Below are 576,716 nucleotides of genomic sequence, written 5' to 3' on the forward strand. Positions count from 1 at the left end.
GCATGGTGATGGCTTCATTATTCAAACATATATCATTTTTATTATATTTAAAATTAAGGATATTTGTTTTGGAAAAATTAAATGTCAAAAAATTTGCATCACACCAGTCTTTTATTTTTAAAAAATCTGCATTGGCCTCCATTTGAGAAACATCAGAGTCGTGCCAGAGGATGGTGGTATCATCGGCAAACAATGTAAATTTGCCAGTTACCTGCAGTTGTGGCAGATCGTTCACATAAATGAGAAAAATTAAAGGACCAAGTACTGATCCTTGCGGAACTCCCACATTTATATTAAGTTCCTTAGAGATACCACCATTAAATTTGACAGCCTGGACACGATTTGATAAGTAGGAACGAAACCACTCAAGGGCAGTTCCTCTGAAACCATAGAGCTCCAGTTTCATCAGCAGCACTCTGTGACTCACGCAGTCAAATGCCTTGGACAAGTCACAGGATACCGCTGCTGCAACTTCACCAACATTCAGTCGGTTGTACAGGTGCTCTAGAAAGCTAAAGATAGCATCATTTGTGCTCACAGACTCACGAAAGCCAAACTGCTGAAGACTCAATAGGCCAAACCTATTTAAAAATGAAACCATCCTCACCTTAACGAGCCGTTCCACTATCTTGGCTAAAGTAGGCAATAACGCTATAGGTCTAAAGTTAGAAGGACAGTCGCGATCGCCACCCTTGTAAAGAGGAACAATTATTGCTATTTTTAAGCACTCTGGGAAAACTCCAGACATAAATGAAAAGTTAATTGACTCGGCCAAGACTTGCAACGCAACAAGAGGTAAAGCAGAAAATATTTTAAGAGAAAGCCCATCCCAACCTGATGAACTCTTATTCTTAATATTAATCATTAACTGTTTAAGCTCTTCTACACTTGTGGGGGCAAAAAACAAAGATTCGGCTACTATCACATTGCTGAGATAGCTCCTGGGATCTATTTTTTGTGAGAGATTGGCTGCAAGGTTACTAGCAATATCACAGTAGAAGGAATTGAGGACATTGGAATCTAAGGTACTTGGAATAACCAAGACATTTTTGCCCCTTAGCTCATTTAAAATCTTTCAAGGCTCTTTTGCTCTGTTGGAGGAATTATTTATCTTCCTTTGAAAATAGGTCCACTTAGCCATTTTGATTGAGTTTCTGTAAATCTTGCGGTATCTGTTATAATAATCTAAAAATATTGCATTGTTCATAGCGTATTTCCGAATGTAAAAAAGAGAGCGCATATTTTTCCCAGATACTCGTAAACGCTTAGTATACCAAGGTTTTCTATTTCGTTTCTTAATATTGATAACAGGAAAAGCAGTGTTAAAATTGTTTAATACTATTTGATGAAAGCTATGCAGTGGGTTAACAGTAGTCAATACATTATTCCAACTTGACATATTGCAAAGCAAGGAGAATTTGCGGAAATTAGCTCTAGTATAAAGTCTATCGCGTGCAAACTTATTCCATTAGCTGCACTATTAAGCTTTACTAATCCCACTATTGCCTCATGGTCAGACAAACCGGCATTGATTGTTGTACACTGATTTTCGTGTTGGTTAAAATTCGTGCAGAAGTAATCTATCAGTGAGGAAGAAAATGCTGAAATCCGGGTTGGCTGATCCACGTGCATCTTAAAATTAAATGAGTTTAACAGATTAAAAAGCATTCGATTTGATCCATTAGATTTCTCTAAAAAATTTATATTAAGATCGCCAGTCAGAATCAACATCGCATTAACCGAAATTTCACTTAAGAGGATCTCAAACTTTTCTAAAAACAAATCTAAATTACCAGATGGAGATCGATACAATCCTAAAATATACAAATTTAACTTATTGCTAAATACAATAGAAAACTCGCACACCTTTTTAATCAATAGATGATCAAATCTGTCAATAGTAATAAACACAAATTTAGTTAAAAAAGCTTTCTCTAACATAATAAGAGTACCACCATGTGTATATTGCTTGCGGGAAAATTTGGAAATTAGTACATAACCAGGGATATCAATAGGCTCGTCAGACCTCAACTAGTGTTCAACAAGAATTAACACACTAGGAAAGTTAACCGATTCTAAAAATAGTTCCAATTCGCTAACTTTTGAACGCACAGATTGAACATTAAGAAATGCTAGGGAAACTTGATTATGGTGGGAGTTTCTATTAAAAAAGAAGATCCAATAGCAAGGGTGTCTATAGATTGGTCTAGTTGAGGCGTAACCGAAGACCTACCTTCGAGTATCGCTGATTATCCCACTATTGCTAATACCTAAAGATGCTAATACTAATTTGGATGACAGAAAAGTATTTTTAGCATATAAAGATAAAAGTTTGCACATAGATTTGGCAGAGTGACGGTACCTAAAATTTTGTCTGATATCAGTAATTATTCTCACAGATTCTCCTATCACCTGGGGCAGGCATAGGAGATATCTCTGCTCCCTCCAGTCTCCTTGATAGCAAACTTGGCAGCGAACTTGCCATACAGGATTTGGATCACTCAGCACAGGCAAGATATCTGTCCTGCCTTCAGCCTTCTTGGCTTCCGCATAAATTCATTACAACATTGCCGTCAGGCGTCACCTGCCATATGTCATCAATGGTTTGGCCGATAATTAGGTGTTTTATTTTACCGACATTCAATTTCAAGTTTGTTGTTCTTTGAGGGATGCGTGATGCCTTATTGCAAATACATATGTTATTTTTTTAATAAAATGTAATCCAAGCAGAGTTTAAAAATGGGACGAAGCAAGTTTCCAGGAAAACCATCCAAACATTGTCACAGAAAAAGAATAAATGTGCTTCCCCCAACAGGAGAATTGGAACATGAAAAGAAAGGCTCATCAGGGGCAAATACAGGAGCGTCTAAAGAAAATAAACAAGTAAACATAAAAGATTTTTTCAAAATTTACTTATTTCTTAGGTTATTCACTCTTAGAGATATTAATAATCTACTTGTTTATTTTTTGTAGGAAGAAGAAGTTGGTGAAAATGAATGTAAAAGACATCAAACAAATAAGTCAAGACCTTTAAACAGAAGGCTGTCCAGAAAACTGAGCACTACAATTCGAATTAATAGCCGACAAAGAAATTTTATATCAAAAATTCGGAATAAGGCTGCCTTAAAAAATAACAGGTCTAGGCACATTTCAAAAGGTCATGTGCACAAAGGTTCTTCAAATTTTGCAGGAAAATTTATATTACCCTCAAGAAGTGTGCATTCTTCAAGAGTTATTAAGCCTAATAAGAGATTTATAGATCTAAATGAGTCTGTTACAATTAGGAAAAGGAGTTTAGTTAGGTTACCTTTAAAATCAACTGAAGTAAAAAATAATAATTTTGATTCAGATCCCAAGGACAAGTTAGCATATTCAAATGGCCATAGAGTAATTTTACGGCAGGCTCGACTTAAACTACCCACTCATTCTGGGACCAATGGACCTTTTTCATCCAACATCCATAATGGAGCTGGAACAATAATTTGTAGTGTGTGTGGGGCTATCCGCTATTACCATTTTATCAAGCAAGCTCGTAAGTTTAATATCTACAGCTGTGAATCCTGTAGGAAGTTCATATCCAAACAGATAAAAAGGCAAAATGTTGGTTCTGGTATTGCCAACCCTCTCAGTTGTTTATTGGGACAAGGAAACTGCCATGTACCACCAGTAGAGAAAAGTCAACACCTGAAGATCACAAAGTGTTCTAACAGATCTCGCTGTTCAGCTTGCTGGCTTAAGATGTGCCTAAAAACTTACCACTTGCCAATTACTTTGAAGCAAAACCTTACTCAACTTCTTCCTACCAATATGAGGAGTATTGATTTCTCATTTAGTAACTCAGTACCACCAATTCTTTGGCAAAGAAATTTAGAAAATCAGAGCAGCAGTAAGTTTAATTTGAAACAAAGACCAGTAAGGTTGAGGCCTACACAACAATCCCAATCTACATTAACTGTTGCAACACCTGAAGTTAAAAGGCAAAAAATTGACCTAAAGGGTCCAAGAGTAAAACATGTCTGTAGAAGTGCCTCCATAGTATTAGGACAGCCCCAAGCAACTTTTGGTGGTGACATTAGTGATAAGAAGGCTGTTAGTGACATCTCAGAAACAGGAAGTGAAAAGATATTTAGTAGTGAGTTATCAAAAGTTGGTGAATCTTTTAAAAGTGACTTGTCTTATTTAACTGATGAAGATATTGTTTCGAGTAGTGGGAGCTGTAAAAGTTTTAGGAGTTCTTCAGAAAAAAATATTCTTTCAAAAAGGGAATGTTCCAGGAGCCTTGTATCATTTATTAATAAAGAGGTAAGGTTTTTAATTACTAAAATGGAGCTATCAATAGACCTGAAAAATCATTTTATAAAAATATACATATTATTACAATAATCATAGTTCTAATTTTTTTTAGAGTCTCTCGTTTCATAATTCTTTCATGTAGATCTATAGTATATACAGTTATTTAAAATATCCTCAATTAGGCGTAAGGTTGCATTCAAAATTTTTACTATTAATATAAATAGAGTTAAAACTCATGCCATTTATTTTACATCTTGAATTATCCTGGGTAAACCAAAAAGTAACAATAGTCGCTTAACAATGTGTCACTTTTACATACTGACAAACCAACTTGTAATTTATAATAAATGTTGTATAAATCTAAGATACACTTTTTTACACTTCACACATGCTCTTTTACTTTCATTGTAATAATATTATAGAATAAACCTTAAAAATTCTTAAAGATTTACTAGATCTCTTCTCAATTTCAACCACAGAATAAACGATCTCACAGAAGCGAAGGCTAGCCCTTTTTACCGAACTGGTTTTTCACACCGGTCATAATTAGTGTACTAGTACGAGCGTTAGTGTGTATATTTGCGATATTTTGTAATTTGCCGTTTTTTATTTTATTTTTGTTAAGTAGGTATTACACATTATCTTGTTTTGGAGTTTAACTCTGTGCTCTGTGACTTTGCTTTTTCTTTCATTTGTGTTGTGCTAAAAACTTATAGCACAACACAAATATAGGGGTTGTTTTGCCAAAAGCGTCGCTGGAAAAAGTTTATTTTTGTTTCCTAGGGATATTAGAAGGTGAGCAATAACAATAATAAAAGAAAGTAGGTATAGAAAAGTTACATTATTATGTATTATTCATTATTATTATGGTTGTTTGAAAAGTTCAGAATATTCCCTAATTAATTTGTCGTGCCATGCAAATAAATACAGAATAAACATTATTTAATTTAATAAACATATATGCATATACCTAAACCATATGTATCTATGTATGTGTACATACGTGCAGGTACATAACATTGTACATAGATAAAAAATATTAAGGTTGATTTAGGTATACAGTATTTTTATGTGATAAAGAATAATGACTTTAATTTTCAATTATCTGTCTTTTTATGGACTGGTTTACCCATGCAAGTGCATAATATAGTAGTAGTAAAACCCTTAAAAATTTTATATTTTGTTCCAGACTATCATAATGGACGGCGACTATACAATGTATAATACCTTTATAAAATATGGACGTATGTGTGGTACCTACGTAATATGTATATAATAATACATACATATATATCTTTTTATATATAAATATATAAAAGCCTATAAAACAACTAACACAAAAATTCCATTCCAAAACAAATTAAAAGTATACTAACCTACACCTCTATCGTGTATCAAAACTGTCAAATAACAATTTTTATAAAAATAATAATTATTATAATTATTCTAAAAAGCAAGGACCAATATAAGCCTTAACAAAAAAAAATCCTATTTGAAATGTAAGTAAATTTTGTAGTTTGCTCCCGTATTATATGAATATACCATTTTGATTTTAAAAATAATAGCACTTCATTCGGTGTATGTGTTTACTACAACTTTACGAAATATCTCAGTGTATTTGCGCCGGGTGCATCTGTCAGTTGGGCTTATAAAAAACTGGTTCACAGATATCAAAGGAGCCGACGCAAGCCTTCGCTTCTATGAGATCGTTTATTTTGTGATTTCAACTGCAAATATTACTTCAGTATAGTAGGGAAAGAAAAGAAAGTAAAGTAGAGAGTAAAAAAAATAAAGTAAAAAACAGTAAAGTAGGGAAAGTACCATAACTTTTGAAAGAATATTTTATGAATAATAAAATTCTTTGTTTATAGAATTGTTTTCACAAAACTGGTTTTATACAATCTTAATAGATGTTTCGATATTTTTATACCTAAGGCAATTGCAAAGAAAGAAAAGTTCCTTATTGGTTTAGTTGCAAATTAAAAGCACTGATTTTTGAAAAAAAGAGCACACAGAATTTTAAAAGTAAATAACTCTAAAGACTATACAGTATTCTCTAAATTGAGAAAATAATTTATTTACTATTACAGCATCAATAGCCAAATAGCCAATTACAGAAATTAGCTATAACTTATAAATTCAAAATAATCAGAAGCACTAAGTAAACAATACAAAATCCTACATAGCTGTTAGAAAATTATCTAAATACCTACTAACACAGAATCTTTTTTTTTTAATTAAATCAAATTTATTCAAATTTAAATATTCATACAATACATTTGAGTTCTATTTATAGACATTGTTTTTTTTTATCAAAAATGTTGTTTAATTGGCACCTAGAGGTTGATACCCCTGTATGTGCACAGAAATATTACTTGTATACTATTTCCTAAAAATGTAAATGTATCATATATTCATTCATTTTCCTATTTATTTTACAAGTGTGGAATTAAGCCCTATTTTTCTACCCTATGATATAAGTTTAGAAAAAGTTTCATAATTATTTACAATAAAGTCCTTACACTTCATTAAAAATCTTAATCCTATTTATAGTTTTAATTTTATTTGGTATTAAGTTGTAAAATTTTGGTGCTAAATAATTTGCAAATTTTAAATTTATAGTTTTTTTTATTTGGTAATATAATTAAGTGTCTATTAACATTTGCTCTTGTTTGATGATGATGGTTTACGAATTTTTTTAGTATTTCTTTTTTATGTATATAGATACAAATATAATTCAGATTCAGTATATATTACGGTAATTAACCAATTTACAAAATAAATATAGTATATAAAATATTCAACAAAATAAGATTTTATATTGCAATAAAGCACTTGAAGTATTAGTACTATCATTAAATATCTAGCATAAATAACAGATAACAGGTAACATCAATAAAATCAAATAAAATATAGGGACAACAATGGTTTAAAACAGTAACTGCAATAGAAAAGAAGAAACACTTTAAGCAGTCAAGATATAAAATTATATTGCACTTAAGCAGATTTTAAAACTCGTTGAAGTGAACTCAGAGAACAATGAAACAAATCTATACTGACACTATTTGAGTTAATCATCATTCTACCTATTGCACAGTTTTCACAATACAGTGTAGTCTGTCTGAGCACTGTAGTAGGAGGAACATTTAAATTAAGCTGACACAACAACTCAGGAGACTGTATTACATTGTTAAGAATTTTGTATGTTGTGACAATATCGCAGTTTTTACATTGAGTCTCCAACTTTTCAATGTTGAGCAATCTATACATTTCACTCTAATTAATATCAATACAAGGAATATTAAGCTTGTAAGCAATGTATCTTATGAATTTATGTTGAACTTTTTCTAGACACATTATATATTTAGCATAATAAGGTGACCATATACATGAATTTGACTCAAGTTGACTGTGAACTGTTGAAAAATACAGAAGTTTGATAGAATCAATACTGCTGAAATCATAAGTGTGCCTCTTAATAAAACTCAACATTTTGTAAGCCCTATTACACAGGTTTTCAATATTTTTTGAAAAAGTTAGTCTGCAATCAAAAAGCACCCCAAGATCATGTATCTGATACCTCAATAAGTGAACTCTTTAGATGGTACTGATGAAATAGTGGACTAAAACTCCTGGTAAATTGAATATATTTCCTTTTTTTAGCATTTAGGACCATTCTATTGTTCTTGCACCATAATTCAAATTTGTGAAGATCAGAACAAAGTTCATGATGTGCCAAGTTACTGTCTATCATTCTAAAAATCTTAACATCATCAGCAAAAAGCAACACATTACAATAATCAAAACAATGAACAACATCATTATTAAAAATATTAAATAAAAAAGGGGCAAGATGGGCACCCTGAGGAACCCCAGAAGTCACTGGAAAAGGACTAGAATAAAAGTTATTTATCTTTACAATCTGTGTTCTTCCAGACAGATATGACTTTAACCAAAAGACAACCACCAATGCCATGGAGTGACAACTTTGCAACCAGGAGAGAATGATCAACCCTGTCAAAGGCCTTGGAAAAGTCAGTATATATGGAATCAACCGACATACCGCTTTCCAATGCCCCCAACAAAGCTGTTTGGTAAAGCAACAAATTAGTGGTAATGGACCTACCCCTGACAAACCCATGCTGCTTAGTTGAGATTATGTTTTTAAATTTCTCTGATAAAAAATCTGTGACAAAACTTTCAAGAACCATTGCAAAGTGACAAGCCAGAGAAACAGGACGATAGTTTTTCACATCATCCCTCTGACCTGTATTCTTAAATATAGAAGTCAAATAATTTAATGTCCATGAGGTTGGAAATCTACCTGTCTTGAAAGACAAATTATAAATCAGCCATAGTGGACGTCCCAAAGCAAAAGCACAGTGTTTTATGAAGACAGCTGGAATACAGTCAGGCCCAGGGCCCTTATTAACATTGACACTGGTTAACTTTTCAAAGACTTCAGATATTTGTACATGCATTTCATTAATATCAAAAGAATATGCAATATCAGGCTGCGTAAATTCCTGAACATCAAATTCATCAGGAGAGTAGACTGAAGAAAAATATTGTGCAAATAAAGATGCTATTTCATGGCCATTTTCACCCACTGCATCTAAATATTTTCACATAATGTATGTATGTATAAACAGTCTAAGTTGCTGTTATACAATGATTTAGTTGGATATTGCCTATCTTTCCTAAAAATTATCTTTAATATGGAGTTTTGTATTACCTGTAATAGTTGTAAATTACTTTTGTATGTACCCCCCAAACTACAAGGCCGTACCGCAGCAATGATTCCACCAGAGATTTGTATACTAATTTGACCAGTTTAATGCAGAGAAATTCTCTAAGAAGATAAAATTTATGAATTAGGCTGCAAACTTTTTTGGTGAGATATGATATATATTCCTAAATATTTAGTTTTCTTTACCTCTGGTATAAAACAGTGGTTTTCTTCACTTGTCTGAATTTCAGTAAAATTTGGTCTACTTGTGCTTGTTAGCGAAAATGCAATATATAATTAAATTTGTATATATATACAGGGTGTTTCCTAACTACGGTACGAAAGTAAACAGGGTGAATCGTTAGGTCGTTTTATGAAGAAAAGTTCCTATGAACGTATGTCGGGAGTTGCTTTGTTTCTGAGATACAGGGAGATGAAGGTTCAAAATTATAATGGTATTTTAAAAATACTATAACTATCCTTAAACCGATTTGGTTGAAATTTGGTGCAGTTATTTGAAGTTATAAGACGCTTATTCAGCTGTAACTAGATTGAAATTATTAGGTCCAGTGGCGTGTTAGTGGGCACCACATGCTTATTGTTGAGAAAAAAACAAGGCCAATAATTAATTGTTTTGCAGCTTTTTATTTATTTTTGTATTTAAGCAACAACTTTTTCGTATCTTATCTTATTATATATCTGGCTTTGTTTTCGAGAAAAAAAATTAAGGTATCTTTAACTCATTCTATAAGTTATCCATGGACGACAACATGAAATAAAAACCAATTAATTCGATAAACATTTTCGACCTTAAAGTACATGAGCAAAATGTTCACCCTCCAATGCACGACTTTTTGGTCTCTTGTGTCTTGTTTACTATGATAAGAAACATTCAACTTCTACGATTTTTATTATCAGATTTTTGAAATACAACAAAATAACAAATACATTGCTTCTTATGACAAATAATTGGCAAGTCCATTCAAGTACCTCCTTTGTACGTACCTGCTTTGGAGACCAGCTGACAGTGATAGAATTGCTATAAGTAAAATTCAGGTGTCAATTAGCAGTGATTCATTACTCCATCATGAATAATTTTACTAACCATGAAGTGACCGACATGCACTTTATTTATGGATTAGCAAATGGAAATGCGGAAGAAGCACGAAGAATTTACCAGGACAGATATCCTAACAGAGTAATTCCATGTGCAAAAACATTTAGAAAACTACATGCAAGATTATGTGAACCTGGGAGTTTTAATAAAAATATGGGTGGTGGAAGCCCAGAAACTATAACAACGCCTGAACTCTAGATGTGAATGACTTGAGGAATCAGATAATTGTCAATTGCAATATCATAAGGGATACTCCAGGTATTTTTGAGCGTGTCAGACACTCAACGACAAATCGTTTGCAGTCGTGTATTTTATCAGAAGGTGGGCATTTTGCTCATTTACTTTAAGGTCGAAATTGTTTATTGAATTAATTGGTTTTTATTTCATGTTGTCGTCCATGGATAATTTTTAGAATGAGTTAAAGATACTTTAATTTTTTTTTTCGAAAACAAAGCCAGATATGAAGATAATATAAGATACGAAAAAGTTGTATTTTTAATTGCTTAAATACAAAAATAAATAAAAAGCTGCAAAACAATTATTGGCCTTGTTTTTTTCTCAACAATAAGCATGTGGTGCCCACTGACACGCCACTAGACCTAATAATTTCAATCTAGTTACAGCTAAATAAGTGTCTTATACCTTCAAATAACTGCACCAAATCGGTTTAAGGATAGTTATAGTATTTTTAAAATACCGTTATTTTTTTGAACCTTCATCGCCCTGTATCTCAGAAACAAAGCAACTCCCGACATACGTTCATAGGAACTTATTTTCATAAAATGACCTAACGATTCGCCCTGTATAGTTTTGTACCGTAGTTAGGAAACACCCTGTATATATAATTATATTTGTATATATACATTTTTATACATAATATAATTTGTTTTGGATAAATTTAGGGACAATTTAAAGGAGTCTAACCATTGTTTGACAAAACCAAAACTGCACAACACTCTTTGTTTTGCCTCTTCCCATCTCTTACCAGTAAAAACAAGTACTGTATTGTCAGCATAGGATATAATTTTACCATTTATGTTTAGATTTAGTAAGCCATTAATATATATAATGAAGAGAATAGGACCCAATATGATGCCTTGTGGGATTCCAATTTTTATTTTCAGAGGGTGACTAAGCACTTGATTCAGTTTCAGAAATTGATCTCTATCGGAAAGATAGCTTTTAAAAAGGTCGAATACCATGACTCAAACACAATAATGTGATAACACATCAAGGAGTTTTTGATGAGGCACAGTATTGAAAGATTTCGCATGCAAGATCTATAAACACCTCTATGACTTTATTACTGATATTAAGATTATTTGCTATTTCTGAAACTAGTAAATACATAGAATACATCTGTCATACTTAAACCTTCAGAAAATCCAAACTGATTTTGTCAGAGTATGCTATTTTCATCAAGAAATGTTACCAGTCTGTCCTTCAGGCACTTTTCAAAAATTTTTGAAAAATTATTCATCAAACTAATAGGATGATAATTCTTAATTTTATTTTTTTCTCCGCTTTTATAAATTGGGGTAATTATGGATTCTTTAAAATGACTAAGTATAATAGGTGTTTTAAAAATTAAATTAATAATATACATTAGGGGTTTAATTATTTCTATATGTACATGTTTAATAATTTGTGCAGAAATTCCATCTTTTCCTGGCGCACTCATCATTTTTTAATGTAAATATTTGTTTGATAAGTTCGTTTTTCGTTACTGGCTTTAAATATAAAAATTTTTGAGGCGTTTCTTGTACAGTTTGAGGGTAATTTGTGTTTTTTATTTTTTTCTCACATTTATTTATTTATTCAGAAAACTTTACAAACACTATATATCGGGTAATAGTAATTACATGTAAAGCCTATAACAGGAGAACAGACAAAAAACCAACAAAAAACATATCAAAATAATTTCACAACAATAACACTAAACCTAAGAGAAAAAAAAAAAGATAAGAAGAAAAAAGTAAAACATAAGTCCTAAACTATGTCCCGATGCTCAAGCAACCTCCTAATTTCCTTAACCCTGATATTAAATATATCTACATCTTCAAAGCCATTTAAGACATTTTTACAAATCCTTAACATATTATTGCTTGGAGATGTATTAAAATTATTTATATAAAAAAGCTCTTTATTAGTTATTCTTAATCTAGTCTTTGGTCTCTTAAAAGAAATGTATTCAATTAGATCACAGCTCAAGTATTTAACATTATTTACAATGAAATATATAAAAATGACTGCCTGATTCTGCCTTCTGGTACAGAGCATCTGGAAAGAAAGAAAGAAAACATAACATCTAAAACATTTTACCATAAAATTTACACACATTACCAAAATTATAACAAAACAGATTGAAAAAATTTAAAAAAAAAGCATCTTTTTAATAAATTTGATTAAAAAATAAGTAAAGCTGTCAATAAAACAGAATTTAGAGGAAGTAGATTAAAATATTTAATAGGAAACAAAACTAAAACACTAAAATGATGTCAGAGCACAGGTCAAAAGGTATCATTAAAAAAATCGTCAAGGCTGCAATATGCCCTGGATAATAATAAGTGATTTTAATTTCTTTTTGAATTTCTTCACTTCTAAAATTTGTCTGATACATAGAGGAACATGGTTGTAAATTTTTTTGCTAAGGTATATAAGTGAGTTCTTGGTGAGGGAGGATGTAGGGATTGGTAAGGGAAAATCGTTAACCTGGCGAGTCATATGACCAGTGTTAGAGGGAGGTTTAGGACATTTATGAATAAGAGTAGCTGTTTCTAAGATAAAAAGAGAAAAAAGAGATTTTACACATTATACACACTTCCACAGTGTAAATTGAAGATGCTATAAAAATCTTATTATCTTTTAAATCAGACCAGCAACATTTAGTTCTTTTCAATTCAAAAATGATCCTTAATGGATATTTTCGTAATAAATAAATTTTCCTTCTCAGGCGACTCCACCTATTGCAACTTCATAATATGGGGTATAAAGTTTCCTCCCCTGTTCCGCAAACGCAATTACAGGAAAGAATTTGATTCGAAAAAAGAAAAGAGAAACAATAAAAATATGTTGAAGTCAGTACTTCAGCACATGCAAAGCAGGAAAGAAAATAACAAAATATGTGTGTATAAAAATGCATAACATTCTATGTACTTAAAACAACTATATATTTAGTAGAAAGGCCCTGCAGCAACTATCTACTTTATGTAACGGACCTAATGTCAAGAAAAATATCGCACTGTTCATGTAAATTATTATTATTATAATTCTGACTCATTATATTAATAGAGGATTTAAACAAAATATTAGTCCTAGTGGGATTTATATAAAATAACCTAAAATGCCTAGAGTTTATTCTCAGTACCTGAAAATTTAATCCCACTAAAAGGGTGGGTCAATCTCGTTATGAATAAGGTTATATAAGAATTTTATGGAAAGAAATTCTCTTCTTTTTGCTAAGGGTATAATATTACATTTATTTAAATATAATTGACTTTCTAAACCTCTTGCCAGAAAGACACCTTCCTTTCTAAATCAGAGATTCTTCATAACCTTGTGCTGAATGTGCTCAATATCATCGATCATGTAGTTATAAATTGGGTACCAATTGGGATCCATATTCTAATTTTGAGTGTATGTAAGAGAAGAAAACTAGTTTTATAGTATTAATATTTTCAAAGTGCTGGCAGTTCCCTGATCAATTGCCTCATCCACTTTGGTTAACACAACATTATTTGCTCTATAGTTAAAATTAATTGGCAACAAGTTTCTAGAAAATGAGAGAATAGAGCATTTATTAACATTTAAATATAGTCTATTGACACTGCACCAATTCTCAACTTTATTAAGATTTACCTGAACGAATTCATAATCATCTTCAGTATCTATTTTTGTGAACAATTTTATCTCATCCGCAAACAGTATAGTCTTTGTCTTCAAGACAGTAATTTGGAAATATTGTTTATAAATCACTTCATATACAAAAGACTTAAAGCCTTCATATTCCACAAATTGTTTACGGCCTCATAAATAAAATTTTATTAAACCAACTAAATCAAAAAATGTTAGCGTATGAAGAAGTACAAAGTGGTCAGTTTGGTCAAAAGCTTTGCAGAAATCAAGGTAAATTACATCAACCTGACCTCTATTATCCAAATGTTGACATAAATAATCATTTAGGTAAGCCAGGTTTACTGCACAAGAGCGATTTTTAATGAAACCAATTTGATTAGGTGCTATGTACAATTTGACATGACTATTTCAAAAAGCCATAGCTTTATATGACACCCTAATATCCATATTTGCAAACAATTCTAATGTTAAAGTTACTGAACAATACATTGAAGATAAAGATTATATTACACATAGGGTATTATATCTGATTAAAAAGATGTAATCTATCTTTTATAAAAAAAAAAATCCAAATAAATTTTTTTATCACAGTAAATATAAGAAATATAGCATGTGGTCAAACAAATGCGATGGGAGAAGACGAAATTATACAGGGTCCTGCAATTATGCGTCGATCCTCCATAAAGCCTAAAAAAAAAGATCTAACATTTTCTAACCCCTTTTTTGGGACGTTATCAGGCATGCCTGGAAAATATTTGAAAATACACACGGTGCTTCGAAAAAGTCTGGCGATATAAGCGGCATTTTTTTATAAATGGAGTGCCTTTCTTTTTATTTCATTTTTGGGACCATCCTCGGGGCCATTTAGTATATGCACTAAATATGCCTACTTTGTCATGTGCAGTTTGACTGCAATAATTTTTTTTACAAAAACTTTTAAAAAATCACTACATTATTTAATTTTATCTTGACATCAGAAATGTTAATTTAATGTCAATATTAGGTTAAACTCGGATTCTAGAAGAATGGAGGTTGACTTTGACTTGAAATGGTTTCTTTCTGTGAACTAATATTCACAATAATAATTAAACAAGCCTATTAAAAATATGAATCATTTTATTATTATTACATCAAGTGTTCAATATGTACTCCGTTTTGTTCAAAACATAATACGTTCCTAAAAATTCTTTCTACTTCATGTAACATTTGTGGAGTTACTTGTAGTATTGGTATATTACGTATTCTCTATGTAGCACATACAGGCAACCTGTAGCACATACTATTCAAATTGAAAAGATCATACATAAACTCGCTAAAAGAACAAAAACGGCTAGTAGGAATGGCAAAATTGGTATTGAAAAATGTTTTATAATTTTGTCTAGAATTGTAGACTTTTTCTTTGTATTCTATTTCAAACAGGACTGGTAGCAGATAAACTTAAGGTTGCCAAAGTTCAACCACTGTTTAAGGGTGGAGATAGCAAATGTGATTTGAAATATAGACCAATATCAGTGTTACAAGTATTTATAAAAATCTGTGAAATATATGTTTAAATTAAATATTTGTTTCAAAAATATTTAAATAAATAAAAAGTCTTTTATAAAATTCAATATGGTTCTGTACGAATATTGACACTGAGGTGGCTGTCATTGATTTGGTTTCAGAAAATAGCTCTCCACAAACTGTAAAATGTGGTGTTACCCATGGATTAATTTTCAGACTATAATTGTTCTTTATTTACATAGCCTCCATAAGCCAACCTCCATTTTAGGGGAGTGTGGTGAAGCTTTATGCTCATGACACATTAGTTTATTTCAACACAAACAATAACTTAAAGAACCTCACAGTTCATACATATTCATAGGTCTTAGAAATTTTAATACCAATTATGTGCCAATTATATTCCAGAATAAACAGTTTATTTATTCATTTATTTTACAAAAGGAAAAACCCCATTAAACATCTGTACAAAATAGTTCTGTAATTAAATACTTTATAATGACAATCAACTATTGTAGGCTCAGCATATAGACCATATTTGAAAAAAAATAATGTCTTCTATAGGAATAATAATAATAATCCACAAAAAGATGTCAATCAGAATATGATCCTGGACCAGAGCACATGTAAATAACAAATAATTCTTAATTTATGCAGCAATGGACAGGGTCAAATGTGAATGGCAATATACTTCTCAATACTGTAATAAGCTTTAGGCAGTAATATTTTTTTAGTTTTATTTTAAATGATTTCAGGTCAAGAATATTTCTTATGGAGAGAGGAACATGGTTTTAGATGTTTCGGCTCATATAGATCAATGAATGCCTGGTAAGAGAAATAGTGGGTGGAGGGAAAAGTCATTCATGTGGGATTATTTCAAGCAGAGCTAATAAATGTAATAAAAATATTATTATTCAGTAGACCCTTGCCAGCCAAACCCCTGAATGGCAAACCATATCTGATATGTGATTCTATCAAGACAAAGATTCCTCATGTCACACTTAAAACCCAAAAAGAAAGATTTTTTGCATTTAACAGTCAAGTCTATTTGACGCACATCATTCTCTAATCATTGCAAGATCCTTAACAGATTTCAGATTTCATCATCAGATTTCTAATGTGTGCAGGATCCCTATGATGACAAGAAATTGTGGTATCATTTGCAAATAAAACCAACTGGTCGCAAAGTTGCAGAAAGTTGTCATTGCTGTAAAGCAGGAACGAAAGAGCCCCCAAACTGATCCCTGTGGGACAACAGATTTATTTGTTCTCCATCGATGCATAGATCCACCAACTGAAACGATTTGACAAGGATTTTGACAGATCACAGAACGCTGCAACCGTCGACATCCCAGCATTCAGAGATGTATAAACACTGTCAAAGAACCTAAATATAGCACCGTGGGTACCTTTGGTTTTTTGGAATACAAACTTCTGAGGGTGGATCAAATATTAACTGACCTTTAGTCACAGTAATTAATGTATGTAACTTTTCTGCAATACTGACTGTTGTTACTTCTCAGTAATTTAGTCTCATTTGCGATGAGTGAACAGAAAGTCCATCCGCGTGTTGCGCAACGCATTATTATCAAGTTTCTTGCGAAAGAAAATGTTGAGCCCATCAAAATTTGGAATAGATTGAACTCTCAGTTTGGAGAATCGACTCTCTCAATAACTCAAGTGAAAGTGTGGCTTATAAAATTTCAGGAAGGGCTTGTCAACGTTGAAAACAGCTGCCACCCACGACGCCCACGGACAAGCATCACAAATTTGAACGTAACCGCTGTCAAGAAGTTTATTTAAAAAAAACGCCGTACTACAGTGCAGGAAACCTGTCCATCTGGAAATTTTGAAAAAGTGCGACAGTCTTTCCGATCAAAGAGACGTGGTTGCAGTGTAAAAAACGTGCTCCTACTCCAAGATAACGCCAGACCGCATACTGCCAAAATAACACAACAAAAAATACTCAAATTGGGGTGGACTACTTTGGAACACCCTCCCTACAGTGATTTCTCCTTATTCGTGCCTCTGAAAGAAGAGCTTGGAGGGCAGCGATTCAGGAGCAGGTTGAAAGCTTCGTGTGTAAATGGCTAGAGAGCCGCCCTCGTTCATTCTACGAAACGTGCATGAAAAAATTTCCAATTCTATGGGAAAAATGTATTCAAAAGGGAGGGGACTATGTAGAAAAATAATGTAATTTCTTTTTTGTTGACAACTGATTCGACATCGCGGCTTACAAGTATAGCACGTATATTTTGCTCTTACTAAAAGCAAAAGTTTTCATTATCTGCTCAGTTTTCAAGTTAAACGTTGGAAAAATATAATTTTTTTTGCACCATTCAATAGTGTGAAATTTGTAGAGTTTAAATGTGCAAAGAAATGTTGGTGTTTCTATAACATATTACTATAAAAAGAAAGACAACATCTGTAAGTAATTATTGTTTTCATTATCACCGTAAACAAGCAGCCATAGTTTTTCGATGGCGGGGATATGTGCAAACTGCAAACTATCTACAGCCGGCGCTCGATCCACGGCACCCATTCAGTGGGATAGCTGCAAAGCGGACCTGCATGTCGTGACCGCTATGAGGGAGTCTATTGTGGCATTAAAAGTGGAACTTTTAGACAAAATCGATATACTGAACATTAAAATCAGCCATTTTGAGACTCCAAGTGCTGTATTGGAACCAAAAACGATGGATGAAGTTACCGCCGAAGGAGTTGAAAGAATAAATAGGTCTAAAAACGTCTTGATTAAAGGGATTCCAGAATCTCTTGGTGACGTCACAACTCGTAAACCAAAGGATACTACTGAGGTCATGAAAACATTAACTGTCATAGATGAGCACGTACCAGCTCCAATTTCCGTTTTGAGATTGGGCCAAGTACCAAAACCCGGAGGACGCCCTCGCTACATTAAAGTTACCTTTACTGATGCTAGCACAGTAAAGAAACTGTTACGTCACAAAAATGAACTCCTGGATAATGACCTTACCCGCTCTATGAAAATATCAGATGACAAAACCAAAAATCAACTTAACTATTTAACCCATATAACCTTACCATACCTTACCATCAAGTACATAAAAGGGGTACCAGAAATTGTGTCTGTTGACACAAGAAAAGATTAGATACATCTTTTCTCCAATGGAAAATCTTATATACAAACCTAGGCAGTTTATTGGCTAAATACAACGAGTTTGTCTACAAAATTCAACTAACAAACCCAAATCTTATTTTTATAACCGAAACATGCCTTTCAAATAAAATAACTCCTTGGTTGACTTACCCGTATACTTTATTCAGAACAGATAGAACAAAAGAAACCTGGGGGCCGAGTTTGCGCCTATGTAAGCAATCAAATTTTAGTTGATTTTTCTTCACAAAAGTTACCATTTTCTTCTGAGAACATAGACACCCTAATATTAAAAATAGCAAGCAAAGATATTTCTTTTACTTTTATGTGTATCTATCGGTCCCCCGCAAATGATACCAGTTTGGAAAACAACAAAAAGCTTTTTGAAAAGATGTAAGACTTGTCAAGGACATGTGAAAATTTAGTAATAGCCGGTGACTTTAATTTTCCTAGTTTCAAATGGCCGCTTGCGTTATTTCCTGAACCATACAATTCTGAAACCTATTTTAGTGACTTAATATTAAATATTAATCTGTCCCAACTTATCACTGAACCAACCAGATACAGACAAAACCAGGAACCATCGACCCTCGACTTATTACTAACAAACGAAGAATCTCTGGTTTGCAATATTAAAATGGAGAACCCTATTGGAAAATCAGATCATAATATAATCAATGCAGAACTTCAATTTTCTACAAAATCCCATAATGGAAAACAGAGCACTAGTCAAAATAAATACTTGGTGACAAATTTCGAACATGTCTGTAATGATCTAGGAAAGTTGGACGGGGACCAAATGTTTATATCCTGTGAATCCTCATCTGAAATGTGGTCAGTTTTTTATAATATTCTTTGCGACTCTATTACTTTGAATTCTCAAGAAAAACCAATGTGACAGAAAGCAAAGAAACCTTAAATAAATAAAATTTTAACATGGTTAAACGGAAGAAACATCTCTGGACAAAATATAAGCGTTCAAGAAATTACATTGACTTGACGAGTCATCGTAGTTTTTCGAAAATGCTTACAAACTTAATCAAAAATTCCCGCCAAAATTTTGAAATTAATTTAGCAAACGACAAAAACCCCAAAAAACTATTTAAATACATTCGCTCCTCAATTAAATCAAGGGTTTCAATACCGTTACTAAAAAAGGGCAACAACAACATGTGTGAAAATGAAATGCAAGTCGCGGAAGAGTTGGCGAGAACTTTCGAACAGGCATTCACTAAAGAGCCTGAACAAGATGTATTACCACACTGTCCTCGTATCTTAAACTCATTAACAACATTTAAATAAACATAAATGAGGAAAAAATTAAACAAAAGGTTCAAAAATTCGAAAACGATTCGTCTGCAGGTTTGGACAAATTAACGGCAACTATTCTAAAAAAATGCAGTGAAGTGATAGCTGCGCCTCTTGCAAAAGTTATGAAATACTCAATGATTAAAAACTCTGTACCCGAACAGTGGAAAGTCGCATCGGTCACGCCAATAATTTTTAAAAAAGGCTATAAGTTATCAGCAGGCAAGTATAGGCCAATAAGCCTAGTATCGATTGTTTGCAAAATTATGGAGTCCATTGTTCGAGATGAAGTGCAAACATTCTTTACTGAAAATTATGTAATACCCAATATCCAACACGGATTTGTAAGGGGTCGCTCTACAATTACTAACCTACTTCAATGCCTTAACCAGTGGATAACAGCCTTAGACAAAAACCAATCAATAGATGTCATCTACCTCGCCTTTGCTAAGGCATTTGATAGAGTTCCCACGAAGCGATTGTTACATAAGCTAGAACATCTTGGCATTAGACGAGAATTGTTAAATTGGATTGAAGACTTTTTAAAAAACAGAAAGTCAGTGTGAGGGTGGTCCAGTATCCAGCGGAGTCCCTCAGGGCTCCGTCCTCGGCCCTCTCCTGTTCCTGGCTTACACGTGTGATTTACCTTCAGAACTAAAATGTTGCGTATCAATGTTTGCTGACGAAACAAAAATATATTCAGTTTCCCTAACTTCTCATCAACAATTGCAAACCGATCTGGACACTATTTGGAAGTGGTGCAGTGAATGGTTACTTCCTCTTAACGCGGACAAGTGTGTGGTGTTACATTTAGGAAAAAATAATCCCCTGCTACCCTACCAAATAAATAACATTGAACTTAAAAAAGTCGAATCTTATTGTGATCTCGGAATAATAGTAACTAAGGATCTCTCTTGGTCCCAGCATATTGCCTCAATTGTGAAACGTGCAAATTCTATGTTGTATATGCTACAAAAGGCTTTTGTTAAAATTTCATTTTACAATTTTATGAAATTGTATACCGCGTTTGTCCGGCCTATTATTGAATATGCAGGTCCCGTCTGGTGCACGACAAAAATTTACTTGAATTGTTGCAGCGATGCGCTACACGATCTACGTATGGTTTGCGTATGCCGAGACCTACCTACAGCGAGAGACTTTCAAATGCAAACTTGCTAACTTTTGATAAACGAAAGCTTCGTGGTGATTTAATTTTTACATTCAGAATCCTGTATAATTATTTGGGCCGTGATCTAAGCGAACTATTTGAAAGAAATCGGAATATTAGACTTGTATAAAATGTATAAAATATGTGATATGAAATGTATAAAACAAAAACACGTTAAATGTTTTTGCCTAAAAGAGTGTTTGATGTTTGGAATTCGTTACCCGTAGATGTCATTACTGCTCCTTCTGTAAACTGTTTCAAGAATCGTCTGAATAGATTGGACATGTTTAGTGTTTAAATTTGGAAGCTGACATTTGAAGATTTATTCAAATATATTGTAATGCCTACTTATTTCATAGAGCTATACAGAATGTAAATTCTTGGCTTTTATCTAATAAAATAATAATAATAATAATAACTTTTTGCAATAAATTAAAAAAGAGGTCGGTTAATGTTTGATCCACTCCCGTAATTGTGGATAAAATCTTATTTTGAGACAAAAAAGGCAAAATTCTGGTCTTCGTTAGTGTCTCCAATACCTTAGAGAGTGTGGAGAACCGAAATTTGACGATAGTTGCAAACCTGATTCAAATCACCGCCCTCATGCAGAAGAATAACCAATGCCCTCTTCAGACACACAGGAAATCTGCCAGGCATTCTATGATAAAGATAAAAGCAATTGCACAGAAACAACATCAGATCTCGAAGATTTGTGGTTTTTAATGCTCATGACCACCTCCAGAGCTTCAGTGTTATCTGTAAGAAGTAAAAAGAATGAATATTATATAAAGTAGGTTATTTGCTAAATTAAAGAATACAAAAACAGTTATACTATGCCCACATTTCTAGTCATTTTCATTCTTTATTTTGTTTCTTTAAAATAAAGCTTTAAAAAATGTGTTTACATTACCATTAAGATACCCAACCAAATCATCCACTTACTACCTAAGTTAATTCTTAAATTTACCCAGTGTTTATAAATATAAAATCGTTTTATAAACTTATTACATAAACAAACAAAAAAAATTATTTAAATTTGGTTCATGTAGAGATTATCAAACTCATCAAAACTGTTTTTATCTTCCCCAAATAAAAAGAAAAGTTGGATAGGTGATTTTATAATGCTGCAATGAAACTCGTGGAAAGCTTTATCACACATCGAAAGCAAAGAGTTTGTTTAAATGACAATTTTTCGGAAGATATGGCTGTAGTTATGGGAGTTCCTCAGGGCAGTGTTCTTGGTCCTCTTCTTTTTTTGATTTATACGTGCGTTTTGTTTAAATGTTTAAAGTATACTAAACATCATAGTTATGCTGATGACACTCAGTTGATCTTATCTTTTGATTCGTCAAATCCGGGCAATGCTGGTTCTCATATCATGTGACATCAAAATTGCAGAAAGCCTATTCAATGTTGAACACTTTATATCCGCAGCGCCATGACTTAAAAGTGAGTACTAACCGAATGCTGTGCGACTCTCTCATTTTAACATTTGTGATACTGTGTATGGCCCTTGTTTAGACAACAGAGATAAAAAGCGAATACAAAAGTTGCAAAATCCATGTATAAGGTTTATTTTTGGTATTCGCAGGCCATATGGAGTGTCGCACAAGTTGAAAGATCTTGAGTGGCTTAATATGTCATTGAGGAGAGAGTTACATTATGTGGTATTTTGCTACAATATTCTTAAGATGAGGTGCCCACAATATCTTTTGGATAGGGTGGTATTTAGAGCTGATATTCATCATCAGGCTAATGTTAGAAATAGACGGCGTTTAGATATTCCACGAAATCGAAAAGAAATTTTTAAACGATCATTTTCTTATAATATTGCATCTGTAGTAAATAAATATATTACTGATCTGTCTATTCTCTTTTTCATTTTATTTACGTAAAAATGTTTTAAATGTGTTTCCTCTAATTTGTGCACTATTTATTTATTTTTCTTTAGGTACTTACTATTAGATACTTTTTTTGGATAAATTATTCTACTTTATAGGCTACAACAGCCCTCAACTGCGTTGAGAATCTGAAATTATGCCTTTTAATCTGCATTTTGTCTGTTGTTTTTTGTTACAATGATATTTTTTTTACAGCTTTGTAAACATATGTATATGTGGATTAATAAACGTTATTATTATCTATTTTCGCACCAGGGTATTAAACATTATGATGAGTGACCTGAAGCCTTAAAAAATTTTTTAAGAAATATTTAAATATAAAATAAACCTTTTTTTAAGCAGAGTTGAGAAAGTTAACATCTAAAATAACAATAAAATTGCAATAAAAAAGCTCTGTGATACCTCATTAAAATTTTTTTTTCTTTAATTTTTTTTTTGTGATGAGAAAAAAATTAAATAAGATATTTCTATCTAATATTGCGCTAACTTCTGAACTTGATATTTATTGGTAATAAAAAGGGAATGTAAAATTATGATCTATTACATATTACGTATTTCAATAGTGTATTAGCTTCTGTATTTTCTTGAACTATTTAATAAAGGGTTTTTTTAAACAGTTTAAATTTTTTCATTTCAGACTTCTTTACCTACCACACCTACAGCATCACCTCCTAAGGGAATTGCTTTAGATTATCCTGCGGAGATTAACATAGAAAATACATTCAAGGCAGGGTTTCCAGTCATCACTACAAAAAAAAATGATTTAACAACTGCCCTCTGCTTTATTTGTGGAAGTGCAGGACTGGAAAGCATGTTAATCTGTTCTATCTGTTGTGAACCATATCACAATTTTTGTGCAGAGAGTCTTGGAATGAAAGTAGATTCTAATCCGGAATGGATCTGTCTCAGATGCACCTCTTGTCACAGCTGCCAAGGCATTGATAAGAGCAAGATTACCTGTTCTAAGTGTGAGAATATATATCATGTAGAGTGTTTTAGTAGCAGTGATGATAGTGGACCTAAATTGGTAAGTAAATATAATAATGAGGTATTGCGAAAATATTTAGATTGGCTTTTTGGCAAGTTTTATTTATTACAATATTATGCAACATGATATTTAACTGGTCGGTTAATGATATTATCTACAAAATCATCAAATGGATTATTGCTAAAAACTACATGTAAAGAATTTTAATTAAAAAAAGTTTGGACAGTTTGGTTATAAAATTGCTTGATTTTCAAAGTATTTCTTAGTATTAAATATAAGTTTAGAAATCAAGAGGTTGATTAACAATGAAAAAATGTTGCAATTTGCATTATTTAGATCTCATTTTATGGAGTCTTCTATGCATGTTAAATTTCAACTATGCGCTGATAAAATTTCTTCCTTTCTTGATAAATTACTTGTTATCAAAAACTGTTATCAAAACTGCTTCCAGATGTTTTGCTGGCATACTGTTATATGACGGCCCTTAAGCCTTTTATAATAAAATTCCTTAGAAGTTTAATTAACGGCCTAACAACTTGTATAATTTATGTTTTTTAGCTTTGTAAACAGTGTACAAGATGTCATGATTGCGGAAAATCAACAACTTTTCATCTTACAAGTGTTCCTGGAAATGTGCCTTTATGTTTAAATTGTTTGGATAAAAATAAAACAGGGTTAAACTGTGGGATTTGTCAACGTTCTGTTCAGGAGTACAGTGAAACCTGCAAGGTAAAGTTCCTTAATTAAATAACTATTAAAACATTGCTTGATATTTGTATTCTGTTCTATGTTCACTGTATAAGGCCAGATACAATTGGCAAAAAAAAAAATTAAAAAAAGTATCATGTGAACCATGTTTTAAAACTATTTTAAATATAGGTTCTTAAAATTTCCCGTAAATTGTATATTTCTCTCAAATGATTTGTCAACAGGTAAAAATAACTACACCAAATTAGTATTTCAGTTTGAATATTACCTTTTTGGTCTGAGGAATAAGACTGATCTAATTTTTTGAAAGGTATATGTTTTTGGCTTTTGATAGGAACATTTTTCGATAGGATCTTCTGAAAAATTCTATTTTTTTAGTCAGTCAACAATGCATTTTTTACACGATAACCAAGAGATTAGTTAAATTATCTATAAAATAATTTTGCTTGAGCTATGTATTTTGTTCTAGAAAACATTTAAAAATTATGAGATAAAACACAAGTTATGTTAAACTTGAAGTCTTAGTACAAATTAATCATAATTTTTGTAATATAGTTATCTGTTGTTAAGAATCTATTTTGGTAAATTAGAATAGTAGTAGGATAGAAAATTAAAAAAACTTTTATCAGATTAAAAGGTAATTTATTGCTAATTGGAGACTTTCTTTTCAGGTGTTGGAGTGTTCAAAATGTAGGACGTGGGTACATTCAGACTGTGAGAAATTAACCAGTGAACAATACGATATTTTGAAACTTTTACCAGTGTCTTCTAATTTTTGTTGTAGTAAATGTTTACAGGATTCTTCTCATCTGTCGTGGAGACGATCTGTGCAGAATTTTTTGTACAAGAATTTTACTCAAGTTTTTCGGCTTTTGCTTAAAAATAAAACCGCTAAAATGATTCTCAAGAAAACAAATTTTAAAGAAAATGTTTTCCGGAGTCACGTGTTAACAAATAATATTGATGTTGACAATAATAATTACAAGGATCCTGATAGAACTAATTCTCTGGGGAGAGCTAAGGAACTTATTAGTGACTGTTATGTAAATTCTCTAATAGGCATCAAGCAAAGGCTGTGTGAATATACTTCTGTAAAAAAATTTAACAACGATATGAAGCAAGCTTTACAACTTTATGAGTCAGAACAATTAGGTTTAATATATATAAATATATTTCAAAATGTTTTCCCCTGGTTTGGCCGATCACACGAAGAAGCTGGGAACGTTCCTTTAGGTGCATACAATCATATTCGTCTAGGACATATCCAGAATATTAATGAATTTCCGCTATTACCTCGTAACAAAACTGACAGCAGATGCTGTGCACTTTGTCAAGTTACCGGTGATGGTTTGGGAAACCAGGAAGCCAGGTTGTTATATTGTGGTCGTAATATTTGGGTTCATGCCAACTGTGCGTATTGGTCTACAAATATTTATGAAAGTATAGATAATCATCTTCAAAATGTTACAAATACTATAGAATGTAGTAAAACCTTATGCTGTGCAGCTTGTGGTAGTATAGGGGCTAGTGTCCAATGTCAAATATGTAAATCATTAGCGTATCACTATATGTGCGCAAGAAAGGCGGAATTCAAATTTAAGATGATTGATAAGGCTTGCTTCTGTCCCAATCATCTGCCAAGTGAATCTATGTATGTTATTAAAACAGATGATGAGTTCGAGCTTAACAGAACAATTTTCGTGGAGCAGTCCTCAAAAGAATCAAGATCGGAAGCTGAAAAAATTATTTGCCAAATAGGATCATTATGCATAATTAGTTTGGGAAAAATTGAACCTGTACTATCTGACATGACAGAGTACCTAATCCCATCGGGTTTTATTTGTACCAAATTATTTTGGTCAATTAAAGAACCTTGGAGGCTTGTTAGCTACGTTATCAGTACCTCTATCCAAAATCCTAATTGCACTACCTTGACGGTAGATAAGAATTTTACAATTAATCATTCTCAGGATAAAGAATGTATAGAGCGGATGACTAAAGAACTAAACGATTGGCGGCGTGTATATGAGAAGAAAGGACAAGAAGTAGACTCCGAGGATGAAGAAGAAAAGAATGGCCCCGAGTTACTATCACCGGAATTAACTGATACCATTCTGGAGGATTTACCGCATGATATTCTAGATGGAATTTCTGTTCAAGACATTTTTCAGAACTTTAGCTATGAAGATATGCTGAGTTTAGATAATAGCAATTCCGAGAGCATCACGGACTCTTTAAAGAAAGTTGAAGAAGAGGAGGTCTTGTTGGACAGTAAATCTGAATTTTTGATAAGGACTCGACTTCCCCCTTTAAGTCTTACTGTGAGTTGTAAAGTTAATAGTACTCATCCTCCAGTTACTAAAAAGAGAAAACTGTCAAAAGAAATATCAAATAATGTATTACTTCTGCAGGTTGATGGAACATTTGATGATGATACTTCTAGTGAATGTACTTCGCCTACTGAAGTTAATTCTTTAAATACATGGGGTACATCCGATGAACCAGTTACATGTGAAAAATGCCAATGCACGTATAGGACACGAATAAGCTACAAACGTCATCTAGATTCGTGTGAAATTTTCTGTACCAGTGAAAGTGAATCCGAAAACCCGTCAGAATTTGATCAGAGCAACCAAATAGAGGAAGAAACCTTAAACCCGGCTCCAGAATTACAGTTTACTGTTCAAGTTAATGAACAAACTCAGCCAGTTTTAGTACAAGCATTTGAATCATATCAGAGTCAAGTGCATACATCTGTTGTAAATATGGTGCCAGAACGAATTACACTGCCACCTCCTACACTAGTACCACAACCGACGCAGCAACTTGTGCAACCAACTGTATCAATTCCAGAACAAACCCAGTCTATTCCTATTTCTGTTCCTCTCTGTATGGGCCAGTCTGTTACATCTCAGATAGTTCAACCACCTATGGAATTTCAACAGCCACAAGCTCAACAAATATCTCTTCAGCCAATGCAGTCAGTGATGATTCAGCGTCCTCCTATTTCTAGAGAACCTGTAGTTCTTCAACAAATCCAGCCAGCATCAACACCTAGTTTTATGCCGATGGTAGATTCATTTGGACAAAATCAAACAAGTCAAGGTGTTCAATTGCTTCAGATATCTCAACAAATGCAGCCACAGACCCAACTGTTACAGATAAGCTCTGATGGTAATGTAATAGGAATTGTACCTAGCATTCAACCTACAACTGTTCTTATGCAACAACCTCAGCAGCTTGTCTTGGACACTAGCGGTACTTTTGGATGGACTCAACAGCCGCAACCACAAATCTACTATGGTTTTGAAACGATTGTACAAAATACTGTTATGCAAAGCCAACAGTTTATTCCCACCCCCGTACCTGGGGTATTAGCAGCTAATAGCAGCTACAGTACCACGACGCAAGTCTTTCAAACCAGCAAGCTAGAACCAGTACTTGATGTTGCTTCAAATAGTTTTGTCTTAGTAAACTCTTCCTTAGAGATGCCTCAGCAATTTCCTCAAAATCAAAGCACTACTGGTGGAGCCTCTCAAAATCACGCATTCATTTTCACCTCTCAACCATCGACTACTCAAAAACCCATTCCCGTAAGTTCACAAAATTGTATTACTTTGCCTACAGCGCCTTTTGTCTCCGATCAAAATATACCAATAAGTATTGTGCCGCCTATTCCTAAACCACCTACGTCTTATAATAGACCTATGAACAGGGTTTTGCCAATGCCTGCCCCTGTTCAAGCTACCAAAGCATCAAAAAAAGCAGCAGAATCTGCGAAGTTTCAGGATATCGAAAAACCTCAAATTAAGGCAATTGATGAAAAATGTAATTTTTCAAAAGAATCCTTAAAAGTTTTAGAGTTGCCCAAGACAAGAAATAAAGTTGAAGTTTTAGATTATAAAGTTTTCAATAAATCACAATCAAAGATCGAGCATAATTCTAAAATCGAAGAGAAATCGCTCAAAAAAATAGAACCAGTGCAAAAGCTACCTAAGTTATTTACTTACAAACCACTAAAAGAACTTGAAAAAGTTAAAATAGATATGTTTGCGAAATCAAAGAAGACTTTTAATATGTTTGAGGAGGAAAAGTCTTTAAAACTTGACAGTATTAAAAATTTAACTGCTGTCGAAAACCGATTAAAAAATTTCGACAACCACTTGCAGCAAAAAGTTAAAATTGCGGCTATACAGAAAAAACCTCAAAACGATAATAAACCTAAAACTAATATTACGACCACTAAATCCCTAATTGAGAAAATTGAGAAGATCGAAGAAGATTGCAGTTTTAAGTCGGAGATGACACCTTTAAAAAATAATTTAGATAACGTACAAGACGGGATTCAGAAACAGAAGTTGGAAATAGATTCGTCGTTAACAACACAAGTTAAAGATAACATTATGAATATTCAATTTGACCAAAGCAAGTCCTTTATTAATGTTGCACAAGTACCGATTAAGCAGAACATCCCTCTCCAAATTTTTCCTGTTACTGAACCCTTTCAAGAAGTTCCTCACGCACCTCCAATGCTTAAAAATACTCACTCAGAAAAGCCTTTAGATATGCCACAGCTGGATGAAATGATGAAGTTAGAAGAGCACAAAGATACAAAAATCTCGGAGCAACAAATTAGTTGCAAACCAGTTCAGGAATTGTCCTGTGTTTCTATTTTAGAGGAAGTTGCCAAACCTGAGACTAGTAGCAAAAGTATGCTAAGTGACCAGGTAGGAAAAGCTACCAAATCGATAGATACAATTAATATTGCAAGTTCCAAATCAGAATTGAAAAAAGAACCGGAATCCAGCAAAACGCCTTCCATCATTTATACGTTAGAAAATGAAGATGAAGGTTTTAAATGCTCATCGACCTCCATCAGTGAATGTTGGGCAAAAGTTCTTAAAGCTGTTCAAAATGCCAGAGTTGCACATAACATGCCACCTTTACCAACTGATGGCAAGCATATAAAGTCCGTCCAAGTGACTGGGTTGCAATCAAGCCATATAAAGTATTTAGTTGAACAACTACCTGGAGCTTCAAAATGTGTGCGGTATAAACCTTTATTTAAGTTTATGCCACATGCACAAAACTCCTCTGACATATGCGCTCATGGGTATGGAGCTATAAGATGTAAACCTCACAAAACTAGAAATACCGAACCTAATGACGTATTTTGTTGGCTGTCATCAAAACATAGGGATCCCTTTACGGCGTTAGATTCAGGAGTAGGACAATCCAGGTATGACAATATCATTTATGATTTTGTTAGCTTTATAGGTTAAATATCAAACGCAAATTCGTTTTTATAATAATCGCATATCTCCGCGATAGTACAACATTTGAAATAATATAATAAACACATCATTTAGAGAATATTAGTTTGAAGTTACTATCTGTATAAAGTGGTAGATAGGTGTACAACTTTTATAGATATACTAACAGTAATAATGTTTGAATCTTATCGGAGTTTGACGAAACGAAATTTCTAATTCAGTTTATGAAAATTAGTGTATCTTTTCTACATAATTTATACTGTTTGAACCACAAGTTTATGTATCATGGGGTTTAATAATAATATTACTTACTAGTAATAACAATAACTGCTAAAATAGACATATACATATAACCGGTTAAACTGATACGCCTTAAAGGACCACTTTTGTTTAATAATATTGGTAAATGATTCTTCTATTACGTGCTCTCATTTTGTATCAATTCCTACTACGAACTTAGCCAAAAAAAAAAGTTAGGCAAGCCAAAGTCTTACTAGTAATTTTATTGTGACTGTTTATGTAAATGTAAAACTACAATAATTGCTTTATAAAAATTTTATATTGACGTAGTAGTGTATTTGGCTTTGTACTTTTCAAGTAAAACTTCTTTACGCACGCTTGAGTTGGGAGTAAGTTGGCGAATGCATTAGGAAAGCGTAACGAAAAGTGTGATCGGGCGAGACGAGTGGTAGTTGAGAAGGAGATGTCACTTAATAGAGATAGAAAGAGAGAGAGTTACGGTTTGTATATTACTGTAGGAGCAAGAGAGAGTATATACATACATATACAGTGGTCGCCTAAAGTTCCGCATAAATTCGATAAAAATTAGAGACAAGATTTTTTGAGAAAACGCTCGGACTCGTCGATTTTTATTTTAAGTTGCGCATTATTGCACATAAATTTTTGTATACAGGGTGGAACAAAAAAAAAGATATGACGCCATCGGTAATTTTTTTTTAAATGGAAAGTATCAAGTGTTCAAACTGATCCACACTTCTTGGCAGAAAGCAAGACAGTTTACAAACTCATGTAAAACTCTATCAATTATTTCGGGTGATGTACGTCTTATTTCATATCTAATTCTATTTTTCAAATCTTCTACGTTGTTTGGCTTCTCAATATAAACTTTAGGCGGTCACTGTATTATCTATACATATGATTGGAGCTAAAGAAGTTTTACTTCAGTCGTGTCGTCTCAAGCGCACTAATTTTTTTTTTTTAAAGCTGTAAAGAAATAGTCTTCCGTAACAGTTATATTTCCTAACAAAATTTATGGTTTTAGGAGGGTAAACAACTTCCCAATGGCAATGAAATTCAAGAATTTAAAGTTAACTTCTAAATATTCTGTGGGAGTTTACAGATCTCGGATTCACGGTAAAGGTTTGTTTTGCCTTAGGGATATAGAACCTGGAGAGATGGTTATAGAATACGCCGGAGAGGTTAGTGGTATAAAATAATTGTAGGTTTTAACATAATACATGGAAAACATATTTTAGGTTATACGGTCTATACTGACAGATAAACGAGAAAAATTTTACAATTCGAAAGGTATTGGTTGCTATATGTTCCGAGTAGATGACAATTTTGTGGTGGACGCGACTATGAAGGGAAATGCTGCTAGGTTTATCAACCATTCATGTGATGTAAGTATTAAAACATAAATATTTATTATCTTAAATCGTTCAGGATTGCAGATCAGCATTGAAGATAGGTGGCAAGTCAGACGTTGATGACAAATTTTGCTATTTTTTAAAATTTAGTTGGTGTGTTGCTGTTACCAAATTTTTTTTACCTATCTTAAATAACTGGTTCCCCAATGTAGATGGTATACTTTCGATATATCATAGTGCCATTTTCGAAGTTATCGGAACTGTAACAAAATAATCTGCTAATTTATCATGAATATCAGGACAAAAGTTCTTTTATACAAACCCATCACTCGTTATGCGTTAATTTTTCGTGTGCATAATCATGCTTGTCTGCTTGCAATTTATAAAATTATGTATGAGTGTGATTTATTCTACGCAACTAAAAACCATTACGGTGATGAAAGATGAACAAATCCAGAAAATAAATCCAGGCAATATTGCTGCTTTAAGAACCACTATGGCAGAGATCGCAAATGTGTCGCTAAATCGCCCTTTTCGATGATAACTTGGCAAGGATTTTCATTTACACTATTATAAGACTTGCGGTGCTGGCTTGAATCAAAAGCTATGCCTGACCATCATAATCATCTAAAGTTTGATGAAATGTGGATGTCTCTTGATGCGAGGGATTCAGGCGGAATTAAGCAATTGAATGCTTTGGACTTTAATAAATTTTGATCTTATAGCATTAAATTTTGATTTAACACCCTAAGATAATGAAAAAGTTCAAAATCAAAAATCCAAATAACAATAACAAATTAGAAATCATAAAGAATCATGAGATGGCCCTTAAGACTTAATACTTTGCTTAAGACTCGGCTTAAGATCTGGCGTAAGACATTACCTAAGATCTCACTTAAAATCCTACCTAAAGCCCTAAAATTAACACGTGAAACTGCAAAAATGGCGGTCTTAAAAACCATGACAAAACGTTTCACAAAGAATAGGAATCAAGTTTACCTCAAGATGTTAAAGGGACTTTTATAAAGTGTATTAAATTAATCTTTCAGACTATATGGCTAGTGTCGCCATGAGGTCGAATCCAAACGTCGAGCAATTGAACTTGTTAACCTGAAGACCACCATTTGGAAAGAAGGCCAAAAGACAATTTTTGGGTACCTCTTTGATGGATAATCAGTTTTACAAGAATTAATAAGATAACGTTGTCTTGCTTAGCTTAAAGTTGCAGTGAGTACGGAAAACAATCTAATCCCAAAAGAACAAAGTATTCAAATTACAGGAAAAACAGTGGCAATAACAGCACGGTATTGAAAATGCCAATACGTAAAAAGTGTATCCTTGAGCATGGCGTACGTGACCAATGACAAAGACATACAGATAGAAAAATCACGTTAGTCAGAGAGAGAGCAAAACAACCCGATTCCAGTAAATTGCTTAAAATTCAAAGCGAAGAACAGCTAACGCCATCTAGGAGTTCCTATTTTTACAATACCATTAACTAGACACTAGATGTCGGGATCAGTACTATTAATAGCATATTAAATTATTACATTATAAAAGCATCCAAAATAATAAAACGCTACAATGTGTCGAATTAAGATAAAGGTAATTCATTGCTTTATTCACATTAAAGGAATAATAATAAAAAACATTTTTGAGTGGGAAACTATTTATTTTCAAAGCTGTAATATTGACTTATTAAGTGAGACACGTTGTATATTATACTTATTTCTTGATCAAATATAGTTTAGAATAAATGTTCGAGACTAAAAGCTGTCATTTTTGAAAGTTTTAATTATTTAGGCCTAAACAGCAATTGAATAAATGACATTTTTTAAATATGCACAACTGAAGCTTTATAACTTCTCGATATATTGAAAAAAAAACTAAAATTAAACAATAAATATCTGAGGTGAGCCCTAGGCTAGTCCTCTGACTCTGCGATCTGAAAGCAAACGATCAATCGCAGGATATCTTTAATAGAGAATGCATGTCGGAAAGATGAAAGACAAATGTTATATTTAGAGAAAAATACATTTACAAGTTTTTTATCGCAATTTTTTATTATATTTTGCTATTCCAAATTTCTGTTATTTGACTGTCCTTCTCTTTTTTCTACCATAGAATTGGAATGCTTTAAGACCATAAGATACTTGTTCTAATAGGCTTAACAGAAAGTGCATTCATTTTTTTTCCGCATTTTGTAAATTGTCGTAAGGTGCCGTGCTGTAAATTGTAATGTTAATTGGAATATTTAGAGAGACCTCCTAATTTAAAACTTGCTAAACTAACGCAATTCCGCAAATTTCTGTTTTATTTAACTATTAACTGTCAGGTCCCTGTACCAATATCATTAAAAATATACATTTTAGTTTTGTGCTTGAAATTTTGTAATTCTTAAAATATTAGTTTTAAGGAAAATTTATTGTGAAAAAATAAACAATGCTAATATCTCTGTTCCAGCCAAACTGTTATTCGAAAGTTGTAGAAATAATGGGCTCCAAGCACATCATAATTTTTGCACTAAGAAGAATTCTCAGCGGGGAAGAGTTAACGTACGACTACAAATTTCCGTTTGAAGAGGACAAAATTCCGTGTACTTGCGGGGCAAGGCGATGTCGAAAATTTCTTAACTAGTAATTAATGCTTTCTTACTGCGATTTAACATTCGAAAATTATAAGGAAGGCTCTTTATCATAAGAAGAAAAGGGCTATTTTAAGTAGAAATAATTGTCGAGTTGTACAAAACATGTTATTAGACGTTTGATTAAGTGGCTGTCTTATATACACGACTCTTGAAAATATCGATTCTATAAAATAGAAAAATGTTGTAAAGCAGTATTTAAAATTTAAAAATTTTGGCTGTGAGTTCTAATGTATTTTTTAATAGCCGTTTAGGTCTGATATTGTGGTAGCCATTAAAAAAACACCGATGATATTTTATTTTAAATATTTGCCAATACAAGTTAAGCCCGAATATTGATGAATACTTTAAATAACATCAGTATATCAAACGGCATGATTCATTTATCGAATTTAGATATACAAGTGTAGCCAACTATAACAAAATAATATATAACTAAAGCACAAGTTAAAAAGGGAACAGTAGCGTTTCTCCTACCTCACCATTAAAAGCATTGATATGAATTAGTCTTTTCACTGCTTTCTTAAACCAAAGCTCCTAAATCTAAATCTCAGTTTCAGGTCTAATTTCGTTGGGATTCTAACAATTATGCAGGAGGTGTACAGAAATATCTTGTCTGAAAGAGTTACTCGTAGATATTTTTTGTCAAAATCATTTGTTTTAATTGAAATATTTGTCAAAATACCCATTCAAATATTGTCCTGTGTTTTAAATCTTATTATCAGCAAAAACTATATTTGTTTATATATCTTTTAAATGTTCAACACAATTAATTACCTATTTTGTTGGATACTACGTTACTACTAAAAAAATATAATATAGGTGAAACCTGTGGATCATTACTAAAATGAATTACAAAACATAAAACACAATGATTTTCAAAAATCGAAAATTAGACAACATGCATATGACCACATAATCATAGATTAAACTGGGCTTCCTCAATTTTAGCAAAGACTGACAAAAAAGCCAAACTCTTTAAGACGCAAAGCAACATTGGAAGTAGGACATAATATATTACTGTGTTTTTCTTTAGTTTAATTGCTACATGTGGCACAGCCTTTTATTATACCCATTTTATCTGGCATACGATTACCGTTATTAGAAAGACGAATGGTATTCAACATTTATGATTCCTACACCAGTTTGTTTCTTTTTTGCAAAATCTTTCATTGGCTCGTAACCTCTTTTACGCCTGGAGCAATATTAACAAGGAACAATATAGCAGACAAATGAAATGTCACCGGAAGGCAAAATCTGATTCATGTTGTTTGTCCCAAACCACTATCGTTAAAGGTATCTTTTCCCCGTAATAGCTTGTAAAATCACAACCCAGACTTTAAATCCTCGTTTTATTGGCTTCATGGGCATGTATTACTTTAATGAAGAACGTCCCTTAAAACCAAGAATACTTTCATCTGCTGAAATAAAACAACTTGAAGAAAAGTTTCACTGAAATCTGTCTTTAAAATAATCACAGAAAGGTCGAATTTTGTCAAATTCTGGAGTACCTCTTGCCAGCAGCATTCACTATTGTCAAAATGCAGAAAAACTTAAAATCTTCGAAAAAGTTTCGTCCACTGACCACTATAGTTTATAAAAAAGAACATAATGAAATCCCATATAGATTATTATCCCTAAAAATGCTCTAAATTCATCCAAGCCTAAAGACACTTACCACCAAGTTCAGTTGTATAAATATTGGACAGTTGATCTATGTCACATAAGAAAGTCCGTAAAAATTATGAAAAATGTTGTATAGGATTACAAAAATTTTAGTTAGTAAGTTATTCATCTTTCATATAAGGCCAAACAATTTTCACATAAAGAAGGAAAATATTCGGCGTCGCTTTCGTTTTCACTTTCACTGCTGCAAGATGTAACTCCCGCCAAAGGTTGTTTTTTGAAGCTGACGATCGATTATGCGCCGGTATAAATCATCTTCTTCATCGCAATCTCCACCAATGTCTGAAAATTGAGCCTGTTATTTCAGTTAGTGCACTGATTATAACTCTAATGTTTTCTCGAGAAGGTACTGGAATACTGGCCGATCTAAAAATTACAAAAAAACTATAAACTCAAACACCTCATTATTATTGCTTATTTTTATTTTTCAAATTAGGTTATTATTTGGACAGAATGTTAAATAACATCTTTGCCCCATGAAATATACCTCTCGAAATTATGTTCCCAGTTAGAAAAAAACTATGCTTAATCATAATTATTTTATAAATCAACATAAATTTACTTTGTTTTTAAATTTTTTTTTTAAATTTATGTTTTTGATAGTTTCAATGTCCATGTATTCTTTTTTTTTCAAATATTTTCTAAAAATAAAACAATTGCATTAAAATTAACAGTTCAACCTGAAAATGTGTTACTTACCTCTTAATATTATTCTTTAAACCATTTAAAAGAAAACACACATTTTATGACAAAACTTACCAATTTATACATTTTTATTTCACCTTAAGTTGCTTTGGGATAGTAATTTCTCACCTTCAGTTTTCTTGTGACCTCTTCGACGACTTAAGAAAAACTAAACAGTTTCGATGATATTTCGATGAATATGCAGGGCGTTGTAAGGCTCTGCATATTTGTAAGAATTTATTAACCGATAAAAACTATAGTATTTTGTAGGTGGGAAATTATTGCCCCATAAACACCTAAAGGGTTATGTAAATTAAAAGTTTTGAAAATTAAAAATTTGTAAAACATTTCATATATAATTCTAAGTTAAGATAAATGCATAGCTAGTTGTCCAGTTGATTTTAATACATGGATTCGTTTGCTAAAAAGAAAGATAGAACATACCATTCTAAAAATTAATTGAAGAATAGAAATATGTTTTATGCATGTATTTTGTAATATTTAAATATATTGGGAAGACACCCTTTACCATATTTAAAAAAGTATCCTTCGTGTTTTGTTTGTTACTTTTTGAAACAGTTTTATCAAAGTCCAACAAATGTCAATTTGAAAAAGTATTTGCCTGTTTTTGGAAGAATAAAACAAAGATAAGTAAAGTTATATTTTTAATATAATTTTATTTACTTTAATAAAGGTATTAAATTTAACTATCGGAAACGTTGATTTAAGTATTTTTTTTTTATAAACGTAGGAGATAGTATTTTCTAAATTTATATTTGTGTAAATAGTAACGTAATACCCAATAGAATAGGAAACCAATTTTAAATTTGTCAATATATGTTTTACGTAATTTAATGCCATCGTACGAATTATATTAATGTAGGTTATGTTTATTCAATTTATATATATCAAAACTTAAAATCCATGCGGTTTATCTTGACTACTTGAGGACACAGAAATCTATTCGCCTGTGGTAGCATCTCGCTAAGTACCGTCAAATGGGGTAAAGTGGATAAAAAATTGAGGTTTTTTAAAAATTCGGTAAAGACGTACACAAATCTTTGGAGCACTAATATTTAGAATTTTTAGTACCTGCCCTTTAATATTGCCAAATTTTAGCTTTTTTTTGTCTATAATTTTTAAAGTGGACAACATGTAAATTTTCACGTAAAATTCGTTTTAAAAATGTGTGAGGTAAAGTGAATAACTAAATATCGTTTTAAAAATTAGTTTTCCAAAAAAAATTTGGTAAAAAAGAAATAAAACAAACTTTTTATTCTTAATAGAAATGTTAATGGCTAATAAACTTTAAAACATAAAAAACGAAAGATTTAAATAAAATAAATTGAATTAAAAAAATTAACTCAAAATAAACAAAAATAAATAATCAAAATTATTTTACTGAAGAGAAATCCGCATTCAAAAATAAATGTTTTCCACGTTTGACACTGCTTAAAGTTAACTTTTGTACACTTTGTTCCCTATTGACAGTAAGTTATGTCAGCAACAACAGGGTAAACAAAAAATATGTTTTTTTTGTCGTTTTGTTTTTTTAATGCATTTATGACAAACTCATTTTTTCCAACCAAATTTTCTATTTTGCCAACAAATTTTCTGTCACGTTTATTTGTAAAAAAATTCACTATTACGTAATCACCTATTTCTAATTTTTTTTCAAGATTAAAGCACGGTAGGTCAATTTCACTTACATCACCATTATTTTCTTCTCCGTCAGAGTCTGAGTTTGCTTTCAATGGGCTTTCAGGATTTTCCAGGATGTTGTCTTCGTCTTCCAAGGATCTGATAATATCTCTGGCTAAGATTTTTTCCCGCCATTTTTTCCCGCGTTTTTGGATACCAGTCTTCGGTCCTGTTCTGTAAGACTCTAAGTGACTTACAGGGGCATCGAACCAGGCTTTTTCCATGGCATCTTCCATAGGGACATTTCCGCCTACATTTCTAGGAATTTTGCAAAGGACAGCGTTGGGGTCAAACGGAATGATTCCACACGCCTTAAATCCTGAAATCGAATTTTTTTCAGAATTCACACCAACTTTCTCGATTGCCTCTTTTAAAAGCCTTGGAAACACGGTTTTGGAATAACCCCCCGGTTTTTCTGCTTCCATGCCTCCAATACATTTCGCCATGCATCTTTCAGGGGCCGAAAATAGGCCACATCAAGTCGCTGTAATAAGTGGGTGGAATTTAGCGGCAATAATACAAAACGAATGTCATTGGATTCGCATGCTTGAATAACGCTAAGAGTTAGATGGCTACTCAAATTATCGCCTATTAACACCTTAGGCCTGACCAAATTTTTTGTGTGTGGGATAAGAATATTCAGGAACCAATCTTCAAATATTGCAGAATCGAACCATCCACTGGTGGTTCTGCTGTATCTGCTTCCTGGATAGCCGCCTTCTGACCATTCAGGGTAAAGATGCTTGGCTTTATAAACTATGTATGGGGGCAATAATGCTCCACTTCCCGATATCGCAAACATTACGCTGGTGCTTGTTTTAGACGTATCTATTATCCTATGTGCATGTTTTACCCCGCGTTTTACGACAACCCTTACTGAGCCAGGGTAATTGACAAAATTGCTTTCATCATAATTTATGACGTTACATGGTGGTACATTTTCCAAAGTTTTTTGAACCTCAGAAAAATAATTATTAAGCATCTCATAGTCGACGGATGCCTTACCTCTTTTAATGTTTTTAGCCAATTTTATTGTTAGATTAGGGTTTCTTGCCATTAATGCCCTGAACCAATCCAAACCCGGTAAATTATCTGTAAATCTTTTCTCTCGGCACCCCAGATTATTTAGATATTGCTGAACAATTAATCTTATGTCGGTTGATTTTAATGGAAACCCCCAGCCATCAACTAGTAATTTTTCCTCAGCCTCCGGCAAAACTGGCTGTCTGCCATATTTTAAAGGACGCTTACCATGAACCCGGTTGTACAAGGTTGTGTGTGGTACGCCATATTGTTCTGCAGCTTCCCGGACATTTCATGTTCTTTTGTTGACCGCCGTCACTGCCCTTATTAGAAATATTTCTTTGTAATTTTTTTGCCGGCTGGCCTAATTTTCTTCTTATATACTCTTGGCATATTTCTCAAAAAAAAAATAAGAAAACATATTCCAATCTAATGTCTAATTTCTTTCAAAATTCTGTGATCCACTTTACCCCACAAAGTTGATATTTTTTATAATTCCGCGAAAAAATAATAGTGTAATTTTTTGTTTGTAAACTCGCACTGAATATTGTGATCTACATACAGTATATAATTACCACAAACAGCCAAAAAACCCGTGTGGTGTATACTTTTCAACCAACAACAATTTTACGGCAAACACGAACTGAAACAAAACTGCAATAGTGAACGCTACCAGCCTCAAACATGCCATCCACTAGACCAGATATTCGCCTCGTGCACTTGTGTAAACTTGTATAAAGTGCGGGGCGGCAGCACTGTCGTACCGTGACGTTGAAGGTCGATCAACGAGTTCGGACTGTTCGAGTTAACTTTACCCCATAGTTTCACTTTACCCCATTTGACGGTACTTTGTGTGTTTGGCATATCTACATATGTACATACATTTATATCTTATTGAAGAAGACGATCTTTTCGCATAAGAATTCCAAATTAAAAACATTCCTGTCAACTAAACTAGATGTCTAAACAAACGTTTTAGAAAATTCCTGTTTTCTTGTGCTAATGACAAAACTAGATTTCGATTTTATATTAGATTCGAAAGTTTTATTATGAGCGGATAATGATGAGATATAAAAATAAGCATTTTTACTGCTTTTGACGTAATAATCTTCTCTGGGATAGTTGCCAATTATTATATTCTCGCTTTTGAGCATGCGATTGCTTTTAGAATAAATTACTTTGAACTAATTCCAAGAGCAATAGCCCTGCAGATTCTTTAATTTCTTGCCTAGTGCTAGTTTAGGTTTATGTATACAATCCCAATTTAACTTTCAGGCAACGAGTAGATCATTTTCTTGTTTCTGCTTCTCGAATATAAAATGCTCTAAAGTTGATTTTGGATTTCTGATATTTCGTTTTAACTCTAACGTTGTAATTCTGTTTTCCTAGGGGTGAGTTAGGAAGGAATGCATACTGTCAGGCATTTTTAGATAGAAAAATGCCATGTTTCTAAATTTGTATTTAAATGAACGTCACTAGTCAGCATTTTTTGGTGTATTTGACTTTCAGTACCACATCATTTTGCTATTGCAATTAGAGAGGACATAGTAATGTTATTTAACGAATTCATAAAAAAAAACTACTTATTGAAAAAATAGTGGAAAAGATATTACATGTTTTTTATATGTAACATATGTATGTTATTACATATCTGGCAAATAAAAGCCAGCTTCTAAACTTTACGTTTTTCCTTGAAACATTCAGATTCACTTGAGTAACACTTCTGAGCTGCTGTCTAAAAACCTCCTTTGTGATATAAATATATTAATTTGTTTTTCTTATTTGAAAAACTAGCTTTATGATGCTCTTATTTAAATAATAAAAATTGTATTTTGCTAGTCATACCCTTTTGTTTTATTTGTAACTAATTTTAGAATTTGTAATGGTTAATTTTTAAATAATTTAAAAATTAAAAAGATGACTAGAGAATTTGTATGGTCTTACATGTTGCTTTTCATTGTGTAACTATTTTTTGTGTACTGTTAAAAAAATTAAAAAATTTGGAAACATATAAACCTTTATATTTAATATTTATTTTTGTAAAAAAGATAAAAGCATTTTATACATTTTAAAATCTTATTTTTGTATAGTAGATAACTAAGTTGTTCGTTTACCGTCTAAATGTAGATTGTACAGTTTATATAATAATTATTATACATATTCTTTAAATTGTTATTAAGAGAATGTAATAACAATTTTTTCAAATAGATAAGAACTTATTAATATTAGTGGTAAACAATCATTTAATCCTTTTGTTTAAAAAAATGCACACAATAATTGTGCTTTTTCCATATGTTGGGAATTCTTTCTATATGTGAACAAGCATTGAATGAAGCTGAATTCCGCCTATTCCACGGAGATCATTTACAACCTTATGAAAAGAAGTACTTTCACCAATTAAGGTCTCTTTCCATTACACCGTACCCTGTTAGGGCCGTAATAGGAACGTGTTAGGCGCCCCGATTACCATCTATGTGTTAGCTAATGGTAATGTGAGGTGACGAGGGACGGTCTAAGGGGTATTGTCTGATAACTATCGGTTCAAAGAATATTAGTTTGCATATGTCGATAAGGTTACTGTCCTAGTATGGTAGGGTGTAACGGACAAAGACCTTTATTTATAGACGAACGTGCTGATACCATAAAAGCTAGCTAATGTATGAAAATTTGTTTAAAAAATATAATTAAAGCAATATGAAGAAGTTATATTAGCTCATTACGTAAAATAATACTAAACTCAGATAAAGTCTAAGTTTTTTTCTGAAATCATTACGTTATTAAAAAAATGGATGCGTTATTTGCCAATATATAAGAAATTCAAAAATATGAAAAGAAACCTTTAGTGGCAAAAAGATTTTGGTGTATCCAGACTCGATATTAAATACTTATAACTTAGGAACATAAATAAATTAGGAACTTCAAATCACACAACCATGATATCTTTCTTTACGCGTGTTTCGCTAACATTATTAGCACCTTCGAGAGAAAATTAAAACTAAGTTTTCATTTCAAAAGATTATAATTCTTAAAATTTATTTATATATTACATAATCCTAAAAGATTAACACTGAGTTTTAGTCTTCTCCCGAACATCGTTACCGAAACTCATGTCAAGAGGAAAATAAAGAGCTTTGGTTAGTGGTAAAACTGTTGTGATTCGAGTGTCACACCAAAGGTTCCAACCATAGGGCAAATTAAGAATTCCTCAAGTAAAACTACTATATTAATTATATTATCTGATAAATATGGTTCTGAAACTGCATATGGTATATTTTTGAATTTCTATGTACAATTGCGTTTAATGATGTAGTGATTTTTGATTAACACAGTCTATTTAAATATTGGTGTTTTTATTTATTTATTTAAAAGTTTATGATAAAATATATATAAATTAAGGTCTTGGTAATTAAAACTAAAAGTAAAGTTTCAAGACTAAAAAATAGATTCTGAATGATCAAAGATGTCTGCTAAAAATTTCATTTATTTTTGACTAAAAAAATAGGTTTAATTTGGTAATACCTTTTTTATGTTTGCAAACATCTGACTTCGATGTTGCTTAAGAAATGTTTTGTTGAAACTTTTTTTTTAATATTGATGAGGATGTATTTGAATTTTATTACATCACCGGCATACTGTACAGATTTTTTAGCTTTAACAATATAAATGACAATATAAACATATCAATATGAATCCCATGGGTAGATATATACTACCATGTGATATAAGGCCTTCTTAGGTAGTCTAATAGTTAGGTGTTAATGGGATGATTTAGTGTCTTATAAATAACTGTAAATTATATTTTAATATGGCTAATCATACCCATTTTGGTGCTTAATATATTACATTGTTTTGTTTTCTCCTAAGCAGCTGTCCGATGAAAATTGTAATGAATAAATGATATTAATTTGATTTATAAATGCATTTTTTTAACCCGATGTTTAAGTTTATCTTTTGCTAAGCATAATTTTTTTGGAGACAAATTGGTTGTAAGTGAAGTAAATGTGTAAAAAAACGTATATCAACTTTTTCAACACGGGTAACTAACCGTCGACCCCTAAGAGAGAATAGTTGATAACAAAAATTTACGTTTATGTTGATTTAACTGTTTGTTACGTTATATGTAAGACACTAAAAGTCTATTCAATTTGTTTTTAGTAAAATTGCAAAAACCTACACCGGCTGCAAGTAGCCCCACAGAAAAAAATCGTAATGCCTTAAATCCGTGGAGCGTGCAGGCCAAGAAATTGGTCCATCGTCTCTATCGGTTTATTTTCACGACATGCGGATTCTTTGCTGCCAATCCATGATTGTTGTGGAATTTCTGTGCTCTCTTTTGTGTAAATATGGCCTCGTTCGGACACGAAATTAATGTAAAATCTTCTTCATTTCTGTTAAACTTTTCTAGGATGATCTTCGGTGATTGATCTTTATATCGTACCGCTTTTGTGTGAGAATAATGTTGAGGATAACACTATTGTTGTTTTATTTGTATGTAGCAAGTTTAAGCTGGCTCTAATACAAACTTATTATTGAGTCGGTACCCATAGTATCGTAGATCTCACAAATCACAAAATGTCTATTTAGAAATGGTCTAAAATAAGATTTAAAAAAAAAATCTTATTGTTTCTTCTTATTATGAAACTTATACAGGGTGTTTCAGAACTATGGGATCAAACTTCTAGGGGTTGTTCAGTGCAACAGTAGAATCCATTTGAGTATAGGAACCCATGTCCGGAAATGTGTCCGCCACTACGGCCCTAAGACGCGTTTAAATTTAGAAAAAATATTAATTACCTAAATAGGATCTGATGCATTTATTTTTACCTTTTGTATATGATACCATCACAACAATTGTTCAAAATGTCTTCCTCCAACCTCAATACACCGATTTAAACGCCGCACATGATTTCGGCGGACTACACTAAAAATTTGATCCTCGTTTTGAATGATTTCAAATGCTGCTGTTATTCGTCCAATTAAGTCTAGCTCTGATTCTACTGGAGTTTCGTAGACTAAAGACTTTACATGTCCCCACAAGAAAAAAATCGAGCGACGTTAAATCGGGTGACCTAGGAGGCCAAGAAACTGCTCCACCCAACCTTTGGGCCATACCCACCAAGGTATGGCCCAATTAAATAATCATCAACAATGCCTGCCCATACGTTGACAGACCAACGATTCTGATGTTTTCTTGGAAAAATTGCATAAGGATTTTCTTCGTCCCAAACATGGTTATTCCTACTATTAAAAACACCGTCTCTTGTGAAAAAGGCTTCATCGGTCCACAAAACATATCGTAAAATATTTGGTTCTGCAATGATGTGATCCAGAAGCCATCGACAAAATTGAACTCTAGGATGATAATCGGCTGCAGTCATACCTTGAACTTTCTGGAAGTGGTAAGGATGGAGTTGTTGCTCGTGTAGTACCCGCCAGACAGAAGCGTTCCTTGTATTCATATTCTTAGCGACGTCACATGTGCTATTTGATGGTTCATCGGCAACTCGCTGAAGCGCCTCTTCTTCAAATTCGACCGTTCTTACGGTTCGAGCAACACCAGTATCATGCATGCATCTTGGTCTTAAACATGCCTGTCTCAGCGAGCCGCCAATGAAACGCAATAAACTTTTTGTATCCAGGATGCTGTCGTTCGGGATAACGTTCATGATACAACCGCGTTGCTGCTCGTGCATTGCAGTTTGTTGCTCCGTATGCCAAATGCATATCCGCCAATTCTTGATTGGTAAAGTTTTCCATCAGCAATAATTGTTTAAAAATTGTAAGGTATAAAATTTTTAAACATGACATTGATAAGCGTTGATTTTAAACAATTGTTGTTATGGTATCATGTACAAAAGGTAAAAATAAATGCAGCAGATCCTATTTAGGTAATTAATGTTTTTTATAAATTTTAACGCGTCTTAGGGCCGTAGTGGCGTAGTGACGCATTTCCGGACATGGGTTCCTATACTCAAATGGATTGTTCTGTTGCACTGAACAACCCCCAGAAGTTTGATCCCATAGTTCTATAGATGATTTTTTGTATATCATGCAACTTCTTGTTATTTTTTTTTCAATTGTTATTATAAACTTTACTAACTAAAGAAATTTGTACGACACTTTTGCTAAAAATGCGTTGAATATACCGACCTGGAAAATTTCAAGAAAAAAGATACATACATTTTTATACATATTTGTGAAGACATATTTCCTTGTATGTAGTATAAGGGTAAGTACTATTTTATTTTAACCGAATACTTAAGTAATACTTTTAACCAATCTCTTAAATACAGTTAATTGTCTAAGTTAATAACATTTTAAAAAATAACTATGCAACACAGATTTACAGTTACTGCGCCGAAATATTAAAATATTAGTCACCTACATCTATAATATTTACATGATTATACGATTTCGATTACTAGACTTCGCCTTCGTAAAAAAAGTCCTTTGATTAATATTATCTCCATTTGCCCTTCACTTTTACTAAAAATAACCTCAAAGTAAACTCACTCGTAAACCCTTAGAAATTCCTGTATTTTAGCCTAAAAATACAGGGTAGTGGAAACATTTTAGGTGAAATTGTTTATGTCGCAACGAAAAGTACTAAAAGGGACGAAAAACTGAATAAAATAACACTGCAAACAGTTTTTATAAAACGAAGAGGGACCAAAAACAAGCATATTATCTCACCCTTATGTGCAATCCCTTGGACAAAATGAGATAAATCCACAAAATCTTAAACTGAAAGGTGAGGGGGGTCGAGTGATGCTTATGGACATTTAAGGTGTTGAAAAATGCTTTCCAATGATATCATAGAAAGCCACATTTAAGAAAATTCTTTTCAAGAAAATTTTTTTATCAATTGTTTATCAAGGAAAACATTAAACAAAAACACATTTTTGAAATTTTTTATTATTACTTACTTGGTATTATTATTTTAAGAACAGTTGACTTTCGGTTCAGTTTAACCAAAAAGCAGCACTTTTTATTTTTAGTGATGGCGTACAGCATAGCTGAACGTGTAGACATTATTTTCATTTATGATTCCCAGGGCGAAGGGCATCTAGGTCAAAATTTAAGGCCGGAGTATGTTCCCCAACCAGTAGCCAAATTTGAAGAAACTTGTTCTGTCACGAAGCCATAATTCAGCACCCACCATGAAAGCCGTCTTTTCCCGATCTCCAGAGCAAACCCACTTGTCAGTATTCACTTTTAAGAGTTAGCGTGAAAAAGATCATCAACCAGAGTGTCATCAATACGAGTAAGAAGATAGTTATCGTAGACGCCATTTTTTTGTCGAACGTAAGCTGCAGATTTTAGTACGCCGGGTCTTATGATTATCTTTGTAGCACCTGTTCCCAGCAGCATAGTTGGAGGATTCCATCCACAAACGCGACGAAAAAACTCTTGGTGTGGTGCTGCAACGAGGAGAATTCGGGGACTTGCTGAATACAAGTAGACGATCGCCCCTTCGCATCGACTTTCTTTGGTTTTCCGGACTAGCGCCATCTGGAGAGTGTCCTCTTATTTGATCTTTTTTACCATATTTCCAACATATATCGGGTGGTGCGTCGCCGAGTGGAACATAGGAAAACCCATGTAAATTTTAAGGGGGTCAATTATTGGCTTCCCTGTACATTTTATAGAAAAAATGTAAGACAAATTTTTGAAGAGACCAATCTGGCAAACCCTCGTGCAAAGTTTCAAAAAATTTTAATAAACGAATCTTGAATAATTGAACAATTAAATGTAATTACAAAATTGCCAAATTTTCGGTTCAGGTAAAACCAGACACCAGCCACCAGCAAACAATTTGTTATAAGGTTTTGTCAAATCTGACGTAGAGCCGAGTACAAGAAATGTTTTTTTTTTCGTTTTATCAATCTCACAACCATACATTCAAAGTAAGACACGTTAACATTACTTTTTTATCTAAACTTTTATTTAATATAACGATGAAGTTAAACCAATAACAATTATTATTATCGATGATTAAAAAAATAATTTTATCATACTTAGAATTTAATTAAACCAGTAGCAGTATCTGAAATATTTTCAATTTATTTTCCCATCAAGCCTATCTGGTCCATTTCAACCATTAAACCTATTGTTAGTAAATTCGAGTCCAAAGACATTGCAATAAATAATTGTAAATGTTTAACTCAGAAGATCGAAAATAGATCCGAAAAAAGAGAGAATAGAACTTTTAATATTTTACTAAGTGTGGAAAAATAAAATAAAATACAATAACTTTTTTAAAAATAATGGAGAATTACATAAAAACATCAATTTATCAAATAAATTAAAAAAGTCATCCATTTTCTCTCTAAGGTGCTGGTATAATATCAAAAGCAGGAACGAAAAACTCTCAAAATGTACAGCATCTATATAAGATTAAAAAATACTACAGTATCTATATGTAGATTTTGAGAGTTTTTCGTTCCTGCTTTTGATATTATACCAGCACCTTAGAGAGAAAATGGATGACTTTTTTAATTTATATGATGCTAATCAGGCTACTCTCATCCATATGTACCGAAAAAACCTTATTTCAAGGAAGAATTACCTATTTCAAATATGGTTTTTACAACAGTGCTTGCTGTTCAACCTTACCCCTACGTTTGCGAAAATAAAATGCAAAAACAACTCTAGTTCAGCGCAAGTTGCAGTCAAAGAAACAACGAAGATTTGGCTTAAGGAGGGAGTCAAGGATCACTACAAGAAGCTAAGTAGAATTAATATTAAACTTAAATATCTCTTTTTTACTTTAAATAGTTTTCTTCATATTAATGAGTTCTCATCTTTAGATAGGAATTTTCGCGATGGTGTGGAGAGTTTCGGTAGACTTTTAGTAGACTTTGTAATAAATTACGTAACCTAAAATTTAAACAAAGAGAACAGGAAGTTGGAGTTAGTTTAACGAATTATAACCTGCCTAGCTACACCAATCACGAATTTCATAATAGATTTCTTAACCTTACTAATGTACTATTTTCCCCTTTAGAATTGAATTTACTAAACAGAAATTTGAAATTTAATTTCCATAAACAGATAAGCACAGAGGATAAAGAAACCCTTGCAATAGAAGCTGAAAACATCTTACAATCAACAGACATATCAGATAAAAATGTTCTAAGAGCAAAGATTATAACACTATTGCACACTAATTTTTCCAATAATCCCAATAACTCTTCGTGGAAAACTTTAAGTTCTACTAAAAGAAAAATTAAGACTAACGATTTAATTTTTACAAAGGCAGACAAGGGTTCGTGTTTGGTTGCTATGAACAGCACACATTATGTTGATAAAGTCAATGATTTTTTGAATTCGGGTGACTTCGAACCTTTAAACAGGAATCCAACATCCCTATTTTTTGGAAAAATGAAAAAAACCTTAGACCATTATCTCACTACAATAGAATTCTTGAAATGTTCAAAATCAAGGTTATATCCAATGAACCCAAGGACTCCTTTGCTTTATGGACTTCCAAAGGTCCATAAACCTAACATACCAATAAGGCCGGTCGTGTCGTTTGTAGGATCACCATGCTACAAGTTATCAGCATGGCTAAATAATATTTTGAGGGAGGTTACTCAGTTCAGGGCTCCTTGTTCGGTGTTAAACTCAGTGGAATTTTGTAAATCAATTAAAAATATACAAGTTCCCTCTTCGGCGCAATTAATTTCACTAGATGTCAAAAACTTATTCCCGAGTATACCACCGAATGATTGTCTGTTGCTGGTGGTTAAACTATTAAGGGGTAAAATTCCAACACTGGTCATCGAACACTTACTATTACTCCTTTCAATCGTCTTACAACAGGACTTTTTTCAATTTAATTACGTTTTTTTCAGACAGAAAGAGGGACTGGCCATGGGTTCTTGTCTCTCGCCGTTTCTGAGTGAGGTATTTATGTGCAACTTGGAGAGCACAATAACATCTAGCGAATTTTCCAATTATCTGGTATTTTATAAGAGATACGTAGATGATATTTGTATACTTTGAAACGGGGGGGACGAGAAGCTCAGAGAATTTTTAATCTTTGTGAATGGCCTCCACCCTAAAATAGAATTCACAGTTGAACATGAAAACAATCAGTGCTTGCCTTGGATCTCCTCTTAAAAAGGAACAACAATTCTATTGAGTTTGAAATTTTTAGAAAAACCAGTACGACAGACAACATCATACAATTCCATTCAAATTCACCTACAACCCACAAATTCGCTAGCTTTAATTCTCTGTTTTATAGATTATTCAACATCCCACGTTCCAGGGACGCCTTTAATAAAGAACTTAATATTATCAAACAAATTGCCTTAAACAATTCTTTTCCGTTAAAATCTATTCATAAATTATACAATAAATTTGTTAATAAATATAAGCTTTCATTTAATTTTATTCAAACAAATATTAAAGCTAATGTTACCTACAGATCTTTGACATATTTTGGTACAATCTCTGATATCTTGGGCCGTTTTTTCCATAAATATAATGTAATTACCTCATTTAAAACTAGTAACACACTTATTATACAAAGTCATATTGTTAAGGTTAAGGATAAGGTGGACCCGCTCACTTCATCGGGGATATATGAAATTAAATGCGTTGAATGCCCCGCAGTGTACATTGGACAATCTGGCAGGAAAGTAGCAACGCGTATTAAAGAACATAAATCCCAGTTTGATAAACATATTAACACCGATATTGTAGTGAGCAAGTCAGCTTTTGCTAACCACTTATTAGAAAATAGACACACTTTCCCGCCCGAAGAAAATATCAGAATTCTACATAAATGTGATAAAGGTAGAAAGCTTCATCTCTTAGAGACGATGGAGATTAATAAAGCCATAAAAAGTCCCGATTTTGTATATGTGAACGACAAAATTACGGGACAGAATCATTTTATTTTTAACAATATTAACTGTACATCTCCATCGCCTACAACGAGTACCATTGCTACAGACGCAGCGCCATCCAATAACCAACTATAGAACTCCGCACCATCAGAATATAAAAATTTACTTACTAACTTAACTTCACTCTAGTAAATTAATGTGTTTTATTGTAGATGTCACAATGTGTATTAATTATAAAATTTTTAATCTTTGTACCTATTTGGAATGTTTTGTTTGTATGCAATTAGAGTTCGTTTACATATATGTATGCGTATCGTCCTATTTTTGGTAAGGGAAAACCTTATTTTTTATTGTAATTTTATTTTAAATTAATAATTTTTTAAGGTCTGATGATGCCCTAACCGGGTGAAACATATGTAACCGTTATTTAAATTATATAGATGCTGTAGATTTTGAGTTTTTCGTTCCTCCTTTTAAAATTAATCAAATGTTCAAACAACCCCCCGTTAACAGCTAAACAATATCCTAACCGATTATAAAATTCATTTCTAACGTTACTAAGTTGATATTGGGAAATTTTATTACATTCTAACGAAATAGCGTTTTGTAACTGGTTTAGATTCTCAAATTTTACACTTTTATAAATGACACTTTTTAAATGACCCCACAAAAAGAAGTCATTCGGTGAAAGATCAGGTGACCTGGCTGGCCAAAGTATCCGGTACCGTGGACCAATAATATTGCCGTTAAAAGCATTTTTCAAGCACCCTCTAACCATACGGGCATTATGGGCCGCGCAACCATCCATTTGGTACCAGATCATTTGATCTTCCTGAACAACTTCTTCCAAGGCGGGCCAGGATTTTGAAATAAGTCCAAATAGGTTTCAGCTGTTGGGTTATAGTCCATAAAAAGGGTCCAATGATATGGTGTCCGATAATTTCCACGAATACATTTGTTTTTTGGGGATATTGTGTCCGAGTATGAAGAAAGCGATGTTCATTTTCTTGGCTCCAATACCGGCAATTCTGAACATTTGGTTCATTGTTGAGGGTAAATGTACATTCATCGGTAAAACAAATATTTCTTAAAATTTTCCTATCATTATTTGCTCTTTCCATCATTTCAAAACAAAATGCCATTCTTCGCTCTTCATCTCCTTCCTGCAGCTCTTGATGTTTTTCGAATTTATACGAATTATGTTTGTGTTTTTTTAAAGTGCGCAATACCATTGTATAATGTTTATTTACCTTTTGCCCAAGAACCCTCGTACTAACCATCTTGTTTTCCTCCACACTCAGTAGAATATTAAAATCTCTGTTCTCTCTTTCTTCGGCACTATTATCGATATCCTGAGTTGAACATTTACAATTATTTTTTACGGTACCTTTGGACTCTAACTTATTGACAATACGTTTAATAGTTGAAATGAACGGAATGGGCTTGGTGGGGAAATAAAGTGAAAACATTTCAGATACTGCTCTAAAATTGTGTCCCGCATAATGCCACTTAGTTATGGCTATTTTTTCGTCGATTGAATAATTCATACTTGTTTTCAAATATCGACTGTCACTGATTTATTGACACTTTTCCTCACGTCAGTGACAATTCATTTTACTGGTGCCCGTTTGGTTTTACCTGAATCGAAAATTTGCTAATTTTGCAATTAAATTCAATTGAATAATTCAAGATTCGCTTATTAAATTTTTTTGAAACTTTGCCAGATTGGTCTCTTTAAAAAGTTATCTTACATTTTTTCTATAAAATGTACAGGGAAGCCAATAATTGACCTCATTAAAATTTACATGGGTTTTCCTGTATTCCGCTCGGCGACGAACCACCCGGTATGCAAGTTTTGAGAGTATTTTTTGTGGTTTGTTAACGAAAATATTTTTTAAAGGAAATTACAAATCTTGAAAATAATAAACCCATTTCGAAAGACAGTAAGATTTTAAACCTAAATCCTTTTTTAGACACTTCTGGAGTCTTGCTTATAGGCGGTCGAATTCGTTAATCAAATTTTAAATTTCACAAAAAGCATCCTGCTATTTTACCGGAAAAATATAATCTTACAATACTAATTCTTCAGAGTGAGCATATTAGATATACTTCATTGTGGTTTTTAGCAATTGCTGGCAAACATTCGTAATGGTTTTTGGCCCATAAAGGGTAGATCACAATGTAAATAAATAACGCATAAATACCTAAAATGTTGTAGATTTAATGCTAGTATCTCTAAACCAATGATGGGCGGCTTGCCCAGTGAAAGGTTAAATCCTAGACAGCCATTTGATGTGGTAGGCTTGGATTATGTAGGTCCTATACTGACTAGAGAAGAGATTGGTCATATATAGAGAAGTCGTACATATGTTTTGTGACTAAGTCCATTCATTAGAGTTGATATCTGACTTATCAAAAAATGCATTTATCATGGCTTTGCACAGATTCTCGAGTCGTCGTGGTTGCCATTCCATGATATTCTCGGATAATGGTAAAAACTTTGTGGCAGCTAATTCTGAGCTAAAAGAATTAGGAAAGTTTCTCAGCGAACATAAGAATGACATTGAAGAGTATGCTACTAATGCCAATATTATTGGAAGTTTATTTCACCCTACTCTCCTATCTTCGGAGGTTTGCGGAAAGCAGGGGTTCGCATCCTAAACACCATCTTAAAAGAGATATAGGAGATACCTTACTCACCTTCAAGGGTTTGTATACACTATTGGTCCAGTTGAATCCGTACTCAACTCACGATCTCTCTCGCCCTTATCATCTGATCCTGAGGATTTTGCTCCCTTAACTCTTATCGGTAAATCTTTCATCTCAGTGCCAGAGTATGATGTCAGTACTATCGCAGAAAACAGATTGTCCCTTTATCAGCAAATCCAGTATAAGCGGCTGCATTTTTGGAAAAGGTGGAGTAAGGAATTTGTGTCGGAGCTTGAAATTTGGACAAAAGGGAAAACCAACCAAAGCAGCCTGAAGGAGAACACCTTAGTGGTTATAAAAGAAGATAACCTCTCACCAACATTGGAAGTTTGGCCGAATCATCCAGATTCACCCGGGAAGATACCGTATCCCAAGAGTAGCTACAATAAAGACTGCCAGTGGTGAAATTAAACGTATTTTTCAAAAAATACGTCCATTACCGGAAGCATAGACTTTACATTTTATCTTTGAAGCCTAGTGTCTTCAAGTTGGGAGGCATGTTTAATAACACCTATATATATTTTTGACATTTATTTCTTGTGTGAGACCACTGTAGTCCGGCCGAACATTTCGTGTATACCGCCAGGCAGCCGCAAGAAAGAAAATGACTAGTAGATTGTGTAGCAAGAGCAGTGTTCTTAATTTCTTTGTATTTTTCTCTTGTCTACAAGTTACAATAAATTCAGTTTATTATAAAAAAGCCGAAATTACTTTTGCTATTAATCCTAACATAAGTTAATATGCACCAGAATATCACTTTTTTTATAAGTTATTTTTAAATCATGGCCTTGTATCTGTAGCCGTTTTCAAGAAAAAATAATTTGTGACTTTTTTTTAATGAAAACTTAAGTAAAATAAATGCTCACGTATCATCGATCATTAAACTCTATATACAGGGTGGCCATTTGAAAACGAAACAGAGCCTATTTTGGGTCCCTCAGAACATTTGCGAAAAAAATCCTCGGACCCGTCAATTTTTGATTCAATGGGGAACCATTTTTTTGCTAGTTTCGCCCCCCTGAGGGCAAAGCCCTAGCGGGGGTGACAAGGGCTCCCAAAATTTTAAATGGAACGGAGGATCGAGTGATACCTTATTTTGAAGGTATTTTTATGTGGATTATAACCCTACAGTTTTAAATCGTTACTATTTGCCTAGTCGATACAGGGGCTAATAAAAGTTACAAAAACATGTCAAAATTTTTTATGAAAAGAAATGCTTGTAAATTTAGCAGTTAAATAAATACAAAAAATTTTGTTCTCCTACATTGTGAACCGTACTTTCTGTTTTTTTTTTTAATACTCGTAGGTATCTATTCCAATTCTGCAAGGGAACTCTTGGGTATTGTTGAGACTGTTATTATAGCAACATTTTGAAGTTTAATAGTGGTTGTCAATTACTGCTGTCAGATCATAGTGTGTCAAACAAATAGCTCTTTAAAGTTAGTTAGTTACAACATTGAGTGTGATAATGGTTTATTCACTTGCTGAAAGAGTTGAAATAATTTCTCTTTTCTTTGCGAACAATGAAAATGCTAATAGAACTGCCCAGCTCTTTAACACACTACAACACCCCAATCTAGAGGTCCATCACAAGTACATTTTGGAATTGGTTCAAAAATTTAGGGAAACTGGGTCTGTGGCTAATAAAAAGCGCGAAATGGATAATCCAGTGGTGAATGAAGCTTCAGAAGTAGCTATTTTAGGCCATATTGTGCAAGATCCTACACTGAGCACAAGGAAGTTATCAACCGTGTCTGGTATTAAGAGAAGCAGCATTCAGAAGATATTAAAAAAAAACAAGTTTCATCCGTACAAAATGCATCTCATACAAGAACTAAATGAAGACGATTTTGATAGGCGAGTACAATTTTGTGAAACTATATCTGAACAAGCCGCCAATGATCCACACTTTCTATTTAATGTATGTTTTTCTGACGAATGCTCCTTTTTCCTAAACGGTACTGTGAATCGTCACAACTGTCGCTATTGGGCTGATTCAAATCCCAGAATATTTCGTGAGGTGCATACACAACATCCTGAAAAATTAAATGTTTGGGCTGGCATTTTTGGTAAACATACCTGGAGTTATTAGAAAATACAATTCATCCAGCATTAGTGGAGATACTAGAAAATAACAACGAGCACTTGGAAAATCGTCTAGTATTTCAGCAAGATGGGGCGCCACCCCCATGCCCCATATGCTGCAAGGGTTCGTCAATATTTGGACCAAACGTTTCTAGGACAATGGATTGGAAGAAGAGGAGCTATTGAATGGCCTCCTCGTTCCCCGGACTTAAGCCCGTTATATTTTTTTTATTGGGCTATTTAAAAACTAAAATTTATGCTAGTCAGCCAACATCGCTAGACCATTTGCGACAAAGAATAATTGATGAATGTCGTCAAATCACCCCAGAAATGTTGCAAAATATACGGGAAAGGTTTGAACAAAACCTGTATTATTGTATGGAAGTCGAAGGCCAACATTTTGAACATTTACTTGATTGATTTTATCTTTAAGCCCTTTATTTAAAATTATACTTTTTAAATTTTTTTTGTAACTTTTATTAGCCCCTGTATCGACTAGGCAAATAGTAACGACTTAAAACTTTAGGGTTATTTTCCACATAAAAATACCTTCAAAATAAAGTATCACTTGACCCCCGTTCCATTTAAAATTTTGGGGGCCCTTGTCACCCCCGCTAAGGCTTTGCCCTCAGGGGGGCGAAACTAGCAAAAAAATGTTTTCCCCTTGAATCAAAAATTGACGGGTCCGCGGATTTTTTCGCAAATGTTCTGAGGAGCCCAAAATAGGCTCTGTTTCGTTTTCAAATGGCCACCGTGTATAGTGCAAAATACTTAAAACTTTATAGCACAAAAGAAAATATAGCACTTGACTCAAGCTGTGGCGATCAGTGTGAAAACTTGGATTTATCACCAGGTGAGCTTAGAAGAGAAAGTGAAAAATTTTTAAAGTAATTTAAAAAAACACAGAAAAATAACAATAATAAAAAAATCTACCAAGAAATAATATAACTCAGATTTGTGGTTCCTAAAACGCCGGAAGCGTCTTGTTGCATCTAATTGTAAAGCAATTTACACACAATTTAGCCTAGGAGTAATGTAGATAGAAAAAGCTTTCAAAGTTTTTTCTACCAAAAAGCTTGTCAAGCAAGTTCTCTATCCGAAAATATAGGGTTCAGATAGCGTTTATTAGAGTAAGCAGAATGAGACATCATTATCGATAAAAATATATCGCCTTGTAGTCTGTATATTAATTAAAGCTTTCTATATTTTGCAGCAGATGCATTATTGGAGAAAAAGGCACAGTGGATGTAAAATGTCCATCTAGTGCCAGAAATCTCATTCCTAAGGAAGGAAAGAAAACAAAGAAATTAATAAAAACCACGAATGGTTTTACCAAGTACAAGTCAGTTATTAATTGATAAAACATATTGCTTTTTTTTGGGGTTTGGACGCCGTTCGGTGTAAAAAAGAAATAATGTTAAAAAATGAAAAATTTGCGACAAGATAAAAGACGAATGGAATGATTTTTTATGAAGTGCTATTTACTCGATTTTATGGATTCTGGAAAATCTAGAAATAGGGATATATTAAAAATATTGATAGTGAAGAATTTTTATTGACATAAACTCAAGAGTCTTGACTCTTTTTTAATCATCTATACCTATCCTTAGCAGTTTAAAGTAATTTTGCGTGATCCTAAGAAGTTCTTAGAAGCTCAACTATCTTTCATTTACTAAAATGGCGAAAAGTTAATTTTTTTTTTAATGTTACTGCCTATATTTGATTTTATATTCTGATGGACAGTTAAAATATCTTTAATTTAATATAACATATTCCTATACTTATAAGTAGCCGCGTTCTAAAAAAAAGTACTTATTTTCATGAAATTTGATAATTTTAAACATTTTTATTTTGTAAATTAGTTAGTTAGCCATGAAACTCTCACAATGGTTGAAAAAATGACAGTGATAACTATGGATCTAAATTAAAACCTAAATTAAATAAAACAAAGCCTAATAAATCATATCAAACTAATAAAGAAGATATTATTATGACTCTATTGGCATATTTTATATATCTGTTTATATCCACAACCTTCAATTAGATGTACTAAGAATGGTTTAGGTTTGTTTTATTAATCAATTAAAAAAATATATATTTTTTTAAATTCTTTATTTGTATAACTTTAAATTTACATCACTATTTTATTTAATTCTCTAAACAGTGCTTTAAGCTCTGGCCTCGAGAATATTAACTTAAGAAATATACAGTATTGGATTGTTATATATTTTCTACTATACACCTAAATACATTTTAATTTTTTTTAAAAACAACGTATAAACTTGGATTTCCTTAATGTTTTCAGGAACTTTATTATATGTGTCACTAGCTTGTGCGATTGGATTGCGTAAACCTATGTTTGTCCTTACGGTAAAATTATGGATATTACCTTGGATATTAGCCCTAGTATTATGACTATGAATATGAATTGAGTGTACAATATTTACATTAGATTTTTGTCGTTTAGTAAGAATTTTTTTAATAGTTTAATTTGTTCTAGTTCTAATATTGTATTGAGTTTTGGGATCCCCAATTCTTCATATAAAGCTTCGGTATTAGTAAACCTATCATAGTTATATAATACTTTTAGAATTTTATTTTGTGTTATTTGGATAGTATTAAAATTTGTTTTTGCACATGTCCCCCATATCGGCAGTAAATATCTGAGGTGAGATAAAAGAAGGCATTGTAGATATTATTTTTGGTTTTTGCACTTAGGTAATTTCTACACCTGTAGAGTACAGGAATCATTGCTGTGAGCTTGTTGGAAATATGCGTAATAAGTTCAGACCAATTTAATTGACTATCAATAATTAAACCTAAATATTTTATACTTTTTACTTCATCAATTTCTAATTGATTAATTTGTATATTCAGGTCTGAAATGTGTTTATTTTTTTGTTTAAATGTCATAAATTTCGTCTTCTCTATATTTATTTTTAATTTATTATAAAGCAGCCAGTCAAAATAAGTTATTAAATTTCTATTGATTTCTCTAACCAACGATTCCTCGTCCTCCCCAGTGTACACTAAAACCGTGTCGTCAGCAAAAGTACAATAACGGGCTCTGAGGTTTGCACGTCTTACGCTTAGCACATAAATTGAGTATAGCAGTGGCCCAAGCACAGAATCCTGGGGCACTCCATACTCAGTGCAAGGAACTGAACTCTGGATACCATTAACTTCCACATATTGCCTTCTTCCCGTTAAGTACGACGTAATTAAATTTTGTTCTTAAAGCCCAAGTTGTCTAATTTACGTAAAAGTATATCGATGCTGACCACGTCAAATGCCTTTTGCAGGTCCACAAATACTGCAACCACAATAAGTTTTTTATCCAGAGCTGCCGATATGTGGTCCATAAAATCCGTGATTGCGCTGAGTGTGCTACTATTTTTAACAAAACCATACTGAAACCGATCAAATTCGACATGTTTTTCAATAAAACCTATCATTCTTTTCTTTATTACAGTTTCTACAATTTTTGGGAATACACCTATGACAGTTATTGGTCTGTAGTTGTTCATTAAGTCTTTTTTGCCAGCTTTGAAGATTGGGGTAACCCTACTTAATTTAAGTTTTTCAGGAAAAATGCCCTTTGTTAAAATATTATTTATTAAAACTGTTAAGCAGTGTAAAATATGGTCCTTTAAATTTTGTACATCTCGAACTGTCACACCATCTTGCCCTGGGGCAGAATTTATTTTTAGCTCAGTTATGATTTTGCTAACTTCTTGCTCGCTTGCTAACTCTAATTCTCGAGCTTTTTTACAATATTTTTCCCTACGTCTACAAAATGGCTGTTTAAGTTATTTACAATATCTGTTAAGTTTTTTATTTCATTAGCGCCTATTTTTAATTTTTCTATAATTACCCTAGACTCTTCTCCCTTTATTAAACTATTTACAAATTGCCACTGTTTTTTTGAATTATTTCCTGTTTTTTCCCACTTTCCTTTAAAATACCTGTTTTTTAAATTTTTTATTTTATTATTTACCCTATTTTTTAACAACCTTAAATTATTTTCTATATTTTCGTCATGTGTTTTTTTATTTTATTTTTGTATAAAGTATCCCTTTGTTTGATCATTTCCAATATTTCCCCGTTTATCCACTCATTATTACCCCTTATTTTAATTATTTTGGAAAATTTACATTTATTTTTACAAGATTTTATTATAGCAGTTAAATCTTAAAACGATGTAATATTTTGATTAGCTGTTCTTAGATGTTTACCAAAGACCTGATTAAATTTTTTTTGCTCCAGTACTTTAACTTCTTGATAATTTAGGTTTGTATTTTTTTACGTTTTCTTTAATATAAAATGACAGAAGCCGATGATCTGATCTAACATTAATGGGCCCACATTCGCCAACGCTATGACTGGATATAACATGATCTATAATGGTTTTTGAGTGGGGCGTTACTCGCGTAGCCATGACTTCACTAACCTGATTAACTATTTTAAAGTTGTTAAATATAACCAAATTCTTATAATTAGTAGTAAGATTAGAGCCATTATCTAATAAATTTATATTAATGTCTCCTATAACTATATGTTTCTTAGGGCATTTTTTAAGATAGTCATCAAAAAACTCCAGAAAATCGTTACCTGGATATGATGGTGGTTTGTATATTGCACTTAACTTTATTTTATTTTCTCCCATCGTCACACCCAACCAATTCACTGTCTCACTTTTGTCTGACTTTTCTATGTTTATAATTTTAATATAATTTTTCACGTACACTGAGACACCGCCTCCCCTGCCCTCTCTCACTACATGCACAGCTTGATAGTCTTTAATATTGTAAAAAGCAGTTTCTGTTTCCTCCAACCACGTTTCCACTAGCACTAAAACATCACAGTCCTGATTAATAACAAAACATTTTATCTCATCCAGTTTGTTTCTAAAACTTTGTATATTCATGTATGCAATTTTAATAACATCATGAGGCCTTTCTAGTTTTTTAGTTGTTCCATATTTTGCACCAAAATTACCTTACTGTTATCATCCTTTCGAAGTAAGACATTACCGTTTTAAATCTAACAGTACTTAAATCCTTTCTCCTTTTGGTAATTTCTAGCCGCCTTTCTTAATTCAAGATTAGTTTTGGTAAGGTCATGGGATATAAATATTTTTTGATTTTCACAAAAGTTTAGTTCTTTCGTAGTAAGTGTAATTTTTTTTTTTTTGATTTAAGCATCTGTTGTTTCATTTTTTCCTGTTCAAATTGCACTTTTATAGGTCTATTTTTGTTTGACTCTTCCCCTATGCTAAAAGCACAAAATTTCGCTTCCCCTTGTACATCCAATTTTTTTGCTATTATGTTTATAACTTCAGTTAAGTTTTCATTAGGTTTGTACGGTACACCCTGGATTATTAAGTTATTCTTCAGGTTAAGCTGTTCTTGTTTATTTAACTGAGCTTTTATTTGTAAAATTTCCTCCTGTAGATGTCCATTAATTTCGATCTGCTCGTTTTATTTTTGAATTAGGAAATCGTGTTTTTTGTCCATAATGTTTAGTTTTTCCATCAGGTCCGTAAGGGTAATATCAGTTCTCTCATCATCTTCTACGCATGAATCACAAATCCAGGTTGTGTGGATTTACTTACTTGTTGATATGCCCTTACCGACAATTCAATACACACCCTATGCTTCAAAAAAAAAATCCGTTTCAATGTGTTTTCCCTTTACAAGATTTTCGTATTTTCGTTGGTTTCAACTTGACGGAGCCTGGCCTCAGTCAACAACAGAACTGTACGACATGTTTGATGATAGATGGTTTAAGCGTATGGGATCATGAGATTGGCCGGCTAGATCGCCAGAACTGATATCCCTTGATTTTTTTGTAGGATATTATAAAGCAAATGTTGTACGCAACCCCAGTAAACAGAAAAGAAGAGCTACGTCAGTAAATTATTACCTGTTTTGAAGAGCTAGATGAAAGCGAAATCAGGAGAGCGACGAATATATTCACTAAAAAACAATTTCATAAATGTTACAGAATAATGGTAGTCATTTCAAAAATATCCTATAATAATACTATTATGAAAATGTAAATACGTTAATTATTCTGCTAGTTTTTGTACAATTTTATTAGTATTCTGTAGTTAAAGTTGATTCGTAGGGTTTCTTTAGGGTTCTACTTACGTTTGGTTTATTATTTTCATCTAGTGTTTAGTTTTTAGGTAGTTCATCTTCATCTTGTTTGAGAGCCCCATTTTGGCCCCAATTTAGGTTATTTAGGTTATATTAATGTAAATCCCTGTAGTTCTAATTTTCTAGAATTTGTATACTTGCTTGCTTTGACTGTCAGTATTCTCGTAAAATTATTGGTCTCTTTGGGCAAAAACAATGAAGATAATTCTAAATATTTCGAAACTGTTCCATCGGGTTTTAAAAAGGACGCGCTTCGTGACAAATCATTCAGTTTTAATTGTTTAGTCAGTTTTTAGCTTGGAAACAATTAAACGACAGTCAAAGCGAGTTAGGTTAGTGTTTTTGACGTTGACAATAAAAGTGTGTTCCCGAATTTCGTTACAATTGGTGTCAGAAGTAAAGGATATTTGGAGGCTCATTTTAGTGGATGCCTTTAACAAGAAGTCAGGCCAAGATGGAGACCGAGAAATTGATGGAGCTGCTACTAAGAAAGTTTGACGAGCAAAAAGTAGAACAAGAAGAACGAGACCGCAAACAAGAAGAGCGAGACAAGAAACAGGAAAATTTACTAAAGACAATTAAATCTGACCTGAAGAAGGAAAATGAAGACCTGATAAGGACCATGAAAGATGACCTAAAGAAAGAAAATGAAGACCTGATTCGAACCATGAAAGATGACTTACTTAATTTAAAAAATAATCTTAAAAAGAAGCAGGAGGAACGAGACAGAAAACAAGAGGAACGAGTTTTACAACTTAAAGAAGATCTGGAGAAGAATCAGAAACAATTAATGACTAACTTTGAAGCAACAGTAGAAGAAGAATTGGGGCAATTACAAAAAAAGATCCAAGAATTAGAGATGAAAGTAAAACGGACTCCTCTTCATCCCGATCCTGGAATGCAAACAATGATGAAAGTAAAGCCACCAAAATTCGACGGCAAAGAAGCTTGGAGTACCTATTTGAATCAATTTGAGGCCGCTGCTAGGGGAAATCGCTGGGATAACGAAGAAAAGGCAATCAATCTTAAGCTAAGCCTTAGAGGAGAAGCTACAGAAATATTAAGAATGGTGCCATCTGAGGATCAGCTCAATTTCGACGTACTGGTGCGTACCTTACAGATGAGATACGGTGAAGCCCATCTACAACAAGTGTACCAGGCTCAATTGAAGTCTAGAAGACAACAACCCGAGGAAGGACTCCAACAGTTTGAGGCCGATGTTGCTCGATTAGTAAATCTGGCTTACCCTTCAGCCCCAACAGAGTTCCGAGAACAAATTTCTATAAATTGTTTTATTGACGGAGTTCGAGATCCAGATACTAACCACGCTCTAAGGATGGCTCATCATAAAAGTATATCAGAAGCTTTGGCTTATGGACTAGAGTATGAGGCAGCTTTTCAAGCAACTAGAAGGCAGACACGAATAAGACAAATCAGAACTTTGGAAAGTGATCTCGAAGACCGCCTAAAGAAGATTGAATCATTATTAGCGAGGAAACCTAAAAGACCATTGCAATGCTGGAATTGCAATGAGGAGGGGCACCTTAAACGTCAATGCCCCAAGCCTTTAAGAGATCCAAGGAACCAGGAAAACTTCAACTAGTCAGCTTTATGGGGCGCAAGCTGGCTGGGTGCTACCAAGCCCCACGTATAAGACTAAACCGGCTGCCACATCCTGGAGAGAGCTTGGTAGTACCGGGAAAAATATGCGGCCGTGAATGTGAGATGGTAGTGGATACAGGATCAAGTCATACTATCGTGAAGCCGAACATCGTAGCACACTGTAAGCTCTCAGCACCACCCAATTTAATTCTGGAGTCTGCAAATGGAAAAAGGATCCCGATTCTTGGATTGCATGAAGCTACAGTTACAATTGGCTTAACAACATTCCAACAGCCAGTACTAGTGGCAGAAATCATGGATGATGTCATATTAGGATTAGATGTTATGAATGCTCAGCAGTTTAAAATGGATGTATATAACCGGATATTGACGACGAGAAATGAAGAGATTTTTATGCACCACCTATATGAAGATAAAGTAAATACCAGAGTCGTTAAGTTATTCAAGGATGTTACTATACCAGGAAATTCAGAGGTGGTGGTTTATGCTACAACTGGAGGAAAAGAGGGAGAAACTGTTTTGATTGAGCCCATGGAAAACTGCAAACTATATGGTCAAGGAATTTTTCCAGCCAAGACATTAACTACGCAGAAGAAATCTACTATTTTGGTTCGAATGGTAAATTTGAAAGGATATGATCAACACCTGAAACAAGGAGAGAACATTGGCGTATACTCTGAAGTAGTGGCAGTCATGAAAAATGCTGATAGAAGTCGTTATTCAAACAGACCTTTTCCTGTATGTTTACAAAACCTATTTGAAGAATCTTCTGCCAATTTAACCATGGACCAGTGTAGTAAATTGCGACGTCTTCTTGAAGAAAATCAAGATGTGTTTTCCTTGCACGATAAAGACCTGGGAAGAACTGATTTGGTGCAGCATCGAATTAACACTGGAGACAATGCTCCGATTAAACAAGCACCTCGAAGAATTCCGATAGCTAAACAAGGAGAAGTTTCCTCAATGCTTCAAGAAATGAGGACACAAGAAGTGATAGAGCCTTCTCAGAGTCCTTGGACATCTCCAGTTGTGCTAGTGAAGAAAAAGGATGGATCCACTAGATTTTGTGTAGACTATCGGCGACTGAATGATATTACCAAGAAAGACAGTTATCCCCTACCAAGAATTGACGACACCCTGGACACGCTATCAGGTTCACAATGGTTCTCAACACTCGATCTAAAGAGTGGATACTGGCAGGTAAAGATGCACCCAGAAGATAAGGAAAAGACCGCATTCTCGACTGGAACAGGACTTTGGCAGTTTACAGTAATGCCCTTTGGACTCTGCAATGCTCCAGCTACCTTTGAGAGACTTATGGACACAGTTTTACGTGGAATGACTTGGGAATCATGTTTAGTTTATCTGGATGACGTTATCATACTGGGGAAAACATTTGAAGATCATTTGAAGAATATTCAAAAGGTATTTGTTAAACTGCGAGAGGCCAACCTGAAGCTAAGTCCTAAAAAATGTTGCTTATTTCAAAAAGAAGTTCGATACCTTGGCCATGTAATATCAGAAAAAGGTGTCAAGACTGATCCAGATAAAGTAGAGGCGATCGAAAAATGGCCACGACCCACTGACAAACACCAGTTAAGAAGCTTTCTGGGCCTTTGTACCTATTACAGAAGATTTGTAAGAAATTTCGCTAATCTTGCAAAGCCTCTACATAAGCTCACGGAGGACAAAGTGGTATTTAGTTGGTCAACAGACTGTGAAGAAGCATTTCAACAGTTAAAGAGAGCACTATGCACATCTCCAATTTTAACATATCCGATTCCTGGACAAACTTTTATTTTGGATACCGATGCGAGTAATGTTGGAATTGGGGCCGTTCTATCACAAAAATATGAAGATGGCGAGCAAGTGATAGCTTATTTCAGTAAAACGTTACCAAAACCAGAAAGAAACTATTGTGTCACTAGACGAGAGCTATTGTCAGCAGTAAAAGCTATTGAACATTTCCATAAATATTTGTATGGTCAACGATTTATCCTTAGAACCGACCATGCTTCGTTGAAATGGCTGTTTCAGTTTAAAAACCCCGAAGGACAAATAGCAAGGTGGCTTCAACGATTACAAGAGTATGACTTTACAATAGAACATAGGAAAGGCGCATATCACCAAAATGCCGATGCTTTATCGAGAAGACCCTGTATTGAAACATGTCAACATTGTTTTAAAAAGGAATCAAAACAGCATCCAGAGATATTTACTTGTAATCGTATTGGCCTTCACAGTTCTAAAGAGTGGGATGTAGCTAGTTTAATCCAAGATCAATGTGATGACCCAGTATTTGGTCTTATTTACGAACTGAAATCTCGAGAAATTTCAAAACCAGAATGGAAAGACATTTCTGACAAATCTCCAGAACTTAAATCTTATTGGTCTCAATGGAATTCATTGGTTATAAAAGATGGATTATTAAAAAGAGTCTGGGAGAGCGTAGATGGAAAAGAAAAGACATATCTGACAGTCCTTCCTCGAAAACGTAATCCGGAAGTCCTTGAAGCTGTTCATGGCGGTGTCGGCGGAGGACATTTTGGAGTTAGTAAGAACTTGGCAAAAGTGAGAGAACGGTTTTACTGGCTGAACAGTCATCAAGATGTTGAACGCTGGTGCCGACAGTGTGAGCAGTGTTCGTCAAGCAAGGGCCCAAAAACCCGGACAAGAGGAAAGATGATGCAGTATCTTGTTGGTGCACCTTTTGAACGAATTGCCATAGACGTAGCAGGACCCTTTCCTACTAGTAGCTCCGGAAACCGATATGCTCTTGTTGCTATGGATTACTTTAGTAAGTGGCCCGAGGTTTATCCGATTCCAAACCAAGAAGCAACGACAGTAGCTGAAGTGCTGTTCCAGAACTGGATTTGTCGATTTGGTGTACCCAGAGAGATACATTTAGACCAAGGAAGGAACTTTGAGTCACAAATATTCCAACAAGTATGCCAGTTGCTGGGAATCAATAAGACCCGTACAACCCCACTACACCCTCAGTCTGATGGAATGGTTGAAAGATTTAACCGCACATTTGAAACCTATTTAAGGATGGTAGTAAACTCTAAGCAAACCAACTGGGATACCTGTATACAACCATTCCTATTGGCATATCGTTCTTCTATCCACAAGTCAACTGGAAAAAGCCCGGCAAAAGTTGTCTACGGTGATGAACTTCGTTTACCTTTGGACATTATTACTGGAAGACCCCATAAGTCTGAAACCCTGGAGGAGTACGTCGACCATTTACAAGAGCGTTTACAAATTGTTCACGAACAAGCACGGGATAAACTTCATCTAGAAAGTAACAGAATGAAATCACGTTATGACATAAAGGCAAATTCTACCGGTTTTAATCCTGGGGATAAAGTCTGGTTATGCAATCCACGGAGGACGAAGGGCAAGTCACCAAAGCTCCAGAAGGATTGGGAAGGTCCATTCAATGTGGTCACCAGAATCAACGACGTGGTGTACCGTATCCAGCGACATCCGACAGCGAAGATGAAAATTGTAAACATCGTCCGGCTAGCGCCCTATCATGACTCAGGTGGTCCCATGTTTAATCGGGACGATCAAACTTAAGAGGGGAGCAGTATTATGAAAATGTAAATACGTTAATTATTCTGCTAGTTTTTGTACAATTTTATTAGTATTCTGTAGTTAAAGTTGATTCGTAGGGTTTCTTTAGGGTTCTACTTACGTTTGGTTTATTATTTTCATCTAGTGTTTAGTTTTTAGGTAGTTCATCTTGTTTGAGAGCCCCATTTTGGCCCCAATTTAGGTTATTTAGGTTATATTATTGTAAATCCCTGTAGTTCTAATTTTCTAGAATTTGTATACTTGCTTGCTTTGACTGTCAGTATTCTCGTAAAATTATTGGTCTCTTTGGGCAAAAACAATGAAGATAATTCTAAATATTTCGAAACTGTTCCATCGGGTTTTAAAAAGGACGCGCTTCGTGACAAATCATTCAGTTTTAATTGTTTAGTCAGTTTTTACCTTGGAAACAATTAAACGACAGTCAAAGCGAGTTAGGTTAGTGTTTTTGACGTTGACAATAAAAGTGTGTTCCCGAATTTCGTTACAATACTATTTCTATTGTTACTTTTAAGTATAACTAACGAAGTATTTTGCAGTATAAATAAGCTTTTTTTTATCCATTGGTTGTAAATCTAGACGCAACGTGTTAAATTTCTTACTTACTCAAATGCTAACAAGACCATGTTATTATTTCAGTAAATTTTCCATGGAAAATAATCAAATCATTATTTCAGTAATAAACAATAATAATGCTCCTTTTTTTTGAAATGTAGCTTATTATAAAACAAAATGATAATACTATAACTAAAACTGCCACTGTCATTTATTAAACCATTGTGACATTTTTATAGCTAATTTAGTAATTTATAAAATAAAAATGTATAATCTATAATGTTAAAATTATCAGATTTCACGAAAATAAATATTTACTTCTAAAACGGTATAAAGAAATGCTTTATATTAAATTGAAGGCAATCTATCTATTAAAACAAAATATAATATAGAGGAAAAGCCCATTGGGACCAAAATTGACTTTTCGACATTTTATTAAATAAAGAATTCTAATTAATTTTCGATGATGATTAGGCTAGAGAGGAAGTTAATCAAGAGGGTCTCTTAAAGTGATGTTTATAATTTGAGCTTTTTAGGAAGTTAAATGACTTGACTGAACAACATTATATTAATACATATTATATCAAATTGGGAATTGAAGGCTTAAATAGACAACATCAAAATATAAATGCTGTCCCATTGAAAGACAAAAGAGAATTAAGGTCAAAAAAAATTAGAATTTATTTTTATTTATTTATTTTATTATAAATTATATATTTATTTTCATCAATTAAAACATTACTCCCAATATTGAAAGAGAACTTTTTTGAAAAAAAGTCATGAATTTAAAATAACATCCTTAAAACAAATAGCAAACTCAACTCACGCTTGCATTCATTGAAATGAAAAACAAACTCACATGGTATCACAATGACAAATGATGTTCTATCAGTAAATGTCAACAACTGTCTTTCAGCTCCCTGTCAATTTTGACAAGCAAGATGGCCGACATACGATTCCGATTTTCACCATACAAGCTTCATACATGTGCCTAAAAGCCACACAACACAAATATAGCTAAAAGCCCTAATGGGAATGTATATCGGCCACTACAGACTGCGTCAGGACATGAATCGGATTGGTTTGGTGGAAATCGCCGAATGTAGATTATGCATGGAGCAGGATGGGCCTACAGAGCACATCCGGCACTAAAGAGAACCAGGGCCATCTTCGACAATGCCTTACCTAAAGGCGCCTACAGACGGACGAACATACCTTGAGATATGTACGCGCGTACTTGTACTTGTACATATCCGCCGGTGTGTAGACAAAATCTCTCTAAAAAATCCGTCGAAGATGTATTCAGTTCCTATTTGAATTTTTGCACGCGCGTACGAGTTGCGCGTACATATCTCTTTGTGTGTAGACTAAACGGCCTTACGCATCAGGAATAAAATCAGTGCAGTTCGTGAGTTCGTGTTAACCATCGTCTGGTGTAACTGTGTGTCTAATCATGGCCGATAGCAGAAGTTATTCAAAAGAATTTTTAATTGAGTTTATTGAGCTTTATAAATCCTACCCGTTTATGAAAAACTAAATCCAAGAACTACATGAATAGGAATAGAAAAAACGATGCCTATAACTATGACTGGTAGATAAGTGGAAAGAAATAGAAAAAACAGCGACAAAGGAAACGGTAAAACGGTAAAAACTAAAATAAGTAGTCTACGTGCTGGATTCCGCAGAGAAGCAAAAAAGATTGCAGAGGCCAAAAGGTCAGGAGCCGGGCAGGATGACATATATACGCCCCATTTATAGTATTATGATTTGTTGCTTTTTTAAAAGATCAAGAGGAGCCCAGATCATCTGTATCACACGTATAACAAATGAAATTGGAATCGTATCAAAACCAGGAAGTGAAGGATTTAGTAGTTCGGGAATCCATTGGATTCCCGACCAGGTACTAGTTATGGAACTCACGGACCGGATCGTGATACTGAAGAATTTAGTAGTTCGGTACAGAGCCCAGCAGAAATAAGTCGTTAATTCCATCTACACCTTCTTCTATGAAGAAACGTAAAGCTAAAACAGATGCTCAGACAGACGAAGTTCTTGCTGTTGTTACTGAAAGGCTAAGTCGCAATAATGAGGATGAATGCACGATTTTCGGAAATAATATTGCAGTGAAATTGAGAACTCTTCCAAGTGAGACTAAGTTATACGCAGAAAAGTTGATTAATGACCTATTGTTGGAAGCAGAAATGGGTCATGTTACCAAAGCAACAAAAATTGTTTCGCTTCTTGATTCAGCAGAAAATAATTCCAATGTTAACTTAAACACAAGTACCTCCACTAGTACTTGTTATTATCCTCAGAGTTATATACTTATTACTTTATATATACTTATCCATCGCACATTGCTCCACCCCAGCAAAATGTGTCACAAAATTTATTTAATACCTATTAATTTCAAACACCACAACCTCGAAGATATTCAACCAATAAAACAGATACCTACTGTTCAGTCACTTCAGACACGTTCTTCTAAGAATAACGATCTACAACAGTTTGACAACGAAGTGTGCGAAACGGATAGCCTTGTCAGCTTTGTAACTAACTTTAAACCATGATACTTGAACCTATCTAAGTAATTATTAAGACAGTTTTGGCTTGGAATATATTCTATTGGTACGGGAGCCAGTAACAGGTTTGGGTGTTCAATTTCCTGCCGGCTGATGACTTGGAGAACGCTTTATGGGGGTCTTAAGTGAAGTGAAGCCTTGTGTGTGTCAGCTGGCGCACTAGTGATGGGATCAACAGGGAAAGCCACCCAAACATGTCATGTCATCACATGAGGTTTCACGATGCACCCCCATAAAGTGTTTTGCAAATTATCAGGAGGAAATAACTAACCTCAATGGGTAGCTGGCTCCCCTACCATATTGACATTTCTCTGAAATTAATATGTTAACTGTAGATACTTATGTTTATGAGTTTAATAATAAAGATTAACGTATTATTTTCTTCAATAGTTAGTAAATACCTTTATATACTTATCCTTTAATACTTGATAAATAGCACTGCAGGTCTCCGGAATTATTTTACTTAGCGATTGAGGTGAAATAATACTGGAAAATTTTAAATCTTCATAATTTCTGCCAGTGGCTAGGTATCGAAGTGTAACTGATAGTCTTTCATGTGGTGATATGGCAGACCTCATGCACGTGTCTTGTTTATTAAATTTATATCATGATTACTGACGGTCCCCATGATTAAAAACAAACTGAATAGTAAATTATCTTTACGTGTGTAGGGAACTTCGACAAAACGGATATGTACGCGCATACTTCTACGCGCGTACATATCTCAAGGTATGTTCGTCCGTCTGTAGGCGCCTTAAGAGAAATCATCAGCACGTGACTTTGCCCGAAATGGATTTAACGCGCTTTATTGGGAAGGTGAGCATTTGGCAACACCGCATCACTAAAGCAAAGCAGAACGCTGTTCGTCTTACAGCAGACGGGTCAATGTCACCCGAGATTCGTCGGGAGGAACCGATTCGTGAATTTTTTAGTTTGCAAGGGGTTGGACTTTTTTGCGTTTCCTTACATACAAGCCGCACGCGTATTTTGATATTTCACGACGTTTGATTCAGTAAAGAAAATAACATTTTTGTATTAGTTCCATCAAAATATCCTTATCTTCTTCTGGTAATACAGTTTATTCACTATTCAAATTGACGGATTTAATTTATTCATAAAAAATGCTTTTACGTAGGCGGGTATTAGTATCACAAATTTAGGGAGAGAAGGAATGAAATATAAAAATGTTTATAATTTTGTCTCACTACTTTTAAATATATGTACCTAAAACAGTTTTTAGTAATCCAGATATAAATGATAAATTAGAGACATGTGAGTGACTCCCTGAAAAAAAGGGTAGAAGCAACCCTATAGATCTAAAAAAAATTGTCTCACTTGCAAATATGCCAGTAAAACACAGTTAGTTAGCAATCAAAATCTAATAAATTAATTATGATAGTAATGTACTTTAATTACCGACAACACTAAATTAATATTACAAATTAAATTATAATGTACAGCCTAAGAATAAAAATTACAAAATAATGATAATAAAACACATAATAAATTAATCATAACAAAAATCAAATATATGAGAAAAAAATACACACAACACAACATTTATCTAAAATTAGAATTATTACAGATTTATCAAACAGTGTGTGTGCCAATCGTAGTAACGCAATATTAAAAATCTAATATCTCTTTATTTATCTTAATTTGTTCAGATAGAAAAGAAAAACAAGAAAATATCAGTTTTTATTTCAATAAGTGTTCAAAATGTTGCCCGTTTTTGGCCAAACAATGGATATAGGCGATGTTCAAATTCCTGACGGACATTTTCAAAAACATGTTGTGGGATATCATGGCAGCTGTCGATGATGCCTTGACGTTCATCCAAACTTTCAGGTTGGAATTTTATCTGGAAACTCGTCGTCTAGCCATTGCCGAACGGGAAGAACGTAGTGAGGAGGAGCGCCGTCTTGCTGGAAATATATTTCAGCCTCATCATGTATAGGGTTTCCATCATCATCGATTTGGTTTTTAATGGATTCAGTGATAAGCGGATTGATGGTATTTTCCAACATATCCAAATAAATGTCTCCATTTAAATTTTCGTTAATAAATAATGGCCCAATCACTTTATTTCCTAAAATGCCTGCCCATACATTAATTTTTTGAGGGTACTGGGTAAGCCCTTCTACAAATGCATGAGGATTTTCATTGTCCAATATCTACAGTTATGCTTATTAACAAATCCATTTAGATAAAAAGTGCATTCATCGCTGAAGCAGATATTCTTTACATGAATAGTATTATGTATATCATAGTAAGAATCATATAATAGTATATCATTAATCGCTTCAGTCATTTTTTCACAAAACTCAACTCGCCTATCGAAATCGTCTTCGGTTAACTCTTGCAATATTTTCATTTTAAATGGATGAAATTTATGAAGTTTGGTAACTGTGTGAACGGAGCCTAATGAAATACCAGTGGCAGCAACAATTTTGCGTAATGAAGTATTAGGATTTATTCTAAAATGACCCAAAACTTCAACTTGAGCGGCTTCATCCAAAATTCGCCGATGATCACGTTTTTTATTTGCAACAGATCCAGTTTCAGTAAACTTAGTAACAAGGTCCAAAACATACCTATGCGAAGTTATCTTCTCCGGATGTCTGGCGTTAAACGTGACGGCAGTTTGCCGAGCACATTGATTTTGGGTACCATAAATTAGAATAATTTCCACTCTTTCGGCTAGTGTGTAAACCATTTTGGAAGTAAAATCTTCAATTCAACAAATAAATTTTCACTATTTCAAGACTGTCACAAATGTCACTGACGGCAAAATAAATTCTTTATCTTCCTTAGCAACTATAAATAAGCAGGTATGACAATAAATACAGTTCGCCCAGGATATCTGTTTTGATGAAAAGAATGCGGAAGAAAATTCAGGTTGTTATTTAGTTTTTTCCACGTCTAATCTTCGGAATTGTTGTTTATGTTGGTAGTTTCCGTTTTAAATTATAAACGAATTGTAGATTTAGCAAACCCCAACGGGCAACATTTTGAACACCTATTGAAATAAAAACTTATATTTTCATGTTTTTGTTTTCTATCTGAACAAATTAAGATAAACAAAGATTTTTAAAATTTTCTCGAAAACGAATAGACCGATTTAAAAAAATCAAACGTCAAAATAAAAGACTTCGAAAGGCCTTTTAAACAAGCTATTACTCGATACCCCTTGCCATTTAAAATTTTTAAGGGGATGACCCTGGGGGGCAGAGGGTGTAAGTAATTTTAGTTAAATAATTATATATATATATATATATATATATATATATATATATATACATGTATATACACAGAGGGACGAAACGGCGGACATGTCCGGCTCATAGAGATTTTAAAAACCAAAACTCGGGCATGTCAATTTAGATTACCCGGGGGAAACATTTATTAATTAATTAATATAATTAATTTTTTTAAAATGTTAATCACGTTTAAATATGCTTTAAACAGTTCTTAGAAATCAGAATACAAAAAATAAATTATAGACACACGCCTGAGCTTCATCAAAGGGGCATAAAATAAACTTCAAAGTTCAATTAATTTTTAAAAAATGTGTGTCTTACTTTCAGATACAACATGCTATAACTTGAAAATTGATGTATAGAGAGAAAATCATAAACAAAATAACATGTCTCAGAGACACATGTTTTTTTTAGAATGAGAAGATGCAAAATCACTCATATTCTCCATCACACCGCGTAGATAATAATAATTTTGAATTCGTTACATTAAATCACGCTTATTTTTCTTTGTGTTTATGGACTTACCTACTTATAATGATGTAGGTATAGGGTTACCAGATCAAAACTTGCCTATCCAGGACAAGCCCTAACGAAAATCCGGAGAAAATCCGGAAAAAAATTTTTTTTTACTAAAAATTTTTTTGGCGTTTTCTCGACGAAAAACATTTTAGAGAAAAAATGAAAACTCTAAGTCTCAGTCTCAAAATGTCTTTTTAATTAATCAGGTGATATGTTTCGCTAATAAAGCATGAACTTTTGTGCCGTGTTATTGTTTTTTATTACAAAATATGTGGGTATTCTCATATTTAAATTATATTTGTCAGTACTTAGCAGGTCATCTAGCTATAAGGTAATTTTATCTAATTTTTAATATTTGATTTTGTTTTAGTGTAAGGTTTATTGTAGTTACGTGTGTTTTTTGTGTTTTTCTGTTTATTGTAGGTCTGATGATGCTTTATTAGCGAAACATGTCACCTGATTAATTAAAAAGACATTTTGAGACTGAGACTTAGAGTTTTCATTTTTTCTCTAGTTACGTAGGTCTCTTTGAGATAATGGACGAGTTCTTCATATTTTTTAAAAGTTTTATTTATTTAAACTTAATAAACTTGATAAGAAACTGAGTTACAAAGTACACATATAACCGTAAACCGCCAGCAGTGCTCGTGCGGTTTTCAAGCGATGTTCGATCGGCGGTACTTAAAAATAGAAAAATGCTTAAAAACACTGGTGTTTTCATTAAAGAAGATCTGACTAAGACACGGCTGACTTTATTAAATCAAGCAACGGATCTTTTTTCTAACAAATGTGCGTGGGTGTCAAATGGCAACATTTATGTCAAAGCAAGTTGGATGGTTCCGTTCATCGTGTGAGTTCTGAACGTGATTTAGTGGGGCTAAAAAATAGGCGTGAAAAGGACTAATACATGTGAATAAAATGACAGGTACTTTCGTAATTATTTGGTTGCCCAAAACTCTTGTTCTTGGATAACTTTGCGACAAACTAACTTCCTAAACTTCTTAGTTACCTTTTTTTTTCTTTTAACTCTTTTTTTTATAATCTTTGTTACATATAGTTTTTTTTCCATAACATCTCTTCAAACGCACTATTTAGGTTTTTTTTTCTTTTATTTTTGTTTTTACTTATTTACTCGGGTTCTAATATATACATTAATTTATGTCCTCGGTAAAAGTTTCACATATAAACTGTAGGTCGCTGTTGGCTCGTTTTGATGATTTTTCTGCGGAATACTGTTCACGGGATTTTAACCTTATTGCAATTACAGAGTCATGGCTGACTCGCGATATTGATGGTGATGCTGTACGCATCCCTAATTACCAACTAATAAGAAATGATCGACAAAATTATAGAGGTGGCAGTATTGTTGCCTTTGTTCAGAGCAGATTAACTTATGAAATTCTTTTGTCTGAAATGTATGAATTTTTAAAAAGCCTTTGGTTAAAAATTAATATTGATTGTGAACCGCACATTTTTGGAATAATTTATAGACCTCCAAATTCTAATATTCAAAGTTTTTTCTTAACATTAGAGGAAACACTAATTGATATGTTTTCTAGTTTTAACCATATAACCTGCCTCGGGGACTTTAATATTGATGTTTCAAAAGCTTATGACAACCATGCACGCCAATTAATATCTTTGTGTGAGACTTTTAATCTAAAGCAGGTTATAGCTGAGCCGACTCGTATTTTTAATGGCACCAGCTCTATTATCGACCTTATTTTACTAATCAGCTAAATATTTTAAGAACTGGCATTATTAACTCTACGTTTTCCGATCACTTTGGCATTTTCTTTGAATTTAGTGGTATGGTGCCGGAAGTGCTTCCTAAAGTCGTGACCTATAGACCCCTAAAAAATATAAACTTAGATAACTTCCAGGCCGATCTAGAGGCCATTTCATTTCATCTTATATATGATTATCAATCTATTGACGATAAAGTAAAATTTTTAAATACCAACCGAATCAAATTGTTTGATACCCATGCTCCTGTTAAAACATTTACAGTCGAAAAAAGAAAAACTCTCCTTGGTTGACAGACAATATAAAACTTCTTCAAAAACTAAGAGATAAAGCGCTAAAAGATTTCAAAACAAGTAAATTGCCTGCAAAGTGGGAGTATTACAAATAACTTAGGAACTAGAACTATCTATCTATTCTATACCACCACAGCCGTTAGAGCAGAAAAAAAAGCTTTTTATAGAAATATATTTAGGAACTGTACATATGGGGAAAAATGGAGTGAATTAAGAAAAATATTACCTTGTAAACAAAAACAGATTCCTAGAGCTTTTAAAAATCCCGAGAATTTCAACAATTATTTTGTTGACAGCAGTAAGGTACCTAGCAGCGATAATAGTCAGGAAATAATTAATTTTTATAAAAATAATTCCTTGCCCGTTTCAAATTTATTTTTATTTCGCACAGTGAGTTATAATGATACATATATGTTCTATTTTATTTAGCATTAAATCCAAAGCATTTGGTATCGACAATCTTAATATAACATTAATTCATATGTGCTGCCCTTTTATAATACCTTTTATATTGCATATAATTAATAAATGCATTGAAAGCAGCTATTTTCCCAAATGTTGGAATGAGGCTTTGTGATGCCATTGCCAAAGGTAAATAATCCAACAGATTTTAATCAGTTTAGATCCATTAGTAGTCTGCCTACATTTTCAAAAATTCTTGAAAGAATCTTAGACACTTAAATTCGACATTTTTTAAATGCTAATGATATTTTGCCCCCTAAACAGTCTGGGTTTAGAAAGAACTTCAGTTGTGCTTCAGCAATGGCATCAATGGATGTTATTGATGACATCATAAGATCTAGGGATGATGGTATGATTTCTGCCCTTGTTCTATTGGACTATACGAAAGCCTTTGATTTTGTTAATCACGAAATTTTAAAGTCTATATTTCACTATATAGGTTTTTCTGAAAAAGCTATTCATTTCATTAATTCTTATTTAAGCGGTAGGGTGCAGCGAGTCAAGATAAAGGAAAATGTATCTGAACTCTTGGAAGTTGATAATGGCGTGCCTCAGGGTGGTATTTTAGGACCCTTATTTTTTATTATTTATACTTTTAGATTTTATTTTTATTTAAAAAACTGCCTTTACCATTTTTATGCCGACGATGCTCAGTTGTATTACTCTTTTCTGCCAGAAGATGCTAAAAATGCGGAAGCAAAAATTAATCAAGACTTACAAGCCATATGTGATATTTCTTCAGAGCATTTTCTAAAATTAAATCCTTCTAAGTCGTCTGTAATGTTTATTGGTAATAGGCAAAAAATTAACCATATTTTAAACAGCAACACTATTAATATTAAGATGGGTGATGCTAATATTCCTGTTGTAGATAATTGCAAAAGTTTGGGCTTAATAGTGGATAGTGATTTGCGATTTCATCAACACGTTTCTAATGTTCTAAAAAAAGGGTATTTTGCTTTAAAATTAATTTACTTGCATAGGCATTATCTAAGTAAAGATATTAAAAAAATGTTGTGTGACTCTTTAGTGCTGTCACAATGCAATTATTGCGATGTTGTTTACGGTTGGTGCCTAGACTATAATGACAGGTGCCGATTGCAAAAGCTTCAGAACTCATGTATTCGCCTAATTTTTGGCATACGCAGACATAATCGCGTTTCCCATAGACTTTCCGACCTGGGGTGGTTAAATATGCAAACCGTATGCAACATTTTTTTTAATAAAATTCTTAAATACCGTAGTCTACCTTACCTATACCTTAAGATTACTTTTAGAAATGATGTTCACCATTTGGGCTTAAGAAGAAACACAATTCATATTCCAAGACATAAGACTCAATTATTTAAAAGGTCCTTTTTCTATAATTTTGCATATCAGATGAACTCTTTGAGCATAAATTTTGAGTTGGGTTTGGTGTCTGTTCAGACTTTTCGCAGGGGAATGATGGTGCGTCTGATGAGTCAGCAGCTGTCTGCGTAAAATATTGAAGGGTCAATATTGTTAGTTTGCGTATGGGTGGAGACTGAAAATTTGTGTTTAGTGTGGGTAACTAATCTAACTAGTCTGTTACAAGCGTTTCTACATTTTTTTTTCTAGTTAGTTTTTTTAAGTTTTGGCCACAATGTTGACCAGAATCTGCCTTGGCAGAATTCTGAATTTGTCGGTCTTTTATTTGCATAAAATAATAAATGTTTATTTCTTTCTCTTTTTTCATGAGTTTGCAAATACAAAATATTTATTATTATTATTATTATTATTATTATTATTATTATTATTATTATTATTATTATTATTATTATTATTATTATTATAATTCACTAACAAAACCAAAATAATTCAATCACTTTAAAGATACTTTTCACTGCTTTGTATTTTGTTTAAAAGAGTTACATTTTCTGGCAAAAGCATAAAATCATAAAACTAAACAACTCATATGTTTGAAATTATAGGTAGTCATAACTATTCCTTTCACAGAAGATAAAAGCAGTCTATTTCTTTTTGGTCCACTCCACTGAGGGGTTATAAGTGAAAATATTCTTTCCACATTGGTATTGAGATGGGATTGCAAAATGAAATTCGGCTGCTTTTAGTAATTGTGAAAATATTTTTTCAGAAATACTCTCATTAAAGTATTTTGCTCATTTTTCGTTAGTAGGCAAATTGTGGTCAATTGGTCATTAGAGTCAAACTTTTCCATTATACAGGGTTACTGGTAATTCGATACATTCCTTTGGAGATGTGATACGGGAGGGGGTAAGAAGTAAATTGAACCCTAATATGTATTATGCAAAAGTTGATAGTTTTCGACATATTTAATTTTTTCTGTTTTTCTTCAAAATGTAGACCTTAGTGGTTTAAAAGGCAGTTTCCAGAAAATCCGCTGTATATTTTTTTAACTTTTTAGGCAAAATACATGCTCAACACAATAGTGTTACGTTTGTAATGGCAAAAGTCCCGCAAATAGTTGTAACCATAGGTAAATTCTCGATGCAAAGTTTAATTTTTTTTTCTTAAAAAAAATACTACACTTTCTAGTGGATATTTTTTGAAAAAAAATTATGCTACATTCTTCAAAATTTACGTAAAACTTTCTTATTATCTAAGCTAACTCATAGGCTATAAATGCTACCAAAAATTTTAACAGAATTTTGTATTTTTATTATTAATAGTAAGAACGCACTTGAAAAATGCCAAGTGGTATTTACTTCTATGGTATTTAAGTACTATAGCAACAATTTGTTTTTTTAATTTTATTGTTAAAAATTTGATGTGTAGATAGTCTGACAGAGTTTCGAGTCTATTTTTCTCGTGTTTTCAAAGAAGGTATTCTATTGGTTTCTGCGCTATGGCCACGTTTACTAACGCTGAATATGTAGATATTATGTTTGTTTATGGGTTTTGCAATGGTAATGCCGCGGAGTCTCGCCGAGAATACCAACGTCGTTTTCCGAACCGCCGCATTCCAAATGTCCGTGTTTTCGCTTCGACCTACCGAGCTATCGCTGAAACTGGATCCGTAAAACCAAGAAGAGGTGACGCTGGCGCTCCTCGCGTATATCGAGCAGAAGATGAGGAGGAAATATTAAGACATTTTAAAGACGATCCAACCACATCCACTAATGCCGTAGCGCAGCAAACAGGATCATCGCAATGGAAAGTTTGGTCCACGATTCGGCAAATGGGAAGCCATCCTTACCATTATACGCCTGTCCAAGGATTGGAAGAAGGGGACCCGATAAAAAGGGTAGAATTCTGCAGATTTATTATAAATTCTGATGCAGACAATAAAACTTTTTTAACCGACATTTTGTGGACGGACGAGTCAAAGTTTAGTCATGAGGGCATTACAAATTTTCATAACCTTCATTTTTGGGCCGAAGAAAATCCCCGTTTAACAAGAGAAACCAGTTATCAAAGAAAGTTTTCTGTAAATGTGTGGATGGGACTTATTGGCCGGGATGTAATAGGACCACACTTTTTCCCAGACCATTTAAACGGGGATATTTATGAAAATTTTTTACGACATGACCTACAAGATCCAAAATGAATCATTTATTTTCATTTATATATAAATATTAAAAGCAATGTAGCAACACCTTCGCAATAAAATACTTCTAAGTGAACTCTCGATCTATTACTCTCAATATAAAAATTCAAAATTTAACATTTCAATTTTACATTGAATTGCTGTTGACCAGTACGACTGTCCCAAGCAAAAACAAAGTAACTGACATTTTTAATAAATAGTATTATATATATTATTATATATTTTAATAAATAATATTATATATATACATTTTTAATAAATATTCAGTTACTTTGTTTCTGCATGGGAAATTTGTGCCTATGCATAAGAACAGGGTCTCCCCACCAGTGCTATTTAACAAGTAAGTCAAGTGGAACGAGTTAAGCAGTGTAGTGTAAGCGAGAGTTCAAGGAAGAAGGACGTCCGCCTCTTCGTCGAAAATGTCTTTTCGCACCAAAATAATAATGGATTGTGCTTTACGGCCAGAAACTACTGGCATTTTGTCACAAATAGTAAGTATTTTTTATAATGTGAAATTTTTGTAATATACATTTCGCACAATATTGAATGTAATGTCCTATGATTTAATATAAATTAATATTTATATAAATTAAATAAATGGTTTGTTTATTATATTATGGTTTCTTTTTCCATAGCCAATTGCGTTATTCTTATTTAAATACAGATTACTTTTTTAGAGGTTTAAAAGTCATCTTAATTTGTTTATACTTGTATACTAGAAATTAAGTTTATATACTTAGAGGTTTTTTGTTTTATTTAGTTCCTTCAGTTATTTCCGGTAGTCAAATATGAGCATTCAGGGTGTGAAAGTGACAGCGAGATTATTTACCAAAAATGCAGCTCAAGTACAGAAAAAAAAGGCGCCGCCTAATTAGAAAAATTAAAAAGGTGATGTTATCTTGTTTGTTTTCTTTGTCTGTTTTTAGTTGGTTTAATATTTTAATTTTCCATTTAGATGCCTTTAGCCAATCTAGAGAGTTCATTTAATATTGAAGAACATAGAAAGGAAAAACCGACCTGTTCAAAGCTAAAGCAAAAGATGAGTTTTAAAAGGAAGTTTTCAATCAGCGATGAACAGGTATTTTCAATTTTCCAGGCTATTGTTTTTATTTGCCTTTTATTAAACAGGTCTATTTATTTTAGCCTGGCTGTAGTAAAATTGCCGTTGTACCCAAAATCTCCAATAATGTTGAAAAATTATTAGATTCTGAGAAAGCTGTGGTAATATTTTGTAAACTTACGTTTATTGTTGTAGAAAAAAAAATTTTAGACCTCTGGTGGTGAAAACCTCGAGATCATTGAAGAGTCCAGAATGCAATTGAAAAATAATGGCAAAAAGCTTACTCTTGAACAAAAAGTGAGAAGAAATAAAAAGAATCATACCTTAAGACCAATATGTAAAAACGTATGCAGAAGGAAATGTGTAGAATTAGATGAAGAAACCCGAGAAGTTATTTGGAATCACTATTGGTCGATGGATTATACAAGTCGCCGAAAGTGGCTTAGTAAGCATGTCACTTTAGTTCCTGTTAAGCGCAAGTATTCACAAGCACTACACAATCGAGCAGAGTCTAGACTTTTTTCTTTACCAAAGTTACCTGATACCACAGAAATTTCAGTATGTAAATTAATATTTTTAAATACTCTCAGATATAAAGCAGACGCTGTCATTACTCATTTGGTGTTAGCAATGAAAGCCGAACCTTGTGGAAGTGCTGTAAAAGAACGCAGATGTTTAAATCCTAAACGAAAGGTCGATCGGAATATTATAAAAGAACATATTAAATCCTTTAACCCTTGCATAAGCCACTATAGAAGAAAAAATGCTCCCAACACCTGATATCTACCTAGATAATTAACTATAGAGTTTTTATTTAACGATTTTATTTCACAACATCCCGGATTTTGCAAAATAGAAATTTACCGAAAAATGTTACATTTCACTTTGTCAACTCAAATCTGACGTCTGCGAAGATTGTACTTCTTTAAACAATAATATTTTAAATAATAACAATAATTTAGAGGCCAAGGAAAAAATAACTATTCATGAGTTAAAAGCTTCTCATTTTTCCAAAAATTGTTCTAAACGCATTTTTTCTATGGATCTTCAAAAAGTGTTATTAATTCCGATTATGCCCCAAAGTAAAACTTGTTTTTTTACAAGCAGACTGGTTGTTTTTAACCAGACATTTGCTAGAATGAATAAAAATGACAAGAACGATAGTTGTTGTCAGTGGCGAAGCGTACGAGTAGACAAGGTAGACACTGTCTACCCAAAATTATCCAGTTATTTCTTATTAATTTATTACCTAATTATTTCATGTAATTGTTGAATTCAAATTAAAAAAAATAATACAGAATGTAGTCGCTCTCCTTACTATTATTATATAGTATCTAAACGGCTATAATATCTATCTATCTATAATATTTAAGGCGCGCCCCGCCTGACGCACCAATTAAAATAAAAATGCAGGGCTGATACCCAATTAATGTATACGATCCCCAAGAAGACATATTGATATTTCTCTTCCGAAATTTGGAGCATCTAATCGAACCATATACGCATCAAACAGGTGACAGAGGTCCAGCCGCGTCAGTATTCAGCCTATTACGTATACAAAATGTACTCGCGGAAAAGACATTTGAGCTTTTGTCTATCGAAGTCGACCAGCTATTTTATTATGCTCTTGGTCGGCCGCAATACATCTTCAGTTTTGTTTTTTGATGAATCTGCATTTGGCTTTTGGTGCGGGCGCGTGCTATTGTAATTTAATAATTAGTATTTTTATTTTTGGGTGTATAGAAAAGATTTTTTTAGTGGATATTTTAGGGGTTATTTATGAACAACTGTTTGATCTTGGCAATTGTATTTTAGTTGTGTTTTTATTTGTCTTTAATTAATTTTAAAATAATGGATATTATGGATTTATAAGTTATGGTTATACCATGTTGTGTTTTTTTTGTAAGTAGTATTTATTTTTATCTATCTATCTTTTTATGCTAGTAGTAATAATTTTTTTCTTTTTTTATATCACTACATATTTTTCTCTTTGAGTTAATATTCCATGCGCTTTCAATCTCTATTTCATTAAAGTGCATAATATTGAATACACATTTTTTTCTAATTAACGATTTTTATTGTTTGTCTGCCCGAAAGAAAAGTTCACGCTTCGCCACTGTTTGTTGTGAAGTCTGGCATGAAGCTTTATCCGGTAGGAAAGCAGAGTCATTGGTTGATGCAATGTTTGAGGTTATTAAAATGGAGCGCGATGTAAGCGGGTTTATATTTTGGTGCGACAACTGTGCGGCACAAAATAAAAATGGGGTGTTATTCATCGCCCTGGTGAGCAAAGTAAATGAATCGTTTGGTCCACAAAAAGTAACGATTCGTTACTTAACAAAAGGTCATACACATATGAGTGCTGATGGGATACACGGCAATATTGAACAAAAAATTAAAAGAAAACAAACTGCTTATGATTTTCAAGAGCTTCTTGATTTAATTGCCAGTTCCAGAAACCATAAAACTCACTGAGTTTCACGGTTGGAAAAATAAAAAACGAACTGCAAGAAAAACAGAAGATTCCTTGAGAGGTTTTTTATTAGCCGATTTGGTAGAAGTTTGCTTTTTAAAAGGTAAAACATGCCTCTATTATAAAACAAATTTTAGCGAAGAATATCAAGAACTTAATTTCTTGCAAAAGAAATACAATTTATCTACCGTGCCTGAGATGTTACCAAAACGTGGAATTAATGCGGATAAAAAGGAAAAAATTATAAGTGATTTACTTCCTCTAATGCCAGAAAACCGAAGACTTTTTTGGCATACGATTCCTGCATCAAATTCCGAAGATTTGGTTTTGACAAGAGATGCAAATGAAACCATAAATGAAGATTATTAGTTCGTTTTCCCTTATTTAATTTTCTTTCAAATTTGTTCTTTTACTCGTATACTTAATAAATTAGTTTATAAGAAACAATAATAATTATAACAATGTTATATGGATAATATTATTTACGTTTATGTTTATCTTTATAAAGGGCAAGATTAAAGTTTGTAATTTTTATGATTTTTAGTGCCAAAATAAATCTTTTGCATTGACATTGTTGTATTATTTGTTTTACAACATTTTGCTTTAAAAGTAAAACATCACAAAAATGCAGACCAAAAATAGTTTATTTTAATTTTTTGACTGATGTGATAAAATAGTGTAGAATGTTAGTTATTAAATACCTAATATTAGGTATTTACTTCGTTTATTCCTATTAGCATTTGTTACTTTTTAATTTTCAAAAACAAAGCAAGTGCACTTACTAGGTTTTTTCCAACTTATTTAATTTTATACAATTTTATACTCATGTGAAGAAACAGTTTTTTTTATTGCCGAACTAATTTAATATGCTTTAAACTGATTGAAATACTCATTGAACAAACGGCAGGGTATACTATTTGCATCTCAGTAAATATGGTCATATAATTACTGAGATGCAAATAGTATACCCTTCATAAGCAACATAAGGGTAAAGCAGATTTATAAAAAGTCGTTTTTCTTAAAATCGTATTTTTAGCAGTTACTTGGTTTTTACTTGGGACAGCCGAGTAGTCGATACCGCCGTTTACGCAGATCGGACCGAACAAGCGTCGTGCGTTTCTTGATTTGATTCACGGTAGCCCGGCCGTGCGTCGCGAGCATACGTTAAAAGACAAATATGCCCAGCCAATGAGAATTGAAGATGGGACCAAATACCGATTGATCCCTTCGTTTACGTCCGTAAAATTTCGCGTGCCTATTGGCATTGGCATATTAATTTTGTTTTGTTTTCCCTAACCTAGATTGCCAATTTTATTTTATTTGCTTTGCTTCCTGAATTATTTAATTATCGCCGATAATTATTATTTATATCGATTTTGCCACTATTTCAGTACTCACAGCAGTCATAGTGCTTAGTGTTGACTCCGTTGTCTATAATATTCGGTACTACGCTAATTTTGAGTTCAAAAACAAACATTTTAGTGTTTGATTTTCAATTTCTAGTAAACTGTTCAGTGATTTCTTTCCTCTATAATTTCTATTTTAGCTGCTGCAGTGTCTGTTTACGATAATTATGGCAACACTAAGGCAAGATATAATTTTTTTAGGTTTAATCTGAATTATTATGTATTTTTTAGCCAACAAAATGCAATCTGCGAAATCTGCGAGAAGGAAGTTTCACCCAGAATTTTTTGGCCAGGCATACAAGGAACACATTATATGTCCAATGTGTACCAACGATACCTAGACATTTTCTTATTTTAATAGTTTAAACAAAAATTTTTGTTTAATATCGACAAAATAAAGATAAAACAATCATTTTTAAATTTTAGAAATTTTGAAGAATATACCTGAGTTATGTGATGCAACCAGGCCAAGAACCTCAGTTGACCCCATACATAATTATTATTATTACAAATATTCCTGAATCAACAAAATAAGCATTTTAATATTATTAGGCTCCATAAAAATTGAATTATATAAAATCACTTATCTATTAATTTTCGACGAATAAAGTTGTAGTTAATCGATGGTCAAATTTGTGTAGAATTTATTTTGAATTAAATTTATTCCTTTTTAAAAAGTAGATGTTCAATAATAATTCCATCACTCCTGTTATAGAGAACAAAGTAATAGGGAAGTCGATTATGCTTGTCAGATGCAAAATAAATTTGAGAATGGAGGATAACATATATTTTACAATTGTAACAGGAGAAACATCAGAGGTTATATAAACTCTTAGTTATCAGACATAATTCTATATTTTGTTGTTTACTTTTAGGATTAAATAGCTTATGTAAAATGAGTAATATTAAGTCTGGGGAAAGCATATGCATCAAGGGACATGCCTCTCAAGAATTTTAGTTAAGGTTTTAAAGAATGGTAATATTGCATTAATTTTTATATTCCTAGACTAATTCATAATTTCAATCCTTTGTAGGATCAGTTGTGATCAGAAGTGCTAGTTTATAATATTATATAGCCATATTTATAATATGATTATAACCAAGCTGGATGGATTTAGTTTCTTCTCTACCATTTTAGTTTTGAGTTGTTGATATAATATAATACATTTTAATATAGTATAGAGTCCATAGTATAGTTTATTTTAAAAATTATTATTATAAAATATGTTATTATAAAATTTAAAGTATATTTGCTAAAGGTTAAAACATTTCAGTAAGCTAGTCAACATTAGTATATTTGATAAATATGATGGGAATTTTTTTTAATTTCAAAGTAATTTTAAAACTTTCATCACAATGATTTATATAATTTTCAAATTGTCTTTGAAAACTACTCAGCAAGTAAGCTGCCTCAAAATATTTATGAAATATTTACTTCTTATGGCCACTATGATGATGGGATTTTATCAAAACAATGCCTAAACAGTTATTTAAAAATTAAAATAAATACACATATTTTTTAGGATTATATGTTTTATATATTTTGATTTTAATTGTCGTCAAACAAAAGTTTAAATGTTATTTATATGGTGATTTTTTCTTGAAATACTTTTAGTTGTTTATTGCCTGGCAATCTTTATCATCTACCTACTCGATATTCTCTGATCCACATATTTAAATCTCCTAAGTAATGTATAATTTGCTATTTAAATGCTTTTCAAACGTTCATTGACAATTATTATGTTATGAAAATTTTAAATTATCGATACCTATAGGAATATGGCATGTAAGAAGTAATTTTACACTAAATTTTAATATAATACCATAAAAAACATCTATAAAACAACCTAAGTAAAAATACCAAAAAAACTTTAAGTGTTATCATTAATAATAATGCCATAATTATTATTAATTACCGGTGATGGTTTAATGTTACCGTTACACGGTATATATACTGTTCTCACTCATGCACTTGTACTTATTTATTAAAGAAACCTAGACTTAGTGTCCTGAGGATACCTGGTTTCTTTTTTTTTTTAATTTCTGACCCCATGCAACAACTGTCTATTTTTATTTTCTTAAAAATCTTGATCACGCTGTAAATATAAAAAAAAATCAATAATTTTCTAATCTATAACAGCTACAAATATTTCATTATTGAGCGTCTTTTATATGCACATCGCATTTCTTTTCCGATCTAAAATGTAAATGCCTAACAAAACAAAGTCCTATAGTAGCAAATATATAGGTCAGAGATGCCAAATCTAGCTGTTTAACTACAGGCATCGAAAAATTCGTATTTTGAATTTTGGCGGCACGCAAGCTACGCCTCTGTAGTGCCGGAATGCTCTTATTGGCTGGGCATATTTGTATTTTAACGTATGCTTGCGTCGCGTCGTTTCCACATGATACCTAAACTGATCGACGGTTCAAGAAATTGTAAGAAAAATGCCTCAATTTTGTATTTCCGTTCTCAAAGGTTTATTATTAATTTTTTTGAAATAGTTTTTCAATATAATGTTTCTAAAATCGATGTATATCGAGACGCATGGAAGGTTTTTTTTATTTATCTTTTTTGTTTTGAAATAAAAAATCAAGATTTTAGAAATTCAAAAAACTAGCACCTATCAACTCTTAAACAAAATATATAAATTTCATTAGTGAAAACTGCTTTAAAAAATATTGTAAAATAAAAAAGTAATCCAGGAAAGAGGAATTTATGGGTGAATAATACCCCTAATACGAAGACATTAAGAATGCTTCTCCCAATCAACTTATGACTTGATTGGGGAAGTATAAACACCTAGGAGTGAACCACAATAGACCTACTATTAGGGTTGCAGTGGAGGAACACAAGCTGCTCTACTCACAACAAACCTAACCTATGTACTTGTGTAAAAATAAATATATTGTAATTGTTAATTCGAGTTTGCCTTTGACTTGAGGTCGAATTCGAATTTGTCTACACATAAATGAAATAATATTATGAATTATCTAATATGTATTGAAATATGTATTGCAGGCCTGTACCTTACATTAATAGGAAGATTTAAGATCACTCGATTCGTCTCACTGGTTTGTGAAAAGAATATAATAATAAGAAAGAGAGACCACATGTAACGCCCCATAAAGAATTACCACGTAGGATGTAAAAGAGATGTGATGCAGTTGCAGTATGCAACATCACGGTTATCGAGATGTAGGGGCTCCCCTCCAACTGACCAGGCCAAGAATCAAGTTTAGATCGGCGCGGCGGACACGAGCACCAGAGAATTAAATAAGGCAAAAGGTGACTATCTCTGGCGCGGCGTCGCGCTTTACAGTCAACTTGCTCTATTTGCACTCGGCATCATTTTCGTAGGTGTTTCTTTCGGTGTTTGCTTTAACTTGGTGCTTCTCAAACTACTACAGGTGGTTCTTCAGTACGATGACCGTTGACCCTCCAGTGGGTCATTTTGACACATGTCACTTCCATGGCAGGAGGGCTGTCTAGCCCGTTGCCAGGACTGTGTCAACTCTTGCCCTACACACTTACCCGGCTTTCTGCAAGAAGAACCATATAAAAGGTAATAATTCAACAAAGAGTATTTTACTTAAAAAGGCTAAAGTAGCTTCGTTAAATTTAGTTCATGTACTTTCATTTGATTTTTATCATGTTCAAAATCAACTTTCGGTCTAAAGTTAATTAAAATAGTTTTTTCTGCCAAATTAAATTAGTATCAATACTATCAAAGGCAAAGAAAGTTAAAATTAAAACTAAAAGAATATGACAAAAAGAATTTTGAACAGTTGAAAGGTAAAATTTCTAACCATAAGGAAACTTCTGTATTATGAGGTATTAAAGGTACAAGAAGCTGATTGGTAATAAAAAAAACAGAGTATATTAGTTGTCAAAATATATTATAAAAAGTTGCTTAGCTTAAAATGTATATAGTTTTATACAAAATTTAGTTAGGTATAGTTGTGTAAGGCACTAGAGAGGATGTTGACTATAATCTAATGTAAATATAAAATAAATTAGTTTCATTTAAGAAGGACGAACTTTTATATTTTAAAAAATATACCATATAAAGCATATTTTTTATATATATAGAACATATCCTATAGTTTTAGATACCTAATAATACTGAAAAATTTTTTTTCCGCTTTTATTTATTTTTTATATAGCCATTAAAAATAAGTAACAGACCATAGCGCATATCTGATTTCCGCGATGTATATTAATAATTAATCAATAGACGGCTATGATAATAACATTTGGCTACCGAGTAAAAGCAAATATGCAAGCATTTGACGATAATGACAGTTATTTTTAATAATATTTTTGGCAGTCTCATTGGTAATCTGATCTTATTTGACTTTTAAATGCTTTTATGTAAAATCACCTTTGCATTTATAATATTATCGGAGTTTAGTTTAGAAGCAGACTAGCCAAAAATATTTACGGAGCGGTTCCTATAATATTCTCAGCCGAGCGAGCAGTAAGAACCCCAAAACAATTTTATTTTGGATGATTCAACCGAAATAAATAAATTGGCTCGCGTAGCAGTAGACATAGTTTTATTATAAAAACTTGAAAAAACTACTTTACGTTATTCCTTCAGTTTCTAAGGAGATACGAGCGCCCTGTCGTTTGATTTTCACTTTGCTTATATTTCATATCCTAGGCTTTTTAATATATAGTTCAAAGGAAAAGTAAAATATCTTAGAGCTTGACTTCGCCTACATGAATAAAGTATTTTTATTATTATTCTCGTAATATTATGAATAAAATATTTATACACCTAACTATAGCATTTGAAAACTTGAACCTTTGGGTTATTGCGATAAAAAAAGAAACAACAGTCATTTTTACGACCAGTGTTCGCGCGGCCTTCCGCAAAAACCTCCTGTGTTATCCTGATCCTGACTGACCCCTAGGTAAGTCTTCTCACTTTTCATTTTCACGATCACATTTCATGATCACTTTTATATTTTTCGTGCTAAGTCAGCAGGCTGTGGTGTGAAACCGTCCAAAGGTACATGAACCATCACAACCTATAAATTTTACAGTCTATAGGGCCTCAATTGATTAGAACCCTTTTCTAATCAATGGCACCCTATTAACCATGTTTAAAAGACTTACCTAGGGGTCAGTCAGGATCAGGATAACACACGAGGTTTTTGCGGAAGGCCGCGCGAACACTGGTCGTAAAAATGGTTATTAACAGTAAGACGATCTAGTACCGAGTAAAATAATATACCTATAAAAAATAAGTGAGAGCTTAAAATAAAACCAAAGATATTAATATACAATGAGGCTCTTATTTCCCCCCCCCTTCTCTTATCTTTTGAATGCGTTCATGTAAAAGTTTGAAATTACACATTATACAGAACACGACACATTATAAGCAATCTAAATACTACTTTTTGGTCCCTAGCTCATTTTGCAAGAATTTAAAATGGCGTGTTGACTTCAAAATGGCGGCGAGACGCTATTTATATTTACTATTACCCATAGCAAAAAGGCAGCTTTTCAAAATCTTATTTTTCCCATTTTTAGGTATTTTTATTTTCTTCACCACTGTTCTTGTATCACCTGTTCATGTGTAATTTGTTTGTAGATGTGTTGTTGTTTGTAGAGTTTGTATTTTTGTCACTGTCAATGTCACATTATTATCATAAAAACTACCAATTCCACACAAAAACTTGGTGTACCAATACCTTTAAAAGCGAATAAAATCGAAAGGAGAGAATATTTTTGCTATTTCGCTCAATCCAATTTTATTTGTACCTTGATTTAATCGAGAATGCCTGATCCACGTCCCTTTGCTGAAAAAATTGAAATTTATTTTCATTTAAGGTGGAAATCGTATGTACGATGTACATGAGATGGAAATAATTTTTAATGTTCGCTTTCCTGACCGTCCAGTATGTCGAAAGTATATTCGGGAGCTAATTAAGAAATTTACCGAGACAGGCTACCAGTAGACAGTGTTACCAGTAGGAAGAATCCAGGGCGTCCCAGCTATCCAGAGGAAAAACAGGTCTATATTATAGTAGCCATGGTAAGAATTATCCGTATAAAATTCAAATGGTTCATCAAAAAGATGATCCTGATCGACGTATGGAATTCTGCGACCGAAAGAATAGGACGCCAGCCTGCTTATGTCAAGAACATTTATTTCAGTGAATAATGTACTTTTTTTTGAATGGTAATGTCCGTTATTGGAGCGAAATAAATCCCCACATATTTCGTAGAACACACAATCAATACCTAGAAAATGTAAATGTGTGGGCTGGCTTATTAGGGAATCACATTGTTGGGCCTTTCTTTTTAGACCAAAATTTGAGAGAAGAATTTTACTTAAACGTGTTGGAAAATGCAGAAGAAACCACTGATCCTTGAGATTATTGAAGACAATGCTCATGAAATTGAATTGTAAACAGTTTTTCAACAAGATGGGGCACCGCCTCAATATTGTGAATATTTGACCACCGAAATATTGTGAATATTTGACTAATACTTATCCTAATCGCTGGATTGGTCTTCTAGGGCTGACCGAGTGGTCAGCCAGGTCGCCCGATCTTACAACTCTTGATTTTTTTTATGGGGCTACTTGAAACAAAAAGTCTACGTCACCCAGCCAGAATCTATCTTCGATCTACGTCCAAGAATAATTGATGCATGTCGCAATATTCATGTTGCCACTTTCCACAACGTTCGTGAAGAGTTCTTCAATAGATTATTTTACTTTCTTGAAGTTAATGGTGCACAATTTCAACATCTTTTATAATAGTTATATTTGTGTGTTACCTAAAGTTTAATTTTTTTAAATGGAAATAAAAATGCAAAAAATTAGATTTTCAAAAGCTGCCATTTGCTATGGGTAGAAGTACTGACTTAATATTTTTGGACCATAAAGCATTCAGTGGGAGCTTTCAAACGATGACCTCGCCTGACCCTCCTTTTTTATTTAATTTTATGTTTCATAGACTCATGAACAATTAATATTTACTTAAAACATATAATTTAAATTAAAAATCGAATGTCAATAAATAGGTTAAATCATAAAACTTATTATAATTCGAATAGAGACAGTTAGATACTTAACTCAGTGCCTATCGAAGCCATACTAATTTTATGATTTCAATATTGACAACTTTTCCATTATGCCTACTGCTCAAGAATCTCTTCAGTTCATCTTCAATTCTTTTGGTATTGGTCTCCGTATTAACTGACCAACCAGAATAACTAAAGCTAGTACTATGTCATGTTTTCATTTGATTCAAATTCCGTTGATTTATTTGTTTTTAATTCAGTTTTCTTAGATCATGAGGCAGTATTTTCTATAAAATCCAAAAGCCAAAAAGTTCCCTGGAAACGGAAACTTAAGTTAAACTAACTTAATGATAAACTTACGTACAGTATATCTTTAGGTATATCTTTGAAGAACATGCGCTTTTTATTGTATCTAAAAATTCTCCGACAACGTCTTTTTTCAGCATTACTTGAAACTTTACATGATTGGCTAAATCCAGCAATGCTGCTAAAGCGACATGATCTGCTGTATATGATTTATTATCATTCTATATATGTTTTTTAAAGCTCGGCTTTACTCGAGTAATTTTTGTTTAACACTTTGTGACGTATCTATTAAAATAAAGTGGTGGGGGGGTAATTCAATGTTTTTTTAAATAAACAGATGTAACTCCTAAACGACTGAACGGATTTTAACAAACTTGGTCTCGTTGGAAAAAACATTTATTGCTCCATCAAATCCGTCTTATCTGTGATAGGTCTAGAGCGCGCTTTTTTATCTAATAACAAAAAATTGCAAAATTCTCTAAAAAATTAAATGCAATAATATGACTTTTTCTTCAAAAAAATGTAGTGAAACGATAGCTGAATAGGCCAGTGAAAACCATATCTTGATATCTTATTCGTAGCCTGAAATATCGAAGAAGGAATATTTAGTTATATAATTTTAATAAGACGCTATTACACCGATATTTATTGTTATTTATTTGTCTTTTTTTAAGTTTCAATAATATTTTATTATTAATTAGTCATAATTTAATAATTTTAAAATATTCTTTGTTCAAAAAGTTGAAAAAAAAACGCGTATAGGCATAATAAAATAAATTACCGATTTTGAAATAAAACTAATGCCTCCTTAAATGCTCGAACTGTCATCCATCAAAATTAATGCATTGTTGAATCCGCTTATGCGTGGACATTACAGCAGCTTCAATTTCTGCTCTTGACTGTAAATCTGTAAATGGCTGTAAATGGCTTCTTGTATTCGTATTTTCATGTCATCTCTAGTTGTTGGTTGAATTTGGTAAACAATATCTTTCAACCGACCCCATAGGTAGAAGTCCAAACAGGTGAGGTCTGGGGATCGGGGTGGCCAAGGAAATAGACTTCCTCGCCCAATCCACCTCTGTTGAAATCTTAAATCTAGATGTTCTCGCAATCGTGCTGGGCAACCGTCTAGTTGCAAAAACATATTTTGTCGTAATTACTGGGGTATATCTTCTAATAAAAAAAACAATAAGTTCACCAGAAAATCAAGAAATACGGCACCATTTAGTGGTTAATCAAAGAAATAGGGACCTATAATAGTCTCTGATACATTAAGACTCACCTTGATGTTTGTGAAGTGTCCTCATCTGTGCAAAGAATTTCGGATAAAAAATCTCTATTTTCCCTAATGCTGCACAACATCCAATGACAATAATCTAAGCGTCGGTCAAAGTCTCCGTGATTTAAGGCTTGATGTAAAACCATATGATGTGGGCGCAGCAAAATTTGAAAAAAACACATTGCGAAATATGTAAAGTAGTATTTTTTGTGACATACAAATTTTCCTGTGATCCTTTAAAATGTTTAGAATAGTAGTGATATACCCAACGCGCGAGACATTGCTCTCGTACTAACGTGGGGATTGAATTCCACGTGTGCTAAGACATTAATATTATTGTCTTCCCTTGATCTAGCCGAGTGTCTTCGCAACTGAGGTCGAAAGCTGCCAGTATTACGCAAATCTCTACTAAACGCGAAAAAATTTTCGCATCGCATTTGGATATCGAGCTCTGTATACCCTTTGAGCCAATGCCGCATCTTGAAGACATTCAAAATATACCGCAATCATATCGACAGCTTCATCATTTGTAAAAGACATTTTAATAGTTTTAATGCTTTACTTATGTGTGCAACAAACACAAATTGGACTGGCTAATGTTAATATTTCTTAACAAGTTGATTTTAGGCATTGATTGGTAGCATTTAGGTTGAGACATTTCTCTGTTTTTGAATGAATAACAAAAATATTTATTTTCGTTATTTGTGAATTTTGCCAAAAAAGCAATGAAAATGCTGAAGAAGCTTCTAAACTATATTTTCATAGGCAAGTTAGAAGCCGTTATATGACTACCTACCAATTTCTAATGTTGTAGTTTTATGCTTGTTAGATATCCAGAGAGAAGTCAACCGTTTTTTAGTATATTTGCTCGTTTAAAGGACAAATTACTTGAACACGGTTTATTAAATTTATATATTTGTTTTTTATGTTCCTTTATTACAAAAAAAAAAAGAATGATGCAGTTCGCCATTCGTCGTAATTCAAATTCAAACTCAAACTCAAAAATGCTTTATTGTCAATATAAACATAGAAGTTGTAGACAAAGCCAATAGACTGTATAATAAAGGAATAAAAACGAGAAACTAATTTAAAATAAAATAAAGTTATGCTAAAATTATAACTTAACTTAAAAATGTTAATCATTACAAAATTCACCTAAACTATAGTATGCTTTACTAGCAAGAAATATTTTCGTCCTTGTACGTACCTCCTCGTACTTTTTTTCAGTCTTAAGTTGTCTTATTTCTAGTGGAAGTTTATTAAACAGCTTTCTACCTCCATATATGATAGAGCTACGGACAAGTTCAAAATGAGGAATGGGTATTCTCAACAAATAATTTTGTCGCGTATTATAGTGGCTTCCTAAGTGGAGTTCCTGTTTATATTTTCTAAAAACTAAGCAAACTGTTTCCAAAATAAAAATACAACACAGGGTTAAAATATTATGACTTGCAAAAAGCGGGCGACATGAGTCACGAGGCTTGGCCCCACATAGTTATCTAATGGCCCTTTTCTGAAGTACAAACACTGAACTAAAAAGTGAATTTGAACATGAACCCCAAAAGCAAATTCCATATCGAAGGTGCGACTCGATAATCGCGAAGTATGCAGATCTGGCGATGGAGAAATTAAGACTGGTGGCAACAACCCTTACGGCGTAGCAGCCCGATGAGACTTTTCTAGATACATTCACAATATGGTCTTCAAATTGAAGGAACTTGTCTATGGAAAGACCCAAAAACTTACTGAATGGTGGCATGGTGATGGCTTCATTATTTAAACATATATCATTTGTATTACATTTAAAATTAAGGATATTTGTTTTGGAAACATTAAATGTCAAAAAATTTGCATCACACCAGTCTTTTATTTTTAACAAATCTGCATGTATATTGGCCTCCATTTGAGAAACATCAGAGTCGTGCCAGAGGATGGTGGTATCATCGGCAAACAATGTAAATTTGCCAGTTACCTGCAGTTGTGGCAGATCGTTCACATAAATGAGAAAAAGTAAAGAACCAAGTACTGATCCTTGCGGAACACCCACATTTATATTAAGTTCCTTAGAGATACCACCATTAAATTTGACAGCCTGGACACGATTTAATAAGTAGGAACGAAACCACTCGAGGGCCGTTCCTCTGAAACCATAGAGCTCCAGTTTCATCAGCAGCACTCTGTGACTCACACAGTCAAATGCCTTGGACAAGTCACAGAATACCGCTGCTGCAACTTCACCAACATTCAGTCGGTTGTACAGGTGCTCTGGAAAGCTAAAGATAGCATCATTTGTGCTCACAGACTCACGAAAGCTAAACTGCTGAAGACTCAATAGGCCAAACCTATTTAAAAATGAAACCATCCTCACCTTAACGAGCCGTTCCACTATCTTGGCTAAAGTAGGCAATAACGCTATATGTCTAAAGTTAGAAGGACAGTCGCGATCGCCACCCTTGTAAAGAGGAACAATCATTGCTCTTTTTAAGCACTCTGGGAAAACTCCAGACATAAATGAAAAGTTAATTGACTCGGCCAAGACTTGCAAAGCAACAAGAGGTAAAGCAGAAATAATTTTAAGAGAAAGCCCATCCCAACCTGATGAACTCTTATTCTTAATATTAACCATTAACTGTTTAAGCTCTTCTACACTTGTGGGGGCAAAAAAAAAAGATTCGGCTACTACCACATTGCTGAGATAGCTCATGCGATCTATTTTTTGTGAGAGATTGGCTGCAAGGTTACCAGCAATATCACAGTAGAAGGAATTGAGGACATTGGAATCTAAGGTACTTGGAATAACCAAGACATTATTTTTGCCCCTTAGCTCATTTAAAATCTTCCAAGACTCTTTTGCTCTGTTGGAGGCATTATTTATCCTCCTTTGAAAGTAGGTTCACTTAGCCATTTTGATTGAGTTTCTGTAAATCTTGCGGTATCTGTTATAATAATTTAAAAATGTTGCATTGTTCATAGCGTATTTCCTAATGTAAAAAAGGGAGCGCATATTTTTCCCAGATACTCGTAAACCCTTAGTATACCAAGGTTTTCTATTTCGTTTCTTAATATTGACAACAGGAAAAGCAGTGTTAAAATTGTTTAATACTATTTGATGAAAGCTATGCAGTGGGTTAACAGTAGTCAATACATTATTCCAACTTGACATATTGCAAAGCAAAGAGAATTTGCAGAAATTAGCTCTAGTATAAAGTCTATTGCGTCCAAACTTATTCTCATTAGCTGCACTATTAAGCTTTACTAATCCCACTATTGCCACATGGCCAGATAAACCGGCATTGATTGTTGTACACTGATTTTCGTCAGTCAGAATCAACATCGCATTAACCGAAATTTCACTTAAGAGGATCTCCAACTTTTCTAAAAACAAATCTAAATTACCAGATGGAGATCGATACAATCCTAAAATATACAAATTTAACTTACTGCTAAATACAATAGAAAACTCGCACACCTTTTCAATCAATAGATGATCAAATCTGTCAATAGTAATAAACACAAATTTAGTTAAAAAAGCTTTCTCTAACATAATAAGAGTACTACCATGTGTATATTGCTTGCGTGAAAATTTGGAAATTAGTACATAACCAGGGATATCAATAGGCTCGTCAGACCTCAACCAGTGTTCAACAAGAATTAACACACTAGGAAAGCTAACCGATTCTAAAAATAGTTCCAATTCGCTAACTTTTGAACGCACAGATTGAACATTAAGAAATGCTAGGGCAACTTGATTATGGTGGGAGTTTCTATTAAAAAGAATTAATTTGTAACTCTTTATTTGTCTATTATTGTTATTCATGGTCTACTATTAAATTATGCATTTAATTTAGAAAATTGTTAGTTATTTGCGTATTTTTGAAAATAATCCATACTGTTATATATTTTTGAAAAGGAAAAAAAAGGCCAATTTTATAAATTATAAATATATAGGGTGTTCCATTTATAAAAAACATAAGTTTGGGCTATAATTCAAAAACTATTAATCAAAAAAATATATATCTATACCGCTAGATTCTACGGAAAAAAACCTATAAGAATTTTACTTTTACAAAAACTTAAAAATAATGAAGTTACGACGGGAGTCCCAAAATGCAAAAATTTCAAAAATGCCCTGTATCTTAAAAAATAAAAGAGCTATGAAAATTTTGTTAACAGCCTTTTTAGTTTTACGAAAAAGTAGCATAGTGTCGCGAAAACCGCAACTCTCTATCTCTAAAAATAACGGAGATATCCCGCAAAAGTACCTAAAATGGGACACCCTGTACATTAGCGGTAAAACTTACCTCTTCGTGTGAGACACGAGTTTTACATGGAGCAACCCGGATATGAGTACGCTTCAAGACTTAAATGACTTAATAAACATCAAATTATGCTTTAACGTTTGAAAAACTAAAGTTTTGCCATATTAAGATGCATTACAACCTTTGTACTAAATAACTCAACTCTTCATCATTGACTTGCCGTCGAAAGTTTTGGTTCTTATTCTACATAAAGATCTAAAATTGGAATTCACCATTGAGCCTTTATCAATATATATTTTTCACAAACATCATTTTCCAAGAAGCTCAACTGAGGTTAACTTGACAACTTTCCAAACTATGTATGTACAACCAGAATATGTATTGTACAACTTAATTTGAGCGTATTTTAAAACTACAAAGCAGAGCTGTTATCTCCTTAATGTTAACTGATTAAACAGTAGAACTCATGGTCAAGATTTTTTTTAAAGAATTTAAAATATTAATTCTTTCATTCTTGTTTATTTAAAGCCATTTCTTTAATCTGAAAATACCTACCAGCTATCTCTGAAAGGTCAATTCACAACTTTCCTCTTAGGAATGCGCAGTATGATCTTTATCTGCCAAAGTGACGCTCAGAAATAAACGCTCCATTCTTTACAACGTTATAAAAATGCACAATCACCTGCCATTTGCGATCAAGCCCTTTTTAACGAATTTTTTATTTGCTCGTAATTATAAATATCTTATACCTTATTATAATTATTATTTTTTTATTATGTGTACATAAGAAGATAATTATTTTCTTTTAACTTTTTGTCATTTGTTAAATTGGAACATATTTTGTTTATTTTTTGTCGAAATTTTCTTAATAATAGAGCGATACTATTATTATAGAAAATTGAATAAAATGATTATTTAGTATTATATATATTATATATATATATTATTATATATATATTTAGTCATGACTATTTAGATTATTTAGTTCATCTGCATCACTTAACTGTATATGTCAAGGTTAATGGTAATGGGTTATTGGGAGTTATATATTTAGGGAATTTGGAGATTTAAGGATTTAAGGAATTTGAGAGTCAGTTAGTATGTTAGATCCCAAGTTCCGAAAGACATTTTTGATATCTGTAAAGAATACCTGCAATTTCTACAAGTCGGACAGTATATCTTTGGATATCTTTAAAATAAAAACGCCGAAATACGTCAAAAGGTTTGTCAAGGGGGACAACTTTCTAACCTAAAATTACTTCACCCCTTTTCACCCTCTGCCCCCCGGGGTCATCCCGTTAAAAATTTTAAATGGCAAGAGGTATCGAGTAATAGCTTGTTTAAAAGGTCTTTCGAAGTCTTTTATTTTGACGTTTGATTTTTTAAATCGGTCGAGTCGTTTTCGAGAAAATTAGAAAAATCTTTGTTTATCTTAATTTGTTCAGATAGAAAACAAAAACATGAAAATATCAGTTTTTATTTCAATAAGTGTTCCAAATGTTGCCCGTTAGGGTTTGCCAAATCTACAATTCGTTTATAATTTAAAATGAAAGCTACCAACATAAACAGGAATTCCGAAGATTAGACGTGGAAAAAACTAAATAACAACCTGAATTTTTTTTCGCATTCTTTTCATCAACACAGCTATCCTGGGCGAACTGTATTTATTGTTATACCTGCTTAGTTATTTATTGTTGCTAAGGAAAATAAAGAATTTATTTTACCGTCAGTTACATTTGTGACAGTCTTGGAATAGTGAAAATTTATTTGTTGAATTGAAGATTTTACTTCCAAAATGGTTTACACACTAGCCGAAAGAGTGGAAATTAGTCTAATTTATGGTGCCCAAAATCAATGTGCTCGGCAAACTGCCGTCACGTTTAACGCCAGACATCCGAAGAAGATAACTTTGCATAGGTATGTTTTGGACCTTATTACTAAGTTTACTGAAACTGGATCTGTTGCAAATAAAAAACGTGATCATCGGCGAATTTTGGATGAAGCCGCTCAATTTTTGGGTCATTTTGGAATAAATCCTAATACTTCATTACACAAAATTGTTGCTGCCACTGGTATTTCATTAGGCTCTGTTCACACAGTTACCAAACTTCATAAATTTCATCCATTCAAAATGAAAATATTGCAAGAGTTAACCGAAGACGATTTCGATAGGCGAGTTGAGTTTTATGAAAAAATGACTGAAGCGATTAATGATAATACTATTCATGTAAAGAATATCTGCTTCAGCAATGAATGCACATTTTATCTAAATGGATTTGTTACTAAGCATAACTGTAGATATTGGAGCAATGAAAATCCTCATGCATTTGTAGAAGGGCATACCCAGTACCCTCAAAAAATTAATGTATGGGCAGGCATTTTAGGAAATAAAGTGATTGGGCCATTATTTATTGACGGAAATTTAAATGGAGACATTTATTTGGATATGTTGGAAAATACCATCTATCCGCTTATCACTGAATATATTGAAAACCAAATCGATGATGATGGAAACCCCTTTACTTGATGAGGCTAAAATATATTTCCAGCAAGATGGCGCTCCTCCTCACTATGTTTTTCCCGTTCGGCAATGGCTAGACGACGAGTTTCCAGATAAATGGATAGGGCGAAGGGGGCCTATAGAATGGCTTGCTAGATATCCTGATATAACGCCGTTAGACTTTTTTCTATGGGGTCATTTGAAATTTATTGTGTTTACTTCCCAACCTGAAAGTTTGGATGAACTTCGTCAACGCATCATCGACAGCTGCCATGATATCCCACAACATGTTTTTGAAAATATCCGTCAGGAATTTGAACTCGCCTATATCATTGTTTGGCCAAAAACGGGCAACATTTTGAACACTTATTGAAATAAAAACTGATATTTTTATGTTTTTGTTTTCTATCTGAACAAATTAAGATAAACAAAGATTTTTCTAATTTTCTCGAAAAAGAATCGACCGATTTAAGAAAATCAAACGTCAAAATAAAATACTCGGAAAGACCTTTTAAACAAGCTATTACTCGATACCCCTTGCCATTTAAAATTTTTAAGGGGATAACCCTGGGGGGCAGAGGGTGAAGTAATTTTAGGTTAGGAAGTTGTCCCCCTTGACAAACCTTTTGACGTATTTCGGCGTTTTTTTTTTTAAACAGTGGTTTTCGATAAATCCGTGGTGCGAAGTTTTCAAATGAACACCCTGTATATCATTTCAAACATACACCTACATGCGATTTTTCATAACATGCGCTTAAAAATTTCGATTCCTTATAAATTTATTGCTTATGTTAATTATTTTGATAGTAATTGTGTACGCCTGTCTAATAACATTAACAGATTTTACATTTTGATTGGCCCATCGAGTTTTTATTCGACTAGGTACGAATCTATCATTTGCATAACCTTCAAAAGTTTATCAAGATAAAATTGTGAATGCAGAAGAGGCAACAGGAATTGCCAATAGAATAGGACATGAGGCGTTCAGAGCTAAAGTGAATCCTCAAGTCCATAATTCATAGTTTTGAGATAAATTGAGTTAAAGTTATATTACACAAGTGACTCCTCAGAGAGAATTAAATGAGATTTTTCTTTTTAGAATTGTGTTATGAAGACTAACTTAAATATTCATCATGGTTTGAAAATTCAAAATTAGGAATGAAAGGTGATAATACATTTTTTAATGAGAAATTATTGGACTTGATCCACTTTGGCTTTGAAATGTTTCTGACAAAAGATAAATGAAATAAATACACAATGAAAAATCAAATGTTTTATTACTTTTTAGCCAGCATATAAAAATATCACTGAAAGGTTAATCAGACTTCATTAAATATAATATATAGGTTCATCATCATCTGATTCTGCAATATTTTCCTCATTCAAACCACTTTGTGATCTAGTTTGTTTCTCTGTTCGTAGGTTTTTAAAATGTGCATGGGTATTGGGTGGAAGAAATGGTAAAAGGGACAACATATCTTTTTTTCTTTGCCTTGGTGACCACTCGGGCAGTTTTGTATAACGGATCTTGGGTCTCACTAAATTTAGAATTTTTCGTCGACATGGTTATTTTTGAGAAAGCAACATCTGGATTTAAAGTATTTTTGAACTGCAGTGTCCAAGGTTTCTCCCGCTCATACATCATCCACCTCATTTCTAGCCATTTTACGGGACCACCTGCGTCAGTTTTCTTCTTATTAACTAACATTTGTTCAAGGTTTTTAGTTGTTAAAATATTGGATGTATTTACTTTGATAACCACAAAAGGCTTCTTTGACTTTGCTTTCTTGACAACTTGTAGCCAGTCCTCAGGTGTAAAAATTTGGATACACTTTTGTGACGCTGATTCAATTACTCCAATCTTGATCATTAGGAAGAAATGAGTGACCAGAAACCAAAAATTTATGATCAATTGTTTTAATGCTTAACTGGGGATCTAGGACCAAGTTCAACGATGTAGAGGCCACTTTAATATTTCGATTTTGGCCAGTACACGAATCCGAGTAAAGAATTACATGGGAATGATGTTTGGCCTCCCTAATATGTTTTGCAAGCATAGACGCTACCTCTTGTGATCCTCTCCCTACTTCTGTCTCGTCCCATAAGTGCATGTAGCCATTATTTTTGTTGAAAGAATGGATTCCAAAATTGTATACATACATATTTCGCTTATAGTATGCTATTGATGTAGTTAATTTTGGATATGGGAGAGCCTTTTGAAGATCGAATGTTGCAACATAACAGGTATTTGATGCAGAGGCTTTATCAGCTTAAGAGACTCTCTGGCTTGTAGGGCTTTAGCCAAGTGCAATTTTTTTTCAAGTTCAAATTTACTACGCCATTCCGGATCATCAGTAGAAGCTTCTATCTTCAATTGAAATTCATCACATCTACTGTAGGTAGCTTTTGCAGAAACTTTGAAATGTAAGTTGAATTTAGTAGAAAAAACGTGATAGTAAAACTTTTGTTTCAAAGCTTGCTTCTCTTCGCTATTGCATTTCTCAACATACAAGTCATATAATTTTCTTATATTTGAATCAGGATGAAGATATTTCCTTTCCGGATTTTTTTCCGGACGATTCTAATGAGTTTGGACTTGGTCCACTTTGGCTCTGAAATTTTAATAATTTTTTTTCAGAACCAAAGAAAACTACTGGCTTCTGTTGGCAAACTATGGCAGTAGGGAGTTGATTCACTGTGGCACTGAAAAGATACACTTTTATTGGGTATTATTGTATACTAAACCCATTTTTTGAAATTTTGGACTTGATCCACTTTAGCTCTAAACGCCTCATATATTAAAAAAATACCAGAGAAATTAATGTAGTACGAAAATAGTATGTAACTGCCACGACTTTAATATTAAAGGTCTTAAAATTAATGAAAGCTTTCCAATTAATGAAGAATGACAATAGAATAAATACTAAAAATTACTAATTTCACTTCAATACTCATAGAATAAAATTATTGTTACGCGTCAGCAATTTCTTAGCTAATGATCTTCCTTCGTCCCAAATCATAAAATTATAATGATTTAAAAATGATAGATGATCCTTTATACAATAATTTAGACAAAGAAACTTTATCTGGGCGGGTACCTGCTAATGGAAAAGAGACTCGAAAAATATGACGGCATAAGAATACACAAGATATTATTAATTTTTAGCTGTATAATATTTTAGCCCCCTGATGTTTGCGGATTACACCTGACTTACATCATTAGACTTTTTTTACTAGGGCTCTTAAATTTAAAGAAAAACGTCATAAAATACCACCCAAATTGGAAGCTTCTTTTATAAATAAAATTAATGAGGCCTAAGGAAGATATCAATAGGAAGGGCAAATGCTGTGAATGAATTCAAAGAATAACTTAAATATATTGTCAATAGTTTGGAGCAATTACTGCGTTATTTATTTCATATTATTTTGTTTTTTTTAAATGTATTATCCGTTTTAACCATTTCATTAAATATAAGTTTTAATAACAATTGTGTTATATTATAGTTTTTTAGCAAACTTAAATATTCTAGGAGATATGATAAAATAGTTTTATAATAAAAGTTATTACTGTAGACTTAGCCTGATGGGCTTAAAATTTCCATATAGCAAAAAATTTATAATAGTACAGTATAGTCCGAATAACAATATGGCTCAACTAATCTGAAGCAGAAAAACCCAATTTTAATATTGTACAGAGAAATGCAGTTTATAATATAGCGATAAATCTGACAGAAAAATAACATAACAAAGCATTTTTGAAACGTAGAGCATACAATAATCTGAATGAATTTATCTGTAAACATGGAATATTACGCAAAACATGTATCTATTTCCGTTGCAATGATATATGTTATTAAGTGAAATATATTCTATATTATTATATATGCTTTTAGGTTTTTATAGCATTACTTTATAAACCTTTATTGATATTTTTATGAGAAAGCTCATATTTCTATTGGGTTCTTTACTAGTAATGTTATTTTTAGATCACATAAAAATTTATTTATATACTGAACCCTTCTAGTAAAAAAATCAATGAAGAGATCATTAAGAAAAACAAGTTTCTAGTGTTTACCTACCATCAGCTCGCATTAATCCCATAAAGCTTTCTCCTCTTTATGTTTTATTCTACAGGGTGTTTCTTAACCTATAAGCATAAACTTGGGAAATTATTGCTGACGGCAAATAATGACTAATAGTGAAAAAAAATTTTGTAAAATAGTTTTAGTTACGGAGATAAACGACTTATTAATTAAAATTTAAAAAAAAACGCAAATTCTCCAAAATAAATGTTTATTTAACTATTATAGTAACTGTTCGAAGTTATTTTCATGACTTTCAGTACATAATTGGGCACGCCTAATCCAAGAGTTGCAGACAGCAGTTAATCCAGGTTGTAGTCGAATTTCTTCGGCGGCAGCAAATATCCGATTTCTTAATTCTTGTTCATTGTCAACTTCGGTTACATACACCAGAGATTTTAGGTGGCCCCAAAAATAAGTCAAGCGGATTAAGGTCGGGTGATCGAGGAGGCCATCCAATTGGACCACCTCGGCCTATCCATCGTTCGGATAGGCCGAGGAAGTTTGGATCCAAATGCCGTCGCACTGGTCGCGCAAAATGTGGTGGAGCACCATCGTGAAGAAACCACAAATTCTGCCTAATGTGAAGAGGGACTTCTTCAAGGAGTACCGGCAAATTTTGTCGCAAAAATTGTAAATAAAGAGCACCAGTTAGACGATTATCCAAAATGAAAGGGCCAATAAGTATTCCGTTTACAATTCCAGCCCACACATTTACTGAAAACCGTAGTTGAAAGTTTGTTCGCCGAATGGCATGCGGATTTTCAACTGCCCAAAAATGCTTCAATCAAAATGTGAAAATTGCTTCATCCGTAGCTAAAATGTTCCTGGTAAAGTTTGGGTTTAACTGCTGCTGATGTAACAACCACTCGCAGAAGTTTACTCGAGGCGCTCTTATAATTCGCCAAACTGTGACTGGTGATAATCCAAATTGCGTTGCAATTGTTCTAGTGCCTACGTCAGGATGCTCTTCGATGATATCTAAAATCAAATTCTCTTTTTTAAAATGCGCCTATAATAATAATAATAATAATAATAATAATAATAATAATAATAATAATAATAATAATAATAATAATAAATATAATATAATAATAAATAGGTTATATAAAGAATTTAGTTAACACAAGTAAGACAACTAAAAAGCCATGCATTCAGACTTCCAGAAAAGAAGGAAACAATTTCCTGGATTCTGTTAAGGCTTATAACAGAAGAAGTGAGAGAAAAAAAAAACAATTCTTATAGACAAACTAAAAAAAAACAAATAGGTAGGCATATACTTATGAGGGGAAAAGCAGTAGGGGGAAAAATGGATGAAACGGAATGAAAAAATTCTTCTTTTTTCTTCTTTTTTTTTAAACAGTTTATTTTTGAATAATAAATGTTAATAGAATATTTTATGTTGCATTCAGTTAGTTAGCATGTGCGTAGTATTTTAATAAAGAAAGGCATTCAAGAAAAATTAAGTTTGATTTAAAAGAAGAAGCTTGGTTTTTAATTTTAAAGTTTTTTCAGTGACAGCAAAATTAATTACTTTGAACTTATTAATCAAATTTGGTACGACATAAGAAAAGGATCGCTTAAAGAGTTCTTTGCTATGGCAAGGAATTGTTAAAAGATTTTTACGTCTTATATTAAGATTATGCACATCAGTACGATAGGTAAGCTTTTCAAGTAAGTAAGGCGGAGTTTTTGATTTAAGAATTTTGTAAGAAAAACATAAAATATGTAATATTCGTCTATTGTGCATATTTAGCCAACCTGCTTCTTTTAATTTATAAGAAATATGTTGCCGTCTTCTTATACCAAATATAAGTCTTAAGCAAGAGTTTTGAAGTTTTTGAATTCTACCTGAGTCGGAGTTATCGAGACATGGTCCATAAATTGTGTCGCAAAAATTTAACGGTGATAGTACTAAAGCATCACAGAGCAGTTTTTTGATACTTGAGCTTAAAAAATGTTTTTGACGATATATTGTTTTTAAGGCAGAATATCCATTTTTTAGTTTAAGGGTAACATGTTCTTTGAATCTAAGTTTAAAGTCCATTACTAGTCCAAGATTTTTTGCAGAGTTTTTAAAACTTGTTATATTATTATAAAGGTGTACATTTAAATTATTTAAAATATTAGTTCAATGATTGTCACTACAAAAAAGAATAGCTTCTGATTTAGTGGGGTTAATCTTTAGAAGTAATTTTTGAGTTTCTAAGGTATTTAAATCCTCATTTATATATTGATTAGCTTGGACAACATTAGTGTGATGAAATGAATAAAATAGCTGGGTGTCATCTGCATAGCAATGGTGCTTACAGTGTAAATTTTTTTAGTAATTTGTGAAGTATAAAGAGTATAAAACAAAGGACCAAGAATGCTACCTTGGGGTACCCCAGAGGTAATATCCAGTGCATTTGATTTATTGTTATTAAGCACTACTATTTGTTTTCGATTAAACAAGAAAGAAGACACCAATGCCAACGCAGGCTTAGCAAAACCCATATATTCTAATATAGCCAGTAATATTCTGTGATTTACCATGTCAAAGGCTTTAGAAAAATCTAAGAGAACTAACACCGTAGCTTTATTTTTATCAAGTTCCTTAAAAATATCATCAGTCACTTTAGATAAAGCGGTTGCACAACTATACCCCTTACGAAACCCAGACTGGTATTTAGGAATTAAATTATTTACATTTAAATATTGAACTATTTGATACTCCATAACTTTTTCTAATATTTTTGATAGTATAGGAAGTACAGATATTGAGCGAACATCATTAAATTCAACAGGATTTTTTATTTTGGGCAAAGGAATAACATTGGCTTCTTGATTGATCGGGAAAGCAGTTTTGTTCTAAACATACGTTTATAATATGAGTGAGTGGTTTAATTATGGCAGGACAACAAAGCAAAATCAGGGTAATGTTTAATTGAACAACGCCAAATGCTTTAGATTTAATAGATTTAAAGTAATTTATTATTATATCTTGTGTCACCAAATTAAATTTAAATTCAGCCAAATAATTCAACCTATGTTTTTTAAAATACCCAACAAATCCTTCGTCAGGGTTATTATTGTTTTTGTTAATATTAGAAAAAAAAATATTAAGTTTATCTACATCTTGCATAAGAGGAGGAAGTTGTATATTTGATTTATTAGAAATATTTAGTTTATTAAGTTCTTGCCATGTTTCTTTGTTATTACATACTCTAAATCTGTGAGCCAGGTATGCCTTTTTTTCCGCCCTAATTGAACTAGTTGCAAGATTTCTGTACTGCTTATAATTTTCCCAATCCTCGCGACTTTTGGTGTTTCTATATTTACGTAAAGCCGAGTTGCGAAGTATTTGTATAAATCTAATATTAGGAGTAATCCAGGGGCAATATGGTCTAGTTTTACCCTTTACGTTTTTTATAGGAGCATGTAAGTTAATTAATTCTAATAAAGATTAAGTAAAAAAAAAACTTTATTATTTAAATCAGCCATATTGTACATATTATGCCAGGGAATCGATTCAATATCAGACTGAAATAAACAAGTGTTGATATTTTGTAAATTTCTATAAGTGAAATTATAAATTTGAGGCTTAGGTATATCAAAGTTTATATTGCAGGAAATTAGCATATGATCCGATATTTCAATATCCCTTATTCCACAATTCTCCACCGACTCTAAATTTGAGAAAAGTAAATTAATTAAAGACATAGTGGTGTTGGATATTCTGGTAGGGTCAGTTATAAGCTGTTGCAAACCATATAATTCAGTAATTTCGCTTAATGATACCTTAAAATTCAAATCTAAAAAATTTATATTAAAGTCACCCAAAAGTAAAATAGACTCATAGTTAACATAAAAGTCGGTCATAATATTTTCAAGACGGGAATAGAATAGATGTATGTCGCTCTTGGGAGGACGATATATATTACCAATTAAAACTTTTTGATTATTTACTTTTAATTCGATCCAGACATGCTCAAGATAATCGCATGTTTCCTTAAGAACTTCACGATAGTCGATACATGATTTTACATAAACAGCTATACCACCTCCCCTGCTTAATCGATCTTGCCGTATGAGACTATAATTTTGCAATTCTATGACTTCGTTGGTAACCCCTGTATGTAACCATGTCTCTTAAACCCCAATCAAATCATATTGATAACTATCTACATGTACTTGAAAAATATTAAAATTATTTAAGATGGACCTTGCGTTAATGTGTGCATATGAAAACATTATTTTAAAGCAAAATAGAAAATTTTTTGTTAAACAATTAAGGTAAGTAAGTACAGAAAAGGGAGAAAAAAAAGGAAAAAAGGGTTAGAATAGGGAGTATATGCTTACAAAAAAAAAGAAACAAAAAAACAAAATTAAACCTAACAACTATCTATAATTATATACACATACATACATATACATATATTTTTCCCTTTTAATGAACACCGAGTAAAGTAAATTAAACACTTATTTACTTTATTTCTGTCGTGTTTGTACTATCCTACTCAATACAAAGAAACTTTAAGCAAAACAGAAAATTATAGTACCTATAAATACGTTAAAAAATAAATCATTTGCATTTCATTATTTAACATTTTAAATTTTTTGGCTTTATTGTTATTATATGCATATATATTTAGTAATCATTAGCGTGGAAATATCATTAAACAATATTAGTACCTAGCTTTCAATCATGAATATTATCTACAACTTATTGTTTACAAAATAATGGCTCCACCATGTTGCCCTGGCCTCGGCCGCAAATTTCCAGTTTCTCTACCCCGCTGAACCACACGCAAAAAAGCTTCACGCGACGGATGATACCTATGAGGAAACCTTTGTGCATAAAGATTATCTGCAGCCACACTGTTTTGTCTTGATTCCCCGTATGCCAGTAACATGTCCATTAAATCCTCATTTGAAAAATTATGCGGAATAATTTTGATAAAAAACGAAATACGACCACAATTGTATCAACTGATAGCAAAGTAGGTACTACTAAACATAATAAACATCATCCAGACTTGTTTACTTCTTAATTTGAAAACAAAATTGCACCTGATAAAGTTCTTACATTTTTGTGAAAAAAAAAAGGTTTATTCGTCGTTCTATTAGTCATTATTTATAATTAGCAATAATTTCCCAAGTTTATGCGTATAGGTTAATAAACACCCTGTATAATAATCATCGTTTAAACAATATATGTAAATACTGTTATGAAAATGTAGAAACGTTACTTAAACGTTATTTCATAGTTATTGTCCTGTAGTTAAGTTTAGTTTTACTTACATTTAGTTTTTCACCTATAGGGTCTAGTTTCTAGTCGTTCATTTTAAACATGTTATTGTACATTTTGTAGTTTGCATTTTCTAGATTTTATGTACTTACTTCCTTTGACCGTCCGTATTCTTTTAAAAGATATTGGCTTACATAATAATAATAATAATAATAATAATAATAATAATAATAATAATAATAATAATAATAATAATAATAATAATAATAATAATAATAATAATAATAATAATAATAATAATAATAATAATAATAATAATAATAATAATAATAATAATAATAATAATAATAATAATAATAATAATAATAATAATAAAGGACTTTTTATTAAACTCGGCGAAGGGCAGCCAAAGCTGTTTGCTTAACCGAGCATACAGAAATCAGCAATACATAATATTATAAATTACATGGTATAAACAGTCCTAATTAGTTACAATAATTATGATAATGAGAAATTTACAAAATTCAATCCAAATATATTTAAAAGTTCACAACCCTGGTATAGAACTATATTTACTCAGCATAAACCCTTTTCCGTTTTTCTTAAAACTTGACAAACTACAATTTTGAAGTTTATTATGCAACAAATTGTCATATAATTTTGAAGCAAGAAACGAAAAGCTACGTCGAAACATAGCCGTGGGATGCTTTGGTATATTTAAAAGGGTATTTTGACGTGTGATACGATCATGAGTGGAGAATCTAAAAGTTAAACGATCTCTAAGATACTCAGGCGCTCCACTAGAAATGATTCTATAAAGAAAGCATGCGAAGTGTACCGTCTCTCGATCCTGCATATTTAACCACTTCAGTGCAGGTAACTTGTATCTGACGTGATCACGGGCCCTTAAATTGTAAATAAAACGTATACATGAATTCTGCAAGCGTTGTAATCTTTTTTTTGATGTTACATCCAGGGCTGGGCCATACACAAAATCACAATAAGCAGTATGAGAGAGAACCAATGTTTCGCATAAAACCTTTCTTAATGGCAGTTCGAGTATATCTTTACTTTTGTACAGATTCCGCAATGACATATACGACCTTTGAAGGACCCTTGCCAATTGACTGCGAAATCGAAACTTAGAATCAATTATGATGCCGAGATTCTTACATTCTCTCACGATCGGGATTGGAGTTTGGGATACATGAATAGCCAAATTATTCGTTGCCCACTCATGATCAGGACCAATGTATATTACGACTGACTTCGACGGATTTAGTCGCAACCCAATATTTTTAGAATATTCAGCTACTGACTCTAAACACTCATTCAATCGAAGAACAGCTTAGTCCGCATTTGCCTTAGAAAAACTGGTATATATTTGGTTGTCATCCGCGTATCGTTGAATTATACAATTATTGACAATAGAATCCACGTCACACGTATAAATAACAAACAGCAGAGGTCCCAAAATCGATCCCTGTGGCACGCCTTTAGTCAAAGGCCTCAAAGATGATTTCCCATCCTCAAAACGCACTGACTGAGTTCTACCTAATAGGTAGCTCTCAAAAAAACGAATGGACGAAAGAGAAAATCCCAAAAAACTCAACTTAGCGCACAGGAGCTTGTGATCTATCGTGCCAAAGCCTTGCTGTAATCAAGCAGAACCAGTGCTGTAGTATTACCCTTATCAGCTGCTTCATATATGTCGTCTAGGACGCGCAATAAAATACATGTTGTACTATAGCCTTTACGAAAGCCTGATTGATTAGGGCTAAGGAGGGAGTAGTGCTTTAGATAAGTAGTCACAGTTTTTCCAGGATCTTAGAGCACACACATAACAAACTTATAGGTCGTAAGTCAGAAAACGTAACTAGTTTATTATTTTTGGGCAAAGGAAGAACCACAGATGATTTCCACAGATCAGGGAATTGGCCACACAGAAGGAATTCATTAAAAAGATGTGTAAGAAAAGGGACTATAACCGGGCAGCAAAGTTTAATCATTTGGATCGTTATACTATCCGACCCACAGGCATTTGATTTAATAGTAAAAATTGCATTTAATACATCAATTTCTAAACACGGTGTAAACTGAAAACTGCTTGTTGGATGTATCTCTTTATATTTATTTATACAAACGTCAGTGATATCTATCACTAAAGCATCAACTGATTCTATCAAAAATTGTTTATATCTTCGGGATTCCTTAAATGATTTGGTATTGTTATATTGTGTTTTTGTTTCCCATAAATATTAAGATCATCTAGAGCTTTCCATGTATCTTTACTACTATTATTTCGCGCTACAAATTGTAAATAGGCCTTTTTCTCTTTTCGAACGTTTAACGGCGTTATATCAGGAGATCTAGCAGGCCATTCTATAGGCCCTCTTAGCCCTATCCATTTATCTGGAAACTCGTCGTCTGAAATATAATTCCACCAAGACGGCGCTCCTCCTCACTATGTTCTTCCCGTTCGGCAATGGCTAGACGACGAGTTTCCAGATAAATGGATAGGGCGAAGGGGGGCTCTAGAATCGCCTGCTAGATCTCCTGATCTAACGCCGTTAGATTTTTTTCTATGGGGTCATTTGAAATCTATTGTGTTTACTCCCTAACCTGAAAGTTTGGATGAACTTCCTCAACGCATCATCGACAGTGAACTCAAACACCTCGCCTACGTTTTGCAGCTAGGCTTGTTCTAGCGCAGTTTACAAGGAAAGCATTCGACTTAACGGCAATTTCCTTGTTATATTGGTTCTATACAATCAGAGTAGAAACAAATAAGAATTTCGAAAATTTCGCTGAGGTATATGAAAAGTTAGTTGGAATATTAGATAACTCGAGTCAATATATGATATATATATATATGAGAGTTAATTACTTTATAGATATAGAACATGTCTGTGTGAGAGCGCCGTGTTTCATGAGAATATAACTGATATTTAACTCAGTTGTATTAAATTAGCATGTAAGTTAAATGTACCAGTATTTTTGTAGTCTAAAAATCCTATAAATGAATTTTGTATTGTTTCCAATCTGTTAGCCTGCACTGCATATTGCGAAGCCCAGATGACGGAGGCAAACTTCAAACGACTGTAAATATAGGCAAAATATATTGCTTTTAGAGCGCTTGTAGAGGGTAATAGCATTTACTTTATCAGTCTTCTTAAGTAGAATTATTTCTCTGACAATACTCAAAAAATCTGTCCAAATCATTTTGTCACTTTCCAAGACAAATCATTTTTGTCTTGGAAAGCAATCACCAAGAATATTAATGGAAGCAAAAATCTTAATATCGTCTGCATAAAGTACTATTTTGGAGAAAGTAAAACATTTTATACACATATTATAAAAATTAAGATTCTTAAGAGGGAAACTTGAGGTACGGCTAAGGTAACTGGATACTTGAAGGACTGGTGGCCATGTACAGTGTACCTATCCTAATGTATATCTTAATGTACAACAACCACCGAAGAAGATCTCCATAAACTCCCCCTTCGGCAAGTTTCTGTAATAATGTATTATGATCTATTTTGTCATATGCTTTGCTATAGTCGGTGTACACAATATATTGGAACAAACACAGTTGAAGAACATTTAAAGAACGTGAAAGAGGTATTTGTTATACACCGAGAGGCTAACCTAAAATGGGTTCTAAAAAAATTTTATTTCTTTAAATAATAAATTCGATGCCATGGCCATGTAATATCAGAAAATGTGTGGTGTCACGACTGATCTAGGTAAAATGGAGGTAATCGAAAATTGGCCATAGCCTACTGCTGAGAGCTATTGGCAGAAGTAAAAGCTATTAAACACTTTTTTAATGAACACATTTGCATGACGAACGAGTCATTTCTTAAAATCATGTTTCTCTGAAATGGTTGTTTTAGCTTACAAATCCAGAAGAGCAACTAGCACGGTGGATACAAAAGTATAAATTTAAAATGTAGAAAATGTAAACATTATCGAAATGCCGATGATCAGAAGATCTTGAATGTCACGTAAAAACATCTCAACATTGTCTTCAAAAATAATTGAAATAACAGCCTTTTGCTTGTCACGGTTTAACATAATAGTTGTTTCAGGCCTGTTAATAATATATGTTTAATTACTTATATCAAGGTTATTTCAATTTTAATTATTTATCAAGTTATCAAGGCCATACTGTAAAAAAATAGGGACGCTGCTCCAGTCACACTAAAATAAGGTGATCCCTCTGTTTTCGACGCACACCCTTAGTGACTATGTAAGGAGCGAAATAAAATAGAAATAAAATAAGAAGAGACACATTTTAACGTGAAAGGAAAAAAATGACTCGACTTACCCTAGTAATAAATGAAGTAAAGGATGTTGATATAAGGTACACCTCAATCAGCTTTCATTAAATCGACAAAGACGTGATGCACTTTGGTATTATCTCGCATGAGATTTAGGTACCGATCCAATAGTTGCCGTAGTACTACTACTTTCCAGTATCGCACACATGTTCCGTATTTTAAGTTTTTGGCGGATGACGTCGGTCAAATAGCTAACTCCTCTCGCCCCGAGGGATCCATAAGGTAAAGTAGGATAAAAGAGCAAGGCTTTATGGAAGGAACATTGGAGTAAGAGACTAAGGAAATGTAAGATAGGTCGAGTTTAAATATTAACAATTTACCAAGAAACGCGTGTTATTCCGGATGAACTTTTATATGCAAAATCAATGTAAATAAACCAAAATAAACAAAGTATTACCGAACTAATTATTAAATATCTTAAACTTTAAAGAAAACTTATGTTAACTAAACATAAATAAAAGTAACAAAAGGAGAGAGAACGAAACAATAGTCATAAACAGTACTGTCAATCCTATCCATAGCAGTGTAGGTGAAGGATACTTTGATGTGCAAGACTTTGTGCGGACTGCGTCCTTAATGCTGATTAGCCAAGGCACAGATGTAAATAGCTCCGCACGTGCGGAGCTATTTACATCTGTGGCCAAGGTTTCAAGAGTATGGATCAGAAGGAAGATGATATCAAGAAAGACAGTATCTCGTTGGTGCACGTTTTGAACGATTTGCTGTCGACTTATAAGTAGTTTTAGCTTAATTTTAATTTTCTCCCCAAGATGCTAAAATCGGTAGCGAAATACGTGTCGAAAAGAAAGTAAAGAGTTTTGGCTAGTGTTAAAACTGTTTTGAAATTTGAGTGTCACACTAAAGGTTCCAACCATAGGATCACGGCGGGGAAGATTCGTTTCATGTCATAATCAGAATCAACGACGTGGTGTACCGGCTCCAGTGCCGTCTGAAAATAAAAATAAAATATAATGACTCAGATGGCCCCGACTTGTACCCCTAGAGATGAAAGGAAAGTTTAGAGGGGAAATAGTGGAAAAAATGTATATACGTTAATTCATCTTATTTTTGTATTGTTTGGTTTTCTTAAGTATATATTCTATTAGGTTTATTTGGATTTACTTCACTTTTACTTAAAATTATTTCGTTTAATAAATTTATCTATAGCGTCCAGTTTATAGTAATTCATCTTTTCTGAAGGTTCCATTTCTAATTTAAATAATATTATTGTAAATAATGGCAGTTTCAATTTTATAGATTTTATTTGTTTGCTTGCTTTGACTGTCAGAGTTAAAATTATTAAAATTATTGGTGTCCATAGGAAGAAGGAATGTAGAAATTTAAGCATTTCTCAATTATTCGATGGGTTTTTAAAAGCAAGTATGTTTTTTGATATTTTAATTAGTTTTGTTATTTACCTATGAAATAATTGAACCACCGGTTAGAAGAAGGAAATAAACGCCAAAACATGGCGAAACTACTTTTTATCAGAAGTTAAACTCTTAAAGCATGGCGCATCCATCATCGCTAAGTAGGGAATAAACACCATATAAATAACAGAGATATTGAAGCGTGAAATATGCGAGAAGGAAATAAATCCCGGAATTATTTCTTTCTTCAAACTTATAGTTGAATTGTTTTTGTCACGAGGATTTTTGTCGTTTTTCACGTTGATTGTAATAATGAACAATTCAGTTATTCTTGATATTCACATCGGTCTAGTTCTTGTTTTGTTTATGAGTAAATATTTATATAAAAAAATGTCTAGTAGTGATAGTAGCAGTAGTGAGGACAGCAACACATCTATTTTAATTAGTGATGTTGCAACATCACGGAAGAGAAAATGGGGTGTAAGAAATAAACATTTATATAAACACGAGGTACAAAAATGACATCGGTTGCACGGTGAAACCTATATTAGTTCAACTACGGGGCGTATCGTTCCGGCAAAATCAAATACTGATAGTAAATGTACGTGTAAAAAACGGTGCACACAAATCTTTAGTCCAGAAGAAAAGCAGAGGATTATATAAAGCTTATACAGTGGACATCCAAAAAATGAACAAGATACATTTCTTATGGGCCTCATAAACCGGTCGGAAGTAGTTCGAAGACGATCCAAAAAAGAAAATCCCAAAAGTCGTGAGAACACTTTTAGTTATTTTGTCCAAATAAACTCTATGAGAGTTGAGGTTTGCAGGCAAGCTTTTTCGATCTTGTATGCTATAAAAAGCAAAGCAATTTTTCGACTGACATCTCTCATTGCCGAAGGAAAGTTACCGGGAGATCACCGTGGTATTCATCTAAATCGTGGCAACATTTTACCTAACGATGTAGTTCTTGCGATCGATCAACACATTCGATTATTTCCCTTAAAAGAATCACACTACAGCACCAGAATCATTCAATAATTGGATGCCAGCCTTAATGTGAAAATCATGGATGAACTCTTTTGTAAAAAGTATCCGGAACATGCGAATACAGTTAAGTACGATTTTTTTAGAAAATACTACAATGATAACCATGGCTACAGATTTGGAAGACCACAGACTGATGTTTGTTCAACTTGTGAAGAAGTTGAAGCTAAAATAAAAGGTCCAAAGTTGAATGAAAACGCCAAACGTGTAGCAGTTGCAGAAAAAATTATGCATCTAAGACGAGCTAAAAAGTTTTACATGAAACAGCAAGAAGTGTTGACATTATGTCAAGAAAAAGAAAATGTCAGAGCTATTGTTTTTGACTACATGCAAAACCTTTTGCTTCCAAAAATACCAGTGCAGGAAATGTTCTATCTCTGGAAACTATGGCTTTACGTGTTTTGTGTCCACGATTTAAAAACAAATGGTGCAGACTTTTAGTCATGAAGTTTGCAGCCCACTTTGGAAAACAATCCAGCATATGGATCCCGTTATCAAAGAACTTCACGTGTTCAGTGATGCTTGCGGCGGTCAGAACAGGAATAATAGCCTGATACGCTTCATACTCATGTTGGTTTCAACTAGACGATTCGATAAAATATACTAGTACTTTCCTGTGCGTGGACATTCCTTTTTACAGTGCGATCGAAATTTCGGAACAGCAAAAAGACTTATTAGAAGGAAAGATAGAATTTACGTACCAGAGGAGTATAATATTAGTAACAGAAATTACCTCAGAAGATATATTCGACTTTAAAAATATCTGGCGAAATTATTACAAAAAAAACTAGTAAGTCGGTGGAAAAAAGTTTTACATTTATGATTTCTAAATATAAATATTTAGAGTATTGTTCCTCCCATAAAGGCTACGTAACAGCTTCAGAACAAATAGCTGGCATGCTGAAACATACTACCAGAGCATACACCGCAAAAATACCAATTAACCAGAAAAAGATGGAAGACGTTCAGAAAATCATTCAGTATATTCCTAGTCCTAGCCTTAGAGTCTAGAAAGAAAAGTATCCTTACATGGCCAACTACTACTGCCTCAGATGACACCATTGCGGAAGAAGGATAGTTTAACAGATTTTTGACTCAAGACTCAAGAATTTAATTTGATTATTTTTTATAAGTTATCTTGAATAAAAACAAGTTTTTTCATACATTTTTGTGTCTTTTTTTGTATACATTCCTTAAAAAAATATATAAGTTGTACGAAAGAAATACATCCAGGACTTTCTTATCATTATTTCTAGATAACTAGAATCAATGAATGGTTTCTTTCAATCTTAATTAACCCAAATAAACTATACTTTATAGTAGATCTCATTATTACATAAGTAAAAAATTAAATAGAAGGAATAAATAGTTTTTAGCGATTTCTCAAAAATCTATTTTATGGATTCATTTCCTTCTTCTCACTGGTGGTTCAATTAAAAACTAAACAATCAACGCGAGCTAGTGAAAGTTTCGTAATATGATGTTCACAATAAAGAGTGTGTTGATATAAATGTTTTCTAGAAAGGAGTTATTTGGTTGTCCTAAAAAGCAACGAAGTAATAGTGTTTCCATTATCCTGGGCCATTGGGCATATAGAACTTATTAAAATAGTGACGTACTACTTAATAAATTATAAAATTATATGGGTATAGAAGAAATACATATGAAATCAAAGGGAAATATTGATAAAGGTTATCACCCTGTATATTGTTATGGAAACACTACAATTTAGTTAATTCTATAATTTCTCTACTGCCGTGTTGGCTAACAGTAACACTGTTGTTAACACAGTTGGTTTTAAGTAACATTTTGGGTTCACTATTTAAGTGAGTGCTTTACCTAAAATTAATTTAGTAGTATTAACCGTAGATAGTTTTTAGTAATTTATCTAGTATACGCGTGCTTCCTACATTATTACCTTCCAATCTTTGACTGGAGATGGGCTGTAGTTCATAATAAATTACTTTTAAACGTTAAAGATTAGAGGCTTTTTTAATAGGTATCATTATATTTAATCTATAGCAGTGAAAACAGCTTTCGTTCTTACTACTAACTTTCAGTCAATACCCGAGGAAAATCTGCTGTAATTATAAATTAGTATTTAACTATAGCGGTTTTATATTTAGTATATGAACTATAGCGGATCGGTAAAAAGGTAAGAGATACAAAAACATTAAAGGACTAGGCGGAAAACTGATAAGCACTATTAAAATATTTCGAAAATAACTGTCCAGAAATCAAAAACAATTTATTTTATAGAATCTATTTTATATCTAGAAAGCAGTTTAATGAAGCAAAAAGTTTCAAGAAGCGAGAATGTTATAAAATACGGAATAAAATGAACAAAGAAAATCAACAAGGATTTTATGGAAAAACTACTGTGAAGAAATATAAATTGCTCCTAATATACTTGATTCCAGTCGGACAAATACAGTAAATAAGCTCAGTAGAGGGCACGTTGGATAGACTGCTAAAAATGATTGACTATTTAAAGATATGATACAATGCAATAAGACGCAAGATGGGGATTAATGTGGATGGACAATAATAGTCACTCGAGTTTAATAGTACATCAAAGAGGATTTAAAAATAACGTCATTAATGAAAACGTTACCAGTAGGCCTCACGGACATTTGTATGGAAATCTAGTACATAGATTAAGACCAATAAAGGCACAGAAGCTAGAATATTTATGGAAAGAAATGAGATTTAACACTCGTTAAAATATAAAAATCCTTTTTGCAATATTCTTTTATTTATTTATTTATTTATTTATACACGGGATCAACCCCATTACAAAAAATATATATATTTCTGAAAAAGAAATAAAAGCTATACTACCTAACCACTAATTACTAATTAACAATAATTATCAGACTTAATCTTAATACCAAGGATAATTAAACCGTTTTACAAGTAGTAACAATATTCTCTCAAAATCAGAACAATTAACAATGCAAAATTAGCTAAGAAAAAACAAAATATATTATTATCAATGACAATGATCAAATGTATTTCAAATCATTAATCATGGAGCAAAATTAATTCAAAAAACAAAATCCTACAAACTCCTAATAAGACTCCTAAAATGCAATAAGGAAATTCCTAAAACTTCAATTCCAGTAGAATTTACCAGCCTCAAGGTCCTTTCGACAGGCGAGTGCATAGCATAGTTGGTACGATGATAAGGCAAAGAAAACAATCGATTTGCCCTCAGATTACGGTATGGAATATTAAATGAAATCCTATTAAGCAGTTCGGGACAAATCACAAGGCCATTCAAAAGGTTATAAATAAACACCAAATCATTCTCAGTGCGTCTCTTAAGTAAACTCCGCATATTCAGCAAGTTCATTGCTTCATCATAACAATGGTCATTAGGAACTGGAATGCGAAGTTTATAAAGGCAGAATCGTAGAAATTTATTTTGAACCCTCTCCAGTGCCATACAATTATTCATGTACAGAGGAGACCAAATTATTGATCCATATTCCAACAAAGAGACAACAAGTGATATGTACAACCTTTTGCAAGTTTCAACCGACAGATCCTTACAATTGCGCAGGACAAAACCAAGGACCTTAGATGCTTTAGTTATAATAGTATTTACATGGGTATTAAAATTCAATTGTTCATCAAAAAAGATACCAAGGTCCTTTACTACTTGAGTGTACCTAAGATTAATATTATCAATAGTATAGGAGGAAGTTACCCGTTTGTTTCTTTTGTAGAAACTAATGTAACTGCATTTACCCACATTCAGAGCCAAACTGTTACCAACACACCATTCACACAATCTATTCAGATCATCTTGCAAGAGAACCATGTCTTGTTCTGAACTGATCACCTTATAAAACTTTAAATCATCGGCAAATAACAAAAAATTACTATTTTTAAAGCAAACCAAAATATCATTAATGAAAATATTGAACAACAGGGGAGAACAATGACCACCCTGTGGAACCCCAGAGGTCACACTGATAAGATGCGACCTAGCATCCCCAATTTGTACCTGCTGAAATCTGTCAGAAAGAAAACTCGCAAACCAGGCCACCAAACAATCTAAAAAACCAAAAAGTCTCAATTTTTCTAATAATAAGCTATGGTTGACACTGTCAAATGCCTTGGAAAAGTCTGTATATATTACATCCACCTGTTCACCCCTCTCCAAAGCACTTAACAGAGCACCCTGATACAGCAACAAGTTTGTAATAGCAGACTTGCCACGACTGAAGCCATGCTGTTCATTTAACAGAAGTTCTTTGCAATAAAAATTAATTTGGTCATAAATAAGACTGTCTAGAAGTTTTGGGATGGCAGACTGTACACACACACTCCTGTTGATTGATAATTTCATTAGCAGCACCATATTTAAATATAGGCGTAATAAAACTGAGTTTCCACTCGGATGGAAAAACTGTCAAGTCTAAAGATCTACTGAATAAAATAAAGAGGGGATAAGAGAGGGCACATACACATTTTCTCAAAAAATAATTGGGTATACCATCAGGGCCAGCACTAAGTTTAAGGGGTAATCGAAAGTTCTTATTAAAAATTAATCCAACAGATAATTTAGGATTTGGAATAGTCATGATTACACCAGCCTGCCGAGAAGGTAAGACATTATTATCTCCATTATAGACAGTAGAAAAAAACCTGGCAAACCCCTCTGCAATTTGTTCACAACCTGCAAACTCCCTATCATTATAGGTCATCAAATCAGGAAGCCTATTCGTTGCTCTCCTGTTATTAAACTTATACCAAAAACTTTTGGGGTTTGTATAAAGTAACTGGTCCAAATTTGAAATAAAGTTCTGGTAACAAGTCTCCGTTAGAGTTTTGCACCTAGCTCTAAGATCTGAAAAGACTTCGTAGTCTGCAACAGTATGACTAGACTGATATTTTTTATGTGAAATTTTCTTTTGCTGGATCAAGTACTTTAACTCCCCTGAAAACCAACTGGGAAAAGACGAGGCTTTAAATCTCTTAAGAGGCACAAACAAAGCTATAGCCATATTCAATATATGATAGAACTCTGAAACCGCATCATCAATATTAATTACATTCAAAACATGGTCCCAATCAACTCCACACAAATAACTATTAACACCCAAATAATTTGCATTTCTAAAGTCATAGAAAAACTGTACAAAATTTAAAGTTTTTTCTTTACCATTGTTAAAAGTTAATTCAAAATGATAAGGCTTATGATAGACAGATTTATCAAAAACACAGTCAACAGCTTCACTCACCACTAGATTTCTATTTCTTCTTTCTATTTGTAAAAGTGAGATCAAGAAAGGCATTTCTATCATTTGGCACAAAATTCCTTTGAAAAAAGTTAAGGTAAGAATAAAACTCCCCAAGTATTAATCCACATGAGTTAGGTGGGCATCTAACAACAGTTCCAAACTCATCCTTTTCCCAAAGAGCATCCGGAACATTAAAATCACCAAAAATAATAAAGTCAGAGTTTGAAAATTGTTGCCTGAGAATATCAACTGACTGACAATGTCCTTCATAAGAATCCGTATTGGACCCAGGTGGGATATACACCCCTCCAATTACAAAACTACTCCCGCCCATATTACAAGCTAAAAACAACTGCTCAACTGAATTGTACTGTAATCTAAGTTTTTTGGCATTTATAAAGTCTCTAATGTAAATTAATACACCTCCACCTCTGCGTTTATTGCTTGTAAGAGACGATCTATCACAGCGAAACAGATTGAAAGATTGCACAGCCAATTCAGCATCCGAAAAATCATCAGAGAGCCAACTCTCAACAAATATTAAGATATCATAGTTAGAACATATAATATTATTATGTAATTCCTGAAGTTTAGTACGTAAGCCACCTACATTAAAACAAAAAACTTGTAATGGAGCTACTTTAAGTTTTTTCGATGATTCTGAGCATGTCTGTTAGTTGTGATATAAGGCATATTGTTTCTGTATCTGATTGTTAAGTTTTCTTCGCCATCGCTTTTGCGCTTGTTAAGCTCATCAAAAATCTTACCCGAGCACTTTCGTTGTAGGGGGGTAAGGTCACTTTTAACTTTGAATGCATGCCCAGAAGATATGTTCGCAGCCTTCAAGACATCCTTAGCGATCTTGTTATTGGAGAATATTACCTTTAGTGGACGGGTCCTGTTATCCACTTGTTTCCCCAGTCGAACAACTTTAACAATGTCCCCAGCTGCTCCCTCTTCTTTGATCGATACCAACATCTCCGCCACTTTCCTTTTGTCTTCCTCAATCCTGTCACGAATCATGTTTGAATTTGATTCACACACATTATGAACAATAATATTGCTGGCCCTCTCAGCCCGGTCATTTATCTCAGTAAGTAAGGTATCCATATCTGATGATTCAGAAGATGGTGGTTTGTGCTGTTCAAGTGATATTTTAACAGAAGTCATTTCTGTTTTAAGCTCTGCAAATGAAGTATGGAAGCAATGTTTGATGGATTTAATATCATCTCCAAGACATTTTAATGAGGCCATGAGATCAGGAACAACCCTGGTCACTGCTTGAATCTCCTGAATTTGTTCCTCCAGTAGAGTCACTCTGGTACCGATCTCAAATAAGTTTTTGATTTTGGGGGCACACTCCTTGCAAATGTATGGAATGTACTCTGAGCTGATATAGCACGAACTTCACTGGATCCTATGTACACTTCTTGCACCGAATAATTTTGCACCAATCACAAGGGTATCCGAAGATATCACCTGGATTTTTTGGTGGATCCTTAAAAGTGCAAGAGATATCGCAATCAGCACATTTACCTGACATGACTACAAAGCATGCACCACAAGAGGTTAGGATTGTTTACAAAGAGATTGAAAACTTTTGGAAGCTCACTCAAAAAAACTAACTATATATCCACATTTAACAACACTACGGCCACTGAAAGTGCCATAAATTACATCAATTGAAATAATATCCACTGAGAAAAATTTAAATTTTCATCGGACGAAAAACCAAAACAAACACTCAAATGTGAGGTTAGGCTAAAAAAAAAATTCTAATAATTATTCTAATAATAATTTAAAAACAATAAAAATATACGCAAATAAATCGATCCTGATGAAACGGATGTTAGTCTATAGTTATTAAGATTCATACGATAATTGTTTTTTTTTTAATATTCATAGAATGAAAGGTTATTCTGCCTTATAACAACATTTTGGGCTCATCCCTTTTTTACTAACAAGATATTACATTTGTCTAAAATTATAGTTAAAGCTCTAAACATAAATATTGAAAATCATTAATTTATATAATACACATTCTCTCGATTTCTTGATTAATTTATGAAATTAGCCACAAATGATTATTTCGTTTCAACATAAATTTAACCAGATGATTGTGCCTATTAATCATTAAATTTTTATTTCAAGCATACGAGTTGTGGTTAAACATAAGAAAGTCTAATGAAATTAGGTCAATTGTGTAGAATGTCAATATGCATTTCATATTATTTTTGCATGAACAAGTTTTTAGAGAAATGTAAAATAACAAGGCAAAAATATAAAAGGTTAATATTTGGTAAAATATGAACTAAAAGACTTTCAATGTTTATATTGAGTCTTTTATTAAAATCTGGCGTTTTACTTTTAACAGCGTGAGTTCATATTTGAAACAAAAATATCACCATCCCCAGTAAATATTTTTATCTGTAATTTTAAAAGTATAAATAATTTTCGCCGGAGCTGAGAATTTTATCACAAATTTGACCATACTTTTTAATACTAATTTTAATTATAAGCACGATCATTTTTATTACTAATAGGGTAAACTGCCCAATCGTTGGCACTAAAAGATATTTTTATAATTTATAAGGTTCTTAAAAGATATTTGAGCCTACGAAGTAATATTTCATAATGCGGCAACCTTACTTTATTTCCTAGACACTAATAATATAGTTCTTCCAGGCCGACCCCGGTAGCACCGTGGGCAAAGCGTTCACGATGCGATCGTGTGGTCTCAGGTTCGAGTCCTGGCTAGGGCTCGGAATTTCTGAAATTTTTGTATTCAATTAGTCGCTTTTCGATTTGTTCGAATAGTCGAATAATTCAAATATTCGAATTATTTGAATTATTCATAATTCGATTATTCGAATATTTAAATAATTCAAATTAATTATTTGAATAATTCGATTATTTGAATATTCCAATAAAATTAATCAATTAGGTTGGTAGTCAAATATTTGAACAACGGTTTATTTAAAATTTAAACACCGAAAAAGTCGTTTTGAATATTATATTATCGAAACATAATAGGAACATTAAAACAATACGAATAAATCTATAAAATAAACATTTAAAAATAGATGAGCACAAATAAAAACTCTTAAACAAAAGAACACAAACAAATAAACTCAAAAAAAAACATTTTATAGAAACGTACAATAAGGTTTCAAAATAACAAACAAATAGTTCAAAATGGATAAAGTAGAAAATAATGAAGAACTAAGTTACAGGATAAACAATGTAAACTTAAATATTACAAATTTACATTAAGAAAACAAAGCTCTTTAACATTGTCAGATTTTAGGCAGCTTCGTTTTGCATTAACAATATTACCAGCATTAGAAAAAGCTCTCTCTGATGGAACAGATGTTGCAGGCACGCAAAGATAACGTTTTACATATTTTATAAGATTTGGATTCTTGGTTTCATTATTTTTCCACCACTGCAAAGGACACATATTTTTGGAAATTATACCTTAATCAAACAACCAATAAACCGTTCTTTATTTTTGAACCGCGGGTCCAAAAATGTGCTCATGTCAAAAATATTGATATCGATGGCACCAGTAACTGAGATACAAAAAAATCTTTAAATCTAGATTTAAACTCTTTTTGTAATGAAAGTTTAATATCTTTTAAGAAAATAGGTTCTTCAGGAATAGTTTTCAAAATAAAATTTCCCATTAAAGACTTTATTATAGGCATTATCATTGAAATAGTTGGTTGCGAATCCGATGAAAACAAATTGGTAACAATTTCAAAAGGTGCTAATATTATTATAATCCTTTCTATTACTGTCCATTTTTCTTCTTTAAGCATTAATTGTCCAGCATGTGTTTTTGAAGTTACTGTTCTGTCAGATAAAACACCTATTACAGCTTTACGTTGCTCTATTAACCGTTTTAACATCTAGATCCAATATTTTATTTAAGACTAACTGCAATGAATGGGCATAGCAACAAACTAAATCAAACGGTAAATCCCTAGTTGCCAAAACAATATTATCGTGCACTATAGCGACACATTTGTCCACGATTTCCCATTCATTTATTATATCTAGTACAGTGTGGCAGACGGATCTGAAACACTTCGGCCTGAGGTAAGGGGAATGCAGTAGTGGAGACAACATAGCCGACTTCATTCATAAAATGGACAGTGGCGTGTGGTATTATGTGAAACTATTTAAATTCGATTTAAGGAAAATAATTTTAAAATTTATCAAAATAAAATTTCCTAACTGATTATTCATTTGTATGTTTTATGGTTTTAGAAATAAGTTCTTTTTTTTTGGTATACAGGGTGTCCCACAAGCAATGTCACAGGCTATAACTTTTTTATTTTTAACTATAAAAATTAAAAAAAAAATGTAATAGCTATAGGACCACTACCCAAAATTACTTAAAAAAACTACCCCCAACAAATACATCCCCCAAAAATGAATTTGTCGGGGGTAGTTTTTTTAAATAATTTTGGGTAGTGATCCTATAGCTATTAAAAATATATTTGAGAAAAAATATACTTAAAAATAAAAAAGTTATAGCCTGTGACGTTGATTGTGGAACACCCTGTATACAGGGTCGAAAATATCTCTGTTGCTAAGCCGAATTTAAAAACAAAGTTTAAACAAAAGTTGCTAAGGTCACAGGGGGCCACGTCACTGCAATAGTACGTGTATTTTGAAGGTCATTAAAAAAAAACAAAACAAAAGTCAAACGTCAACTAAAATGAGCCACCTGGTATAGATTATAAAAAACGAACAGCATAAACGTTTTGGCAATGATAAAAGTTCGGTTAAACTAGGAACGGAAATTTTTATGTTTTTTTTGTATTTCCGAAAAAGTAAGGTAATTTGAGAAAAATATAAGGTAAATAACTTACCTAATTTTTCGTTTACTGTTATTTATGTTAATGTTTTTTTTAAGTCTCACACACTTCACTTAAACATGTTTTTATTTTCACTGGTGAAATAAGCGAGCTCGTTTTCTTTACCTTCAGCCTCGTATTTACTATCGTCTTCACTACTACTGCCATTAGTGTCACTGTCCTCATTTCCTATTGTAATGACAAGGGGCTCGATTTCTTCCATGATTTGGTGAGTTTCCCAGAATTTATCCTCCACAGTTCTGACGTGCTGGCAAAATTTCTGCCAATCATTTTCGGAAATCGAGGATTAAGCATCCTCAGTAACCTCCTTTAAGGTTATAATGTTAAAATTGCCAGTAGTATTCCGACTTCTTATTAAAAATTTGAGTCTTGCTCAAGCTAATTCAATTAGGTTTAACTCGCGTAAATAAGGCAGTGTTCTTAATGGAGTATGCCCATGGGACCTTATAATCCGATCTACTATATAATTTTTTTGGTCATCAGGTGGTTTGTGTCGTAAAACCAAATCGAAAAGATCAAATTTTCTGGCACTTGCATCGTGACTTATACCTATAACATATAGTATATGTAATACATAATAATATACAGGATAAACCTTAATTCCACCCCATTTTTTTCAGCCATTTTCTTAAAAAAAAAATTTTTTGCAAGGGACAAATTTATTTTGGTAATTTTAACCCCTTAACTTTAACCCAACATGGGGGTTAGAGTTAAGGGATTGAAAATACCAAATAAATTTGTTCGCCTGAAGTCAAAAAACGATCATCAAAAATTTTTTTTTAAAGAAAATATCTGAAGAAACTGGGGTGGAAAGTTTTTATTAGCTCACCGTGTATGTACATATTATGTAGGTACATTTATATATTTAAAATTTAAAATTTATCAGCTCAAAAGGCTTAATTAAGTTGTTATAGCTACCTTTTTTAGTTAACCAGGTGATTATATCTCTTTTTAAACATGATTTTGTTGGGGTTTTATCCTCCTGCACCGAATGATAAGGAGCATTGTCTAATAATATTACCGAATTGGCAGGTATATTTGGGAGAAGTTTTTCCGTAAGCCATCTAGTAAAATTTTTCCCTATTCATTTGGCCATGGTAATCACCTGTGGCCAATCCGGCTTTAAATATTAAACAGGCATTGTCCACAAAACCCTTATCGGAACCTGCATGAACAATTATTAGCTGACCTAAAATATATATATTTCTCAAATTTAACAGGTCCTTGCCCGTGAAAAAATATATGAATGTAACTTATACACACTGTTTTGTATTGTATGCTTACCTGTTGAACTAATATTTTTTAAAACACCAGTAACCGTATCGCTCTGCCAACATTTCTTGAACGTCAAATCGTTATCCACCCAAGTTTCGTCCAAGTAAATAATGTTTCGGCCTTGTTCACGATATTTTCGTATTTCGCGAAGATATTTGTATCTCCAGGAAAGAATATTGGGCCTCTCCATTAAGATTTTTCTCTTATTTTGACACTTACGCCAAAAAAAGCCATTTGACTTTAATAAAAGCCGAAGCATTTCCCTGGAATAAGAAAAATTTGCCTCTTCTTTTAATTTTCTTAACAACTTTCTAGTTGTCGGAACCACTTTATATTCCAGGTAAAATCTGGTGATACAATGCCTAACTATTTGAAAATGAAAACTGTCATCTTTTTCGACGACAGTTTTCCGTGGCCGTTTTTTCCCTGGACTGGCTAACATTTCATCAGGGTTATTTTGTCGCCTTTCTTCATCTTCCTTGTGAATTTTTCTCACAGACGATACGGAGACTCCGGTATAAAGGGAAACGAGATCAAGCTTACGCTTAAGAGGCAATTTCATTGAATTATTTGCAGCTTCTTCATCGCAAATCCTAATAACAACATTTTGAATGCATAGTTGGTATACAAAAAGCAATAAAATATAATATAAACTACTGTTTTTTTAAGAGGCACAATGTATTTCACTTTTTTTTAAATAAATTATTATAACTTACCTGTAAACGTTTGCTATCACTTCCCTCGTTTGACTATGAAGGACCTTACCCTCAGTGAATTTATTCATTATAATAAATGTTATTATTCGTATATATGTAGACAATAATAAAACAAACTAAAAAATTAAATATTAGGTATTTTATGTAAGTAATAAAACAGTGAAACTCCAAATCTACGAAAATTATACTACCTACTTATAGGTATACACAACACTAATATCAGTTTTTTTAATTAATAGCCACAAATAAAACAAAATAATAAATAACATATAAAATAAACGGAATCCAAAAATCAACGATAAACCTACGCCACTGTCCACCCTCCAATAGTAATCAATGGTTTGAAACGGCAGCAAGCATTGTAAACAGGTGACAAAGATGCTGTCCAATGAACTGTCGAAATAATTCATAACAAAAACACGTGCGGCGAGGGAAACCAATCACAAGCGTTCAGGTTCATACTGGCTGACCCCTATTATACAAGAAGTAGAGGAGTAGAAGTAGGAATGTAGAGGTGGAACGTAATGTTGCCAGATTTACTAAACATGATCCATTTTTTGGACAAACATTTAATTGTACCATATTTAATGGTGAAATAATTGCGTATTAAAGCCAAAATGGAATAACTATTTAGATTATAATTCTTAACATTTTACCCTCTATATCTTGTGATTGTAAAAAAATCTTATATTGCATATTATTAGAAAGTAAGTCCCGCACAATTACGTTTTGAGGTTAAACGTGGCAACGTCAAATATTTTGGCCCACATTCCTGCCGCTGTTTCAGATCCACCTGCCAGACTATAACTTGTTTTTTAAATTTATTGCTGTATTTTTTTCTTCCATATTTTTTGTTGTCAAGTTTCGCGTAACATGTTGCCAAGTATTGTTGATAAAATGGCAAGTCACAGTGATATAAGATTCATTTGCTCTTGAACTCCAGCAGTCTGTTGTTATAGGCCTATGCATTTTACATCTCTTAATTTTTCTGAATTTTTTTGTTTTTCAAGCTCATATAAAGCATCAATTCTTAGCATTATTGACTTTGCTACTGGAATTTTACACGAGGGAGCAATATATGATAATAATTTCTTAAAACCTTTATTTTCCACAAACGAAACGGGTAGGGTGTCAATGCAAATCATTTTTGTAATTATCTCTTGTTTTTGCTTGGTTACTTGTATGGTAGAAAAAACGCTATCAATTTTGGGTTGTATTTTCTGTAGTTTATTCTGTACCTGATTAGTGGCAGTAGCAACTGTGGAAGTACTGGTGTGGCTTACGCTGGAGATTTCTGATTCGTTTTCGGATCCACCTTCATCCCTTGTCGAAATGTTCCTCGAATTTGTTGAAACTTCCAAATATTCAGATTCTGTATCTTGAGAAGTACTGAAAATAATGAGTTTAACATTAGAAATATGTATGATCTGTAAATCTGTACGGCTGAATAACGTTATCTTCAAAAGAAAGCATTGGGAAAGTAATAAAAGTTAATAAATTATTAACAGACTGTCCTAACTGAAGACCTTTAGGACTCTAGGCAGGCAGAAGGATGAAAGAAATAAAAATAACAATCATTTATTGGTTTTTGTATCGGAAAAGCTGATAATTTAATTAGTCGTAAAATGTCACAAATTGAAAATTTTATGTAATAAATAGCTAATGTAAACTCTTTTCTACTGGATTGTAAAAAGTAAAAACCTCGTAGCTCTTATAGTTTCCGAGATACCAATAGTCACATTCGAATTTATAAGAGCCTGTATATGATCGTTGAGACTAAGACCCTTAAAGATATCGAGTTTTCTAATTTTGTGGGGAGGAAAAAGTGGCTGTGTCAATGTCAAAGTGTCATTTATTTCAATACATCTTTTCAAATAACATCAGAAAAAATTAAAAACGAATTTGAACCGGTTAACTTCGAATGTATTCATAATTTTCTAACTTTCAAAATGGCATTTTATTTTTTATTAAGCATCAAAATACGCAACTTTGCCCCAATTTAACCTCCCTCGTAGCTCTTATAGTTTCCGAGATCCCAATAGTCACACTCGAACTTGTAGCAGCATGTGTGTTTGAAATTTGAATGTTTGAAACATTAATTTATTTGGAACCAACTCGAACTTCAATAAAGATATCTATGGTCTACGATTTGCACAATTTGTATTTTTTACACTCTTTTTTTAGCTGTACAGCCCGTATGTTCCCTTACGCAATAATTCATTTTGCTACTTGCTAGTTGCTATTTGCTAATACTATTATTAAGTAAAAGTTTATGAAATAACTTACCTGCTTATCAGCGAATTATGTTTGCTTCTTAAATGGGTCCACAAGTTACTCGTTGTGCTCTTACTGGCTACATTGTAATTACAAAATTTACACTGCACGCGATTTTCGTTTTTAGAAAAATATAGCCAAATTTTGCTGCGAGAACTTATTTTAATTTTAAACTAAACTGCTTGTTACGGAAAGGCGTATAATACTGTTCTAATCCAAACAAAATTTATTTCGTGACAATAGGTATGATGGCCATTGAAAAACTAGGAATAAATTATGTACCCTGTTTATAGTAGGTATTACTATCTATTATGATATATAAGAGCCTTTCCCTTAACTCGAACAAACTAAAGCAAACAACACGTTGCTTTTATTGCTTTTATGCATTTTATAGCCTATAGTTCTCTAAGTGGGAAGTGGGAAGTTACGCGTAAAAGAAATGCGAGCAAAAAAATTAAATGGCTTTGAGATATTACCAGATTGTCACTCTCCGAATTTTTTTATATATTCTAATATTTCTTTGCGCTAACCTTAAGTGTTAAATATCCTGTTTAGTTGAATGATTCGAATAGTCGAATATTTCAAATAGTCGAATTAATCGAATAATTCAAATAGTTGAATTATTTGAATAGTTGAATATTCGAATAGTGGAATTTTTTGACTAACAAAAAACTCGAATTTAGAATAGTCGAATATTCGAATATTTGAATTATTCGAATAAAACTCCAAGCACTAATCCTGGCATGGGCATGGCTGTTTGTGTTTGTCATACAAAAAACTCTCGTGGTTCGGAACCCACGTTAAACTGTAGGTCCATAATAAGCAACAAGATTGGGCGGCCGTCGAAATGACGCGAGTCCATTGTATTTGAGGAAGAAGAAAAAGAATAGTTCTTGCTGGATTCAGCCATGGCCGGGGCTAGCAAATCATGCGTGTGTGTTGCAGTATACTGAAAAAAAACTAAGAAATTACGATTTTTCATAAGGAACCATTTGAAATCAATTGTCTTTTTCTTTAATATTATCTGGCTAAATATGAAGATGTATGTGCCATATGGTTTAAGTAAATGGTTTTAAAATATATTTTATTCCCTTTAATTAAGTTTTAACCATATAGTTGTGTAAAAAGACAGTCTTAAAGTAGTTAAAATACGTGTTTTGCATTTACTGGCACACTTTAAAAGTTTTGAGTTTTCTTAAATAGTTGTCACTTAACATATTGTAAATAAAAAATAATCACAACTATAAAAATGTATTATACAAAGTTAGTTCAGTTAGTACTGACTGTTTTTTTATTATATTGTGGTCTAAATTATTAATCTAGATAATAATAATAATATAATAATAATAATAATAACGTTTATTATTTACCATGGAAATTACATAGAATATAAACTTACAGGTGTATTCAATAATTGAGGTAAATAAAAGCTAATGTATCAGACTCCTGCATTGAAAATGCAGGTTCTGTTCTACCTACATAGCTACAACATAAAAAACTTTTTAAACTAAACTACTTTTTAAATAAAACTAACGAATTAAACTAACAACTAATAAATTAAACTAACTACTAGATATAATGTACATACATTACATCTAGGTAGTTGATGATTTGGTACAGATTACAACAATACAACAATTAAATACGGAAGAATATATCTAATACTAGCCATTCAATTACAATTTATAAACAAGAAAAATGAAAAATAAATCTTCTAGTTCTAATATGCATGTCACTGATTATCCAATAAGATTTGCCTTACTTTTGTTTTGAATCTATAAATGGAATTCGAAATATCAGTTATATCGGGTGGTAGCGCATTAATGATATGAGAAATATTATAAGAGAATGATTTTTTGAAAAATTGATTTTTGTGTTTAGGAATAGTTAAAGATTTACTTCTTAAATTTAAGTTATGAATGTCTGTCCGAAATGTAATTTTGTTGTATAGGTAGGGAGGACTGCGGTATTTAATAATTTTGTAAAATAGCACACTGGAATGTAGCTTACGTCTATTAAACATATTAAGCCACTTAAGATCATTAAGCTTATGTGATACATGACCTCGCCTATTAATGCCATAAATAAAACGAATACAAGAGTTTTGCATTTTTTGAACTCTATAGGAGTCTTGACCATCTAGGCAAGGTCCATAAACCACATCACAATGATTAAAATTTGACAACACAAGAGAGTCGCATAGCTCACGTTTAATATTCAGATCTAAGTAATGTCGATGAGGGTACATGGTTTTTAGAGCACAATACGACTTTTTAAGATTATTTGATATGTGTCCACTAAACTTTAGCTGTAAATCGAGTGTTAAACCCAAGCTCTTGGTGCTCTCAACTACTTGAAGTTTTTGATGTCCAACAAACAAAGAAAATTCTTCATAAATAGTCCTTATTTGAACGTTACTTCCAAAGAGAATAACTACACATTTTTTAGGGTTTAATTTTAACATATGCTTACTAGAGACTTTAACAAGTGCGTCAAGATCAGCATTTATATGGTTCAAAGAAGTTAAATAATCAGAAGGTGCAAAGGAGTGATACAACTGCGTATCATCTGCATGATACTTACAGTATTCAAGATATTGAGGAAAGCATGTTGTATAAATACTAAATAGTAGTGGCCCCAATATAGTACCTTGAGGCACCCCATTAAGAACTGAAAGACGACTTGAAAAGGTTGCATCAATTTTTACCATTTGAGACCTATTACTTAGAAATGACTTTATTAAAGCTATAGCATGATTTGAGAATCCTATGTAGTGCAGTAAGGCTACCAATATTTGATGATTTAAAAAATCGAAGGCTTTAGTAAAATCAAGCAATACCAGAGCGCTGACTTTGTTATTATCTCGGGCACGAAAAATGTCATCGGTAATATCTGCCATTGCTGTTGCGCAACTATATCCAGAAATGCGAAATCCAGATTGCTTAATGGGTAATATTGAAAATCTATTAATATGGTTCCTTTTTTGTACATCCAATACGCGTTCTAATATTTTAGACATAGTTGGTAGCACACTAATGGATCGAAAATGTGTATAGTCAGTAGGGTTACTTATTTTTGAAAGGGGTAAGACAATGGCTTCCTTCCAACAATTGGGAAAATAGTTAGTTTCTAAGCATTTATTTATTCTGTGTGTAATATATTCGCAAATATGAGGATAGCAACGCTCAAGAAGAGTTATGTTAAGACCGTCTGATCCAAAGGCTTTACTTTTTATTTTTTTAATTATGTTAAATACCTCATAATTTTCCACTGCTCTGAACTGCAAAGAGAAATCTATGTCACTTTTTTTATTGGTTGAATAAAAATTTAAAAGTTCCTGATCTAAAGGCTGGTTTGAGATAGTAGAGTTTATAAAAAAATTGTTAAATTAATCAACATCATTAAACTGCACCGGAATATCTTTTTTCTTAGACGGAGTTAGTTTATTAAGTTCCTCCCATTTTTCTCGAGTACTGCAATTTTTAAATTTATGCTTATAATAGGCTTTGCGTTCCATTCTTATTGAAGCTGTTGTTAAGTTTCTTAATGATTTATAATATTCCCATTTTTCTGGACGTTTAGTGCGTTTAAACTGCTGAAGAGCTGCATCTCTTAATTTCTGCATTTTCTTAATATTCTCTGTAACCCAGGGTAGGAAGGGTTTTTTAGGCAATATAATTGTTTTAAGAGGAGCGTGAATATCAAATAGGCTAGTTATAGCATTGTTAATAAATACGACTTTTTGATTAACATCAACGATATTGTAAACATTATTAAATGGTATCGATTGAAGGTCATTTTTAAATAGGTTATAGTTTATATTTTTTAGATTTCTAGAAATGATAGTTCTTGGTTTATAATTTAATTTGGCCATTTGTATCTCACAATAGACCACGAAGTGGTCGGAAAAATCAGAACAGATAACACCAGTGCTTTTAATTTGGTCATAATTAGTGACTATTAAATCAATTAGGGAACTAGAAGACTTCGTGACTCTGGTTGGCTCCATTATAACTTGTTTCAAATTAAAGGGCGCAAACATCGATACTAACTTTTTTGTGAAAAGATTATCGCATTGTAACATATCAATATTAAAGTCTCCTATACAAAATATGTTGTTATACAAAGAAAACAAGTTAGAAACAAGGTCCTCCATTCTGTTTAAAAACTGCTGAATATTCGATTTAGGTGGTCTATAAATTATTCCAATAACAAAATGTTCTTTCTTTATTGTAATTTTTGCCCAAATACATTCTAAAAACTCATGACTCTCAGAAAAGAGAATTTCAGTTTTAAATTGATTTCTAATATAAAGAGCCACGCCGCCCCCGCGGCCATACGCCCTATCGCATCTTTTTAAGGTATAATTATTTAGTTTTATATTATTGTTTGGTATATCTGGACCTAGCCAAGTTTCAGTCACACCAACAATGTCGAAATTATTGTTGAAAATGGTAGTCTTAAACTCGTCCAAATGCGGAACTAGTGATCTAACATTAATTTGAGAAATACGTAAAGACATATTGTACCTACCCTAAACAATTATTTGAAGTGAGACAAAAGAAAACCAGAAAAAAAAACTAAAAACTACTCTTAAAACTAAGGTTTACTTAACTAAGGCTTATTCTGTTCACATGCAACAGGTCCAAGTTATACTTTTTCATTAAAATTTAGGTATGTTTTTTTGTGATTTTTATTACTTTCTTAGTTTATTTATAATCAATATTTTAAAATATTACATTAAAACCCTTTCAATAATATTTGTTCAGAAAAAAAAAATAAAAAAAATCAATAAATCTTTAAAATATTGAGATGCCAACTATAGGAACCACGAAATTACAAACTTTCGTATTATTGGCACTCTCCTTTTATTACCATTTTTTGCAGAAAATTAAATTAAATTTAAGTTTCTAACAAATATGCTAAATTATGATTTTTATTGACAAATGCAATCATACAGTATCACTATGGAGAATACATTTAAGAAAGTGGTTTATTGATATTTATGTCTACTTTGAGGAAAAAGGATTCGAGAAAATTTTACAGGCCCAAAGATTTTCAATGGGGATAAGAATTTTTTTTATTGTCACACTAACATGGGAAAAGTTCCTGCTCTCCGAGAAACTAAAAACGTGTATGAGGTCGACCAAGAGGATGTCAAACAGTATTTAAGTTGGCAACGTTGCATGCTCCTGTGTGGTTTGTTTACAATTTTGGCTCCTCAAAATAAGCTGAAAAGTGCTGTGAATAGTGGCAATAAATATAATATTTTTATCTGTAAACAGTTTCTAAGTGAAGTGCTACCTATTTCATTAATAGTTTAGTGGTTAACCTGTATTTTTCTGTTAAAATCAAGGGAATCAAGACCTCGCGAGTTTTCCCGCCAAAATAATTAATTGTCAAACTCTGAATGTGAGGTTAACATACACAAAGGAAACTAAACGATACACCTGCCCTGTTGCAAGATTGTGAATTAAATAAGATGTCTGGAAAATGTTACCAGTGCAAATCAACCTGTGCTTTTAAGAAGGATAAAACAGGTTTGACCCAGTTTGGTTATCGTTGTAATATATGCCCAAGAGTGATTTGTCAGGATTGTAATAAAACCCAGGCACAAGAGGTAAGAGTTATTCCAAGTCAAACTCGAACCTTGGTACATCTCTGCCCTGACTGTTTGGTGAATTTTAGAACTTTTCCAAAAATTCAAAACAAAAAGTTCTAGGCTTGATGATAAAACTGCAGACATATTACTGGTACTGTAAAATGTATAAAGGAACATCTAGACGAACAAGCTGCACAATTTTATGGAAAAATGGACGGAATAGTAAATGCAATCAAGGAGACCAATCTTGAACTGATACAGGTATTTATAGGTACACCTGGCCTAAAATCTGCCAGTATCAGTGAAAACTATTTGTATTCTGTGAAAGCATCAGTGCCAGGTACATCTAATAAAAATAAAACTCTTGAAAAGCCTTCGGAAAAGCTTGCTTGTAATGTGGACCAGATAAAGAAAAGCATAAATGCTCCTAATAGCTCTTCAGGTAAAATCTGTTCTGGACCTGAACAACCAAAGCTGAAAATTGCTAACAAGAATATTGGAGAGAGGATAGCCAAGTTGTCCTGGATTTATCTTTCAAATTTGGATGTTGATACAAGGCCTGAAGATATTGCAGTATTAGATCCAAGGTATGTTAATACATATCACTGCACAAAACTTCCATCTAAATATCGCAATCCCAGTAGTTCAAAATTTAAGCTTGGTGTGCCTGAAGAGCTGGAACAACAATATCTGTTTGATGAGTTTTGGCCTGATGGATGTTATGTCGATCAGTTTAAGCGTCGTACACATGATGTTAACAGTAAAACCCGAGAAATGCTTAGAAGTAAAAATTTCCACAGGGGCCCTCAGCGATCACATCGAAAGTAAATCCAAAGGTCATATCAACTGGCCAGGACACATTAAAAGTGGTGCATATAAATTCCTGGTCTATGTGCAATAAATTTTCAGACATCAAGTACTTCATTGAAACATCTGACTATGATATTGTTGCTTTATCAGAAACTTGGTTAAATTGTAATTTATTATCAGATATATATTTGATTAATGATTTTGATTTTTTCCGGAAAGACAGAGATGGTAGAGGAGCTGGAGTTGCAGTATATGTTAAGTCTAAGCTCAAGTCAACACTCATTGATACTCCCAATTTTAATTATGGAATTGACCAACTTTGGATATGTTTTAAATATAATAAACAATTACTAACAATGGGGGTTGTTTACAGACCACCTGCTGTGCCATACTCTGCTCTCAATTGCCTATATTATGTTTTTGCTGCGGTTATTTGTAATTGTAATGTTTTGGTGTGTACTGGAGATTTTAATGTAAACTTTTTATATGACAAATCTGTAGAATTTAAGTTTTTTAATGATATTTTAGAAAGTTTTGGTCTAACTCAGCTAATTTATGAACCAACCAGAATAATACCCAACAATGAAACTTTAATTGATCTCATCATTTTAAATAACATAAATCTAGTCAAAAGTTATGTTGTACCATGTGATCCAGTTTCAACAGATCATGAAGCAGTATTTTGTATATTCAAATGTGATAAATTAAAAATAAGTAACGATTCTGTGATAAAAGGTAGAGATCTAAGACTGGCATATTCTGAGGAGTTTACAACAAGTAGATTGGCATAACCTATACTATTCTAATGATATAAATATAAAAATTCAAATATTCAATGAAAATATCCTGTCTCTGTTTGATGTTTATTGTCCCTTAAAACCACTAAAACAAAGAGGGTCTAAACCATTGTGGTTAACACATAATTAAAAAAAATGATAGAGTTAAAACATAAAACTTTTAAAAAATATCTTTATCTAAATGCTGATGATATTAGAAAGTATTACGTCAATCTTAAGAATTGTGTAAATGTGGCAGTAAAGGCAGAAAAAAGGCATATTATTCTCATGAAATTAACAAGTGTCGAGGACCACATAAAACTAAGGACTTTTAGAAAAAAATCTCTAATTGGAAAGTCAATAACAATGCACCTGCAGAAATTTCTTTTAATCTAAGAGAGGCAACACTTGTTAATAATAATTTTCTGGATAGTGTGCCTCAATTACAGATTGATCCAGATAATTTGGATACATTTCTTAATTCCTCAATCGATGGGGAGCCATTTCATTTTAAACTAGTCTTTGAAAATGAAGTTTATAAAACCATAAACAGTATTAGAAGTAATGCTATTGGGGTAGATAAGATCTGTATAAAAATATTAAAAGCTTGCATTTCTATTTGCCTAAAACCTCTAGTGACCGTTATTAATAATTCTTTATGTTCTGGGTGTGTCCCTGACATCTGGAAAAAAGCCCTCGTTACTCCAGTACCTAAAGTGAACAATCCAACCATACAATCCAACCAAGCAATATTAATGAACTAAGACCAATTTGTATTTTGCCAACTTTATCTAAACTAATTGAGAAAATTGTAAAAGATCAATTGCTGGATTATTTATAAAGCAGAAACCTTATCCCAAATTTTCAGTCTGGCTTTAGACGAAATTATAGCTGTACGACAGCTCTTCTAAAAGTAACAACAGATATTGCTCTATCTCTGGATAATGGACAATGTTGTCCCTCTATTTTGATAGATATGACAAAAGCCTTTGATACTATCAATATAGAACTTTTAATGGCAAAACTAAGGCACTACAATATTCAGGCAAGTGGGTCGTTTAAAAGCTACCTTCAAAACAGGAAACAGGCAGTAAAGTTGATTCATGACGAGGGTCAGTGTTGGGACCACTTCTCTTTATAATATTTGTGGCTGACTTAATTCATAAAATAATTTATGCAGGTATCACAAGTATGCAGATGATTTCCAAATTTATCTACCATCATTGGTTGGTTGCCTGCCTGAAGCTTTGGATTTAATTAATGCTGACTTACAGAAGATCTCTGATTGGGCTGACAAAAACTCACTTTTTATAAATTCTGGTAAAACACAGGCAATCCTGTTCTCAAGAAATAAAGGTACCTTGAATAATGGAGCACCAAGTAAATTAAATATTAATGGTGTTGAATTGGAATAGATAGATCAAGTAAAAAACCTGGGCCTTTGTATGGATAATCAAATGTCATTTAATGCGCATGTAAATAAGATCTGTCAACAGTCATATTATAAATTAAAGTCATTATATGAATTTAAGGATATTTTGCCTGCTAGTACGCTGTGTCCCATTTTGGATGAGACTGCAGGGTATCTCTGTCATTTTTTAAGATAGAGCTTTGCGGTTTTCGCGACCCTGTATCACTTTTTTGTAAAACTTTTAAAGCCACAAACAGAAATATTCTAACTTCTTTTGTTTCTGAAATACAGGGTGAAAACGAAAATGTTCACTTTTGGAGATGTTATTATTTCTCAGGCCCTGTATAAGATAGAATAAAAATGAAAACTGCTTATAATAGATATTTTTACATAAAAGTCAGTGGCGTATTTAATTTTTTTTCCCAATGCACTGTTTTTAAGATTGGGCACAAACTTGGTATTTTTTTAAAGGAACACCCTGTATATTTTGACGTCAAATTTTTGCATTTTTTTTTCTGAATACATTGATGTATCACAACCTATTCTTTAGTAAATTTTAGCTTCAAAAATCAGAAAAATCCATATTTATTTTTGTTTTTAATAGTAGGCCATGAATTCTTACACACATGCATTTAATTATTACTTTTTTAAAACGCCATGTGATTTAAACCTATTTATTTAACTATATTTTAAACATTAACTTAAAATATTAATATAAACATAAAAATGTTAAAAACAAAAAAAATATATCGGACCAGGTTTAACATTATAAAACTAACATTATAAAACCTAACCCTAACATTATAAAAACTAATCAGTAATTACAAGAATCAAATTAGAAAATTAATTACAAAAACCAAAAATAAAACAACAAATATAAATTTAATAAAACTGTTCAAACTGCTGTCCATTTTGTCTTATACAAAAACCACATACAGTCTGTATTCGTCTTAAGGCATTTAAAATTATAAAGGGTTGCCTTTGTAAGTTTATGAATGCTTCTTCAGTTGTCGCTCGGAGTTTATTTATATTATTATGCCGATTTGCATAAATTTTATTTTTTAAGTACGACCATACAAAAAAGTCCAAACCACTTAAGTCCGGTGACCTCGGGGGCCATCTGATTGGCCCGTGTGTGCCAATCCAACGTCTATCAAAATGGGCACTTAAATATTCTCTAACTACCCTTGAATTATGAGCGGGCGCTCCATCTTGCTGGAAATATATTTGATGTCGCCGGGCTAAAGGTATGTCCTCCAGCAACTCAGGCAAATTATTTTGCAATATATTTAGATATCGTTGGGCAGTTAAGCTACCCTCAAAAATTGTATATACAATTTTAGTGCCCAATACAAAACAGGAAACACTAAAACCAAATCGGCCTTGTTGCTGTCGTTCAAAAGTAATATGTTGCTTTTCTTGATACCAATGTCTGGTATTTTACCTATTAAATATGCCACTACTGCTTATATGGGATTCGTCAGACCATATTACCTTTTTTACAAAATCCGGATCTTCATTAGTTTTGGTTAAAAACCAATTAGAAAATTCCAGTCGTTTAAACGGATCGTCAGGATGCAATTCTTGAATAATATTTATCTTATACGGTTTAAATTTATGCTTTTTTAAAATTTTTTGCACTTTTGTTTTGGAAACTCCTATCTCTTCTTCTATCTTTCTACAGGAAATTTGGGGTCTTGCTTCCACACACGCTAAAACATTAATTTCGCCAGGTTCATTTCTATCAACATGGGGTTGCCTAGGTTTTGAATAGCAGCCATAATTTAAAAGATTAGATTTTAACCGGAATACCGTAGCCCGAGATGGCTGACGTCTTTCTGGAAACCTAATAAGATCTTTTTTATTTTTTGAATTTTGTAACAAAATAAAATAAGCTAGAGCTTTACCTATTTAAATATAATTGCTGCGCCGCTTCGACATTTTCGTTAGAAAGGTTTAAACATTTTATAATATCATACTTTTCAAAATTTTGGAATTCCATATTTTCACCGTCAGCCATCATTATTGATATGTATTGAGTCTGTTTGTGACTTAGTTTCCATGAATGCAATAAAAAAAACATTTTTTTATGCATGTGTTAAAGAATTCATGGCCTACTATTAAAAAAATAAACATAAATATGGATTTTTCTAATTCTTTGAGCTAAAATTTATCAAAGATTAGGTTGTGATACATCAATGTATTCAGAAAAAAAAATGCAAAAATTTGACGTTAAAATATACAGGGTGTTCCATTTAAAAAATACCAAGTTTGTGCCCAATCTTAAAAACAGTGCATTGGGAAAAAAAATTAAATACGCCACTGACTTTTATGTAAAAATATCTATTATAAGCAGTTTTCATTTTTATTCTATCTTATACAGGGCCTGAGAAATAATAACATCTCCAAAAGTGAACATTTTCGTTTTCACCCTGTATTTCAGGAACAAAAGTAGTTAGAATATTTCTGTTTGTAGCTTTAAAAGTTTTACATAAAAGTGATACAGGGTCGCGAAAACCGCAAAGCTCTATCTTAAAAAATGACAGAGATACCCTGCAGTCTCATCCAAAATGGGACACAGTGAAAAAAATCCTTGCAGAGAGTTTAGTGCTTAGTATTGCTGGATACTTAAATATTGTATATGGTCCTTTTTTTAACAGAACAAAATAAATATAAAATCCAGAAAATTAAAAATTCCTGTATAAGATTTACTAGAAATTTGCCTCGGAGGGTTCATGTGAGTGAGCATGTAAAGCAGGTCTATAGTCTTAATATGGCCCAAAGAAGATGTTTGGTTATAAGCTGCACTGTACATAAATTACTTAATTTTTATGAACCAGAATATCTGTCAGAATTCCTTATTCAAAGGGGAGATACACATACATACAGCAATCCCCCAGCATAAGAAACTGAATTTCTGAAAAGTTGGATGCTATATGTAAAGGCCTGTATTTACAATGGCCTACCTGCAGAAATTAAAGATTTAGACATGGCCTCTTTTAAGTCTAAATTAAAAAAAAAATTGGAGACTGCTGATATTTTAATACGGGTGTAACTTTGATTCTGGTATGGTTCTCTGAATCATTTTTGTTAAAATTTTTATTTTTAAGAAAATTGTACTATGTCCTTTTATTACTTAATATGGTGGTTATTAAAACACGCCTAGCAGTACTTTTCACCTTTGTATGAATATAGAATAGATGTAATTTATTTGTTGCATACAATAAAGTTTATTTTATTTTTATTTTATTTCTATTTTATTTAACTATAATGTTTACTTTTACGGCGTGCAACTTGCCTTTCCAGTTCCTAGACTTTCCTTGATTTCTATCAAAGTATTTTTTTATATTTAATATTAAATAATATAAATAATGTTCTTAGGTAAATATTTATATGTTTTGTCAAATTAATTTTAATTTTTGTTATTTACCTAAGTTAATGCTTTATTTTGATAATCAAATTTTGTGTCAAATATTTTTTTTCAAGTTAATTTCTTTGCTTTTTTTTGAAGTTTTTTTTTCATTAGAAATCATTTAAAATTTTATTATAAATATATTTGGTACCATAAAAAAGTTTGGGTTTTAAATTCAAAATATGTACCTAACATATAACTCTTCTTTACAAAAAACTTGGTTTAATAAAGAGTACGTAAAAATTGGGTTTTTTATTTGAACCACCAGTTAGAAGAAGAAAATAAACGCCAAAACATGGCGAAACTACAAAAAAAAAAAAAGTTGTACTTTTTATCAGAAGTTGAAGTCTTAAAGCATATCGCATCCATCAGCGCTTAGTAGGGAATAAACACCATATAAATAACAGAAATATTGATGCGTGAAATATGCGAGAGTTTAAGAAGGAAATAAATCCTGGAATTATTTTTCTTCAAACTTATGCGTGGATTTTTGTCGGGTTAACGGCGCACCGCATGTTGTATCCTAATAATGGACAATTCAGTTATTTTTTTGTTGACATTCACATCGGTCTAGTTATTGTTTTGTTTATAAGTTAATATTTATATAAAAAAATGTCTAGTAGTGATAGTAGCAGTAGTAAGGATAGCAACACATCTATTTTAATTAGTGATGTTGCAACATCACGGAAGAGAAAATGGGGTGTAAGAAATAAACATTTATATTGTATCGTTTTATTTTTCTACTCCTATTTTCACTAACGCTCCATTGATATTTCATTAATTTCAATAATTATATTAATAATTTTAGTCAACTTCTTTTATTCATATTTCTTTAAATTCACACTGCCAATGACACATTACTACTCTAACGGATCACTCTGCTGGTTTAATTATTCATGCTTTCTGTTGACGATCCGTCACTCTTCTGGTTGGTCTTAATTAATGTTTTCTCTGATTGGCTGATATTGACAGCTCAGGCGAAAGGTGGGGTCGTTACTTATTTAGTCGGTACTACATTCATTTTTCGACGGCTTGCACAGAAAACACAAAATGTCCCCCTTTAAAAATTTTATTATCTACGGATAATTATCGTGAATATTTTAAAAACGACTAAAAATACAAGCTAATATGTTTACATAATAAAAAATGTTGATGTATTAAATGTTCATTAAATGGATAAAAAATATACTGGGTGTTCCATTTAAAAAAAGCGATAAATGGAGCTTTGACATTCGTAAAATATGATTGCTAACTACGAACACCCTGTATATGACAGAAGGAAACAATTTAAGTCAAAGTAATTCTCCATTTTTCTAGAATCCCAATTAAGTCCAATATTGACATTGAATTAACATTTCTAGTATCAAGATGAAATTAAATGATGTAATGATTTTTAGAATTTTTTTATACAAAAAATTATTGCAGTCAAACTGCGCTTGACAAAGCAGCCATATTTAGCGCATATACTAGGTAGCCTAAGGCGATCTTAATATTAATTTTTAAAATTAATTAAAAGTTCTATAGCAGAGTATTATCAAAAGAAACAATATATCCATCTACAAAACAAAATAAACTCTTTGAAAATGAAAACAACTTTTTAGTATAAACATATATCACTTACATAGTATATATTTGTTCGTCTCTTTTAATACTAACAACATATCTTGGAACTATAATATTAATAAAAACTTAATTCAAGGACAGATGTTTACATAAAATAAAAAGAAACTCTTTAAAAAACATAAGTTGCAGGAAAAACATTAATTCTGATCCATTCCGGGTGCTCAGGTCTCTTAGTCTCTATACCTATGTCTCGTCTCAGTGAACACAGGAAGTGGTAAGATACGAGCATGAAATAAAATAAGAAAATAGGCAGTGCAAACCTTATAAATTAATTTACTAAATGATTCATGTGAAAAAAAGACAAAATAAATGTTTAAATAAATATGTATTGTAGTGTAAAGCCAGCAGTATCAGAATTATTAAAATTTGTGGAGAGACCTGATCAGAAGAAATTCTATAGCTCAAACTCTTAATAAAATTTACATTGTATATCGCTCTCCATGTTTTTCTTGTAATGGGAACTTAAAGGAAATTAAAAAAAAACCTTTTATTACTATGTTTCTCAGAATCACTTAAAATATACATACTCTTACGTCAAGAAAATTTTCAGGAACATTTTAAATCAATTTTTAATTGTTGAATAGAAAATGAGAGGCCAGGCATTTTGTAATATATATTTATAATAATCAATTTAAAAATTAAATACTTGAAAAGTGAAACTTCTTCATTGAAATCAAATGAATTTGATTTTATTAAAGACTAAGATTGACAATACAAAAATAATAGTAATAAATAAAATCAAATTTTCTTATCAGAAACCTGGAATTTCTTGCTGCAAATCAATTAAAACATTACTCCCAACATTGAAAGAGAACTTTTTAGAAAAAAAGTCATGAATTTAAAATAACATCCTCAAAACAAATAGCAAACTCAAACCACGCTTGCATTCTTTGAAATGAAAAACAAACTCAAATGGTATGACAATGACAAATGATGTTCAATCAGTCAATGTCAACAACTGTCTGTCAGCTCCCTGTCAATTTTGCCAAGCAAGATGGCCGACAGACGATTCCGATTGTCGCCATACAAGCCTCATACATGCGCTGAACTGTTACGTGACATTCAATTCAGTTTTAATTGATTAGTCAGTTTGTACCTTGGAAACAATTAAACGACAGTCAACGCGAGTCAGGTTAGACTTTTTGACGTTGCCAATAAAAGTGTGTTCCTGAGCTTCGTTACGATATTATGCGCGTTATTAATAATGCGCCTTAATTGGGTAGATTGAGTTTTTTTTCTTTCGTTTTTTGACCTTGTGCTTAGCACATTTAAGTACTTCTTTCAGTATAGAACACATCTGCCAAAAACGAGAATAAAAAAGTTTCCCTTTTATTCTCGTAAGAACACTGATTAATACGAGTATCACTAATTAATACTTCTTTTATATTACGTTTATTAAAACTAGTAATAAGTTCTTAGATTTTAAAAATAACTAGGTGTTTAAAACTGACCGTTTTTAAGTGATTGTAAAACTGATTCTGAATCGGTATTAAAAATGTTAAAATTAAATTGACGTAACTAATACATTCCAAGGCTCTTAACATTGCCAATATCTCTGCAGTAAAAATAGAAACACAATCCTCACACATAAACTTCCTTTTAATATTTATTATTTTTCGGGGAACAACCTGTAGCATCATCGGCTTTTGATCTAGTAAATATAAATTATCCTTAAGAATGATTCGATTGGTTAAATAACAGTAAACATAGAATTTATTTTTGTGGGCTGAAAAAAATATACCCCAATAATCCATACATCCACAGTATATTTGATTCATGACTTAACAGATGGAGATATTTTGTGTTATCCAATCTTTATTACCTGAATATGTATATACCTGAAGATATAATCTAATTTTATGAATTTTATCTATTAGTGGGTTAGTAAATTTTTCTATCTTATATCTCAGAGTAATTCATTAGTCTCAAAGTAATGCTTAAATCGGCATTGTAACGCACCTATCAGTAATTTCACAGCTCTAAATTGTATACGACCAACCTGTAGTTGTCTCGTTTTAATAGCAGAACCATAAAACGTTGAACCACTGTCCAGGAATGATCCATTAAATGCTTTATAGAACATTAAAGATGGTGTAAAATCTGATCCCATTTCCTGACAGTCACTGATTTTAAAATATTTAAACTTTTATCAGCTTTTTGTATTATATAATTTATATGGGTCATTCCATGAATTGTTTTTTAGGCTAAATATACACCAAGGTATGTTAATTTGTTTTACCCATGAAAAGGTAGTATTATTTAAAGTAATTTGATTAATCATTTATAGGTTGTGTCGCGCGAAAATTATTATTCCTGATTTGTTATTAGAAATACTAAAACCACATGGTCAAGATAGTTTTTGCAAGTTTGGAAGAAATAGAAACATCGTCCATAAATTGAAGTATTTTAGACCGTCGCTGACGCTTGTGAAAATCTGCTAAAGATTAAAAAGTAAGGGGGTGAAGACCGATCCTGATGTAGACCAGAAGAAGTTATTCTATAACTTGCTTTGAGCAATTTCTCTAGGAATACCTAAACCAAAGGGCCTTTGTAATAGGACATGAAGGTTAACATTTTCCTAAGCCCTTTAAATAGTAAGTAAAACGTAGTTGATTTTAAACACAATAACAATTAAGAAAACTCCATGTCAACGACTAATTCCCGTTAAGCAATGTTTGGATGATCATTATTCTAACCAATCGATTAGAAAAAGAGGTCCTATTGAATGCCACCTGGATATCTGAACCTAACACCGACCTCTTTTTGTGGGGTTACCTAAAATCTTTGGTTTCTAAAACCCAACCTGATTACTAGAGCAACTCCAGCATTGTAAAACAGCAGTAAAATTGTTACTACTAATTTTATTAACTGTTTACAATAATTGTTGAAAGTGTCCACCTTTACATTATAAGCATAGCCTAACCCTTTTAATGATGTGGCTAATAGCTTTCTCAATAACTCGATGGTTATTGGTTAGGTCAATATAGCGATATTACTAATTTTACGAAGCAGTTTAGCCCGGATGTGATTTCTCCGCATACACTAAACTCTTTATATGTCCCTACGAGTAATAGTTCAAAGGATTTAAATCCGGTGAGCGAAGATGCCAGGAAACGGCACCCCTACGTCTAATCCAACGTCCAGGAAAAGTGTTATTTAAATATTCAGTCCTATTTCTATTACACCAAAGCACCGTCATGGTGCAACCACATTTATTGTCTCTTTGAATGAGAATATCTTCTAACAACATAGGCTATTCTTCTCGTAAGAACTGAAGGTAAATTGCTGATGTCAAACGACCATCAAACACACAAATAAGAGCCGACTAACTGATCTCCCAACAAACCACACCAAATATTAACCGAAAACGATGTTGGAAATTGTGTTCGGTTGCTGCATATGGATTTTCAAGCTGCCAATAATAAAAATTTCTTACATTACTGACACTGTCTCATTGGTAAACAAAATGTTATTAACGAAATTACGACGTTCAATAATACAATTGTAGAACTACATCAGTTCAATGAGCTGCAGAGCTTAGATGAATTGCAGATGAAATGGTTACAAGCCAAATTTATGTATTTTTCGCCATCCAGTCATTCGGATAAAACCATTGCGACGTAATATTCTGTGAACACTAGTTGATGGTGACCGTTCAATACTATCCAGTATTACATCTCGGGCAGCTGCTAATGGACGTATGAGAGAAGCATGTGGAAATGATCCTATTGCGCTCTGTTGATTAAAAACTCTCCAAAATGCTCGTAGATTAGGTAATCCTTGATTTAGATACCTACGACAGTATTCAACCACTGTTGCTTTACTACTTCCATTACAATATCCGTATACTATTTTCATTATTTGTAAAAACAACATAACACTAATTTTTACAAACTTCTGTCAAACTGACGTAACTACTGTAATAGAATAACAAACGAAAGAAGTATCCATAGCAACAAACTCCGTCTACTTGGTGTTGACAGAACGTCATACTAGAGATAATCATTATTATGGCATTGTAGTTTTCGGCACAATAACAATATTAAATTAAAAAAATATATATATCTTGTTAAGGAATCATTTTCGGACCCGTGTTCATAGAACATTTTCGACTCGAATTTACGTAAAGAATGCGTAGTAAAATATTGTCCCTTACGTCACGGGACACCTAAGATATACCACCAACAGATACACCACTGTATATCTGTTGATGCATAGTTGCACGAAACCGTGTAACCTATCCTTTAACTAGGTGGGGTCAACTGGGATTTGGTATAAAACTCATTTAATATAAATGTGGCAGTATTAGAGTTCTATCACATTTTGGGCATGACTCTTTTTGTTCTTTTAAAAAAAATATAAAACCTCCAAGTTTCCTGTATGGTTCTCTGCTGAATTAAGATCTCTGGTGAGGCAAAAGAAAATATCTCATAGGAGGTATAGGGCCAGTAATGATGTGGCTAACTATAACAATTTTTCAAATCTTAGAGCAAGATGTAAAACCCTATGAAATATTTGTTACAATAGCTATATCTCAAACTTAGATCAGCTGCTCTTTACTGACCCCAGACGGTTTTGGTATAACTTAAATAGCAAAAGAGCATTAAATAGATTACCAAATTCAATGTATTATAGGGAGAGTGAATTGATAGGTTGCGATCAAATAGCTGAAGCTTTTGCTAAATTCTTTTCGACCGTTTATAGTCAAAGTAATAATGGTTTGGCCAATAATGAGAATCAGCAGTCGAATGGAAGTAAGTCTATATCCATCCCTAACCCTGTTTTATCTATTGGATTAATTTTCGACAAAATTTCCAAACTACCAACTAAACTTAGTTTGGGTCCTGATGGGTGACAGTGTTTCTTATCCTCTTTTTATAATTTTTAAAACATCCTTGGATACTGGAGTATTTTGTACATAATTGTGGAAACATAGTTACACTGTACCTATTTTTAAGTCTGGAGACTGTGAAAATATTGAGAATTACAGAAGTGTTTGCCTGCAATCTGCCATTACGAAGCTCCTGGATAGTCTTATTTATGACTAATTATATTTTTATAGTAAGGAGCGATTGTCCAGTGAGCAGCATGGCTTTAGGACCGGTATGTCTACTCTGACAAACTTGTTGGTTTTCCAGCGGAACTTGTTAAGTGTCTTGGAGGGGAGGGGTCAGGTTAATGCTGTATACACCGACTTCTCCAAGGCATTCGACATGGTCGATCATACTATACTGCTCAGGAAGCTGAAACATTTTGGTTTCTCGAATATTATGGTTGCTTGGTTTAGGGACTTTTTGACGAAAATCGGAAATGTCAGATCAAGTGGTCTGAGTTCCTTAAGGGGGGCATTGTTCTCCTTTACTCTTTATCATTTTCAAAAATGATATAAATAAGTGCTTTAGGAACAGTTTCTTTTTGGTTTTTGCCGACGATGTCAAGTTTTATAGGAAACCAGTTTCTTCTTCTGATCAAGTTTTATTACAGAGTGACTTAGATATTCTCAATCAATGGTGTATTGCCAATGAACTGTTTCTGAATGTGAGTAAATGTAAGTTTATTAGTTTCTACAAGAAAAATAAAAATTTCGACTCATTTTACAATATAGAGGGCGTTTGTCTTCAGTCATGTAATGTTATTAACGATCGTGGTGTTTGGTTTGATAGCACCTAAACTTTAACACACTTATAACTAATCTGGTTTTTAACTCCTCAAAAGTTTTAGGCTTTGTTTTGCGCAATTGCAGGGAATTTTCTGTTGAGACCTGTAAAAGGATATATATGTCTCTTGTTGTGTCACCGTTGGAATATGCATCAATGATATGGTCACCTTTTTGCACAAATTGTTTTATTGACCTAGAAAGGGTCCAAAATAAATGTATTCGATTTTGTTTATATAAGCTTGGTATGAGAATTCTCAACGATCACATTTATGATGATGCTCGGAGGTTGTTGGACTTATCCACGCTGAGGCAAGGAAAGTTTACGCTGATCTGGTGGTCTTGTATAAATTGGTGAATGGTCAGTTAAACTGTCCTGAACTCCTTGGTGCAATATCTTTCAATATACCATCTAGGAATTTTAGGCATAATAGATTATTCTCACTACCATTTCATAGCACTAATTATGCATCCCACTTCCCTATTGAACGGACACTTAAATTTATTACTTTTAATGAAGTTGAAATATTGAACATTATTTTACCTAGTTTTAAGAGGCAAAGTTATCTAATTTCAGTGTTCAAAGATCTATTCATAATATTCAAAATATCTAGTGTCATCGGGTAATATTATTATTACTATTTTTTTGTTATTTCCATAACCTGGTTATTATAATGTGGATTAGTGAATTTCTATTCATTAATGTTGGATCTTGATTGATTGATTTGAATGATTTGATATATTTTTATTTATTGTTAATTTTATTCAAATATTGTGCTAATATGGATTATTATTTTTTATTGTTTTAACTCTTTCACAAGATTTTTCCCCGTTTCTAGTCCCATGTTGCACAGATACTAAAAGTTCTGATTTTTTAAATTTTCTCAATCATAATTGAACTAATTCATAAAAATTTAAAGATTCTTATATATTTTTTTTAAATGAAATGTCAGTTTGACAGATAATTGGTGGTATGAAATGTGTATCACCGTGCAACTTGAAGTAAGGCTAGGAGGTAATTATGAAAAATAAAAATTATTCTACAGAAAACCAGAAGTATTTTACTAATTGATAATCAAAAATAACAATATCTACTTTGTTTTGTGATATTCTCGAAAACAGTAGATTTGCCTAAGCATAACGGAACTTTACACACTGTACAAGACCATTTAGTACGAACTTGGTGGATTCTGGTCCTACATCTGGCACATCTTCGTCCTGTGGTCCTTACAGGCTGATGATCTGATGACGTGAAACGCACTTCGTCTGGTAATACTCTTTTTATTTTCTTGAAAGCTTCCGATTGCGTTTCATAATCTGCACTAATTTGGACGTATCGTTCTGCCAATAACTCATCCACAACTCTTCGACGAAAATCTTTTAGGGATAACCTTTTTAGACCTCTTAGTCGATAGAGAGTAAACGAATTGACGACGCAGCAATCAATGAAATAGAAAAAAATTCTTCCATTTTTTACTTTTACGATCTAGCTCATAAGATGATTTCATTTGGTCGAAACGGTCCACAAAGTTCATGTTACTATTGTAGTCCACCAGTGCCATAGGACAAGGAACAGTGGTTTTACTACTATCTTTTTGTTTTCGTTGTACAGAGCTTTTTACCGTTGGATCATGATAATTGGTCAAAATATGGACTGCTTTTTTGTCTTTCCATTTAATCAAACTGATCCCATCAGAACTTATTGAATAATCATATTCACCTTGCTTTAAAAGTTTATCTTCAGTAATTTTTGGAAGATGTTTTCTGTTCGACTGAACTGTACCACATGCATGAATGCCCCGTTCTTTGAGAATTTTTTTATTTTTTATTACCTTTTCCCCTAACGAATGTTCCACGTAGTCATCGGTTTTACCGGTATAAATGTCAAAGTCATATAAGTATGCATTTGAGTCAGCCAAAGTCCAAATTTTGTACTTCGCCCCTTAAATTTTACCATTGATTCATCGATTGCGATGTTTTTTGTACAATCATAATATTTTTTAAAATTCTCCTTAATTTTATCTATAAAGGGCCTAACTTTATACAGTTTATCGAATCCTGCATCCCCTTTTTTTGACATTACGCTATTGTCATTGAGGTGAACGTGGCTAAGCAACCAACCGAATCTATTTACAGCCATAAACTGGGAAATCTGTGCATGTCTTCGTCGACACTCCAATAGTCTCTATAACTAGGTAGTGGTTTGATTCCCATGAGAATATTAAGACCAAGGAAACCTTCATTTTTTTTGTATTTGTAGGATTATATTTTTTGTTATTTTTTTGAAATTCTTGTTCAGCATAGAGGTTTGTTTGAAAAACAATGTCTTCTATAAGCTCATCACTTATAAACAGATTTAAAAAAAAGTAAGGTGACAACAGGTGATCTTCCTTTTGTAGTAACTCAAGAAATAAACCTTGATTCTCAGTTTCAGTAAACGACTGGGCCGGGTTTATTAGATGTAAATTTTAAGTAGACCATGAAACTTTTGGCTGGTTGATTATTTGATTTTTGTAAATACCTTGAAAGTGGGATGTCATCATCGCTGGAGTCATCATCACTACTGATCATAATATCATTAGACTGTATTTCACAGAAATCATTTTCATTGTCGGACTCTTCTGAAATAATTGATTCCTGATCACTTGGAACTTTATCTATCATTTCTAAGTCGTCGTAGAACTCTTTTTCAGTCATATCGACCAATTTTAAGTCCATAGGATATTTACTGCTTCCAGCGAAAGCCATAGCCTGAAAAAAGAAAATACCCTTATTGCATAGTGGTACAAATTAGGGACTCATTAAAATTATGTTTTTTTCAAACCATAAGCCTTAATTTTTATTGCACTTATGTTTTTTACATAAATATATACATCATAAAACGCAAATAAAATACAGAATAATCCGAAATGCTTACCTTATCAAAATAAAAACAACACTGATTATTTATAAACAAAAACACGTGCTTTTTGCAACATCTAATGCGTTTGACCAGTCAAGACAGGAAATATTTATGCAGTATAGTAAAAATCCGCATCCATGTTCATTGAATATATGGTAAGGATATGTGGTACAGAATATATGTCGCTGTGCCGAACAGGAAAATGAATTTGAAAGGTGGTTTATTTTTTGTACCACTATGCATCTTTTAGCTATTTATTTGTGGTACGATTTATGTACCACACTGTCGAAGAGTTAATAGTTTATATTACTTGTTGGAATGTAGCAACATATCATATTGACTTTATTATTTTTGTTATGGAGTATTAAATTGGGTGTTAAAATATTATTTCGTATTTGAATATCTTTGTTTTGTAATGGGGTTGATCCCGTAAATAAAGAATTAGAAAAAACTAACAAACTTGTGAAACTCTTTGAAGATATTGGACTTTTTTTTTGGAATACTTGATGTTATTATTGGTATCCATAATTGTTTAGTCTTGTATCAATAATTAGTTATCTAAAATATAAAAATAATGAAAAAAGTGCAAAGTGTACTTAAATATTGCAACTCTATTTTTTAAGTGAATCGGTCTAAAAATTGTTAACAATTTGCAGTTATCAAAACACTCTTTGTATGTCTTATATCTTTTCTTTTAAATGCAATTAATTATATACAATTGAATTTATTCAAATGGTGTAAATATTATTTTTTATGTATTTTTTCCACCTTAAAAAGCTGTCACCGAAAAAGCGACAATTTGTTTCTGGTGATAAAAATTTTGTGAAAGTAAAACTTCACATTGCATGCAAAAAGTTAATTCTTAATTTAAAAAAGGTTTTTTGCTTTATCCACAACTACATCTAAACTAAAAAATATTATTAACTAAAAATATATACAGGGTGTCTTGGTTCATGTGGGAAATCTTTTGGATCCAGGTAGAACATCGAAAAATAATACCGAACGTTCCTATAAAAAAAATTCCTACAAGATACAGCCTCCTAAAGGACGCTGCTGGAAATTGGTTTTTCATAAATTACTTTTAAACTGCCCGGTAGAATTTAATACAAATTTTAGGTGATGAACACTATTAAGGACCTCTTAAAATGACATCCTTAAAATACATTTACCTTGTTTACTTTACCAGGGGCGGACTAGGTTGTACACTTTAATGCGTATATTTTTATCACCTTAAGTATTAAATATTAAGTATTAAGCAAATTGAATGAAAAAATTTCTCGTGACCTCAGTTTATAAGTTTGCCTAATTTTTACTTTTGTTGGATATAGGTAAAAAAACTACTTAGGACGATCAATTATATATTTTGTTGATGTTTCGATCTCTATGAGATCATCCTCAAGACTATATAAGATACATAAAAAACAAATAAAATCATTGAAGTTTTGGAATTTTATACAACTAAAATCACATTAAATAAAATTAATTATTTTGAAAAATTGGTTATAAAACTTAAATAAATAAACTAAAATAAAAAAAAAAACGAACACTCAACATAATTTCCAAGCCTTCCAAATTTAAAAACCAAAAGATCACAATAGATAACATTGGATCAAAACGAAAAAATGGAAATGTATTTTCATATATTGTAAATTGCAACTGTAATATCGTAATTTTCTAAAAACCATCTATGTTGGGAGATGAATTTAGGCAATAGTTGTGAGACGAAAAAAGGAAAATATTGACAAGATTTGTTGTTATAAATTATTTTGGATAAATATACCTGGGGAGTCACATAGTGTTGGATCTTAGGCTATGAACAAGGTGTTCTTAGTTTTGTTTCCTTTTTACATTTTTTATCACATTTTTTTCACATGTATGTTGAAATAATCGTTACTTAGATTGTCAACGTCCTGTTTTTCGTTAATGCTGGTTGGGAATTTTTTAATTTTAATAAATTTGCTTAGGAGTCTCTTTTTATAATTTTTTTGCCTAGATGGAATTTCTGTTTATTTAAAATTAAAAATATTAAAACTTTTTAAAGTGCTCTTGTAATCTTTTTAGAGAAATTACTGACATATGGGGTATTTTAAAGTTTTTTTTTTCACGCTTTTACGTATTTGTTTTTGAGCTGTTTGATTAGTTTTAAATAATATTCTATTATTTCATTTATGTAGTTTTTTTAATTTTAAAGTAGGTATTAGTAAAGGTAGGATTAAAAAAATCTATCTAGACAGCAAAACTATAAAAAGAGACTCTTAAGTGAAATGATTGAAACTAAAAAATATCCAAGTAGCATTAATAAAAAACAGGATGTTGATAATCTAAGAAATGCTTGTTTTAACTTAATTATCCACATGACAGCGACAAAAAAATTAAGAACAGCTTATAATAGCCTAAGATCTAACACTATGGGAGTTCCCAGATATATTTAATAATAATAATAATAATAATAATAATTATTATTATTATTATTATTATGTGTATTATTATGGTGTACCACCATTTAACCCTGGACCACCAGGGTTAAATGGTGGTACACCCATGGAAATGGAGACACGAAGCGGAAGATGCCTCGGAGAAAGGTCGCTGCCTGGGGATCGCCAGGGCATGTCTGGAGCCGGCGCTGGACATGACAGTATGCGGACCGTCGGGGGCAGGGAGTTAAGGAGGCGGCAACCTGTCATTCAAGAAACTACACCTCCTCCTCTTTAACAACAAAACGACCAGGAGGGCCCAACACCATCACGAGCCCCTCTCGCTGAAGGTGCTGCGCAGGAAATTCAGCCAGCGCTCACCCAGGCGGGACTACAAAGACAGCGCATGAAATGGACATCTGCGATGAATGAAACCGTCATGCGCAGCTTTTATAAAGTGACCAACCTGGGACGAGAAATGATTGGCTACAGACAACCTTTACATGCCGAATTTAGGAAAATCTATCCACATCTCCAAGTTACCGAACAGAGAGTAGCAGACCAGTATCGGGTAATAATGCGTAATCACCTAATTCCAGAGACAAGACTTAATACCATTAAAGAAGAAATACAAGCGCAAACTAACAACGAACAAGACCCCGCTTACAATGAACCAGCTGAGGAGCAACCTGTAATAGAAAACGTATTAAATAACACACAGGAACTTAACACTATCGAAAACACCCAAGAGGACAATTCTGAGCTATATCACGAACTACTTGCAGAAATGGCACGTGCGATGCTAGAATTTGAGGGAACCAACCCACTAATAAGACCCAAACTTCCAAAAGTAAACTCTTCAAAAAAACTAGGTCAAATTATGGAACTTTTAAACACCAAAATTCTTCCACCTTATCTTTTAAATATTAATAACATGCAATCTCTTTACCTTTTAGTTTATAGCAGATGGAACATCGACCATTCACTATCGAGGAAGTCAACCAGATTATCCAAAAACTGCATAATTGGAAATCACCTGGCCCAGGTGGAGTTCATAACTTTTGGCTAAAGAAACTACGGAGTGTGCATCCTTAACTCTCAGAATTAATTAACCACGTTATTCTTAACCCACAGGAAATGCCAGCGTTCCTAATGCAAGGAGTAACCTATCTACTGCCTAAAGACCAGAACAACACACAAGATCCATCTAAGTACCGACCGGTAACGTGCCTACCTACTTTGTATAAAAGTATCACTTCATGTTTAACACAACGCATTTATCAACACTGTGAGTAAAACAACATCATAGCCGCACAACAAAAAGGATGCCCTAAAGGGTCTATGCGTTCTACCGGTTAAAACATTATCCTATAATTTCTAAAATTAAGTTTTGCTTTTAACACCCTGTACAGTTTAAACAGCTAATATTTGTCACCACATTTATGAAACAAATATTCTTATTTATTCCTAAGTATCACCGGTTGTTCTATGGCGTATAATTTATTGGACACTTTGTATATTAGGTGCCTTATAAAGTTTTAATTTAACCTTAATATAATTTTAGCGTAAACCGAGAAATACACCTCTAAAAACATTACATCTTCATTATTAAACGGACTTCATTATTAAATTATTGAAATATAAAGTTATGGTACTCTTTTTTGTTTTTATTACAAAATACAAAATATATTTTTGAAAATCTTACGTGTAGATACTTTTGTCCTAAACTCCCTATCTGGCGCAACACTGTGCGCCGGCACTATAATTACAATCTGCTAAATTCTGCCAGAAAAAAAATAGAATAGTTAATAGAAATGGGATCAATAAAGATGTCAATTCTGCGGAATTACCAATTGCCTCTATTATTTTAAATAAAGTTATGTTCATAATTATATTATAACTATGCTTTTTTATGATTTTTTATTAAGACATCTCAAGAATACTGAGAAGTAAGTACAACTCTTTAACTTTATATTTAAAATATTGATGTACATTTTTCTAAATTTTTTTCAACTCAACTTTATATATCTAAATTCGTCCCCACGTTATTTCCACTTTCAGCTTAGCACTGATGATAGGCTAACAGCGCTGTGCTCAGGATTTTCATTATATGTATATTATTACTGAAAATTGATTGAACTTTTTTAATAAAAATAATAGTAAATAAATGTATGTATACATACATAATTATATTTCAGTAATAAAGGCATAGGATGCGTGCACGTAATATTCTAGAAAAAAGCACAATCAACACAATCTTCAATAATAACTTTTGTAAATTATCAATAACTCTTCTCTGTTTTTTTTACAACAAGGAGGCAAATTGCAATTTAATACCGATTGCAGATATTGGTAAAATGAATCATTTTTAAAAGAAAAGGTTATAAATTTCAAATATTTGTTTTTTTTTTTGGTAACTTTTTAAACAAGGTATATTATATAATTGAAATATATACTCCATTTAAGATCTCTTCGACATATTTTTTACTTAAATTATATGAAGGATGGATTTATATAAAACATGAAATATAAGCTTAAGAAGCTATTTTAACAAGAAAAAAAATTACTTTAAATAACAGCTTTAACTTGGTTGGGCTAATATTGTTTTTCTTACAGGTTTATGACAATCGGATCTGTTCGATATGGTATGCGAGTGGGGGCGGTAAGCCCACCGCCCCCTGGCGCGGGACCTCGGTACCGTTCCCGGACGTGTTGCTGGCCATCGGCTGCCTCTCATCACGATACCGTTGCCAGAATCCCTCTGCTTCCCACTGCGCATCCACCTATTAATAGTCTGGATATAATTAGTTACGCAAACAGAACGGAGGACGCCATCGCGACGTCAGATCAGACGTTTGAAACAGTGCGAGACCATGTTCCGAACTCGGGCGGGTGTTTGTTAAACCAAAAGTGCGCTTTTTTTTATTCGCGACTAGTTGATTCAAATTCCAAAGACAATATTTCAAACCTGGACCGATTGCCCAGGTTCCGCTTCGGCGGAAACCGCGCAGAAAAGCGAGGAGGTGACAAATTTCGCGAATTTACTGAACGGCTTAAGCGAAGCGGTACCTCTGCACCTGTTCCGCCCCCCAGAAGGCATACTAGAGCTACTCCCCCACCTGTTGAGTTATTATCATTACCGGTGCAAAAACCTAATTCGTTGCCTTTACGCAGCGCCTCTTTTTCTCAAGTTGACTATTGTCATAATGACAACAAATATGTGAGGCGTTGCAATCAAGCACCAAACTTTTTAGAAGCATCTCATAATACTTTACCCAGGCCTAAAAACTACACTCGTAGGGCAGATGCATTTGGATCAACATCACCTTTTCTTGACGTTCCAAGAAATTTGCCACAGTTGCAAATAACTGAATCTGAATTTCCTGAAAAGACTATTGTAAGAACGCAAGATCAAGAAAATAATCACAATAAAAAAAAGGATAAGCTTAAACGGAGAAAGGGCATTTATCTATCTCAGTGGCCTACTAACGACGTGGAAAATATTTTGCCAAAATACGAACAAGAAGTTAGTAGTGGTATTTTAGAAGAATCATCTAACGTATTTAAAGAGCCACTCTCTGGAGAATATAGCTCAAAAAATTTTTGTATTATTGGTTCCAGTCCTCAAGAAGAACCGCTTAGTCCCGAGGATAATTGCCCGCCATTAAAATGGCCAGATCCTCTAATTAATAATAATATCATACCCTTAAACAACAACGCTTTAAACGTCTCTGTATCGAGAAGCAATAGCATTTTACCTACCGATTCTCTGTCCGAAGGAGAACCCGAATCCAACGAAAAGAAATTTGATCAAATCTCCCTTGCACCATCGGATATTTCTGACTGTGAAAGCCGTGTAAGCTGTTCTAGCGATATTCCCCGAAGGTATTCAAAAAGGCCTCTAAGAGGGCCTTATGGGCAAATGTTAGAAGCAGAAATGAAAAAACCCGAATCAAGAAGGAATATAAGTAATGATCTAAAATTTCTTGAAGATATGTCAAACACTTCTAAAAGTAAACACGCGCGGAGTAGAGGCTCTGGGAGCAGCTCCACAAATGACTCATTTAATCGAGATTCTAAAAATATGCCTGTTGTTAAAAGAAAAGTTAGTGTAGGAAATCTTAATGTTGAGCAAGTGGAAAAAGAAAACAGTTTAATACCGAACCACCAGAGAACAACATCAAGTCCATCTAAATTAGAAGGACTTACTAATACAGGATCGATAGAACCATCAAACGAACTTCTTGAGCAGCTACTTAAAGGAAGTTCAGAGCAATTGGAATTTAGAGAAAGAGGACAGCCAGCCTTAACTGTAAGTAAAAACCAACTTTTTAATAGCCTTTATAACAAAGATCCTTTGCGATCTTTAAATTGTTTTTCAATATTCTTTTTACTATTTTTAGGTTTATTCTAAGATTAAATATGTAAATATATACAAAGAAATATTGACATAATTGAAATTTCGTTAACTAGTTTAACTATAAGTAACATAATAAAGCAAAGCAAACACAATCGTTAATATAATAGAAATAGGTTGTTTCTATAAACCTATTAGTTTTGGTAACATTTTACCTAAGCTCTCTAGGGTATGATTCAATTACACGCATTATAGTCACCATTGCTTATAAATTGTTAAAACGGTATAGACCATCTAATAAGGAGTACTGCTATAACGGTTGGCTTATTTTAACATTATTATCATTATTATTAATAATAGTAGTATTCGTATGGAGATTTAGAACAATATATAAAGTAGAAAGCTGTAAAACATGATTTATTAAAGCATACGGGTTACTACTGATTATCCCTACTCGACTCTTCAATTCTTTGTTTCTGTACTGCTGTAATTTCTATTTTTGTCCCTGGTAGATAACAAAATAAAAAAAATCTCCCTTTTAAAAATGTTTATTTTCCTTAGCCAAGTTTGAAAATACCAGCATCTTGCTATAATCAGACTTCGGGTTGCCTGTTCAGAATGCGCTATTTTTAAATTCTTTGCCACCCAGTAAGAAGTACCGCAAATATCTGAATTCAAAAATTATTTATTATGTATGTACAGGGTGTCCCATTTTGGGTACTTCTGCGGGATATCTCCGTTATTTTTAGAGATAGAGAGTTGCGGTTTTCGCGACACTGTGCTACTTTTTCGTAAAACTAAAGATGCTGTTAACAAAATGTTCATAGCCCTTTTATTTTTTAAGATACAGGGCATTTTTGTAATTTTTGCATTTTGGGACCCCCGTCGTATCTTTGTTATATTTAAAGCATATTATATATAACGCAAACTTATGTTTTTTTTAATGGAACACCCCGTATATTTATAGTTCATTATATTGGCCTTTTTTACCTTTTTAAAAATATATAACAGTATGGACTTATTTTTAAAAATACAAAAAAAAATTACAATTTCTAAATTTAAATGATCAAATTCATAATTTAATGCGAGGCCATGGCTGTTTATAACAAGAAACAAAAAAATGACAAGTAAATTGTTTTTTATTAAATAACATGTTTCTTTAAATTAATTGGTAACATTGATTTATGTCTTACTATTATCAAGCTTAAGTTGAATTAATATTAGTATCTTTTGTATTATTTTATTTTTGTAAAATTGGTGGATATCGTTAATAAATAAATAAATAAATAATGTTATGGGGGTATACAGGGTGAGTTACAATGCGATATGTCAAAAACGGCTGCAATTTTTTTTTTTACATTTTGGTGACATTTCAAGTATACCGGGGGGCACTTTTTGTGATATTTTTGACATTTGTCCCTTCACCCCCCCCCCCCCAGGGGGGGGGAGGGTCACTTTCTTATTTTAAATGGAATGACGTGTTTTTTATTCTTAAATACGAATCTACATAAAATACGAAGTCTGTTTACAAAAAAAATTTAAAAATTGCTCTGCTGGTTACGGAATTATGATCAAAAAAGTTTTGATTAAATTTAAAAATAATTCGAATATTCTACTACTATAAAAACAAATTATTTCCTACTTTTTAACTATTTATCGTCTATGTATTATGCCTAAGGAGCTGTTCGAAGTGACCGCCTTCGACTTCCAAACACTTTCTTATCCTTTCTTGACATGAGTTTCGTACCCGCTATAACATTACTGGTGTCACTAATGAACAAGCAAAACGAATCCTGTTCTTCATGTCCTCTGGAGTTGTAGGTGCACTAGCCATTACTTTGTCTTTTATAAATCCCCATAAAAAAAAGTCAAGGGGGGTCAAATCTGGCGAACGAGCAGGCCAGTTGACAGGACCACCTCGACCAATCCACCTGTTTTCAAAAATCTCATTTAAATAAGTACGGGCCTGTATGGCATAATGGGGTGGAGCTCCGTCCTGCTGAAACCATACGTTAGGGTTTAAATTTTGGTTTAGTAGACGAGGTAACTGATTTCTTAAAAAATCTGTGTAGACCTGTCCATTTAAATGACCTTGGAAAAAATGCGGACCAATAACTCTATCCTCGAAAATACCACACCATACGTTCACAGATCAGGGATGTTGATTTGGTACAGTTCTCATCCAGTGAGGATTATTTTCTGCCCAGTAATGCATATTGTGCCTGTTTACCTTTTAGAAAAACAAACAACCAAAACTTGAATATGTTTTAATTTAAATAAGTTAAATCTTACCTGCCCGCAATTATTAAAAGAAGCCTCATCAGAAAAAATAACGTTTCTCAAAATATGGTTATTTTCACGCATTTTTGTTGAAATCTAAGTGCAAAAATTAATGCGATTCTCAAAATCATGTCCGTAAAGCTCTTGATGAAGTGTAATGTGGTAAGGATGAAACTTGTACCGGTGCAGAATTGTTATAATTGATGATTGACTAATTCCAGCATCTAAAGCAAGTCGCCTGGTACTGATTTGAGGATCAATAGCTACTGCTCCTAATACAGCAACTGCCTTATTTTCATCTGTTTGCGTTTTAATCCGATTTCGTCGTTTACTTTTTAGACTACCAGTCATACGACTTCTGGTCTCCAGTCTCTTAAAGGCCATATGAGATTTTGGAATATCCGGAAACCTCTCGGCCCACACTACTGCAGCCTCCCTATAATTTTTTCTGCACTCCCCCAAAATTAACAACATATCTACTTCTACACTGAAATTCGCTTCCATTTTTTTCTTTTTAAACACAATTTACTTGTTAATAATACGTCAAAATTTTTATGTAACACTGCTTGTTATGTTGCCATGGAAATCCTACTGTTACTAGGATTTTCATTTCCGTCCATACTAGTAAAATAAACAGTAGGATTTCCATGGCAACCGGCTGTTATTATGGTAAAATATTCGAATTATTTTTAAATTTAATTAAAACATTTTTGATCATAATTCCGTAACCAGCAGAGCAATTTTAAAAATTTTTTGTAAACAGACTTCATATTTTATGTAGATTCGTATTTAAGAATAAAAAACACGTCATTCCATTTAAAATAAGGAAGTGACCCCCCCCCCCCCCCTCTTAGGGGGGTGAAGGGACAAATGTCAAAAATATCACAAAAAGTGCCCCCCGGTATACTTGAAATGTCACCAAAATGTCAAAAAAATATTTGCAGCCGTTTTTGACATATCGCATTGTAACACTTTAAAAAACTCACCCTGTATACAATATCAAGTGTATAAAAGACAATGCAATAATCTGAGAACTTCAAGACGCAATTCATTTACCATTTCAAAATTTGATAAGGAGACAAATTATTATTTTGAATGCTATTCAAAGGGTTACAAAAATGTGCCAAATTTGTATCAGAGAAGATGGTGGTCATTTTGAACATCTCTTATAAAAATGTTGTTTTGTTATATAGTTGCTTTCTTATAGTATTTATTAAATTTATATATTTGTTTTTTTATGTTCCTTGATTACAAGAAAAATAAGAATGATGCAATTCCCCATTCGTCGTTATTAATTTGTAACTTTTTATTTGTCTATTATTGTTATTTACGGCCTACTATTAAATTATGCATTTAATTTAGAAAATTCTTAATTATTTGCGTATTTTTAAAAATAACTCCATACTATTATACACTACAAAAGTGGAGAAACAAAGTGTCTTTTTTATTTATTTTCATATTAGTGTATTTGATCATTAATTTTTTATTTTTTTTTAAATATAATTTTGTTTCTAGTCTTCAGTACCTCAGTAAAAAATTAAAAAAAAAACAAGTGACAACTAATATATTTTATTCTTATTTTTACAGGGGAAAAAAGTGGAGAAACACTATTTTTGTTTATTTTTTATACACAATGTATTAGTTAGTTGTACATACAAGACTAATAATGTATAGCAAAACCCTTATTTTTTATAACTTCAGCACACCGACTTCGCATAGAGTTCATTAGGCTGTCAATATAATCTGCTGAAATGGAATTCCACTCCTCTTGAAGAGCTGTGAACAAATCATCCTGGTTTCTAAATTTATCTTAATTTTTTTGTCTGATTTTCCTACCTAAATGGTCCCATATTTTTTCTATCGGGTTTAGATCCGGACTTTGTGCGGGCCATTTCATAAGGGGCACATTGTTGTCTTCAAACCATTTCTTTACTACTTTTGCGGTATGCTTCGGATAGTTATCCTGCTGAAACGACCATCGAAGCGGCATATTTTCTTCTGCGTATGGAAGTATATGATCCTGAAGAATTCTTAAAAATTGAAATATGTCCATTTTTCCTTCAACTTTTCTTAATGGTCCTACTCCTGATCCGGAAAAGCAACTCCAAACCATGATATTGCCTCCTCCATGTTTCACAGTTGCTCTGGTGTACTTTGGATTAAGTCTAGTATTGGCAGGACGACGAACCCATTTCATTCCATGAGATCCGAATAGGCAGAACTTACTTTCATCAGAAAATAGAACTGTTTTCCAAAGATTACAAATAGGGGAAGTCTTTATCTCCAAGAAAAATGCATGTAGGTCACTTAGGTAAATGTATTATGCATTTCGGCTGTGTAAACAGCCATCATCAGATACTAAAATAAAATACAGGTAATTCAGGATAATTTAAAAAAAGAGCATATTCGCTATAACAATATAGATTTAGAACTTACCAGAATATTACAAAAAACATATACGTTCACCAAATAAAACAAAAATCACCTGTTATTGGGAAAAAAAACAATAAATAAAGGAATTAAAATTAAAAACGTAGTACAATAAGGACATCTACGATTTAAAATATAAAATTTATACTAAGGACGATACAGATTTCTACATATTAAAAGAAGGTACTATAAGGAAGCGTTGCGTTAAAGAAAATATTTTAAATTTTGACTAATACAAATATTATAAGATAAGATGAAACAGTTAGAAACAATAAAGGTAAAAGTTATTTTCTAGGGCTAATTGAATCAAAAAAGCGTAAACTGTCAAACTTAATGCATGTGCAGTCTCGGGAGTTTATGACTCTATTTATTTCAAATGCTTCCAACAAGTCCAATTGTAACCCTTTCTCACAAACATGCAGAACCTCAGTGTTAGGTCCCGGATCAAAACTATGCCCAGACTCTAATATGTGGTTCGCAAAAGGAGAATTGGTATTGTTAATAAAAGTATTTTTATTTCGCGTGATAAGTCTTAAATGTTCGTTGACTCTGAATTCAATTTTCCTTCCGCTTTGGCCGTCATAACAGATATCACACAATGGGTGGGATATGTTTTTTGTAATATTCTGGTAAGTTCTAAATCTATATTGTTATAGCGAATAAGCTCTTTTTTAAAATTGTCCTGAATTACCTGTATTTTATTTTAGTATCTGATGATGGCTGTTTACACAGCCGAAATGCATAATACATTTACCTAAGTGACCTACATGCATTTTTCTTGGAGATAAAGGCTTCCCCTATTTGTTATCTTTATATACGCATTCTCCTATAAAATATAGACTTCTATTCAACGAACTGTTTTCCACTTTTGGGTTGTCCAATCAAGATGTTCCTGTGCAAATTGGAGTCTAGCTAATCTATTCTTTTTAGAAATGAATGATTTTTTGGCTGGACGACGGCTATAAAGTCCAAATTTAGTCAAACAACGACGAATAGTACGCACAGATACCGAAACTCCAGGTATTTCATTATAAATTTCTGTGGTGGGCATAAAGGGATGTTCTGTTGCCAACATTTTTATTTTTCTCTCAATAACTTTATTCGTTTTCCTTGGCCGTCCATACCTTGGACGGGTAGTCACACTATTATATTTTTTAAAAGCAGCAATAGTTTTTGAAACTACGGATCTATTACGATTAATTTGCCTAGCAATTTCACTTTGTTTTACACCAGCTTGAACAATTAATTTTTGGAGATCAATACTCAGATCTATTCCGCGAGGCATTTTGCACAAATCGTATATAATAGTTTAACACCCAACGTTAAGATCAAACTAATGATAAATAATCACTTTAAATACCAAATAAGATTTGCTTGGAATGTTTATTCACTTTTGTCTGCATAAAATAGCATAAATAATTTTTTGATCAACTGATAAGGTAAATACAAACAAGAAGGATGTGTTTTTATGCTGCAATAATAGAGCTAAATATTTTATACTAAAAATGTAAAATAATATCTTGTATGTTAAGATGTTATTGTTAAATTTGTAAATGTTTCTTCACTTTTGGCCGGTAGTGTGTATCTTTGAAAAGGTAAAAAAAGACCAATGTTATGAACTATAAATATATAGAGTGTTCTATTAAAAAAAACATAAGTTTGGGTTATAACTCTAAAAAACTATTAATAAAAAAAATATATATCTATACCTCTAGATTCTACGGAAAAAATCTATAAGAGTGAGTTTGTACTTTTACAAAAACTGTAAAAATAACGGAGATACGACGGGGGTCCCAAAATGCAAAAATTTGAAAAATGCCCTGTATCTTAAAAAATAAAAGGGCTATGAAAATTTTGTTAACAGCATCTTTAGTTTTACGGAAAAGTAGCACAGTGTCGCGAAAACCGCAACTCTCTATCTCTAAAAGTAACGGAGATATCCCGCAAAAGTACCCAAAATGGGACACCCTGTACATATCTGTTAAAAGAATATGCATATAATGCAGATTGTATTAACAGAGAAAAAGTAATATTAGTGAGATATGTGAGCCTAACTTTTTATAATAATTTTATGCATTAATTTAGTATTAAATAAAAGATCGCGAATTTAAAACAATCGGACTGGCCGATTTTGTTTGTTTTTTTTTATTTTTCTACGCTATATTTTATGTTACATTTGGAAATAATGAATGTTACATACAACGAAAATTTTTAGACATTTTAAGATAGACAGAGTGTCCCGGATGTGGGAGATCTCTCGGATTCAGGTAAAAAAATAAAAAAATAATATGTAACTTTCCTACAAAAAAAATTTCTATAGGCCCTCCCTACCAAGATACGGCTTCTTAAAGACGACCCTGGAAATCGGTTTTTCTTCAATAACTTTTAAAGTCCTTGGTATAATTTATTTAACATTTTTGGTGATCAACACTACTAGGGACTTCTTAAATTGGAGTCCCTAAAACACATTTACCTTGTGCGGACTAGGTTGTACATTATAATGCTTAAATTTTTAGCACTTTGTATGACTCTGAAATTATAAATATGGATAGCTTGAACCTTAAACTAAAGAAAAGGCACTCTTGTTGATTATCGATAAAATAAACTGTTTTGGAGAAAAAAAAAAGGAATCCCTATTTTATTTTAACTGAAAAGAATAACGTACGTAAACACTTATTTTTTATAATAATTCTTCACTTATTGTTAAACTGTGTCCATGTTTTCCGGGGCACGCTGTATACAATATCTAATACCTACTTTCGACTATTTGAATTAATACAAATTATATTTATATTAGACTTTTAATAAAACGTTAAAAATTAGATATTCAAACTGACATCCCTATACAACTTGGCAGTAGCTTGTTCATATTTCTTACTGAATTTTTTCTCTTAAATATTGTTGTGTTTGTTCATGGAAACTTTTCTTTTTAAGTAACTAAATAATGTGGCGTCAATGTATAATCAAGGTATTGCGCAAGTTATTATATATATATGCTTTTCCTCTGCCTATCCAATTGTTAGGAATGATTCGTTTAAATAAGCACAACCAGCATAATGAGGGGATGTACCATCGTACTGGAAAACTGACTACTGCAGCTCTGAAAGCTCTGGTGCTTTTTGGTATGGCTAAAGAATGATTGATGATGATATTTATTTCCATCATTTAACAAATCTTTAAAGAACTATAAACCGAAAAATCTCCGGCCCATCCATTAATATTTTGAGGATGCTAAGTGTGCGCCTTTAACATACAATGCAGGTTCTCTTAGCCCAATATCCACAATTTTTTTCCTTTACTGACCTATTTAAAAAGTTCTCCATTTGAGCAATAATAATTTTTGTTTAAATATTTTAGAATAGACCTTTTGTAGTATGTGTTGCGCTGTGCACTTATAATGGGTGTTTTTTTTAGAGGCGGAAAACTTTCATTTGGCCACACTATTTTTTATGACAGCCGACCTGACAGTTCTGGGTTATTTTTAGATTAGTTTGGTTTGGCAATTCATCACGAACATACTCAGGCCGGAGCAACGTTTCCAAATTGTTCAAATTTATTTTGAAAGACATGGTTCTATTCGAGAAACACATCGGGCATTACCTGAGTTTTATGGTGCTCATAATCGTCCTTCAGAGAGATTAATTCGAGAAACTGTTGATCGTTTTCGCAATACTTTTACTCTAGTCGGCAATACGCATCCCGTAAGACGCCGTACAGTGCGCACGCAACAAGCGATAGCTGCTGTGCAGCATAGTGTTGATAATGATCTAAATGTGTCAATTCGTCGTCGTTCTCAACAAGTGAACTTATGTCCATCCACTTTATGGAAAATTTTGCGCAAAGATCTCGGATTGCGAGCATATAAAATTCAACTTGTCCAGGAGTTGAAACCCCAGGGTCATCTTTTGCACCGTACATTAGCTGAATGGGCGGAAGGAAAGATTGCTGTTGATCCACGATTTCATATGAAAATTTTGTTCAGTGATGAAGCACACTTTTGGTTAAAGGGCTATGTAAATAAGCAGAATTGCCGAATTTGGGGGGATGAGAATCCACGAGCTATTGGCGAAAGACCGTTACATCCAGTAAAACTAACCGTTTGGTGCGCTTTATGGGCCGGTGGAATCATTGGTCCTTATGTCTTCAGAAATGCTGATGGTCAGAACGTTACAGTAAACGGTGAGCGATACAGAAACATGATAACCAACTTTTTTGTGCCTCAATTGGAAGCCGTTGCAGGCGTTGCAGAAATGTGGTTTCAGCAGGACGGTGCCACGTGCCATAGAGCGCGCCAAACAATTAATTTACTGCAAGAGACATTCGAGTAACGAATAATTTCAAGGAATAATTTCCTGTAAACTGGCCAGCTCGTTCGTGCGACTTGACGCCATTAGATTATTTTCTTTGGGGCTATGTTAAGTCGCATGTCTACGCTGATAAACCCGAAACACTTGAGCACTTGGAAGCCAACATACGACGCGTGATTGCCGAAATACAGCCTGCAGTACTGGAAAGAGTGTGTGAAAATTGGACCTCTAGATTACACCACGAGCCGTGGGGGCCACATGCCCGAAATCATTTTTAAATATTAATGCAAAAAAAAATTCTTTAATATAAAAGCAAATTCGTTCATATCAATAAAATATTTTGTGTTTAATTTCAATTTAAAGTTCTCCGCCTCTAAAAAAAACACCCTTTATTTAATTTCATGACTATTTCTCGTAATTGTATGCACATTTTTTTTAGTAGTTAAAGAACATCTGTCTGTTAGTAGTTAACAAATCATCTGTCGTTCTCTCACAAGATTTCCATATTTTCTGATTTTTTTTTAAATTATATTTTTAACATATTGTCATATTAGCAAACGAGATACTTAAAGAAACTTTCTCAGCCGTAGAAAGTCAGACAAGAAAGAAAGAGAAAAAAAAAGAAAAGTAAAACCAATTTGCAAATTTCCTTTTTTTGCACAATGTACACTATTTTTACTCACATAATTTTTACCTACACTATCGTGTTCATTCTTATTTAAAGTTGTGCGTTTACTTTTAATTCCTTCCACGTAATAGCTACCACTTATGACCCTATACAAGGTGTCCATCTATAACCTGACACATTTTAACTGCTTATAAGTCGAGAACGTTTTTTTTGACAGTGTTGCCAAGTTTCAAAATTTACCTGAAATAGGAAGAAAAAAATTGATGATTTTCAAAGGCCGATTTCTCAAAAATTTTAAATGTAACACCCTGTACTTTTTAATTTCACATGAAAGCCTGTTAAATCCCCTTTCCGAAAATGTATAAATTGTCTTAAATTCATAATTTTTTTTTTTACACAGAAAAAAAAAATTTCTTAGAATACATATTCGGTGATTGATGAACATTTTCTGGTAATTGCCTATGTATCGCTTTAGCATGATCATAATTAAATAATTTGTGCTATTGCCATGTCTATAAAAAGTATTTATTCTATGTATTAAATTACAACTATTTACAACAATTTTAACAACAAACAATTGAAGAAATTAATTTTAATTTATAACTAATAAATTAGCTGCTGAATATGACCCCCATTTTGCTCGGAACACAAATGTAGACGGAGAAATAAGTTGCCGAAGGCGTTTTGTAGCATTCGCGGTGTAATTTGGTTGAAAACGTTTACTATGTTGTTGCGCAGTTCTTCCAAATTCCTTGGGGTTGGATTGTAGCAACGGTCTTTTACATAAACCCATATACAAAAATCTGGAATGGTTAGATCGGGAGAATAAGGTGCCCACTCGATTGGACCTGCTCGCCCTATCCATCTGTTTCCAAAAGTAATATCTAAGGAATCCCTTGCGACCCTCGAGAAGTGTGGTGGTGCACCGTCTTGCTGGAAGTAGACCGTGTCTAAAATTCCATCCTGCTGAAGTGGAGGATAAAAAAATATTTCCAACATATCGGTGTAATTGTTTCCATTCACTGTTATTATTGAAAAAAAATGGCCCATAAATTTTAGATTTCGATACTTTACACCAAACGTTCAGCTTAGGAGAATCTCTTTCAAATTCGTTATACACTCGACGATTTTCATCTCCCCAAATTCGGCAGTTATGCTTATTTACTCGACCACTGACGTGAAATGTTGCCTCATCAGACATTATTAAATTGGTATCCGGCTCATCTCTAAAAAGATCTAGTAGTGTTTCGCACATTAAATATCTTTTTTCAAGGGCGCGATTTTCTATTTTTTGGAAAGTTTGAATTTTGTAGGGTTTAAACTTAATTATTTCTAGAATTTTACTACTTTACTTTTTGACATATTTGTCGTTTGAAATATCTTCCTAATAGATATTTGGTTATTGTTTAAGGACAACACTTCTTTTACCAGCAAAATATCATCCAACAGATTATCTTGTGCATTTAGGTTTGCTCTAACTTTTCTTTTAACTGTTCTCTCCTGGGAAAATTGGCGTACCCAATGAAGTATAGAATTGCGTGAAGGTGGAGCCCTTTCAAAAATCAGCCTAAATCTTCCTCTCCTCTGCGTAACTGATTTGCAGTCACTAAATAATAACACGCAACATGCCTTTTCCAGGGTGGTAAACCTATTTAAAACTTTCAAAATCTTTAAAAAATGCAAAAATACATATAGAAATCAAATTATTGGGACTGCCCAACGAATGACGTTAAAAATATTTGACAGTAGTTGAAGCCTACAAAACAAATTGTGCAACTCACAGCCTCCTTGACAAGCTACAATTGTTATTGTTGTTACTTGATACCGAGAATGTTATTTAATAGGTCTTTATTGTAGGAAAATTTTCAAAAAGGTGTCATTTACTAAAATTGGCTCTGTAAAAAAAAATAATGAATTTAAGACAATTTATACATTTGCGGAAAGGGGATTTAACAGGCTTTCATGTGAAATTAAACATGTGTTACATTTAAAATTTTCGAGAAATCGGCCTTTGAAAATCATCAATTTTTTTCCTCCTATTTCAGGTAAATTTTGAAACTTGGCAACACTGTCAAAAAAAACTTAAAAATATGGATGAAGTTCTGTGAAAACCGCGCATTGTTGTCATTTTCCGTTCTCGACTTATAAGCAATTAAATGTGTCAGGTTATAGATGGAAACCCTGTATTATAGGCAGGGTAACTTTTCATCCCAGTTTTCTTACGTACTACTACTTAATTTTATTCAAAAAAAAGCTCTTATACGTCAATTTTTGATTCGAGGGGGACCAATAAATTTATAATTTTCAACGATCCAACTTCATTCTCTACGGGGAGGGGGGAAGAATCAACCAAAAAATCTCATAAGAATAATGGTCGAGTGGCCCCTTATTTTAAAGGTATTTCTATTCTGATTCTATCCCCTAAGTTTAAAACGTCTACTTTTCGCAATGTAAGCGCAAGTTAGATAAAGGGATCGGCACAACTTTTTAAAAACAAATTTTATTCAAGAAAAATTACAGATACGGATTTACGTTACTATTGACAGAACAAGTAAGAATGAGGTAAAACACAAAAGTACATATATTTATAATCTGCGATATTCATGGTCGTGGGACAATGCTGACATCGGCAATTCCATGGATTCGCTGGAAGTGACCATGGAAGATGTTCACATAACTCCTCCCTCCTCAAGTCAGAAAATAGGGATATTTTCTGGATTTGGGGCTGCTCGTTCCGCATCCTTTGGTGTCTTTTTCTGGCATCTTTGGATAGCGGTCTTCCCTTTGAGTAGACATATGATGAGTAGTACCAAGATCAGGATTGCTAAGGTACCTACTGATAACATCTGGTATTTAACAGGTTCTTGGGAAACTTCTTGTACAGGTGAAAGCTGATTGATTTGTCTCGAGAGCTGGTAGATTTCATTGAAGTCTATTTCAGTAAAGTTTTCACTCCTCAGAACAGATGAAGGATTAGAAAAGTTAACTATTTGTAGTTCAGGTAGTACGAGTGGCCTTCCGTACTGGATCTTGAAATTATTACTAAATTTCTTTTGACCAACTTGGATAGTGCAGTTACTGGGCATCTTTAGTAAAGTGGGTCCATCCAGATCGAACGATTGATCCATATTACAATGGGTGGTAATTCTAACTTTTTGCTGGGGTAAAATCAGGACCTCGTCTGTAGTCACTTGCTCAGCAATGGGTTCGTCAACATGGGCTTCAATGATCTGGCAACTAGTGGGCTTCACATTGTCCAGGATTTGGAGGATGCAGTCATCACCTGGATAGAACTCCTCCTTGCAGTAAAAGGCATGTTCCAGGAAAGGGCAATCGGTTGCTTTAAACTGGACCTCTTGTTTCGTTCGTGCCAAGTAAGGGTATTTAGGGATGATTAATTGGGAGTTTTGGATTATAGAAAAAAGGCGAAGGAACGAATATGTTTGAGGTTTCAAGATTGGTACGTGAATAGCAAAAATTATTTTGTTATCAGAGAAAGTTACTTGAGTTCCCAAAAATTGATAATAATTAATTGGGTTCTTAAAGGTTGGCAACTGATGTTTATTATAAATTGATTTTAAATAATTAAAAATAAAATATGTAATTATCTGTATAATTACCAAAAATTAAATATATCAAAAATTATTTTAAAAGATTTTTTCAAAAAACCTTAAAAAAGGAAAGTATGCGTTTTACATACGGAATTTAAACTAAACTAAGGTATAATCAATACACGACCCCAAAATTAAAAATTTGTGTGAACGATACACAGATTAAAACTAAACTTGTGTGTGCAATACACAGCCCTAAAAATATCCCTAGAAATCCTCAAACAAAGGGTTCAAAAGGGGCGGAAAGGAAAATACTTGGCCCTTACCGTAGTCTTCTTCTTCCCCGACTCTTACTGCTCTTATAGTCGTCTCCAGATATCTGGGTCGATCCAAGGTTCTGGATAGCGCTGAAGGGTTGAAACCTCAAATGGGACGAATCACCACCGCATTATCCTACCGACTGCGCCAGTTAGATAAAGGGATCGGCACAACTTCTTTTTAAAAACAAATTTTATTCAAGAAAAATTACAGATACGGATTTACGTTACTATTGACAGAACAAGTAAGAATGAGGTAAAACACAAAAGTACATATATTTATAATCTGCGATATTCATGGTCGTGGGACAATGCTGACATCGGCAATTCCATGGATTCGCTGGAAGTGACCATGGAAGATGTTCACATAACTCGCATGTCAAAATTTTGTTGTTATTACTATTGTATAAAACATGACTCTTGTTATATTTATTTACTCTTATTATTCATATTTCTATTTGAAAATTTAAACAGCACATACAAAATTAGACAGCATAAGTAAATTTTTACCACCAAACGAACAAATCAATTTAACGTTTTTAATCCCCCAAGTGCATCTCCTACTCGGGGGTTACTGTCAGCCCTAAAATGTTAAATGGGAATGAGGGTCGAGTTGTACCTTATTTTAAAGATCTTTTTATTCTGAATGAATATGTTCTTTTAGTTTAAAATGATCGTTTTTAATTCTCGTAGTGTGACAGCTTATCGAAATTAAAATAAAGAAGAAACTAAAAGGGCTTTCTGAAAAATATAAAAATTATATTACATTAAAATAACGATGGGAATTGAAATTTTATTCAACTAAATTTTATTTTGGTACTTAATGTAAGTATCGGTAAGACATTGCAATGTTATCGTATAAACCTTAGCCGTACTAAATCGTTTATAAATCTTATCTTTATAAAGAATGTCACCTAAAAAAACTGAGAAGGATTCAATAGTATTTAGTGTGATTTAGGCATGTCCCGCATACCTACGTCATGGTCATATAAATAGTACACATTTGAATCAATGCTTTAAAAATAATAAACACAAATTCTTCATAATTTCTTATATTTAGGTATATCACGTATTAGGTTAATATTTTTTATATTTAAGTTATATTTAGTTTTTCAATTTTACTAAACTAGAACAATATTTTTACGTAATAAAAAAAAATATTTACAAATTTAACAAAAAATGCTGGTCAACTAAATTGCACATTTCAATTAAAAGTATATTTAACAAAAAAATTATTAATATTTTGTAGGAAACTCTTTATTTTTTATTACAGCCGTTAGTTGGCAATGACATCACCACCAATTTTTCGTAATAACTTGCTGGAATTATAAACCCTGCTTTCCTTAATCCATTCCAAAGTTCATCAAGATTTGATGGGTTCAGATCTTTAATTTGATTTTTTAAATTTTCCCACATATTTTCTATAGGGTTTAGATTGGGGCTTTGTGGGGGCCATTCTTAAACATTTTCCATATTATCTGCGAATCGCAGTGCAGCCAGCCCGTAAGGTTTACTTCGCATGACTTTCTTCTTATGAAATTTGTTCAATTTGGTATGTTGGTCTCTTAGAGAATAATGGATGAGATTTTTGGATTTCTTCCTATGGTTTTTTCCGATAAATTATTGCCATAATCATTTATTATTTGCCTTCGTATTTCGCTGGAACTTAAAAATGGATTGGACTTACTTATTTGTCAAATTATTTCGTCCATATATCCAGATGTTTTTCGAGAACGGGGAGCTCTGTTTTCATTTTCCATGCGTTATGTACTGCTGTAGAGCTTTACGGCGTTATACACCATTTTCCTGGAGCAAACTACGAGCCCTGTCTCAGTGAAGTTGGCCCAACTATCAAAACTGCGTTTTTATATAAAATAGGTCATATTAGCGGAAACGTATTATATACTTAAATAAGTTTCTGATAGTATACGATATTTTTATTTAATATTAGCCTAAAATACGACATATTTTATAACAGAGAAAAAATATCTTACAAAAATTTAAAAAAAAAACTGCTGATCAATAAAAATCAACAAAACCAAATAGCAGCAAATCACCACTGCGTTACATAGCCTTTTCGACTAATTCCGGCTTTGATACGTCTTGAATTAGTGTCAACTAATGTTTGGCAGTCATCTGGTGTAAAACTTTTCCAAGTTTTTTGGAGACGAGTTTGCATTTCTGGAACGACTCTTGCGGGATTCGATCTGCGCTTTTTTTCTTCATGATATGCCAAAGGTTTCAATTAGCGATAGATCTGGTATTCTCTGGTAGATACTCGACGTCCATTTTACAGCTGGAATATTGTTTTCTTACATCCAGTCTTTAATTTTTCTGGCCGTACGGCAAGCGGTACCACCTTGTTGGAAGATTTATTCGATATTGTTTAATCGCATTTCTTCAATTTAAGGTGTTAAGTTATTTTGAAGCACAATAATGTGCTTCTCATCATTCATCCACAAAGTGTAAGTTTCTCACTCCAGACACAGATCTCCTTGCAGACATAGATCTCCAAATCATAACAGAAGCCGGAAACTTAACTTTTTTTAAGGCAGTAATTTTGAAACCCTGACGCGAGTCCTACTATCACCACGCATACTCAAATCAAGCTTTATCACTTCAAATAAGCCCACGCTAGTCTGTTTTTCTTCTGAATATTTGTCAGTAAGGGTTTCTGTTTTGCCTAAAATCAGTGACTTATTATTTGTAGTTGGAAAAACGCGGTCAGCTTCCAATGCTGGGTTTTTAAGCAGTAGATCCCGTTGTTTTGTACAATTTAATAATATTTCGAACTGTATACCTCAATTTGTTATTACTATCAACTATTTAGAAAGCATTTTGACTTTTTAAATGCAAGTGAATGATCACTTTTCTTATTTTATCAGAAACAGCTCTACCAAGAGCCATTTTTAATTATTACTAACAACAGCAATGCATTGAAAGTTGATTTACACGTCACAACTTAAAATTTTATCATTTGTTTTACATAGTCTTCCTACTTAATATATCGAAGCGTATAAATGAACCATTCAACTTAAATTGTCTCCATCACGTATTTTGCAATACAGAAATTATTTTGCAAAGAACACAGTTTTGAAATAATAATGCTTTAAAAATAGCTGCGTCGCGTCGGTTTTGTTCTCTTGCAATAAACATTTAAAGGAACCAAAAATATTATGTTTGAAATAAAATTTTAATTAGACCTTAAATAAATCTAGAAATGTCATTTTTGGGTCAACTATGGGTTCCCGCTTTTCTCGGCCACAATGTTTCTTTCTACCCACTTAAAAAAATGCAGTTTAGTCAATATTATAATACACTAAATAAAGCAAAAACGACTTACTTGTAGTAAAAATAATTTGGAGAAAATATAAATGAAGTGCTATTTATGTGTCCACCTAAGAAGAATCTAACTTGCAGTAAATTTTTATACAGTGACCGCATAAATTCGATAAAAATTAGAGACATGATTTTTTGAGAAAAGGCTCGGACCCTCCGATTTTTATTTTAAGTTGCGCATTATTTCACATAAATTTTTGTATACAGAGTGGAACAAAGAAAAATATGTGACGTCATCGGTCATTTTTCTAAATGGAATGATATATTTTTGATTGCATTTATGAAATATAGGCGAAATTCCAAACAAGTTTCCTATAACACACCTTATCTCAAAACTCAACTGTTTCCGAAATATTTACATTTAAATAACAAGAAAACAAATAAATACGTCTATTTACAAATTAAGGTAAAATCGAAGATAAAAATAATTTTATAAACAGTGCCAATTGTTTCTATTTCCATGGTTGCTTTTGTAAAGAATCTACATTTTCAAATGTCACTGTCAGTTCGAAAATTAATAGTTTTTATCAGAATAAATTATAGCTAATTTAACGGAAACCCAACAAATTGAAACTTTGATGATGCTAGGGTACAGGGATCGAGTGCGCACGCAAAAAGAAGTAAGTGAACTGTTTCTCAGTCAACAGTTAGTAGAACAGAGCACAAATTCATAACTTCAGGTCATGTTAGGGATTTGCCAAGATCAAGTTGTCCAACAATTTCTGAACAAACAAAAGTAAACGTTCTGCTCTCCGTCGAAGAAAATCCAAACAATGCAACTTCACAAATTTCAGTTGATAATAATATAGCCGGAACGTCAGTACGCATCTTAAAAGCAAATGAATATCACTCTTATAAAATTAGACTAATACACGAATTAAATGAGGACGATCTTGATCGAAGAAATCAATTTTGCGAGCTTTGAACATTTGCAGTAATAACCATCAGTTTGTGTTCCGAGTTTTGTTTTCGGATAAAGCAACTTTTTGTTTAAACGGTGTCGTAAATCGGCAAAATTGTCGGTACTGGTCAGTGTCAAATCCACACTGGGCAACTGAGGCTCATACACAGTACCGTAAATCTATTAATGTTTGGGCTGGTATCGTGGAAAATAAAGTAACGAAGCCATACTTTTTCGAAGAAAACTTAACAGGACAACGCAATTTGAATTTTCTTAAAGAAGATCTTATCCATGCTTTGGCTGCTGTCCTGACAGATAATTTGTGGTTTCAGCAAGACGGCGCACCGCCACATTTTTTCGAGATGTCCGTAATTACTTGGATACAGTGTTCTCAGGAAGATGGATAGGACGAAGAGGGCCAATAGAGTGGCCGGCCAGGTCACCAGACCTAAATCCTTGCTACTACTTTCTATGGGGGTACCTGAAAAGTAAAGTTTATATTCAGAAGCCAAACAACGTAGAAGATTTGAAAAATAGAATTAGATATGAAATTAAACGTATTTCACCCGAAATAATTGATAGTGGTTTACATGAGTTTGCAAACCGTCTTGCTTTCTTCCAAGAAGTAAATGGGAATCAGTTTGAACACTTGATACATTAATAAGAGTTTTCACAGTTTATAACATTTTATCCTCCATTTTATCTTAATTTGTAAATAGACGTACTTACTTGCTTTCTTGTTGGTTAAATGTAAATATTTCTGAAACAGTTGAGTTTTGAGATAAGGTGTGTTATACGAAACTTGCTTGGAATTTCGCCTATATTTCATAAATGCAATAAAAAATATAGCATTCTACCGATGACGTCATATCTTTTTTTTGTTCCACCCTTTATACAAAAATGTATGTGAAGTAATGCGCAACTTAAAATAAAAATCGACGGGTCCGAGCGTTTTCTCAAAAAATCATGTCTCTAATTTTTATCGAATTTATGCGGAACTTTAGGCGGTCACTGTATGTAGGAAATACCAGAAAATATTGGCTGCATTTTTTTACTTATAAACAGATAAAAAGACAAATATTTTGTTTTGCTCATTTTTTGTTTCCTTCTTAAAAATAATAAAATATACAAGGTGTGCTATTTATATGACCATGACTGTATGTCAGACAATTAGTGAATAATAAAGGGATAGTACAAAACCAGAAATACAGTCCGATTCAAGTGCAATCCCAATCAAGTTCAAGCACAATCCAAATTGCTGTATTAGGACGTATTAATATGGATAAAATCTAAAGTAACAGGCAATTATCTGACCTGTAAGAAGGAATTTAAAATCTCACAATTTTTTTCCTTAAAAAATAAAATGACTCCACGAACTAAAAGAAGATGACCAACGACATATATGAGTATACACGAAATGAAAAGGCAGGTTCGCTATCAAGATGTGAGTCTAAAAAATACCTAATAAACTTGCGTTTAGCACATTAAAAACATCAGTACGCAGGTAGCTAAAATATTGATCAAATATACACATGCAAATTATTGAAATCTAATAGCTAAGTCGAAAAAAGTAGAAAATATAAATACAAATTAAAGTAGTTTGTTGATTTAAATAATGGATAACTAGGAAATTAAATGTTCCGCCACGTTACTAAGCACAAGCCCCTTAACTTTTTCATAGTATTTGTAACTTCTAGAAAGAATGACTTTTCTGTTCATCACTCGGGCACCTATTTCTAGTAATTAGTTCAAAATGATAAAGTAAAGATTGATACCATACGATATCGTCATTACCAAGAATGCGTTGCTGGCAATAGTACCAAGTTACTGTATCTCAATTATTAAGTACTGAATATTTTAAATCCAAATATCTCAAAAATGGTGTCTCATAGCAACTTCTACCAAGAGCCGCACTAACAATTCATTCAAAATTGCATGTTAAAAAACGTCCAGATACCATTTTGATGCAACGATTGACATAATTTAAAAAATTATTTAGAAAAAACAAAAAGTAAAAAAAATTACCATCCTATACCTTCGAAACAAAGCAGTTCCGGACATGGGTTTTTAGGATTTTTTAAAAATACTTTAAGTAAGGAAACCAAGCCTGATTTTTTTTGCAATTTTATTGAAACACCTTACATTGCTTCACGTCAATAAGAATTTTTTTTCTGTATGTGAAAACTGCGATGTTCTGTATGCCATTAAAATAAAATAATTCTATTCTATGAAAAATTTATTCAGGGCTACAATTTTAAAATTAACCATAATTAAAATAACCATATTTAATAAACATTAACCATGTTTATTTTATCAATGTTATATAATTTTTGCAAATAGTCAAAACGCTAGTTTTGTACAATAACTATTGTATAATGTAAAATGCATTTTATAAACATACATCAGTTACTTGGGCCCGACATGCTAAAGTTACGATACAGTTCGCGCAGTTTCTTCTCACTCCTGTAAAATAAAAGAAAACTCACGAAATGCTGTCTGTACACCTATTATACACCATAATTTTATTATAACATTGATCTTCGTTACATTTTTGGTTCCGGTTGATCTATACTTATTATACGTGACAAAAAAATAAATAACGCTGTCGAAATAAAAATTTATTTACAAAGTTCTGTGATAAAGAAATTATGAAAAAAAAATATTCAGCCATGACCCAGATTACCTCATTGGAAGTATGGCAATTGAAAAATCTAAATGTTCATTTTATTTTACCTTACAAACAGCTAAGGTAAGTTAGAAAAAAACTGTTTAAAAAGTTTTTTCTTAAAAGTAACAATAGTTGTATTTTTTATTGCGCGTGTATGTTGGTTGAGAATCCACATTTTTACCAACTTTTTTAAATTAATAAGACCGTAAGAAAATATTAAAAATTGTAGATATTTTAGGCTCTTCTTAGATATTTCTTTAGACTCCTTTTTTGATGCCGAAAAACGGATCGTTTATATTATTGTACATTTTGATTTTAATATAGTGCGTTAAGTGAAAGCCAATGTATAGGATCTTTTTTCGATTTGAAAAAGTACTTGCGAGAGACAAGCGAAAACTCTTATCATAAAATTCGCGGTTTTTCCCTGTATCCAGAAATATAGTCTTCACGATATTGTCTCCATGAATAAAAAACTCCATAGACAGTATTTCCATGATACCCAGATAATTTTAATATATAGAAAGTCCCATTAAAAGAAAGGAGTAATCAATGTCAATATCTCAAAAACTGTGACATTTAAAGAAAATTTGGGTAGGCCACTAGATTCTACCCAAGAAAATCTACAAATTTATTTTTGAATGTCTGACATTAGGTTTGTTCTCACTGCAAATTTCTTACAAGTTTGAAACTGTTTCCAAACCATTCTTGATGAGCATGCGTAAAATATTACAACTTCTGATCGATTTGAAACCGTCTGTGCGAACATCAAATACGGGTTGAGTGGAGAAGAAAAATAACCTCACTTTTTAATGCCAGTGGGAAATGGGAAAATAAATCAAACATAAACAAAAAAAAATTATACTACAACCTTGAAATAGCTGTATATTATTAATATAGTTGTGTGATTATTTGCTACTTCAAGACTTACTCTAAAATAGTCCAGAAATTCTATTCTATTAAATTGGGACACGGTTTCATCAAAATAGTTTTGATTTTTGGGCTTTATCCGTTCTTCAATTAAATCTTCTTTAAAAGTCTGTGTCGGAATCAACATAACTCGGAATCAACAAAATTCTGATCAGATTCTTCCGACGATTCAAAATCACTTATTTCCTTAATGTTTATTTTTAGACTAATCCAACAATTTAAAATACAATTTTCAAAACGAATATCAAGGAGTATACGAAACGACAAAATACAAACAACAATTTAGAGGTTATGTTCATATTCCGAAGATCGGCGTTGACTGGCTACACGAATTCTCTGACACTTTGCTTGAAATAAATCCGAAAACAAGTCTGACTATCAGATGACGATCAGAAATTTGTGTAAGAACATCAAACTTTTGATTTGAAACCGATCAGAAGTTCCTGTGCGAACGCATTTTACTCTATTGCGCATGTTTATTTGTCGAAAACTTGTTTCTTACTGCTGTGAGAACAAACCTATAAACAGAGTTATAGGAGTTTATTAAAAATGATTTTTTTTCATAATCACCCTATAGTATAAAAACTAAGATAGCTATGGTAAATTTGATTGTACATCTTTGATTTCATTAAAAAGTAAAATGGTGTCGCAAAAACCGTGTCTCTCTATCTCTTTTCATAAGCGAGAAACCCCATAAAATTACAAACAAAACGCCTTGGTTAGCTGATACACTGCGAATTATGACAACATATCGCAATAATCTTTTAGCTAAATATAAAAAAAACTAAAGCTTTATCTGATTGGAATACCTACAAGGAGATGAGAAATTTATTTACACAGGCTGTGAGAAGTGAAAAGAAAGCTTATTTAAATTATGTAGCTCAGGCGAAAAATTCAAAATCGATGTGGCATACCTTATCTCAGATGAACGTCTATATTAAAAAAGAAATAATGGTGATATTGCAAATACCTTAAAAAATGCAAACAAAATTTTTTGTAGATTCAATTGCAAGTGTTATACAAAACATTCTAACGAATAAAACCACATTAAGCAGTTTCTCTTTTAAACGAATTAGCGACCTTGATATTGATAATACAGTTAAGCAGCTCAAGTCTAATGCTTTTGGGTCCGATGGTATTTCTCTCCAAATGATAAAGCTTTGTGCTCCTGTTATAACGCCTTTTTTTGACCCAAGTAGTTCATCTTTTCCAATAACATGGAAAACAGCTGTTGTCTTACCACTTCCCAAAGAGTCTAATATTAGTTGCATCTCGGAATTAAGGCCCATTAGTTTGCCGCCGGTTGTATCAAAACTGTTTGAGAAAATAATTTATTCACAAGTATTCTACTTGCTACAAAATGATTTACTACCGGAGACTCAGTCAGGATTTCGAAAGAACTATAACAGCAGTGCCTCAGTACTAACTAAAATACTAGATAATATAATTTATGCAGCCGATAGTGGTGAAACATCTAGCTTAATATTTTTGGACTATAGTAAAGCATTCGATACCCTAAACCACCGACTTTTATGTGTAAAATTAGATTATTACGGATTTTTTGACGGTGCATTAGGTTTTCCAAATCACCGTGGGTACTTGTTGACGAGAAAATGTCTGATTCACTTTCTGTGATTAGAGGAGTGCCTCAGGGATCCATACTAGGTCCGTTATTGTTTTTAATATATACATTTGATATGGATAGGTGTGTAAGAAATTGTGATATACACTACCGCTCAAAACTATTTGCCACATGACTGTTTTAAAGTTATAACTATAAATAATAAACCTATCAGTTATTCTTATGAAACGGTTTATTTATAACAAAATGAATATATCAATACATTTTTCAGTTAATTAAATTTAAGAAATTCAAATTTTGGATTCATCTACATGTCCGCCTCGATTTTTAATAATAGCTTCACAGAGTTTCGGTAGGCTTCTAATTAATTTGTCCAAAGTTTCCTGAGGTATCTTGTGCCACTCTCCTTGGATGATCCTCCACAAGTCTTTTGATGGGGGGCCTGATTTTCGCACTTGTCTATTCAGTTCATCCCGCAGTAATTCGATAGGATTGTCCGGTGATTGTGGGGGCCATACCATAACTTTCAGAAGATGTTGCCTTTGTAATTGACCTAAATATTGCTTGCACAATTTCGACGTGTACTTGGGGTCATTGTCATGTTGAAAGATGAAGTTTTCCCCAATTATTCGAGTACCAGAAGGAAGTACATTGTCGCTTAAACTTGTTTTGTAACCCTCTTTTCGAAGAATTCCCTCTATTCTAATTAGATCGCCTACTGCAGATCCTCCGAAACAACCCCACACCATCACCGAACCACCACCGTGTTTAACTGAGGCCACCGTACGGTTCTCAGCCACCCTTTCATTGGCATAACGGCGAACAAAAACTCGCCTCTTCGTTCCAAAAACCTCGAATTTCGACTCGTCACTCCAGAAAACTTTCATCAATGGTTCATTCTTTGTGTGATTGGGCCCACTCAAGTCTTTTCTTCTTATTAACATCCTTCAGTAGCGGTTTTGATACAGCTAAACGTCCTTTAAGACCAGCATTATAAAGTCGCCGTTTTACTGTCGAAACACTGACCGCTTTTTTACGCTCCTTGTCGATTTCAGCAGCGGTAAGGCGTCTATTGCATTTGCTTATAATTATAATATTTAAATCCTCCTTTGAATTTGTTGCCTTTGGCCTTCCCGATCGAGGTTTGTTGCTAATAGTCTCTTCTCTGGTGAATTTCCTAACATTATAATGGACAGTCCGCCTTGGAATTCCCAAATCCGTCGAAATTTAACGGTTAGTCTTTCCAGCCTTATGAAGTCCAATGATAATATCTTTTGTTTCTACCAATAACTCTTTTGTTTTAGCCATTTTAAAGAATATTTAAAAACCAGCAAAGAAACGGACAATCGTCAATAAGCAAGCGAAATTATTTACCAATGTTACATAAAATCAATTCTTGAAGACTAAACACCTTTAAATGTTTCAAATTTAATCGAAAACGAGCTGTAAACAGATTAGTTTTTTTAGAAGAAGTGCATATTTTCACTACATTGTTATATGCAATTTACAAAAGAGATACAATCTAAATATAGGTATAGATTTTTGTATCTAATTTAAAATATTAAAACGAATACATGGTGGGCAAATACTTTTGAGCGGTAGTGTACAAAGGTATGCAGATAACACACAATTGCATATAAGCTTTAATAAAAGTAAAATCAATGACACTGCTATAATTATAAATGAATGTCTCAAATCTATGTACCCATATTCTTCCAATAATGAGTTAAAACTTAATCCAGCCAAATCAGCTGTGATGTTTTTTGGCCCAAACATAGACTTAGCACGACAAAATATGCAACTTTATATGAACAACACTTTAATTCCTAATGTTCTTCAATATAAAAAGCTTGGAGTTATATTTGATCATAATTTAAGGTTTAAAATCCACGTAAGCAAAGTTGTGCAAAGGTAAATTATTTCACTCAAAAATCTCTATACAAACAAAGACATATTAAATATTATCATGATTCATTGGTTCTTTTCCACTGTTAGTATGCAAATATTGTGTATGGTCCCTACTTGGATGTCCAGTCTAAAGATAGGCTACAAAGAATACAAAATTCCTGTATTCGTTTCATATTCTTCCTTACAAATCGATGTAAGTCACAAGTTGAGCTTATTAAACTGGCTAAATATGCAAGATAGGCTTAAGCTTCATTTGGCAAGTTTTTTTGCATAAGTTGCTTGAGATAAAGAAGCCCAAGTACTTATATGAAAAGTTACACTACAATTTACTCAATATACCTCGTCATAGAACTAGTTTTTTAGCGTTTTTTCTCCTATGTTATCCCCAAGTTATTTAATAGTGGGATGTAAAATGATTTTGTCAACGTATCCTGTAACTTATTTAAGCAAAAATTTAAAAATTATTTACTGTTAAAATATTCATGTAAGATAATTGTGTTTTTGTATTTTTGTATTTAACTGTGTACATTTAGATGAACCAGGGCATAAATGAAAATTTGTTTTTGATTTAGTCAAATTATAATTAAAACACAAAATATATATTTCGTTACGTAGCCTTTGGTAATAACATTCATGGATTTATTTTAGATATTTTAAAGCTTATATATAGATGAATTGTATTTAATTTTCCTTTTGCATGCTCGGTTAAGCAAAAAGCTATGCTGCACTTCGCCGAGTAAAAAATAAAGATGCATTTGTTTATTTATTTAAAATGGTATACGCTGTAATAATTTGTTAATAATTTGTTTTGTAATGAAACAAGGTTTTTTTTTAAAGTAATAAAAATAACATTTTTTCAACTACGGCATATTATATGTAGTTTTTTTTAATTCAAAATTACCCTTTTCATCTACTTTAGTTTGGGTCTATAATCCGAGGAACTTGGGACGTAATATGGACCTATAAAAAATTATCAGATTTGCTGTAAATATGTTTGTCCTCAAGCGGACATTTAAGATTTAACTACTTTATAATATCAAATTTTTGAATAAAAATCAATTTAGAAATCGGTCTTTGACAAGAATGAGTAATATGAGTAGGATCAATTTCGTTATACTTACTGAAATGCAAGTCGCCAATTTTGAAGATTAAACTTAAACGCTTTGTTTGCTAAGTTCACATCAGCTTATACGCAGTTAGATTGACTGCATATGCTTTTGTCTATAACGAGTCATCAATAGGATCGTTTTAGTTTTCCGTCAATTTTTATTTTTTTTTAATCTACAAATCTAATTTAAACATATTTAAAGTAAAAATAAAGTTATTTTTTTTACAAATTGTTACGTGTATACTTTCTGTATTATTATCGTCTGCTTATCTACACGTATTGTATTAACTATAGTTGCAACTACAACATTCAAACAATTACAATAAAAGCAAGTTGTCGTGAGCTGAATTGATCGCAGAATGTCTTTGTTCATTGGCCTCCCACACAGGCGTCCCCTGGAAAATGCGTTGCTATGAGTGGCAACGGTGTGCGTCGTCACAAGTAGGGTTATACCGAATAATAGTTGGCCAAAAACTGTTAGCAGCTGTTAGTTTTTTAAAATTAAACCACATATAAGAATTACTCATTTTAAGTTTTTATGATTCTAAATTCATTATTTGAACATTGCTTATCGGCATCGATTATTGAAATTAGGTCATCAATCTTATGAGAAGCTTATAGGCATATAAACATGTACTCGGAGTTTGCAAAAAATAAACATTTTTATACTAGAGGGATATACAGGGTGTTTCCTAACTACGGTACGAAACTATACAGGGTGAATCGTTAGGTCGTTTTATGAAAAAAAGGTCCTATGAACGTATGTCGGGAGTTGCTTTGTTTCTGAGATACAGGGCGATGAAGGTTTAAAAAAATAACGGTATTTTAAAAATACTATAACTATCCTTAAACCGATTTGGTTGAAATTTGGTGCAGTTATTTGAAGTTATATGACGCTTAATTAGCTGTAACTAGATTAAAATTATTAGGTCCAGTGGCGTGTCAGTGGGCACCACATGCTTATTATTGAGAAAAAAACAAGGCCAATAATTGTTTTGCAGCTTTTTATTTATTTTTGTATTTAAGCAACTAAAAATTTTTCGTACTTATATTATCTTCATATCTGGCTTTCTTTTCGCAAAAAAAAATTAAAGTATCTTTAACTCATTCTAAAAATTATCCATGGACGACAACATTAAATAAAAACCAATTAATTCGATAAACAATTTCGACCTTAAAGTAAATGAGCAAAATGCCCATCTTCTGATAAAACGACTGCAAACGATTTGTCATTGAGTGTCTGACACGCTCAAAAATACCTGGAGTATCCGTTATGATATTGCAGTTGACAATTATCCGATTCCTCAAGTCATTCACATCTCGAACAGAAGTTTTATAAACAAGAGCCTTCAGATGGCCCCATAAATAGAAATCCAGGGGATTCATATCAGGACTGCGAGCCGGCCAATTTTGAGGTCCTGCACATCCAATCCAGCAATTAGGGTAGATGACGTCGAGATGCTGACGAGCAAGAACACTGAAATGAGCTGGAGCCCCGTCGTGCATAGACCACATGTTGACTCTTACTTGTAGGGGTACTTCTTCTAATAAAGTGGGTAAATGGTGTTGCAAGAAATCCGTGTAGGATTCACCTGTTAATCTTGCCGGTAAAAAAAATGGGCCAATTAGGTAGTCACCAATAATTCCTATCCAAACGTTCAGCGAAAATTGTTGCTGAAAATGAGTTTCTCTAATAACGTGGGGATTTTCGTTGGCCCAAAAATGATCATTGTGGAAGTTCATAATAGCATCTCTTGAAAAATTTGCCTCGTCCGTAAATAAAATATTTGCTAGGAAATTATTATTGTGTGCCATCGTATGAATCAACCACCTGCAAAACATTAATCTTGGATGAAAATCCCGAGGCAGTAGAGCTTGTACACGCTGTATGTGATATGGATGCAGGAGGTTTCTTTTTAGAACAAAGCCAGATATGAAGATAATATAAGATACGAAAAAGTTGTATTTTTAGTTGCTTAAATACAAAAATAAATAAAAAGCTGCAAAACAATTATTGGCCTTGTTTTTTTCTCAACAATAAGCCTGTGGTGCCACTGACACGCCACTGGACCTAATAATTTCAATCTAGTTACAGCTAATTAAGCATCTTATAACTTCAAATAACTGCACCAAATTTCAACCAAATCGGTTTAAGGATAGTTATAGTATTTTTAGAATACCGTTATTTTTTTTAACCTTCATCGCCCTGTATCTCAGAAACAAAGCAACTCCCGACATACGTTCATAGGAACTTTTTTTCATAAAACGACCTAACGATTCACCCTGTATAGTTTCGTACCGTAGTTAGGAAACACCCTGTATAATATAATGTGATATTCGTCAATGATCTGTATAACTCTGTGCCTTAGTAATATCATTGGAAAGTTAACATCACTGACAGTTTGTTAAAGATTCATTGTTGTAATTGTCATTTTTGGGAAAATTTGTTATATAGTGTTATTTTCCATATTTTTTTGAATCTATTTAAAAAGCATTGTAATAGTAGATTTCTGGAACGGAAATTGTAATTTGATGTTAGTACAGTATCATTATACCGGGTGGTGCGTCGCCGAGCGGAACATAGGAAATCCCATGTAAATTTTAAGGGGGTCAATTATTGGCTTCCCTGTACATTTTATACATAAAATGTAAGATAACTTTTTGAAGAGACCAATCTGGCAAACTCTCGTGCAAAGTTTCAAAAAATTTTAATAAGCGAATCTTGAATTATTCAATTAAATGTAATTGCAAAATTAGCAAATTTTCGGTTCAGATAAAACCAGACACCAGCCACCAGCAAACAATTTGTTATAAGGCTTTGTCAAATCTGACGTACAGCCGAATACAAGAAATGTTTTTTTTCGTTTTATTAATCTCACAACCATACATTCGAAGTAGGACACGTTAATATTACCTTTTTATATAAACTTTAATTTAATATAACGATGAAGTTAAACCAATAACAATTATTATTATCGAATATTAAAAAAATAATTTTATCATACTTAGAATTTAATTAAACCAAGCAGTATCTGAAATATTTTCAATTTATTTTCCGTCATTCGGTGAAAGATCAGGTGACCTGGCTGGCCAAAGTATCCGGTACCGTGGACCAATAATATTGCCGTTAAAAGCATTTTCCAAGCACTCTCTAACCATACGGGCATTATGGCCCGGCAACCGTCCATTTGGTACCAGATCATTTGATCTTCCTGAACAACTTCTTCCAAGGCGGGTCCAATTTGATTTAGAAATAATTCCAAATAGGTTTCAGCTGTTAGGTTATAGTCCATAAAAAAAAGCTCAGTGATATGGTGTCCGATAATTCCCACGAATACATTTGTTTTTTTTAGGGATATTGTGTCCGAGTATATACAAAGCGATGTTCATTTTCTTGGCTCCAATACCGGCAATTCTGAACATTTGGTTCATTGTTGAGGGTAAATGTACATTCATCGGTAAAACAAATATTTCTTAAAAAAATCCTATCACTATTTGCTCTTTCCATCATTTCAAAAAAAATGCCATTCTGCGCTCTTTATCTCCTTCCTGCAGCTCTTGATTTTTTTTTTAATTTATACGAATAATATTTGTGTTTTTTTAAAGTGCGCAATACCATTGCATGATGTTTATTTACCTCTTGCTCAAGAACCCTCGTACTAACCATCTTGTTTTCCTCCACACTCAGTAGAATATTAAGATCTCTGTTCTCTCTTTCTTCAGCTCTATTTTCGATATCCTGAGTTGAACATTTACAATTATTTATTACGGTACCTTTGGACTTGAACTTTTTGACATTACGTTTAATATGTCAAAAATCTGAAATGGACGGAATGGGCTTGGTGGGGAAATAAACTGAAAACATTTCAGATAGTGCTCTAAAACTGTTTCCCGCATAATGCCACTTAATTATGGCTATTTTTTCGTCGATTGAATAATTCATACTTGTTTTCAAATATCGACTGTCACTGATTTATTGACACTTTTCCTCACTTCAGTGACAATATTCATTTTACTGGTGCCCGTTTGGTTTTACCTGAACTGAAAATTTGCTAATTTTGCAATTACAGTTAATTGAATAATTCAAGATTCGCTTATTAAAATTTTTTTAAACTTTGCGCAAGGGTTTGCCAGATTGGTCTCTTCAAAATGTTTTTTCACAAAATTTTTTCTATAAAATGTACAGGGAAGCCAATAATTGACCCCCTTAAAATTTACATGGGTTTTCCTATGTTCCGCTCGGCGACGCACCACCCGGTATACTTTTATGCATCCAAACAAACATACACCAAAAAATTAGTTTGTTAATTATGGGGCAAATAAAACTAATGATTAAAAATCGTATCTCATGACATACGCTTGCAAATGCATACTATTTTTTTTTTTAATTTCTATGGATTTTTTTACCAGAAAAAAAAGGCTTACCAATTTCGATAATAGTTTTGTCAACGTCAGAGTTCATTATATTTGCTTTCAATTTGAATTTTTTCATTTACTTATTCACTAAAATTAATGCATAATTTACAATTTCTAAATATTGTATAAAATGAAAAACATTACCTAGTATGAATATTTTTCAGGTAAACTTTCTGTTTTGTTGAAAGATAATAAAGTTATTTTAATGTTCGATACAATATACTTTTCATATAAAGCTAAAAAATTAATAGAGATTATTGTGTAAAGGCACATTATAAATTTATGCTGGGAAAGTACTTTTAAAAAGTATTATACGTTAAATTAAATTTTTTTAATTCAGAATAGAATATTTAATTTTAATTGAATAATTTATATTTTGTCCCACTGTGTTCGTTCTGGATATAGCGCCGCAATCATAGCGAATTCAGTCTATATTTCCTTGTGACCGCGTAGAGGCGTGGCAGTAAATAACACCGACGGAAAATACGCGCATCGCTCGGTTATGTGTTTAGTGGCAAATCGCAATAATCCAGATATGTAAACTTCTTCGAGAGCCAAATCCAAATGAGTTCCAGAAGCGAACTAACACTCCCTATAGTGCCAATCGATAGTTGCATTGGTGATCTCGCAATCAACCCCATCAACAACTTGGTAACTCAAGCAAGTCGTGTTCTTGATGTCTCGGTGTCTTTTTGTCGTCAACATTAGGCGTAGAATATTCATGTCTCATCGGGTTAGTTTCCTTGCACACTCAAAAACATTACGTTTACCCTTTCATTCCACTGCACTGCTTGTGTAAACTGTTTGCACTTTAAGTTAAGAAGATCTTTATCGTTAAAAGTGAAATATTAAAGCATGCTATCAGCTTAGTAAAAATTGTGTTGATTTTTGATTTGCATAGAGTTTAGTCGCGAAGGGCATGTATACACACTTCGATATAATTATTATTACAAGCTTTAATATGTTGCATTTTTGCATACAAAATCCATATAAATGTATGTGATTGGTCTGCAAGACAAGTGTATTATTTTAACATTTAAAAGTTACTAACGACAAACTACATCAAAGGTACCTTTAAAGAAAATATATTACTTATTTGTAATGCCTAAATTATTTTTAGTTATTTTCATAATAAAGTGTCAGTCTTGTGATATTGTATGTCTGCATGTTATCCTACGTTAAAGTTAAAATAAAAAAATACATTAAAAAACGTCTAGTTGAAATGAGTTTTTTGCATAAATATGAAAAAAAAACACTTTAGAAAAGTTAAAAAAACCTTAGTTAACGCACGATAAGCGTTAACTTAAGTAATTTATATTCTTCTAAGCTAAATCTAAAAAAAGTTAGCGTTAAAACAAAGTTTTTGTTGTTTGTAATTTTTTGAAAAATATTTAACCCTATTCTCGGTAATTCCGAAATAGGATATAAAAAAACTTCAAAAACTTATTAAAATCGCGATATTACGTCCTTAGAAAATACAAACGGAGGAGCTTAAATTGCTATTTTTGCTAAAAATGTAATATAAGGTAATAATATGTAGCAAATATAAAATTATCGTTAAATAACAAACATTGTTCTCGCACAACTTTTGGGCAAACGAGTCTTTCCATAGTTTCAAAGTTTTTCCATAAACTTTTTTCACTTTTGCTTACATTTTTTAATGCATACTGCTCTTTGTTTCTTAATATAGTAACGAGATAATAACAGCTTTCCGTATATCATGATTAGCTGAATACATTTTGATAAATAATGGAACACATGTAACATATTTAATACTATATTATAAAATATAGGTTTTAAATGTACCATATAATGTACCAAATGTACCGGCAATATAGTCATTAGAAGAAAATATGCAAATTTAAAACATGTTTTCAAGATTTAATAAAAGATTGGTTTGCTCAGAAAACAAAACTGTAGGGAAGACCGGTCTCAATTGTAACAAAATAGGCTTTTTTTATTTTTCGTTCATTAATCTTGCGCTCTAAAAAACTAAATTTATTTTGCTAAGGATATGTTCTACGTTCGAAAAAACTTCGAATCTTTGGGCAAAGGTTTAGAACATCAGGTGTAATAAATGCTACCGGTTGTAGTTGAGGCGAAGGAGTGGTGTCCCTGACAGTTGATGGTCCTGGCTGAAATGAAGAATTAGTGTCTCTTGTCGTTGATTGTTCCAATTGACAGCTATTTCAGCAGGTTTAGCTGTAGGTGATTTTGTTGTAGATTGAGTTTGCTGTAGGGTTTCATCTAGTGGTCTATCAGTTACCGTTGATGGTAAAAAATCTGAATCTTGAAAAATTCCACGGTTAAAGGAATAAATGCTGGTGCAAGAAAATCCTGATAAAATATTTGTTGGTGTAGTGGCTGAAGTAAAGATAATTTAACAATTGATGGTAAATCATATAATGTCATACGCTTGCCTGGATTGTTCTTCATCCATTGATCGGCGTAGTTGTTGAAATACTTTTTAAAAGGACCATATACACCACGATCCAGTGATTGGAGACGGTGGGAAGTGTGTGGTGGAAAAGACAACAATGTTATGAAATTTGCTCTGCAATAATCTATTAATGAAATGGATACATATGAAGAGTGATTATCTAATAAAACCAAAACTTTATTAGTCTCGCTGGGTTTAGCGTGTTTCACAAAGTATTTTATAAAGTTAAGAAACTCCTTTTCTTGCATCCACCTGGACTTATTTCCTTTTCCTACGCATCCAACAGGTCCATCTCTAATAAAATGATCCTTGAAATGCAACCGGGGAAATACAAACATTGGCGGAATTGCGTTACCAACAGCGTTTACAGCCACACATAGGGTAACAAGTGTTCCACGCTCCTGACTTGCTACTGATCCTACTTGCTTGGTTCCTTTTTTTGCAATGACCTTGGTTGGCTTTTGCACCGTGGACACACCACTCTCGTCAATATTGTAAATATTTTGTGGCTCAAAATTGTGTCTTTCCAAGACAGTTGCCAGTTTATCGAAAAAGTTGGAGATATTTTCTTTATTGAAATTCATGGCTCGCGCAAGACTTGTTGCTTGGGGTGTGTGAGGTGTTAAATGAGGATTTCTTCTTAGGAAAGCTACAAGCCAATCTTCACTAGCCTGTTCTACTTCATTCCATTTTTAAGGATATTTAAGCCGACTGGGAGATGCAAACTAAAAGGCTAGTTTACGAAGATCCCGTGTAGTGAGGCCAAAATACAAATCGACAGTTTTTTCACAGTATTTGACTAGCTGTGACTCTTGCTCAACAGTAAATACCCTGTTGTAGGGATTGTACCCTACCTTAGGCTGTAAATTATTACGTAGAGCATTTACAAAGCGATTTAATGCAACATGGCACATTCCATAACTTTTAGCCACTAATAGACTGCTCATTATCAATAACCTTTCTTGCTGCTTCTTCATAAATAACTTTAGGTATCAGTCCCCTGTCGGTCTTTCTTGGTCTCGGTTTCACCATTTTTTATGACTATAAAGAAGAAAATATTTTTTAAAGAAATCGTTAAATATTCTAAAAGAGACTTGATAATTATTTGTTGTCGTATTGGCTTATAACAATAAGACAACAAATCATTTTGCCATATAAGGAGTCAACAGATAAATAAATAAAATCGGCATAAAGTTAAAAAACAACTTTGATTTTAACACGTACTACGGTGTCTATTATTATTTATTTATTATAACTAATTATTTATAACTAATATTTCTAAATTTTCTCCCTTGCGCAGAGCTGGGGATATATATAATGCTGTGCAGAGCCAGTGTGACATATTTAGCTGCAGCATTAGAAATATTAAAAATGTAAACTTTCTGGTTTAAGTTCATTAAATTGTTATCTTTATTCATTGTACGACTGCAACATGTTACAATTGACACCGTAGTACGTGTTACAATCGACACCTGATATCCTTCAAAAGTAAGGTGTACATTTCTGTTTACTTAAGAAAAAACAGTCAACCGCTATCCACTAAAAAATAAAGCAAAAGCTTTATCAAAGCCTACCCTTACCTTAAAATAATGTATTTAACAATATATTTACGTTAAAATCATTATATTTTTCGCTCGTTAGAATCATTCTTAAATATGCTTCGCAAGTTTGGTCGCCTTTTTATTAATGTCAATGTCTCCTTTTTATCGATATTCAAGATATCGAAAATGTCCAATGAAAATTTTTGAAATATCTCTGGTTTAAATGTGACAAAGTGTATCCGGAGATCGGTTTTCCACATCAAACTTTACTTGACAGATTTTCCATACGACCGCTTAATGTTCGACGTAAATCAGCTGATCTGCAGTTTTTATATAAATTGGTAAACCACTTGATCGACTCACCAGACTTGTTGGGAATGTTAAACTTTCACCTTCCAATGGTCTTATAACAAGAAATCCTCCTACCTTTTACTCAACAAGAGCCAGAACTAATATTTCTAAATTTTCTCCCTTGCGCAGAGCTGGGGATATACAGGGTGACAATTTCAAGAGTAGCCGTGGCTTATAATTTTTAAACCGTAAAAGATATAAAAAAATGCTTAAAACCGTTTCTATAGTAACAAGGGGGAACCAAAATGATGAATTTTTTAGGGATATACTATCATCCCCCTAACCCCCAGAGCCACCCCCTTAAAAATTTTAAATTGGAAGGGTAGTCGAGTGATACCTTGTTTGAAAGGTCTATTAATTCCCTATATTATGCGACCCTACTTATAATAATCAATGCATTTATTTTAGAGTTATGCCAATTTTAATATTTTATTAAAGGTTATTTAAGTGTTTTTTAATTTCTTATAAAATTAACATATTTTGAAAATGTTATAAAATATTTAACATTTGAACATTAGTACAAATGGTTAAGAACTAGGAAAACACTCTGCAATATTGCGTTTATTCTATTTTTAAAACAATAAAAATCTGCATTGAACTTTAATTATTTTATTAAATGCTCAAAGTGGCTTCCATTATTTTGCAAGCAAAAGTACAATCTTTTTTCAAACTCTTGACGAACATTTCTAAAAACTTCAGTTGTTAATAATCGGCACTCTTGTGTAATTCTTTGTTTTAGCTCCTCAATGGTGGCAGGCTGCGTTTTGAAAACGACCGATTTTAGGTGACCCCAAAGAAAAAAATCGAGAGGGGTGAGATCTGGCGATCTTGGCGGCCACTCAATAGGTCCTCTTCTACCAATCCATTGGTCTGGATAATGATTATCTAGCCACTCTCTAACAGGCAATACATAATGTGGTGGAGCCCCATCTTGTTGAAAATGCAATAAATTTTCATCAAGAACAAGATCTCCATTTTCATCCCTTTGGTTTTCCAATTCCGTTATTACTAAAGGCTCAACAGTTGTTTCTAACATTTCAGCATAAATTTCTCCATTTAGATTATCATCAATAAACAATGGCCCAATTATATTATTCCCTAGAATTCCGGCCCACACATTTATTTTTTGGGGATATTGGGTGTGCCCTTCCCTAAAAATATGGGGATTCTCATCACTCCAGTAACGGCAGTTTTGCTTATTAACGTTACCGTTTAAATAAAAAGTGCACTCGTCACTGAAACAAATGTTTTTTATAAAACGTGGCTCATTTATTATTTTTTGGGTCATTAATTCACAAAATTCGATCCGCCTGTCTGGATCGTCATCAACAAGTTCTTGAACAATCTGTAGCTTGTAAGGATGGAATTTATTAATTTTTAATATCTTTCGTACTGATTCACGAGACACTCCTGTGGCAGCTGCTGCTTGACGAGTCGACATACCAGGATCCATAGCAAAATGCTCAAGAACCTCAATCTGAGTTGCTTCATCCAGTATTCTTGGCTGATTTTTCTTTATATCACCTACAAACCCAGTTTCTTCAAATTTTCTTACCAACTTCTGGATGTAATAATGCCCAACCTGCTTATCTGGGTGCCTCTCATTAAATATTGTGGCACTTCTACGAAAACAGCGATTTTGAGAACCATAAATAAATATCATTTCAACTCTTTCGGCGATCGTATAAACCATTGTAAAAATAAAACTAGAGCAGTGAGAGAACTTTAAATCACAAAAAGAACCACGATATTACTAACCAAACCAAAAATTGAACATTTTAAGGCAAAATTTAAATAAACAAAAAACATCAAATATTTCGAGAATGGCAGGCATCGAAAATTTTCCTTTTTTTTACATCGCCAAATACCATTCCGACAATTCAATAATTTCAGTATAAGTGTACTATTTATTGGAGTTTTGTTTTGGCTTTTAACAATTCATTTTAGTATCAGAATAAATATTTTTATTCTGATAGTAAAATGAATTGACTAACATTTAAAAGGACATACATATCTCGGAAATGGTTGCATTGATTTTAATGAGTAAGACGGCAAAATATAGGGTATTAATAGACCTTTCAAACAAGGTATCACTCGACTACCCTTCCAATTTAAAATTTTTAAGGGGGTGGCTCTGGGGGTTAGGGGGATGATAGTATATGCCTAAAAAATTCATCATTTTGGTTCCCCCTTGTTACTATAGAAACGGTTTTAAGCATTTTTTTATAACTTTTACGGTTTAAAAATTATAAGCCATGGCTACTCTTGAAATTGTCACCCTGTATATAATGCTGTGCAGAGCCAGTGTGACATATTTAGCTGCAGCATTAGAAATATTAAAAATGTAAACTTTCTGGTTTAAGTTTATTAAATTGTTATCTTTATTCATTGTACGTTAGTTTTGTGTTTGGATAGTTGATTTTAAATTGTAATTATGATATTTTTCCCACTAAATAATTGGATTTTATAATCTGTTTATGTGGTGTAAATAAATAAATAAAAATAAATAAATAAATAAATAAAATATTGTCAATCTTAACACTTTGGGATTCACAAACAAAAATGTGACGACACGTTTATTTACTTTTTCGGCAGTTTATTAAAATTTGCCTACAGAACGAACGGCACGGCACGCAGTCCAGGACGATTAGACTTTCTCTGCTGAAAAAATCCCATCTGGCTGAATTTTTTACCAGAGCTTCTTTTTGACATTACCAATCATCCCTCAAAAGTCCCCATGAATCCAAGTGGAGCTTTTTTTTATGGGGGGTCAAAGGTCACAAAAAACACTTCTTTACAAATAACATCGAAACTATCAATCCTACGATAAAATGAGCTATTACCTTTTTTTGTTCAGTATGAAATTCTCCACAAAAAAGGTCTTATGCATTTTTTTCGTAGAGGTCATTTTTTTATAGAAATTTTACTTTTAATGATGGACATTGAAAAAATTGTAAAATATTGTACTTTTTTCCACGTCACCATAGAGGTAAAGTACCAGACGCGTTTTTTTTTCATGTGGTCTCCCCAATAGGCCTAATCCACGAAGCTACAAAGAAAAAATGAAGTAAATAGGATTTTTTATTTAGTCATCAGTGTGACATGATGCGGCATCTTCCAAGTCTTCCCCAACTTCAAGTGTTGAGCACAAAAAATTCATTGGATCTAAATTTTCATCAAATTCAATGTTTTTGGACTCTTCATTGTCCGATTTTATGTTTAAACAAGATTGTCCATGGCAGTAGCCGCAAATCGGAGAGCAGTGTAGTCCAAGTTTCCTACATCCGCAATTAGCTCCACAACCTTTCGTACAATTACAAAAGATTGTGTTTAATAAAACATCAGGAGCAGGTGGCAATAACGTTTGTATTTGCTGTAAATAATTATCAACCATGGTCCATCCCCAATCCAATGGATTCAAATTCTTACCAAGCCATTTCTGGACTTGATAATAAACACGACATAAATGTGATTGAGCTGCACTCGATGTCGGTGGTAGCATTGAAAGTTTAACAGCTTTATCGTATCTTGTCGATTTCGCGAAGCAATTATATCGATGATGGTCAAGAGATTCTTCGCGCGGTGGAGCACCATATATCGCTAATAACGCTTTGATACCGCTTGTGAAAATATTATCTGGGGAGCATTGTTCCTCATTAAATATTTTAGCTGCATCTCTGATGTCACTTCTCTTCTCAAAAATTTTAATGGCTTTTGCCTTGCCTTTATTGAAAAGAGCAGATGTCGTGTCACATCCAGTCAAATCGTGCATAAATAAAATGAGTGGTTTAATAGCAATATGAGTATCGAAACTTTTCGAAGAATATATAACTGTATCAATGTGTGATTTTCCAGGTTTCATAAAGTAAATATCTTTATTCTCAGGCACGAGAGCTGTCAATAAAACCAATAAATCTACATCATTTCCAACAATTATACTCCGATTTTCATTCGTCAACTCAATTGCAGTATTGATAATGAGAACATCAGCATCATCCTCTGCTTGCACGACGTTTATATGATTTAGTTTCAATTTTTCTGATAACATTGTAATAAATCGCTGTTTATTATTGACATTGGAGAGAAATTTCTCTTGAGTTGTTGTCAGAGTCATTGATGGATCAAACATGATTTCTGTGGTTGTACCGGTTTTTGCTAATCGTCGTTGCTGTTCCATTGCTTTTGTGTTGTTACATTGATTGTTATAACCGTCGAAAACAACGGTAACGTTCAAACCAAAGTGGTTTCGTAAATAATGAACATAACAATCAAAAATAGCATCATATGTAACATCTCGATTCCACACGACTCGATGCAAAAGAAATCCGCCATCAATAATATATGTGTCTTGAAGAGGAGTTAATTCTAGGGACACTGGTTGAAAAGAATCATATAAAGCTGATTTCTTGGTCTTGCGCATTCCCATTTCATCAAAAAGAGCCAATGGATATGGCGCTAACTCATATTGGAGAAATTCTTGTAGTTGATCTTCAAATTTTTTTGTTACACTTATACGTTGAAATAGCAACAGTGGATCTATAGCGATTTTCGTATCGTGAACTTTAACAGAAGAAGTAACACTTAATAATGGAAGGACCCTGTGCATACGTTTAAGCTTTATATCTGAGAATTTTTGACCCATTACTGTCTTCATGGAAGCTACACCGATTTCCTAAGCATTATGACAATTTATTTTATCGTCACCAATAATTCCACTCGAAATGGACATAATGTGATTGATTTCTGGGAATGGATCATGAGAAGAAAACCAATCCAATACTTTTTTGACGTCGTCATTGTCACGGTCTACTCGAGCGTCTCGTGCATCTACATGTTGGTCTGCTGTATCTAAACGGACGTTACATAATTTCTCTATACCCTCGCTGATAGTATTCATAGCATGCATACCATACACCCATTTTGCCAAAACACTTTCTTGTGTACTTCTCCCACGTGCAACGCCACCCTCTGTTTTCATGGATTTCATCAATGATTGTTCGATGATCATGTCGCTCCAAGTTCCACAATATGATTTATTAGATCGTCGAATAGTGAAAAATCCCTCTGTAAACTTTTTAAATGCATTTTCTTCCATAGTCAGATGTAACTTAGACATATCCTGAAGGTATAAATGTGCTGATTTTGCATAGAGGAAATGTCCTGACGCATGAAAATAAGGGAGCATATTTTTTATAGAATTTAAGTGTGCATTCCAATCTCCCATTCGCTCAGCCCTAATGAACTCTTTTGCAATTGATACCATTCGGAAATATTGAACCCATAATCGCGCCGTAGGACCTCTATTCTCACATTCAAATAATTTTTCATTAAATTTGTCCACCAATAGATCAACCATATCGGAATTTTCAATTTGATCAAATGATAAGATACGCATCATTACTTGTTCAACAGTACCATCAAGAATTCCAACATTTTCATCGATATTAATATTTTTTCCGATTATTGTCGCCAAAGCCAGATGGAGAAGTGTATGAGCTCTGATAGCTCTCGCATAAGCATGACCATCCAACATTTTTTCAACAGAGTTTGTAGCATAAATGACACTCAAAACATCTTTGACACCACTCCCAGCCATGATATAACCAATTGATCCGAGGAACGACATAAGTAAATGAAATCCGCCTAGTCTTACGATTACTTTCGACAATTCTGTTGAGTCTGGTGATGCTGCTACAATTTCGCGAGCTTTTATATACAATGGTTGATCAAACGTTACGATACATGTCTTATGACCATACCGATGTCCATTATTTAATGCACATTTTAAAGTGGTATAGATGGTATTGTAATTGCAGGCTGATGAATGAACGGTAGAAATAAAACACGAGATGTTGAAAAATTGAGGTCGTCAGTCAACAGTAACTCCATAAAATTATTCCAACCTGGAACCTTTGATATAGAACGCCACTTCCCATACATCCATAACAAATCAACTTTTCGGATAAATGAGAGGGGTCTTGAATCATCATAATCGAGATTTTCCATGGTAATTTTGCTCAACCCAGTGTTACCATAATGTTCATAAACTTCAATTGGAACTTCAGCAATTTTTGCGATTTCAGTAGCCGCTGGGATGGTCATCAATCTTGCAATTGGATCCTCTGCGATGACTGAACTTAGTGGTGTAATCATTTGTATTACTCCCATTATGTGAATGGTATTATGACCATCGATTGTATAAACATTAATATCAGCATTATCAGCAGCGAATTGTATAAATGTTCCAGTTTCAGGTAGTAATATGAACGGTTGAGGATGGTGAATAGCAGCAACTTCATAGAGAAGTGTATCTTTATATGATGATGATAATCCCAAGCTTGATAATATGTCAAGAATGCGCCTAGACCCAAATCTTCTATGTAGAAAAACTGATAAGCCAATTTGTAAACGCGATATGAAGGATCGTGGTCGCACTGCTGACATAATGCAATGACTCAAAGCAGTACACTTTAATTTCAGTGGCTCCAGCTTTCCTTTTTTATTTTTAATGATAATTTGTTCCAATAAATATTGCAGACTTTCAGGAATATCTTTATTAATATTGTCGAACATTTGATTTGTAGGAGGATAGTAATCACTATTAATAGGTGTGGATTGAATATCTTCTCGAATGATTGCTGCAGCGGCCTCTAAAATTCTGAATCGTACTTCTTTTTCATCGTATTTTCGATTTTCATACCAGGTTTTGTTCAAGATATCATGACGAACATCGGAGAAGCAAATCATAGTCGAACTTCGACTCTTCGTGGTAATGCCGATTTTTTTACCGTACTTTTCAACGAGTTTTGATTTGACGGTAACATCATCAGGAACAAAATCTGTACATACCTTTTTCAACTCAGATAACGTGAATTGACAGTCATCATTATTTTCGATGTAATGAAAAATTTCTTCCATTGCTGAAGAGATCCTCATATCTTGGGGTCTCCCATGCTTTTGGAGTGATAAAGGTCGCGCGAAAGAGACGTAGCACTCACTGTGATATTTCGCATTTACTGCTACTAAATCTTCTTCATAAACAATACGATTTTCAACTAGCCTACCAAGCGAATCATTACGCTTTTGAGCTGTAGCAAGCACTGTCGATTTAAATGTCGATGTGGAGACCTGCTTGATTTTTCGCCGACGACTCATAGGAACTCGTCTTTCATGTTCTTCAGAACACTCCAATCCACAAAATAAACAATTTTTGTCGAATTCAAATTGCTCGCTCTCGGCAGAACGCATTCTTCGCCGAGGAGGGCTAGCAGTCGAGGTACTGGGGACAGCATCTCGCTCCCTTTTAGCCGCAGTAATACTACTCATTTCGCTCGATACTGGCGTCACGTAAGGTTTTAATACCGCGCTCGACACAAACAGTCGCTCCGTCTGACAGCGATTTGTCGCAAATTATGCAATTTTCGGCCATTTCTCGATAAGTAGGTGAATAATATCACGAAAAAACTGTGAGAAATTATTCTACACGTCTGTTTACAACTGAGAATAACAGAATACTGGCCTGAAGACTGGTCAAATGACGTCAATGTCCCACAGCCAGGTATACAGTGACGCACATACGACCATAGAAAAAAAGGGCCAGCTGTGCTCTAGGTCACAAGGGGGAATACCCATAGAGCCCCTACCATAAATATTCAACGAGAAAACGATTTCAAAACACGTTTTGACTCGAATTTTATGATTTTTGACAGTTACGACACTTTGACCGCAATTTTCTGCAAATCGAAGGTCTCTACGAAAAAAATGCATAAGACCTTTTTTGTGGAGAATTTCATACTGAACAAAAAAGGTAATAGCTCATTTTATCGTAGGATTGATAGTTTCGATGTTATTTGTAAAAAAGTGTTTTTTGTGACCTTTGACCCCCCATAAAAAAAAAAGCTCCACTTGGATTCATGGGGACTTTTGAGGGATGATTTGTAATGTCGAAAAGAAGCTCTGGTAAAAAATTCAGCCAGATGGGATTTTTTCAGCAGATTGATCTTCTTTTCGTCTAATAGTCCTGGACTAACGAAAGATATATTCAAATTAATTACGGGTCAGCAGAACTGCATTTTGCTTTGGCTTATACGCGTGTTTCCATAAAATTAAAAAATATGGTGCTTGTTGTCGGTCGTGTTACTTTCGACACCGGTCTCCCCTACTTGAATGGCTAGTATCCCTAGATTTAAACCCCATTAAACCTATTTGGGTCGTCATTAAATATCATTAGAAATATCTTAGATGCTAATGGGTATTCGAGAATATACTATAATTTAATTAATAATTTGTTATATATGTTTATTATTTTTTCTATGGTATGTTAAATTTGATTATTCATGATCATTCTATGCAAAAAAATTAAGTTAACACCTGAAGTTATTTACAAACTTTTACTTGTTTGCTTTTTTTTTAATAAAAATAAAATGATTTCTTAAATTATTTTAAAACATAATTGACCTCTACATTGTTTAAAACAGGTTATAATTAATGTAATATTTGATTAACTAAGTAGATTCTCATATAGAATGCTCAGATGGAACCTCTTTAATAAAAATATATAAGTTCTAAACATGATGTATTGAATTTTATTGGCAATAATTTATAACTTATAACTCAAAAATATATATTTGTATTTGCTTTACCCAAAAACTAGCATTTTTTTAGATTTACGTAGACTAAAAAAAGGTAATTTTTAAACATTAATTTCACATAAAATTAAAAGAATCCAAGTTTTCATGTTCGCTTCCTTTAAAACCTGTTTTAAAGCTGATTTGAGCTTTAAGAGATTAAAATAGAAACCCAGGAATATTCCCAAATCCATTTATCAGCAATGTTAAATTAATATTTATAAAGAGGGCAAAAAGAAACCGACTCTATATTGGCCATTCTACTTCATCTAATTTGTATAGTCAGATCACTTAATGATGAATTGGATTATATGATATTCTAGAGGAAAAACTTCTTTAATTTCATTACAAATATTCTAAAGGTTACTTTTTGAGTTTTAGTCTTGGCATATAAGTTAACTTTCACTCTGACACTGTCAAATCAGGATTGTAGGGTGTCAATTCTATATGATTCTATTTTATTTAAAATAGACATAATCCAAGATGTCTTTTATCATATTAATGAATTAGAAATATTTTCCATCACATCACATACAAGGTGCCAAAAATTAGCTATGCAAGTTCTTTGTTGTTCAAATTCGATTTCAAAACAAATTTATTCATCATGAAGGTAAATAAATAATTATATACAAAATTGTAGCATAATAATATACATATGTTGTACAACCTACCAAATACATGATAAATAGGACCTCGAATGATGGATGCCTCGATTATAGAGAACCGTTTACACAGGTTCATCATAAGATAGAACCTGTGGCATAGCCCTTCAAAAACCTTAAAAGTAAAAAGTAAAAAAAAAAGATTTTCTTAATTAATCGAGACATGCATGTGTTGAGTATCATATTATTATGAAAATGTAAATACGTTAATTATTCTGCTAGTTTTTGTACAATTTTATTAGTATTCTGTAGTTAAAGTTGATTCGTAGGGTTTCTTTAGGGTTCTACTTACGTTTGGTTTATTATTTTCATCTATAGTGTTTAGTTTTTAAGTAGTTCATCTTGTTTGAGAGCCCCATTTTGGCCCCAATTTAGGTTATTTAGATTATATTATTGTAAATCCCTGTAGTTCTAATTTTCTAGAATTTGTATACTTGCTTGCTTTGACTGTCAGTATTCTCCTAAAATTATTGGTCTCTTTGGGCAAAAACAATGAAGATAATTCTAAATATTTCGAAACTGTTCCATCGGGTTTTAAAAAGGACGCGCTTCGTGCAAATCATTCAGTTTTAATTGTTTAGTCAGTTTTTACCTTGGAAACAATTAAACGACAGTCAAGGCGAGTTAGGTTAGTGTTTTTGACGTTGACAATAAAAGTGTGTTCCGGAATTTCGTTACAATTGGTGTCAGAAGTAAAGGATATTTGGAAGCTCATTTTAGTGGATGCCTTTAACAAGAACTCAGGCCAAGATGGAGACCGAGAAATTGATGGAGCTGCTATTGAGAAAGTTTGACGAGCAAAAAGTAGAACAAAAAGAACGAGAGCGTAAGCAGAGGAAAGAACAAGAAGAACGAGACCGCAAGCAAGAAGAACGAGACCGTAAACAGAAGGAAGAACAAGAAGAACGAGACCGCAAACAAGAAGAAAGAGACCGTAAACAAAAGGAAGAACAAGAAGAACGAGACCGTAAACAGAGGGAAGAACAGGAAGAGCGAGATAAGAAACAGGAAGATTTACTTAAGACAATTAAATCTGACCTGAAGAAAGAAAATGAAGACCTGATTCGAACCATGAAAGATGACTTACTGAATTTAAAAGATAATCTTAAAAAGGAGCAGGAAGAACGAGACAGAAAACAAGAGGAACGAGTTTTACACCTTAAAGAAGATCTGGAGAAGAATCAGAAACAATTAATGACTAACTTTGAAGCAACAGTAGAAGAAGAATTGGGACAAGTACAAAAAAAGATCCAAGAACTAGAGATGAAAGTAAAACAGACCCCTCTTTATCCCGATCCTAGAATGCAAACAATGATGAAAGTAAAGCCACCAAAATTCGACGGCAAAGAAGCATGGAGTATCTATTTGAATCAATTTGAGGCCGCTGCTAGGGGAAATCGCTGGGATAACGAAGAAAAGGCAATCAATCTTAAGCTAAGCCCTAGAGGAGAAGCTACAGAAATATTAAGAATGGTGCCATCTGAGGATCAGCTCAATTTCGACGTACTGGTGCGTACCTTAGAGATGAGATACGGTGAAGCCCATCTACAACAAGTGTACCAGGCTCAATTAATATCTAGAAGACAACAACCCGAGGAAGGACTTTAACAGTTTGAGGCCGATGTTGCTCGATTAGTAAATCTGGCTTACCCTTCAGCCCCAACAGAGTTCCGAGAACAAATTTCTATAAATTATTTTATTGACGGAGTTCGAGATCCAGATACTAACCACGCCCTAAGGATGGCTCATCATAAAAGTATTTCAGAAGCTTTGGCCCATGGACTAGAGTATGAGGCAGCTTTTCAAGCAACTAGAAGGCAGACACGAATAAGACAAATCAGAACTCCGGAAAGTGATCTCGAAGATCGCCTAAAGAAGATTGAATCATTATTAGCGAGGAAACCTAAAAGACCATTGCAATGCTGGAATTGCAATGAGGAGGGGCACCTTAAACATCAATGCCCCAAGCCTTTAAGAGATCCAAGGAACCAGGAAAACTTCAACTAGTCAGCTTTATGGGGCGCAAGCTGGCTGGGTGCTACCAAGCCCCACGTATAAGACTAAACCGGCTGCCACATCCTGGAGAGAGCTTGGTAGTACCGGGAAAAATATGCGGCCGTGAATGTGAGATGGTAGTGGATACAGGATCAAGTCATACTATCGTGAAGCCGAACATCGTAGCACACTGTAGGCTTTCAGCACCACCCAATTTAATTCTGGAGTCTGCAAATGGAAAAAGGATCCCGATTCTTGGATTGCATGAAGCTACAGTCACCATTGGCTTAACAACATTTCAACAGCCAGTATTAGTGGCAGAAATCATGGATGATGTCATATTAGGATTAGATGTTATGAATGCTCAGCAGTTTAAAATGGATGTATATAACCGGATATTGACGACGAGAAATGAAGAGATTTTTATGCACCACCTATATGAAGATAAAGTAAATACCAGAGTCGTTAAGTTATTCAAGGATATTACCATACCAGCAAATTCAGAGGTGGTGATTAATGCTACAACTGGAGGAAAAGAGGAAGAAACTGTTTTGATTGAGCCCATGGAAAACTGCAAACTATATGGTAAAGGAATTTTTCCAGCCAAGACTTTATCTACGCAGAAGAAATCTACTGTTTTGGTTCGAATGGTAAATTTAAAAGGATATGATCAACACCTGAAACAAGGAGAGAACATTGGCGTATGCTCTGAAGTAGTGGCAGTCATGAAAAATGCTGATAGAAGTCGTTATTCAAACAGACCTTTTCCTGTATGTTTACAAAACCTATTTGAAGAATCATCTGCCAATTTAACCATGGACCAGTGTAGTAAATTGCGACGTCTTCTTGAAGAAAATCAAGATGTGTTTTCCTTGCACGATAATGACCTGGGAAGAACTGATTTGGTGCAGCATCGAATTAACACTGGAGACAATGCTCCGATTAAACAAGCACCTCGAAGAATTCCGATAGCTAAACAAGGAGAAGTTTCCTCAATGCTTCAAGAAATGAGGACCCAAGGAGTGATAGAACCTTCTCAGAGTCCTTGGACATCTCCAGTTGTGCTAGTAAAGAAAAAGGATGGATCCACTAGATTTTGTGTAGACTATCGGCGACTGAATGACATTACCAAGAAAGACAGTTATCCCCTACCAAGAATTGATGACACCCTGGACACGTTATCAGGTTCACAATGGTTCTCAACACTCGATCTAAAGAGTGGATACTGGCAGGTAAAGATGCATCCAGAAGATAAAGAAAAGACCGCATTCTCGACTGGAACGGGACTTTGGCAGTTTACAGTAATGCCCTTTGGACTCTGCAATGCTCCAGCTACCTTTGAAAGACTTATGGAAACAGTTTTACGTGGAATGACTTGGGAATCATGTTTAGTTTATCTGGATGACGTCATCATACTGGGAAAAACATTTGAAGATCATTTAAAGAATATTCAAGAGGTATTTGTTAAACTGCGAGAGGCCAACCTGAAGCTAAGTCCTAAAAAATGTTGCTTATTTCAAAAAGAAGTTCGATACCTTGGCCATGTAATATCAGAAAAAGGTGTCAAGACTGATCCAGATAAAGTAGAGGCAATCGAAAATTGGCCACGACCCACTGATAAACACCAGTTAAGAAGCTTTCTGGGCCTTTGTTCCTATTACAGAAGATTTGTAAGAAATTTCGCTAATCTTGCAAAGCCTCTACATAAGCTCACGGAGGACAAAATGGTATTTAGTTGGTCAACAGACTGTGAAGAAGCATTTCAACGGTTAAAAAGAGCACTATGCACATCTCCAATTTTAACATATCCGATTCCTGGACCACCTTTTATTTTGGATACCGATGCGAGTAATGTTGGAATTGGGGCCGTTCTATCACAAAAATATGAAGATGGCGAGCACGTGATAGCTTATTTCAGTAAAACGTTATCAAAACCAGAAAGAAACTATTGTGTCACCAGACGAGAGCTATTGTCAGCAGTAAAAGCTATTGAACATTTCCATAAATATTTGTATGGTCAACGATTTATCCTTAGAACCGACCATGCTTCGTTGAAATGGCTGTTTCAGTTTAAAAATCCCGAAGGACAAATAGCAAGGTGGCTTCAACGATTACAAGAGTATGACTTTACAATAGAACATAGGAAAGGCGCATATCACCAAAATCCGATGCTTTATCGAGAAGACCCTGTATTGAAACATGTCAACATTGTTTTAAAAAGGAATCAAAACAGCATCCAGAGATATTTACTTGTAATAGTATTGGCCTTCACAGTTCTAAAGAGTGGGATGTAGCTAGTTTAATCCAAGATCAGTGTGATGACCCAGTATTTGGTCTTATTTACGAACTGAAATCTCGAGAAATTTCAAAACCAGAATGGAAAGACATTTCTGACAAATCTCCAAAACTTAAAGCTTATTGGTCTCAATGGAATTCATTGGTTATAAAAGATGGATTATTAAAAAGAGTCTGGGAGAGCGTAGATGGAAAAGAAAAGACATATCTGACAGTCCTTCCTCGAAAACGTATTCCGGAAGTCCTTGAAGCTGTTCATGGCGGTGTCGGCGGAGGACATTTTGGAGTTAGTAAGACCTTGGCAAAAGTGAGAGAACGGTTTTACTGGCTGAACAGTCATCAAGATGTTGAACGCTGGTGCCGACAGTGTGAGCAGTGTTCGTCAAGCAAGGGCCCAAAAACCCGGACAAGAGGAAAGATGATGCAGTATCTTGTTGGTGCACCCTTTGAACGAATTGCCATAGACGTAGCAGGACCCTTTCCTACTAGTAGCTCCGGAAACCAATATGCTCTTGTTGCTATGGATTACTTTAGTAAGTGGCCCGAGGTTTATCCGATTCCAAACCAAGAAGCAACGACAGTAGCTGAAGTGCTGTTCCAGAACTGGATTTGTCGATTTGGTGTACCCAGAGAAATACATTCAGACCAAGGAAGGAACTTTGAGTCACAAATATTCCAACAAGTATGCCAGTTGCTGGGAATCAATAAGACCCGTACAACCCCACTACACCCTCAGTCTGATGGAATGGTTGAAAGATTTAACCGCACATTTGAAACCTATTTAAAGATGGTAGTAAACTCTAAGCAAACCGACTGGGATACCTGTATACAACCATTCCTATTGGCATATCGTTCTTCTATCCACAAGTCAACTGGAAAAAGCCCGGCAAAAGTTGTCTACGGTGATGAACTTCGTTTACCTTTGGACATTATTACTGGAAGACCCCATAAGTCTGAAACCCTTGAGGAGTACGTCGACCATTTACAAGAGCGTTTACAAATTGTTCACGAACAAGCACGGGATAAACTTCATCTAGAAAGTAACAGAATGAAATCACGTTATGACATAAAGGCAAATTCTACCGGTTTTAATCCTGGGGATAAAGTCTGGTTATACAATCCACGGAGGACGAAGGGCAAGTCACCAAAGCTCCAGAAGGATTGGGAAGGTCCATTCAATGTGGTCACCAGAATCAACGACGTGGTGTACCGTATCCAACGACATCCGACAGCGAAGATGAAAATTGTAAACATCGTCCGGCTAGCGCCCTATCATGACTCAGGTGGTCCCATGTTTGATCGGGACGATCAAACTTGAGAGGGGAGCAGTATTATGAAAATGTAAATACGTTAATTATTTTGCTAGTTTTTGTACAATTTTATTAGTATTCTGTATTTAAAGTTGATTCGTAGGGTTTCTTTAGGGTTCTACTTACGTTTGGTTTATTATTTTCATCTATAGTGTTTAGTTTTTAAGTAGTTCATCTTGTTTGAGAGCCCCATTTTGGCCCCAATTTAGGTTATTTAGGTTATATTATTGTAAATCCCTGTAGTTCTAATTTTCTAGAATTTGTATACTTGCTTGCTTTGACTGTTAGTATTCTCCTAAAATTATTGGTCTCTTTGGGCAAAAACAATTTCGAAACTGTTCCATCGGGTTTTAAAAAGGACGCGCTTCGTGACAAATCATTCAGTTTTAATTGTTTAGTCAGTTTTTACCTTGGAAACAATTAAACGACAGTCAAGGCGAGTTAGGTTAGTGTTTTTGACGTTGACAATAAAAGTGTGTTCCGGAATTTCGTTACAATATTTAAGTAAGGCGAAGCAGGCGGGGGTTCTGGATATGCAGGAAATGTAAATTAATTAATATTTATAACAATAATAAGTAGACGGCAATAGAAGATCGAGCGGCTCAGCTCTTTTAATTTTTATTGTAGATTAAGTATTGTTTTTTTGAGAATCAAGCAGATTATTACGAATATATTTTTTAAATGCAGTAAACGGAAAACTTTTGCAATTAGCCGGAAGTCTATTTCAAAGTTGAGAAGATTTTTGAAAATTTGCTGTTCTATGTTGTGGTATTCTAAATAAATTTATAAATCTAGTGTTATGCTCATGAAGAATATTTGTAAAATTGTTAGCTAAATATAATGGCTTCCTAGTTTTATAACTTTATACACGAAGGAATACATGTGATATTTTCTACGATTTTTCATATTTAGAATTTTGTAAGAAAAACGCATACAACAATTCTGAAGTTTTTGTATTGAGTAAGCGGAGTCTTCAGTCAATGAATCCGAATATACCACATCGCAATAATCAAATAAGGATAAAACAAGTGTGTTACATAAAAAATATTTAGTTTTAGGAGGTAAATTATTTTTTAAGCCGTAAAGTTTTCTTAAGCGCATGTATGCAATTTTGAGCTTATTCTTTATATGTGTTTTAAATGAAATACCGCTATCAAGGTATACTTCTAAGTTTTTGACCTCTCTTTTGTACTACTGGAGCTGCTCATTACGAATTTTTGCATTTAAAGTTGTTGCTGCATTAAGGGCGTTCTTTTCACCACCCAGAAAAATTACACATGATTTAGACGAATTTAATTTCAAATTATGGTCGCAGGAAAGGTTATCTATATTTTCTAAATCCTTATTAAATTGTGCTTCTATTATGGTAGAGTTTTACGTGAAAGTGAAGTATACAGCTGGGAATCGTCAGCATATTGTTGTAACATTGAGTACTTTATGCAGGATTTCATATCTGCAACATACAATGAAAAAAGCAACGGCCCCAAAATAGAACCCTGGGGAACACCGGTAGATAAAGGGTAATAACTTGATTTTTCAGTTGTAGAAGCCTTGTTTATTACTACGCAATTCGCTCTACTATTAAGATATGACTTAAAGAAATCAATCGCGTTATTCGAAAAACCAAAATAATAAAGCTTTGCTAATAATATTTCGTGGTTTAAAGTATCGAAAGCTCTACTAAAATCCAATAATCCAAGACATGTTTTTTTTTTTCCTCATTTATCCTACAGTTATTAAAAAGGTGTACTAGACTCGTGGTAGTGCTACAGTTCTTTCTAAAACCCGATTGGCAGTCCGGGATAATATTATAAAAATCAACAAAGCTGCATATGTGTTGGTGCATAAACCTTTCTAAAATTTTGGATCAGCTACTTTTGCTAGAGGTTTCAAAATAGCTTTTTTCCAAATTGTAGGATAAAAATTTTGTAATAAGCAGCTATTTAAAATATTTAATAATGGTTTTGTAAGATATGGTAGGCACATTTCTAGATCTTTTAAGCCTATGGAGTCTTCACCTATTGCATTACAGTGTATTGTTTTAATGATTTTAATTAATGTTGGCTCATCCAATTGTGTAAAATTTAGGTAAGACCGTGTGTTAAAATGCCTGTTAGCTTTATAAAAATTAAGTTTTTCATTTGAAGTTGTATCAGCTGTAGTATTTAAACCTGAAAAATAGTTCCTAAGAGCTGTTGCATTTAAAAACTTGTCTGGTAAGCCAGAATTCCTCCTACAGCAAGGTTTAATTTTCCTGCAGCATTCCAAAATTCTCTTCGATGCTTTTGTGACATTGTGTTGAAATAGGTGATTTTTTGAAGCTTGATTGTTGAAGCTAAAGATCATTAACTTAGAAGAGTTGACGCATTTTTTCCTAATCAAACGTAAACCAAAGAATGATATTTAAATAGAAATTTAAATTGCTTGGAGTTTTTCATTATTGTAAGTTTTGACAGGACAACTGCGTTTTTGGTGGTTAATACCAATATTGGTTCAAAAGAAATATAATTGAAGAGTAAATTTTGATGCATAATGGACTAGATAGAAAAATTACATAGATTATATTAAGCTAAAATTTTTGGATTGTGAAAAAAGACCTTTGGATTTCGGGTTGTCATTTGATAAGTATATTGAAAATATCGTCCAAAATATCGCTTGTTAAAATTCTTGTTTTTTTTTCCAATATCCAAATGATTTAAGAGCAACCAAAAAGCGTATAGGGTAAATTGTATCCGGTTTCTAAACATACAGTATTGTGCAAAAAGATAGCAACATTGAACTTTCCTGTTATATATCTTTTAGTATCTATTTTATAAGTAAGGTTTATATATTATTTACAAGAATAGTTAGAGCCTGTTTGATTTAATTGAGCCTGAAAATCAATTTTATATTTCGTGTAGTACCCCTTCTCCTTTATAACATCTGCACATCGTCTTGGCATGGACTCAATTAATTTCATAATATAGTCATTGTTCACTTCTTTCCAAGCCTTTTCCACTATTTCAAAGAGAATATTTGTATTAGAGCATATTAGGTGCCTGATTTTGGTGTCAATATAATGCCATAAATTCTCTACAGGGTTTAGGTCTGGCGATTGAGATGGCCAGACTTAAACTTGACAAATTGAGAAGCATGTTTTGGATCGTTGTCATGCTGAAATATGGCTGTTACTGGCATAACTTCATCCATATATGGCACTAAATGTGTTTACAGAATGTCTTTGTACATGAAGCGATCCATTTTGCCCAGTATTCTTACTATGGGTCCCATGCCACGAGCCGAGAAACATCCCCATACAAGAATACACACATCGGAAAAGTCTAGGGATATTTTTATAAATTGACCTTATTTTTTTTATTGTTCTGAATAAATAATAGCCGAATTATAGTAATTAAGACTCTTTTACTATACTAAAAAAATAGCCAAAATTACAAAAATAAAGAACTGCCTATAGGTAACTAAAATTTAAAAAAAAAGTCTACAATTTCTTTAAAAATTTATTCTTTTGTATAATGAAAAAAAATGTTTTTTAAATTAGATAGAACAAAAAAAAACGCAAATTAGTACACAGTATGACCTCCACGTTGGTTTATGACCGCTCGACATCTATTGTTCATAGACAAAATAACGTTGTCGATGTTTTGTTGGGGTAAGTTTGCCCATTCCGCTGTCAGTCGCTCCCGGAAACGAAAGGCAGTGTAAATGTCACCCATCTGTGAAGTTATTCTTCGCTGGAGCATATCCCATATATGCTCAATTGGATTAAGGTCAGGAGATTGTGCTGGCCATGGCAATACATCAATCCCCTCGTTCTCCAACCAGTCTCTCTGGACGCGACATGTAGACGCGCATTATCATGCATTAGGTGGAAGTTTCGGCCAACAGCGCCAGCAAACGGACGAACAACAGGTTGAAGAATGGTATCGATGTACTGCTGAGCTGTAAGGAAGCAATCTGGAAAAACGAGGTCGGTTCTACCGCCCATTATTATTCCAGCCCATACCATAATTGTACCCCCTCTGTATGTATACACTTCTTGGACATGTCTTAACCGTTCTGCATTTCCAGATCGTCTCCATACCCTCACTCGACGTGAATCTGGATGAAATCGAAATCTGGATTCGTCGGTGAATAAAACTATGCTCAATCATGTTCATTCCAGTTCTGATATTCTTGGCACCATTCTAATCTCGCAGCGCGATTGCCTCTGGAAAGAGGTGGACACCTAAGTCAAAGTCAAAGTCAAAAAAGTTTATTACCAAAAAAATAGTTATAAATATAATTAGCTACATGAGAAAATAAAATTGACAATTTCTGGTAAAAGGAACTGCTTCGCGATTATATAAAACCGATAGTGCAATTTGCGTGAAACAGGCCTTGAAAACATTATAAATAAACACAAAAAAAAATTCCTAATTAACCTAAAAAAGAACAACACTAAAACTAAAAAGGGTAGAAAAAAAAATGGCAAAGCAATTTGGCTGGCATGCGACGGAAGATAACATGAATAGACAAAAAAGAACCACAAAAGAAAGATTGGACAGGCCAGCTTATCTTTGGTCTTAGTTGATTTTGCAGTTTATACTACTATGTATCTACTACTAGTCATACTACTAGGCATCTCGTTGGAAGTCGAGAAGAATTTGCTTAACCTCGGTGTAAAATTTATTAAATGACAAATCTTTAATATTATTTGGCAAGTTATTCCACATTGTAACTCCGACAACCGAAAATGACTTGTGGAAGTTACTTGTTCTATGTTGAGGTATCCTAAAATTTCGAACATTACGAGTATTGTGTAAATGCGAGAGAGTAGTAAATAACTTATTTAAATAAGGGGGTTGACCCGACTTTATTATTTTATATATAAAGGCATATATGTGTAATTTTCTTCTCCTTTTCATATTTAAAATAGAATTTATGTTTAAATAAGGTGTGATATGCTCCCGATAGGCAGCGCTATAAGAAAATCTTATACAGCTATTTTGCAATTTTTGTATAGATCTAGAAAGCTCAAATGTTATAGAATTAGAATATACGATATCACCGTAGTCGAGTAAGGAGAGAATAAGGCATTGCAGAGATAATATTTGGTTTTACTCTTTAAGATATTTTTAAATCTGTACAGATTTCTAAGACGCATATATCCTATATTTAATTTGTTCTTAATGTGTGTCTCAAAACAAAAGTTAGCATCTAAAGTCAATCCTAATATTTTCACTTCATTGACAACTGGAATTTTTTCTCCATTAATCTCAATATTTATACTTTCATATAAGTGTCTCAGAATTCCTGACTTACAGCCATATAAAATGATGTTAGATTTAGCAGGGTTAATTTTTAAGTTATGCTCATTGGAAAAATTAACTATGTTTAGTATATCCGATTTAATTTTTTGCTCAGAAATATTAAAATTTAAAAAATTTAATGGCATGTATATTTGAGAATCATCAGCATATTGTTGTAATTTACAATGTTCAATACAGTTAGGTATATCCGCAACATAAATCGAAAATAAAAGAGGTCCCAATATGGAGCCCTGAGGAACACCAACTTCCAAGTCAAGATACCTTGAGTGCTCCAAACTTCCATTGTTGGTTTTTAACAACACCGAATGTGATCTATTTTTAAGATAGGAATCAAAAAAAGAAACTGTAGATTCGGAACAACCAAAATATCCCAACTTTGCAAGGAGCATTGAGTGATTTATAGTATCAAATGCTTTGCTAAAATCAAGCACCGCCATGCAAGTACTTTGTTTATGTTCTTCGTTAAGTCTTATATTATCTAACATTCCCACCAGACTAGTAGTTGTACTATAATTCCTCCTAAATCCCGATTGCGTATCTGGAAGTATACCAAATGAGTTAACAAAATTATAAAGTTGTTGGTGAATATGCTTTTCTAGAATTTTAGAAACTACTGATAAAATACTTATAGACCTTATGTCTTTTAGTTCTTTTGGATTAGATATTTTTGAAATAGGTCTTATAAGTGCTTTTTTCCAGATATCAGGATATACATTTGTAAGAATGCAAGTATTTAAAATGTTTAGAAGTGGTTATTTACAAAAAGGTAGGCAAAGCTTGATATCATTTATACAGAGTCCGTCAGCTCCTATAGCATTTGATTTTATGGTCTTAATTATACTGTTAACCCTTTCTTCATCAAGAAGACTTAAATTTAATTCTTGAATACTATTATTCCATTTATTTTCATTGTAAAAATTTAATTTGGTTTGTGATATATTATTGTTAATTTGGTTAACGCATTGAGAAAAATAATTATTTGGGGCTTCTGGATTACTAAAATTACAAAGCAGATCGGTATTCTTTGATTTAGTTAGATGTAGTTTATTAGCATTTATCCAAAAATCACGATTTTTTTTTGTAGAAAGTGTGTTAAAATATGATATTTTTTTCCGCTGAATAGCATGTTTTGTATAGTTTCGCAATTGCCTATAATAGTTTAAATTTAACTCAGTTTTATTTTTTTTATATTTTCGCAGTGCTTTATCTCGGAGCTTCATAAGCAATTTAATATTGTCTGTTATCCAAGGAGTAAATGGTTTATTTTTAATATTTTTAGTGTTAATTGGCGCATGTTTATCAACTAAACAAAGTATATTGTTGTTAAAAGGCACAAGTTTATCGTTAACGGAATTTAGGTAATATATACTATCCCAATTAAGTCTTAAAGCGTCATGCTCAAATAAATCCGTATTAATAACACTATAGTTCCTACATTTCATTTTAAAATGTCCCTCCTTACTTTTAGGAAACTCAAGACAACAGAATACTAAGTTGTGATCACTAATGGTTTGTGGCAAAGACAACGAACCGACACCATTTATTGGGAAATGTTAGTGAAATGTGAAATCTAAGTGGCCTTCGATTGTGGAGGTTGGCTTCATGGAGACGATTTCTTATCGTATCACGGCCTACGGTAATATTTTGTGCTCTCTGCAAGTTGATAACCAATTCAGGAGCTGTAATGTTAGGTTGCCTTCTAGCAGTTGAAACTAAAAATCTATCTTGAGCAGCTGTCGTAGCGCGGTCACATCCTGGATGTTGTTCAGCTGGATTCAGTTTCACGAAAACGCCGCCACAATCGACTTATAACGCTCTGAGAGAGTTGCATGCCTCCTTGAAGAAGTCCTACAGCTCTGTTCATCTCGTCCAAAGTTAAATAACATCGTTCCATGATAAAACACAATTTTTTGTTCACTCTGCAAAGCAGTAACTCTGTACCATGAACGAAATCGAGACTACCAGAATATTTATTGCAATATAAAAACCATGTTTTTTTCTGTTTTGTGAAAAAATTCCTAAAATATTTGTTGTGTTAAGATTCTGTTTGTCTCACAGAAATCTACAGGATGAGCCAATCTTCAAATTTGATTTAAATTGATTACCAAAAAAATTTTTTTTTTATAATTTTATTATTTTATAAAAAATCCTTAGACTTTTCCGATGTGTGTATTTCCCCCTCCATGTTTAACTGTGGGGCAAATGTACTTTTTGTTTAATCTTTGTTCACTGGGGCGTCTGATGTACATCACTCCATCAGTCCTGAATAAATTATATTTAGATTCATCACTAAATATGACTTTCTTCCAATCAGCTACAGACCAGTGGACATGAGATTGGGCAAAGTGAAAACGAGCCTTAACGTTCTTCTTTGAGAGTAACGGTTTTTTGGCGGGGCGACGAGCAGGTAAGTTGGCATCAAGTAATCTTCTCCTTACGGTACTGGAACTGAGGTTTACTCCTCCACCTTTTTTTAATTTTGAGACAAAAAAGGATTTTCTTTGGAAATTCGTAGCAGCTGCCTATCCATCCTCAAATTTGTTTTTCTGGGTCTACCAGGAATGGGTGCCGGTGCAGCTGTTCCAGTAACGCGAAATTTTTTGCAAACTCTGGATACGATTGACCTGTGAAGCCGTAAGCTTCTTGCAATGTCACTCTGCCTAACACCATTTTCGTAATGCTCCACAATAATTTTTCTTACATCACCAGAGACGGTTTTTGAGCGACCCATTTTAAGTAAATTCTGAGATTCAAAAATAACAACTTTACAGCAGGTAAATCGATATTTAACTGATAAAATAAATGCGAAACAAGAATGTTGCTATATTTATGCATATTGTCTAAATAAACAAACATGAAGTTCCTTACTCTGCATTGGCATTCTTATGATATCTCGGTATATTTATAAATAATACAGAGGCGTGTACTTAAAAGTAAAGAATGAATATGGAATAAATAAAGAAGCAAATAATATTTTTGAAAACATCGCTTATTGCTATATTTATGCACAATACTGTATATAAGTTCTAAATACCCTAAGCTTTAAATATAGTTTTAGTGAAATAAGCTTAATAGCAAAAAAGCTTGTAAAATTGCACTTTTAATAAAGGAACAAATGGACACTTCGTAAGGTACCCCATAAAATACTATTACTAAGAAATAAAAAGTAATTTGGGGAAAATACAATGAACACCTAACCTTAAAAAGCAGAAATCTTATCCTCACTAGATACATTAAAAGTTGACAGAGCTAAGAATCGTCGCTTGCCTGTAAAAGAGTGAGTGAATTAACTTCTCCGGAAACAAAATTTAAAGTATTTTATTTCAAAACAGTTTTAACACATTAAAAATGTATACTTTTTGGAGAATATCGGTATACAGACTGTGTTATAAAAACCAAATTATATTAAATACAAAATCAAATATTATAGAAAATACAAGATTTTCTTCTTCGGGATATATCGTTAATTCGATTTTTTTTTGACATGGAGTCTAAACGTTACGTAATTTAATTAAAAATTCTTTTAAGGTGCAGTATTTATCTTTCAAACGCAATATCTGTGAATAATATAGGGCAAGTAATATTGCACGTGTCTCAAGAAGGTCTGGGTTTGAAATCTCATTTTAGTTAATAACTTTTTAACTGAATCATTCATACCACTGTAACATTGTCAAGCTTTAAAGTAATAATTTCTATTAACCTTATTATTTACCAAGTTATGGGATTATTAAAATAGATTTCAATTTTGAAAACTCATTATATCAAAATATATTGATTTTTTAAAGTCACGTGACCATAAATTCATTCTAATTTACCTGAAATTCAGTACTTGGGGCTTAAAGTCTATACAGGGTGTCCCGGTCCATGTGGGAAATCTCTCGGATCCAGGTACGTTCCTATAAAAAAAATTCCTACAGGCCTTCTTTACGAAGATACAGCCTCCTAAAGGACGCTGCTGGAAATTGGTTTTTCATAAATTAGTTTTAAACTACCCGGTAGAATTTAATAAAAATGTTAGGTGATGAACACTATTGGGGACATCTTAAAATGACATCCTTAAAATACATTTACCTTGTTTAGTTTACCAGGGGCGGACTAGGTTGTACACTTTAATGCGTATATTTTTAACACCCTGTATGTTAAAGTCTAAAAAAAATAAATTTGGATACCTTGAACCCTAGGCTAAAAAAAAGGTACTCTTATTCATTATCGATAAAATGAACCGTATAATAAACGGGCCAATGTTTTTTTTTTTTTTTTTTTTTTGTTAAATGAGATAAGTACGCTAGTTATTTAAAGAACAGAGAAATTTTGATGTAAGTCATTTAATTAAAAATAATACATGTTCCTAAAAATACAGTATTATCCTAAAAAATACTTTTACAAAATAATAGAAAAAAAACCTATGATGAGTATATGTTTTTAAATTAGAAAAAACAACTTACAAAAAAATGCCAAAACCCAAATACGAGGTGTGACAATTAAGTAATGAGACTGATTTTGTTGCCGAATAGTGTTTATCACCTAAAATTTTTATTAAATTCGTTTAGTTTAAAAGTAATTTATGAAAAACCAATTTCCAGCAGCGACTTTTAGGAGGCTGTATCTTCGTAAAGAAGGCCCGTAGGAATTTTTTTTATAGAAACGTTCGGTATTATTTTTCGATGTTCTACCTGAATCCGAGAGATTTCCCACAAGAACCGGGACACCCTGTATATTTTGAATTTAATTCTTCGAAAACCACGTGCAAAAACTATTAAAGAGTTTTGCCGCCATTTGATTTTTTCTATCTAAAAAGCACTTTTTTAAAAGAAAACTTTTCTAAAAATCTACTTTCAAGTCGATAAATTTTATCTTTTTAATCACAAAGTTTTTTTTTACTTATAAAAAACTAAGAAGTTGCTATTAAGGCACTAAAAAGTAATTTTAAAGAAGCGTTTTTTTAGTCGTAGCGCAATACTTTTTCTGTCGCCTATTTAAATACGATTTAAATATCCCTCAGTATGTGCATATACACGGCATCCCACGATCAACGTGACAGGCTGTAACTTTTTTTATTTTTAAACATAATTTTTTTTTAAGAAAATGTATTTTTAATAGTTAGAGCACAGTCTAACAGTTTGTTGAAATCTTGAAAAGTTGAAATCTATATACTTTGGTTAGAGGACCACTATCCAAAATTACTTACTAAAAAACTACCCCTTCAACTTTTTTTTCAAATAGCACCACCGTTATTGCTTCTTCAATTTAATAAAAAAATCATGTGTTAAGATCAACGTAAGGCACAGAATATCTTTTATTGATTTTCTTATTAGTTCACTCATGCCTTTGTTAAAAACCTTAGCAAATCTTTAAGGTATTAGTATTTTATTTTATTTAAGTAATTTAAACAAGTTAAAACGATCAAGAGTATTTGCCAATAACGCTCCAAACACTACTGACATTAGTTAAAAATTATCAGCGGCATAGCGTATTTTTGTATCTGTAAACAAATAATTTAACTTGGTCATAAGTTAAATTATTTATAAAATTCAGTATAGAATATTTAGGTCTACGGTATTTTTAAATGCTATAAAAAAATTATGGCCAAATACATGCATTCTTTAATATAGCAATATCCCTTTTCGTATTCTGTTATTTTTAATATTCAGTTTTGTTGCCTTTTTGTATAGGTCATGCATATTTTAGTGCCATAGTTTCCGCTATTTAGTTTTGCTGTTGTCTTGCATAATGCCGCAACTTTTTACTCCAAATGAGTTTGCCGATATGCTTTTTATTTACAGAGAGTGTAGAAAAAAATTGTCGTGAAGCAGAAATGGTTTATCGAGAACGTTTTCCTAATCGTCCTACACCCTCATATAAGTCGTTTTCAAGAATGGAGGAAAAAATGCGCACCGGATCATTTCCAAATTTAAAACAATCCCACCATCAAATGGCAGCAAGAAATGAGGAAATATTGTATCTTTGTTGGCTTATGTTGCAGCAAATCCACATGTATCCATTCACACTATCGCAAGAGAATATAATATTGCGAATATAAGTACCATTCAGCGAATTTCTCGACAACATCAACATCGCCCTTTTGAAATCCACCTAGTACAAGGACTTCCTCCTACTGATTACTAATGAAGGTCAGCGTTTAATGCGTCCCTTCAGGTTTTAATTCATGACAATCCCGAAGTTTCGTCACAAATCTATTGGAATGATGAAAATTCCATAATAATGGGATAGTTAATAGACATAATGCACATTATTGGTCTGAAAACAATCCCCGATGGAACATGGAAACTCGTTTTCAAACTATAATTGGCAGAAACGTGTGGGCCGGTGTATTTAATGGACATTGCATTGAACCGTACTTTTATGAAGGTCTATTAACTTCAGAGCGATATTTAAATTCTTTTTTAAATTGACTGTGTGAACTATTGGAAGACGTGCCTATTTTAGAGCACAATTTAACTCTCCGTTGGTAAGATTGGTAATTGTCACAAGATTGGTAAGCTGGGGTATAGCATACCCCAATAAAAAACAAACATGTTTGGAATAAACATTTTTGAAATATTATCAATAAATAATGTTTTTGTATTGGTCTGAAAGTAAATAAAAATAAAACACATGACAAATAACCAACAAAAAAAAATTAAACGTTTATTTTCAAAAGACCTACATTTTTACAAAAATTTCGAACAAGACGCAACCAGGTATTAAAAATATATTATTATATTGAAAATATTTACTTAAAAATTAATTTTTGATTAAGTATAAACTACAAATAACTAAAGAAAAATATAAACTAATACATAGCTTTATGTTCTATGTACTATCTATAGAGCTACAGTTGTCGCATGTTTGCGCTGCATGACTCAGGCAAACAAATTTATTACAGGCCCTACAAGTGTAAAAAGATTTGCGATCTTTATTTCTTGGACATATATTAACATCTTCTGGAAAATCTTTGCCTTTTTGTGTCTTCTCCAACTGTTGTTGGGACAATTTCCCCCTGTATATCGGAAATCTAACGTCGCACTGCTAGACTTATTCGCGGATTTTGCAGTCTACTCATTTGGAACGGTTTTACTAAACTCAAAGATAAATCTTTTAGAAAAAAGCGCCGTTTTAGATTTTCATTCGTATTGCAAATAAAAATTACAAAAGCGTTTATAGTGCCTGAGTTTAGTAAGGAAAATAATAGAGTTAGTGGCCACCTGCGGCTATTCCTTGATAAGTGGATAAGTTGATTATTCCTTGATAAGTGGCAGACAATTGATCTACCGTATATACTCCTCCTTTTGTCATGTTGTAAAACATTATTATTTCTGGTTTATTTTGGTCCCTAGAAGCGGAATCAATTGTGTTGTCATGATGAAGAGTTGATAAAAGAGAACATTTCTATTTTTTTTTGGAATATAACCAATGAGACTACTGGAATATAACATATGAGACCAATGTTACGTCTGATTGAAATGCAAGTTTGAAACTTCTTTCTTCTCGCTTTGTTGTGAGTAATTCGCCAGGAATTTCTCTTTTATTTTTTTCTCAGCGTCCCTACTGAAGTAAGTTTATATTCTTTTAGTAACTTTATTACCAAGTCATAACTTGTAAACCAATTATCAAACGTTATGTTTCGCCTTGTTCCCCTAATTGGTTCTACCAATCACAGAACTATGTCAGCCGGTTAAGGGCGTACGGACCTTCGGGCTGCTGGCCTACATATGCTTCTAAGTTTAGTACATAAAATGTTTTTGAGTCTACAAGTGAGTCTGCAAATACCTTGAGGCCATATTTAGCTGGCCTGTTTGGTATGTACTGCCGAAATCCGCACCTACCGCGAAAAGACTCAAGTTTTTCGTCTATTGTTAAATATTCCGAAGGTACATAAGCTACTTGAGAGTTTTCCACAAACCGATCAAATATTGCCCATATTGGAGCTAGTTTATCAATTTTAAGTCTTTCCTCCCGAGAATCTTTATTGTCGAACCTCAGGCAGCTTAGTAGGAACCTAAAACGCTTTAGGGGCATCGTTGCTCTAAACATGTCTATACCGGATCCATCGCTAGCCCAAAGCTCATCTAAATTTAACCTACTAGCCCTAAAACGACCACACACATATATAGTAGTGCAATAAGGTCTTTCATTTCTAAAGCTGTTGTTTCTTGTACGATCGATTTGTCATTATAGTTTTCCGATTTCGTTTGAATTAACCGATTAGTACATTCAACTACAGAGTCAATAATAAGTTCGTCTATAAAAATATTTCAACAATCAAGAGGGGTTTTGGCCTCTTTAGCAACACCTTTTGGTCCCGGAAGATGAATAATAATATTTATTTATTTAGCAGTTTATTTCCAACAGGCAAAGCCCAGTTACAGGAAAATCTACAATTAATGTTTTAAAAGTGTAAACAAGTATTAAATTACTATAAATTAAATAACAAAAAGAAAGAAAAATAAGGAAAACCTAAATTACTATAGTAACATCATATATATATCAAAATTAAAGGAGATGTAAATTAACATTAGAATGAACAAAGAAAGGGATTCATGGGACAAGAGAAAAAGCGGAAGATAAAAGGAATTATGGTAACTGTTGGTTTGTCAGAGACAAAACTAGATCCTTTATGGAGCATACAAATATGTCACAGGTTGATGATAATGAATTAAAAATTCTGCACATTTGATATACGGGATCCTGAAACCTAATGTTAGTTCTGGCGCGATCTAAAGCAAAAGTGATATTTGCTCTAGAAGCAAATCGTGGTACATGAAATAGAATATCGTTCGAATAAGGAGGATAGGTTTCTGCGAGGTTGATTGGATCTTTATAGGCATTCTGAAAAAGTTTGGCAAAAGCTAGCAGAATATTTTCTGTTTCTTGAAAAGAATTACCATTGGCATCGCACATGATAGACGGAAGTGAAGAGTGACCTTTCTTAGCTCTAACAAAAGACCAAAACAATGAGGGATCAGTGACAATGTTCTCCTCGGCTTGGGTCACAAATGAGTTATAGGCTTCACGAGCTTGAGATTTTATTGTCTGACGAAGCCTGTTGTATCTGGAAAGATTAAATTCAGTTGGAGAGGATCTATAATCACGATATGCTTTTTCCTTCTTAAAGATATTAGAAATAATTTGTTTTGAAAACCATACTGGAAATCGCCGTCGTCTTCGTTGTTTTAAAGGTGCTGAAGCAGCAAAAGCTGAATCAAGTCTTTTGTAAAGTTCCTTAAAAGCGCTGTCAACGTCAGAAGACTGCAAGACGGACAACCAGTCTACATCAAGCAACAAATTATACATGAGTGGAGAGTCTGCTTTTCTGAAGTTAAACTGCTGTAGATTATTTGAACTTATAGAAGGATTATATTTATGAGGGGAAGCCGATTTAAAAGAAATTGTCAAAGCAAGATGATGCAAATCTTCGTCAATAAGCGGTGATATACTTTTGATGACACTGACGTCGAAATTTGAAAAAACCAAGTCAAGAAGCCTATTATTAACATTTGGAATATTGTTAAACTGCTTAAGACCAAGGATCTCGCATAGGTTGGCCAAAAGCTTGCACTTGACACTGCTAGCTTCGGTTGTCTGATAAGACGGAACATTAAAATCTCCAACAATCATAACGCGTTTTGTGTGGACCAGATCCAGTGACATAATTGTTTTACACAAGGTCTCAAAGTCTCTCTCGGTTGTGCAAGGAGGGACATAGAATATTTTCCTGACGTGTACACACAGCCTTATTTCCTGGATTAGCTACCCATTTAGTTTTTTTGTCAACTCCCCATAAATACCTTGACTTTACTTCAGGCGAAAACTCCTCGACAATATCATCTTCTAATATTACTTGCTCAGAATCAGACTCCTCAGAATGCTGGCTAACGTAGTCGTCAAACTCGCCCTCAGAGCCGGGCTCTTCATCAAGTATTTCGGGTACCTCTGACGAATTATCCGAAATTTCCCAAAGCCTTAACAACTTTTCTTGCTCTTTTTCATATGACCATCGAGCAGACATAATATCTACAAATGAAATTCAAGGTAAACAAAAAATATCAATAGAGTAATAATAAATTTCCCTCGAGTATTGCTCGCATGTCTGGAGCTCTTCACCCAAGCATAGTTTAAACCTGCTGGATTCTATACAGAAGAGAGCTATTCGTCTTATCGACAAACCAGAACTGACAAAGAGTCTGAATAGTCTGGAGCACAGGAGAAAGGTGGCCGATCTCTGTTTATTCTACCGTTATTATCACGGTAAGTGCTCCTCTGAGCTGGCAGGCCTGATTCCACCCAGGGCTGTTCCGGCAAGAAGGACGCGTCTAGCAGTTGCGGCTCATCAACATCGAGTCCACCTGCCTATCCCAAGGACGTCGCTGTATCGGGACTCATTCATCTGGAGATCATCTTTTTTGTGGAACAGGCTTCCACCTCACATATTTCCCGACGCATACAACCTACAGCGATTCAAGATAAACGCCCACAAATATCTTCGCGCTCTATCTTCGCACCACTCCAAGAGTTACATAGGACTTTACTCTTGTGCTTGTGTTTACCATAAAAAAAAAATAATAATTATTATAGGTTTATAACATATTAATATTATATTATTATATAATAATAATAATAATAATTTATATATAATATGTCGTACTTACCTCTAAAAGAATCAAAGTATTAAAGAAAAAAAATTACGAGAATGGTAAGCTGGGGTCTGATATACCCCAAATCACTTTACTTGCGTCGATCAAAGCTCACACGCGACTGACGCGCTCCAAAACACGTCTCCAAAACACGTCACAAATAGATTTCCTCATAAATATTTTGGAAATAGGGGTCCTATTATGTGGCCAACCAGCTCTCCGCAGATATGACTTCAATGGATTTTTTCAATCCATTTTTTGTCTGGGGTTATTTAAAAGATATTGTTTAGCAACGACCATCCAATAATTGTGAAAAGCTTAAAAACCGAATTTGGGAAGTCTGTCAAACAATTACTGCAGCTTCCACAAGAGAAATATTTCGACAATATGAAGCTTGCGTGGAAGCTGATGAAACTCAATTTGAGCATTTAATTAAATAATAGATTTAAATTTTGTAAAACAGATTAGACAGATCTTTGTTAAAATATTGTATAATAAATAAATTTAATTTAAAAAGAAACTTGCTATTTTAATTTATGCAGCAAAAACAATTGCAAATTTTAATCTTAAAAATTCCCTACGTTGATGTTAACACGTGATTTTTTTATGAAACTGAGTTAGGAGAAATAATGGTGGTGCTATTTGAAAAACAAAAGTTGGGTAGTTTTCAGGAGATGAATTTGTGGGGGGTAGTTTTTTTAAGTTATTTTGGATAGTGGTCTTTTAACTATTAAAAATACATTTTCTTATTTTTTTTTTATATTCAAAAATAAAAAAGTTACATCCTGTGACGCGGGACTCCCTGTATACGTAAGTTATTCTCTTATTTTAAAATTAAGGAAATTGTACACCTCTGATAAGAGCAAAATGCATACCGAGAGTCTTCGAATTAGTGTACTTTAATAAAATCAACATAACCATTTAATTTCATTGTTTTACTATATTTGGTATCAAATTAAAGTTTAGTGTTAAGTATATTAGTATATTAATATTATTTTAGAAAATCGTTAAAACCACCTTAAATTGTTCTTGTCAATGTTTTTGCGTGAAACGACTCTTGTACTGACTGATTTGTATTTTTTAGTACAAAAAATTTGTAGGTTCAGACTTGCATTTTAGATTAGGAAAAGGCTTGGAAGTGGTCTAGGTCATGGTTTGATTGAATCAAAAGAATGCTTTGAAAGGAATTATCAACTCATTATAGACCACCTCATTTTAATCTCACTGCTACAATTGACGAATTAGATGAAATTCTCTTCAATATGATACCTGCGGTGAATGAATTTATCCTTTTGGGAAATACAGATGTTAATCACTTTAATTTATCAAACCCATTGGACTCATGCTTAAATTCCTTTGGCTTAAGCCAACTTATCGAAGAATCGACGAGCACTCCTTTAAGTAAATCTCTGCTCGATCTTTTTCTGTCAGTAGCCCTGACAAATGTTAATTTAAAGGCGTAATTGATGTTAACTTTACCTGGTTTACTGTATCCTTAATATCTGTGTTCCTAAATTTACACCCAGAATTCTTAAAATGCATGAAATTAAAAGGCTTGAACAATATATCCTGGCGTAAATGTTATCACACAAATGATATAAATGTAACGGTAAAATTCTTTACACAAAATTTAATAGGCCTATTTAACACACACTTAATCTTTTTATGTGGTGACCTAAATATTGATTTTTCCAGTGGGTGTGCGGCTCAAGAATCTCTCCAGTCCATTTTCGATTCTTTTGGCTTAATCATGCACATTAAATCACCAACCAAAATAACTAAATTCAGCTCGAGTACAATATACTATGTCGTATCTTCCTTTGATCCGGATTTCGTTTACTGTACTGTCCTAAACTCAGGCTTTTCAGGTCATGAAGCAGTGTTAACAAAGTTTTCCATAATATCAAAAACTAAAAATGTTCCCCGCAAATTAGGCCGTATTTTCTCAGATCGAAATTTTCTAAATTTTAAGCACCTGTGTCTAAAAACTGACTGGAATGTCCACTCTTCTGATGTTGATTCAGAATTCTCTAGATTTATAAAAACGCTATCTAATCTGTCTGACAAATCCTTTCCTTTAAGGCCTCTCAAACTGAAAAAACATAAACCTTGGTCTACCCAAGGCTTACGTACATCTGCTAAGAACATGCGTTCATTATTCAATCTTGGAAAATTCTCAGACAGCGCTTTCTTTCATGACTATGTAAGACTATATAAAAAAGTTTATCAAAGGACTCTAAAAGCGGCAAAAGACATTTACTATAACAGGAGACTGGCAAAGTCTGGTAATGTAGCTAAAGAATCATGGTCGATTGTTAATAATCTGAGAAATAAACCCTCTAAAAAAAGCGAAAGTCCAATACTATCGCTACCTCTCCTGAGAACCTCAATAATTATTTTGTAAATGTAGCGAAGAATCTAATAAGTACCATAGCTCCTACGCTCCTACCCACGATCCACTTTCTTATCTTTCTAGTGCAGATGAGAATTGACACAGTTTTTTCTTTACGCCAATAGCTGAGCTTCGCAGTACGATTAGGAAAATTAAAAATAAGAGCTCTTCTGGAACCGATGGACTCACGTTGAACATGTTTCTAAACCTGCCAGAGTGTACATTAAACCATCTTACAAATTTAATCAACCTGTCTTTTCAAAAAGGAGTTTTTCCCAACTGTCTTAAGAATGCAATAATAATCCCTCTACATAAAGGAGGAGATAAAGATCAGTCTTCCAACTATCGCCCAATTGCTCTTCTTCCCACACTATCAAAAATTATTGAAAGATTAGTGAAAAAAAGGCTCCTATCATTTTTACTGAAATTTAAAATACTCACTCCTCAATAATTTGGATTTTTAAATAACAAATGCACAAATGCTATGTTGATGCTATGTTTTCCCTTTTTAATAATGTATACTGTAGCTTAAACAACCAACATCCTACGGCAACAATCTTCTGTGATTTTTCTAAAGCTTTTGATTATTGCAACACTACGGGTTTAGAGGTATGCCCCTCGAATGGTTTAAGTCATATCTCAATAACAGGAGTCAGTTTGTGAGGATTGTCTTCTTGCAAGCCAATAGAATGGTTCAGTGCTTGGCCCTATTTTGTTTCTCATATTTATCAATGATATCGCTAGTCTGAATATTAAAGGAAAAACCTGCCTATTCGCGGATGATACTAGTTTTACCTGGAGCAATCCGGATATTGCCGAATTTCATAAAATCATATCAAGTGACTTAGCTTCTATCAAAGCATGGTGCGACTCTAATCTTCTTTGCCTTAACATCTCCAAAACTAATTTTTTTTCCTATAAAAATAATGTTCAATCTTTTGTACTGGATAACACACCCATGGACGAAGCCGACTCAGTGAAGTTTTTGGGGCCTACTGTTGACAAGTCGTTAAAATGGGACATGCACATTAACCCTTTAACAAGAAAATTAAGCTCCGCTTGTTTTGCGAGAAAGATCAATTTCCAAGGAGCTTAGCCTCTCAACCTCTATAACAGTGTATTTTTCCCTCTTTGAATCACACCTTCGTTACGCCCTTCCTTTTTGGGGTGTGTGTAGTGTCATTTAATTTGACAAAATTTTCAGACTTCAAAAGAAAGCTTTGCATTATACACTTAGTTATAGAGCTCATCGCCAGGATTTCTTTAAAAAATTTAATATCCTTACTTTGCCGTCACTACTTATATATGAGTCCGTTTGTCTAATTCGCAAGCACGTTTCATCAAATTCAGATAGGCCATCCCATAATTATCATCTCAGAAACGCGGAGTTTGATTTATATCTGCCTACTCCACATTCAGAATTGGTAAGAAACTCTATATTGCACAAAGCAAAAAAAATGCACATCATTTGCCACTGAACGTCAAGTCCATCACATCTCTTCCTACTTTCCGTAAGGCTTTGAAATCATTCCTACTGGAGAGAGCCTTTTACTCGGTAAACGATTTTTTTAATACTTAATTTTAAGCTCACACGCACAGACTGATTTATTGTTTTTATATGTACTGTTTTATGTAGCTAGTAGCTATGTAGTGTTTTGTTTATTTGTTTATTTATTCATACTTTTGACCACATACAATTCGTCTACAAATTGTAAAATTTTTTGACAATAAAGCGATGATTCATTCACGTATGCGCACGTACCATTCGTGTTAACAAACCAAAGACTCCATGGCTGATGTGATAGAGCTATGGAAATGTGAGAGGAAAATACATGAATCCCTGCTTAAATTTAAACGAACTAAATCTATTGAAGAGGGCGCCAGGTATAGAGAACTAAGAAACTTTGTTTTGACGTGTGTTTGGCATGCTAAGATAACCGCATGTTTCTTTGAGCAATAAAAAGGGGTGGCAAGCACTAGGTGATATGGGTATCAAAATTAACAAAAAACAAAAAAATTGTAGGTTAATTCAAATTAAAGATTAATACAAATTGTCCACATGCTGCTAAAATGTATAGAAACTTTAGTTTAAATGCAGTATTTCACTTTGAACAAATTTAAAGTTGATTTTACTACTTGTATATGAGGTGCGCGAATGTTTTTTACCAATTAAATCAAGTGTTGCAGGTGGTGACTCTTTATCAGTTCGTATATGCTAAGGGCACCGTATGCCTTAAGTATTACCACAAATTTGTCACATTGTAAGTTTTTGTTTTGAAAAAGGTGTGTTTCCTACATTCTGGAAGGTGGTGCATATGCATATGCATTACTAAGACGAGCAGTCCATCGGAACTCTCGGATCTTCGGCCCATTAGCCTACTCTACCTGTGGTGTCTAAAATATTGGAGAAAATTATACATAAATATGTTGTGAGGTGTCTCACGAAAAATCATGTAATTCTTGATCTGCAGTTGGGTTTTAGGGAGCATCATGAGATGATATCAGCCGATCAGTTGATGCAAAAGAAGCAGCATTGGTATTGTTAAACTTCTGGATTACAATCTTGCTGCACAGCACTGCACAATCTACTTTGTGCTAAATTAAAATTTATTGGATTTAGTAACATTCCAGTTATGTTTTTTGAAAGTTATCTTTCGGAAAAAAATAAGAGTGTTGTTTTTAATGATAAATTATCAACCGTTAATAATTGTCCTATATACTACCTATATACTACAGGGCTCAATATTGTGACCTTATTATATGTACATATTTGAATTTGTTCTCTAGGCTTAATTTTTCTTTGGTACATGGATACGCTAATGATATATATTTTTATTATCGTTTTCTACCAAGTGACGCAGCGCAAGCAAACTTAACGATAAATCAAAATATACGTATAATACATAATTTTTCAATTTCTCATAATCTTACATTAAATGCTCAAAAATCAAACTTCTTACTGTTTGGAACCTCAACAAAATGTCAAGATTGCCTTAAATATAATTTTTGTCCTTCTATAAATAATAGAAAACGAGCACGTCTCCGGGTTACGAAGGTCATATTCTACTATGAAAATTCTATATGCTAATAAAAATATACTTAGTTTTAATCTAAGAAAATCTCTGTATGAGTCTCTGGTATTTTCGATATTTTAATACGGCTGTACTATTTATGGCTTTTGTCTGGATGTTGCTATAATAAACCGAATCCAGCAAGTGCAAATAATTTGCGACAGATTTGTGTTTAACATTGGAAAATAGGAAAATACGAACCAGTATCGAAAAAATAAAAAAAATTCCGATGGTTGCTTATGTCAAAACTTTGGGAGATACAACTTCTAATGCTTACTCATCGTTTCCTCCTAACAGGTGTGCCTTAGTACTTAAGACAAAAGATTTCTTTTCGTTCTGACAAACATCAGAAACCAGTTCGACGGCACAATTCACTTTCGCTTCCTAAATTTTAAAGCTGTTCTTTTAAAAAGTGTGTTTTATACGTCGGGGTGAATTTATATAATGGTATTCATGACTCGTTAAAGATATGTTGATTTAGAACTTTGAAACGAAAATTAAAATAACAATATTTTCAAGATTTCTTACCTTCTTAGTATTTATTGTCTTTAGTATTTTATTATTACCTACCTTTTAATGCTCTATAAAAATAGCTGAATAACTGACTCAGGGAAGGAGGAATAGAAAATAAAATATTGGCCTATATCTCCTTATCCTACTGATTTGTAAATGTGATGAAAATTTGTGTCTTCTGGAAACTTATGTCTGGAGGTAATCTGAGGCATTATGTTTTATCATAATATATATGTTTAAAGATTACAAAATGGGAAAGTCTTTATCTCCAAGAAAAATGCATGTAGGTCACTTAGGAAAATGTATTATGCATGGAATATTATATATGTTATATATATTGAATATTATATATGGATATTATATTATGCTTAGTATGGAAAATCGCCGTACATTTCACTCCGCTGTCTTATTCCACAGAATAATATTTAATAAAAGTCCACCATATTTGTACAACAAAATAAAGTTTAGAACAGATGTTCACAACTTAAACCTAAGGTATAGGGGCTTAATATCTCCTCCTTTCCATAAGACTGCCTTGTTTGCAAGATCTTTCTCTTATAATGTTTACCTATTATACAATCATATTCCTCTCGAAATGAAAATACTCACGCCAACAAAATTCAAATATCTATATAAAAATAACTTGCTTACACACCACTAAGTCTTGTTGTTTTTTATTTATCTTTTTTTTTCATACGGTATAGTGTACTTGTATTTTGGGTAGGTACAAACGTCTACTATAAGTATAAGAACTAGAAACTATTAGAATTTTTTAGGTAAAAACAGTGTTGTAATTTACTTGTGTTGAAATTATAAAACTACATACTACTTATGATTTGCTATTGTGCTAACATTGAATCTATATATTAATTTAATATTCTTTGTTGTTAGTTACAGTTACGGAGTTTATTCAATATCAGTTTTACTGCCTTAAACTCCATTTTGCAGTAATACATTTATCATGTATGAAGAATGTATACCAATAATGCACTGTAAACTTGTACTATTACTGGCAAATAAATTTATTTATTATTATTATTATTATTATTATTATTATTATTATTATTATTATTATTATTATTATTATTATTATTTCGGCTGTGTAAACAGCCATCATCAGATACTAAAATAAAATACAGGTAATTCAAGACAGTTTTAAAAAAGGAGCTTATTACAATAACAATACAGACTGTTATTGTAATAGGATGTTATAACAATACAGATTTAGAACTTACCAAAACATTACAAAGAACATATACGTTCACCAAATAAAACAAAAATTACCCGTTATCGGGAATAAAAACAACAATAAATAAAAGATTTAAAATTAAAAACACAGTACAATAAGGACATCTACGATTCAAAATATAAAATTTAAACTTGGGACGATACAGATTTCTACATATTAAAAGAAGATACTATAAGGAACTATTGTATATTAACGTTGCGTTAAAGAAAAAAAATTAAATTTTGATTAATACAAATGTTATAAGATAAAAGAGTTAAAAACAATAAAGGTAAAAGTTATTTTCTAGGGCTAATTCAATCAAAAAAGCGTAAACTGTCAAACTTAATTTTGCTCATTAATGCATGTGTAGTCTGGGGAGTTTATGGCCCTATTTATTTCAAATGCTTCTAACAAGTCCAATTGTAACCCTTTCTCACAAACATGCAGAACCTCAGTGTTAGGTCCCGGATCAAAATTATGGCCAGACTCTAATATGTGGTTCGCAAAAGGAGAATTGGTATTGTTAATAAAAGTATTTTTATTTCGCGTGATAAGTCTTAAATGTTCGTTGACTCTGACTTCAATTTTCCTTCCGCTTTGGCCGACATAACAGATATCACATAATGGGTGGGAACAAGTTAACTTGTAAATTTCAGATCGGTGTGTTATCGGTATTTTATCTTTAGTGTTTACTAAATGTTTTGCCAAGTTATTTTTGGTTTTAAAACAAGCATTAGGTTTAGTGACAAATTCATTGGACTTAAAACACTGTATTATTTTATTTAATTATTCTAACTTTCATTTGTTGAAAATTTTACCCTTTTTTTTCAAAATAGGGGTAAAAACAGCTCCCTATGAGGTGAAATTTTAGGTGCTGCGGGTCAAATCATTTTAAATAGCCAAAATAACAACTATGGTAAGTTACATGCTTCTACTCCAATTTGCGGCATTTTTTTGTGAACCGCACGGACTAAAATAGTGTGGACAGGATACTCATGACTTTTCCTCCTGGGGAAAAAAAAGTCAGGGTGGGCAGTCATAGGTGGGAACTGGGCTTTAGTTTAAACATGATAATTTTTTATATACCTGTGACATTCACTGTAGATACTGCTGTTCTTTTAAGTCCTCTCTTGGTGTTTCGTACTTTGTAAGACATCTCAAAATGATCATCACAAACAAAATATCTGTTATAAACTTTTTCTGGGGTTAACTCATCATAACTGGGTGGTTTGATAATAGATATCCATATATCATATAATTCAGATTCATTTTTCGGAAATCGATGCCTTTTGCTATCTTGATTCTTACAGCCAACAACACAACATTTCTTTCGGTGAGATTGAGGAGCAGGAGTAAGCATGATTTTAAGGAGCACTAAAAAAAATTAAAAATACAATATTAAGTAGGTAGTTAAGAAACAAAATGATAAAGGTATAGGGACAGTTTTAGAAGTTATTGGCGAAAAGTTATGGAGAAAATTTCGTCTTTTTTGTCACCCCGTACTTACAGATATCGCTCAAGGTGAGAAAGTTAGGTAAAGGTAAACTGCCAAGTTAAGTTGTCATAATAACATTGTGGTTTTAATTAAATTATTATTCAAAATTTCTCGGTAACTATTGCCTTGGTAAAACCATTTAACTATTAGTAAGTACACTTTCTTCAGTAGTGTTGTAACTGATAGCTAAGTTTTTTAATTTAGAATTTTAATGCAGTGAACTTATTAGGACAAATTATTTGATGTTTACCACCTGTCAACGTACCTAATAAATTTTGGCTAGCATACCTGTGAATACGAGGCAATAAAAAAAGACAAATTTTCGTTAAGATTTTTGGCTGTTTGTCTTAAACGGACAAACGAAAAATAGTTAAAGTTATTTTGTAGGTTGCATATTTTGGTGCTCTTTAAATTTTTTCAGTACATTTTTCTCTAAAATAATTAGGGAAGCCAATATTGACCCTATTAAAAATTACATGGGATTTCCTATGTCCTGCCTGGCGGTGCAACACCCTGTATAAGTACTAAAATACATATACCTAGTTACAAAATGTAATGATAATAAAGAAAAGAAAATTTAAAACAACAAAACTGCACCACTCTCTTGGAAAAAAAAGTAATCTTACCTGAAAAATCGCAGATCTCTATAGGGCTCTAATTTCACCACTAAACTTTACTACTTATTTGTACTACTGTAATCCACAGAACACACAAAATAATCTGGAGCAAATTTGCACACAATTTTAAGTAAGGGCCGTTTTAATTTAGGTTTAGGTCAAAAAGCAGAAGCAGAACTCGACTGAAGTACTCAAGGATAAACAATTCTGTGAATCACTGATGACACGAGAGACGCGACCGCCATCTACCCAAAAAAAAACTAAAGCATTAATTTATTGATTAATTTTCATAGGACGTGACGCGGACTGTACCGGGGCGGTGGATGAGATCCGAACTACCATCTCTAGCAGAGGTTGCCATTTAGGTTTTTTTTCTATTCTCTCTTTGTTTTCTGTGGCGGGAGCAGATCAATCAGTTTGATATTCACCTGTTGTTTTTCGCGGTGTCGGGCGTTTATTTGTGTAGTTGTTAGTTTGGGATTTTTCGGATTTTGGATATTAGTTAGTAGTGTGTTGGATTTTAACATTTCCTTCGGACGCTTTTCAAAATTTACTGGAATTTTATGGCACAAAGTTCACAAAACAACAAAGACTAAAAAATGAACTTTGGCTTCTGTATGCCGATGAAAATTATAAAAATGTTAATTTGCAAGAACTATAATAATAAAATTAAAACCAAATAAAGACATTTTTGCGGAAGCTTATAATTTATTTTGTCTAATTCTCACCATTCCATCGACAAGCGTGTCCGTAGAAAGGAGTTTTTCATGTTTAAAAAGGCTAAAAACATTTACTAGAAAGACTTTCCAGTTTGGCTATTATTTCACTACATAAAGAACTATCAAAAGAACTTATGCAAATGCAACATCCATTTTACGAGAATATTATTAACCGATTCGCTTCCCTAAAGGACCGAAGGATCGACTTGATTTATAAAACCTAGGTAAGTCAGCTCTAACTATAATATACTGTTTTCTGGGCCATGCAGATCTTCACCTACTTTTTTCCCACGAGCCGCCACTGACAAAAACTCGTAATGTCCGTCCGGAGTAACAAAGGCTGTTTTTTCTATTGAGTTGGCAGCCATTGGAACTTAGTAAAACCCAGATGCTAAGTCTAACGGGGAAAAAAAATTCGTTATCCCCTAATTTATCGATTTGGTCTTCAATATGCGGAATTATTCCGTGATTTTTACAGTAATTGCATTAAGTTGACGGTAACCCACGCACATTCTGGCCGAACCATCCTTTTTCTTAACTAACGTAATGGGGCTTGCATAGGGAGAAGAGGATTCCCGAGTAACATTAGTTTCAAGTAGTTCCTCAATAATACCTCGTACAATTTTTCTTTCTATATCAGGCATACGATATGGATTTCGAACAACTGGTGTGTCAGATTAATTTCCATTTCAACAGTATTAGTTTTCCCTACATTTTTTATCGAGGATGATATACAATCGGAAAATGTGCTTAATAGATTAAAACATTGTTCTTTAAATTCCGACGATAATTTACCCAAACGAATTAAATAAATATCAAAAGAACTATCATAAATATCGATTAAATTTATAAAGCATTTCTCAGGTGCAGTTAACTTCTGAAACGACAATTGATTTTTCCGTTTTATCATAATTGCGCGTTCCTGATTAATGAAGTCTCGCCCCACTAATAAGCAGCGCTTACTGGTGCTGAAACACCCTGTATAGTAATATAAATTTCACAGAATAACTTACAATTTACAGATGTACCCATAAAGCTGTTCAAAGTTATAATTTTTAAATCCTTAATAAAAAGATCCATTCGTTTGGCCACCGAATACTTAACAAGGGTGTTGAATACTACCACTACCTAACTACCTCTATTAGGCACTTGACCTTTCGCCCTGCTATTATTTGATTAAGTGCGCAATCACATTCACTGCTCAACTTCCTGAATTTCGCCGTTTTTAAATGAGCATTCATTTTTCATAACACCTAATCTTTTACAATATCTACATTCTAGATTAAATTAGCACCTCTGATACTACCACGGGGCGTACCACCCATCATATTTAGATAAGCATATAAAATATTCACATGGTCATATCGTGCGGCTCTAATGATGCGAGCGATATTTTCATCCTTTATTCCACCTATGACAGCGTCAATCAGATAAACGTTAGGAATTTCCAAATTTAGGGCTCTTAATTTAGACAGTTTTTGAAAACAATAATCATCTAACTTTTGACCAGGCCTAGTCTCATAATTTGCCGCTTCCCTTAATAAATTTGAAAATGGAACAAACTTACAGAACTGCTTGTTTAGCGTTGACTTCATTTTCTTCCAAGACGAATCGTATTTGATATTCTCGACATACCACTGCCTAGCGTTACCTCTTAAACGTCCAGAGATGATTCTTATGATTGTATCATCATCCCACTGGTATTTTTTCGCCACACAATCCACTTTTCCACATTAATTTCATCACGACTCGGATCAAATATCGGAACTAATAGCTCATCTCCTGCCTGAATTGTTGTTTGACGCCGTAAATGAATCAGTTCGTCTTTAATTGCATCGAATTTTCGTTGTGTACATATCGTGAGTCCCTCGACTTAGACAAGATCGATCGATTCGAACATGAGGAACTATCACTGCTCGTAGAAACATTACGTTTTCGTTTCGACACTTTTCGGGCACGACACGGCGAAACCGGGTAATCGGTTTTCTTTTTACTTTTCTTGCTTCTAACTTTCGCACTTAACTCACTAGACTTAGATTTCCCCATTTTCCTATCAAAATGGCCCGGCGCACAAGGGTTTTAAATATCCCACCGCTGCTTTGTAAGAAAAAACACCCGGTAGGTTGATTAAAATTATATTTATTTAAATTGGTACAAAACAGAATCTTAGCTTTAAGTTACTTTCATGGTCTTTTCTTGACTGCCTAAAAAACTGCCTACCATGCCTATTCAAAAGGCTCAACGGGATATCACTGTAATATGATATCTACAAACATACTCTTATTTATTGGTTCTTAGAATTAGTCGGTCCACTTGTGAAGGGTGTTTTGCTTAGGCATGAACATATAAATTCAATAATTATAACAGAAATGAAAAGAACGTCCGGCCTATCAATAGGCGTTAATATTTAAGGGGTTTGTTTTATTAATAATAGTAAGGTATTCATTGGAAATGATTAAGCAATAAAAATTAAAACTCATGCATTTTTTCATGTCATTTCTAAATTATTTTCAATATTTTTAAACTCTTCTTTAGTATTTTCACTGGATTTTTAATCTAATAATTAAAAATTTTAAGCTTATATTGGAAAATCTTGAAAACTACAGATTATTAAATTATATTTAGGTGCTTTAGTACAATATTTTATTTTATTATATTTCTTTTAATTTTTTTAATAAGGTATTGCAAACAAGCCTCTTTGTAATATTTTTTTTATAAAATGTGGAAACAGGTTTACCGTTTTTTAAGTTCAGCGCCTATTGATGTCCTCCAGAACATTTTTTTTTAAGAAACAAAAACATAATTCAAAATTGAAATATAATATGTTTGGAAAGAATTGGGTTCTTACAAAGTTTGTTGTGTTCAGATGCAGTCATTGACTTTGCACTAGTTTGGATTATACTTATTAGCATTTTAATTTTGTGCATAATAGTCAATGTAATAATAAATAAAATAATCACCTTGATAATAGTCATATTATTCAAACTCAGGTATTTTCAGAACTGGGGAAAAAGTAATCAATATTTTCTGGAGAAATCTAATCGGCATACACTTCTGAAACTCGGGGTCTTTTGTTTTGGGGAATAAAATTTTATTGATTGTTTCCTGAACTTGAATTCGTTTGCTTAACCTGATTTCGATAAGTGGCTGGATTTGTTTGATTATAATTATTTTATGATTGGTATTTCAAAAATTTGGTTTAATAGACTTATTAAAATTTGAACCTGAAATATTTAATTTATATCGGATAGTAAGGATAATGAGGATATTCTATAACTTGCTTTGTAAGCAGTTATAAAACTAATTTTTTTACGTATTGGATGGTTTTGTCTCACTTCCTGTTTAACGAGAAATCGGCATGTTACGAGTTTGCATTAACCCATATTTTACCAGGGCATGAAAAAACAACAATTTTTCGAATAGCAATATAATATATATGTATTAAAATAGGTTAGAAAAGAAGATTATGATACAAAAAAAAAGTTACATTCAAAAACTTTCAAAAAAGGGCATGTTGCGTTTTCGCATCATTAGTTAAATATATGAACAAAAAAAACGTAATTTTACTTTTTATGGTAACGCTCAAAACAATCGGTATGGAGGGGCACGTTGCATTTTTTACATAAAAATACCGTTTGACTACTACATATTTTGCATCTACGTCTGGAGTGGAGCGATTTAGTGATAATATGACCGATATTATCATATTTTTGCTCAAGAACTGCCCTAGGGGTAGTAATAGATGTACGAATGGAAGATTCAGTTTTTATCAGGCGAAGAGCAATGTACGATGTAAAGTCTAGTTGACTAATATTTTTGTCATTGACAATGTTATAAACCTTCCAACAATTGACTAAAGTGCTATCTATAGTGTTAACGAACAAAGGCCACCACCACTTTTTTCCAGATATCCCTATTCTATAATTGGCTATCCCGTTATCGTGGAGATCTACTCCCCCCATGAATTTGTTGTACATCTTGATAACATTAGGTTGCTGAATAGGATTGTCTTTTTTTGCTTTACGGTCATACCTTTTAGCTCTGTATAATGGTTCGTCATTGTAATGGTTATATATTACTGTGACCACTGAATTATCGTTCCATCTAACTAATGAGACCCCACTGACAGTGTCATGTGCCGAAATGTAGTAGCCGCGTTTTTGTTTAGAAACACTTTTGGTCCCTTCTAAAGGACAGCGGAGGGTTCTGTTTTCCCTTATAGTTCCGCTCGCAAAATAACCTTTATCGGTAAGATATGAAAATAATTGAAACGAAGAAAAATAATTATCAAAAAATACCTGATGCTTCATTGGGTCATTCACAATAGACAATAAATCAACAACAACTTGCCCACCCATATGGAATGTTCTGCTTCCAATTCATCTACTACTTCATATAAAGCACCGATTAAAATTCAATATTACTAAAAACTTTCTTACACACAAACACACACACACAAGCCTAAACCGCAATATCTCTAGCTGATACCGTTGGCAATTTGAGCGCTATTTCGACCAAAATACAGATAACGTATTTTCCCAGTGATGCGTTTTCGCAACATTTACAATTTGGAGTCAAGTATTTTGGAATTTGTAACATTTTTTTGTTGTCAGTAAAAAAAGGTAAATACACACTGTGTTAGCAATACGATTCAGCTAAACAAATCTTACCTGTATTATGCTTACCAATAATAAACAATAATATTCGAAAGTATGTTTAGACATTAAAATTTTGCTAGAATTAAAATAAAAATTAAAAAATCAAAACACTGGTTTATTTATTGAGTGTTTTAAAAATCTTTTTAATTCAACCTTAGTAAATACTATAGTAACGTTAGATATTTCATTTTTTATTTTGTTTATATTATAAAAAAAAAATTAACATGACTGTTGCGTTTTCGCATCATTGGTAAAAAGTGGGTTAAGTAGATGCGTTACAGGAATATTTGAATTAAGGAAACATGTATTTTTGACATTTATGAAAAAAAATTCAAATGACACTGTAATGGGAACAGCATCTTTTTAGTCATATATTTATAAAAAAAAAAATTTGGTGTAACCTTTAGTGGACCAACAAATTACTCAGACATGAGCACTTTTAAATGGCTATAAGGGTTTGTAATTCAAAATAATCATCCATTACTCTAAAAGAGACTTAAGTATATGACCAAAGGAGGGAAAATAGTTAACTCAAAGTCCAAGTCTCATAAATCAGCGTCTATTAAAGGTTACGCGTTTCGCCGCATTAGGACATCATCAGACCTATCGAAATACAAAAACCACACACTGACTCACACTAACATAAATAAAAAAAAATAACAAAAAAGAAAAAAAAAATAAAAAAGACTTGGACTTGGACTTTGAGTTTACTTTTTTCCATCCTTTTAACCTCCGCAAAAAACTTACTTTTCGGAAAAATTTACATGAAGCAAATTTAATCGCAATTCCTTAACTAGTACTAAACAACGTGGTGGTGGAGTATTAATGTTAGTACACAATAAATTTAAAGCCAAACAAGTCAAGACCGATATCTTAAATGTGGAGCACATTTTTGTTCAAGTGGATTATGGTGAGCTATCTAATATTTTGGGTTGTGTTTACATTCCTCCTAATTCTTTAGAAGAAGTCTACCGTAACCATTGCTCAGCAGTTGAAAGTATTAAGGACAATTTTCCCAATATACCTGTATTTCTATTTGGAGATTACAATTTACCCTTAGCCACTTGGAATTACTCAATTGAAGACGGTCTGTTAGTTGAGTGCGTACTGACCTATCCAGCCAAAATAGTTTGTGAATCATTTTCTTATCTGAATATGCGACAATCTAACATTATTCCAAACAATAATGGTGTATTTCTGGATCTGATATTTAACAGTATTGACGAGTGCCATAAAATAACTGTTCAACAAGCTTTAGACAATATTCTTCCAAACAACTTTCACCACTTAGCAACAAATTGCGATATTAGGGTTAGTGATAGGATTAAAAGGTTGGATTATAGTAAAACTTATTTTGATTTTAAAAATGCTGATTTTGTAAGTTAGAATGATTATTTTTCTTTAGTTTACTGGATTAGTATTTTTGATGATCCAGACATCGATAATTCAGTCAATAGCTTTTATGAAGTAGTTTTATGTGCAATCTCACTCTATGTACCAAAAAAATATATATAAACCTTCCAGGTTTTCTCGTTGGTTTTCCCCAAAATTAAGGAATCTCATTTTATCAAAAAAGACTGCTCATGCTAAATTCAAAAGTACTAACTTAGCTAAAGATTATATCCTGTTTGCCAACCTACGTACTCAATGTAAAGTTCATACTGAGCAATGCTATAGATCTTACTCTTATATCTTCTTTATAGATCTTATATTTGAGGTAGCAATCCTCAAATGAGTCAATTAAATCTGACACCACACGATTTTGGAATCATATTAACTGCAGTAGCGGTTCGTGGGAAAAAAAGTAGGTGAAGATCTGCATAGCTCAGAAAACAGTATTATAGTTAGAGCTGACTTACCTAGTTTTTATAAATCAAGTCGATCCTTCGGTCCTTTAGGGAAGCGAATCGGTTAATAATATCCTCGTAAAACGGATGTTGCATTTGCATAAGTTCTTTTAATAGTTCTTGTGAAATAATAGCCAAACAGGAAAGTCTTTCTTGTGAAATAGTATTTCTTGTAAATGTTTTTAGCCTTTTTATGTTAGTAGTGTCATCAATTTGGAGGGAAAAAAAATTAGTATCCTTAATTTCAGATCTAATGTAGTCACTAATGTAATTTGAAATACATTCAATTATCTAATTTTGAATTGTTTTTGACTCCCCACTAAAAACATTTTTAATTTTGTTGCAGTGGTTTTTGGTTTCGACAGGGCTTACATTCATTAACAAATTTAATAACTCTTTAAAATTTCCCCTGATTATTGAGTCAATTTTCTCATGTCCGCAAAACGGCAACTCTTGTTTACTGAGATACAAAACTGCGTCGATAACTGTTTTCATACAAATTCTATTTAATCTAACATTTTCATTAAATTTTAATTTATATAACCGAGCATTTTCTTTTAAGGCGTCGGCAATGGTGTTTTGATTATTTTCAAAGTTTCTGAACATTAATTGGTATTTTAAATGCTCTCTAGAATCTGCATGTTTATGCAAGGACCTATTAATATTAATAAAATCTGTAAAGCCATCCCTATTCCATACGGATTTTTTGTTTGAAAATAGTAAACAGGGCCAGCAATATAATCTTTGCAGCACCGTGCTGCTACACAGCCAAAGGCTTAAAATTAATATTATAAGACTTGCCTCTTTTCTTTGCTTTCTTTTTTAATTCTATGCTTAGAATATTGGTTGGTCGGCCATATAACAGCACATCCCTTTTATCTTCATCCATCCACAAATAAACCACAAATAAACGCCCGACACCGCGAAAAACAACAGGTGAATATCAAACTGATTGATCATTTGATCTGCACCCGCCTCAGTTTCTTATGGCCGATTATGCGATGCCGCGCGAGGCTGACCTCACGTTGCCATGGCAACGGTGAAGGCGATCGCGGATATAACACGGGATTTTCACTTTGACATAAATTAGTATATTAGGGTTATGCTATGCATTTAAATGAAATTTCAGCAGATTCGGGGGAAGATATTGCAAACTTATTTTCTACCTATTTTTTTAGTGTTTATCACTCTGATGAGGTTGATCTCACTAACTTCAATTTTCTAGTAGCAAATTCTGTCGACATGCCTTTTATCCAGTTCACCCTGTCTTGAGGTTTTTGAATCTATATTTGGTCTTAAGGACAAACTGAGTTATGGTCCTGATAATGTTCCTACCTATTTCCTAAAAAGATGTGTTTATAGTTTGTCTAGACCTTTGTGTACATTATTTAATTTATCTCTAAAATTACAAACTTTCCCTGAGAAATGGCGTGACAGCTTTATCTTGTATTTAAAAATGGTGACAGGGATGAAATAAAAAATTACAGGCCCATTGTTATGTTATCTGCTATCCCTAAGCTTTTTGAGCTTATCCTAAACAAATATCTTACTTGGCATTGTAGAGGTCTCTTGATCAAGAAGCAACATGGGTTTAGGCAGGGTAAATCTACTTCTACAAACCTTGTATTATATCATGACTTCATTGTCAGGGCTTTTAAGAAGGGTCATCAGGTCGACTCCATCTATACTGATTTCTCAAAGGCCTTTGACACAGTCATCTACTAATTGCTCATTTTTAAATTAAGATGCTATTGTTTCCCTAAGTGGTTTCTTTCTTGGCTAAATAGTTACCTACATAAACGGATACAATTTGTTAATGTAAGGGGTTCACTTTTAGGTCCTATTTTGGTTACTTCAGGGGTGCCTCAGGGGTCACATTTGGCGCCTCTACTCTTTAATTTATTTATTAACGATATTTTTAATATTACCAAATTTTGCAAATTCCTATTATTTGCAGACGACCTGAAGCCATTTTTACATATTTTAAACTTGTCTGATTGTCTGATGTTAAAATCAGACATAGATTCTCTATATAATTGGTCTATCTCTAATGGCTTACATCTTAATAAGGATAAGTGTTTTATCATTTCTTTTACTAAATCTAGAAAAGTTGTCCCATTTGACTACCACATAAATGATAATATACTTTTAAGAGTATCGCTAATTAAAGATTTTGGGGTGTTGTTTGACAGTTCCCTGACTTTCATACCCCATATAGATAGTTTGTCTAGTAAAGCCCTTCGTACTCTTGGTTTTATAACTAGAAATACTCAAGACTTTTTAGTAGCTGCCTTCAGAGTTTTATATCTTACACTTATTCGTAGTGTCATGTCTTATTCTTCCATAGTCTGGTCTCCTTATTATGGCAACCATATTTACAGTCTTGATAAGGTCCAAAATAAATTTCTCAGGACCTGTGCCTGGTGATTAAATGTACGAGATGAGTCTTTATTGCAACTTAAGTCAAGGCTAAATATGACTTCTCTTGAGGACTATCGAACTAGGTGTGATATGATATTTCTTCACAAGTTGATTAATAATGCAATTGATTGCCCTGAATTGTTATCGCGGATAAACTTTAGATGTAATAGCAGAGTCCTTAGAGAGATCTTTTTCTGGTTGAATATTACCATACAAACTATGGTAAATTTTCTCCAATAATCGACTCCACATGTTGGGAAATAGATTTAATAAGGCTTTTGACTTAGTAGATTTAAGGCCTTCAAAACTTAAAAGGTGTCTGAGTGAGTTTACTCGTTGAGTACTATGTGTTAAGTATCAAATAAATTTGATTGCTTCTACTTTTCTTATTTTGATTATTTTAATGGTATGTTTTTAGTTGCTTTATTTTTTTTTTTGAATTTTATATTGGAAGTTTTATCTTATTTGTATATCTTTGGCTGCTACATATTTATATACATTTAGATAGATATATTGTTGATTTATAGAAAATTTGGATATTTAATAGATTAAGTTCATTATACAATATCTTATTAATATATTTGTTGATGGCAAAATAATTATATACATTTAGGGTTAGGATTAATTTATTTTGTAATTTTGTTAGAATGAGGACATCCTGTAAATAAATAAGTAAATTTAAGATTTATAAATAAGTTGTTAATTCCTAGATATCAAATAGCCTTCTTTCGTCGTAGTTTTCTGTATAATGCTGTGGCAACTTAGAATGACCTTGCTCCGAATCCTATAAAAGAAATGTTAGTAGCGGGTTTCAAGAAAAAACTAAAGCTGCATTTTTAACAAAACAGAATAGCTAACTTGCCAGTAGGTATTTCTTATTTTATAATTATTTTATATATATATTTCTTATTTTGATATTTATGGACCAATTGGTGTATATCTGTTCATTTTTATATTACTACTAGTGTTACTATTATAAATGTTAATTATTTTATTTCTGTTGTGCTATCTAAAATAAGTTTGCTTACATTTTTTAAATAGGTTGAATAGATTAGCCTTTGGCTAGACTTCGCCTATGTACACTATTGAAAAGTACAAATAAAGCCATTATTTATTTATTTAAATGCGTAATACTCATAAAAGAGACTCAAGACTTAGATATAGACCTTAAAGAAAATAAAAATTTAACGTAATTACCATAATTAAATATTGACAGGATGTGATCACATATCATATACACTACAAACTAGTAACTGCTTTAACAAACCTCATTAAAAAAGTCTGTGGCTATAGTCGGATTACCGAACAGATGGAGTAAATGATGTGCGCGAAATATAGGCCCGCCCATCGATGCAACCTTGGCAGATTTAGACGAGGAGAATTATGCCTACTTATTTTAAATTATTTTACCGTACAGCTTTGCTTTGTAAGCAGCTTTTTTTTTAATATAATACGGTCGCCTGTAAAATGGGTCCAAACCGATTTTGAGGTTGTGCCAGGTAATGATATAATAATCCCTTTTAAGTAATCGTGCCAGGTCAAACATTTAGGGTGTAATTGGCCAGGTTCATCAGAACCGAGCGCTACCTCGCTGGAAGTTTTGCCTATAATAGTAAGGACCAATAAAAATTGTCATACCTGAGCAACAATCGAGCGCTCAAGGAGCGCTTTTTTCTGATGAACCCGGCCATTATAAAATATAATTTTATGATCATAATCTGGTTTTGAGAATTACTTAAGTAGCTTTAATCTTTTTTTAAATATGTGTTTTAAAATGAAAGAAGGACTAACAAGTTAGGGGCTGCGCTGGTAGGCCTGCGAGATTTAAATTTATAGATTGAATATAAGTATATATTTGTTCCTTATTTAAAAAAGGAACAAATAGTACATTTATTTTAATACATTTTTTACACATTATGTTTATAATTAAGTAAAAAATTAAAATTATTTCATCATCTCATCCTGGGACACACTACATATTAAAAATATTTATTACCTGCTGCTTCTGCTGTAAACTGGACTTTTTGCACTTTGTTGTATGCTGGATGCTCGTTATCACATATTTTATATATGTTCGTAATCACTTCCTTTTCAGCAATAGTCAAATGTTTTCGTACTCTTTTCTTGAGGGGTGACAATGGGGATGTACGTGGCGCGTCAGCCATTATTTGTTAACAAACAAATTAACAAAAAAATAAACACAATCTCAACTTTTCAATATTGCGAGGATTAAAATATTCAAATAGCAGAAAATTCAACCAAAACGATCTAAATCCGCTCGACTAATAAAATTAAATAAAATCTCAAGTCGTGAACCCTATCGAGGCTCTAGGCCACACCTCCGGCGCAGAACGATCACGTGGCCACTCCATCTGTTCGGTAACCCAAGTATAGTAACTGCTTTAACAAACCTCATTAAAAAAGTCTGTGGCTAGTTCTGTCGGCTGACTATAGGAACCACAATTTTTTCAGAAATATTTACAAGCACTTAGCTAGTACATTTCAAGGAATGTTAAATGGTATAATTTGTTCGTATGGGATATTTACATTAAATGTATACATTAGAATATGGGGTGGCGGCGTGGCTGTCAATGTATGACAGATTTTTGAAAGCTCTTTAGTTTTTGCTGACATTGACTTTTCTGATTGATGATTTAGAGTGTTTATTTATTAAAGTAAAAATAGGCAAAATAATTTTTGTTGATGGAACAGTTTATAGACCACCAAGGTCAGATTTAGGGCGTTGTGTTGAATGTTTTAATGATATATTATCATATGCATGTCTGCAATATGTACAGTATTTCAACATTTCAATAAAAGTGATTTTTATTTAGAATTTGTGTGTGTGTTAAGTAACTCTAGTCTGGTGATAGCAAAAACACTTGCCGAAATGCATCGCTCCTGAAATTAGAGGATTAGCATTTTATTTGTGGAGAAAAGACTTCCCCTACTTATTTTTCAATATTATATTGACTCCACTTCAGAATGGACTTTTTCCTTAATATTTTTTAGTAAGAAAAAATCAAAAGTTGTAATCACCATTATGTAAATAGAAGTAATATTAATCCCTGGTGCTTATCTCATATAAAAATAAGAAAATTATTCTTACAAGTAAAAAGTTGGCCTTGATTCATTTATTCTTTGTTATATGACGTATGTCAATAATAATGTTTACTTATCATTTATATTAAGTAAATTTATGTCAAAATGAATTACTCTCAGCGAGAATTAGTAAGTATGATTTAAGTTCTCGGCTACTGCTTTGGGAACTATTTTTTGGCTTCAAGAGTTTATGCGAAAAAATTTTCTAATAACCGACATCCTGATGATGTGATGAGTGTTGCAGAAATTAAAGAGCAATTCGAGCATACTGGAAGCGTAGGGTACGAAAAGTGAACTTGAACAAAAACAGTTTTTAACTCTTTGAGAACGGAATTAATTACGAAGAAAACAGTTACTACCAAAAAATCTTTATTTAAATGAGTTCCTTGCGGCTACTGCATTGGGCACATCTAAGAGAAGTAGTGTGAATGGGCATATGAGCATTTTTATCGTATTTTACTTTTTGAGGTACAAGAGGTTTGAATTTGTATGGGGGTTTTTCTGCACTTTTCCGACCACGTTTCGCTTGTTCTGGATTTGAACCAACTAAGCCCTCACTACAGAAAGCCGAAACTGTTTCAAGGTCATAGTATTTGGCATTCTTTGTTTGAAGATGATGTAGGAATTAATGACTGTAGCATCCACAAAGTACCAAAAAATTCGGTGCCACCATTTTCGTGACTTCCTATCTAGTTCATACAGTGACTTTAACATGTCAAACTTGTCGACGTACCCCATGTGCGGGTTATAATCGTTAACAAGTAATGGTCATTCTACATCTTCTTTAGAGACGTCTTTTTTTCTTTTAGAAGCAGTTTCCAGGTTGGCAGGATCGTGAAAATTTGAAATAAAAAGAACGCTTTTTCTATCCATCTACTTCAAGGCTACAGTATCCTCCTTTAGATACCCGATAGTCCGATTCTCCTCTTTTCAAATGCTTATCGTCACGCAAGTCGTTTGGCATATTTTTTCTGGCGGTTCCACATGCATAAATGCCTTCCAACAGTAAACTGTTTTGCAGTTCAACCGAGTTAAAAAAATTATCAAAGTATAATTTATGCTTCTTACCATTTAATTCTCTAGATAAGTCCTTTATAACCCTGGCATCTAAGGATTTTTCAGTAAGATTTGAAACTTTACCCGAATAAATTTGAAATTGCGACATAAATCCTGTTTCGTCACTTCTTACTCACACCTTGTATCCCCTCTTGATCGGTTTCATCGGCATGTATTGTCGAATGCTGCTTCTTCCTTTGAATCGTATCATAGATTCGTCTATGGCTTGGTACTTACTTGGCATAATGAATTTTGATAAGAATTTGATAAGGCATCAAGTAGTGGGCGCATTTTGTAAAGCTTGTCATAATTGTCATCTTGCTTTTTCGGTTCAGTTGCGTTGTTATTCAAAGCGAACCCTGGACATAGCAGTACTTATATAATCATCTCTAAGTTCAATTCTGGACGACCAATAATCACGATAGCTGGGTATAGGTTTTAATCCCATCAGAAGGTTCAGACCAAGGAACACTTTTATTTCAGCTGAAGTTGTTGGCAAATGAACTTCAATTGCCACCTTGTTTTTGAATGGCATAAAGGTTAGTTTCGAATACAATTTTTTCGATCAGATCCAACGTAAACAAATGCAAAAAAATATCAGTAGGACTTTCTAGATCTTGTGGTATAACGGGTCCAGAATTTTTAGTAAATGGGTCAATCTGTGTACAAAATGTTGTCTGCTTTGTCCACTGTAATGTAGTATTTCTAAGCTGTAACTGTAATTGCGTCAAAGGAACCTCATCTTCAGATTCCCATTCATAGTTTGGTATAACTACAGCTGCAGGTATATCTTGCTGTAATTGGCCGGCGAGATCGCCAGTTCTAATACCCCTTGATTTTTGTTTATGGGTTAATATACAGGAAAGGGGGTCTGTAACACCAGTAAACTGTAAATAAAAGCTACGTCAGCGATTTATTACCTGTTTTGAAGAGCTAGCTGAATGCGATAGAAGAGCGATGAATATAGCCATCAGAAAACTATTTTATAAATGTTTAGAGAATAATGCTAATCATTTCGAAAATTTCCTATATTATCACTTTTTTTTTGTTACCTTTACGTATACGAGTGACTAACGAACGTTATAAATCTAGATATAACGTATTTAGTTTATTATAGAACATAAGGGTAATACTATAAGTAAAACTGTCTTTGTCATTTATTAAACCATCGTGACTAGGGATAGTTAATTTATTAATAACTGAGGAACTATTTTAGAACTAAATTATCAAATTTAATGAAAATAAGTATTTATTTTGTGATTCTTGCTTTTAATAAAATAATATATTGGGTGTTCATTAAAAAAAAAGAACGTTTCGTCATCTTAGTAAATGAAAGATATTAATTTAATGTCCGACGACCCTATATAATCCTGATTGAGACCAATTTAATGGGTCTTAAGTTAATCAAGATGGTCTCTTACAGTGATGTTTGAAATTTGAGGTTTTTAGGAACTTAAATAGCTGAGAAATAAACAATTAGTTATCCCCTGGTTTTTAACAAAAAAGATGCAAAATTATTATTTTTCTCGAAAACAGCCAGAGATAGGTATTGGGTCGTAAAAATAAAAAAGACTCAAAATAAAACAGGGAATCAAAATATTTAAAATTATATAGGGGTTCCATTTAAACTTTCAAAGGTGTTGCTATTTTTCTATATTAGCGGCAATGCTGCAGTGCTGAAAATATTTTAGACCGATAGAACCGACCATCGTCTATTAATATGGCTCCCAAATTTTCAGAAAAGGGCTACGTTCCGTTTTCCATATACGGCTAACGTACCATCGGTCGTCAATCACCCTGTAGATAATAGAGTAAAAAGTTATATCTTAACCATTTACGAAATTTAACTAAAGGCGAATATTATTCCTAACTAAAATAAGAAAAACATTTTCATGCTCAATAATTCTGAATAATAAAGGAGGAGTTCTTCTTTCATTAAGTGAAAAAAATTTGGTAGATTGACTTATAATATGAAATATTTCTAATAATATTTGTTAGTATAAGTTGTAAAGAAAACTTGAAAAGTACAAGTTGTAGGTAAATGAACACTTGACTGACGCACTGACGAAGAAGTATGCAGCTGGACTATTAGCAAGTTAAGGCAGCTTCTTTCAGTAACCGTTTGAGCAAAGAGTAGTTTATTAAATGCTATAACGGGAGTGTATGAAAGTGGATTATATTATGTAAGAAAGCCGTAAACTAAATCTTGTCGTTTTAATTTGAGCCAACCATTTTCCAGAAGTCGTGAAGGACCCTTCTCTTTAGACACGCCGAATAATGCCTACAAAAACTATCTAGTACCTGAATTCTGTGCTTATTCAATGCAACTAAACAGAGCCTATAGACAATGTGAATTCGAATCAGTAGATAGATCTTAGTCTACCGTAACATGGTCACATAGGACCAGGCGCTTTTCTAACATTTTCTAACTTATGGTTTATGGTTACGTGGATACGTTTATGGTTTTAATATAATCATTTAATATGAATTAGGATGCCACTTCTGCCTCTCAACTGAGCGCTCATTCAGATAAGCCATTATTAAATTAATTTTTACTATGCATCAATAAATCTGCAATTTACTACATTTAGATTTTTCAAGCAAGAACTCCTGAGCACCCTTTTTTCTTTTTACATTCACCACCTGAGATTAAAATAAGTAGAAATATTTCGACAATTATCAAAAATACATTTGAACAATTACGTTGATATATGTTAGCAAAAAGAGGAAAAAAGAAAATAAATACATAAATCCCTAAATTAATATCTGAAGACTTATAAACTTATAACTAAACGAATACGATATGATAAAATGCATTAATTTAAGATGCCTTAGCCTTAGCTATAGATAAAAAATATTTATCTCTTTTTGTATATTTCTTTGCTTCTTTTAAAACATTAAAAGATTTTTTAAATTGGCATTCGTTTGTTTTAATCATTTGTTTAAAAAGTAATTAAGAAAGTATGATGCTTAGGTTTTTTTTGAAGTTTTGAAAGGGTGTGATTCTAATATAATCGAATAATAGAAAGTAATATTTAATTAATAATAGAAATAATTAATAAAAAAAGTTTCAGTCTGAAGTTAAACTTTACGATAATGGGACTGTGGTCCAGGCCAATGTTCGCACCTTGATAGACTATATGCTTTATACAGGGTGTTTTAGAACTATGGGATCAAACTTCTAGGGGTTATTCAGTGCAACAGTAGAATCCATTTGAGTATAGGAACCCATGTCCGGAAATGTGTCACTACGCCACTACGGCCCTAAGACGCGTTTAAATTTAGAAAAAATATTAATTACCTAAATAGGATCTGATGAATTTATTTTCACCTTTTGTATATGATACCATCACAACAATTGTTCAAAATGTCTTCCTCCAACCTCAATATACCGATTTAAACGCCGCACATGATTTCGGCGGACTACACTAAAAATTTGATCCTCATTTTGAATGATTTCAAATGCTGCTGTTATTCGTCCAATTAAGTCTAGCTTTGATTCTACTGGAGTTTCGTAGACTAAAGACTTTACATGTCCCCACAAGAAAAAATCGAGCGACGTTAAATCGGGTGACCTAGGAGGCCAAGAAACTTCTTCACCTCTGGCAATTCAACGGTGCCCAAACCACTGAGCCAAATACTCGCGTACTTGTAGAGCAAAGTGCGCCGGCGCTCCATCATGCTGAAACCACATTTGCTGTCTAACGTTAAGTGGAACATTTTCAAGGAGTTCTGGGAGAACTTCCTCCAAGAACCGCAGATAAATAAGTTAACCGTTCCGGTAGAAGGTATGGCCCAATTAAATAATCATCAACAATGCCTGCCCATACGTTGACAGACCAACGATTCTGATGTTTTCTTGGAAAAATTGCATAAGGATTTTCTTCGTCCCAAACATGGCTATTCCTGCTATTAAAAATACCGTCTCTTCTGAAAGAGGCTTCATCGGTCCACAAAACATATCGTAAACAATTTGGATGTGCAATGATGTGATCCAGAAGCCATCGACAAAATTGAACTCTAAAATGATAATCGGCTGCAGTCATACCTTAAACTTTCTGGAAGTGGTAAGGATGGAGTTGTTGCTGGTGTTGTACCCGCCAGACAGAAGCGTTACTCGTATTCATATTCTTAGCGACGTCACATGTGCTATTTGATGGTTCATCGGCAAGTCGCTGAAGCACCTCTTCTTCAAATTCGACCGTTCTTACGGTTCAAGCAACACCAGTATCATGCATCTTGGTCTTAAACATGCCTGTCACAGCGAGCCGCCGATGAACCGCAATAAACTTTTTGTATCCAGGATGCTGTCGTTCGGGATAACGTTCATGATACAACCGCGATGCTGCTCGTGCATTGCAGTTTGTTGCTCCGTATGCCAAATGCATATCCGCTAATTCTTGATTGGTAAAGTTTTCCATTAGCAATAAATGTTTAAAAATTGTAAGGTATAAAATGTTTAAACATGACATTGAGAATTAATATTGATAAGCCTTGATTTTAAACAATTGTTGTTATGGTATCATGTACAAAAGGTAAAAATAAATGCAGCAGATCCTATTTAGGTAATTAATGTTTTTTATAAATTTTAACGCGTCTTAGGGCCGTAGTGGCATAGTGACACATTTCCGGCCATGGGTTCCTATACTCAAATGGATTCTTCTGTTGTACTGAAGAACCTCCAGAAGTTTAATCCCATAGTTCTGAAACACCCGGTATACCTATCATTCTCTAAAACCCTGGCCTCTGAATTTCATATGGCCCTCGAAACTTTGGAATAAGTTTTTTTTTTATGCCTGGACTAACATCTATATTACATAATCGCCAATCTTATAATTATAGGGTTGCTTATGTTTTTTGTCAAAATATTGTTTATTATGTGCTTGCACTTAGCATCTTGTCTAATTTGATTTAAATCTCTATCAGGATTAATGTCACTGTCTAAAAATGTTCGAATATCATCATTTGGATCCCTCTGATTAATACCAAATAGTAACATTGAAGGTGTTGTCCCTGATTGATCGACAACAAGTATTGTTTATTGCGAATTCAACTTCCGGAAGAAACTTACACCATTTATTTTTAAGTTCTGCTAATGTAGCTAACATAGGGGTTAAATCACGATTTATTCTCTGGATCTGACCATTCGATTTAGGAGAACCTGTAGCAATTTTAATATGCTCAATATTATTTTCTTTTAAAAAGTCAGAAAATTCATTAGAAGTAAATGCGGAACCACGATCAGACACGATTCTTAAAGGGCGACTATAAACCCGGAAATAATCTTCTAGTTTATGAATTACTTCTATAATTTTAGTGGATTTCACATCATAGAGCTTAACAAATTTTGTAAAGCCATCTATAATCTCAAAAATATATTTTTTACCGCCTGGAGACTTTTCTAAGGGCCCATAATGGTCAATATGGAGGGTTTGGAAGGGTTTCTTACCTTTAGGTATATTATGTAACACACCTTCGCTTTTACGAACTGAAGAATAAGAAATACACTTAAGACAATTTTCAATATAATCTTTTATCTTCACCTGAGAATTAGGGAACCAATAAACTCTACTCAAATACAAAAATGTAGTCCATTTTTCTCAATAGTAAAAGAGAGCTCTTAATAATAAAAATTCAGAGATTGGAGGGACACAAAGTCAATGGTCTCAAATTATGTTTATTTTTAAAAACGATTACACGTGTTTCGCCCTAAGGCATTGTCAGATCTAAAAGAAAGAAGGCAACCCTATTACAAAAACAACAATGCATAGACATAAATTACAATGTTAAGATATGACTTACCGGTAAAGCTTATTAGATTAAATTTGTTCTCCCGTTCAACTTAACCTCATTCTGCTTGTTTTGTTTACTTTTATTTTATTTAGTTTTGACACCAGGTTTAATGTGAACGTCAGCATTATTTTTTATTTTTTATGTATTTATTTTTGTTTTAACTTAAATATTTCTTGTGTTAATCTAATAAGGTTTACCGGTAAGTCAAGTGACAAGTCAGAAATCAAAAGCTGCAGCCATCAACAATTGAAGAAGAATAAAGAGGAAAACGGAAAAGTAAAACCCTAAAACAACGGTTGCCATTGTATTCACTGTCCATAAAAAATGAATGGCGTTAAAAATGTGACACACTCACCTTGATAAGTTTCATTCTCTATCCATTAAAATCTTGGGCATCCTGCACCAGAATTATGAATTAAATGGTTCCCTAAAGGAACAAGATTAAGGACTATAAATTACAAACCATATTGGCCACTTCCTGCTTCACAAACTTCGGAAATAAAAAACTGGCCTTTTACGTGTGCTCCTACCAGCAACACGGGAACAAGTCCTCGAAAAATGGATACAGTACCTACTTAATCAGTAACGACCCCACCTCTCGCCTGAGCTGTCAATATCAGCCAATCAGAGAAAACATTAATTAAGACCAATCAGAAAAGTGACGGACCGTCAACAGAAAGCATGGATAATTAAACCAGGAGAGTGATGCGTTACAGTAGTAATGTGTCATTGACTGTTGATTTGTTGTCGAGCCACTCTGCTGCTCCTCTTCTGCGGGCAGTTCTTTACTTGGTGGTCTTGCTTGCCACAATTGAAACAGGAACCTCTCTCTTTTCTAAGCTTGGGACACATATCAGCATAATGGCCAATATCAAAACAGTTAAAGCATTTCTTGGCAGGTCTAGGATGGGGATTTGGAATTGGGCGAAGCTAGTTGAGGCTGTCTCTAGAACTGACATGACCTTAAACTTGGGTTGGATTGCTCCTTTCTATAATATTAACATTACACATGATGCGTAGCAACTCATCAAGTGTGTGGAAGTTTTTCATACGTGCTTGGGACTGTAGTGTCTCATTGGTAAAACCATCAATTATTATTGGTGGTTTTACCCAATTTGGTTTATTGATGGTTTCAATTAAATCCTCTTCAGAAATACCCACATTATTGCCTAATAAAACTTTGTCATTGAAATAAGTGGAAAACTTCTCTCCTCGTTTCCATTTCCTTCCTTCAAACTGTCCCATCACTTGAAGAGGTACATCATAAGTAGTTTTGACAGCATCTACTCTCTGCAGTCAAACTTCTATGTCTTGACCAGAACCAGCAAATTCAGGCAACTAACTAGCAATTTCAGCATTTGAAAATTGTTTATGAGAAGTAGGGGAAGTTTCATGAGGTCCAGGCTGTGACAGTGGAACACTATTTTGCTGTCTGACGCGCTCATACGACATAATAGCGCGAACAGTAGCCTGCACTATGTCATCCATCGCAATTGCATGCACATTTTCACTGCCAATCTCACTAATACCTTAATTTGGGAGATTTTGTGTTGTGTAATTCTCAGAATCGTCTTCATTCTGGGAATTGTTGTCTCTTGCGATGCCTTTATCCATTATACCGTCGTCGCTTGACCGTTAGATTTTGTCTTACCCATACCTGAACTGTAGAATGGTCTTTTATTTGGTTAAACAAATACACAAATTACAACTCATAATTTAAAATACATAAATTAATACGTCTCGCCATAATCGAGTCATGTTATAATTTCTACTTGTCAATCACTTATGCCAACCCACGAACTTAATAAATATACCAAAAATGACCACTGTCTGGTGGCCGCCATTTTTATAGTGGTTGTGTCCTTTTGATGTTGGTCACTCTGAATATTTTCAGTGACGAAGTTGACGACGCTGACGTTTGACGTGTGACCTGTCACGAACTAAATTAATTGTTTTCATTGACATTGTTTTTAAACTATCTTTGGGATTCTAAAGTCAGAATTCGACACGAGAATTCGATCTCTCGATAATGATTCTAAATAGGATTCTCAATCGTGGTTAATTGTGAGTATAAACAGGATTGCCTAGTTTTTGGCGATTTGTAAACGACGCTTGGGTATATCGTCTACAGCAGGCGATGTAGCTTCCTCCTCATTTAATACGTGGATAATGTATCACCATCCTTATTTAAACGTATGTGGTTCACTGTTTCTCAAAACCGAATTATTGTGAATTGTCTGTCTGTGTTGTTTATGATAGAATAATATATACACTTGTTTATTTTTAGTATATAAACCCTTGTTAATTAGAAACCCTCATAAAATCATCTATATTTTGATTTTTATAGATAGTTGTACCTATTAATGTGGAAACACTGTACATAGAAGGAAAGTAAGAATCGTAATAGTAAAAATAGAAAGAAAATAAAAGTATTTTTAACTAAATTTGTTAATACAAGCAAAAATTTTAATGAAGATCATCATATTCATGGTGTTAGGATGTATAAGATTCAAGTTTAAGTTTAGGTTTAAAAGATTCAAGATTATTAGAATAATAAAACAAATATTTTAAAGTGCATGCATCTATCCCAAGTTAATTGAAACTTTGTCTCATTTTAGGTGAGGATTACTTTCTTTCATAAATTAATTTTAACGAAATTCCTAAAGAAGTACAAGAAGAATCACAGATCTAACTATCTTAAATTCTTAATTAAATATAACTTTCTATTTTGTATTTGTAAACATAACCTCTCAAAAATTTTAATTTTTTTGTTTCCCTACAATTGGCACAACTGAAATTTGTCAGAGTAACCAACGTCAAAAGGACACAATCACGAAAAATAGCGGCCCCCTAGTAGTGGTCATTTACTTTTGGGGAATATATAATTGCACTTTTGAAAATTCTTCTAACTTTGTACCTACAAACTAAAAAAAGGCAGATTCACACTTTGCGCTAGGATTGCTTAGATACGTTTTAACTTTAACCGTTTTTATTGCAAAATGATACATTCGCACTATGGGATGGGTACATTTAAACCTAAGGCTTGCGCACTATAAAATAACAGAATCGCACTCTGGATTAGGCTGGCTCAGGGGGGGTACATAATTTGTAGCGTGACTTTCTCAGCCTCTCTCTCCCGGTTTATTTAGTTAAAATTCTATGTAAGTCTAAGTAGATTGTTTCAAAGAGCCAATAACAATCTTTTTTATTTAAAAAAAAATATAAAAATGTTTACTTGTATCTGTATCGCATTTTAGCGCTTCCACATTGCCAAGAAAATTACTTTACAAATTTTCTGCAAGAAGTCAAGTTTCGATTGAAAATAATAATTAACAAAGTTTAATGGACGTGTATATAATATACACGTGTTTATAATATAATTTCTATACAGGGTGTTTCACTTTTTTGTAGCAGGACTTTAACAGTATTTAGAAAAATTAATTTTAAGCTAGGTTTCTCATATAAATATTGATCGTCAAACTTTTTGTTTCTGAGATACAGGGCGTCAAAGTTTCCAAAAAAAAAAGTTTTTATTTTTTAATATCCGAACTATCAAAGATATTGAAATCAAAATTGGTATAAACAATTTTAGGATAAAGGGTCATAATCGTAAATAATGTCATGTTTCTACGTTGGCCAGTGGCGGAGATATGACTAATTAATAATGTTAATGTGACTAAAAAAGTAGCACGCCACTGGATTAAGTCGATTAAACGATCATTTCTAAATAGTGCATTTAATTGTAAACAAAAATGCTCTCTTGATATTTTTTCGTACCTGACTCCGTTTTCTCCTCAAATTGGGTTGTAAAAATCACTTAAGATTTGAAGATAAATTTATTTCAACCGTCTAATAAATCGCAACATAGAACAATACCACAAATACTTATAACTTATTTATAACAAACAACAGATTACAAGAACACAACAAACAATTAACAAATTTAACGAAGGTGTTCGAAATGTGAACCATTTTCTGCAATACATAATTCACATCGACGAATAACCGAACGTGAAATGTTATTTAAAAATGGTACTATTTCATTACAAGCAATTCTAATTCTATTTATAAGGTCATCCCTTGTTGGAACAGATGTCGCATACAATCTTTCTTTTAAAAATCCCCATACTGAAAAGTCTAAGGGGTTTAAGTCTGGGAATCGTGTAGGCCACGCTACTGGCCCTCCACGACCCCATCCACCTTTCTGGATAATGGGTATCCAACCAGTTTCGCACAATTCTCCCATAATGCGCAGGACAACCGTCAAGCTGGAACCAACTCCGTCTCCTTAAATTTAAAGGAATATCTTCCCACATATTCGCATGCTCCCGTTCTAAAAATTCCAAGAAGGCTGCAGCATTTACCCGTGGTGGCAAAAAATATGGTCCAAAAAGTCGATTGTCATAAATACCAATCCAGACATTAACACTAAATTCATGCTGGAAGTTTCTTGGTCGAATTCCATGTGGATTTTCATGCGCCCAAATGTGCTGATTATGGAAATTGACCACTCCACGCCGAGTGAAGCACGACTCATCGCTCCACAACACGTTATTTAAAAAACCTGGAGTATTATTAGCTGCATTAAGAATCCAACGACAAAATGCAGTTCTTTGTTCTTCATCTCCTGGTTGTAATCCCTGAACAGGCTGCAAATGATAAGGACGTCTATGATCCCGTCTTAACACTCGGTAAACACGGGAAGTTGAAATTCCTAAACCAGCGGAAACTCTTCTAATACTTGTTGTAGGATCTCTGTTGAACTCACGCAAAATTTGTTGCCTATTTCTCTCTATTCGAAAATTTACATTATTTTCATTTCCTCGTACATTGCCTAAACCATTCTCAATAATTTGTCGATGGACTCTTACAAATACAGAAGGATGTGGATGCCTTCTAATCGGATATCTGCGCATATATTCCCGGGCTGCTTCTGCGGAGTTTCCATTTACAACCCCATAAATAAAGTGGATATCCGCTAACTCTTGATTTGAAAACATAAATGGCATTTTGACACAAAAACGATAAGAAGAAATAAACAAATAACACTTTTTGAGAACGCAATTGCAATTTCACACGATAATACTAATATGACATTTACATTTTATGACACTGTTTTTATTTCATGGCACACTATTCAAATTATTAAAATAAATTAATATAAATAACATTTCACATTCGGTTATTCGTCGATGTGAATTATGTATTGCAGAAAATGGTTCACATTTCGAACACCTTCTTTAAATTTGTTAATTGTTTGTTGTGTTCTTGTAATCTGTTGTTTGTTATAAATAAGTTATAAGTATTTGTGGTATTGTTCTATGTTGCGATTTATTAGACGGTTGAAATAAATTTATCTTCAAATCTTAAGTGATTTTTACAACCCAATTTGAGGAGAAAACGGAGTCAGGTACGAAAAAATATCAAGAGAGCATTTTTGTTTACAATTAAATGCACTATTTAGAAATGATCGTTTAATCGACTTAATCCAGTGGCGTGCTACTTTTTTAGTCACATTAACATTATTAATGAGTCATATCTCCGCCACTGGCCAACGTAGAAACATGACATTATTTACGATTATGACCCTTCATCCTAAAATTGTTTATACCAATTTTGATTTCAATATCTTTGATAGTTCGGATATTAAAAAATAAAAACTTTTTTTTTTGGAAACTTTGACGCCCTGTATCTCAGAAACAAAAAGTTTGACGATCAATATTTATATGAGAAACCTACCTTAAAATTAATTTTTCTAAATACTGTTAAAGTCCTGCTACAAAAAAGTGAAACACTCTAAAAAGTGAACAACCCCCACCTCTTATTAAAAAAAAATAAAAGGGTACTGGCATTATTACATAACTGTATATTATGTATGAATAAAAAAGTATCATAAAACAAATATGTGTGAAATAGGCTATAATACTACTGAATTATTAGAGCCTTTTTTGCTCTGGACGGCCTTCCTCTCTTTCTTTTTAGGCCAAGAGGTACATTTTTTGCTTCGATTGGCACCTTTTCTCGCTTCAAAATGACGAACAAACCCAAAGAATGTTGGCTTGCATACTGTTTCAAAAAACTTAAGCAAGTACACCGAGATGTTACTTTGTCATTATCAGAATAGACAGTTATTCTAACTATTTTCTCAAATTTACGAAAACTTTCAAAACATTCCCAATTCAAGTGGGTATTTTTCCACATTGTGATGTCTTCTTGGGTTAACACTTCTGCTCCATTCGTTGATTTTGTAAAATAAAAAAAAGTTCTTTCATCTTTTTTTTCTTCAAACATTTTCGGTTTTAATTTTACCCACTGATAAACTTCTGTCTATATTTTTGTTGTTAATTTAATGGTTGCAGCAAATGGTTTGTGATTGGGGTTCGATGGGTTACGTTCATACGACCATTTTTCAACTAATGAAACTCTCAAAACTTCCAGAAACTGACCTAGAGGAAGTCGTTCTCTTAGAGTCTGTTCTTTTTTTATGACGGAATTTGTTGATTCCAGTCCGTTATTAGTGCTTGGAAATTGATCACTCGCACCTTCGTACCAAAATTGATTTTCTCCGAGCCACGTCTTTTCGAAATAATTTACGAAGTTCTTTATACTTGGGTTATCGTCACTCACACCATGCCATTTTTTTAGGAATAGAAGTACAGCAGCTGTAAAAGTCTCATCGTCTATACTTACTTGTAGGGCATGCATATCTCGAATAATTTCATTTTTTTCTTTTATATTTCGAATTTTTGACTCAATGTTTTTCAAAACATGCAAAAAACACTGAATTCTTCGATCTGGTATTCCGAATACTGCTTTAAATCTATTTGTGATTGCAATAGAAGCATCAGCAAGCAGCACATTTGGTTCCCAAATTGTTCCATGTAGACTTAAACACGATTTTTTTAGTGAATTAAATATAAAGGAGAAATCAGCTTCTGTTTCGCTATAACAAACTGCAACAGCAAGTGGGTGAAATACTCTGCAAACATCTGATGTACCAAATATCAGAACTGGATAACCTTGCCAAATTAATTTGTATGTGGCATCAGTTTGGATTTTCTTGATATGCGTTATTATTTGTAGAAGTCTCTTGGTGGATAGAACAATTTTTAAATCCTGGTTTTGAGAGTCCGTGTCATCAACTTCAGTTTTAAAATCTAAAGATAAAAATATGTTAGTTTTTAGATCTTCATTATTTGGAATTGTGGAGTTAGTAATGCACCAGCTTTGTAATTCTCCTGCAGAAATAGTAGATGATCCAAGAGCTTTTGAGCATAATGAAGTCAAAAGTGTTTTCAACTGTGATTTTACAGGTGGTCGTTCATTCCGACTACGGAAGGCTGCAATTATGGCATTAGGTTTTTTGATGCCATCGTTATAGAGCTGAAGCACTAATAACTTTGCTGATGATGAAACCCCTTTGCTGTTATCTTCGTGATTTGCATGCTCAGACTCATTTTCATGCATTCAGAGTGATACAATAGGTACTTTCGTGCAGGACATTCATCCTTCCTATATCTACCACCTGTACATCTGAAAGTAACCTTTAATCCTTTCATTGATTTATAAGAAGTAATTTTTCTCCACATATTTTCGCTTTTAATGAAGTTCTCAGCATCCTTTCCACTATAATAAAAGGGGAGTTACACATTAGAAATACTGTTGCCAATGGATGGAATCAGTACTTCCACTCCGTACTAGTTTTTTTGAGGGTTACCTAAAGGGAGGTATATCTAAAAAATTCTAAAAGACAAATTTCCCGAAAATTTTTCAACTTTAATTGAAAATTATGACAGATCCTTACCCTTAAAACCCTAAAATATTAAAACGAGATATCACTGATCCCTCTTTTTACCACCTATACCAATCCCTACACCGAAACTTTGGTTTTAGGATTTATGTACATAAGTTTTGATGTAAAAATAACTAATCTATTGGAAAAGGGCATACAACTAGAAGAAAATTTGGAATAAGGCCAGTTTTTCACATTTACATATTTTTTGACTCAAAAACAAATCTGTGATTCGTACGCACCAATGTAACCACATAAAAATGTTCTTGATTTCTGACTTTATCATAACACTTCCACTATCTACGGAGTGAACGTAACTCTATTTTAAACAAACAAACTATAAAATGGCACATTCGCACTTTGACTTACTTGTTGAAGGTCATTTGTTGCTGCCACACTTTTTTTTTAGCTGGCTTCCGCTTTAGAGGTATTGCATTGTCGCTGTCAGATTCATCGGATTGCGGATCGACGATAAATTCTTTACACATGTTATTCATTATTTTACTTTTTTTACGCACACATACTTGTTTGTTGTCGGAAACTAACCTATAAAAATGTCTAGTACCGTGTTTACACGCCCATGCAAAGGCCCGTACTGCGAGCATCTGCGATTTAGCGTTTTTCGTTCACGTTCGGCCCTATTATTTAAAGTGCAATGTATCGTTTTTTCGTGTAAACCGTATTTAAAAAGTGCATTAAAAAATTTTAGAGTGGATTTATTTTTTTTAAAGTCGAAAATTATTACAAGTTGCTGCGATTATTTTCGTGTTGTATCAGATTTTATCTCGAGCTAATGTTATTTTCTCAAAGTGCGTTTTGTTTATGAAAAGTGGTATATATTAATTTTTGTGCATCACCTTTCATGAAAGTTTGAAATATTTTTTTGATGTGTATTCATTTCTTTTTAAAGTTATTTTACTCTTTTTTAAAGTGCGCTTAATTCTAACCCTTTACTTTTCATTGAATTGGCAGTCCATGTATGTTTATTAAGTTCGAGTGCCAACCTAACAAAACGTAATAACTGTCAACATATATGACGTTATATCTAAAGGCGCGAAATTCAAATTTTAAAATTAAATACTACACACGTAAGAAAGTATTTTCTTTTTATTTAATTAAAGAATGTTCTAGCTCTCTTTTTAGCAAAAGAAATCCATGTGTGATTAAATTCAACTTAATAAGTAGCTATAAATTTCTCTTTATTTAACATTATAAATATTCTTAGTTATGTACGAAATTGATTCATTTACTAAAATTGAGGAAGCAGCCCAGTTTATTCAATTGTTATTGCCAAATGCATAATGTGTTTTTTTATTCATACAAATTATTATGTTTAATGTAGGTTTTAGGTTTACTAATTCTTTTTGGTAATGATCTACACATTTCACATATAAAATTTACCGCAACGACAATAAAATGTATACACGTTTGGCGAGTTGAATCTTACGGATTAAGTTTTAATGTATTAACTTAAGTTTTAATGTTATTAAAACATTATTTTATATTTCTTTGCGGCTTAAAAGGTAAAATAAACATAATAAATTCCAAGAACTGTACAAAGATATCGCCGCGTCGGTATTTCCTAGTAATTCGCATGAAAAGGCAGTGCTGCGAGTGCGTAAGTATCGATCGTCCCCAAAGGAACAAATCCCGCCTGAATTGGGTCGATAGTTTGAGAGTTAGTCACAATTTAGCACCGAGACGAGACGAGTATGGCAGTTTCATTCGCCGCGCCGGTTTTACGTTTGATGTTTCGGCTTTTTTGTTGACAGTCGGTTTTGCCCCCGCGCCTTGATATCCACATTTTATTCATTACGTTTAAGTCTCAATTCGTGTCTTTCTTGTAAAAATCAGTGTAATCTGTCCTCGAAGAATATACGGGGTTTTTTACGAGTCAAGAGTTTTATTGCAATTCAAGTATACAGTCCACTAACTAAACCAGCATTTTGGCAAAGGCTGGATCTTCGATTTCGATACTGAAGCAGCCAGGCCAGTATTGGAACAAGTTTTATGTAACAATACATTTTTTGGTCCTTCGAGCCGGATAATTTGTGGTTCGCTATAAATAAGGTGTTTCGGATATTTACATTTTTCGTTACGGGCAAAACGACGAGATTCGATTCGAGTGTCAAGTGTGTGCAATCTTGGCAGCATACAAATAAGGTAAATGTGCATGTTCTATTTACTGTCCATTGGAGAGACCTACAGCCTGCAGTGCAGTTTCAAGTCGCTGTGAGGTTCCTGTCTCCTGTTACTGGGTGTGCCTGGGTGCCAAATGCCTGCATGGTCGCCTTTGTTTACGTTCCTGGTTCCGGTGTTGCTGCGTTCCTGTAGGCCTGTTCTAGAGGGTTCCTGAGGTTCCAGATCATTTGGGGGTTCCTGTCCTAGATGGTTCCTGTTCCTGCCGTTCCAGCTGTTGTTATATGTTGTTATAATTCTCAAGTTGCTCCCCTCCAGTGGGACATTTTTACCGTTGGCAAATAAACTTATTATTATACAGTGGCGTTCGTTATATAAAGCGCAATTAAGCTAGTTTCTAAGCACTATTTTTAGGAAACTGCATGCTTAATTTTAAGTAGGAATTTAGGTCGGGTTTAGGTATACAATTTGTAAAAGGCTTTCATTGAGTACTTAGTTCTCCGTTGTACTAGGTACCTAGCCATACTTTAACATCTGCCTATATTTTCTGCTCTTATTTATATTATTTCTTTTACATTTGACAATTTTACATTTATATTCCCAATAATAAATTAAAATGGGAAAAAGGAATACTAGATCTGCGGTTGAAACCTCTAGTCAAACCGATGTGGCTGACAATTTAGTCAGAAAGCAGGATATTTTGACAGCCAAACTAGAGCGGTTTAGTAGATTCTTAGATGCAGTCCAAGAAAGTCCAAGTGGCTCGAAACTAATAGAGCTTGATACTAGATTAAAAGATTTAGAAGGTCATTTGTTAAACGATTACAATGAAGTTCAGTTTTCTTTAGAGGGCATAGACTATGATAGGTATCATGATAGTTCATTTGAAGATACTTATTATAGTACCATTTCTATGGCCAAAGAACTAATTTTTGATTTATCTAGTAAAAATAATACTCCATCTAGTGCCTCAAATACTACATCTAGTTCAAATAATTTACATGTCAAATTGCCGGTCATTGAATTGCCCAAGTTTTTAGGTGCTTTTGATAAATGGCTCGAGTTTAAAGAAATATATGTTTCTCTAGTTCACAGTGTTAGCAATCTTGATCAAATCCAGAAATATCACTATCTTAAGGCCTCGTTAGAAGGTTCAGCTGCTCAGTGTATACAATGCTTGGAGATTTCTGCGAGCAATTATGAGTTGGCTTGGGACATCTTATGTCAGCGCTATGACAATAAGAAATTAATCATTCACAATCATATCAAGTCTTTGTTTAGTATTCCAGAGATCAATTCAAGCTCTCCTCAGTCTTTTCGAAATTTTGTTGATTTACTGTCGAAAAACTTGAATTCTCTAGAATGCTGCGGGGTGAAAACACAAAATTGGGATCCACTTATAATTTACATGGTTTCTAGTAAATTCGATAAAGACACAATTAAAGAGTGGGAACAATGTATTTCAAAGATGGATTCACCTACAATTTCTTGTTTAAAAGATTTTTTAACGGCTAGAGCAGACTTTCTATACAAAATTGGCCTTCATAAGCCAAACGAGAATTCTAAATCGGGTCAACATGATTTTAAATCTAAAACCATGTCTGGTAAACGGTTTTCTGGGAATACTACGACCAATAGAGATCCCAATCCAACTCTAGCTAACCGAAGTAACTCATTTTCTTGCTATCACTGTGACAAACCTCATTCTATTTACAAATGTGAGGCTTTTCATAAGTTGTCAGTAAAAGAAAAGGAAGACAGATTAAGAGCATTGAGGATATGTATGAATTGTTTAAAAAAAGGCCATGACCTTTCGACTTGTAATGCTGGGTCCTGTAGGCATTGCAAGGAGAAACATAATTCGTTGTTGCATGTTTTCAATTGTTCTTTCACTAATAATGCAAATAGTTCAGCGAGGCATTGTTCTAGTTCTAATATCATGACTTTACCAGAATCTGAGACATTGTTCCTCGACAATCCAGTTGCCAATATTCCTAATCAGACGACTAGTTGCAGCGTTTCGGTCCAAGGTCAAGTCTTGTTGGCCACTGCATTAGTCCAAGTTTCAGACATAAATGGCAAATTACATACATGCAGAGCACTGTTAGACAGCGGCTCCATGTCAAGTTTCATTACTAGAGATATGGCCGAGAAACTAATGGTTCCACAAGATTCAGTGGACATTTCCGTTAATGGCATTAATCAAGGCCATACTCATGTTTCCAAATCATGTGTTATATATTTAAAGTCTTCCAATTCTCCTTTTAAAACTAATGTCCAGTGTCTGATTATTCCAGACATTACTGATAGTTTACCTACACATTCCATTAGTCCAGGTTTCTTGGAAATTCCATCTTTCATTAAACTTGCAGATCCAAAGTTCTTCGAGTCAAGTAGAATTGATATGCTCCTGGGTGCTGCTATCTTTTGGAGGCTTCTCCGTAAAGGGGTAAGACATTTAGGGCCAAATATGCCTGTTCTCCAAGAAAGCCATCTTGGATGGTATATATCTGGGCCTCTGAGTCCAAGTCAACAAGATAAGGTTATCTGTAACCATTCTAGAACCACAGATCTGGAGGCTTCCTTAACCAAAAAAATAAAGAAATGTACACAGATTTCATGCAAGAGTACATTCACTTAGACCACATGTCACCCTTTGAACCATCATTAAATGACACATGCTTCTATTCACCTCATCATGGCGTTTTGCGTGAAGAGAGTGCCACCACAAAGTTACGTGTGGTTTTTAACAGCTCTTACATTTCCTCAAGTGGTTATTCTTACAATTCCCTTCAACTAGTAGGTCCAACGATTCAAGAAGACCTTGTCTCAATTTTATTACGTTTCCGTCAGCATTCGTATGTAGTTTCTGCGGATATTTGTAAAATGTACCGACAAATTCGTGTAGCTGAGGATTTTAAGCCTCTACAATTGATTTATTGGCGATCCAGCCCAGAGAAGGAGCTCCAATCCTTCTCATTAAACACGGTTGTGTATGGCACAGCTAGTGCCCCATTTCTCGCTACAAGGTGTCTGTTACAGCTTTCCATTGACAACCAACAATCGCATCCTCAAGTTTCAGAGGCGATTAGGCGAAATTTCTATATTGATGATTGGTTGTGGGGAGCCAGTTCGGCCACTGAGGTCATTGAACTTAGCAAGCAAGTAACTTCTATATTAGGTTCCGCCCATTTTAAGTTACGCAAATGGAGATCTAATAATCCAGATATTCTAGAAAATCTACAAAATTCAAATAATTCTGACGACAAATTCTATTTTAATCAGTCAACGACATGTAAAACTCTCGGTATGCTGTGGACAAGTACGGATGATATATTTTCCTATGACATTAAATTATCGCCATTAAAAAATAAACTGACCAAGAGATTCATCCTATCAGAGACCGCAAGGATTTTCGATCCCCTAGGCTTGATTAGTCCGGTAGTAATCACTGCAAAAATCTTTCTACAAAAATTATGGTCCCTGAAGGTATCGTGGGATGACGAATTGCCGTGTGAACTTTCGAATAAATGGAAGGTTTTGCGTGAAGAGCTTCCAGTCCTCAATGGCTTGAAAATTCCGAGGCAAGCCACTTTTAAAAATGTAACTAGAATCGAGTTGCATGGATTCTCAGATGCTTCTCAGCAAGCATATGGGGCATGTATCTATTTGCGCACCATAGACACGGAAAACCAAGTGCATGTGTATCTTCTTACAGCTAAAACTCGCGTTGCTCCCTTAAAGCAAGTCAGCATTCCTAGATTGGAGTTATGTGCGGCGCTTCTTTTAGCACAACTTTATTCCAAGGTTATATCTTCTTTAACAATCCAAGTTAATGACGTACAATTTTGGTGCGACTCGACAGTTGCCCTGGCATGGATTCATTCTTCTTCGTGCCATTTCAAGGTGTTTGTGGCAAATCGAGTTGCACAAATTCAGAAGGTGGCTCCACCAGAACTGTGGAGATACGTTAGCACGAAGGAAAACCCGGCAGATATGCTGTCCAGAGGCATATCACCTAGTGCCCTAGCAACAAATAAAGAATGGGTTCACGGCCCATCGTGGTTGTACAAATCGTCTTCTTTCTGGCCAGTTGACATTTCCATTTCGAGGCCATATGATCTCTCTGAATTACCAGAAGTCATATGTACTTTAAGGTGCAACTCACAAGAACTTCTCGCCTTTCCTTATGAAAGATTTTCCTCATTTTCCAAAACCATTCGAGTCGTAGCTTATTGCATCAGATTCATACGCAATTGTAAGTCCGCTAAATCCGACAGAATCGTCGATGAATTCACCTCAAACGAGTTGCATATAGCCACAATAAAGCTGGTAGGGCTGGTTCAGCAAGAAGCATTTCTTGAAGATTTAAACTCTTTAAAGAAAAGTAATTGTGTTAACAATAAAAGTAACATTTTGAGTCTCACGCCTATCCTAGTAGATGGTATCATAAGAGTTGGTGGCAGGCTTCGCCATTCTTGTTATTCTATGGACAAGAAACATCCTATGCTGTTACCGTCGAAGCATCATTTTACCTATTTGGTCTTTAAACATGAGCATTTCAATTCTTTTCATTGCAGCCCTCAATTATTATTAGCCAGAGTTCGAGAAAGGTTCTGGCCGGTATCTGGAAGGAATATTGCAAAAAAGGTGGTGAGAGAGTGCATTCTCTGCTTCAAATTTAAACCGCGTTTTATCAGTCATTTGATGGGAGACTTACCAAAAACTCGCGTGCCTGCAAAGGGTCCGTTTGTGGATGTCGGGGTCGATTACGCAGGTCCTTTTCTTTACAAAGATCGTAAGGGTCGTGGATGCAGAACATTTAAATGTTATCTTTGTGTTTTTGTCTGTCTTACCGTAAAAGCCGTACATTTGGAGTTAGTTACCGACCTGAGCACAAATAAGTTTCTTGAGGCATTTCAAAGATTCATTGCTCGCAGAGGCAAGCCAGCCAACATTTACTCAGATAACGGCACTAATTTCATTGGCGCCAGTAATCATTTAAAGGAACTGGGCCAATTCTTGAAGTCTAATAAAAATGATATTATAAGGGAATGTGGTGCCAATCTAAACATAAATTGGCATTTCATAGCAGCCTACTCCCCACATCATGGTGGCATATGGGAGGCTGCTGTAAAAGCAGCAAAGCGGCATTTGTTAAAGGTTTTATCAAATAACCTTTCTAATTTAACCTTTAAAAGTCTTTATACGATAATCACTCAGGTAGAAAACATTCTCAATTCGAGACCTTTAACGCCTTTAACGGCAGATCCGAATGATCTGAGCACGTTAACCCCTTCCCAATTTCTGATTGGACGCACGTCAGGTTATTTGCCATATACAGACTGTCGAGAGACTCCAACTAATCGCCTAAATGAGTTGGAGCAGCTTGAGAAAATTCGGCAACATTTCTGGGACCGGTGGTCCACGGAATATGTGACGTCCTTGCAACAGAGAACCAAATGGAAGGTCTCAAACCCGAACCTTTGTGTGGGTGATCTAGTTTTAGTGCATGACAATGACTTACCGTCTTTTGAGTGGCGACTTGGTCGCATTTGTGATGTACATCCCGGGAAGGATGGAATCGTGCGAGTCGCGAGTGTAAAAACCAAAACGGGTATCATTAAGCGTGCCGTAGTTAAGCTCGCGCGTTTACCTGTAGATTAAGGTTGTACCTTTAGCTAGGCTAGATTAAGGATTTATGGTGTTCTGTCGGCCTACGGCCCATGTACTAGTTAAGGTTAGGTTAAGTTGCATAGTTTCCTTTGTTATCTAGAATAAGTTTCTTTGTTGAAATCAAGTTTCAACGCGGGGGCCATGTTAAGACTTCTAAAATATAAAACATTATTTTATATTTCTTTGCGGCTTAAAAGGTAAAATAAACATAATAAATTCCAAGAACTGTACAAAGATATCGCCGCGTCGGTATTTCCTAGTAATTCGCATGAAAAGGCAGTGCCGCGAGTGCGTAGGTATCGATCGTCCCTAAAGGAACAAATCCCGCCTGAATTGGGTCGATAGTTTGAGAGTTAGTCACAATTTAGCACCGAGACGAGACGAGTATGGCAGTTTCATTCGCCGCGCCGGTTTTACGTTTGATGTTTCGGCTTTTTTGTTGACAGTCGGTTTTGCCCCCGCGCCTTGATATCCACATTTTATTCATTACGTTTAAGTCTCAATTCGTGTCTTTCTTGTAAAAATCAGTGTAATCTGTCCTCGAAGAATATACGGGGTTTTTTACGAGTCAAGAGTTTTATTGCAATTCAAATATACAGTCCACTAACTAAACCAGCATTTTGGCAAAGGCTGGATCTTCGATTTCGATACTGAAGCAGCCAGGCCAGTATTGGAACAAGTTTCATGTAACAATACAGATAGAGAGTAGACAGAGAACGACTGCATCGGTAACCTTCCACCGATAGCGACGCCGATTCTCCGTACCGCTCGCAATGTGAATTTAATTTCGGTTTGCTCTTGCTCCATAGAGTAATTAAAAGTATAAGAGTGTTCAATCCCATAGTAACAAGTAGGCACCATCTTTACCCTAAACTCGATTGCAGCATCACGAATGCGGTCTGACCGAACTAAAATAATTGACATTTGTCACAGTCGGTAAAATAGTCTACTGTAATACCGATCCGTCATAGAAATGAAAGGCGTGCTATTCAAAATTTTAGAATAGCGCGAAATTTTAAATTATTGACCCATTAAATCAATTTTTAACAGCGTAAAGGCTGTGAATCTCGATCACAAACTCTAAAAAATTATGAAATAGTGCAAGTGTATTAATTTAATTTTTGAAGAGGCTAAGAGTGATAATGTATGTAGTTTAAGTTTATTTTTTACATTTTTTAATCGAATTCGTTAGTTTTTTGACATTAAATGCATCAAATTTTCTTTTAAGCTGTTAAGTTAATGCATTAAGGCCCTTCAAAAAAATTAATTGTTAATAATGCACTTTTTCATTGATTTTTAGAGAATGTGAAAGAGATTCTACAGCCCAATACGCTATCAAAAAAAGATTTATTGGGTCAATTTTATTATGTAAGACAATATTTTAGAGATTTAAGTACAATATATTAAGTCCTATTTTGAAAATTAAATGCTTGATACTAACAATGTTAATTTCACTGTTATCAACAAATTAACAAGGATAGGGGTAGAATTAAAGTCAATTGTAAAGTAAGTTTATAATTTATTGTCTTAAAAGGAATCCTGATACAATTTGTTTTTGTACTGCTTTAGCACAACACTGTCCATCGTATGTATTTTGCTACAAAAATTACAATTTATCAAATTTATAAATTAATTATTTATAGACATAAGAACAATATTTCTCAAAAATATGCCCTAAAAATTTTACGTTTACTACCTACTTTTTTGTACAGAGGGTACCCAAAAATATTAGGGGAGTGGTAATATATAAAAACTAACCCTGTAATTAAAATATTCTTTATGGAGAGTATGATATTAAAAATAAGTTGACACTGATGTATACCCTAAATTCTAGGTGTCATCGGTCCTTTTTCTTAAATATCGAGGAGAATCCCTGGATCTTACTCCCATCTTATCGAGGTCAGGTACCTCCTTGAGTAGTGACCTGGTAGAATGGAAGTTGTTTCACTTATTGTGCTTTTGGTACTTCCTAGCAGCAAAGCACTGATGATACCTTTCGTCAGACCTAGTAAAAAGTGGCCTAGCATAATTATGTTCATTCTGAACATTATATTGAGATTGCTGGATTATGACAGCAGGTAATAAAGTCAATGTATCTTCCCAATGTACTTGTGCCTCAACCAGTACTGGGGCATTTTGAATAATACTTGGGCCAGCAATTGGAAGAGCACACTTTCTTGAACGAGTATGTATAGTACTAGTAAATGAAATATCATCAAAATGGTCTTGACATAAATAACACCTTGTTGAGGTTGGGCTTAAACCAAGTATTTTAAACCATTCGGACCTCCTAATATTGTCACTTTCAGGAAATTTAAAGAAAATTTTATTTTTGTATGAATCCTCAATAGGTCAATAGTATGTATTAGAACAAATAGGTGCCTTGCATTTAAAAATGAATTCTCATGTTGATAACATTATTAGGGCAGTTTTAAAATGGTAAACAACAATTTTAGGTGACCTACAACATGGTGAAAACTATTTGATAAAAAAAATTGCACTTACCCCATCCTAGGGATCTGAAACCACACAATAAAACAACAAAAAAGCTTCTATTATTTGATGAAATTACACTTTAATGACTTTAAGCTACATTTTTAACTATTTTTTGTTGAGAAAAAAACAAAAGGACGCCAAAATAAAAAGGAATAAGCAATGGCGACGATCGATGATGCGAAGGTGGGTGGTGGCAAGGAACGAAAGAAAATCGATAATCTAATGACAATTATGACAGAAGTTGGCCCTCGATGCGGTCTAACCGAACTAAATTTTTTAGGTTAAGTTTTAGAACTTGATGATCAGGTTAGGCTACCTTTCAAACACTCTTTTAATATTCATTTCTCTATGTCTTGCTCGCAGTGATGTTTAGCAAGCGCTTGGGGATGGGTAGGTTAGCCTCGAATCAAGTATTGGAATTTTACGCGCACACGAAAGATAAAAATTTATGTTGTTTTTTAACGTGCTCATAATCGCAAGTCAAAAAAACAACTTTAATATGCTCAAATCTTAAAAACCTTTGGTGAAAACTAAATACAATATCCTAAAATAAAATGAAAAATAACTCTTAAACAAAATAATAATTCTAATTAAATGGATTATTTAATAAGGTGTTCAAATACACCTCCTTGTTGGGCTTCACTATATCCCAACCTGTCGTAAAATTCTCTACGTACATTGGCCAACATTTCAGGTGTAATGGACCTAGAAATATTAATAATTCTAAGTCGCAATTCGTCCAAATTAATGGCTCTTTCATGTCGGTGTTGGTAAAGAATTTCCGTCAAATAGCCCCATAAGAAGTAGTCGCAAGGCGTCAGATCTGGAGATCGCGGAGGCCATGGTATGGCTACCTCTTGTGGAAATAAGCCGTTCAGGAAAAGTGTTTGTTAAATAGTCCTGCACTTGTCTAGCGTTGTGAGCGGGACATCCGTCTTGTTGAAACCAAATTTCCTCAAAATTAACATCCAAGTTTCGTACAGCGGGTATAATATTTTGTTGCAATAAAACTAAATATCTCTTAGAGTTTAAGGTACCATCAATAAAGAAGGCCCTACAATGTGATTGGATAAAATACCAGCCCAAACATTTACCTTTTGCGGGTATTGAGTTCGTAATGGTACACTCAAATGTAGATTTTCCCGGGACCAATATCTCACGGCTGAAGAATTATGTCGACCTAGAAAAGAAAAAGATGACTCGTCTGTAAATAAAATATTACTTGTGAAGTCGTCATTTTGATCAATTTTTTCTCTTAAGGTTTCACAAAACTCCAAGCGTTTTATTTGATCTTCTGGAAAAAATTCTTGAGTGTTTTTAATTTTATAGGCTTTGTACTTATTTCTTTTCAAAATATCACGCACTGTACGACTTGGAATATCAAGTTCTTCAGAAATTTGGGAGCTAGAACAAGGTTCACTTACTTTCACAAAAGCACACACCTTGACCAATCAATCCTAGCGTCAGGTGTTCGACGAGGTTCCTGATCGCCACTTAGAGCATTCTGCACACCGATTTACACATCCCGACTGCTCAAACTTATGCCAGATATTATAAATTATTTTAGCAGTAGGGACTTGCTGATCAGGATATGCAAATATAAAACGGCCGACAACTTCTTCTGCACTATCCGTATGACAATACCATTTAATGATATTAATCTTTTGATCAACAGTGAAAACCATTTTTATTTTATCACTGTATCCGTCTTCGTACCAAAGGTTGAAATAAATTGTAAACATGATCGGCTAACACGTACATAGGTATGCGAGGAATTGCAACCGAACTTTAACCGGACTGATAAGCGCAACGACGACGCGATAGCCGCCCAGGGTGGAGCCAAGTTTGTTCTCGCTCTACTCCGTCTCCTTCTTACACATTACGCAAAAATCATATTCGAAATTTTTTAACCGCCGAAAGTGTATATATATATTTTTTACTTCATTACGTTTTTTAGTTTCTTTAAAATGTTTAGTTTTTGTTAATGCGGTATTTTGCGATGTAAAAATAATTCTTATATTCATTTTTTTGGCAATTCTTTAATTTTTTTAGAAACCAGGTAATAGTAAAATAATATTTGTATTAAGGAAAAAGTCCATTCTGAAGTGGAGTCAATATAACATTAAAAATAAAATTAAAAAAATTATTACAAGCAGTTCAGAAATATTTACGAAAATTTTTTTTCCTGACGGATGATATAAAAAATGCAGACTAAAATTGTAAAAAACAGAGTTACTTAACACACATACAAATCATAAACAATAACAAATAATACTTGAATGGTACATTGCACGATATCTAGTAAACAGTTAAAATTACAACAAAATTGAACAATTTCGGGTTGTTTAAAATAAGGTAAAATATTCAAAAGAAGAAAGCTCCTGCGTATAATAAAAAAAATTATTATACCTTAAGTAAATTATTGTATTTAATAATTATTATACTTAAAGTTTACGTTCATAATTTTTCTAATAGCTGAATAAGTCTATTTTTTGGATCTTATTATTGATTGAGCATATAAGCTATTACTTTTTAAATTTAATATTTATTTAAATAGACTTCATTTCGAATAAAATAGGTAACTATAGTAGTTATAGGTAATCTAAACTTTCTGTAAGTGCTTCTACTAACTTTTTACTTTCCTACTTTATAATTACTTTAATTATCTTAAACCTCAAATATTCACAATTTTTTAAGACCATCATTTTATGGAAACCCAATCGTAAACATACTAACTATTATTTTATTACAGGACACAAGGACACATGTACTCATTGAGCTTTTCGATAATGAAAGAATCTACGTAGAATCACTAGAAATAATTGTACAGGTAAGTTAATTTTATTTAATTTAAATGGTCATAAAAATTAAAAGTAACAAATATTTTTTACCCTGCAAGTTTTAATGAATTTAATCTAAAAAACATATAATTATACATACATACATATAATTAAATATTGATATACAGGGCGTCTGCGAAAGGTTGGGCAATCTTGAAACTGGAGATACTACAGACCAAAATATGTGAATTGACCCAAACATTACTCCAAAAGTTGATAGTTTTCGAGGTACAGGGTAAAAGAGTTACAATTTTCTTTTCTATATTTTCTTATTGCATAAGAAGCATTTCAGATTTTGGCATAAAACTCGGTATAGAAAGGTTTTCTACTATGAGAAACAAGACTCTGTTATTTTTTGTGGCCAAACTCAACAAAAAAAGGTCCACTTGTTAGAAGTGTCTAAATTTTATAGTTTTGGAAATATTTGTCTTTAAAATTTCCAATGCATTATTACTTTTCTATCGTGTTTTTAATCTCCTCCATCTCAAAAACACTTTAAAAAGAACTTTGCTCGGAATATATTGCTCGGAACAATGGTTATTCTGACAAAATAATAAATTCTCTTTATTTTAAACAAGATATACGATATATACACAGAAGAACACGAAAATACACATATATACAAAACCGATGTCGTTTACAGAAGCGTATCTTACAGTTTGTCAAGGGAGTCCAATGAGCGATTTTGTATTTCTTTTAAGACTTCGAATAATTTATCTAAATCTCTAGCCAACACCAAAGATAAAATTCCAGTCACACACAGATCTGGTGTTTACAGACTAAAATGTTCTCATCCTGACTGCAATGTATGCTACATCGGACAAAGCGGAAGGAGAATCGAGACGAGAGTCAAAGAACATAGTAATACTTTGAATCTGAAATTTATTAATAGATATACAGGTTAACCTTGCGGGGTTTATACCTACTTAACTAAAGTGACTAAGATGTGGTGGCTTTTGCTTGGAGGTTGTAGTCTATTGCTGGACTCCCACTGGTGTTATGCTCTATAGCACCAATTGGAATTGGTGCTGAATTGAAGCTTATATCTCTTTTTCTACTAAATGCAGATCAAACAACAAGCAATGGTTCAACCTGAATTGCAAAAAGGCAGTAAACACTAAAAACGCAGCATATCGCAAATGGCGTCAACATCCTTCCTCCGAAAATTGGAGGAACTTTTTAACCTCCAGAAATAGCTGCAAGCGAATTATTGATGAATGCAAAGAGAGTCACAACAACAGGATCAAAAACAAATTGCTAAATGGACTAACTAAACTAATCAGCAATCATCAATACGGCTTCCGAAAGCTTAGATCCACCGGCGATCTTCTGGCTTACGTCACACACTTGTGGACGGAGGCCATGGAGATGCATGGCGAGTCCCGCTCAGTCGCTCTTGACATTTCCAAGGCATTTGACAGAGTGTGGCATGAGGGACTACTAACCAAGCTCTCTTCAATCGGCATACAAAACTCATTATTGAATTGGATCAAAAGTTTTCTTGAACAACGAACAATCCAAGTAGCCGTCGATGGACACTTCTCCGACAAATTTAACATTAACGCTGGAGTCCCTCAAGGATGCATTCTATCCCCCACCCTTTTCTTGATATATATCAACGATTTGCTAGGAACGACTGTCAATCCAATTTACAGCTTTGCGGACGATAGCACACTTATTTCCACATTTAAGTCCGCCAAACCAACGACAGCCGCAACTTCTCAGAATCTTAGGCAGCAACAAGTGGCTTCAACCAACAACGATATTAGAGCAATCTTGGAGTGGGGCGGTAACAATCTGGTCAATTTTAACGCTAAAAAAACGCATGCTGCAGTATTTACGATGAAGACTAACGTTGATGGCCCGGAGCTGGTTATGGCAGGGAAAACATTGCCAATGAAATCATCTTTACATCTTCTAGGAGTCGAAGTCACCAACAGTGTGTCCTGGCATGACCACGTTGCCGAGATCGCCAGGGCAGCATCCAAAAAACTCGGAGTGCTTTTCAAAACGAAAAAACTGTATACACCAGAACAGCTGCTGACTCTTTATAAGGCTCAAATACACCCTTCCCTCGAGTATTGCTCGCATGTCTGGAGCTCTGCACCCAAGCATAGTCTAAAGCTGCTAGATTCTATACAGAAGAGAGCTATTCGTCTTATCGACAAACCAGAACTGACAAAGAGTCTGGATAGTCTGGAGCACAGGAGAAAGGTGGCTGATCTCTGTTTATTCTACCGTTATTATCACGGTAAGTGCTCCTCTGAGCTGGCAGGGCTGATTCCACCCAGGGCTGTTCCGGCAAGAAGGACGCGCCTAGCAGTTGCGGCTCATCAACATCGAGTCCACCTGCCTACCCCAAGGACGTCGCTGTATCGGGACTCATTCATCTGGAGAACATCTTCTTTGTGGAACGGGCTTCCACCTCACATATTTCCCGACGCAGACAACCTGCAGCGATTCAAGATAAATGCCCACAAATATCTTCGCGCAAGCACCACTCCAAGAGTGACATAGGACTTTCCTCTTGTGCTTGTGTTTACCATAAAAAAAAAAAAAAAATTAAGCAAAAAATGCTTGCAGCAAAAAATGGCGTTTGGGTCTATACCGGGCTGAGGAGGGGCGGCAGCTGCGGCTGGACGCTGGGCTGTGGTTGGTGCGGCGAGGCGGATGTTATCCTGGGTGCCCCAGGTGAACGGCGGTTCCGTCGTCTGGCGGCTTTAGCCTTCTGGATCTGCTTGGGGTTCCTGGGACATCCCAGGTAGTTCGCAGTGTGTGGCTCTCCGCAGTTAGAGCATGTGGCTGGCTGGTCTCGGGGTTTGGTGCACTCGGCAGTTGCGTGAAATTGAGCATACTTCGCGCATTTGTGGGCTGCCGTGCACCTAATCTGGGCTATGGAGTTGGCACTGGATTCTCCTGCACTTGTTGCGCTGAATTTCCCCCTGATCTTGACGCCTCTCAGCTCCTTGATCGAGATCGATTTCTCGTCCCTCGGGAGCTGGACCAGGATTAGCGGCGTGGGTTGTCTGTTTCTGTTGTAATACCTGGCTGTTAAGTGAGGGTGGAATTTCAGCTTCCTACGGTCCTCCAGGATGCTCTCGGCTGACCATTGTTCGAGCGGTCCTCGGAGGACGATGTAAAGTCTCTTCTCCTCAGACAGGGAGAAGGAGTCAAATGGCACTTTGCTCGCTTCCAGATGGTCCTGTGTTTTCCTGTAGTCTTCTATTGACTGAGGGTGGATTTTAAGGTTCGTCATACGTGTTGACGGCATGCCGTGGTTTACTCCTTTTGCTTGTAAGGTACCTGCTACTTCCTCATACTTCTGCTTTTCCCTTATGATAAATGGAGGTATCTTGACCTTGGGTGGTGGGGGAACGGGCTCGGGTCTGGGTTCATGAGGAGTGTTCCTGAACCCAGCCCTTGAAGTGGAGGGAGTCTGAGCAGGTTGCTTGACCGGCTGGGGCTGGGCAATGGCTGGAGTCTTCCTGGGGACCGTCTCAGGATGGGATGTATTCCACCTTTTCCTCCTGCTGGCGGCGGGTTGGAATCCGTCGTCTTCAGCCTGGGGGCCTGCTAACGTCCCAGAGCAGGAGCTAGGCTCTTGCGGTGGAAGGTCGGCTATTTCGATGAACTCGGCAGTACGCGTGTCCAGGCCACAGGGAAAGCTTGCAGCAGGACTGGTCTGTACCGCAGCGGCATGATAGGGCAGGGAGGATTCAAGAGCCTTTATCCGGCTCTTAAGTGCTTTCCCGGTCTTGTGAAACACCCGTCGGAGAGCGTCCATTTCTGCATCATGTCTCTTTTTGGCACTCCTCATGAGGACTATGTAGTACTCCGTTAGTTCCTCTTGGGTCGATGGCGTGGATCTAAGTATAATTAAGTCTGCTTGGATCTCGGCTTCATCCTGGCAGTCGTGCCCTCCTTCATCTGAATCGAAGTCGGAGAAATCTCCATCTTCGCACAAGTAGGATAGGTCGTCTTGAGACTTAAGAGCCATGGTACTGACTCACTCAGCGGACTGGAAACACCAAAGATCGTCGCACTAGTGTACTCGGCACTGCGTGGAAGTGGTTCAGAGAACAATTCGCCGTTGCGTGGAGGTGGTCTGCACACAACGGAAAACGCACTCTGTATGTGAACATAGTAAACTCATGGAAAAGAATATAAATCGATTTATAACCAATAACTTTTCTCCTTTCGCCAATCATATTATTGAGACTGGACATAGGTTTGAGCGTGAAGCAGATACCAAAGTGCACCACGTTTGTCAGAAGGGTTTAAAGTTGCATCTTTTGGAAATCCTGGAAATAAATAACGACATCAAATCAGCGCTTTATATTTGCGGTAATGAGCAAATAATTTCTTTAATTCCTTAAGTCCTAACAGTAACACTAACATTTGATTTGTCTCATTAACATATTTAGCACACATTTATTTATTTTACACTACGGTCCGATGGTTCTCTCTTACTCACTCTGTAGAAATCTGCTAATCCAAGATTGTTCAATTTTGTTGTAATTTTAACTGTTTACTAGAATGTACCATTCAATTATTATTTATTATTATTTATGATTTGTGTGTGTATTAAGTATCTCTGTAAGTTTTTTACAATTTAAGTCTGCATTTTTTGAACACATGCCGAAATGCATCACTTCTGAAATTAGAGGATTAGCATTTTATTTGTGAAGAAAAGATTTCCCCTACTAACTTTTCAATGTAATTCCCTAATATTAGTGATAAAGGTTCAACATATTGGCTGCCGCTAATTTTAGAAGCCTATAGATATAACGTGTTTAACAAAATATCTATTATTATGAAAACATAAATACGTTAATTATTTTTTAAGGTTTGGTTCTGTTTTTTACTTTAGGTTTGTTGGTTCTACTTACGTTTAATTTAATAGCTTTACGTTTAGGGTCTTCTTGTCTCTTTGTAATTTTAAATTTCCAGACTTTGTATTTGCTTGCATGACTGTTAGTATTCTTTTAAAATTATTAGCCTATATTGGCAGAAATGAAGTAGAAGCACCATGAATTGTTCTGTCAACCTTTAAAAGAGACCACCTCTGTTGATATTTTCTTTAGTATTTTTGTTTATCTTAGAAAAAATTAAAGGTAGACAATCAACGCAAGTCAGGTAATAGTTTTGTAATCTGACGTTGGCAATGAAGAGTGTTTATCATCATAAAATTTATCAATAAAAATTAGAAAAAGAATTATTTTAATATAGAGAATTCCAAAATAACATTATTTTTCGAAAAGTCTGAGATCACCGGAGGATCTCACGGTACCTACGTAGTTTTCGTGAACCTTAGGTACCATAATGATCAATCGTGAACTCATTAACAAGCACCTTAAAACCATGATTTTGTTTATCTTTTACAAAGTAAGTCAATGAAGCAACTTCAAATCAATAAATCTTTAAAAAACCAGCAACACAGACAAATTTGTCATATTTTAAGCAATGCATTGAAACCAGTTCAAACTTTTTGTGCAGAGTTCTTTCTATTTTTTTCGCACATTGTACATTAGTACACATTTCGTACATTAGAGAGTATCTAACCTGTATACAGATCGTGTTTTCGTTCGTTACTTATAGGAAACGGCATAGAGACGAAATTTTGCAACGTCGCGCGTGTACGAGTGCCTGCGACAGAGCACCGCCCCGGCCGGCCCGAGGACGGGATTAGTAAACATCTGACTTTCGTGGGAGCTGCGTCGTTTGGCGACAAAATGTCCCAAATATTACGGCATTTCTAAAATATTTATTCTAATGCGGGTTTTATAGATATGACAATGTGTAAAACCCGCATAGAATTGTAATCTTAAAATGTTTAATATGCTGTGTTTTGCATAATGAAAATCAAAGCGTTATTCTAATAAAAAATAAAATATCAACTTTGATAAAAATATAATAAAAATCAGAAACAAAACTCTAATAAACAAACTTAACAACATATCATTTTTTAAATAAATGGCTCAAATAAACCGCCTTCTTTCGCTAAACAAAAACTTAACCTATCGTAAAAGCTATTTCGCACCTCCAAAAGAGTTTCAGGTAAAATGGAATTGGCACCTTCGACAATTTTATTTCGCAACTCCTCTAAATTTGTTGGCCTACTAAATTTATGCTTGTAAATGGTCTGCCTAAGGTAACCCCACAGATAAAAGTCATTTGGAGACAAATCTGGAGATCTAGGAGGCCATTTAATAACGCCAGTCCCACTAATAAGGCGGTTAGGAAAAGTATTTGTTTTAAAAAATCTTTTACCCTAGCCGCGTTATGAGCAGAACAGCCATGTTGCTAAAAATAAACCGATCCCAGGTCTACATCAGGTAGGATTTGAATGGCAGGAAGAACTTGGTTTTGCAGCAACTCAAGGTACTTTTGGGAGTTTAAAGTGCCATCAATAAAAAATGGCTCTATAAAATTGTCGCCCAAAATACCTGCCCAAACATTCAATTTCTGAGGATACTGGATACGAAACTAAAAACTTCTGTGCTCGTTTTTCAGAGACCAATAACGAACAATGGAAGGATTGTGTTTGCCATGTAATGGAAAAGAAGATTCATCAGAAAACAAAATATTTTTTAAATAATATTCGTTTTAATTTGCCTTTTCCATCATGGTTTCACAAAATTCCATTCTTCGCCACTGGTCTTCAGGAAATATTTCCTGAGTTTTTGAATACTTGAAACATTTGTACCCATATTTTTTCCAGATACGAGCAACAGTTTTAATGCTCATTCCCAGTTCCTCTCCAACACTTCAAGTGGACCGTGTCGAATCAAGTTCTAGGGTACTTCAAACCATTTCTTCCTGCCGTTCTATATCCTGGACCACTTCAACAGGTGGTTCTTGACATTTTGTGTGGCATTTTTTACAATCTTGAAGACAAAAAGATGTCTCAAAATTTGTAACCACATTTAAAACCGTTTTTGCACAAGGAATCGGTCTATTCTCAAATGTCACTGAAAACAAATCTCTACATTGTACTGCCGAATTGCCTCCATAAAACCATTTAATTAGTTGAACTCTTTCGGAAGGGGTATAAACAGCCATAGTGAAAAAAACACGAAAATAACGCTCAAAAATTATTAATGCAACGTGCAGTAACACAGCAAAGTGAGGTCTACTGACTCCCGGTTCAAAAAATAAAAATGAAAAATTCCACCGCCTGCAAGCCGCAGCCAAGCGGTGTTGCCATTATTTTGGGTAATACGTAGCTCACGATAACACGATCTGTATGTCTACAATCCTAGTGTGTATCCCAATTAACTACATATTTTAAAAATGTGAATTTTGTATATGTGTTTTTAACTCGCGTTATGACAGTTCACAGGTCTTCCTCTAAAAGATGGTCATTTAATTCAGCAATGGTATTATAAAAAAAAAATTATAAATTTTAACAGTATCTAAAATCTATTTAAAAATACCACACAAATTTGTGAATTATGCCTATCTAAGTAAAATTAAAAAAAAAAGAATGAGATCTAATAAAGTAATTTAAAAAGCACTTAAATAATATTATGTACTTAAAAATCACCGCAAAACGTGAACTTAAAGAGGTCAATTCTCACATACAACAAACATATCGTAGTAGTTCAAAAGAGTAAAAATGTGAATGACGTGAAAAACTAATTGAGCATCCATTACAATGCAAAAGAAAATAATGAGACGGAAATGTCTACCAAGGATTTAATGTAATCCTGCACAGATGAGAAATATTTATGTGCACGATCAGTAATTCTCAGGGACACAGGGAATCTTTATCAGTGACGTCGTAAAAAAATATTTACATAATAAATAGTTTTTAATAATAGATTATGCTTTAAATATAAACAGTATTACCGTTTATAAACATTTTATGTGTTTTTTTTACGTTCTTTATTGAAGTAAAGGTACCTTTCTAATACAAACCATTTTTATGGAAATTAAATATTTTGTAATTATTATAAATCTCTTAATAATTTATGTTTTAAGATATAAATTTTTAACAGTTTTAGTACGCCATTTTCTGCCAAGAGAACAAAAAAACATATAGCGTATTTTCAAAAAAAAATGATAAGACCAAAGGCCAATAACACTTCGCGCCTCACTGACCTTTTGCTTGTGGTATTGCCATTCCAAATTTTTTATAAGCGGTTAAAAAAAATAAAAATGTTGATGCTTTTTTTTAAGTAATAGCTACAAATAAGGTAAATTACCATTATTATACAGTGCTTTGATTTCAAAACAAAGCACCCTTAATAACATCTTAGAAAAAAAAACACGTCAATCTACATATGCAGGGGATGTTTAATTTTATATTTGACAAAGTTCTGTCAATCACCTCCTCACCTCCAACTAACCTCAATTTGATACGTCAACTGGAGACCCCCCATTGTGTGACACATTATTGTAAGAATCATTAAAATGTCTATTCAACAGTGCCAAACAAAATTAAATCGGTTGACGTACCAGCGAATAGTGAATAAAAACGTCTGGGAATAATGGAGATTTTATCGACGTCATAATTTGGTATGCAAATTTTAACGCGGAAACAAGCTCCTATCTAACCAAACCGAAAAAAACAAAATCGGTTTATGTATATGGGAATAGTCAGCCAAAATGTGGTAATAAAGCATTTTATCAATTTAAACTTTTGTAGGTCAGATGGTTGCCCCATAGTGTCATGCCAAACAACATGCTAATTGGCAAACAATTTTATATCTTACTTCGTCAAAAAAATTGATGCAAGTTAAAGTACTATGCACTATGGTTTGACAGTTCGAGAGTGGCTTAATCAACAGTTTCCAGGGATGCGGATTGGTAGGCAATTGGTGCAATTGAATGGCTCGACAACACTAGATTTTTTCCTTTGGGGATATTTAAACAGCAAAGTTTATAAAACTCCGCCTGCAAATATTAATGTTTTAGAGCAGCGTTACTCAAAGTGTGCTCCGCGAAACCTCCGGTAGGGCTCCGCCAGCAGTCATAATAAATAAATGCATGTATAAAAGTGGACCCTATAAGAATAAAGTTACCTAAGATAAAAATAAACAACCAAAACGAAACGCGGGTGTTATATAGGTATTATAGGTGTTACTGGTACATATACGAAAATTTAATATGTTTATTATAGATTAATCAGTGCTTTCCTAAAATGAGGCTTAAAACTAAGAAACGAAAACCATGGGTTACAAGAGGCCTTAGAATTTCAGCTAAAAACCTCCGTTTTTTGACTAAATTGTGCAAATATACCACAAATGAAAATATCCTTGTATATCATCAGAAATACCGTAGTCTCTACAGAAAGACAATTAAAGCAGCAAAATCTAATTATTATAGGGATCGCTTAAATATGTCATCAAATAGGCAAAGAGAGTGTTGGTCGATTATTAATGATTTTAGACATTGCCATAGAAAAGTATCTGAACTAGAGTTAAGACCTGACATTTTAAACGACTATTATTGTGATATACCTAATATCTTGCTCAAGGGCATTCGTAGTAACATTGATCCCTTACACTATCTTCAACAAGTGTCGGTTGAGCATTCATTTTTCTTTTATCCTGTCGATCTTACCGAAATAAAAAATGAAATTAAACGCCTAAAAAACCATATATCATCTGGAGCTGATGGGATATCTTCGAGGTTGTTACTCTTTTTGCCTGATTAAGCCTTAAATGCTTTAGTTGCTGCCATAAACAATTCTTTACATATTGGCATTTTTCCTTCATGTTTAAAAGAGGCAGTGATTATCCCTCTTCATAAGGGTGGAGATTTGGATTAGCCTTGTAATTTCCGTCCCATTTCTATTTTGTCTACCCTCTCTAAGATAGTTGAAAAACTTGAAAAATCAGAATTTTGTCCTTTTTACATCATAATGGCATTTTGTCTGCAAATCAGTTTGGATTTCAAGCCGGTAAAGGGACCCATGATGCTGTTTTTAGCTTTTTGGAGAGCGTCTATGTGTCCTTGAATTCTGGAGAGTCATCGGCGGCAGTGTTTTGTGATCTATCCAAAGCATTCGACTGTGTGGGTCATGGAATACTGTTATCTAAGCTCGATAAATATGGTTTTAGGGGCGTAGCGTTGCGATGGCTTGAGTCCTATCTATCAAATCGTACTCAGAAGGTTACAGTGTCTGGGCGTTTATCTGCTTCTAGATCCCTAAAATGCGGCGTTCCCCAGGGTTCAGTGTTGGGACCACTGTTATTTTTACTGTAGGTGGATGACTTGAGTTCATTGAAACTGCAGGGCAAGATGGTTCAGTTTGCTGATGATACCACCATACTATGGAGCCATAAAAATTCTGATTATATTAAGACTTGTATCCTTGAAGACCTTCAGATTTTATCAGGGTGGTGTGCTTCCAACAGGCTCGTGTTTAATGTAAGAAAGACGTCTATTATGGGGTTTAAGTGCGATGTTCAGGGTCTGATGTTTAACGAAAATTCCCTCTTGCAGAATAAAGAGTGCTGCAAGTTTCTAGGAATTACCATTGATGGTCGCCTTCGGTTTGAAGATCATATTTTACATTTAGCTGGGAAATTATCTTCTGGGCATTTTGCAGTAAGAATGGCAAAACAAGAGCTGGGAGGGGTGGTTGCACGTTCAGTGTACTTTTCACTTATTGAATCTCATATTCGGTATGGCTTGCCTTTTTGGGGTTTAACCAATAAGGAGCTACTTAACATTGTCTTTGTTATTCAAAAAAAAGCAGTTAGATACCTGTGTTCTGCTAAGTTAAGAGATTCTTGCAAACCCCTCTTCATTTCTGAAAAAATCCTAACTCTTTTTTCACTCTTTATCTTAGAAACAGCTGGTCTTATTCACAAAATTTCCAAACTACCCTCTGACACTGGACATTTGACTCGTCGTCTAAATGATGTTCCCCTACCTATTCTTACGTCTTCCCTTACCAAAAACTCATTAATTTACATAAGTAAAAAAATGTACAATCATGTTCCTGTATGTGTTAGACATATATCGGATGTTAAGAAATTTAAAAGAGAATTAAAGACGCTTTTATTGGCTAAGGCATGTTATAATCTGGATGACTTTTTTAATGATAGGTTTTAACCTTGGACATGTTGGAAATTTTTTTTTTCCTTTTTTCTTCTCTGGTTTTTTCAACAAGTTTACCTTTATTTCGTAATTGTTTGTTTTATTTAGTTATCTTTAATTCAAGTATGTTCAAAAAGTTTTGTCTCTTGTGTTTAATATTGTTCATTGTTTTGTAAATTTTTGAAATTGTATTTTTGTTTTGTTTTTTTAGCTTGTAGGATGCTTGTACACAAGATTATTCTTACGTAATATAGCACATTTTATTTCTTTCTTTATTATTAAGTAAATGCCCGACCTATTACATCGAAATGTTAAAGCGTTACTCGTACGCCACCATTCGCCCCCGGACTATAAGTAATCGAATGACCTCGGTTCGTCGCGCTGTTTCTCGTGCTCGTGCGTCGACGCGTACTTCGGAAAAAGTCGTCTGGCTCTCCGAAGTTTCTGAGGAATTCGAGATGATTCGATGGTTTCACGATTTCAAAATAACAAATTCGTCTTGCAAATGGATGAATCGACTGATGTTGCTGGACTGGCCATGTTGCTAGTAATTGTGCGATATCCATACAAACATTCACTCGAAGAAGACTTGCTTATGTGCTCATCGCTGCCTACTAACACAACCGGAGAAGACATTTTTAACACGATTAACATCTTTTTTGAAGAAAACCGACTCGATTGGAATGATTGCATTGATATTTGTGCCGATGGAGCCAAGGCAATGACAATAGAACAGCAGGAGCAATATCACGAATAAAAATGGAAACGCCAAATTGTAGTTCCAGCCACTGCATTCTAAATAGACAATCACTCGCGGTTAAAAAAATGCCACCAAATCTAAAATTGGTTCTTGATGAGTCAGTAAAAATAATTAATTTTGTCAAGTCACGTCCACTACAATCCCGATTGTTCTCAATATTATGCGAAGATTATGGTAGCGATCATAAAACTATTGCTCTATACTGAAGTAAGATGGTTGTTTCGGGGTAAAACTTTGACAAGGCTTTTTGAACTAACAGCAGAATTAGAAACTTATCTCTAAGAAAAGTTCCTTTTAATTTAAAAGACCGTTTGTCCGATAAAAGCTGGTTATTTAGACTAGCATTTTTAGACTTTTGAATCTTACTTTCGTGAAGAACAGAATACAAAACTGAAAATAAACTCATGGATTCAAAACCCTTTTTCATCTAAATTGCAGAAGCCTGAAAATATGTCAAATCAGATCTATGAATCATTTCAAGCTATATATACAAGCATGGAATCATTGTTCAAAACAATTTCGCTAAATGATTTTTGGTGCAGGGTTCGTGATGAATATCCACAACTTGCTACAGAAGCTTTGAATGTTCTTCTGCCGATCCCAACAACGTATTTGTGTGAAACGGGATTTTCAGCATATACAGCTACAAAAACAAAATACCGCAATAGACTGGATGCCGAACCAGACATGAGAATTCAACTTTCTTCTATCAGGCCTGACACTACCCAGTTTATGAGGAATAAAAAAAGAATTACATGCCTCGCATTAAATGAACTATATGTAGTGTTATCATTTGCTTACTAACTCACTACTTACTGTATCTATCTTTATTCCTGTTGCCGTACTTAACCGACGAGTACTGATATCTGGACTTTCCGAAATACGAGCTAAAACCTCTTCTTCATCATCGACGTTGATATTTTTTGCAGCACCATTTAAGGTTTTAGGACGAAAACACCCTGTTTTGCCTAAGCGGGTATAAATACGTCTGAACGGTTTGTGATTGGGTTTTCTTCGATTTGGTTATAATTGTAAATACCTTCTGGCTGCACCAAGTCCACTATAATTTGACTGAGCAAAAACGCAAATCATATCACGCATTTTACTGTTGGAATATCCATTATGACGTGGCATTTGCTTATTTTAGAATTTTTACTACAAATAATACACTCTTACTTAGTAACAGCAAAATTGTCATATAATTTCTTTACATGAAAAACTAATAAGTGCTGACACAAGGCTACTTGAAAAAAACTCAATGTAATAACGGTGACTTATGATTTTTTTACGCTGAGTGTTTAAAATGTAAATAACTTAAAAACTGATAGAGTTACAAGAAATAAACAAGAGTACCTTTTTTACTCAAAATTGTACTGCCTTTTGAAATTTCTAGTCGTTTTAGCCATAACTGATTAGACAAAAAATATATGTTGTAATTTACCTAAGTAACACGGTGTAACTAATGTCCTGTATAAATAATGCTAAATTTACCACAAAATTCTTAATTTTTATGTCAAAACACATAAAGTCGCCAATTGTCAAGACGATACTGCTTAAAATCACAAAATTATTAAGAAATTTCAAATTAAAATTCCAATTTTAAATACCCTGTATCTCGTCAACCTGCAACATTTGTATAAGACATGTTAAGCTCAATCGCCATATTTTGGGGTGTAGCATCTCCAGTTCAGAGATTGCCGATTCTTAATGAATCACCCTGTATAGCTAAAAATTTCTTTTGAAAATGCATGTAAACTTGACAACAGAAAATCGGTGAATATTTTTGTAAATTTCCCCTTGCCTCTGGGCACATGTTGAACTCAAACAAAGTTGTTGTTTACTGATTCTAGTCTTTCAATATTCTAAGAGTAAACTCAATAAATTATATAAAAAATTACATTTAATATCATGACCTAATATCTTTTGTAGGAAAAACAAGCTAACTTACATCGTCTAATGTGTCACTTTTACTGTGTTTATTCGGTGAGACCAAAATACGAGGACTCAAATAAGCGATAACTTAAACCTGGTAGAAATATCAAATTTCAAGCATTGGATACTTTTTTTAACCTTAATGAATAAATCAACTTTCATGGCTATAAATTTATTGAAGGCAAAATCCTTGTTTTATTGGTTAGTTTCGATAATATCAACTAATTTTATGTTATTTTGTTTAGCTAGAGACAATTTACACACTTCTGTTTGAGGAATCAAAAAAAATCTAAAAAATCGCTGAAAACAATTTTTATAATAGGGAAGGAGAAGCAAAATAATGCAATAGCAAACTCGTTTTCACTTATTTACCTTCAACCCCAGCCGACCCAACTTTATTGATACAGATCGCATTGTTAGCCGAAGTAATTGAAATTCTAGGTTGAGAAAAAATATATGATGAAAGAAAACTATAAGATTTTTTAGTAGGAATAACTTTTATTTATTTTATCAAATAAATCATAAACATAAGAGGTTTACATAAAAGGATTTATTTTTAAAAATATAAAAATGGGCTTTTGTTCAAGAAATATCTGAAAAAATAAACAAAATAATATATTCTCCTAGAGAGGGTCTCAAAGACAAAAAAATAAAAAATATTACGCATTATTTTTATAAATAATGCGTTTAAAAATTTTAATATTTAACAACTTGCCTGCTAACATCAAAAATTGTATCACTTTGAATCAATTCAGAGGGCTCTTGAGAAGATTTGTCATGAATAAGTAATATTGTGTTTGTTATTTTAATTATGTAGTTTATTAAGTTTTACTATAGTATACATTGCTTCTGCTCCAATTATCATCTTGATTGTGGGTTTATCTGTTGACTGGGTATTTTTGGGCCAACTGGGATACTGGTTACAGCTTCTTGGAACTACCGAAGCATTTCTAAGTGTTACACGGGGGGACTAATGTGTCTGGTCAGCAAGGTCAACCAAGTTCCAAATGTGTGTCATCGGCTGCTTGCAACCGAACCGACTCGATCAACCTGAGTCGACATTATTTTTATTATTATAAGGCAAACAACAATTAACTGTGGTTTTAATAAGTGGGGCAAGGAAACAATGTTTAGGTTAAGACTAGTTTTAATTTATGGTCTACCTCTGACAGGATATTTCTGGAACCGGGATGCTGTTTCTGGGTTACCGAGACCATCCATGGACAAACCGGAGTGTCCTGATACAGTTATGGCCAACTTTTACTTTATATTTCATTTATGTTTTTATTGAATGTAGCTTTTGCTAAATAAAGATATTATTTATTTAAAAATTTCGAAGATACGTATCATATAGAATAAACAAGAAAACAAAAGCGTTGTACACAGCTGATTAGTAGAGGCTGTGGATGTTTTAATAAAATTTATCGTGCTGTAAACATTTGTTTTTGTGAAATTTTTGTTGCCGCCTGTGCCAATTTTCTGTCGTATTCTTTAGAATTTTTAACAACTGGAAAATCTTCTCGCAGAAGTTAGCACCTCTTCCAAATAGTGGCCCACATCTAGCCGCTCTCGCGGCGATCGGATGGCCGATCTGGTAACGGAATTTTGACATGAACAAGGATTTCTTAGGGATGTGATTTGGCATTTACTTATTAGTTATTTGCTAGTGAAGTATATAAGCATTCACAATGGCAATTCCAAATTCCAAAAGCAGCTCCATCGCTATTTTTTTATAATATTTCACTGATGCTCGTAATCATGTCACAAATGTTTTTATTTGGTCGAATATATCTATAAATCACTTACACTAATAATAATCGACGAATAAAGATGTTTTTTAAACTACTCCTTCTCTCTGATTGACTTTCACCATTTTAACAGTATGTTTAGTACGTAAACATGATGTACGTAAGCTGGATCTGTTGCAAATAAAAAACGTGATCATCGGCGAATTTTGGATGAAGCCGCTCAAGTTGAAGTTTTGGGTCATTTTGGAATAAATCCTAATACTTCATTACGCAAAATTGTTGCTGCCACTGGTATTTCATTAGGCTCTGTTCACACAGTTACCAAACTTCATAAATTTCATCCATTCAAAATAAAAATATTGCAAGAGACCGAAGACGATTTCGATAGGCGAGTTGAGTTTTGTGAAAAAATGACTGAAGCAATTAATGATTATACTATTCATGTAAAGAATATCTGCTTCAGCGATGAATGCACATTTTATATAAATGGATTTGTTAATAAGCGTAACTGTAGATATTGGAGCAATGAAAATCCTCATGCATTTCTAGAAGGGAATACCCTCAAAAAATTAATGTATTTTAAGGGGGTGACCCTGGGGGGCAATGGGTGAAAGGGGGTGAAGCAATTTTAGGTTAGAAAGTTGTTCCCTTTGATAAACCTTTTGACGTATTTCGGCGTTTTTTTTTTTAAACAGTGGTTTTCGATAAATCCTTGGTGGGAAGTTTTCAAACGAAGACCCTGTATATGTATGTATATACAGTGTGGTGACTTTAACCGGAATAAATTCAGGTAAAACTAATCAAAATTTATCTCGCAAAAATTCCTGAGAGCCGTCGATTTTTGTTTATTTTTTTCACATTTTAAGATAGTTTTTGTATTTTTCCACCTACAGGCAGGGTCCAAATTAACCCCAACTTTTTTTTTTCAAATGGAAAGCCAGTTTTTTTTAACTCTCATTGAAAAGAGCCCTTTTTCTTAATTAAATTGCCCTATTTACTTTTGTGATTATCTATAGGACAAATACGAAAAAAAAAACATTAAATTATTAAAAGTTGCGTTTAATGTATAAGATGCTCAAAATGAGCACCATTTACTTGTTGGCAAAGCCCAAGACGATAATAAAATTCGTTTCTGATATTTTCTAACACTGGAGATATTTGTCGGATTTCTTGCCTAATACGTTTTTTGAGTTCGTCTAGGTTTCCTGGTTTGCTCATATAAATTTCACTTTTCAAATGTCCCCACAGAAAAAAATCAAGTGGGGTGAGATCGGGAGAACGTGCCGGCCACTCGATTGCACCCCTTTTACCAATCCATCTGTTGGAAAATTGTCATCTAAATACTGGCGTACATTACGGGCATAATGTGGGGGAGCACCATCTTGTTGCATCCAGATTCTTTCATCATACAAATCTGGATCGAACTGACTCGGATATAAGACTGGAACTAGTTCATGTTCAAGAAATTCTAGATATCTTTCCCCAGTTAAAGTATCATTGAAGAATATGGACCCTATAACTTGCCTGCCAATTATGCCAGCCCAAACATTAGTTTTCTGGGGATATTGTGTATTAGTTTCCCTTACCCAGTGTGGGTTCTCGTCAGACCAGTAGCGACAGTTCTGCTTATTAACATGGCCATTTAGGGTGAATGTAGCCTCATAAGAAAAAAGGATCCACTCCGAAGATATGCGATTTTCGTCAATGGCGTTCATCATTAATTCACAGAACTGAACTCTGCGATCTGGATCGTCATCCAATAACTCTTGAACGGGTTGCATTTTATAAGGTCGTTTGTTTGCACTTTTTAAAATTTTTAGCACAGATTTATGATGAATAGAGTTTTCGCGAGCTACTTTTCTGGCTGTAGTTACCGGATTTTCTTCCATCGCTAACAATACATTTAATTGGGTGTTTACATCGATTTTAGAAGACCTTTGAACACGAGACCTTTGATCTTGAAACTTCGCTCACGTGCCCAACTTCTCGAAATCTGCTTTCCATTTTACTAACCGTACCTTGGTTAATAGGTGGCAAATCTGGATATTTCTGCCTGAATAAGTGGACAACCTCTAGCTGAGTACGACTTCTGTCCCCATAACCAATCATCATTAAGATTTCAATCTTGTGGGATTCGGATAAATAAGGCATTTTTTCAATATAAGTTAACTTATTTAACAACTGGTTGAAATTCACTTTAACAATGTTGGAAAAACATCGAAATGTCTCGATACCAATAAAATAAACAAACACGCCAAAAATTTACCAACACAAAATATTTCGAGACTTTTAATAATTTAATGTTTTTTTTTCGTATTTCTCCTTTAAATCAGTTGGCAACGTTGCCCATAAACGGTTAAGTTCTGTTTATAAATCGTTCTACAAAGATTTTTCAAATTTAGTGTCAAATAGTATCATTTAAATACTGTACTATTGATAGATCTGATCATTAGCGTATATAGAACAATAACGCTGATTTTGTAGTGCCTAAGAACTTCTTTTTTACCTTCAAATCACCAAAATTTAAACGGTGTTTATTGCCAAGTGAACTTCGACCCGTGCGCTTTTAAACGTCGATCACATCGATATCGGGTACGTAGTATTTGGAATCTCGAGCGGAGTTGCCGTGATTTACGGATTATCTTAGCAGTATTAAAATGCCAAAAACCAAGACTGAAATTTGCGACATATGTCTTAAGGATGTTCTTGATGATCATCAAGCACTACTATGTGACAGATGCAACATATGGAAGCATAGAGAATGCTTGTCTATGTCAAATAAAACTTATGTCAAATTAAGCAAATCCAAGGACGAGTGGCTCTGTGGCAAATGTAACACCAAAGATGGACCTGGTTCTGCTTTACGTGGAAAGAGGGATTACACTCTGGCCGATATTAAGGCAAAATTGGAAAAGATGGAAAATGAGTACAGATCTTTATTAACTAAATATGATGATCAACTTAAAATAAATAAGGAATTACAGGATGAACTTGGTCAAATTAAGCAACAGTTAAATAAAAATGAACAAAAGGAACTTAAAAACAATTTGTTGGTGCAAGGAATCCCATACAAAGAGAACGAGAACTTACCTGAAATTGTAAATAAAATTGCCAATTATCTTGATGTCCCAAACGTAAACAAATTTACTGTTTATAGATTGGGCAGGGATAAGAATAAAAATAACCCTGTTAAAGTCATCTTTGAAGATGAATCAACTAAAACAAAAATTTTAAAATCAAAAAAGAAATTTGGCCTAAAAAATTCAGATTTGGGATATACTACGGATAATAAAATCTTTCTCAACCATGAACTTACAAAAACTAATCTTGATTTATACATGGCAGCTAAGGCTTTTAAGAAAGATCAAAATTTTAAGTTCCTATGGATTGGCGATGGTAATATCTTTTTGAGGAAAGACGAAAGTTCAAAAGTTCTCCTTATCAATAATAAAAGTCAGTTGGAAAACTAGCGAGGCCTCGTGAACAACTAAAAATTGCTTACATGAACTTACAAAGTATAAGAAATAAACTGGATCTTGTGCAGTGTTTGGTTGTGAGTGAAAATTGGGATGTACTATTGGCAGCTGAAACATGGTTAGAAGAAAGTGAAACATTTCTGTTTGAGTTGGATGGTTTTAATGCTGTTCATTCCTGCAGAGCTGGTAGGGGGGGTGGTGTGTCAATTTATGTGAAAAAATCTATTAAGTTTCGTGAAATTGAGAAATCAAGGAAGGGTGAGTTAATAAACTGGATATGTATTAGCTTAGGGGAACAAAACTTAAAAATAAGTGTTATATATAAACCACCCACTGTTAATAGTGGTAATTTTTTCCCATATTTAGAATCTATTATGCGTACTCACCCTAAAAATCATTTAGTTGTTGGAGATATGAATATTAATTTGCTTGATGTTTCGCAAGTAACCAAAGAGTACAAAGATTTAATAGCATTAAACAATTTTAAAATTAATAACTCGATAAATGAGGAATGCGCTACTAGAGTTACCAGTTTATCAAAATCTCTTATAGACCATGTTCTTAGCGATTATAGTAGTAATTTAAGTTGTAAAGTAATGTTAAAGAAAATGCAATTTCAGATCACAAACTTATATTGCTTGATATTAAAACACCTGTGCAATTTTATAAACCAAAAGTAGATTATGAAGTCAAATCTGTAGATTATAAAAAATTTGTAAACTTATTTATACAAAAAATATTAAGCATTAACGTAACAACTTTTCAAGAATTAATTAATTTAATTAATGAATGTAAAAATAAATCTCAATATACAAAAAAATTAAGAATACGAAAAAATAACACCTGGATAAATATTGAACTTCTTGAGCTTATCAAAAAAAGAGATAAAATATACAAAAAGAAAATTAACCAACCCGAAAACCTAACTATTATCTCTGAATTTAAAAACATAAAAAATAAAATTAATAATAAAATACGTGCTTTAAAAAATAGGTATTTTCAAACCCAATGGAATTTAGCTGGAGATAATGTTAAAAAGCAATGGGCATTTATCAACAGCTTAATAAAAAATAAAAAATCTAAAGTAATAATTAATGAATTAATAATTGAAAATAACATTATTAATTCTCAGCTTGACATTGCAAATAATTTAAATACATATTTTTCTCAGGTCGGTGAATCAATAGTAAAAGATTTGGAAACGGAGATTCAACTATCAAACGAGATTTTTTCTATTGATGAAGTTTACAATGATAGTTCTATTTCTATAACATTAACTAATAAAGAGGAAATATCAGAAATTTTAAAAGAACTAAAAATAAACTCAGCACCTGGATATGACGATATTACGGTTAGGGACATACATAATCTTGGAGAATACATAATACCTGTTTTAGTACGGTTAATTAATAAAACTATACAAAAAGGGATTTTCTCATCAGAGTTAAAAATAAGTAAAATTACACCTCTTTTTAAGTCAGGTAATAAAAGATATATGAATAATTACAGGCCCATTTCAGTCGTTAGTGTATTCTCCAAGATTCTTGAAAAAATAATAAAAAATAGAATGTTATCTTTCATTAACTATTGCAATCTATTGAATGATAAATATTAATATGGCTTTATAAAGAACAGTAGTACACTTGGTGCGGTTGTGGATTTTGTAGACTGTATTTCAATGGCATTAGATAAACAACAAATAGTTATAGCTGTCTTCATAGACCTAAAAAAAGCCTTTGATGTAGTAAGCATAGACATTCTTTTAGACAAATTATTTAAAATGGGATTTAAAAATGTATTGTACAGCTTAATTAAAACATATTTGTATGACAGAAAACAGTACGTAAAGCTTGACAATATTATTAGTGAATGGTTATCTAACACCTACGGGGTACCACAGGGATCCGTTCTTGGACCTCTCTTATATATTCTTTATGTACTGAATCTCAAGTTAGCCAAGCTAAAAGCAAGATATTTTACCTTTGCAGATGACACTGTACTGGTATATGCTGGAACAGATGAAACTTCTTTAACACAACTTATTAATAATGACCTAAAATGTTATCTTAAATGGCTGTTTTCAAATAAATTGAAAATTAACATTGAGAAAACCAAATACATGATATTCAAACAAAAAAATAAGTCAGTCAGCAATAATCTAAATATTAATATTAATCTTGAGTTTAGTTGTGGGATGGGATCGAAGGAATAAAAACAACGTCACTTTATGTTCTGGCCAACGTTTCGCAATAATTTTATTGCTTCATCAGGGCCCTAAGGTAACAAAAAAGACACAATAAAAAAGGATTATTATATATAAACAATATTTAACTTTTTGGGGTTATGTTAATACCACCAAAAAAGAAAAAAAGAAAAACAAAAAAACAACAAAATCTTAGATTTGAATTAAAAAGATACACAAAAAAAAAATGATAAAATTGCTTACATAACAGTGTGATTTTGTTTGTCATAAAAAATCATGTTTACACACATTGTAAGCAATTTATGACAAGCAAAATCACACTGTTATGTAAGCAATTTTATTATTTTTTTTTTGTCTATCTTTTTAATTCAAATCTAAGATTTTGTTGTTTTTTTGTTTTTCTTTTTTTCTTTTTTGGTGGTATTAACATAACCCCAAAAAGTTAAATATTGTTTATATATAATAATCCTTTTTTATTGTGTCTTTTTTGTTACCTTAGGGCCCTGATGAAGCAATAAAATTATTGCGAAACGTTGGCCAGAACATAAAGTGACGTTGTTTTTATTCCTTCGATCCCATCCCACAACTAAACTCAAGATTTCAAACCTATAGGATCGCAACTAGAATTTATTAATATTAATACTGTAGTATTAGAAAAAGTGTCGAATATTAAATATTTAGGTTTGCAAATAGATAAAAATTTTAAATTGGTCACTACACTTAAACAAAATTTTTGATAAAACAGTTCCAATGCTATCTGCCTTATATAGGAGTAGAGATTATTTGTCTGAAAAAAGTAAATTTCAAATTTATAATGCCTTCTTTCTCACACATTTTAGGTACCTCTTGCCAGTATGGGGTATGTGCGGTGAAGTTAATTTTAATAAGGCTCAAATTTTGCAAAATAAAATTTTGAAAATTTTGTTTAATTTTGATTGGCTTACAAGTTCTAATACAATTTATTCAAATTTAAGTTTAAACAAATTAAAAGTGATATTGGAGATAGAACAATGTAAACTTGTATATAAAATTATAAACAACAGACAAAAAAGTAACATAAATATTATGTTTTACCATAATGTACATAATCATCAAACAAGATCACTAAATAATGTTTATCAAGTTTCTACAAGAACTAACATAGGTTTAAGAAATCCAATTACAGATGCAATTAAAACATTTAATAGTTTACCTCATTGTATAAAAGATATAAATAACTATAGATTTTTTGTTAAAAAATTAAAAGATTTAAAAAATGTTAATTAATTTATGTATAAAAAATTATAAGCAACATTGCAACATTTGTTTACTATAGATAATTAATTACTGTTTTGTTATTCTCGGGGCCAGTGTTTTCAAACACTGATTGGAGAAATTGTTAAAACTCGTTATACATTGTATTATTGTGGTTAAATAAATTGTTTCAAAAAAAAAATAATCACAAAAGTAAATAGGGCAATTTAATCAGGAAAAAGGGCTCTTTTCAATGAGAGTTTAAAAAAAGTGGCTTTCCATTTGAAAAAAAAAAGTTTGGGTTAATTTGGACACCCCCTGTAGGTGAAAAAATACAAAAACTATATTGAAATGTGAAAAAAAATAAACAAAAATCGACGGGTCTCAGGAATTTTGCAAAATAAAATTTGATTAGTTTTAACTGAAATTATTCCAGTTAAAGTCACCACACTGTATGTATTTCTTTGTGTACGTTTTGCTTAGTTTTCTGCGGGCAACAGTGGTAGTATATAATATTTTTCAATTGAATATTTGTTTTTGAATTCTTTTTTTTTGTTTTCGAGGTCAGACTTGATCTTTCTTTTAATTGTTTTTGGCTCCCTTTTGTAAATCAATGACAAAATTATTATTTTATATATTTATGTATCGGATTGTTTTATATGATTTACAAAATAAACACATTATTATTATTATTATTATTATTATTATTATTATTATATAATTATAAAATATAATAAAAATTGTTGCATAAAAACATTTTGAAAAATACAAAATCGACGATTTAAGTATGTTTCCCAGCGCGTCATTATTTAATTTCTTCTGAATGAATGCATTACTAAACTTGTCGGATATATTATTTTAATACTGAAAACATATTTAATCATAAGATTATTTAATTAATATTATATTTATTAAATTTAAGTTGAGTTTAAATATATTTCGGTACGCCCGTGACCACTACGGAATCGTCTGAGAAATATATTTTTTGCTGCTTCAAGTAAGTTTGCAGTTGAAAACTATACCAATTGAAATTGATTGATTTATGACCTCTGGGAACCCCTTAGGGATCAATGATTGTAAACATAAACCTAATAAGAATAAATACATCTTCAGAACTCAAAAAGGCGTTGTTAAGTTATTTCCCAACAATAGTATTTATATTCAAATATGGAATCTGAATTCTTTCAGGGATTATTGGAAAAGATTCATGTGCGACTTCTTTTTCTTAATTCAGCCTAAGCTGTATCTTAAACCAAGGTACGGTGATCTCGACGCTTATGATACTTATCTTGGGCATCGCGTATATAGAACGGTGTGAAGCTTGTGATGAAAAAAATATAAGTTTTATATTTTCGACGTTAGGGTCAAGTTTTTACATAATTATGTCTGTCAAATATCAAGAAATAAAATGGGTTATATTTATATAAAATTAACTTTTCTTTGTTTTAACCACATCTCGTCGCCATGGTCAAGTAACTAGAAACGTATTGCTGGTATGGCACAAACACTCATTGATGTTATCTATTTTAATAAACCCTCAAATATTACAAGTAAAGCAGTACTTAACGCTGATTTAATTAGTGACCATCAAGCTATATTCTGTAGTATCGAGATTGAGGCACAGAGTAGGGAGATTAAAACGAAACTTTATCGTAATTTTAAACATTTTAATAAAGATGATTTTTATAAGGACCTGAATAAGTTGTCTGGAATAATGTGTACTATATCAATAATCTAAACGAAAAAATTCAGTATCTTACTAATAATATTTGCTCATTATTTGATAGATATGCACCCTTTACGATGTCAAAAATTTCTAAGCCTTATACCCCGTGGATAACTGCAAATGTGCAGCTTTTTATAAGAATAAAATAAGGCATTGTCAAGTTTTAAAAAGTGTAAAAATTTGACAGATTGGGCATATTATAGACAGATGCGTAGTCTTGTGGTGGGAATGATTAGGCGAGAAAAAAGAAATTATCTGCAATTTCATCAGAACATCAAAGATAGTAAACAGTTATGGAGAGCTACTAATAATCTAAGTCTAAAAAATGTCTCTTATCGTTCTATTCCTTTAAATCTCCGAGTCCAAATAAAATTAATGACTATTTTGCTTCAATTCATAGCTAGGGCTGCCATATTTTTAAAAGTAGAAATCGGGAGCATGGCATGTTCGAGTTTCGAGTCATGCCGCAGGCAATTTTTTTTTCGGAGCCATGAATTAGTTTTAGAGCTGGTATTATAAACATATGTGTGTACTTTAAAAATTTTAAACATAAAGAAAAAATAAAAATATATTCTTTGACCTCGTTAACAAAAACAACATGTATTTTATTTTAACGCTACAAAAAAACTAAACATAACATTAAAAAATATATTCTTTAGCTTATTAATTACATAATTAAGATACATATATTAAACACTTCAAAAAAAATTAAACATACCTAACGCAAAAAAAAACATATATTATTTTGCCTCGTTTTTGGCAATTATTATGCCAGAGTTACGCCTTAAAATAACTCGAATAAATCCTTAAATTAAAAATATTTTAAGCTGGTCCCTACTTTACCAATAATGTTTTTCCCATCTTTTTCTAAAAATTTTACAAATTCTTGGCAAGTTTCGGTAAAGTTATGCTTAATCATTAATTCTGACTCTAAGGTTTCTATAGAAAGAGAATTTCTTTCTTTTCTCCACGCTATAAACATTAAACTAAAAAATCTTTCACACATGGCATTAGAGTGGGGAAGAGAAAAAACACAAGAACATATTTTAGAATAATTCGGAGACTTATTTGTTTTAAAATAATAAACCCATTGTTGGTCAATTTTAAAATCTGAAAATTTTTCGGGAAGATTTTCTAAAAAAGATGAAAGGTTCACAAATTCTTCAAACAATAAATCAACATCTATGTCAATACTAAATTCTTCTGAAATTTTCATAAAATCCTCCAATCTTGGATTAGTCCTCAAATCCATTGCTTTCAAGTATTTACATTTGTTGTTGTCAGTAAAGTCATACCTAAAATTATCAAATAACTTAAAAGAAACTTGTTTCTGAGATCATATAATATACCTACCATTTTTCTAAATATTCTACGATTCTCCCAATTAACGAATCAGCTTCTTTCTTAAAAATATTTACAATATCTAAATTATCACATTTTCGTACTAGAGAAAGGGCTATTGAGCCATAAAACTTCTGTTCCCTTTTCATCACCAAGGATCGTCTTAAAGTATCCATGATTCCAAACAATTCTACTGCTAAGGCACTTTCGGATTCCAATTTAGAAATTGCCGCATTCATGGCAGTTCCTATGTTTAAAATAAGCCCTAAAATGTTTTTTGTTTGAAGTAAAATAATTAAAGGATAACGAAAACATCTACTTACCTAAATAAGCCTCAGCGAGTTCGTTTTCAAAAAACATTCTTAGAATTAAAGGTGACGATTCTCGAGATAAAAAATATGATTTGATGGGAACAAAATGTTTTAGTAAACGTTCGACTGCCGGAATTAATGAGAGCCAACGTGTAGGAACAGGACGTAATAGCTCTGACCATTCTTGTTCACAAAAGACATACAAATCTTTAAGCTCTGTAATTTTTTTGAGCTGCTGCTAAATTCATTGTAACATTTGATTACAATAGTTTCAATATCGTACCTTATAACATTTTGTCCATACTTGCCAGCATTGTGAATAATATGGCATACACAGTCAAAGGGTAAAATATTTTTATTATGTTTGTGTAGCTCTGTCATAACACTCTGTTTTTTTCCAAAATTAACCGACGCATTATCAGCGCAGTAAGCAGTGACATTTTTAATTGATAATCCTGCCTCATCAAGACCATCAATTAGGCATTTAGCAATATCCACTGACTTTTCTGATGAATTTGAATAAAATTTTAAAAGCTTTGTGCTAACGCCTTTTTCGGTTTGGAAATACTTAACAATCAATGGGAATGTCTTGATATTTCCCTTATTTGAGGCATCTGTTGCAAGGGAAAAAGGATTGTCATTCGCTAAATCCTTCTTAATAATATTTTTACTTTCCGGACCTAAGATTTTGGTGACTATTTTAGTCGCCTTTGTTCTTCCGCATGAATATTTCTCAGCTGTTTTGGAATCCTTGAATATCAGGGGAAATAGTTTTCCAGCACAATCTGCCGAGGCATACCTTTGAGCATATTTTATCGCATGAAAAACAAAAGCACATTCAGCCAATGCTATAGAATCCTTGTCAGCCATAGATGAAAAATACCGATTTACTGATTTAGTTTTTGATGTTGCATTAACATTTTGAGTGTGTTTTTCTGTCCTCAAGTGTTTAACAATGTCGTTTTCCCCGCCGTGTTTAATGGAAAATTGACAACGACACGCTCGACATTGTGCCTCAGTATTTAAATTACCTTCAAAAATCCAATCATATTTTTCTTTCCAAACTTTGTTAAATTTGACATCCCACTTTTTCTTTTTCACTCCTTGATGTGTGTTTTTGCTTTCCTCGATCGTATGCTTATGCTTCCGTATTTGTTGCGATGTTTTACTTGTTCCCGGCAGCGATTCGGTATCGGATATATTGCCGTAATCTTCTACCCCGTCCCCTATCTCTTCATTTTGATCAAGGCCAAGCCAGTCTATTTCCGATTCACTACTACTTGAGCTTAAAGTCATATTTTGCAAAGTCTATCTCGTAAAGAAATTCAAAAAACTCACTTAACTTTCTCACTTCTGGCGAACGAAAAACTAATGAGAACTTATACCGAGCTCGCTGCTGCTACGATCATCTATGGGAATCACCGGTTTTTATAATGTCAATATTAATGTCATAAGTATTTTCAACTGTCTACGCAAGGGGGCGATCTTTTAGAAATGGAGAAATGTGAGAGACGTATCGATATATTTAACGTATCGATTTAAATGGCGTAAAATTTTATGAAAGCGGGAGGTTGCGGGAGATTTATAATTTAAAATAAAAGGCGGGAGGGTTGACAAGAAATCGGGAGACTCCCACCTAAATCAGGAGGAATGGCAGCCCGATTCATAGCCCGTTAGGTAGTTGCCCGGAAGAAGTTGCTAATTTTTAGAATAAGCAGTTTAAGCATGATCTAAATTTTTTATTTCGATTAGCCAAAGTTGAGGAAATTTCTAAAATAGTCTTAAACCTAAAATCAAATGCACACGGTTGTGATTCAATATCAGCGTCAATGTTGCAACACTATATTCCAAAGCTATCTTCACATATTACGCATATTATAAACTGTTGCCTAGAAACTGGGTATTTCCCTGGTATGTGGAAAACTTCTCTCTTAACACCTTTGGCTAAAGTTAATAATCCGACTAATTTCTGCGACCTTAGATCAATCCCGGTCATCGCTAAAGTTTTGGAAAAGTTTATACAGCCGCAAATTTATGACTTAGCTCAAATAATATTATTCCGCATAAACAATCTGCGTTTAGAAAACAACATAGCAAGACATCTGTCTTACTAAACGTTACCCAAGAGATAATTTCTGCAATGGATAAAGGTGACTCCACAGCACTTATAATGCTTGACTTTTCCAAAGCTTTTGACACCTTGGATTATCATTTCCTTTTAGCAAAATTGGCTTATTATGGCTTTGAAAATGTTTCTCAAATGTTTTTTAGATCCTACTTATCCAACAGAAGGCAAATGATGGTCTTCGAAGATCAGACTTTTTCAAATACCAAATATATTACATCTGGAGTACCTCAGGGATCTGTTTTGGGACCTCTCTTATTTCTGATGTATGTTTTTAATTTGTTTAAAGTTGTAAAATACTGCGAGATCCAGGGGTTCGCAGATGGTTTGCAAATTTATCACTCTTTTAAAGCTGAATCTGTATTAGAGGCATCAAATAAAATAAACGACGATCTTTCTAGAATTTCCTTCTTTTCCTCTCAAAATAATTTAAAACTCAATCCTTCAAAGTGTTGTGTTATGTGCTTTACCTCTGAGAACAAAAAAAGATTTGCATTGGACGGTTTAAAGCTTTTTGAGGGAAGTAATCAGCTAAGTATGCTTAAATGTGCAAAAAATCTTGGATTGCTTTTGGATGATGAATTGCGCTTTAAGTTACATGTTTTTAATATCATTAAGAAGTCATACTATTCTTTAAAGCCATTGTATGCAAACAGAGATATAATTAATTTTAAAGTAAGAAAAAAAACTGTGTGAGTCTTTAGTACTACCTATTATGAATTACTGCAATATTGTTTATTTTCCATTTTTAGACAAAATCACTGCGTACCATTTGCAGAAGCTGCAAAATCAATGCTGCAGATTTATTTATGGACTGAGAAAGTATGATAGTCTCTGTAAGGCTATGTGAACTTGGTTGGCTGCGCGTGGAAAATCTATTCTCTTTGCAATTGGCGGTTTTTGTGCATAGACTGCTAACGTCTTCTACTTCTCCCTACCTCCGCAAAAAACTTACTTTTCGGAAAAATTTACATGAAGCAAATCTAAGATTTATAAATAAGTTGTCAATTCCTAGATATCAAACAGCCTTCTTTCGTCGTAGTTTTCTGTATAATGCTGTGGCAATTTACAATGACCTTGTTCCGAATCCTATAAAAAAAATGTCAGTAGCGGGTTTCAAGAAAAAACTAAAGCTGCATTTTTTAACAAAACAGAATAGCTAAATTGTCAGTAGGTATTTCTTATTTTATAATTTTTGATTTTTATGGACCAATGGATGTATATCTGTTTATTTTTATATTACTATTAGTGTTACCATTATAAATGTTAATTATTTTCTTTCTGTTGTGCTATCTAAAATAATTTTGCTTACATTTTTTAAATAGGTTAAGTAGATTAGCGTTTGGCTAGACTTCGCCTATGTACACTCTTGAAAAGTACAAATAAAGCCATTATTTATTTATTTATTTATTTAAACGTAAGCATTTTTCGAATAGGTTGATATGAAGTTGCCAATATTTCGAAAACTATTAATTTTTGCAATCTTTCAATGTCAAATTCTGTATTTTATACTTAATTTGCATTAAATATAATAAGAGGTTCTTTTAAAGGTATATCTGTTTCAATCTCGAAAGCATAATGTTAAAACCTATCCCTAAATTAATCATTAATAAAGTGATTGAAATAATATATTTTAAATACTAAAATATGTACAACACATTACTTGAAAAAAAAACTAAAAAGTACAGACTACCAATATATTAAGTCTTCTGAGATTTGTAAATAATAAATCTTTTAATAAGCGTCTTATTAAATCTTAATTCTTTTTTTTTAGAATTATTGGGAACCCCTAAAAAAGACTGAAAGCACTTTAATGGAGCAAGGTCTAGTTGAAGACATATTTGCCCAGGTAAAGATACAAGTTCATTAATTCATTAAAGGTAGTATATTAACCATATTTTAATTTTAAGATTCCCTTTTTGCTGAATCATCATAAGACTTTTCTAATAAAATTAAAAGCCAGACTCGAAACATGTGAAACTAGAGCCACTATAGGAGACCTGTTTTTAGAAATGGTAAGTCATCTTCAAACTTGATTAATGATATTTTTAATTCAAATAACTCCTTTTAATTTATGTTTAAGATACCGTGTACAATGATATGCTTTTTATATTAAAAACTGTACATTAAGGTAGAGGGAAAGAGCCCATCTATTAATTAACTTATCTGGTAATCTTGGTGAAATGTATTATAAACATAATTTTAAATTAAACAAAAATAAATTTATTTTCAATCTGCAAACAGTTTGAAATAAGCTTTATTGCAGCGAATAAATTAAAGTTTATGTCGCAAAAATATGAAGAACATTAATAAAAATAGAAAAAAACATTTTAATAGCGCATATTAACTATGGAAGAATAAGTTAAGTCAGGATATTCCGTAAGTCTGGATGCAGAAAAAATAAGGAAAGTACTTGTCGAAACGGGTTTTTACTTATTGGCTGTTCTGCTTTATGTTATTTAACTTTTCCTGCAAACTTTCTTGTTTTTTTAATTTTTACCATAACGTAAGGACTTTTTGTTTCTCTATAACTAAATAAAATCTTTGTTATATAAACAATAATAAGAGATTAGATTTTTATCGGCTTTTATATTAATATTTGAATTCTTTCTTGACTAAATATAATAAAGCGTGAATCCGTTTAAACGATATATTATCAGGTTAGGTTTTATGCTCTTAAAATGTTTTATGCACTGACCCAATAACTTCATCCTACCTGCTGTGGTAAAAGTTGATTAACATATAAGGAAAGACACCCCTAGCTGACTTAACCTCGGGCCGAGCGTTGACTTGTTTGAATGTACCATTTTCCATTCCTTGGATTTACGGTACAGTAAACCGCTCTATTACTTTTTTAATGTATCCCTTTCCATTGAACATGCAGAAATACTAAAGCAGTCCTACTATTCAGGCTTTTATCCTGAATAGAAATACAAATCGTTTATTTGTCAAAATAAGAAAAAAAAAGTATGACAAAAAGGACAGTTCATCGATTATAAAAAAACCGCTTCACATGCTCCTTATATTAAGGAAAGCATGTGTGAACTATCCTATACATGAAACAAAACAGCTAAATATTTCTAAATAATTCCATATAAAAAAAAAATCCTTATAAAAACTAAACTAAAAAAAAAGAATCAATGCATGGAAGATGCAAGCAATCATTAGTATTTAGTCTATGAAAGAATTTAAAACGGCTACAAGGAATATAATGTTAAGTTATGTTAAAAAAAAAGCAAAAAATTAGCAATTAGGGAGGCAGAAGCGAGGGGCGACAGTAAGGGCAGCCTGGCCGCGGGAAAAGCGAGAAAAAAAAATTATAATATAATATGATATGACGCTGAAGTCAGTATGTTATATTAATAATGACATGTTTGATTTCCTAAGCTTGAGAACCCTGTTCATAGAGTAACTTTAATCTGACATGCTTTGAGAAACCCTTCTTGCTACGTGTTTTGATCTGTTCCGGCAGTTGGTTCCACAAGTGCGCAGCAACAAAAGAGAATGAGCGTTGAAATGATGCCGTATGATGCTGAGGGATTACAAATTTGTGATTAAACCTAGTGTTGCAAATATGACTGGCAGGCTGTTACATACAGATTTTGCCCTAAGCATGTAACATGGGATTTCATATAAATTCGGGCAAAAGTTTATAGTTTTTGGTATCGGCTTGAAAGGGTTGTGTGATTTACAGTTTTTGTAAATGGAATTTCGGGTTTGATAGCAATGCAATTTATTTTTTTTAGGCTTTTGGGATTTGATTATTTTTAGGAATGTATTTACCTACCCTATCCTGTCAGCAAATCTCGGTGGAGTTAGTTGTATTATGTTTCCTTAGTCCCTATTCATGTACCTGGTGTTGGGAACTTTCTGACCTTTGATTTATTTGTCAAGAGTTTCTATGAGGCCGGTATATGTCTGGGGTATGGAGGGACTTCTAGAGGGTCCTGTTGTGCCACAGATTGCGCTATGAGTGGAGTAAATAAGACCTTTTAGATGGTGATCCGTTAGTGTAGGAAAACTTACAAATACTTTTTTCTATAGCGGAATCATGTTGGGCAAGGTATCCTAATTGATTTGAAATTGGCCTCCCCAGTTTTGCTTGCTATATTTCCCTTCAATTCTTCAAGTTAAGTTTTAGTAAATAAACGTGCCTTGACATCTGGTTTCTAACCCTACTAGCCGATTGACAGTGACTGTGATTGACAGTAATGACTATTGACACACTTGTTGTTGTGGAGGTTTGGCAGCGTTGCTGTTTCCCATTAAAGTTTGGTTTCCATTTGGCGGATGACGGAGCGTCATAAATCAGGCAGAGCGACGTAAGAGGAAAATTGGAATTTCGTAGCCCCGTTGGGAAAATTTTGTTAGTTTTCCATGTTTTAGTATCCGAGCAGTATCATTTTGCTGTGATATTGCGGAATTTCTATTTTGATACAGTGAGGCTCCGCGTAGTTTGCACCAAGAGGCAGGGTCAGATCGTGTCGAAGAGAGAGAGTGACAAGTTCACTGTCAGTGTCACCTGTCACTGTCTGGTCGGTAGCCATCCCGTTATCAGAAAGAACAGTCGACATTTTGTGGTTTTAAGGAAAATTTAAGTTCATCTTGCCGGTAATTCGGTTGAATGGAAAAATATTCCTCCCAAGTTTTGGGATTTAATTTGATGAACGTCTAGTGGGAAGTTGTAGCCGAGACGATTTCGGATTGACCTGATATTTTTGGATTTGGTCGGCTGCTCCCACACCATTTATGGGATTTTGAAATTTTCTAACCACAAAACGAGACTCTAGGCCTCGCTCACCACCTTAGGTATGTAGCAACATGTTGGTAATTGCCATAGATTTGATTGTGTGTTTATTTTACTGATTTTTTTTGTCCTCTATTTTAGAGGCCTCTCCTTTTTCTCATTCTCTCCTCTATTCTCTGGTCTCTTCCTATTCTCTGGTTTCTTCTGGTCATCCCAACACTGTTAGAGACCGGCTGAAGTGAGCCTCAACACAGCCTGGACTGAGCATGGTACTGTGGCTCTGCGATTTTGGATTGGAACTTGCCTGAAATCGACTTGCCCATGTGGTCGTTACCCTGGTTGTAGCTGACTGGTTCCAGAGCTGTCGAGTTAAGCTACCTTAGCCAAAATACACAAAAGATTAGAGGACACGCAAGTTTTTGCATATTTTATTTTATTTTTCCCTTATTGAACGCTTTGATTTTGGGTTGGGGGTTGATTTATTAATTTGAATTTTATGGGTTTATTTTCTTTTATGTAAAACAAAAACGTTAAGAGGTTCTTGCTAAGTCTATTAACATTAATCTGAGGGTTTTCATTTGAGTCGAGCATCGACATAATTGATTTTGACATTGAGCCTGGATCACCTTGTAAGGGATCGGCTATTTGGTACAAATAACATATTTAGTCATAGTGTTGGTCGTTCGTTAATAGGTTTTATTGCACCAACGTGATCACGTTTTGGATTTTTTCCTTGAACAGTAGTTCAGTGCAGATTTGTTTTTTTTACTAAACTACTCCTCGCCTTAAGCATACCTCAAGTAACTCTTAATTCTTTTATCAATTTTTTTTTTATTTATTTAAAATTACTACAGTATTACATTTTGAATAATTATCTAAATTTAAATATCTCAGTGGAATTTAGTTTTTTTATATAAATGGAAGTGACTATGTAAATTCTTGGATGATTATATCAATCTGGTGGACCTATGGTTTGTTATTTGAATTTTTCCCAAATTATTTTCAGGTTTTAGGATCTAGGCACAAGCATAAATATAGGTCATCATTTTCTTGATTAAGGGGGGCTTATATTACCATCATAATATATCAGGGTTTGGTGTAAAATACTTAAATCAAGTGGCGCTCTTATTAAAATTTCTCCCACTACCTTCTACGCTGTCTAAAAGCTGGCGGCCACCAAATCTCTGAATCTTTTAAAATAAAATTTGCTTGTCTGGACTTAGTAATTTTTTTGTGGTTGGATAGTAGGTATGACTCACACGGGTTGGAAATAAATTGGTTTGAACCGAGTTACGCGCTACAAGGCCTTAAAATATTTCTTAAATAGGGAGGCTTATTATTATTTATAATGGGGTAAATAAAATTATACATATGAAGTTTTCTCCGGTTTTCCATATTTAAAACTAGCTGAATGCCCGCGGCGTTGCTCGCGTGAAAATAAAAGAAAAGTCGAAGAAGGCCTTCAATAATACTAAATGCAACCCACAATACACAAAAATAAAATCCGAAGCCTCGCCTCATTGATAGTACATGCAACCCACAATTGCCACGCCGTTTTTCTTGAGGTCAAGGGGCGCGAATAATATAATATAATTATTATAAAACCAAGACACAAACAATTTTAAAAAGGATTCGTTAGATGCAGAGCGAGCGGTAAGACTGAGTCGAGTCACCTCTCGGGGTTCTATCAGTCTCGCATGGACTCGCCTTGTTGTTATGCCTACCAAAATATAATTTTGGTAGACATAATTTGATTTATTTGATTTGATTTATTAATCAGTTTTATGCCGCTATGCGATATTTATCCTATCGCTAACACCCCTTATCGGTGGAATTTCAAAAAGTTCGTTCGTATCCGGGGCCTACATTATAAGAAAACATTGTTGCAGTTAATTTTTTTTTCTTAAGTTGATGCCTGCGACTCGTTGGTGCGGGCAGTCTCCGTTCAAACTCCGAAGCCACGCCCCCTTAGTTCTCGAGGTCACGGGTAACAATTTTCCCATTTTTTACCCCTTATTGGTGGAATTTCTAAAAATCCGTTCTTATCCGGTGCCTACATTATAAAAGGAACCCGTTGGCAAAATTTCACGTTTGTAGCTATTGTAGTTTGGGCCACAGAATAAACGATCTCACAGAAGCGAAGGCTAGCCCTTTTTACCGAACCGGTTTTTCGTTCAGGCTCCTCCCATTTACCCCCATTCTAACGGGTACAACTGTCGTCGCCCACGTGGGGTATCGGGTCATAATTAGTGTATTAGTACGAGCGTTAGTGTGTATATTTGCGATATTTTGTAATTTGCCGTTTTTTATTTTATTTTTTATAGTAAATATTACACATTACCTTGTTTTGGAGTTTAACTCTGTGCTCTGTGACTTTGTTTTTTCTTTCATTTGTGTTGTGCTAAAAAGTTAAAAAAAAACACTAAAATGCCAACTTTTTGTGCGTATATGGGTTGTTTTGTCAAAAGCGTTGCTGGAAAAAGTTTATTTTTGTTTCCTAGGGATATTAGAAGGTGAGCAATAACAATAATAAAAGAAAGTAGGTACAGAAAAGTTACATTATTATTATGGTTGTTTAAAAGCTTTGAAAAGTTCAGAATATTCCCTAATTAATTTGTCGTGCCATGCAAATAAATACAGAATAAACATTATTTAATTTAATAAACATATATGTATATACCTAAACCATATGTATCTATGTATGTGTACATACGTGCAGGTACATAACATTGTACATAGATAAAAATATTAAGGTTGATTTAGGTATACAGTATTTTTATGTGATAAAGAATAATGACTTTAATTTTCAATTATCTGTCTTTTTATGGACTGGTTTACCCATGCAAGTGCATATAGTAGTAGTAAAACCCTTAAAAATCTTATATTCTGTTCCAGACTATCATAATGGACGGCGACTATTCAACGTATAATACCTTTAAAAAAAAATGAACGTATGTGTGGTACCTACATATGTATATAATAATACATACATATATCTTTTTATGTATAAATATATAAAAGCCGATGATACCTACTCTTAAATGTGTTGTGTTTAAAACATACGAGAAAACATACCTGCGTATAAACCTTCCAGCTAAAATTTAATTTAAAAATGCCCACCTATGTACATATGTACATGTATATTGTTAACATATTAACATCACACAAATAGCAGACTTTTTCTCAGCTAGTGCCTTACTAAAGGCAAATATTATTTACCATTATCATAAAACAACTTTCCACAAAAAAAACACAAAAATTCCATTCCAAAACAAATTAAAAGTATACTAACCTACACCTCTATCGTGTATCAAAACTGTCAAATAACAATTTTTATAAAAATAATAATTATTATAATTATTCTAAAAACAAGGACCAATATAAGCCTTAACAAAAAAAAATCCTATTTGAAATGTAACTAAATTTTGTAGTTTGCTCCCGTATTATATGAATATAACCATTTTGATTTTAAAAATAAAAGCCCTTCGTTCGGTGTATGCGTTTACTACAACTTTACGAGATATCTCAGTGTATTTGCGCCGGGTGCATCTGTCAGTTGGGCTTATAAAAAACTGGTTCACGGATATCAAAGGAGCCGACGCAAGCCTTCGCTTCTGTGAGATCGTTTATTCTGTGGTTTGGGCTCTGCGATGATGAGTCAGTCAGGACAATCTCTTTTATATATATATATATTTACTCTATTCATATGTGGTGTAATGTGTTCTCTAAAATTTATATTAAAAGAAAGTCTTAGACAGGTATTTTGTACCTTTTGTATCATTCTTTTTAAGTGTGACAGCAAATAATTATTGTATACAGTGTCACCATAATCAAAAAGAGACAGAACTAAAGTGTCACACAACAGATACTTTTGCCTAGAGGGAATATATTTTTTTAGCTTATGTAGATTTTTAGGACGCAAATAGGCAGCTTTTAATTTTATTTTAATATGAGGCTCAAAAAAAGGGTATTATCTATAATAATACCGAGATTTTTTGCTTGGTTAACAACTGGAATTTTATTACCGGAAATGCTAATATCTAAATTATGTTCAACATCTCTTCTGATGTTTTTACTTCCTAGCACTATAACTTGCGTTTTCGCGAAATTTAATTTAATATTGTGGTCTCTTGCGAAGGTTTCAATGCTTTTTAGATCGGATATGAGGGAGTTTTGTGTCGTTTCAATATTTTCCTTATTTATTGGTATATAGATTTGCGAATCGTCAGCATATTGTTGTAAAGTGGCATGTTTGACTACCTTATACATATCCGCAACTTAAATTGAGAATAATAAAGGTGAAATGACTGAGCCTTGTGGCACCCCGCAAGAGATTGCCTGAAACTCTGAGTACCTCGTGATGCCCGCCCCTCCGGGAATGACCACTTGACACTCTCGACTTTTAAAATAATGTTTAAAAAGTTGTACAGTGTTCGCTGAGAGGCCAAAATAGTGCAATTTCGCTAGTAACAAGTCTTGATTTACCGTGTCAAAAGCCTTACTAAAGTCGAGTAGAGCCATGCAGGTGCCAGATTTCTGTTCCTCACTGGAGCGAACATCATTTAATATTTTTGTAAGACAAGTACTAGTGCTGTACCTCAAGCGAAATCCTGACTGGCATTCTGGAAGAATTTTATGGACTTCTGCAAAATGACCAAGCTCAATGGAAATGTGTTTTTCAATCATTTTCGACATAGCAGGTAAAATACTGATTGGTCTGAGATCCTTTAGTCCTAGGGGATTTGAAACTTTTGAAATTGGATTGATTATGGCTCTTTTCCAAATTGTGGGATATCTGTCATTAACAATACATGAATTTAAAATATTTAACAGCGGATTTAAGCAAAGAGGCAAACACAACTTTACATCACTCATTGATATACCAATATAAATCATCAATGCCCTAGTCAGGGCTGCTACTACTTAGTCAATAGCAAATTCTAGAAAGTGTGTTTTACACCTTCAAAGCACTACTTTTCTTTAATCATAGTGGGTCTATCAATAAAATAAAGATTAGTCAAAAACCAAGATCTTAATCCGCTCTTCTATAAGTTTTTACTTGCGTATATACTATTCGAATTTAGAAACATGTAAATGATTGGTTTGAGGAAGTATTAACCGTGGGCAATTTGAAATAAGCCCCCAAGGGATATACCGGGTGGTACGTTGCCGAGCGAAACATAGGAAATCCCATGTAAATTTTAAGGGGGTCAATTATTGGCTTCCCTGTACATTTTACAGAAAAAATGTAAGATAACTTTTTGAAGAAACCAATCTGGCAAACCCTTGTGCAACATTTTAATAAACTAATCTTGAATTATTTAGTTAAATGTAATTGCAAAATTAGCAAATTTTCGGTTCAGGTAAAGCCAAACGGGCACCAGTAAAATGAATATTGTCACTGACGTGAGGAAAAGTGTCAATAAATCAGTGACAGACGATATTTGAAAACAAGTATGAATTATTCAATCGACGAAAAAATAGCCATAATTAAGTGGCATTATGCGGGAAACAGTTTAAAAGCAGTATCTGAAATGTTTTCAACTATTAAACGTATTGTCAATAAGTTGGAGTCCAAAGGTACCGTAATGAATAATTGTAAATGTTCAACTCAGGATATCGAAAATAGAGCCGAAGAAAGAGAGAACAAAGATCTTAATATTCTACTGAGTGTGGAGGAAAACAAGATGGTTAGTACGAGGGTTCTTGGGCAAGAGGTAAATAAACATAATACAACGGTATGGCGCACTTTAAAAAAAACACAAATATTATTTGTATAAATTCGAAAAACATCAAGAGCTGCAGGAAGAAGATGAAGAGCGAAGAATGGCATTTTGTTTTGAAATGATGGAAAGAGCAGATAATGTCAGGAATTTTTTAAAGAAATATTTGTTTTACCGATAAAAGTACATTTACCCTCAACAATGAACCAAATGTTCAGGATTGCCGATATTGGAGTCAAGAAAATGAACATCGCTTAGTTCATACTCGGACACAATATCCCCAAAAAACAAATGTATTCGTGGGAATTATCGGACACCATATCATTGGACCCTTTTTTATGGACTATAACCCAACAGCTAAAACCTATTTGGACTTATTTCAAAACCAAATTGGACCCGCCTTGGAAGAAGTTGTTCAGGAAGAACAAATGATCTGGTACCAAATGGATGGTTGCCCGGCCCAGAATGCCCATATGGTTGAAGAGTGCTTGGAAAATGCTTTTAACGGCAATATTATTGGTACACGGTACAGCATACTTTGGCCAGCCAGATCACCTGATCTTTCACCAAATGACTTCTTTTTGTGGGGTCTTTTAAAAAGTGTCATTTATAAAAGTGTAAAATTTGAGAATCTAAACCAGCTACAAAACGCTATTTCCTTAGAATGTAATAAAATTTCCCAATATCAACTTAGTAACGTTAGAAATGAATTTTATGATAGGTTAGGGTATTCTTTAGCTGTTAATGGGGGGTTGTTTGAACATTTGATCAATTGATGTTTTTATGTAATTCTCTATTGATTATATAATTTATTTTTTTATTGATAATATAATTCTCTTTAAAAAAAAGTTATTGTATTTTATTTTATTTTTCCACACTTAGTAAAATATTCTGTTCTGTTCTCTCCTTTTTCGGATCTGTTTTCGATCTTCTGAGTTAAACATTTACAATAATTTTTTGCAATGTCTGCAAGGTCTGTGGACTCGAATTTACTAACAATAGGTTTAACGGTTGAAATGGACCAGATAGGCTTGATGGGAAAATAAATTAAAAATATTTTAGATACTGCTATTGGTTTAACTAAATTTTAAGTATGATAAAATTATTTTTTTAACAATCGATAACAATAATTGTTATTAGTTTAACTTCATCGTTATATTAAATAAAAGTTTAGATAAAAAATTAATGTTAACGTGTCTTACTTTGAATGTATGGTTGTGAGATTGATAAAACGAAAATAAAAACATTTCTTGTATAAAATTATTGTATAAAATTTACATGGGATTTTCTATGTTCCGCTCGGCGACGCACCACCCGGTATAGAACGTATTATGATTCTAGTTTTTATATCTTAAAAAAACAGTCTTATTCATTGTTAATTACTATTTCGACTTTTAAATGGACGTAGTTATGCAGAAAACTTCCAACCCTCAAAAGTAGAGTTTTGAGTAAATCAATATTATTCATTTTTTTAACAGTAATTTTATAGGATACATTACAGTATAATTCAAAAATTATTTTTTAAATTTTTATTCGGCAAAATATCCCATTTTTAACAAAGTGAAACTAAGAGAAATATATTTTGTTCAATATTTTGAAAAATACAGCCATTTTTTTTGGGGTTGGTTGCTTTCTGCATTATTATGTATTATTAAAATACTAATAAAATTCAAAATATCTTATCAAACGAAAAATCATTTATTGATAAAAAAAATCAATAAATATCTTCAAGTTCAAAATCAAGACTAGCTATGTTATATCCGTCGATATCTTCTTCAATGTTGTCATCTCCTTGTATTTTTGTAGAAATCTTGGCAATCTGATGGGATAAGATGCATCATTTCGTTAATATTTGCAAGTTTTTTTGCAGTGATCATCTTACCATTGGGCCATAGCGTACTCATTAAAAAAAAAAGTCTTCTATTTTTATTTTCGTGCTATTCCTTCCTTCTTTCTTTTTAATATCAATCTTGTGTACAGGTGCTTCAAATAAATCATGCTGAACAGTAAGCAGAAATGGTTCATCTTTTTTTTAATATAATCGATCTTATTTTTAATCAGTTTATTTTTTGTCCGTCGATGCTTGTTTTTCTGTTGACGATTTTTTTTCAATCATATTGACACTCCGTATTTCCACTATTCCGTTTTTCCTTATTTCCGTTACCACAAAAGGTTTTGTTTTCGACATTGTTTCATTACCTTTACATATTCGGAGGGCAGATACAATCTTTGCTGGTTTTTTAATGCCGACTCAATTTGAGCAAAATCAGAGTCATTGGGTAAAAAACTGTGGCCTGAACATAAAAATTTTAAAGTAATATCAGTCAAAGTAGATGATTCATGTAAGATAGCTTTTAACATAAGAGTTAGTTTAATATTGCGGTTTTGTCCACCGCATGAATCACTCCAGAGAATAAGATGTTGGACGATTTTTTCTATATGAGCATTTATGTGTTTAAGAAGGCAGGAATTTACCTCTTGAGCCCCTCTTCCTGCAACGCCTTCAGCCCAAATGTAACAGAATCCCTGATCGTGCTTTCTGTTATGAATACAACAGTTGTATACCCAGAGCTGCCTTTTATAGAAAACAATGTTTGTCGGTATTCTTGGTAAAGGTAATGTTTTTTCTAAATCAAATGTAAGGCACTCATATTTTTCATTTTCTTTAGCCAACTGAAAGTCACATCTTCTTAAATATTGAGAATTTTCTGCGTCTTTTAGGTGATTGGTATAATCTTTTTGAAAGCTTTCTTTTTTTTCGGGTCTATTTCGTTATCAATTTGTATCTTCAATCTATCACACCTATTACAGGTATCTTTTTTGAGTGTCTTGAATTTTAAATTAAATTGTTGGTAAAATATTTTTTTATAGGATGGCATGCTTACAGATTTTTCAGTTTCTTGGCTATACATCTCGTACATTTTCTGTATTGTCATTTCCGGGGGCAAAAATTCAGCGCTTGTTTGTGCTCTGCAACAGTGAGATTTATATTTCGGAATTTTTTTAATTTGTTCAACCACCTCCTGAATTTTCGCCTCTGAAAGTTTATTTTGGCCTCCTTGTTTAACACCTCTTTGGTCAGTTAAAGAAATTTCACCTCTAAATTTCTTAAGGGCGGTATTAACTCTAAATGTTGTAATGTTAAACGTTCTAATAAACATTTCACGGCATACCACTTTGTTTTGTATTTTATAGGTCCTGGAGAATTTTCTTTTTTCTGGATTTCTACCATAAACACGTTTTTTCAAAGCTGCTGTACTCCCACTGCGATAAAATTTACCTGGCAATTATATGACCCTAATGACCAGAATCTTTCAAACTCTAACTTTCGTATCTCGACCGGTACATGTTCGGCACATTTTAAAGTGCAATTATAATCGTAATTTATAAATACTTTTGGTCTAATTGCTCTCCCCTTATAGTTGTAATATTGTTCATTGTTATTCCTTTTTCTAATGTGGTTTCTGTTAAATCACTATCAACAACGATATGATCGCTATCAGCAACGACATGTTTTGAAAATGTTGGTTTATAATCTGAGCTAGAAGTTTCATCACTTAAAGCTTCGTAATTGGGGTCGCCAACAGAGTCATCGTCATCCTCCGACTGGTCATCTTTGGGATCATAACCACCGGAACGGTTTATTTCCAATCGGCGAACATCTAAAATAAAAAATAAAACAGCAATTATTTATCAATCAAAAACAATCATCAAAACATGTAATTTTCTTACCATGAAACGTTTGAGTCAATAAATTCTCTTCCTCCCTGTAATAGCTTTGTTAATAGATTCACACTCCTTGGTTAATTACCTGTCTCTTATTATTGTTATTTCCTTACTAGTACATATAATTTGATTTATAATAGTATCACTTACTTTTTCATTTGTTTCAGAGGAGTCTAGTACTTTGTCCGTTCCTATTTCATTAAAACAACATAAAATATATTATTAATTTTTATTTTAAAAAATTCTAAAGAATAACTTATCTCTTTCCTTGCCCTCTTGTTCTTTTTGTTCTTTTTGTAGATTAAAAATCTTACTAGTACGGGAACTAAACATGTTGTATCACAAAATAACACACTTTTTACTTATTATTGAAATACTCAAATTTTTGAAAATTTATCACTAGCCAAAATAGACAAAACAACAATATAATTTTAAGTTTATGTGAAGATTCCATAACGCAGAAAACTACCAACCAACGCAGTATCGTCAACAATTCTCTTGCATTTAACAGATTTTTATTTAGGCAGAAAGCAACCAACCCACTTGGTCGCATTAAATCACTATTGATGCAAACCAAGTGGATTGGTACTACTGCAAAAACCGAAATTTTAGAAGGTTAACAAAATGGGTCCAAATGGTAATATTATGGTCTAGCAGTCCTTATTCAAGGTCAACCAGGGCCCTTTCCCTAATATTGCTTTCTTTTCTCTGAAAATGCCTTAATTTCGAAGAGCTTCTTCAACAATCCAAAATTGGCAATAGTAATATTTCTTTCCACTTACCGCAAAATCCTTTTCTTACCTCTTGTAGGTGAATAATAGCTTTTTAAAATTCACCTAATTCATGATAGTTCTGCAGTCTTCGAATACCAGGAATTCTTGCATATTACTTAAAACTTTTTAATGAATATCCCATTTTAAGTATTCATCGATTTTGACACCAATATATCTTATATGCTTAACCCCTTAAGATTGTGTTTCTATTGAAACATAAATTTGTATCTAAATTTTTAACTGAGTGTAAGTTACTTTCTGCGATTTGCTTGACCTCTTCTCCCGATTCTTTCCCATATGAAAAACAGTGATACATATCCGTATTCATAGTTAAGTTCCAGGAGGTCTTGATATATCACGTTAACTGCCACAATACAATTTTTTTTACCCCATGAGCCAAAAGCTATTTTTTATTTGTTTCACTTCCAAAATAATAAAAATGATGACCCACAATTAATTGCTTGTCAATACCTGTCAAAAATTGTGTTTTTAAACATGAATCAAGTGTGTCTCATAAGAGCCGCTCAGAGAAAAAGTGGTATATGTCAGTATTTTTTAATTTTTGAGTTATACCATTAATTATGTTTCTACTGGTCTAATATATTCAGTCGAAAACTGGTATAAGTCAAAATTTTAACTTAGCTAAGATAAGAGCTTCCTAACGTTATTCCTCTCAACATAATGGATTCGTTCGCTGGAATAGTGGTATAAGTCAAGGCACCACGCTGTTTCCTGAACCCTGTTTAGTCAGGTTTTTTTGTGTTATGGTACGTAGTGTGTAGATCAGTTACTGTAGCTCAGAAAAAAGATATGATAGAACTTCTTCAGTGGATTCCCCCGATTCAGCATCAGTTCTTCCTGGACTTCCTGACAAAAGAAGATGCTGTTAACAGTGGTCCATTATCCGATTCTGATGAAGATTAATTTGTTTAATAACTTGTTCCTACTCTCCTTACTGTAAGTTTAGTATGTTAGATAAGTAGTAGTAATGTTTTGCTCTTCAAGCTCTATATTTTTTGAACACTTTTATCAGTAATAGATATCATAGTAAACATACTACAGCTATTATTTTTCTTTGGTTCATCAGTTTTGTGAAATTTGGTTAACTTTTACGAGGAAAAGTGATATAACTCTCCAATTATACCACTTTTCCGCTATGTTTTTGAAAAAAACTTACTGGAAGGCAAAAATGTAATTAATGGGCGCAATCAGTAAAAATGTTTACCATATGAAATTTTAGTACAGGGTTATTATAAAAATGTACAAAAAAGTAAAGAATATGTTACTGTGATTTTTTAATTCATCCAGATGCAAAATATCAATTTTCTAAATTCCTACTTTAAGGGAGTTAGACCACTTTTTCGCTGAACGGCTCTTAAGGCCTGGCTGACGAAAATTGAAAACAAAACAAAACTAGCCTATTCTTGTTGTTTATCGTCATTTATGTGTGATCAGTTAAACAGTAAAGAACTAAAAACTTATGTTTTGAAAAGGTGTGTGTTTTGATATTTGTTTATTAGCGGTCTTTATTATCGACTAAGGTAAGATTTTATCACAAATCTTGTTTTCCAAGCTAATTTTAGATTTTTTTTTGAAAAGATGGATAGTTATAATAAAGAACAGCAGCGTCTTCAAAAGTTGATGAACGAGATATTTTCTGATGAAGAACCCGATACTTTCGGAGAATCATCAGATGAATATGAACCTGATAGTTCGCCTTTATCATCTTAATATAGTTCGGAAAATAGCAACGAGCCATTAGTAAAAAAGAAGAAAACAATAATCATGCGCACTTCATTAGGATTTCCAGATGTTGGTGGAGAAGGTTCCAGTATGCAACTTCTTAACAGAGCTGATGATCCACCACTTTTCCAAAACGTAAATAAAAATGACGCAATTTCGGAGACCATAGAGGCAGTTATTCAGCAGTTTCAGTTAGATAGTTCAGATGATGAGGAACTTGTTCCAAGATTGATGTGGCAAGAAGTGACTGGACAATATCTAAAGAACTTTCCAGTTGATATTCCTGAATGTGGTATTGTAAATCACTTATTTCAACACATTGATAAGCCTCCTGTTTTTTTTTTTCAAGCTGATGGTGGATGACAATGTTGTAAGTAACATTGTGACGGAAACTAATCGTTTCGCTGCGCAGAAGAAAGAATCAACACTTTCAAAATGGTCCCGTATAAATAAATGGAAAGATACTAATCCTGAGGAGATTATAACTTTTATCGGTCTTCAAATTTGGATGGGCTTACTTCGTGCACCTAAATTGGCAGACTATTGGTCCAAAAAGAAAATTTATGTAAACCAAATTTCAAATGTGATGCCACGCAATAGGTTTGAGTTGTTGTTGGCAAATTGGCATTTTCAAGATAATGAAAATGCTGATAGTTCTAACAGATTATACAAACTTGGACCCCTTTTGGACCAGCTGAAAGGGAATTTTCAAAAGTTCTATATTCCCAAAGAGCAAATATGCGTTGACGAAACGCTTGTTCCTTTTCGTGGAAGGCTGGCTTTCATGCAGTACATCAAGAATAAACGGCATAGGTTCGGCGTGAAGTTATACAAGTTATGTCTTGAAGGAGGATATCTGAAAATATATTGTGGCAAGGAAAAAATAGATGGATCAAGCGTGCCAACTAACGTTGTTATCAACCTTTGGTATGAACCACTTTTGGACTGTGGGCGGTGCATTTACGTAGCTTTTTAAAATTCACCTAATTCATGATAGTTCTGCAGTCTTCGAATACCAGGAATTCTTGCATATTACTTAAAACTTTTTAATGAATATCCCATTTTAAGTATTCATCGATTTTGACACCAATATATCTTATATGCTTAACCCCTTAAGTTTGTGTTTCTATTGAAACATAAATTTGTATCTAAATTTTTAACTGAGTGTAAGTTACTTTCTGCGATTTGCTTGACCTCTTCTCCCGATTCTTTCCCATATGAAAAACAGTGATACATATCCGTATTCATAGTTAAGTTCCAGGAGGTCTTGATATACTCACGTTAACTGCCACAATACAATTTTTTTTACCCCATGAGCCAAAAGCTATTTTTTATTTGTTTCACTTCCAAAATAATAAAAATGATGACCCACAATTAATTGCTTGTCAATACCTGTCAAAAATTGTGTTTTTAAACATGAATCAAGTGTGTCTCATAAGAGCCGCTCAGAGAAAAAGTGGTATATGTCAGTATTTTTTAATTTTTGAGTTATACCATTAATTATGTTTCTACTGGTCTAATATATTCAGTCGAAAACTGGTATAAGTCAAAATTTTAACTTAGCTAAGATAAGAGCTTCCTAACGTTATTCCTCTCAACATAATGGATTCGTTCGCTGGAATAGTGGTATAAGTCAAGGCACCACGCTGTTTCCTGAACCCTGTTTAGTCAGGTTTTTTTGTGTTATGGTACGTAGTGTGTAGATCAGTTACTGTAGCTCAGAAAAAAGATATGATAGAACTTCTTCAGTGGATTCCCCCGATTCAGCATCAGTTCTTCCTGGACTTCCTGACAAAAGAAGATGCTGTTAACAGTGGTCCATTATCCGATTCTGATGAAGATTAATTTGTTTAATAACTTGTTCCTACTCTCCTTACTGTAAGTTTAGTATGTTAGATAAGTAGTAGTAATGTTTTGCTCTTCAAGCTCTATATTTTTTGAACACTTTTATCAGTAATAGATATCATAGTAAACATACTACAGCTATTATTTTTCTTTGGTTCATCAGTTTTGTGAAATTTGGTTAACTTTTACGAGGAAAAGTGATATAACTCTCCAATTATACCACTTTTCCGCTATGTTTTTGAAAAAAACTTACTGGAAGGCAAAAATGTAATTAATGGGCGCAATCAGTAAAAATGTTTACCATATGAAATTTTAGTACAGGGTTATTATAAAAATGTACAAAAAAGTAAAGAATATGTTACTGTGATTTTTTAATTCATCCAGATGCAAAATATCAATTTTCTAAATTCCTACTTTAAGGGAGTTAGACCACTTTTCCGCTGAACGGCTCTTAAGGCCTGGCTGACGAAAATTGAAAACAAAACAAAACTAGCCTATTCTTGTTGTTTATCGTCATTTATGTGTGATCAGTTAAACAGTAAAGAACTAAAAACTTATGTTTTGAAAAGGTGTGTGTTTTGATATTTGTTTATTAGCGGTCTTTATTATCGACTAAGGTAAGATTTTATCACAAATCTTGTTTTCCAAGCTAATTTTAGATTTTTTTTTGAAAAGATGGATAGTTATAATAAAGAACAGCAGCGTCTTCAAAAGTTGATGAACGAGATATTTTCTGATGAAGAACCCGATACTTTCGGAGAATCATCAGATGAATATGAACCTGATAGTTCGCCTTTATCATCTTAATATAGTTCGGAAAATAGCAACGAGCCATTAGTAAAAAAGAAGAAAACAATAATCATGCGCACTTCATTAGGATTTCCAGATGTTGGTGGAGAAGGTTCCAGTATGCAACTTCTTAACAGAGCTGATGATCCACCACTTTTCCAAAACGTAAATAAAAATGACGCAATTTCGGAGACCATAGAGGCAGTTATTCAGCAGTTTCAGTTAGATAGTTCAGATGATGAGGAACTTGTTCCAAGATTGATGTGGCAAGAAGTGACTGGACAATATCTAAAGAACTTTCCAGTTGATATTCCTGAATGTGGTATTGTAAATCACTTATTTCAACACATTGATAAGCCTCCTGTTTTTTTTTTCAAGCTGATGGTGGATGACAATGTTGTAAGTAACATTGTGACGGAAACTAATCGTTTCGCTGCGCAGAAGAAAGAATCAACACTTTCAAAATGGTCCCGTATAAATAAATGGAAAGATACTAATCCTGAGGAGATTATAACTTTTATCGGTCTTCAAATTTGGATGGGCTTACTTCGTGCACCTAAATTGGCAGACTATTGGTCCAAAAAGAAAATTTATGTAAACCAAATTTCAAATGTGATGCCACGCAATAGGTTTGAGTTGTTGTTGGCAAATTGGCATTTTCAAGATAATGAAAATGCTGATAGTTCTAACAGATTATACAAACTTGGACCCCTTTTGGACCAGCTGAAAGGGAATTTTCAAAAGTTCTATATTCCCAAAGAGCAAATATGCGTTGACGAAACGCTTGTTCCTTTTCGTGGAAGGCTGGCTTTCATGCAGTACATCAAGAATAAACGGCATAGGTTCGGCGTGAAGTTATACAAGTTATGTCTTGAAGGAGGATATCTGAAAATATATTGTGGCAAGGAAAAAATAGATGGATCAAGCGTGCCAACTAACGTTGTTATCAACCTTTGGTATGAACCACTTTTGGACTGTGGGCGGTGCATTTACGTAGATAACTACTAGAAAAATATGGAGCTGGCTCACAATACGCTTAGAAAAAATCGAAAAATAATCCAAAAGATCTTATAAAAAAAAAGCTAAAGAAAGGCGAAGCATATAGTCAAGAGACTAATACAGGAGTTGTAATTACAAAATGGCAAGACAAACGGGATGTCCTTACTTTATCTGCCAAGCATACTGGTCAAATGATCAAAGTACTAACACGGCGTAATGAGGATATAGAGAAGCCAGATGTCGTTGCTGACTATAATACATGTAAAGCTTTTATCGATTTATCGAACCAAATCAAAGCATATTCCTCAGCTTTGAGAAAGGGAATTAAACGGTACCGAAAAATTACAGTGGAATTGCTTTTGGGAGCGGCTATGGTTAATGCGTACATATTGTTTTGGGGTAGTAACTGGACAAAAAATGACAATAATAGCATTTAGAGAAAAGGTTGCTACATCCCTTTTACATCTTTCCCAAGAAAACCAAAATGAGGGAAGAGATTCACAAATAAACGCAAATCGAGTGAAACATATTTTGGAAGACGTCGGTACCGGCGACGATACTGCTTTTGTTATTCCTAAATATCCCAAAAAAGGGCAGGTCTGTGGCAGGTAACAATTCTGCACAAACTAGATGGAAGTGCATTCAGTGCGATAAGTACTACTGCGTGACTTGTTTCACCGAGTGTCATGTCTGCTTAAAAGTATAATTATTTTTATGCATTTAAAAACTGTGTACCTTGTATACCTAATCTGTACTTTGAGCTTCTAAAATGTCTTTAATTTTTCCTAATAAAAATATCTTCAAAAATAAATTTTGTTTTTGTTCGACAAAAATTAAAAAACCTTGCATTTAACGCCATTTATACAAAAATTTCGTGTGCTAATCATTACATTTTATACGCCAGGCCACGCTTTTTAAATTACCATTGATTTATATGGCTACTGAGAATCACCGGCGAGCTACAGGCATAATTACAATAGTTTTCCTGTGAATGACGGCTGATTCACGTAGCATAAACTAATATGCTACCTGTGAGACACACTTCATTCACGTGGCAGTTAACGTGATATAGTGTGAATATTGGTGGATCTAATAATGTGCCCTGCGGAACACCACACTTTAAAATTCTGTAACTGCTCTGATATTTTTGAATCTCCACCGTTTGTTATATATCAAGAATGTAAAACTTATAGGGTTTTAAAAGCAGCCTTTAATTCCAAAATTATTGAGACAATCGATTAAATTATAATGGTCGGCGGTATCAAAGGCTTTTTCCCAGTCTCAAAAGATGCCAATATCTCTTTTATTTTGTTTAGGTTTTATATAAATGTGAAATAAAAAACTGCGTCATCCGTACATAAAGAATTAACTCGGAATCCAAAAATATAAATTGGTTTTTGGAAATAAGTTCGCAGTTTTTATAAGATCAGTATCCTCTTTTAATTATTGTTTCAACCACTTTTAAATTAGGTATGAGTGTAGTATAACTAGTCATTTCATGTTTATCGCCTATTTTGTATAGTAGTTTTTATTAATCTCTTCTAAAGTCAATCTGGTTTAGTTTAAAATATTTTTTTATTAAAAATGTTAATCTGGTTTTCGTATACTCTTTAATTTGTAGTTATATAATCAAGTCCTGTTGCTTTTTTCTTCTAACAGGTCAATAATATTAGCAATCTTAATTTCGTCGGTGATATAAAAAAATATAGAATTTATATTTAACTTGATTTATTTTTAATTTGAAGTTCTCGTAGATTTTTTATAGCCGTGACTGTATTTCCTTCTTTGCAATTTTTTTTTTTGGTTGGTTGCTTCCTGGTTGTTGTGTTTGATTTTATCTGAGTTTGACATTATTTCTTTCTTCAAGTGTATAAATTAAGTTTTCCAAAGTTGTTTTAAATCTTTATGATTCGCGTTTATTTTATTTTTAAAAAATTTCATACAATTTTTATACGACTTATTTTCGGGAGTTTTATGTTGTCGGGAGATCGCAGGTAATTTTTATACAGTTGTTGCATTTGTACGGATTTTATAATCTCATTGGATATCCAAGGCTGCTTTTTTAATTTTTTTAATTCTGTTGCATCTGTATGGTATTTGCTCAATATGCCCTTTTAATCGACAGATTAAAAGGTGACGAGTAAAGTGTTTAAAAGCTTCATTTAAGTTTTGGATGTATTAACTAGTAATGGTAGAAATTTTTTCAGTTCTATATAAATTGTGGGTATTGCATATATGCTCTAATATTTGCAATAAAAGCACTCTCTTAGAGTTACTTTCTACGTGAACAGCTTTAATAAACCGGTGTATTTCCAATCAATAACCAGTAGAAGGTCAATTATGCTCATGTACCTTTATTTGTAGCTTTAATTTACTCGATATCGAGAAATGACAATACGATCAAATGTTTTATGTTTCGCCATCTTGAACTGATTTTGTGCTTGATTATTCATATATATCATCGACTTATACTTTTCTGTGAAGCGTCTTTTTTGATGATCACCATCATCATTAAGTTAACAATAAGGTTACAACGTGTGCAAAATACCTGCTGTAGACTTATCTTTGACCTAGGAAAGTTTGATCATGTGTCCCAAGGCATGTATGATTTGGGGTGGTTAAAAATACCTTATCTATATAAGTTTTTGTACTGCACCCTAGTATATCGCCTTTATAAGTCCAAAGCTCCGATATATTTATTTGAGAAACTTACCTAGAAATCATGTACATGCTCGAATTATTAGGCAAAACACTCTGACTATGCCCCATCACTCAATGGCTCTCTTTGAACGATCATTCACTGACAACGCAGTCAAATTTGTGAACGTCTTTAGGCCTGATTTTAGCAATGGCCTGTATGTTTTTAAAAAAAACATTTCAAGAACCTGTTTCTACAGGAATCATTTAGGTAAATCAAAAGATTTTCTTATTTCTGTTAATGAATATTGTTTTATTTTCTACTGATTTATGTTTGTTTATTTTGTTTTTTTTTTTTGTGTAATTTAAGAAGGTTAAGAGTTTAAGAGTAGCTTTTAGCTAATCTTCACCTTCGAAGGCAAAACTATGTAAAACTATGTATTTGCTAAATAAAGGCGCTTTATTATTATTATTATTATTATTATCATTGTCTGGCTTCAAATCAAACAGATTGCTGCAGAATACCCTTTCGACTCTTCTGAGCCGATTTCCAATACTATTTGATTGGATACAGCTATACAGTTTACTGTAATAATTTTATACTACTTCTTACTGTAATAAATAAATAAATTATGTCTTTATTAAGAATAATAACATTATTAAGTCTTAAAGGGCGAATTCTAGCTTGTTTAGTCACTAAACCGCTACTCTTAAATGAACCCTTAAATTATATATGCATTCATTAAATGTATATAAAAAAAAATACTAATATATCCTATACATATAATTATTACCACAATACACTTGAATAAGTTGAATAATGAATTTTATTATCAGCAATGTAAAACTGTAATCTTAGTCTAATTGGAAAAAAAAACTTGCTATACATTTTGATGAAACAATAACACATCCTATATATTTTTTCGGAAAATTGAGATCGAATTAGAAATATGAAAATAATTATAAAATTGATCACAGCTATGAACGAAAAATTTCTCTGATATAATGCAGTAGTATATTGTGGCATAATTAACTTATCTCTAACCCTCAAAGAGCACTCTCAAAACACACTTAAATATAAAGGCAAGTTTGTATCTAAAATTTTATAAATAAACATTAAAAGAAGATACTTAAACAAATTCTCGAAATTCAGTCAATTTAATTGTTGTATCTTTGATGAAGTGTGGTCAAATTTCTTGAGTCCATCAATAAATCGACAGCAGTTATTTTGCGTCCTTTGAAGCCTCATTTTTTCAACTTGAGTAAGACATGGGTTAAAGAGAGTTAAACCGTAAGTCAATTTTAATAAAACATATGTTTCACGTAATTTTTTACGCACTTTAAAGTTCAAAATATGTTTATTTGCGTATAAAACTTTTAAACTTACATACGTCCTTTTACTCAGTGTTGAAATATGATCCTCAAACCTAAACCTTGTGTCATATACGATTCCCACATTTTCAGCTGTGTTCGAGTAGGCAAGCTACTGATCCTCTATCTCAAGATGAATGTATCCCCTGAGAAACTCTAAGTTTAGGCTTGATGTAAAGAGAATAAATTATCAAAATATCAGTTCAGTAGTCCATGCTTTCTACTATAATGACAAATGTTGAATAAGTCACTGTTTATTTTGGTTTTCTGCATCATTATAATGTTTGGGATTAAAGGTATATAACACTTGTGTGTCATCGGCATAAGACTGTATTTGAGAGTATCTAGTTGTTTTATTCATATCAAAGGTGTATAATAGAAATAACAGAGATCCCCCAATGGACCCCTTTGGGACTCCAGATTTTACAGTGCCCATTGTTGATATTCCTACCTATGTACGTACAACCTGCTGCCTACCACATAAATATGATTTAAAAAAGCAAACCACTCTATCCGAAAATCCAAAATACTTTAATTTAGCACACATAATTATTATGATCATCACAAACGAACGCTTTTGAATAATCAAGTAAGACTAGTATAGTAGCCAGCTTTTTATTCATGGCTGAAATTACTGAATCATTTAAATTCATTAAAGTGCTTGTCGTACTAAAACCGGGCCTAAAACCTGACTGAGTGAAAGGCAGCAAACCAGCACTATCAATAAAAGAAAACATTTGTCTCTTAAGAAGCTTACTCAAACCAGAGAACTCACAGGTCTTAAATCGGTAATTGGAGATCGTAAAGTTACTTTAGGTAAAAGAAAGATAACAGCAGTCTTCCAAGTTGGGGGAAAACATCTCTCCTCAAGGTATACATTAATTATATGAGTAAAATGATCCAATAGAATAGGGATGTTAACATTTACCATAAAAAGTGTCATGTCATCAATACCCGACTTTTGACTTTAACTGGTCAATGCCTCTGCGTATCTCTGCCTGAGTAGGTAACGAGAAGTCAAAGGCAGTAGAATCACGTCTATTTGACTCAAAAAAATCTATGAGACCCGGATCAATAGCTCCATTTTGTTTAAATATTGATTAAAAATAGTCATTTATCTTGTCAGGATCTTGCAGCTCTACAGGCAATTCCTATCTTTAAACGTTTCCATATAGTTATGGTATACCGATTAGAGACGTATTTCAGGTAAGCAGCTTTTGCTCGCCTTACGGATGCTAGGGCAAAGTTCCGAAGCTCTTTATAGCTATTCCAATTAGTTGTGGTTTTGTTTCGTTTAAATTTATTAAAAGCAATATCATGCTGTTTTAAAATAGGTTTTAAAGTATCGTAAGCCAAGGAGCTGGCAGTCAGCTGAGTCTTACAGTTCGTACAGGCGTGTGAAAATTAAAAATATTGATTAACTTTTCAGTTAAAAAGGTAATTTTATCATTAATGTCCTGAATCTGATATAAGTTGTTCCAATCTACGTTTTGCATATCTGTATAAAAAATATTTGTGTTAAATTATTTAAAACATCTAAAGGCTATGATCTGAAATTATGTCTATATTTATAACAGCATGACTAATAACGAGAGATGAATCGCTAAACAGTATTGGATCCAGTAAAGTGGCTGTTGTTTCAGTAATCCTTGTTGGTTCATTAATTACTTCGTTTAAATTATAGGAGTAAAAACAATCGCTTACAGGATTACCGGAGTTTAGGAGATTGCCATTCACGTCACCTGTTACAAAAACATGATCAAAAACCGGAGTAACCTTTAATAAAATGAAGTGGAACTGCGCAAGATACAGATGTTTTGGGAGGGCGATAAACCACTGCAATGAGAACGTGGAATTTTTTAGCTTTTATACACGTTAACAAGTATTCCATAGGACCCTGATCCGTATTTATGAGGTTATAAACATCAGAGACATACTCATTGCTAATGTAAATCGCTACACCTCCCACCATATTAATACAATCTTTACGAAACATTTTATAATTTTTTATATTATAAAGATAAGTAGGTATGTCAGGCCCTAACCAAGTCTCAGTTATACAAAATATATCAAAATTATGATTAAGTATGACATCACATACATAAGGAAAATGAACAACCAATGATCTTACATTTAGATTCCCAATTTTTAGTGTTACCTGCCATTTTGCTGAAAATATTTGCAGCATTACACTGATTTTTATTTCTAACCTCTGTTAGCACTTTCCAGTTTGTTTTCACATGAGGACTTATCCTTTATTTTAATCGCCTGATCTCCATCCGTGCTCGAACACCAAGTTACTCCGGCTCCATACATATTTATAGCCCTTTTGACAAAGTTGCTTGGCCTCTTTAAGCAACTCGTACGTGTTTTTATTAAGTTCTTTATTAACAAAAATATGCTTCATTTTTTATTGATTCCAGGTGTATTTAAATCCCCCTTTTCTCTTCGAATTTTATATAAATCCTGCATTACAGCCTTGGATTTAAAAGTTACACTTGCTAGTGGTGGTTTTTTTTTTGGGTATGATAGGTCTTAAGTCCTTTACAATACTCTCCGAAAACTCTGGACTTGATAACATCACGATTATCTCCAATTTCAAATGCGCCATTAATTAAAAGGGACTTTTCGCATTTTTTGTTTTCCATATCAGAACACTTATTTTGCAACAACGTTAAGTCAGTATAAAGTTTGGTATTCTCTTTTTTTATTTCCTCCATCATCTCCCCCATAACTTTATTTGCTTGTTTTTGTTTTTCATATAAAGAGTTAAAAAATTCAAGGGATTGCTTCATAGTTGATACTTCACTTTTTAAGCCACTTATTTCACCTTTCAATTCCATTACTAAAGTAAATAACATGGATTAAATTATGACAAAAGGAGCTAACTGTTCTTGGAGCTTTATACTCCATCAAAACAGTAAAACTTAAGTTTGTTTACTGCTTTTTGCTGACTATATTTAATTGTTTAATGCATACCTAAAAATTATAAAGGAAATCCCAAATATTAGAAGAGCTTGAATTGAATCCATTTAAGTTATGCACACAAATATTAAATATTTACCTCTTTGTTTTTGTTTCAACAACATTTATTTAGAAATTGATAAGAAATTTTGTAAGTAACTGCAATTATAATGTTTATTTGAGCATATATATCTGCATAGCAAAATAATTAAACAGATATTCTGCTTACCAATCGAGGCCCTCTATTAATGATATAAAATGTTTTGCAGCTCAAACATAATCTGGGCTTAGGATGTATGTTTGTAAACTATGCCATAATTACACTAACTGGATAAAAGTAATAAAATCACAGACTAAGAGGAATAATACAAAAATAGACTTAGTGTAATTTTTTAGCTAGTTTAGGTAAATATGCAAAGACGACGTGTCCTCTTAGCAACATCACTACTTTCAGAACATCATTGGTATCACTTTTGCCAGTTTCAAGAGAAGCATAGTTCTAGGCCTATAAGACCCTGTTAGATTTTTTTAAACGAAAGATCCTCTTAGTTTTAACCACTAGCACTGAAATATTGTACTATGTGCCAAAGTTGACAGCCGATTGTAACATGCGAAGAAATTTAATCTGCCAATTGACCCCAAATAGCACCCCAGCATTTTAAATTTAGTAATTCATTTTGAAAGTAGTTATATAGTAGCAGCATGTTGCTTAGGTTGAGCCTGAGCAGTATTTTGTGTTATTTCGCAACATCATCGTTACTGGTACTATTTCCACTGCATAAATGCCATTCTAACTATAGTCATTTGTAGTTATTTGGCATGAAATAGAGAAAAGTTTAATCATTACGCTCCTGATACCTTAGACTACTAAAAGCTTGATCGTTACCTCTGACTTCTATTTTACCCAATAAGTGATTGTACCAAAAATTTATTCATTTAATTATTGTTGCAATAATCTTTTTTCATAATCATCTCTAGAAATTCTAGGCACTTTCTTAGCGCAATAGAAGATTGTTTTAACTTATCTTTGCTAGAAATTCTCTATTGAGTTCTGTGAATAGGTATAGCTAATAACACCTTTATCTGAGATTGACTAGACATTTTTGAGTTTGATTAAGATAAATGTTAAAATTAAAAGCTTGTGCTTTATGGGCAAACTGTATGAATTAATTAAGCTTAATTAAACCCTAAAAGTGTAAAGCAGTATTACAGATCATTTAAGAGGAGTGAAGAATTAATTGCATTTCTCACCAGAGCTAACTAGGCAATATCACTGTATAGCTGTAATTTATAGTTTAAGAAAATTCAAACAAAGGTCAGAGGGCTATCCATAAAGCATATTTTAGTTACTACTTTGCGGAAATAGTGCAAAAATTCTATATAGATATCTCTACAGCCTCCCTTGCTTAAAATTTTATTTAATTGGTTTTTATCTATTTTCTTTATTTTCATGTTTCAGGTATAGGATAGTGATCAGTATCAATCATACATTTAATTATAACAAATACAACTAATTACATACAGTGCGGCTCCTAATTGTCCCTCCTCCCCCTCTTATCTTTTGAATGCGTTTATATAAAAAATTGAAATTTGGCATCATTAGCAACCTAAATACTACTTTTTGGTTCCTAGCTCATTTAGCAAAAATTCAAAATGGCGGCGGGACGCAATAAATAAAAAAAAATTAAATAGAAAGGAGGGTCATGCGATATATCGTTTGAAAGCTACTTTATGGTCCTGGAATATTCGGTCATTAAGTCAAATAAGTCATTACTGCTACCCATAGCAAAGCGGCAGCCTTTCAAAATCTTATTTTTCGTCTTTTTATTTATTTTTATTTTCTTTACTAAACCTGTTTAGGTGTAATTTGCTTGTAAGTGTGTTGTTGTTTGTATGTTTTTTTTTCCTTTTTTTAGTTTTTTTCTTGACATTGGCAAAAAATACAAACTCTACAAACAAATTACACCTGAACCGGTGTTTTCTAAATGTGATTTTAAATTAGCCAGTTTACTAGTTGGACAAATAAAAATCACATTAGGTATGATAAAAATGTACAGCGAATATATGATATTTACGTTGCAGAGAGTTTTCTAATTTTATACTTTTTTCTATTAAATCGTTTACTATCTAGATTAAAACTATTTATTATTTCATACAGTTGTATAAGAATTTCTTTGTGAATAAATTATGCCCGTGTCCATATTTTTAAATAGCAGTTTAAATTTTACTAAGGTTATTCAGATGTATTTTTTTAAAAGTGGTTTTTAATTAGTTTTGACGAATTTAACATTATTAAGATATGCTTAGAAACTAAGAATTTTTAATAAATAGAATTTATTCGAAATATTGAGTATTAATATTAAGCCGCAAATAGAATAGATTATCTAATTAATTAGAAACAGGTAACGAATATATGATCAAACATTTGTATTTTTATTTTTAGCTCACAGTTCCAGAAGTAATAGAAAATTATGTAAATTACGTTAATAATTGGAAACGATCTAGAGACATATTGAAAACCGTTCAGTCTTCGAGGCCGCAATTCGCCAGATTTCTTGACGTAAGTTTTGTTAAGTATTTTGTTTTTATTATCGGTAACAATTGACACAAATTTTTTTTAGTTAGAAAACTAATAACATTATTTTGTAAGATTTCATAAAATCATACATTAAACTATGATAGAATTTTTATCCTTATACCAAAGTTACCAATTGTGAATCTTTGTGAATTTGGATAAACCTTTATTGAGTTATTTTCTATTTGTATTTTTTCTATAAATTTCATATTAATTATAATATTGTTATATTTTAATTAATCTGCGATAATATTTAAAATAGCTAACCTTAAATTATTAAACTTAGGGACCATGCAAGAATGGTTGGAAGTCATTAACTATTGAACTTGAACTTTGTACGCGTACCTAGTCCTTGAAGCGTTGATTTAAGGTGAACATCAAAAGTCTTTTAAGGTTTATTTAGAATTATATATTTGTACTAAAAGAAGTTCAGTACTTAAACAAAACAACCTCGTTATGATTCTGATTACCATACATTTGACTTTTCACGGATTAAACCAATTTTTACAAACGCCATCGTAGATTCTGCCTCAGCAATTTAGTTTTTCCACGACTTGACGCATATTATCCAATTTGTAAAAAATATGTCAGATTTTTAAATACTTAGAGTGAGTTGTTATATATAAATAAAATTTTACTGTATATCTAAAATTCTAATAAAATCTATGAGATTAATTCAAATAAACAGAGAGCGTTTCTTAAATCCCAAAAAAAACTTTAATTTGAAATTGAATTGATTAATTTGAGATTTAATTGAATTGAAGATTAAAATTTAAAATTAAAAAACTTGCAGGCAATCATTTTAAGCAAAATATGTCAACTGACTGTTAATGTAAAATTCTGAGATTGAATTTTCGAGTATTTCATTTTATTTTTCAATTTTAATAAGGTTTTCTTGTATTACTTAAGTAAAGTCCAGTTCAGAGATCTATTAGAATCTTTGATGTGCCGCGAATAGTCCGTGTGCCGGTGTTGCTTGTATTGTCACATGGCATATCTGTTTAAATCGCAAAATTTTATGGAAAAAGTCATAAAGTAATATTCTAAGCGATAATTATTTCATTAAATAAATAAATGTTTTATTTTTTTTTAATTTGTTACATTTAATTTGTAAAATTTGACTACATACGCCCACGTACTATTTTGTTAGACGTCTGACCTCAGTCACAGCCACTCAAGCGTAAAAAGTTGCACAGGTCTAGCCTTAAAATTTATTTGTATTTAAAATTTTATTGTTCGGGATTTTTGGGTTTAGTTTTATAAAGTTAGAAATTTAGGATAGTTAATACCAAGATAATATTTAATTTAAAGATAAGACTTATGTACGTAAAATCAGTTTAATGGCTGCCACATTCAATGTCCTTTATTATTGTTTTTTTTTTAATTTATACATATTATGATATATTATTATAAAAACTTACTATGAAAACCCCATTTCTTTATTTGTTTACCAACATCTTTTGATAAAAAGGAATTATGTAGTCAGAAAAGTGGAGGTATATTTTTTTAAATAAACTTCTACATTACTGCAAACCATCTAGCTGTCTATATCTTATGCGTGTAAAAAACGCAAGTTTTACATATAAAAAACACTTGGCATCCTGAATGTAATATTTATTAATTTGTATGCCTCATATTTAGAGATTAGATGAAAATTAACAAAAATAAATGCTTATACTAAAAACTAAAAATCTTATACAAAACACTACATTTTAAGTATACTGGATCCTAAAATTACAGTGAGGATACTATATACTTTTGTAAATTTAACCATTCATTTGAATCTAGCCCAAAGATTAAATACAATTTTTTTAAACTGTTTTTTCTTGACTTTTTTCTTTAGCAGTTTTTTCCATTAACCCTGAACTACTACCAACACATTTTTATTACATATGTACTACTGATGGGTCCTTAGGACCCATAATAATAAAATTGCCATAAAATCAATAAAAAAAACTTTTATTCAAAAATTTAAAATTACTTGGGTATATTACAGTACATAAACCGAAAAAACCTAAAATAATTTTTCAGAACACTTAGGGCACAATTTCTTGCAGCATTGATTGCAAATGGGCAACTTACATATGTCACACTGGATAGCAGTTTTCCTATCCTTGTTGGTGGGGCATATGGCACACCTTTTTCTTTTACTTTTTTCAGGAGGTACTTGAGGCTGCTCAGAAATTGGATTCGCAACCCCCAAAAGTTCAGCCATGATCAGCATACATTTGAGTGCACCTTCTTGTTGGCCATTCGAAGTCGCAAATGTTCATCTATTAATTGCTTCCCAAGAGTTTTGATAATTGAGTATCGTTTTATTTCTTTACCTTTTGATGCAAATTGGTACAATACTCGAGAATTTACACCTGCAATGTTCAATATAGCAAAAAAAATTGCCATTGGCCAACGGTTAGTTCTTCTGGATACTGAATACAATGCACATTTCGCATCTAATACGTCAACTCCAGATTTTGTTTCATTATAAAAATGAATTATCTCCGGCTTTTTGATTGTTTCGTTGACAGAATTATCATGATGCATGCTGGAAAGTAATATAACGCTTTTACTTTTTTTTGGCACATAGCTCACTATAGTGGTTGAAGAAGTAAATTCAAATTTTGATGAATGAATTGCACGTTTTCGGTTCGATAAAAATTCAGGTGGTACAGATTTTTAATTTTTTCGTAAGGTTCCCACGTACGTCAAATTGTTTTTCTTGAGTTCGTCGACGAGTTCCACTGAACTGTACCAGTTGTCCCCGGTGATGTGCCTGTTGGTGCCTTTAACATACTCCACAAGCCTAAGAACCACTCTTATTGGATTTGATAATGTAGGCTTTTTTGCACCATCAACTTTTATTTCGGAACGGTTTTAGCGTCCTCGAAACGGTACAAGCATTTCGTCTACAGTTAGGTAAATTCCCGGTGAATAACATGACTTTGATCTAGCTACAAACTCATCAAATAATTCCGACATAGCGGCCAACTTATCAGTTTTTACTCTTTCTTTTCGGGTTTCTACATTGTCAAATCTGAGGCAGCTCAATAAAAACGAAAATCTGGCCAGACTCATAGTAGCACGAAAAATAGGTCTTCCTGTCCCATCTGTTGCCCATATAGAACGAACGTCTTCATGATTAGATTTAAAGATGGACTGAAGATACAACAACCCAAAAAACGCCTTGATTTCACATATGTTGGTATTTTCAGTAAACGAAGGCCAAAATTTAGTTTGTGACTGAGCAAACCTTTTAGACTTTTTATAGTTTTCTCTGGTGGAGGTTATCTTCAAATTGGTAAAATCAACTAACTTTTGTATCATCTCATTAGCAATTAGTAGACTCAAGCATCTACAGGCTTACGTGGAGGATTATTACGAGCAAGGCCAATAAGATCAGGCAAGATAGTAACTAAATTATGAGCAGGGGACCTACCTCTAATACCTGCTGTATTGTCTTTCCCATACCAACTGTTCCTGATGGGCAACTCTTCTTCTTCCGAATCGGAGTTTTCTTGCTCTGTTTTGGAATTGTGGTCGCTCAGTATTGCATTGTCCTCTTCATTCTCGTCACTCTCTTCAGCCATTCTTTCTAGTTCCTCTAACACAGCTTCTCTGTTTGGAACACCAACGGATACACTTTTCTTGCTCGAGCCCGTTTGGTTTAAGTCTTCTATACTTTCCCAAAAGTCTTCAGACTCTAAAATATTTCTTAGCGCATCTTCTGACAATGCCCTAGAACTGGACGCCATTGCGTTGCATTTACTGAAAGATAGTAAAAAAATACATTTTATATCTATTAACTTATATCTTATGGCCACTAGTACCTATTCTTGTGAAATAGATAAATACCTTGCAAAAAATAACAACGAAATAGATACTTTCAAACCAATAAGCAGTTATTAACTTGTCGCGTATTTACTACTGATAAGTAAAGTAAACTAAAGTAAACACTGCCTTCGAACCTCGCCGACACGAACGAATGCTGAAGTATGAATCTATGCCGGCGAAATCACGCGTATGGTATTGCGGAGGAGTACCGAGACAGCGAGTATCCAATGTTGACAAACTTAAAAAATATACCCTATTTAAAAATCATCACATCGGAAAAGTCTAGGGATATTTTTATAAATTGACCTTATTTTTTTTTGAATTGTTCTGGATAAATAATAGCCGAATTATAGTATATAATAAATTTATTGTTTTGTATAATGAAAAAAAAAATGTTTTTTAAATTAGATACAAAAAAAAAATCTTTATAAAAAACGCAAATTAGTACAAAGTATGACCTCCACGCTGGTTTGTGACGGCTCGACATCTATTGTTCATAGACAAAATAACGTTGTCGATGTTTTGTTGGGGTAAGTTTGCCCATTCCGCTATCAGTCGCTCCCGGAAACGAAAGGCAGTGTAAATGTCACCCATCTGTGGAGTCATTCTTCGTTGGAGCATATCCCATACATGCTCAATTGGATTAAGGTCAGGAGATTGTGCTGGCCATGGCAATACATCAATCCCCTCGTTCTCCAACCAGTCTCACACTACGCGTGCGATATGTGGACGCACATTATCATGCATTAGGTGGAAGTTTCTGCCAACAGGGCCAGCAAACGGACAAACAACAGGTTAAAGAATGGTATCGATGTACTGCTGAGCTGTAAGGAAGCAATCTGAAAAACGAGGTCGGTTCTACCGCCCATCATTATTCCAGCCCATACCATAATTGTACCCCCTCTGTATGTATACACTTCCTGGACATGTCTTAACCGTTCTGCATTTCCAGATCGTCTCCATACCGTCACTCGACGTGAATCGGGATGAAATCCAAATCTGGATTCGTCGGTGAATAAAACTGTAGCCCAATCATGTTCATTCCAGTTTTGATATTCTTGGCACCATTCTAATCTTGCAGCGCGATTGCCTCTGGAAAGAGGTGGACATCTAAGTGGCCTTCGATTGTGGAGGTTGGCTTCATGGAGACGATTTCTTATAGTATCACGGCCTACGGTAATATTGTGTGCTCTTGCAGTTGAATTGACGAAACAGTGTGCTGCCAAGACAGTTGTGCATATAGGTCTCCTAATGGACCCGTCATGCCCCACCGGGGGTTACCAGAGCCCAACGGCCTTAGAGAAACCGATAAGGCTCTCTGGTTTGAAGGACTTAAAGTCGCTCGGTACACTGAAAGTGTTACCCAAGTATTTGAACCAGGCGCGCGTGAGTGCTGAGCACTCCCCGACTACATGGTCAACGGTTTCATCTTCCTCACAGCACCATCGGCATTCCGGGTTGTCCGCAATACCGATAGTATGGAGATGGCTTCTTAAGTGCCAGTGACCGGTTAAAAGACCTGTCACTAGCCGAATTTCGCGTCTTTTTAGGCGTAGTAGATTTTTGGTGAGACAGGCAGAGGGCCCACCTATGTGCGCTTTGTCCTGTCTCATACCAGGGGACTCAGTCCATCTTCGGTGGGTCCACTTGTCCAGCAGACCCTTCATTGACGTGACCGCAACGCATTTGGCGATACCAACCATGTGTTTCGGCCCCATCGGCACATTCGCGGATCCTAGTCTGGCAAGAGAGTCCGCTTCCTCATTAGGTATCCAGACGAGCTAGACCCTGCATCCAACCTGTACCAGTTTTTTCAGGACTTTTATGCACTCTAGTACAAGCTTGGAGCTTACCTTTGCGGCCGTGATAGCCTTAATGGCAGCTCTGCTGTCCGAGCATATTGATACGACTGTATTGCGGCGTCCGCAGCTTAGGATTTTCTGTCCGCATTTTAATACAGCGAATACTTCGGCCTGGAAGACAGTGGCGTGCTCCCCCAGCGAGTATGCCCTACTGGTATGTGGGATCCCACCAATAAGCCCTGATCCAGCTCTGTTATTCATTCTGGATAACTACTTCTAGGAGTTCAAACTAAAAATCTATCTTGAGCAGCTGTCGTAGCGCGGTCACGTCCTGGATGTTGTTCAGCTGGATTTCCAGTTTCACGAAAACGCCGCCACAATTGACTTATAACGCTCCGAGAGACTTCTAGACGCTCAGCTACATCAATTTGCCGCATGCCTCCTTGAAGAAGTCCTACAGCTCTATTCATCTCGTCCAAAGTTAAATGACGTCGTTCCATGATAAAACACAATTTATTTATTCACTCTGCAAAGCAGTAACTCTATACCATGAACGAAATCGACACTACCAGAATATTTATTGCAATATAAAAACCATGTTTTTTTCCGTTTTGTGAAAAAATTCCTAAAATATTTGTTATCAGTGTTAAGATTCTGTTTGTCTCACAGAAATCTACAGGATGAGCCAATCTTCAAATTTGATTTAAATTGATCACCAAAAAAATTTTTTTTATAATTTTATTACTTTATAAAAATATCCTTAGACTTTTCCGATGTGTGTAGGATGGGTCCTCAGGACCCATCAGTAGTAGCTACGGGTTAAGGAAGGAAACAGTTTCTCTGTTGCCGCTATGCATTGCAACTTTATCTCGCACTAAAGCATATGGATACTAAAACAGATTTAAAAAGTGTACACGAGTAGCAGAAATAAATTTTAAATTTAATTAATAATAATAAATTTGCAATAATTTATTTTTTAATAATTACAACTTAGATGTAAAATAGCCTTTTTTCCTCCAGTGAATTATGAAAGAAGTAGTCTTGCCTCTCTAGAACAGATTAAGTGTGGCAGTAACTGTAAAAAAAATAATTAAACTGGTTTTATAGTAGGGGAAGACCGGGGCACGTTGGACACGTACAAAATATGATCATAGACACCTTAAACACATCAAAGGGGTACCTTGGACATGACACTAAATATGTAAGGCTTAACTTAAAAACACCTATAAATGTAACATTATATGCTTTATCCGATATTATAAGACTGCAAATCAATATTAAATCGATGTAAGCTATTTGCCCTTGCAGTTCCAGCAATCTGAGCAGGAGAAGGAAGATGCAACACAATATTATCAAAATCTATAGTAGACTGATCTTCTATAATAGGAAAAATAAAATTGTTACCATGTTTGCGTAAAAAATTTACAGTTAACTCGAATGAATCTCTGTAACTTGTCCTATATAATACTTTAACGTTTTTTTTTGTAGCAAATTTAACCAACACAAAACTATTTGCTGAAATATCGGCAATGTCTAAAATAACTGGATCTGGTCTGGTTCTGGGTACGAAGGATCCTCGTCACTATCTGCCAGAATAACATTTGCGTCGCTGTCACTGTCACTAATTTCATTTAAGTCCTTTTTCTTGGTTTTACTATATTTTCCCGCTAGTTCTTTAGAGATATCTTTTTTTACTGCTTTTACTTTAGGTTTCTGCTTAATTTTTTTCGAAGTCTCCTCTTCTTCTAATCTATTTATTCCTGGAGTAGCCATCAAAATTGTTGTTGTTTTCCGTTTACGCTTATTAAATGCCTTTAAGGGCTCCTTTTTTGCTTTCGGGTATAGGCGAATCATGTCGAGGGTTACGATCTGTTTTTCCGGAGTAGAGTTTCCATAAAAACTTGGGGTATGAATTGGGGTGTCTAAATTGAGTGTTGTGTCATTGTTAGAGGCGCTGATATGACCACAATTCATCGGAGAGTGACTTAGCTCAGTGATTCTTGAAGTCGATGGTAATTGCAAGCTTTCATCATCTTCACCTATAACGTGCTGGTCCATTGGAAGATCGGTTACTTCGGCTGAGAAAAAATCATTATCTTGAAATATATTTTTGTCAAATGGAAATATTCCTGTAGCGCGGAACCCGGATATTATATTTCTCATGATAAATGCGAGGGGATAAGCCTTTCCTAATAGTTCCGCTATGTCATATGGAGTTATCCTTTTCCCTGGATTTTCCATTAACTAAGATCTAGAACAATGAAAAAAAATATACCTAAATTAATAAAAGATATAAATAATAATATAAATTAATTTTAAAATTCTATAGCTGTTAAGTTATATAACACCTTATCCAATAATTGCTTTACTCGAAATGACTTTACGATAATATTTGCTAGTTAAATCATTGTGACATGCAATAAAAGTTTTTTAACACCTACCTGCAAGCATCATTGTAGTAATGTTTTAACGTTCCATAAACAGTCTTATCAAGTGGCTGCAAACGGTGGCTAGTATGTGGAGGTAATGTTAATAGTTCAACGCCATTACTTTTCGCTAATTTTACTGCCTGGATGCTAATGTGAGCTTCATGATTGTCCATAATAAGTAATATTGGAGAAGCTATTGAGGCTTTTGAAAACGTAATCAAATGTTTAAGCCACTCTATAAAAAGATCTGTATTTATCCATCCGGATTGAATAGCAAATCCAACAGTTCCAATTGGAGCCCCTTTGATCATGTGCTGCTTGAAATGTACAAATGGAAATATCATAAATGGGGGTATTGAATTGCCATATGCATTAATACCACAACAAACTGTAATAGTTTTGCCTCTTTCAGCCGAAGTAACTTGATCAACCTGTTTACATCCCTTTTGAGCTAGAACTTTTACAGCATTTTGTGCAGTCGTTAACCCAGTTTCATCCATGTTATATATACTGAGAAGTCCAAGGTTATATTTCTAATATATCTGTTCAAGGTTGCTAAAAAACTTAGCAACTATAGGTTTATTGAAGCCTATTAACCTTGCAAGAGAAGTGGCCTCAGGAGTTCTTATAGCGATATCTATAATATATTATATTATAGATATAGATATTATTATAGATTTCGCTTCAAAAAAGATGTTAACCAGTCTTCTCTGGCTGACTTATTAAAAACAAAGAGTATTGAATGTTTTTAATTTATTAGCGCAAAATATTAGTTATAAAATCAATCCTACATACCTGTAAAGACCTGTCAAATTTTTGTTTAAACTTGCACCTGTATTTTTTTTGACACGCACATGAACCGAATACATCGAATTATGGCAAGACGTCGCATTCGAGTCGCTATTAATCAAGCCACCGCGCTCCGTAAGTTCGTTGGACGTCTAACCTATAGATAGCGTCACTAGAGTAAAGTAAATAAAATAATTATAAGGAAGTGACCACTTTTCCCCGGTGTCCAACGAGCCCCGGTCTCCCCTATCTCTGTAAGACAAATCATGGACAACAAACTGTAAAAAACAAAATTTTAAACTTGTTTTCTTAATAAAAACAGTGTTTTTCTTACCATAGCAAAAAAGGGTTTTTCCCAGAGAATGGAGAAAGAGGCAGACTTAATTGTGTCGCTGAAGGACAAACAGGGGCAGTCAGCTGTAAAAAACAAAATTTTAAACTTGTTTAATTATTAAAAATAGTATTTTCTTACTATGGCAAAAGAGGGACTTTGGTCTTTTTTGGATACTTATTTTTTCTGCGAATTCTCCTTTTTAGTTGTCCCCTAATCAACTTGATAAGATTAAATATACAATAATACGGAGGAAGTCTGAGGACAGTATGACCAATTCTTTTTAGCTCTGTTATCTCCTACATACTGCTTTTTCCATGATTTGGTATTTACAACTTCCAATAATTATATCTTTGTATAAGATTCGTGAACATAGAGATCATGTTTTAATAAAAATTTCTTAATTTCCAATTTTTGTGAAGATGTATTTGGGATTTTTTCAGAAAGCCTTGAATGGTATGATGCATATCAATATCCATAACAATCGAACTGTTTTTCTTTAAATTTGGAATTAATGTTTTCTCAAACCAGGTTTCAAATATATCTGCATGCATGTTTTTATGATAGTCCACATTGCACTCTTTTATTTTTTTGCCACATAATTTCAGTTCATCTTTCACCAAACCTTTTTTTGAACCACAATGAATAATGATCTTCCGAGATCCCCTGTTTGGTGGAACATCTTTGTTAAAACTCTCAGTTCAACCCTTTTTTGCCGTGTCTTCTGTATCATACCATGTTTCGTCTAAGTAAAATTTTTCCTCCCGAATTTTTTAAATTTTCTCCAAATATTCTATACGCCACCTGCCAATTCGAGTACTTTCCATTACAGCAGCTCTTTTAAACTTAAATCCAAGTTTTATCAGGTATCTTCGTAAGGTTGAGACTGAGAAATGTTTGTCCCTTGCCTGTAAGGTTTCCTTAACCATCTCTATGGTTTTGTATCTTATGGTTTTAAAACTCATTGTTTTTGTATTTTAAATACACAACTTTCCTTAGCAGTTTGGAAATATCCGTGTCAAGTCCCTTTGATTGTTATTCATCTTTCCTTCTTTTTCTGTCTTTAATCCTTTTTTTTACAAAATAGCATATTGTAATATAGGGAACTTCTGTTAAAAACGCTGTTTTTTGTAAAGCACTACAATCATTTGTGAACTGAGGATCATTCCTTAGATTGTTATAGACATTTAAACAAATTTGTTTAGCGTCTGTACTTAAACAATTACGTTTTAAAACTGCTTGATTTTTCCATGTAGCTTTTACTTCCCTTGCTTCTTTCTCTGCTTCCTCAACACTAGAAAATTAACTATCAGAACTATGTGAGTCTAAATCACTGTCCAGATCACTCTTATTGTTTTCATCACAAATATTATTATCTTTCTTGTGCACCCACGGTCTCCATAAGCCCGCACAAACACTTTCCTCTTTATTTGCCCAATTTTCCTGCCTATTTTCCCAAGGTCGAAACATTTTAAGGTCTTAAAACAAATCTACAAACACAAATTAAAAAAAAACACACTTCCTCACAGTAAAAACTGAAAAAAATTTGGACAAATACAGGCCAAATTCTAAATCTCTACTTTCCTAAACGTGTAAAAAGCAAAACCGGCAAAACCCATCAAATAATCATAACCTCACATGATGACCCCTCTTCCAATTCTTTGATGTTAGGTAATAGGGGCTTAAGTCAAAAAATATAGTTTTTCAGAAAACGAATTTGAAAATTTAAAGAATTGCTGTAAATCCGATTATTAATTTAAAGCCTGAAGTTTTTGATATTAGTCAGAGTATTTAATTCTTTTTTAGATCAATTACTATTCATTATCTACAAAAGTGTATTTTCCAAAATTTGAATGACTTAAGTCTTTATGAACAAAAAAAGTTTTTTTTTAGCTTACTGATTTTAAATAAAGGACTTATGTCAGGATGGAGTAACTTTTAATAAGGCAAATAATATCAAAATACATGTTTTAAAAAACACAAACTAACTTTTTTTCCCTTAGAAACTAATTGATCCATTTAGCTTACGTAAGTATTTAATTTTCTTCTTGTTGTACTGTTTCATCCACTAGATCTGGGTCATTATCAGTAACTTTAGTATCGGTAGGTAAATTTTGATAAAATTGGTGAAACACTGGTGGCACCAAAGAAAGAAGCGAACACAAGTCTTTCTTTTTCTCCTTTGATATTGGAAGTAACCCTTTAGTATACAGTTCCTTAACTATCAAATCTTTTAGGTTTTGACTTTTGCCCCGTCTCAGAAAGCTTATAATTTTAAAATCTTTAGTATCAGATATAAAACTTTTGTAACGTATCATACCGCCATTATTATATTGTAGCCATTGCACATTATGCCAATAAAACTGTTCGCCTAATATATTTTTCTTTCTGTTGACCATTACTGATTTTAATAACCCGGAAAAATCCAAGAATTCATTTTGCTCCATTTCATGGACTTTAAATTGTCTTTTTCTTCCAGTTGTTCTCACCAACTGGTACCAATCGTGTGGATGATATACTGGAACTTCCATTTTCTTTTTTCGCTTTTCTATCATGGAATGATCAACACTGCATTCCATATAAGAACTTGTGCACTTTACTTTGTTCACCACATGTGTCGGAATAAAAAGTTATATTATTTTCATCATTGGGCAAATTTTTAATGTGAGTGTACAAGCAGGAAGCAATTTCATTACCTCCCCGAGCAGCCAATGCTTCATGCCACATGTAATGCGTCGATTTTCCATTGCTATCATGCACTGTTAAATTATACGTCCAGAGCTGACGTTTATAGAATGCTACTGAAAAAGTTATAAAGGGTGTTGAAAGGTACTGCTGGAGATCAAAACTAAAACATTTTTTATGGGGACTTATTTTAGCTTCCGTCTTATCTTTAGTTTTTGCTTCGAATGCAGCATTAGCTTGGTTGTGATGCAATTACAGTTCCTTTTGTAAACGAATTTCATCTTCTTTATTTCCTGATTTAGAAGCAACCTGTATTTGCATACTAAGAGTGTCGCATTTATAGCAGGTATCAACATATGGCTTTTTAAACGATAGTTTTAATTTGTGAAATTCTTTTTCATATATCGTTCTTCTCACGGGATTTTGCCTTCCTTCTTGTACAGATCGTACATAATTCGCATATCGCAAATGGCGTCAACATCCTTCCACCGAAAATTGGAGGAACTTTTTAACCTCCAGAAATAGCTGCAAGCGAATTATTGATGAATGCAAAGAGAGTCACAACAACAGGATCAAAAACAAATTGCTAAACTGCCCAAATGGAACAAGATCTTTCTGGTCGGTATCGAAAGCCGTTAGTCAAGGATTTGCTAAGTCGGCCTTGCCACCCCTAACAGCAGATGATGGTTCTATCGCGGTAACAGCAAGGGAAAAAACCAACTTACTGGGTAAACTCTTCGCGTCCAATTCTACTCTGCACTCGCAAGGCAAAACACCGCCATATTTGCCAAGGGTGAATTCATCGATGGGAGAAATTTCGTTTCCCTAACGAATTATAAATAAAATTCTTAAAAGCGTTGACACCAACAAAGCTTCTGGACCCGATGGAATTCCAGCCCTAGTACTAAAACGTTGTGCAGACGAATTGACTCCTCCCTTATGTAGACTGTTTACGGCATCGTATAAGCAGGGCTCATTTCCAACAAGCTGGAAAACTGCTCGAGTGCAAGCTGTACCCAAAAAGGGTAAGAAGACGATGCCCTCCAATTACCGCCCGATTGCACTAGTTCCAGTAATATCGAAGATTATGGAGAAAGCAGTCAACCAACAACTGTTAAGATATCTGGAATCATCTGGACTAATCAGCGATCATCAATACGGCTTCCGAAAGCTTAGATCCACCGGCAATCTTCTGGCTTACGTCACACACTTGTGAACGGAGGCCATGGAGAAGCACGGCGAGTCCCGCTCAGTCGCTCTTGACATTTCCAAGGCATTTGACAGAGTGTGGCATGAGGGAATACTAATCAAGCTCTCTTCAATCGGCATACAAAACTCATTATTGAATTGGATCAAAAGTTTTCTTGAACAACAAACAATTCAAGTAGCCGTCGATGGACACCTCTCCGACAAATTTAACATTAACGCTGGAGTCCCTCAAGGATGCATTCTATCCCCCACCCTTTTCTTGATATATATCGATTTGCTAGGAACCACTGTCAATCCAATCTACAGCTTTGCGGACGATAGCACACTTATTTCCACATTTAAGTCCGCCAAACCAACGACAGCCGCAAGTTCTCAGAATCTTAGGCAGCAACAAGTAGCTTCAACCAACAACGATATTAGGGCAATCTTGGAGTGGGGCGGTAACAATCTGGTCAATTTTAACGCTAAAAAAACGCAGGCTGCAGTATTTACGATGAAGACTAACCTTGGTGGCCCGAAGGTGGTTATGGCAGGGAAAACTTTGCCAATGAAATCACCTTTACATCTTCTAGGAGTCGAAGTCACCAACAGTGTGTCCTGACATGACCACGTTGCCGAGATCGCCAGGGCAGCTTCCAAAAAACTCAGAGTGCTTTTCAAAACGAAAAAACTGTATACACCAGAACAGCTGCTAGATTCTATACAGAAGAGAGCTATTCGTCTTATCGACAATCCAGAACTGACAAAGAGTCTGGATAGTCTGGAGCACAGGAGAAAGATGGCTGATCTCTGTTTATTCTACCGTTATTATCACGGTAAGTGCCCCTCTGAGCTGGCAGGTCTGATTCCACCCAGGGCTGTTCCGGCAAGAAGGACGCGTCAAGCAGTTGCGGCTCATCAACATCGAGTCCACCTGCCTACCCCAAGGACATCGCTGTATCGGGACTCATTCATCTGGAGAACATCTTCTTTGTGGAACGGGCTTCCACCTCACATATTTCCCGACGCATACAACCTGCAGCGATTCAAGATAAATGCCCACAAATATCTTCGCGCAAGCACCACTCCAAGAGTGACATAGGACTTTCCTCTTGTGCTTGGGTTTGACATTAAAAAAAAAAAAAAAAAATTGCAGATTTAGGTGCGATGGTAGGTACCTTTTATCATTTGTACGTCTTGTATAATGACTCTCGTGAGAAGGGAACGATTTAATATGTGTACGCACTTCATTTAATTCCTGTTCAGATTTTTTATTTACGGAAGGTGTTATACCTCTATGATCTTCAACAGTAATGCCAGAAATGCTTTGCTTTTTGTTTTTTAAAACCACCTTTATAAACTTTTCCTTTTCAGCCAAAGTCTTACAAAAACAATCTTTGCATACAGATATTCTTTTTCCATTTATTTCAAAAAAATATTCGTAAGTTACTTCTCTGTTTTTTGAAGAGTCGCGTTTTCTTTTACGACTTATTTGGGTATCTTTGTAATTAATTAGATTTGCAATAAATGTTACCCTTTTGCTATGGGATCCTAAGGACCAATATTCATAATAAATTTTCTTTCGAACGTCTTCATTTAGTGTTTGTGAACATTTTTTTCTACAATCTTTTAAAGGCTTCATATGTCTTGCATTTACCATTTTACCGCTTATATTCAGGTAACTTTGTCCAGAATGAATTATTTCAGTTCTCTCTTTTCTTACAACTTGGGACCACTTTTTTAATGGTTTATCTATATGAACTTTTGCCTTTTCTGCTCCAATTATTGTTGAGGAAGCACTAGGTGCAGCTTGATCAGTTATGTTCAATTTTTCCTGTGATTCTAAAATATAAAAAATATAACGATCTAAAAACTTAACATACTACTTTGAATATTAGTAGAGGAAATATTAGCCTTTAAATGACTTATTTTTCTCTGAATGGACAATAAATCAATGTTGTCGTCACTGCTTTCACTTTCAGATTGTCCAAGTAAATAGTCCTTATCTGCATAACTGTCATCTGAATTTAAGATAGCTGTCAAATCTGCCGTTAGTGAAGGGGCTGGCGATGATGTTACAGACCCTATATCTGGGATCTGATCTTCTGTTAGCGACACGGCTAAACTTTTATTTATTGTATCGCCGATAACTAGAAATGTAAAATTAGTCAGTAACATACACGATAAAATTACAAGCAAAAATAGTTCTTTTACTATACTATACTGTACTGTATAACTGTATATAATTTTCACCCAAAAAAATCTCATCAAAGTCCAAAATATTTGAAAAATCCGAATTAACAGTTGGAGAAGGCATTAATATTTTGTAACTTGGGTGATCAGTATTAGGCATTTCTTCGTGATCATTATCCGGTGTGTGGGAGTGTAAAATAACTGGAATTAATAATTTATATTTTTGTAAATTTATAATGAGGTTATGTTATGTCGTATTAAAATACTTTACTAATAATAAACATAAGACAATTTTACAAATTATAACAATGATATTTACCTGTTTCTTCACATTTTCTTGCCAATTGCAAAATAAGTTTACTTCTTGCACTCACGTTAACTCAACGATTTTCTACGACAGGACAAGGACTTAAATTGACTTAAGTCATTATGACACTATTTTTCTTTTACAATGTTTTGGTACGAAGGTCTTATGTAAACTTAAGACTCTATTACCAGACCAGAATTTTTTTTTTTACTTAATTCTTTTGTACCAATTTATGGGGCCTAAATAAAAACGGTACGACTTAAGTCTCTAATATCACCAGAACGAGCAAAAAATTTTGACTTAAGACCAACATTTTTCGGGATTTCGTCAAAAAGTGACTTGAGACCTTTGTACCTAACATCAAAGAATTATTAAAGGTGATAGATCCATCCTTAAAGATCTCTTTAAAAACACGACGAAAGTAATACAGAAACAGCCCAAAAATTTTTCTGAGTACGGCCCCGTATTCCTCAAAATCAGTGGGATAGAGAGATACACAATTACTTGCACAGCCTAAAGTAGGAATCGCCAGAACGCAGGTGTTTTATCTTTGTTTAACAGACTGGCTAAAAAGAGGTGAGGACTGTGAGTGCTGGGAGTGTTTAAAATGTTTTGTAAAATACTTGGATTTTAGTCCGCGGTCAATTTTTTGATATAATTTTTTTCTAAAAATTGACATTTTCGAAAGAAAAATAAAAAAATAGTGTAAAACATTGGGTTTTACGTATATTTAAAATGATTTCATAGATAAATTATATAAAATTTTGCCATTTGAACATGTATATCATGCGACAATAAGTACGACATACTACTATTTAGTGCCGCATCTCCGACACATCAAAGATTCTAATAGATCTCTGAACTGGACTTTACGACCGTTTTCGTCTTGTCAAGTAGGATAGAGTTGCAACTGCCTTATGTCTAGTATATTTAGTAAGTTTTGTGGCTAAAGACTGCATGTTTGTCCTTTGTCAGCCTTTATGTCATATTTTTAACCTTATTTTGAAAACTGGCAAATTTCCAGGCGTCTGGAAATGTGCTAAAGTAATATCAATTCACAAAAAAGACGATATAAACAGAATCGACAACTACCGACCTATCTCCATACTTTGCAATTTTTCCAAAACTTTTAAAACTGTTGTTTATAACAGAATTCTTCCCCAAGTTCAATCACTACTATCTATAGATCAGCACGGTTTTATTCCTAAAAGGTCGTGCATCACTAACCTCTGTAATGTGACTCATTTTATTTCTTCAGCCCTCGATAGAAAAAGTCAGTTTGGTGTGGTATATACTGATTTCAGTAAGGCTTTCGATCAGATAAATCATAGCATTCTGCTGGAAAAATTGAACAAGCAATTCAACTTCTCAGAAAGGCTAATTTCGTTGCTTTCGTCATACCTTATTGACCGTCTACAGTTTGTTGAGGTGGAAGGTTGCAGATCTAATACCTTTGTTTCAACTTCTGGAGTCCCACAGGGATCCAATCTCGGCCCACTTCTTTTTATCTTTTATATTAATGATCTTATAGAATTGATTTCCTACCTTAGACTAGCTTATGCTGATGATCTGAAAATATTCTGGTGTATCAATAGTATCTTGGACTGCTTGTTCTTACAGAGTAACTTGGACCTAATTAGGGGGTGGTGCAGTCGAAATCAGTTCTGTCTTAACATCTCGAAATGCTGTGTGATCTCCTTTCACCGAACCAAGGATCCTGTTTTGTTTAATTACAATATAGACAATCAAATCCTCTGTAGAAGTACTTCTATTAAAGATCTAGGGGTTGTATTCGACGATAGGCTCACATTTGTGCCACATATTGAACAGACAGTGACCTCCTCGTTGAAACTTCTGGGTTTTGTCATTCGAAATAGCCGACTCTTTAACAACTCAAACTCAATAAAACTATTGTACTTTTCCTTTGGCATATGTCTTCTGACATATGCCAAGATGTGTCTGTTAAACTCTTTCGATACAGGCAGCGACCACCGATTGGTCCGAACAAGATTGCTAATCAACACTAAAGCTGAATGGAAAAAGATGGTTCAAGAAGGAAACTATCCAACCACTGAAACATTGATGTCAAAGGTAGACGAATACCAAACTATTCTAGAAGCCAAACTGCACAACTTAAATTACCTGAAGAAAATGTAACTGGAAGAGCTATCAACAACCATAACGAGCAGTATCCAGGTAGCAACAAAGAAAATTTGCTGTAAGTACAAAGTAAAAAAACCATCCAAACTAAGCCCACACACAGAAGCTAATAGACCAAATGAAAAGAACTGCCGGAGACTCAAATGAATACAGGGAGATATGTAAAACAATAAACAAAGAATGTCGAAAAGACCTAAGATCTCATAATAATCAGCTAATAGAAAGAGCTATTGAAAAAAACTCAAACATGAAAGTACTCAGGTCAAATATGTCTGGAGAAAGGAAAACACTTTTTAAAATAAAAAATAAAAATGGGGAAACGGTTAAAGATAGACAAGGTGTAATAAATGTCATTCAAGACTTCTACAAGGACTTGTATACATCAAGCCTGCCTAAACCAAACATCGCCTGGCAAGAAATTCGGAACGTTGGATCCGAAGATATACCAGAAGTAAACAGAAGCGAACTAAGAAAGGCATTGAAACAAATGAAAAATAGAAAAGCACCTGGCGAAGACCGCGTTACCGCTGAGATGCTAAAAATGGAAGGAGCAGCGCTTGAGCATGCCCTTTGTCTCCTTTTAAACAAATGTATTAGCGAAGAGAAAATACCGGAATCTTGGCAAAATGCCGAGGCTGTTTTAATCTTCAAAAAAGGGGACAACACCAATATTGCAAACTATCGACCGATCAGTCTTCCTTCACACTTGTACAAGCTTCTCACAAAAGTTTTGACCAAGCGGCTGACAAATAAACTTGACTTCTATCAACCAGTCGAGCAAGCAGGATTCAGGAAGGAATTTAGTACAAATGACCATCTACAAACTGTCCGTACTCTAATAGAGAAATGCTCCGAGTATAACATAACTCTGCACATGGCGTTCGTCGATTACGAGAAGGCGTTCGATTCTGTCGAGACCTAGGCTGTCCTGAACGCAATGGACGAGGCAAGAATTGACACAAGATACTCCAAACTTATAAAACACATCTACGACAACGCAACACTACAAGTGACCATCAACGAAGAAGCATCAACAAATAAGATCAAGATAGAAAAGGGGGTCCGCCAAGGAGATACCATATCACCTAAGCTCTTCACGATGGCACTGGAAAGCTCGTTTAAAAAGCTGCCATGGGGAAATAAAGGTATCAACGTAGATGGAGCTCGACTAAGTCACCTTCGATTTGCTGATGATATTGTTGTCATTAGTGATGACATCAACGAGCTAAAAGATATGTTGGAAGAATTGCAAGAAACATCAAAACAAATCGGAGTCAAGATGAATCTAAACAAAACCAAAATAATGACCAACGAACAAACAGTAATAACTATAGAAGGCCACGCTCTCGAAAACGTCGAGGAATACATATACCTGGGCCACGCTGTGAGACTGGGAAAAAAAACAGCCGAAATATCCCGGAGAACAAGACTTAGCTGGGCAGCATTCGAAAAGACTAGGATACATTTTAAAATCCCAAAGCATCCCAATTAATCTTAAGCGGAAAGTCTACGAGGCTTGCATATTACCCGTTACAACGTATGGACTCGAGACGATGACACTGACAAAGAGGAGCGCAGAAAGACTCAGAACAACCCAAAGAGCCATGGAGCGCGCCATGCTGGGAACTAGCTTAAGAGACCACATTAGAAACGATGAGATTCGAAGAAGGACAAAGGTAACGGATGTTATGAGAAGAGAAGCCGAACTAAAATGGAGATGGGCAGGTCACGTTGCAAGGCAAGCCCCATCTAGATGGACTAACAACATCATGCAATGGCGCCCAAGAGCCACAAAAAGAAATGCGGGAAGACCACCAACGCGGTGGCGGGACGACATCCAACGAATAGCAGGGAGAAACTGGCTCCAAACTGCCCTAGATAGACAAACATGGAAAGCACTGGAAGAGGCCTACATTCAGGAGTGGATAGATACAGGCTAGAGAAGAAGAAGAAGAAGACTTTTCCTTTGTTAGATCAAGACTGGAATACGGTTCCTTGGTGTGGTGTCCTTTCTATGAATGCCATATTGGCTACATCGAGAGTATTCAGAGAAGGGTTTTAAAGTTTCTTATGTTTCGTGAGGATGGAATATATCCTGTTAGGGGACATGATCATGATCTGATGTTAGGTAGATTTAATCTGCAATCTCTGGCCATGAGGAGAACAATTCATTTTGTAACATTCTTATGGAAGTTGGTCAATAATCAAATAAATTCTCCTCCTCTCTTGAACGATATTCTATTTCATGTACCACAATTTGCTTCTAGAGCAAATATCACTTTTGCTTTAGATCGCGCATGAACTAACATTAGGTTTTAGGATCCTGTATATCAAATGTGCAGAATTTTTAATTCAGTATCATCAACCTGTGACATATTTGTATGCTCCATAAAGGATCTAGTTTTGTCTCTGACAAACCAACAGTTACCATAATTCCTTTTCTCTTCCTTTTTTCCCTTGTCTCATGAATCCCTTTCTTTGTTCATTATAATGTTAATTTACATCTCCTTTAATTTTGATATATACATGATGTTACTATAGTAATTTAAGTTTTCCTTATTTTTCTTTCTTTTTGTTATTTAATTTATAGTAATTTAATACTTGTTTACACTTTCAAAACATTAATTGTAGATTTTCTTGTAACTGGGCTTTGCCTGTTAGAAATAAACTGCTAAATAAATAAATATTTCTAGAGCAATCGGTTGCCGTCGGCAGGAGGGCGTGGTTTATACTGATTTGTCAAAAACTTTTGACAAAGTTCATCATGCAATTTTCGTAATTAAATTATAAAATATCGGTGCGCACGGCAACTTTTTGTTATAGTCTTACTTATCTAGTAAATGCCAATATATAAAACTAGATAGTTGCTTTTCAGGATATGTTGATATTACATTGGGTATCCTGAGAGGGCATTCATTCTTTTAATTTTTTACAAAAGTTACAAAATTTGGTGCAAATATTTTAAGAGCGGGTTGTTGGAGTCAAAATAAGACTTTTTTTCTTATAAACATGTGTTCTAAAATATCCTTTCTCAAAGTTAGCGCAAATTGTTCAAAGAAAATTGATTAATTGTAACAGTGACTGACAGTTATGCGTCAAATCTTCTGAAAATTTGTCCACAATTTTTTTTTACATGTTTTTTGTCCCAAAAATAATGTAAGTACAATTTTAAGGGAGGCTTACCTAAGCAGTTACGGCCCACTTTTTTTTTTTCAAATTTGATAGTTTAATCGGGTTTAATTTCTTATTTACCAGCGATTTTCTGGAAAACGAATAAGTATGTCAAAAAAATTCAAAAGACCAAAATTTTTGATTTTGTCATGGATTTTTGACTAGATGGTGTTGCTAGATTTTTAAATTTCTTATCAGAAATACAAGATAGGGGCCATGAGAAGGTTACGCCTCCTTAATCCTCTCCCAAACTTGGATTTACACCTTTTTTTTAGGACGGAAAATAAAAAGCAGCTAAAAACTGAGACTTAATTTTAAAGAAATTTGACATGCAACTGTAGTCACGGTTCCACATAATCGATTTTCGTCAAACAATTTGCGCGGGCTGTAGTTCTGAGGGCGAGCATTTCAGAACACATCTTTATAGGAAAAAAAGTCTTATTTTGACTGCAATAATAAGTTATTAAAATTTTTGCATCGAATCTTGTAACACCCTGTATTAATTTTAAATTGAACGCTGAAAACTACTTGTTTAAATCTATAACTAAGTTTTGTCTAGACTGATTCGTTTTAATGTCAATTTCTAATAAGAGTAACTTACCTCTAAGATATATTTTCAATTTATCGTGTTTTCCTTTAGTATTAGTATTGGATCTTAGGAGTTAGTATCAATAATTTCACTATCCAATTTTTGAACAACTTACTAACTAAATTTTAGAAACCAATGACTTTTGACGTTGACCACTTTGGGTATATTTATGAATTCCTGACTTTTCTGATCGTTCATTGAGGGGTTGCCGGGTGAAAATATAGGATGAAAATAACGTCTCTATGCTTAATAAAACTTTTTAATTTTTTTGTCACTTAAAGATCAAGTCCAAGATTTAAAATATGCCTCTTGGTATATTTTTAATTTAAAAATAATCATTAGTTTAAATAGCATTAAGTTTTTTTTATCAATTTTAGGCTGCTTCAAAAAGCAATGTAAGAAAACAAGCTTTGGATTCACTCTTAATAAAACCTATTCAGAAGTTTCCTAAATATGAACTTCTCCTTCAAAGACTTATAAAACATACAGCTGACGATCATCCTGACTACGTTCTGTTATTGAGGGCGCAAAAAGAAGTTCACGAACAACTTCTAAAAATAAATTGTACAGAAAAGGAAGCTTTAGATATAGATCAACTTAGAGAACTGGAAGGTCTGATAGAAGGAGTATTAGATTTAGTAGCAGCAGATAGACAATTTATTAGGCATGATATGGTAATAATGTCCCTTGGAGGAGGCGCAAGAAAAGATCGAGCGCTTTTTTTATTAACAGACCTTTTATTAATAACTGGTATTAAACGCCGAAGTGGTACGATAACAAAAAAGATGCAAGGAGCAGTAAATACCAATAATCTAGAAGGTAACAAATTCAAGCTTATGATGAGAGTGCCATTAGAAGATGTAGAAATTATTCGATCGAAAGATGACAACGCTAGGCAACAACAACAAGAAGAAATTGATAATCTCAACGAAGATATTGCCGTACTTAATAAAATAAACGATTTAAGCCTAACGCTACATTGCAATCATTCCAATTTAGATGACCTAGTTAAGGAATTAATCGGAAATTTGAACAAGCAATTGCAGATGCAGCAAAGCTCTGATATGCAACTTTGTGTTTTGGACCTTTCAGTTTTAACGCAGTAAGTAATATTGCTAATTATTTATTATATCTTAATTGTTTATGCAATTTTATTGGTAACTTTGTATTATTATAATCAGATAAAAAATGAGCGTAAAATATAACTAGAAATTAAAAACTATTTCTGATAGAAAGTTATTAAGATAAGGTGATTTTTTTAAAAAATATAGTGGTTTACAAATCCAATAAGGAGAAATGTTTTTCTTAGATTTTATTTGCTTGGTCATTTGGTGAATTTCTTTATGCTTTATAAAAATATAAATAACTTCATGAGATTAGTTTATATTATGTTATATGTTTTGTTTATATTTGCTAATTAATGAAGACCACATTGCTATTAATAATATAAATATCTAAGCATCAAAATAGCGCTCTAAAAGCTAGCAATTTTCTAAATAAAAAAACTATGGTTATTTTAAATATTCGTATGAAACAAACCCACCTCATTATATTATATTATATTATATTGAATCTCTGTAATCCAATTGGTCATCAAAAATAAAAATTACTCTATTAAACGTGAAAACATATTTTACCAGTAGCTGAAAATATTTATTAATGGCTTCATATTTTATTTCATTAACGATATACATAGGAGAAGATTAAAACTGCAGTTAACGAAATATTTGCCTATAGTCGGATTACCGAACAGATGGAGTAAATGATGTGCGCGAAATATAGGCCCGCCCATCGATGCAACCTTGGCAGATTTAGACGAGGAGAATTATGCCTACTTATTTTAAATTATTTTACCGTACAGCTTTGCTTTGTAAGCAGCTTTTTTTAAAATATAATATGGTCGCCTGTAAACTGGGTCCAAACCGATTTTGAGGTTGTGCCAGGTAATGATATAATAATCCCTTTTAAGTATTTTGTTATGCAAAGTTATGTTAATATATTGGGGTTTACCGAAAAGGGATCGGTAATCCTTTTAAGTAATCGTGCCAGGTCAAACATTTAGGGTGTAATTGGCCAGGTTCATCAGAACCGAGCGCTACCTGAGCGCTGGAAGTTTTGCCTATAATAGTAAGGACCAATAAAAATTGTCATACCTGAGCAGCAATCGAGCGCTCAGAGAGCGCTTTTTCCTGATGAACCTGGCCATTATAAAATATAATTTTATGATCATAATCTGGTTTTGAGAATTACTTAAGTAGCTTTTATCTTTTTTTAAATATGTGTTTTAAAATGAAAGAAGGAATAACAAGTGAGGGGCTGCGCTGGTAGGCCTGTGAGATTCAAATTTATAGATTGAATATAAGTATATATTTATTTCTTATTTAAAAAAGGAACAAATACTACATTTATTTTAATACATTTTTTACACATTATGTTTATAATTATGTAAAAAATTAAAATTATTTTTTACCTAGGTAACATTATTTAAAAAAACATTTTTGTTTTTCTTTTTGATGGATGGAAAATCCAATATATCAGACAAATTTTATTTTTTAAAAAGTGTATTGTAAATGTATTTATACTATATTAAACTAATTTATAAAAAATATTCATGGAAAATAATACTAATACATATATGTATATAAAGAAGAGATCAAAGTTTCCTAAAAAATTACTCGCTATCTGAATCTGATGAGTCTTCATGTACATTACTTATAATAAGTGGCTCTACTTGGACCTCCATCATGGCATCCATAGTCCACATTCGCTTCTCTTCCTTGAGGACATGACAAGCAGGGCTGGATGCCAAACGGTCTTTGTCATTTTCACGTATAAATTTGCTCATCTTGGGACACACTGTATATTAAAAATATTTATTACCTGCTGCTTCTGCTGTAAACTGGACTTTTTGCACTTTGTTGTATGCTGGATGCTCGTTATCACATGTTTTATATATGTTTATAATCACTTCCTTTTCAGCAATGGTCAAATGTTTTCGTACTCTTTTCTTGGGGGGTGACAATGGGGGTGTACGTGGCGCGTCAGCCACTTTTTGTTAACAAACAAATTAACAAAAAAATAAACACAATCTCAACTTTTCAATATTGTGAAGATTCAAATATTCGAATATCAGAAAATTCAACCAAAACGATCTAAAGCCGCTCGACTAATAAAATTAAATAAAACCCCAAGTCATGAACCCTATCGAGACTCTAGGCCACACCTCCGGCGCAGAACGATCACGTGACTACTCCATTCGTGTCCTTTCGTGTAGGTTCCCCCCCTTTGAGCTCAGGTTCAGTTTAATGATTAACATTCTCTTAGATATCATCATTATTTATAACTAAGTTTGACTAAAAATTAAGATTGGTTCATCGGCAAACATACAGGGTGACAATTTGAAAACGAACAATCCTGAATAATCCTGCCTCTACCAATGATAGTATAAAAATTAGGCGAAATACGTCAATTTACATATCAAGGGGGACAATTTTTAAGGCATTTGTTGTCGTATTACTTTCAACCCCTAACCCCCAGTGCACCTAAATCTAAAATTTTAAATGGCAATTAATATTTCTTTTACCATTTTTGTGTTCTTTGTAAAATTCTACATAAACTTTTTTTTTTTCAAAATCGTGACTTAACCTCACAAATGAGTGAAATGGGTGATTATACCAATACTTCAAAGTCTCTGAGAATTTTGGCCTTAAGTTTTTTGTTTAATTTAAGTAAACTAATAAGTTATAAAGCTAGCTATGAGCTTACTTAAAAGTTTCCTATTAATGAACCAATTACCTACATTTTGATTTTTTTCATGTTTTTTGCGTTATTTATAAATTATACTGCCACGGGAATGACGAATAGAACAGGGGAATAAGAAATTACCACACATTATTAAACTAAGACATTTTATTCATTAAAAACGACAACAAAATATAGATTATCCGAATAAAAGTGCACGTAAGAAAATTAAAAGTGCATTATGTCACTAAAAGTTATACGCTAAGTAATAAAAAAGTAACAAAAACTAAAAAAAAATTGAACAAGTTTGAGATCAAGTAACCACAAATCAGTCTTTACTTTTCAAATACTTACTATGTACTTTCTAATACATTAGCTCTATGTGGAAATTTATAATAGGTCTTGCGACCACATAGAACTAGCTTAGGCTGAGGAAGAACTTCAATTATTTCTTGTTTATTTATATAACTTGTATTTTTTTCGTTACTTAACTTAAATTTCTCCCCATTTTCTAAATCACATAATTTCAGAAAAGCCACTTTTATTTCTTCATCTTCAAAATCTGATTGACATATTGCCACATACCTGTAACAAACCCTTTGCTTTTGCATACTTTGTAAGGATACTAATACAAATGTTCCCAGTTTTATTTCAGCATTATTTGAAGTTGAGGGAATTTCTTCCTCACTGCCGCTATATATTTCATTATATTGTAGTGTTGGCAACTTTATTGAAGATTGTAAGCAATCGGTATCAGATTCTGATGATGACGCTACTTGTCCATAAGAAAGGTTTCCTAGTTCATAGTGTTTGCAATAAAACAAGACAGACTTCTTAAAAAAACTTTCGACTTTCCAATTACAACCTGCTGAACTTTCAAGGTTCCATTAAAAGGCAAGATCAAACTTTTATCTATTATATTAGAAAAGTGCTTCTTGTCATCCGAGGAGATAACATAGAATATTATTCCGGTACAAAACTCTTTTAATACCTGAACAAATTCATTAAAAGTTGAGATATCTCGACCCTGCGCAACAGCCCTATCAGCACTTCTTTTGCAAGTTCCCTCAATCCCATCGGGTGCACCTTTTCAGTGTCCTGCCTCGTGATAGTTCCAAGTTGCCATTTTTATTTGGGGGTAATATTTGCAAAGCTGACTTTCCAGAAACGAAAACCGGACTGTCACTTAAAAAATGGACAGTCTCTATACCTTTACTGCAGTAATCACTTAAAATTAGATTTAAATCCGCCCAAATGGCGGGTGGGCCATGATCTAAATCTTCAGAAACAGTACAGAAGCTCTTTGGAACAGTTTGTTTCTACTTTTGTGTAAACCACTGTTGTATGAAGACTAACTTGCTGTCTCGCTCCCCCAAAATGAAAAGATTGAACTTCTTCCGTATATTTAAGGCAGTAGTTTTCGCTAAAGTCGCAGTGCAGTAACATATCGGTGTCTGTAAGGCTTAATTTAAGCTCAGAAATACTTCAGTATTGATGAGTAATTCTAGCTTCATGAGCTAAAAATAATGGCAATTTTTTGTGAAGGATGGCTATTAACTCCTCAGTTTTGCATTCGTGTGGTTGTTTGGCAATTTTTTTAACTGTTTTGTCCTGTTTGGCTCTTTTATCAAAGTAATTTTGCTTTAAGTTAACTCATTGGAAGTATTGAATTAAGCTATTCGGATCATAGTTTTTAAAATGTGGCATCTCAGTACTACAAGTGTTGCACTGACGGAAAAGGCAATCTTCGTTTGCATAATTACAGCAAATATCTTTGACAATGTCCATGGGTACTTTTCCAAAAATTATATCATTTTTGTGAAGACTGGATATTAAGAGTTCCATATTTGCATGTGCAATACATTTACACGTTTGTCGGTCTGCCACCTTCATTTGCTTGACCCCAAAATGGTCGAGCGCGACAAAAGAATGCATAGCTAATTTTATTTTTTGGATACAAACGAAGAAATTTATTAAACAAATTCTTTAATGTATTTGAAAGAAAGCGTTTTTGTTTTGATACTTTATTTTTTGTTACGAAATCCCTCTTACCCGGACACATTCTACTATTATCATCAGATTCTAAAAACAATTCAATTTGTTTTCTTATACCGGTTAGCTGTTTCTTTTTCTGACTGCATTTCCTGAGTGCAGAGAAAACTAAATTAGGTGTCTTTCTATATCTAATAATATTCGATAAATGCGTTTTAAGTTTGTATTTTTTTATTACATTACCATTTAAAACCTTCTTTATAATTTGCTTATCTTTATCAGATTTTAGTTGCGAATATGATTCCTTTAGCTGTTGCTTTATGACTTCGCCAAAAAGAAGGTTTTTCTTGACCTTCTCAATTGTGGATGTTTCTACAACATTATCTAGTAGTTCATTTACTTTTGCCATTGGGGATCCAGCCTGCACACTTGGTTTTGATGTGTTGCTTGTTCTGGTTTGTTCTAATAATCTGTAGTACTTTTTCTTATATGTATCAGCCTTGGTCTTGAGTTGTTGCATAATCTTTTCTTTCTTTTTGTTTTCCCTATATCTTTTCACTTTGTTCCTATTCGCAAGTATTCGTCCCACCTCTTTTCGTCTGTTTTCTAAATATTCATGGTCACTTTCATCTTCTGAGGAGATCGGGGGGGTGTTTTCTTAAATCCTGGCAAGTCCTTCTAGATGGTTGTTTTTTCTTAAACGATAGTTTTTTGAGTTTTCTTTCCATTTCTTGCGTTGCTGTCGCTTTTGTCTGGGTGTTAATTCACTAATTGATTTTTTCACCTTGTTTTCCTTTTGCTTTATATATTTTTGCCTCTCTTTTTCTCTTTGTTTTTCCTGTTTTATTGGATCTTCACGTATCTTTTTGCGGCGTTCTTTTTCTCGTTCTCTTTTTTCTCATAATATTTCATCGCATGATTTTTTATTTTGGTTCCGTTGTCGTGCCTGAAAGTAAGTAAAAATAGTTAATTAAAAAAGAGGTCTATTTAAAATATTATTTTATGTACTTTTTTCTATTTTCATCATTCCCGTAGCAAACTTATCATTCCCGTGTCGTTTAGATAATACGGGAATGATATTTTAATTGTATTTTTTAGAAAAAATCGATTTAGGTTTTAAAAAGGCTAAAATAATTATAAAAAATATATTTAAACAAAATAAATCATTGTAATTAATCCAAATTATTTTTAAAAATATCAGATTTTGTTCTATATTTACTTACCATGGAAAAGACACAACACGTTACAACACAAAAAGAAAAGTTCAAAATTTAAAAAAAAAGGGATGTGATCACTAGAGCAACTAATTTGATACTGCCGGCTCCCCGACCAACGCCGCAATATATACGTTTTGTTTCAAGGACTTGCGCAAATATGTTTAAGGTTTAAATCGTAAATATACAAATGTACAAGGGAATGATGACGTCTATACGTGACAAATTTAAAACGTATATAATTTTTGTTTTGTTTTAGATATTGATGGATATAATAATACATTCTCTTTTAAAGAAGTGTAAGTCGTTTAAGTATTTAAGAAAAGCAGTAATATTTTATTGTAATTAAACGAATAAAGTCTAATTGAAAATAAAATTAGCTCTTAGGGACACACACGGGAATGATATGTTAATAGCATTCTTAGCAAAAAAAACTTGATTTAATTTTTTTTTTAATAAAAATATCCTGCAATACAAAAGCAAGTAGGTTATAATATTATGAAAAATATAAATATATTTATCTAGATAATAATGATCCATCAGGCGGATCAAAAAGCCTAAAAATCAATTTCTGCAACATCAGAGGCCTAAACACCAATATTAATGCAGTACACCAACACCTGCAATCCAATAAGCCTCACATTCTGGCATTAGCAGAAACAGGTGAAACCTTTAACAACAAATGTTCACCTCATTTATCCTGAATATGATCTACACACCCGATTTCGACTAAACTTTGGACTGGAGTATTTGCAGTATTTGTCAAGAACGATTTGAGTTGCCAGCGGGAGGAAACGCTTGAACCTGCGGACTTCGACGTCATGTGATTCAAAATAATAGCCAGTGGTGCCACGAAATTTATCTGCTGTATCTACAGACCACCAAGCGACACCCAATATAGACGGCTCTTTTTGAACCTGGTTGATTGCATTAACCATCTGCAAATTGACTACCCAAGCGCAGAAATCATCGTCATGGGTGATTTTAACGTTCACAATATCAACTGGCTGCGCTTTTGCAACAAGAACGACGATGAAGGACGAGAAGCTGAGCTATTTGCCACCATATGCGGGCTTACGCAGCTTGTGGAGGAACCTACCAGAATCCCCGATCGAGACGGCGAGTTCGCAAGTCTCTTGGATCTGGTCTTGGCTTCAGACCCTGACTCGTACACTGTATCAGTACATGCCCCCCTAGGAACATCGGACAACAAATTGATAACAGTCTCTTGCCAGTTGGAGGTTAAAACGCAGGATCCTCCGATGCCGCGGAAGGTATGGCACTATAAATCAGCAGAGTGGAACCATCTTCGGGAATTTTATCGCTCATTCCCTTGGAAAGAAGTCTGCTTTAGAACCAATAACATCTCAGAATGTGCAAACCAAATTACAGAGACGATCTTGGCAGGAATGGAAGCTTATATCCCTTTTTCTACTAAATGCAGATCAAACAACAAGCAATGGTTCAACTTGAATTGCAAAAAGGCAGTAAACACTAAAAACGCAGCATATTGTAAATGGCGTCAACATCCTTCCATCGAAAATCGGAGGAACTTTTTAGCCTCCAGAAATAGCTGCAAGCGAATTATTGATGAATGCAAAGAGAGTCACAACAACAGGATCAAAAACAAACTGCTAAACTGCCCAAATGGAACAAGATCTTTCTGGTCGGCATCGAAAGCCGTTAGTCAAGGTTTTGCTAAGTCGGCCTTGCCACCCCTAACAGCAGATGATGGTTCTATCGCGGTAACAGCAAGGAAAAAAGCCAACTTACTGGGTAAACTCTTCGCGTCCAATTCTACTCTGCACTCGCAAGACAAAACACCGCCATATTTGCCAAGGGAGAATTCATCGATGGGAGAAATTTCGTTTCCCCAACGAATTATAAATAAAATTCTTAAAAGCGTAGACACCAACATAGCTTCTGGACCCGATGGAATTCCAGCCCTAATACTAAAACGTTGTGCAGACGAATTGACTCCTCCCTTATGTAGACTGTTCACGGCATCGTATAAGCAGGGCCAATTTCCAACAAGCTGGAAAACTGCTCGAATGCAAGCTGTACCCAAAAAGGGTAAGAAGACGATGCCCCTTCAATTACCTCCCGATTGCACTAGTTCCAGTAATATCGAAGATTATGGAGAAAGCAGTCAACCAACAACTGTTAAGATATCTGGAATCATCTGGACTAATCAGCGATCATCAATACGGCTTCCGAAAGCTCAGATCCACCGGCGATCTTCTGGCTTACGTCACACACTTGTGGACGAAGGCCATGGAGAAGCATGGCGAGTCCCGCTCAGTCGCTCTTAACATTTCCAAGGCATTTGACAGAGTGTGGCATGAGGGACTACTAACCAAGCTCTCCTCAATCGGCATACAAAACTCATTATTGAGATGGATCAAAAGTTTTCTTGAACAGCGAACAATCCAAATAGCCGTCGATGGATACCTCTCCGACAAATTTAACATTAACGCTGGAGTCCCTCAAGGATGCATTCTATCCCCCACCCTTTTCTTGATATATATCAATGATTTGCTAGGAACCACTGTCAATCCAATCTACAGCTTTGCGGACGATAGCACACTTATTTTCACATTTAAGTCCGCCAAACCAACGACAGCCGCAAGTTCTCAGAATCTTAGGCAGCAACAAGTAGCTTCAACCAACAACGATATTAGAGCAATCTTGGAGTGGGGCAGTAACAATCTGGTCAATTTTAACGCTAAAAAAACGCAGGCTGCAGTATTTACGATGAAGACTAACCTTGGTGGCCCGGAGCTGGTTATGGCAGGGAAATCATTGCCAATGAAATCATCTTTACATCTTCTAGGAGTCGAGGTCACCAACAGTGTGTCCTGGCATGACCACGTTGCCGAGGTCGCTTCCAAAAAACTCGGAGTGCTTTTCAAAACGAAAAAACTGTATACACCAGAACAGCTGCTGACTCTTTATAAGGCTCAAATACGCCCTTCCCTCGAGTATTGCTCGCACGTCTGGAGCTCTGCACCCAAGCATAGTTTAAACCTGCTGGATTCTATACAGAAGAGAGCTATTCGTCTTATCGACAAACCAGAACTGACAAAGAGTCTGGATAGTTTGGAGCACAGGAAAAAGGTGGCTGATCTCTGTTTATTCTACCGTTATTATCACGGTAAGTGCTCCTCTGAGCTGGCAGGCCTGATTTCACCCAGGGCTGTTCCGGCAAGAAGGACGCGTCTAGCAGTTGCGGCTCATCAACATCGAGTCCACCTGCCTACCCCAAGGACGTCGCTGTATCGGGACTCATTCATCTGGAGAACATCTTCTTTGTGGAACGGGCTTCCACCTCACATATTTCCCGACGCATACAACCTACAGCGATTCAAGATAAATGCCCACAAATATCTTCGCGCAAGCACCACTCCAAGAATGACATAGGACTTTCCTCTTGTGCTTGTGTTTACCATAAAAAAAAGCATCATCGGTCCTCTCTTAATTAATGGAACTCCAAATGGTGAAATTTATGCAGAAATGTTAGACTTAACTATAGAACCTCTTATAGTTCATGAGGTGGAAAATCAAAAGGAAATCTAATGGAAATCTTGCTCTACATAAACATTTGCTGCAATTCCAACAGGACCAAGTGCTTCCGCAATAGGTACGCCCGGTAAGAGAGTGTTTGGATAATCATTACCCATAGCAGTGAATTGGTAGGAGGGGACCCATAGAGTGGCCGCCTAGGTCACCAGATCTAACACCGCTGGATTTTTTTTATGGGGTCACTTGAAATCCGTTGTATTTAAAACTCAATCAGATTCAATTCAACAATTACAACAAAGAATTGTACAGGAGTATAGATGTATTTCACCTGAAACTCAAAGCGTTCGAGAACAGTTTGAATACAGGCTGTACTTGTGGTTGGAGGAAAATGGAACCCATTTTGAATAATTCATAAAGTAGTAGTAGTTTAAGGAGTTGCATTATTTAAATGTACATATAATACATTTCACTTATTTGTGAGGTTATGTCAGGGTTTTGAAAAAAAAAGTTGAATGCAGTTTATGAAATATTTTATAAGGAACACAAAAATGGTAAAAGAAATAGAAGTCATTTAAAATTTTAGGGGTAAGTGCACTGGGGGTTGAAAGTAGTACGACAACAAATGCCTCAAAAGTTGTCCACCTTGATATGTAAATTAACGTGTTTCGCCTAATGTTAATACTATCATTAGTAGAGGCAATATTAAATGATGTTCGTTTTTAAATTGTCACCCGGTATATCTCTTAATTCATTTTTATATTTTATAAACAGTTTATTTATGGAGCCTTTTAGAACATTTTTTGAGAAGAAAATTCTTAAATTTAATTACAACGGAATTTAATAAATTATCATCTTTACCTTTCGGTAGTTATATTATTAACTAGAAAATTAATAGTAATTATTTTGATCATTCTCATAATTATGATAGCTAATTCAATATTTACACCAAAAAAATACTTTATTTAAAGAAAAATAGATCACTCCAATCAAAAAATGGGAATGGAATTATGGAAATATATTGTTTACCATAATAAAACTTCTTTGAAGGACAATGCCTAAGAAGCTATAATCAATATATTTTTTTACAAAAACTGTGTGGCAATCCGACAGTTTGTTAACCTCAATAAAATAAAACCTATATTATTACAATAATAGCCTTTAATTGTCATAATTGAATAGTTAAAAAGGATATGGGAATATACGTCGAAGTGAAATGTGCGGTGTAACTTCATCACAGAACTTCCAATGTATCAGGTGAAGTACTGTAAACTTTGCTTTTTATTTTTCCCCACAAAAGAAAATCCAGAGGACTTAAGTTTGGTGACCAAGGAGACCACTCAATCGCACCCCTTTGTCCGTTCCAGCGTCGTAGAAACGTATGATTTAAATAATTACGTACATTTAGCAAATAATGCAGAGGAGGAATATTAGTTTTTCTACATTATATGGTCGTTCTCTATGATATTTTTTAGAGCTACAGTATCGGACAAAAATTAAGCGACGCTATAATATTCCTAAAAAACTTTGTGACTGTACCTCGTATAATTAGGAACAATTTTGTAGTATCAGTACATACCTTTGTTAATCGTATTTAAACATTCTTTGCCTCTTGTGATGAATAGCAAGAGATTAGTAAATTGTTGTATGTTTTTATGCATTTTTTCATGGACAAAAATAAAGCGACTTGATCGATATTGTTCATACCATTAAGCGAGGTTCTCACGAGGCGATTTTTGTCGGTCAATTTAAAATCTCTCGAGTTGAAGTGACAATCGTTCCATGAGAACATGTTTTCAATAAAAATCGTTCAATTTTTATTGAACTACAAAAAGTTGCCTGCCCGTCAACTTTTTGAGCCGAGTCGACGAAAATTGCAAGCGAGTTGAAACTTGTTGAACGTGGGAACAGATTAATTTCAAGTCGAAAGCGATTTATTGTTTGTTTTGTGGTATAGATTGTGTACGACCAAAATGACGTCAAAGTGTTTTAGATGGAATGACGCGTTAAATTTTAAATTTTTGGACTTGTATCAACAGCAACAATGTCTGTGGAACCAAACCCTTAATGTATATAAAAACAAGGATGCTAGAGAGACCGCTATCCAAGCAATAACTGTGGATATGGAATATTCCCAGTTAACATGTGAAGACATAAAAAATAAAATAAAATCTGTACGCACCATGTACAAAAAAGAACTGAACTTGGTGCTGAAATCAGTGAAGAGTGGAGCTGGGACAAGCGACATTTATAAACCCAAACTAGTTTGGTTCGAAAGAGCAGATGCTTTTCTGAGAAGTGTGTCCACTACTAGAGACAGCACTTCCAACTTGGTAAGTCTATATAAACTGCTCGTCAAAATAGGGAGGACACCTACGTTTTTGGGTCAGATTCAGATGCCTCTAACTTAAAAATTATTTACTTTTTTAAAGTTTGGTTTTCAATGCTTAATAGGTATATTTATCATTAACTTAAAAACTTATTAAAATTTTAAAAATTTCGTTATTCTAAATTATACAGGGGGTTAAATCAAGTAAAGAAAAAATGCCTTAAGTTTTTGAAGGTGACAAATGATCACACATTTTTTTGTGGCATTTTGGTATAGTTCAATAAGTAATTATTATAATATTAATTTAGAATAAAGAAGATTTTTAAAATTTTAATAGGATTTTAAATTAAGGATAAATATACCTATTAAGTGATGAAAACCAAATTTTAAAAAAAATATATTTTTTTAAGTTACATGCATCTGAATCTGATCCAAAAACGTAGGTGTCTCCCCTATTTTGACGAGCAGTTATTAATTATTAATTATTAATTATTAATTATTAATTATTAATTATTAATTATTAATTATTAATTATTAATTATTAATTATTAATTATTTTTATGCATATATTTATCTTTTTTTCTTTTGTTATTTGAGGAAATTGAAGACATTTTAAAAATTGTTAATTTTATAATACAAATTACATTTTTTGACGAAATTAAAAAATAAAAGAGGTATTGTGGGTAATAAACTTATATTTGTCAATGAATCATATTTTCCTGCCAAGATACAGCTCCATTACCACAGAAATAATCAGCATAATTTTCACGGAGTGTAGCAGCATTCCTTGAAAAATTATTACTTCCAATTCGTCCTATGTTTTTTAATGCTTGATTTGTTTGGCAACGAGATCGCCACGTACCGGGTATAACAGTATATGAACTTATATCTTCAACGTCCAATGAACCAAGGGGTGTGTAGTTTTCAACTGAATGTATTCGTAACCAATTGTGGAGTGCACAGCAAGCTTTAATGATATCATTAATCTTGTCAATGTTTAACGCTAAAGGTTTATCAAATACCCTAAACCTTGTCACCAAAATTCCGAAAGCATTTTCTACAATGCGACGTGCTCTTGACAACCGGTAATTGAAATTTTTTTGTTTTTTTGTCAGTGGTGCGTTTCTTGCAAATGGTTTGAGAATTTTTGTTGTTAAAGGAAACGCATCGTCTGCTACAAACACCCCATTTTCTGGAAAATGTAACATGTTTCTCTGCAACGAATCATTTAAAGATGACTTGGCAAAAACAGCTGCATCATTTGCTCGTCCATTAGTTCCGACATCAATATAGCGAAAACAGTAATTTGCATCGACACTCGCGAATAATATAACACTAAACGTTTCTTTATAATTAAAAAAGTCGGATCTGGAATTTGGAACTTTTTTAATAACAACGTGTTTACCGTCAAGGGCACCGCAGCAATTAGGAAAATTCCAACGACAGTTAAAATCTTCTTGTATCTTCTTCCATTCTCCGTCTGTTTGTGGTATCTAAAACAAAAAAAAATTTTCAGAGTACAGCAACGGCTGAAGATGGAGATGAGTATGGCGACAATGAATTAAGCGGACACACAAATGTTACATCTGTGGAAAATGAAGAAACACCCGCAGCGACGAATACCCAGTTTTTGGTTCCATCAGCTCCGTCAGTTTCGACTCCAGAAATCCGTCCACCCTCGCGTCCACCTCAAGTGATTTCGAAACAATCGTCACAAATTTCCCGTAAACCTAAATTGGCTGATATCAATGAAACTATTGACAGGCTAAATGCTGTAGAATCAGGTAATGTTCCAATGGAGGATGAATTTGATCACTTTGGAAAATTAGTTGCCGCTCAACTAAGACAAATGCCAGAACTGGGCACTTTATTGTGCGAGGAAAAAATAGAAGATGTTATTAGAAAGCAACGCATTCAAATTATTAGAAATACTTCGGCGAGTTCGTCTTCTTTTCAATATTCATAGACACTATCTTCATCAGAGGAATCCATAATAAACTCTCCACCATCATTGATATCTGAGCCAGTATACAGCGGAAGGACGTTCGAACCTATGGTACCGAGTAATGTAGATAATGAAGATAATATTAATCCCTCTGATATGATTCGAAAGGCTTTTGCAAATATTTGAATAGAACACATTATGTATGTAGGAATATGTATTATAAATAATATGGTAAATAATTTTTTTTATTGCTTACCTTGATAAACTCTTCCAAGGCCCTGTATATTTCTTCTAAAACATTTTTCATAAAATTAGAAATTGTATTTTTTGGAACTCTGTAGAGGTAGGCAAGGCTGGAATACGAATCTCCTGTTGCTAAATATATTAGAGTGATTTGTAATTTAACTTCTGTTGGAATGGCTTCTCGCATGTTGGTATCCTGTTTTGAAATGTAGGGCCGGATTCTAGCAAGAAGTTCATTAAACATAGCCTCGTTCATACGCAGATGGTTCCTGTACTCAGCCTTGTCCTCGATTGCTAGCTCTTTCAGAAGTGACTGCGATGCTGCTAATTGCTCTCTTCTTAAGATCCAAGCTCTCACCCAACATTTACGTCTTCAAAATAATTCTCAATTCAGTGAACTAATACGTTTTTAATCGCACGAATACACGATTGCACAATTTTCCTCGGCGCCATTTTAAAGCAACTGCCGTATGAAGCGATTTCTGTTTCAACCATGAGAACGCAAATCGCTTGCGATTTTTCTTGATCAATTAAAATTTGATCAACTAACTCGCCTCGTGAGAACCTCGCTTTAGTAGATAAACATCGGTTTTGGTCGGTATCAAATCTATATTTTATTTAAAAATGCCTCGTGGTAAAAGTTTTTCTATAGATCTTAAAGAAAGAATTATTGCATCGTATAAGATGGAAACACCATAATACGTAATAAAACAAGAACTAAGGGTTTCAAAATCTGTTATGTCGAGGACCATTCAGAACTATCGAATTAGAGGAAAAGTAGTTAACCGAAAACAGACGGGTATACCGAGAAAAACTTTAAAGAAACTGGATAGAAAAATTAAAAGGATCTCCCAGGCAAATCCTTTTCTGTCAGCAAAGCAAATTCTGGCTGAAGCTGGGGGCTCTAATGTTTCCTCTTGAACGATACAGCGCAGACTAGTTGAAGCAGGCTTAAAAGCATGCAAACCTGCCAAAAAACCGCTTCTTAGTAAGAAGAATATTAAAGCACGTCTTCTGTTTGCAGAACAACATGCTCACTGGACACCAGAGCAATGGAAAAAAGTACTTTTTAGTGATGAGTCAAAGTTTAATTTGTATAAAAGTGATGGTGTTCAATATGTTCGTCGTATTGCAGGTAAAAGACTTGACCCAAAGTATGTCCAAGGTACTGTAAAACATGGAGGTGGCAACGTGTTAGTGTGGGGTTGTTTCTCTCGCTATGAAATGGGACCAATTTACCAAATTGAGGGCATTATGGATAGGTTTAAGTATAAATATATCCTTGAAAATGTCATGCTACCTTATGAGGAATGGAATATGCCACTACGTTTTGTTTTCCAACACGACAATGATCCAAAATATACAGCAAAATGTATAAAAGAATGGTTTAATGAAAATAAAATAGCCATTCTTAAATGGCCAGCCCAATCGCTTGATCTTAACCCGATCGAAAACCTGTGGGAAATTGTGGATAGGCAACCTAGAAGTAAAACCTATAAAAACAAAGAGTACATTTTTGAAGAAATTACAAATATATGGAAAAATATTGATCAAGATATAATTGATAATTTAATTTCTTCCATGCCTCAAAGGTGCCGCCAGGTAATCGCAAATAAAGGCTTGTGGACTAAATATTAAGGGCGCAATCTGATAATGTTTTCTTTTATTTTTATTGTAAGCGTCGCTTAATTTTTGTCGTATAGAAATATTTAACTTTTCTTTTTCTTTTTATGATCTTGTTTATACGGAAGAATTTTGGTATGTTATGTAATAATTAATATATGTTTATTAATGAGTGTATTTGTTTTATTGAGTTTTAATTCTTCTTGCGTTTTTGCTTTTTTAATAAAAGAAAAAAACTGTATCGTCGCTCTATTTTTGTCCGATACTGTATGTCAAAATGTCATAAATCGCCTGGTAAATTTCCAGGGAGGAAAAAAGACCTACAATAGTAATTCCAGAGACATCTGCCCAAACATTCAAGCTCTCAGGGTTTTGTGTGTGTGCTTCATGAAAAATCTTTGAATTAGTCAGCCCGGTAACTACAATTGTGGTTACTTAGCCATTTAAGAAGAAATTACATTCATTCGAAAAACACACATTAAATAAGAAATTACCATTAAGCGTTCAGTCATTATTTCGCAACATTCCAAACAATGATTAAAGTTGTTGAATCTTATAAGAATAGAACATATTTTTTTAATACTTTTTGGAAACTTGTTGGTGAGTCACGCGCATCGCAACGACTAATTATATTTGCCCTAATATTACTATTTCCATAGGTTTCTTCAGTACAGGATTTATAAGCTTCCTCTTTTTGTTATGAAGAAAACCTGGTTCGCGAAATTTAACCATTAATTTGCGAACAATTTTTTCAGAAACATGTTTGTCAGCTCGCCGTGGATTAAACACCTCCGCGACTCGATATTTACAATATTTTTCTTTTTAAAAAACTCAATATTTCTACTCTTTCTGCAACTGAGTAAACCAAAACATAATAATAAGGTTTTATAAATTCCAAACACTTTTCTCATGAATCACAAAACAATTAACTGGCCTATGTGAATGTGCGGCACGAACTATATGTAGTGTAATATCGTTGTGCATTATTATTTGTTTTACCCCATAGAGAGTGACAGGCGTTCATATCACAGCACGCTCTTACTATTGTCTTTCTCAAATCTACTTTATAAAAATTCCTCACCAGGAGGTGGGTCTGGCGAGTTATACTATAAAGAAATTAAATTTCTCGTATAAATGTAGCCATCGTATATCGGCCTTTTTAAGTTAGAATATTTATTCAAATACGCTTATTATTTCTGGTGAAATACATTTAAAATTTTGAATGTAAATAGCAAAATAGCTTAAAATCTGAAAAAAAAAATAGTTTACCACTTAACGTATGTAAAGTATTATGCAAATGTTTATGTTTAAAATGATATCACACGGAAATGTTTCTATTGCAAGTCTTGGATCCATCAAGATCTAACAAATCAAATTTTCCATAATGTTTTTTGTCACGAAGAATCAAATTGGAATCTTTCTGTAACACGTTTGAAAGATAGAAATAAGAATTAACGTAAGAGCCAAAATATCGAAAATCAATAAATTTATTTTAGGCCTTCTTTAGGGCGACAGAAATTAGTTGGCCCTTTTGTTATAAATCATGCAACAAGAAATTAATACAACTTTTAAGGCGTCCATTAAAAGTATATTTTTGGAAACGATATAACTGCTTAATTATATGTATATAGGTACAGTAGTGGCCAAAAGTAGATAGACAAAGTATTATTTTCATATAATTGTTTAAAGATTTACCCACAGGTCCCCTAGATTTTAAATTATTGTTATTTGTAAGGCGGTCTGTAAAAAGACACCAATAAATTTCAGTTAAATATTTTGCTTGCTATCAGATAAAGCAATAATATAAATATAGCTGGTCAAAAGTAGATATGTAGACAAAAACAATTTTGGAATTATTTTTTTGTCTAGATATTTATAAAATAAAATTAGTATAGTATTGCTTCTCTTTAACTCAAGGTGCAACATGCCACGGGAATTAGATTCTCTATTGATTTAAGACAACGCATTATTAATGCATATCGCGCGGGTGATCGTCAAATTGATATTGCTCGTAGATTTGATGTTAAAAGAAAAGCTGTTTGGGCAATTATCAAAAGATATGAAAGGACAGGATCATTAGAGCAAAAATAAAGCTGGTCGACCAAAAAAAATGGACATTAGAGCTGTACGCAAATTAAAACAAATTAGCCAGAATAACCCTTTCATGACTTCTCGTCACATTCAGATAGAATCAAAGGCTCTAGGGATTTGTAATGTGTCCTCAAGGACTGTAAAACGAAGGTTGGTAGAAGAGAATCTATTTGCATGTAGGCCAGCAAAAAAACCATTGCTTTCAAAAAAGAATCGCTTAGCCCGATTGGAATTTGCCCGTCAGCATATACACTGGACAAAACATGAATGAAAACGTGTTTGCTGGAGCGACGAATCGAAGTTTGATTTGTTTAATTCCGATGGAATTCAATATGCTAGACGTCCTTCTGGCCAGCGTTTGCATCCCAAGTACACAAAACCCACAGTTAAGCATGGAGGTGGATCAGTGATGGTTTGGGGTTGCTTCTCAGGTTATGGAATGGGCTTGTTACATCGCATAGAGGGCATAATGGGCAGGTTTATGTACAGGGATATTCTCAGAGATGTTATGTTGCCCTATGTCGAAGACAATTTACCATTGAGATTCCAATTCCAGCAAGATAATGACCCGAAGCATTCCTCCAAAATTATGAAGCAATTTTTCGAAGAAGAAATAATACCAGTTTTGAAATGGCCATTCCAGTCACCCGATCTTAATCCCATCGAAAATGTATGGGAAATTATAGATCGTGATATTAGGGATACAAACTATTCAAATAAAGGTGAATTATTCGAACGGTTGCAACAGCAATGGAAAAATATTGGTTTTAAACTCATAGACAATCTTATTGAATCAATGCCACGTAGATGCCAGGCTGTAATAGACAATATTTTATGGGTATTTAACAAAATACTAATATTGCAGATGGTTTAGTTTGTAATTGAAAAAAAATACTTCGAAAAAAAAAGAGTATTGGTTATTTTTTAAATTTGATTATCCTTTAGCGTATATTTAGTTATTTCTTATTATTTACCAAATTAGGTGATTGTTTCTAAAGAATGTTTTATTATTTTTATACATGTTTATGTTGCCCATAATATACTTAACCCTACGTTAGTAAGGTGGGGTATATCATAGCCCAACCTACTTAATATCTCTATAATTTTGTCCATTGCAAAATACGTAGCGCCATCTCGTAAGTACCTTTAAATAATAATGTCAAGTGATAGAAAGCACGTGCTTTGGAGCGCGTCAGTCGCGTGTGAGCTTTGATCGACGCAAGTAGAGTGATTTGGGGTATACATACCCAGCTTACCATTCTCGTAATTTTTTTTTCCTTAATTCTTTGATTCTTTTAGAGGTAAGTATGACATATTATATATAAATTATTATTATTATTATTATATAATATAATAATAATTACGTATAATTTTAATATGTTATAAACCTATAATAATTACTATTATTATTACTCTGTTGATATTTTTTGTTTACCTTGAATTTCATTTGTAGATAATTATTATGTCTGCTCCATGGTCATATGAAAAAGAGCAAGAAAAGTTGTTGAGGCTTTGGGAAATTTCGGATAATTCATCAGAGGTACCCGAAATACTTGATGAGGAGCCCATTGAATCCGGCTCTGAGGGCAAGTTTGACGACCACGTTAGCCAGCGTTCTGAGGAGTCTGATTCTGAGCAAGAAATATTAGAAGATGACATTGTCGAGGAGTTTTCGCCTGAAGTAAAGTCAAGGTATTTATGGGGAGTTGACAAAACAACTAAATGGGTAGCTAGGTAGCTAATCCAGGAAATAAGGCTATGCGTACACGTCAGGAAAATATTATTATACATCTTCCGGGACCAAAAGGTGTTGCTAAAGAGGCCAAAACCCCTTTTGATTGTTGGAATATTTTTATAGACGAACTTATTATTGACTCTATAATTGAATGTACTAATCGGCTAATTCAAACGAAATCTGAAAACTATAATGACAAATCAACCCTACAACAAACAACAGCTTTAGAAATGAAAGCCCTTATTGGACTACTATATATGTGTAGTCGTTTTAGGGCTAGTAGGTTAAATTTAGATGAGCTTTGGGCTAGCGATGGATCCGGTATAGACATGTTTAGAGCAACGATGCCCCTAAAGCGTTTTAGGTTCCTACTAAGCTGCCTGAGGTTCGAAAATAAAGATTCTCGGGAGGAAAGAATTAAAATTGATAAACTAGCTCCAATTCGGGCAATATTTGATCGGTTTGTGGAAATCTCTCAAGCAGCTTATGTACCTTTGGAATATTTAACAATAGACGAAAAACTTGAGTCTTTCCGCGGTAGGTGCGGATTTCGGCAGTACATACCAAACAAGCCAGCTAAATATGGCCTCAAGGTATTTGCACTTGTAGACTCAAAAACAATTTATGTACTAAACTTAGAAGCATATGTAGGCCAGCAGTCCGAAGGTCCGTACGCCCTTAGCAACAAACCGGCTGACATAGTTCTGCGATTGGTAGAACCAATTAGGGGAACAAGGCAAAACATAACGTTTGATAATTGGTTTACAAGTTATGACTTGGTAATAAAGTTACTAAAAGAATATAAACTTACTTCAGTAGGGACGTTGAGAAAAAATATAAGAGAAATTCCTGGCGAATTACTCACAACAAAGCGAGAAGAAAGAAGTTCCAAATTTGCATTTCAATCAGACGTAACATTGGTCTCTTATATTCTAAAAAAAAATAGAAATGTTCTCCTTTTATCAACTCTCCATCATGACAACACAATTGATCCCGATTCTAGGGACCAAAATAAACCAGAAATAATAATGTTTCACAACATGACAAAAGGAGGAGTAGATACGGTACATCAATTGTCTGCCACTTATAGTGTATCAAGGAATAGCCGCAGGTGGCCACCAACTCTATTCTTTTCCTTACTAAACTCAGCTGCTATAAACGCTTTTGAAATTTTTAATTGCAATACGAATGAAAATCTAAAACGGCGCTTTTTTCTAAAAGATTTAACTTTCAGTTTAGTAAAACCGTTCCAAATGAGTAGAGTGCAAAATCCGCGAATAAGTCTAGCAGTGCGACGTAAGATTTCCGATATACAGGGGAAAATTGTCCCAAAACAGTTGGAGAAGACACAAAAAGGCAAATATTTTCCAGAAGGTGTTATATATGTCCCAGAAATAATGATCGCAAATCTCGTTACACTTGTAGGGCCTGTAATAAATTTGTTTGCCTGAGTCATGCAGCGCAAACATGCGACAACTGTAGCTCTATAGATAGTACATAAAACATAAAGCAATGTATTAGTTTATATTTTTCTTTAGTTATTTGTAGTTTATACTTAATCAAACATTAATTTTTAAGTAAATATTTTGAAAATAATAATATATTTTTAATACCTGGTTGCGTCTTGTTCGAAATTTTTGTAAAAATGTAGGTCTTTTGAAAATAAACGTTTAATTTTTTTTTGGTTGGTTATTTGTCATGTGTTTTAGTTTTATTTACTTTCAGACCAATACAAAAACATTATTTATTGATAATATTTCAAAAATGTTTAATTTATATTCGAAACATGTTTGTCTTTTTATTGGGGTATGCTATACCCCAGCTTACCAATCTTGTGACAATTACCAACCTTACCAATGGAGAGTTAAATATCTTTATTATAGAATTTTTATTTCCTTTGATTTTTTTAAAAAACCATTTGTCTATCTACTTTTGGCCATTACTGTATCTACAGTATCTACAGGATGCCCCAAAAGTAATGGGACATGGAACAACAGTAGATTCCTTGCGTCAAAATAATGTGATGTTGATGTCAACTTGCCTTATCCTAACTTTAATAGTAACTGAAATATAGGGTGTCAAAGTATTATTTGATTTTTTGTTTTTTTTCTCATAGGTCCTGAACCAAATGACATACTAACATAAAATTTAGACTAAACGAATCTTTAAAAAAAAAATCGTATACAGTTTTTGTGTTTTTGGTAGAGGGTGCTCATCGCGTTAGTTTTTACTTTTTTAAATCCCATAATTTTTTTACAGCTCCGTATGTTTGTTTGAAAAGTAACAAAATAATTTTCTTTTTTAATATTACATAAAAATTTATACCTAAAGTCGCTAGAAGCAACCATTTTCTCACTTTTAGGTTTTTATAATATGTGAATGACTTAAATTTACTAGATTTTTAGCAATCCTAGGAAGACAATTTTAGGAATCCTAAATAAAATAAAGTTAATACCTGAAATTACTGAATATATTGTGAAATTAGAATAGTTACTAAATAAAAAAATATATATTACGACTTTTTTGTTAATTCTTATATAATAACCAAAGTAAATAATATTTATTTATTTTTTTTATATTTTATTTTTAAACAAATATACCAAAAACAATAACAAACAATGAAAAATACAAATAACGGTACTATAACAACTGTTCAAAATGCCCTCCCCATTAACTTCAATGCGTTTTGAAATACGTTTAACAAATGACTGCCGTATTTTAAAGAGAAGATCCTCATTGTGTTTTAACATATTTACAGAATTTACAATTTTTACATTTAGTTTATTTAAATTATTTATAGGGCTATCATAAACAATTGATTCCAAATATTCCCAAATACAGAAGTCCATGGGGTTTAAGTCTGGATTACGCGCAGGCCAAAGCAAAGGTCCTCCACGGCCAATACAACGTTCAGGGTATTTTTCGTCAAGGTAATTGCGTACCTGTCGAGAAAAATGCGCTGAACATGCATGTTCTGCCTAACATTTAATGGTATATCTTCTAAAAGACCTCCAAGTTCATTTCGTAAGAAATTTAAGTACGAGTCTCCGTTTAAATTAGGTGGTAGTTCAGGGGGGCCTATTACATGGTTTCCAATAATACCACATCAAATGTTAACTGTAAATTCGTGCTGGAAATGACGACTGACAACTGAATTTGGGTTTTCTAAAGTTAAATACGCCACGTCTAGTAAATGTAGCCTCGTCTGTGAATAACACTCTGCTAATAAGCATTGGATCTGCGTTTTGCATATTTCTAAATTGACGACAACAACTGCATTCTAGCTGGCAAATCTGGTGGGACCAAATACTGAACTGGTGTAAAGTGGTATGGATAGAGCCTTCTTTCTGACAAACTTTACCAACACATGATTTGCTTACACCCGTAGCTGCCGCTATTCGCCCAGTACTTAACCCGGGCGGCCCAAAACAGGCATTTTTGGCCGTAATGATCCAGTTTCTCCTAGTCGGCTATAAATTCTTTGGAATAATTTATGATTTGGTTGTCTATCTGGAAATTTTTCCTGATACCTGCGTCTTGCATGCCGTCCATTAAAATTTACTCGCGCATACAAAGAATATCATGCATCTCCAAATTGGTAAACAAATTATGCCTAGGCATTACTTAAAATGATTATTACTAAAAAAGTAAAAACTAACGCAACGAGTGCCCTCTACCGAAAACACGAATAATGTATACGAACTTTTATTTTTCTTTTTAAAAGACTCGTATGTTTTAAATTTCATGTCAGTATGTCAATTAGTTCAGGACCTATGAAAAAAAAACGATAAATCAAATAATACTTTGACACCCTCTATTTCAGTTACTATTAAAGTTAGAATGAGGCAAGTTGACCTCAATCACATTATTTTGACGTAACAGTCGTACGTATACAGGGTGTTTCAGAATTATGGGATCAAACTTCTGGGGGTTGGGTTGGGTTAGGTTGGGTTGGTTGCAACAGAAGAATGCATTTGAGTATAGGAACCCATGTCCGGAAATGCGTCACTACGCCACTACGGCCCTAAGACGCGTTAAAATTTATAAAAAACATTAATTACCTAAATCTCTGCATTTATTTTTACCTTTTGTACATGATACCATACCATGTCATGTTTAAAAATTTTATAGCTTACAATTTTTAAACATTTATTGCTAACAAAAAACTTTACCAATCAAGAATTGGCGAATATTGAACATTGAATGTTGTATCATGAACATTATCCCGAACGACAGCATCCTGGATACAAAAAGTTTATTGCGGTTCATCGGCGGCTCGCTGGGACAGGCATGTTTAAGACCAAAATGCATGATACTGGTGTTGCTCGAACCGTAAGAACGGTCGAATTTGAAGAAGAGGTGCTTCAGCGAGTTGCCGATGAACCATCAAATAGCACACGTGACGTCGCTAAGAATATGAATACGAGTAACGCTTCTGTCTGGCGGGTACTACATGAGCAACAACTCCATCCTTACCACTTCCAGAAAGTTCAAGGTATGACTGCAGCCGATTATCATCCTAGAGTTCAATTTTGTCGATGGCTTCTGGATCACATCATTGCACAACCAAATTTTTTACGATATGTTTTGTGGACCGATGAAGCCTCTTTCACAAGAGACGGTATTTTTAATAGTAGGAATAGCCATGTTTGGGACGAAGAAAATCCTTATGCAATTTTTCCAAGAAAACATCAGAATCGTTGGTCTGTCAACGTATGGGCAGGCGTTGTTGATAATTATTTAATTGGGCCATACCTTCTACTGGAACGGTTAACAGGACCTATTTATCTGCGTTTCTTGGACGAAGTTCTCCCAGAACTCCTTGAAAATATTCCACTAAACGTTAGACAGCAAATGTGGTTTTAGCATGATAGAGCGTCGGCTCACTTTGCTGTGCAAGTACGCGAGTATTTGGCTCAGCGGTTTGGGCACCGTTGGATTGCCAGAGGTGGAGCAGTTTCGTGGCCTCTTAGGTCACCCGATTTATCGTCGCTCGATTTTTTCTTGTGGGGACATGTAAAGTCTTTAGTCTACGAAACTCCAGTAGAATCAGAGCTAGACTTAATTGGACGAATAACAGCATCATTTGAAACCATTTAAAACGAGGATCAAATTTTTAGTGTAGTCGGCCGAAATCATGTGCGGCGTTTAAATCGGTGTATTGAGGTTGGAGGAAGACATTTTGAAACAATTGTTGTGATGGTATCATATACAAAAGGTAAAAATAAATGCCTCAGATCCTATTTAGGTAATTAATATTTTTTCTAAATTTAAACGCGTCTTATGGCCGTAGTGGCATAGTTACACATTTCCGGACAGGGGTTCCTATACTTAAATGGATTCTACTGTTGCACTGAACAAACTCTAGAAGTTTGATCCCATAGTTCTGAAACACCCTGTATACTAATATTTGACATATATTTTCCAAAAATATACCTTATATCTTTAACGAACATCTTAAAGTTGTATCAATGTTCCGTTTTATGATGTACAATGAAAGGCCTTAACTTATTCCTGTCTCCCTTAAGAACGCTTACATAGGCCGAGACCTTGGCATAAAGAAAAATTTTAGAGGATTGGAGTTTTATATGGCCTCATATTCAACTAAACCTAAAAAAACTAAAAACAAATAACTGTGTTACTAAAATAACATATTAAATCAAATATATAGATGTAAGGATTGGCAATATAAAAATCTTTATTTAGCAAGAAGAAATAAGAGAACTACGAACTAAAGAAATCCTAAAATGACTAAAAAGGAAACCAATTCTGTAAAATTTCTGAAGTACAAATCTTGCAAATAAAACTTGGAATAAATTTAGTTGTTCATTTTTTTTCTCAAAAAAAAATCTCGGGCTTTTTAAATGTTTGAAATGTAGTCCATTTACTATTTAATATTTTCCTAAACATACTTGAAAATCGTTTTGAAAATGTTTAACGATTTATGTAGAAATTAATATACAGCGATTTATTTTTTTTAATGGCTTATATTGCTTATTTCTAAAAATAAGACCATATCGACTTATACAAAACTGCAAAATTTCAGGTTCGCTATGACTTACGATTTCCAAAATAATTGACACATTGTTTTCAAGAAAAACAAAAATTAACTCAACATTTTTTCAAAGCTGATGAGACGTTTCATGCTTAGATTTTTCCCCAAAAATTCCAGCTCTTGTTCTCTTGTCCAAATAAGATCTCCTTATGGTGCGCGGAAGCAATTCTTTGGAACCATGTGATCCGAAATCATTTCTGATTTGATTACGATACAGATTCTTGATGCTCCTGTCAAGTTAGCTTGACTGTTATTTCCCATTTGCTTCAGTCCCAACTTTGCTTCTCCTTAAATCACCAGGTGCAATGGTGAGAGGTTAAGAGGGGCCTCCATAGATGCAGTTGGTGTAAATTTCATGGCTCCTGTTATGCCTAGACATGCGAACCTTTGTATTTTGCTTAACTTAAGCCTTGCTGCTACTTGCCGGATTTTTGGCCACCACGATAAGTTATAGTGGGCACTACTACTCTAGTATAGATCCAGTGTGTTTGTAATTCCCAGGTTTGCCTATGCATGTATTTGGTCGTCAATAAAATTGATTCCGATCGCTTGGTTACTTTGTCGAGATGTTGGTGCCAAGTTAATTTGGGGTCCAAGATAATCCCCAGATATTTTATCTCTCCCAACATAGGAATTTCTTTATCATGCAAGAATAGTGTCTTAAGGACCTTCTCACTCTGTCCAGTTTTTCACGATGTTGAGAGCAGTTTGTATTCTTTCTCTCACCGTTGTATTAAATTTTCCTTGGACTAGGATCACCAAGTCATCTGCATATCCTATAATTCTAATGGTTTTTTCCCTTTTTTTTAGTTAGTTTTAATAGCAGTATGCTCCGTCCGTAATGTGTCTGTCAAGCAGTTTTCTAGTGTCTTCAAAAGAATAGACATAAGATTTATCGGTCTGAAAGATTTAGATTAAGAATAGTCAGTTTGTCCTGTATTAGGTATAATAGCAACCCGTACCGGCCTCCATCTCAAAGGGATATATCTATAAGCTAGACTGGCCCTTAATATCCAGTCAGTTTATTTATTAATACATTTGGTCCTTCTTGCATCATTGCTGGAATGATTCCATCTGGGCCAGCAGATTTGTAGGGCTTAAATGAGTTCGTGGCGCATTTAGTCTTCTTATATGTCACAACTTTTTTGGCAGCTTCCCAGTCCTCTCGACGTACTTTTTATTGGCGTTGTTCTGTACTCTTCTGACTGGAAGTTATGTTGTGTTTTATAGCACACCCAGGAAAATGTACCCGAAAAAGGTAGGTCAGTGTTTCTTTTCCTGTAGTTGTATACACATCATTGCTATTGCATAGGAAGCTAATCGTGCAGCTTTGCTTGTAACCTTTTGGAAATAAGCACAGTCTGGAACGCTTTCCAGCTACTCGCAGTACTTGCTCCAAGAGTCCTTTTGCCTGCTTTAGCTTGTTATAGTCAGTTAGAGATGTCTTACAGGTTTCTTATCTTTCATTGTATTTGGCATTGTTAAATTCTTTTCTAACAGTCTTCATCTTTTCAAGGTCTTTACTCCACCACACGATTTTTCTGGATGCAACCCTTTTGATTTCCGAACTGTTATTTTCGTAGCACTTAATGATTGTGTCAGTCAGTTTCTCCGCGTAATCATTTAGTTTGTCTTTATCACTTATCTTTACAACCAAGTAGCTCGCGATCGAGTTATACTTTAAAGTTACCCCAATCGGTTCTTTTCGGATTTTGGTAAGCTGTTATTTCCCGGTCAACACTCATAATTTAAAAATAAATGTATCTATGGTCCGAGCAACTTTCTTCCATCGATACATGCCAGTTTTTAATAGAATTATTTATGTAATTAGTATATACAGTTAAGTTTATAACCTCACTTCTTTGTCTTGATACAAAAGTTCCTGATTGCCTGCAGCTTCTCACTAGTCTTTCTATGACCTCTGTTGTGGATGCCTTGGGTCATCATAAGGAAGGCATGATGATCCGAGTAAGTCCTTCGGGCTCCCTTTTTTATGTATTACACATTCTCACTGCCCAAACATTTACTTTCTCTGGATGTTGAGTTCAACATGGATTTTCTGGTGCCCGGCAATTTTGTCGATTTACTTGTTTATTCAGTATAAAAAGAAAATATTTTTTGTTTTAACAGTATTATTCTGCAGTAGTTCCATAAATTGGTGGAAAATTTCGATTCTTCTACCTGCTTCCTCTTCATTAATTTCCTGGAGAATTGTTAGTTTAAAGAGGTGAAATTCGTGCCTTCAGAACCCTTACTACTGAAGACTGACTCACTTCTAATTCACACGCTACTTGTCTAGTAAAAATGTTAGGATAGTCTTGAACACATAATAACACATTAATTTTGGGATTTTCATTGAGCGCAGATTAACGAGAAATAGTTGTTCTTCTAACGTGGTCATTTTTCCTGAAACTGATTTTCAATTTTGCTTACAGTACTTTGCGATATCGGTGGTAAATCAGGATACATGTTTCTAAATAAGTCCATAAATTTATATTTTATTATATATATATATATTTAACTTTATATAAATTTCTACAAAAATCGTTAAAAATATTCAAAATGATTTTCAAGTACGTCTAGAATAATGTTAAATAGTAAATGGGCTACATTTTATAAAATACTTTTTAAGTAAAATAGATTCTATATTTTATATTAAATAAAAAAATATATTTTAATTATCTTAAAAACGATAAAATAACGATAAAAACGGATAATCACATAAACTTGAAATTTTGCAGCTATGTATAATTTGACACGCTCTTTAAAAATATACAATAAAACATGAGCTTTACTATTTAAAAAAAATTATCGACGACGTCATAACTTGTTTTTGGGACACACTGTCTAGCTGTGCTTTCAACAAATAAGAGCGCTACTAAAAATACTAATCGATGGGTCCGGGGATTTTTTTGGAGAAAAAATTAAGTATATGAACTACTGAATTTATTCCAAGTTACGGACTCACACTGTATGAACTGTTAAATTAACTGACTAAAAACACCTATGGTTTTCTCTAAGGTTTTTGGTAGTTTATCTTCTTTGGGGACTTCACTTCCTCCTAGTTGAAATGTTTTAATTTTTGTATTTATTTGCTTTGACTGCCACAGCAAAATGTGTTCTTTGTATCTATACAAGAAATTTGATATTCTAGTCATTTTTGTTGTTTATCTTGATAACAATCTATTATACAGAGAGAAAGTATCGCAGTTTTAGGACTTTATTGGTAGAAAAAAATCTATATTTATTCTCTTATTGGTACATAGTTCGATAGATTTCAACAGCAGCCGTTGAGTGTATTTAAGAGCTGTTTTGTTTTATCCCATCAATTGTCATGTTTTTTGAAACTTGTTTACATAGATGTAAAGTGCAAAACTTCATAATGCTTTCATACCTCATCACTGGACATAGGCAGGTTTTTTAAATAGAAATAGGTATGTACAGGGTGTTTCAGAACTATGGGATCATACTTCTAAGGGTTGTTCAGTGCAACAGTAGAATCTATTTGAGTATAGGAACCCATGTCTGGAAATGTGTCACTATAAAACGGCTACTACGGCCCTAAAACGCGTTTAAATTTAGAAAAAATATTAATTACCTAAATAGGATCTGATGCATTTATGTTTACCTTTTGTATATGATACCATTACAACAATTGTTCAAAATGTTTTCCTCCAACCTCAATACCCCGATTTAAATGCCGCTCATGATTTCGGCGGACTACACTAAAAATTTGATCCTCGTTTTGAATGATTTCAAATGCTGCTGTTATTCGTCCAATTGAGTCTAGCTCTGATTCTACTGGAGTTTCGTAGACTAAAGACTTTACATGTCCTCACAAGAAAAAATCGAGCGACGTTAAATCGGGTGACCTAGGAGGCCAAGAAACTGCTCCACCTCGGCAATCCAACGGTGCCCAAACCGCTGAGCCAAATACTCGCGTACTTGTACAGCAAAGTGAGCCGGCGCTCCATCATGCTGAAACCACATTTTCTATCTAACGTTTAGTGGAACATTTTCAGGGAGTTCTGGGAGAACTTCCTCCAAGAAACGCAGATAAATAGGTCCTGTTAACCGTTCCGGTAGAAGGCCCAATTAAATAATCATCAACAATGCCTGCTCATACGTTGACAGACCAACGATTCTGATGTTTTCTTGCAAAAATTGCATAAGGATTTTCTTCGTCCCAAACATGGCTATTCTTACTATTAAAAATACCGTCTCTTGTGAAAGAGGCTTCATCGGTCCACAAAACATATCGTAAAAAATTTGGTTGTGCAAGGATATGATCCAGAAGCCATCGACAAAATTGAACTCGAGGATGATAATCGGCTGCAGTCATACCTTGAACTTTCTGGAAGTGGTAAGGATGGAGTTGTTGCTCATGTATTACCCGCCAAACAGAGGCGTTACTCGTATTCATATTCTTAGCGACGTCACGTATGCTATTTGATGGTTCATCGGCAACTCGCTGAAGCACCTCGTCTTCAAATTCGACCGTTCTTACGGTTCGAGCAACACCAGTATCATGCATCTTGGTCTTAAACATGCCTGTCTCAGCGAGCCGCCGATGAACCGCAATAAACTTTTTGTATCCAGGATGCTGTCGTTCGTTATAACGTTCATGATACAACCGCGATGCTGCTCGTGCATTGCAGTTTGTTGCTCCGTATGCTAACTGCATATCCGCCAATTCTTGATTGGTAAAGTTTTCCTTTAGCAATAAATGTTTAAAAATTGTAAGTTATAAAATGTTTAAATGTATCATGTACAAAAGGTAAAAATAAATGCAGCAGATCCTATTTAGGTAATTAATGTTTTTTATAAATTTTAACGCGTCTTAGGGCCGTAGTGGCGTAGTGACGCATTTCCGGACATGGGTTCCTATACTCAAATGGATTCTTCTGTTGCACTGAACAACCCCAAGAAGTTTGATCCCATAGTTCTGAGACACCCTGTATATCTTAACACTATCCTTTGCTGTATATATTCGCAACTGAAAAAAATGTTTTCTTCTTTTTTAATTTAAACCTATATAAATATATGAAGTAAACATAAAAGGCCATTGGGGTAACAATAAAGAAAATAAGACCGCCTGTTTTGTAGTATTTTTATTCAATAACTTAATTTATTTATTTATTTGCTTATTTGTAATATTGTATAATTGTAAACTGTAACGTGCTATATCCAGCCCTGAACATGGCCTAAATAAAGGCTGAAAAGTCGGCATTTCTTCTAAAATAAAACCAGCTTGCTCTAAAGTCCTAAGTCTGCGACACTTTCTCTTTATTTCCCACTAAGGACGTTCAACTTTATTAATTCTACTTTCTACATTGTATTATACAATAAATATTGCTATAGAGGCGTTTTTCATCTCTCAATGGAAAAAGAACCTTATTTTTGAAAAATGTAAAATTGCAATTAAAGCACGTAATCTGACCAAACATATTTACAAAAATTACAAAGTTATAATTATTTTAGAGGTGGCATCGAGATGCTTTCAATTGTGTTTCCTAAGGCAGAAGTTCGCGCCTCTTGGGAAGAAACCCTAATGGAGCTTAAATCAAAATTAGGTAAGTTACACTAAATTAAAATGTATTGTATAACTTAATAGCAGTGAATTATTGATAAACTCTCGAAAAAAATTGGTTTACGTATTTACGAATCGAACGAATTTCAATCAATTGACAAATGTAAGCGACAACGGAGAGTTAGGATGCAATGCTTATCTTACACGATATTATCAACGATTACGTTGAAGAATCTTAAGGGACCAGGGGTTAAGTGCATATATGTGGTCGAAATAAATAATAAAAACCAAAAATAACAAGAAACTCTCTCCCTAAAGGGATCAAAACATAAAATATCATGACAAAGCTTTAGGGTTTTTCTACATAAAAATTAAATATACAGGGAGAATAAAAAAAAGATATGACGTCTTCAATATGTTTTTAAATGGAAACCACAATTTTTTAATGCAGAATCAGAAAGAACGCGTTTTTTTACAAAGGATATGGTACAAATGAATAGTGGTTACATGAGCAATTTTGAACGAAAAATGATGATAAAATGTAAAATTAAAGAAATACCTATATAAAAAAATTAAATGTTCGAATTGAGCACCGTTAACAACCTGCCAATAACCAAGGCGATTTGCAAATTCTTTTTGAACGTTGTCAATAACATCTGGAGTAATATTTCTAATTTCCTGGCATATTTGTTCTTTTAAATCTTCTAAACTCTCCGGTTTAGTGACATTCATTTAACTTTTTAAGTATCCCCATAAAAAGTAATCAAAAGGAAATAAATCTGACGATCTAGGTGGCCATTAAATGAGCCCTCGTCTACCTATCCAACGATTTGGAAGAACCTAATTTTGATAATTGCGAACGGATAAAGCATAGTGTGGCGGGGCTCCATTTTGCTGAAAAAAAGATCACGTTGGTTCGTGTCAGGTTCTTCTAAATCCCGATACAAAGTTATCAGAGCGGGGATGAAATAATTTAAAAGAATGTCCAAATACCTCTTACCAGTGAGAGTGTCACCAAAAAAGTAAGGTCCTAAAACTCTTCCTTCCACTATACCGCACCACACATTGACTTTTTGTGGGTGTTGTGTATGACATTCTGTGAAATATATACAGATCGTGTTTTCGTTCGTTACTTATAGGAAACCGCATAGAGGCGAAATTTTGCAACGTCGCGCGTGTACGAGTGCCTGCGACAGAGCACCGCCCCGGCCGGCCCGAGGACGGCCGACGGGATTAGTAAACATTTGACTTTCGTGGGAGCTGCGTCGTTTGGCGACAAAATGTCCCAAAATATTACGCGAAAATCCAGGCATTTTTAAAATATTTATTCTAATGCGGGTTTTACAGACATGACAATGTGTAAAATCCGCATGGAATTGTAATCTTAAAATGTTTAATATGCCGTGTTTTGCATAATGAAAATTAAAGCGTTATTCTAATAAAAAATAAAACATCAACTCTGATAAAAATATAATAAAAAATCAGAAATAAAACACTAATAAACAAACTTAAGAACATATAATTTTTTAAATAAAAGGCTCAAATAAACCGCCTTCTTTTGCTAAACAAAAACTTAACCTATCTTAAAAGCTATTTCGCACCTCCAAAAGAGTTTCAGGTAAAATGGAATTGGCAACTTCGACAATTTTATTTCGCAACTTCTCTAAATTTGTTGGTCTACTAAATTCATGCTTGTAAATGGTCTGCTTAAGGTAACCCCACAGATAAAAGTCATTTGGAGACAAATCTGGAGATCTAGGAGGCCATTTAATATCGCCGGTCTCACTAATAAGGCGGTTAGGAAAAATATTTGTTAAAAAATCTTTTACCCTAGCCGCGTTATGAGCAGAACAGCCATCTTGCTGAAAATAAACCGATCCCAGGTCTACATCAGGTAGGATTTGAATGGCAGGAATAAAAACTTGGTTTTGCAGCAACTCAAGGTGCTTTTGGGCGTTTAAAGTGCCATCAATAAAAAATGGCCTTATAACATTGTCGCCCAAAATACCTGCCCAAACATTCAATTTCTGAGGATACTAAGTACGAAACTGACAACTTCTGCGCTCGTTTTCCTGAGACTAATAACGAACAATGGAAGGATTGTGTTGGCCATGTAATGGAAAAGAAGATTCATCAGAAAACAAAATATTTTTTACAAAATAGTCGTTTTCATTTGCCTTTTCCATCATGGTTTCACAAAATTCCATTCTTCGCCACTGGTCTTCAGGAAATATTTCCTGAGTTTTTGAATACTTAAAACATTTGTACCCATATTTTTTCCAGATACGAGCAACAGTTTTATTGCTCATTCCCAGTTCCTCTCCAATACTTCTAGTGGACCGTGTCGAATCAAGTTCTAGGGTACTGCAAACCATTTCTTCCCGCCGTTCTATATCCTGGACCACTTCAACAGGTGGTTCTTGACATTTTGTGTGGCATTTTTTACAATCTTGAAGACAAAAAGATGTCTCAAAATTTATAACCACATTCAAAACCGTTTTTGCACAAGGAATCGGTCTATTCTCAAATGTCACTGAAAACAAATCTCTACATTGTACTGCCGAATTGCCTCCATAAAACCATTTAATTAGTTAAACTCTTTCGGAAGGGGTATAAACAGCCATAGTGAAAAAGATAAGAAAATAACGCTCAAAAATTATTAATGCAACGTTCAGTAACATAGCAAAGTGAGGTCTGCTGACTCCCGGTTCAAAAAATAAAAACGAAATATTCCGCCGCCTGCAAGCCGCAACCAAGCGGTGTTGCCATTATTTTGGGTAATACGTAGCTCACGATAACACGATCTGTATATATGTATATATATATATATACAGTGCATCCCAAAAGTTTATGTCTAAATTCATTTAAAATTCAGGAGTGTGTTCGAAAAAAAACGCTCGGACCCGTCGATTTTTATTTCAAGTTGCGCATTTTTGTACGTGAAGTTTGTATATACAGGGTTGCTCAAAAATAAATTACGACCATCAACTTAATTTTTTTAAATGAAAGCACCTTTTTTTATTTCATTTTTGAATTTCGCGTGGAATTCTACGTATATTTCATGCATCATGTCCTATATCTAAAGTCAACAGTTATCGAAAAAAAGGACGATCAAGCATTATTATTGAAGTTCACCTTACGTGTTTTTTATTGTTGGCGTGTTTTTTTATTGTTGGCTGGTGACCGTGTATTTTCATAGAAACTGTATGACAGTTCTACGCCAATCAGATATTGTCAAGTGTGAAGTGTACGAGCAAAGGTGCGGTTTTCACAATGGTAAAGTTAACGGAAAGAGAAAAAATAGAAATTCTGTGCATGGTTGGCTTTGGTGATAGAACACGTACCCAAAAAGAAGCTGCTCAATTATTCAATGATATCCATCGTCCACCGATATGTCAAAAGGTGGTGAGTAGAATAGAGATTAAATTTAGAGAATTCGGTCATGTTAGAGATCTGCTGAAATCTGGTCATCCTACGCGAGATGAAAATGAACAACTTGACATTTTGCTTTCTTTGGAAGAAAATCCATGCACTCCTGTGTCGCAGATTGGGGCAAATTATACTACATGGCGAATAATACACATGGCGAAATCTATAGTTCACCGAATAGTTAAAAAGCACAAATATCACCCCTACAAAGTTATTCCTGTACAAGAGTTATTTGATGACGATTTCGATAGGTGAAATGAGTTTTGTGAACGCTTACAAAACATGTGCAATCTGAATAATAATTTAGAAACAAATATTATTTTTTCCGATGAAGCCACGTCCTGTTTGAATGGTAGTGTAAACAGACAAAATTGTCGATATTGGGCAACAGAAAATACGCAATGGATGATGGAGGTAAGCACCCAGTACCCTCAAAAACTAAATGTGTGGTGTGGGATAGTGCGCGGAAGAGTAATAGGTCCCTTTTTCTTTGAACAGACTTTAATGGGACAAGTGTATCTCGATTTTCTCCAATTTGAATTAGTTCCAGTATTATTAGTTATATTCCCAAATCCATTGGACCCAGAGTATCCTGACGAAAAACTAATTTTTCAGCAAGATGGCGCTCTTCCGCACTATGCTGCCACTGTGTGTACATTTTTGGATAAAACCTTTCCCAATCGGTAGATAGGAAAGAGAGGACCCATCGAATGTCCTGCTAGGTCGCCTGACCTAACACCAATGGACTTTTTTTTGTGGGGATACCTCAAGTCGAAGGTATTTGTTAATAGGCCAAATAATCGAGACGACTTGAAAGAGAGAATTCGCAGAAAAGTGCGCGCCTTAACTCCGGAAATTATTGAAAATGTGCAACGAGACTTTATTGATCGCCTTGGCTATTGTCAAGCCGTGAATGGCAACATTTAACTTAATTTCTGTTCTTTTTTTATTTGTTACATGAATCGTCTTTTTTTCGATAACTGTTGACTTTAGGTATAGGACATGATGCATAAAACATACGTAGAATTCCACGGGAAATTCAAAGATGAAATAAAAAAAGGTGCTCTCATTTGAAAAAAATTAAGTAGATGGTCGTAATTTATTTTTGACCAACCCTGTATATACAAACTTCTCGTACAAAAATGCGCAACTTGAAATAAAAATCGACGGGTCCGAGCGTTTTTTTTTCAAACACATCCCTGAATTTCAAATAAAGTTAGACATAACTTTTGGGATGCACTAATTTTGGGATGGCCGAATTAATAATAAAACGCAGGATGACAATGTTTTCGCCTCTCAAAAAGAATAAACACCACTTGAAAATGTAAAAATACTTCAAATAGTTGCACCAAAATACATTCACTTTTTGAACTAACAACAACGACAACATGTGTTTTATTATTGCCTACCTTTCCTTGTTACTCCCTACACACTACGTTTCTATTGTCTTATCAATTTTAAAAATACAGTATATAAACTGTTTGTTGTTATTGTAATGTTTAATTTGACCAAGTTCTCATACAATGTCAAAAGTATAGCATCATATCTGAAAGCCTATTTTAATGAATGCTTGCTAATATTATTGTTAGATATGTTTAAGAAATATTACGAAAGAAAATGTAAAAAAAGTTACAAGAATTAAAGAAAAAATAAAGCCAAACGATTGACAAACATCTATCAAAGTTATAAAAAAAAAAAAACTCATGTCCAAGTATGCAGTTTTGAGTGATAAAATTATGAAATGTTTATTTTAATACACTTTTTATTAAACCCATTTTTTTTTCAAATGTATGTATGACTGTAGTTAAAAATTATTTAAAACATGTTGTTTAATTTGTGTGTAAGTTATTAGAATAATACATCACACAATATTTAAAAAAATATATATAAGAATATATGTATACAGATCGTGTTATCGTGAGCTACGTATTACCCAAAATAATGGCAACACCGCTTGGTTGCGGCATGCAGGCGGCGGAATTTTTCATTTTTATTTATTGAACCGAAAGTCTGCAGACCTCACTTTGCTGTGTTACTGCACGTTGCATTAATAATTTTGATTATACGTTATTTTCGTGTTTTTTTCACTATGGCTCTTTATACCCCTTCCGAAAGAGTTCAACTAATTAAATGGTTTTATGGAAGCAATTCGGCAGTACAATGTAGAGATTTGTTTTCAGTGACATTTGAGAATAGACCGATTCCTTGTGCAAAAACGGTTTTAAATGTGGTTACAAATTTTGAGACATCTTTTTGTCTTCAAGATTGTAAAAAATGCCACAGAAAACGTCAAGAAGCACCTGTTGAAGTGGTCCAGGATATAGAACGGCGGGAAGAAATGGTTTGCAGTACCCTAGAACTTGATTCGACACGGTCCACCAGAAGTGTTAGAGAGGAACTGGGAATGAGCAATAAAACTGTTCCTCGTACCTGGAAAAAATATGGGTACAAATGATTCAAGTATTCAAAAACTCAGGAAATATTTCCTGAAGACCAGTGGCGAAGAACGAAATTTTGTGAAACTATGATGGAAAAGGCAAATGAAAACGAATATTTTTTAAAAAATATTTTGTTTTCTGTTGAATCTTCTTTTCCATTACATGGCAAACACATTTCTTCCATTGTTCGTTATTGGTCTCAGGAAAACAAGCACAGAAGTTTTCAGTTTCGTACCCAGTATCCTCAGAAATTGAATGTTTGGGCAGGTATTTTGGGACACAGGTATATAGGGCCATTTTTTATTGATGGCACTTTAAACGCCCAAAAGTACATTGAGTTGCTGCAAAACCAAGTTCTTCCTGCCATTCAAATCCTACCTGATGTAGACCTGGGATCGGTTTATTTTCAGCAAGATGGCTGTCCTGCTCATAACGCGGCTAGGGTAAAAGAATTTTTAACAAATACTTTTCCTAACCGCCTTATTAGTGGGACTGGCGATATTAAATGGCCTCCTAGATTTCTAGATTTGTCTCCAAATGACTTTTATCTGTGGGGTTACCTTAAGCAGACCATTTACAAGCATGAATTTAGTAGGCCAACAAATTTAGAGGAGTTGCGAAATAAAATTGTCGAAGGTGCCAATTCCATTTTACCTGAAACTCTTTTGGAGGTGCGAAATAGCTTTTACAATAGTTAAAGTTTTTGTTTAGCGAAAGAAGGCGGTTTATTTGAGCGTTTTATGAAAAAAATGATATGTTGTTAAGTTTGTTTATTACAGTTTTATTTCTAATTTTTATTATATTTTTATCATAGTTGATATTTTATTTTTTATTAGAATAACGCTTTAATTTTCATTATGCAAAACACAGCAGTCTGCTACTTTTTCACTGCTATTTGGTTTAGTAGCAACTGCTATCTGCTATGAGTTTAAGAATCGCTGCTATTAAAATAGCAACTGAATTTTTTTACGCAGGCACCTCGGCAGCTGATTGTCTGGTGTCTCGTTGGTTGCAGCGGCACTAATATTTAGAGTGCGATAGCCGTTGTGGTGGTGGTGCAATGACTACGATGTGCTATTCGGCCAGTTTCTACTTTACAGTTTACATCATATCATAGCAAGCAAAGATTGTAGTCGTTTACGCATTAATAACCGGTGATTCCCCGCAGTCTGGGCTGTAAAGTATTACCAACTTAATATCAAGCGCTAAGACGCTTTCGAATTTATTTAGGGTCATCATTGATAACCGCATTTTATTAAACTGATTCCGACTGACGCCGACACCCATCGGTTTTTTCACCCATTTTTTATCTTTATGGTGCGGCGTCGCCGATAGCGTTATCGGAAAGAAGTCGGCTTTTAATATTTTCAAAATTAAGGAATAAAAATAAAAGCTTTTAGCGATGTTTCTTGTCCACTCGGTCAGTTTATAGTTTATAATAATTGTTCCTTTTGCAAATTCGCTCATGGCTTTTTACAGTATTTTACAGTTTAAAATTTAACAGTTTAAAGTTTACACAGTTTACACTGTTTACAGCTAGGACTAGCTATGTACGATATGTACGTATCGAATAAAACTCAAATAGCACCTGCTATTTGAGTTTTCGACTGCTATTTTTAATTCGCATTAGCAAAAGCATTTGCTATACGAAAATAGAAGGTTTGTCCCAACACTAGTCCTCGGACCGGCCGTGCTCTGTCGCAGGCACTCGTACACGCGCGACGTTGCAAAATTTCGCCTCTATGTGATTTTCTATAAGTAACGAACGAAAACACGATCTGTATAAAATGCTAAGTGCTTCGTTTTTTTTCGCTTTCGCAGAGATGTAATTTTTTTTTAAAGAAATTATTGATAATAAATCTAGAGATTTGTCTTTTGTAAATTTCGGGCATAACGAACATATATTAACATCATCTCACTAATATCTCATCAATCGGTACACCCAACTATTAAAAAATTCCAATAGATTTAAATAGGATACACAGGTTAATGTTATCAAATGAATAATTCTTAGAAGATTTCCATATAAAGCTTTATCTATATCCTTTTTTGAGTCAAATAAATGAGACTAAGACGATTTGAAAATTCAATATAAAAGTTAGAAAACAAAACAAATTAAATGGAGATTATGAATGGATACTCGGTTTTCTCAATTTCTAAAGAAACTAACTATTTAATTTCTTTGAATTCGGTTTCTTGGAAAAAAGTTGTTAAGCAAGGTTTCATTATTGCTGTTATTTTTTTGCTATTTTGCTATTTTGTTTTATATGTGATTTAATTAATACGTGAACAAATTACCGTTTCATCTTCACATAAAGATAGCTGTTTAGTACAACAATATTATTTGCGTTTTAGGAGATCGCCGTCCAACTCCAGAAATGTTAGCAACTGTCCCTGTACGAAAAACTCGAGCTGGTTTGCAATTTACTTGCGCAGCACCAACTCTTAGCGATAACGGCCGGGATGTCTGGATCTGCAATAGTGATTCGTACGTAGGACAAGTGTGTATTCTGACTCTCAATGAAAAACCAGAGCCGGCGGTTACGTCTTGCAATGGAGTCTGTAATACCCGGATATTATGCATTGCATCTGTACCTGGGCCGGGTTTGCAAAGCAGGTAATAAAAAAGTAGTGTTTAGATATACATTGCATCCGTAAAGTAGCGGATAAATTGAAATGAAATGGACCGTTTCTTAAAAAAAACTGCTCGAACCCCTCGATTTTAATATTTGGATTGGGGTTTTTCTACGTGTAAATTAAATATGACTGATAAAGGTGAGTCGAAAAAAAGATATGACGTCATCAATATGTTTTTAAATGGAAACCACTATTTTTTAATGCAGAATCAGAAAGAACGCATGTTTTTACAAAGGATGTGGTACAAATCAATAGTGGTTACATAAGCAATTTTGAACGAAAAATGATGATAAAATGTAAAATTAAAGAAAAAGTATTTGTTCTTTTAAATCTTCTAAACTCGCTGGTTTAGTGACATAGACTTTACTTTTTAAGTTTTCCCAGAAAAAGTAATCGAGGGGAGTTAAATCTGGCGATCTGGGTGGCCATTTAATGAGCCCTCCTCTACTTATCCAACGATTTGGAAAAACTTCATCTAGATACTTGCGAACACGTAAAGCATATTGTGGCGAGGCTTCATCTTGCTGAGAAAAAAGTTCACTTCCAAATCCGGATACAAAGTTATCAGAGCGAGATCATTTTGAAGAAAGTCCAAATACCTCTCACCAGTGAGAGTGTCATAAAGAATTACTTTCTTTATGACACTCCTAAAACTTTTCCTTTCACTATACCGCACCACACATTGGCTTTTTGAGAGTGTTGTGTATGACATTATGTGAACCAATTTCGGTCGCCCAGTATCGACACTTCTATTTGTTTACAAGGCCGTTTAGAGTAAACGGTGCTTCGTCAGAAAATATTATCCGTATTACAAAATTATTGTTATCATTACATAATTGCTGCATTTGCTTACAAACTTTATTTTGGAGATCAAAATTATCTTCCAATAGCTCTTGAAGTAAGAATATTCTATAAGAATGGAATTTTGCTTTTTTCAATACTTTATGCACAGTAGATAGCGATAAATTAATATTAGAAGCCGGGACGGCAGTGATTGTGGCTTTGGGATTATTTTGGACAGTTAACATAACGTTAAGCTGATCTTCTTCAGTTATTGAACCCCGACCAGCGTTTCGAGTATCCCGAACATGCCCGAATTCACGAAACTTTGCTTCAACTCTGCTTACCATGCTTTGGCTAATAGGCGACCGATCAGGATGAATTGCATTAAATAACTGAACCACCTCGTTTTGAGTACTCATCATATCTCCGAAACCAATCATGCACAAGATTTCGATTCTTTCATGTTCGGTTAATTTTCTCATATTATATACACTAGCAGTAGGTATAGTTCATACGATATCAATCTGAACAGCAAAAAAAAAACAAAACTGTGGGCATAAGCAGCATCTTCTTCATGAAAAATAGGCGTGCAACGGCAAATTTTTTATTTAAATAAATTTACATTAAATATTAGTATATTAATTTATAACAAGTTAATAGGTATAGTAAATTTTTACTTTAAAATTATCCCAGACTCGCTTATTCGAAATTACAGTTTCTTTAATACTACTTTGAATTTCTTTTTTATTTTCGTCATGATAATGTGTAGTAGAATTTTTTTAAATATTATTACTTATAAAATGGGTAAAAATAAGAACTTACATAAAAAAATTGTATTAAAGAAGTGTAGTCCCTTCTTGCAATGGAGTTAGAAGTTAAATTAGAAATAAAACCATCAATCACTCTCAACTAATTTAATTTTCAAAAAACCAAAATGGGAGATGTCCATCATCAGGGTTAAATTTGATTTGGTTCGCATGTCGAGGGTGAGATGAACAATACATTCACAATTAAAATAGAGCTATATTTATGTATCGAATAAATTAAAATTTTACAAAATGTATGTAAAAGAGATGAAATACTGGTCAAATGTCACAAAACCTTCTTAACCTAAACATAGATGGCGATGACACAATTAATTTACATCACATACCAATTTAATAAAAATTTGGTATAAAACACTAAATGTTTTCAGATATACAATTATACAGCTACATAATTTTTTATTAATTTTACTTAGAATGCGGTTTTTTTGCATTTCTTTAAAAATATAAAATATACTACGACTTAAAATTCACTATCAGAATTTTCTGAACTTAAGTCCAAATTTGGAGTTATAATAATAGGGTCAACAGCGGGTAAAATGCCATATTCATCTTCTTTTTTTTCAACACTTCGGACACAATTCTTCCATATATCAGTTTTGTTTATTTCTTCAACAACTGCTCTTATGGTTTCTAAGACGAAAGCACTGTCAGTTGGGGAATGATTATATTTCCGTATTTTGTCCTTCAGAGTAGCCCAAATCATTTCAATAGGATTAAAAACGCAGTAATACCGAGGAAGACGTAAAATTGTATAACCATTTGCCTCGCAAATTTTGTCAAGGACATATTCTTTTTTTAAATTTTCTTTTTTTATTATTTCCAATAACGCCTTTTTTGTCGCCTTTTTAGGAATCTGCAAGTTTTTAATTTCCATAAATTTCGCAATTTTTTCTTCTTTCTCTTCGGCTTACTATCTGCCGCCCTCGGTCTGCTGTTCTTCTTTCTTAGTGTTCGTCTTTTCCTGCGTGTCTTCTTCTCTTCTTTAGCCCAATCCAAGGTGTGTAGGCAACGTGCCGAGGGATGAATGGCCGTGGGGCAAAACACGGTCGCAGACGTTCCCTCTGGAATACCGGGCGACCTTCCAGAGTATCCAGCCTTACATCAGAACCCAGCTTTCCTTCAGCTCCTGTTGCGGGCTCTTTCTCTGATGGGCCCACACATTCTCCCACCCCCGAGGGCTCTGTCTCAGCAGGGAACCCGGTAATCCTCGACGTCAACATTGACGATCTAGCTGGAGCTCTCAACAGGGCACAGCTGAAAAGAAAGAAGCTCTGCGGTTCTGAGAAAAGAAGGAGAAGGAAGGCTGGGGCTGCAGAAGAGGCCAAGGGCTCCATGGGCTCGGCTTCCGCGGCTGCCCTGGCACCTACTCCCTCAGAGGCTTGCAAGCCTGGGGCTTCCACTAAGGAGGGACCAGGCACCAAAAGGTTCAGAACACCCGGGTCTACGCCTACCGAGCGCGTTGGCGGGGCTAAGAGACCGCGGACCGCTGAGTCCCGGCCTTAAGTCAATACGCCTATCAGGCGGGCAAATCCACGGACCTGGCCCTACACCACCTCGTTAGGAAGGTGGAGGGTGCTCTGGGTAGTGGCAAGGCCTGTCTGGGTGCTAGACATTGAAGGGGCGTTCGACAACACTCCTTTTGCATTAATCTGCCAAGCACTCGAGAGCCGCGGCTCAGAACCCTGTTTGGTTAGCTGGATAGAGGCCATGCTCTCGAAACGTCATGTATCTGCCCAGCTCAACAACGAGATTGTCGAAACGTTGGCGGCTAGGGGCTGCCCGCAGGGAGGAGTATTGCTCCCTACCTTGTGGTGCCTTGTGGTCGACAGCCTGATAAATCTTTTAAGCAATGCTGGCCTATACACACAGGCCTATGCTAATGATCTAGTAATCCTTTGCCCAGGGAAAGACGTCGTCTCAATGCAGGGCTCTATGATGAGAGCCCTACGTATGGTGGACATATGGTGCCTCTCGGGGGGTCTCAGAATTAACCCCAAAAAAAGCAGAGCTCCTACTATTCACGAGGAGACGTAACTTTGGCACGCCCCCTGTTATATCTCTAGGTGGCGTGCAGCTGCATTACTCCAGGACAGTTCGATTTCTGGGAATCAAGTTGGATCCCAAACTCTCCTGGCACGATCATGCAGACACCAGAATAAAGAAGGCCACCTGCACGCTATGGGCCTGCAGGCGGGCTTTCGGCAATACCTGGGGTCTGTCTCCTAAGATCCTCCACTGGATCTTCTCGCGCATTGTGAGACCTCTTCTCACATACGGGGCTATCGTTTGGTAGCCATGTACGGAGAAAGCGAAAATTCGTGCTCAACTGGACAGAGTCCAACGGCTTGCATGTCTCAGCATAACGGGTTTCATGCGGACGGCGCCAACTAGAGCGCTTGAGACTCTGCTGAGCCTTCCGCCTCTGGACCTCGTTGTGCAATTCGAGGCAATGAGGACTGCATACAAGCTATACGTCCTCGGCGAACTACGTGCTGGCGACACCGGTCACGCAAAAATTTGGTCACGGGCCATACAGGAATGTCCTCTCCTTCTGATGGGCAGTGACTGCATGGCTCCAGTAACTGTGGACTGCGAGGGATTCGTGACGCACATTGCAGGCAGAGAGGAGTGGCAGCATTCCAACAGACCTGCATTGCTAAATAGGGGGACCATCTGGTACACAGATGGCTCCAGAATGAATAACAGAGCTGGATCAGGGCTTATTGGTCGGATCCCACATACCAGTAGGGCATACTCGCTGGGGGAGCACGCCACTGTCTTCCAGACCGAAGTATTCACTGTATTAAAATGCGGACAGAAAATCCTAAGCTGCGGACACCGCAATACAGTCGTATCAATATGCTCGGACAGCAGAGCTGCCATTAAGGCTATCACGGCCGCAAAGGTAAGCTCCAAGCTTGAACTGGAGTGCATAAAAGTCCTGAAAAAACTAGTACAGGTTGGATGCAGGGTCCAGCTCGTCTGAATAACTGGCCACGCAGGCCATGCAGGTAATGAGGAAGCGGCCAGACTGAGATCCGCGAATGTGCCGATGGGGCCGGAACCCATAGTTGGTGTCGCCAAATGCGTTGCGGTCGCGTCAATGAAGGGTCTGCTGGACAAGTGGACCCACCGAAGATGGGACTGAGTCCCCTGGTATGAGACAGGCCAAAGCGCACATAGGTGGGCCCTCTGCCTGTCTCACCAAAAATCTTCTACGCCTAAAAAGACGCGAAATTCGGCTAGTGACAGGTCTTTTAACCGGTCACTGGCACTTAAGAAGCCATCTTCATACTATCGGTATTGCGGACAACCCGGAATGCCGATGGTGCTGTGAGGAGGATGAAACCGTTGACCATATAGTCGGGGAGTGCCCAGCATTCACGCGCGCTAGGTTCAAATACTTGGGTAACACTTTCAATGTACCAAGCGACTTTAAGTCCTTCAGACCAGAGAGCCTTATCGGTTTCTCTAAGGCCGTTGGGCTCTGGTAAACCCCCGGTGGGGCATGACGGGTCCATCAGGAGACCTCTATGCACAACTGCCTTGGCAGCCCACTGTTTCGTCAATTCAATTCAATTCAAACCACCGGCGTGTAAAATAATGACGCGTTTGCCGCGAGAACAAGGTCCACTTAGTGTGCACATTTTGGTATTATCAACCCAACCACTCTTAACGATATCATGTGTGTCATACCACGTTTCAACAAGGTAAACAATTTCCCTTTTTGATTGACGATATTCCTTTATTTTACTTAAATATTCCTGCCGCCAGGCTACAGGAGATTCCATAATAACCATTCTTTTATCTAGTTTTTTATATTTAAAGCCACAATCTATTAAGACGCTACGTAAAGTATCAAGAGATTTATACTTATAATCAAGATAATCCATATTTAATTTATTTTGAATTGCTTCTAACGTTGGAGCGGTGTTTTTAGAATAAAATTGATAAACAGTTTGGCGTATAACATCTCTGTCAGGATTATCAATTTGCTTCAGTTTGTTATTGTTTTTATTTTCGTTTTACCGAATGATCAATCACAATCCCTGCATTTATTATAGTGTAGACGGTGGTACGAGTCAGTTTAGTGAGCTCACAAATCCTTTTTAGAATATCATTTTGTGAGGCCTCGCTCATTTCAGTTTTTAAACAATTAAAAATATTTAATATAAGTCTTTGGGCTTGAACATGCAAGTCTTTATTTTTAAATTCGGATTGATCTTGGTTTATATTGGCATCCAAATTTTTAATTTCATCATCAGACACATCAAAAGGTCTCCACAACGCCATCTTGTTAATTTTAGGTATTAACAACACCAACAATAACAAAAACAACAACAACAGCAGCAACAATTTAATAACAAAAAAACGCTAAATAAAAAGAGAAGCAACAAATACATAAACTAGAATTAAACGGCACGCGACCAGCACACTTCAAAACACCTGCTATACAGACGAATATGAAATATAAATAAAAAAGTAAAAATCGCCTTTAAGCAAGACACTAGCGTTTACTTCCAGCCCGTTCACAATTTCAAAACCTCTCTCGACTCGCCACTTGCCCTCTTCGTCTATTACACGGCATTCGCACATCTCTCTCTGACAAAGTTTTCTTGTCGGGGGCCGGTGGCTAAAAATCCCGGCGTTCGTCGCCTTCGAAATATATGAGGACTAATCACATATATTTCGCTTCTTATTTTAATACCTATAGATGCGGAATATTGACAGACCCAATTTTGCCACCGTTTGGATTAAGATCGTATGCACTATAATAAAGTGTAGTTACTAATAAAACACAGGATGACATTGCTTTCGCCTTTCAAAAAGAATAAACACCACTTGCAAATGTAAAAATACTTCAGATAGTTGTACCAAAATACATTCACTTTTTGACACTGATAATAACAACGAAAACAACTAAAAAACCAAAATACCAACATTTAATTTAGATCGGTATTTCTTTAATTTTACATTTTATCATAATTTTTCGTTGAAAATTGTTTACGTAACCACTATTCATTTGTAACACATCCTTTGTAAAAAAATGCGTTCTTTCTGATTCTGCATTAAAAAATTGTGATTTCCATTTAAAAAACATATTGATGACGTCATATTTTCTTTAAGTCATCCTGTATATTTAATTTCCACGTAGAAAAACATTAAACCCAAATATTAAAATCGGTTCGGGCATTTTTTCAGAAACGGTCCATTTCATTTTTATTGAATTTATCCGCTACTTTACGGATGCATTGAATGTGATACTAAAGGAGGAAAATAATTAAATAATTTTTGCTTTTCTTCATTTGATTTTTTATTAATATTTCTTGGTGATTACCTATAACGAAAGCCAAAATATTTGGTATATCATTCAAGTTTTCTATTTTAGTATAAGAATGTAAGAATGCGTGACAGTGAATGTATTACTTCTCTTTCTCTTTGATAAATTAGTCTTAGATATTTTGTTGAGTTAACAAATTTTGTTTATATTATGTTGCATAGCTCTCTTGCTGTAATAAGCAAATAGACAAATAAATATAACTATGATAATGAATAAACTGAAGGTCCTGCCTTTCGAGATGGTTTATTATGGAAGCCTCAAGTAAAGATTTATCAGGATCCCTCAATGGATTGCTATTAAGTCAATGAAGTGTTTCTTATTTTTTGAAAGCTCTTGTTTTTATATTATCAAAGTTTAATATTCAGTATCATTACCGACCTACTGCAACCACTAATGGCATTTTCTTGACTTAACCTGATAATTTTTGGGTCTTATGAATATTCTTCATTTACTTCTTACTATAACTGTACGGTATATATTTAAGACATTTGCGGTTTCTTAAAAATGTTTTTTAGTGGTTGTAATAAATTTCGTAATTTTAAAAGGGTACAATAAATATCGGGTTAAATGGCAGTATACTGAGAAGCCTTCAAGTTGTTAGAAACTATAAATTTGTTTTACTAAAGATAATGAATAAGTAGCTTATTATGAATTCGTCACAACAACAATACATATTTTACTTATGTATATATGTTTCACTATAAAATTAATTATTTTTATATTGTTTAATATTATTGCAGCTATGAAAAATAAATTGTGGCCATAGTAAAATAATAATATTAAACAAAACATTGTAACGGATAAAGTGTAAAAATTAAATTCAAACCAGAAATGATTTTTAGGATTTTTCGTAAAATTCGATTTATAAAAAAAGGAATAAATATAAAAAATATTGAGCACATTTTAAAATGACGTTATTTACGAACATTATTTAAAATAACGTTAAGAACAATATTTGTATTAATGGTGTAATAGCAAAACACTCCTCCTCTTATGTATGTAAATATAACATTCTTACTATTTAATTTATTGTTTATAAAAAAATTGTGAAAATGCATAAATTAAAACTTTTTTCCTGGTTTTTTAAGATAATTGGGATGATTTCTTGTTTTGTTGCAGTACTCTTTTTTATATAGTATTTTAATTTACCTGGTATAGTATAAGTATTTATTAGTATTAATATTTTTAATAAAGTTCCATTTTTGCTATCTAATGCCATATTTTATCTTGCCACTAAGATCATTTACGTCAGGAAAAAGCAGAGAAAAATTACAAACACAAAAAGCAATGCAGTTCGATAGTAGTTCATCAAGTGACGAAGATGATCGACCCGACGATGATAAGAAAAGCGAGCAAAGAGATTCCGAAAGCAGTCTACATGGTGAGGAACCTGACAAACTTTCGACAATGTGGTTGGGTACCGAAGATGGCTGTATACATATTTATAACTCTAATGATAATATTAGGATAAAGAAAAATAAGGTTAGGCTTCAGTTGGGGTCGGCTATATTGTGTATAATGTAAGTATATTTTTGCTCTTTAAATCTTAATATTATTAAATACATTTTTTGGTTAAACATTCTCTAAAATAATATAAGCCTTTCATAAAGGTACTTTAAAAAAAGCATATATTGTATACCTTATTTTATTTTATAGTGGACTGAAAATTATGAAATTGGGTTGATAAAAAGGGTGATTTAAATAAATTTTAGTTTTAAATATAACATCGCATAGTTTTATATAAATTTTAATAATCAAAGATTTATTATTTTTAGATACTTAGAACATCGAGTATTTGCTTCCATGGCTAATGGAGTACTATTAATTTATGAACGAGATGGAAGTAAGTCAACTTAATATGAGTTTAACCTAACAAAAAATATTTTTTACATACACCACCGCTCAAAAGTATTTGCCCATCTGCAATAACAAACAATATAGTAATAATATGCACTTCTTCTAAAAAACTAATCTGTTTACAGCTCGTTTCCGATGAAATTTGAAACATTTAAAGGTGTTTAGTCTTCAAGAATTAATTTTGTGTAACATTGGTAAATAATTTCGCTTGCTTATTGACGATTGTCACCGTTTCTCTGCTGGTTTTTCAACATTCTTCAAAATGGCTAAAACAAAAGAGTTATCAGTAGAAACAAAAGGTTATCATTGGACTTCATGAGGCTGGAAAGACTAACCGTCAAATTTCGACGGATTTGGGAATTCCAAGGCGGACTGTCGATTATAATGTTAGGAAATTCACCAGAGAAGGGACTATTAGCAACAAACCTCGATCGGGAAGGCAAAGGCAACAAGTTCAAAGGAGGATTTAAATATTATAATTACAAGCATTAAGGCATTAAGGCGTTAAGGCGTCTATTGCGTTAGACGCCTTAACGCCCCTGAAGTCACAGCAAAAATCAACAAGGAGCGTAAAAAAGCGGTCAGTGTTTCGACAGTAAAACGGCGACTTTATAATGCGGGTCTTAAGGGACGTTTAGCTGTATCAAAACCGCTACTGAAAGATGTTAATAAGCAGAAAAGACTTGAGTGGGCCCAATCACACAAAGAATGGACCATTGATGACTGGAAGAAAGTTCTCTGGAGTAACGAGTCGAAATTCGAGGTTTTTGGAACGAAGAGGCGAGTTTTTGTTCGCCGTTATGCCAATGAAAGGGTCGCTGAGAACTGTACGGTGGCCTCAGTTAAACACGGTGGTGGTTCGGTGATGGTGTGGGGTTGTTTCGCAGGATATGCAGTGGGCGATCTAATTAGAATAGAGGGAATTCTTCGAAAAGAGGGTTACAAAACAATTTTAAGTGACAATGTACTTCCTTCTGGTACTCGAATAATTGGGGAAAACTTCATCTTTCAACATGACAATGACCCCAAGCACACGTCGAAATTGTGCAAGCAATATTTAGGTCAATTACAAAGGCTTCTGCACATCTTTTGAAAGTTATGGTATGGCCCCCACAATCACCGGACCTCAATCCTATCGAATAACTGTGGGATGAACTGGATAGACAAGTGCGAAAATCATCCCCACATCAAAAGAAGACTTGTGGAGGATCATCCAAGAAGAGTGGCACAAGATACCTTAGGAAACTTTGGACAAATTAATTAGAAGACTACCGAAACTCTGTGAAGCTGTTTTTTGATAATTTGATTTTCTTAAATTTAATTAATTGAAAAATGTATTGTTTATATTCTTTTTGGTATAAATAAACCGTTTCATATGAATAATATTTTTGTTATAACTTTAAAACAGTCATGTGTGGGCAAATACTTTTGAGCGGTAGTGTAAGTTAGAAAGAAAATGGGGGATATGGTTTTCATTGCCTCTCATCTTTTCCTGCCGGATACCGCTAAACTCAATATTTTTTAGCCCAGGTAGAGAGTCAAGATGACGTTTAAATACGTTAATCGGTATAATTTTCTATTTCGTCTTTAAGCCACAGATGTCTTTATGGTCTAAATATTTAGAGATGTGCTTTCTATGATAGCCATTATTACAAAGTTTTATGAAATCTTTTGTCTACATTAACCCTTTCACTGCGCAAAGCGGATATAGCCGCCAAAAAAGTCGTCCTGTCCATGCAGATGACGAAAAATTTACCATTTATCGTCTCAGGCAAGTTTATTCTCGTGCTATTATATAATGTATATTGTATGTTTGCATTTGACGGGTGTTGCGTGGCCTTTATTTTAAGTTTTTACGCACAATGGTGCGTAAAAAGTATTATACAAGATAAAAACATCAACCAGATAAGAATAAAAGTATCAGCCACATATATAGCCAGTGGTGCTACGAAATTTATCTGCTGTTTCTACAGACCACCAAGCGACACCCAATATAGAGGGCTCTTTTTGAACCTGGTTGATTGCATTAACAATCTGCAAATTGACTACCCAAGCGCAGAAATCATCGTCATGGGTGATTTTAACGTTTACAATATCAACTGGCTGCGCTTCTGCAACAAGAACGACGATGAAGGACGAGAAACTGAGCTATTTTCCACCATATGCGGGCTTACGCAACTTGTGGAGGAACCTACCAGAATCCCCGATCGAGACGGCGAATTCGCGAGTCTCCTAGATCTGGTCTTGGCTTCAGACCCTGACTCGTACACAGTACCAGTACATGCCCCCCTAGGAACATCGGACCACACATTGATAACAGTCTCTTGCCAGTTGGAGGTTAAAACGCAGGATCCTCCGAGGCCGCGGAAGGTATGGCACTATAAATCAGCAGAGTGGAACCATCTTCGGGAATTTTATCGCTCATTCCCTTGGAAAAAAGTCTGCTTTAGAACCAATAACATCTCAGAATGTGCAAACCAAATTACAGAGACGATCTTGGCAGGAATGGAAGCTTATATCCCTTTTTCTACTAAATGCGGATCAAACAACAAGCAATGGTTCAACCTGAATTGCAAAAAGGCAGTAAACACTAAAAACGCAGCATATCGCAAATGGCGTCAACATCCTTCCATCGAAAATCGGAGAAACTTTTTAGCCTCCAGAAATAGCTGCAAGCGAATTATTGATGAATGCAAAGAGAGTCACAACAACAGGATCACAACCAAACTGCTAAACTGCCCAAATGGAACAAGATCTTTCTGGTCGGTATCGAAAGTTAGTCAAGGATTTGCTAAGTCGGCCACCCCTAACAGCAGATAATGGTTCTATCGCGGTAACAGCAAGGGAAAAAGCCAACTTACTGGGTAAACTCTTCGCGTCCAATTCTACTCTGCACTCGCAAGGCAATTTCGTTTCCCCAACGAATTATAAATAAAATTCTTAAAAGCGTAAATACCAACAAAGCTTCTGGACCCGATTGAATTCCAGCCCTAATACTAAAACGTTGCGCAGACGAATTGACTCCTCCCTTATGTAAACTGTTCACGGCATCGTATAAGCAGGGCCAATTTCTAACAAGCTGGAAAACTTCTCGAGTGCAAGCTGTACCCAAAAAGGGTAAAAAGACGATGTCCTCCAATTACCGCCCGATTGCACTAGTTCCAGTAATATCGAAGATTATGGAGAAAGCAGTCAACCAACAACTGTTAAGATATCTGGAATCATCTGGACTAATTAGCGATCATCAATACGGCTTCCAAAAGCTTAGATCCACCGGCGATCTTCTGGCCTACGTCACACACTTGTGGACGGAGGCCATGGAGAAGCACAACGAGTCCCGCTCAGTCGCTCTTGACATTTCCAAGGCATTTGACAGAGTGTGGCATGAGGGACTACTAACCAAGTTCTCCTCAATCGGCATACAAAACTCATTATTGAATTGGATCAAAAGTTTTCTTGAACAACGAACAACCCAAGTAGCCGTCGATGGATACCTCTCCGACAAATTTAACATTAACGCTGGAGTCCCTCAAGGATGCATTCTATCCCCCACCCTTTTCTTGGTATATATCAACGATTTGCTAGGAACCACTGTCAATCTAATCTACAGCTTTGCGGACGATAGCACACTTATTTCCACATCTAAGTCCGCCAAACCAACGACAGCCGCAAGTTCTCAGAATCTTAGGCAGCAACAAGTAGCTTCAACCAACAACGATATTAGAGCAATCTTGGAGTGGGGCGATAACAATTTGGTCAATTTTAACGCTAAAAAAAGGCAGGCTGCAGTATTTACGATGAAGACTAACCTTGATGGCCCCGAGCTGGTTATGGCAGGGAAAACATTCCCAATGAAATCATCTTTACATCTTCTAGGAGTTGAGGTCACCAACAGTGTGTCCTGGCATGACCACGTTGCCGAGGTCTCCAGGGCGGCTTCCAAAAAACTCGGAGTGCTTTTCAAAACGAAAAAACTGTATACACCAGAACAGCTGCTGACTCTTTATAAGGCTCAAATACGCCCTTCCCTCGAGTATTGCTCGCATGTCTGGAGCTCTGCACCCAAGCATAGTTTAAACCTGCTGGATTCTATACAGAAGAGAGCTATTCGTCTTATCGACAAACCAGAATTGACAAAGAGTCTGGATAGTCTGGAGCACAGGAAAAAGGTGGCTGATCTCTGTTAATTCTACCGTTATTATCACGGTAAGTGCTTCTCTGAGCTGGCAGATCTGATTCTACCCAGAGCTGTTCCGGCAAGAAGGACGCGTCTAGCAGTTGCGGCTCATCAACATCGAGTCCACCTGCCTACCCCAAGGACGTCGCTGTATTGGGACTCATTCATCTGGAGAATATGTTCTTTGTGGAACAGGCTTCCACCTCACATATTTCCCGACGCATACAACCTACAGCGATTCAAGATAAATGCCCACAAATATCTCCGCGCAAGCACCACTCCAAGAGTGACATAGAACTTTCCTCTTGTACTTGTGTTTACCATAAAAAAAACAAATCTACTAGTCAACACACACTCGATTCACGGCGATTCACCCTTACGACTAATTGAACATTTTCCGTCAATGGGTGAACAGTTAGACAAAAAAAGAAGCCGATATCTAAAAAGTGCATAGTGTACAGAGCGTAAATTAAAAAATAAATAAGAAATAATAAATAAATAAATAAATAATATCTTTATTTAGCAAGAAGCTACATTCAATAAAAACATAGGTGAAAAATAAACTAAAAGTGTAAATTGGCTATAACTGTATCAGGACACTCCGGTTTGTCCATGGATGATCTCGGTAATCCAGAAACAGCATCCCGGTTCCAGAAATATCCTGTCAGAGGTAGACCATAAATTAAAACTAGACTTAACCTAAACATTATTTCCTTGCCCTACTAATTAAAAGCACAGTTACTTATTGTTTGCCTTATAGTAATAAAAATAATGTCGACTCAGGTTGATCGAGTCGGTTCGGTTGCAATCAGCCGATGACACACATTTGGAACTTGGTTGACCTTGCCGACTAGACACATTGGTCCCCCCGTGTAATACTTAGAAAGGCTTCGGTAGTTCCAAGAAGCTGTAACCAGTATCCCGGTTGGCCCAAAAATACCCAGTCAACAGATAAACCAACAATCAAGATGATGATTGGAGCGGAAACAATGCATACTATAGTAAAACTTAATAAACTACATAATTAAAATAAAATAATAAAATAACAAACACAATTTTACTTATTCATAATAAATTTTCTCAAGAGCCCTCTGAATTGATTTAAAGTAATACAATTTTTGATGTTAGCAGGCAAGTTGTTAAATAGTATTAAACCTTTGTATAGAACTGAATTATGCATTTGGGTTGTGTTACATCTGTCGACTAGTATGAAGTCTATACGATTTCTCGTATTATAGTTATGTATATCTCCAAAAACTCTTAATTTATTACAAATATAATCGGGGAGCATCTGATGTTTTAATTTAAAAATAAACAAATAAACGTTATACAAAATTCTTTGATGTACAGACAACATATCTAGGACACCCAACATAGAGATAACAGGCGTGTAACGGTTACAATTTAGAATCAGTCTCATAGCTCTATTTTGAATTCTTTCCAATTGGTCAATTCTATACTGTGGCAAGTTAAACAATAATGTTGAACAGAACTGTAAATGAGGAAGAGCAATGGCGTTGTAAAGTTTTAATTTGATGTACATTGACAAGTTTTTTCCAATTCTTGTGATAAATCCAACTTTTTTTGAAAATTTTCTCATTACATAATCTGCATGAGCATGGAAATTCAGATTGGCATCGAAAATTGTTCCCAAATATTTAATTTCTTTGTCGTACAAAATACTTTTCCCATTCACAGAAATCTGTACATTGCCCATGTCTATAGAACTTAATCTAGATCTCTTGCCAAATATACAAAACTTGGATTTACTTGCATTTAAACTTAGTTTATTTCTACAGAGCCAGATGAATAAGTTATTGAGTTCAACGTTCATGACCTGTTGCAGTTGATGAATGTCTTTACCCACCACATATAACATTGTATCGTCCGCAAACAACACCACATTACACCCCCGCACTACCTCCACCATATCGTTAACATACAATAAAAATAGCAAGGGGCCCAAGACCGTTCCCTGCGGTACACCATGCTTTACATTAACACTTTCAGATGAACTATTTTTGTACATGACTCGCTGAACTCTACCACTTAGATAAGATTGAAACCACTTCAATACATTATTTTTAAGGCCTAACCGTTCTAATTTCCTAATTAACATTTCTCTACTCACGGTTTCAAACGCTCTCTTAAAATCCAAAAATACAGCAAGTACTAGATTATCAGAGTCAAGGGCCTTGAGAAAATTATCAACTATATTAATAATGACAGACTCACATGAATGATTCTCACGGAACCCCGATTGGTTAGGCACAACTATTTTATTTATATTACAATGTTCGAGTAGCTGTTCCTTAACACATACTTCAAGGAGCTTCTCATAAATAGGTACGGTGTTAATTGGCCGAAATTCATTACACAATTTAGTGTTTTGCACTTTTGGAACAGGAACAACAGTAGAAAGTTTCCAGGCTTGCGGAAAAATCCCAGTACTTAAGGATGTATTGATAATATCCAGAAGACGATCACCCACAACATAAGCAACATCGCAAAGAACCTGCTTGGAGATGCCACTCTCCCCACCACCAACGTTTTTTAGATTTTTAAGTATTTCCTTCATTTTAGTCATCGAAACTTTATTAAATTGTGTCAAGGTTTTCTGGACTGAAGGTGGTTCAATGAAATATGTTTGGCCATTTGCTGCTGGTGGAATATCTGCAAGAATAAGATCAATACTATTCACGAAATAATTATTAAATCTATGTGCAATATCATCCTCCTGTGTAATGATTTCATTTTCAAACTTTATTTCATTAGGCATGTTTTGGTTTTTTCCTGGCAAAAGCGTCTTCAGATTTTTCCAGAGTTCTTTTTGATTATTTTTATTTAGATCTATGGTATTCGCAAAAAATCTATGCTTTTCTACTCTTATCTTGCTTACTATGTTATTTCTTATAGCTTTATATTCATTCCAAACGTTGTCGTTGTTTTCTATGGCAGCCCTTTTATATAATCGATCCCTTTCCTGCATTTGCTCCCTTATATCTTGAGTTATCCATTTTTTATCGGCATATTTCTGTTTTTGCACAATTTTAATCCTTGGGCACATACTGTCAAGAATTGTTCTAATATCTCTGACAAAAGTATTAGCTAGTAAGTCAACATCTGAACTATTTCTATTCCAATTGCATGTAAGCAGTTCTTCCTGAAGTTTATGGCATTTGTAGGTCTTAAAAGACCTAGTATAACTTACTACATCCATTGGCTGTTCCTTCGATTGATCCATAGAAATTGATATAATAGAATGGTCACTAATTTTAGGAGTTTGATGGACTTTATGCGAGAGAGATTTGTCATTTGAAATTAAATAATCGATCAGAGTCTGACTTCTTTGGACTATTCTAGTTGGAGTCTTAATTATTTGACTAAACCCATTGGTATAAATGATACTTAATAATTTGTTACTATAAAAATTGTTTTTTAATAAATCAAAATTAAAATCCCCAAGGATAATGTTGGTGCCATTAAATCCACTAACTTGCTCTAAATATCCCCCAAAAAACTCTATAAATTTGGCATCTTGTTTCTGAGGCGAATGGTACAGAACAGAGCACAAATATTTACCTCCACCCATAGATAGCTCAAAAGACAACAGCCAGACATAATCATCAATAGACAATACAGACCCCACCTTATATCTAATATCGTTTCTAATAAGGGCCAAGACCCCACTTGTTCTACTGTTGTTACTAGTGCATTGCTCCAAATTGTACCCATCAATAATCAACTCACATGGCTCAATAACCGGGGTTACGTGAGTCTCACTCAAAAGCAAGATCTTAGGCCTCCAGTCATTTACTAGTAAAATAATGTTATCTTTGTTGTTTAGATAACCTTGGCAATTAAAATAAACAATGTTGGTGTTAAGTGCAATATTTAGGTCTAATTGCTACTTAATATATTTATTCCTTTGTAACTCTTCAATTCGCTTATAGGAATCACAACTAGTTACATCCCAAGAAACGTGATTGACATTTAGCCTAAGACCATACTTTTCATTAGATACTACACAATTAATACACTTAACGCTACTTACATTACATTCTTTAACATCATGGGATCCACTACACTTTGCACACACTTTATTTTCTTTACACTCTTTCAGTAAATGACCATACCGACAGCACTTGAAACACCTTCGGATACCATATTCGTTAAAGACAGGACAACGGTTCCAACCAATGTTCATCTTCTCCTTTTCAATAAACACTGCATACGTGGTAGCATCAACTTCCAAGATCATATTGAACTTTTTGTTTACGATTTTAGTTTTTCTCACAACTTGAATTTTCCGGTTTGGAGATTCTGGAACATTATTTTGACTCTTTATTTTGGCCAAAATTTCATTATCTGATAGGTTGTACTCAGACTCGTTAATGCCCACCACCTTAATCCTGTGCTCTAAAAGTTTTGGTACCTCAACACTGTAGTTGTCACCCATGTTGTTCTGGATCTGCGACTGTATCGAAGTTAGCTCCTTCTCATTGCCACACTTAATGATAACGCCGCCACTTTTGGTTGCTTTTCCTAGAGATAAACCGGCTCCAATAACAGTAGGATTGACTTTCTTTCTCAAATCCTCCTTCACTTGCTTTACATCTTTCTCCGGACACTTTTGCTTTACAACCAAAACTTTGCTATCATTTTTGGTGCCTATTGCTGCAGCATATGACAACTTGGAGTTCACACTTGATGGGGCTGTTGACGGCTTACATTCCTTCAGGCTGGCAATTTCACGTTTCAAATTCTGGTTTTCGTTTAACAGGAGATCGACTTTTTGATTTAGCTCGTTAGTTCTACTGACTAAGAGCTGCAAGGTGGCCATAATATCTCCTACATTATCTAAATCAATAACAATATCATCTGTGCGGCTTCTTTTCCTAGCGCGCTCTGTTTTGTATGCACTATCACTAGATGCAGAGGGATCACACGATTCACATTTCCATGTGGATTTTCTCAAATGAAAACCGCGCATGTCAACATTAACACACTTTCCATGAAAATACTTAGCACACCTGGTACATTGTATTATCGACTTAATGTCATCAAATACTAAATTACATTTAGCACAATTACTTTCTGGATCACCGTCATCCGTAGTACTTCCTCCAGCCATTATTTCATTAGTTAATCACAATTTCAAAATCACCCCGTATATTAATTAAATATAAGTTAATTTAGACAAATACTGTTTACAATAGAACACCCGTTAATGTAAACACTGTAATTATCACGTACGTGCACTATATTTATGTTATACTTATTACACAAATTAGAGAAATAAAAATTAAATTTTACTGATTTATGGCAACCGTGATTCTAAAATAAGTCAATACTTAGCTTGAAAGATGCAAAATTTTAAAAGACTTATTTTGATATAAATTATTAATCAAAAACTGTACTTTAACCCTTTGAAACACGCGAAAAACTATGGATCGCCTATCATACGTGTTAACTGCTTGAACTACTACGAACTACTACTAATATCACACTGTATTAAAATATTAAGTTAATAATTATAACTAAGTATATTTGATCTAATTTGACTTTTTCTAAGTTTTGTATAAAAACGTTTTTTAATAAAAACTTTGCTACATGATATTATACAATTTATTTATTAAACATGTACAGATCAAATATAAATTTACTTTTATTATATCACGTTGGTTTTGGAATAAACTGCGGGAAGCGACCGTAGAGGCATAGACCGTCCGATTTAGCATAGAGATCACGTATTTTAAAAACCAACCACAGCAGTGAAAGGGTTAACAGTACTGACCCACTCTTAGACTAATAAATCTTTCTATAACCTATTTTTACTCCCTTTAAGATATCTATTCTAACTTCTCAAACCAATTTATGCCTTATATTTGAATTTTAAGAGTCTTATTAAGGTGTCGTTTTTATGTTATAAGACATTGTAATAATATAATCTCTTGATATTTATTTTTTGTTTTTATAAATTTTTGATTTCAGGCTTGTATTCTAAAACATTTTAAATAATTTATTGATTTCTATAGATTTATTGAACAATCCTACTGCTATAATTAAACACAAAATATATAAAGAACGAATTAAAACAAAAACACTGTACTAACATATTTTTACAAAAAATATTTTCTAGATGTTCCCCGCGTTCACGAATTGTTTATAATAGTAAAGCTCATTTTAATTTTATCTAAGGATAGAATCTGTTTGATCGTAAAATTAAGAAAGCAAAACACTAGATGAAATGGTGGGATGGCATAGTTAAAAAAATTCAAAAGCATATTAAAAAACAAAGTTAGCCTTAAAGATTAGTATTACCCCGGAGACCTACTCACATCAAAATGGTTTAGTGAACAAGGTAAAACAGCTTTTTTATTTTTAGACGAAAAAAATTTCCAAGATTAGTTGTATTAATTATTTGTTGGACATTCATTTGGAAAACTAAACAGTTTTGTTGTTGCGTTGTTGTGCGTGCTACATAGTCAATATGCAAAGGCAATATCCTGTACAGCGTAATATGACCATCCGCGACGTTATAGAAGCTATAAGTTCTACCAAGAGCACTATAGAAAGATTCCGGCAGGGATTTGAAGGGACTGAGATTTAAGAGAAAAAATACTGGTCCAACAAGGGCAACATAACCTGCACGTGAGGGGTTGATCTCGTTCAGGAATTATGAAACTTCAATATTACTGCCAAGCAGATGGAAAAAGTCATAAGCTTCAAAATATTCATGGCGTTAATCTAACAGCTCAAACAATGAGGAATAAGTTACCTGAAAATAATCTTGCCATGCTTTGCAATGTCAGACGTACCGTTAGAGCTTCAGTTCTATACCGTGGCAATTGCACAAAGAGATTAGGATGAGCTGAAGAACATCAAAATTGGCAAAACACGCTCTTGAGCATGCACTCTTTTTACTGATTTATCAAGGTTTGGTTTACCTCTTGATTCAAGATGGATAAGGGTACGGCGAACATCGGGCAACGCATCTCGCTTGCAAACCATTCAAAAAGTTGACTAATCTGATTGCTATTGAAGGGTTTTAAAGAGCAAGCAAATATCGGAATCAAATTTCAGAACCCATTACTCATTTTTGAAAATTAAGTACCTCTACCCGACAATGCACGCCCACAAGTTACAAGAACTGCTAGAAACTTTTTGGAGCAGCATAATATTCAGGTATTGTTATTGGCCTACGCAATTCCCTGACCTAAATCCTATAGAGCATGTTTGGATATGTTGAAAAGGCGTGTTTTCAACCCAGACAAGGAAAGAGTTGCTGAACTGTACGCAAGAGCAATGGCTAGAAATTGGGCAAAACGACATTGATAGCTTAAAATACTCCGTTAACAAAAACCTTTTCTTTTTTATTAGCGTTTCTTTAAATTTTGTTATTTCGAATTTTCGATATTTTACGTCTTTAAGTTGTCATTCATTATTAGTATACTTCAATGAATTTTTGTGTTTTCGATAAATGTTTTCAAAATTAATTCAGATGTGTTAAATTTAAATGTTTTTTTCAATTTTCATTTAAGACCGTGGTAAACCGTTGTCGCATAAACAAATAGGAGTGTGTATGTGACCATTTTGATGTGTGCAGTATATGACATCTATCTATTGTTTTGTATGTATTATTAAAGTATTATTATACAGGGTGTTTCAGAACTATGGGATCAAACTTCTGGGGGTTGTTCAGTGCAACAGTAGAATCCATTTGAGTATAGGAAACAGGTAAAAATAAATGCATCAGATCCTATAGGTAATTAATATTTTTTCTAAATTTAAACGCGTCTTAGGGCCGTAGTGGCGTAGTGACACATTTCCGGACATGGGTTCCTATACTCAAATGGATTCTACTGTTGCACTGAACAACCCCTAGAAGTTTGATCCCATAGTTCTGAAACACCCTGTATAAGGCGTCAAATTGTAGCGTGTTTATTAATTAGTTATGAAATAAAAAAGGTTGAACCAATAAAGAAAATCATTTGTGATTTTTCCGAAATCGCAGAAATAAATGTAAAATTTTTGGAATCAGCGCCTAAATTTTTTGCACACAGCAAGACATAGCACTTCCCTCTTTAAACCCAATTTTTTTTTTACACATGTGTATCTTTACTAAATAAATATTAGAGAAAGAACCTTTTAAATTAAAAATTATTGGCTTCTGTTCTATTATCAACTGTATTTAGAGAAAACAAATATCCATCATAATATCAGAGGTCCACAGCAAGTTTTTTTTTAATGCAACACTATGAATATTTTTGGCCGAGCAAAAATATATGTTTTTTTATTTGAAAAATGTATTGTATTGATTCAAGTTATTTTTAAATAATTTATGTTCTAGCCTACTAATTTTTTTTTTACTTCTGCTGTTATTTTCTATTATAACTACTTTTTACGCCCTTATTGTTTTGTTATTGAATTTGATAAACCATGGATTGAAATAGAAACATAATTTATGTGAAACTTCGTTAAAAGTAACTTATGTCAATCGGACACTAAATATTTTCATGTGGTGATAAAGTTCAGTTCAGAGATCTATTAGAATCTTTGATGTGCCGCGAATAGTCTGTGTGCCGGTGTTGCTTGTATTGTCACATGGCATGCATGTTTAAATCGCAAAATTTTATGTGGAAAGAGTCATAAAGTAATATTCTAAGCGATATTTAATCAATCCATTAAATAAATATATTTTTTTTAAATTTATACATTTGGTTCGTAAAATTTGACTTCAGGCGCCCACGTACTATTTTGTTAGACGTCTGACCTTAGTTCCAGCCACTCAAGCTTGAAAAGTTGCACAGGTTCGGCCTTAAAATTTATTTGTATTTAAAATTTTATTATTCGGGATTTTTGGGTTTAGTTTTATAAAGCTAAAAATTCAGGATAGTTGATAGCAAGATAATATTTAATTTAAAGATAAGAATTAAGTACGTAAAATCAGTTTAACCAAAAATTTTAATTTAATAAGTTTAGTTTTTAGCGCCATCAGTGGGGTGTTATAAATAATAAGTGATGAGAGAATAGGTGGTACAAATTAATAAGGCCCATTTATTCTGTGGATTAAGGCATTAAAGGTTTACTTTTTGACACAAAAGGGTACAATGTTTTGGTTTGTCTTCAAATTTTATACATTTCCTTTTTTTGGGTATTGAGATTTATTTTTATTTGGTGGTTGTTATTATTTGGTAGTTATATTATTAGGGGATTTTGGCTGCCACATTCAATGTCCTTTATTATTGTTTTTTTTTAATTTATACATATTATGATATATTCTTATAATAACTTCTTAGAATGATAGGCCCATTCTTAAAGATCCCTTTAAAAACGCGACGAAAGTAATACAAAAACAACCCAAAAATTTATTTGGGTACGGCCCCGTAATCCTTAAAATCAGTGGGATAGAGAGAGATACACAATCGCTTGCACAGCCTGAAGTAGGAATCGCCAGAACGCAGGTGTTTTATCTTTGTTTAATACTGTTTAAAAAGAGATGAGTACTGGAAGTGTTTAAAATATTGTGTAGGGTGCTTGGATTTTAGTCTGCGGTCAATTTTTTCATATTATCTTCTTTCTAAAAATGGACATTTTCGAAAGAAAAATAAAAAATAGTGTAAAACATGGGATTTTACGTCTATTTAAAATGATTTCATAGATAAACTATATAAAATGTTGCCATTTAAACATGTATATCATGCGACACTAAATACGACATAGGCGCACAGACTATTTAGTGCGGCATCTGCGACACATCAAAGATTCTAATAGATCTCTGGACTGGACTATCTGAAAACTCATTTTAAATAAATTTTAGGAAAAAATAGTTTAAATAAATTGAAACTGCGTTTCCTATGGAAAGCCAAGAAAAACTGTTTAAAGTGAATTTCCACTCATAATGAATATATAAATAATTATTATTAATATTTATTTAACTTTTTTAGATATTTTAGTCAAGTTGTTTAGTTTAGAATTGATACGAATTTTCTTGTGCAAGTTTTAAAATAAACGTATTATTTATTTTTTATACTGTACCTGTTTAATTTTTTTAAATCTTTAAATGCTATTTATTATAAATTGTAGAACACCTTTGATAACTATTTTTAAAATTATTACTTAAAATTAAATGTAGCTAGAATTATAAATTTTAAAAAATCAGAATAAATACATTCTTCGGCTTGAACAAAACTTTAACAATTTTTTTATTAAAAAAAATTAAGTTACTATGAACCAAGTGCTATGGTTTTTCCGATTTTACCATGAGCATTTGTTTTTTGTTCGACAAGTCAGATAAGGAGTGTGTGCCATAATTCTCCACATTCAGCTCCTGTTTTTCGTAAAAGTGCCATTAGGTCCTATGATGCCTCTCCTTGAGAGCACCTTGTTGACTCTGGAACACTACGGAGTGTCGTTTTTGATCTTACAAAGTCCCTCCAAGACTGCCATTTGGCTTGGCTCACTTATTTCAATTTAAAATTCAATTTTCTTTAATCATAAAAAAATAAATACAAATTTTGTAAGGATTTTAAGATGATTTTTGAAGTTCCCTATTTATTTAAATCCTATATTTTCTTACTACTGAATATTATTATATGTTAACATTTTTCAAAGATCTTATTCGCATTACTTAAACTGGCAATGCCACGAGAAAAAAGTGTGTCGATGCGGTCTAATCGCACCTAACTGGTTGCTATGCCCGTTGCTATAGACAAATTTACTTTATTTATTAGACAAAGATGCCGCGTGCCTCCATATGGTTTGTTCTAAAAATATCGACTAATATATTTAGTGGCGGAGTTTTTTTGTTCATTATTAAGTTTGTATATGAAGATCTTTGTATAATCCTGATTATATAAAATTTCACACGCCACATTTTATTAATGAATCAGCCATATTTTACTTACAACTACACCCTCTTTGCCGATTCCCTGCGATCACAGATAGGATTGTCAAACAGTACAGATAGCAATGCTGTAGTTAGTTAATGCTTCTCTTGTATTATTGATCCTAGTTGACCATATAATTAACGATGTTGAAAATTTTGTGCATCTTCACCCGTATCTTATTTTGTTTATTTTAACACCAGGGAATAATTCGGGTGTCCCTTTCCATTTTAAGGGGACAGTTTTCATCATAAGCTGTCATTTCATAATTTAATTAATATTTGTAAATTCTATACTATCAATCAATCAATCAATCAAAATGAAAATGATTTCAAAGCATTGCGAAATCCAGGAAAAGATGTCAATGATTTAATTTCCAAAGGCAGATCATTGTGCATTTTTTTAGCTATTAATTCTGACCTTGGGATTGGCACATAAAGATCATGCTCTGCGTTTCGAAGTAAATAATTGCGAGATGGTCTATTAGGAATTTCTGATATATGCTTGCGAATCAAGCAAATAGATTCAAAAATGAATAAAGATGGAAGAGTTAATATTTCAAATCTTTTAAACATTTCTTGGCAGTGAGCTCGACTATTAAGTCCTAGTAAATAGCGAACCGCTCTCTTTTGTAGTTTAAAAATGCGCTCAAACTGAGTCGCACAGCATGTGCCCCAGACTGGAAGGGCGTAACGAAGATGGGACTCAAAAAGGGCATAATACACTGTTCTTGATGACGAAAGATTTAATTCCCTGGAAACTGATCTTATGGCAAAACAAGCTGAACTTAATTTTTTAGATAAAACATCCATCTGTAATTCCCACTTCAAAGAGCTGTCAAAAATAAATCCCAAAAATTTCACAGATTCAACAACGTCCAAGCTGGTGTTGCTAAGTACAAAGGGTTGGATAGTACCTTTATAAGATAAGACTTTAGTTTTTGAGATGTTTAAGCAGAGAAGATTCGAATCGCACCACGATTTAATGTTGATAAGGTCTTTAGCAATAGTTGCATGAAGTGCCGCAACATCCGGATTGCTCCATGTAAAGCTAGTATCATCGGCAAAGAGACAGATTTTGCCGCTAATGTTCAGATGGGCCATATCATTAATAAAAAGCAGAAACAGAATTGGGCCCAGAACTAAACCTTGAGGTACCCCACATTCTATTGGTCTGCTAGAAGACATGGTTGTATCAACCTTTATAAGCTGACTTCTGTAGCTAAGATAGGACTTAAACCATTCGAGAGGCGTTCCTCTGAACTCATAGTGCTGTAATTTGTTGATCAAGATAGTATGGTTTACACAATCAAAAGCCTTGGAGAAATCACAGAAAATAGTTGCTGTTGAATGATGATTGTTTATACTGGAGTAAACACTGTTAAAAAGGGAGAACATGGCATCATTAGTGCATTTATTACTCAAGAAGCCAAATTGATGAGGAGTTAGTATTTTATATTTAAACAGGAATGATAATAGCCTTTTTTTAACCAATCTTTCTATGATCTTCGATAATATTGGAAGGAGAGCGATTGGACGATAATTTGAAGCTTGCTCTTTATCTCCTCCTTTATGCAAGGGAATAATTATTGCAGTCTTAAGGCAGTTAGGAAAGACCCCATTTTGAAATGATTTGTTAATTAGATTTCTCGGGTGGTTTAAGGTGTTATCAGGCAGATTTGAGAACATTTTTAGAGTAAGACCATCTGTAAAATATATATACTAATATATAAATACTGCATAGTATTACATTATATTATTTCATATTTTATATAAATTCATAATTCACTTTTTGCGCCAGATTTTTCAGTCCTTCAAATTGCTGCTCATAAAGTTTGAGCTTATTTTAATAGTACTAGTACCTGGTTTTATTAATAAAGGTTGGCTCTGAGCCTGAGTTATTGATATACATTCGCTCTTGCAGTAGGTAGTTAAGCATGGACTCCAATGGCAATGTTTGTGTTTAGGCTGTATAGTGAGCATTTGCTCCACACTCCAGAATTAATTGCACATTGTTCCTCTTGCAGTAGATAATAAGACTTGCACCATCTGTAAAGGAGATAATATTCTAAGCAAATGACTGCGTCAGTTTACCCTGAAATGAAAATGTGGGCAGCTATAGCGTCTCTGTCGAAACATAAAACGTAATTAATATATTTTTTTATCAGAAGGCACACAATCACTATACGGTAGACACCTTATTGAAATGTTATGATTCTTGAATAAGGGTAATATCAATGTTCTTCAGATGTTCCTCTTAAATGTTTGTGCTAGGACAATTATAGCTCCCCTGATATTTTCAGTTTAGCAGGCAATTGCATCATCTCCAGATCTTTTGCTCTTTGCCTTATACTCTCCGGTCTAAAAAAAAATTCTCACTTTTTCGGATGGGTTTTGCCACTCTTTAAGGGAGCGTGCCTTATCCTTCCTCCTGGTTGACTTGGCTGACTGTCTAGAGCTTTAAGATAAGAAAGTAGAGTGCAGATTGATTTTTTCCCTCTCCTCTCCTGTTTGTTTCTGGCATATCTTGGTTTTATGAACCGCAGTCCCCTCATTTAGCGCCTTCATGGATGGATGTATCATGGACTGCGGCAAAGATCCAGTTTTGATATCTTGCAATGCACACTCGTATGTATCTTGGTTTCGGTTCATTTTTTTCAGAACATCTTTCGGAGCTAAGTGGTGATGTCAGTATTACCAACCGAAAGATATGACACAGTCATTAGGTCTGAGAAGGTCTAATATCATTTTACCAACTGTATATTGGCGTCTTTTCAAGGGGCGAGTGCTGTTGCGGTTCCCTCAAGCCAGTTATGCTATCTTTATTGCCACAAGTGATCCGGTCGCAAAACGGTGTACCATTCTGTCTCTCTTATCTGTTTTAATATCTATTAATAATATCATTATTATTGTAATTTTTCGCCACCGCTATAAAAAGCCAAGCAGTTCTGCGGATTTGGAAAGTTAATTATTCTGATAATGCGGCATTCCGTTGTGTAACTGACTTTTTTATGATTATATTTTTGGAAGAAATAAAAATAATTCATATGGTGATAAACTTTTTTTGGAAATATGTGTCTTCAATGTAATATGACCAAAGGAGAGAGAAAGTAAACTCAAAGTCCAAGTCTCATAAATCAAGCGTCTATTAAAGGTTACGCGTCTACAATCAGTGTGTGGTTTTTGTATTTAGATAGGTCTGATGATGCCCTAATGCGGCGAAACGCGTAACCTTTAATAGACGCTTGATTTATGAAACTTGGACTTTGAGTTTACTTTCTCTCTCCTTTGATCATATATTTAAGTCTCTTTGAGAGTAATGGATGATTATTTTGAATTCAGTGTAATAGTAACCACCATATTTTGATCGCCGGATATGATAATCGTTTAGAGGTTTTATCTGGCCAGTGGAAAAGTCGGGGGTAGTGCACGTTATTGGCTTGGCAATTTCATGGCACCCTGTTTAGATTACTCCTTTGCCGGTCTAACAATTATAGAAGAAACTGCACGAAGTAACCTAACTGAAAGTGACCATCAAAAAGCAAATCACCAGTCCGGTCGTCTACAAACATATCTCTTGAACATTCTTTAAATGTTCTTCGAATATTTCTTCCAGTATAATGACGTCATCCAGATAAACTAGGGAAGTGTCTTAAGTCATTCCACGTAACACAGTTTTCATAAGCTTTTCAAAGATAGCTGGATTATTACATAGTCCAAAGAACATGACTGTAAACTGCCAAAGTTCTGTTTCAGTTAAAAATACAGGTTGGTCCTTCTTTCTGTTCTGGATGCATTCTTACCTCCCAGTATTCACTCTTCAGATCCAACGTTGAAAATTATTGTGAATTCAATAGTGTCCAGAGTGTCGTCAATTCACACAAATTCTGGTAGATCCATTTTTTTATTTTATCCATTTTTCATATGTATACAGGTAGGTAAAATTCTGATGAAAAAAGTGGCGATTTGCACAAGTACTCTTTATAACTGCCAATTATTCTGTGCTTACGCCAATTTTATCCCCTTATTTCAGGTGTTGGTCATATCAGTTACTTTTAGGTGTACTTTTTAAACGAGAATAGTAGACTTCTTCTTTTTCATGTTATTTACAACTTGTCATAAGCTTAATCAAGACAATATCTTTATCTTTTCCTGCGTTGTAGCATTAAATACCACCTCTGAATTATCTGGTATGGTAATAACATACAACTTTAGCATTTTTATTATCTTCATGTAGATGATGTATGAAGACTTGATTAATGCTGATTCCCAGATTAAATTTAGTGGTGGTGAAATTCTACAATGAGCAGTGAACGGTACAGCTAACTAGTAGAAGTTTTCTTGGTTTCTGCAAGAAACCAACTTCTTGAGAAAGATGCTCTTTCTCTCTCAAATGGATCTTGTATACTTTATATAGATGGGCTTCACAGTATCTCGTCTATAAGATAGACACCAGTACGTCGAAATTAAGCTAATGAATGCTTCTTTGCCGTAGAACTTTGGTTGCTTCACTTATATTATTGGTTGCATTCCATGATTGGAATAAAGTGAGGCTTACTTCTATCTCAAGTTCTTTCAATCTTTTTTTGTACTTGTGCCAATTCTTCTTTAACTGTTGCTTCAAAGTTGTTCATTAATTTTTGTTTCGCCTTCATATTTTCAGTCTCATTCTTCGTTGTAATTTTTAGGAATTTTGCAAGTCTTCTTTCATGATATTTGCTTAATAAGGTATTCTTGTTTTCTGTCTTGCTCTTAATTTTCTTATTTCTTTTTTGTTATTAAAGGTCTAATTTTTTTGCTTCTTATCCTGCTTTCCAATAAACTCCTTATACATAATTAATGTTTAAATTACGAGACAGTTTTACTACTAACCAAAACTCTTTATTTTACTCTCGACACGTGTTTCCCTAACGATGTTAACATCTGGGGAGAAGATTAAAATTAATAATTAAACTAGTTTTCACCATTAGCGAAATACATGTCGAGAGTAAAATAAAGAGTTTTGGTTAATGATAAAACTGTCTCGTAATTTGAGTGTCACACCAAAGGTTCCAACCATAAGACTATAATTGATGTTTGTTGCAACTTCTCTGTCTCTATTTGTAATGGAATTGAGGAACAAATGTATGCTATGAATACACTTTTATGTCAGAAACGCACACTGTTAATTCTCAACGTCAGATTACAAAACTTTGACAGTCAAGTCAAACAGGGACTCATATTGACTGTCTACCTTTAATTGTTTCTAACATAAACAACAAAATTGATTATAACGTCAAGAAACATAGTCTCTTTAAAGACCCATGAAACAATTTGTAAATACTTGGAAGTTTCTATGGAAGAAGACCAGTGATTTTAAGAGAATCCTGACAGTGAAAGCAAGAAAGTACATAAAAACTAGAAAATTCAAAGTATCAGAATTCAAATAAAACAATCTAAAATAACCTAAATTGGGGCGCAAATGATGCCCTTAAATAAAATGAACTACTAAAAACTAAACCCTTTAGATATAGGAATCGATTAGTCTAAATATAAGTAGAATTCTAATTACACACAACATAACTTACTAACCTAAACTACAAAATAAGAGTAAAAACTAACAAATCAGTATAAAAACTATAAGAATAATTAACCTATTTACATTTTGATAGTACTTAATATAAAACACTACATTTTTTTTTATAGAAGGCGGCTGGAATACGAGCAATCCTAAACAATTACCATTAGGCAACAGCCAGAGTCCGGTTACCAAAATGGTGGTGTTTAATTCAAAACTTTTCTGTGCCTGCGGTAATAGTGTGGTGATATTTAATCCTCAAACGTTTGAACGAGAAACTATATTGATTGTATTTAGCACAGAGGTTATAAAACCACCACAAAATCCACCAATTTCTTGTATGATAATATGCGGCAATGTACTTTGGTTATCATTGCTAAACTCAGCTCTTGTCAAATGCTATAATGCTATTACTTATGAATTGATCTATGAGACGAGCGTTGCGCCTGCTGTACAGAAAATGCTAACAAGTAAGTAAAACTACGTATTTATTATAAAATTGCTTTAAAAGAAGTGTTCTTAAACTCCTTCTGTTTATTCTCTATTTTCTTAAAGAAAAGGTTAAGCTCTTATTTAAGAGCCTTATCTTTGGAGTAAAATTTCGAATATTAGAAATTAGTTTTTTTTTCATGTAAGCTAGGATGATTTTTATAATTCTCAAATTTTTAAAAATAGGAAAAAACGTTATATACAGGGTGTTCATTTAAAAACTTCCCACCACGGACTTATCGAAAATCACTTTTTATAAAAAAAAGCATCGAAATACGTCAAAAGGTTTGTCAAGAGGGACAACTTTCTAACCTAAAATTACTTCACCCCTTTTCACCATCTGCCCCCTCCAGGGTCATCCCCTTAAAAATTTTAAATGGCAAGGGGTAATAGCTTGTTTAAAAGGTCTTTCGAAGTCTTTTATTTTGACGTTTGATTTTTTTAAATCGGTCGATTCGTTTTCGAGAAAATTAGAAAAGTCTTTGTTTATATTAATTTGTTCAAATAGAAAACAAAAACATGAAAATATCAGTTTTTATTTCAATAAGTGTTCAAACTGTTGCCCGTTAGGGTTTGCCAAATCTACAATTCGTTTATAATTTAAAACGGAAACTACTAACGTAAACAGCAATTCCGAACATTAGACGTGGAAAAAACTAAATAACAACCTGAATTTTTTCCGCATTATTTTCATCAACACAGATATCCTGGGCGAACTGTATTTATTGTTATACCTGCTTAGTTTTTTATGGTTGCTAAGGAAAATAAAGAATTTATTTTGCCGTCAGTTACATTTGTGACAGTCTTGGAATAGTGAAAATTTATTTGTTGAATTGAAGATTTTACTTCCAAAATGGTTTACACACTAGCCGAAAGAGTGGAAATTATTCTAATTTATGGTGCCCAAAATTAATGTGCTCGCCAAACTGCCGTCACGTTTAATGCCAGACATCCGTAGAAGATAACTTCGCATAGGTATGTTTTGGACTTTGTTACTAAGTTTACTGACACTGGATCTGTTGCAAATAAAAAACGTGATCATCGGCGAATTTTGGATGAAGCAGCTTAAGTTGAAGTTTTGGGTCATTTTGGAATAAAACCTAATACTTCATTACGCAAAATTGTTGCTGCCACTAGTATTTCATTAGGCTCTGTTCAAACAGTTACCAAACTTCATAAATTTCATCCATTCAAAATGAAAATATTGCAATAGTTAACCGAAGACGATTTCGAGAGGCAAGTTGAGTTTTGTGAAAAAATGACTTAAGCGATTAATGATAATACTATTCATGTAAAGAATATCTTCAGTAATGAATGCACATTTTATCTAAATGGATTTGTTAATAAGCATAACTGTAGATATTGGAGCAATGAAACTCCTCATGCATTTGTAGAAGGGCATACCCAGTACCCTCAAAAAATTAATGTATGGGCAGGCATTTTAGGAAATAAAGTGATTGGGCTATTATTTATTAACGGAAATTTAAATGGAGACATTTATTTGGATATGTTGGAATATACCATCAATCCGCTTATCACTGAATCTATTGAAAACCAAATCGATGATGATGGAAACCCTATAATTGATGAGGCTGAAATATATTTCCAGCAAGATGGCGCTTCTCCTCACTATGTTCTTCCCGTTCGGCAATGGCTAGACGACGAGTTTCCAGATAAATTTGGGCTACCGGACCTCCCAGTCTGGATTGAGAGGGAGGCCATGGCGGCGTATAAGAGGATGAGAGATAGCGGAGGGTCGCGCAATGTTCACTTAGGACAAGGCCATATGACAATTGCTCTCAGGATGTGTAAGAACATACCAATTCTGACATCCAGATGCACTACAGAAAGTGACAAACTAAGGTTAAAGAAGGGGTTTCAAGTCGAAATCCCGACAAGGGAAGAATGGTCGGCGAACCAAGATAAAGAGCCAAGTGGTTTCCAGGCCTGGTACATGTAAGGATCATGGATGAAAAGCACCAATTCAGCCGGAGCCGGAGTGTACAGGATGGAAACGAACACAGGGGAATCCTTCCCGCTAGGGAAACACACCACAGTTTTCCAAGCGGAGGTGTTTGCTATACTCGAAGTAGCGAACAAACGAGAGGCATTGGAAGGTGACGGGAGGATTTGCATCTACTCCGATAGTCAAGCTGCCCTCAAAGCGATTCAGAAACCCAGGTCCAGCTCAGCGCTAGTCCAGGAATGCAGAGACGCATTGGAAAGGCTTGCAGCACACAAGGATGTGAGACTGAGGTGGGTTCCAGAACACCAAAGTGTTGAGGGCAATGAGCGGGCCGACGAACTGGCAAGACAAGGTTCCGTTAACCCCTTCGTAGGCCCCGAACTATGTCTCGGTCTTAGCAAAAAACAAATCTCCCAGGCACTTAATAATTGGGCCTGGGAAAAAACAAGGAAGAATTGGAGAAGGACAGAAGGATGTAGACAGGCCAAGGAAATGATGTCAGACCATGATAGCTCTAAAGCAAGGCAACTGCTAACAAAGACCTGACAAAGTATCAAAGACTTGGTGGGAATCCTGACCGGGCACAACAGTCTAAACAGGCATCTACACCTTCTTGGTATAAGAGAAAGCCCACTCTGTCCAAATTGCGGTACAGGGGAGGAAACTTCATACCACATACTAGGTGTCTGTGATAGGTGGAGTCGCCTAAGAAGGAAAATTTTCGGAGCAACAACACTCCAGCGGGAAGATCTTAAAGATCTGAACTGGGACAACGTGCAAGCCTTTATTAAAAGGACGGGCCGACTCAGTGAAGACCGCGCATTGAGAGTGGAGCCGTAGGGGTGGGTGATTCTGGGGTTGGCGAAAAAGGACTGCTCAGGCCTACTTGCCGAGCTCTAGCTCCCCCACCCTTACTACTACTACTATTTCCAGATAAATGGATAGGGCGAAGCGGGCCTATAGAATGGCCTGCTAGATCTCCTGATATAACGCCGTTAGACAGTTAGTACAGTAGTTTTTTTCTATGAGGTCATTTGAAATCTATTGTGTACTCCCCAACCTGAAAGTTTGGATAAACTTCGTCAACGCATCATCGACAGCTGCCATGATATCCCACAACATGTTTTTGAAAATGTCCGTCAGGAATTTGAATATCGCCTATATCATTGTTTGGCCAAAAACGGGCAACATTTTGAACCCTTATTGAAATAAAAACTGATACTTTCATGTTTTTGTTTTCTATCTGAACACATTAAGATAAACAAAGATTTTTCTAATTTTCTCGAAAACAAATCGACCGATTTAAAAAAATCAAACGCCAAAATAAAAGACTAATCGAAAGACCTTTTAAACAAGCTGTTACTCGATACCCCTTGCCATTTAAAATTTTTAAGGGGATGACCCTGGGGGGCAATGGGTTAAAGGGGGTGAAGTAATTTTAGGTTAGAAAGTTGTCCCCCGTGACAAACCTTTTGACGTATTTCGGCGTTTTTTTTTAAACAGTGGTTTTCGATAAATCCGTGGTGGGAAGTTTTTAAATGAACACCCTGTTTTTATTTAACTGTCGCGTCGATTAGCTTTATGTCATACTAGTGACTGACCGTGATGTCAAGGTTTTATGTATTTATATAAGCAAAAAGTAAACACCAAGTACTGTACTGTGTACCTGTTTGGTCTGCCCTTAATGAAGCACCATCAGGGCTAAGACCATAAGGCACTTTAAATTTGCCAGGACATTAGAAAGTATCTGCAACCGTTATTAAGTGTAAACTAAAATAAAATAACGGAAGTTGAAAAATTTGATTTCTGACTATAATAGGTGCTGAACTCTACAATTCAAGATATATTTCTTATATTTTAAATCCTAACTAATTGAATAATTTGGTGACCTCACGATTATTTTTATTTTGTTCTTACTTTCAATCTTAAAAATTTTCCCAGTCGTTAAAAACGATTTAATAATTTTACTCGTAATGTTTTTAATAATGTTTAAATCTGGGTTTTTAATTGAGATATGTATCATCAAAATGCATTTATTTAGCCAAATTAATTAAACACACTAATTTTTTAGGTTGTGATGATATTATAAAGCAACATAAGGCCGCATGTCTTCGAGTAACAGCTTTAGTATACTGTAAAGATCTTCTGTGGATAGGAACATCAGCCGGCGTTCTTCTTACTATGCCACTACCACACATTACTGCGTCTACCGGCAAACTAAACAACATTCCACCTGTTACTGGGTTGCCTCATGGTCACACTGGACATGTTAGAATATTAACATCAGTGGAAATTCCCTATCCTTTAGTCAGAAAAGGCACACCATTAAAGAAATTGTCAAAATCGAAATTACTTTGTGAGATTCCTCAGGTAAAAACTACAAAAATGTTGGTTATATCTGGAGGAGATGGATATGAAGATTTTAGAAGCTCGAATTTATCAGAAGTTGCAGGACGAGAAGACTCTACGAACCATTTGCTTCTTTGGAACACCTGATTTACTATAAAATCAGAAAGTCGAGCACCATTTCAATTTGTTTCTAAAGAAACATTAATTTGATTAGTAAGGGTTTTGCGAGATTCGCTTAAGAAAAAATTTGCCGTCAGGAATTTTTTACAAGACAATAACTGAACCTAATTCCTTAATTTTTTTGAAGCCATATTTGCTTACGTTTAATTGATAAACTTAATTATAAGACATATATTTTTTTTAAATATTTAGTTGTTAGGATATTAGCCTAAAATAAAATAAATAGCTGCTATAAAATGAAAATCTTATACCGTACTAAACGACTATTTTGTATAGAAAAAATTTATTCAACGGGTATTATAGTATTCAAATTATATTTACAAAATAGATATTTAATATGTTGTTAAAATGTATACAAGCCTAACCTCTTTAAACAGTCAATTAAGATAAATTTAATAAATATGCGAATTCTTTTTACTTTGATTTTGAGAACTTTAAGATTATGTTAAATAAATGCCCTAGTGTTTTGAAAATACACTGCCTCTATTGGCTTTAAATACTTATCATATAAGTGATAATAGGAACAAAATGATCGTTTTTTTTTTAAATATATTAGACTGCAGATACATGTGTACTTTTTTGAAAGGTTATATTTTTAACCTTAATTTATCAGAAACTATTTTTATAATAAAATTTAAAAGAATCCCTTAAATAAACTAATTACTTATTTTTAATTAGTTGTAACTTTTATATGTTAATAAATATATCTTCTTTTAATCAGAAAATACGTGAATAAAAAATCATATCTCGAGTGATGTTTGCATATTAACAGTTTCTTTCTTTTTTGGAAAAAATGGTGAACTTTTTAATCCATATCGTATTATATATCGGTTTCATTCTTTAAAATCAGTTGCTAGGTTTTTTACTCAAGTTTGTATGTATAGGTATTGCAAGTTATATAGAACACTGTATGTAAAGTGTCCAAGAATATATGGTCAATCTTCAGAATTCGGATAGCTTGGTTTTTTTTTATTTTCTCCTACAGTCCTTTCTCAAAGAGTTATGTGCCTCTTAGAGGCGCCTCTGAAAATCGGCTCTTAAAAAACTCTTCCTTAAAATGGATCTATACAGACCACCGCTAACATATTTTTAACATTTTCTATAGCCTGTATAATAGAAGTATAAACATATATTTCTTTAAACTAGTAAAAATCTTACTCTGAAAAGGCGCTTTTGAAAAATATCAATTAAATAAACGGTTTTTAGAAATAAAATCTATTTTTGTGTTAATATTTTAAAACAAAATTAAAGAGAAACACAGTTTTAAACCTGAATATTTATTTAAAATTATTAACAACGTAATCTCATTCTAAACGTACGCAGCTTCTAACTCTGGTTAAAAAATGTTAAACCCTTCATTTAAAAGTTCTGATTGATTGTTCTGAAGAATGCTGGTTAGTGATTTAGGCGTAAATGTTTAAGGGGTCAAATTGATCTAGTTCATAAAACAAAATAAATACATGTGGATATTCATATGTTCATCTTGTTTTTTAAAATCGCGTCTTATTCGTAAAGAGAATTAGCATATTAAAGTCTGAATTATTTGCATGTCTGTGCAAAACCCAATTTCAGAGTAATGAGTCGTGAAAAATCTGGCAGATTCATATTTTTGTACAGAGTAGCGACGCAATTGTTGTGCTTTAAGAATTCGATAAACCATCCATTTTGGACAATCAAGTTATTTTCGCATACTTGTAGAAGAATCTGCCTCACTATTATTTTAATTGGTCTCTTCGGCACTTTCACGGCAAAAAATCACGATAATCGTGATAATCGTCTTGATTTGCACAATTACATATCTTTAATAAAAGTTCCTAGAATTATGCACGGCATTTATATTTCAGTCGACGATAAACTCGTTTAAACCTTTTCCGAAACAGAAAATGCTATTGAGAAATGTTGCTTATAAAGGCCATAAGATGATATTTTAAAAAAATCGCAAATATGTCTTGAGGGACATAGTCTATAGATTATTAACGTATTCAAAGGATTATTTTGATTTTCCAATATAAAGTTAATAGTATTTACATAATAGTAGCTCTAACTTTCTCCCACTACTTTATTTTAGTAGATAAGAAAATAATTTACACTTGAAAAATCGTAATTTGCTGAGGTTTACGGTCCGTCCCATGATTTATAAAAAGCATTTTCTTTTCCCTTATAGAAGTTGCGCCTTCTAATGACGATTTTAGGAACATATTTTTATATATAGATATTTTTTTATTCCGCAGGCCATAACGTCTACTTCCTAGATAGAGCAGAGAGCCATTCTTAGTGGGTCTAACTCCGTAAGAAGGGAGAGTAGGAAAAAATTAAGTTTTTATAAATTTAGATGCTAAGAAATCAGGAAGATTGCCTACATATTCTGGAACATTCTGCATATGGATTTTTAACTTTTAGTAGCAATGGCTTACGGGAAATGTATATGTTATTAGTTTATGCCAACATACATTTGCAATATGAAACTATTTATAACCGATTCAAAGGACAAGTTGAAGTAAAAAATCTCATTAGTAGCTTTTTCATTTTTTGTAAGAAGTTTCTAAATAGCATTTAGACTGCTTGACTCTTGATGTTCAGTTTCTTACTACATGTAAAATATTAAGAAGAACTACAAGTTTTGTAAAAAATCAACTTATAGTGGCTTAATATGGAGCTAAGTGTTTTGATGGTTGAAAATTTTTTATGGTACATACTAATATGTAATACCTATAGTCTCTCTCAGAGGTGTTTAGTTCTATAATAGGACCCAGCATTATGAAGAACATCGCTTATTGTTTTTCTGATTTCATCATATGATGACAGTATTACCCATTGTCGTACAACTAAGCAAACAATTGATTATTAAATAAAAACCTAATTTTTCAATCATTATTTGATTAATATTTATATATCTGGCAACACTGCATGTCTTACGTTTAGTGACCATGTAATAACTGTAATTTTTTTTGTTGTTTTTGGAAATTTTTTAATTTTAAAGGTACATTATATTAATGCCTATGGTTATTTTCATTATGAAATACATTTTGACGCTTTTTGTAAGTTTGACTCAATATTCTATCAGAAATAATTCCAAATTTATTATTTTTAACTATGGTGGCTCGATGCAAACGTTTTCTTTTAAATGATTTTAAATCAATAACAGTATTTTGAATTATTAAGAATAATAAAAAGTATAATTAATAATGACCAGTACATTTTTAATGACGGATCGAATCAGAGTTAATTCACATTGGCAACTAAAACGTACATACAATGATGCAAAATATTGAAGGCTCCTGTTTACTTCATATACAGTGACCGCCTAAAGTTCCGCATAAATTCGATAAAAATTAGAGACATGATTTTTTGAGAAAACGCTCGGACCCGTCGATTTTTATTTTAAGTTGCGCATTATTTCACATAAATTTTTGTATACAGGGTGGAACAAAAAAAAAGATATGACGTTATCTATAATTTTTTTAAATGGAATGCTATATTTTTTATTGCACTTATGAAATATAGGCGAAATTCCAAGCAAGTCTCGTATAACACACCTTATCTCAAAATTCAACTGTTTCAGAAATATTTACATTTAACCAAGAAGAAAGCAAGTAAGTACGTCTATTTACAAATTAAGATACAATGGAGGATTAAATGTTATAAACTGTGAAAACTCTTATTAATGTATCAAGTGTTCAAACTGTCCCCATTTACTTCTTGGCAGAAAGCAAGACGGTTTAAAAATTCATGTAAAACTCGGGTGATATACGTCTAATTTCATATTAATTCTATTTTTCAAATCTTCTACGTTGTTTGGCTCCTCAATATAAACTTTTCTTATTTTATAATACTATAATATAATATACTATAATATAATACTTTTTTTATAATACTTTTCAGGTACCCCCCATAGAAAATAGCAGGGATTTAGGTCTGGTGACCTGGCCGGCCACTCTATTGACCCTCTTCGTCCTATCCATCTTCCTGGGATTACTGTCTGGTCTTGTTCGTCTGGGTATAGGCCAGCCAAAGCAGGGATAAGATCTTCTTGAAGAAAATTCAAATCGCGTTATCCTGTTAAGTTTTATTCGAAAAAGTATGGCCCTATTACTTTATTTTCCACGATACCAGCCCAAACATTAATAGATTTACGGTACTGTGTATGAGCCTCAGTTGCCCAGTGTGGATTTGACACTGACCAGTACCGACAATTTTGCCGATTTACTACACCGTTTAAACAAAAAGTTGCTTCATCCGAAAACAAAACTGGTAACACAAACTGACAGTTATTATTGCAAATGCTCATCATTTGCTCGCAAAATTGGTTTCTTCTCATTTAATTCGTGTATTAGTCTAATTTTATGAGGGTGGTATTCATTTACTTTTAAGATGCGTCTTACTGACGTTCCGGCTATATTATTATCAACTGAAATTTGTGAAGTTGCATTGTTTGGATTTTCTTCGACAGAGAGCAGAACGTTTAATTTTGTTTCATCAGAAATTTTTGGACGACCTCATCTTGGCAAATCCCTAACATGACCTAAATTTATGACCTGAAGTTATGAATTTGTGCTCTATTCTACTAACTGTTGACTAAGAAATAGGATGGTTTTGGTATTTGGTATATATCAGTTCACTTACTTCATCAAAATTTCAATTCGTTGGGTTTCCGTTAAATTAGCCATAATTTATTCTGATAAAAAACTATTAATTTTCAAACTGACAGTGACATTCGAATATGGAGATTCTTTACAAGTGCAACCATGGAAATAGAAACAATTGGCAGTGTTCATGACATTATTTTTATCCTCGATTTTACCTTAATTTGTAAATAGACGTACTTATTTATTTTCTTGTTATTTAAATGTATATATTTCTGAATCAGTTGAGTTTTGAGATAAGGTGTGTTATACGAAACTTGCTTGGAATTTCGCCTATATTTCATAAATGCAATAAAAAATATAGCATTCCATTTAAAAAAATGACCGATGACGTGATATCTTTTTTTTTGTTCCACCCTGTACACAAAAATTTATGTGAAATAATGCGCAACTTAAAATAAAAATCGACGGGTCCGAGCGTTTTCTCAAAAAATCATGTCTCTAATTTTTATCGAATTTATGCGGAACTTTGGGTGGTCACTGTAGATAACGTTATAGTAGCGTGTTAGTATAAAGATTTATTTAGTAATTTGTTTTTGATACTGCTTGCATCCTAGCCATATTTATAAGTAATACAAAGCCGAAAAAGTCTAAAAAAGTTACAAGGTTAAGACGGTGCATTACTAACTAAGATTTCCCTATTCGATTCCTTATTTCTCCTGGTATTATTCTTATTTAGTTATTTTTGAAACTTTTCCATCAAAAGATTGATTAGGCAGTGCCATATCAGGTAAAAGGATTCAAAAGCTAAAAGCGTAGAGTTTAAAATGTTTAAATAAACCATAATAGCAATAAAAAAAATTTACTTCATTGCAAAAGTAAAGAGAAGACGACTATCACGACGAATCACTTTTAGACTGTCACCAGAAAAAGTTTTTGCCAAGACCCAACCATCGTCAATAAAATTGGATTTTTATAATTGCCCCAGCGCTATGAACAGATTACAAATAATGGTACGTTACTGTGATGTGAGCTGTGAACCGACCTTAAAATGTATTTGGCGACATTGCCAATCAGATGTAATTGACATGACACATGACATTGACATACATATGAAGGGGATTCTGAATAAAGCAATCGCTTACTAGAAGTTGACCGGAGTTACCGGAGTAGTATTCTTTTCTAAAACCCTTACCAAAAAAGACCAAGTTAAACAGTTACTAATCATGCATATCGGTTTATTTCCATTTACTAGCCTAGGATTATAGGAATTGGTTCTACCTTAATTTATGTCATTAACCCATTTGACCATGAAACTATATTTTTCCGAATTTGTATATTTTTTTCTTACAAACGGTCAATAGAAGGTCCCATAAGTCGAGAAAAAATCATGATTTTTTTTTCAATTTCCAGTTTTGGAAAAAACTGCGGTCCTTTTAAAAGGACGGATAAAGGGCTACTATTAGAAAAATAAGTAAAGACTTTAAAATATGTTTATATATCTTACAAAATGCTTAGCAAAATACTTAAACCTTAAACTTAAAAACTAATTTGTATGATAGTCCACAAAACAGTTTTTTGGGTGAAGACCAACTTCACATTTTTGGCACACAAAATTTGCTTTTTTGTGGCACACAGAACATTTCCGCTGACTCTCGTGGTATGTAACTAAATGATCTAGTCTATCGTAACGTGAGAATTGGAATGCAGTTTTTGGCAATTTCGAAGGTCCTCTCTTAGTTGTTTTCCTGTACGTTTCGAGCAGCTGTGTCCTTAGGTCCCTTCTAAACTGAAGTTGGTCAAGAGTACCGCCATTATTCCTATGGAGTTGCCACGAGTTTTGTAAGGCCATGTCTACACAGTGAGAAAATAACGGAAAATACCACTTTTTACCTCGTACTAAAACTCTATATTGGCTTATGTTTTGGTCACTACGGTCTACACCTTCCATATTTTCGTTGTATGCCTTGATCAATTGAGGCTGATCTATATAAACATGCTTTTTTTCAGCCTGTGAAAATCGTTTGACCTTATTTACTGGCAAAACTGAACATGCATTGGTGGCTAAAGTAACAACGCTGTTGTCATTCCATTTGCATAATGCGATTTCATTATCGGCAACACCCCATTCAAATGTACTTCGTATCTTTTTCTTCAGAACTAGCGCATTGCTAAATGGAGATTGTTTTCACGTATAGTACAAGTTGCCTTGATGTTTCTTAATTTTAGCTCCTTTAGAAGTGACAAAGATGTGAAAAAATTGTCAAAAAATATGTGAAAGGGCTGGTAAGGCATTTTCTGTAAAACATCTGCATATTGGAGAACAACTGACGCTCCCAAACCCAGGTGTTTATATTTGTCCGGAATTGTTGTCGACGCACCTTTAGGGATCAAAATCAAAGATCAAAAATATATCCAAGGCGTAGGGTACCTACCCAAAATTTATACCCCCACCTTATAGGCTTGCCTCGAATAAATTGCTTACCGCTATGTCTCCCAAAATACGGTATCATGGCCTCATCAAGGCTGTGATTCTCTTCAACTGGGGCATAATCAAAAAATTTATTATTTAGGCTCTTGAAAAGAGGACGCAGTTTAGAGTACTTGTCTTTTTTATCAAGGGAAGTATTATCACTGCAATGAAGATTACTCATTATGAATTGAAATCTATCTCTGGAAATAGCGGCTAATATAACTTTATTCTGGGTATCGTTGCAATTTTGCCAATACATATGTCGCCTTGGAACAGTTGTATATCCACTGACAAGTAACACCCCTATGAAGCAGTACATCTCGTCTGCAGTAACGTTACCGGGGCGGTTTTTTTGCTGTGCATAAATATTGGTAAAATTGACAATTTCTCCTACCAAGTTCTCATCAAAGAACAGCTTGAAAATATTTCCAGGAGAACGATTGCTTTGTGCAGTTTGAACTGATTGCCATTGCATAAACGTAGACTCTGAATCTTTATTGAGAGTATAGTCAAACGTCTTTATGTGTTTAGGTCGCCTTTCAACAAAAGTGGACAGTGGTAAATCGTCATCACTGTCTCAGCCGTCTTCACCTTCTACGTCAAATTCAATTTCCGCCGGGGCCCTTAGTTGCACTCCGGGTAAATTATTTGGTACTACATCGTCTTCAGCCCCAGAATCTTCATCGGTATCGCAGTTTTCGTTGGCATTTTCGGGTAGAAAAATTGTAATGCCTGTAGGAATGTCCGACGTAGAGTCATTCTCCAATTCCTCCTGAGATTTCTGCCATGGTTAGTGGCTTTTTCCATTACCTGTAAAAAACCACATAGTAGTATATATTCCTACCCTCCTTTTAAAAGGACTCGTTTAATTGAACGCTCCTGGATTGATCAAGAAGTGTGAAACATAACCACAAATATATCAAAAGGTCAGTATGTTATGTTATTTGTTAAAAACAATCAAAACAAGAACGAAAAAATAAACGAGTTTTAACATATCTTACCTTGAGTCACTCATTGCAAAATCACTAGAAACACAGCGTGTTTTATTCGTCACCATCGATCTAAAAATTAACAAAATCCTCCTTCAAAAACGATCGCGATTGACCTTGTTCAAGATGTTAATTAAATATAATGTGACACTGGCGACATCTTCAAACCGTCAGCTGAATCAGAAAAATACAGGTTTCTTTTTGAAATCCTTTTAGAAGGACGGTAGGCGTAAATGGGTTAAAACAGTTAAGATTAAGCTTCAAAAACTCTAATGCCAGATGTGCGCAATAACCCTAGCGATACTTCCTTATATTTAAACGTAGGCATATCTTTTTACTAGCATAAAGGCGATTATTTATTATTGTAAAGTAATCATCCATCACTGACGTCAGTAACCTACTACTACATATAATACATTTTATATACAGTCTAAGTAAAGATGAGAAAACGTGTCTAGTAAGACTCCTTAGTGTAGTATGAATGTGCAATTATTGCTCGGGTTTAGCCATTTTACATTTTTAAATCATTTTTTAGAAAAGTTTTTTAAAATACTGAATGAATCACTTACTATCTTTATATTTGTATATGCTTAATTTACTCATAAAACGAACTTATTGGAATTTTGGCCAGATAATAAATTCAAAAAAGAAAACTTTGGAGCTGACCCCTTTTTGCACCGGACATTTAAAAAAAAACTTAAATTTCAAAGCTATTTATTAACAACATGTTCTTAAAAGTAATACATAAACATGAACTAATCTTCTGTAAAGCTACCGTATTCTGGCTGAGTAGATTCTTCTTCTCCTTGACACTTTAGCTGGTTATAAAACCACATACAATCAGAAGGGACATATTTTGTGGCCAGTTCTTTCACATGCAAGTATTTGGGGCGCTTAAGTGGTAATGATCCAGAGTAAAGTAGTAATGTAGAAGGAGGAAAAGTTAAGGTTACGCCAGGTTTCTGCAGAGTAAAACAATCCTTAAACATGGACCAGCTGAACTGCTACATTCAACACCTTTTGGTCCATACTCCATGACACGATAAGAAGATATAGCAAATTTTTGTTTCCTTTGATTGGAGACGCACTTTTTTGAAAGTCTTGCTGAAATGAACAGTAAAGTTCAAAATCATTTCTTGTGAAACTGGAACTACTATAAATTTTCGGGACATGTTTTTTACCAATGCAACCCATTCTGCTGGAAACACTATTCTTTCGCGTTTCCTTTTCTCCTTTTCGATTATTCCGAAGCTCCGGTCGCAGGGCAGGAAACTACGTCCAGGTTCTGGATATCTGTGTATAATTTTTGCAAATCTATTACTGTTTGCAAGCGTGTAAAGATACTGAGCCATGGTGTGATTTTTATTTTGCGAGCTGAAGTTATCAGAATATAGGTATAATTTTGTGACTGTTGATGACACAAAAGTTGTATTGCCACAGTTGGCGTTTAAAAATTTCAAAAGAAACATATCCACTCGGTACATGAGGGAGAGGCATATTCTGTTGGTAATAAAAAGCTAACAACTCCATTTCATCTTTTTTCTCCGAAAGTTCTGCAATATCTTCTTTCATTTTAGTGTAAAAATTATTTCATTTCTTCTCATGCAAAGCTTTTTCGGTTATTAGATAATTTTTTACTTCTTCATCATTTTCCGCTGATATAAGGTTATCCAGTCTGTCGCAAGTCTGGCAAGTGTCAGACCGTGGCTTTCCAAATGAGTAGTTGTAATTTGAAACAAAGTGGCGGCAAAAATAGTCGTATGTAACTTTAGGATTTACTTTTTTATTATTTTGGGTGTCAACGTAAATATCAGGTTCGTACTTTTGAAGATAAAGCCCGTGCATTTTTCGCATATTTAGTTCCGGTGACCAGTAAAACTTATTTTCATTTTTTGTGCGGCTATAGTGCGACGATCTTTTTGGGAAGGATTGTATATGTGAACTAATTTGATGTATAATATCCTCGCTTAGCATATTAGGACGATTGCTGTGTTTTTCACGCATGTCTCTGGGTGCAGGAACGTTATCTTTTAAGTTCTTAATAATAATAAACAAAAACAATACAAACATATAATGAACAAAAAGCATTTCTATAAACCCTGTTTAAAGTTGTACCCAGTTTTATATTGTATTCACAGGAACATGAACGTTTCAGTCCTCCACCCGATTTAGGTCTAGATCTACCAACCTTTCTTATAACTATTTGCCCTCCTAAAAATATGTCATGTTTCTCTTTGTTACCAATGATATTGAATATTTTCAAAATATCTTCCTTAGCAGTGTCATTTATTTTTTCAAAACATTTGAACTTACAGTTTTTCCCAGTTTTTCTTTCACTTTTCAGGCATTTATTTTTGTTTTTAATGCCGATATAAGATTTTTCTTCAGCTTTCCTTTTCTTAGAAATATATCTCTTCCAGTTACTTTCATCCCTTGTCCGCTTTTTGACAACTTGTTTTTTCACAACTGTTTGTTTTTGTACACCGTCATCACTCTCAGAATCACTTTGAACTAGCGATGAAATTTCCGCACTTGAATTAAACAGAGAAAAGCGTCTAACACTTGGTCCAGGGTCATCGGGAGGAAAATCAGGGTCTCTGTCCGAATCGTCAAATTGTTCGCTTAAACTATTGCTATCCGACATTTTGCTAACACTATATTATTCAACACGCGCTATAAATTTTACAAAAAGCACGAATTAACGTGAATGAACGCCAGTTACTTACGTACTAAAGTAAACAAAAGAAATAAACGCATGCAAAACTACACCGCGACACGACGTGTTCCACTTGTTTTACAGGTGCTGCATCGAAACGGCTAAACTATGAATTAATTCCGTGCAAAAACGAGGCAGCTCCGGAGCTGTCCCCTTTTTGCACCGAATCCAATAAGGAGGCAACAGTATATCCATTATATTTCCCTTACGAGTAAGCGGAGCTGCCTCGTTTTTGCACCAGTCGATAGCCCATCTTTGAATTATCTTATATCAATTAAAAATGAAAAATGGTAAAAATATGGAGCTGCCTCCTTTTTGCGCCGGTGTCTTCATTTCTGCTAAAAAAATTATTTAAACAATTAAATTAATTTCGATATAACCAACCAAAAGATGAAAATAAGCATTGTCAAAAACGAGAGATTAAGATCTCTGTAAAAAATAAAATAATAAAATTTAAAATAATCAGCAAATTTTTTTTTCAGGCATAGTCAATGATATTTTTAATACTAATTAAAAAAATTATTAGCAGCAATACTCTGAAACATTGTAGTTACTAGCCTGGATTGTCGAAATATCTTGCGTGAGTGATGTTGCCATATACGCCGTCCGGCAAATTCATATAGATTAACTAGCGCAGACAATACGTGAGTTTTTTTTGGGTGTCATTTTTGGCATATGCCAAATTAAGGGATCGGATAATTTATTATAGCCTATATTCCAGTGTTGTCGCAAATACCACTCATATTAACTGCAGCGCGCAGCGACGCTTACGCAAGGTGGTATTCTTTTGAGTTGTAGTAAGTAGAGTTGCTAATAAAAACACTGCTTTTTTTGATAGTGCTGATTTTAATTTACAGTATCAGAGGAAAGGGTAATAGACCATTCAATTACCTTTTCTGTTTCTTTTTAATGTAACAATAAGGGCCTTAATACGTCTTAACTGTAAATCAATGAATTAAAGTGACTATTTTTATATTACTGATATACATATTGCTGGCTTCTCGATTGTTATATATAGAACGATAGGTTCTGAAGTAAAACTAAACAGCTCTAAAAAGAATTTTATATTTATGTTGTTTTATATTCTTCTTAAAATAGGTAGCAAAGAAACAAGCCTGATCATTTTGTAAAATGTTTAAAATCTATATAGTAAATTATAAGAAATCTAACAATTAAATATCGTGTCTATATAACTCTAGCATTTAAAATTAAAACTCCGATTTTCGTAAATATTATTTTTTTAAGTGACTTGAAACTTTAAGATCATTGATCAATATTCTTTATAATATAATTCTATTTGAAATTTTAAAAATATCTAGGAAACTAGACTTTTTAATGAAAGCTACTATCAACACCTTTAATTACATACCGAATGTCACAGGAAAAGGGAATACTTAATAACTATTTTTCTCTTTAAGATAAACAAATGAAATTTGGTATATGGATGGAATTACTTTATGGATGGACCCTAACTTTCTTATTTTAAAATGGGACACTTGGTATATTATTACGTATTTCGATAGAAAATAATATTCTGAAAACAATTATACTATATTTGCTACTGTTTATTTTATACTTATAGAAAAAATCATTTTTTTTTAAATTTTACAATAGGGAAAAATAATTTCCGTTGCATTGTATGACTTAAATCGTTTACATACTTATTTAAAATGTCCAAACCATTCATTTTGGCATTTACTTAATTTTTTTTAATAGCACGATATTGGAAACAACCACTTTTGAAATGCAGTTTCTTTTTCCCAATAATTTGAGATGATTTTTTTTTTAATCGGTTGATAATAAAATAATACATAAGCCCGTAAGGAGGAAAAAAACTAAGTTACATAAATAAACGCATCTAATTAATAAAAGTAGCATAGAAGGTTGCGTTTTGACGCATTCTTCAATAATTTTTCAAATGATATAATACATGACATCTTGTCAACCGCAATTATTATTTGTTATTCAAATAAATTTGCTAATATTTGAAATGTTTACCAATGAAGAACAACTTGATATGGCGTACGCTATATTCCCGCGCATGCGTACTTTCATTAAACTAGAAGGCGGTCATTTCAAACAATACTTGAAAAGTTTTATATTAGAATAATTTATAAACCTAATTTTTTTCCTGTTTGTTTATCGTTTGTGTGTACCTACGTCATGTCAGGTAAATCTTCAATAAAATATGAGTATTAAGGTATTGAAAAATTTGTTCTTTTATTCTTAAATAATCATATGTCATTTGACAAAATATCTGTTATGTTACTTAAAAAATAAATAGGCAGGTGTGTCATTACAAAGCCTCTTGTTAGTGAATAAATCAAAGCTATCTGTGCTATTCTTATTGACCTTAATTATTAAATTCGTTCATTTTTGTGACTTTTTTCTTTTTACGGGCTTATTTATCAACCGATTTAAAAAATACTCATATTAAATTATTGGAAAAAAGGTTGTGCTATTAAAAAAAAATAAAGCAAATTCCAAAATTAATGATTTGGGCATTTTAAAGAGGCGTGTCAAAGATTTAAGCCATAAAATGTAATGAAAACTATTTTTTCGTAATAAGTTAATTAAAAATTAAAACTTTCAACGCATTCATGGCACCCTATTTCAAAATTAAAAGAAAATATATTTTTTCTATGAGTATAAAACAAAAAGTAGCAAATGTAGTATCATTGTTTTCAGAATATTATTTTCTATCGAAATACGTAATAATATACCAAGTGTCCTATTTAAAATATGAAAGTTAAAGTCACTTCCTGTTAAACCGGAAGTGATGGAAAACAATAGAACATGTCAAAAGATGTCCTTATAATATTTCTATCGATATTCCAAATGTCATTGGTTTATCTTGAAAAGTAAAAAAGTTAATTAGCGTTCCCTTTTTTCTGTGTCACCCGGTATACATATAAATATATTTATTAAATATCTTAAATAAGACAAATTGCACTTTGATTTTTTCTTAAATTTATTTATTTTGTTTATTACATATAATTTTGAGAAACGATAAACCAACCAAGGAAACAATATTCCAGCATTAACACTTAATGTTCTCTCGGTCAGCAACATTTTACAAAAAAAAAATATTTAAAAAAATCTCAAAAGTGTAATCCTCCAAAGTGTTATTTTTAAAGTGTTTTTCCAAGTGTTGTTTTTAAGGTCATGTTGATCAGTTTTCTTTTTTTAAATGCCACGCCTATCTTCAACTTCAATAGCAGGTACTTTAACATTAAAATTTCCCCTTTCTCCGGCCCAAAAATTCAATTTGAACGATTTGTTAACATAAATGTACAAGATTTCCCTGATTTCCTATTTTTTTACGTTGTCAATTTGATATAACATGCAGTTGCATGCGATTCTATTAAAAAATTATTGAATTGCTGAATCTGAACTTCTCAAAACATATACATCTATTTAGAACCATGTTTGTAGTTATGAAGTATCCGCGTCATTATTATTGTAGATACCAAAGAAAGGAACAATTCGAATGAAAAAAAGTCGAAATAGATATCAGCATTTAGATTAATTTTAACTGAGGCGTTGAGAACCAGAGCGGACTATCCCTGATTGACTTTAAATGGAGATAATTAGGTTTAAAAAATATGCATTTTTTTGTATACTTCTAAAAGGTTATATTTCATTTTAATTTATGCTGCAATGCTAAAAATTATATATTTTTTAATGTATCTAGGAAAATAATACTGTATTTAAAAAGAAACAGAAAAAATGTGGGTAGTCAAGTCAAAGTCAAAATATACTTTATTTGCTAAGTTTACAAACTTATGCTAAAAGCTTCCTAATCCTAGAATTTATAAAACAAGTATTTATTTGGTTATACAGGACAAAAACAGAATACAGAATCGATTTTGATTGTACATAGAAGCATATTTTATATAAACAAAGAAAAAACCAAATAATTTTAAATATTAAAATGAATCGTTAAAATACTCTTCAATGCTGTAGTAAGCTTTTGGTAAGATTAATTTCTTTAGTTCTCTCCTAAACTTTTTAAGGTCTGTAACAGTCCTAATCGAAAAAGGAACATGATTAAATATTTTACGACTAATAAATATAAGAGAGTTTCTCGTAAGTGAGAAGGTGGGGATTGGAAGAGATAAGTTGCCCACTTGACGAGTATTATGACTGGTGCAGGATGGTGGACTTACGAACTTATGTATGAGTGTTGCAGTTTCCAATATAAAGAGTGAGAAAACTGTTAAAATTGTTTCAGCTACAAAAAGAGGTCTACAAGAGACTCTCAGACCAACACCACACAGATACCTTAATGCTTTTTTCTGAATAGTAAAAATCATGTTAAGGAGTCCCTTGGAGCACAAACCCCAAAATGGCAACCCATAACGGATATGAGAGTCTATTAAGACGAAATAAACTGAACGAGCAAACAACCCCCCCAACTCATGCCTGGCAACCCTGACTGCAAAACAACCAGAAGAAAGCGAGCGAGGCCCAAAACGTGGTTGTCAAACCTTAAACTCTCATCAATGAAGAGGCCGAGAAATCGACAATAATCCCTACCATGTAGTGGGCTCTGCTCATCAAACAAAAAACCCTCTACATTACACTTAAAGCCCAGAACAAAAGTCTTATCAACATTGAATACAAGCTGATTGCAGATGCACCACTCTTTAATTTTGTGAAGGTCCTCTACTATGAGAGATCTGACTACTTTTTGATCTTTGTTATGCCACAGAATTGTAGTATCATCGGCAAACTGAACCACTAGTCCATGCAGTGATAGAGAGCTTAAGTCATTAACGTATAATAAAAACAAAATAGGACCCAACACTGACCCTTGAGGTACACCACATTTAAGATGTGCTATCCCTGACGAAAATCCAGATGCAACCACCCTCTGTGTGCGGCCAGACAGGTATGACTTCAACCACCCCAAAGCCACTCCCCTAAATCCATAAAAATCAAGCTTTGACAGCAGTATTCCATGATCCACACAATCAAAGGCCTTGGACAGATCACAAAACACCGCTGCTGCAGCCTCCTTGGAGTTCATAGATAGATACACACTCTCCAAGAATCTGAAAATGGCATCCTGCGTGCCCTTAGATGACTGAAATCCATACTGATTAGGGGACAGCACATTGTATTTGGTCAAAAAAGAGACAATTCTCTTTTTTGCAAGCCGCTCAAGAACCTTGGAGAGGGTAGACAAAATTGATATGGGACGGAAGTTAGAGGGTCGGTCCAAGCTACCACCCTTATGAAGAGGGATAATCATAGCTTCCTTTAAACAGGATGGGAACTCGCCCTGAAGAAATGACTGATTGATTGCCCAAACCAAAGCACCCAAAGCACTCGCAGGCAGAAGTAACAGCAGACGTGAAGAGATACCATCGGAACCCGAAGACCTATGATTCTTCAAGCATTGAATTGTTTCAAGGACCTCGGTGGCATCTACAGGGTGGAAAAAGAATGATTGGTTGATAGCATTCCGATTAAGATACTGCAATGGATCGCCGTCACTGGGAACTGCTTCCAGTAACTTCTCAGCAATATTAGAAAAGTAGTCATTGAAATCATCGGGCCCCAAGTCCGATTCAACCAACCGCCGACGAGAAGATTGCCTACATTCGGTAATGATTAACCAACTTTCCTTCTGTCTGTTACCGGACGAATCTAAGCGCTCATTGTAATACAGTTCCTTTCTGACTTTTATCAGATGCCTATAAATTTTCCGATAATCCTGAAAATAAGACCTGATGAATTGATTGTCAATAGAGAAGTCTTGCTAAGCAAATTTTGGGCAGATGTTTTTAGTCCCGCGGTGATTCATGGTTTTCGTCTCTTGGATTTAAGTCTAACCAAGGGAAAGCAGATATTTATTTTATCACGTAATGTATAATAAAAGGAAGAAAATGGTTGTGGAGCAGCCCGAATTGCATTCCAGTTAACAGACGAAATGGATTGAGAAAATAAATTCAAATTGTTCCCGCTAAACACTCTCCCAATGCGGCGGCCAGATTTGTTTTTAAAGTCTTTAAAGTCGCCAGGGAATTGGACATACACCCCCTCGTGATCCGATATACCCACTGAGTGCATTGAACAGGTAACACCGTCCAGATTACTGCAGAAATAATCAATAGTGGTCGATGAAGAGGACGAAATACGAGTGGGTGCATTAACATGCATGGTGAGTGCAAATGATTTGAAGATTCCATCAAGAGAAATTCTTTGCGGTAAGGAAACCTCTGAATAATTAAAATCTCCAGCCAAGATAACACGCGAGTGAATTGGGAGCCGGGACAGAAGACAATCTAACCTGTCAAGAAACAGACTGATATCCCCAGAGGGCGGGCGGTATATACAAATAACGTACATATTAAACAACTTACAAAAACACACCGAACACTGAAAAACCCGTTCTTCAAAACTGAGGCATCACTAAACTTATCAACGGTACAGAAAAAGTTTTGAAAATGTCTCCTAATTAGAACAGCAGTCCCTCCATGCAGAGAGTTCTGTCTATAATAAACTGACAGTGGTACATAGTCATCAATCATCAATACAAAAACATTCATTAGGTCTAAGCCAATGTTCCGTTAATATAACAATGTCAGGAAAAAGTTGAAGCTCATCCACCTTATTCCGAAGGGATTGAATATTTAATAAAAATGCACTACAATGCTTTAATTTTGATATTGCAGTTGAATGAAGGGGAGCTTCAACCTCTACGGTCTCATCTATAAAAAAGAGTGAGAACCAGTCACACGCTCAGACGCAGTTCCCACGCTTTCGACAAAATTAGGTGATCTATCTAGTTTTAGATGCTTAGAATTATACAGTTGGTTTAGAAAATATTTTTTTATGTGGCCATGTAATATACAAGCCAAATCAGCAAATTGATTAGCATAATTGCATTCAAGTATTCGATTTAGGTCAATGCTGTTTCTATGGAAAGCTTTATATAATGACATATTACTATTATATCCGACACTGCAACCTGATCCAAAACAAGGGCTTGTCATAACGAGGAAAGTAGTGTTTTTACAGGGAATGATAAAATCGTTAATAATAGATGTAAGAGAATATGTTCCGTTCAACCACAAGATCACCAAATCGTTCTTGGTAAAAATTGGAAGCAAGAGCTGAAGCAGTTAGTACCAAATCACGAGTCAAGCAACCAGGTTTTAGAAAATATTGAATGTTGTACACATGTTCCATTTTGTTACGTAAAAGCTTAAGAAACAATCTATTACATTTTCCAGCTACAAACAGAAGCTTTGGACGAAAATCATCAGGTTTATTGTTTTGTTTATTGATCTCAGTACGCACATTCCTGGAGTCAGTGACTGTTGATACCATCTGCTGAGTTTTCAAGAGCCCAATCTCCAAAAGGTGGCTTTCTTTTTCTGCTTCTAAAACTCTTATAGAAGTCACCATCCCTTCATTAATAGAAGAATACTCATCAACATCTCTTTGTAGCAAAGAAATTTGATGTTTATATGCAAGACTCTCGTTTTCTATAGCGTGAATGTTGGTAATTAGGTCCTTATTTAAATACGTTAATTTGTCTATTTTGAGTGAAAGGTCTATTTTTTCCTGTTCCAGAGACTTTACCAACAAATTCAGATCATGTTCCTTAGTCTTAAAATTGTCAATCTCGTAACTAAGTTCATCATTTTTTTTATTGAGAATATCAAGTGTCAAGCAACCTCAGCTACACTGTATAATACTGTATATTTTAGAATATGGTGTATAATACTTATTTAATACAAAAATGAACTTATGAAAATACACAAAATGATTATATATTGTTTAGGCAATTTCATCCTCTGAATCCTCACTATAACTTGATCATGTTTCTCAAGCTTCGTGATCAAGCTTCTGTGCATCTTAAATTATTTAAAATGCACTTGCATTGTTTTGTAGTGCATCCGCTTTTTTTGCACGCACAAGCTGTTAAATAAAGGATATCATCGGGTGCTATGTTTGGACATGTTGTCAATGTTGCAACATACATATTTCCTGATTTTGTCCAGCCATAATCATCTGGGTCAAGTTGGTTGACCATATTTTTATCAGAATTAATCCAAATATACGTCTGTAATCTTGCTCTTTTTAGAGCGGGGATGAAACTTGATTGTGTTGTAGTAAGTTGTTCACTTTCCATTTGATGTTTGGAGAACAACCACCATCTTAATTCTTTGAGCGTGTTTAAGTTGGATTTTGGTGAGTACACTAAGCATAAAAATCGCTCAATTTCGGATAATATTTTCTGCAAATCAACTTCAATATTTCCAAGATCTGCAAGGGCTCTTAATATGTTTTCATCAGCAACCAAGAATGTTTTGAAAAACGAAAGTTTTCCTAAAAATCAATGAATTCTTAAAAGTAATTTGGCAATAGTTAAAAAAAAATGCATACCTTTTCTAAAAAATCCCCCCGTAGTGTCGCATCCAGATAAAGCATGAAATGCGGGCAGGGCTTCTCTTTGAAGCATCGATGTTCTCTTTACTATCTCTGAAACATCTATTATTCTTTTATGTGTCCCTGTACCAGTTTGAAAATATATTTGGCATCGTAAACTTTGGTAATATTTTACCAGTAGAATAAAAACATCAGTATCTAAAAAATTAAGATATATTTACGTAATGGTAATTAAGAAATAATAAATTTAGAACTTACCTGGCGAACACACTGTGATACATGTAGAGTTCTGATTTAATATATTATTTGAAACATATGCTGCATGTAAAATATTTTTTGTGTCTGCTTCTTCTTGATTGCTTCCAAGAGAGTCAACAAATCCCGTTTCCATAGAAATGCCACTAGTACCATAGGATATCAAGATCTTTTTGCCGGTAAATACACTCGACTGCACAATTTTATTGGCCAAATATTCTGTTAACTGATTTTTTGTTTCATTGTTTGATAGGATGTCTTTCATACCCACATTAGATATATTCGTTGAATTTTTAACATAGAACTGTTTTGATTTATCATACTTCGATCTCGAGTAATTTGTTTTAAAGAAAAATCAATGTGTACTTCATTATATTTCTGATATTTTGTGTGTAGACTTTGAATAAAATAATTAGCATAGTCGGAAAATGTTTGAATATGTTTTGGCTTGAAACTAGAATGCAACTCCGCCATGCCGTCAGTCAGTTATAATTTCTTTTGACCGCCATGCCGTCAATTACTTACTGACTGAAAATTTCTAGTTATATCGACAAACTTACTACGATTTTCTTCTGGGATTAAATCTTCCAAGGCATGCAATAATTTGGCTTTATCACTGTGCATATGCATTGATCCACCAAGGCCAAAAAGTGCTCTGGGAACAGGTGAAACTTCGTATTTTCCAATTACATCTTTTAGGTTTATATCCGGTCGCGATCTGCATACCACAAGCAGGCGGGAAAATAGTGATCTATCCGCTTTAAATTCCTTAATACATTGGTCTTTTTTAGTCACTACCTTTTTATTTGCTTCTCTACATAAGTGTAGCCTAAGTTTTTTTACTGGGGCCCAAAGATTTTCTCACTGGTGTATATCCGGTTTTGCTTAAATTCTTCAAATTTTTCAGAGCCAATTTTGCTTAAGTCGCATACATCTTTTTTAATCTCCTTCTTCATTACTGCTCCTGAATACATATTATTATACTTATTTTTGTGTTCCCGTGCTTCATAAGCTCCTAAACATGAAAACGGTATATTTCTCATATTTACTACCCATTGTCCCGAAAGAAACTCGTTCCATAATGAAGTACCCCCTAACTGTCTCATTTCACATAAGTACCAAGCAATCATTCCTGAATAATTGTGCAAATCCAATGCAAAAAAATATTTTACAAAGATTTCAAGGGATGTCAAATGAAGAGTCCAATCTGCTGTTCGGATAGACTTTACTTGTAATAGCATTGCCTCAACCATTTCTATGTATTGCCAGATCATTTGAAAGGTTGCTGCTCTCTAGCCTTTTATTGAATTCTTCAATTTTTTCTAATAATTTACATTTGCTTAGGTCGAAAATCAGGGACTCATGTTTTGATTCGGACGATGTAGCATTCACGTCAAAATAATTAATTTCTTTTAAAAAGTTTAACTCTGAATATGTTTCAAAAAGTTCATTGAAATTCAAAAAATATAGGGCAGTGAGGGTGCATGTATGTGCTGATATAGCTCGTCTTAAATGCTTGCCGCTTAGAATCTGTGATATAACACTATCGCTGTAAATTTCATTCCAGATGTCTGGTATTCCTGTACCTTCTATAAAATTGCCAATCGCTCGTAATTCTGCCATTAATATGTGTAATTCTCCTGCTCTTAAGATCCAATTTTTTGATAGCTCTGGCTTCCTCATCATAAGCTCTTTTACAGGCAATTTTTACAAATGTAAGTTGTACTGATGTATTTGTAGGGGATTCAGTTATAATCGGTAAAACACAAACCCTTGTTTTTTTTTGCAGTTTATTTTTGCAGACTAGCGAATTGTATCCCGCCCAAGTAGGTATATCACCCATATCAGTTTCATTACGATACTCAAAATATTTTAAAGAAATCCAGGCTAAATAATTTAAATGGGCATTTTTTAATTCACTTGAAGATGCAATGGAACTGGCGGATATGTTGGCTAAGGGGTCGGACGTCGGTTTTTCCTTTTTATTTATTGTACATGGCAAAAGTGAATTAAGTTCAGGAGGGACATATTTAAGAGATCGGTTTCGTGTAGTACCTTCTGAGAGGTTAAATACAAGTCTTTCGTCTGCTGCGTCTATAGATTGATAAACTACTACTACGTACTAGTGCCATGTAAAGTGTTTTTGCCATTAAAAGTGTCTTCTAAAAAGTCTATATTATCGGCTGCACAATAAATAAATCTGTTCGGTTGCAAATCTGGTGGTATATACACATTATTATTTTCATTCATTTGTTGCATAGTAGCTGTCGCAATTTGTGTTTCAATGCGAAGAATTTTGTCATATAGCACAGAGCAACCTAAAGCATGTAGTTCATTAATTCGTTCTTTGCTTCTGTTAGTATGCAACGAAGATAGCCCTACAGCAATTTGAAGTGGATAATATCGGCTTGTTCTCTTTGATTGACTATTAGTATAAATTGTATTTCAATTATAATATAATTGTAATACAATCGTATTACAATCATATTATAATTGACTATTAGTATAATAGTATTGAATGTATTGTTTTGAAGAGTGCATTTCATACATTAGTATTTGAGCCAATATCAATGAAGTGCTGATTGTTTCCTGGCAGTCTAGTCCCTCGATGCACCAAGTAAAAAATTTCTGAAGCACTTCTGGAACCAAAGTATCGTTATTTAAATCTAATGAGCCAGTATATTTCCAAATTTCTTGTTCAAAAACTGCTTTTCTAATAATTTTAGCAGCATCAGCTACAGTTTTAAGGTCCGCTTCGATGTTCTGAGAGTTAGAGCTATTAATTGCACAACTTTTATCCCTAATTTTTTGTAGACATAATTTTTGAGGTTTTCGAGGCTTTAATGAATTAATAAAACAAACTGCACATTAGCATATCACTCGGAAGAATATTATTTTTAGAGCAAATTTTCACATACCAACCATATGCTTCTTCCATATCCGTTATAATTTCTTTTGACAATTCGAACCAAACTTTTTTGAAAAAGAGCGTTTCAGCTGTCTTTAAGTTAATATTCAACTCAATATTTTGAAGCAGCTGATTTATTTAATAATATTTGTAACATTTTCATTCCAACAGTTTTTATGATATGTAATATCATTTGCATGAGCATCGACATTGGACAAAAACCCTGACAATTTGGTCAGAAACTGTGTATTCTTTGACAAAAAAGTCGCGTCTTGTAATTTTTCTCCAGCATCAGTAGCTACTTTATGTAGAGTATTTGATATACCTTTCTTTTTATTAAATAACTCTGGTTCTCCGCAAAAAAAAACATAAATCCATGGAGACAAAAGCTTTAGTAACAGAACGCAGTTTTTCCGTGTGCCCTTATGCGTGGCGTTACTATTTGTAATCTATGTTGTATATAATCTAATTTGTATATGCCATCCAACACTCCTCCTAAATGTCTAAACATTAAAATTATTTTTAAACTTACTCAAATGTTCATATAATGGGTCTTGTAGCTCAATATGTATCTGTAAACACTCTACCAACCGCCCATAGCTATCTGGATTAATTATTAATTTACAATCTTTTTTTTCAGTTTGGCAAATACAACATTTAAAAAAATCACAATCCATGATTCACTGAAACAAGTAATAAACACTCGACAAGAATAAACACGACTATAACGAGATGACAAGAACGCGACACGCACGTAAAAATATATGCAATGCCTTTTACTACGCCGGCACCTCTCGTGCTTGTAAGGTCATTAAGCGCCGTCAGCAACTAAATCCGTTGCGCGTCATAGCCATGTTGTCAAGTTATCGTAAAAATCTGTTTTTTTTTTTTGTAAACAAAAAGGCATTGAAATTGTGCTTAAAGAATCCACTGTTGATTTTTAGTAAATTTGTAAAAAAAAAATAAAATTTAGTTTTCTGTAAATTGCAGGAGTGGGGGTGGATCTACAAAAAAATAGTTAGGGACATTTTTTATTTCAGAAGTGCTAAAAAACGTTTTAGTGACAAAACGAGAGCTCTATCTATAACGGTTTTGAAGTTACCAGATTTTAAAGAAATTTGCTTCAAAGAGGTGCGGAAGGGGGTAGCCCCACAAAGGGGGGGTGGCAAGATCATTTTTTATAATCAGTAAGTAGTGTAGATTTATAAAAAGCAACTTGCCAACTTCCTTCCAACAATGCCCGCGAAACCCATTTTTCTGCCCGTGGCTCCTCTACTATTAAGATCGACAGGGTGGACCATCCTATTTAGTGGCTCTATCTGTTATAGGATGCTTGCAACTCAGATAGTCCACTTTGGCTTTGAAAAATGTAATATTAAGTATCGAAAACACGCCTTAGTCCAATATCTATGATTTTGTGGGATGGTCCGCTCTGGTTCTCAGCGCCTCAACTATTAAATATTCTCTAATCTTTACGCATACGTTAATCGTTTGCAGAAATTACATATTTTCTCTATAATTTAGTGAAGTGGTTTTTAGAAGCAGTAACGAACATTTTGTTCTTTGACTTTAATATTGTAAAATGTAAAATGTAGTCTCATCATGGTCTCATAAGAAGAAATAACAATTATGTTTCTTAAATCTAATATTTTTATCCACAACTGGCGTCGCATAAACAAACGATTTCAGACATCGCATTTGATTCGACATTTTTTATAGTGTTTTAGTGGTACACTTTCAACTAACAGTACCTGGTAAATGTTAATGTAAAATCATCGGAATTTTATTATCAGAGTTTTTTTTATACATGTACATATTATTTTAAATAAGAAAAATTTTCAAGCCTTGTATTTTTTTATGGAGGCCAGAGACGTGCTAAAATATGGTTTTTAATTATTTTCTCGCAAGACAACTAATATCGTAAAGCAACTGATTCTAATAACTTTTTAAAGATTATTTTAACAAGGCGTTGTTGAGTAACAATAAAAAAATGCTCAAAAATAAGATTGCTTTTAAAAACCGATATTTAGGAAAAATTGGGGTTATAATTTTAGATAATTTTTGCTATGGTTATAGGTATTAATATTTATACAGGGTATAGTAAAAGTTAATATCCCATTTTTATGTATATTATATGTATATCCCAGCCAAATATGTGTAGGCTTAACGTATATACAAAATACTTGAGGTAAATATATTTTTGTATTAGAAAGTAAGGTGGTTATCAATAATTTTAACGTAGTTCATTTTAATGTATAGAAACATAATCGAACAATTACATATGTGTTCTCTTATACAGGGTCTAAGCATATATTAAAGAACTGTTGCTCTCACAGCATGTTAAATTATTTTTTTCATTATTAGCTTAAATTATATTTTTACATTTTTGTTACGTATATGTAAACATTTGAACTATATAAAACATGTCTTGATAAATCCATATATGGTCGCAGAGATCTTTATAGTTATTTAGAAGTAAAACCGTTATTACGATCCTATATGTTGTAGCTCTAAAATGAAAACATCATTTCATAAACAATTGTTTGCATTTATACTATGTTAATAAACAATTTTTTTATATGTTGGTCAATAGGTTACATTTTTTTTTCATCTAAAAGCTGTAATGTTTTTAGTCATATAGCATGTATATAAATATATGTAGGATTATTTTCATGATACAGTTTTCGCTGGTCTAACTATTGTTATAAATATATTTAACGTTAATATATTAAAAATTTAAGATGATATAATAAATTGTGTAAATAAATATTTAAACAATATTATTGCTAATTGTTATGTAGGTATACGGCAAATGCGATTTTTTCTTAAAGGTTTCATGATTTTACTAATGCAAAATAAGTATAATAGTTTAATTACATTTTAAGGATAAAAATAAAAATAGAACTTCTTTGCCTTATAAGTAAAACAAATGAAATTTGGTATATAGGTATGTATTGAGATGTTTTTTCTCGCTTCCAATTTAACCAGAAATTGGCTACATTTTTTAATTTTAAATTTCTAGTTTAGCGTTTTTTTTTTCAAAAATTTTGATATAACCCTTTACAGAACTAGAAAAGAAATCAATAAATAAGTAGACTAGATTGGTAAAATGTCATTATGAAATAATTTGTTAATATTTTTATGCTTTTATTTTATTTTTAAATAAGAAAAAATAGAAAAAACTGCAACTTATAACCTGCTCATACTTTATTTAATTATTCTCTTTTTGCAAATTTATTTCTTGGCGTGGTCTAAAAAGGGTGACACCAAATTTAAAAAGAATCAAAATAGTTCTTATTATGGTCATTTACAAAAAGGGTTTAAACGCCAAAATTACTTTATTTATTTTATATATTGGTGAACTTATCTTGAAAATATACCGTGAAACGGGGTTAAATTGATCATTTCGTTTGTAAATTTGCTTGTAACTCTTTTGATAACTGCGTATCGATATTAAAATTAATCATAAATGATTGTGTATGGATGCCGTAAAAGGATTTTGCAATCGTATCTGCTCTAAATTTAAAGTTGTTTGAAAAAATGCCAAAATAAGGTGTGATCCATTTCATACCAAAAGGGGGGTGACTTTATCGGTGTTTTGGATGATGATATTTGGGTTTTTGACGTCAGGATTGGATTTTGTACGGGGTTTTGTAGTTAGTACGGATGGGATTTAGGATTTGAGCACTCAAGAAGGAAAAGAACGGATACTGCGGGGTCTTAGATCTTGGCTCCTAACAATAATTTAAACGCCGGGTTTAAGTTTAATTTTTCCAGTTTTGCCATCAGGGTGTCGATTTTTTTTTCCAACATCCCTTCAGGCAAAGGAATGGAATTCCATTCCCTCTTCTCTGAGTAGTTCTGTGAGTGCTCTGTGGTCTTTTGTGGTTTTGGGGAAGAGCGCTAATCCCAATCTATCTTTCTGGACTTTTGTTATGTTGATTCTATTTTCACAAAACAATTTATATTTTGTGGCCCAGTTTTTAGCGTCTCTTAGCACTACCTTGGGTACTTTGATAATGTTAGGATCAGCACTCTTCCCTTTTCCCGCTAAGGAAAGGTTGTTTACGGGCATGTATAATGGGTCTCTTTTGAGAGTGGGATTTTCAATGGGGATTTGGATGGGTTTTGGGTATGCTGATGTTGAGGGGACTGGCTCCCTGTTTGTTTTTTTCCCAGGGTTAACCGGTTCCGAGGCCGGCATGTCACCGTCTTGTGAAGGCGGAGACATGCCCGCGTCTTCCCTGCTTCTTTTCTTTTTCTGCTCGCTTTTTTCGCTAGCCGGCCCCTCCTGCGCCGTCTGGCGCTCTTCGAGGTTGGTGTTTTGGTTAGTTAGGTTTCTGATATCATTTACCTCTCCCCCGAGTTTACGATTCAGGTCCGAGATCAGCTTGTTAAGAGAATGGTTTTCTGAGATCAACTTATTTATTTTATAGCTAGATAGTTGTAATCTCTCAGTTAGCTGAGAGTTTTTAAGTTTAACCTCATGTATCTCTTGTACATTTCTCTCAATTAGCAAATCTCTTTCCCGAATTGTTTCCTCGAGTTTGCGTATTTTTTCCTCACATTGCCTCAGCTCCGTGTTCTGGGGCGGCGCTTTGCCAACTCCCAGGTCGGGGTTTGGAGTGGTTTTCAAGGTTTTGGACAATCTGGGGTCAGTTCGGGATTTAGTTTGGGGTTTTAGGAACTTTGAGGAGTCGTCCGAAGTCTTACACAGGTCCATGCTCCCCACTGACGATGGGGGGCGATAAGACGTTTTTCTCCGCCGTTTGTTCTTGAGACGTCTCTGGTTTGTGGATTGATGGGTGTATCGCGCTGTTTTGCTAACTGTTTGCTCTGCTCAACTGCGTATGGCATCTACTGAGGTCGGCTGCCAACTCAACCCAAAAGGGGGGTGACTTTGATCAGTGCCATATAATTGTATTCTTCTTGCAATGCCTTAAAATGCATTATGAACAATTTAACCCCCGCTTAAGTTCATCAATCCGTTTAAAAGTTACAGATTTCTTAGTTAGAAAAGTTTCAGAATTCTAGGTTTTGGGGTGAAATTGATCACTTAGGGGGAAATTGATCAGTCATAAAATTCCACTAATTGGTTATTTTTTTAGGTAAAATAAAAAAGAAACATTGCAGTTTTTTAATACTTTATTAAAAACACTTGTTTAAAAATAGAAAAACTTATAAAAGACATTCAAAAAGTAAAGAAACAAATCTTCAATTAATAGATAGAAGCAGTAATGCGTATAGTAAGGATTTACATCTCCTTAAGATCTACTGCTTTTTTGAATTGATAAATGATTTGACCTTTCACGCATTCAGCGGCAGGTTCTGACAAAATAACAATTATATCTGCCAACTCTATGGAAAACTCGTCGCCTTCTTGTGGTTTAAAAACAGTTTTTCTTCCATCGACAGATTTTAGTCCCAGAACTTCGAATTCGTTTTCATTGAAATTTTGAACTGTAGCTATGTAACGATAGCGAACACTTTTTCGCATGCCCCCCAATACTTTAACCAATAAAAATGTCCCAATTTTGATCTCACTTTGACTCACTTCCAAATATTCAATTTCTTCGTTTTCCTGCAACTGGATAAATAGATCGTTGGCGGTCATGTCATCGTCGGAATTATCATTTGTTATAGGCTCTTCAACGTCGCTGTCTGAACTGTTGGAATCATTTTGGGCTGTCACACTTTTCCCTGGCTGAACATCAAGTTTTGTTCTCTTCTTATTTCGTCTTGTTGGAGCATTTGAAAATCTCTGTTGTTGTAAGTAATTTACCAACACGTTCTGCGCTTGGTCTTGATTAAAATCTTCTCTAGGCAGCTTGTCTAATACTCGGTTTGGATTTAAAGGGACTATGCCACTTGCTTCAAAAGAAGAAATAAGATTTCGTTTAACCACATGAGGTATTTTATCTTTGGATAGTTTACTATCCATTGTCACCAAGGTTTTTTGCAACAAATGTGAGAAATCCTTTTTGTCAATTAATGAATGTGTCGGATACGATAAATGTGTCGCGTTCTTTGGCAGGCATACAAATCCAATGTTATGTTTTTCACACAGTCTAATAACTTCTTCTGTGAAATGTGAGGCTAAGTTATCGTCTATTAGAATTTTTCGCCCTTGCTGTCTTTTGGCATGTGGAAGAAACGCAGACTTAAACCAGTCATTAAAAGTTTCGGCGTCCATCCACCCATGTGACGTTCGGTTGTATCGTGATCCAGCTGCACAGCATCTATCTATGCAACAGGGTTCTAATTTTGGTCCTTGTTCAGTCCACTGCGCCCACATTTTTTCTGCTCGATAAATTACATATGGTGTAATTGTAATAGTAAACTTGCACACTCGTTCAGGGTAATTTACTCCACGGGAATATATTAGTTTTTTGCGCCCAGGGTCGTCAAGCAAATTAGTTTCATCATAATTATATACGTTGCACGACGGAATACCATTTAAAGATGTTTTAAGGTTTTTAAAATATTCAGTTAATGTTTGCCTGGAAACATCAGCACGAGCCCTTTTAATATTAGCTGCAAGCCTTTAAGTTATTACATTGTTATGTCTTTTTAACAGCAAAAATACCCAATCGGTACCGGGTAAATTGTCCTTAAATTTTGCCACTGAACGACCTTGGGTATCTAGCAGGTTTTTTGCCATATGCCTTAAATCTGTTAAATTAAGAGGAAACCCCCATTCGCCACAAATAGCAACACATTTAAGAATTGATTGCTCTTCATTGGAGCTAAAAACGGTTTGCCCGCCGTTACTTTTAACATGACGCCCATGGTATCTATTATTTAAGGTCCTGTAAGAAATCTTGAACCATTTTGCAGCTTTGCGTAAACTCCACCCTTCATTTATGACCTTTTCTAACGCTTTTTCTATGGACTCTTCACCGTAGTCTTTGTACCTTCGTGCCCCAACTTTTCTCTTATAAACTCTCGGCATTATGTCAATATTCTAAAACCAAAAATATTATTATTACTAGTAGTACTATACCCTTAAAATTATATAAGCTTTACAATCTGCTGATCAATTTCACCCCATTCAGTTGATCAATTTGACCCCATCCAATAAATCTTAAAATTTGACAAAATCCGGCAACGCCGCAAACTTCATTTTGAGGTTATAAAAATACAAGATATTCAGGAGACTAAATATATCACGCACATATCCACAATTTGCATGTATTTTTAAATAGCAGTCAAATTTTGGAAGGTTATATTTTTGTCTAAATATTACTTACATGTTTGAGAGCCGCAAACTCCAAAAAAAACGTTTAACTGACAAAAAACATGCACATGGATCACTAGCTACACCATTACTGCATACGATTTTTTACCGAACGGAAAAAATCGGCACTTATTATGCGCGGGAAATTTAAATGTAAAATATTTTGATATGGTGATCAAAGCCGCCCCGCGAAATCAAATTCACCCCATTTCACGGTACCGGGTATTCTATTTAAAATTAGAAAATTTAGTTAATTTCTCATTAAACCAGAAGTCACACACGTACATTTCAAATGTTATTTGGTTTGCTCAAAAAGTAACGAACTTATAGTGTTCCGTTTAACTTCGGCCACACCACGGTATAGTATTTGTTGGAGTTGATTGTTACTCCATAAACTCCATCGATCCATTTAAAAAAATCTATAATTAAAAGAAAATTAAAAAATTGCCAATGTAGCTAAATTATTGAAGGACACGCTACTTAAATATGATATGAGACAAATTATTTTCAATATTTCAGGTCCAACCAAATTATGATACTTTTCCTATGTTCACCACTATGTGATTTGTGTTTGTTTTCCTCCACAAAAATGAAATACCAAAAAATGGTTAAAGTAAATTTTTTGAAGAAATCGGCTATTTAATTTGTTTATATTTAAATAGGCAAAGAATTGCAGTTTTATAAAAATATTAAAATAAAAATATTTATGATGTTTGCTTAAAATGCCGTAAAAGGTTTTTCACAACAGCTGCCACTTTTAGCATATGATGGGTACAGGTTAAAAAGGGGGAATGTCAAAAATCGTTGATTTTCAGGAAATCAATTTTTAATTTTAAAACCCAATAACTTATTATTACTTTGTATTGAATGTATTAATGGATTTAGTTTGTTATGTCTATTTGGGATTGGAATTGAGAAAATATTAATGAAATCCATTTTAAAAACATTTTAGAGCAAAAAAGAAGAAGAAAATTCAGATTGTAACGAACAAGAAGGGGGAATATCGCATATTTTCACTGTAGTTTTGTGGTATCATCAGTTTTTTATACACAAGCAATTCTAAAGCAAAACAGCAAAGGTTAATTCGAATTTCTCATTTAATTGGGAAAGATACAGAAAAAATTCAAACACTTTTTTTGCGCTTCTTAGACACGAAGCTTTTGGAAAGGAAGCTTTGTCTTTGACATTTCTGGTAAGTTTTAATGTAGAAAAATATTTTCTAGCGGCTGGATTGCGACAGAATTTCATTAAACACTGCAGGTCATTGTACTTGGCTAGTGTTATAGGCAGTAGTCCTGCAAATAGATAAAACATCCTTAACATTGGAGAATAATATTATGTGTATAGTTAGGTACCTTTGTATAATTGGCCTGGTAATTTGAACAAATTGTTTGATAAATTTTTTCTTCGGTTCAATCAAAACAGCCGATTACCACATACCATTCCATGTTGATCGATGGTAGACAAGCCTGGGATGATCTTTAACGACTTTTAGTTCACGTATGGGCTGGATCTTCATTGGACACTTATTTTTGTAAAGTGTAGAAAAATGTGTAGTCCAGCATTTAAAAAAATCGAAAGTGATTTCCCTAACATCAAAAGGATTTGGTTTAACTTGTGCAGCTCTGAAAACTTCAGCCCATTCATTTGGAAGTTCCACACGCGACTTTTGCTGAACTAGTCCAAAATCCTTGTCGCATTCCATAAATGTATGTCCTCTAATGGGAAAACTGATCTTGATTTCATCAAACCTTTTTTGCACATGCACTAAGTGATGGAGGTAACGGATAACTGTGTAATTCTTATTCTATCCCCCACATGAGTCGCAAAATATATCGAGGACTCGAACACTACTAGGTAGAAAGTTGTAAACAAAATGATGCAACATCGAACATACATCGTTAGAGCCTTTTCGACCGTTTGTTTCAGGATAAGTATAGAGAATACTTTGACTAGTCGACAAAACATGAATATTAAAAGAGAATATAGATAACTGTCTCTTATAATAAACATCATTTGTGCTGATGGTGGGCACTGGCAGATTTTTAGCAAAATCCATGCATATTACTTCTTTGTTCTCATTTACCCGACTAGATAATTTTGCAGGTTTTTTTCTTGAATAAAACACTTCAGCTTTATGCTTGTGAAGTAAATTTTCCTGTTGAAGGGTAGTGATTTTGTCATCTAGTTGTTTTTTTTATGGCATTTTCTGACACATTCTTCATTCTTGGCTTCTAGGGACCTAATATTTGACAAGTATTCATCACAGATACTGCACGTATCCGACCTTGGGTAACCAAATGAAATGTTGAAGTCTCGTGAGAAAATAGATTTATATGTTTCATATGACACACAATATTTTTGATCTGTAACGGTATTTTTGTACATATTGTACATTTTTCTGATATTTAAATCTTCGGGCTGGTAGGTTTTTGAAGAATCCTTTAGGCCGTAATGGCTTTGTCGTCCTTTGAAAGAACTAATATGATTGACTACTAGATCTTTAGTTTCCTGTTTCAGCTTGAGAGGCCTATTTAAGTGTTTTCCTCATTTATCAATTGGGGCGCTACCAATCATTTTTAAAGATTTCTGGAGAATTTCAAGCTCTTTTTGGTTATACCATGTAAGGAAAGAAAAGCTTTGAAACAAACTGGTACTTCTGTTGTCTCACCATCTAAAGAGATTCTGACACGATAAGCACATGAACTCTCATGTAATCTTGCGACCTCTTCTGCGTTACGTGGATGTCGCTTTTGTACAGGACAGACACTAATAAGTCCACACATAGATGTTTTGCTCATCCACGGATTTTAATAAATTAAACTCACTTATATCTTTTTTTTTTTTTTTTTATAAAAGGTAAAAAACACGAAATCTACAGCATCACAAATACATTTAATAAAATAACGAAGGTTACATGTTTCGCTCGACTAGAGCATCATCAGACCTAAACAATAATTAAAATTATGTAACCCGAAAACAGGAGAATTCAACAAAAACTTACCATAACATACACAAAACATTTAATATTTAAGTAAACAAAGATTACAATAAAGTGGCACTATCTATGTACAAAGAACTCAACTAAACAATCAAATCCTTTATACATTTCAGAAATCTAACCATCATTTAAGAGTCTAGAACTACTTGAGGTTATTAAAAACTAGGTGGCCATCAAAATCAAACCTTTCATTAACACAGGACAGATCTGGGCTTTTAAAAGCCCAGATCTGTCCTATGAGGGACAACGATATAGTTTTCACAAAAGCCGATAAGGGATCATGCTTACTTACCTTAAAAAGAGACGATTACATAAATAAAGTAATGGATTTTCTAAACACAGAAGACTTTGAAAAGGTCAACAGAGATCCGACAGGTCCATTCTTTAATAAATTTAAAAAAGTCTTAGACATGACCTTGGTAACCATAGAATATTTTAATTCTACAAAACAAAAACTATATCCCATGAACCCTAAAACACCTCTATTATATGGGTTGCCAAAAGTCCATAAAACTAGCATGCCAATTAGACCTGTGGTTTCCTTTGTTGACTCCCCTTGTTACCAGTTATCATCTTGGCTTAACAACGTTCTTAGAAATGTCTCAAACTTCAAAGCACCATATTCTGTAACAAATTCAGTGAATTTTGCCAAAAGCATTCAGAATGTTCACCTTCCAGATACAGCCCAGCTTATATCGCTAGACGTGAAAAACTTATTTCCAAGCATTCCACCCGCTGATTGTCTGGTCTTAGTCAAAGATCTTCTCAGGGGAAACTTGATTCACTTTTGGTGGAAAATCTACTTTTGCTTCTTTCTACTGTGTTAGATCAAAATTTTTTCCAATTTAACAACCGTTTTTTCAAACAAAAAGAAGGTCTAGCAATGGGCTGTTCTTTATCGCCATTTCTTAGTGAAGTATTTCTTAGCAACTTAGAAACAAAAATAATGAGCAGTAATTTTAAAAATAACATCATCTTTTATAAACGGTATGTGGATGATATATGTTTGATTTGGAATGGAAGTGAGGTAGAGCTTACAAATTTCCATAATTATGTCAACTCTCTTCACTCTAAAATTGAGTTCACAATCGAACGGGAACAGAACAACACCTTACCATTCTTAGATTTATTACTTAAGAGGGAAAGAAATAAGATATCCTTTGAAATATTTCGTAAACAAGCAACAACAGATAATATTATACAATATAATTCAACATCACCGTCCTCACATAAATTTGCTGCTTTTCATTCTTTATTTTACAGACTTTTTAACATCCCACTTTCTCGTGAAGCTTTTAAAAAAGAATTCCTTACCATTAAACAACTACCAGTCAGTAACTTTTTCCCTCTTAAACCTATATATAAAATGTATTTTCAGTATGTGAACAAGTATAAATTATCATTTAATTTTATCAGACAACAAACAAACAATATCAAAACTTTTAGGTCGTTTACTTATTTTGGACCAATTTCGTCACAATTATCCCGCTTTTTTTCTCCCTTTGGCATAACCGCAGCTTTTAAAACCAATAATACCTTAAATAGACATCTAATTAAAACTAAAGATAAACTACCCCCGCTATCTTCTCCAGGAGTTTATGAGATTAGGTGTAAAGAGTGCCCTGCAGTGTACGTCGGCCAGTCTGGTAGGAAGATTTCTACTAGGATTAGTGAACACAAGGCCCAATACAATAAATTTTAAAATACCGAAATCACAGTGACCAGATCAGCTTTTGCTAATCACCTTCTCGACTCCAGACATGATTTTCCTGACGGCCAAAATATAAAAATACTGCATCAATGCAACAAAAGTAAAAAACTAGACTTGTTGGAGACAATGGAGATTAATAAAGCTTTTAAAAGCCCAGATCTGTCCTGTGTTAATGAAAGGTTTGATTTTGATGGCCACCTAGTTTTTAATAACCTCAAGTAGTTCTAGACTCTTAAATGATGGTTAGATTTCTGAAATGTATAAAGGATTTGATTGTTTAGTTGAGTTCTTTGTACATAGATAGTGCCACTTTATTGTAATCTTTGTTTACTTAAATATTAGGTGTTTTGTGTATGTTATGGTAAGTTTTTGTTGAATTCTCCTGTTTTCGGGTTACATAATTTTAATTATTGTTTAGGTCTGATGATGCTCTAGTCGAGCGAAACATGTAACCTTCGTTATTTTATTAAATGTATTTGTGATGCTGTAGATTTCGTGTTTTTTACCTTTTATAAAAGTGTATGACGAGCATCTTTGGGATAATGGATGAGTTTTTCGAGTCACTTATATCTTGTCTTGCACTAAGTAGAACTTTATCAAAACACTTGAGACGTTTACATTGGCAATCGCTTCCTGTCACGTGGCTTTGTAGGTTAAGTTTTTTAGAAACATCGGTTAGCCTTCCGTAACTTTTTCTCTTTTTTCCCTGAACTGGCATAACAATAAAGTCTTCACTGTCACTGATACTTGGATTCATTTTATACTGTTTATTAGCACTACAATATTAAAATACGACTTGTCACTTATATTTCCACAAGTTTGACGAACAATAAATAAACACCAGATCCGGTAAACACAATCAGAAAATAAAAATAACTGCAGTCAAGAGAGCCTTCTGATAGTTCCTGAATAACGTGCATTTGTGACGTTCCCCCTTCTTAGCATGTGGCGCGCGGACTCTCCTTCTTTTTAGCCAGTACAGCTTAATTTAAATTGTCGATATCTGGCGACTCTTCCCTTTTTTCGCCTGTATAATGTTACTAGGTGATACTTCTGTCTATTAAAAGTTGAACGGACTGAACAGCTCAAAATGAGCAAAAAGTGACATTCCCCCTTTTTAGCCTGTACCCTTCATATATTCAAATTATGTGGAAAAATATTTTATTGTCTTATATAAATACCATATTTCTTATTATACAATATTTCTTTATCTTTTATAATTTCTAATAGTTTATTTTAATAAAAATGATTATTAACTTTTAATTTAATTCCTAACTGTTACTTTTTCTAATTTTTTGTTTCTAAGTAAAAAAAAAAAGAAAACATCAGGGGATTTTGTTAGCCATAACACAGATGCGTCTCTTCTAATCCAAGATTCGGAAATATTTGGTTTAGACAAAAAGTTTCTCGATTCTCTTTCGTGTTTTAATTTCTTCATTCATACACTATTTTATAGTTTGGATGAATTACGTTTAGGTGTATTAATTGGTTTCGTGGCATTATACGATAGGTTATGCTTATGCAATATTCATAACGATATGCATTATTGATGCAATTTGCCTACAACCATTTTTCCAAAGCCAAATTATTCGTCACTTTTATCGATTTATCTGTGATCTATTACAGGACTTTTGCTTAATGGTCATACTAAAACCGTCTATATTCTTAATCATCTTGAAGAAATTCAATTAAAAAAAAATAATCCAATAAATGCTAGCCGATAACACTACGTTAATCACCTAAACCAACTCTAATTTGTGGTCTTTTTTTGTTCAACATGATACCAATTTTCTTGCATCAATAATTGTTAATTATGGCGAGTAAACGTGCCACAATTGGTAAATCTAATTTTATCTATCAATAATGCTTTACACTACATATTCCTTTTAAATTTTGATGATCCGCGGGGTAGTGAACAGTAATTAGAACAGGTTATTTTGATGTTTCTTTAGCTCACTTCTTACAATGTTTGGTACAAGTACTGAGATCTTTTTAGTAAGTTCCTTCGTAAAAATGCAGGAATTTTTATTTGTATTTTCCAAAACATTTATCTCTGTACTTTCATTTACTCTTATAGGTAATATTTTAACTAAACTACTATAAATTCCCAAATTATCATACAGCCTTTGCCAACATGTAGGGAATGATGGCTGGCGACGATCAAAATATTGGAAAAATACATCTTAGCAAATAAGACGTCACGGGCTTAAAGTTATAGGGTTCTCGGTTACAAAATATGGTCTTTGATAAAATCGATTTGAAAGGTTGGGTTCTTGTAAGTTCAATTTAGAAGTATTTAAATAGAAAAGTATAATTGAAGAGAATTTAACTAACATAAATAAAGGTCTTCTTTCTTAAAATCGTTGATACATACTTCAGTGGCAGAGAGGGGCAAAAAAAAACAAAGACATAGAACTTTGTAATCTAAACTTTTCTTTGCTTAAAGGTAAACATAGAATTACGAGTGTATTTCATAGAACATAGAACTTTATTATCTAAAAAGATAAGGATTTCCTTGGATATAGAAAAAGACATAGAATTTAAGATCTAATGTACATTTTATTAGTGCCAAAAACATATTAAAATAAACAAAAATCTACTTTTTAGTTTTTGGTTTTAGTTTTAGTTGAGATATAGAAGCTTTAGAAAACTTGTCAGTGGCATCCACTTTAACATAAATTTTAATGCTTCTATTTTATGAATTGGGAGCTCTGTTAATACACTGCTGGGAATCGCTTCAATGGACAAGAGACTTTTCATGGTACATCTTTTATTTTACACTCACTTAATATATTACTTGAATATGTTAAGTTATAGTATACAACATGTGACATTGATTTTGAAAAGTGTAACAGCCTTTGGAAAAAGGTACTTTTTCATATTGTACTTTGCAGGACAGGTTTTGGAAATTTTTAAGATCAGTCGCTTTCATTTGCATTATTTTGTAAGGCTTATGGCGATTAACTTTTAAAAGAATTCTGATAAGTGAGATACTCTACTTTGCTTAGTACCTTTTCTATTGCACTATGTGTAGAATCAACTTCTGAACACAAAAGTGACCAGGAATCGAATTTATTTGACAGTTATTGGGGGGTTAATCGATATAATGGACTGTATAATAAATGTAATCAATAAAAATACCAATAGGTACACTTAACTGGTTATAATATTTATTTAATGAATATATGACAGTGAAGTTCAGAGGCTAACTTAAAACTAAAGTAAGCCCTAAACGGTCAATCATTTTGATTAAACGATTGCGCCAATTTATTGAATTAAGCATGATTGATCGTCTAGAAACCCGTTTGTCGATTGAGTCAATCATTGATAGTCATTGATGAAAAGTTTGATTGACGCAAATGATTGAAGAGGACGCTTGACCGTTTAGGAGCGTTTTGATCAACTTTTCCAACAGTTAGACGCTTAGAAGCAATCATGGATGACTCTTCGCAGGCCGACAACAACGAAACAAAACCGGAACGTGAGTTTACAAGCTTGTTAATAGATTTATATCGACATTCCCCAGAGCTGTGAAAAGTGAAAAGCAAGGACTACTTTAATAGAAATAAAAAAAGCGCGGCGTTTGAAAAAATTGTGGGTGTTTTAAAAGTGTTAAAACCGGACTTCACTGTTCAAAAATTAAAACAAAAAATTAATACTTTGAGAACTAATTTTAACAGGGAATACAAGGCAATTGAAGCAAAAAAAGTGTCTGGGGCGTCAGCGGATGATGTTCCTGAACCATCGCACTGGGATTACAACGACCTTTTATTTATAAAGGATCAAATTGAAATTGCATCAACAGAAACTTCAGAGGTAAGAGTTTTTTTTATCACATATATATCTATTAATATACATTATAATTATATATAGGGTGTCATTATATAAAGGTTGATAAGTTTAATTAAATTATTTCAATTATTCAAACAATTTTGTTGCCATGGGATTGACCCAGAGGTATTGAAAAATTCGCAAAAATTTATCCCTTATTTTCTTGGCTTCAACTGTTGAGTTACCTTTGGTTCTTTAAAGTTGTAGCAATAGTTGAGTTCCTTGTGTCCATGAAGCAGGTTCCACACTACCGGTAGAAGAATTTGCATTATCAACGTCATGTGGTTGCAAATAGTTCCTTCTATTTCTTAAGCACAAGTAATTGTGCAAATGGCAACATGCCATAACAATTTTTCTAGCTTTATGTGGTTGAAATTTAATGTTATTTTGGAATACCTTGAATCTCTTTGTAAGTATTCCAAACACATTTTCGACTATCCTGCGTGCTCGGGATAATCTGTAATTGAAGATCCTTTTCTCATCTGTTAAAACAGCTCTATTATAGGGCTTCATAAAATTAGGAAGCAGTTGGAAAGCCTCATCACCAACGAACACATACGGAAATTTTTTATTAGTACCTGGTAACTGTCGAGAATCTGGCATATTCAGTCGATTCTCAGACAACCTGCGCCAAAATAACGTATTCTTCAACACTCCACCATCTGACACTCGGCCATTTGCTCCGACATCGATCATCATGAAATGATAATTTGCATTTACAATCGCTATAAGCACAATACTAAACGAACCTTTATAGTTATAATAGTAAGACCCCGAATGGGAGGGTTTTTGGATAAATATGTAATATGGCATCAACACTTCCTACACAGTTATGAAAGTTCCATTTTTCTTCAAATTCCTGTGCCACCTGCATTCATCCCTCTTTAGTTTTTGGAATGTGAAAAAAAGAAAAATATATAACAAATACTCATAGGACATAACATCTTTACCATTATTCCGTAGTTTTGTTTTAACTAATTTATTTGTTTTTCGTTGCAGTCACTGTTGCCTGAAGACTCGCAGCCATTTCCTGCCTCAAGTACTGCTTCTACTCGTACTAATGAAACTGCACTAGCTTCCATCACTCCTACCCGAACTTCACAGCCTTTTTCAAAGAAAAAAAAAGGTTAGCCAGATCCAACTGAGCACCTAGTGGAACTGGCTTCAGAGTATTTTAGAAGACCTGAGCTAGAAGAGGACATACTAGCTAAAGGTTGGGCTATAAAACTAAAAAAGTTACTTCCAGACCAAAAGCGGTTCGCCGAAAAAATTATAAATGATGTGCTTTTTGAAGTAGAAATGGCTAGCTTAACAAGGGTCGGATTGCGTTTTGGAACACACCCACGTTGGTCACCCTCTCAACCTCCAGCGTCACCACAGTCAGGTTATAGTTGGCAGCGCTGTCTCACCGCACCATATGCACCTCCGTTACAACAAACAATGTGGTATCCATCTCCGTCACAACAACCAATGTACTCTATATCTCCATCACAACAACCAATGTGCTCTCCATCTCCGACACAACAACCAATGTGCTCTCCATCTCCGTCACAACAATCAATACACTCTCCACCTGAAGCCAATGACAGTTCTTCCCGAGGCTCTGCCCCTTCTGTAATGCATTCACCACAACCCAGTGCAGAAAATTTGCAAGAAAAGTGCGGCGGACTTGTTTTCAACATTTTTGTCAATGTGAATTAGACACTTTAATTTATTTTAATGTTTCCTTTTTAATTTTTATATGCAAATATGTTTAATGTGTAATAAAAAGATTTTGAAAACTTACCTGAATATTATCTTTTAATGCCTCGATAATTGCTGAGCAAGTTTCCATTATTATAAGTTCCAGAGTCTGACGAGCAATGGCGCACATGAACTTCAAGTCTTCCAAATCCATACCAGAAGCTAGGTACCTCAATGTGATGGAAAGTCTCTGAGTTTCAGGAATCGCTTCACGCATATTAGTGTCTTTTTTCTATTTTAGGCCTTACTAATTCTAATAAAAAATCAAAACTTTCTTGGTCCATCCTGAGGAAGTTTTTGTAGTCTTCAGGTTCTGTTTTGCACAAAAAATTGAGTAAATGTTCATGGGTGAAGCGATTTCTTAATTTATACCACTGTTTTGACCACCTTCGCGTCCTCTTCTTTTTCTGTTTTTTTGACTTGACGGCAGCTAAAGTCAAAGCAAGGAAGCCTAAATTTGCACTTAAGACCATCGTTTCAACACACTATATTTAAAATTTTACCACTAAAAATTCACAAAAATTTTACAAAAATAGGAAAACATCGGGAACAGTACCGTTTAAAACGAAACCTCTTTTGGGAATGCACTTTGATCAAAAAATTCATGGATGATTGAAGCGACCGCCAATGATTAACTCAATCGATTGATTCAATCTTTTTCTCAAACGATTGACCGTCTAGGGCCTCTTTAAAACGCTATATTTACGTACGTACGCGCACACAAAATTGTCCGAAATCTATATTTAGCACAAAAACTTACTACGATGGTATTTGGTCCCCTTCATACGCGATAAACAATGACAGCGATGCCGGCTTTAATTCTTTGACAATAAATCCGCCTGATGCCGATAAACCTGCAGAATACCAGCAATTACAAACTAATAATTCTTCAGTAAAGTTATACTTTACATGTTATTTGCTTGGCAACGAAAATGTGTGGGGGAAAGATCATTATAGAGTTCCTGTTCTGTAGGACGCAGCTAACACTCCATAGGGTTAAATGCTTTATCTCGGGATGATCGTTTAATACGCTTCAGAAAATTTTACATAGAGCACTTGCTATATTTGTGCCCTTCTCCCAATAAGACTTTCCGTATCGCGCAATATGCCTGGTTATTTAAAAACAAGTGCGCAGTTGAATTGTAAACAGATAATTTTTTTATAAAAAAATTTACTAACTTCTGCTTTTGGATAGGTTGGGACATTTTGAAGATCAAAACACAATACTGCCTTTTCTTTATGCTCTCTATCAATGTTTCTCTTGATTCGACATGCTTTTTTTTAATTATGTGTTTTTCGTATTCTTGTCGCGATATCATCAATCTCCTATTCCTCATTATCCTGCAACCGTTGTAATTCACAAATGTCACATCGATCCTTTGTTGGTCGTTGAAAAGCAATGATTAACTCTATTGAGAAAACTTCTCCATATTAGAAACGTACAGTACAGTTTAACTGGATTTTCACCTTTTTTGGCCATTTCCTCCTTATAATGATCATAAAGTTTTGCAATATTAAGACCTAAATCCAAGTATTCTCTTGCTCTGTCAACTCGACAATAGTGACTCTCGATCTTTGGAATTGAAGTAATGTAGTCCCTTACTTCTTGCACTTTTTTTTTGTGTTTACAGTGCTTCCCTTGCATGAGCCTTTTAGGTATATTTCCGACTGTATTGCTTATTTCATGAATGTTATATATAGTTTTTTGGCTGATATTCAGTTCAAAGTTCCAAGAAAAAATTGCTTACAGACCTGAATTTTTTTTCCATTGACGTGAAAACAAAACAAATGTGTGTTCTGGTTTTTTGAATTTTTTTGAGTCTCACATTTTCTCTTTGGTTGAAACTTTTCCGTGTTTGATAAAACAAAAAGTGTTTTTTTTTCTGTGTTTGTAGTAACTGTAAAATAATTTTATGCAAACTTTGTCACTAATATATTCACATTTTTTCTACACTTCATACAATCTTTTAAGTTTTAACTGTTTTCGTGGGTACTTGTTTATTTCGCGATGAAACATATGCTTCTCGGATGGATGGATCTCGTTTTCTTTTTCTAGATTTGTTCACCTGTTCTACTTTGGAATCGACGTTTAAACCAGTTTATTGAGTTACAGCGTTGAAAATATTGGGAAACAAAAGACGTACCGTAAAGCGGGGTTACTTCGAACGAATTTGCAGATTTTTTGAACATTGTACTTATGCACGGTGAGCAAAATTACCCAAAATTTAAATTTAAATTAATATTTATTTTTAATTGCTAAATGTTCGAATTAACCCCTATGGGTGGGGTAATTTCGAACTTGGTTTTAAAACACATAAAATTTTGAATTTGGACCATGGTATGGGTAAATTCGTTTTTTAGGCTTTTGAACTGAAAGTAGAAATCTATTTTGCAGAAAAAATACAACCTTATAACAAAATATATGCGTATTAACATAAATTTTCTCTGTCAAGCTAGGTATGTTTTTCTAAAAATATAAAGTAAAAAACTTATTCTGAAAATAAACAAACAAATGGTGATTAGGTAATACCTGGAATGCAAAACTTAAAACTATATGTAAAAAAGAAATACAAACAAACCAATACTTATTCGATCGAATATCCTGCCGGTAAATTCTTGAACATAAATCGATTTCTTCTTAAGTCTGTTGGTGGGATAAGTTTCTTTATAATGTCAGTTCGATTTATTAAAGACTCATCTTTGACATCTGGGTAATTAAAACAATTTTGTAGTTTCTCAGATTGTTTTAGCCTCAAAAAATGTATTAATATAAGCTCAGACTGATCAGGAAAAACTTCAGTAACTTTGCCAATGAAAAATCGCTCAGGGTTTTTGGGACATTTAAACCTGACTAAAACATAATAATTCACAATGGAATTTTGATCCTTAAAACATGACTCTGATTCAATATTTGTGTGCGAGATCAAGTCATTGTTTTGATTTATGTCATCAGACAATATAATCGTCAGAGCTACTCGACCTTCTTGAAGTTGAATGCTGACCTAAATCACATGCCTTAATTTCTTTCCCTGGCGCTACATCGAATTTTTTGCCTCGCTTTATATTTTGCCTTTCTTGCCTTTCTTGCAAAGTAGGTTTCATTGGGCGGTAAGAGTACAAAGTCGATGTTATTTGTTTGGCATAGTTGTATCACTTTGAGGGAGATGGCTGGATAAATTATCCCCAATTAGAATTTTTTTCCCTTGCATCTTTTAAAGTACGGAAAAGCCACTTTCTCGAACCAGTCTTCGAATACAAGGCGCAAACCAACCGCTTTTGGTACGGTTATATACCATTGGGACAATTTTCGGTCCAAGTAGTTGTTGCGCTCTCTAAACAACGTACGGGGGTAGCAATTTTCCAGACCCAGTGACTGAAATCATTACAGAAGTGCTGTATTTGTTAGAATCAAAAATTCTATTTACATATTTTATGCCTTTCTTGCAAACGACCTTTACCCTGCCAGGATCATCACACAAATTTGTTTCATCATAGTTCACTATGTTACATGGTGGCACACCCTGTAGACTTTGTGATAAATTTTTAAAATATTTGCTAATAATTTCGGGATTCAATTCAGCTCGGCATCGCTTAAAATTCTGATACAAACGTTCACTCAAAATTGGGTTTCTTTTCACAAAACTATGAAACCAATCTACGCCGGGCATGTTGTTCTGGAAGGTCTTAACGGTTTTACCTTGAGCATTAAGAAACTGCTTTACCAACAAGCGAATGTCCAACATAGTTAGAGGAAAGCCCCACTCTGCAACCTTTTCAACCACGGATGATAGACCTCTTCCTCATTTGTTAAATCTGTTGGTCTCCCTGCTGGCAGTGGATGGCTTCTTTTTATTTTATTGCATAGGGTGGCTATCGGTATATCATAGACAAGTACATGATTGTCGATAGATCATCCTCTTCTGTCGAATATCTGCCAATGGCGTTTCTAAGGAGTTTGGCCTGTAATTGCCATAATGCTTGGCTCTAAGATGTTTTTTGTAGATTCTAGAATTTGCCCCACTGAAAGTAAAAATATTGGTTTCTATTTTTTTTCAAATAAAACTATTTACTAAATAAACAATTACCATTGCAATTCATGTTAAAGACATATTATACAAGACTTCTATACAATTTCATAGTAATATGACTTGGAAAATGTTTGTTTTCACCCCATATATAAAACGTCAAAAGTAAGCGTGAAAACAATCGGAAAACTGTCTGTTACCGTTTGGGGTTAGTGCAATTTGACGTACTATAAAAATGTGGACGTGGCGACAAGAAACCCGAATGGGAGGGAGAATGTTCGAATTTCGGCCACTCGTTTCTACTCGTTTCTACTCGCTCTACGGTGCTAGCTTCAGCCGTTGTATTTAATGAAGCTTTACAGTATTCATTCGCCTTTTGCTTTAGCTGCAGTATTTTAAGATTTACCTCATCATCACTGCTAAAATAAATAAATGTGGAAATATAATTATATGTAAACCCAACACCATTAATTTAAATTTACCTATTGCTTACCGACGGGACATATTTTTTATCTCTATTGCTGTCATATCCAGCAAATGGATCTTCTTCATCCGATTCTATTTTGTTTGTTATTCATTTTGTTTTTTTTATAAGATAAACACCACTTTCAAATAAAAAACTCCTAACACGCGATTGCAATAAACAAAATTCTATGTAGTGCAAAATGTTTACCAAACAAGCACTGAATATTGCAAAAGTTCTATGTTATCACATAACAATATAAGAACTTTATAAGATTAATACACTGTGGTATTTATTATTTAAGTCACCCAGTTTTATGTAGAACATAGAACTTTGTAATTTATAAGATATATTCAGGCTACCTAGTTCTATGAGATATTGCTATTTATCATATTAACAGATGAAGATAAAACTGTGAAACCCTGACTAAAATGAAGTATAGCTGTCATAGAACTTTGGGAGATATTAATTCTTAAAAGTTCTAAATTGTGACATAGAACCCTCTAACTCTGAGCCACCGACATTTTAATCTAAATAGAGTGTTATAATTTATTTCTGTCTGTTGTTATAAGAACAAAGAAGCTATTTAATTTAAAATTAAAATAAATTTACGTGATTATTAATTAAAATTGAAATAAAATTATATTTTTAATAAAACTAAAAACGAATATGGCTGCGATTTAAAAAAAGATAACTTGTTATTTTATTAAAAATTAAATTCCGTATTCAACTGCTTCTTCCTGTGAACACTGACTGGTCTTGGTGAAACCTTCGGTAGGAGTTTTATGATTTCAGGAGAAACAAAGTTGGATAATATTTTTAGCAGTATGAAGAGTGGTGGCCTGGTCTAGGTAATGGCGTTCGAGCACAGGATGTAGAGGGGATTTCTATTGACAAGTTTTGGTGCCCAACAGGTTCACCTAGAGACAATGTAATTTTTGATCCTGATTTCTGCTTTAAAATTGATAAAGGTAACTTATTATCGAAGTCGCATTTATCTTTTGGGATAGTTTGATTTAAATTTCCTGCAGTTTGTTTACCACGCCCATGATTTGGATCTGGTTGATCTATAACTAAGGCAGGTGTAAAGTGTTCTTCCGAAAATATATTCGGATTATACGGAAATATATTACAAATTTAAATACCGCTTTTTAATTGAAGCGATTCTGGCCCTCGAGAATAATTCAGCTACTGTAAACTTGGTCGTGGGAAGACCAGATGCCATTCGTCACATTCTTGCGCATATGTCGCTTTTGGGGTACCGAAAAAATTCCTGGCGAGTGGCTGCATCTGGTGACTGTTATGAAGAGGTAAACTTAACACGTTAATGCCCATTTTTCGACCATTTTCCACGCCTGCTAAACTCACGTGACTAGAGTGGTTGTCCAAAATAAGTAGGATCGAATTTTCAACTGCGCTTTTGTAAAAGGTTTGAAATTGTCTATGCACTTTAAGAATAGATCGCTGATAATAAATACAGAGTCAGAGACAAGCTAAGGTATTCCTAGTGGAGTTTCCTTAGTGAGTGATTTGACCAAAAGATCTAACAGATCAATATTTTTTAATTTATTTACTAGATTCTCTCTAATAAAAAAAGCTCAAAAACTCTTTTACAACTAAAAACTCTGCTAAAACAACATTACATTTATCTAACTCTCTTAAAAAAGTATCGCAGATATTGATAGCTACAGATTCACATAAATTACGTTTACGACAGCATGATTAGTACGAGTACTCCAGTGGTGTACTATCTCGTGTGCTGTGTGTTATCTAAAACTTTACTTTTTACTTTAGTTATTAACTTTTTATTATTAACGTTGAATTGGTATTAAAACCATTTCACAAAATGTCTATGTTTATGAGTGACGTAAAGACAAAACATAAATGCATTGTCCCACGCTGCATAGACCTATATTCTAGCGGCTTCTTTTTTCCAAGAGATGCCAAATCGTCACCTTAAAGTTATACTGTGGTATGTGCATTAAATCTAGTTTTTAGAAAAACGAAAAACAAAATATTAATTTTCATAAATCCTTTGGTGCTAAAGATAGATTTTTAAGACATTTAGATGAGTAGGTTTCAATGCAACTTATTAGGATGCATAAACAAAACTTGAAAAAAAAAGTTTTGTGCTAAATATTAGGCATGAAAAAAAAACATACCACTTTTCAAAATTTTATGTAACATACAACTTTATCTTTTTTAAACACTAAAAAATTGTATGTGCATTTTAACTTCCTCGCAGAGATCGCAACGATCTTTTTTAGGCACGTGAAAATATAGATTATACTCATTGCAAAAGACGTTTCGGTAAAACGATTCTTTTACTGGGTTTTTTCCTGATGATCTACATACTTCTGTGTACAGGTTGTAAATTTTTTTTATGTTTAGGGAGGAATCTAAATATTTTCGTTTTGTGTTTGCTCGGCAGTAATGCGATTCTACGTTAGGGAAAGATTCAATATGCATTTTTACAAAACTTAGGTCATCTTCAGAAATTCTAAACTTAGTATGTTTGCCTTGGGCAGGTATATTTATAGCGTCTTTTTTTTAAATGTGCTGTATACACAGGAGTTTGACTTATAGATAACGTGCCCAGGAAATATGTCTTACAAACCTGAATGGTTTATCCGTGAATCTCAAAGTAATAGCTAAAAGTTTGCTTTCTTCTGCTGTTTTTATTTGTTTTATTTTTTCGGTGGCGCTCAACATTATATCGTTTTGTAGAAGCCAATAAAAATATTCTCTTTTTTTGTTTATTTAGAGTATAGTATCGTTCAAAAATATTCTGCCTCTAATTTTCGGAAATCAGCTTTTGACATTTAAAAACACATTTATTTTGACAGTCCTTTGTAGTTTTAATCCGCTTTGCTGGAATAATGTTGTTTCTTACCGATTTATACTCTTTTCCTGCTTCATGAGCTTTCTAATGTTACATTTCTACGTATTTGGATTTCGCTGCCTTTTTCTTGACTGTCGTTGTAAGTCAGAACTAGAGCCATTTTCAGTCACAGTCTCAGCTGAAATGTGTTCAACGCCTTCAAATAATTCATAATCACTGGACTCTTCCTGCTTGAATTTGATGGTATGTAAGGCCGATCTTTGTCAGAGTCATAACCATCATCATAGTCCAAAATCTCTGGGAGTGCATTTCTAAAAATTAAATTAAAAGTTTAGAATTTAAATTTGAAACTTTAAAACTTTACCTACATATTACTTGAAATATATCTGAAGACGTGTAAAGTTATTAATAAATCAAAATAATATATGGACTTAACCTCAGGTAAAAATGTGATTTTAACCCTATATTTATCCTTTTTTTAAGCAAAAAACCTAATTGGTTAACTTCTTAGACACATACTAACTCAATTTAATTTACCGGTTTATCAAAGTCTGTAACAATTAGTTTTCCAATATGTTAAAAAAAAATTTTAAATCTTACCCTGCAATCATCTTGTTTAAAAAACCATCATTGTCCTGTTTATGCCTCCTGTTACTGCTCAAAAGTTTTCTTCTAAAAAGAAGAAATAAGCGTATATAAAACAATATAGTTTTTTAAATTAAGCCTTACTTTAAATCTGCAAGTGCTTCATTTTCCGAGTCATCAGACTCAAATTGATTATCAGTGTCCATTTTGTTATAAGAACTGTAATCTGTAAACAGGAACTGATAAAAATTAAGAAATGCAGTTACAAAACTAACCTCACTTTTGTGTTTTAGTAATCCAGGGCTCGCAAAACCTTTTTTAACACACTTATAGTTGAATAAACACTTTAACACACTTTTCATAAAATTTTAGTAACAATGTTTTATAAAAAAACACTAATTATAACTTATATTTCATCACTCATAATAGCACCATGTTGAGACGAATTTTCTCATATTAATAGGTAACATAATTGTATGAGCATGTTTACATTGAGTATTCAATGTCTTTGCTATATCATAAGTTGTATGTGTCATATACAATTTTGTTAACGAGAAGTATTAAATATTATTATGGTTAAGATAGTGTAAGTACCACATACCACTATGCAACCGTACAAGCGTATTATTTCTTGCTTACAACTTTGCAATTTTGGTTGCATACCTCAACACTTGTGAGATACAACATTGTTATTCTACAGAAAGCTAGTTTAACCGACATACAACTTTATAGCGCTAATATCTAAGAAATGACAAAAATGCGACATACAACAGTATAACTCTGAGTTGACGAAATATAGGCAGCAATGGATAAAAATATTAAAAATCCTTGTTTAAAAACCACTGGTGAAATAATTCAAACAGAACACTTTGTCTGTGCAAATGATGCCCCAGAATGCATTCGACCCCACAATCCTCAGACCAAAACAAGAAGTATTGTTTGCTTTGATAGAGAGTCTTAGGTGATTCATTAAGGGTGTGACGGTGTAGCATATTTCGGAATCTGTATAATTTGTAACATCAATGTACATGGATGTAGCCATATTTTCTAATTATTATTCTTTTGTAGTACTAAACATAATTAATTTTATGACTAAAAATAATATTGGTGTTTTTTCTAGATATAATATTTAATTAAAATACTTTTGAATTACCACACCTACGATACCTTTTTTACGAAGTTTTATTAATCCAATAAAAAAAAATATTCACATATTTTTTTATTGGATTAATAACACTGCTCCCAGAACCGAAAGCAAATCGAGAAAACCCATAATAAAACATACAGTCCTTATATCTATCGAAAATTGAATGAAACAAAATAGCCTCTGTAATGTACGGTAAATCGATGACGTGCCGCGTCATGTTTCGATCGAGCGGACAACTTAAAACAACTCCACACATTCCTTCCATTCAGTTTTATTTCTAAAGATGGAGGTTCTGTGGGGGTCAAGTACTAAAGACTAAATGATGAAGCTACTCAGACTAATGCCCGGATTACACGAGGCTAGTTTTTCAAGCTAGGATAGCAAGCTAGCGCTTTTAAACTAGCAAGCTAGTATTACTAGCTTCATGTGTACAGAACTAGTTTCGCGTGTAGGCTAGTAAGTTAGTGAGAAAGACAGTAAGCCAGTGTCTTAAGCTGGGATAGTTTAATAGCATGGAGTTCTATTATGTTAAGCTACTAGCGTCTTCCTCTACTGGTTTTACATCCTGGCTTCTGTATCACCCTCGTCTGGCCGGCAAAGCTAGTGAGTTACCTCTATGGAAAGCCCTTAGCTCAGCATATCATATTGCATGTTTATATATTCTTTGTTTACCCATTGTTGAGTCAGTCAGTTGAATACTTTAGAAGTAGTTTAAGCTCTAATGTAATATTATTTGTAAAATAAATTTTTTAAAAAGGAAAATCTTCGAGCTAGTGAGTTAATTGGCGCAGTCGGGTCGGATTTCTGGAAATCAATCGAATCGCCGATCGATTTTTTCGTTTTAACGAATTAACCGGAAAGAACATTGTTGTGAAGTTGACTTTTTGTGAAACGCAGAGTGGATTTTTTCGAAAATCAAAAGATCCCAATCTATCGTAGAACTGTGTATTACATATTGTTCGACTAAACATCGGGGGATAGGACGTACATTGCCTGTCTTCGCAAGGATAAGGAATTGGAAGGGACTACATTGCCTAACCAGAGCCTCACCCTTAGAGTTATGCCGAAGATTGGACTTCTACTAATGTAAGTGCTATTGATTTAATTTTTTAATGCATTGATATTTAAATATTTGCATTTTCTTTATGTCTGACGTCGAAGACATAATTGATGTTTTTAACAAATTAAGAATAAAACCCTCAGCTGACTCTGTTTCCCAAATTACGGAAGCATCTAATTTAGAATCTTATTTAGAATCAAGTAGTAGTAATTCTAATAATAATTTTAATTCTATAATTACAAATAATTTAGAAATGGCACAATTTAAACCGGAATACTTAAATTGCATTCCCGTTTTTGACGGAAATCCAAATGATTTAAATCGTTATTTAACAACATGCCAATCACTTATTGATAGTTTTTATGATAGAATAAATGCTGCTAATTTTCAAAATGTATATATTTTAAATTCTTTAATAAGTAAGTTAACAGGGCAAGCTAAGTTAGTCATAAATATCCAAAATGTTAGTACATGGGATGAGTTAAAAGAGACCCTAAGAAGAAATTTTGCGGATCAAAGGGACGAAGTTTGTTTAAACAGGGATTTGGTTATGATGAAACAATTAAATCACGAAAAGCCAAGTCAATATTACGATCGTATTTTACATATTTTGAATTTGTTGTGTTCATATGTAGATTTACATGAAACCACAGATGTTGCAAAAATTTTAAAAAGATCTCTTTATAACGACCTTGCTTTAAAAACTTTCTTATCAGGTTTAAAAGAACCACTAGGTACAACAATTAGATGCATGAGACCTGAAAATCTTATGCAAGCTCTACAGTTTGTCACTCAAGAGCATAATATTCATTACTTGCAAGAAAATAACGCAAAACATTTGTTAAATATGCCAAAAAATCAAAATAACATAAGGCATAACGTACCTAATCAACATTATCAAAATAACACAAATCAAAATAGACAATACCATAATAATTTTTATTCTCAACCATTTAGAGATCATTTTCGACCAACTTTTCCCTCTCAACCAGTGCCTATTAGGCCAAACCCTAATAGACCACCTCAAAAGTTTTTCACAAACTCACAAGTATTTGGCAAAACTAAACCACCAACAAATGTATTTAGGCCAAACCAAATAAAACATTTACCACCAGCAACCCCTATGTCTGGAATAGAATCCTCAAAATTTAAACCATTAACAAATACCCCAAATACATCCAATAATTATAATCCTCCAAAATTTGTTTTTGAAGAATTATATAATACGGAAACTGAAAATAATATTGATAATTCAACACATTCTCAATATTATCCACAACAATATTATTACCCTCAAGAACAGAATTGTACAAATGTACCCTATAATTATTGTGACTACGATAATACCGAAAACTCTTTTGCTCAATATGGTTCTGAACAAAGTAACGAAGGTATAATTGAGGAACCTTATGAAAATGAAAATTTTCAGGAAACTTCTCAAACGAACACCAAAATGTGACACATGAACCTCAATTAATTTCCTTTAATTTCTCAAACTCTAGCGAACTTTCTTATATAGAGTTTCCAGAAACCAAAATAAAAATTTTAATTGATTCAGGTTCAACAAAATCGTTTATTGACCCTGACATTGCAGAAAAATTTTATGCTGATAAAATTTTTCACGACCCCTTTTTAGTGTCAACTGTTTTTCAAAAATCTGCACATCAATTTAGTTCTTTAATTCCCGCTTCAACAATTTTTAATTTGCCTGAACAAAAAAATTTGAAATTTTATCTTTTTAAGTTTCATAAAATTTTTCATGGTTTAATAGGACTTGACAACCTTAAATTATTACAAGCAAAACTCGATTTTGACAAAGGTTATTTAATAACACCTTATGCAAAAATTAAATTAAAATTTCAAGAAACTAAAAATGAATTAAACTGCATAACAATTGCACCGCGAGTCGAGCAAGTTATAAAAATTAAAACGTCTGTAAAAAATGGCGAAATTATAATACCTCATCAGAAGTTTCATAACTGCGAGATCCCGGAATGCTTATCAGTTGCAAGAAAAGGCTTTGCTTTAACCACTATATTAAATAACACCAACGAACCCGTAACTTTAGACTTTTCGCATGAGATAGAGGTAGAAAAATTTAACAAAGAAGACCTTGAAAGACCAACAATCTCTTTAAATAATTATGACGAAAGTGTTTATTCACACCAACGCAAATTAAATTTTTCTAAATTTCGAACTGATCATATGAACTTAGAAGAGAAAACTAAAATATTAAATTTAATTAAAGAATATAGTGACATATTTTATAATGAAAATGACCCCTTAACATTCACGAATAAAATTAAACATAGAATTCGGACATCAGATGAAATACCAGTTTATACCAAATCATACCGTTATCCTCAAGTACACAAAGCCGAAGTTGCAAAACAAATCGATAAAATGTTGCAACAAAAAATTATTCGACCAAGTAACTCTCCATGGAGTTCACCAATTTGGGTTGTCCCCAAAAAGCAAGATGCATCGGGCACTCAAAAATGGCGAGTCGTTATCGACTTTAGAGGACTAAATGCTAAAACTTTAGGTGACAAATACCCGTTGCCTGATATAACCGATCTATTGGACAAACTTGGCAAGTGTCATTATTTTACCACATTAGACCTGGCAAGTGGATTTCACCAGATCCAGATGCATGAAGATGACATCGAAAAAACAGCATTCAATACAGAGCAGGGACATTACGAATTTTTGCGTATGCCTTTTGGCTTGAAGAACGCGCCAGCGACGTTCCAGCGTGTAATGGACAATATTTTAAAAGGTATCCAGAATGAAAAATGTCTTGTCTATATAGACGACATTATTGTATTTTCCACGTCGTTACAAGAACACCTAGAACGATTAAGATGTGTATTTCAAAGACTTCGAGAATCTAACTTCAAAATACAATTAGATAAGTCCGAATTTTTACGAAAGGAAGTCGCCTATCTTGGACACGTTGTAACAGCAGACGGTGTCAAACCAAACCCGGACAAAATTCAAGCAATTAAGAAATATCCAATACCGAAGTCGACAAAAGAAATCAAAGGATTTCTGGGATTATTGGGCTATTACAGAAAATTTATTAAGGACTTTGCCCGTATAACAAAACCACTAACTAAATGTTTAAAGAAAGGTGCGAACATCGAACACACCCAAGAATTTGTAGAATGTTTTCATTTATGTAAAAATCTTTTGGTAAATGAACCTATCTTACAGTATCCAGATTTTACAAAAACATTTAATCTCACTACGGATGCTAGTAATGTAGCCCTTGGAGCAGTGCTATCACAAGGACCAATAGGGCATGATTTACCAATAGCGTATGCATCAAGAACTCTCAATGATTCGGAAAGAAATTATTCGACAACAGAGAAGGAGCTTTTGGCCTTAGTATGGGCAACGAAATATTTCCGCCCTTATATCTTTGGAAGGAAAATTAATTTAATCACTGATCATAAACCCTTACAGTGGTTATTTTCGTTAAAAGACCCTAGTTCCAAATTAATGCGATGGCGCATTAAACTTGATGAATATGACTATAATGTAATTTACAAAAAAGGTAAACTTAACACAAATGCGGACGCCCTTTCAAGAATAGAGATACATACTAAAGAAACAAACAGTTTTGATCTTAAAGATTATATCGAACAGTTTAATAGAGAATTACAGGAAGGACAAGGACCTTCACGAGAACAAGAAGATTTAGATCAAATTTCCACCATGGTTCAACCAGATGATGACGTCACGCATCAAGTCATTGACCCAGTCACAACTCCAACAGCTGATAAACAACCACCTGATGATGACGACATGACCGTTCATACGAATCAAAGTGAAGACCCTATTGTGGGAATACCAATCCATGATATCCCAGTCAATTATGGTGCGAATCAAATTTTTATTTCAACTGTTTTACATTCACCAGCCAAACCAAAAATTTCAATTTTATTTGAGAAAAAACGTAGAATTACTGCTCAAATTTCCGAAAATAACTTTGAAAATGATATTTTAAATTTAATAAAAGAATATGTTATAGCTGATAAACAATATCACATTTATTTTGAAAAACCAGAAGTTTATGAAAAGTTTTCTGAAGTTATTCGAAAAACTTTTAAATGGCCTTCTCTCAAACTTCGACGATGTTTAAAAAAATTAATCGATGTAACCGATAAACGCGACATACCCGAGATAATAAAAAATTATCATGAATCTAAGACCAATCATCGTGGTATCGATGAAACCCTACAGAAAATTAAAGAACGCTATTATTGGCCAAATTTAAAAAATACAATCCAAACATATATAAATAATTGCGAAATTTGCCAAAGAAGTAAATACGAACGAAACCCGGTCACTATGCAAATGAATGTAACGCCAACAGCATCGAAACCCTTCGAAATAATACACCTAGACACCTACACATTAGAACAAGTTAAATTCTTAACAATAATTGATAGCTTCTCAAAATACGCTCAAGCGTACCCCCTTAATTCTTTAGCTGCAACAGAAATTGTGGACAAGTTATTAATATTTTTCTGTCACCACGGTGTACCTAAACAAATAATAGTTGACAACGGTACTGAGTTCAAAAACACTATTTTTACAGAACTTCTTAATTTACATAAAATTAAATTACATTTCTGTTCACCTAACCATCCTCAGTCAAATGGAGTTATTGAAAGACTTCACTCAACTTTATCTGAGCATATACGCTTATTTAATAATCAAGAATTTAAAAATACCCCTATAATTAAAAAAATGATTTATGCCTTACTAGCATATAATCATTCCATTCACTCAGTAACCAAATTTAAACCCATAGAAGTGATAAGTGGACACATTTCTCCATGTGATCCTTTTGATATAAGATTGGATCAAATTCTTTTAACGGATTATGTAAATTCCCATAAAGAAAAATCTCGTCTTTTATACGAAAATCTAAATAAAAAACTTGTTGAAAATAAGGAAACATTAATTAGTAAAATTAATGAAAAACGCGATGGGCCCGAGCTATTTCAGCCTAATCAAAGTGTGTATATAAAAAAACATCAAAGGCAAAAATTATCAGATAAATTTACAAAACCCTGTAATATTGAAACAGTAAATGAAAACCGCAAAACAATAACGACCGAAAATCACGGTAAAATACATATGAGCAATTTAAGACGCCCACTAAAAAAACTTTACAGCTTTGATTAAAGCACAATTATTCTCTTTCAGCTCTGCGACGATCGTGCTCGCAAATGACAACCGAATTACGATAACGCAGGTAGCAGATAACCCAGGAATTTTACCGTACAGATTAGGAACAGCTCAAGTTACAAAATACACCCACACTTTAATACATTACTACGACCTTAACCCCATCCTTGACGAAATAAATAAATTAAATAATCAAACGATAAATGTAACAAGTGCTTTAATGACTCATAAAGATTACTATAATAATACAAGTAATTATTTAAAAATTCTACAATTAATTAAGTTAAGAGTAGAAAATAAAATAAGAGAATTAATCCCTAATTCTAAACGATTTAAAAGAGGCATAATAAACGTAGCTGGATCTATTTTTAAGGCAATTACAGGCAATTTAGATGCTAGCGATGGCGAGTATTATGATAAACTTATTAAAGAACTGCAACAAAATCAAAATAAATTGGCTTCTAACTTATTAAACCAAAACTCTCTTTCAACAAGCATTATAAAAAAATTTAATGCTACAATTAATAAGATAAGCGATAACGAAAACCTTCTTGCGATCAAAATTCAACATATAAATCAACTTGTAGAAAATGCTATAACACGACATGAATATGAACTTTTCATAAAAGACATCTTAAATCAAATAATAAACTTATATGAAATAATTGATGCAGTGTTGCAAGATGTTGAAAACTCTTTAACTTTTTCTAGGCTTGGATTGATGCATCCCAGCATTGTAAATATGAAAGATCTCTTAACCGAATTAAAAAACCTTGAAAAAATCGTAGGAACTTCAAGTATGCCCTTGCAAGTTACTTTTGAAGAAATATTTAATTTTGAAAAGATCATAAATGTAGATAGCTTTATTCTTAACAATAGAATTGTATATTTGCTTCGAATCCCTATAATTAGTCCTAACTTATTTGAATATTATCATCTTTATTCTTTACCGATAAGGCATCAGAGTCTGTTTAGGGTTGTAATACCGCGAAGTAAATATTTAATAAAAAATCAATGGCACTACATTCATCGAGAGGACCCATGCAAAAAAGTTAAACCTGGAACCTTCCTTTGCGATAAAGATGACCTGAAAGATCTCGGAGTCCAGAATTCTTGCGCAGTAGGCTTACTTGAAACCCCAAAAATTATCAACTCCACCTTATGCCCACAAGTTGATATTAGTCTCACAAAATCAATAGTCAATCAACTGGATCAATCATTTGATTGGATCGTTGTACTCCCTCAAGAAGAAATGGTGCAGTTGAGTTGTCACCAACAGAAGGAAGTTCGAAGACTATCTGGAAGCTTTCTGTTAAACCTACCCAGCAGATGCAACTTCAAAGTCGCTCACCTATCGATCACTAATTTCCAAAAAGTAATCGACGTGGACAAACAACCAATAATATTTCCCGATTTCCAGTCTGTTTCTACAGAAGTGCCCATCCTTAACTTGAGTCTTCATTTACAAGATATCAAGCTGGATGAACTACAAAGTTTTCGAAACCAGATCGAATCCATTCCTGATTATTCATCGTATCCAGAGTTTTCCAGAACACCAAGCCTATGGACCGTGTTCATATATGTACTAATTGCTATTTTTTGTACATATTTATTATTTATCTACAGAACCAAGATTTATTGCCTAAAGAAGAAAGAAGAAGAAGCCATCAGTTCCAGCCCTCCAATTCAACTACCCTTTTGAAGTGGTAGTTCTGTCTAACAAGGGAGGAGTTACCTCTATGGAAAGCCCTTAGCTCAGCATATCATATTGCATGTTTATATATTCTTTGTTTACCCATTGTTGAGTCAGTCAGTTGAATACTTTAGAAGTAGTTTAAGCTCTAATGTAATATTATTTGTAAAATAAATTTTTTAAAAAGGAAAATCTTCGAGCTAGTGAGTTAATTAGTGTTTTCGAACGGCAAGTGCGTAGTGTCGACCTGCTTTATTTTTTTTAAGAGATAACCGCGTGCTTCTAAAACTAACATGCCAAAATAAGTGCCGAGATTAATTTAAAGTTTGTACAAATGTACCGTGAGGAAGAATGTCTGTGGAACGCCACTATTCCATCATATAAAGATAAGTCTATTCGTGATTCAGCACTACAAAAAATAAGTAAATTATTAGAACTCGGCATAGAAATGTCTATCAAAGACATAAAAATTAAGATAAAAAATTTAGGAGCCACTTACTGTCAGGAACTGTCAAAAATTGAAAAATCAACCAGGTCTGGAGCACGTTCTAAGGACGAGTATTCGATGAAATGCACAGTTTTATTAAATGTGTACCAATGAAAAGGAAAATAATGGTAAGTAAGATTGCATTATTTATTTATTTATAATAAAGATAATGGGTGTCAACACACAGGGAAATTTTGAAATGTTTTCTCTGCGGCGCGCACATAAATAAACAGTCAAGAAATCATTTTTAATTGTCAAGGCATCGCACCATCATTGTTAAAGTAGGTTTTAAAAGTCTCTCTTCTCGCCATTGCTGACATCGAAGAATGATTACTATCTTGTTGACATAAGCCTTCAAGTCCTGTAGTTTCTATTCTCCAAGAGCCATGGGAGGTGTTTCCTGCATCAATGTCTTCCCGGTCGACATCACTGCTGATTAAATAATTTCGATTTTGTTTTCTCAACCAATTGTGTTAAGCGCAAGCTGTTTGTCAATGTTTCTACATTGGTTGCAATTGGTTTCTGGAATACACGAAATCGGCTTAACAATATACCAAAGGTATTTTCCACTATTCGTCTCGCTCTGGATAGTCGGTAGTTATAAACTAACTGTTCCAGTGTTAAATTGTCACCAGGGTCAGGTTTCATAATATAGGTTTTTAATGGAAATGCGGCATCCTCAACAATCACTCCACCCTCTGGTAAAAGATTATTCTCTAGTTTATTATATATGGAGCAATTTTTAACTACACTTCCATCTAATGCCATTCCACAAGCCCCAATAATATAACGATATAACGATCAATATAACGAAAGCAATAGTCATCATCTACTAACGCCATAAGAACAATACTGAACACTTTTTTATAATTGAAGTACATATTTCCACTATTACCAGGAGCAATTATTTGAATATGTTTTCCATCAATGGCACCATAGCACAAAGGAAAGTTCCATCTCTTTCTAAATCCATTTTCTATTTCCGCCCATTCTTCAGCATTATTTGGTATCTGCAAAAAATAATAATATACCTATTTGTTATAGTAATTATTACTAAAGTGTTTCTTTTTATGTTGTTGTAGCACAGTCAAGAATCAGCAATAGATGAAGAGCAAGATAACAGCCAAGTGAGCAAAGTCTTTGGTTAAGGAAATAAAGTCGATAAAGGATAATTTAAATAGTACACATAGGGGTGAGCATTCTACAGCACAACAAAATGAGCATGATATTTTTGGAACTTTTGTGAGTAGCCAACTGAAAATGTTATCTACTACACGAGCTATTATGGCTCGGGACAAAATCAGTGCCATATTATCTCAGTTTCGCATGGAAGATTTGAACTGCGTAAACATAACATTTACATACCAGACGCCTAGTAGTCATTGCTCTTCAGATTCATACACAACAATTAATACTGTACCATTACCACTTACATCAGGAGAGTCAGATTTGTCAATAATTACAGAAAATGAAGCTAATAATTATCAACGACAAAATCCAATCGACGAGATTAATTTAGATTTTTTACGCCAGGACAATGAGAATCCTATTGCTATAGCATTCTGCAATGCATAATTTTTTTATTACCTTAGGTATTTGTAATATTATGATAAATACACATATAAAGTTATTATTAGTACTAACCTTTATATTTCCTTTCAATGCCTTGAAGATTTCTTCACATACTGCTGGTATGAATTTAAATATAACACCTTGAAACCCGATAAAAGTGACTTAGTCTTCTGTAACTAATACCGGATGAAAGAAAATCTAAAGTGATCTCCAACTTGACTCTTGCTGGTAAAGCTTCTCTCATAATAGTATGCTGTCGTTGAATTTTTGGCATCACAAGACTCAACAAAATATCAAACACATCTGGCACCATTGGTAAAATACTGATATACTCTTTTAAGTCTTCATTGCAAAGTTCCTCTAAAACTAGTGCGGATGATCCACGTTCATTCCTTTTTAAAATCCGTGGTCTTGTCCAAACGCGTTTTTTCAATAAAACTTCTGTTAATTCATCCAATGCAATTTGACACAGTTTTCGAAGTAACTGTTTCAGTCGAACATTGTTTTTTTTAGAAATATTTACCAGTTTTAGTGAATTTGTTGCTCTATTGATCTCGCAATAGTACTAGCTAATGGCTTAAAATTTCCCAGCCACATGTAAACCGTTCTAGCATGCGCCAAGCCAGGATAATAACTCAGGCTAGGACACCAGGATATCTAGCTTGCTATCCTAGCTTTAAAAACTAGCCTCGTGTACTCCGGGCATAACCGATCGTAAAAGCAATTCCCCGACAAATACTGAGCACTTTCCAAACTGTCGGGTCTCACAGACCCGGCGCTCCGGCCGAATGGTAAAATGTTTCAAATTTTTTACATATTAAGTTTTAAGGACACGTGACTAGCACACATTTTTTTCTATTAGTCCGATTTGCATGATATTTGGTATTAGGAGTTTATTTATTATATTATTAGTAAATTTTAGCAAAATACTTACATATTTACTTTTAAGTCACGTGAAAACCGTAATTTTTTTGTTCTTGGGCTAACCTTTATAACGTTATTTGGGAATTATTTAAAATAAAATGAATAGACTATCACTTTTTAAGGGTCTTTTGAAGTAGTAAAGGATAAAAAGAAAAAAGTTTTTCTGTAGGGTTTCTAATAATTTGGCATTTTTACGGTTTTGCCGTGTTCTCAGATCTGGTGAATACTGATTCTGATTGATATTAAAATTTACCGGTGCCTAACTCAGCAAAAAAATAATACTATGAGAAGAAATATGTTTCCATTGTTTTTCTTTGTGAATTTTTACGATTAGTTTTGCTTCTGTGGCTTCGATTTCATTTGTAAAAGATTCCTTCTAATCCTTATTTATTTTTTAATTTCACATTCTAATTAAATTTTAATATATTTAAGTTCACAAAATTTCGCGGAAAATCAATTGACTTATCCTAATTCATGGGACGTGCTCATTTACGTTAATATGGTGGGGTTCTATGGACTGTGGATAAACACACTCATATACAATAAGGAAATACAGGTTGGCGAATAGAAGACGACACATAGGCATTATAAATGACAACACCGTTTCTTGCTTACTCTTTGGTTGATAAGCGGCGCGGCGGATTCCGATCGTCTGATTTGCTATTTTCGGCACGGCACAATCAGCAGACCTCATTTTACTGTGTGATTTATCATTATGGCTGTTTATACTCCTAAAAGTTCAATGGAGTTATTGGTTTTATGGAGGCAATTCGGCAGTACAATGCAGGGATTTATTCTCAGTAAATTTTGAAAATAGACCGATTCCTTGTGCTAAAACTATTTTAAATGTCGTGTCAAATTTTGAGACACCTTTTTACCTCCAAGAATATAGAAATTGTTATACCAAAGCTCAAGAACCACCTATTTAAAGGGTCTATAAGATAGAACGGCGGGAATAAATGGTTTGTTGTGCTGTAGTTTTTTGTGCAGAAGCATTTGAGAGCAACTGGGTATGCACCATAAAACTGACAGGTATTTAAAAAAAACATGGATACAACTGTTTTAAATATTCCAAGCTCAGGAGATGTTTCCTGAAGATCAGTGTCGAAGAATGGCATTTTGTGAAACCGTGATGGAAAAGACAAATAGAAATCAAAGATTCCTCTTTTCCATTGCGGGAAAAACACAATCCTTCAATTGTTAATTACAGAAAAACTCAGGAAAACGAGCACAGAAAATTTCAGTTCTATACTCAGCACCCTCAAAAGTTGAAGTTTTGGGCTGGTATTTTGAGTGACCACCTTTTCTTAGTGTCTGTGTTCCTGTTTTGTGATTTGAGTATCACACCAAAGGTTCCAATAATAGGACTACTTCCATATCAACTTTATTATAACTTAAGAGATTAAAAAGGCTGCTATCAAAGATAATTGGAATCTCTTTCTTCGTATAATTTGCTATGGTCTTCTGTATTTAAGAATACAGAAATATTTGCATTCAGATCTAAAACATCCTTGCAAGATTTATGATTTTATGGCATTGCTAAATCCAATAATAAATACGCCATCTACCAATTCTTCATTGATCCCCAATTGAATAAATAAAGAAATATTGGCACTGGCGGCTTCTGCGAATGGCTAGGAATGTTTTTAGGTTTAATTATGTTATTTTAAAACAATTTAATTTGTGTTTGAGAGGTTATACTTTTCTTAATGGTTTCGTGATGAATAATGAAAAAATTGTTACGTCACAAAATAAAAAAATAATGTTTTCTAAAATAAGAACTTCATATATATAATATTGTGGATGATTTAGAGAATAGGTCAGTTTTGATTGAAAATTTAATTTTATAATAGTGTGAATTGCCTTAAATATCAACCAGATATATAGGAAACGCGGGTGACAAAATCTTCGTGTTTAAAAAAATGGTGATCACTTGAACTTTTAACTAAATGTGATAATTATTCGATTCATAGGGTAGATTGATTATGTATTATAATGGTCATAATTTATTTCAGTGAGACCGTTTAATAGTGTACTAGCTTAAGCCTGTTAATAGAAGCTTCGGTTCTTCGATAGATTTCGATTTTGTAAATCCCTGCTAATATTTTTTTTTAAACAAATAGATAAAACATTACTTCCTCTAAATTGAATCTACTTGTAATATTTATATGTTTAAAGAGTCAGATGTTTTTTTACTCTTTAATGAGTTGTCTCCTGTTTCAAAAACTAGTCAATTTAAAGAATTTTAAAATTTTTGTAGTAGCTTTAAATGTAATAAACTATGGTACATTAGTATATTAAATTTAAATCAAAAAAATAATTTTACAAGTCAGAGAAAAAAAATAGTATCATACTATTATATATACATCCATTTAACTAGAGACATCGCCATATCTTGAAAACTAAACATGTATCCAAAAAATATTTCATGTGAAGTTTGAATGGTTTCCAGGGGGCCGTAATATGACGTCATTGGTTTGACCTTGAGTGGACGTCTTCAAGGTCAAATGAAGGCCAACTTCACTTTTTTGCATAGAAACCTCTATTTTTTTTAATAGTATCTGATTTAGCGTTAAAAAACGAGTAACTTTCATCAGATACTTTTTTACATGCGACCTCTCCTTTTCAAGATATTAATTCTTTTACGAATTTGTTCCTTGACAATGACATTTGCCCTTGTAGGTAGTATCTGAGGATCTATCAAAAGGCGTGAAAGTATCTTATGATAGAATTTTATTATCAACAGAATCTAAAACTATTTCAATAAATGTTCAAAGTATTGAACTTCCACTTCTATACATTTCTCGACTTGATTTCTAAACGATCGATGAACAGAGTGCAGCATCTGTGGATCTGCCCGCAAACCTCCGTGCACTTAGCACAAAAATAATAGTGATAAAATCAAATTTTAATTACTACATTAAATTCAAAAACCTTTGCATTAAATGTACCTCTTGCCCCAACTTAAAGAAATTAATTAAAAATGCCAAGTTACAATCTTACTAAAAATATGCCAATCAGCACCAAACTGTAATATGTAATTGTATGAGAAATTATGTCTACTTTATGAATGTTTTCGTAAAAAGTCCCTATTTAAACACCTTGTTTAATTATAAAACGTGAAATAATAAGTCCCTATATGTTTGTGTGATGTACCTTGTGCGGTACGGCCTTGCGTCTCCCGTAAATCGTATCCCTGCTTATTGTGAGTACTCCTAACAGCTTGGTTCCCTAGTGGATGTAGTGCGATGGAAATTCTGTAGAATTTAGTTCCAAATTTCCAGTAAAAACATCAGCGCCTAGACGTCTGTGCTTCTTGTCCGTGACCCAGTAATCCAGCAACCCGTAACTGCCTCTTCTTACCAAAAGATGCGGCTCGAAATGGACCATAAATTATGTTCCAAATTATGTTTTTTCATTTGAAGGACCAGTCTGCAGCAGCGTTATAATAAACCTCGGGCAAATAACACAGTTTGTATTTTCATACATTTATTAAAAATACCCAAATAAAACATTACTACAAACACATTTTAAATGAACTGTAATAAATTTAATTCTGGTTCAAACAAAAACAAATTATAGATTGTTAGAAGCATTCGAAAAGAACTGGCCGTTAATATGTAAATTACGCGTATGTAAAGGTGAATTTGTAAATTTGTATCATCACAGTTCGCAGGGATGTTAACCCGTTGAAAACCACGCACTTTCTTCTTTGACCCAAAAAACTCTACTACTTAAAACCTTAAAAACATAAAAATAAAAATCTCTTCTCCTTAAAGGAAGTTTTTCAGAAACCTTCAAACCGGCCGCTTGCTCGGATTTTCTTTGGCGGTGCGCTATAGTACGATTCACTTCTAAAATCTTGGGTTTTTAAATTAATATTCATATAATACAGTTCGATTCACTCATTACCTAACAACAAGATTAGCAAAACACACGACTTCAACATTTAACAAAAGATACAAGAAGAACTTTATACTATATATAAAATTACATAACTGTAATGTAAATAACGAGTCACTCGTTTTTTTATTATTTTTGAGGTCACAAAATTATTAAGAATATTTGGTTTATTAGATAAACGATTTTTAGAATTAAAAAAATATTTTTGATATAAATAAAAATAATCTTTAACCCTACTTTAGTGAGTTTAAAGTATACCCAAAGTACTTTATTTTAGTGGAAACAAACAAAAACATTTCATAATTTAGAGTTATATGTAATTTACGACCATACATCTCTATATTAATTACATCGCTGTTTCTATTTAAAACAAATTTCAGATATTTAAAAAACTTATGTTAGAGCACTAAAGTGAATTTTAATAATCATTGGATATAGAGATTTTCTGTAAAATAATTATATTACTAATAAAATTAATGTTCTGCATGTTTCATTTTGCTTGCACGTCTACTTTAATGATAATATATAAATGCTTCAGTTTTAAGTTCGGAGTCTCAAATTTATCACTTCAGAGCCTTATCTGTTAGCAAGTTTTATCTATTACATATTACAGCATATCTAATAGCAGATCTCAGTTTACTCTGTAAGTTAATAACATAATTAGAAAATTAAGGGAAGTATACTTTTAAGAATTTTATATTTTGTTACACGTGAATATTACTCTCTTATTTATATTTAAGTTAAGTCACTGCAGTTTAAGCTGATGGGTCATTGAAAGTTCTGAAATCCGAAGATGCCAGTTTTTCAATTTCGGATTCTAGATCGCCGAATTCATATTTCTTGCGTAAGATTTTTGCATTATTTCCTCCAATGACGGCTTTGTTCGAGGTATTTTTCCTTTGTAAAGGATTGTGTTTTATTGTTTTAATTTAACCTCACTTTCGAGTTTATCTAGATAGAGTAAGTTCGCCTAGGAAGATAATAGTATTGTTATATAACGGTATAATATTTTTGTATAATGTAAAGCCTTAAATAATATTAAATGCTAGTAGTCCCAACGTAAAATGGTTTCAATGGAACAAATTTTATGGAACCCTTCTATCTACAGTTATTAATTATTTACCGCATAAACAAGTGCAGTTTTTTTTTATTTAATAGTAATTCAGAGGCTTATATTACTACAAGCCCATATAATATACAGGGTAATTCATTAAGAATGGGCAATCTCTAAACTGGAGATATTACATACCAAAATATGACGATTAAGCTTAATATGTCTTTTACAAATGTTGCAGATTTACGAGATACAGGGTATTTAAAGTTGGAATTTTAATTTGAAATTTCTTAATAATTTTGTGATTTTAAACAGTATTATCTTGAAAATTGGCCAGTTTATACATGAAAATTACGAGTTTTGTGGTGAATTTAGCATTTATATATCGAGGGTCAAAAAGCAGGACCTTGTAAATAACATTTTGGAAAATTTTCAGGAGAGTAAAACTGTTTAATTTTTGTAATAAACGACAAGTAATGATTTTTTTCATACATTTATTTATTTAGCAGGAACATAATGACATCAGTCTAGAAAAAAATAATAATTTTCTTTGTTTTATAAAATAAACTACATTTGCGAGGTACTGTGTCTAAATAGACTTTGTCTAGCTAAGGAAAGGTACAGCACGTATTGTTCGGCTCGGTTGCGCAGTAAATTTGTTTACGCCGCTGCCAAAGCAACGGTATCGATCGCCCCGATTGGCATATAAACAGTGCCTTTGCGATAATTCTTATATTTGTGTTCTGTGCCTTTAAATTAAATTAAATTAAATTAAAAAAAGGCGCGCTACTGTCGCTAATCGCGCGTTATTAGGGGACAAAACTTGGCGCAGTTTGAAACAGATGGTGTACCTTTCCTTAGCTAGACAAATTTTAATACAGATACGAAGAATTGCATTTTTAAAAAACTACGAAAAAAACACCGTGTATTTATTACAGAAAATAAAATAAGAGCATATTCAATATTTTCTGCAAAGGAGTATTAAACATTATAAAAATTTGTTTACTAATACCCTAAACCTATTTCCTAACATAATTAAATAAAGTCCAGTGCAACGATATATTAGAATGGTCACCTGTCAAAACACCATCATTCCACCTGCCAAACAATATAAATAGAAGGTGGATGACATTGTTTGGCAGGTGGAATGCTGGTGTTTTGACGGGTGACCATTCTAATATATCGTTGAACTGGACTTTACCTATTAACATTCTAATAATATCATCACATTATCAGGTTCTTCAAAATGTTTGTGATCTGGTCTTTTTCTAAATTTAAAAACAACATCTTTTTATAAAAGTATTTTTTATGTAGCAACCTAATACAAATAAAATTAAATTAAAAAAATTAAAAATAAAAGCTGACAAAACTTTTCTTGGCAAAATATTTTTACTTGTCAGGCAAGTGTTCATAAAAACTCCAACAATCTTTAGGAATTGTAGCCTTAATGCTCTGTAAATTATCATACTTTTTTTTTCGTAATTGGGAGAGGCGATTGGTAAAGAGGCGGAAATATTACATTGTTAAAGTCAACATTTTTTGGTCTTAGGGGAAAGGGGTGAAAGTCTTCGTCAGAAAATTTTAACTTGAATGAAATTTGCCCATTACAATATTGTAACGCTCTAATGTTGGTCACAATAGCCCTATCATTATTCATTCTTGAAGGCCGAATCGAGGCATACTTTAAAAATCTTTAAGGCCGTAGTTTTTGAAAAACTCGTAGCCCATATTCTTTACCAAATAGGGATTTTTAATACGTGCTTGCTTAGTGATTTTTAAATAATCACTTGGTAAATAGATTTCTTTGTTTTTTAAGCAGGTTTCAATAGCACTAAGAACAGAGTCATACTCCATCTGAGTGTGACCCTTTTCCAAAAACTTTTGCTTAATTGAAACATCATGCTTCTCTGATAAATAAAGAAGAGCATTAGCGAGCACAGTATTCCTATTTTGCGCCGTACCGCCATCAGAATAAATAATGATAGGTCTTTTGGCCTCTTGGGTTAAAAGTTGCTCTTGTAAGTAGTCTACTAAAAAGGAAGCATAAACAGATGCTTGCCCATCGGCCCATTATAAATCGTGAAGTTATGAAAACACAATTTCTGTTTATAATACAACGTGCTAGCTGGTATTTGCGGAGATAGCTTTACAGCTTGGACATCCATGGTAATCATGTGAAACTCACCATTTACCGCCTTCTCCTTATCTATTTCCTTTTCACGTCTTGCTGAATTTTTTTCTCAATGTGTTCCTTATATTCTTCCGCTTCTATATTTTCGTTCTTATACTTAAAATAGACATCACATTGGTCCTTTCTAGGTCGGAATATTGAGATTTTCATTTCGTCGGCAAGTTTAGTCATTGTAATAATTGACATTGGATTTTGCCCTTTTTCTTGGCATTGCTCCATGTAGACACGGTATAAATCGGACCATGACTGAAAAGACTGTTCCAAGTACATTCTGTTGGTATATTTTTGACAGTAATGTGAAGGAAGCTTGTTTAAATTTTGAAGAAACTCGGTAAGAAAGTTTCTTTTATTTTTAAAAATATGTGATTTTTCTCTCTTGCTTATATCGGTTTGGTTGCTACTAGCAAAGTATATAGACTTCAACAAGTAGAATCACTTCTTTGATCGCCTCAAAATGCCGCCTTTTTTTATAAGCGGTCGTAAATCACTTGTAAACTACGCCGGCACCCCTCGCATGATAGGATCACAAAGTTCACATTAGAAATGCGTTTACGGGGGGCAATAAGGAAAGTATTAAATTTAATAATATTATTGGGCAAAATCAAGTTTTTTTATTTTAAAATATTTTGATGAGTTTTGACGCTTATTCATTGTGACACATTAAATAAATAACAACTAGGTAATAGGTAATATATTTATGTATACATCCAGTCGCCATCTTTTATTTCTTTTTATAATACTAATAAAACGCTTAAATTTGAGTCAAACCTTAGGAATGTTGTTAAGTAGTTCTAGTTGTGTAACTAGAATCCCCTAAAAACCCTTTAATCTTAATAAAGGTGTACCTAATATAAAGGGTGTAAACCTAAATGTATACCTTAATTGCCGACTAGTTAACCTGAATTTATACAGACAAATAGAATAAAATAAGGCCTTATTTCACATTTATGCATTTAAACAGCAAAATAAAATAAAATAAGAAATAAGGAATTACCAATCACATGTCAGGTATATTTCAAGAAATTGACTAATTACATACCAGGTAAATTTTATCTCTTTGTCTTTCAATGGGTTTTCTGACCAAAACGCCGTGCGTACTTTCGTTTTTAAATAAAAATAAAATATTAGTTGCATTTTGGTCAACTTCTTATTTTATTCTTATTTTATTTTGCTGTATAAATGCCTTATGGGGGTTTGTGTACATTGAAATCTTAATTTAGTCTTATTTTATTTCTTATTTTACTAAATCCAGCATTATTATTCTCAATAATAAAAACGTAGGGCTGTACCGATTATCTTTATTTTTTTGATTAACCTGGTTACTTAAGAGGAATCATTTGGTTTAGACAGTTAATTTAGACACCCTTTATTTAATCCTTTACTTGTTTGGGGATTTTCCCAAAATCCACTTTACCTACTATGTAGGTATGTAGAAACCTGGACGTTTATTCTGCCTGGACGTTTATTAGAATGACGTTTATTTCTACCTGGATGTTTACTACCATTTATTATTAAATGGAATATTAATTTGTTGAATCACAGTTGGCTGATCAAAACACATGTAATTAGTGGGAAACTGCAAAAAGGAAAATAAATTTAAAAAAACACTTGATTTATATGTAAGTATATGCATATATTTCTTATTTGTTAATAATCGTAATTGCATTACAATGCACACTTACTATTCTACTACACAGTAAAAAATATTAAATTATAAACAATACATATTTATTTAGAGGAACTATGTACGAGTATAATTTTGTAGTTAGTATTGTCCGTGAGAAGCCATTACCAAACAACTACTATTAATATAAATTATATTAAAGTAAAAGTCTTAATTATGTTTATAAATTTAATATTTGCGTGAATAGGAGGAAATAACTTATGCATGTATTTATCTAAAATTGTTTCATGCAGAAGAGAAAATTAATATTTAAAGTGATCGACTGAGATAATTTATTTACTGAATTTTTAGGTATATTTTCGAAATTAGTTTTTTTTTTAATTGTTTGTGTGTTTCAAAAGTAAGCTAGAGCCTTGTTGAATCTAATTAACATTTCGACCCTGACTAGGTGAATATTCAGGCGTAAATCATACCATAGATAAATAAATATATGTTTCGCGAATATATATGCCCGTCTATCTGTGATAATACCTAGAATATTGACTCAACTATTCAACTCATAGCTGGGTAGCCTCTGTTACAAAACACAACGTAGGGAGGGTATTGGTTTCTTTTTTTTTTCTCGTTCGATCATTTCTTATTTATTAAAAAAAACTTATCTCATCCATTCTTATGGACGAACCTGTGTTTGTTATACTACATCTTGAATAACTTTTCTCGATCCTCGTTTGAAATAAGAAAAAATTTTTTTGTAGCATCCTTCACTTTTTCTTTGTGTAAACACTTACACCTTTTTTTTATCTTTCTTTCCTAGCGATTTTTGTTTTGAAACGTATTTTTTTTATTTTTGGGCTTTGTGAATCCCATGTAGCTTTTGCCTATCAGCCTTAGTTTTTTATTAATAGCCCTTTAATTGTATCCTTTTCGGTTTCTATTTTCATGTTCACCTACAGGTTGTTCTTCTAAATCGCTATCCTCTTCTGAAAGCTGCCCTTGCGGTCCTTCATTTGAATTGTCTTCGACCATACTTTCTTCAGATGGGTCATCGGGGTCCATAGTGGCGTCGTAATCAGGATCAGATAATGTGTTTTCTTCGGGTACGTCATCCGTTAATAAATTTGTAACGCTTTCACCCAAACTGGCTTCCATAGAGTTTGTTTTAAGGATGGGATCTGATATCATAGCTTCTTTGATTTCCATATTTCCCATTTGATCGGGAGAGGTGCTGAGAATTCCTGGCTCTGAATAGCTTTCGAATACGACCTCCGCATTATTGATTAGTTCAGAAATATCCTCAGGGCTTAGAATTTGGTCCAATTCAAGCTCGAGTAAAGACTCATTGTTAAAATCACTTATATTTGACAAGTTCAGGTCATTTTCTTGTCCTAGGCATTTAGTTACTGTATTTAATTTATTTGAGTTTAGATTTTTAGCCATTTCCACCATTTTTCTTGCTCGGCTAGACATTATAATTGTATTAGTAGTCTTAAACAGCAACTCGTAAGTGTTACCTGGAAAAAAAATGTGATTTAGGTAAAGAAAAATTATATTTATTATTAGATAAATAAAACACAAACTACTAACAACAACTTTAAAACAACTATTTTCAAAGTGATGTAAAATTTTAGCTATTTTAAACATTTTACCGGCCAAAAACACAAAGCACTTCAACAACAGTAACGGTCGCTAACAAGGGTTAACTGACAAATACGAGGTAATGCTTTCAAAACTGACGCGAATGTAAATACGAGGTTATGACTTTTGCGATTTGCCACTAAAATTAAAAACTGATTAATATCTAACTTGGTCAACAGATGCCACCATCTATTCTACGCATTTAGCCAAAAATGTTAGTTACGAGGTCCTGCGTTTTGACCTTCGATATACAGGGCGTTAGTTACACCCTGTTACTTAGGTAAATTACAACATATCTTGTTGTTTGTCTAATCAGTTATGGCTAAAACGACTAGAAAATTTAAAAATTGCTCTTGTTTATTTTATGTAACTCTATCAGTTGTAGCAAAGTTATTTGCATTTTAAACATTAAGCGTAGAGAATCCTAAGCCACCATTATTACAATGATTTTTTTTCAAGTAGGCATGTGTCAGCACTTATCAGTTTTTCGTGTAAAGAAATTATATGACAATTTTACTGTTACTAAGTAAGAGTGTATTATTTGTAGTAAATATTCTAAAATAAGAAAATGCCACGTCTTAATGAATGTTTCAACAGTGAAATGCGTGATATGATTTGCGTTTTTGCTCAGTCAAATTATAGTGGAGTTGGGGCAGCCAGAAGGTATTTAGAATTATACCCAAATCGAAGACAACCCAATCACAAACTGTTCAGACAGGGTGTTTTCATCCTAAAACCTTAAATAATTCTCCAAAAAATATGAACGTCAATGATGAAGAAAAGGTTTTAACTCGTATTTCGGAAAATCCAGATCTCAGTACTCGTCGGTTAAGTACGGCAACAGGAATGAGCCAATCGTCTATCTGGATAATTTTAAAGAAAGAGAATCTCCGTCCATATCACTATAATCCTGTCCAAAATTTGCTACCTCAAGATTTACCAGTTCGCCTACAGTTTGCTCAATTTATGCTAGATAAAAAATCCGAAAACCAGGAATTTGTTAATGACCTTCTTTTCACCGATGAAGCGACGTTTACTAGACGAGGTGTTTTTAATCAAAAAAACAATCATTTGCGGGACTCCGAAAATCCACATGCTCTAAAGGAACGACATTTTCAGCATGAATTCAAGGTAAATATTTGGTGTGGTGTAATATCTGTTTTTCTATTGGTCCTTTTGAACTTCCTCCTAATCTGAACGGGCCCCTCTATTTAAACTTCCTTGTACAACAGTTAAATTCACTTTTTTTTTCAACATTTTCCTCACCGGTGGATTGGGCGTGGCAGTGAATTTGTTTGACCACCTAGAAGTTTAGACTTAAACCCTCTAGACTTCTCAATATGGTCACACATGAAGCATATGGTTTATAAAGATTAATTATAAAGACAATTAATTTCATCGAAGAATTACGACAGAAAATTTAAGAAGTTGCTAATATTATCAAAAATAATCGACAAATGTTATTTAATATTCAAAGATCTTTAAGGAGACGCCCTACAAAGTGTATTGAAGTGGAAGCCGGGCATTTTGAGCATTTACTTTGAAGTGTTCTTTTAATATTGTTACTGATTGGTTTTTGTTGTCTTTATTGTTGTTACCCAGCATAGTAGTAATCTAAAAGAATAAGTTCCTATTAAGCCAATGTAATAATGGTGGCTTAGAATTTTTTACGATGAATGTTTAAAATGCAACTAACTTAAAAACTGATAGAGTTACATGAAATAAACAAGAGCACCTTTTTGATTCAAAATTGAACTGCCTTTTAGATTTTCTAGTTGTTTAACTGATTAGGCAAAAAAGATATGTTGAAATTTACCTAAGTAACAGGGTGTAACTAACGCCCTGTATAAATAATACTAAATTTACCACAAAATTCGTAATTTTCATGTCAAAACACATAAAGTCGTCAATTCAAGATGATACTGCTTAAAATCACAAAATTATTAAGAAATTTTAAATTAAGATTCCAACTTTAAATACCCTGCATCTCGTAAACCTGCAACATTTGTATAAGACATGTTAAGCTTAATAGCCATATTTTGGCATGTAGTTTCTCCAGTTCAGAGATTGCCCATTCTTAATGAATCACCCTGTATACGTGTTAGTATTAAAATATGATACTTTTAAAAATTCTAAATTGCCTTTTCAAATATTAAGCGTATTAAAATCTAAAAGTAACGATGTTGATGAATAGAAGATTTTAGTATTTTTTAACTGTACAATAAATACGTAACTATTTTTGTATTCATAGAATCCTAATTTTTAAATTTCTATTTACATATGTGGCCATACATATTTTTATAAATATAATTGAATAAATAATTTTTAATTTAATATTCATAATATAAGAAATATATTTTTACAGAGGCCGATGTGTAAATGCGAATTAAACTTAGACTAAGGGAATTTTTTTACATAATTAATAATTTAAGAGATTAATAGGATACGATGTGCTTATACCATTTTGAACAATAAACTGCTTTAATATTTTCAAAATTTGTATTTAAAAATGTTGTAGTAGTTTAACGGGCCTAATTTTACTCCAGTTTTTAAGCATGTGATGCTTTTCTAATAGATTTTTTACAAAATTATTTAAAAATGTATACGTAGTTATTATTGTAAATAGGTGTCCTTATGTATAGTAGTATTTAATAGTTCGACGAAGATATATAGACTTTGCCTCTAATTAAAAAACGCCTATCATAAAACTAAACAAAAAAAAATTAAAGCTTAGTATATTGATTCGCCTTTTTTGGCGCTAATTTAACATTTTCCTAACAAAACTTTACTTACAAAGTTAATATATCTGATGTTGCAAACCTCACATTTTTACAATATACTGGAAAAGATAATGAAAAGAGCATAAAGTAAGTATATTTGGATTGTGTGAGTTAATCGTATAAAAGAATCAAAAGATTTAATTTAGCAAGTTTTAATAAATGTTTGATCTACTATTATATGTGATTATTAAATAAGTACGTATAGGAGTTAGGCAATTATAATGTATATGTATATGTAAAATATATACCATTATTCTTAAATTTGCCGAAAAATATTAAAAAAACACAAAAAATTATGTTTTTTATTTAACAACACATCGCTCAACGGCGGCAATAATGGCACATCTCAAAAATTGCCAAAATCGGACTAAACACTATATTAAAACTTAAAATTAATATTTTTTATTTTGTCAAGACCGGCATAAAATTAGTATTTTAGTTTTCCGCCAGATGGCAGAAGGATCACTAAAGCATCATCTTAAATCATGCCTCCTAGCCACGGCAACAGTGGCACAATATTAGTATTCCATAAACCTTGCTAGGTAATCTATCGCTGTTAGCGGGCAATAGTGACTCTTTTTATGTTGTGCCAGTATAGTGCAAAATTATTAATTTTATTTTATATTTGTGTTTATGCAATAGTAACACATTTTGAATTGTGCCAATATAGACCATACGCCTTATTTAATTTTTTAAGTTGTGCCTATATAGACCACATTTTTAATAATTTTATTTGATTTGTGCCGGTATAGAGCAAACATTTTTTGTGTTTTTTTTTAAATTAAACAAGTTATAGCGCGTAATTCGGTTCAAACCAATTTATTCCCAACCCGTGTGAGTCATACTTACCATCCAACCACAAAAAAAAATTACTAAGTCCAGACAAGCAAATTTTGTTTTAAAAGATTCAGAGATTTGGTGGCCGCCAGCTTTTAGACAGCGGAGAAGGTAGTGGGAGAAATTTTAATAAGAGCGCCACTTGATTTAAATATTTTACACCAAACCCTGATATATTATGATGGTAATATAAGCCCCCCTTAATCAAGAAAATGATGAGCTATATTTATGCTTGTACCTAGATCCTAAAAGCTGAAAATAATTTGGGAAAAACTCAAATAACAATCCATAGGTCCACCAGATTGATATAATCATCCAAGAATTTACATAGTCACTTCCATTTATATATAAAAAAATTAAATTCCACTGAGATATTTAAATTTAGATAATTATTCAAAATGTAATACTGTAGTAATTTTAAGTAAATAAAAAAAAATTGATAAAAGAATTAAGAGTTACTTGAGGTATACTTAAGGCGAGGAATTAGTAAAAAAAAAAACAAATCCGCACTGAACTACTGTTCAAGGGGAAAACCCAAAACGTGATCACGTGTTGTTTACGAGAAGTATATGTTTGGAGCCTAATTCACAATACCTCACTGGCCCTAAAATACCTTTTACAAACTCTAGTCAAGTCACATTGATCTAAATAAAACTTTTAAACAGTAAGGTTTGAATTTAAAAGCCTATTAATGGTATGTTGGTGCAATACAACCTGTTAACCAACAACCAACATTATGACTAAATAGGTTATTTGTAGCAAATAGCCGATCCCTTACAAGGTGATCCAGGCTCAATGTCAAAATCAATTATGTCGATGCTCGACTCAAATGAACGCCCTTAGGTTAATATTAATAGACTTAGCAAGAACCTCTTAACGCTTTTGTTTTACATAAAAGAAAATAAACCCATAAAATTCAAATTAATAAATCAACCCCCAACCCTAAATCAAACCGTTCAATAAGGGAAAAATAAAATAAAATGTGCAAAAACTTGCGTGTCCCCTAATCTCTTGTGTATTTTGGCTAAGGTAGCTTAACTCGCCAGCTCTGGAACCAGTCAGCTACAACCAGGGTAGCGACCACATGGGCAAATCGATTTCGGGCAAGTTCCAATCCAAAATCGCAGAGCCACAGTACAATGCTCAGTCCAGGCTGTGTTGAGGCTCCCTTAAGCCGGTTGCCAACAGTTTTGGGAGATGACCAGAAGAGACCAGAGAATAGGAAGAGACCAGAGAATAGAGGAGAGAATGAGAAAAAGGAGAGGCCTCCAAGGTGGTGAGCGAGGCCTAGAGTCTCGTTTTGTGGTTAGAAAATTTCAAAATCCCATAAATGGTGTGGGAGCAGCCGACCAAATCCAAAAATATCAATTCAATCCGAAATCCTCTCGGCTACAACTTCCCACTAGACGTTCATCAAATTAAACCCCAAAACTTGGGAGGAATATTTTTCCATTCAACCGAATTACCGGCAAGATGAACTTAAATTTTCCTTTTTTTTTAAAACCACAAAATATCAACTGTTCTTTCTGATAACGGGATGGCTATAGGCTGAACAAGGAACTGACAACTGACCAGACAGTGACAGGTGACACTGGCAGTGAACTTGTCAGTCTCTCTCTTCGACACGATCTGACCCTGCCTCTTGGTGAAACTACGCGGAGCCTCACTTTACCAAAATAGAAATTCCGCAATACCACAGCAAAATGATACTGCTCGGATACTAAAACATGGAAAACTAACAAAATTTTCCCAACGGGGCTACGAAATTCCAATTTTCCTCTTACGTCGCTCTGTCTGATTTATGACGCTCCGTCATCCGCCAAATGGAAACTAAACTTTAATGGGAAACAGCAACGCTGCCAATCCTCCACAACAACAAGTGTGTCAATAGTCATTACTGTCAATCGGCTAGCAGGGTTAGAAACCAGAAGTCAAGGAATGTTTATTTACCAAAACTTAACCTGAAGAATTGAAGGGAAATATAGCAAGCAAAACTGGGGAGACCAATTTCAAATCAATTAGGATATCTTGCCCAACATGATTCCGCTATAGAAGAAAGTATTTGTAAGTTTTCCTACACTAACGGCTCACCATCTAAAAGGTCTTATTTACTGCACTCATAGCGCAATCTGTGGCACAACAGCACCCTCTAGAAGTCCCTCCATACCCCAGACATATACCGGCCTCATAGAAACTCTTGACAAATAAATCAAAGGTCAGAAAGTTCCTAACACCAGGTACATGAATAGGGACTAAGGAAACATAATACAACTAACTTCACTGAGGTGTGCTGACAGGATAGGGTAGGTAAATACATTCCTAAAAATAATCAAACCCCAAAAGCCAAAAAAAATAAATTGCATTGCTATCAAACCCCAAATTCCATTTATAAAAACTGTAAATCACACCACCCTTCCAAGCCGATACCAAAAACCATAAACTTTTGCCCGAATTTATATGAAATCCCATGTTACATGCTTAGGGCAAAATCTGTATGTAACAAAGTAAATAATTCTGTTGGTTTTGTAAGTTGTTTCGTCTCTGCTAAAACAATAGTGTTTAATATGAGCAATTTGGAACGCCCCCGAGGCAAGAAAATGTTATCACTAGTAGGAGTCAGGTAAATTTTTTTAAATTATTTTTTTATTTATATTTTCCAATAATGAAATTTTAGGTTGGAGAAAGTTAGTGACAATGGAGGCGATTCTCAATGGAAAGTGTGTAATGCAAGTTCAGCTGTGAATTCCGATATTAACTATGAGATTTAAAATGAAACTTCAAGTAATAATATTCATATTGTTAAGCCTATTTTTTTATTTATCACCTATGTATGTAATCTTTCTGTAGTCTAATGGATACATTAGGGGTAACATAACTAGTAAGATGTATTTTACTAAACTCTAAATTTTGTATTTTGCAGATAATAACACCTTAGAGCAGCCCTCGGAGCAGCCGATGATCATAGATTACTTCGAAAATGAACAGATTGAGGTATCGTCATCAAAAAAAAAAATACTGTGTGAAGAACCGGAGCTGGAAATATCTAATACAGTTTTCACAGACCTCACTCACTTAAATTCTGAAGGTTTAGGTTTTTTACCCGATGGCGATTAAAAATGAAAATTTTAAATTTTTACAAAGACGTAAATACCTATTGTTATTTTTTTCAGAACACCTGCAGAATAGGGAAGTATTAGAGATCCTCTCACAGTCCAGTTATACTTCTGATCCTAAAGAATCATCGGACTGTTCACTTAAGGATCCGGATTATAGGGATGATTCTTCCTCTCCGTCTTCTATCTCATCGTCATCTTCTAGCTCATCGTCATCAGAAGATTCATCATCTTCTGGCTCATCAGAAGAAGATGTTGATGATACAGATCAAGTTGTTGCTAAAGTAGAAATAAAAAAGACCAGAAAAAGGAAAGCGAAACCAACTGAATGGAAAAAAGCGTGTGCTAAGCGGTTAAGAAATAGCGGTCAGTCTTATAAAACTCTTGGTAAAGAAATAGAGGTGCCAAGGAGGCAAATAAAGCCAGCTTGTAATGACACATGCTCCCAAAAATGCAGCAGCAAGTTTAACGAGGAAGAAAGAATGACAATATTTAATGTCTATTGGGAAATAAAAGATATCGTTAAACAGCGCATATATACAGATCGTGTTATCGTGAGCTACGTCTTACCCAAAATAACGGCAACACCGCTTGCTTGCGGCTTGCAGGCGGCGGAATTTTTCGTTTTTATTTTTTGAACCGGGAGTCAGCAGACCTCACTTTGCTGTGTTACTGCGCGTTGCATTAATAATTTTTGAGCGTTATTTTCGTGTTTTTTTCACTATGGCTGTTTATACCCCTTCTGTCAAAAACCACCTGTTGAAGTTGTCCAGGATATAGAACGGCGGGAAGAAATGGTTTGCAGTACCCTAGAACTTGATTCGACACGGTCCACTAGAAGTGTTGGAGAGGAACTGGGAATGAGCAATAAAACTGTTGCTCGTATCTGGAAAAAATATGGGTACAAATGTTTCAAGTATTTAATAAAAACTCAGGAAATATTTCCTGAAGACCAGTGGCGAAGAATGGAATTTTGTGAAACCATGATGGAAAAGGCAAATGAAAACGAATATTTTTAAAAAAATATTTTGTTTTCTGATGAATCTTCTTTTCCATTACATGGCAAACATAATCCTTCCATTGTTCGTTATTGGTCTCAGGAAAACGAGCACAGAAGTTTTCAGTTTCGTACCCAGTATCCTCAGAAATTGAATGTTTGGGCAGGTATTTTGGGCGACAATGTTATAGGGCCATTTTTTATTGATGGCACTTTAAACGCCCAAAAGTACCTTGAGTTGCTGCAAAACCAAGTTCTTCCTGCCATTCAAATCCTACCTGATGTAGACCTGGGACCGGTTTATTTTCAGCAAGATGGCTGTCCTGCTCATAACGCGGCGAGGGTAAAAGAATTTTTAACAAATACTTTTCCTAACCGCCTTATTAGTGGGACTGGCGATATTAAATGGCCTCCTAGATCTCCAGATTTGTCTCCAAATGACTTTTATCTGTGTGGTTATCTTAAGCAGACCATTTACAAGCATGAATTTAGTAGGCCAATAAATTTAGAGGAGTTGCGAAATAAAATTGTCGAAAGTGCCAATTCCATTTTACCTGAAACTCTTTTGGAGGTGCGAAATAGCTTTTACGATAGGTTAAGTTTTTGTTTAGCGAAAGAAGGCGGTTTATTTGAGCTTTTTATTTAAAAAATTATATGTTGTTAAGTTTGTTTATTAGAGTTTTATTTCTGATTTTTTATTATATTTTTATCAGAGTTGATATTTTATTTTTTATTAGAATAACGCTTTAATTTTCATTATGCAAAACACAGCATATTAAACATTTTAAGATTATAATTCTATGCGGGTTTTACACATTGTCATGTCTGTAAAACCCGCATTAGAATAAATATTTTAAAAATGCCTGGATTTTCGCGTAATATTTTGGAACATTTTGTCGCCAAACGACACAGCACTCACGAAAGTCAGATATTTACTAATCCCGTCCTCGGGCCGGCCGGGGCGGTGCTCTATCGCAGGCACTCGTACACACGCGACGTAGCAAAATTTCGCCTCTATGCGGTTTCCTATAAGTAACGAACGAAAACACGATCTGTATATCAACCCTTATACAAGAGATTAATCCTAAATATAGGTATACCCATGATGGTAATGGCAGGACGACCAACCACGCATTTTATTTTCTTAAAGACGATACTAAAATAAGAGTATGCAAGCAGTTTTTTATAGCTACTCTGGGCATTACTAGCCGCTACATACGTACGGTAAAGACTAAAATAAAGAACGGTACTTTAGGAGACGATAATAAAGGGAAACATGCTAATCATAAAGGGGTTTCTGCAGAGATTAAAAATAGTGTGCGCTCCCATATTTCTTTTATACCCACTATAGAGAGCCACTATACCCGAGCCCATTCTGAAAAGGTTTACATTGAAGGGAGCAAAACCATAGCTCAATGTTATCGGGATTACAAATTAGATTGTGAAGGCAAGGGAAAACCCTTTGCTAATCTTACTATGTATACGCATATTTTCAATTACGAATTTAACATTGCCTTTTTTTCTCCTAAAAAGGATCAATATCAGACATGCGTTTCCTTCCAAAACTCCAGTGAGGATGAGAAAAAAGCCTTAGAAGTAGATTATACTCGTCACATTGATGAAAAAATTTAAGAAGAGAGGAGAAAACCAAGGACAAAGGCAAAATTTCTTCATTATTTCAAGTGGCTTGTTATGATTTACAGGCTTCCCTTCCAACACCAAACGGACAAGTATCATCGTTTTATTATAGATCGAAACTATCTACGTATAATTTTACGGTATGTGATATAACAAAAAAAGGACAAGGATCCGTTAATTGTTATATGTGGCATGAGGCCGAGGGAAAAAGAGGGGCAGTTGAGATAGGCACATGTTTACTACAGTACCTCAAAGAAAAAGCTGAGATGGCTAAAAGCAAGCAATTGGAAATTAACTTGTACTCCGATAACTATGCAGGACAACAAAAAAATTTATTTATTATGGCTGCTTTTCTTTATGCTGTGGCCAATTACAACATAAAATGCATTACTCAAAAATATCTAGTAACTGGACACACCCAAAATGAAGGTGATAACGTTCACTCGGTAATAGAAAAACATAGAAAACGTGCACTAAAATCTGGCCCCATTTGTACGCCATCACAGTATGTAGGCTTAGTACAAACAGCTAAAAAGACAGGAACCCCATTTAAAGTGTTTGGATTAGCACATTCAGACTTTTTGGATTTAAAAAATCTGACACAGCAAACCTGTTCTTCTTTTAATAAAAACACTTTGGGAGAGAACTTTAAAATTTCTGATTTTTCAATACTTAGGGTAGAGAAAGAAAATTTAGACTGCTTTTATTATGAAACCTCTTTTAAGGATGATGAATTTAAAGTTGTCAAAATTACTAATAAAAAACGAACAAGAAAATCGGCCGGTTCAGTAGGTTTGACAAACTTTGAATTCAAACAAGCTTACACTTTAGCTATTCCAATCACCAAAAAAAAATACGATGATCTCATATTTTTATTACGAACAAATGCAATAAATAAGAGTCATAGTCACTTTTATGAAGGGTTAACATTCGAATAAAAATGCCTAGTTATAATAGGGAGAGAATAAAAAGTTTTTTTGTATATTTTTATAAATAAAGCCTAGGTATGCTTTGCTTATCGTGCTGTTTTATTTATTTTATTCAAATAGCCTATTCTTCATACATGTATATGCCGCAATATTATTGTTTCAGTTGAAAATTTGCAAACTTTAATTTCGTCAACAGTGGCACATTTTACAAAGGTCGCCTTTAAAAATAAAAACAACAAATACCATTATTTTCTTTCAATTTATGATTGAAAAACTTAATAAGAAATTACTGTTATACTTCAAATTTCTTTGGGTATCACACAAATAAATACCTAATTAAAATCAATGAAATTTAAAAGGTCATTTTACTCAAATATTTCACTTTTTGAGTTGTGCCACTATAGTTGCCAATGAGCGACATAATATCTCGTAATTTGTTCTCTACATTTATGTCCCTATATTCGAATACAAATAAAAAAATTGAAAAAACAGCAAATCCTATAAATACAGATTTCAAGTCTCATTTTCCTTGAAAAAAACGTGCAAAAAATCTGACTAAAGATAAAGATGACTTTAATGACTTAACATTTTTACAAAAATATTAAACTGAAAAGTGAGTTCTTAGTATGAATTCTGTTAAAATATGTTTATGTCGCCATTGAGAGAACTAGCACCAAAATTAATATTTATAGGGTGTTTTTTTTAGAGGCGGAGAACTTGCATTTGGCAACACTGGTTTTTGTGACAGCCGATCTGTCAGTTTTGGGTTGTTTTTAGGTTAATTTATTTTGAAAGACCTGGTTCAATTCGAGAAACACATCGGGCATCACGTCAGTTTTATAGTGCTCATAATCAGTCCTGGATTTACACTAGAAGCAGTCGGGGCAAGTGCCCAGGGCGGCAAAATTTTGAGGGGCGGCAAATCTCAAGAAAGAAAAAATAATATTTTCAACGGGTATATTTATAAATTACCATGGGGAATGTTTACATGTCAAATATTAAGAATAAATAATAATCAGAATAATCAGAATCATCCTCATTGTTTCTGCCCAAAGAGACTAACAATTTCAGGAGAACACTGACAGTCAAAGCAAGCAAGTACACAAATCTTAGAAAACCAGAACTACAGGGATTTACAATAATATAACCCAAACAACCCAAATTGGGGCCAAAATGGGGCTCTCGAACAACATGAACCACCCAAAAATTAAACACTATAGATAAAAATTATAAACTAAACGTAAGTAGAACCCTAAAGAAACCCTACGAATCAAATTTAACTACAGAATACTAATAAAATTGTACAAAAACTAGGAGAATAATTAAGGTATTTACATTTTCATAATACTGCTCCTCTCAAGTTTGATCGTCCCGATCAAACATGGGACCACCTGAGTCATGATAGGGCGCTAGCCGGACGATGTTTACAATTTTCATCTTCGCTGTCGGATGTCGCTGGATACGGTACACCACGTCGTTGATTCTGGTGACCATATTGAATGGACCTTCCCAATCCTTCTGGAGCTTTGGTGACTTGCCCTTCATCCTTCGTGGATTGTATAACCAGACTTTATCCCCAGGATTAAAACCGGTAGAATTTGCCTTTATGTCATAACTTAAATCACGTTATGACATTCTGTTACTTTCTAGATGAAGTTTATCCCATGCTTGTTCATGAACAATTTGTAAACGCTCTTGTAAATGGTCGACGTACTCCTCAAGGGTTTCAGACCTATGGGGTCTTCTAGTAATAATGTCCAAAGGTAAACGAAGTTCATTACCGTAGACAACTTTTGCCGGGCTTTTTCCAGTTGACTTGTGGATAGAAGAACGATATGCCAATAGAAATGGTTGTATACAGGTATCCCAGTCGGTTTGCTTAGAGTTTACCACCATCCTCAAATAGGTTTCAAATGTGCGGTTAAATCTTTCAACCATTCCATCAGGCTGAGGGTGTAGTGGGGTTGTACGGGTCTTATTGATTCCGAGCAACTGGCATACTTGTTGGAATATTTGTGACTCAAAGTTCCTTCCTTGGTCTGCATGTATCTCTCTGGGTACACCAAATCGACAAATCCAGTTCTGGAACAGTACTTCAGCTACTGTCGTTGCTTCTTGGTTTGGAATCGGATAAACCTCGGGCCACTTACTAAAGTAATCCATAGCAACAAGAGCATATCGGTTCCTAACTACTTACTAACTCCAAAATGTCCTCCGCCGACACCGCCATGAACAGCTTCAAGAACTTCCAGAATCCGTTTTCGAGGAAGGACTGTCAGATGTCTTTTCTTTTTCATCTACGCTCTCCCAGACTCTTTTTAACAATCCATCTTTTATAACCAATGAGTTCCATTGACACCAATAAGCTTTTAGTTCTGGAGATTTGTCAGAAATATCTTTCCATTCTGGTTTTGAAATTTCTCGAGATTTCAGTTCGTAAATAAGACCAAATACTGGGTCATCACACTGATCTTGGATTAAACTAGCTACATCCCACTCTTTAAAACTGTGAAGGCTAATACGATTACAAGTAAATATCTCTGGATGCTGTTTTGATTTCTTTTTAAAACAATGTTGACATGTTTCAATACAGGGTCTTCTCGATAAAGCATCGGCATTTTGGTGATATTCGCCTTTCCTATGTTCTATTGTAAAGTCATACTCTTGTAATCGTTGAAGCCACCTTGCTATTTGTCCTTCGGGGTTTTTAAACTGAAACAGCCATTTCAACGAAGCATGGTCAGTTTTAAGAATAAATCGTTGACCATACAAATATTTATGGAAATGTTCAATAGCTTTTACTACTGCCAATAGCTCTCGTCTGGTGACAAAATAGTCTCCTTCTGGTTTTGATAATGTTTTACTGAAATAAGCTATCACTTGCTCGCCATCTTCATATTTTTGTGATAGAACGGCCCCAATTCCAACATTACTTGCAGCGGTATCCAAAATAAAAGTTTGTTCGGGAATCGGATATGTTAAAACTGGAGATGTGCATAGTGCTCTTTTTAACCGTTGAAATGCTTCTTCACAGTCTGTTGACCAACTAAATACCATTTTGTCCTCCGTGAGCTTATGTAGAGGCTTGCTTGAAGATTAGCGAAATTTCTTACAAATCTTCTGTAATAGGTACAAAGGCCCAAAAAGCTTCTTAACTGGTGTTTGTCAGTGGGTCGTGGTCAATTTTCGATTGCCTCTACTTTATCTGGATCAGTCTTGACACCTTTTTCTGATATTACATGGCCAAGGTATCGAACTTCTTTTTGAAATAAGCAAAATTTTTTAGGACTTAGCTTCAGGTTGGCCTCTCGCAGTTTAACAAATACCCTTTGAATATTCTTTAAATGATCTTCAAATGTTTTTCCCAGTATGATGACGTCATCCAGATAAACTAAACATGATTCCCAAGTCATTCCACGTAAAACTGTTTCTCAAAGATAGTTGGAGCATTGCAGAGTCCAAAGGGCATTACTGTAAACTGCCAAAGTCCTGTTCCAGTCGAGAATGCGGTATTTTCCTTATCTTCTGGGTGCATCTTTACCTGCCAGTATCCATTCTTTAGATCGAGTGTTGAGAACCATTGTGAACCTGATAGCGTGTCCAGGGTGTCGTCAATTCTTGGTAGGGGATAACTGTCTTTCTTGGTAATGTCATTCAGTCGCCGATAGTCTACACAAAATCTAGTGGATCCATCCGTTTTCTTCACTAGCACAACTGAAGATGTCCAAGGACTCTGAGAAGGTTCTATCACTCCTTGTGTCCTCATTTCTTGAAACATTGAGGAAAATTCTCCTTGTTTAGCGATCGAAGTTCTTCGAGGTGCTTGTTTAATCGGAGCATTGTCTCCAGTGTTAATTCGATGCTGCACTAAATCAGTTCTTCCCAGGTCATTATCGTGCTAGGGAAACACATCTTGATTTTTTCAAGAAGACGTTGCCATTTACTACACTGGTCTATAATTAAATTGGCAGAAGATTTTTCAAATAGGTTTTGTAAACATACAGGAAAAGGTCTGTCTGAATAACGACTTCTATCAGTATTTTTCATGACTGCCACTACTTAAGAGCATACGCCAATGTTCTCTCCTTATTTCAGGTGTTGATCATATCCTTTTAAATTTACCATTCGAACCAAAACAGTAGATTACTTCTGCGTAGATAACGTCTTGGCTGGAAAAATTCCTTGACCATATAGTTTGCAGTTTTCCATGGGCTCAATCAAAACAGTTTCTCCTTCTTTTCCTCCAGTTGTAGCATTAACCACCACCTCTGAATTTCCTGGTATAGTAACATCCTTGAATAACTTAACGACTCTGGTACTTACTTTATCTTCATATAGGTGGTGCATAAAAATCTCTTCATTTCTCGTCGTCAATATCCGGTTATATACATCCATTTTAAACTGCTGAGCATTCATAACATCTAATCCTAATATGACATCATCCATAATTTCTGCCATTAGTACTGGTTGTTGGAATGTTGTTAAGCCAATGGTGACTGTAGCTTCATGCAATCCAAGAATCGGGATCCTTTTTCCATTTGCAGACTCCAGAATTAAATTGGGTGGTGCTGAAAGCCTACAGTGTGCTACGATGTTCGGCTTTACGATAGTAAGACTTGATCCTGTATCCACTACCATCTCACATTCACGGCCGCATATTTTTTCCGGTACTACCAAGCTCTCTCCAGGATGTGGCAGCCGGTTTAGTCTTATACGTGGGGCTTGGTAGCACCCAGCCAGCTTGAAGTTGAAGTTTTCCTGGTTCCTTGGATCTCTTAAAGGCTTGGGGCATTGATGTTTAAGGTGCCCCTCCTCATTGCAATTCCAGCCTTGCAATGGTCTTTTAGGTTTCCTCGCTAATAATGATTCAATCTTCTTTAGGCGGTCTTCGAGATTACTTTCCGAAGTTCTGATTTGTCTTATTCGTGTCTGCCTTCTAGTTGCTTGAAAAGCTGCCTCATACTCTAGTCCATGGGCCAAAGCTTCTGATATACTTTTATGATGAGCCATCCTTATAGCGTGGTTAGTATCTGGATCTCGAACTCCGTCAATAAAACAATTTATAGAAATTTGTTCTCGGAACTCTGTTGGGGCTGAAGGGTAAGCCAGATTTACTAATCGAGCAACATCGGCCTCAAACTGTTGAAGTCCTTCCTCGGGTTGTTGTCTTCTAGATTTCAATTGAGCCTGGTACACTTGTTGTAGATGAGCTTCACCGGATCTCATCTCTAAGGTACGCACCAGTACGTCGAAATTGAGCTGATCCTCAGATGCCACTATTCTTAATATTTCTGTAGCTTCTCCTCTAAGGCTTAGCTTAAGATTGATTGCCTTTTCTTCGTTATCCCAGCGATTTCCCCTAGCAGCGACCTCAATTTGATTCAAATAGGTACTCCATGCTTCTTTGCCGTCGAATTTTGGTGGCTTTACTTTCATCATTATTTGCATTCCAGGATCGGGATGAAGAGGATTCCGTTTTACTTTCATCTCTAGTTCTTGCATCTTTTTTTGTACTTGCCCCAATTCTTCTTTTACCGTTGCTTCAAAGTTAGTCATTAATTGTTTCTGATTCTTCTCCAGATCTTCTTTAAGTTGTAAAACTCGTTTCTCTTGTTTTCTGTCTCGTTCCTCCTGCTCCTTTTTAAGATTATCTTTTAAATTAAGTAAGTCATCTTTCATGGTTCGAATCAGGTCTTCATTTTCTTTCTTTAGGTCATCTTTCATGGTCCTTATCAGGTCTTCATTTTCCTTCTTCAGGTCAGATTTAATTGTCTTTAGTAAATCTTCCTGTTTCTTGTCTCGCTCTTCTTGTTCTTCCCTCTGTTTGCGGTCTCGATCTTCTTGTTCTTCCTTCTGTTTGCGGTCTCGTTCTTCTTGTTCTTCCTTCTGTTTGCGGTCTCGTTCTTCTTGTTTGCGGTCTCGTTCTTCTTGTTCTTCCTTCTGTTTACGGTCCCGTTCTTCTTGTTTACGGTCTCGTTCTACTTTTTGCTCGTCAAACTTCCTTAATACCAGCTCCATCAATTTCTCGGTCTCCATCTTGGCCTGACTTCTTGTTAAAGGCATCCACTAAAATGAGCTTCCAAATATCCTTTACTTCTGACACCAGTTGTAACGAAATTCGGGAACACACTTTTATTGTCAACGTCAAAAACACTAACATAACTCGCCTTGACTGTCGTTTAATTGTTTTCAAGGTAAAAACTGGCTAAACAATTAAAACTGAATGAATTGTCACGAAGCGCGTCCTTTTTAAAACCCGATGGAACAGCCTCGAAATATTCAGAACCATCCTCATTGTTTCTGCCCAAAGAGACCAACAATTTCAGAAGAACACTGACAGTGAAAGCAAGCAAGTACACAAATCCTAGAAAACCAGAACTACAGGGATTTACAATAATATAACCCAAACAACCCAAATTGGGGCCAAAATGGGGCTCTCGAACAAGATGAACCACCCAAAAACTAAACACTATAGATAAAAATAATAAACCAAACGTAAGTAGAACCCTAAAGAAACCCTACGAATCAACTTTAACTACAGAATACTAATAAAATTGTACAAAAACTAGGAGAATAATTAACGTATTTACATTTTCATAATAATATGCAATCTTATATTCAAATTGACCAGCAAATAACAAACCTCAGCATACGATTTACATACCTACCCTAACTTCGCAAGCTAAAATCACCTCAAAAAAAAAGGTGGCATTTTTCACAGTGCCCAGGGCGGCATTTTTTGTAAATCCGGGCCTGCTCATAATCGTCCTTCAGAGCGATTAATTCGAGAAACTGTCGATCGTTTTCGCAGTACTTTTACTCTAATCAACAGTGCACACGCAAGAAGCGATAGCTCCTGTGCAGCGTATTGTTGATATTGACCCAAATGTGTCAATCGTTTTTAACATTGACATAAATCGTGATAAAAAACACTCTTTATATTATAACTTGCTATAAATTGATATACATGGTGATAATTTAAAAACTTGAAATGGCCATATACATTAGGAACGAAAGGCCATATACAAGGAAAAAAACTGAATAAAAACGCTAAAAACAGTTTCTATCAATCGAAGAGAATAAAAACAAGCACATTATCTTACCCTTATCTGCAACCCCTTGGACAGGGTCAGATACACCCCTAATAATACCTTCCAATAATACCATAGGAAGTCACATTTCAAAAAACTCTCTGTTTATCAAGGAAAATAATAAATGAAAACATATTTTTGATTTTTTTAAATTATAATCTAATTAAATATTCAAAATGATGGCTATCGATATAATGATATGTCTCTAAGTATTTATAAATATTCAAATTTTATTATCACAGAATTTACTTTAAAAAATAACTTGTATTATAACTATAACTATACACTTATAGTATTATTATTTTAAGAACAGTTGACTTCGGTTCAGTTTAAACGAAAAGCAGTACTTCTTATCTTTAACAATAGTGTACAGGGTGGCCAAATAAGAATGCGAGGTACTGTATCTGGGAAACTATTCATCGTAGAAGCTTGCGATAAAAAAATTTATTACTAAAATGGCCAAGAGAATGACCTGGAAAAGATTTTCAAGTTTCTAAAATGGCCGCTAGGGGCCGCAACTGCAATCTTGAATCTAGAAAACTGATGTTTCTGTAAATTTTGCTGAATAAACCTAACAAAAAAATAGCTGATTATTAAAGTAGAGACTAATCCGAACCTTTTTTAATTAAATAGTTTTGCTGTATCTCTAAAAATAAAGTGGTGGGGGGTGTTCAAAAGTTGGCTTAAAACACACCCTGTATACTAAAAACGCCTTAGCCGATTTTATCAAACTTGGGCTAGTTGAAAAGAGCTATTATTAAGCTACGAATATTATTATATTTCATGTTTTTTTAGTTTTACATCTCGCCGCTAGAGGGCTTTTTTCGGCTTTCTGACACAAATGACTAATTTTCTCAAAAACTTAAATGCGTTGATATGATTTTTTTTTCATAGAAAAATAGCTAAATGATGTCTAAATAATCTTGCGAAAACCGCAACTCGATATCTTGTTCCTAACCTAAAATATAGGCCAAAGAATATTTTATACCCTTAAATTTTAATTTTTTTATACTAATTATTTTGGAATTTTTTAAAATTCACTACTTTTAAAAACAAAATTTACCATTTTTGAAAATATTACTTAATATCACTAAAGGGTAAGTATTAATAATAATTATATCAAAAATCAGACCTATTTTATGTTATATATTCACTATGGATATAATACGAAAAAAATAATTATTAGAAAGCAGGCCATGGAATGCAACAAAACAAATGTCTACTCAAATTATAAACATTCCTCAAATTGTCAATAGTAAGTTGTCAAAAGTTTTACGTTACTTGAGCATTTTTTGTTTTTGCAAAATGCGTTTTACGAACGATGAAGCTGTTGATATGCTTGCGGTTTATTTTGAATGTCTTCAAAATGCTGCAGTAGCAAAAAGAGTTTATGCTGCTCGATATCCAAATCGAAGTCCTTGCGATATTAGATTTTTTCCCCGATTAGTGGCGAACTTACGAGCCAATGGTAGTTTTCGGCCTAGGTTTCAACGGCCAAGAATTAGAAGAAATGTGGACAATATTAACAGCGTACTGGGATATATTGAAGGAAATCCTCATGTTAGCACAAGAGCATTATCCCTTGAATTAGGCATATCAAGAACAACGATTCAAAATATTTTGAAGGACAATAGGTAAATTCTAATAGCCATCGCCATATATGGATTTATTTAAGTTCAGCTTTTTTTTTAATATATTTATAGAATACACCCATATCATGTTAATTTACATCAGGCATTGGAAGAAGCAGACTTTGACCGTAGGTTGGACTATTGCTATTGGATATTAGGCATGACACGCGAGGACAGAGATTTTTTATTTTAAATTCTTTGGACCGATGAAGCCACATTTAATAGTGACGGTAGAGTCAACCTGCATAACATGCATTATTGGTCTGCAGAAAATCCGCATTGGTTGCGTGAAGTTCAGCACCAAGGGCGCTGGAGTTTAAATGTGTGGTGTGGTATACTTGGAGGCAACATTATTGGACCATATTTTTTTGAGCAATCTCTAAATGGCAATGTTTTTTTCGACTTTTTGGTAAATCAAATACCGTTGTTGCTGGAAGATGTGCCACTGGAAGTCCGGCAAAATTTGTTTTTGCAGGTGGATGGTTGTCCAGCACATTTTGCTAGGAATGTGCGAGAGCATATTAATAACATTTTTCAACAGCGGTGGATTGGAAGAGGAAGCCTGTTTCCATGGCCTCCGCGATCCCCAGACTTAACCTATCTTGATTTCTATTTATGGGGGCGGTTAAAGGACATTGTATTTCAGACTCAGCCTACGACTAGAGAAGATATGAAAAACCGCATTCGTAATGCAATACATACCATACCGAGAGCCGAAATTGAAGCTGCAGTTCTATCTACCCATGAGAGGCTTCAGCAATGCATAGAGCGTGATGGTCAGCATTTCGAGCATTTACGGGGGCATTAAAACCCTTTTTTTTAAATCGGTCCTTTATAGGGCCACAACTTACATTATAAAAGAAATTCGAAATAAATTATTTTGTAGTTTTTATAAATATTAAGGGATTTCCATATAAAATTTCCTTTGACCTAAATTTTAGGTTAGGATGAAGATATTAAGATGCGGTTTTTGCAAGCATATTTAGGCGTCATTAAGCTATTTTTTTGTTTAAAAAAATTTATACCATTGCATTTAAGTTTTTTGAGAAAATTAGTCATTTGTGTCAGAAAGCCGAAAAAAGCCCTCTAGCGGCGAGATGTAAAACTAAAAAAACATGAAATATAATAATATTCGTAGCTTAATAATAGCCCTTTTCAACTAGCCCAAGTTTGATAAAATCGGCTAAGGCGTTTTTAGTATACAGGGTGTGTTTTAAGCCAACTTTTGAACACCCCCCACCACTTTATTTTTAGAGATACAGCAAAACTATTGAAATAAAAAAGGTTCGGATTAGTCTCTACTTTAATAATCAGCTATTTTTTTGTTAGGTTAATTCAGCAAAATTTACAGAAACATCAGTTTTCTAGATTCAAGATTGCAGTTGCGCCCCCTAGCGGCCATTTTAGAAACTTGAAAATATTTTCCAGGTCATTCTCTTGGCCATTTTAGTAATAAATTTTTTTATCGCAAGCTTCTACCGTTGATTGAATATTTGGGAAGATACGCAATCCTGTGTTAAAAAGTGTACCCGGTCGACTATCGGATTGCCGTTCAGTTTCGTGCACCGTGTGGTGCTGCCGCGAAGCGTCATATCTAGGAACGATTTATTTTAGCTGCGTGGACTTGGCTTTTGGCTTCTTTGAGTCAGGTTTTCAACGACGCTGGAATCTCCGGTTACGCGGCCGTGTTGGATATTTTTTTAAGATATGGGATGATGCTGCCAATTATGTTTTTATTATTTTTTTTTGAACATACAACACGGTGTCATTTATGTGGTGGTCAAGTGATAAGTGATATACTTAAGGGTGGAGGCATATTGAAATTTCTTAAAAGTTAAATTTTATAAACAAATAATTACTTACCAAAATATGTTTTTGAGACAAAAATTAATACAAAAATATATATAAAAAGCTATTTTTACAAAATTACCAACAAAGTTTAATACAAGTTATAATTCCAACAAACATTGTTTCCTTCATTTTGTGTTCAAGAGGGTCAAGTTTTTAAATAAAAAGCCCGTTGCACTTAATTAACTAAAAACTAATATACAAAAAATATGTGGAACAAATTTTAAGATATAAGTAGGTTTCACGTAAATATTATAAAGAATAATTGAAATAATTCATAAGACTTAATACCGATCATAATATAACTTCTTGATCAATAATTTTTTGTAAAAAGTAACCCATTTTGTCATGTGATTCAATATCTGAAAAATTGTGCAGCGTAGTGACATCTGTAAAGTAAGGGGTTGTGAGTGAGGATGTTAATAGAAATTGAAAATAGGCCACATTTTAAGTTTTAAGCGACACAGGAAAATTCTCAATTACCAGTTGTTACAACTATACTTAAAACTATAAAAAGATACCTAGTAACAAAAAAAAAACATTTTGTTTAAAGACCCCGCATCACGGTTATACAGGACGTCAATAGAGGTGGTATAATTAGAGGAAAGTTGAGCAATATAGTGTCCTTTTATAATAAAATCTAAATACTTCCTAAATTTTGCAAAAAACTGAAATTTGGTAAAATCATTTTATTTTTTTCTGGCGTTATTTCAAAATATATGACAAAAGTATTTATTAAATGAATAAATTATTGTGACCACTTTTTCTCGCCTATACGATGACACCTTTAAAATTTAAAATACGACGTTCTGTCTTTAAAGAGCCATCATCAACTTTGTTTTTCTTTGTCGGTGCTATATTGACCATTTGCAGTTTAACGACGCGGGAATCTTTGGGCGCCCGGCCGTTTTGTTATTTTTTTAAGACAAGGGCGATGATGATAACAGCGCTTTTATTTATTTTGTTATTGCCGATATTTAAATGCGCTGTGATCTCGCATAAATAACTAGATAAATGTGGTGGTTAAGTAATGTATGAATGTTTGAATAAGGGTTGAAATGTTTTGAATAAGGGTGTAACAACACTATAAAATATCGAAAATAGGCCACACTTTAATTTGCAATACAGGGAAACACTTAATTACTAATTCTTAAAACTAGAAAAAGTTAATAAAAAAAAAAACAAATATTTTGTTTAACAGTATGAAGGGTCTCATCGCGATTATACAGGATGTCCAAAATAAGGATGAGCAGTAAATGGTTTAATTAGGCGAAAGTTGCGCAATATAAATGCAATGATTGAATAAATGCAATCTAAAAATTGGAAAAATGCCAAATACTTCCTAATATTCAGGAAAAAGTTGAAATTTGGCAAAATGGTTTTTTTATTTTTTTCTGGCGTTATTTGAAAATATAAAATAAAATCATTTATACATTGTTGTAAACGCTTTCTTTCATTTACAAGTTAACTTCTTTAACTTTTAAATACGACGTTTAATAACTCTTAAATCCTTCTTTAGAGTCATAATCAACTTTTTTTCTTCTTGTCGACTCCATGTTGGCCACTTGCAGTTTTGAATAACCCTTTTACAACAAGAATTACTTTTTCAACGAGGTAATTTCTAGTGAGTAGTTGGAATCATCCCTATTAAATATTATATACCTCTCTCTCTTTTAAATACAATTTCGAATTTCAAAAAATTCAAAACATACTTTATTCATAAATACATGGTACCTACTTGTTGACATGGTACTTCTATGATATAAAATAGGCACATTAATCGACATATTACTAACACATAATTTAAAAACAATACACAATAGTGGATTCAACATACTAGTATAAACACAAAATGTATTTTCAATTTCAAAGCAAGACGACTTAAAAATTTTTTAGAGTAACATCACAAATTCTAACCTTTACATCTTTACTAAAAACTAATTATATACTATTGGCCTGTTCCTAACTATCTTAAAAAAATTCTAATGCTATAAAAATACTTGCTTTTAAGAAGTTTCGTTAAGAACTTTTTAAAGCGAGGAGAACTTCTAGAGACTTTTATGACATTTAGAAAATGATTAAAAATTTTTATGCTCAAGTAAATAAGAGAATTCTTAGTTCATTTTTCGGGATGGGCATTGGAATATTGTATTCTTTTCTGATATTATAATGTTTTAAGGAGCCATTATTTTGAAGATACAATTTATATTTTTTATATATTAGGCAAGCAGACTCAACAACAAACAAGCAACACAAGGAAAGTATCTTTAAATAGGGGTCTGCATGTCCTGTAGAGATTTATGACACATATATTTAATGGCTCGTTTTTTAAAAACAAACATCGAGTTAAAAAGCCGTTTACTAATGCAACTCCAAAATGTTATTCTATACTGTAGGTATTTTTGTATGAAAGTAAGTTACAACTTTCGACAAAAAAAAATAGACCGTTTTTGCAGATATCAATCTCAGTTCATTTAAAACCACTCTAACAGCATAACATCGTCTAGCCAGTTTTTGCCTCCTGACATATCTCCATAAAACTTACGTTTATGATCGATAACAATTCGAAGAAATCTGTTAAAATTATTCACTTCCAATTCTTTCTTGTGAATCATGAACTGCTCTGAACATAAAAATTTAAAAATTTAGTCTTATCTATGTTTAAAGACAACAAATTAGCATCAAATCACTGTTTAATCATTAATAAATCTTTAGAAATTGTTTTTGTTAATGTGCTTTTATTATTGTCTGCCCATAAGATAGTGGTGTCATCTGCAAAAATAGTTAAGAATCCTCTTATCTGGAGAAGCGCCAGGTCATTTATATACAATAGAAATAAAATAGGACCGAGAAACGAACCCTGCTTACTACACAAAGTTCAGACAAACTGCCATTTGGCCAAACAAACTTTTTTCTGTCTAACAAAACAAAATTTTAACCATTCTAGAGCAACTCCCCTAAACCCATATCTAGAAAGCTTACCGAGCAATATTCCATGGTTGACACAGTCAAAGTCTTTAGAGAAGTCGCAGAATACCGCTGCAGCAAAGTGACCTTCTTCAAGCTCAAATATTTTTCATGAATGAATTTCATCATGAAAACAATTATTGAAAATACTTAAAACACTAAAGACCATAAACATAATATATTGATTTAAAATTTTCTTAAAGTAAAAAAAAGAAAAAGAGAAAATGGCTCTCATAGACATGAAGAGACAGTATTTTTAAGAGTTCGGATTGATTTTTGTAGATAAAATAGATAATTTTCTGTGAGGTTTATAATTAGATTTTTTTTAAGATTTTCTAATAAGATTTTGAGATTCCCATATTAGGTTGTTATAAATCAAAGTCTTAATTAATATACGCACACTGATTAATTTTGCCTAAAGGAGCCATCGTCTCACAAACTAAACACATTTACATATATCTATCTATTTGTGATTATGATATCCAAGAAAAATTTTTAACAACTACCAAATTGCAATACGGCAAACACGAACCTGTGCAAAAACTCTCCCACACGACTCAGGGATGATCCGCCAATTACTAATGAGAAGCGACGGACGAAATTATTTTCGCGCATACTGGAGAGAATCGCCATCTATTTTTCACGCATATTTGCGGTCACGCTTTAGCCCATAAGGTTGCGTATCTTCCCAAATATTCAATCAACGCTTCTACGATGAATAGTTTCCCAGATACAGTACCTCGCATTCTTATTTGGCCACCCTGTACAGCATACCTGAACATATAGACATTATGTTCATTTATGTTTCCCAGAGTGAATGTTTCTTAAGGACAGCTCAACGTTTTAACAAAAGGTATTCGCGGCATTCGGTGAAAGACGCTACTACTAAATAATAATTGACAATTCGACGACCCAAAATTGCGACCCTCAACAGTATGAACTACTTAAAAACTAGACACTATAGATGTAAATATTAAATTAAACGTAAGTACGTAACCCTAGATAAATCCTACTAATTAACTTTTACTACAAAATACAAATAAAATAGTACAAATACTGAAAGAATAATTACCGAAATTACATTTTTATAATACTGCTCTCCTCTCAAGTTTAATCATCTCGATCAATCAACACCTATAGAGTCAAACATGGGACCACCTAAGTCATGGTAAGGCATTTTATTATTTTCTAGGTAAAGTTTATCCCGTGCTTAATCGTAGACCATTTGCAAACGCTCTTGTAGATGGTCGACGTACTCCTCAAGGGTTTCAAACTTGTGGGGTTTCCCAGTAATAATGTCCGAAAGTAAATAAAGTTCATCACCGAAGACAACTTTTGCCGGGCTTTTTCCAATCGACTTGTAGATAGAAGAACGATATGCCAATAGGAATAGTTATATACAGGTATCCCAGTTGGTTTGCCTAGAGTTTATCACAATTCTCAAATAGCTTTCAAATGTGCGATTAAATCTTTTAGCCATTCTATCAGGCTGAGGTTGAAGGGGGGTTGTGCGGGTCTTATTAATTCCCAACAACTCGCATACTTGTTGGAATATTCCTGACTTAATGTTCCTTCCTTGGTCTGAATGTATCTCACTGGACACAAAATCGACATATCCAGCTCTGGAACAGCACTTCAGCTCGGGCCACTTACTAAAGTAATCCATAGCAACAAGAGCATATCGATTTCCGGAGCTACTAGTAGGAAAAGGTCTTACTACGTCTATGGCAATTCGTTCAAAGGGTGCACCTTCAAGTTACTGCATCATTTTGCCCATGGTCGGGGTTCTTGGGTCCTTGCTTGACGAACTATGCTCACACTGTCGGCGCCAGCCATTTTCAGCCAGTAAAACTGGTCTTTTACTTTTGCCAAGATCTTATAACTCCAAAATGTCCTCCGCCAACACCGCCATGCACATCTTCAAGAACTTCTGAATCTGACTCTCACATATGTCTTTTCTTTTCCATCTGCGCTCTCCAAGACTCGTTTTATTAACAATCCATCTTGTATAATGAAGGAATTTCATTAAGACCAATAAACTAGTTCTGGAGATTTGTTAGAAATATTTTTCCATTCTGGTTTTGAAATTTCTCTAGACTTCAGTTCGTAAATAAGACCAAATACTGGGTCATCACACTGATCCTGAATTAAACTAGCTGTGTCTCTCTGCAGGACTAAGCCCTATATGATTACAAGTAAATAAATATTTCTGGATGTTGTTTTGATTTCTTTTTAAAACAATGTTGACATATTTCAATGCAAGGTCTTCTCAATAAAGCATCGGCATTTTGGTGATATTCGCCTTTCCTATGTTCTATTATAAAGTGAAACTTTTGGAATCGTTGAAGCCATCTTGCTATTTGTCCTTCAGGGTTTTTGAACTGAAAAAGCCATTTCAGAAAAGCATGGCCAGTCCTATAATGATGAATCGTTGACTATACAAATATTTATAGAAATATTTAATAGCATCTACTGTTGCTAATAGCTCTCGTCTGGTGACACGGTAGTTTCTTTCCGGTTAGCGTCTTACTGAAATAAGCTATCCATTCCATGAGCTCGCTATTTTTATATTTTTGTGATAGGACGGCTGCAATTCCAACACTGCTTGCATCTGTATCCAAAATAAAAGTTTGTCTAGAAATCAGATACGCTAAATTGGAAATGTGCACAGTGCTCTTTATAGCCTTTAAAATGCTTCTTTATAGTCTGCTGACCAACTAAATACCATTTTGTCCTCCGTCAGCTTATGTAGAGATTTTGCAACGTTAGCGAAATTTCTTACAAATCTTCTGTAATACGTACGAAACCCCAGAAACCTTCTTACCTGGTATTTGCCATTGAATCGTGGCCAATTTTCGATTGCTCCAATATCACATGGCCAACTTCTTTTTGAAACATTTTCAGACATTTTGCTGTTGTTCGTTATTTATATAAACGATATCTATACTGTTTTACAAATCTCTTTCGTAAATTTATTTGTAGACGATACAGTAATTTGTGTGTCAGGTAAAAATTACAAAGAATCGGAATTGAATATTTTGTATCAATGGCTTTGTAAAAATAAATTAAAATTAAACGAATTAAAGACAAAGTGTATGCTAATAGGTATCAAAACAAATTGTAAAAAAATTTTTGATCAAGGTTTAAATATTGAAATTAATAAATCAAAAATTCAATTTGTCAGTAAAATAAAATATTTAGGAGTACTCTTAGATTAACAATTAAATTTTCATGGTTATGTAAATTATATTTGTAAAAAGATTGCCAAGAAAGTTAGGTTTTTTAGGAGAACTTCTAACTGCTTGTCTCAGTGTACTAAAATGTTAGGACAATACAATTATTTTGTCGCACTTTTACTGTTCCTCGTTACTTATATCTGGCCCTCAGAAATATATAAATCAATTACAACTTCAACAAAATAAAGTAATGCGAATTGTTCTTAACTGTAATAAATATACACCTATCAATCAGATGCTTCAAATATTAAAATAGCTTCCTGTGAAGCAAAATATTCTTAAGGCAAAATAGAGCACGGATTTATGCCATCATATCTGTAACATTTTTTAGAGAAAAGATCGAACTTTCAACAATATAATATAAGGTCAAAAAATGATTATCATATTTCAAGAGTTATATTAGCTTTATTGCAAAAATCGTTGTTTTTTGAAGGGTTGCAAGTTTCATTTCAAATCAAAAACGCAAGGAATCTAAGATTATTCAATAAGAATGTTAAAAATCATTTATTTAGATATTAATATAGGTTTTACTTATTATTTATACTACTAAATTTAGCAAATTAAATGTATTAGCCAAGTGCTAAATAAAGAATATTATTATTATTATTATTATTATTATTATTATTATTATTATTATTATTATGATTTTTGCCTTGCGGCAATCACACTCCCGTTTTACGGGGAACATTCACTTATCCCAGATATCTAAGATATCAAAAGGATTAAGCTCTGAGGGGACCCTTTTTGCCGGGCCCTGGATGGTGTTCGGTCTTCTGTACCCATGAACTTTCTGACGACCCGTGCTGTCCCCAGTAGCACCGCTTTTTGCATGTTTTTGTAGTGGTGCTCACTTAGTCCCAGTTGTTTGAGGTTCTCTACAAGGGTTTTTGGTATAAGTCCAGTTGACGAGATTATTATCGGAATTGTTTGAACATGCTCCATCTCCCATTGCCGTCTGATTTGCCCTTCAAGATCTCGATATTTGATGATCTTTTCGTTGTATTTTCCTTGGAGGTTATTGTTATTAGGTATAGCAACGTCAATCAGCGTGGTTCTCCTTAGTCGCTTATCCACCAGGATAAGATCTGGTCTATTGTTGACAGTTCTTTGGTCGGTGAGAACAGTTCGGAACATTTATTATTATTATTATTATTATTATTATTATTATTATTATTATTATTATTATTATTTCAGATAGAAACATACTTTTATAGGCAACGTCAAAAACTCTAACCTGACTCGGGTTGACTGTCGTTTAATTGTTTCCAAGGTAAAAACTGACTAAACAATTAAAACTGACTACAATTTCACGAAACGCATCGCTTTTAAAGCCCCATGAAATAATTGTTAAGAAAAAATGTTTAGAATTTTTTTTAATATTTAAAATACTGGGATTCACAATCATATAACCTAAATTGAGGCCAAAATGCGGCCCTCAAACAAAATGAACTCAAACTTACTTAAAAACTAGACACTATAGTTAAAAAGATTGAACTTAACGTAAGTAGCACCCTAAATAAATCCTACTAGTCAACTAACTACAAATTACGAATAAATGAGTACACAAACTAGGAGAATAGTCTGCATATTTTATTTATAATAAATTTTACATAAGAAGTTTTTAAACCATTGTTTCTTTTAATCTGTTAAAGTTAGGTATACCATATGTACCAAAATATACCATTCCAGAGAAATATACAAATTACTATTTAATTTTACTTTTTGATAAAAAAAAGATTAAGAGGGTCGACGATTTTTTTAATACACGGTATATATATATTATATAAATATACAGGGTGTTCATTTGAAAACTTCCCACTACGGATTTATCGAAAACCACTGTTTAAAAAAAAACGCCGAAATACGTCAAAAGGTTTGTCAAGCGGGACCACTTTCTAACCTAAAATTACTTCACCCCCTTTCACCCTCTGCCTCCCAGGGTTATCCCCTTAAAAATTTTAAATGGCAAGGGGTATCGAGTAATAGCCTGTTTAAAAGGTCTTTCGAAGTCTTTTATTTTAACGTTTGATTTTTTTAAATCGGTCGATTCGTTTTCGAGAAAATTAGAAAAATCTTTGTTTATCTTAATTTGTTCAGGTAGAAAACAAAAACATGAAAATATCAGTTTTTATTTCAATAAGTGTTCACAATGTTGCCCGTTTTTGGCCAAACAATGATATAGGCGATGTTCAAATTCCTGACGGACATTTTCAAAAACATGTTGTGGGATATCATGGCAGCTGTCGATGATGCGTTGACGAAGTTCATCCAAACTTTCAGGTTGGAAAGTAAACACAATAGATTTCAAATAACCCCATAGAAAAAAGTCTAACGGCGTTATATCAGGAGATCTAGCAGGCGATTCTATAGGCCCCCTTCGCCCTATCCATCTATCTGAAAACTCGTCGTCTAGCCATTGACGAACGGGAAGAATAGTGAGGAGGAGCGCCGTCTTGCTGGAAATATATTTCAGCCTCATCAAGTATAGGGTTTCCATCATCATCGATTTGGTTTTCAATGGATTCAGTGATAAGCGGATTGATGGTATTTTTCAACATATCCAAATAAATGTCTCCATTTAAATTTCCGTTAATAAATAATGGCCCAATCACTTTATTTCCTAAAATGCCTGCCCATACATTAATTTTTTGAGGGTACTGGGTATGCCCTTCTACAAATACATGAGGATTTTCATTGCTCCAATATCTACAGTTATGCTTAGTAACAAATCCATTTAGATAAAATGTGCATTCATCGCTGAAGCAGATATTCTTTACATGAATAGTATTATCATTAATCGCTTCAGTCATTTTTTCACAAAACTCAACTCGCCTATCGAAATCGTCTTCGGTTAACTCTTGCAATATTTTCATTTTAAATAGATGAAATTTATGAAGTTTGGTAACTGTGTGAACAGAGCCTAATGAAATACCAGTGCCAGCAACAATTTTGCGTAATGAAGTATTAGGATTTATTCCAAAATGACCCAAATTTTCAACTTGAGCGGCTTCATCCAAAATTCGCCGATGATCACGTTTTTTATTTGCAACAGATCCAGCTTCAGTAAACTTAGTAACAAGGTCCAAAACATACCTATGCGAAGTTATCTTCTCCGGATGTCTGGTGTTAAACGTGACGGCAGTTTGCGGAGCACATTGATTTTGGGCACCATAAATTAGAATAATTTCCACTCTTTCGGCTAGTATGTAAACCAATTTGGAAGTAAAATCTTCAATTCAACAAATAAATTTTTACTATTCCAAGACTGTAACAAATGTAACTGACGGCAAAATAAATTCTTTATTTTCCTTAGCAACTATAAATAACTAAGCAGGTATAATAATAAATACAGTTCGCCCAGGATATCTGTGTTGATGAAAAGAATGCGGAAAAAAATTCAGGTTGTTATTTAGTTTTTTCCACGTCTAATCTTAGGAATTGCTGTTTATGTTGGTGGTTTCCGTTTTAAATTATAAACGAATTGTAGATTTGGCAAACCCTAACGGGCAACATTTTGAACACTTATTGAAATAAAAACTGATATTTTCATGTTTTTGTTTTCTATCTCGAAAACGAATTGACCGATTTAAAAAAAATCAAACGTCAAAATAAAAGACTTCAAAAGACCTTTGAAACAGGTTATTACTCGATACCCCTTGCCATTTAAAATTTTTAAGGGGATGACCCTGGGAGGCAGAGGGTGAAAGGGAGTGAAGTAATTTTAGGTTAGAAAGTTGTCCCCTTTGATAAACCTTTTGACGTAGGTATTTCGGCGTTTTTTTTTTTAAACAGTGGTTTTCGATCAATCCGTGGTGAGAAATTTTCAAATGAACACCCTGTATATATATTATATCAAACTGAGAATTGAAGACTTAAATAGACAACATCAAAATATAAAGGCTGTCTTATCTAACGACCGAGAAGAATTAGTCAAACAAAAAAAAAATTAATTCACCTAAATACCATATCTAGCAGAACACTTGAATAAGTTATTTATATTTAATAAATTTTCCATAAAATCAAAAGTGTGATTTGCTCTCGCAGTCATTTAAAAAATGCATTATTTAAACAAAATAAAATGCTTGCCTGAAAACTTTTGCTACGTTAAAAACTAAGTAATATGTAAAGACTGCTACGTCATCTCACACTCAGCAAACGAGTTTCGTATTTAGCGAGTAAAACCATATCGTTTTGTATAATTCAAGATACAGGGCGTTAAAGAAAACGTATTTCATAAACTTAAAGAGAATTCTTTTAAATCTTTAATAAGTGATCAAAATGTAAAGCATTTTCTATTTGGATATGCCCTAAACGTACTACAAATACATTTTGAACTTTCTTTATGCGTTTTCAACTCTTCAATATTTGCCGGCTTGGTGACATAATCTTTGGATTTCAAATATCTCGATAGGAAAAAAATCTATAGGAGTCAAATCAGGCAATTATGGTGGCCATTTAAAAGGTCTTCTCCTGCCAATCCATCTGCCTGAAAAAATAATATCCAGATAGTTTCGAACAGGTCTTGCAAAATGGGGAGCCGCACCATCTTGCTGAAATCAGTTGTTTCTATTCGGCATATTAGCTTTTATTGGATCAGGGTATAGAACAGCTAGATTGGGAATTAGTTCTTCTTGTAAAAATTGTAAGTACCTTGCTCCATTTAAATTTTCTTCGAAGAAAATTGAGCCTATAACTTGCTGACCTAGAATTCCTGCCCAAACATTTACTTTTTCTGGGTGTTGAGTGTGGCCTTGCGTTATCCAACATGGATTTTCTTGTGCCCAGTAACGGAAATTTTGACGATGTATTTCTCCTTTCAGTATAAATGTCGACTCATCGGAAAATAGAATGTTTTCTGTAATAAGATTATTATTCTGCGTTCAATCCATAAATTGTCCTATCTGCATCCTCCTCATTGAGTTCCTGGAGAATTGTTAGTTTATAGAGATGAAATTTTTCTGCTTCAAGAACCCTTACTACTGAAGACTGGCTCACTTCCAATTCGCGCGCTACCCGCCTAGTGGGAATATTAGGATTTACTTCAATGGCTAATAACACATTAATGTGGGTGTCTTTATTAAGCGCAGATCAACGAGAACTAGTTATTATTCTTACGTGACCATTTTCCCGAAACTGTTTTTTAATCTTGCTTATAGTACTTTGAAATTTGAACTTTGAAGATTAGGTAAATTAGAATACTTCTGTCTGAATAAATGCAAAACTTCATTTTGGGTTCTGGTTCTATCTCCGTATCCAATCATCATTAAGATTTTAATCTTGTGATTTTCCCTTAACAAAACAAAGGTAAAAACACAAAGTCACGGTCTCATCAAATCCATATATATATATATATATATATATTTGAAACTATACGTGTTTCGCTCCTATCGGAGCATCATCAGGCCTAGATCTACACAGATCACATTACAACTGAGTACTATTATTACTGAGGTATATTGTAATTGAGTACTGAGGATTTAAGAATCCAAATGTGTTAATCGAGAAGAAACGTGTGGGACCTCTATAACTCACAAGACCAACTTGAAGGAACTGCGAGCTCAGAGGGCATCCCTGTCGATTGCTACACAATCGACCACAACCTGGTAATACCTCGCTAAACAGCGACAACCTCTGGTATACCATAAAACTCTAGCCATGTACATGGCCATGTAGGCTAGAGTTTTATGGTATACCAGAGGTTGTCGCTGTTTAGCGAGGTATTACCAGGTTGTGGTCGATATCAGTACTTATACAACAACAATATAAAATATTACTCACATGCCAACATGATTTACCTGTGCACAAAACAGTCACAACCATTCTCCATTTCAATATCCACCTATTGGACAAACACCACCACACCTGGTAAACTATGACCACTCTATCTATATACATGGCTCTTTATAAGCCGAAGTGCAAGCATTCACTGCCTCTTTTACTTTTTTTGGGTCTCTGTCAATCTCTGCTTATATTATTATTTATATTTAGGGTATAGATTTTCAAGGATGTAAGATAACTCTCGGGCGGTTGAGACACTTAAACGAATACAGGGTGTTTATAAAATATACGTTTATTAAATATATTCAATTACCCTAGGCTATTTTACAGTACTTGATTTAGTATAATACAGTCTTGTAGATTAAAGTTTTTTTGTCTTAATCAACCATTTTTTTAATTAAGTGTTACTTTCTAGAAAGTAAAAGAATAACGTCCGCAAATAAAGCGGCGATATTTACCTCCCGTCTCACTTATGGCCCGGCGACGCAAGTATCGTTACGTGACTAAAACGGTCAATTTAGGATTTTTTATGACCAGGGGACAATTCGCTGAATATAAAAATGCTTCACACACAAATTTTAATATTAAATGATTTAGATTTAAATGGAATTGTAATATCGGTACTATTATACCATCCACTGTGTACTTAAGGCAAATAAAGTAATTTTTGGTAAGCTGGTCTTTTTAAAAACAAATGATCTTGAAAACGAAACGAAAAATACATCTATCCCTATTCCAGGGCAAGAACAAACAGCAATTGTGCAGACGAGATCAATAACCCTCCGCCCCTCGTGCAAGAGTGGGGGTGTTATCTGGAATCGCATACGCATAATACATACCTAGGATATAAAAGTAACAACCTTAGAAGGATCTGACAGGCGTAGGCGGGCGCATTTGTTTCTAATTTACTTTTTTTAAATATTCAAGAAAATAATGATCCATTTTTTCAAAAAAACAATTGTTTTGGCTTCGCACAAAGAATAAATTACAGAATAAATTAAAATGTATGTAAAATAATGCTATACGCATCACATTGCATTATCACAAACGAATGACAATAGTTAAATAAGTATAAAAAGGTTGTGTTATATAGGGCAGTCGGATTTGGTGTTTTTACGTTTTGGTTGGCCTGAGCAAAGTTTGACACTTGTCTTGAATGATGTATTTTAAAGAATGCTAAATTGTCAATGGTAGAGTCCGAAATTGTAATAAGTCACCAATTTAGATAATTTTAGTGGTCCCCTAGTAATTCGTGTCAAGATATTCTGGATCATTTTTCGATGGATAGGTTATATAGGTTTGTTGTGAGTGGGGCACCTTGTGACCCTCCACTGCGACTCCAGGTCTATTGTGGCTCACATTCCCATTAGGGCTTTTAGGTACTTCCTGTTAAGCTCAGTTATGGTATCTCTTATCTTTCTTGTTACGTCCGGTATCAAAGCCTTCGCATTGCTGTGTCCTGGTAAGTGTGTCCTAAGTAACGCTTTGCTTTGCTGTGCACCAGGTTTGAAATTATGTGTTTTGCCGCATTGTAGGCAATGCCGAGTACAGGTTCTGGACCTATCAGGTTTGAGTCTGCTCCTTTTTTGGCTAGCTTGTCAGCCGCCTGATTTCCTGTAAGCCTGGCATGTCGCGGAATCCATGTTAGGGTAATTTTATTCCCTTCCCCAAGTAGTATGAGCTCATTTTTGTAGCTTCATATTGCTCTAGATATGCGGTTAGGGGATTCTAGCACTTTTAAAGTCGCCTGACTGTCCTGTGAATTTTGATGGTTCTGTTTTCAAGTTCCATTCTTGCACAGATTTCAATATACTGCGATGTCCGCTTTCTCTACTTTCTGATTTCAGTCCGCTCGGGTTAGTATGTTGACCGAGTATGAACTCGTGTTTAGTGTTTTTCTTGGCATTAGGTTCATACCAAGTGTGCTGTGATTGCACACCTTCTCAAGAAGTTCAGTTGATTTCATCCAGACTTTGTTTGCCGAGCTGTCATTTATGACATGGCCTGTAAGTAGTTCTTATGGTTTCCCCCTGCAGCTATATGTGCAAAGGGGTTCGTTCAAGTAGTACTTCCATGGCGTCTGTCGGAGTGCTTCTGATCGCCCCCGTAATGAGCAAGCAGACCTGCCTTTGAAGGGTGTTAAGTTTTGTTTTGGCCAGTTGTTGTGTTGCTTTGCTCCACCACACCACAGAGCCGTAGGATCTCGTCGGTCTGCGATCACCTGTGTGTATGTTTTGGGTTAATTCCCCATGTTTTGACGCATATCCTGCGACAGTTCCATCAAAAAAGGAAAACTGTCGTTTTTGATTGTGTGGTCAAGATGCGAGTTCCATTTAAGCGTCCTTCCTAAAGTTATCCCAAGATATTTCGCCTCCGTTGCAAATTGGATGGTTTCACCTCTCAAGATTGGCGGTTTGAGTTCGCCCATATTCCTTTTTCTAGTGAATAGCACGATTACCATTTTATGCGGATTAATGGACATTTCCTTCCTTTCGCACCATCTAAGAATGATGTTCAGCACTTCTTGAAGTGCTGTTGAGTACTTTGCTTTATCATTTTTTCCTTTTAACAGGATCACCAGATCATCTGCGTAAGCTTGGATTTCGACCTCCCATAGTTGAATTATTGCCAACAGGTCGTCAACGAGTAGCGAGCACAGGGGAGATAGTACCTCTCCCTGCGGGCAACTTTGCGCGGCCCTGAAGTTCACACGTCCGCTCTGTAAAGTGGTTGTTATTCTTCTGATATATGGCTTTTATCCAGTTGCAGATAAGAGGGCTGACTCCTCTTGCTGCTGTCGAGTCATAGAGTGAGCGTGGCAGTGCGTTGTTCAATGCTCCTTCTATGTCTAAGAAGACCGCCACTGCCACTTCCTTTTGTTTCAGCAAGTTACTGATGCTCGTTACAAGGTTATTAAGAGCTAAGTCTGCTAATTTACCTGCCTGGTAGGCGTTTTAAGCGGGCGTTTCTCCAGCGCCACATCTCTTATGCGTCCATCACTGACCTCCAGGGTCTTCAACAGGCAGGATGTCAGGATTACTGGCCTGAGCGGAGATGCCCCGGCAATTGGTCGCCCGGTTTTTGATATGTATATTACATTGGTGGATTTCCAGCACGTTGGTATATACCCCAATGCTAGACTGGCTCTAAGTAGTTCAACAGGAGGGGTAAAAGTCCAGCTCAACTTGAAGAAGTGCTGGATAGATTCCGTCCTCTCCTGGTGATTTAAAGGGCTGAAATGATTGTAAATGTGCTATTAGCACCTTTAACCGCACTAGGTGAAATGACAATTTCCGGTAAAAAAGCAGTTTTCTTTGGATGGTCGCCGGAGTTCTGGTCCAGCGTATTCTCCAAAGTGATGAAGCAATTCAGACCTGGGGAAGTGTATTTATGCTAGGACTTCAAGCGTCTTGTCCCAAAATTTTGTGGACCCCAGCTCCCGTTCACGTTCCTTTCAGAGCACTTCGTAGATTCTTTCCAAGGCATTTCCTTGACGTCCTCGCAGCACATGAATTCTCCATGAATCCGTCTTAGCTTTACGTAGAGCCTTATTGTAGTCGGTTAACGCCCTACGATATGGCTCCCAGTTGTTACTGGTTTTGGGACGGTTGAAGAGTTTGCGTACGTCAGACCACATTTTGTTAAAATTTTTGTTCCACCAAAATATGCTGCGATTGTCCCGCTTCACCTTCAGTGGAAAATTTTGATTATATGCTGTTACAATGGCTTTAGACACTTTAGTAGCCATGTGGTTTAGCTGATCATGATTCTTTATAGTTTTGTTACGGGATAGTAAATTGCTCTGTAGGGTCGATTTATATCCGACCCAATCAGTACTTTTCACGTTCCTGTACTTAACTATTAGTCTATTACCGATAGCAATGTCAAACCATATGTGTCTGTGATCTGAGCATGATGGCTCCGATAACGCCATTATTTACCCAGTCCCTGATCTTGCTGCCGATATAGTTTGAACTAATAGTCAAATCTAGTATCTCTTTTCTATTTTTAGTAATAAAGGTTGGCTTATAACCTGTGTTATTAATTATTATTTCCTCCCTAAGTACATAGTTGAAGAGAGACTTACCTCTGTGATTAATGTTTGTGCTTCCCCAAGCTGTGTGGTGAGAGTTTCATCACATCCCAGGATGTACTGCATGTTTTTCTTTTTGCAGTATGCAATCAGATTTTGCACCATCTATGGGGAAGGTTGTTCTGCTACATAGTTCGGAAAGTATGCAGGGCAGATGATTGCCTTCGCCGCACCATGCACCGCACCAAGTACCAGGACGAGGTTTAGTCCCCCTGGCGTCCCCAGAATACTCCTTGCTCTTTTTAACGACGATGGCAAGGGCAGTTTCATAATCCTTGCCTCCGTCACTAAGCTTAACTAGGCGTTTGCGTTTCGCCCCATTAAGTTTCTTCCTGAGGGTGGCCGGTGCATTTCTGGGGTTCTTATATTCCCCAGAGACTTCCAGCCCCCTCTGAGTGGAAGTGTTTTCTCCCTTACTCTCGGCCATTACCATCGAGTCGACCTCCATTGCAAAATTCATAACGCCCTCTGTAGGTGTACTTTTGGGTTTCAATTTCAATTTTAGAATAATCGATTACGTAAGTAGATTTATACAAATCAGCAACTAAAATTGTATTTTTATATCTATCTATCTATTTTATATGATAGATAGATATAAAAATGAGAAAAGATGGTGTATGTGTAATTGTAGAGCTATGACTACAAGAATCATTATTAAACTGCGGAATAATTTTATTCGAAATAAATGTCTAATTGTTAGCTGGAATTAAGAATCATTTGCTCCTTCCACAGGTACAACCAAGGTTGGTTTCGACAAGGTACGACTTCGGTTCTGTATAATGTTAAGTTTTTGTATAATTTTCCATAGATTTTAAGATCTGTTACCCATACATTCTCATTAACATATAATTCTGAAAGATGTTTTGAGCGATGACGTAGGCGTTCAGGTTATGATTTCTTTCAATTTTTTCTTTCCCTTTGGAACACTGGGCTTGTGTCACTAGTTTCATAAGGAAGTTTTGGTAAAATTAGCAAAGAAGAACGAATTTTTCTGTTAAATAATAATTCTGCGGAAGATAAGTCATTTTCCAGAGGGGTAGACCTATAAGCTAACAAGGATATAAACAAATCATAACCTTTTCTTATAAGATTTTTACCAACATTAACCGCAGCTTCGATATATAAGACTGCGGATATTTGGGACTACTTGTTATATGCACAAAGTCGAAATTTTAAAATTCGGTTTGTAACTGGGGACCATTATCTGAATGTACTATTTCTGATAAACCATATCTAGCAAATAACTCTTTCAACTTGGTGGTAATTATGTTCTCAGTCATTAAATAAAGTTTAAAAATGTCGAAAAAGCGAGAAAAATAATCAGTTACAATGAGGTATGTTACATGTTCCATCATATTTAAAAATGTCAAGCAAATTTTTGCCATGTGTAATCAGGAAAATCTTCTTTAAAGAAAGTTTCTTGTATGTTAGATCTAAACTCGATGCAACGTGGATAACTGCGAAATAAATTTTCTATTTAAGTGGAATGTGGAGTAGTCCTGGCTCTACTCTCACCCTTGGTGACCCTGATAAATAAAACAAGTTTTCGATAGAAGAGATTGAGGAATTAATAAACGTAAACAACGCAATAAAGACTCAAATTTGACTGTAATTACAGCCTCTCGCTGATTTTGCGATCCAGCATAACGACTATACGATGACGCATGCATTCATCTTTCAATTGGGCATATTGGCAGTGTTCCGCAAGTGAATGTAAGCTTGTTATGAGTAACTCTATGGTTCACCTGGCTGTTGGCATCGGCTTTTAAATATTAAATTACACCGTTCAAAGATTAAATTTCTGCGGGAAATAAAATGATCTTCTTGCCGGCATTGCCGCTGCTTCGGGAACTCGCACAAATTGCAGCATAACTTCTTCAGCCTCCTTGTCCAGAATATACCATAAAATATTAATCAGACATTGGATTTTGTCCGGATACTGACATAAACTGCTCAAAACGTTTTCACCACTGGGGCCACGCTTGGGGCATTACAAAGATATCGTCAGGAAAGATCCATGATTTAGGAAAACAATAGCCACTTTTCAAGGATAAACACCGCATTCTATTAGCACTAACACCGCTGTCACCATGTTCCGTTGGGTTTTTTAAATAATAAAGCTAGATAGTTACGGTTTAATACTGCTTAATAATAACAGCCTAATAAAATTCTGCGGAACAAAATGCCATTTCAAAGCGGTGGATGAGATCCGAACTAATAGCAACGGAACTTCACCATTATATCAGGAAATAATTTTAACGTTTTTAGCTTTTCAGCATCTGAACTCGTGGAAAGGAAATTTCTTCCTATTTTTCTAGTAAAAATCTCCTGACTGATTCTTTTTTAATTTCTGAATTCACGTGGATTATCGGTTCACTGGAATACCGCAAAATACAAAAAAGAACGAGAAAGAATAAGTATCAGGAAATTTTCACGATAACAAAATAGAAATAAAGAAATTTCCTTTCCAGGAGTTACAGGGTTCTAGGGTTCAGGTGCTGATGTCCTGCTGATCTTGAGACTTATATACAGGGTGGTCCAACAAAAATAAGCCCACCGGTTCTTTTAGATATTTTGGAAAAAAATATTTTTTGCTTATTATTAATTTTAGCCTCTAAACATTTTAAACTTTTAAATACCCACTTATGTACATATCTATTAAAAAATTTGAAAGAAACAAAAAGAACGTAAACATCAAAAATATTTTATTTATTATTTGTATAGTATACTTACTAATAATAATTATTATAATATCTGCTATGTACCTACGAAGACTTACAAATTAAATTCCTCACAGAATTAACTTAAATGGAGGAGAGGCAAGGTCATTTCTGATGAAAAAGTTTATAATACATACATACATACATATATCTTTATTGTTTCTAAGTATTGTATAACATACTTTTAACAAGAAATTTGATGCTTATGCTGTATAAAATGTCCTACTTTATCATCACCTCTTTTGGTTTATTACTTACTAGACACCCTGAAAAAATGGGGTAAAATGCCGCAAATTGGGGTAGAAGCATGAAACTTACTTAGTTAATTAGGCCATCCGCCATTTAAAATGATTTGACCCGCAGTACCTAAAATTTCACCCATAGGGGGCTGTTTTTACCCCTATTTTGAAAAAAAAGGTAAAATTTTCAACAAATGCAAGCTACAATAGTGTAAATAGATATGTTTAAAACTATTATAAAGCGAAACATTATTTAATTATTATGGCTTTAAATTCTTGAAAATTTTGCCATATTTCAAAATAGGGGTGAAATCTGCTGACCCTATGGGGTGAAATTTTTAGGGCAACATATTTTTTAAACAAATTGTTGTATACATTTTTAAAAATATAAAGCAAAAGGTTATTTAATTATTCTGGCATTCATTTGTTGAAATTTTTTCCCTTTTTTTCAAAATATATTTTTCACCCCAAAATTTCACCCCTATAGGTGAAATCAGCACCCTATGGGGTGGAATTTTTGTAGCAACATATTTTTTGGACAAATTGTTGTATACATTTTTAAAATCACAAAGCAAAATGCTATTTAATTATTCTAGCTTTCATTTGTTGAAAATTTTACCCTTTTTTTCAAAATAGGGGTAACAGCTCCCTATGGGGTGAAATTTTAGGTGCTGCGGGTCAAATCATTTTAAATGGCCTAACTAACAACTATGATAAGTTACTTATTTATTTATTTATTTATTTCAATATACGGCAGAGCCAGTTTACAAAAACAAAATAGATAATACAAAATACTAGACAATATAGCAATATAAATACAATACTAGAATTACAAAAAAAAATACATATATACCAAGATAAAACCTCTGAAAAAACAGTCATCAACAGGGCTAAAAACTTAGCACTATCCAAGGAACGTAGGTTAAAGTGTAAGATTATTTATTTTTGATTTGAATGACCGTAAGCCGCCGGAAAATGGATCCAAACTATTTTCATTAAAGAAACGCAAAGTCCTAGTCAGTGGAGAAAAAAACCCATAGTTGGCCGAATGAAAGGGTAAACGAAACATAGAAGAGTTGATCCTTCTTTGACAGGTGTTAAAAGGAATTGCTTCCAAGATGGTAGGACAATGATATAAACCATTTAAGATCTTATAAAACGTTAAAGCATTAGAATAATGCCGTCTGACTTCAAGATTAGGGATATTAAATTGGACACTGATAGCATTATGGTCGATGTAATAATTACGAAAAATATTAACTTCAGCTCTATACGCAAGGGATCTTAAGAATCTTCTTTGTACAGCCTCAAGGTGTTCAATATGAGAATCATAATAAGGGGACCAAATTACAGACGCATACTCAAGCAAGGAACGTACCAAAGAGTAATAAAGTAATTTGAAACAATAAGGTGAAAGATGTACACTATTTCTAGTGATAAAACCAAGACTACGCATACTCCTGTTAATAATATCCAAAATGTGCGGCAAAAAAGTTAGCTTGGTATCAAAAAGAACACCTAAATCTTTAACTGTATCAACTGACTTGAGTTCGTTATTGTTGATTGTGTATTGATAATTAATAATTTTATTAGAACGACCAAACGAAATACATACACACTTTTTTACATTCAGTTCCAGACTATTGCTATTACACCACTCAGCAACACTATTTAAATCCAATTGAAGTAGCTCAGCATCAAGATATGACTCAATGGCTTTATACAGTTTAAAATCATCAGCAAAAGCAAGATGTTTTGAATGAACAATTACATCACTCAAATCTCTTATGAACAAGTTAAAAAAGACCGGTCCAATATGCGAACCTTGAGGCACGCCTGAAGATACTTCAATACCATTAGAAATATAATTACTTATCCTGACCAACTGTGTGCAACCAGTCAAAAAACTGTGACAAAACTCGACCAAATTCCTACCAAGGCCCATAGCCCCAAACTTCTGAACCAGATGTTCATGACCAACCCTATCAAAGGCCTTCGAGAAGTCTGTGTACACACTATCGACCTGTACAGACCTCTCAAAAGCACCAATCAAATCATACTGGTAAGTCAACAGGTTAGTCACCGTAGATCTACCCTGACAAAAACCATGCTGATGATCACTAAGCAATCGCCTACAGTGCCACGAAAATCGCACAGAAAACAACCTGTCAAACAGTTTAGGAACTACAGACTGAATACACACACCTCTATAGTTACAAATATCAGTTCTATCCCCATTTTTATGAATTGGCGTTAAAAAGCTTACCTTCCAATAATCAGGAAATTTGCCTGATGTCAAGCAAAGATTGAAAAGGTGATGCAGAGGCTTACTCAGAGTGCACACACAGTTTTTAAGAAAAACAGATGGGATACCATCAGGGCCAAAAGAATGTTTGTTCGGAAGGCGTAAGATTTCATCAAATATGTCCAATAAAGAAAAAGAGATGCGATTTAAATCCAGACTGTAATCAAATTTATAGTCAGGAGCCTTGCGGAGTTACATGCTTCTACTCCAATTTGCGGCATCTTTTTGTGAACTGCACGGACTAAAATAGTGTGGACAGGATACTCATGACTTTTCCCCCTGGGGAAAAAAAGTCGGGGTGGGCAGTCATAGGTGGGAACTGGACTTTAGTTTAAACATGATAATTTTTTATATACCTGTGATATTCACTGTAGGTACTGCTGTTCTTTTAAGTCCTCTCTTGATGTTTCGTACTTTGCAAGACATCTCAAAATGATCATCACAAACAAAATATCTGTTATAAACTTTTTCTGGGGTCAACTTATCATAATTGGGTGGTTTGATAATAGATATCCATATATCATATAATTCAGGTTCATTTTTCGGAAATCGATGCCTTTTGCTATCTTGATTCTTACAGCCAACAACACAACATTTCTTTCGGTGAGATTGAGGAGCAGGAGTAAACATGATTTTAAGGAGCACTAAAAAAAAATTAAAAATACAATATTAAGTAGGTAGTTAAGAAACAAAATGATGAAGGTATAGGGTATATACAGGGTGTTGCAGTTTTAGAAGTCATTGGCGAAAAGTTATGGTGAAAATTTCGTCTTTTTTGTCACCCCGTACTTACAGATATCGCTCAAGGTGAGAAAGTTAGGTAAAGGTAAACTGCCAAGTTAAGTTGTCATAATAACATTGTGGTTTTATTTTATTTTTTTTTTGAAACAATTTATTTAACCACAATAATACAATGTATAACGAGTTTTAACAATTTCTCCAATCAGTGTTTGAAAACACTGGCCCCGAGAATAACAAAACAGTAATTAATTATCTATAGTAAACAAATGTTGCAATGTTGCTTATAATTTTTTATACATAAATTAATTAACATTTTTTAAATCTTTTAATTTTTTAACAAAAAATCTATAGTTATTTATATCTTTTATACAATGAGGTAAACTATTAAATGTTTTAATTGCATCTGTAATTGGATTTCTTAAACCTATGTTAGTTCTTGTAGAAACTTGATAAACATTATTTAGTGATCTTGTTTGATGATTATGTACATTATGGTAAAACATAATATTTATGTTACTTTTTTGTCTGTTGTTTATAATTTTATATACAAGTTTACATTGTTCTATCTCCAATATCACTTTTAATTTGTTTAAACTTAAATTTGAATAAATTGTATTAGAACTTGTAAGCCAATCAAAATTAAACAAAATTTTCAAAATTTTATTTTGCAAAATTTGAGCCTTATTAAAATTAACTTCACCGCACATACCCCATACTGGCAAGAGGTACCTAAAATGTGTGAGAAAGAAGGCATTATAAATTTGAAATTTACTTTTTTCAGACAAATAATCTCTACTCCTATATAAGGCAGATAGCATTGGAACTGTTTTATCAAAAATTTTGTTTAAGTGTAGTGACCAATTTAAATTTTCATCTATTTGCAAACCTAAATATTTAATATTCGACACTTTTTCTAATATTACAGTATTAATATTAACATTTAGATTATTGCTGACTGACTTATTTTTTTGTTTGAATATCATGTATTTGGTTTTCTCAATGTTAATTTTTAATTTATTTGAAAACAGCCATTTAAGATAACATTTTAGGTCATTATTAATAAGTTGTGTTAAAGAAGTTTCATCTGTTCCAGCATATACCAGTACAGTGTCATCTGCAAAGGTAAAATATCTTGCTTTTAGCTTGGCTAACTTGAGATTCAGTACATAAAGAATATATAAGAGAGGTCCAAGAACGGATCCCTGTGGTACCCCGTAGGTGTTAGATAACCATTCACTAATAATATTGTCAAGCTTTACGTACTGTTTTCTGTCATACAAATATGTTTTAATTAAGCTGTACAATACATTTTTAAATCCCATTTTAAATAATTTGTCTAAAAGAATGTTTATGCTTACTACATCAAAGGCTTTTTTTAGGTCTATGAAGACAGCTATAACTATTTATTGTTTATCTAATGCCATTGAAATACAGTCTACAAAATCCACAACCGCACCAAGTGTACTACTGTTCTTTATAAAGCCATATTGATATTTATCATTCAATAGATTGCAAGAGTTAATGAAAGATAACATTCTATTTTTTATTATTTTTTCAAGAATCTTGGAGAATACACTAACGACTGAAATGGGCCTGTAATTATTCATATATCTTTTATTACCTGACTTAAAAAGAGGTGTAATTTTACTTATTTTTAACTCTGATGGGAAAATTCCTTTTTGTATAGTTTTATTAATTAACCGTACCAAAACAGGTATTATGTATTCTCCAAGATTATGTATGTCCCTAACCGTAATATCGTCATATCCAGGTGCTGAGTTTATTTTTAGTTCTTTTAAAATTTCTGATATTTCCTCTTTATTAGTTAATGTTATAGAAATAGAACTATCATTGTAGACTTCATCAATAGAAAAAATCTCGTTTGATAGTTGAATCTCCGTTTCCAAATCTTTAACTATTGATTCACCGACCTGAGAAAAATATGTATTTAAATTATTTGCAATGTCAAGCTGAGAATTAATAATGTTATTTTCAATTATTAATTCATTAATTATTACTTTAGATATTTTATTTTTTATTAAGCTGTTGATAAATGCCCATTGCTTTTTAACATTATCTCCAGCTAAATTCCATTGGGTTTGAAAATACCTATTTTTAAAAGCACGTATTTTATTATTAATTTTATTTTTTATGTTTTTAAATTCAGAGATAATAGTTAGGTTTTCGGGTTGGTTAATTTTCTTTTTGTATATTTTATCTCTTTTTTTGATAAGCTCAAGAAGTTCAATATTTATCCAGGTGTTATTTTTTCGTATTCTTAATTTTTTTGTATATTGAGATTTATTTTTACATTCATTAATTAAATTAATTAATTCTTGAAAAGTTGTTACGTTAATGCTTAATATTTTTTGTATAAATAAGTTTACAAATTTTTTATAATCTACAGATTTGACTTCATAATCTACTTTTGGTTTATAAAATTGCACAGGTGTTTTAATATCAAGCAATATAAGTTTGTGATCTGAAATTGCATTTTCTTTAACATTAACTTTACAACTTAAATTACCACTATAATTGCTAAGAACATGGTCTATAAGAGATTTTGATAAACTGGTAACTCTAGTAGCGCATTCCTCATTTATCGAGTTATTAATTTTAAAATTGTTTAATGCTATTAAATCTTTGTACTCTTTGGTTACTTGCGAAACATCAAGCAAATTAATATTCATATCTCCAACAACTAAATGATTTTTAGGGTGAGTACGCATAATATATTCTAAATATGGGAAAAAATTACCACTATTAACAGTGGGTGGTTTATATATAACACTTATTTTTAAGTTTTGTTCCCCTAAGCTAATACATATTCAGTTTATTAACTCACCCTTCCTTGATTTCTCAATTCCACGAAACTTAATAGATTTTTTCACATAAATTGACACACCACCCCCCCTACCAGCTCTGCAGGCATGAACAGCATTAAAACCATCCAACTCAAACAGAAATGTTTCACTTTCTTCTAACCATGTTTCAGCTGCCAATAGTACATCCCAATTTTCACTCACAACCAAACACTGGACCAGATCCAGTTTATTTCTTATACTTTGTAAGTTCATGTAAGCAATTTTTAGTTGTTCACGAGGCCTCGCTAGTTTTCCAACTGACTTTTATTATTGATAAGGAGAACTTTTGAACTTTCGTCTTTCCTCAAAAAGATATTACCATCGCCAATCCATAGGAACTTAAAATTTTGATCTTTCTTAAAAGCCTTAGCTGCCATGTATAAATCAAGATTAGTTTTTGTAAGTTCATGGTTGAGAAAGATTTTATTATCCGTAGTATATCCCAAATCTGAACTTTTTAGGCCAAATTTCTTTTTTGATTTTAAAATTTTTGTTTTAGTTGATTCATCTTCAAAGATGACTTTAACAGGGTTATTTTTATTCTTATCCCTGCCCAATCTATAAACAGTAAATTTGTTTACGTTTGGGACATCAAGATAATTGGCAATTTTATTTACAATTTCAGGTAAGTTCTCGTTCTCTTTGTATGGGATTCCTTGCACCAACAAATTGTTTTTAAGTTCCTTTTGTTCATTTTTATTTAACTGTTGCTTAATTTGACCAAGTTCATCCTGTAATTCCTTATTTATTTTAAGTTGATTATCATATTTAGTTAATACAGATCTGTACTCATTTTCCATCTTTTCCAATTTTGCCATAATATCGGCCAGAGTGTAATCCCTTTTTCCACGTAAAGCAGAACCAGGTCCATCTTTGGTGTTACATTTGCCACAGAGCCACTCGTCCTTGGATTTGCTTAATTTGACATAAGTTTTATTTGACATAGACAAGCATTCTCTATGCTTCCATATGTTGCATCTGTCACATAGTAGTGCTTGATGATCATCAAGAACGTCCTTAAGACATATGTCGCAAATTTCAGTCTTGGTTTTTGGCATTTTAATACTGCTAAGATAATCCGTAAATCACGGCAACTCCGCTCGAGATTCCAAATACTACGTACCCGATATCGATGTGATCGACGTTTAAAAGCGCACGGGTCGAAGTTCACTTGGCAATAAACACCGTTTAAAATTTGGTGATTTGAAGGTAAAAAAGAAGTTCTTAGGCACTACAAAATCAGAGTTATTGTTCTATATACGCTAATGATCAGATCTATCGATAGTACAGTATTTAAATGATACTATTTGATACTAAATTTGAAAAATCTTTGTAGAACGATTTATAAACAGAACTTAACCGTTTATGGGCAACGTTGCCAGTCGTAATTTTACTTTTTAATTAAATTATTATTCAAAATTTCTCGGTAACTATTGCCTTGGTAAAACCATATAACTATTAGTAAGTACACTTTCTTCAGTAGCGTAACTGATAGCTAAGTTTTTTAATTTAGAATTTTAATGCAGTGAACTTATTAGGATAAATTATTTGATGTTTACCACGTGTCAAGGTACCTAATAAATTTTGGCTAGCATACCTGTGAATACGAGGCAATAAAAAAAGAAAAATTTTCGTTAAGATTTTTGGCTGTTTCTCCTAAACGGACAAACGAAAAATAATTCAAGTTATTTTGTAGGTTGCATATTTTGGTGCTCTTTAAATTTTTTCAATACATTTTTCTCTAAAATAATTAGGGAAGCCAATATTGACCCTATTAAAAATTACATGGGATTTCCTATGTCCCGCCTGATGGTGCAACACCTTGTATAAGTACTAAAATACATATACCTAGTTACAAAATGTAATGATAATAAAGAAAAGTAAATTTAAAACAACAAAACTGCACCACTCTCTTGGAAAAAAAAGTAATCTTACCTGAAAAATCGCAGATCTCTATATGGATCTCTATATAACAATTTTAAGTAAGGGCCGTTTTAATTTAGGTTTAGGTCAAAAAGCAGAAGCAGAACTCGACTGAAGTACTGAAGGATAAACAATTCTGTGAATCACTGATGACGCGAGAGACGCGACCGCCATCTACCCAAAAAAAACTAAAGCATTAATTTATTGGTTAATTTTCATAGGACGTGACGCCGACGGTAGCGCGCACTGGATCAGATCCGAACTACCATCTCCAGCAGAGGTTGCCATTTAGGTTTTTTTTCTATTCTCTCTTTGTTTTCTGTGGTGTTGGTCAACTATATTCTTAATACGGTAAACGGTCCCATCGCCTAACCTCTACCGAGACCGCTCAAGCCACGTTACGCTGACCAATAGCTAGTAGGAATATTCAGGGTTGTCACAACTTGGGTAAATATACAGTATTTAGTGTGACGGAATACAGTATTTTTCAGTTTCTTTATGCTGAGTTCTATTACACTTGGTGTTGAATTTTGGTATGATAATAAAGACTATAAAAAAGACCTACTTAAGTTACAAGTACATCTTAAATATGAGCAAGAAGAACGAGATTTAAAATTTCGCGAAGAACTTGAGATTAAGCAGTAAATACACTTATTCGATGGCCCAATTGTAAATAGAGCTAGCTTTATAATTTAGTTTCCTACTTTTATTTGGCAGAATCTATAAAACAGGCTAGATAGATGGTGTAACGGAACTCAACCTAAATAAACTCAGGAATACACTCTTTTCTCAGGAATACAATCTCTTTATTCTTAACATTAGTTTTCAATAATGTCACTGAGTTGCATTGGCTCTGTACTTTTGAATTGTTTTAAAATAAATATGATTAAAATATGAGAAAACTTAGTCCCTTTAAAGGCCCTAAAAAAGAAATCAAATAATTTCGAAAATCAAATAATTTCGAAATGCTCGGAAAGTTCCACATTATTTATGCTGATGAAGACCAATAATTTCCAGAGAACACCGACCAAGCAGAAATAAGCAGATACAAAAAAAACATGAAAAAAAAAACAGGTAACACAGTAAAATACAGGTATTACAGTAAAATAACCGAATAATCAAAAATAATAAAAATGGGATCCTTAAAACTAGATAAACTATCAAAGACTTAATTTTATAATATATAAACTAAATGTAAGTAGACCCCTAAACAAACATAACTACTTAGTCTAAGCTATAAAATAAAAAGAAAACAGTCCAAAAACTATAAAAATAATAAAAGCCTTACATCGTTGATTGAATATTTGGGAAGATACGCAACCTTATGGGCTAAAACGTGACGGCAAATATGCGTGAAAAATAGATGGCGATTCTCTCCAGTATGCGCGAAAATAATTTCGTCCGTCGCTTCTCATTAGTAATCGGCCGATCATCCGAATCGTGTGGGAGAGTTTTTGCACAGGTTCGTGTTTGCCGTATTGCAATTTGGTGGTTGTTAAAAATTTTTCTTGGATATCATAATCACAAATAGATAGATATATGTAAATGTGTTTAGTTTGTGAGACGATGGCTTCTTTAGACTAAAATTAATCAGTGTGCGTATATTAATTAAGACTTTGATTTATAACAACCTAATATGGGAATCTCAAAATCTTATTAGAAAATCTTTAAAAAAATCTAATTATAAACCTCACAGAAAATTATCTATTTTATCTACAAAAATCAATCCGAACTCTTAAAAATACTGTCTCTTCATGTCTATGAGAGCCATTTTCTCTTTTTCTTTTTTTTACTTTAAGAAAATTTTAAATCAATATATTATGTTTATGGTCTTTAGTGTTTTAAGTATTTTCAATAATTGTTTTCATGATGAAATTCATTCATGAAAAAGATAAAAATAAAGCCTAAAAAGCCTTTAAAGTTATTGAGAAACTGGTTATAGTACGAATGGTAGCTTTCCTAATTAAAAAAAATAACATATTAAATGAATGTCGAGTAATGTTTTCATTCCTGGAGAGATTATATTTGAGCTTAAAGAAGGTCACTTTGCTGCAGCGGTATTCTGCGACTTCTCTAAACACTTTGACTGTGTCAACCATGGAATATTGCTCGGTAAGCTTTCCAGATATGGGTTTAGGGGAGTTGCTCTAGAATGGTTAAAATTTTGATTTGTTAGACAGAAAAAAGTTTGTTTGGCCAAATGGCAGTTTGTCTGAACTTTGTGTAGTAAGCAGGGTTCGTTTCTCGGTCCTATTTTATTTCTATTGTATATAAATGACCTGGGGTCGCTCCAGATAAGAGGATTCTTCACTATTTTTGCAGATGACACCACTATCTTATGGACAATAATAAAAGCACATTAACCTAGAACAATTTCTAAAGATTTATTAATGATTAAACAGTGGTTTGATGCTAATTTGATGTCTTTAAACATAGATAAGACTAAATTGTTAAGTTTTTATGCTCAGAGCAGTTCATGATTCACAACAAAGAATTGGAAGTGAATAATTTTAACAGATTTCTTGGAATTGTTATCGATCATAAACCTAAGTTTTATGGAGATATGTCAGGAGGCAAAAACTGGCTAGACGATGTTATGCTGTTAGAATGGTTTTAAATGAACTGAGATTGATATTTTTTTTGTCGAAAGTTGGAACTTACTTTCATACAAAAATACGTACAGTATGGAATAACATTTTGGAGTTGCATTAGTAAACGGCTTTTTGACTCGATGTTTGTTTTCAAAAAACAAGCCATTAAATATATGTGTCATAAATCTCCATAGGACATGCAGACCCCTATTTAAAGATACTTTCCTTGTGTTGCTTGTTTATTGTTGAGTCTGCTTGACTAATATACAAAAAATATAAATTGTATCTTCAAAATAATGGCTCCTTAAAACATTATAATATCAGAAAAAAATACAATATTCCAATGCCCATCCCGAAAAGTGAACTAAGAATTCTCTTATTTACTTGAGCATAAAAATTTTTAATCATTTTCCAAATGTCATAAAAGTCTCCTCGCTTTAAAAAGTCCTTAACGAAACTTCTTAAAAGCAAATATTTTTATAGCATTAGAATTTTTTGAAGATAGTTAGGAATAGGCCAATAGTATATAATTAGTTTTTAGTAAAGATGTAAAGGTTAGAATTTGTGATGTTACTCTAAAAAAATCTTAAGTCGTCTTGCTTTGAAATTGAAAATACATTTTGTGTTTATACTAGTATGTTGAACCCACTATTGTGTATTGTTTTTAAATTATGTGTTAGTAATATGTCGATTAATGTGCCTATTTTATATCATAAAAGTACCATGTCAACAAGTAGGTACCATGTATTTATGAATAAAGAATGTTTTGAATTTTTTGAAATTCAAAATTGTATTTAAAAGAGAGAGAGGTATATAATATTTAATAGGGATGATTCCAACTACTCACTAGAAATTACCTCGTTAAAAAAGTAATTAAAAGGGTTATTCAAAACTGCAAGTGGCCAATATGGCGTCGACAAGAAAAAAAAAAGTTGATTATGACTCTCTAAAGAAGGAACGTCGTATTTAAAAGTTAAAGATGTTAACTTGTAAATGAGAGGAAGTGTTTACAACAATGTATAAATGATTTTATTTTATATTTTGAAATAACGCCAGAAAAAAATAAAAAACCATTTTGCCAAATTTCACCTTTTTTCTGAATATTAGGAAGTATTTGGCATTTTTCCAATTTTTAGATTGGATTTATTCAATCATTGCATTTATATTGCGCAACTTTCGCCTAATTAAACCATTTACTGCTCATCCTTACTTTGGACATCCTGTATAATCGCGATGAGACCCTTCATACTGTTAAACAAAATATTTGTTTTTTTTCTTATTAACTTTTTCTAGTTTTAAGAATTAGTAATTAAGTGTTTGCCTGTATTGCAAATTAAAATGTGGCCTATTTTCTATATTTTATAGTGTTGTTACACCCTTATTCAAAACCTTTTAAATTTTGCGATTTTATTTTTATATTAATTTCAGTTAAAGGTATCTGTTTTTCAATACTTTTGTCCAAAAAAAGTGTACTTCACAGATCTCACTACCCTACACAGTTTTTGAGATATTGGCTGGTTTCACAAACCCGTATTGTCAAAAATCACATTACGGGCTACTTTTTGCAAAAAATTATTGACTTTAAAAAACTGTAGTACCGTATATAGATATTAAATCTTTAATTATTGAATTTACTCTTTATATTTACGTGAAACCTACCTATATCACCACCTTTATTTAATATTTTTGTTAATTTTCTAATTAATAAATAAAAGCTTATTGAATTTTTGTTTTGTTTTTATTTATTTATTTTTGTCTCAAAAAAGGATTTTGGTAAGTAATTATTTGTTAATAAAATTTAAGTTGTAAGAGATAGCACCTTCCAATACATTACTTGACCACCACATTTATCTAGTTATTTATGCGAGATCACGCGCATTTAAATATCGGCAATAACAAAATAAATAAAAGCGCTGTTATCATCATCGCCCTTGTCTTAAAAAAATAACAAAACGGCCGGGCGCCCAAAGATTCCCGCGTCGTCAACTGCAAATGGTCAATATAGCGCCGACAAAGAAAAACAAAACAAGTTGATGATGGCTCTTTAAAGACAGAACGTCGTATTTTAAATTTAAAGGTGTAGGCGAGAAAAAGTGGTCACAATAATTTATTCATTTAATAAATACTTTTGTCATATATTTTGAAATAACGCCAGAAAAAAAAATGATTTTGCCAAATTTCAGTTTTTTGCAAAATTTAGGAAGTATTTAGATTTTATTATAAAAGGACACTATATTGCTTAACTGTCCTCTAATTATACCACCTCTATTGACGTCCTGTATAACCGTGATGCGGGGTCTTTAAACAAAATGTTTTTTTTTGTTACTAGGTATCTTTTTATAGTTTTAAGTATAGTTGTAACAACTGGTAATTGAGAATTTTCCTGTGTCGCTTAAAACTTAAAATGTGGCCTATTTTTTATTTCTATTAACATCCTCACTCACAACCCCTTACTTTACAGATCTCACTACCCTGCACAATTTTTCAGATATTGAATCACGTGACAAAATGGGTTACTTTTTACAAAAAATTATTGATCAAGAAGTTATATTACCATCGGTATTAAGTCTTATGAATAATTTCAATTATTCTTTATAATATTTACGTGAAACCTATATATATCTTAAAATTTGTTCCACATATTTTTTGTATATTAGTTTTTAGTTAATTAAGTGCAACGGGCTTTTTATTTAAAAACTTGACCCTCTTGAACACAAAATGGAGGAAAAATAATGTTTGTTGGAATTATAACTTATATTAAACTTTGTTGGTAATTTTGTAAAAATAGCTTTTTATATATATATTTTTGTATTAATTTTTAAGTAATTATTTGTTTTTAAAATTTAACTTTTAAGAAATTTCAATATGCCTCCACCCTTAAGTATATCACTTATCACTTGACCACCATATAAATGACACCGTGCTGTATGTTCAAAAAAAAAAATAAAAACATAGTTGGCAGCATCATCCAATATCTTAAAAAAATATCCAACACGGCCGCGTAACCGGAGATTCCAGCGTTGTTGAAAGCCTGACTCAAAGAAGTCAAAAGCCAAGTCCACGCAGCTAAAATAAATCGTTCCTAGATTTGACGCTTTGCGGCAGCACCACACGGTGCACGAAACTGAACGGCAATCCGATAGTCGACTGGGTACACTTTTTAACACAGGATTGCGTATCTTCCCAAATATTCAATCAACGCTTACATGTTCAAAATAATATACAGAGTAATCTGTAAAATCGATATGGTCATATACTCCCACAATTGAACCGCATATTACTAGATGGCGCTAGCAATACTTAATCTATATTTTTTGATACACATTTTTAACTCTACAACAATGTAGGTATGTATAGACTAATATTTAGGTTGGACCCTCAATGGACATCATGAATCAACGAACTAAGGCCGTTCGATATTATCCGCCGTTTGTTACTCCATCTGTCACCCTGAAGAAAGGTGTAATACCTGCAGCCTGGCAAAAAGGAAAAATTTAAAAAGGTTGTAGTTTTATTTGACCCATATCCAACCAAAATTAAAGACTAAAACCACTTAACTATGTCATTTAAATAATATATTAACTAGCTAACTTGTTTTCACTTACCCCTTTATTCTCAGCCATCACTACTCTGCCGAAAAGAGTATCATACGGTCATTTACCCTATATAGCTAAAATACACCTATAAGCTACTGATGTGGCAAAGCAGTCAAGGCCTTTCGGTAATCGATGTAAGCAGCGAAAACATTATTCTTGTTGTCTTTGGTGCATCCTGACTGCTGCACCGATAACGTGTTATTCCGGTTGCAATGACTATATGACTATATGGTTCTGTGATGCAAGTTATAATTAACAAGAAAAAAATTAAACACAAAATCAAAGTCATACATGCAGCGTCTATTTATTAGGTTACGCGTTATGCTTTATGGTGCTATCAAACCTCACTTAAATACAATAAAACAAATTAAAAAATTGTAATATATACGTAAAAATAAAAATAGTATCTATAACATTATGTATCCTCATGTCAATAACGATTAATTTTCTTCTTGTTATACATCTGAAGACGGACCATCCTCCATTCCAAGTTATTAAGCCCCCATACTAGGTCTTTGGTAACCTTGAAGAAAATTTGTCTACCGGTCTTCATCAGTTATCTTAAGTAACCCTTACATTTTTCTGAACTCTGCGGAAAACCGCGGCTATCCCGTCAGAAATTTCCACTCTTGCGAATTGCGACTCTTTCGGTCTGAGTCCCTGGCATTAATCCGGCTGTGGTTAGATTTACCACAGTAGAGCGTCTTCATGGTTTCCATAATTAAAAGACTCGATATTTTCCCCGCGGTCGCTTTTGTATTCCGTAAAAAACATCGTTGATACCTTTCAATTTGTTTAGTGGCTACAGACTACTTTAACCCAATATTAATTTATTGTTTTCTTATGCGTTTTTATTTATGTGTACCATTCGCTTTGATTGCGGGTATAATGCAGTAGTCCCCGTTTTCTTGATAACAAGCATATTACATATGTTCTGGAATAAGTTGGGTTCAAAATGTCTCTTGAGCTCGAAGGTCAGATCACACCAAATCCGCAGATCCATTCTCTTACTATATAGAATTGAGAGACAGCTATGTTAATATCAGTCGTGTTCAGTATTGTAGTCCAGTCAATTCCAGACAAGTAATTATTAATGCCATCATAATCTGCAAGCTTAAAATCATAATAAAATTCTACATACTCTACATTTGGCTTGAATTCACCACACAAATCTAATAGAAACTTGTACGCTTTGTGGTTTTGAGATTTATCAAAAAGGTAGTCGATTGCTTCTGTTACCACAAGATTACTTTTATTAGTGAAGATCAGATCCAAATAAACCAATCTATCATTAGTTATTGTTATTTTTTGAAAAAAAATTCAAATAAGCATAAAACTGACCTAGAGTTAAACCTGGAGAGTTAGGACTGCACTCAACCACAGCGCCAAGATTGTCACTCCCCCAGCAAGCATCTGGTACATTAAAATCACCGAAGACATAAAAATCGTAATCAGAATACTCCTGCCGGAGAATATCTATCGAGTGGTAATGGCTTTCATACAAACCGATTTCAGAATTAGGGGGAACATAATACTGAACCCCTCCAATAATAAGATTATTGTTACCCACTTTACATGATATAAACAATTGTTCCACAGAATCATATGCCAACTTAATCCTTTTAAACTAATTCTATCACTTATATATATTAATACTCCCCCACCTCGGTTCTCACTGCTAGTGACACGAGATCTATCACAGCGGAACAGGTTAAATGATTTTACAGCCAACTCAGCATCATAGAATCTATCAGAGAGCCAACAAAACAAAGGTGTTGACAAAAGCACTTGAAAATTTAACTGCATTTTCTTTTTGGTGGAAAAGTTCTCTGTTATTAGGGTTCCAACGTTCAAACCACTTTTTTACCTCGTTCAGTAAAAATTAATTAATTCTTGATGTTTGAACATCCGACTAGTCTGTCTTATTTTTAATACCTAGGAGTATTCCTAATATTTATTTTATACCTAAACACCTAGGAGTGAGCGACAATAGACCTAGGGTCGCAGTGGATGAGCACAAGGTTTATTGTGAGTGGGACACAAGGTGTCTACAAATAGTGCAGTGGAGGGAAGTGGAACGGCTCTTCCAATTTTGACTCGAGCACATTTACAAATCTAAAGAAAATGGCAAATTACTGCAATAAGTTCTTTAATAATATAGGTATAATTATTAATTAAGTATTGATTATTACAGTAGTTATGATCACAATTAAGATTCTAAATAATACCTTAAAGGGTTTTATATTAGTGTATATCTTTACTTTAAGTAAATAACATAATTTTAACTATGGTTCAGTATATAAAATAAGACAGTAAAAAGCATAGCATTTACTATCAAAATGTCTCAAGTAATTTAGCTTAGGTATTTTAAAACTATTTAAGCGATAATTAAATTCAGCGATTTTCAAAAAGCTGAATCGACTTTTTAAACATAAGATATTACCTACTATCTTATCTTGAACAATTTGTTTTACAATGTCATGCTGGTCACAAAAAGAGAAGTCCTTAAAAAAAGTCGAATTGTCGATTAGGGAAATCAGTTTTTGAGCAGGATATGTCAATCTGGATGTGTCATCATTTTCTTTAAACTGAACAAATAGGTGTTGTGTTTCTACTCCAGCATCCCATCTACACTTAGATGCCACTGCACAGGATTATCAGAGTTGTTAAAATCAGAACCAGAAAAACGTTTGGAGCAAACTCGGTAATTGGTGACATGTTTAGTCGGACTTACATGACAGATCTTGTTCCAAGATTTTTGTAAGGATGCATTAGGTGGAAGTTTAAAAATCAATGATTTCTGTGACTATCTGGGCAATTCCTAATATACAAACTAGTGCATAAAGTTTGTATATTAAGAATATCTTACACAGCAAATACTAGACATTTTTCCAGTGGAGGTCCAAGAATTAAAACTGAATTGCAAAAAAAAATGTTAAATTAAGAACAGTGACATAGATATGTCCAAAATAGGATTAAATCTATAATTATTCCCTGGAAAATGATAATACATCCAAGATGCACCTCAGCATTATTAGAATACATTTAGATATGTAATAATTGAAATTTACCTGTCTCCTGCTCTATGTAGTTACACGATAAAGCTATAAAATTACTTAAAAACTTTAAATTGAAAGAAAATCATGAGGCTTGTCTTGTTTTCCACCCAAAGAGAACTTCAAATTAAAATGACAAACAAAAAGACAATCCTCAAATACAACAGTTAAAATGTCATCAACGTCACTGTACATGTACATCAAAAATGAGTCAATGAGAATCAATCGGCCATCTTGGGTGGTAGATTATTCCGCCCCGCCGCATTCAACCTTCATAACGGTGCCGATCAAGGACAAGCTTTCTCGCTCCAAGCTGGTCCAAGAGTTTAGGGATTCGCTGGACATATTGGGTAGGAGGAAGTAAAGTACCTTAACTGGGAAGGCCTTTTCTCCTTCATAAGGAGGATGGATCGCCTGCTTAAAACACTGAAGAGGGTAATCAGCGGTGATGACGGGGTTTCAGGGGTTAGCAGAAAGGGACTTTTAGCTTTTTTTACCCGCCGGACACTGTCTCCCCACCATTACTACTACTACTATGACAGAAAAGATAGATAATAACGAGAAATTTATAGCAGTGTTTTAAGATTTAGCAAAAGCATTTCATACGGTGCCGCACCAACTAGTTTCAAGTTTCAAAAAAATTGAATCAAAGTTCTTGAAAAAAATTGAATCAGAGGAGTAGTATCGGATGTTTTTAAAACTTATTTGGATAGGAGAATTTAATTTGTTAGGATAAAATATACATTAAGTGATCCATTATTTATTAAAACAGGTGTACCACAAGGCACAGTTTTAGGCCCAATACATTTTTTTTATTATACAGGGTGTCCGGAAAAAGGAGGCCAATCCGCCGGCCACATATAGGATGGACCAAAATAATGCGACTTTCGTTATACCATTTTTTAATTGGACGCTCAGTATTTAATATACAGGGCGTCAAAATGATATATAAAATCATTTTTTTGAAGTAAGTCGAGTGTTTCATAAGATATGAAATTAAAATTTGATGTGAGGGGATTTTTTGAAACGAGAAATCGAAATCGCTATACCTTGTAGAGGGCGCCACCTGCGGTATATTGCATGTGTTAAAAATACCAAAACTTTTTTGTACCCCTGTATAATAAAGTTCTAGTAAAAAATTCTAATTATCCAATCTTTTCTTGTAAAAAAAGTATTTCTAGTAAATGTCGGCCTGAGAATCCGTTTATTAGATATCTTAATTTTAAAATCTAGATACATTTTAACAAGTTCACAAAATAAACGTAAATAATTTTTTCTATGAATACTAAATTACTTATTATAATAAAAATCATAGAATAATGACCCTAAATTATTTGTTCTACGTGACCTCCATTTATTTGTATACACACACGAGCCCTCTTTATTAAAGAAAATCTAAGGCTTTGAATAATATTTGGTTTCAGCCTAAAATGCTCTAGAGCTGCAATGATTTTTTTCCTTAAATGATCCTCGTTTAAAATTGGAACCATATACACAAAGTCTTTCATACATCCCCAGACTGAAAAATCCAAAGCTGTAAGGTCGGGCGAACGGGGTAGCCACGGAACAGGAGCATCTGGACCCCGACCAATCCAATGATTAGGAAATATTTGATGTAAATAGTTCCTAATATTTATAACAAAATGAGCTGGAGTACCGAGTCGAGTTAAAATCAAAGATTTTGTCTTAAATTTAGAGGCAAATCATCAAGCAAATCGGGCAGTATTTCTTGTAGAAACAACAGAAATGAATCACCAGTCAAATTACCTGGTAAAATGATAGATCCTAAAAGAAAGTTATCCACAACACCTGCCTATACATTGACTTTATCGCCCTAGGATTCTCTTCAGCCCATATGTGTGCGATATGGATATTTGTCATGCCGTTTCTTGTGAACGCGGCTTCGTCAGTACACAAAATCGTCCTTATAAAATCCACATTTCTATTATTCGTTTTACATAACCATCTACAAAAAGCAAGTCTTGCCTCAGGATCGTCGAATAAAAAGACCCTGTACTTTTTGAAGATGAAACGGGTAAAGTTGTTGACTCCGTAAAATATTATGTGTCTCGGTTTTCCCAATATTTCTCACCCGTTCAGCCAAAACCCTAGTACTAATGTTTGGTGATTCTTCGACAATTCTTAAAATTTCTTCCTCTTGTAACCGCACGAGTTCGGCCGCAATTACCCTTCCGTCTTTCGCTGAAGCTTACAGTCTACCTTAGGCGGTTAATCAAATTTAAAAAATATTTTCTATCGTCTAGCGGCTAAACTAGCATTGGAGTCACATTTTCCGAGTTGAGAATTGACAGGCATTTACTGTTTACAATATCATTTAAAGCTTACCAAACATCAAAACCATATCCGCCATTTCGGAAAAGGGTACATTTCTTGGTCTATGAGCCATTATGGTTTTATAAATTGTAAGAAAACCCATCAAATACAAATATGTAATTAAAAAATGTAGATTTATTTTAGGAGTAATTGAGAAGCTTATTAAGAGTGTCAAAAGCATTTAAATTTTTCACTTTGACAGTACCTAAAAAGTTACTGATGCCCGAGGTCAGCCAATTTGTTTAGAAAGAAGTATCTAGATTTTAAAATTAAGATATCTGATAAACGGATTCTCAGGCTGACATTTACTAAGAATCCTTCTTTTACAAGAAAAGATTGGATAATAAGAATTTTTACTAGAAATTTATTATACAGGGGTACAAAAAGTTTTGGTATTTTTAACCCTCTGCAAGGTATAGCGAATCCGTCAACGGATTTTAATTTCTCGTTCCAAAAAAAACCCTCTCACCAAATTTTAATTTAATATCTTATGAAACACTCGACTTACTTAAAAAAAAACGATTTTAAATTTCTCATTTTGACTCCCTGTATATTGAATACCGAGCGCCCAATTAAAAAATGGCATAACAAAAGTCGGATTAATTTGGTCCACCCTATATATGGACGGCGGATTGGCCTCCTTTTTCCGGACACCCTGTATATCAACACCTTAACTAAATTAAAACTTAAAAATGGCTTAACGAATATGTGAATAATGGATTAGAGGTTGTACAAAATTGTATTATACAAAACAACTCAAGAGCTCAACCAGCGTTGTTAAGGAAGTTTTGAAAACAAAATATTTAGGTATTATTATTATCAAAATTAACAGCCATTATTAGAAAATTAATCTACAATTTTTATACTTTAAGAAACATTATAAATCGATACTTATTAATATCTGTGTACAAATCTATTGTAGAGCCGTTGATAAGGTATGGAATTATTGTATGGGGAGGAATGTATAACAGTGTTCTAAGTTGATTAAATGTTGTCCAAATTATATTCTTAAGATAATAAATAAAAAAAGTAAGCTATAGCATACACGTTTATTATATTCGAAATAAATTTCTGTTATACGATCTTTATAATTATGTGTGTAACGTGATGACGACGCGACGCTAGGTCATCATCATAGATCGTCGCCCCAATATTTATGCTTTAGGATACTTATGTCGGCGGGGCAATAACTTAATATAAGTTATTTGTTAATTAATAGCTATAGTTTATTACTAGTGACCTAAGAGTTATTTTTCTTTAGAATTTAAGTTATGGTTACGTTGGTGTTTTTACACTTTTTAGTATGATCATGATGTTTACTTAATCGGACTGAACCGAATTAGAAGGGACTCGCTCTTTGCCTTTCTTTAGGAAAGCATGAATTTTTGTTGTTCGTAACGTCGCAGTTTTATTATTTTTAATATAATTATCGAGTTTTCTTACATCAGAAGTGGGATCGGCTTACTAAAAGTACCACTTATTGTTCGATATTGTTTTCGTGGACGGCTTTAAATCAGTAAAATAAAAGAAAAACTTAATCGCGTCTTGTGGATACAAAAAATTGGGTGAAACTTTTAAGTGGTCCGATCAGGAGCTACTTGCCAGAGGTTCGAGTGGGTTGGTTGGAGAAGCAAGGGACTGGTTGTCGACTTGGAAGCCATTACAACGAACCTGGGAGGACTTTAGGACTGAGTTATGCAGTCTTTATCCGGCCAAGAGAAATCTAAGCGAAAAGTTGCGAAGAGGCTGTTTGTACACCAGCAATGACGCTACCTCGTACTGTGAGTATGCCAGAAAAGAAAATAATGAAAAATTTATTTGGGGTGATGATCAAAAAAATAGCAAAAACTCTCTCTGAAGGCATGGAAAAATTAAATCGAATTCTAGCTTTATTATCGTCAGCTGGGTTTTCTCTTAATATAAAAAAATGTAATTTTTTTTTAAACAAAAATCGAATATTTAGGGCAGGAAATATCTGAAAAAGGGGTAAGACCGGAAAAAAATTAAGTAGAAGCTCTGGTAAATACTTCAGATCCTCAAAACCTAAAACAAGTTCGTCAATTTATGGGCCTTGTGAACTATTTCCGCAAATTTATACCGGAGCTGTCATCGCGTACTGCGTGCATAACTAAACTTACAAAAAATAATGAAAAGTTTATGTGGGGAACCGATCAACAAATTGCGAAAGCTTATATTTGTGCCTTTTTAACTCAACGACCTTTACTAGTTTTTTTTTGATAATAATTTACCGACAGAACTTCACACATATGCTAGTGCGGTCGGTTTTGGGGCCATACTTTTTCAACGGCATAAAGATAATCAGTTAAGGGTGGTGGCTTATTTTTCTCGGAGAACTTCTAACGAGGAGTCTAAATACCACTCATATGAATTGGAGACCTTGGCAGCTTTTTATGCTATTAAACATTTTCGGGTATATCTTCTTGGCATACAATTTAAATTAATTACAGATTGTAACTCTCTAAAATTATCACAAAATAAAAAAGAACTTAACCCGAGGGTTGCCAGATGGTGGCTCTATTTACAATCATATACCTTTGATATCGAATACCGAAAGGGCAAATTTTACAGCAATTTACAGCATGCCGATTATTTAAGTAGGAACCCTGTGGTTATAGATCCGGAACAAAACATAGTAAATACAATTTCGACAGATAACTGGCTAAGAAAAGCTCAGAAACACGATTCCGAAACGTTAAATATTCAAGAGCAACTTAAGGAAGGCAAACTTACAAAAGATTATTTTTGTCAAAATAATATTCTTTTCCGGAAAATAAATCCTGGACAAAATCCGCCTATTTATCGTGCTTTTGTGCCAAAAGGTAGCAGGTTAGGTTTGCGGAAATTATTTCACGACGAACAATGTCATGTGGGCCCTGATAAAACATTTGCAAAAATAAACCATTATTTCTGGTTTCCTAAAATGGCTAAATTTGTAAAAAAGTGTTGCTCTCATTGCTTAAAATGCAATGTAAACAAAGATCATAGTGGTCCCAAACAAGGGTTACTACACCCAATCGACAAAAAACCGATCCCTTTTCAAGTAGTTCATGCCGATTGTGAAAGCCCTTTTCCCATGTCTGTCGATGGATATAACCATCTGTTGCTTTTCATTGATTCGTTTACAAAATTTTTGTTTTTAATTCCTCTTAAATCGCTTTCGGGTCCTGAGACATGCAAATCTATTAAATTGTATCTAAGCTTGTTTGGAATTACTAAAACTTTTATTTGCGATAGAGGCACTAACTTCACCGACCAATCTGTTAAACAGATGTTAAAAGAATTAGGTATTCGACAACACCTGATTGCAAAAAGCGCTTCTCGTGGCAATGGCCAAGTTGAGAGATATGTGAAAACTGTTTTAAATTTATTAAGAACAGAGGTCAGCGACAATAAGTCAGAATGGCCGAACTCTATTTTAAAATTACAAATAACACTTAATACTACGGAACAAAAGACCACCGGATTTTCTCCAGTTTATTTATTGACCGGCGTAAGCGGTAATATACCAGACATTAAAACATTGATCGAATCTATCCCAAATCTCGACGTACCTAAAAGTTTAGAAAATGATCGGCTGGAACAAGCCGACGACGCAAAAATTTTGGTTGATAAAACCAGACGATCTAATAAAATTATTAATATTGGCGGTTTAGTATTTCACCCATCGGGAAACAGCCATTTAGCTAAGCTAGATAATAAGTATGAAGGCCCGTTTGAGGTTATAAAAGTATTGCCAAACGAAAGGTTCGATTTAAAGAATCTAACTCGGAACAGAAACTGCACTGTTGCCAAAGACATGATTAGAATTTGGCCTGGTGAATTCTCCGAGATATAAAATTTTGTATTGGAATGTAGAAGTGAGAGCAATTGTAAATATTTATTTCAAAATATTTTTGTTTATTTTTTTACAGTTTCAACGAATGAAAAAAAAAGAAAAAAAAAACTGCGGAAACGCTTTGCAAATATAGTTTGTTGAAAGCGATAATTGTTTAAAATTTTGCGATTTTATGCTTCAACTTATAACGCTTTGCAAACATAGTCTGTTGAAAGCCATAGTTGTTTAAAATTCTGCGATGTTATGCTTCGACTTCTAGTTAACGCTTTGCAAACATAGTTTGTTGAAAGCCATGTTTGCTAAAAATTATACGATTTTATGCTTCGACTTAAGAGTCAACGCTTTGCAAACATAGTTAGTTTGTTGAAAGCCATATTTGCTAAAAATCTACGATGTTACACTTCGACTATAATAACACTTTGGAAACGAATAATAGGTTATTGAAAGCCACGAGTTTTACAGAGTATTTTTCTACGATATTGTTTAATGCTGTACAAGCAGCTGGGTTTGTTGAAAGTTACATTTAAAGATTTTTGTTGAGCCAAAAACAATTATTTTTTTTTAATCAAATTGATATTGGTCAAATCTTTACACTACGCTCTCATTTCACCGACATTTAAAATGGCGATTTGGCAAAATTCTGCTTTTGGTTTTCTGTTGTTACAGATTGCTGCCGAAGTTGTTGTCTCTTTGGCATATGTCAATTCGAGAGCGAATTGAAGTGTCAGGTTGGCCGTGTAAGAAGTACCAACGTGATGACGATGCGACGCTAGGTCATCATCATAGATCGTCGCCCCAATATTTATGCTTTAGGATACTTATGTCGGCGGGGCAATAACTTAATATAAGTTATTTGTTAATTAATAGCTATAGTTTATTACTAGTGACCTAAGAGTTATTTTTCTTTAGAATTTAAGTTATGGTTACGTTGGTGTTTTTACACTTTTTAGTATGATCATGATGTTTACTTAATGGGACTGAACCGAATTAGAAGGGACTCGCTCTTTGCCTTTCTTTAGGAAAGCATGTATTTTTGTTGTTCGTAACATTGCAGTTTTATTATTTTTAATATCATTTTTAATTTAATTATCGAGTTTTCTTACATGTATTAGAAGTAAGTATATTTGTTTATAGGAATGACGAGCTAAAAAAATATGTAAGTCATAGCTACGAAACTAGAAATAGAATTAATAATTGTATAGAATTGCGTAGGAGTAGTACTAATACTAATTTAAATTCCCTATAATAACGAAACATAATAACAAAAATACATAACCTCATACCTTATGAAATCAGAAATTATCAAAAAATTAACTAATATAAAAAAGAATGTAGCTCATATATTTTCTAAAACACCCTTATTTTTAGAAACCTTCTTTAATTGTTGCTTTTGGCACTGTTGTTTAGATTGCTTTTAGTTCGATGAAATCTATAACTCTATAACTTACTCTGTGTATTTTTCTAATTACTTTTGTAATCTAACTTCCTTTAATTTTGAGTTTTTGATTTTTTGTAGCTGCAGCAATCTTTGCACATACATCTAGCACGTCATCTAGGTGCTATATTTGAAGTATCTGTCAAATCCATCTTAGAAGTTATTATATCTCTGACATAAATATAATATTGTGAATAGAAAAATGTACAGTAGAAATACTATAAATAATAATAAATTGGGAAGAATGCAGGGTTACTGCATTCTCCAAAACTATTTGTCTACAAAAAAAGAAACCGAAAAACACGGGAATAGTACTTCCGTATATTTATTATAATAATTAAAACCTGTGAGCGTCATTTAAAAAATTTTATAATTTTTAATACGTTAAATAAATTCGAAACAGTCCAAAATAATCAAAATAATTCATAAAAATAGAATAAACACCTTGTAAAAAAACTGGGCGCTTGGGCGACTCTAAAGTAGAGATGGAGACGTGTAGACCTGAAATAATAAAAGTAATCTGAGCACACTTATTCCCGTAAAATTAATTAATAAAAAAAAATTAAACATGAATTCATTAATATGAAAAATATGAATTAATATGTTTTAAACTTGCTCAGTGATTTTACTTTTACGCTAACCATTTAATTCATGTTCACCAACATTTAACCACTTTACTTTAATATACCAAAATTCATTATTCACCAATTTATTACATTTATCCGATTGTTAAATGTCCCAGTAACGACAACGTACTGATATTGAATGATATACAATCGTTCAATATGCCAAAACGTGAGCACTACATACATAATGCTATATAATATATACCAAAATGCTACCAAAAACATTATCATAAAACATGAGATTGAGACAGCAATCTCCGATCTAAACCACCTGACGATAACACACTTTGTACTGAGGGGTGCAATGGACACCAAAACGCGAGGGTCCTCTCCAAATACAAAGCCTTGTTAAATATAACGAGCTGTACAATGGTCAGCTCGAAGAAACAATAAACAATCGTCACAACAACACAAGCAAGACAAACAACAATCGGTCATTAAAATATTTCATTTATCACATTTTTAATTAAAAAGGTAAAATATCGGTGTAATCAATAAGATAGAAATAAGCATACTCTGTGAAAACACTCTCCCTTTCTTGTAGTAAAACACTACACCAAACCAACACAGCTTATTTCACGTCGCAACACCCTTTATTGTTTTTATTAAATAACTTCACTCTTTAGTGACCAAAACTCAAATGAATTTTATGAACCAAATATTTATCTCAGACTATTTTATCGAAACCCATAAAAATAATTCCCGAGGGGAAACGCTAAGTGTAAACCGTATGTGGTTACTTACGGTACCGCTGAGCTAGCTTTAGTTTTGTAAATATCCTGGACCTCTTTTCGGTCAGACCGATAAATTTCATCTTAATGACTAAGAAAAATATTTCAGTTCTTTAGAAAATAAACAGGGTCTTACATTATGGATCTATATTCCATTAAAATTTTACATTTTTATTATTATCCTAACGTTATTAACTTTAGGTCTTTTACTATTAATATAATAATTTCAATATTGATTAATGAATTACTGTTGGACATTAAATTTTGCGAGTTAGTATAAAATTTATATTGATAAGCCGGTTTTTTATGGTAACTGCACATATTTTCAATCTCTGTAAATACTATTAGATAAGCTAAAGTGTATTCATGTGATATAATACCTTGCGGGTTCAATTATTGCTATTATTGAGTTATCCGAAACGAGTGGAAGATTATCCCGGATTTTAACATGTAATATAAAGAGGCCTTAAATGTATGTAACGGGTATACTGCTCTAAGCACTTCCCTTGACTCTTTCTGTAGCGAAATGAATTATAGTTGGAAAATCCAGACCCTTTCGTTTAATCCAATCCGTGTCATATGTGCTTCTGAATAAGATAATTCTACCGATTAATGAATAGCTTTTTTCCTAAGAGCTATAACGAAAAAAATATTAAAAGAAATAAGGCTATGGACTATTGAAGAAAGTATAAAATATACAAAGGGAATTTAAAAAAAACCTCAGTTTTAGCTTATTTTTTTGCTTTGACACTTTTCCTTTGAAATTAACATATTTTTTATATCTCTTTACAAACTCAAAAAATATTATTTAAAAAAATATGTACTTTGTTTTCTGCACCATAAATTAAAAATCGAAAGCGACGTCACTCCATTTTTTTCTTAACTTTGAAAAAGGGAAATAGTTACTCGATGCGATGTCTGGAGAATAAAGTAAGTATTTAAAAAAATTTCATTACAATTTTTTCAGTAGTTTTATGTTTTGGACAAAATAAGACAGAGAATTCTATTTTTTTGTGACAAATTTCGTTGGATGGCATTTTTGAGTTCATTTAGATACACTTTACATTATTGATCCACTTTTGCAGTTTGATGTTAAAAAATGCCTGTTTGCACTGAAAAGACCGAGCTCATTCTCTTTACTAAGAGGCGGAATTTGAATTTTTTTCAGGCTTTAAACCTCCCAATATGTATCAGACTCGCCTAACTTTGAGGCAGCAGGTCAAATACTTGAGAGTCATTTTAGACAGCAAGCTCACGTTTAAAACTCACGTAGAGCAGGCAGTAAATAAGGCAACGGCCCTAATATGGCAATTACGGCGAACAATAGGTACAAGATGGGGTCTCAAACCTCACGTTCTCCAGTGGCTTTATACCGCAGTCATACGATCGAGGATCTCGTACGGATCCGTGGTATGGTGGCCAGCCGTATTGAAGCTCACCAACGCCCAAAAGCTGACCAGATTGCAAAGATTGGTCTGCTTGGGAATTACTGGAGCTATGAGAACAATATCTGCAGCACTACTAAATATTTTTCTTGGGCTACCGGACCTCCCAGTCTGGATTGAGAGGGAGGCCATGGCGGCGTATAAGAGGATGAGAGATAGCGGAGGGTGGCGCAATGTTCACTTAGGACAAGGCCATGTGACGATTGCTCTCAGGATGTGTAAGAACATACCAATTCTGACATCCAGATGCACTACAGAAAGTGGAAAACTAAGGTTAAACAAGGGGTTTCAAGTCGAAATCCCGACAAGGGAAGAATGAAGAGCCGGAATGTACAGAATAGAAACGAACACAGGGGAATCTTTGGGAAGCACACCACAAGCGGAGGTGTTTGCTATACTCGAAGTAGCGAACAAACGAGAGGCATTGGAAGGTAACGGGGGGGATTTGCATCTACTCTGATAGTCAAGCTGCCCTCAAGGCGATTTAGAAACTCAGGGCCAGCTCAACGCTAGTCCAGGAATGCAGAGACGCATTGGAAAGGCTTGCAGCACACAGGGAAGTGAGACTGAGGTGGGTCCCAGGACACCAAGGTGTCGAGGGCAATGAGCGGGCCGACGAACTGGCAAGACAAGGTTCCGTTAACCCCTTTGTAGGCCCCGAACCTTGTCTCGGTCTAAGCAAAAAACAAATCTCCCAGGCACTTATTAATTGGGCCTGAGAAAAAAACAAGGAAGAATTGGAGAACGAAAGAAGGATGTAGACAGGCCAAGGAATCCTGACCGGATACAACAGTCTAAACAGGCATCTACACCTTCCTGGTATAAGAGAAAGCCCACTCTGTCCGAATTGCGGTACAGGGGAGGAAACTTTATACCACATACTAGGTATCTGTGATAGGTGGAGTCGCCTAAGAAGGAAAATTTTCGGAGGAACGACACTCCAACGGGAAGATCTTAAAGATCTGGACTGGGACAACGTGTAAACCGTTATCAAAAGGACGGGCCGACTCAGTGGAGACCGCGCATTGGGAGTGGAGGCGTAGGGGTGGGTGATTCTGATTATAATAATTCACAAAGACAAACAAACCTACTTTCAAAATTCCATCATCAAAATTAGCCTTAACATTACCAAAGATACATTGAACATATTGAAAGTTACAGTGCGGTGATAACAGAAATATAAAAAAAAAGCATAAATTGTAGTTTAAAACTGCAGGAGACATAAGTGCACGTAATAGATAAGCAATTATAGCAGCTGATATTCATTAGTTGTCTGAATTAAAAGAAGCATTGTTTTAAGCTTATACTTAAACTTTAAAATATTAAAACTTCAAAACACTACTGGCAACTGGTTCAAAAGAGAAATTAAGGTAAAAAAAAGATTTTTGAAAAAATTCTAAATTTAGGAAGATTGTACATAAATTTAAGACTGGTATTAACACTGTGAAGTGTTGACTTTGTAACAAAAGTACTATCAAATTGCGTATTTCCGGCGGAAAAGTTGATAATCTGATGCAGAAAGACACCCAGATGAAGTCTGCGGTGATTTTCCATTCTTAACCATCGAAGTAAACCCAATTTCTAATATATGTGGTCGCGCCTAGACCAAAAATAAGCCTTCAACATGAATTTTTCATTACTTGAACCTTTTTTCGTTTAAGGAAACTAAGGAAAGGATAATATATAAAGTCAGACAATACCTTTCTTAAGTTTAAATTAAGGTAATGGCGATTACAATACAATAACTTTAAACTATAAAATGCTTTCTTCCTAACTTCAGTTATGTGACGATCAAATTTTAGTTGTGAATTCAATAATAGACCAAAATTGCGAGCCACATTCACATACTCAAGCGGAATATGACCAATACAAACCTTAACAATATTCTTCAAAAGTGAACCTTACTCTTACTTGCAAACATCACGTTAGATTTTTTGCAGTTTAAATTTAAATGATGTTCTGATGATAAATGACAAATTTGTGCAAGTTCATTATTAGCCACATTACTGGCTTTAATGAAGCTATTAGGGTCAAATGAAAAATAGAGTTGCGTATCATCAGCATAAGCAACAACCTTGCAGTGTTTTGAAGAGGTTGTGTGCTCAGGATGGACAACAGGGCAGGCAACTCACGCTAAACATGGACCTGGAACCAACAGACTTACAGGAAAACATAATAGGAATCCAGACCTGTTGTCAACTGATGAGAGAAGGAGCGCCAAGAGCCGAACCTTCGCAATCCTTTATAGAAGATCGCGTAGACGTTAACGCTTTATGACCGTTAAAGGCTAGGTCAAAGGCTGTAGAAAACTGCTGGGAGAATCTCGCGGACCTAGCCAAAGATCAAAGCAGGCCAGAATCCTATCACAGAATATGGGCAACCATAGTACTGTAAGAAGTGTAATCCAACTTTCTATAACGGGGACGAGCAACAGACCCATAGGCCCAGAATCAACATGCTGTATCAGTGATGAAACCTCAAAAAGGGATATCAGACAGTGGTTGAAACTGGAGCATAAAAACTACTGGGAACAACTACCAAAGCTAAAACAACTTCTCCAAACAACTTTTAAACAGCCCGCTCTTCAGGAAGGGGAAGACTATACTGGACCACTCCAGGCAACAACTGCGAAAGGGCTACTTACAGACCATGTACCCTGCAGGAAACATCTACACAGACTTGGCTGTAGGGAGGAGGAAGAAACCATTCTTCATATTCTATAGTTTTGCGAAGCATTTAACAGGGCGATAGCCCTGGGCGAAACCAAACCCTCACCAGACCGAATAAGAACCTCACCACTGTGCAAAATACTGGACTTCCTAGAAGCAACAGAACTGAACCTGTGGGATAAACTCTATTTAGATGCTCTTTAACTAATAAACTAAAGTGAGGTGGAGCGCAGTCATGCATAAACCAAATTCATGCAATCTTTTCGATTTCCGATACTCATCTACGGTTCTGATATTATTAGAACGGGCGTAATCATCCATAGAAACGAAAGCCTCAGAATTTTCTCAGAAAATTCCATCTTTTTGTCACTAGAGTTTGTCTAGCTAAGGAAAGGTACACCATCTGTTTCAAAGCTGCGCCAAGTTTTGTCCCCTAATAACGCGCGATTAGCGACAGTAGCGCGCCTTTTTTTAATTTAAAAAGGCATAAACACTAAAAGGCACAGAACACAAATATAAGAATTAACGCAACGGCACTATTTATATGCAAATCGGGGCGATCGATACCGTTGCTTTGGAAGCGGCGTAAACAAATTTACTGCGCAACCGAGCCGAACAACACGTGCTGTACCTTTCCTTAGCTAGACAAAGTCTACATGTGAAAGTTCACACAGTACTGTCCGATTATTTGTATTTTTGTAACGAAATCCCAAATTCTTTAGAACTTTTTCCGAACTAGTTAAACTAATATCGCAAAGTTCTTTGTCCTTTATTATTTATAGTACGGCAGCCATCGTTACGTGCTGTTAACATGTTATAAATAATGGTTCTAATTTCGCTCTTTATTGTTTGGGGTAGGTCCAGACTTTTTGGATGCCTTCGAATTCTTTTATTTGGATTGTCCAGTTCTTCTTCGTCTATATTGCAAATCTTATGTAAAGTGCTTCTTGAGATCTGACATGCATCAGATGTCCGCTTCTTTACTGCCAAAACAGATGTCAATGGCTCCATGTTATTTTTTTCTTGTTTTAAAATAATTTTGTACTTTTAAAACTAAACGACTAATAGAAACCGATATTTAGCAATATTTTTGCCTTCTTGCGAATCCATAATTCAAAAATAAAAAAAATCAATAGTATCACATATGGACATCCAACTACAAGATTGATGAAGCAATGGTCCAATTTAAGTAGAAAATCTGGCAATTTTTTGAACAGAAGAATTTTCCTTTTAAGATGCAGAAAAGATAAGTAGAAAGAATTTGGAGGTTGCACTGTTTACCGGTAACAATATGATTTTAACAAATAAGGTTGACTACTTTATTAACAAATTAAGTAAAAAAAATATTAAATCTTGCAATTAAAATGACTTGCAATAGCCTTTCAAAAACCAAACACATTCTTAAGGAGTTAAGAGAAAGACTAAAAACAATTTTACCTAACAAAAACAAAGATTTAATAAGATTTTCAATACAGTTAAAGAAAAAAATATACATAAATTTAATAAAGTTAAAGAGTCAAACTCTGAACAACAACCTTTATTTTTAGACAATGAAAAATGGTTTTAAAATTTAAGTAACGTGACATCCTCAGGGACATAAAAATTTTTTATCTTTAGGGCCAAAATTTAGCATCCCTGTTACTAAAAAAAAAGATAAAATTCGAAACAATTTTGGCAGATATAGAAAACAATTGAGGAAACCCCAAACATTTAAAGGATGTTTTAAGAGCTAACGTGACCAACATTGTAATGAACTACTATCATCGTTCTCAGAACTTACTTTCATCACCATTTAATGCGACATTCAAAAAAACTGCAACTTTTTAAAATCAAAGCTACAACTATATATTTTGCATCTGACAAAGGTGGATTAACTTCGTGAACTCGTCGTCTAGCCATTGCCGAACGGGAAGAACATAGTGAGGAGGAGCGGCGTCTTGCTGGAAATATATTTCAGACGACGAGTTTCCAGATAAATGGATAGGGCCTATAGAATTGCCTGCTAGATCTCCTGATATAACGCCGTTAGACTTTTTTCTATAGGGTCATTTGAAATCTATTGTGTTTACTCCCCAGACTGAAAGTTTGGATGAACTTCGTCAAGGCATCATCGACAGCTGCCATGATATCCCACAACATGTTTTTGAAAATGTCCATCAGGAATTTAAACATCGCCTATATCACTGTTTGGCCAAAAACGGCAACATTTTGAACACTTATTGAAATAAAAACTGATATTTTCAGGTTTTTGTTTTCTATCTGAACAAATTAAGATAAACAAAGATTTTTCTAATTTTCTTGAAAACGAATCGACCGATTTAAAAAAATCAAACGTCAAAATAAAAGACTTTGAAAGACCTTTCAAACAAGCTATTACTCGATACCCCATACCATTTAAAATTTTTAAGGGGATGACCCTGGGGGGCGGAGGGTGAAAGGGGGTGAAGTAATTTTAGGTTAGAAAGTTGTCCTCCTTGACAAACCTTTTGACGTATTTCAGCGTTTTTTCGCGAACACCCTGTATATATAATATAACTATAATTAAAAAAAGTGTTTTTGTCTACGTTTTTCTATGTGTGAGTTGTTAAACTGACTCTGTGTTGTAAGTTATACTTATTGTCCTTTTGTTCGCAACTTAATTAGTATGTAAAGGAATTCTTCATTCGCCATTTCATCATTTTGTTGTGTTCAATTCTTTTATACAAGGTGTTCCGTTGATCATGTTACAAACTTCTAGGGCAGATAGAAAACGTCACAAGAAAAACAAAAGTTCATATAAACATGGGTCCGGAAAAGCTTCCTCAGGGAGCTAGAGCTCTTTGAAAATAACCTTTAAAAACTAGTTTTTTTTTAATAACTCCGGAACTAATTTAGCTACCGCAACCAATTTTGGGAGGTAAATTATTGTTAGTACGTTTATTCTTTTAAACCTACTAAAAATATTTACCAGGGGCTTCAGAATCAGGGGGGTATTTGGTAAATTTAGGCCCGTTTCTTTAGGACTTTAATTTCTGCCCGTTTGGGCATTAGATTATGATGTTCCTATGCTTTTTACATAAAAAAGGTGCTCTTAGTAAAAGTCGGTAAATGGTAAATATCACCGTTTTTGTGAAAATTGACGAAAAGCAAGTTATGAGATACAAAAATGAATTACCTATTATTATTAATAAACAATTAAAAAAAAAATCTGGCGTAAATAAAAAATAAATGTTTAAAAAAAGTTAAGGTAGCCACTTTATTAAATTGGTACTCAAATTAATTAACTGTCACTTTAATTACCTTGAGGCATAAAATGTTTAAATGATTTTAAGTGTAATAAAAAACCAACAAATTAACAATTTTAGAAACGTAAACAAATTTTATTAAAGATTGGTATTACAAAAATAAACTTAAAATATTAATTGCTCAAAATGCCGGCCGCCACGATCGATACATTTATTGTATCTACGCACCATTTTAAGGTTGACGTGGTTAAAAATATCAGGCGTGGTTTGGATTACTTCAGCAGCTGCGGAAATTCTGGCCACCAGGTCTTCTTCTGATTCGACTGGAGTTTCATATACGAGACTTTTCATATGCCCCCAAAGAAAAAATCTAAGGGTGTGAAATCTGGTTAGCGCGCTGGCCAGGTGAAAGGGCCTCCGCGGCCAATCCTAAATAGAAAAGCCTTCCAAAATTTTAATTTATATACTCGCGGACAATAAGTGAAAAATAAGCTGGCGCTCCATCGGTGTTGTAGCCATAAGTTCTGTCGTATATTTAGGGGCAGATCATCTAATAGTTCTGGCAGTACATTTCTTACAAAATTTAAATAAATATTTCTCGTTAAACGAGGAGGCAACATAATTGGACCAATTAAGCGTTCTCCAACAATGCCGGCCCACATATTGACCGAAAACTTATGTTGATAGCTCCTAAAATGAATACCATAAGGGTTTTCCTCACTCCACACACGATTATTCTTAGAATTAAAAATGCCTTCTTTTGTAAATAAAGCCTCGTCAGTAAAAAGGACATATTTTGGAGGTTCTTCTGTACACCGGTCAAGAAACCACTTGCAAAAATTCACGCGGGACATAAAATCATTGGGTCCTAATGATTGCATCTTTTGCAGGTGGTAGGGCCGAAGAAGCTGTTCATTAACAACGTTCCATACCCTAACATGATTTACATGCATCGCATCAGCTATTGCTTGAGTACTTACAGATGGGTTATCTTCTAATCTCTGAAGCACTTCTTCCTCAAAATCTGGGATTCGGATGTTCCTTTGCGCGCCATTATCTTGGCGTTTTATTTTAACCGAGCCAGTCTCCCTGAGCCGTTGATTGACCCTTTCAAAAAGTGTGTGAGCTGGGATTCGCCTTTCGGGAAACCGCTCTTCATATAGTCGAGAAGCAGCTCTACCATTACATCGAACTTCCCCATAAATTAAAAGCATATCGGCGTATTCAGCAAAAGTGTAATCTTCCATTACTTAACCGTAATAAAAAGGGAATTAATATCATGTAAAAAATACTGACAGTGGCAATGAATTAGCATTATTATTATTATTAAAATAATTAATTCAGATGCTGTATCTTAGTTTGGTTTTAGTCAATTTCCACAAAAACGGTGATATTTACCGACTTTTACTAAGAGCATCTTTTTTATGTAAAAAGCATAGGGACATCATAATCTAATGCCCAAACGGGCAGAAATTAAAGTCTTAAAGAAATTTAAATTTAAATAAATTTACCAAATACCCCCCTGATTCTGAAGCCCCTGGTAAATATTTTTTTATTTAGTAGGTTCAAAAGAATAAACGTACTAACAATAATTTACCTTCCAAAATTGGTTGCGGTAGCTAAAGTAGTTCCGGAGCTATTAAAAAAAAAACTAGTTTTTAACGGTTATTTTCAAACAGCTCTAGCTCCCTGAGGAAGCTTTTCCGGACCCATGTTTATATGAACTTTTGTTTTTCTTTTGACGTTTTCTATCTGCCCTAGAAGTTTGTAACATGATCAACGGAACACCCTGTATATTAAGATAGTTTTTTACTGTCTTGTAGTTTCTCCTGAAGAAGTCACTAAAATATAAGAAGAAATATTGAGAATTAACAAATGAGTTTTATTAGTCACAGACCCCTACCTGATAATAAGATTGTATTTCTTCATAATAATATAGTTATATTCCTAAATAATCTCACTAACTTACTTATGCAACTGGCTTAATCTAAATACATTATAATATTCTGTATGATTATATATTAATAGATCAGTTATAGATACATATACTACATATACTTCTGTATAAACAGTAGTATTAAATACAAAACTGTAAAAATGTACCCATGAACCCCATGAATTTGAAAACATAGCACATTGCATTATTAAATATGCCTCCAAACTTTTCTGCGTATTTTCTAAAGTACCCAAACTTTGATGGTGATAAGCTGTGGAACAAATTTGTTTAACCCTAAGAAAACTACAAAATTCTCTCAATGTCGTCGATAGACACTCTGCTGTGCCCTTATCTGAACCTATTTCCTGTGGAATTCCAAGACGCAAAATAAAGTTCTCTACAAAAGCTCTAGCAACTGTTGTTGCTTCCTCATTTTTAATGGGTTAAGATTCAACGAATTTCGTAAGCTCGCACTGTAATGTAAGTACGTATAAATTATCTCCCGAATCTGGTGTGAGTGGTCCAACAAGATCCAAAAATACCTTTTGGAAAGCTGACAAATCGGTTGTGGCTCAACATAAGGTCTTGAATGTTTATATCTCTGACACTCATCACATTTACTTACAAAATGTTGAACCTTCCTTTGTAAGCCATTCCAAAAGTAAAATTTTTTGATATTGTTGCACATATAATTCACTCCCGCATGTCCACCTGTTGGCAAAATGTGAAAATCGTTTAGAAATTATTTGTCTCATTTCTTTATTTTCTACTTTTTGTATGTCTCTTATTATTGATAATTTTAGTTTCATATTTTTAATTTCGCTGGGATTCCTTAATATATGTTCAATAAATAACTTATTTTTGCTATTTTTTAATATTATACCTCAACGATGCACCAAATGCTAACGCTGAACAGATATCCCTAATTATAATTGCGTTTTCATTTTTTTAAAGAATGATGAAGTATGATGAATTCTAAAAATTTTTTATTTCAAACTTTTTTTTCTAGTTGGTCAAATAATAGGTGGGGGAAGGGTTGAATATTTATATCTAAAATTCTTGATAACTTTTGATTGGCCTAACGAATTTTAACGGCCTTACTTTTGTTTTAAAGGGTAATTATTAGGCTTTTATGTGGTATAATTACTTAATATAGTGGTATAAAAACTGGCGCAAACCGCAACTTGAGATTTTATTTTATTCCAAAATTATATTTTTGAGCAATGAAATCCGTCGTCCCGCTGGCATTATTGCGTCACGGGTTAGTAGTATACCTTGGAAACAAATGAATTTGATAAATATTTGTGGGGACATGATAAAACGTTTATGATCGATGTCAAATGTAACGTCGAAGACAGTTTTTGAAATCATTTAAGTTTTTAAACTTTTATTTGTGTCTGCCAAACGGCAGACAAAAACGACATAGCTTTTGATATGCTAGCAGTGAATTTTGAGTTAATGCAAAATGCACGCATTGCAGCCCGCAACGTAGCGAGACTGCAGGTGTTTTATTGTTGTCTTTAAATAATCTGTTCTTAGTCCGATTTAATAGTTTTTGTTATTATAGTTCGGTAGTGTACGGCTTACGTATTACGAGAGTGTATTTTGTTTCCTCTGTGGTATTCCTGCTTCGTAAAAATACTGCTTTTGTAGTCGTTCCGCTGCCGAGTTTGGACCTTGGACCCCTAACCGTTGAGGATAATTTCCATTGTGCTTGGTCTCGAGAGTGTGCAGTGTTGCCGTAGTAACGTGTTTTTCGGCTACAATCCGCTATGTCGAGTAAAATCTGTAAAAAATGTAATACCTCCATAGGCAAAAAAATAAAACTGTATTGTGGTGTCTGTAAGGGCTATTTTCATCTATCTTGTGGAGGCGTTTCAGAAGTTGACGCCAGGTTAATGCAGGCTGAAAAGGCTCCCTGGAGCTGCAATCATTGCACTAATAGTGGCCCTTTTAATGCTTCCTCATCCTCCCGTAGAACTACAATTTTCTCCGTACCTGGTGAAGATTTGGAACTAAAAATGCTAATAAGAGAACTGCAGGGTGAACTTCGAGAAATGCGTAAATCTATGGAATTTCTAAACGAGAAGTATGAAGAGGAGAAAGCGAGGGCCAAGGTTTTGTCTGACATAATTACCGAAATGTCCAAGGAAAATACTTTGCTTAAGCGGGAGGTACAGAGTATTAAGGATTATCACAATATTTTAGAGCAGAATAAAGTCAAGTCCAATATTTGTGTGACCGGTCTAGTGCAGAGGGAAGAAGATAAAGTAACCACAGTGGGAAAATTGAAGAAGCTTTTCAACTACATTGATGTCCAAGTATCTGAAACCGCATTTAACACCATTAAGTATGTCCCTACGAAAACTAGTGGTACAAAGGTTATCCTTACTCTAGAAAACGCAGACGCGAAAAAGATGATTATTGATGCACGAGTGAAAAAGGGTCGTCTAACGAGTAGAGCCATAGGACTGGGTGAGTCAACAAGCTACATCTTTTTGGATGAGGAACTAACTTCACTAACCTACCAGCTTTTTAAAAAGGCGAAACTA

At 33.6% G+C, this 576,716-nt stretch overlaps 3 protein-coding genes and 4 long non-coding RNA genes across 11 annotated transcripts; 6 read left to right on the forward strand and 1 right to left on the reverse strand.

Annotated features, from left to right (window-relative positions):
* Window positions 1–2,616: 2,616 nt before the first annotated feature.
* LOC126748369 (histone-lysine N-methyltransferase trithorax) lies at window positions 2,617–43,233 on the forward strand. The gene is made up of 8 exons (XM_050457551.1): window positions 2,617–2,883; window positions 2,974–4,302; window positions 23,645–24,034; window positions 24,554–24,724; window positions 25,375–29,942; window positions 31,259–31,415; window positions 31,473–31,619; window positions 34,050–43,233. The coding sequence occupies exons 1-8, from the start codon at window positions 2,740–2,742 to the stop codon at window positions 34,221–34,223; spliced, it is 7,080 nt and encodes a 2,359-aa protein (XP_050313508.1). The 5' UTR covers window positions 2,617–2,739; the 3' UTR covers window positions 34,224–43,233.
* A 36,481-nt stretch (window positions 43,234–79,714) lies between these two features.
* On the forward strand, window positions 79,715–83,427 carry LOC126748713 (uncharacterized). Its single transcript, XR_007664805.1, has 5 exons — window positions 79,715–79,816; window positions 80,086–80,213; window positions 80,281–80,403; window positions 80,469–80,546; window positions 80,596–83,427. It is a non-coding gene; the product is annotated as an uncharacterized LOC126748713 (long non-coding RNA).
* A 4,025-nt stretch (window positions 83,428–87,452) lies between these two features.
* On the forward strand, window positions 87,453–432,109 carry LOC126749096 (rho guanine nucleotide exchange factor 17). 4 transcript variants are annotated; one of them, XM_050458723.1, is made up of 13 exons: window positions 87,465–87,830; window positions 157,348–159,043; window positions 274,382–274,459; window positions 304,151–304,225; window positions 304,287–304,391; window positions 332,137–332,253; window positions 354,118–354,842; window positions 385,709–385,800; window positions 393,980–394,241; window positions 402,451–402,732; window positions 402,988–403,055; window positions 423,820–424,161; window positions 428,218–432,109. In XM_050458723.1, exons 1-13 carry the CDS (start codon window positions 87,727–87,729, stop codon window positions 428,640–428,642), a joined length of 4,371 nt encoding a protein of 1,456 aa, XP_050314680.1. In that variant the 5' UTR covers window positions 87,465–87,726; the 3' UTR covers window positions 428,643–432,109. The 4 variants fall into 4 exon arrangements, with proteins under 4 accessions (XP_050314681.1, XP_050314680.1, XP_050314684.1 ...); XM_050458727.1 differs by lacking the exons at window positions 87,465–87,830; window positions 157,348–159,043 and adding an exon at window positions 189,877–190,101 and having other exon boundaries at window positions 428,218–429,194; XM_050458728.1 differs by lacking the exons at window positions 87,465–87,830; window positions 157,348–159,043 and adding an exon at window positions 190,051–190,183 and having other exon boundaries at window positions 428,218–429,193.
* On the reverse strand, window positions 298,673–303,758 carry LOC126749099 (uncharacterized). 2 transcript variants are annotated; one of them, XM_050458733.1, is made up of 3 exons: window positions 300,264–303,758; window positions 299,953–300,205; window positions 298,673–299,894 (listed from the first exon to the last, which is right to left on the reverse strand). In XM_050458733.1, the coding sequence occupies exon 1, from the start codon at window positions 301,545–301,547 to the stop codon at window positions 300,387–300,389; it is 1,161 nt and encodes a 386-aa protein (XP_050314690.1). In that variant the 5' UTR covers window positions 301,548–303,758; the 3' UTR covers window positions 298,673–299,894; window positions 299,953–300,205; window positions 300,264–300,386. The 2 variants fall into 2 exon arrangements, with proteins under 2 accessions (XP_050314690.1, XP_050314689.1); XM_050458732.1 differs by having other exon boundaries at window positions 299,953–303,758.
* Window positions 432,110–446,995: 14,886 nt separating the features above from the next.
* Window positions 446,996–451,896, forward strand: LOC126749102 (uncharacterized). Its single transcript, XR_007664879.1, has 2 exons — window positions 446,996–450,537; window positions 450,610–451,896. It is a non-coding gene; the product is annotated as an uncharacterized LOC126749102 (long non-coding RNA).
* A 9,537-nt stretch (window positions 451,897–461,433) lies between these two features.
* On the forward strand, window positions 461,434–468,570 carry LOC126749104 (uncharacterized). The gene is made up of 2 exons (XR_007664881.1): window positions 461,434–466,770; window positions 467,785–468,570. It is a non-coding gene; the product is annotated as an uncharacterized LOC126749104 (long non-coding RNA).
* Window positions 468,571–504,540: 35,970 nt separating this feature from the next.
* On the forward strand, window positions 504,541–505,652 carry LOC126749106 (uncharacterized). The gene is made up of 3 exons (XR_007664883.1): window positions 504,541–504,616; window positions 504,676–505,418; window positions 505,473–505,652. It is a non-coding gene; the product is annotated as an uncharacterized LOC126749106 (long non-coding RNA).
* The last annotated feature ends 71,064 nt before the right edge of the window (window positions 505,653–576,716 follow it).

The sequence above is a fragment of the Anthonomus grandis genome, chromosome 22, assembly GCF_022605725.1.
Source record: "Anthonomus grandis grandis chromosome 22, icAntGran1.3, whole genome shotgun sequence".
Classification (NCBI taxonomy): Eukaryota; Metazoa; Arthropoda; class Insecta; order Coleoptera; family Curculionidae; genus Anthonomus; species Anthonomus grandis.

What these genes read in the sequence shown, in the direction of transcription:
- LOC126748369 (XM_050457551.1), top strand. Translation starts at nt 2,740, where the DNA reads ATGGGACGAAGCAAGTTTCCAGGAAAACCATCCAAACATTGTCACAGA. An exon ending in AGTACAGTGAAACCTGCAAG is followed by an intron (nt 24,725 to 25,374) that starts GTAAAGTTCCTT and finishes CTTTCTTTTCAG; the next exon opens with GTGTTGGAGTGTTCAAAATG. An exon ending in TCAGGAGTAGGACAATCCAG is followed by an intron (nt 29,943 to 31,258) that starts GTATGACAATAT and finishes TTATGGTTTTAG; the next exon opens with GAGGGTAAACAACTTCCCAA.
- LOC126749096 (XM_050458723.1), top strand. Translation starts at nt 87,727, where the DNA reads ATGTCACTTCCATGGCAGGAGGGCTGTCTAGCCCGTTGCCAGGACTGT. An exon ending in GACCTTTCAGTTTTAACGCA is followed by an intron (nt 354,843 to 385,708) that starts GTAAGTAATATT and finishes TAATTATTTTAG; the next exon opens with AGGTGGCATCGAGATGCTTT. An exon ending in TGTACAGAAAATGCTAACAA is followed by an intron (nt 424,162 to 428,217) that starts GTAAGTAAAACT and finishes CTAATTTTTTAG; the next exon opens with GTTGTGATGATATTATAAAG.
- LOC126749099 (XM_050458733.1), bottom strand. Translation starts at nt 301,547, where the DNA reads ATGACTTTAAGCTCAAGTAGTAGTGAATCGGAAATAGACTGGCTTGGC.